Here is a 529680-nt window from a genome sequence, read left to right as displayed (position 1 = left end):
TTATTTGCATAGCTAATATCACAGACGGTCTAGGCAAATAGACAAAGTCTCTCTCCTGTGAATACTATTAGCTTGTAGTTCATGGTTTAGACAACTGCTCTAGAGTGAAATAAAATCTTCAGAGACTTCTACTGGTCAATCAACACTTAAAATGTTTTTCTAAGCTACTCCTGGTAATTGGAATCTTTTAAGCATTTGTTAAAGGTAGAATGGTAATACTTAAAACAGTAGCAGTATAGTCATCCACTCAACAAGCATTCATTGAACACCTACCATATGTAGTATAGAGCAACATAGTATTTTGCTAAGCAATAGGTGGGGATGATGGAAGAATCTGTTAGAAGCAGTAGCCACCGTAAAGAACTTAAAAGGAAGACACAAAGCTTTGCTAAATACTTACCATGAGCCAGGCACTGCGCTAAGTGCTGAGGATGCACATATAAAGTTTCTTTGAGGAGCTCATAATCTAGAGAGGAGTATACCAGCCTTATATTTCAATATGGCATTTTAAGTGTTATGAAGGATGTTAGTGGCACTGGGTATTCTGGGTCATGGAGGACTACTTCTACCTGGAGTTTGCTTGACAGGTGAGAGGAGCCTGGACTAAGGAACAAAGCTTAGCTAAATTAAAATAATAATAATAATAATAATAATAATAATAACAACAACAACAACCTAAAAAATAACACAGGGAAGGGCATTTCAACAATGGGAGCTACATATACTAAGGCAGAAAGGGAAGAGAGATCATGCACATTCCAGAAGCTACAAGGAATTTGCCTGTAGTGGGAAGACTGGAGATAGTTGTGGAGATAAAGCTGGCGAGTCAGCAAAGACTGATTCATGAAGTGTTTTGTATGAGCACTATGAAAAAGACTGGGCTTTAAATCCTTGAGTAGCCTTGGGAAGCCACTAGAGGATTTTAGGCAGAGGAATTACCTGATCAGATTTGTAATTTAGAAAAATCACTCTGACCTTTGTGTGAAGGAGAGATGGGAGAGTCAATGGAGGCAGGGAAGTGGAGGGGTTATTACAAGGATCCAGGTGGTAACTGATGCAGAAAGGACCCAAGCTAGGTGCAGTAAGGGATGGAGAAGAGAGAATCACATATGACATAGAGATGGAGAAAAAGGAGAACTGGGACTACTGTGTATACATTTCATAAGATCGGGCAAAGATTATCTATTTGACCATCTTCACATATCTTTCACATAGACAAGGACAGTTTACTCCATATACTGCATGTACAAGTCCTTTAACTTACTTAAATGTGTCCTATAAAATACTTAATGTGATAAAACCAACTTTATTTTTCAGTGAGAATACATCTTTTCAATAACAATGGAAGTTGTCGGGGAAATCAGCATTTTTATTTCTTTTCTTCAGGTTTTTTTTTTTTAAGTTTATTTATTTTGAGAGAGAGAGAGAGAGAGCATGTGCATGACTCAGGTGCCCCTCTCTTCAGGTTTCTAATGTATAAAGAGCTTCCTAGAATTCCTCCCAACAGACTCCCAAACAGACAAAAATAAACCAAAAATTAGAACCACAACCAAACCAAAGAAAAATTTTTATTTATTTATTTATTTATTTATTTATTTATTTATTTTGAGACAGAGAGAGACAAAGCATGAGCAGGGGAGGGGCAGAGAGAAGAGAGACAGAATCTGAAGCAGGATCCAGGCTCTGAGCTGTCAGCACAGGCCTGATGTGGGGCTCGAACTCATGGACTGTGAGATCATGACCTGAGCCAAAGTTGGATGCCCAACGAACTGAGCCACCCAGGGGCCCCAAAAGAAAAATTATTTTTAAAAAAAGATACACAGGGGGCACCTGGTTAGCTCAGTTGGTTAAGTGTCTGACTCTTGATTTTGCTCAAGTCATGATCTCATAGTCCTTGAGATCAAACCTTACATCAGGCTCTGTGCTGATGGGCTCCTAGCCTGCTTGGGATTCTCTCTCCTTCTCTCTCTGCCCCTCCCCTGCTGGTGCTCTATCTCTCAAAATAAACTAACATTTTTTTTAAAAGTTACATAGATACATTGATAGATTCAGGATAAGGAACATTTCAAAATTCTGGCTTAGATCATTTAGACCTTGACTGGAAAAGCTTCCAGATCCTATAGAACTTGCCTGCTGTTGAAGGTTAGGTTCTCTAAAAACAGAGTCTAAGATGAGTATGAAATACACCATGTTTACTAGGCACCAACTCTATGAAAGGAGAGGGGAAGAAGTAGGATTGTGTAGAGGAAGAAGCCAGCCCCAGTGCAGGCCTTACAAAGCCTCAGCCAATATACTGCAGATCTCTAGAGAGATCTCCTGTGGCCCTGCCAAAATGGCCTGGCTTTTATGCCCTAGTCTCACTCATCTGAGGAGAGCTGCCTTAGGGAGGACATGATCTCTGGAGAGGTGGTTCTTAGCAGCTGAGGAAACCCCTGAAGATGCTGGCACTCCCCCTTGATATCAGGTCCTTCTTTGAAAGGAGACCTCTGTGGATGCCACACCTGCACACCAACGTTTGGATAGAGCTTGAAGACAGACCAGGCCATCTTCCTGGCCTTGGTAGAACTAAGTCTGCATACCTACATCACCTCAACCATGTCTCTAGATCTCCTACCCTTATAAGTGCTATTTTCAGAATTATAGAAAAATGAGAAAATGAGAAAAGAATTGAAAGCTGAGTTTAAAATTATTTATTAATAATAAAATACCAGTGGGAATTAAAAGAAAAAAAAGAAAAAAAATGATGTGAGGATATTGCTATCTTACCTTTCTACATGTACAGTGGAAAATCACAGATTTAATAAAATATACTAAGCAATTACATCACTTCATGAAATCTAGCACATTAGAAACTGGCGTAGAGCTCTCCTGAACTATGCAAGTCAACTGTGGTTTCCTTTCTCCATCCAGTCAGTTACAGCCTACCTGAGGGACCTTTATGAAGGCATTTAAATTCTCTTTGCTTGAGTCACTAATAATTGAACAGTACTCATAACAGGAATACTATCATGTTGAAATTATGCCACAAGGTACAAGATGGAAGGGGAGATAATTTTAAAAGCCAATAGGATGACTAAAGAAAAAAATGGCTCATCAGAGTTTAGAATATCAGTCTTTTTCAACATTATGGCAGAGTGAGGGGCAGAAAATAGGATCTTTCATTGTAATTCCTATAATTTAGGACTATGCACTGAGTTCATAAATTCCTCATCCCTCAGAATTTATCTCTATGGTTAAAACTTACTGATTTAGATTCCATAAATTTGTCATGTTGCAGTAGTAATACAGTTGTAGTGTGTCATTCTGGCTGAGAAAATATTTTATAATGATTTTTTTTTCCCTGAAAAGAAGGAGCCTACTAATATTGTCCAAGCATGTCTTCAAACTTTGGGTCTGCCTATTATTTCCATAATGTCAGCTGTGGTCATGACCCATTACCATGGGCCAATAATGACTTACATTTTTAAACCTAATTGACCTATTCTTAACAAATACCACTTTTTCTTACATTATGCAAACTATTTAGAAAATAAATAATAAATAGCCTTTACTTCAAAATATATATATTTCTATTGATTTGGATGGGTTTTTCTGTTCCTCTTCTTTTTTTATTTTTCTAAATTTTTTTAATGTTTCTTTATTTTTGAGAGAGACAGAGCGTGAGTTTGGGAGGGGCAGAGAGAGAGGGAGACACAGAATCTGAAGCAAGCTTCAGGCTCCAAGCTGTCAGCAGAGAGCCTGCTGCAAGGCTCGAACCCACGAACTGAGATCATGAACTGAGCCGAAGTCGACGCTCAACTGACTGGGCCACCCAGGCACCCCTTTGTCTTCCTCTTTCATTGTAACCCCTCTATCTACCCCAACTAGTGGGGTTCTGCATTCCTTCTTATATACCAGAGAATGTCTGTCCATCCAACCCTAGATTAGAGCAATAATATAGATGTGAGAAGAAGATAAATAAAACCAGATTAGAGCAATAATATAGATGTGAGAAGAAGGTGGAAGAAGAGGGAGAAGGGAGCTCTGAAATGGGTAAATGACAATATGCAAACTAAATGAATATGCTCCCAAAACATGTGAAGAGTAACTACCCCTCACTAGTTTCTCACAAACACCTTGGTCTTGGAATTTATTCCTCACGAACTATATTACTTGCCTATGGAAAATAATGCACTTCAGAGTTGTCATTCCTAAAAGTTGTCATAGCTTTAAAAAAATCCACTAATCAAATTAACTGCTTTGATTTTCAGAATGTATGTGTCTAATCAGCAATTACATTAGATGTCTTTGAAAATTCTTGGGGCGCCTGGGTGGCTTGGTCGGTTAGGCGTCCAACTTCGGCTCAGGTCATGATCTCATGGTCCGTGAGTTCAAGCCCCGCGTTGGGCTCTGTGCTGACAGCTCAGAGCCTGGAGCCTGTTTCAGATTCTGTGTCTCCCTCTCTCTCTGCTCCTCCCCTGTTCATGCTCTGTCTCTCTCTGTCTCAAAAATAAATAAAAGTTAAAAAAAAATTTTTTTTAATTCTTTTTAATTATTGCAGAGAAGATCTTAACACTGCATCCATCACAATTGCCATAGAAGACCCTTGTGGCCCTACCTCCATCATCTCAGTGTTCACTGTTAGCTCTGGACATTGAATGCCAGAACCTCCATTGCTGTCCTCCCTCCAAAGCCAGAAGCCTCCATTGCCACTTTTGCCAGAAAGTGTATTCTGTAAGACACCTACTTCCTCTCATTGTTCTCTTTCAAAACAATTTCTCCTACACGCAAGGTGGATTGCCTGAGCCTAGGTCGTAACTTGTGCGCCGTTGCTATAAAAGAAGCTGGGAAAACGCATTTGGGCCTTATGCGGTGGGAAGGCAGGACTCATGCTATGGGGAATTCCTCAAACATAGAAAAAGTATCCGAAAGGTGATAAGCAGCCAGAAAAACCAGAACATGGAAGGCAACCAAATACAGAGCTCAAAATGTGTGCATCAAATTACTGGTAGTGATGGTTAAATTTCCCCAATCATGGAACTGAGGGAAATACTGCTCATCCCCAGGGAGCTGGAGAGGAGTCATTTGAGCACTTCTTGCTGACATCTTTCGTTGTGCTCCAGACTGTTCCAGATGGCAGGAAGTCCCTGCTCAGGCCTCTGGCTGGGACTTTCTCCAAAAGCTGACCCTCAACACTGCACGGGGGCAAGCTGCCAGAGCAGCAGGGAAAGACGACTCACCTACACAGGCACAACCCGTTCTCCAAACACCCTGGAAATATAACTGACACACAGTGGGGAAAGAACAGGTTTTCAAGCCTTGTTACTATGCATATGCTAATTATTAGGCAGAGGGGAACATGATAATTGAGTTATGAAACAACTAAATAAAAATAGACTACCTGACAGAGAGCTTCTTTACATGACGTTTTTACACAAGAATAAACAATGTGTTCTTTGTAGAGCTTAAAAAAAAAAAAAAAGAAACAGGGTTAGTTTTATTCTGTAAACTACAGTCTCTTGTTGTAACTAGACTAGTGCTTGTATTTGTTGACATTTTGATTTATAAAAAACCTGAACAAGTTCAATTTCAATAATTCTTTTTGTTCAAGCAATACCAGAGAAATGGGGGAAATAATGATGTCCCCTCCCAGCCCCCCACAAATGGCATATGCAAGAGCTTTCAAATTCTCTTTGTTCAACTCTGGGTCAGATTTCATGAAGAAATAATTGAAATTCCTTTTGCTCCCCATTCTTCCATACATAGAGGTTTGTGTTCCTGATGAGCACCAAGAATCTTCCTTCCACAGAACTTTGTCTTTGAAAGATGAAATAACCTATTTCCCTCACCTCTTCTCAATCTTATTTCTGTGTTTCAATTGCTCTCCATCCTTAACCACAACAAGGAATGTATGCTATTTAATTCACTCTTGAAAAATTCAACCTAATGCCTAGAACTAGTGGCATGTGCTAAGAAGTGGCCAAAGTAGGAAGCACCTGGGTGGCTTGATAGGTTAAGTGTCTGACTCTTAGTTTTGGCTCGGGTTGTGATCTCACGGTTCATGGGTTCGAGTCTGCATCAGGCTCTGTGCAGACAGTGGGGAGGCTGCTTGGGATTCTCTCTTTCCCTCTGTCTCTACCCCTTTCCCATTCATGCTCACACATGCATTCTCTCTCAAAATAAATAAATGAACTTAAAAAAAAAGGTGGGGGGCACCTGAGTGGCTCAGTTGGTTAAGCATCCAACTCTTTGTTTCAAGTTTTGTGATTCAAACCACACATTGGGCTCTGTGCTGACAGTGCAGAGCCTGCTTGGGATTCTCTCTTTTTTCTCTCTCCCTCTTCCCCTTCCCTGTTCATGCTGTCTCTGTCTCTCTACAGATTGACAAATAAACTTAAAAAATACAAAATTTTAGCCTGGGTGGCTCAGTTGGTTGAGCATCAGACTTTGGCTCAGGTCATGATCTCATGGCTGGTGAGTTCAAGCCCCACGTTGAGCTGTCAGCACAGAGCCCAGAGCCTGCTTCAGATTCTATGTCTCCTCTCTCTCTGCCCCTTCCCTGCTCACACTTTGTCTTTCTCTCTCAAAAATAAACATTAAAAAAAATTTTTTAAATAAGAAATAGAAATTTTTTAAAATTATTAAAGAAAAGCAGGGGGAGCATAGGTGGCTCAGTCCATCAAGTGTCTGACCTCACCTCAAGTCATAGATCTCATGATTCATGAGTTCAAGTCCAGCATTGGGCTCTGTGCTGACAACTCAGAGTCTGGAGTCGGCTTTGGATTCTGTGTCTCCTTCTCTGTCTGCTCCTTCCCCCCCACTCACATTCTGTCTCCCTTTCTCTCTCTCTCAGAAATAATAAAAACAAAAAAATTAATGTTTAAAAAATTTTTTAAAAAATAAAGAAGTGGCCAAAGTAGAACCTAAAGCAGAGAAGTAAAGGGTACTTAGGTTCTAGTTAGCATTTTTTAACACTGAGTCACTGTGGATAAAACCAAGAGTAAATTATACCTATGAAATGGCAAACAAATAGTTCCCCATTTATTCATATTAATGATGAATTTGCATAATATTCTTGGAGATCCTTTGTTTAAGAAGAAAGACAACAAGTAAAGATAGTAATATATAATAAAACAATTTAGAAGGAGTCCCAGGTAAGCCATGCTTGCTCATAAAATGTTACTTTCTTCACATCAAATGATAAAAGTGAAAAAAAATAAAAGGGAGTATTCAAAGTACAGTTTCTGATAAGAGGAAGCAACCAGATAATTTAATGAAAATGCCTCTAAATTGGATGCTAATTTGTGTTATCTACAGAGAAATTCCCTTTCCCCAAGTAACCACTAAACATAAATGCATTTGTGACTATGGTAGGAAGCACCCTTCCTTGGATGCATGTTTGCCTTTATAATTCGCCTGCCTAGAATCATCTATGAGTTCTACCATTAGGGTAATAAACAATGGAGATTACTTTAAAAGACATACTTGTCAGCATAGCACATTCACTTTTGCAACCGGTTCCATTTCAAACACATAGAGCAAGGAATTAAACTTAATTGCTAACTCAGGCTTAACATACCAGAATCTTCCAGATAAATTATATTTTAAAAGGTTACTCAGAGCTCCCCTCCTCTAAGTTTCTGAAGCAGGAAGGTTGAATATTGCTCAAGAATACCCAGAATGCAGTGTGATAATTTAATAGATCACTCTATGTCCTAAAGCTGAGAAGACCAAGAAACAGACCCATGTTGTTGTTGCCCGTGACCCAGTGACATATGTTTTGCCCCACCACTAGAGAGAGATAGTGGACAAGTGTGGTAACTAATATTTCCTGCTTTTTTGTGAATGATACGTTCATGGTATATCACAGGTGATATTTTAGGCTTTGTTAATTGAGGCATGCTGTTTTTGTCAGTGGGAATGTTAAGTGACAACTAATAACTTTGGATCCAAAGTTGCCTGAAAATCTGAGGATGGACTTTGCCCCACTTGCATTGTTTCCAAATCAGTCAGGTCTCACTTGAAGCCCAAATGTGACAATGATCTATCTTATACTGGTTATGTAGTTTATTAAATGGAGGACTTCTACTTCCCTTCCTTGATTTTATTCTTGTCTTGACCACTACACTTCCCTTCACCAGAGAGAAGATCTAGAAAGAAGAAAAAAAATGAAATTCAAATTTATGAATTACTTGTTATTACCAGGGTTGAGGAGAATAATTTGAAGTGTTTGGGGGAAAAAAAGGTTTGAAAGTTATCTATGGGTTTGTATACTTGTTCCTATTGCAAAACCAAGCTACTTAAGCACTAATAAGGTGTTTTAATATGTACTTACTAGGAAAAGTCTACTGTTTTCAGAATGCTTTTATGCTACCATCTCACTAGATCCTCCTAAAATTCCTGTGAGATGTTAAACAGGTATTATTTATCTTAACACCATCATTAATCACTCCATTTTATAGGTGAAAAAACTGAGGGCACAATGTTAAATGTTACTCAGGAATACCCAGCCCATAGTGGTAAAGTTGAAACTAGATACCGGGTCTTCTAACCTATGATCCCAGATCCCTTCTACTTGGTCATCTGCCTCTGCTTTTGGGACAGTCACAAAAGTTCATAGCTGAAAGGCTCTTACATGCTGTTGTCTACTTCATAACCTGCTGTATTCCAAAAATGCAGTTGTAGAACTTAGAATGCATTGTCCCACTAGAACAGTAATGTCTATTTTCCATAGACCCCTATGTCATTTCATAAGAACCTATGCCTAACCCACAAGAGTTAAATATGTTCCTTTAAGACAAAGTATGTTTCACAGACCAATATTCCCTTAAGAAAGTTTCAAGGAAAAAAAGTTCTAAGGCCAAATAAGTTTGGGAAACACAGCATATCATATATCCCACTCAGAGATTCATAATGTACATTTGCATATTAAAGGCTTTAAGAAGTTCTGCAGGAAAGAAAACTGCTTAAAATTGTTCCATTGAGAATTCATCAACCTTCTTTGACTTTGAAACCCTTTCACTGAGTAACAGATATTAACACCCAAAACTAGAGTTCCCCAAAACACATTTTGGACATTACTGCTGTAGGAAAATATGTTGTCACAATTTAAGATGTTAGGAGCATCTCTGCTGCTCTGAAATTGGGGGTTACCTTGAATATAAGATAGGTTCTGTAGATCATTCCCGTAATATCAGTCTGGAGCTAAAATCAGCCATGGATGTTGAGACATAAAGTAGGGTCAGACACTGAAGGATAAGGAACAGAACAATAAAGGATAGGAATGGTGCCTGGGAACATTGAGATAAAACCAAGATGATGGGGCTGGGGACACATGAATGATGAGAGTGACAAGGGAGCAGCTAACTTGGAAATTTATCCTACCTTCCTCTTTCTTCTTTCTCGAATCCTGCTGCTATAGACACTTTCCTAGACCAAACCAAGGGTAGGAAGCAGGGATGAGGCTGAGAGGAGGGGTGGACCCAAACATTAATGGTTGCCATGGAAGGAAAAAACAGAGAATAGAGACATGCCAAAGAGGTGGAGCAAAGAGGGTACCTAGTAGAAGCAACTACTTTCCAGTTACCATGTTAAGAAAAGGAAGAAAGCCAGAGACTCCGTTTATAGCCTATGTCCTCCAAGAGTCAGATGAGCATCCAATGTATCATCCATACTGGGACACTTTTGGAGTCAAAGTGGCACTGTTAATAACCATGCGAGAACAACATATGTAAACTGGGGCATCCCAGGCACACAAAATTAGTGCCTGCGATAAGTTATATGCTGTTCCTTTCTGAACTATGAACCATGGCATTTAGGAAAAAAGAGAAAAAAAGATATAAAAGATATGTATGTTTGTGGTAATAGTGTGAACTATAATGGGTTCTACTTTAAATAAGTTGTTTAGACCAAAATATTCTCATGACCCCATTCAGCAAACATGTATTGAGCATCTGTGGTGTGGAAAGCCCTGTGCTCAACACTGTGGAGGTTGTAGATAAGCAATACACATCAATGCCCTCAAGCAGCCTCCAGTCAAAACAATGAATTAAGAGATTCAAATGACCAAAGCTGCAAGTAAATTATCACAGATGGTCATCTAGAGAGCTAAGAACATATGCTGGGGAAGTTCTGAAGAGGGCTGACCTGAGAGGCTCTGGAAATTTGGCAATGTGGGAAGGACAAAAAGATTATTATCAGGGAGTGCCCGGGTGGCTCAATAGGTGGTTGAGTGTCTGACTCGGGTTTGGCTCAGGGCATGATTTTACAGTTCATGAAATCAAGCCCCACATTGGGCTCCATGTTCTTAGTGCATATTCTCTCTCTACTTAGGGTTTCTCTCTCCCTCTCTCTCTGCCCCTGCCCCCTTCTCTCTTTCAAAATAAATAAACATTAAAAAAAGAAGATTAATTATCAGGCCTGGAGTGCAGGAAGAAGAAGATAGAGCTTTCTGGGTGATAAGACAGCACCAAGCAAAAGTAGAGAGAAGCCTGTTTGTGGTAGCATGAGGAGCATGGTCCCATTTGGCAGGAATTTAGGATTTGTGAAGAGAAATTGTGGCAGATAAGTGGGAAAAGCAAGTTGCGGCAAGCCTGTATAGGGACTTGAATGCCAATGTAAATCAAGTGGAAATAATTCAGGAAATAATCAAGAGCTTTGATTGTATAGTAGCAGCCTAAGACAACCACAAGTACAACCACAACCACTTGCCACTTTGGAAATCTTTGGAAAAGTTGGGGCCAGTTTTGCACTATCATAAGGTTGAACCCAGAATGCTAAAGGACTTGGAAACATTTGGGTTAAATATAAGTATGTATTAAGATTCTTATCAAATCCAAAGTAGGCAATTATAATGAGTTTTGCATTGCTGCTATAAAACATTACTACAAATATAGTGGCCTAAAAAAAAATAGAAATTTACTATCTGACGTTTCTGTAGGTTGGAGGTCCAACATAAGTCTCAATGAGCTAAAATCAAGGTGGCAGCAGGGCTACATTCTTCTCTAGAGGGTTGAGGGGAAGGCCCATTTCCTTGTCTTCTCCAGCTTCTAGAGGCTATTCACATTCCTTGGCTCATAGCCCCGTTGCTCTGTCCACAAAAGTAACAATGGTAGTTGGAGTCCTTCTAACACTGCATCACTTTACCTCCTCTGCCTCTTTCTTACACTTTTAAAGATACTAGTAATTATATTTGGCTCATCTGAATAATCCAGGAGGATCTCCCTATCTGTTAATTAGCAACTACTTTTTTTTTTCTGAGAGAGAGAGAGAGAGAGAGAGAGAGACTATCCTAAGCAGGCTCCATGCTCATCCCAGAGCCCAATCCCACCACCCTGGGATCATGACCTGAGCCGAAATCAAGAGTCAGATGCTCAATGAACTGAGCCACCCAGATAGACTAGTTAGCAAGCAGTTTAATTCTCCTTTGCCATGTAAGTAACATACTCACAGGTTCCTGGGATTAGGACATGGACATGTTTGGGGAGTTATTATTGTGCTTAGCACAGTAATGTAACAGGACCTTCCATGATGTTTTTATTCTCCCCAGTCCCCTTTGCCCAGGCATAGGCGAATGGCGTCATCCTTTATTTCTCAAAGCAGCTCTAATACTCATTGTGTACATAACAGACTTTTACTGAAGATCTGTGGATCGCAACAGGTGATCACAGTACAGTATAGAAAAGCACTTAAATTTGAATATAAAATTTCTTTGCTTCTCATGTTTTTGACCATAGAGAGTTTCTTTTTAGCTGTTTTCTCCTTTGGTCTGCCCACTCTCCTCATCTCCAGGGACCCTCTCCCTCCTTATTCTCTCTTCTATGAGTCTCAGGCCTGCCAAAATACCTCCCTCTGAATCCTCACTGGAAATGGAAAATTCCTGTTACTTTTATTATTTAAAGCAATTTGGCTTGTTTGGCTCAGCCTTTCCCCTCCAGGATATGTCCTCGGCCTTCCCTTTCATTACCAAAAAGATCCATCAGCATCTTTTTTGAGACAGATTCTGTGTCTGCAGTCCATTTTAGTTATTTTTAATAGTAATTATTATCTTCCCCTTCATGCTATTAGAGAAAGCTTTAATACCAATTTTAGAAAGAATGTACCCTTTCCATTATTGGTGGGTTACCTTCTGCAGTACAAGGAGTCATTGGACCAGTGGTTTACAAAGAAATGAAACAAAGTGGCGAGCTGTCACCTGGGATGCCACAATCAACCTGACTCTAGGAATCAGGAGACCTGGATGCTCGTTCTAGGTTCTCAAATGACCTGGTGACTTTGAGCAAGTTACAACCTCTCTGAGTCACCATTTTGTTAGTATAAAACAGGAAGGTTGAGTTAGATGTTCTCTCCAAAATTCTGTAAATACCTCATTGAATTAGTGGAGTTTATGTTTGTGGCCTAGGAGCTTATTTGACATAATAAACAGTTAAAAGCAAACCAGTGTCACAGGAGATTTTGGGACTCCCAGAAATTTTACTCCTGTGGTATCTGGGTTAAACATCCGGGATTACATTCAGTTTAGAGACCTTAAGCTTTGGGTTTTTTTTTTGTTTTTTGGGTTTTTTTGAAAGGGCTGATGGGGTGTAGACAACCCATGCCAGCTACAATGATGGACCGAAAAGAAAAACATGACAGGAATCAGTGTGTTTTGAGAAAGATTAATATAGCAGTTAGGTATGGGATGGAATGATATAGCAGGCGATGGGCAGCAGGAAAACCAATTAAGAGATTGTTGTAAAAGTTCTGGCATAATAAAAATGTAACAGGATGCTAGATGGGACTTTTCCTGTTGTCTCAGGGTTTCCGCCAAAGCTCCACAGCTGAGGACAATAGGCAATAAGAGTTCACACATGCTAAAGAAAGTTGCTAAACACATCCATGCATGATTTGCTGATTCTTTGACTGCCCATTCTATCATGGCCCCATCGTATATAAGAGAGGTTACTGAATCATTAAAGAGAAGAGTCTGCGAAATAAGGGGATTTGCAAAAGTTGGAAGTACATTGGTTTTTCACTCTTCTCAAATACATGTTCTCTAGAGTTTGGGAAACAGAGAGGCTGATAACTGACCTTACCTGATGGTGGGTAAGGACAGAGAGAATAGCAATGGAGAGTCTGACCTTCTGGAATTTGACCAGAAAAGGGGAATGAATTTCCCCCCAAGCCAAATATATAGCATGGGAGGGAGCTGGGTTCCAGGGTTGCAATCTGGGCCAGAATATCACTTTTTTTTGGAGAGCAGAACAGTGTTTGGCATTCTTGACAGCAGGGAGGTGGAGGGGTGACTGTTGCTAAAGAACACACAAAAATACTCCATGAAAGAAAGGGCCAGTATTGGAGAGCTGCTAGGACTGAGACCATTTGAGAGAGTATACCATGAGAGAACCAGGAAGGAAGTACAAGAAGCGGTAGGTACCATCTCCTCTAGTCCCCTCCATCCCTATCCAGTAGAAGCAGGTGATGGGGAAAGTAGAGTAAGGAGGGCCAAGGAACAGACTCTGTTTTACTCCCACCAGTGATCTGGGGACTCCCTGGCCAGGCCTAAGCTGGAGTGAGGGGAGAAGCTTTAAACTGGATTGGAAATGGAAGTTTTGATTTAGATTGGACTAGGCTTTTTAAATTCTGAAAATGAGACTGTTGTCTAATATGCTAAGTAACAAAAAAGTACACAGTATCTGCTTGAGATATCATCCAGGGGCAGAAAAGGAAGATAAGACAAACATGTTTGAAGGCAATGAAATTTAAAAATAATGCTTTTTCCTGTTTGCAACTCATAGAGCCCAGCTCCTATAATAAATTAGTATGACAGCAATAATAAATAATAATGATGATAATGACAATAATAATAACAACCATTTGTTAATTATTGGCATAGTGTGCCAGACTTATGTTAGATGCTGAAGATACATTATTTCATTTAATCTTTACAACAATCTCATGAGGTAGAAACTCTGAAATTTAACCCCATTTAACAGAGGTTTACTTTCAGATGTTAAATAATTTGCCACAAAATACAGGTAATAAGTAGCTCATTTCAGACCCCACAATCCATTTAGGACTAGAATAAAGTAACAGTTATAAAAGAGGAAAGAAGCAAGGAATTAATGAATGAGATATCTGTGTTTATCATTTTAATCCAAGAGTGGATGAAGTAATTGATAAAAAGCAATGACACAATTTATTTACATTGATAGAACTTCAATTATCATGCAACCCACAAATAGCATTTGTTGCTAACTTTAAAACTAGTAAATGCATTTATTAAATAATTTGCTTTCCTTGGGTTGTTTTGGGTTTTTGTTTATTTGTTTTTTAAGAAGTGTTGTCTGGTCACTTTACAATTAGTTCCCTGGAATATAACTAATATGCTAATTTGTGATTTCTACTATATAAATGTTTTATTATGCCTAAAATATTAGATGGAAATAACTGGGTTCACAGGGTACACAGGTTCATTACTTGAGTGGTGAAGTAGATCCTTAACAGACACCTAAATTCAAGAATAACTTCTTCACTGTGAACACCTTGAAGCAGGGATCTTATCTTACTTAAAATTGGGGTCTAACCCCCAAGGTCATGAGACAAGTATTTGACATATTGTAGATGCTTACTAATTTAGAAGTTTTTATTGAGCACCATCTGGGTTCCAGACACTGAATTAAGTGTTATATGTATATGACAAGAGTGAATTTCCTTATAGTGTGTGCTCACAGCCCTTGCCACACCCCTTCTACCTTCTAAATAGAATTCTGGATTTTGTTCTATATAGCTTCTATTATCTGCCCTCTGAGGAGAATCAGACTTTGTTGCCAGATTCCTGGACATGTATGATAAAGAATTGAGAGACTGGGAGTCAGAGAAACAGAACTAATGAGATAGGGGGAAGAGAGAGAGAAAGAAAGGATAGCCCTATGAAGGAAGGACTTTGGGGAGGATAATGGGGGAGAGGTTAATTTAGGGAATACCGTGGTCGATTACAAATGAGACCGCCTTTGTTGTGCTCTGAGAAACCCAAGTAAAGGATATGATTTATTTCTTACTGCTTCTAACCTCTTTTTGGTCCCCAAGATAGGAACATGCGGTCCCAGATTACATATATATTATTTCTAATCCTTGGACCACCCTGCCAATGGAAGCATTACTGTCTTTAATTTCCAGGTAAAGTAAGAGCCATGAAGCAGATAACTAATTCTCTCAGGGCTCCACAACTAAAGCTAGGATTTGAATCCAGTTCTGGTGGGCACCCAGCCTGCTGTCTTTCCATGATGTTGGAACTGAACCATCATGTTGAACTGAACCATAACCATAACCATCTGTTGAACTGAACTCATTCAAAAGGCTTTCCTTGTGAGGGACCTCTATTTATTTTGGTATCATACATAAATGGGAAAGGCTTATTTCTGATATTTGATTCAGAAGAGAAAAGCTTAACTTCTAGCCTGGAAAGCAGGCCTGCTTGCTGTACTAAGCTTGCCTGTGGGCTTGATGGTTCATTTTGAAATCCAATCACTCTGCACCTAGGAAATGGCATTGTTTACTGCAAAAGTTCAGCTAAAACTGTTGCTAAAATTGGTCTGTGGCCATTCATGTTTCTGGAAATCAATTTTCTGACCAGGTAGCTACCTGGTACAAAAAAGTGTGGAATAAAAGGTTTCTTCAAACTGCCAACAAAGTTACCTTAGACCTTTCAATGGCCAGGTAGTAAACTAAATTGTATGCACTTGTTTGGGTGAATTATCATTTTAAATGGTTTGAGGTAAAGTTCTCATCTTCTGTCACCATAGAAACTGTTATAAAATTTCATATGAATACCTCAGAAACAGGGCTACCTACTCCCATGGACATAGATAGTGGGTATAATGGACCCCCAAGGAAATAAATGGCTGCTTGTCAGAAAATAATACAACCCATTAAAAGAAGTCTCTTTATGATCCAAGTCCTTCCAATTGGACAAACTAGGTATATGGACAGGTAGGGAGAAAAAGGGGTCTGAAGTAGTATGAGGTGCTTTTGGAGTAGTTTGCAAATGCCACTTTCCAAAGTTAAATAAACTTCCTCTCTTGTTGAGGGAACATTCCGTTGAGGTGTTAACACTGGAGTGATTTCATCTATATTCAGGGAGTACATGCTACAGAGCCATTATGGACCAGACGGGGATGTATAAAAATGATTTGACAAAAAGAAATAGCCAGTCTGCTATGCCAAAATCCAGAGTGCTCTTCTTCAAGGTGAATCGTATTCCATTCCAAAATGTCAAGTAGATTTAGTCATTTTAATCTTTTTATTAGATTAAAACTTGATACCTTTATAAAAGCTAAAGGAAATGGCTGGAATATAGGATACACCACTGATAAATTGTGTGATCTTGGGAAAGTTGCTTGGCCTCTCTCAGCCTTAGTCTCTCCATTTCTAAACTGAAGGTGGTGTTTATTTTTATGTCAAGATAAAATAACCCATGCAAAGCACTTAACTTCAGTACTGAAGTGATTGTAGAAATTATTACTTATCAAAAGGAATAATAAATGTAATAACTAATAATAAGTGTGTTCAAGTCATCAACATATATTGTTATTTTTTTACATTTTTCTCTTTCCCTTGAACCCATAACAATATCTGATCTTAAGTAATTAAAAAGAGTGTGCTGAGGATTAAAGAAAACACAGAGTCGCTGCAATTTCTGACTGTTCTGGTATTGGTGAATCTGGAAGTTTTCAAGTGCCATGGGCATCTTTTTATTTCTTCCTGGTGCTTGAAAAGAAAGTCTGTTTTCATAAGACCTTGGGTCTGATTTCCAGTGGGAAAAAGGCTGAAGAAATTTGGCTTCATTTCCAAGTATCTTTGCACTTTTCCCAATTGCATAGAACCTCCAAGCTTCCCCAGATTACCTCGTTTCAATGACATCGAATCTTTCAAAGGGAATGTAATAATTCCGCAGAGAACTTAGCATTTCTGACAGCCTACCTCCCACTGTCCTCAGTGCTTCATAAATTATGCTGCCTCTGAATGTGAGCTGGGCAGCACCATTTTCCTGGCCCCTCGTGATTCATGGTTTCTCTTAACTATGTCAGTGCCTCGTCAGCAAAGCTGTTCCTTTTGGACAGAGTGTGATGTGATCTGCTTCTTGGAGGGCAGCTTGCTAATTATGTACTGATTTTATATACTGATTTAATTTTTTATATTTCAAGGTAACTAATAACTATTAACTTTAGGAATTACTTCAAAATTCAGAAAACATTACCATTTAATTAAAAATCTGCTCTCTGCAATACACTGTGACCTGAGAAACCACTCTAATGGTAATATGCTGTTATCATTAAAATTAACTAACAAACCAGAAGAATAGTGCTGTTCAGGTCAGATATAGAGAGACCATAATTAAAAGAAAGTGAAACTAAAAACAAGTATCAGACCAAAGATCAACACAGTGTGGATGGCCACTGTGCCAGCTTCCCTGTTTTGCATTGCCAAAGCAGCTCCCTCCTGACCTGTGTCTGCATGACTCCTCAGGAATTCCAAACAGAGGCCCTCCTTGAGAACAAGCCTGAGCCAATGTGTTGGGTGGTTAAACAATAGAGGCTCAAAGGGAATAGGATAAAAAGTTTCTGAAAATGACTTGCTTCTAGAGTACCTTCTTATGTGTCTGTTATCTTTACATGTAAGAATAAAAACCCATCCTTATGAATGTCTTATCTTTTCCCAGCCTCCAGGACTTTCCAGATATCTTCCCAGTGACATGGGCTCTTCCTGACTTAGAAAACTTCTGTTCAGAGAGATGCAATAGAGGATGTAATGTGGAGTCCTTTCCAGCATTTTCCTTAACCCTGTCTATTCAGAAAGTATTCTGCCATTACCAGGATGCTTCTTTGGGCTTAGGGAATACAGACCTGAGAGAAAGAGGATTGGAGAAGAAAAAAGTCTTCTGGGATGTGGCTAGGAAAAAGTTTTACGTAACTGGGAGAAGAGAATTCTGGAAAACCTACAGGATGATGCCAATAGGAATGCAAAAGATTTAAACAAAAATAGTTCTGTAGGCTATGTATTGATAGCACGGTGTTTGAGAGAGGCAGTATTTAAATTATTTTGAGATTACCTTTGTCACTGGGTCAGGTTTCTTGGACAAGATGACACCCTGAGAGTGGACCCCCTGAGTTTCAGCCTCAGTACAATTACTTTGGGGATGATGAATACAGATAAATTTGTCTTACTACACAGTTCTCCTGCTGCCAGAGCCCAACTGACTTCTGAAGCTTATATCCAGGAGCCCCAGAGTCATTGTTGATACAGGACTCCTTGTATGACTCTGATCTCCTGCTCTTGGTAAAACGTCTTCACCCTTGTCTACCAGCTCCATCCTGCATCTCTTTCCTTATAGGGTTTTAGGAGATTCATAAAGCCCTTTTAGGGCTTTTTTAAAGCCCTTTTAGGAGGCTAAAAGCCATTATGGAGTAAGTAGGAGTTTGTTTGCTTTTTTTTTTCTTTTTGGCCTGAATTGTTAATCTGTCATTTACACATTGTTTCTATGGGAAAAATGTGTTCTCATTTCCAAACAATGAATGTATATAAAGATTTTTAAAAGACAACCCAATTTAGGTCTACGGCTGCCTTTTAATGCCTCTTGGGTTATACTGGTGTTGGCTTGACTTCATTTTTATTTCTAAAGAACAGACTTACTATTTATAGTTTTTTAAATATGCGTATGTAGATATGCATATAAATAAGACTATTGAATATGCACAAAGATGCTAATAATAATTATCTTTGGGTGGTCATATTATAACTGGTAGTTTCTTCTCTATATCTTTATTTTTTTTCCCTAATGAGAAAACAGTGAGGATTTTTTTCATTTTTTAAGCAAATAGGGTTGGAAAATAAAATTTATAACAGCATCCAAAAACATTGTAAACATTTGGAGATAATTTAATAAAAGAAGTACAAAATTTCTGTGCTGAAAAAATATACAATACTGCTGAAAAAATTGAAAAAAAAAAAAAAAAAAGACCTAACTAGAGATTAACATGTTTAGGGATTACATTCAATATTGTCAAGATGTCAGTTCTCACCAAAGTGATCCATAGACTCAGTGCAACCCCAATCAAAATTCCATGGGGCTTTTTTGTAGAAATTGGCATGCTAATTCTAAAATATATATAGAAAACCAAAGGACCTAGAATAGACAAAGCAATTTTGGGCAGGAAAAATAACAAAGTTGGAAGACTTAATCTACTGGATTTTTATTTCAAAACTTACTTTAAAGTTATAATAATCAAAATGGAGTAGTAATGACAAAAGGTAAAACAGATAAATCTTCAGAAGACAATAGAGAAGTTCAGAAATAGACTCACAATTATAGGGTCAAATGATTTTCAACAAGCGTGCCAAAGATATACAGTGGTATGGTTAAAAGGCTGGTTTTGTTCAGCGAATAATTCTGAGACAATTGGATACCTGTATATGCAAAAAAACAAAAAAACAAAAAAACCTGTACCCCTATCTCACATCATACACAAAAAACTAATTCAAGATGCATCATAGACCTAAACATATAAGGGAAAATCTTTGCAATGATGGGTGGGCAAAGATAGGCCAGGGAAAGCACTAATTGTTAAAGGGAAATATCGATAAGTTTGACTTTATCAAAGTCAAAAACAAACCCCTCTGCTCATCAGAAAACACTGTTAGGAAAACAAATAGTCTACAGAATAAAAGAAAATATTCACAACACATGTATTTGGCTGAAGGCTTACATGCATAATACATAAAGCATATCTACAACTTAATAATAAAAAGACAACACACTTAAAGAATAGGCAAAAGACTTGGACATGTCACAAAGATGACTTATAAATGGCCAATAAGTACATGAAAATATGGTCAACATCATTAATAAAATGCCAAGTAAAATCCACTGATATACTGGTATGGATCCACTAAAATATCTTAAGATTTAAAAGATTGACAACATTCAGTTTCAGCCATGATAGGGAGTAGCAGGAATTGCCATGAGTGCTGGTAAGAGTATAGAGTGGTACAACTACTCTGAAAAATTGTATGGTATCTCTTATGAAGTTAAATATATATCGTCTCTGTGATACAGCAGTTCTACTCCTGAGTGTGTTTATCCAAGAGAATTTTTTTTTAAATATGTTCACAAAAGACTTGTGCTATATTCATAGCAGCTTTATTCATTAAAGCCAAAAAAAGTGGAAACAACTCAAAGGGGAAGCTCTTCCTGATGAGATCTCTCTGTTGTCATGTCATCTTGCATGACTCGCCTTGCCCTTACCATCCTTCAATTTATACTCTCAGAACACACTAGTCTCTGTCACGTTATGCTTCTGAAAGTGCAATTCCATCTGCCCAGAATTCCCCCTCCCTCTACTCTGGTTTTCCTAGTCTATTCCCTCAGGATCAGCTGAGTTGTCTTCTGTCCCTCCTCTTTGCAGTCTTTTTTTTTTTTTTTAATTTTTTTTAACGTTTATTCATTTTTGAGAGACAGAGACAGAGCGTGAGTGGGGGAGGGGCAGAGAGAGAGAGAGAGAGAGAGAGAGAGAGAGAGAGAGAGAATCTGAAGAAGGCTCCAGGCTCTGAGCTGTCAGCACGACGGCTCGAACCCACAAACTGTGAGATCATGACTTGAGCTAAAGTCAGACACTTAACTGACTGAGCCACCCAGGTGCCCCCTCTTTGCAGTCTTAAGCTTGCTTTCTGTTAGGATCATGGAATGATCATGTTGCATTATAATCTGTTATGTGCATATTCATCTTCTCTACTAGTTCATAAACTTCTATCTTCATATATCCCTAGCACCTAGCATTACATCTAGCACACAATAGTTGTTACAAGAAAATTTGTTACATATATGTCAGAATCTAACTTATTCTGTCTCTAATGCTGAAATATATACTTCTCATCTACCTTTATTGCCAAATGCTGGTAAGTTTCATAATAATGTTGCCAATTGAATACTTTCCTTGGCATGACCTCCTATCCCCTAAGTAGTGCCTGTGGGAAAGTTGAATAAATACTACTGTGATGATATTAGTCAAAATGCTGTGCCAATTATCACAAGTTCTCACTGCATTTTACCAGTTGTTCTTAGTCCTTTCAATTCTTTAATGATTTACATGCTAGTGGAAGATTCTTCTCTGAAAAGTGTGCTTTTTGCTTTTTAGAGTGGCTTTGGCATGTGGGTTCTCAGTTGTTTATATCCTATACATGTCCAAAGGAAGTATCAGCTTTTAAGAGCAGAAACTTTTCAAAAAGTAGGTGATTTCCTTGTTGTGGGGGCTGTCCTTTGCATTGTATGATGTTCAGCAGGATCCCTAGCTTCTATCCATTAGAAGCTAGAAATACTCTCAAATTGTGACTACCAAAAATGTCTTCAGGCATTGCCAGATATACTGAGACATATACTCACCATCGGGTAAGAACTACTGCCCTGTAGGTTAAAAGAGTGTCCCTGATCTTGGTTCCCATTCATGCTCTATCACTCAGGGATCCAGGTTAGGCTATTGCCTCTCTGTGGTCAGTTACTTAATCTGTAAAATGTGAGTTGAAGGGAAAATTGTCAAAGAATTTTGGTAGGCCCAAAGATTACTGAATGTTTTCAGTTGAAAAAAAGGCATATATGTCTAGCATATTCTTCTACATTATTTGATTTATAATCTCTCACTTTTCATTGTCTTTGAGCTACTTTATAATTCTATAACTTGTAGAAAACTGATAAAAATATAATTCTTGGTGACAAAAGTTCAACTTGTATCTGGTAGAATGAAATCAATTATTTGCTTGTGAACCTTAGTACAGTTTTCTTCTTTTTGCATCTATTTTAAACTTCATTTCACCATACCTTATGTGGCCACATATAAGTGGTATTATGAATTTCCTTTGAATCCATTGTAACATCTTAGCGGTTGCCTTATTTTTAAAAAATTTTTAAATGTTTTTTTATTTTATATTTGAGAGAGAGAATGAAAGCGTGAGCAGGGGAGGGGCAGAGAGACAGAGGCAGAATCTGAGCCAGGCTCCAGGCTCTGAGCTGTCAGCACAGAGCTCATCACAGGGCTCGAACTCACGAGCAGTGAGATCATGACCTGAGCCGAAGTCAGACACTCAACCAACTAAGCCACCCAGGTGCCCTGTGGTTCCCTTATTAATTAACAAATTAAATGAAATCTTTGACATGTGTTAAAAAAAAAAAAAGTGGTTGCCTCTACAGTGATCCATTTGTTCTTTTAGGGATAAAAACATGATACTTGCCTAAAGACCTCCAGAGCAAAAGTTTTTAATATGCAAGCTACTTCAGCCAAACCACTCTTCTGATATCTTACAACTCTTACAGTTTTTGTATGCATTAATAAAATAAATTAGGGGAATAAAGTGACGGTTTTGGAAGCAATGGTACTGTTTATACTGCTGCTCGGATTCTCTGGATTCCTTGTTTCACTTTAGAAATTTACAGGTGCAAATGTCAGTCTGTGCTAATCCAGTTGGTGACAAGAACTAGAAAAGGATCCCTGACACAATTACCTCATCATTTGCAAAACCAAAATGCAGGTCATATCTTAATTGATAGGGGTCATATTTCCTATAGAGGTCATTATTTATAAAAATGAGTTTTATTGTTAACTATCCCAGAGTGTTTGATTTCAGTCTACTTATTGAAATGAAGTGTTCCAACGTGAGCCCATAGCTAAAAGGGCTTCAGAAGTGTGGGAGGTTTACTGGAACTCCAAAAGCACTGTCCTAAGCTTTAGGAGAAATTGATTTTGGTTCTTTCTAGCTCACTGCCCCTGATTTGTATGTGACCTTGAGGAAGCTCTTGAATCCTCCTGAATCTCCCTTTCCCTGTCTAGAAAGGCATTTGATCTAGAAAGCCTTAGCTTACTGTCAGGTTCAAGATTCTATGACATTGTGATTCTTTATGAGTGTTCTTGAGAATCGAGTGTAGTCAATAATTTTCAGAGGAGCACAAGTACAGAAAACCTGTGTTGGCATTCTTTCACTTTCCACTGTCCCCAGTTTATGACTCCTACTGCTTTCGACTGGGCCCTACCTTCCCTCTTTGGTTTAGTGACAGGGCTGCCACTTGGGAACTGATAACCAGGAACACCCTTAGCAAGTCACCTTACCCTTTGCTTCTCACTCCACATGGGTGAGAACATCTTAAGGAATTATTTCCTCATCATTATGGACAAAGGGATTTTGCTGTTGGGGTTCCCAATTATTTTCAAGTCCAGAGATTCTTCCTTTATAATTTCCATTTCCTCTGATCCCTTGTCCACCATCTGCTTCTCTTTCATGGCTGCTTGTTTCTTCACTTAGTGTTGAGGGCTAGGTCAGCAGCTGCAGGAGAACTTGATTAGTGCCTTGCCTCTGTGCAGACACATTTCCCTGACAGCATCGATCCTGGGCGGTTTCGCTTTGCAGGCAGCTCCACAGAGGAGGAGCTTATGCTGCAAAGGAGGTGGACTGTTGTCTGGTCAAGGTGAGTTTGGGGCAGGCTCCTAATTCACTCCTCTTTGCTCAGCTGTTAATTTTGCTTAAATAGGAACTGCTTGCAGATTTTTATTTAAAAATCCACTGCCTGACTGAGACCTTGTGATGTCAAGATTCAAAGACAATTTTTTATTGCTATTAGTCCTTTGAAAGAAGGAAAATTTGGTGTTTAATATTTAAACAGTTTCTATTTTGCTGAATTCTTTGATATTTGAATGTTAACTGTGTAACCATTTAAGGTCCATTTCTAGAGACTTTTCTAGACATTTAAAGCACTACAGGCATTTATTTGTAATACTCTCGCATGAAAAATTACCATCCATTTCTTGCCATCCTGGTTCATTGCCAGCAGATATGTCTATTAGCAATGAAATAAAGAAATGTTTTATATTTTGATGCATTTCAATATGTCTGTTACACTAGATTTTTTTTGAGAACAGGAATAAATTCCTTTCATCTTTAAAATGTTATCCCTTCTTCAAATTTTGGAAAAATTATTTGAATTTAGCATAGGGAAATTGCATTATCTCTGTGGCCAAGAGGATAACTCCAAGCATTTTCTTTCATTTTTTTTTTTTTTCCTGGATTTCTGGTTTGAGCTTCAGGAGTCATTGATAAAAACTACTGCAAGTGTGTCTGGGTGTAGATCTGACTAAGGATTCATTTATCTATGCTCTTTAAAGGCATCCCCACCTTTATGGAGCCTGCACCTCCATAAAATGTTCCAGCTCCACAAAACTGTCACATGACATTTCAAAGACATCTTCTATTTCCCGTAAAATATTGAACTACAATTACTCTACAGCCCCAAACTATCTATTCACCTTATTCTTTTCATGGTCTCCATAATTCCTGCAAGTTCATCTATGCCAATATAAGAATATGCATTTATAAGCTTTTGATAGAGTACAGTACCAATCTTAGGTACAACAAAAAATGTAGTACTACAAAGGGAAGCTCAAACCCATTGTAGTTTCAGATTAGCAGATTCATTTATGAATGTTAATTATGAATTAAACAGTAGATTTAAAACCACACCACACCTTTCTTCTGAAAATTGTGTTCATTTTCATGGACAAAGAGGCAGCTGAATTTGGTGGAAAGACACAGGCTTTGGTCTCTAGCCTGGGTACCCCCATTTACTTTGCTAAACGACCTTCAACAGATCAAAAACCATAGTTTTGGTAAGGATCAAATGAGGATAAATAATTTCAGATCAAAGGAGACTATATGAAAACACTCCAAAAACTGTAAAGTCGTAGTGACACTTTTTGTTTACAGGTAGAGATGTATTTGGAGTGCCAGCTTCACTCAGAGTCCCCTTCTCTAGGAAATGCCCATACTTGTAACCCTTACTAAAGAGCAAACATGTTTGCCTTTCCTTCCCTGGTGACACTGTTGGACACCTGACAAAGGACACCCAATGGCAATGACAAATCAGATCTTCTCTTAAAATTAAAGAGACTTAAATGTGTCCTTTAATGGCACATTAATACCAGATGGCAGTCTGGTGATCATGAGAATTTGGGATCTATGGTGGCCATTTTCAACCACAAGCATGCTGAAGTAGGCAGAGAACGCTAGAGAATGGAGTGGATGTACAGAGATAAGCAAAAAGGAAATTATGAGGTAACAGGGGAGGCAGAGGAAAGTACCTTGGATCTAGGTCTATTTCTTAGTCTATCCATGGACTGTGCATTGATTTTATTTTCTAGGATGGCCACCTCACAATAAACTCCCCTGGAGTGGCTTTCTCTTCCTGGCAATGAATAGAACTTTGGCTAAAACATTAATACCACAATTGAAAAGGTCATTACCAAGAACACTGTAGATTTTATTGTATGAAAACCAAAAGTTTCCAACTGTCCTTTGTAGCTACCAACATGAAACTCTTTCCAGATTATGCTTTTCCAATTGTAAAAGGCAAACTGGACCGCAGAAGATTCAATAACAGGCCTAACTTGCAGCATCGACTTACCCACTGGGTTTGAAAATACATTTCACATATTCTGAGAAGTTACCCTCCAAATGAAGTCTCTCCTACTGGTCTTCCTTAAATGAAGTTTCAGAATCCAAAGAAGGCAGCACAGTATAGTGGAAATAACATAAACTTTAGAGTTAGATCCAGATGGCAGTTGTGGCTCCTTTAGAGCTGCATGAGTTTGATCAAATTATTTAATGTCTCGTAGCCTCAGTTTCTTCATCTATACATTGAGAATAATAATATTTTTCTTTCAGTTTGTTGTAAGGAATAAATGAAATAAATTATGGAAAGAGCTTGACATATTTCAGATCCTCCGCAAATGTTCATCTCCTTCCCTTCATTCACAATGTGAGTCTTTTTTTTTTTTTTTTCACAACCAACCACATAATACTACTGCAAATTAATAAGCAGTGTATGGAAACTAGAAAGGAAAAAAAAAACCTATTTTTGACTTCTTTACTTAGCCAGCAAGTTTCTTACATTTGTGTAAAAAAGGAAATACGTAGGGCTTAAAATCAGATTTTAGGCAGAGTGACTGGAACTGAAGAGAGAACCACAGAGACCTCCTTGATTTCAGAAGTGCGTATTTGGTCAACAAATTACTTTCTCACTGCAATACATCTGATGCTAATACATGTCCAAGCTGGCGTGAGCTTGTGTCTACATGTACTAAGAGGGCACAGCCGACAAAGTGGTTTTTTTTCATCACATAAATTCAAGATTGACTTGTTAAGCATACCTGCTCATTTGCATGAAGAAAGCTAGAATGCTTCACATACTGGGCATACTACTTCATTGTTCAGTAATAAAATCTATTCAGCTCCATAAGTTATTATTTAGCTTAAAACAGGAATGTTCTTTGACAAGGAAGCCCTATGAGAAATGTACTACATGATATCACAGGAAATGATTTCTGGAGGATGGTGATGAGTCTAACCGAATCAGTTCAGACATCTCCAGCCCTGTCAGTCCATGAAACACTATAGAAAAACATGTGTGATCATTAAAATGTCTGATTTCCTATGCGATAGCTATAGCGAATAATCTCCTAGAAGCGAGACTTCAGAAGCTATGACCAATTTGCTGCCTAAGATTCACATTGCATGTTTTCAATGGAAGGACACAAAAAGAAAAGAGGGCAAAAAGATCATGCACTATTAGCTATATACATTAATAATTATTCCTCAAACAACCTGATAGAAAACATGCAAAAATGATGAAATACTTTTCTAAGGGTACCCTCCAGACTCTCTCCATTCATGTGTAGTCCTGATGTCAGGCTCAAATAATCTTAAAGTGGGTGTAAAATATAGAGTGGCACCTGGGTGGCTCAGTCCAGTAAGTGTCCAACTCTTGATTTCGGCTCAGGTCATGATCTCACACTTCATGAGTTCAAGCCCCACATTGGGCTCTGCGCTGACAGCATGGAACCTGCTTGGGAATTTTTTTGTCTCTTTTTCTCTTTCTGTCTCTCATAAAAATAAGTAAACTTAAAGAGTAAAATAAAATATAGACATTTATATCCTAAAAGAAGAACTTTATTAAAAATGAGTCAAAATACTCTAATATATTCTTATGTTAATGTTCTTTTGTGCTTATGGAAAACCATAACTCCATAAATAATAAGAACAATGCCCTTTTATTTATATTATTTTTCCTACACTGTGTACATTACATGCTAATCCAGCATTGTAAGGAAAGGTATCAACAATGACAAATCAAGTTTAAGCAGGTTATTTAAATTGGGAAATTTGATAGCATACCCAAATTAATAAACCATAATCCCCTGGCCCATAGTTTTATACCAGCCTCTGTCTATTTAAGGTCAATTTAGAAAAGTTTTCAAGCAACTACCCTAAACCTAACCCCCCCCCTTCCATTTTGCTATTTGATCAGTGTTTAACTAAATAAGTTCATGATATAAGCATTATGACTCTCTAAAAAAGCATTCCTTCTCCATCCCCCCCCCCCACCCAAACCCTCACTAATTTAGGTTAAAAACAAAGTAATGGCAGCAAAAGTGTCTTTAAGTTTTGCAATAATCCTTCCAGTACTTTTGCATCCCAAAAGGCTCCAGATGTGACCAGCCACTGCAAAATGGTAAGTTGTTTATCAGCATTCTACACTGGGAACTGGCACCTGTAATTTTACTCTTATTTTGCATCAGCATTATTAAAACATCTAAAAAATGACCAAGTGAAGGTTTTGTGTAATCACACATACACCTTCGGGGTGAAATGCCCTGTTGGCTGTCTGTCGTCCTGAAGGTGCCGGCTGCAGCCAGCAGCTTCCTTCTCTGTTGTCTGTGTAGCTGCTGTGAGCTTCCTTCTATACAGAGTTTATGCTGGTCGCTGGAGCTGGAAAATAATGGTAAAATGTTGTGCTGACAGCCTTTAAAGAATCGCTTGTTGATCACTTTTGATAATGCAAATAATCGCAATCCTTTTCTTCTTTTCATTCATTGTTTTCTTTCTTTCCCCCTTGTTTTTTGTTAATAGTCGTCTGTAGCTAAAAAGTTCTCTTACCCACTTCAGTCTGGGGTGAAAGTTTAAGAAATAAACATATCTGAATCATATAATGACAGTTAACCACTTTGTTAAACCATATATCGCATTTCATCTTTACCTCCTCTTTTTAACCCTGGGGCTCTGTTACATCCTGCCTAGTTTTCCTAGCTGCTTGCTTCAGCCTGCTCCCATCTTGCTGGCTGTTTAGAAACATGACAAGCTACCTTTGCTTGCTGGCACTTTAACAATGCAGATTCTTGGAACTTCACTTTTGCTTGACCACTGATTTCTAACCCTGTATGGCAACAGACTGTAATTTAGTTCTGATGTAAAATCAACCCGGCTGGAAGTTGCTTTAAAAAAAAAAAAAAAAAGAAAAAGAAAGAAAAGTTTCTTTTCTTTGTTCCTGTAAAATGATTTCCCACTCACATGCTTGAAAACAGGTCATTTTTAAAATGTCTTCTTCTGCAAGGTCTTTGCATACATGTTAAAGGTTGATGAGTGGGGAGACTGAGGAGCAGAGGGTTTAAGTGATTCACCTGAGATCATCACCAAGCTGAAGCTGGGACTCTGCTCCTGACAGTTGATGGTCAGCACAATACATTTGATTATATTTCCTTTAGAGTTAGAACTCCACAAAATTCTCCTTTCTGGTTTAACTTGGGCTTTGACTAGTTCTGTTTCAACTTCTTATTGATGGTGATTAAACCTGTATGGATACATTAAAACAATCCCAAGACCAAGGGCAGTTTAAGTAAGGTCATACAGGAACTTCTAATTGCTGCTCGTTGTGCATTAGCATTCTGAAGCTTTGAATGCTGAGTACCCAGCAAAACCTAGTGTTACCTTTATTTCCCTGAGTTAGGTGTTAAATTATCTTTCATGACAATGATGGTCAAAACATTTACAGCCACCCAAATAACTTACTTTTTTAAACAATTTTTTTTAATGTTTATTTACATTTGAAACAGAGAGTGTGTGTCAGAGGGTAAGCAGGGGAGGGGCAGAAAGAGAGGGAGACACAGAATCTGAAGCAGGTTCCAGGCTCTGAGCTGTCAGCACAGGGCCCGAGGCAGGGCTCGAGGCAGGGCTCGAACTCTTGAACTGTGAGATCATGACCTGAGATGAAGTCAGACACTTAACCCACTGAGCCACCCAGGCACCCCATGAATAACTTACTATTAAACAGATTTTATACTCAGCAGTTCAGCCATAGGTCAATGTTAGGAGAGTCTCTTTATCAAAATGCAAGGTTGTGAAATGTGTTAGGTGTATGGGAAGACAAAAAGATGTGGAGTGATTATATCTCTACTCTAAGTAATATGCATGAGAGTGACCATGGTGCCCGAGTGAGGGCCATGTCAGGATCTATTTATGTTTCATAACTTTAGGGTCCATCATGAAGCATGCCTTCCTCAACAGAGTTGGGGGATTTAAACCCAGTCTTCTGCATGTAGCTTCATTTCAAAAGGCTATTATTATTCAACATTGGAGGAAACTTCTGTAACCAGAGGTCTCAAAGATAAGTTTTTAAATGGTTAATAGAATATTTTCTAATAATATTATTTTAAAGAAATAAGGTGAGACTCTTAAAAGCTCAAGCCAAAGATCCTTCTGATTTGGGTGCAAATGCAAAGATCTTTATATTCTTCATCATAAGCACTCAGTGTAGTAGGGTCCCTTGGGAGCAAAGAGAAGTCTAGAGAGAACCAGGATCTCCCCTGAATCAATCAGAAGCCCTTTGAGGAGTCCTAGAACCACCTGTCTCTAATTAATCTTTTCTACTGTATTCCCTCAGCACTTACACACTCATAATTATATTTATGATTGTAATTGTATTATATTACAGTTCAGATCCCCTTACAATAAATATCATCATAATGAAAACCTCACTATTATAAAAAGATTTCCCAGCCTTAGCCAGTAACTTATTTCAAGCATACACAATACGATACAATTCTAGTGAAATAAATAATTTGGAGGTTCCTTCAATTCTGTAGTAATGGAATTTGACCTTATAACTATAACTGTTGTGTAAAGGTGTATGGGCTCTTCCACTGGATGTCAGATCCTTAACAAAATAGTCTACAACACAAAGCTTTATACATAGTAGATGTTTAATAAACACTAGAACAAGTGAATAATTTGCAATAGAATTAGATGTGAAATATAATCTAATTGTCCTAGTATATAGCAATGGCACCATTAGAATTGTTGAACTGCAATTAACATGGCTTTTATCCTTCATCACCATTTTTTATCATCATTTGAAGGAATCAAGTGTGAAACTGAAGCCTATCTTGTGAAATCTTCTAGCCTCTTTTGTTCATCCCTGATGCTTTCTTCAAAAAGCAACCAGCTTAGGGATGCCTAGGTGGCTTAGTCAGTAAAGTGTCCTACTCTTGATTTCGGCTCAGGTCATGATCTCATGGTGCATGAAGTTGGAGCACACATTGGACTCCACGCTGAGTGTATGGAGCCTACTTGGGATTCTCTCTCCTCTCTCTGCCCTTCCCCCACTTGAGCTCTCTCTCTCTCTCTCTCTCTCTCAAAATAAGTAAATAAATAAAACTTTTTAAAAAAGCAACCAACTTAATATCAACCAATAACGGAAAGGTTATTTGTGCCAACATGATGCTAACTGCAATGGCATAACTGGCTGATACTCTTCTGGCCTGGGATATTTATGTTTCCCTATAAAAGTATCATTGATGTAAATCCATTACAAGTGGAAAACAATTCTACATGGATACCAACGGTCCATAGTATCATTTTTATATGTAAAACATAGTATATATTTGTCTACTCTTTCAAAAATTCACATTTTAGGGGCGCCTGGGTAGCTCAGTCGGTTAAGCATATGACTTTGGCTCAGGTCATGATCTCACGGTTCATGAGTTCGAGCCCTGCCTCGGGCTCTGTGCTGACAGCTCAGAGCCTGGAGCCTGCTTCAGATTCTGTGTCTCCCTCTCTCTCTGCCCCTCCCCAACTTGTGCTCTCTCTCTCTCTCTCTCTCTCTCTCAAAAATAAACATTAAAAAAAATTTTTTTTTAAATCCACATTTTAGGGGCACTGGGCTGGCTTAGTCAGTAGAGATTAGAACTCTTGATCTTGAGGTTTTAAGTTCGAGCCCAACATTAGGTATAGAGATTACTTTAAAAAATTCTTTAAAAAAATCCACATCTTAAAAAAAGATAGTGTCATTTAATTTTGAAAAAATAAGAGAAGCAAAAAGAAATTATTTTTTTTCTTTTTTTGTTTGTTTTTTACCATATATGAGTGGGATCACTGAAATAAGGAAGCAATATGAGTCTTAATGTGTCTACCTCTACTTGATAAGAAAAGACAATATTAGCAGGTAATGGAAATGGGAGACTAGAGTGTTATCCTATGGAAGGATGTTTTTCTGGGTGTATGTTATACATACTCAGGAAGAAAAGTAATTCAATGTATGAAAAGAGAAGAAATGTGTAGACTCTATACTTCAAAATCATGTCTTTCATCGTTGGAAGTGGAGAAGACATCTAAATAAAAAGGAATATGCCCGTAATTTGTATCAATGAACTTAACTTTAATATACAAACTAAAGTGACCTGAGAGCAAATCCCTGTAGTCAGAAATCTGGATTTTTGGGGGTTTTTTGCACCAGCAACTTATGTAAAGGTACATAGATAGTAAGCAAAAATGTTGTTTTTCCATCAGATCTAGTGGTAATAGTTGCACAACCTTGAGGATATACTAATAACCACTAAATTATATTTTTTAAAATAATTAGTTTTATGGCATGTGAGTTATATGTAAAAGAAGAAGGGAATCACTGAGTCTTTTACACATAGGCCCAACACTGTGCATGGGCAGGAATAGTCACCCGTTCCAGACTGCCACTGAGGGAGCCTGGCTGGTTTTGAGAGAAGCCGTGTGTTCTCAAAATCAATCAGTGGATAAACCAGCAAACAAGGGGATAAACTTGTCATTTGTCTGAGTTCAAGTGTGTATTACACTCGGAGCTTTTGGCACTGTGCCTAAAAACCAACCCATTTCCTGAGCTATAAAGGCAAATATAACCTTTGAGTCTATGGCACAGGTTCAAGCCCACAGTGAGACCTGTGAACAGAAGAGTGAATGGACAGAGTCGAGGGTTCTAGCAAATGATATATTACTAAAAAATCACCTAGTTTTGAGCATGAAACAGAGCTAAGTGGACATTTGATTCTTATAGACACATTTTATAGATGACAGCTTGAGACAGTGAACCTAACCCCTTAATCACCACCACAAGAATCACTGCAACAAACAATAAAAGGTAACCTCTGGAGACAGACTTCATCAAAATCCCAGCTCTTCTAGTTAGTAACTGCATAACTTTAGGCAAGTTATATATCCTTTCTGAGCCAATGTTCCTTGTTAGTAAAACAGGGATGCTGGTACTACTGGTATGTAGCTCATGGGACTGTTCTGAAGATTAAGTGACAAAATACAAACATCATACTTGGCACCAAGTAATGTTCAACATTATTATTCCTTTTAAAAGCTCTTTGTTGACAAATTAAAATTTGACATCCATTTTTTCAAAATTATTTTTTTAGATGCCCAAATCTCTCTTAATAGATTCAATTTTTTATTATATTTCTCTCATTAGAGGGGAGAAGCTACTTTCTCTTTTAAAGAGATAAATTAATGATCATGCAAACTTCATTCTTCAGTGTTTTTGTAGGATTTGGGGATTTTGTAGATCATTCAGGAAATAACACCAAAATTAGATTAAGGCTCCTAACGTTGTTTCTATAGTTGATAATTTTCCTCAGAGTTGAAATTTTTATAATAATTTATTCAAGGAAGTTATCATCTGGGTTCTAAAATTCCTTCAGATTCATACCCCTGACAAGAAAGAAAGCCATCAGGAGCTTCAGATAAATAATAAATGGGACTGTGACTTTAGGAGATGCTTGAGTAATACTGTCTTCAAAGTTCTCAAGAAGAAAGGATGTGCTTTGGAATAAAACCAATACATTTTGGAGGCGGGGCATTTACACTGCTGACATCCCCCCTCACTACCAGACCACCTGCTCCAGAAGGCCTTCCTGAGCCCCCCTCCCCCTGCCCCAGCCACAGGATTTACCTAGCCCCTCACAGCTTTTTCATGGCACATTGTACACAATTCAGAGGTAGCAGCTATCACACGTATACCTTGGTTTGGTTTGGCTTGGCTTCATTTGGCTTGTATTTCATCCACTGAGATTGTTTTCTAAGGGATTGAAATCTAAATATGCTTCCTTGTCTGCTCAGAACCTCTCCCACTAACTTCAGGCAACGAAAAAAGAAAAAGAAAAGCACAAACTCTTTGATGTGGCATCCCAGGCCATTTATGATCATCCATACTTCCTTTTGCACACTTATCTTTTTGCACTCTTCCTCTGCTAGCCCTTTGAGCTGCAGCCACAGCCTGGGGCAGACTGTTCCCTCTCCTCCTGGGTTTTGGGCCTGTTGTTTGATTAATGGAATGCGGCCTTCACCCTCTTCCTTTGCTAAACACTGTTCATTTGGCTGGTTGGTGCTAATGTCACTTTTTCTGGAAAGCCTTCCTAGACTTTCTCCCTCAAAATGGGGTGGTAGGACTCTTGAAAGTGTTCTCTTTTTTTGTTTGTTTGTTTTTAATGTTTATTTATTTTGAGAGAGAGAGAGAGAGAGAGGCAGAGGGAGAGGGAGAGAATCCCAAACAGGCCCCACACCAACCAGTGTAAAGCCCAACTGAGCAACCCAGGTGCCCCTTGAAAGTGTTCTCATAACAACCAATATATCCCCCAATATCACACTTACCACTCTGAGTTGAAATATGTATTTTCTTTTCCTTCTTCCATAATAGACAATAATCTCATTGAGGGCAGGTACTGTGACTTGCTCATTGCTAAAGCCCCAGCTTCTAGCCCATTGCTTGGTAGGTAAGAGACCCTTATTAATTGTCTGTTGAAAAGATGAATCTGAATCTACATGCTTAATTTCAATAAACATGATACTACCTTTCAAATAATATAGGATGTGAAACACGGAGAAAACACTATCTTCTTGCCAGCTGGTAAGAGTTCCTTTGTACAAAGAGGTTTGCTTTGCTATACACACTCTTTCAAGCCTGATAAGGGGTAGGTGCAAGGTCCCTGCTGGAGAGTATGCAGGGCTTCCTGAGGAAGGGGTCAAAGAAAAGATTTCAGCTGATGGTCCACTCATAAAGGGACTTTGGGAGAAAATGCATAATGGGGGCTTTATTAAGTTGTTTCGTAGGTGGTGCTTTTGTGTAAAGAGTTTTGTGACTTAGGAAGTTCAAAGAGAACAAAAGGGAAATCAACATATGGTTATTATACATTTTTTTAAAGTATACATCTTCCCGAGTCTCTCTATTGACTTCCAAGCAAGTTAGGCTCCTAAGAGCCTGTAATTTGAAGGTACTAGTAACCCAAAGTTGTCTTTAGATCATGTAGATCTATCCTCCCTGAGGAGACAGGATTCAGCAAGGATCAGCTGGCTCACTTGATTACATCTTGAGAGATAAACCCACCCAGCCTATCATACAACCATACATAGCTCAGCGTTTTTTTGAAGACTTATGTTGTGCTAAGTACTGCATGTGGCTAGGCAAGATTGGAGAAAGTGGAAAAATTTGGTGAAATGGCTATTTCTAAAGCAATTATGAGATTGGGAAAGGAAGGGTGGAGTTTGGAAGCCTGAGCATTATATTACATTGGGACAGTAGGTCAGAAAAGAAAAGGAGGTCTGCTATGGTGTGGGTCTAGTGCATCATGGGTCATGCCACCCAGATGCAGGCAGAGAGGCTCTCTGGGAAAAAGGGTTTATGACAGTGTATAATGTGCAAGGTACAGTGTAAAACCTTCCTTGATCTCCCTTCCAAACTAATAAATTCTATATGACTGATTAATATATTTGTTTTGAGTGGATTTTATCTCACACCATCAATGTTTATAAATGACTTGAAAGTAACTGTAAGGACTATGCAGAAGGCTTTATGCGGGGGCAATTGTAGCAGTATTTATTCCTCAATTCCTTTTGTTCTCAGACTGCATAAAATTACTGTTCAGAATCACACACTTCCGACTTTTTTTGTTGTTGTTTTGCAGGATTTCTGATCTTCAGTACCCCAGACTTTGCACTGGGGCAGTTTTATACTCAGTATTGTTCTTCTTCCCACATCTAGTATAGCACAGTTGGGTGACAGCTAGCAGATATGTATGTTGGGATTCTTCTGCTCTCTGAGGGAAAATGAAGCTAAATACCTTTTGCCTGATGTGGGGTCTATTGGCCATGTTCCTGCCACATATTCCCTAGCTTTCTTATACTCCAAATCCTCTCAAAAGAAGGAACAAAAGAAAACACTAATATGTGTTAAGCATTTTCAAGCCATCTATCATGCTAAATACTTAATATTAGTTAACCTCAGACACATGCATTTCCATAGTTATCTAGCAAAGAGACAATGGACCAAGGAACCTTACCTGGTTATGGGCCATTCAGACTTTTGCTTAAATCTATAGCATCCCAGCCATAAAGATTTACAGGGAGATTATTTGAGGCATGAAATCAATTTTGTTTAGACTGAGTTTGAACTACCATCTTGATTTAGAGATATCCTAGAGAACCTAGTTCAAGTTTGTACCAATCCCAGAGATTCAGAGAAGGGGGGCTATTACTTATTAAGACCTTACTAATTGACGGTTGTAGACTAAATACCTTAAATATCATTATAAAATACACTCCCAGGATTTTAATCAATTTAGCATGGTACCTGGTAAACAGGATGAGTTTCGTAGAGGAGAGCTCGTACCTTTCCCTGAGTTCTTTGGAACTTCTCATTTTAAGATGGGGGAGGGATAATCTAGAACCCTTTTTTTTTTTTTTTTTTTTTTTTTTGGCCCAATGATCTTCTCGAGTCAAAAGAAATCAGTGGTGGTTCCCATCTGCAATGAATTGCCTGGATCCAAAGCCAAATGGGTTTAAATTCAAGGTATCCCAAAGCCATAAAGTTAGTAAATAGGCCACAGGAGGTCAGGACATACTCTGACCCACTGTGTAGGTAATTTTTTTTGGCACTTAGAAATGGACAAATTGATACTCCAGGTTATATAATATATGTATGGCTTCAGCAACTAACAGTATTTGGAAAGTAACAGATTTAGATTCAAGGAGTGTTGAAAAATCTTCTACTTTTCAAGAGAAAAAAAGCCTCTACACGGGTTAAAAGGCTTATAATTGGGGAAATAGCATTAAAACAAGTCAGCGTTAAAACCAGGTGAATATTTACTTATGACAAAATTAAAAGCATGAATAGGTTTGTAGTTCATTACCATTTTGGCTAATAGTATTCAAAATAATTTTAATTAAGAACAAGGAACATCGTAAGTCCAGTATAAAAATAAAATATAATTTACTATAATAGTGACTTAATGAAAGGTTATTTGTTTTTATTTTAAAATCTTAAAGAACATAGTAGCATTACCTTGAATAAACTTGCTGTTAACCTTCAGCTGTAAAATGATTTTCAATAATGAGGCATAATATCAAAGAAAATTTTCAAATACAAATAAGAGTGTTTAGAGAGACTAAATAAAAAGTAAGACTTCTTCATTGAAAGTGACCAAAGGAAGATCCAAATTAAGAATTTACCCAAAATAGAGTAGGAACCCATTTTATTAGAAGTAAAGCAGAATGAAGGCTTCAGCCACCCAAAGTCTCACACCAGTGATTTAATTGGAAAGGTCTTTCCTTATAAACAGGATTAATTCCAATTAGTGGAAAATTCAAATTATGTTTATAAACACTAACAAAATGCTATCATTCCATAGCATATTACTTGCACAGCACCTATCCTATAAGACATTTTATGAAAGACAAAGGTTCATTAATTTTGCTAATTCTCCATTTTATAGATGAAGAAACTGAAGCATAAAGTATTTAAAAGACAAGCCATAGCAAGTTTCCAGAAAAGCTGAAGAATTTCCTTCCTTCTTAGTCCTTTGTTCATGATATTCCCACAAGAAAAATAAATAAAAGCAAGTCCCAAGTAGCACAAAATGAAAAGGGGAAAGTGTTATAATGGTCTATAGTGGCAATCCAGAAGAGACATGGGATGAAAAGTAAGAAATAAATGTTAACTTGCAGAAACTTAAATTCCCCTTTTCTCTGGCCCTTCTAATAAGGCATGAATTAAAGGTGCTGATTTTTTCCAGAGGAAAAGCTTCTTTGTAACAAAGCTCTTAGGTTTGTAACTCCTGGAATTCTCTTCTTTAGCACTTGGTAGACATTTAGTATCCTTGGAGCAAGTGAAGTTCATGCCATTTTTGACACCACCAGCCACAGAGTGACCTGGCAAAGTGGAATTCCTTTACGGAGATCTGCCCTAGAGTTATAGGGCCAACTCAACCCCTGACCTGCTGCTCTGGGACCGAGATCTCAATTAGAAAAATCTCACAGCCTGGCAGGTAGGAGCAAAAGGCTGTCTGACCCAACAAGCAGAGAAATATACCTGCTGAGATTCTCCATGAGCTACCTAGAACCCATTGTTGTAGGTGATTGTCCCAGGCCTTGTGTGCATGGAGGGGTGAGGGGATGGGTGGCTAGAGAAAGAGCAAGAGAGAAGTAGAAAAAGCAAGCCCAGGGGATCTTTGTTGTTGCTACCTGTTTTCCTTCCAGAGGAGCTCCTGTAGTTAGTTTACCACGAGCCTAGGGCAGGAGACAACACCAAAAGATGTATTTGGGGAGGAGAGAGAGGTCAGGTCACAGAAGACCTGAACTGCTGGATCAGATTTCATCCAGAAGGCGTGTGGAAGCTGATGAAGATTTTTAGCAGAGAAATGCACTTGAAAATGAGCATTGTGGCTAGTGTAGCGTGGAGAAATGAGCAAGAACCGCCGTGTCCATCACTGTCGCAGTGTCTGCAGTAAAGTAAGTAGGAGCTCAGTAAATATCTGTTGACTGGATGAGTGAATGAATGAGTGAATGGATGCGTTTAGTTGGGGAGAAAGAAGAGCCTGGCAAAGAGCTCACTTTGTTGAAGGTTGCCAACACTATCTTCACTGCAAGACAAATGAGATTTCCTAATGTATGTGTGTGGGAGTGGGGCAGGAGGGGATGGGGTCTACTTCATAGAATTGGTTATGTCTTTGGACACTTTTATTATAGTGGAGGAGGAAGACACAAAGACAATTAAGTAAACTATTAACAAATTATGATTGGTATCATGAAACCAAGGGCCAGGATAGGGAAGAACAAAGGAGACCTATTTTATTTTATTTTTTTTCTTTATTTTTTTTAAATCACTTTTTTTTTAATACATGAAATTTATTGTCAGATTGGTTTCCATACAACACCCAGTGCTCATCCCAAAAGATGCCCTCTTCAATACCCATCACCCACCCTCCCTGCCCTCCCACCCCCCATCAACCCTCAGTTTGTTCTCAGTTTTTAAGAGTCTCTTATGCTTTGGCTCTCTCCCACTCTAACCTCTTTTTTTTTTTTTTTTCCTTTCCCTCCCCCCATGGGTTTCTGTTAAGTTTCTCAGGGTCCACATAAGAGTGAAAACATATGGTATCTGTCTTTCTCTGTATGGCTTATTTCACTTAGCATCACACTCTCCAGTTCCATCCACGTTGCTACAAAGGGCCATATTTTGTTCTTTCTCATTGCCACGTAGTACTCCATTGTGTATATAAACCACAATTTCTTTATCCATTCATCAGTTGATGGACATTTAGGTTCTTTCCACAATTTGGCTATTGTTGAGAGTGTTGCTATAAACATTGGGGTACAGGTGCCCCTATGCATCATTACTCCTGTATCCCTTGGATAAATTCCTAGCAGTGCTATTGCTGGGTCATAGGGTAGGTCTATTTTTAATTTTCTGAGGAACCTCCACACTGGTTTCCAGAGCGGCTGCACCAATTTGCATTCCCACCAACAGTGCAAGAGGGTTCCCGTTTCTCCACATCCTCTCCAGCATCTATAGTCTCCTGATTTGTTCATTTTAGCCACTCTGACTGGCGTGAGGTGATATCTGAGTGTGGTTTTGATTTGTATTTCCCTGATGAGAAGCGATGTTGAGCATCTTTTCATGTGCCTGTTGGCCATCTGGATGTCTTCTTTAGAGAAGTGAGGAGACCTATTTTAGAGGAGATGATAGAGGAAACTCTGAGAATGTGATATTTAAGCTGAGCCCCAAAGGAGGATAAGGAGCTATCTATGTGAAGAACCAGTGTATGGGCTTTACAAGAAGTGGAACTTACGCAAAGCCTCTGAGGCAGAAAAGGGCTCATTTTGTTCCAAACACTACTGGAAGACCAGAGTGACTAGCTCAAAGCCTGAGCAAGAAAGCAACAGGCAGGGCCAGATCACTCAGGGCTTGGCATATTAGGAGCTGACAGCTTTGTCCAGCCAGCCCCAGCCCCTATTCCAGCAGGAGGAATGAAAGGAATCTAAGAGAGGTAGCAGAACAGATGAGAACTGAAAGTATGAGGAGGATTTCAGATCAGGCTTATTCTAGATCTTCCCCAAAAGAATCACCATAGCCTAGAAATACTCTACAGGAAAAAGAATGTGTACATTGAGAATAAAGACTTCAACTTGGGCAAAGGAGATGCTTGGGAAGTCACATTCCTGGGCAACCAGGCTTTCTCCCTAAGAAGTATCATTCACCTGCCTCATGGAAAGAGAGGGTTTTTGGTTTTCATTTTTTCCTTCAACATTATAGACTACCCCAAAGTAAAATTTACAAGTTCAAAAATGTGAAAGAAATAAAGAAAGAGGGGGAAAAAGCTGCCAAGAAGGTACAGAGCTTAGAAGGGAAGATTGCCCCTTTTTTGTCAGTGCTTCCCATCATCCATCATCCTTATCCTAATGGAGACTGGACTGGCTGGGTGTGGAATTTGGTGGCTCAGAGGGAAGAGTTTACCTCCTATCCTCCTTCAACTTGGTTAATGTTATATTTTACTCCTCAACAAAGGCACAACTACATGGGAAGTTCCCTTTGCAATGGGGAAAATGTCCTTTTATTTTATTCTGTTTGATAATTCCTGATTAAAGTTCTTCATATTTTGCTTGCAGCTCTGTAGTTCCCTAATTTGTCTAGGAAGAAACATTTTGTAGCTAAAAGCAGATGGGATCCTAGTAGTGAGAGGATAAAGTGTATAACCCCTACGAACTGGGAAAGTCTGTGAGATGAGGAACTGGTTGTGTCTTGGATATCTCTGAATGCCAGGTGGGACTTCTCCCTGAGGCTCATTCACACTCAGCATAATAAACGTGGAGAATATCCCAGATCTACCATTTACACTACATGGCCTTGAGCAAATTGCTTAAGTTGGTCAAAAAATAACTTTTCTATAACTGTGTTTTTCTAAGATTGGTGATCATTAATGGGTCATGAAATCAATTTATAGGCTTGACAATCATTTTTTAAAAAAAGAATTGAATAGAAAATAACAGTTTTTTTGTTTTGTTTTGCATATGGTAAGGGTTAAGTGTTGTTGCATGAGACTTGTTTCAGATAGGTTTACTGTCACAATGTCAAATATATTGCTTATTGTGGGTAGTGTAGTAATCAAAGAAGTTTGAAAAATACTGATGACTTAGTTTCTAGCTCCCATTCCCACTCAAAAGTAGGGAAAAAGTTAAAATAGTACATTAAACCCTACTCAGCATTTTCAGTTTCAAAGTGTCTATTTGGGGGGGTTTATGTCCCCTCTTCCCTCCTCTTTTACCTGCTTCTCCCTTTCTTGTGCTCCTCCTGCCTTCCTTAGGCTGGACATCCTCAGTCTCATCTCTCATCTCTCGATGGCATTAGAGCTTCCAGAAGACAGACCAAGCAACAGTAAACCCCTAACTTACCAAGAAATAGAGACAGCAGGAAATGCTTTTTATTCTTGTATTTATTTTAAACGTTTATTTATTTATTTTGAGAGAGAGAGAGAGAACTGCGGAGGGGCAGAGAGACAGGAGAGAGAGAGAACCCCAGCAGGCTCCAGGCTGTCAGCACAGAGGCCAGCACGGGGCTCTATCTCACAAACAGTGAAACCATACCTCAACAGAAATCAGGAGTTGGATGTTCAACCAAGTGAGCCACCCACACGCCCCAGGAAATGCTTTTTAAAATAACATTCTACATTAAACATGTAATCTGTCAGAGCCTCAGTTTCCATATCTATTAAACATGCTGAATATGCTTAATATTTAAATTGTCTGCCACATTTTAGGTACTGGATAAATATGAAGTCTTTCCCATTTTGGGTTCTTAATATTGCGCAAAGAATTGCTCTAAGCTAGCCCTTTGTCTCTGGGAACGTAGGCTGGGTTATGGATGTATATGGTACATAGAGACAGCAAAATGAAAACAAATCAATACATCAATGGGGTGGAAGGTATTTATATCATACTCAGGTCAAGTGTGTTTTATGGCTCATGACCAAGAGTCTAAGATATCTCAACTGATGAATCCTCCAGGAAACTAGCTCCAGCATATTCAGATGAAAAACAAAACAAAACACAAGTATACCATACCAAATTAATCTGCATGGGCGCAGGCAGGGCTAACCAACTGTAAGCATGATTGAAAAGGGTAAAAAAAAAAATGTCTGTTCCTAAGCCCCCTGCCTCCCTGCTCTGCTCCCTTGTCAGAACCTGGTAACAGTCCTCTCTTTGAGCATGTGGTTGTCCTTATGTTCCTTTCTCAACCCAACCCCCCAACCCCCCTGACAAGATTCTGATAGCATGTAAAATAAGTGACACCGCACATAAAACCCATTCTCACAGAAGTGTTCCTGTGGGGGATATATAATATATATATATCATATTATATACATTATATATAATATATAAAATTATATATATTATGCAATATATAAAATATATTATACATAATTTAATTTAGTTTATTATATATATTTAATGTATAATATTTTTTAGTGTAATTTTTTTCTTTAAGAAATTTCCAACAGGATCAAGGGACTTCAAGGAACCTTAATTTAATCCCTTAATGTGGCATAGCAATTGGTGGGGGAGTGGTAGGGGTAAAGGACCCTTAGTCTGGCTTGCCTACAGGGCACACCTGACCCTGAAGCAACTGAGATAAAGATGCCTCTATCCTCTCAGCACCGAAGCTTGCCTGCCTAACAGGAACTGACAGGCCTCAACCCACTAGGTCATTATGCTTCAATCTGTCCCCCACTTTACTGTTGTATTGGTCAGAGTTATTAAAAAAAGAAAAATTCAACTGAGTAAATTTTAAGATCTCACTGCCTTTATTAAATGATTTATGAATCTGGCGGCACCCCATCTAGCAAGTAGAAGGGAGCTCTGAGCAGTTGTATAAAATGGAAGGTTTTTATAGAAGGAGGGTGGGCCAAGAAGGATTGTTCCAGGCCAGGTCCCATTCCCTTAGAGGAAAGAGGGGAATCTTATCATGCAGATTTCCTTTGGGGGGTTGACTACGCCCTGCTGATCAGAAAATTCTTGACTGACCAGTTAAGAGTACATTTCTAGGGGAGGTTGAAACTGCAATTAGGTTAGGTATGAAGCCCCAGTTTGGGGCCTTGGCCCAAATGAAGCCATTTGCAGCCTGAGGTTTTCTTTTTATCAGGTTCTCCAGAGAAATAGAACTGATAGGAGAGAGAGAGGAAAGAGAGAGAAGAGAAGAGAAGAGAAGAGAAGAGAAGAGAAGAGAAGAGAAGAGAAGAGAGGAGAGGAGAGGAGAAGAGAAGAGAAGAGAAGAGAAGAGAAGAGAAGAGAAGAGAGATTGAGATTGAGATTTTAAGGAATTTGTTTACATGATTATGGAGGCGGGCATGTCCAAAATCTGTAAGGTGGACCACTGGGCTGGAGACCTGGGGAACAGCCAATGTTATAGTTGAAGGCTGTGTGCTGGCAGAATTCCTTCTTGCTCTTGGGAGATCAGTCTTTCATTCTGTTCAGGCTTTCAACTGATTGTTGGGTTGTGCGATGCAGATGAGGTCTACCCATATTATGGAGGGCAATTGCTTTACTCAAAGTCCGGCAATCTAAACGTAATTTTCATCCAAAAACACCCTCACAGAATCGTCTTGAATAACGTTTGAGTAAATATCTGGGTACGCTATGGCCCAGCCATGGTTAATTCATCATATCTTCTATACAGCCAGAGGTGGCCTTCCCCAACATACCAACCTTAATCCAACTGTTTCCCAATTCTGGCATTCTTCCAGAATTCCCAGATTCAAAATGTTATATTCTAACACATTTCAAGTTATTCAAGTGTTTAAAGATTGATCATGGTTGTAATTCCCTCCCCTTATTAGACACACAGAAACATTGTAATGTTTTGGGGGGAGAGGGTAGTTTCATATGGTTGTTCTCAATTTGTTTGCATTCAGGACCTGTTTACACTCTTAAAAATTAAGAATGTAAAAAAGCTTGTTTGCAGGGCCATATCTCTTGGTGCTATACCTTACAGAAATATGTGTATCATATTAGAAGTGAAAATGAGATATTAAAAATATATTTTTGAATTTATTTCAAAATAATAATGCTAACAAATGTGTTAGCCATAGATAACATATTATGAAAAACAACCGTTTTCCAAAACAAAAATAATTGGTGAGAAGAGTGGCACTCCTTTACATTTTTGCAAGTCGCTTTAATGCTTGAGTTAATAGAAGATGGTAGGATTATCATATCTGCTTCTGCATTTGACCTGCTGTGCTATGTTTTGATTAAAGTATATAAAGAAAACCTAACCTCACACTAATATGTAGCTGGAAAAGGGAAGACTTGCACAGGACTCTTTGGATCACATTTTGAGAACTACTGGTTTTATAGAAGTACTTCTACCTGTGAGTCAGAGGCCCTAGACCCTCATCTCTGCTTTGTCAGTAACCAGCTGTGCCTCACCTAAACGGTAAAGAAATTAACATATTGTTGAACACCTCCTGTGTGTCAGGCACGGTGTATATAGCATTTAATAGAATCTTCCTAACAACTTATAACGTAAGCAGTTGCACAATGGCAAATGCTTAACAACCAGAGAGGAATTCGTCCAGGCAAGTCACATGGATGTGACTTATATTGTAGAACAGGACATCAAGCCCCAGGATAACTACACCACTTTAATCTACTGCCTGTGCGAACCAGTGTACACCCTAATTACTTCTTTTCTATGAAGAATGGTGATTTGATGATCCAAGTACCTGCTTTTCTCATAAACACCTCTATTGGATTAATAGAGGGTTTTGCTTAATTCACATTGTAAAATATATTCAATCAAGTGTGGTTGGCATTACATTACAGGTTTCTGTTTCCATTTCTCTTCTTTCCCTACCCCAGGGCATTTGGGAAGGTGAGGGAAAAAAGCAGGTATCTGAGGAGATCAGGGCAGGTGGGGGAGGGGAAGAGATGTAGTGGAAGGGGAAGAACCAAATTTGAATTTGAATAGTAATGTAGTGTTCATCAGAAGTGGAGAGGGAGGGATTAGCGTTAGCCATGCTCAAGAACGTCAGGAGGTTAAGGTTGGCATGTTGGCCTAGGGGAACCCTAATTTGTAGTATTTGCCGATATCCATGGTGTAAATGCTTCAGCCAAGGTCAACTTCAGGCTTCCAACCTGACATGTGAACAAGGAGTTGGGAATAGATGTACACAATTAGCTTTCAAGAGCCGTTGCCAATGTGAGCCTGTCCTTTTTACAGCAGACAGAAGGAAGAAACTGAGGCTTAAGAGATTAAAAGACTTGACTGAGAACATACAAGCATGAATACACTGATACACTAAACAAAGTAAATTTCAGATTATATTTAGTATAAATTCAGTCACATAAAAAGAAATACATCTGTGTATAAATTAACTGCACATAAATGATAGAAAAATGTCCAGACAGACTATATACCAAACTATGCATACTGATTTATTTGGGGGAAAGCAATGAAATAGGAATGAAGATGACAAATAATTTTTATTTTTAATTCTCTATATTTCTGTATTTTAGGTTGTTTTTTTTTTTAACAGAGCCTGTATTTATGTATTCCTTGTGTAATTTAAAGTAAAAGTTTTCAAAGAGATATAGGATATGATCAGATTCTAATTATATAGCCTTAACATATATGATTTCAAAAATTTCAAAGGGCTTCAGAGGGGTCTGGCAAGTGTCACAGAAAGGGAGAGAGAGACATGGGAAAAAAAGACCATCTATTGATGCGGTACCTCTTCTGCCAGGTCGCTCAGCAGTTCTCTTTTCAAATAATTTCTCTCTAGTGGCTAAAATTGTAGTATTGAACATAAAATGTCTTATAGTCTCTGGTTAATTGGAAATGCCAGTAGCTTTTTGAGTTAGACTAATATTAAAATGAACCTTGAATTCCATGTATAAGCCAGGGCTCAGATCTTAGTTTGTCAATACATACGGAACTACTTAACTCAATTGGCTAAATCTTGGGTCAACACAAAACAAGCTTCAAATTGTTAACCTCTTGTTCTCCAGGTGTGTGTGTGTGTGTGTGTGTGTGTGTGTGTGCACACGCGCGCACACGCGCGCGAGCTTGAGCATATGCAAATGTTGGGTGGAGGTGCTTTTGGTGACTTGCGCTGTGTAAAGTAGGACAGAAAGGCACTACACCAAGATAATTTTCTCACATGTTCCACAAATTAATGATTAACTTACCTGACAAATTCTTCTAAGGGTAAGAGTCATCAATACCTTAGCATAAATTAATTTGGATGGGCAGTTGTCTTACTTTCTTCCTTACAATAAAAACTATAAAGAATAGGAAAACTAGGGAGGAGGAAAAAGGTTTTTGTGGTTTGGGGCACCAAATTTGGTTGGAGAGGAGGGGTCTCTAAGTGTTTTGGTAGAAAAGGCAGCCTGGATATGAATCTATTCTTTGCCTTTCTTTTTTTCCCTTCCTAGTGCAAATTTCTTAGCCTCTCAGATACCAAATTTCCTGTACCATAAAATAGGGATTGAATAAATGACAGGATTGTTGTAAAGACATATATGTAAAACATCTGGCATAGAGCCTCTTACATAGTTACTATGCAATAAATAGTAGTTATCATTCGGACAGCAAGAAAAGATAGCTAAAAAGACTTGGGGGAAATTCTGAATTGCAATACATTTAAATAAGCTTCAACTCTGCAAATAACTTTTAAGCACCTACAGTTTAGATTATCAGAGGACAAAAGTTGGAGCCAGCCACCTTCTGAAAAATGGGGTATTTAGTATAGGCATTCCAGGAGCTGAGAGGTACGGAAAGGGGTGTGAAAAGAAGCCGAAGGGAAACTATCCCACAGTGACAGAGGGAACCTACACTCCTGTTTCTTAAATGTGTGCTTATGGGCAAGAGGAGATAGAGCGAGGGTGATGGCTCATCGCCATTTCTCTTTAACTGAGAAAACAACCCCAGTGGGCAGCCAGGGAATCTGGTCCTCAATACCATCTTTCTAGAGCAAAAACATGACATGTTGACGAGTACCGTGCCTCACCCATAAGTAGCAATGATACTACTGATAATGAATTAGATGAGGGAGGCCAGTCCTCCTCTGGAATTCTCAATGCAAATAGCATTTGTGCTGAGAAGAATGGGATGTGTGAAAGGCAAAGCCAACAGACAGAGAGATTAGTTTCTGCCATCAGTCATCGCTGACAGTGGGCATTTTTGAGATTGTTGTGATGGTCAAGGAAAAAGCCTTATAATGGGGAAAATGAATCTTTTGGAAAGATGTGAGGTTGCTTAATCTGGAAGACAGAGGAGGGCTTTGAAAGAGGAGATAAGACTGGAGTGAGGGGAGAGAAAGATTACTCACAGAGGATTTTGAACTGACTGAAGCAAAGAGAGGAAGGAAAATGAGTTGGCAATAGGGAAGGTGCAACTTGACACTGGTGATGATGACAGTGATTTCCAAGATTATAAAGAGTATAACGTTAAACTACCCTCATAACTTATAAATTACTTTCATTTTCGTCCTTTCACTTTTTTTCCCTGTAATACTCTGGGGGTACATAGGGATGGTAAACAAATCATTAGAACTCAACAACCCAATTCATTCAAAAAGCTGTCAGTATTAGAACCAAGGGAGAAGAGAGGATGTCAAATACCAATTTTCCAAACTCTTTCAGATTATCACAACTTTAAATGTACTTAAATATCTGAGGAACAAAGATTTTGCTATTAAAAAGTACAGTTAACTTTTTTTTTTTTTTAATTTTTTTTCAACGTTTTTTATTTATTTTTGGGACAGATGGCTCTGAGCCATCAGCCCAGAGCCTGACGCGGGGCTTGAACTCACGGACCGCGAGATCGTGACCTGGCTGAAGTCGGACGCTTAACCGACTGCACCACCCAGGCGCCCCAACCGTATTATTTTTGTAAGACTATGAATTATCCATCACAGAAAGTGTCTCTTAATATTAGTCACCTAGAAGCTCCACATTCCAGGTAGCAGTGGTGACAATGCAACCCACTCAACAATGTTCAACCAATGTAGGTAACTGGATTGTCCCTGTACACTGGCTGTTTCCCCCTCTCTACTTAACATTACTGTAAAATACTTGAAAATCTAAATTAAAATAGTTGCTGTAAAAGCACATAAAGGATTAAAATGAAAATGGCAAGGACAACTGCTAGAAAAAGCATTGTAGAGTCGGCAAATATTACATTTAACTTCACATTAATTCTCTGAAGGAATTTAACACAATTTCTCCCATTCTAACTCAAAAATTAATTTCTGTATATTGTCCTTGAGGTTTGGATTGGGAATGAAAAGGAGAAAACTGTTGAAAGTGTGAAGATTTTATATGAATTAATCAACCAAGAGTTCAGACACTGGGGACTGAAGATTAAACTTTATAGTTTAGAAACCCAAGGACAGTACTTTTTCTTATGAGTGTACCTCACATCAAAAAAATCTCTGCTGATATATACGTCTCATTTACCACATTCAAGTAAAGAGGTAATCTTTATGACATTGCAATGAGAAGGTGCAAAGAGGTTAAACAATTTATAAAAAAGTCAAGGAGGAGTCAAAATTAGAAAAAGATGGCCTCAGCCCTGGCATTATCTGTATTCTGGATGCAAAGATAATTTTGTTTCTCTATCCATTCATGTTAAAGCCTATGGTGGATGAGATATTTCAGTCTTAAAGACTCAGAGAAACTAAGTTTAAATTGTCCATGGAGTATTGGTATTAAGAAAGAAACTTTGAAGGCCGTAATCACTGCTGTGTTCCAATAGTAATCGTGATTCCAGAGACCTACGACCATCTCTGTCCACTTCAGACAGCCTGTTGAAGCTGTTAGTCACTGCTTGAAAGAATTCAGTCTTCTAGATAATATACAAGTGCAAAGTTTTCATATAGGTGCATCTGCCCTGGTCTTTCTCAGGGCTAGTCAGAAGTATTCTATGGAACTAACATCTGGATTAGCCTACACATATACCTCACTGTGTGGTAAAGAGCTAACTTTGTAAGGATTGCCTATTCCAGATTTCACAGAGTATCTGAGCCTTTTCCAGAGCAAAAACTAAAAAAGAAATGGGTGAGCAAATGAAACTATAAGATCTACCAGACTTGATCATTTTCAAGCACCAGTCAACTTATAAACAGTCCAGAATAGCACATGGTATGATAGGGGTTGGGTTCCATGTCCTGTACAGTGACCAAACTTTTCATTTCTGTCATACAAAATTAAGTTGGTGGATCTGACATAAAAGATATGCCAGGGGTAATTCATTCTGTGCTAGACTGTAAGGTCCTTGAGTACATGGTGATTTTTTTTTCCTGTACACTTCTCTAAGACTCCCATATTGCTAGTTCTGTGGTAGATACTCTTATTATGTATTCAATCAACAATTATTAGACACCTCCTATGTGGTTAACCAGGTTGAAAAAAAGAAATAGAAGATGTATTCTTTGCCAAAGACTTAACAGTGAAATCAGGCTTACAAGAAATAGCTAAAAATATGTGCAAACATAATGTTATACAAGGAAACTATGCATGAAGTATTAAGAGAGGGTCAGCATGACTATAGGACTGGAAAGCTTAAAAAGAAGTAGCTTTCTCTGCTTTTTGGAGCTTTCCAAATGTTTTATTCCTTCATTCTTTCTATACATGGAAAACCCCAAATAAAATAGAGCTTGTTCACACTCAGAGATACTGAGAATTTAGGGTGCCTTGCTGGCTCAACTGGTTAAGCGTCTGACTCTTGCTTTTGGCTCAGGTCATAATCTCATGACTGTGAGATCAAGCCCTGCGTTGGGCTCTGCACTGGGCATAGAACCTGGTTAAGACTCTCTCTCTTTGTCTGCCCCACCCTGCTAGCTCTCTCTTTGTTTCTCTCTCTCTCTCTCTCTAAAAAAAAAAAAAAAAAGATTTAAAAATAAAATCTATTTTAAAAAAAGATACTGAGAATTTTCCACTGCTGGGAAGCTGGAGTAGCTGTAGTTTTCCCTATTCCTCCAACTAAATACAGTTGAAAACACCGGATATTATATATAAAAATAAGAAGACTCTAAAAGACAGAGAGAATGTAGACTTGATAGGGACCTCAGGATCTGAGGAACAATGTGGTGAGTGCCTTGGGTTTCTTATGCACATGTATCCTAGGCTTGTAACTGAAGAAGCCAGCAACCCCCAAACACTAATGAGCACAGATGAAGAGAACTCCACAAAAAGCCTACTGTCTGTTGCCGAAGGACAAGGAAAGGGGCAGCCAGGAAAGCAAAACTTTTACACAATAACTGTTCTACTCTAGCCAAACATGGAAGAAAAACTGTAGCCTACCTATACCCACACCAACAACAGCCAAAGCAGTGTTAAAGAAGGCAAAATACGGAGTCAGGATATTCATTAGTGCTGGACTTTACTGTGAAAATAGAATAAGATGTTCCCCTATATGCTGTGTAAGAGATACACAAAATCTCTCTGTATTATTTTGTACTGCTGCATATGAAGCTACAATTATCTCAAAATAAAAAGTTTAAAAAATTAAAGGAGTTGAGGCATTTTTGACACTTGAGTTGTCTATACTGGGAGAAAGAATTTCATTCCTTGGACAATCCAAAATAGTAATTTAAACGTTGGGGGGAGGCACCTGGCTGGCTCAGTCAGCTGAGTGTCTAGCTCTTGATTTTGGCTCAGGTCATGATCCCAGAATCCTAGGATTGAGCCCCATGTCAGGCTCCATGCTCAGCATGGAGCCTGCTTAAGATTCTCTCTCTCTCTCTCTCTCTCTCTCTCTCTCTCTCTCTCTCTCACGCTCCTTCCCCCTCTTGCATGCTCTCTCTTAAAAAAGTAAATTAAATTAAATTAAAATAAAAGTTAAGAGTATGTATTGGTTTTCTGTGGTCACTCTAACAAGTTACCACAAATAGGCTAACTCAAAGCAGCATCGATACATGCTCTCACAATGCTGGAGGCCAGAAAGCCAAAATCAGTATCACTGGGTGGAAATCAGGGTGTCAACAGTTTCTGGTGGCTGCTGGCATTCCTTGGCTTGTGGCCACACCACTCCAATCTTCAGATCTCTGCTTTGCCTTCATGTTACCTTCTTCTCTGTGTGTATGTTTATTCCCCCTCTGTCTCTCTCCTGTAAAGCCACTATGTGTGATAGCATGTAGGCCCCACTGAGTAATCCTGAATAATCTCTCCTTCTCAAATTCCTTAAGGTTATCACACATTCAAGATCCTCTCCAAATGAGGTTACATTAACAGTCTAGAAATTAGGGCCAGATATCTTATTATCAGGTATCTTATTATCAGAATACAACGTTATTCTGCCTACCACAGTGTGCTAAGCAACCCATTGTGTAAACATTAGTGTTTTTCTTTAGTATAAATGTTAACAAATATTTTTCAAGCATCTGGTATGTGTGTGTCAACTTCTCTTCTAGGCACTAGGGATAAAGCACTGAACAAAACAGGCAAAAATATTTCCCTCAGGGAGATTATATTCTAGTGGGTAAGGAGGGACATGGGCAATGAATGAATGAGTAAAATGTATAGAATGTTAGTTTATAAGTGCCACGGAGAAAAATAAAGCCAGGAAGGAGGATAGAAAGTACTGAGGAGACACGTGTTGCGATTTTAAATAGGATGTCCGTGTCCAGGGCAGATCGGTGACATCTGAGTAAAGACCTGACTGGGACGGGAGGTCAAGCAAGCCCTATTTATTTATCTAGAATTGCAGTGTGGTCAGAGCAACAGCAGTGCAAAGGCCTGAAGAACAGTGAGCAGTCAGGGTGGCTAGCATGGAGTGAGAGGGAGGATGATAGGGGTTGAGATACAGTTCTTGAAACTCTTCTCTACTTAATGGTAGGTGGGGTTAAAACAAGGATTATCAATTTGTGAATGTTACCATTCTTTACCTCTTTCCTTCCATATCTCCTGGTCCTTTGCCATGGAAGAAGACACATTCTTGGTCTTCTCGGTCCAGAGGAAGAGAGGAGAGTTACTTGGGGTGGAGGCAGGAGGAGTACTTTAGGGCAGAGTATTTGAGGAGTGCAGCTTCAAAGCACAGGGATAGTGATTGGGGAAGAGGACGAAAAGGGATCTACTATATAATTCTGTGAGCCCATCCTTTCCATGGTGTTTGACGCCAATAAGTAAACAACAAGTGTGAGTTATTTTGAAATTACTTTGAACTATGAATTTACTTTGAGTTTATGAACTATATATTAAAAACTTTTTTTAATGTTTATTTTTGAGAGAGAGACAGAAAGAAAGAGAGAGGGACAGAACAAGAGCAGGGGAGGGGCAGAGAGAGAGGGAGACAGAATTCAAAGACTCCAGGCTCTGAGTTGTCAGCAAAGAGCCTGATGCAGGGCTCAAACTCACGAACCTCAAGATCATGACCTGAGCCAAAGTCAGAGGCTTAACCGACTGAGGCACCCAGGCACACCTGAACTATATATTTTAATACACCTGAGATTTAGGACCTGAGATTCATGGGTCAAAGCCCTTTTTTCAGAATAGATTCTTACAAGCAAAATTGCTGGGCCAAAAGGAACCCTTTAAATTTTGATACCTGAGCAGGGGTGGTGGTGAGGGGGTGCTGGGTGGCTCAGTCATTTGGGCTTAGGTTATGATCTCATATTTGTGAGTTCAAGCCCTCAATTGGGTCTTCTGTCTCCCTCTCTCTCTGTCCCTCCGATGTGCACTCTCTCTCTCTCTGTCAAAAATAAATAAATATTGCATAAGAGACTGTTAAAAACTGAGAACAAACTGAGGGTTGATGGGGGGTGGGAGGGAGGGTAGGGTGGGTGATGGGTATTGAGGAGGGCACCTTTTGGGATGAGCACTGGGTGTTGTATGGAAACCAATTTGACAGTAAATTTCATATATTAAATAAATATTATAAAAATAATAAAATAAATTTTGATACACAATATCAGATGTCTCCCCTCCCCACAGAACAGTTATGTCAGTATATACCCCAAACCACTTGTTACCCACAAGCTCACCATGCTGAGTATTGGCACTCTTAATCTTTGCCAATATGATATGGGAAGAATGATTTCTCAACAGTATTTGGAAAATATTCATCTTGGAAATGGGAGGGTAAATGTCTTTTCCTATGTTTTTTGGCCACTCGTATTTCCTTTCTGGTGAATTCTCTTTGCCCTGTTTTCTATTGGAATACTCATCTTTCCTTAGTGGCTTGATAGAACCATGTGTATTTTCAGGATATTTTGCTCTTGCCCTTCAAACACTACAGGTAGGTTTCCCACTGTATTGTCAGGGGTTCTGGAGAGTGTGCAACAGAAGGTAACTAGCTTATTCTGGCAGAAAATGAATGTTTTGAGAGGATATTTGGTAGATCACAGAATCACTGGAAAACCTAGGAAAGTGGATTCTGAAAATAGAGCAGCACCAAGGGAGGCAGGGTGAACTGTGGCCCAAACCACACTTACGAATTGCCTGGTAAGGACCCTGCTGACACTGACACTAGACACTGAAAGCCACTCTGAGCACTTCTGCCCTCACTGGCCCTGGAGACTTGTAGCTACTACCACCAAAATGGATTGTCCTGTGTCTCTGATTCAGAGTCCTGGGCCAGTGTCTGGTTGCCAAACTTTTGTCACAGCCAGCATCCTAGTTGCCTAGGAGTTGAAAAGTTGACTATAGGGACTTTTTGTCTCCTGCAGTGGTAAGGAGGTCCTGGTTTAATCTAGAGTCATACAGTGGACAGTTCTGCTAACATAGGAAGGGGAAGTCAGAGGCCAGGCAGAGAGAGGGGGCAGGGTAGAGAGGCCCTTATAACTAGCTTGTTGTTTAACTTTTTTTTTTCTCTGTAGTGCTCTTAGCTTTACAGAGAATTTAATTTTTTGGTGAGTATAATTTTCTAAAAATATCTTCTTTTATGATTTCCAATCTTAACAACTCTGCCATGACCTTTACCTTCTCTACCTTCCTGCAACCTCCCTGCTGAATGAACTAGGCCTGCATTTTTTCTTTTTAAGGACTTTCCGTGCCTTTACCAAGGGTTTTACAGACTATCCTTTGAGTTTTTAGGCAGCTTCTGATGTCCCAGATCTTCCTCTCATGTCAGAGATGTGCTTGACCCTGAGACATGTGTGGTTCTGCTCTGGAGGCTAATTATCTTAGGTGGTGACCCTTTCACCTTCTAGGTTGGGAATCTATTACCTCTCAAAATGTTTAACATTCTGCCTTTTAGACAGGAGAATTTTTTGACCTGTTCATCAAATATGTGCTTTCATGACTCAGGAGTCCCCTAACTCTCCTACTGCTTTCGGTATATTTTATTGCTCAGTTAGTTTCAATTGGCCTAGCAAAACGTTGTGGGATACTTGACATTTTGATATCTTAGGTATTAAATTGAAAAGCATCTAGTGGATCATTTTCATATGGTAATCCTAAATTCCCCTTTCCTACTCAGAGGAATATGGTACAGTCTTCAGGTCATCTTGAATATTTTTTTTTATTGATCTTTGAGGGGCTTAGTCATCTTTGCTCTTCTTGTCTACAAAGTTAGAAACCTGTCCACACCTGTTGGACAGACCAATAACCTTAACATGTGCTAGTACAGAGAAGCTTTTAGGGGATTCTCACCTCATTCCGTATATCTTAAGAAAGCTCAAATGCTGGCTCTTTATAAGGCCCTCTCCAGACTCAGCTGTGGAAGGAGGGAGAAGAATTAGCAGGTGTGCAAATGATGTGGCCACTTTCTTTCACAGCACTCCTTGCAAAAACTACCCTAGTGTGGCACATCAGGCACAGAGCTTGGCCCTTTAGATCTATGCCTGGAGGAGCTTCCGCCCCAGATGTGAGACATCCAATGTAGATAAGCAGAGGCTTAGAGACCAAAGTCCCAGTGGATGATGGAGAGAGCCCTGCCAGAAAGGTGGCATCTCAGATGTTTGGAGATAGACTTGAGGTAGAATCCCAAGCAGGGATCTAGGGCAGAGAGGCCTAAAATTGGGTAGAAGGAGCAAAGTTACTGGCTTAGGGCTCAGGGGCAGGGCTTTAGCCCCCAGCGGTTTGTGGTGAGGACCTAAGACACCAGGTGGCTCATCACCACAGCCCTTAGGCAGATAGAACAAACTGGAGACTTGATCTTTGTAATGGAATAAAAAGGAAGCTTGTTAAGGAGGAAGTGATTGAGTGGTGGGGCTGTACAGCCAGCCTGCCTGGGTTCAAAGTTCCATTCTGTCCCTTACTACCTGTATGACCTTGGTCAAGTTACTTATGCCTACCTCATAGGGTTTTTGTGCGAAGCAAATGAACTGATATATGTGAAGTGCTGAGAACAGGGCTAGCACAGACTAAGTTAAGTGTTAAAAAAAGTTAATTATTGTTATTATTAGAAGTGGCACAAATAAACAAATCAATCACAAATCAACAGGGTGGTCCTGATGTCAAATCATCAAAGTTATCCTTATTCTTCACTTCCCTCTGAGTAAGGACAAGATTGGTCACAGATCTGGGGTAAGGCTAAGGTTCCGGATGGGGGTCTTGGTGTGGAAAAGAGCAGTAGAGGGAAGGAACTAGGCAAATTCTTGCAAGTACAGTTGGGAGAATGACTTTTTTTGGAGGATGGGGTGCGGGGGTGGGGGTGGGGCAAATTCTGACACATGGTCATTGTGTCCTGTAACCAGTCTAGAATCTCTGGGCTCCCTGGGACCCATACTAGAAATGTGAATAGTGAGAGATGAGTCTGAAAGGCTCTCTGGTATAGGCTGATTCCTCTAAACCTCCAGGTTGTACAGTGGCTACAAGAGAGGTCATGCACCTCTGGCCTTTATGCTGGCTCTATTCTGGAACTTAGAACATTAAAATACAGACCCTGTTTCACAAGTCATGTCTTCATGGTTCTGTTCCTCACACATGCAGACAAAACAGGACTTTAAAAAGAGTTTATGGGGTGCCTGGGTGGCTCAGTTGGTTAAGCTGCTGAATTTGGCTCAGGTCGTGATCTCGCAGTTCGTGGATTTGAGCCCTGTGTCATGCTCTGTGCTGACAGCTCAAAGCCTGGAGCCTGCTTCAGATTCTGTGTCTCCCTCTCTCTCTGCCCCTCTTCCCTGCTCATTCTCTCTCTCTCTCTCTCTCTCTCTCGCTCCCTCTCTCTCTCCGTCTCTCAAAAATAAACGTTAGAAAAAATTTTAAAGAATTTATTTACAATAATAATAATGACTACCATTGTTGGAGACTTTAATCATGTGCCAAGGCTCTGTGTATATACCTGTGTGCCACATAGTGAGTGCCTCATTCAGTCCTCATAACAACTCTGTGAAGGCACATCTTATTATCGTTTGTATTTTACAGATGAGGAAATAGGCTCCAGAGCATCCAGTAACTTTCTAAGATCAAATAGCCAGCAAATGGTAGAGCCAGAATTCCAGTTCAAGTAGCTCTGTGTTAGAGCCTGAGATTTTAATGTGAAGAGACAAAGAATGCTTTGGAGTTTCTATCTGGAAGGAAATACAGCATTTTTGACAGAAGTGAAATATGTGCTGTTTGCTCCCTTCCTTGGTGAGCTGACACCAACCTGAAACATTTGCTCCCCTCCCTGGGCGGCATCTATTTTGTTTCTCCAAGGACACAGATTCACTCTGTGGAGACTGTGCCAGAGGCCAAAGTTCCTTATAGCTTCTGAGACCACAAAACCCTTTTCAACAAGATCCCTCAGGCCCAGGCCCTAAAAACCGTGTAATAAATTTACCATCAAAATAATCTCACTTGGCCCCTCTGAGACCATTATGCTACAAACAAAGGTAACGTGATATTCCAATAAATATTTCTCCTGTGAAGTCATTAGGGTTTTTATCCCCCCCTACACAAAACTGTATTTTTCAAATTTAATATAATTTCATAGTTCCCCTAAATCATTCATGGGTATATATACAACATTCAACAGTTCCACATCCTGTCATTTGAATAAGAATGATTATTAAAGTTTAGTCTGAGACTAAAATGCAAAAGCATTTTACTGTTTTTATTATTAAAAATGCAATAATGAAATATTTTAAAATGTTATAGCAATTATCTTTTCATTGCACAAACCTGCGTTGTCAACTATGTCACATTAAAATGTTAAATCACTATTTTAATATCAAATTACAAAAAGATAGAAAATGCTAAAATTTGTCTTCTGTGCAGTGTATTTCACTCAGCATTTTATTTATTTTTTTTTTAATTTTTTTTTAATGTTTATTTATTTTTGAGACAGAGAGAGACAGAGCATGAACGGGGGAGGGGCAGAGAGAGAGGGAGACACAGAATCGGAAACAGGCTCCAGGCTCCGAGCCATCAGCCCAGAGCCCGACGCGGGGCTTGAACTCACGGACCGCGAGATCGTGACCTGGCTGAAGTCGGACGCTTAACCGACTGCGCCACCCAGGCGCCCCTCACTCAGCATTTTAGTACATGTGATCTGTCATGGTTGAGAGGTGCTGCATTATACAGGAAACACCACAGATTTTGAAGGTCCCAGAGTTGAAATAATGACAAGTTCTAGGAAATATGTACATCTTCATCACTTTAAAAAGTTGGGATAATTAGCTATTTTTCTGGGTTCCTAAACCCACGCCTGCAGGACATCACTGGAAAGTGAGCAAATCCTGAACATCTGGGCTTACAAAAATGAAATGAATCACAGAAGCCATTCTGTACATTGTATGTTGTGGGCGTCAATGTTGTGGTCTCCCCTAGACCTGCTGGGCCACCTGCATTGGGTTCTCACTGGCATAGGTAACAGTAGAAAATAGGGCAGCTCTTGTTGCCCTGGAATGAGTGTTAATGAGGAAGAAGCATGGGGATGAGGGGTACTGTATTCAGACACTTGCCTTTCAATGAATCCAACTTGGTTCTCACAATATTATCTATAAAACTGAACTACATGTCTTCATCACACTGGATGTAATCATTACACGGAGGACTTCGACCTTGGACTTTGTCCCATTATATTGTTAAAAAACAAAAAATATATATATATTTTAATAGATTTCATGAGGAGTTAATTGTGCATAGCTTTGATTGCTTATGGGGAACTATCAGATGAGGTCCACACTGGGTCAGCAATTTATATTTATGCTCTTTGAATCACAAGGTCTTATAATCTATGCAGTTTTTTTTTTTTTTAATGAGCTTACTTGCTTTCAACAAACAATAGCCAAATTATGGAAAGAGTCCAAATGTCCATTAACTGATGAATAGATAAAGAAGATGTGGTTTATATATACAATGGAATACTACTTGGCAATGAGGAAGAATGAAATCCTGCCATTTGTAGCAATGTGGATGGAACTGGAGGGTATTTTGCTAAGTGAAATAAGTCAGTCAGAGAAAGACAGATATCATATGTTTTCACTCATATGTGGAACTTGAGAAACTTAGCAGAAGACCATGGGGGAAGGGAAAGGGGAAAAAATAAACAGAGTGGGAGGGAGGTAAACCATAAGAGACTCTTAAATATAGAGAACAAACTGAGGGTTGATAGGGGTGGGGGTCAGAGAGAAGGGAAAATGGGTGATGGTGGGCATTGAGGAGGGCACTTGTTGGGATGAGCACTGGATGTTGTATGTAAGCGATGAATCATGGGAATGTACCCCCAAAACCAAGAGCACACTGTATATACTGTTAGCCAACTTGATAATAAATTATATTAAAAAATAATAATAAAATAAAAAATAAAATGAGCTTATAATCAAAACTGAAAAATCATCTGAATAGTACCAATTATATTATATTGTATTATAGGCAAATTACACTGCTATATTACAGTGTTAATGGAGATTGCCAGTCAGAAACTACTTATCTTATGGGTGGTTAGTAAACACTTGACTGATTTACACTGGTGTTATTCACATTAATACATCAAATCAGTCCTAAGGGATGCTACAAATTGAAAGCTTATAACTTAAAAGAACTTTACTTTATTAAAATTGAAGGAGTAACTCCTTATACTTGCCCCCTCCTCCTATATTAACATCTTTGTTTAGTTCTTGGGTATCATAGATTTGATTCCTCTGGAGATACAAATGAAAATAAGTGTGCGAGAATTTTTATCAGTATGTGCTTTGGAAAACAACACTTATAAGTGGGTGAGGGAAGCAGGATGGAGCAGAAGGCAAAGTTGAACTGTGATTCTGTTGCGACAAGCCTGCAGCCAATCCCTGAAGTCTGAATGTGGACTGCCCCTGAGAGAGATCCCCAGATTGAGGCAAGGGAGCCTGGACTTGCTGCCTGTCATCGACCAGTCATGGGATGTGGGCTACCTCTGCAGAAAGAAACATAACATTGGGCAAGACAGTTCTTTTTGGCTGAGGGCCATTTCTAGAGAGGGACTCAGCTCTGAGTCATCAACAGGTAACATCCTAATAGCTGGGAGAATAAGTGCCTAGGTCCTGAAGGTGGAATTTAGGTGGCACACCATAGAGCCCACTACCCTGAATTATACCACAAATTCACCACGTGGGAGTTAAACTCAGTCTCTTCTTAACAAGTTAAATTTTTCTTCTGACTTTCCTCTCTTTGTAATCAGCATCACCATTTTTCCTTACCTAAGGTAGTAGAGTAGAAATCTGAAGATTTCTAAAAATTGCCTTGGGCGATTTTTAACAGTCTGTCACATTTAATTTCCAGCATATTTATCCTTTTAAACAATTTTAAATAATTCACTACAAAATGAAATCTGGCATAAATCCTATCTGTCTTTTACTCCCTGAATTAACTGAAGAAGCCAAGACAACAGATTTCTAGGCAGTTTGGAAACTGGTGATATAACTAAGGAATGAGGAGGTGCTGGGTTGTTTTTTTTTTTTCTCTTTTAGAGAAGAAAGGTTGAGTCAGTGGTCGTCAGGCAAATAAATTCTCAACTATTTTCTGGAAGTCTAACTCTGTTTATAAGAATGAAAATGAATGACCTTGAAAAATAATGTTGTTATTTTATGTTAAAAAAATTAGTTAACATGAGCTAGATGTTTTCAGAGATTGAGATTAAAAAAAAACAAACCTAGCTAGGAATTGTGGGTACAATCTCACCTTCGACTCATGTAACTATGCTGTCAGAGACCTAGCTGCCACTCCAAACACTGTCCTCAAAGTACTCACAGGGAAACACGGGGGATATTAAATTATCATGTAATTAAATTAAATTATCACTTTGCAGTCCCACCAATAAGGCTGAAATGGCACTTCGGTTATGAATCCTTGCTTGCAAATCCTTTTACTCTGGGATGAGAACTCCTTCCTGGCAGAAGCAGTTTTGGCTTAAAGGTGAAATTGTGGATTAGATGTTTGTACAAGAATTCTTGCACCCTAAGGACAAAAATTAAAACTCATTTGTTTTTTGTACTTACGATCGTTGGGTTTTTGAATAATTTTACTTGCTCAAAACATGGGTCTATATTGTACATATTGATAACGTCATGTTCTAAATATAAAACTGTTTTAAATCTTAGCAATATTTTCTAGTTAAGTAGTAAGTAGGGACATTTTAATGTTAGGAACTTTAAAATGTGCAAATAGCTATTTCCAAATGAAGAGGCCAGAAACCAGCAGAATTGGTTTGAAGCAAGAGCAGTGGGGGCCACCAGAGTTTATCTCCTTCACACTCATTGTATGCATAGCACTTACAAGATACTATAATGATGTTCACAGTGCAGAAAAAACATTCTCTCAGGTTTCTAATAATATGAAAAGGAAAATAGGGCAGGAAGACTGTTGGTGTTCAGTTTTCTTCTTTAAGCCTGTGAGGTTTCTTAAGCAAGTCCTATTAGATGCATGAGATGATGATGACGTTTCTCCAAGAAACCACCCTTAAAGTCTCGGGGCCCATAATGAGCCTGTGTAGCTGACACAAAGTAGTGCCCCCAAGTATACTTTAGATGTATGTGTTTGTATCCACACAGGAAAGTGCACATCCTCACTGCAAGTGTACCTTTCCACGAATGAGCCATATGAGAGAACCCTATAGAATGTTATTATATGCCCTCCCTGTATCCTTCAAATTCTCTTTGGGATCTATGTGGATGACCCAGGTGGCAATGAATGGATGAATAGTAGTAGCTTAGTGCCTAGTGGCACCACACAGTGGACACACAGAGATCTGCTGAAATACATGTGGTGATGGATGATAGGCCAACATTTTTGGACCCAACAGTCTTCACTCAGGAATGCTTTGGATAAACCGTCTGAACAAGGGGCTGTTGAAAGGATAGCTTAAAGCAGAAATCCTCAACCTTCAGCCTGTTTCAGGATCACTTAAGGGCTTATTAAAACACAGATTCCTGGACCCCATCCCCAGAGTTTCTGATTTGGCATGCCTGGGGTGAAGTCTGAAAATCTGCATTTCTAACAAATTCCCAGGTACTACTGCTAGTCCAGGGATCACACGCTAAGAGCCTAAAGGAAAGAGACCCTTCACTGTTCTCTTCTGAGGTCCTCAAATTCATTCAAGTTGCTGGGCCCAGTGGTGAGTTTGACTGCAAGGTGGAGATGAGTGAATGCCTTCAAGTAATGAAGATGAGCCAGCGATCTGAGATGGGGCAGGGAGTGTGGAATAGGTCTGCAAGAAGACCTTGGGAAATTAGACAAAGAGAGCAGTGTACTCTCCTCCTTCTTTGTAAATGGTACAGTAAAGTTGTATAGCTACCCCTCTTTTCTTTTCATACATCCTGTTTGTTTTGTCCGCACAAGCAACATTCCTGCTGCCTTGCAGATCCATTCTTCCTCCACTCCAGTCACTCATTTCTGGTGGGCTTAGAATCAGAGCATTAGGCTCTTGGGCCATAAATGTGGGTGCATAACCTTCTTCCCTTAGTAAATATTCCTGTGGGACATGACCAAAGCCTAGCCAATCAGAGTTCTTCCTCAGGAATTTGTACATTTTACTAGTCAGGAAAGTTCTAACTCGATTTCTGCACAGAACTCTGCAAATATGTTCAAATGTGTTAGCCATATGGCCCACCATGGAGAATATTCAAGAGAATGAAAAAGACAAAAGTCAAAAAGAAAGAAGAGAAGTGAACCATGTCAGCATTAAATCTCTGCACCTAGTCAGTCACTAAGGGCTCAGAGCTATTTGGGTTCTGCAACAATTTCTTCATCAGTGTCTCTCTAACTCTCATCTCCTTACTGTCACCCTGGTTTATTGTCTGTTTCTTTCTGAGAGTGATTTTAATTGGTTTTCTGTCACTTGCAAAGGGGAGAATCCTGACTATTATCCCTCTTAATTAAACTCTGAAGGACAGAGGTGTAAGAGGCACAGAAGGGTGTTAGTGATAGGATGCTCACACAGACTGCCAGGCTCTTGCAGCTACAAGGAGCAGAGCCTCACCAAGGTCTCCTTAAGAGAAAGTCCACTGACACATATGCAGAGACTGAAAGAGGAATGCCACCAAAAAGCTGAGACAGGTTTAGGGCCAGCTACTCTCTAGGTCTCTTTCTTCTAGCCTTTCCTGCATGTCATTGCTGCTTCTCAGAGTGTCTGTTCCATTCTCCATTTACTCCTCTTGAGCCGTACTCTGCCAGTTTTCCAGTCCAAATCCCAGGAGGTCGGCTAATGACACTGCTATTCATATTGCGCAGGGCCCCTTGTTCCTGACCACTTGTGGGTGGCCAGCCAACCTCTCTGGGTGAGGCACAGCCTCTAGTCCCATCAGAACCTTCCTCTGAACAATAATAAAAAAGCTGGGGAATTTAGGAGGAGGCAGACACTCCATTTTGTCCATTGTAGGAGATGTGTGTTCCAGAACAGGAGGAATGAAGAATCATGGCATGCAACATCAAGCAAATATTAAATAAACACATTTGCAACAGAACATTGAAAGTGCACCAGAGAGGTGGGTATGGGGAAGATACAGGTCAAGGACTTGCTAAAGTGATCTGGGTCAGAGCCAAAGGCTTCAGGTCCTAGAAAAAGCAAGACCAGGGTGGACACTTCTAAGCGCAGAAGGCTGAGACTGCTCACAGCCACAGCAAAGTCTCTGGCCTCTACTTGGCTTGACTTCTACTCTCTGACTGGTGGAAAATGGGGATAGCCTCCACATGTTCTTCCCTTTCCCCCGTCTCTCCAAAAGACTGGCGTTGTGGCGGGGAGGGCGGGGGGAGTCATACCGATCTAGAGTGGGGTTCTAGGAATTGACCGTGGGCAAGTTTCTCAGATTCTGAAACCTTAGTTTCCTCATCTAAAGATGACATTATTGGCTTTCAAAGGGTTTTTATGAAGAACAAATAAGACAATGCCTGTGAAACACTTAGCCTAGTTGCAGGCACAAAGTGTTCATTGGATGCTAGTTATCATTGCTATATCATCATCATCATCATTATCATTTTCATTACAATATTTTCAAGGTGAATGAGTGTAATATGACTCCAGGGATACATTTGTGAACAAAGCTTATCTCTCTACCTGTTTCTGATACTAGTCATTTTCTAACAAACATCTCCCACTTAGAAGTAAAATTAAAATCCTAATATATTTAAACTATACAGTTATATGTGCCAAGTGAATACTACTTTACACAATTTAGAAGATTTTTATTTTAAAAAAGAAAGAGAGGAAGGAGGAAAGGAAGGAAAGCAAAAAGGGGTATGGAGGGAGGGAGGAAGGGAAGAAGGAAGGACTTGTGAAAGTCTTTTCCTTTTAAGATTTTATACTTCGTTATAAAAGAGATTGATTCCTATTGTTAATTGATGTATCAGTGCAATAACAACAACAAAAAGCCAGAAAAAGATACCTAAAAATCTTTTCATTTTGTAATGCAGAATATCTGGGTATATTTATGTAAGATATATACTTTATGCAAGATAGTATAAAATCATACCTTGCAGAGACCTTATGTAAGATAATGTAAAATCATTCATTTGGTCCAGCATGCCTCTAGCATTATCAAAAGTTCACTTGAAAAATATATGAAAAGGTTGGGAGGATGTGGCTTAAATATAATCTTCAAGTTTAAAATTTAATTTTACATACTGCCATGCTGTTTCATTAAATATGCAGGAGAGGGAAGAGTAGTATTTTTCAGACTTGAAAAAATTAATCCATGTTTCTTGGCATGGACAACCAATGTTATATTTAAAATATACATATATAATGTGAGACCCATTATCTAATAAAAGTCATGAAATCTATCTTACTCACTTTGTAACTTACACTGACTGGAAGTTGATCAAAGAAAACTATTTCCCTTTTTACTTTTTATTACATTGTTACTATTTTTATGGACAAAATTTAAAATGTATGATAAAAATCCAATATACAGTAATTGAAACATACAGTCTGACCTCACATTGTTCTGATAAATCTGTTCATTTCTGGCCATTTTCAGTGTTGCTATAGTGAACAGTGTTGACAAGTGGATGAAAAAAGCTTATAAATGGAATTCTGATCATAGATAAGACTGAACATAAACTGTCTCCCCACATTTCTGCATGTTAGGAGGCCCGGCTTGTGCCCCAGATGGCCATCTCCCAATAATACATAAAACATTTCTTGCTAGAGCTCGGCACACGTTGAATGCACAGGTCATTTGAACAGAACAATAATTCAATTCAGTTAATAATGACCTCACTGGGAACAAACACAGACACAGGATGATGCTGTTAGAAGAACAAAATCGTATTAGAGTTTTAAAAATGAAATTCTTAAAAAGCCGCCATGCTCTCTTGTCAAAATAGCACTTAAATGTATTCAGTGTTTAGCGACCAGGCAGGCTCACTGAGTTTATTTTAGTCTCTTGAATTTTACTGCTGTGTTTCTGTGCCATGTTTCTTCAGTTTTCATGCTGGTAGCTTTCCTGGGAAGGTCAGTGTTGCCTACTGAACTCTCTATTGGCTTACTGGCTGAGCTCTTTGATGAAGAAGCCTTGAGTTTTTCACTTTTTCTTTTCTTCTGGCTGAGATGGCAGTCAATGAGGAATGACTGCAGAAAGTTTCAGAAGGATGCATGGGAATCATTTAATCAGACCAATAAAATAAGCTATTTATGTATATAACAGTTATAGTAACCTCAACCACCAAGGCCATATTTCTCTACAATAATTTTTAGGTTTAAGGATAATTTTATTTCTAGCTTATAAGGCTTAAAATTCAGGATTCCCTTCTTTGGCAGAAATGAATGAACTCAGCCAGAAGAAATCAGAATCTAGAATGACCCCTTTCTGGCATCTACATACTTGCTAACAAGATAGCTTCATGTTTTGACACCACTGATGTACATGAGATCAGGCCCCACCTACATGGAATTTTTAGCCATGATGTTCATTTCTGTATTTTAAAACTAAGCTCAAGTGCTATTGAAATTAGGCCCTTTATTGTCATAATTTTAACTGTTAAAACCATGTTATCTAACTTAATAAACAGCAGGAGCTTTTAATATGCTTTAAAAAAAACTTTTTAATGTTTATTATTTTTGACAGAGAGAGAGACAGAGCATGAGCAGCGGAGGGGCAGAGAGAGAGGGAGACCCAGAATCCGAAGCAGGCTCCAGGCTCTGAGCTGTCAGCACAGAGCCTGACACAGGGCTTGAACTCACAAACCGTGACATCATGACCCAAGCCAAAGTCGGATGCTTAAGCAGCTGAGCCCCAAATATGTTTTTTCTTAATACATTTTATTAAAAAGATCTTTAACTTTTGGGATGCAAATTATAAACTTGCAGAAAATATGGGTAAAAAGAAAAAAGATAGAGTCTGTTCAGATCATTGTAACTTTTTTGAAGTTTGCGTGGTTCTCTCTCTCTGTCTCTGTCTCGTCTCTAGTGGGGAAGAAGCAGAGAGAGAGGGGGAGAGAGAGAGAGAGAGAGAGAGAGAGAGAGAGAGAGAGAGAGAGAGAATCCCAAGCAGGCTCTGAGCTGTCAGCACAGGGCTTGATCTCATGAACCCTGAGATCATAACCTGAGCTGAAATCAAGAGTCAGCTTCTTACGTGACTGAGCCACCTGGGTGCCCCACATCATTATTATTTTAATGTTGGAAAACAGGGAGAAAACTTTGTAGAAATTTTGTCAGCAATTGTTTTATAGTTTATTTTATTTATTGTATGCCCCCTCCCCATCCCGTCTATCCTAGTAAGCTTAAAAAAGCTAAATCTACAGAGTTGTGCATTTATGCTTGGGAAACACATTTCTTTTTTGTTTTGTTTTGGTTTTTTGTTTTTTTTTTTTTTACTGAGGTTTTCTTTTTTATTCAAGTATAATTAACACATAGTGTTATATTAGTTCCAAGTGTATAACATCATGATTCAACAATTTTATACATTTCTCAGTGCTTATCAAGATAAGTGTACTCTTAATCTTTATTTCACCCATCCCCTCACCCATCTCCCCTCTGGCAGCCCCCAGTTTGTTCTCCGTATTTAAAAGTCTGGGGGGTGGCAGGAAACACATTTCTTTATAGGAACTAACTCATTAACTTATTTCTGTACCTGCATCACCAATATCAACTGGAATACCCTGTAATAGTGGCAGTTTATTAACCTCTGCTGTAAAAGCAGAAGTAACACTCATGCTCTTCTGTCATGAAAATGGTGGTTAGGGTTAGGGGTGTTTTAGGGAGAAAGTAATCTGGGGGAGAGGGGGAGGCAGTTAAAGAAGCAGAGTCATTTTCTACTACACATATATACATTTTTAAGGATTAAAGTGGTATCTATAATCCAAACAAGATATCCCTTATTCCTTCATTTTCCTCTCCTTGCTTTTACTGATACTTCTCCCAGAAGATACAGTCCTTGCCTCTAAAAGAACTTACTATCTGAAGGAGAGGAAACATAGAGGGTAAATAAATAAATATACAAGGCAGCAGGTAATTTAGGGACCATGTTCATAGTATAGGAGTTCGGAGAAATAGATAAGGAAAGGCTTCTTGAAGGAATTGCAACGCGTATGTGCAGATTCTGCTCCTTTGATATATATGAGGTTGTCTCTCATTTCTCTCTGAGGCTGAAGGGGGATTTCCCTTCCTGTCACTACCCCCAGGTGCTATTCTGTCTCACCACCTCTAAAGATGCAGAAGATCCTTCTGCAGCTATACCCATTGTGTCAGTGGCAACAGCTCAGCTTCTCAGTTTATCTGCCTTAAGGCTGGCAAGGCTTGTGGAGACTGAGAAGAGTGTTGAAGAGTACCCTTCTCAAGGGAAAAGGGAGGGAGGTGGAGCACAGGAAGCCACACTCCTATCCTGGCTTAGGCACTTGGAAAGGGGCAGCAGGAGGGAGGAAAAGTCCAGCAGTGCCGCTCATCATCACAACAGTAACATTTACGCAGCACTTACTGTGCAGAGAACTGTTCAAAGCAGTTTACATGGGCTATTAACTCAGGTGACTCTCCCAACAACCCTATAAGGAAGTACTATTAATACCCCCATTTTACAGATGAAGCACAGAAAAGCTAATTAAGTTGCCTAAGATCACACAGCTACTTAATTGACATAGTTGGGACTTGAGCCCAGGCACGGCTGGACTCCAGCACCTCTACTCTTATATGGTTCACAACTCAGGCTGCACATTAGAATCATTTGGAGAGCTGTTAAGCAATATTGATACCTGGGCCTCAATCCCAGAAATACTGATTTAATTGATCTGTAGTGGGGCCTGGGGGCAGGAGTACTTTTTAAATTTCCCCAGGTGATTCTAATGTGCAGCCAGGATTGCCAACCCAGCTCTTCTACCTCTCACTATCCTGTTAACTCATTATCTCTGCACCTCTCCCCTCCGCCCTGTTACTGAGACTATTTTGCTCTGATCTTAGACTCTGCCATGCTCATTTTTCTTCCCACACAAAATGGCTCTAGTAGTGGTGTTAAAATATGTCCACAAATCCTGTGACACTCCTCTCTTCAAAAGGTGAAGCCTAACTGCCCCCACCCTTGGGATGTGGGCCGGATGTAGTGACTTGCTCCTATTAAATAGAATTTGGTGGAAGAGATGGTCTGGGACTTCCAAGACTAGGTCCTAAAAGAGGTTGCAGCTTCCTCCCTGTCCTGTCTTGTGAATCATGGACTTGCCCGCTCTGGGGGAAACTAGCTGCTATGCCATAAGAACACTCCAACAGCCCTATGGGGAAGATCTCATGGCAAGGAAATGTGGTTTCCTGCCAACAGCCAGTGAAGAACTAAGGCCTTCCAGCAAGTAATGAAACGAGTGAGCCAAACTGGGAGTGAATCTTCCAGCCCCAGTGAATCCTCAAAATGACTACAGTCCCAGCTGATGTCTTGAATGCCACTTCATGAGAGATCCTGACCTCAAGCCATCCTCCTAAGCTGCTCCCAGATTCCTGACCCTCAGAAACCATGTGAGCTAATAAATGTTCATTGTTTTACACCGATAAATTGTGGGGTAGTTTGTCATGTAGCAACAGATAACTAATAAAGCTGCCTTCATCCCCACCCTCCCACATTGGCTTGGAGCTGGGGAAGTTGCCGGGGCTGCAACAGAAAAGTGTTCTGACATCCCAAGGTGGAATTTTGAATGTATTTACCATAGAAACATAGTTCCATGCATATTTATGTATGTACATATATGTATGTAAATGCATAGGAAAAGTCTGGAAGGAACAAGCCATACTGTTGATAGTGGTAGAACCAGAAATAGGAGAGGGAGTGGGATTAGGAGTGGGGGAGGAAGCCTAGGGGAATTTTCCTTCCTGCCCTGTAGACTACTGTGTTGTTAGGATATTTCACACTGAGAACGTATCTATGTATCACCTGGGTAATTAAACGTATTTTCCCACGTAAAAGCAAGAGGGGTAAAAAAGAAGCATAATTGTACCTGAGTGTGGGTTCTTTTGAAGCAGAGTATTAGGAATATAGTTCTACAAGTACATTATGGATACAACAGTATTTCATAGTCTGTCCTGACAGCCTTAACATCAGGCCCAGCACTGCATTGAGGGCGCTGTACTGATGAATGAACAAAAACAGGCCTTGGAGCTTGACCCGCACGTGTGTGTGATTTCCATCTCTGACAGTCACTAGCTTGGCAAGTCGTGCACCTGTTCCCAGCCTGTTTTCCTCATCTGTACAGTCAAGATAATGATAGAGAATTAAACAGGGCTTTACACAGTGCATGATCCAGAGGTGGCACTCATTAACTGTCATTGTATGGAAAAATATGTTCCTAGTTCCAAACATATATATTTTGGGATCATTACAATGTAAATAAATTGAGGGCTCCATGAATTCTATGTTTTTGTTGTTTTACCTTTTCTTTGCAAAAGGTCCACGACCCAAAACAGACTTTTAAAACACACTTAGTGCATGAATATTGCAAACATTGCAGTGATCAAATATTTGTTTTTTGTTTAAAGTGATAAAGACCTGAACATATTTCATACTTACAGGGGAGAAACTGGGGACAGTGGAGATGCGCATGTAATCCCAAAGAGTTGAAACAATGCTAAATCTGAATTGTACTGGACGTTAACATCAAAGAAAGCTGGACCATTGCATCCTGCACACAGACATTAGAGGTCACACATAGGGATCCTATAGACCCCAGAATATCAACAAAGGTATTTCCTTTAACCCATACAGTGTTTTTGAAAAACATTTGAATTTGTTGCCCATATTTAAACTTGGAAGATTTTATATAAAAATACAGGTCTCAGACTGCTCTTAGAAAACTGACATATCTGGCTATCTTGTGTCACTTGGCTTGGACAGTGTTATGGACTCCTTTTTCTGTCAGGATAAGGGTTTTCCAAGAGGCCACAATTCCTACTTGGACTTGCTTGTGTTACTCACTAGGGCTACTTCCTTGCCCCTGGGTGCATTCAGTTTGCACCTCTGAAACTCTGGATGTTTATTCCAGTGCAATAAGAGTGTTATTGGTATAGGATGATCATGTGCTTTGACAATTATAAAAAACTGCCTAAGCATGCCTACAATGTAGAGGTCCCAGAAATGAAGGCCATCTCTCTCTGTTTACCTTTTAATGAACTGAAGGAAAAAATGTAAAGCTCTCTGAAATGTTTCTATGAGGACATGAAGAGCTGCTATTTATAGTCTACTTCTGCAATGAGGTGATATTTATTAGGAGGATCTCCCATCTCTCCAGTGCTCTAAAGTTATATGTCATCATAGCCGGTCTATTTGTGTCATTTTTTCATTGGATTGAGTAGGCTGGGACTCTTCCCCTCTACACATGCTCCAATCCTACCAATGGAAGAAAAGGCTGAACCATGACACTGGCCTTTGATATATATAGAGAGATACTTATCAACTTTGGTGATACTGAGTTCATTTTTAATATCATGGAGTCACTTGTAAATTAATACCTATTCGATACTTGTGAAATCAATGTTCTTATCTGGTCATTATTAAAAACAAACAAAAAATCAGTCCTATTTCCTTAACTCTGCTTGAAAATCTCTTCACAGCACAATTATTCCCCGTAATTAACAAAAGCTAAAAGATGAATTTGTGGTAAAAAGAGTCTCTCATTTGCTAGTAATATTTCTAGCCTGGGTCATTTCCCCCCAACATTTTATTAAGTAAATTTTCTTTTCTTTTCTTATCTTTTCTTTTTTAAAGATTTTACTTTTAAGTAATCTCTACACCCAACATGGGGAGATCAAGAGTCACATGCTGTACTGACCAAGCCAGCCAGGTGCCCAAGAAAACATACAGAAAAGTTGAAAGAATGACACAATGAATACCCGTACCTTTACCATCCAGATTATATGATTTACATTTGCTATATTTACTTAACACATACACATTTATTCCTCTATCAACCTATCACTTCACATTCATTTTTTGATACATTTCAAAAGAAGCTGCAGACATCAGTGCATCTGACCCCCCAAACACTTCAGCATGCATATCATTAGAGTTCAATATTTGCTTATGGGTTTAAAAATGTTTTTAGTGTGGTACAATATGTGTAACATAAAAAAATTACATTCAAATCATTTGTAAATATGCGGTTCTGTGGCATTAAGTACATTCACATTGTTGTACAACCATCACCACTGTCCATCTCCAGAACTTGCCATTTTCCTTCACTGAAACTCTGTATCTATTAAACAAGAACCCCCCCCCACTCCCCTCTCACCTCAGCCCCTGGCAACCACCATTCTCCTTTCTGTCCCTGTGAATCTGACCACTCAAGGTACCCATATAAATGAGATCATACAATACTTATTCTTTTGTGACTGGCTAATTTCATTTAGCATAATGTCTTCAAGGTTCATCCACGTTGTAGCGTATGTCAAAATTGCCTTCCTTTTTCAGGCCAAATAGTATTCCCTTGTATGTGCAAAGTATATGTTGTTTATCCATTCATCCACTGATGGACACTTGAGTTGCTTCCACCTTTTACCTATTGTGAATAATGCTCTTATGAACATGGGTGTACACATGTCTTTTCAAGTCCCTGCTTTCACTTCTTTTGGGTATATTCCCAGAAGTGGAATTGCTAGATCATATGGTAATTCTATATATAATTTTTTGAGGACTCTATGGTTTCTTTTTTATGTAAAATTTACACACAGTGAAATACACACATCTTAATCTACAGTTTGATGGGTTGCGGCAAATGCATACTCTAGTGGATATTTTTTTGTTTCTTTTTTAGGTCCTTAATATATGTAAGAATTTTTCAGTTAGAATGCTGACATTTTCTGTGACCAGAATCCTGATGGAAAGAGTGTGGTGTTATATGACACCAGGCATTCATTTTCAGGATCTACTGACCTTACTAATTCTCATATTTTGAAATCTGTAAAAGATCTCACAGTCCTGAAATTAGGAATTTGCAAAAACAATGATCTCCATCTTCCACTACCAACTATAAACACTTAAGCTTGTGTAAGCAATGACTATAGTTGTTTCAAAGAGGGATTTTTAAGCAGAAGAATGAATGTTGAGCTAAGTTGCATTCTTACCCTACCCATTACAGGGGATGAGATGATCTCCCCCTGTATCTATCATGCAGATTTTCCAGAGTCTGTAATGAGGCTCTTCCTAAAGATTCTAAGCAGGCAGTGAACAATATTTATCTTGTGTATCAAGAATTTATGTTATTGAAAATGAAAACAACAATGTATACAGCAATCAGATTGGTAAGGTAGTAGTCTCATTGTGAAGGATGTGGGAAAATAGGCATTCTCAGATACTGTAGGTGGCATGATAGGAGGGTTTTACTTACTGCTTGTTAACATTTTTAATATACCTTTTTCCAACCTCAGGAGTTTCACTTCTAGGGATTTTTTTTACAGAGTTGCTTGTACAAGTGCACCAAGATATATATTTGTACACTGTTGTGCACTGCTACATGGCTTATAGTAGCAAAAAACTGGAAACAACCCAAATAACAGTCAGTAGGTAACTGGTAAAAATAATTCCTGATATACCCACGTTTAACTGGTGTAATTTGCTTTAACAGCTTGGACACAAATAAGGTTACATCGTTTCTCTTTTTTTCAAATTTTATTAGGCCTGAACATCTATGTGCCCGATTAGTGCCAGAGGAAGTCCACTGCCTGTCTCCTTTCTTAAGGCCTCTTCCCTCCCTTTAATTATACAGCCACCCTGAGGCTTTACTCTTTGCAAAGTGGCCAGTCCTGCTTCTAAATGCCTCATGGAGAGAGAACTAGGGAATCTGATTAGTTTATTACAAGCCTTATTTTCAGCTTCTGTTGCTTCTGTTTGCCATAATATGACTGTTGAAAGCTGCAAAAGTAATAAATAGGGTCTAGCATTGTAAAATAAAGATTAAAAAAAAAGGTTTGATTGAAACTTGTTTTAAAAAAGTAAAAGTAAAGATTATCTTATCTTTAAATGTGATTTATCTTTGAAGACATACAGATAACAACTCTAATTGCAACAATGCTCTAATTTTTAGAATAAACAAAAAAATGAATCAAGTATTGATTTGGTTAGGGGGATAATTTTTCCAGCAAAATTGTATGATAGCAAATTTTGACACTCTTCACTTCATGCTGACTTTTAGAGCAGAATCATACAAAGGTCATTTTGAAAAAAGATGTGAAGTCTTCATCAGTTTTCCTGAGAGCTTCTCTTAATCCTTTGATATTCAAATAATTCTCCTTTTGAAGAATTTATCCTCTTATCATCCTTGTTGTTTTTCTCATCTTTAATTGTTAACTGGTCTAACACTGCCAGATACTCATTTGCTTATGGAACAGTTCTCCAAAATCACTTTCAATGACTTCATAAAATTCTGCATCTTTTGCAAGATTAGCAATCTTACATGGCCACTGAAATGCATTTTATTTACATTGTATTGTTAGATGTTTATAACATCTACCATCAGTAAAATGACTGACTGGGTGGGGATAGATGCTGGTATTAAGTCAGGAGGACTATTTAAGTAGAGACTAATTTAGTAAGTGGTCAGTTTATTAATGGAAATTTTCTGTTATGACCAATTTTTGCTTTCCTACACAACTTAGCAACTAGTGATTCAGATAATGATAATGAATAGCCGGATAACAAGAAATTACTATGCAGCACTAAAAAGGAATGAGTTGTGTGTTGACATGGAAAAATGTTTCACAATGCATGGTTAAATGAAAAGAGCAAGTTCCAAGGATACGAATAGCATAACAATGTTTCCATGAAATAGTAATAGTAAAGATTAGCGTATGCATCAAAAATATAAATAAATAAGACAACTTAGAAAAGTATACTGTATTAGCAGTCATTTCCAAGAGGTGTGGGGCAGGGAGGAAAGCTCATCTTGGTGGCCTTATTTTTAATGAGTAATTTATTACACTTTTAAATCTGTTAAAAGCCAATTAAAAATATTTTTAACTAATACAGCTTAGAAATGTCCAGAGGTTAAAAAAGAAAAAACGAAAAAGAAAAGAAAGATGGGCTGCCACTACATTAATGTCCAAAGAGTATAGTCTTAGAAAGAGCTTTTACGGACCCATTTTGAAGGGGCATAATGGGATCTTCAATATAAACCTGTTTTGTTATAAACACCCCAGAACTCATTCTCACAATAGTCAAGCCACAAACATTTACTGAGAATCTGTTATTTTCATGATACTGCGTTGCACTTAACCGCTCAGAGGAATACAAAGATCTATAAGACTACCAGAGCCTGTCCTCAAAAAGCTAACAGCTTTTTGGTAAGAGGCTCCTGACTGAACAAAGTAGGCAACAGCACCTGATCACCAGGACCCAAGGTCTCAGCAAGATGGTACACCTGTGCCAAGGTGGAGACAGTGATTAGTTGAGTTTTCAGAGCCTTTGCTGCTGCCTAAAATTCTGGGCGCCCAAGCATTGGGTGAGTGTCAGAACTGAGCATAGATATTCATCTTCAGAGAAGAATGCAGTTTCTTCATTCTCCATGGGAAGAGAAATTCATAGATTTGTTAAAGACCAGTTAGAGCTCCATTCAGATCTTGTGAAGGCTTCAGGGGGCTTTTGATGGGGATACTGAAATGAGGTGGTAAACAGGGGCAGGGGATTTATTTTTTTACTCTTCTGCCCTATTTTATGAATGAGAAACCTGAGGCTGACTCAAGGTTACACTGCTGCTAAGGACAGAATCAGGATTTGAGCCTAGCACTTGTGACTCTAGAGCCTGCTGTCTTAATTTTTATAATCCATTCCTTTCTCATTGCAGGTTATAGTCTAATTGTCACCTGCTACTTGTGGAAGGAAGAGATGTTTGGCATGGCACTGATCAATGTGTATATTTACTGGGAAGTTTACCCCAGGAGAAAAGAGAAAACCAGCTGTGTGAATGGAATTTGGAGAAAGGTAAAACCTCCTTGTAAACAACAAGATCCATGAAATCTCTATAGTCTTCCTGGATCAGAAGTTGGCAAGATTTCTGTAGACTTGGTCTTCCTTTTCACTCCTGGAAATAATCCATTTAGGGCAGAGTTGAAGCACATAAACAGAGCAATACTTTCTCTTCTGCCTCTCTTCTGCTTAAGCAGTAGACAATCCGCAGTTCTTTGGATTCTCAACTTAGTTGCAACAAAATTCACTTTGAAAAATATGCTGTTGAGACACTTCAATTACAGACTCACTTTGTATGGCATATTCAATATATAGGATAAAAGTGCTTTATATGTGCTATATAACATATAGCGATAATGTAGTGTGCTGTAGTATTTACCACTTAATTGTACCAACTTGTTCTTTACAGCTCTTCAAAATACAGGGAAAGTATGACCTTATTAGAGTGAGAGTTAAAAACTTTAAAAAACCATATATTTTTAAAAAAATCCTTTGTGGAACGCCTGGGTGTCTCTGCCAGTTAAGTGTCTGACTCTTGATTTCAACTCAGGTCATGATCTCATGGTTTGTGAGATGGACCCCAGCATCAGGCACTCTGATGACAGAGTGGGAACTGCTTTGGATTGTCTCCCTCACTCTCTCTCTGCCTCTCTCTCTCTCTCTCTCAAAAATAAATAAGTAAATAAATAAATAAACTTTAAAAAAATTTTAAAAATCATTTGATCTTTTAGGAAAAGTTTATTATATGTATTACCTTGCAAAATAGTATCATAGAAGAATTGGATATAGAAAAAAAAGGTTTTAGTTCGCTACTGTGATCATTATAAAATAGAAGACAAATTATATAGGTCGCTTCCCTTGTTGCAGAGTGAAAACAAACTAGTATGTGAAATGCAAAAATACCCCCTTCTAATGGAAAATGTCTGGGAGTCACTGCCTTGAAAAATTTCTAAAAAGTACTCAACATCCTAAACAATAGGAAAATAACTTGTGTATAATGAGCTACACATTCTCTTCTTCTTTGCCCTCTTTATCTCTGAGAATGTGAGGAGTTGGCATTGAACATAGCAATGACTTATGGACAACCTCAAAGGTCTATGAAAAAAAAAAAACAATCTGCAGTTTTGCTGAGGCAAGCATCAGAATCCCAAACATTATTGTCTGAGAACAAATCACTTGATTAGTGAGTGGGCTCAGCCATCCACCTGGTATTCACATCTTAAGCAAGATCTTATGGTTCTCTATAATCGCCACATCTGCAATAAATCCTGAGAAGAGATAATAACTTTGTTTCTTTGTAAAAATGGCCCTGAAAAGAAAGTCAACTGCCAGTGCAGTGCTAAAAAATGATGGCATTTATTAATTTTCATTATCATATTTTTTATATTTAAAAATATATTTATATTTAGATTATGTTTATATTGTAATTAGATGCATGACATTGGAGGCCTCTTGATATACTTATAAATTTGAAGTCTCCCTGCGTATACAGGCATTTCTCTGCAGACTGGCACATGACTTCTGTAAATAGAGATGGGAAGACACCTTCTGGTTTCACCTGTTGGTTAGAAAAAAAAAGAAAATATTGTATTACTGTGATCTTTTGGGGGATAAGCTCCTTGAGAACCTAAATGTACTATGTAACTGCCAGGGTCTGAGATTGCTGTTTGTCAACAAAAGCTCTCTTAGGTCCATGAAGTAGTTGCTTTCCTCTAAATTTTGCTTTTAAAAAACCCTCTGTAATTGACCTTGTTCACCATTCTGCAGCTGAGAAAGGGCTCATTGTTTTTAACTGAGAGTTCCACATAGCAATCACAATAATCCTAGAATTTTATAAACCACAGAAATTAAGATGGCTCTCCAAGCAGATATCACCAGGCTGTTGATAGGTGAAGAGCTTATATTTTATGCCATCCTTGATATATATACCTAGGCCCCTCTTCCCCAGAATGTTATTAGGTATGTTAGGTTCTAACTGGAGACTGAAGTTGAATCACTTATTATTCTGCACATGCCCCTTACTGGTAGTCGGTGAAACTCAGATGAGAATACCCTGTCCAGGATTTGATTATGATGATACATGGCAAGATGTCAAGCATCTTCAGAGGTCTTAGATTTCTGGCCTAATGCCATTTGAGAGATGACCTCTGATTTTCATTTGGCCTTCATGAGGATGTTGCAAAACATTATTCTCATAACTGGTTTTAGCTGTAATTCCTTTTTTTTTTTTTTAAGTTTTTATTTAACTGTAATTCCTAATGGTTGTTGTGGAAAGGTGGTAGCATCATATAGTTGGACTTGTAGATTCTGAAGAATCTTTGTTGTCTCGGAAGAACTCAAGGAAATGTAATTTCCAAACCTGGAAAAGATTCATATCTTTGAATCACTTGTTTAGTCTTATTGCCTTGAGTTAGATAAAGTGAGTTACTCTTTATGAAGCCTGAACAATGCCAGAAACACATCATTAAAATGTTAATTTAATTTGGCATGTTGAGGTAAGAATCCAGACAGTTTGGTTCACCTAAAAGTGAGTGGGATTAATGATACTGTTTTTGATCTAGAATAATTCTGGTCACATGAATGAGAGTTCCAAGGCAAGGAGATGGAGGTTAGTTATGAAGATGCACTCACCACCTTTGCAGTAGGTTCAGGACTAAAGTATAAAGTTTGCTTTCTTCAGAGTTGTTGATTGCATACTTTTGGAAAACATTAAATTCACTTTTAAGAGGAAGGCAAACGTTAAAATTTATTTGGCTAATAAGTTTAATTTTGTGATCATGGGTTTTTCTTTTGTTCTTCACTTCCCTGCCAACTCCTTTGAACTAAAATGGAAGATCCCTTTTTCATATGCTGCCACCTTGTTTTGCAAATCACCAGCAGGCCCATAGTAGAAGTTAAAACTTTGCAGGCCCAGATATCACAAGAGTATTCTTTTTCTATTTGCCAAGATAAAATCCCAACTTATGGCTTAGGACCATACTGTAAAATGTAAATAGCATTTTAATGAGCCCTATAGAGGAAGACTGGGCTGGGCCAGTTGCCCGCCACTGAAAGGCTGGATTTAAGGGTACCTTGGGTCATAATGAAACTAGTTTGGTGGTCTTAGCCTCCCTAGTAGACATTTTCCCACATTAGAAACCCAGCACAGGAGATCATGCAATTCCTTACAAAGGACAATTGTAGTTCTGCCCAAAACCAGAACTGGAGTGTGGATGGGATAACTAGAGGAGAAGCTAGATCAGTTAAGCTTTTAATTCTAAATTAAAATACTGCCTAAATTTAGGAGGAAAATGGAAAGGGGAAAATAACTGCATTGTGTATTTTTATTTCTGTCCACATTCTGTAATCTCAGACACTATCTAAGGACATCTCTTTTTTTCCATTTCCTTCACTATCCATGTTTTTGACTCTGTGAGAATATATTTTTCAAAAACATTGACTAAAACCATTGTGTTAAACTCTCAATCCTAATAACTCCAGCTCCTGGGGCTACAGGACTGAACATCTCAACTAGATTCCATATGAACTATACTGGTATTTTTCCAACCTCTCCCTGATTCCAAATTCATCTTCTCTAACTAGCTATATCTTACCTGTCCCTTAATCCAAGCACTGTCCCAGTTCCTACAGGGAACCCTCTGTAATGACAAGTGCACACCTTCATCTCACCTTTTTAGTACTTGTCTATATGGAATAGTTAATGCCTAATCATATGCATTTGATAATCAAGTTGACTGAAAACATAAGTGAACATTTAAAAGGTAGATTTAAAAAAAAAAAAACCTCCAAAAATAAGATGCTACATTCCTGACTTTACTTCAACAAAGAGGATTCTTTACTCCTTTTACCTCTTTGGAAAAAGACTGGGGCTCTAAATCCCTTAATAATTCTACTTGATTTAAATCTGACTTTAATCCTGCATGATAAATTAAGATTCTGTATCTTTTCACCCTTGCTTTTTGGAGTAATTTGTCTAACCCAGCACCTGCATAAATAGATCAGATTCTCTAAGCAATCCAAAGGCATTCCATTTAGGCAAGGTAGAGCAAATGGTGCTATCTGCCACCCCACCAGAGGACATCCTGACCTGGATAGTGTGTGGGTCCTTGAGGAGTGGTTGTATTTAGAGACCCACTGACTGAAGGAAAGACATCTGACTTCTCTGATTGCATGTAGAGTTCCCTGGACAGCCACTACAGGTCTCCACTTACAGTACTTCCAATCCCCACCCCCCAGCCCCAACTTAAAAAAAAAAAAAAAAAAAAAAAAAAAAAAAATTGTCCCTGAGAGGCTGCCAGTAGCCATCCAGAAGGAGAAATCTGGCATTTTCCCAGCACAGTGCTGCCCTGTAGCAGGATAATGTGCCTTTCCTGGAGTTGGGCAGACTTTGCCCTAAGGTTACATTTCCACACAAAGAAGTCTTTAAGGGTGCTGTTGCAGGCCTCTACACTGGAGGTTTACGTCTGTCAATCTCAGAAAAAAAGGAGGCCGTAATAAAACTGCAGGAGCCAGCAGTGGGGAATTACAACTCCAGGATCAGCGGAGGTCTGCCTCACAGCCTTGCTCTATGCTGAGAGTTGGCCTCTCTGAGGACAGAGAACAATAAAGCAGAAGGAATTTAAGTCAATTGGCTGCTGGATTGCATTAGCAGGACTAGAGAAGGGGGCACTTGCTGAGGGTGGTGCACTGACTCTTGGCTGCTGCCATTGTGCCAACCCAGCTGGGGTATCCAGAGTCTGAGAAAATGAGAAAAGTTCACCCAAGTCAAACAAGCCACAGGAAGGATTGCAGACCCCCAAGTTGGAGGCTGTGTGTGTAGCAGCCAGTGCCACTCCATGTGTAATTCAGTTGATCTATAGTGAGTAAGAACAGATACAAATTAAGATCTCAGTGAATGACCATGATAGACAGAAAAACAGGAAATGCATCAGAAAGTGGACCTGAATACTTTGTAAAGAGAGAGAGAGGGAAAACAAAGGTGGCGGCATTTGGGACTTAGGCAAAGAGAGGGGTGAGGAAGCCACCAAGTGGATCTGATTGGTTTGGAGGATGGAGGAGCAAGTGGGTAATGGAGCTTAGAATAGAGGGGGCATCACTGCCACCTGTCCGTCAGCTCCACAGCCCTGATTTTGGCAGTGTGGCCCTGATGCCTGCATGGAAGGCTTGTTAGACTTAGCTTGAGAGCTTCCTAAAATATCCACGGGCCTGATGCAATATTACTTTGTGATGGCATTGCATTGCGATGTGGTGACAGGATAACCTGATGGTGAGGAAGGAGGGTCTTTTATGTCTTCATAGGATTGTGTCTGAGAGAGGCCAGGTGATCGGAGCATTCCCAAAGGAAGATGGGTCAGCTGGAACAGTGGTTAAGCTTTCTGATGTGGAAGAACAGAGTTCCCATCCACCCACTCCCACTGCAGAGCCTGGATACCTGGGGAGGGCTCAGTCAGGGGCTGAAGTCTCGGGAGGACAGCCCCAAGGGGCCCCTCAGCAGTCCACAGGGCATTCTAAAAAGCAGAGCAAGCAGGGAAAGGGCTGTGCTAACCAATCTTCATGAAGCAAGCAGCAGAAAGAAGGTAGCTTTCCCCAGAGTAAGTCCTCTGGGCAAAGGCACAGCATTTGGGTTGGAGAAGGGGAGAGGAGGCAGGCCAAATCTGGAGAAAGACACCAAGCTAGTAGCACCAGCCAGGTTTGGCCTAGGTCCCCAAATAAAAACAATTTGCCTAGCTCTAGGCAAGCCCTTGTTCTGCATAATGACTTGAATTCTGAAATGTGAATTAAACCCTGCAAAGGAATGCAACTCTTTCTCCCTCCCGCAGGCCATTCTACTATTCTTAGGGGGTGCGAGGTGGGTTTCAGGAAGGTTTAAAATTTTTACCCCTTTATCAAAACATGGCAAGTGTCAGCCCCATCTCCCGCCATCCCTGCCCCCACTGCTCAAAGTGTTCAAAACTACAAGCTGCAACATCTTTTCAGCAAGTAATCAGCACAAGTTGAAAGGCACATGCTGTCGCATTTCTGATCAGATTGTATGTTAAGCAGGAAAATATACCCCCTCAACAACTTTCCCCCACCCTTTTTTGGCTAAATGCATGTCTGTTTAAAGAGCCACCAGGCAGTGCCTCTCACTTTGTCTTGGCAGGGCACAACCATCAGACGAAGTGGGAGGAAGAAACATTAACTTCAACAGCTGTTTCTTGACCCCGGCTGTCAGTCTTCCCAAGAATAAATTTTGGAGAGTCCTATTTGAAACAAAGAGGGAGTTTTTGAGGAGAGAAAAGTTGGTTGGTTCCAGGGAGGCCGCCCAAAGAAGCAGGGAACAAGATGTTTGCAGTTACTACGCAGCCTGCAAGCCTCTGCCGGGTGCAGGGATGGAGCAAAGTAACTTGAAAGCTCCCCTCTCGGCGCCCTGTGCCTGCAGCTTCCCCCCCTAACGCGCGCCCAGATCCAGCGCCGGTGGTAAGAGCCGTAGCTCGACTACAGTAATTCCCCAGCTCGGGCGGCTTGAAACTGCTCGGGCTGAATAGCATTTGCTGTTCCGTCCTGCGGCCGCCTCCCGCCGCCGCTGCCGTGCTCCCTGCAAAGCAGCTCTCATTATCCCGGAAGTTGTGCTGACACAGTCTCGCTGCCACCAGAAGTTTGTCAACATCAAACTTCTCCTGTGTGGGGTACGTTCACCTTCCACGAGTATTTAATCGAGCCAACAGGCAAACAAACAAACCCAAATAAACCTGCCCGTGATGTCATGGTCTTTTTTTTTTTTTTCCCCCTTCCTGGAAGGCTGGGGCTGTTAGAAATTTGCTGGTGGGTGCTAAGAGCGCTTGCGGATTTCTGGGGGAGATAAGGGGCGGCCCCCAGGGTGGGGAGTGGGGAAGGGGCTGCGGAGGGGCTTGCGGGACGGTTGGAGCTGAGCGCTGTGTAGGTCGGTGGAGGGCTGGGGCTGGGGCTGGGGCTGGGGCTGGGGCTGGAGAACTGGTCCTGCAGTCTCTCGACTGCCGTTGTTTTTGGAGATTACACCGACTGGGGCCAAGGTTGTTGCATTGCGTCCCCAGACCCGGCAACAAAGGTTACCTGGAATCTCTGGACAAGTAAAGACGCTGGGGGAGGGGAGCTTTCTACACTCTCACTGCTCTTTCTACACTCCTGTAGGACATTTTTGTAGACACCTCTTGGGATCTTTCAGAATAAAGGGCATTAGGGTCATAAAATGTATTTTGAGGCTTCAACTGCTACATAAAAGAAATCCTTGAGATTTGAGGGCAGGGGTGTACTACCTTTTCTGTCTTTAATAGGTCTCTTCTGATATCTTGATTAAACCATTCGGTCTAAACTAACTCCTTTCCCTAAGCCAGGTCTCCAGGTTTAGTTCAAGTTGCTGCTACCCAGTTTGGGTGTTTGTGGTTTCCAGTTGCTCCCCGCTGAGGTGTTCCTGGCGCGTGTGTCCCCCACCCCTCCAGCCCAGCTTTGGGGAGGAGGGGAAGAAGGGGATGCTGATTAACCCTTTCCATTCCATACTTTTATCTGGACTGATCAATCCTTCACAGACTGCTGGAGAGGACAAGGCCTGACTTGCAGAGTTGTGACCCTACGCATTCACGAAGCAGTGCCACTTGAGGACCACAGGTTTTCGAGGAGGAGCTGGAACCTCAGGCAGTGATAGTAACTTTGTATCTGGTTTGAAAGATCACATAAGGGGCATTCAGTGCTGAGAGATCAGAAAGAGAATTGCTGTATTCCCGACCTAACCTAAAGTCTGCAATGGGTGGCTGAGAGGGTTCGGTATACCCAAAGTAGGCAACCCCAACCTTGCTCCCTTGAATTGGAAATCTGTCCATTTATGGGTGCAGGACAATTCTTTTCTACTCTTCAAAAATAAGTCAAAGTGAATGCCTCTGAAGAGATTATTACCCATTATCCCACTAGGATATTGTGGGGGAGTGGGGAGGCAAGTTAGATCCATTTAGGAAGCTAAACACTTGATTTACTCTTCTTGTTCGTTGGCTGTTATTAACCATGTTTTTAGAAAAATTATATCTACAGTCATGTATCTATGATAATAAGAAGGAAGGCAGTTTTTCTTTTTTTTCAAAATGTCCTTAACAGGGGGAAAAAAAAAAAAAAAAAAAATTGTACCCTTCCCAAGGGACCAGCTTACCTTAAACACAAAACAAAAACAGAAGGCCAAAAACAAAATCTAAAGAAAATGCAATTCACGTGTTTCTCAGGGACTGGAAGATACTTTTGACAAACACAAATCAAACTGATTCAAATACACTTATGAAGCAGGCAGTTCTTAAAAATAAAATAAAATAAAATGTAATAAAAACCCACACAAAGAAATGTGTTTTCTTGAAAGTTCATTCCCTACAGTGAATTTTCCTGTTGGCCATGCCTCAAAATTTCCCCTGCATTATTTAGACTTCTTTTCTTCCAGTGGCATTTTAATTTTAATTTATTCATTTTTTTGTAATCCACAAAGTGCTCCTCAACATTGTTATACCTCTGTGTGGACATGAATCAACAAGGACACGTGGAGGATTCCATTCCCAACTCCACATGCATGAATTATTTGCCCTGGTTGTTAATCTGTCATAGTGTAAAAAACCTGATTTACAAAGGCTAGAGGACTTTTGCAGAACAAGGTAGTATATGGTTTCTATGGTTGGACTTCTTTACAAATAAAAACTATTTTCCATTTCTGTTCATAATTTCCTGGTTGCACAAAGATAATTTTCAGAGTTTTCAGATTCTAGTTCCCCAATGGGAGCCGTAAGCATGAGGAAACAATTTCTTTTTACAGTGATGTGAGCGCTATGCTCATCTGGATTTAGTTACTTCATAAGGTAAATATCACTAAATGTGCACTGGGATCTTTGGGGATCTAAGGTGCTGGACGGGTGAAAATACTCTACTGTGAAATGCTAAAGAATGTCAAACAACTGATTTTGAATTGGTTTGCAGAGCTAATTGGGTCAACTATGGTATTCTTTAAAGAGGGAATTAATTTGAATAATTTTAAAAAGTATTTCCAGTTTACTTTTGGTTACATTTAGGTTATTTTGTTCACTATGATTTTTAGAATTTACCCCAGGAATTCATTTAAAACATATCCTTCTGAAAAGTATATTCCCTTCAATATATAATATATGCCAATGAAAACATACGTTTCAAATTTCATGCTAATTACATTTTTAAATAATGATGTTCTTGAAATTATTTTTATTTAAAGGCAAACTATCTGCATAGATAATGGCCAAAGCTAACCAAACTGCTTTAAAAATTAATGAATATTAATGAAGTTCATGAATAGCACAATACTGCCCCTGCCTGCCTTAGGAAAAACAAATGTATTGACTCCATTTTCCTAAAATAACAGCCCTTAGTTTCTGATGGTTAAAATAGTTTTGTTGCTAAAAAGCTTGTACATAATGCAATTTTTGCAATTAATAAGACTTGGCCTTGTTTACTAGACTTAGATCTCTTCCCCAAAACTAAACATATTTTATCTTTTTACATGTCTGAATGCTATTTCTTTTTATTAATTTGCCATCTCATGATATTTTGTTATCATTTTTCTAAGTTCCCCTCCTCTGTCATTTTAGTAGTTCACATGAATGACTCAGGATATTCAGGCCTTCATATATATTTGGTATATAGAAAATGGCATCATTAGTCAGCACTTCCATTCATCTAAATTTGTCCAAGCATATTGAAAGCTGCTCACAGCATTTTGCAATGAAAGTGACAAATGGGTGTCAGTCCAGTGGCCCTACCCATTTCAACCTTATTTTGTATGATGTGTAAATGTTTGCGTACATTTCTTCCATAAGATAGGCTATTTTTTGATCTGGACATGTGCCTACTAAGGCAAGTGCCCAGGCAGATTACTGATTGGCATTAGACTAAAATTACAAAATTTAACAAATGAATGACAAAAAGAAAAGAAATAGTATATAAAAATTAAATAATGATGGCATCCATTCAGTAAGATAAATAATTTTTGATGCTCTAAATTTCTAAGATTCAACAGTTTTACTTCAAATGAATTTGTAATGCAAAAGGTAGAATCATTTCAAGCAAGCCAGCAAATTTGGGTCAAAATGAAAGCAGTTCTGAGAGAGAGAGAGAGAGAGAGAGAGAGAGAGAGATGTTCCTGCTTCCCCATAGGGCTGGTTGGAATTTTCTACTAAAAAAAAAAAAAAAATATATATATATATATATATATATATATATATATGCATATATGTGTGTGTATGTATATATATATATACATACACACACATATATATGTACACACATACATATATATACACATACATATATATACACACACATATATATGAACACACATATACATGTATAAATATACATATATGCATGTTTAAATGCACACACACACACTATACTCAAGTGTCCTACTTCTCTTTTCCTTCGTTGTTTTTAATAGCCAGTCCAATCTCTAGTGTTATATGGTAAGTGAATGTGCTTATAAGAACTTAATGCCAGTTTTAATCTAAGATTACTTTGACTACACTTGAAATCTTTTGCTGTTTTATAACCTGTAACATGTTTTTACATGTTTAGGAGTGTTGTTGTTACTGTTGTAAAAATTCTGTGTTGATATTATGAAGTTATGTGTTTAGCCAAAAAGTTATGCTAAATTAGACAGTAAAGACTCTAAAATTCTAATGGTTTAGTAAACCCCTGATAATAATTGTAGTTTTATGGATAAAAATATTTTTAATATTTTAATACTGCATGGAAGTATAATTTTTTTCTAAAGTTATTATGGAATTTCTTTGTCCATAAGGAATATTAAAGAAAAATTTATCATTTGAAGTTATTTTACCTGGAAATGCTTTGGAGTGAAGCTAATCTTTACACCTAAGACTACAGATTGCAATTTCACTTGCCATTATCCATGGCAGGATGTTTAGTTTTACTCCTGTGAGCCAAAGAATTTTTAGTGACTTTTTAAAAGTGGAATGTAGAAAGTAGGTCCAGCTATTGGGAATGTGGGAATTTGATAAATAGTGCTTGAAATGACCATTTACTCTATGACTTGTTATATAATGGGTAGATATGAAAAAGAAGCGATCAACTAAACTGTGAGCTTAAAGTTTAGAATATCTTTCAATTGTGGGTATAGTCAGGGTCATCATGACAATCACATTTAGCATTCAATATGAATTTTGGTCCACCGGTGCTTTTCTTTCCAAATTTTCTGTATATAAAGGTACAAATGAGATTTTTCCAACTGCCTTTTCTGCAAACTCAACTTGCTTTCTAAAAATCAAGATAGTCATCTTTTTCTGTTTACACGTGGAAACAAAGAATCTTGAATTAGAAAAAAAAAATTGGCTCTCTTCCTTACGATTCTGGAAACCAAGGGTTATTTTTTTTATATATAGATTTATATCAAAGGGCTGCCTTTTGTAGGAGGAAAGAAGAAGCCTTGGTTTTGTTAATAAACAAGACTAACTCAGCTAAACTACTATTGGGAATTAGATATGGAAAGGTTCAAGCTGTTCTGACTTAAATTTTCAGATATGTAACATATGTGATGACCACCCACCTAGTGGTTAAATAATATGTTTACTTTCCTACAATTTCCTGAACCCATTTGACTTTGGAGATTTAAATATGGCATAAATCTCTGTGCTCAGGAACCTGGTGTGGAAACTCTGAAGGCACAAGAGCCTCCAGCCTTGACTCCAGTTCATGTCAGTCTTTGTTCCAAGTCCATGTTTTGTTCTCCATCCCACACACTTGACTCTTCTCTCCCTCTAGGCCATCCCCTCCCAGTGTGCACCCACTGGGCCTGTCTGGGGCACCCAGAAGGCAGCTGTTGAATGGCTGTATAACATCCTAGGGGTATAGCTTGACAGGTTTAACCTCACATACAAGGCTAAAATTAGCCAGGGTCCACTCCCCCTCCCTTCTTCTAAAAGGCTATGTTTAGCCCAAGGATCTGAAGGATGAAGAAGTTCTACAAGAGACCTGTAAGCTGAGGCTGCGTTCAGGTTCTGGTTCCTGAAGAATCCACAGTCCAGGGCCCAAAGGCCCTTTAAAATGTTTTGTGATCCCTGGGGTCTGTGGAGGAATCCCCAAATGCCTTTAAAAATCCAGCACCCTCCCTTCTCATTTAGCCAGTGCTTGCAACCACACTGGGCCCATTCCCTTAACAAGGGCATGAAGTAGCTTTTGGGTAGGCTTGGAAAAATGACAAGAATGGATGTTTCTCATCCCACTGTTCCAAGGAGAAGATTGGAGGACAGGCGACTGAAGGGACAGATAACCGGTGCAGACACTTGACAACTCCTGGGCAGAGGGCCAAGCACTGGGCCAAGCACTGGGCGAGGCTCCAGAGGCCGGGCCCATGCCCAGGGCACTCAGTGGTTTAAAGCTGGCACAAAAAGAACACTCCTGCCGGCAGGAAACTGAGTTGAACAGATTGGGAAAGAGCAAAAACAGGCTGCCCAGGAGGCTGTCTCCCAGGCCTACAGTTTCTAGTTGTCAGTGGCAACCCAGGATAGAGCAGATTCTGGCTTTCCTCCTGCCTGGGGGGCTGGTGGAGGTGGGACTGAGTCCAGGGAGTATGCAGTGCACAAGGACCCAGCTCAGGAAGGCACAGAGGCGAGGTCTGGCATATCCCCGCTGGAGAGAAACCCTTCATCAACTTAAATTCCCAGGCCAGCTTTGTCTTGGCTGTGAGAGTGAGTCCTAACACTTTATAATTTCTGTAAAATATTAGAACTTCCTTGCCCCGGGATTTATTTCAAGAAGTTTCTTTGAAAGGGTAAGGTGAAGAGCAAAATTTTCTTAGCCTCTTATTTCATTCCTTCTATTTAGTGCTTACCGTGTTTATAAGAAAAATAAACATTGAGGACTGTGATCAATTCCCATCCTGTTACGATAGTAGACTGATATTTTGATGTGTTAAACCACGACAGCTATTTCTTAAGGGCTGAAAGTTGGTAAATTAGTGCCACTTCCATACTCCTAGAGGAAAGCAAAATAGTTCTGAGCTTTATTAAAGAATTCTGGACGCTGGGGAGTCCAGGCATTGTGTTGGGGCCAAAAGAACAAGAAAGAGAATGAAGCCTTGGATTTGCAGAAATCCAAATGGGCTTCAGGTTAATAACAGGGGATTTCAGCTAGTGGCTTATATAATTAACAGAAAAAAAAACACAAAAATACAAAAGCATATTTTTTTTCTCTCCTTAAGTAAGACATGACAGTGAAATGCACTAGTCACTTCAGACCTCCTGAACCAGCATCTTTAGGTGGGGAGGGGAGAGTGTGTTTGGGAATCTGAAGCTTCAGCAAGTTTCACTAGTGATTTTTATACATGCTGAATTTTGAGAGCTACAGTCATATAGCTTAAGAATAATGTCATCCTTCCATTATCCTCAGTCATGAAGGTAAATGAAGACGTTAACTTTTCTAAGTGCTTAGGTAAGTATCCCCATTTTACAGATGAGGAAACTTGGCCATAGAGAGGTCAAGCAACTTTCCCAAGGTCAAGATGAGTGGCAGGGCCAGGTTTAAAACACAAACTTGTGGCATTAGAGTCCCTCCTCCTAATCATTCTGCTCTGAGCAAGCTATATAATCTTTATAAATTTTAGTTTTCTTGTGTCTATCATGGGGACAAAACCTACCTCAAGAAGGTATGTGTGTTACATATTAACATAAATAAAGCTCCTGACACATTAATAGTCACTCAATAAATTATCGCTTTTACTATTACCAAGTAATGGAGTAAATCTAATAATGGATAATCCACACAGAGATAACCAGTAATTGACTGGACTTTCTGAATCAGCTTCATGATTACATTTAATTTCACCTGCATACCTACTGCATCCTTATTTTGTACAAGAAAGTGATTTCCTAGTCTGTCCAGTGCTCTGATTTGGGACTACAGTAAATGGGAGGTGAACAAACCACAGAGAGGCTAGAAATCTATTGCTGGCTTTTCTAATGCCAATCTGGATAGAATCTAAAAATATTTTCTAAACACCCAGGATAACTGGCTGAATTTTTCTTGACTAATGTATACAACATCTAAGGAAAATTTCTTAAAGCAGCTATGATGCCACATGGCATTTCCAGAGCTTTGAAGTCCATTTTAAGAAATTGATTTGGTTACATCATTGCTTTATTAAGGCCATAAAGTCTGTCTACCTCGCCTGGTTCATCTCCCTAGACAGACTTTCCAACACATCCAGTACGCCTTCCCACATGTTCTTTGTGATGGAATATACCTTCTCTCTCTTCCTGGAATGCTCCAATGCATTTTTCAAGGCCACATCTCAAATGTTGCTGTCTGCATGAAGTCCCCCCATCCCACTTCCCCAGAGATAATCATTCTCCTGGGTGCTTACACAACACAGAGTTAAACCTCCATTATAGCACCATCGTAAGATATTATATTGAAATGATTTGTCTTGTGACCACTTCCAGGCCAAGGACCACGATTTATGCATCTTTGTGTATGTCAGAAACTGGCACATTTGGTGGCACATTTTAGGTGCTGTATAAATGCTTGTTAAATGAATGGAAAGTTGTAAGTGGAGCAGGTTGGGGTTTTTTTGGTGTGTTTTGTTTTGTGTTTTGTTTTTTGTTTTGTTAAAGGGAATTTGCTTGTACAAAGTCATCCGACTGGTTTTCAGTGTGCTAACCTAGGAGTTCTTGGTTATTCACTGTGATGGAAGAAATAAACTCAAAGAAATGAACCTTCCTTCACGAATGTACATACTGTCTCTTCTCATCTATAGTGGTGGAAGTCAGACTTTGGAGAGGTTGAAGAGAACAAACACCTGCAGAAACAATGGCCGCAATTGCATTGCTAGGAGCCTGACTTTGGAGAGGTTGAAGAGAACAAACACCAGCAGAAACAATGGCCGCAATTGCATTGCTAGGAGTAGGAACCCAGAGTAGATGGCCTTGAATTACCATCCTAGCTGAGTTTGAAGTCAAAGATGGCCTTGGAACACTTTAAGACTAATAATGTCTATCCAGTTTTCAGTTGTCCTCTATTCTAAGCTATATCATGTTACCCCCTCCTTTACTTCCAAACTTTGTATAAAAATTCTACTCTTCAGAGGAGTCTTGGGCTAGTGGTGAATGGAAAATTAAGGGAAAGAGTATAGTGAAGTAAGACATTTTCTTCATTTTTAAATGGCGTCCTATAATTCCATGTGGTCACCAGTGAGAGAATGAATGGAAATACCACTTTTCCTTTCCAGCATTATCTAACACAACATATCCTCTGTTTCTCTCTGCTCCAATCACACAGGGCTTATTCTTCATCTCCTCCTTATTACAGAAATTACGCTGTTTTCTTTGTGTAAAGGAGCTCTTCCATTCCCTTTCATCAAATTCTTTCTCATCTTCAACTCGAGTTTCATTTACATTGGGAAACTTTCCCCAACCTCCCTGACTAGGTCAATCTCCTAGGCTATCGATAGCCTCCCCTTAAGAGCACATATCATAGTTATAATTTTACATTTATATGTAAGATTATCTCAGTAATGTCTGCCTCCCCTGTGGTCAGAAACTTTATGAGAGCTGTTTTGCAGCATCATATTCCTAGTGCCAGATGCAAAGTGGGTTTCAACAAATAATTGTTCAATAAAATCAGGCAGAAAGCAAGTTTTGGTGTGGACTGAATCAGAAGCAGATATGAGAATAAACTATTTTTCTTCAAAGGCATTAGAGGTAGGTGATCCTTGAAATGGAAGGCAGCAGATAACTTGGGTTCCATATCCATTCATTGAGTCCATCCTGTGTGCCAGACACTGTGCTAAGTCTTAAGAATACATGATGAATAAGACACTGACTGTTGCTCTTATGAATTCTTTAAAGCTTCTCTTAACTATGTATAAGCTGATGACAATGATGATAATGTAAAAGGGATAGTAAATGTTCACAGTAGATTTAGCATCTATGGCAAATCAGATACAATAAAATGTAGGTATATTTATCAGTTCACTTGACTTTCACACAACTTATGAGGTAAGAATTTTATCACCTCTGGTTTATGGTTGAAAAATGGGAGTTTCAGAAAATTTAAATTTCTTTTCTTTTTCTTCTCTCTCTTTGTTTTTTTTTTTTTTTTTTTTTTTTTTGAGTCCTCTGTTTCTTTCTTGAATCTGGCTAAAGGTTTATCCATTTTGTTGATCTTTTCAAAGAACCAGCTCCTGGTTTCATTGATCTTTTCTAGTGTGAGTGTGTGTGTGTGTGTGTGTGTGTGTGTGTGTGTGTTTGGTCTCTATTTCACATTTATTTTGACTCTAATCTTTATTATTTCCTTCTTTCTACTAGCTTTGGGATTTTTTCCCCTTCTTTTTCTAGCTCCTTTAGGTGTAAGGTTAGGTTGTTATATTTGAGATTTGTTTTGTTTCTTGAGGTAGGCCTGTATTGCTATAAACTTGCCTCTTAGAACTGCTTTTGCCGCAACCTAAAGATTTTGGACCATTGTGTTTTTGTTTTCATTTGTCCTCATATATTTTTTTGGTTTCCTCCTTGATTTCTTGGTTTACTCACTCGTTTTTTAGTAGCATATTGTTTACCCTTTATGTATTTGTGTTCTTTGCAGAATTTTTCTTGTAGTTGATTTTCAGTTTCATACTATTGTCAGAAAAGATACCTGATATGATTTCAGTCTTCTTGAATGTTTTGAGACTTTTTTGTGGCCTAACATGTGAACTCTACTGGAGAATATTCCATCTGTACTTGAAAAGAATGTGGATTCCTCTGTTTAGGGATGGAATTTCTGTATATATCAGTTAGATCTTTCTGGTCTGTTGTATCATTCAAAGCCACTGTTTCCTTATTGATTTTCTGTCTGGGTATTCTATCCATTAATGTAAGTGGGGTGTTTAAGTCCCCTACTCTTATTATATTACTGTAAATTTCTCCCTTTATGTCTGTTAATAATTGCTTTATGCAGTTACATGCTCCTGTGTTATGTGCATAGATGTTTACAATTGTTATATCCTCTTGTTGGATTGTTCCTTTATCATTATGTGATGCTCTTTTTTATCTCTTGCAACACTCTTATTTAAAGTCTATTTTGTCTGATATAAGTATTGCTACCTTGGCTTTTTTTCCACTTCTATTTGCATGGTGTATGTTTTTCCATCTCTTCACTTTCAGTCTACATGTACCGTTGGGTCTGAAGTGAGTCTGTTGTTGGCAGCATACAGATGGATCTTGTTTTTTTATCCATTCATTCATCCTATACCTTAATTGGAGCATTTGGTCCTTTTACATTTAAAGTAATTATTGATAGATATGTATTTATTGCCACTTTATTTCTTGTTTTCAGTTGTTTTTGTAGTTCTTCTTTGTTCCTTTCTTCTTCTATTTCTCTCTTTTTATTTGGTGGCTTTCTTTAGTATTATGTTTGTATTCCTTTCTCTTTACTTTTTGTGTAGAAAAGTTAAATTTCTTGTTCAAGCTTACTCATTTAAAGCCAGGACTCAATCAGACATAGGTATAGATGATTTTTAAGCCTCTCCTTTTGTAGATTAGAGATATAAATGAAAGGCAGAAATGAATCTGAAATCCCCCTAAAATCTCAAACTCTAATGTTCTGCTCTCTGACCACAATTTCTTGTTCTTCCAAGTCTGTCTTTCTCTCACTCCCAATCCCAATCAGCCTCACAGAGACTGTCAACTTCTTACTCTCTTTATCCACTGGCCTCCTTCCAGCCCCACTTCTGTCCTTAGCTTTCACAAAGGATTGATTCCCTCAGAGCCTTCTACTTTCACTGCATCCATCAGTGAAATCTCAGTGTTATGATCAGCCTCCTCTACTCACATACAACCTGATTCCTACATCACTCTCAGAGAGTTGTTATAAAGATTTAATAAGTCAGTACATGCACTTTCTGAGAAATGCCTCACACATACATAGTATTATTGTTTTTGTTTATCCCTGAGAGCTAAGCACTATTGGAGAAAATCTTGTCTGTACTGACTTAATCAACTTCAGGTGGATCCTCAATGTTTCTTGCCTGTCAGTCTTATTACTTGGCAAAGTTAAGCCCACATCTATTTTTTTAGGACTATTCCAAATCTCTATTCTTTAGAAGTGTTCTGCTCAACTCCTAATACCCTTATCATTGGCAAATGACCTTGATAGTGGACATCTTTTGTTGCTTGCTCACTGTCCAAGCCCCTTTTACTCTGCTAATTACCACTCCCCATCCCCCCCATTCACCATTCTCATGTCTGGTTTATGTGGATGGCCATATCCTCTTAGCCATGGTGATTGTTTCAAGGGTAGGCATTTTACCCAATATAAGCCAATTAAAATTTTCCTAAGACCTCAGAAGCATGAATGTAAAAGAGACATTTTCTTTTCTTGATGTTATTGCTGCTAAGTAGTGCTAAGTAGACATAGCCTGCCTGGAAATGAAATATAATCAACAGAGGACAAGGGAGCCAAGAAAAAGACAGATCTTGATTCTACTACTTGAGTATCTAGTTCTAACTACACGTGATGATCGTATACTCCTTTTAAGTTATGTGAACTAATGTATGTCCTTCTTTTCTTAAATTCTTTGAGATTGGTTTGTATCATTTGCAGTTGAAAAGGTCCTGACTACGATACTTCCTAATCACTGATAAAATGAAGGACAGTGAACTTCTTTCCTTGATATTTTCTTCATCAGTACATTTCTCAATATTATGTCATTTCTTCTTGGCCCAGAAAATGAATGCCACCCCCTGGTTCAAGGCTCACTCCCTACCCTTTTGCCCCCCTCCTGTATCCCCAACTGCTCTCTTCCTTCTGTTCTTTACTCTTAGCCTAAAATGCACTAATTTCCAACTCTTCTCTAACATGTTCCATCTTTATGTTTCCTTTTTCACCAAAACTTTTCAAAGGGTTAGTTTACATCACTTTCTCTACTTCCACTTCCATTCCCTTCTCTGCATACTGTTTTCATATTCCAGTCACTTTAGGTCACTAGTGGTTTCATATTGGCAAGTCCATTAACATCTTTGGACCTCTCTTTTACATTTGACAATGTCTCTCACTTTACTTCTCAAAGCCGTCTCTCTGGCCTAGGTTCTGAGATGAGACACTGCTCTCTCCTAGTCCCCCTAAAACCTTCCTAGCCACTCCTTTTCTATTCTCTTATAAGTTATTCTTCGGTCCACTGCTTTTTTCATGCTACATACTCTCTTGGGTAATCTAACTGCTTCATGATTTTCATTTTTACCATATACTGATGACACTGAAATGAATTTCAAATATTTGCTATATATTTATATCTTGATGTTCTAAGGGCATCTCAAATTCAACTTAACAAAAACAGAACCCATTATCTTACTCCTAAGTCTGCTTTCCCTGCTATATTCTCTATCTCAGTTCATAGTGCCATGATTTTCCAGAGATGCAAGCCTAAAGTCTTGAGTACCATTTTTGTCTTCTGACCTTCACCTCCCAACACTTTGTTGGTCTTCCAAAATATTTACCGAATTGATTTGCTCCTTGTAGTAGACACTGATGGCCACCTGTCCAACAAATGTTCTCCCCGTCTTCTTCCTTAGTAACAGAATTCCAATTTTGCTCAGGTATCCACATGATTCTGTAAAGATATATGCTTGAAGGAAAGCTGGCATCCATCTTTGTTCCAGTTCCAAAGGATGAGTCTTGATTTGTCTGTTCTACGCTAACCATTATAATTCTTGTCAAAGAATAACTCAAAAATATTTGGGTACTAGATGATGCTTTCTATAGTTATTTGTACAGTTTAGGGGGAGAAATACTTGTTACATGCTAAATGTAGACCTATTTGGGTATGGTGGGATTTTTTTAAAAGGGAAGAAAAGGCCATATTCATTGCCTCTGATTAGTTGTGACTGAGGAATGTTGGTGATCTGCAATTCCAGAAGTTGGATTTTCTTATCTACATCATTTCTGAAATGCATGGTTACTAAATTTGAACTCCTATAACTGGAGAGAGACTCTCTTAAGGAAATATACACAACTAGATCTGTCATTTATTTAGCATGTTATCAAGTATTATAAAGTGCTTCATCATAGCCTTGTTAATAGATGCTTGCCCAGGGCAAGTAATAATTTACTGGACAAGGTATAAAGGTTCTAATTTTATTCATTTCCTACTATATATTTTGTATAAAGGAAAACAGCTTACAGAGCCTTCAATTCCCCCCCCCCAACTTTTTTATTTTGAAAATTTTCAAGTACAGTGAAAACTCACCATACCCTTCACCTAAGATCACCAATCATTAACATTCTGCCACATATACTCTCTATCTTTCCCCAACATGAACACACGCACACACACAGACACACACACTTTTTTATAGCTGAACAGTTTGAAAGTTAGTTGCAGACATCATCCCTTCATCCCTTCATCCTTCCACATGTATCTCCTAAGAATAGAGACATTCTCCTACACAGCCACAATATCATTGTCATATTCAAGGAATTTAGCATTGATACAATAAAAGTATCTAATATAAAGTCTATATTCAAATTTCCCTAATTGTCCTAAGTCTAATTTAGCTTTTTTTTTTTCTCACTGGGATCTTATCAAGAATCGTGCATTGTACTTAGTTATGTCTCTCTAGTCTTCTTTTCTCTAAAACAGTCCCTTTGCTTTTTAAAAACTTTCATGACATTGGTATTTCTGAAGAATCCAGACCCATCATTTTGTAAAATGTCCCACAGTATATATCTGATAGTTGCCTTATGGTTGGATTCAGGTTAAACATTTTTGGCAAGAATACTACATGAGATATTTTCCTAGTACAGAACATGAAAAACTTGTTCCATTAATGGTGATGCTAAATTTGATCAATTCTCTCCCTCTTCCTCTCTCTCTTTCTGTCTCTATCTACCTCCCTTTTAGTGCACTTCTCAAATGAATCATTTATTATGGGAATTTCAGAGAGATGAGACCAATATCTCCATTCATTGAGCATTTAGTAAAGTGAAATGGACAATAGGGTATTTATTTTTAAAAATACTTTTAAAATAAAATGGTCAGGTTTCAATTATCTGGATATTTTCATTAAAACATTTATAACATCTTGGGAAACAAAATTATCTGCATAGTTGTCTCAGATCTTCAATTCTCTTTGTTCAAAGAGATCTGGCCAGCTAATGGCATCTATTATCTTCAATTCACAAATCAGCACAAAAAAGCAACATGATATAGTGGAAAAAAAGAGATTAATCCAGAGTCTAGAGTCATCAAACCTGTCTAATGACCTTAAGCAAATCATGTGTTCTTCCTGGACCTCAGTATTCTCTTCTGTGTAATGGAGAAACAGGACTTTAGGATCTCTCAGCTTCTATCAATTTAAAGGTTTATTTATATCTCTAGTTAACTGCCATATATGCTGAATAATTTGACTCATAAATGCTTATCTTTGAGCAAGATCAGTTTAACTTATTATTTTATTTATTTATTTATTTATTTATTTATTTATTTATTTATTTATTTTGCTGGTGGAAATAATGGAATATTAGGGCTAAGAAAGAGCTATGGGAATTATCCTTTCAACCTCCCACATGATGTGAAAAACACATCCTATTGGTGGCCATCTGGACGTGCTTGAACACTTTGGGTGATGTGGTAGTAACTATAGAGGCAATGTTTCCATGTATGGACTCTGAGGTTATGCCTCAACCATTTTAGATCCTTCCTGATGATCTATGACACCCCCAGACTCACTATCTTAGTCTGTTGAGGCTGCTACATCAAAATACCATAGGCTGGGTGGCTTATAAACAATAGACATTTATTCCTCACACTTTGGGAGGCTGGGAAGTCCAAGATCAGGCACCAAGATCAGGGTGGTTGTGGCCTGATATGAGCTCTCTTTCCTGTTTATAGCTTGAGCCGGCACTGTATCCTTACATGGGGGAAGGAAGGGTCTCTTTTATGAGGGCATTAATCGCATTCAATACATAAAGCTCCACCATCATGACCTAATCACCCCAAAAGCCCACCTCTTAATACCACCACATTGGGCATTCGGATTTCAACATATGCATTTGGAGGGAGAGGAAGGATACAAATATTCAGTCTCTAGCATTCACCTTCTCTTGACCTCAGATGTCTCTTCCTTCTCTCCCTTTCAACAATGCACCTGTGAATCTATACCTGGAACTCATAGCTCAGCTCTTCTCTGCCTTTGAGAACCAGACATTTGGTTTTCTCTCCTTTGACCATTCCTTCTACCCTCCTCCTTGCTCTTGAATAACACTAGGATGTAAAATCCCTTGATACTTTCCTTCCTCTCTATCTAGCCTACCAATTCCTTATGACTATATTTATCTTCTACCCAGCCTGGGCAATCACTTCAGCATTGCCCTTACAACTTCCTCGACACCCACAGCATTTCTAATTTTACCAGGTGTACTTGAACATTTATTTATATGTGAAATACTGCACAACATAGTTGCATAATATAGAACAGCTGTGCAGAGAAACAAAAAATCAACTTGTGAAGAAAGCTATAAGGTGAGTGTAGACTTTTTGAATAAAAATATGTGATTACCTTGGTGACCAATCAAGCAAATACCACTGACCAAATTATATGCTGTTCATATAGAATAATAATGGCAACTTTTCCAAGTGAAAATGAGATACTTGCCAACTTGCTAATGTGAAATTGAAAATATTACATGTGTAATCTTAAAGGCCGTAAGACATTAAGGGCTGTAGACATGTGAGGTAACAAATATTTTCTCTGATGTGTAGTGATGTGCTATGGTTTAAGCTGGAGATGGAACATAATGATTGTAGATCAAGAAATGTGACCCTAAGGGTTTGGATGACTTTTTGTTGTATTTTTCAAGAGTAAATAAGTACACCATATTTCAGAACAACATGCTTTTAATGCTAATGTAAATCATGGGTGCCTTTCTTCCTGTATTACTTCCAATAGATTTCTTTGCAAGTTTTTAATGTGAATAGTTATATTTAGTAATCAGAAAAAAATACTGGCTCTGGAAGGACTCTTAGAGATCATTCATTCTGTGAGAGAATTGAGGCCCAAAGGAGCAAAAAAATTTTTTCAAAGTCCTATAGCTCTGGTGATTGAGCCAGATATAGGGTCTGGCTTTAAAGTCTAGCTACTTTCCCAGTGATTTTCCAACTGTCTATCTGGGAGCTTTAGGGGTCTCTGGAGGTGTGTTAAAACTACTGGGGGGAGAGAGTTGATTGTTCCTTATCTTCTTCAATTAGAACGATACTACTTTTGAACATCTTAAATATTGCAGTTCTACTTAAAAATTTAAACTAAGGAAAAGGATCCCAGTGTTAAAACATACGTACTTAAAAAATTGATAACCATGACTTATCCATCCAATGGTGGTTGAATTGTTTTTCTCTGTAGCACTACTCAATACTAGTATGAAGTTATAAATTATGTGCATTTCATATATTTTTATTTAAATTAGTTCTTTAAGGAAACACATCATACATGTTGCTCCAGATAAAGATGGAGATATAGATAAACTGAATCAAATCCTTTTTTTTTTTTCTGTCTTCACCATCAGCAGCCTTCTCATTGACTTTGCCACCATGCTACATAGCTATTTCAAAATGAAGAGAAATAAAATATGGTGGATGTCTTGAGATGAAATAAAAAACAAGCAAAAAAAAAAAAAAACAAAAAAAACAAGCAAGTTTAGGTTTCTAATAACTGACACCCTACTCACCTTGTGGGAACCTGATGTATTGGTACATAAATGGCTAGAAACCTGTGAGATTCATACTGTTATGTAGCAGGAACATTTATTTTCACAGTTTATTTCTTCTCAAGAATTTCTTCTCTAGGAATGCAAATGTTGATTGATAGCTAATTAATGACAGCACACATTTTCCTCAGTTTCCTTGCATATTGCTATTAATAGTAAGAGTCACCGTTCTAATATTATGGTGACTATAGCTACCCATGTCTTCCTGGGGTCATGGAATGGTATATATTTTAGTCCCTATAGGCTTTCTGACTTTCTAGTCAACTGATATTTTCAAAGTTAATTTAGACTATTTGGTGTGTGAAAATTTTCATTGAAAAATTCATTTCATTTAATCTGTCCTTAATTCGAAAAAGACTTTGATTGCCAAGATAAATTTGAGTAGACTATTAAAAAAACAAAATCCTGAGGCACCTGGGTGGCTCAGTCAGTTAGGCGTCCAACTTCGGCTCAGGTCATGATCTCACGGTCCGTGAGTTCCAGCCCCATGTTGGGCTCTGTGCTGACAGCTCAGAGCCTGGAGCCCATTTCAGATTCTGTGTCTCCCTCTCTCTCTGCCCCTCCCCTGTTCATGCTCTGTCTCTCTCTGTCTCAAAAATAAATAAACATTAAAAAAAATTTAAAAACAAAAAACAAAAAACAAAATCCAAGTGTGAATATTTCTTGGAGTGGTTGTTCTCCCCATTGGGACAAACTCAGTTTGCACAGTGATAATTCACATTTTGAATTCCAGTTATGAACTTCCCTTTATTAGAGCAATTAAGTTCTATGAAAACAGAAGCGCATTTCAAAAATACCATTCATTTCCCTTAAAACTTAAAAAAAGAAAATTTAAGTGTTTTTATTTATTTTTGAGAGAAAGAGACTGAGCACAGGCAGGGAAGGGGCAGAGGGAGGTGACACAGAATCCGAAGCAGGCTCCAGGTTCTGAGCTGTCAGCACAGAGTCTGATGTGGGGCTCGAATTCGTGAACCACAAGATCATGACCTGTGCCAAAGTCAGACGCTCAACAGACTGAGCAACTCAGGTGCCCCATTCCTTAAAATTTTTTTAACTTTCACAGAGAATTGAGATTTTCTGGAGCTATAAATGCGCTCCATTGACACTTTAAGAGATGTATAACTTTCCTCAATCCAGCTGTTTTACTTCACTACCTGTGGTGATGTGGTTGCAATATTAAAAACCAAAGGCGTGGACTAAACTCTGGCAATGACGTTTCTAAACTAATCCACCATGAGAAGAAAGTGATTAGAAAGAAGACAGGTCCCAATGGAAGATGGATAAGCTATTTCTAGAAACTACCATTACTACTGGAAAAAACTAATTGCTTTCCTCTTGTTTTTGGATATTTGCACCAGTTCAAGAAGGACAAAGTGTGAAGAAACTTCACCTTGCTTCTATTTATAATGGTTTCTTTCCTGAAACTGCTGAGAGCTTTGTATTTCCAAAGTAAATTTTTGAGACAATACACTAACATGCTTAAGAAAGAAAAGATGAAAGTATTTCACTGTCTATGCATAATTAGATTAGTAATTCATTGTTGATTAAATAAATATTATGGAGGGGGTGCATGTGTGGCTCAGTCAGTTACACGTCCAACTTCAGCTCAGGTCATGATCTCACGGTTTGTGGGTTCCAGCCTCGCATTGGGCTCTGCCTGACAATGTGAAGCCTGCTTTAGATCCTCTATTTCCCTGTTTCTGTGCCCCTCCCCTATGTGTATGCAATTTCTCTCTCTCAATAAACATTAAAAAAAATAAATAAACATTAAAAAATAAATATTATGGAGTTCTTATTATGTGGCAGGCACTATGCTAGACAAAAACAACCAGTCGAGAGTCTTTGCCCTGGATGGGCTTACATATTAATTGTAATTTGACCTAAGATTATAATAGCAAGAAAAATTACTATGAAAGTGTCAGGAGAAGGAATGCTTGTAAATACAGATGGTCCCTGACTTACAATGGTTCAGCTTATAATTTTTCAACTCTAGGATGGGATACTCAGTATCAGTAGAAACCATACTTTGAATTTTGAATTTTAATCTTTTCCTGGGCTGGCAATAGGTGACACAATACTTGCTCTCTCACGATGCTGGGCAGTGGCAGGGAGCCACAGCTTCCCATCAGCCATGCAATCAGGAGAGTAAACAACCAATACACTTACAACCATCTGTACCCATACAGTCATTCTGGTTTTCGCTTTCAGTACAGTATTCAATAAATTACATGAGCTATTCAACACTTTATAATAAAATGGGCTTTGTGTTATATGACTTTGCCCAACTGTAGGCTAATGTAAGTGTTCTGAGCATGTTTAAAGTACATTAGTCTAAGCTATGATGTTTAGTAGTTGGGCATATTAAATGCATTTTCACTTATGATGTTTTCAACTTAAAATGGGTTTATTGGATGTAACCCCATTGTGAACCGAAGAAGATATCACCCTGGTACCCTCTTGGGACTTTGCAAAATTTGTTTTAAGCCAACTTTGGTAAGTTCTACCAAAACTTACATTAGACTAGCAATTATATGGGTATGGCAGATATATATCTATTCTTAAGTTCTATAAAGTTCAATATAAATACTAATAACACATCATGAGATCTGGGAATATTTGGGCTGATGGCTGAGAGCCCCAGAACTGTCCAAGTGACTGTTCCCCATGGCATGGTATTGTGGAAAACATAGTCTTTGCTCTAAATCCAAGTTCTTCCAGGTATTAGTTGAGTTAGCAGGAACAGTTCTCTTAGTTTTTCTGTCTTGGTGTCCTTATGTGTAAAACTAAGCTAAAAATAATGCCTGCCTTGGGAGGTTTTTGTGAAAATCAATTGAGCTAATATGTGAAATATGAACTAGTCTGTAAACTTTGAAATCTAACCAAAAATTACTTTTTGAAATGCCTGAGTGGCTCTGTCATTTTAGTGTCCAACTCTTGATTTTGTCTCAGGTCGTGATCCCAGGCTCATGGGATTGAGCCCTGCATTGGGCTCTGTGTTGAGCATGGAGTCTGCTTGAGATTCTCTTTCTCTCCCTCTGCTCCTCTCCCCAGCTCATGTGCACTCTCTCTCAAATGAAAAATAAAGTTAAAAAATTGCTTCTTTATGGCAAATACACAACAATGTCCATTCAACATGGAAACAGTACTATTGTAGTCATAGTACTAACCTTTCAGATGAATGCTTGTCAAATTTGTCAGAATTCTCAACAGAAAATGATTGCAATTCTGTGTATTAATGGTTAATATTACCATATAGCTAGTTAATATTTTTAAGTAATAATTATTTGATTTCAGGGAAAGAACGATTCTCTTTCTTTTCTTGAGGTTACTGGTTATATGAAATTTGGATTAATAAACCAAAAAGGGAAACTAATGAAGAATCATCTCCATAACTATATGACAAAGTAATAAAACCTCATGACCTGAAAGAAGAAGAACTGTGTTGGTTGGGATGTTTTTGATTGCAAATATCAGAAGACCCAATACACATGGGTTTATCAAAGGGATATTTATTGTTTATTTAATAAGAGCCTAATTTTAGGCAATTCCAGAGTTTATTCAGTGGCTCAACAATATTAAAGTTCAAAAAACAACAACAACAGTAACAATAAAGCAGTGTTAGGGCTTGGTTCAGTATCTTTGACATTATCTTCATCTTCTGTCATGCTCTTGCCTCGTGGGCAGTCAGTAATTAGATGTATGTTTCAGTGCCAAGCATCAGGCCTTTACATCCATATCGCAGACAGGAAGAATAGCAACATTCCAAGAAAATCTCCTTAAATATCCATCCCTTTTGTCAGAAAGCAAAATATTACCCGGAAGGCCCCTGGAGATTCCCTCTTACATCTGATTGACAAGAGTTGGATCACATGGTCACCACCTACTGCTGAGAAAATAAATAGCCAGCAAAAGAGGTCCTTGCTGTACCATAAGAATCTTAGACCAATCATGGTTCATTTCATGTGGCCAAACAAAATCAGCATTTTAAAAATTAGAATAAAGGAGGATGGGAAGACTGTTGGAAAATTCCCTGATGGTATCGCTCTGAGATATTCGAATGTATATATACAAATGTTAATGAGAGGCGCTTGTGTGGCTCAGTCTGTCTGACTTTGGCTTGGGTCATGATCTCATGGTTCATAGGTTCAAGCCCCATATCAGGCTCATTGCTGTCAGCACAGAGCCGCTTTGGATCTTCTATTTCCCTCTCTGTCTGCCCCTACCCCACATGTGTTCTCTCAAAAATAATTAAAACATTAAAAAAATAGTTCACGAGCTAGACTTTATACAAAAGAAATATTATCCTTGATTTTTAAAAGAGAGATTCTAAAAACTATAGTCTGAATTGTAAGGTTATGGTAAAACAAACAAACCAAAAAACCCAGTAGGTCAGCAAATAAACTATTATATAGTATAGCAAAAAAAAATGTCACATTAAAAGCCAATTGCCTCTATCCCCTCTGAAGAATGTCCAATCTATGACTCAGTGGTTGTTTTCTCTTTTGTGAAGTACTGATCCTCTGAAATGATTATTTTAATGTTTTAGTCAACAAGTTCTTATCCACCCAAGTATAAATTCTGTGATTAATTGCAAGGTATACAGCTCTTGTCAAGTTATCAGCCTTTTCTCTTAAGCCACTTAAAAATTAGTTTCCTAACCTAAGCTGGGCTTTGATGATACAAACAGAGACAGTTAAGAACCAACTCCTACTTTCTAACTCAAATGAAGGCTATTGCAAATTGCCTTCTTTCCATGTTATATCTCATTGATAGCTGACTTTATGTCATTCTCTGTTTCATTAAAACTAGGTCTAAGTTGTGACAAATTGCTTTTTTATAAATGACATCTTTTGAGCCACCACTAGATCTAGGCAGAGACACACTATTTCATGTTCCCACTGAATATCCTCTTAGAAGGAACATTAGTTTCAAAAGGAACATTAGCCAAGGACAGTCTAGAAAGGTGATGACAATGTGTATTAGTTCAGACTTTGGATCTCCACTAAATTTTAAAAAGTGATCAAGTCCTACGGGCTATTTCCTTGGCACTTAAAATAAAAAATCTTGCCTTTCCCTCCTTCATAGTTTAAGTAAATTACAATGGTATTTTTGCCATACCAAATATCAGATTAAATGAGCCCCATTGGCAAAAGAAAGAAAGAAAGAGAAAGAAAGAAAGAAAGAAAGAAAGAAAGAAAGAAAGAAAGATCCAAAAGAATAATTCATACAATTATGACTTCTCCCCCACCCTCTCTTCCCATTCAGCTTATACCATCTTTCAGTCTGGTTTCAGATATTAGTAAGTAATGGAATAATACACAGGAAATGAATAACCCCTTCCCTGCCCTGTAAATCAGAAAAGTCATTTACAGGAGCTGAGTGAATGGAGGGAGAGGTGTGTGGCAAGGGAATTGAACCTTAATGGCCCCTCAAGAGCTATAACTGTCTGTCTCTCTGCCACTATCTCTGTCTTTTCTCTCCCTCCCACCCCATCTTTCTCAGTCTCTCTCCCCTCACCACATTCCCCTTCTCTTCTCTCTCTCTCTCTCTCTCTGTCTGTCTTTCTGATTACAAATCTCTCAGGCCTGGTGACTGTTGGGTCTGTGTATTTTGTAAATTTAGTTTTTATTTTTAATTTTTATTAAGTTTTTTATTTTAATTTCAGTATAGTTAACATACAGTGCTGTGTTTATATAATTTCAGGTGTACAATATAGTAAGTGGTCTGTGTATTTTAAACATTGAATGAAAAATTCTCCCAAGTACCTAAGTCATTCCTTGGGCTAAACTTTTCTTTTTTTATACAGTGGGGTGTTTGCTGATTGGTGCTCCCCTGTGGCTCCTGTTTTCTCTCTGTGAACTTTTCTGCAAGATGTTAATTTGGGGTTCAATTCTATATTACTAATGAAAGAAAAAAATGGAAAAAAATCAAGGTTAGTAAATAAAAGAGTTATCAAAACACTGCTTTGGAATGTATTTCCTTTTTTTATTGAACTGAATGATTTTTTTTAACATATAATTTTTTGTCAAATTTGTTTCCGTACAACACCCAGTGCTCATCCCAACAGGTGCCTTCCTCAATGTCCATCACCCACTTTCCCCTCTCCCCCATCCCGCCAACCCCCAGTTTGTTCTCAGTTTTTAAGAGTCTCTTATGGTTTGCCTCCTTCCCTCTCTGTAACTTTTTTTTCTCCCTTTCCCTCCCTCCTGGTCTTCTGTTAAGTTTCTCAAGCTCCACATATGAGTGAAAACATATGGTATCTGTCTTTCTCTGCCTGACTTATTTCACTTAGCATGATACTCTCCAGTTCCATCCACGTTGCTACAAATGGCCAGATTTCATTCTTTCTCATTGCCAAGTAGTATTACATTGTATATATAAACCACATCTTCTTTATCCATTCGTCAGTTGATGGACATTTAGGCTCTTTCCATAATTTGGCTATTGTTGAAAGTGTTGCTATAAACATGGGGGCACAAGTCCCCCTATGAATCAGCACTCCTGTATCCCTTGGGTAAATTCCTAGCAGTGCTATTGCTGGGTCATAGAGTAGATCTATTTTTAATTGGATTGTATTTCCTACTTAGTTCCCATTGTGGTAAACTGAGAGTTTTCAAAACTTCCAGCAAGATAATGGGTAGCTCTATCAAGTTTTTCAGCAAAAGATATAAGGAGGGGTGCCTGAGTGGGTCAGTTGGTTAAGTATCAGACTCTTGATTTCAGCTCAGGTCATGATCTCACAGTTTGTGCAATTGAGCCCCACATAGGACTCTGCACTGACAGCACAGATCTTGCTTGGGATTCTCCCCACCCACTCTCTCTCTTAAAATAAATAAATAAACATTTAAAAAAATAAGATGAATCCTCATTCTATATACTTTCTACTACCTTCTTTACTTTTTCCAACTTCAAAGATACCAGCTTCCAACTTCTCAAGATACCAGTAGATCATCTAAAGTATCTAAACCTTGGTTGTACATTAGAATCACCTGGATAACATCAAAAATACTGATGCTTGAGTCTTTCCCAGAAATTCTGATGTCATTGATCTAGAAGTAAGCCCTGGGTATCAAGATTTTTGAAAAATGTCCCAGGTAATTACAATATGCAGCCAACATTGAGAACTACCAATGGTTATGGAAAACTTTGTAAAACAAGGGTGGAAAAATGTGTTTCGTGGACAGGTCAGTTTGTGAAGGATTGTACTAGTTGGGCTCTAAGTTGACTGCTATGACAGAGGTCCCAAATACCAATGGCTTAAACACAGTAAAAGTTATTTCTATTTTATATTATACACTGAGCTTATGGCATCTTTGCTCTGAAAAGTTGTTAGAATCCCAAGGTCCTTTCATCCTGTTGCTTTGCTCTCATTCACATGCTTCAGAATAACTCACCATTATGTCCATATTCTAGTTAGCAAGATGGCACGCTCTCTCCCTTTTAAGGATCAACTTAGAGATTGCCCCTGTCACTTCTGTTACCATTCTCTTGACCAGCACTTAGTCACAAGGCTACATCTAATTGCATGGAAAGCAAGAAAAGGTAGCCTTTATTGTGAACAATTGTGTGCCCTGATAAAATTTGGGGCTTCTATTATTTTGAGGGTAGAGGAGGGAGTATTGGAGGAAAACTGGCATTCTTATTGTCTTTCCAAAGTGAGGTTCAAGAGGTCCTGAAGAGGATGGGTTCAGTAGGAGGGAAGGCATGATAGAAGAAAAGAGATAGAACTCTGTGGTTAGAGAGAGTGATTTTGATGTTCAAGGTATTATTGTAGGATTTGGGCAGGAATTGGCTTGGTGAGTCGAGTAATGATAGATGAGATTCCCAGAATAAAAGAGACATAGAAAACACAGGGCTATAAGTCCTATATGTAGAAACCACTGGTACAGAAGGCTGTTGTCACCTGATCCTGCACTGTAGATGCTATTGCTTTTCCCATCCCATGTATTTTATAACTAAAATAAAATGAAGCTGCTTATCAGGTCATATTCTGATCCCTGGATGGGTTTAGAAAGAGTGTTTTTTACAGTTTAGGATTGCAAAACTTAGTGCTGGGTGAGGGATTTACACTTTTCTTTCAAATACAGGCCACTGCTGGTGGACATAGAACACTGGGTGTGTTGATTGCTAACGTGATTTATGGCCGTATTCAGCTACATTCTATGACCTTTCTTCCACAGTGTCCTCTGCCTTGATAAAATCGCTCTATTCTATGTCAAGTCCTTTTAATCCTTTTTTGGAATCAAGTATAAAACAATTTCCAATGCATTCAACTCTAACTTTCTTTGCTCATTGTTTATTCCCCAAAGACTGAATAATACATTTAGAAGTTGAAAAATTGCAAGCTGCTGTTTTGTACACAGTACCTTTAACTTTTTTGTCCAGGTTTTCAGCCTGGCCTCAGATGAACCTTTTTTTTTTTTTTTAACATATATTTTAGGTCTCCAAAGTGAATTATTTGAGATTGCAATTAATCATTTATATCCCTGCAATATGTGGAATCATCTGATTGGGCACATATGAAAAGAATGGTAATGAAGTGGTTATGAAGAAAAGTAGTATTGCAAAAAACAAAAACAAAAACTATAAGGTCATAGAAAGGACCTGAAACTTTGGCCTCTGGAGGCCCATTTGTTTATCCATCAATCCATCATCAATTTATCCATCCTTCCTTCCATCCATCCTTCCATCCATCCATATTCCATTCAAAAATCTTGTAAAATGCCAGTTTCTGTAGAACTCACTAGGGTTCAAAGATTATTATACAATGTTTACAGTTCTTGAAGACTCTATATGTCATGTTAAGCAGACTCAGTTTTGAGGCATGGTTGGGAAGAAAGAAATGAAGAGAGATTAAACACCAACTGCATTTTAACTAGTCTGCAAAGCTTTACATATATAATCTTATTAATGACTGAGACTAAGAAAGACAAAAGCTAATATCACACTTTAATAGAAGAACACAGATGTATAAATAATTGTAACCTCATGTCATTGGTGCTATAATAAATGTAGGAAACCAGGTAAGAGACAAGCTGATTCTGCCTGGAATAGATGAGGGAAGCTTCCTAGAGGAGCCCCAATTTCAACTGGATCCTGATGAATGATTAAGAGTTGTCCAAATAGGAAAGTGGGAAAGGCATTGTAGATGAAAAGAACAGTGTGTACAAAAGCTTGGAGATATAAGGGTCAAGGCAGGTTTGGGGAATCTTGAGTGGTTAAGTGCTAAGAGGAAAAATTGGAGAGTTGGGTTGGAATTCTTTATGCCAAGGAAAGGCATTGGAATTGTATTCTGTAGGTAATGAGGAACTATTGAAAGTTTATAAGAATGGGAGTAACATGATTGGATTTATGTTCTGGCAAGGTGATATTAAAATAATGAAAGGGAGAAAAGACTAAATTTACTCACTGTTACTTTGCAAATATTTATTGCGTACTTATTATATGCCAGGCTTTTTCTTGGGACTGGGGATACGACACTGCAGTAGTCAAAGATTCTTGCCCTTCCAATGGTGGAGGGAGACAGACAGCCTATAAACAAAATTGTGTATAATCATTCAGGTGGTGGTAAGTGCTATATGGAGAAAGTACAACAGGGAAGGAAGAGAGGTATAATCTTTGCAACATATAACATAAGCTCCCACTGAGAAGGAATAGAACATTTGAGCACAGACGTGAAGGAGATGAGAGAACAAGACATGTGCATGTTTGCAGGAAGAGACTTTTAGGCAAAAGGAACAGCAAATACAAAGCCTCTGTCTTATATGAAAGCTCTGGAAACCCTGAGATGACAAAAGAGAGGGGTTTAAGACTTAAACTCCCATATTTATATGAAAAGGGGCACTTAGCCAAAAAATGACTGATCATCTCTTATACATCATTCAGAACCTCTAGTCGTTTATCTGTAAGTATTGAGTTTGACCAAAACATGATCTCCTTTTATAGATCATTGTGGGGCCAGAATTTTGGACAGAGGTTACTAAACTATTTTCTGCTATCACTCAGAGACTGGCAGTTTTGCATTTATGCAATGAAGCCTAGTCATCATGCTAAAGCCAAGAGAATATAATTCTTTTTCTCTTTTGTAGTTTTAATCCATTTATTTCATTTTCAGATGCTCCAAATCTGTACTTGGTGACCACATTTAAGGGAACTTGCCCCCAAATCTAAGAAATACAGTGGTGTGGATGGCACATGTGGAAACCCTTTAGCAAATAAGCAAGATGAGTGGAATTGGGACTGTGTCTGGCTGATCATGATCTAGCTGAGTGCATTGCACACAGAGAGATAAAAATGAAGCCAGAATCTGGAATGAAATCATTAGTGTATACCATCCTGGTACTGTATAAGACCACACACATATTTAATGCACTGAACCCACCTTGAAATGCCCCACAGCCCCAAGAGAACAAAGTACTAGAAAAAAATAAAGGGGAGGAGAGGATGCTGAGTGATCCATAATGCTGTCAATGTCACAATCCATCCTGAACAGCAGAATAAAGTTAATAGGGAAAGTTCTTTAGTGCTTGTTCAGCTGCCTGCCACCCAACTCTGTGGCAGAAAAGCAGGGAGGAAACAGATATGTCATTATAGAATATATCAATAATAAATTATAAAGATGACATATATATATAAGAAGCAGTTCCCTGTATTTATTTGAAGTATCAGTCTTTAGGATTGTATATTTGACCACTCAATGCCAAAAAAAAGTAGACAGTCTTAAATCATTTTTTAAGGCTATTGATATTTTGATAATTAATAATCAAACTTGTAAAAAATATTGAAGACAAGAACTTAGAAGTGTCAAGAAAATAGAAGTAATATTTTTCCTAGTGTTCAATAAATAAAAATTGCCTTAGAATAAACACAATCTATTTATAGCATAGGTAAAGGAACATCTCTGGAAGTCAAATATTCTATCTGAATTCTAAGTATTATTTTTCACCTCAGAGGATTTCATGGTTTGAGTAGACTATTTTCATTCCAAATCTATGTGCCTTTTACCTCCTAAAAATATGTCCTAAACTTTTGCAGCACCACACTCCTTGGTTATAGAGTCAAGAACTTATACAATTCAACTAACAGCTATCAAACATTTATTTAGAGGTTAAACAACTCTATGTGCAAGACTCCGATTGGGCAATGTCCTGCAGGAAATGCAAGCTTGTAAAACCTAGTGTCTTCTCCCAAGGAGCATAGCAGGTAAAGTAAAAAAAATGATCACAAGATGATGCAAAATATGCTCAGTGGCCTAAAGGTTCACAGATAACCATGAGTAGAGAAATCAAGGAAGGCTTCAAGGAAAAGTGACTTGCGACCAGGGATCTTGATGGATGGGTGGAATTTCAATAGGCAGAAATGGGTTGGTTTGAATAGGGTGGGGAAAGCAATTCAAGTAAAGACAGGGCTCATTTGAGAAGAGAGTTTCCTGTTTTGCTGGAACATGGTGTATGTACACCATGGGAGTTGAGGGACTAAAGTTGGGAAGGTGGGATGTCAGCCTGAGGAGTCTGGACTAGACTCAGTCAGCAGTGGGGCTCTATCCAAATCAATGTGACATGATGTGACATGACACTGCTCTGTTTATGCTCTAATGCCCATGCTTTTGTATTCATCTCATTCTGTTTCTGAAAGGGTGAGGCTGGTTCTCCAGCCCTTGTGGGAGAGATTGGTTCTGTACTACAGATTTATTTAGAGGGCAGAGCACAGTAAGGGTCATTTGGGTGTCTTCCTCCTTCCCCCCAGGGATAGTGTAGCTGCTGAGTGTGGCCTTTGTGTCCTGGCTATTTAGGCATCATTTGAGCTCCTGGATATTTTCAGATGTGAAAGACAGAAACACTATCTTTCATAAATATTTGTTAAGGGCCTCCTACATGACCAGCAGTAGTTTTGCCCTGCTCTAGATTGGTAATAAATTAGCAATCAAAGCCAGAAGTCAAATAAAATCTTGAACTCACATCAAAATAGGAAAGGGCTAATTTTAATGATGGTCCACCCAGTAGATAGACCATTTCCAGTACTGCCTTTGAATGTTGTACTATTATATAATATCTTCTCTGTAGAGGCTGCTTTTAGGCAAATAGGCTTGAACAATGGAACATAGAAAGGGCCACAGCAACCACCTGGCTGAATATAAACAGGCCCATCAGGTGACCCACCTCAAAATATCCATAGGCCTTAACAAACCAATGGGCTACTGACAACTAGGCATGGTTACCAAAAAAGGGAACACTGCCATACCTCCTCATGTTCCCCCTTTAAAAACAGCCCTCTCCCACTACCTCATGGCACACAGCCTCTTCTCTGCTATCCTGCCTGCCACTCCCTTGCAGTGTATTCTATAAACTTCTCTCCTCTGTTCTGCATCAGATGAATTCTTTCACCTCCCATGCCTTTGAGTTCCATGCAGTTGTTGCCCCACATTTGGAGGCTCCCATCTGATCAAGAGACACCCCCTTTAGACATTATATTCTCAGCTAATTTTTCTGAAGATCTGATTTAGGAAAAGGAGGAACAGCCTTAGGTGTTTAGGGAGATTCAAAAGAAGTGATAGCCATTCCTGAAAGACAGATGTTCAGTAGAAACTTTAACCTATAAAAAATATACAACATATAATGTGGTATTTAGATAGTATATAAAGACTCCATAGGTTTTCTGCTTGGTTATGTTCAGTAGACATAAATGTTGTTTAGACGCCACCTTACTGGGGGATCCATTCTGAGCATCAGAGGCTAGGCTGCAGTGGTCATTTGGGTCCCTGTAGTCCTAATAGATTTCTTTCTCTCTCTCTCTTTCTTTCTTTCTTTCTTTCTTTCCTTTCCTCTTCTCTTCTCTTCTCTTCTCTTCTCTTCTCTTCTCTTCTCTTCTTTCCTTTTCAACTTAAGTAATCGCTATACCTGACATGGAGCTTAAACTCACAATCCTTAGATCAAGAGTTGCATACTCTTCCGACGGAGTCAGCCAGGCACCCTGACCAAATACTGATTTTTAACAGAACCTAAAATGGTTCTTTAACTTGAGACTTTTTAAGGACATAGAAATCTTAAATAAAAATGACTGAAACCCTTGTAGAATGTAGAAACTCTTATTTGGTAAGACCAAAAGCAGTAATGAGTCAATTAATCAAAAAATTCAGTTAAAGCCTGAAATCCTAAAAAATGCAATAATAAAGCATGATTCCTCATTTGACAATATTTTGATGTAGAGTCCAGATCTTCCCCCCTCCCCCCCCCCCCCCAGTGTAGATCTGTATTTTGGAGACTTTCTTGCATAAATCATATTTATACTGCATCTATTTCTAGTTTCAATTTATTTAAGCTAAAGCAGACATTTCTGAGGCAACCTAAATCTGGAACCTGATAGGCCTTTCATGATTCCTACTGTAGTCTTTGAAACTTTTCTCTCTTTTTTTTTTAATGTTTATTTACTTTTGAGACAATGCGAGAGACAGAGTGCAAGGGGCAGACAGAGGGAGACACAGAATCTGAAGCGGGCTCCAGGCTCCGAGCTGTCAGCATTGAGTCCGATGCTGGGCTCGAACTCACAAACTGTGAGATCATGACCTGAGCCGAAGTCAGACGCTTACCCGACTGAGCCACTCAGGCGCCCAAAACTTTTCTTGCTCATACCCATGGTGCTAGTAATTTGTTTTAAAAGTGACTTGGAATCATTGAGTCCCAAGCACTCAGCTTCATTTTCAGAATAACAAGTACTCTCTTCTTTGCTCTCCTTGTTTGTCAATTTTCATAATATTTAATTAAAATATGCTTAATTTAATTAAAATATTACAATCACAAGTCTAATGAACCCAAGCAGGCTTGGGAACAAATACAACTAACTCTGGGGTAGTAAACTACAGCAGAGTGGGAACAGAAATCCTTGGTATAGGGGTGCCTGGGTGGTTCAGTCAGTGAAGTGTCAGACTCTTGGATCAGGTGATGATCTCACAGTTGTGGGATCGAGACCCATGCTGGGCTTTGCACTGACAGCTTGGAGTCTGCTTGGGATTCTTTCTCTTCCTTTCTCTTTGCCCTACTCCAATGCATGCACATGTGTGTTCTCTCTCTTTCAAAATAAATAAACTTAAAAAAGGAAAGAAGTCCTTGTATATTGAAGAGTAGTTACTGCCCTCAAGTGCTCAACATGTTGTGTGTAGCAGAAAATTCAGTTTGCAGGGAATGGAAGAGCATCTGTGGATCTGGCAAGTTAGTTAAGTGTAAGTAGTTAAGAGCTTGTACTGTATAAAGTTAGCTAAGGAGTTAGATTATGTGTTTTTAACTACCCAGAATATGCTATGTGATTCTGAATTAATATCACTGGAGAACTGGTTAAACACACACAAACACATACCTAAAAGCAAAAATATTTCCATCAGTTGTGGATAAAGGCATTGTTCTGGCTCTGTTGAGAGTTTCCATTTGTTTACCTGTTTATATCCTTGAGTTTTATCCTGAATGTCCATCTGTGCTGTAATATCTATGTATCAGGACTTTTATGTTAATTACAGAACTTTAAAATATCTCAGTAAATTATAGATAGTACTTACTTCATAGGCTTTTGTAAGAATTAGTGAAACAATATGTGTAGAGTGTTTACCATAGAGCTGATTAGTTTTAGTCCCCTCTATCCCTTGTGCTCCTGAGTATAATTGTCCAAAATTCAGACTTTGAGTACAGTCTTCATAAAAAACATATTGACCAACTTGAAGGGGTTCCCTCTGGCCAAATTTGGAATAACCCATGCATCAGAATGAACAATGACAGGAATTGAGTGAACATTGAATTTTTAAAATATCTATGAATTCATACAGGTTAGGAAATAAATTTAAGAAGAGGAGAAGGGAAAGCTCTTCTTTGGGAAAGATGCCAATTAATATATGTATAACGTATAATATACATAGGAGATTATCATTTTACAGCCACCATAGTAATTATAATTATTTAGTCAATAATTATCGACAGATACTAAAACCATTGGATGAAAGAACATTGGGGAATATGATATTCAAATAATTTAATCCCATGCATTTATATTTACCACAAAAGGTAAATACACTTTTGGGGCACCTGGGTGGCTCAGTCGGTTAAGTGGCCGACTTTGGCTCAGTTCATGATCTCACGGTTTGTGGCTTCGAGCCCCATGTCTGGATCTGTGCTGACAGTTCAGAGACTGGAGCCTGCTTCGGATTCTGTATCTCCCTCTCTCTGCCCCTCCCCTGCTTGCACTCTATCTCTCAAAAAATATTGAATACATGTTAAAAAAATTTAAAAATAAGGAAAATACACTTTTAACAATACAGAAATCTCATGAATATCACCTTAACCAAGAGACCACACTTAGCACCACCAGTGAGATACCAAACTGACATCATGAGGTTTTTATTTGATGTACACCAGGTCATGTGTGTAGTATTTCTGTCCCACCTCCCCAAATCCCAGTTTAACCTGAATCTAATTATAAGAAAGCAATCAAAGCAATCCAAATTGAAAAACATTCTGTAAAACAAAACATCATCATCAACAACAAAATATGCCTATCAATATTGCAAAAGAGAAAGAAGGGCTGGGAACTAATTTAGGTTAAAACACACTACAGAGATATTTGGGGAATTTGGCCTGTGTAACACATAATGGTATTTTATCAATATTAAATGTTTTCAGTCTTATGGTTATGTAAGAGTATATCTTTATTAGTAGGGGTATGATGTCCGCAAAATAGTAATGGTAAAAATAATATATTTATGTGTGTATATATATATAAACACATATATATTTATTTAACTCACATATATAAACAAATACACACATATCCTGACAGACAAAGCAAATGTGGTAAAATATTAATAATCAGGGAACCTAGATAAATGTTATATGTGTGTTCATTGTACTCTTCTTAGAAACTCTCTGCAGGTTTGTAATTTTTTTAGATAAAACCTGAGGGAAGTAAAGGTATATCCAGAGCTCTAGGTATTGCTCTTCCCAATTTGCTGTTACACAGATCTATGCAATATAGGACCATTCAGTGCGGACTGCACAATTGTCCTCTGTCATCTAGAAATAAGTTTGCTTTGTGATTTTCATTCTCTCACAAAGCCACTACCTATAGCAAAACACTAAGATTATTTGTGTATTACATAATGGTATCTAAGGATTTTCTCTTGCAAAATAAAGCAGAAGCAGCCACAATATCTTTAAGTAAATTAGATTGTAATGAAACTTGGTCATGGCGGGAGGACATGGAGAAGAGCAGAATTTTGACAGGGCCTGAAGGGTGCTTGCTAGAATCCCCACTAACCATTAAGGTACAGTCCAAACCACAAGCCAGAACATTCACAAAGGAGAGAAGGTATAACAGAGAGGCTAAGGCTGATTTTCTGTTTACAAGGTTGATTGAGACACATCCAGCTCTTAAGCCGAATAACTGAGAATGACTGTTTTAGAGATTGACTAGGTTTGTGTGTAGTAAGTCTCTTCTTCAAACACATAGCTTTCTTTGCTGTTAGTCAAAGAGAAAATGCAGAAACAAATTATATTCGAGACAATAATCCCCCCATGTTGGTTTATCCTGTAGTCACAGGATCAAAGTAATAAGAACTGTATATGATGGCAACAGAGCCACCTACCTGTGGTGTGAAAGAATGGTCATATTTGCTTAAACCTAGAAGGGGAAGACATTTTGAATATGCAGAAAAAGTCAGTGTTAGGAGAAGTGTAAAAACCAAAGAGCCAAAGTAGACAGGCCATGGAAATTCATGAGCATATGAGCTGTTGCTCCACCTACATTAGTATATATTGGTTTTGTGACCCTAGGATTAGGGCCTATAAGAATCACAAACATTCTAAAGGATATAAAACATCAAAAAAAAATACAGAAATGCTTTAAATATGGTAATACACGTAGGTTAATAATATCTAAACTGTTCAAGTATTGTTGTGTTCTAAGTATTCTATCTCATTTACTTCAATTCTGTGAGTTAGGTGTGCTATTATTCCCTTATCATTAATGGCAAAACAAAGGCATAGAACCGTTGAATGGTGTACCCAAGGTAGAACCAGAGTTTGAAGCCAGGCAGGTTGGCCCACGTGCTCTTGACTACTCCATGCTGGAATGTTATTAAACCATTACAATAATCTTTTTGGAGACTATTTAATGGCACAGCAAAGAGTTAAAAAAAAATTAAGAAGAGTGGCAGATCTGTATGTGCAGCATGTCCCCAATTTTAAAAGCTTGAAGAATAAAAGATTGAGAAAGAGAGACTGAGCAAGACTGAGAGAGAGAAAGCAAGCATGAGCAAGCCCGAGAGAGGAAAGACAGGAAGGCAGTTTCAAGATGTAAGTGGTAATCTCTCAATGGCAGTAATTGTTACTTTCTTCTGCCTATTTTTGTGAAGTTTTCAAACTTTCTGTAGTGAAAATGTAGCTTTTATAATAAAAAAAAAAGTACATGCTATATATCAAAGAAATATCCTGGAAGTTTAAAAAATAACCATGTTGAGGGTTCAGAGAAGCAGTCCTAATCCTTGACACAGTGTTTCTCTGGCTTCATCATGTGCCACTTCCACATTTCTTGCCACATGAGTTCTACTCATTATTTACTAATAATCCTTTAAATTAACTCATTGTTTTTACTTAGCCTCCTAGGTAGTGACTATGAAATCATGTTTTTACTATTCTATGGATTTTTAAAAATGTAAATTAAACACATAACTATTAAAATGTCTTGGGCCACCACAGTATGAATGGCCCACTTTGGGAAAGAATATGTTCCTCCTATACTGGCTTCACAATCACTTAGGTGTAGTAGAGGAAGAGGCAGCTTCCTGGATCTACTCGAGCAGAATTGCAGAGGGGCCTGGACACCTGCCTTTTAAACACACTCTCCAGGAAATTCTTGTGCAGCCTAACGTTTTAGAACAATCGCACTGTGGCTTCTTAGGATGTATAATGGTCAAGGATTCAGTTGAATCTGAGGTAATTAAAGAATCTAACCAGATAACCAGGATGAAATCTAGAACTATACCAGACCACCCCAGAAGATAGCTTAAGGAGAACATTAGAGATAACCTGGATGATGGTGGAGTGGAAAAGCTAATTGTTGCAAAATAAATGAAACAGTTTCTTTTGTTACCAAGAATGACACCCCTGGAGAATTGCTTTGCTGTCCTGTTTGAGTGATAGTTCTTAATGCTGATAACTCCTGTAGCAGAATGTGTTAAAGTAGCAGTATGTGGTAGGTTGGGTTGAGGTCACGGTAGGCCTATAAAGACAGCTGCCAAAAATCAGAAGTCTGAAAAGAAGATGGGTTGCTGCAGCAGAGGGAGCAACAGAACCTCATTTCAGGCATCCATCAAGAGTTGTGGGCAAAGCAGAAGTTGGGCAACCAGTGAGAATCAGAGGTATGAAGTTTTCAATTTTGTTTCTCCCATAGTAGCTGCCAGGAGAGGATTGCCTTGTAGAAAGAGACCAGCCTTTGTTGAGAAGATGTTTTAAGACCACAGTAGGGTAGAAAGCAGCCTCAAGGCCTGGTTGTAAGCTGGGGAAAATAGCTCCTGGTTGCAAGCTGGAGAAAATAACTAGAGGATAGAGCTAGTAAAGGCCTGGGCGTAGAGGCAGTGTATGAGGAGGGAACTCTATGCTGGCTTCCAGACTCCTGGAAGCTACTGGGGGAAGGGTTGACCATTGCATCAGTGTAATCTGTGCTAAATTATCCCATGCACAGAAAGGGACAGTTGCTATATGGATTATGCAATTAGTGGGGAATTTGTAGGTATGTAAGACTGGGATAGAGAATGGAAATTACTTTGTTCAAACATGTCACAGAGGTATGCTGGCAATGCAGGTTTAGGAGAGTCCTCAAAAGACACCAGATGAGGCCCAAGGAGTCTAGTCCAGCTCAAGGTAGGCTAGAAGGGAAATATTGTGTGAAGGAACATTTTTGGAGGGATTTCACTCAGGGACAAAGGTAAAACCTTTAGGAACATTAGGGCTAGGGAGGTTGTAGCTTGTTAGTATCAAAACGATCCAGAGGAAGAAATGGTTGCCCTTAGAAGGACAAGTACCTGAACATTTGGGGGGAGTATTCTCTGGGAACATAAGAGATGTGTATGAGTACAAATCCAATGTAGTGTTACCTTTTTGGGGACAATATAGAAATCATGCTGTAATTTGAAAAGGGTTTGATAAAGTTGACAAAGGGAAAACATAGAAAGAGGACCTGAAGCCTTGAAAGAAGGCTAACCTATAACCTTCTGTGGATATCTGTGGATGGTTTGGCCACATAGCTCTGTAACAGAGCTAACTTATAACCTAACCTATAACCTGAAAGCTGTTCTCTTTATGTCACCATGGAGGATGGGGCCCTCAGGATCCATTGACTTGGTTATCTGCCTAGTAACCCTTCCTTTTTTTGTTTAATTATTTCATAGACATTTTCCAAATGTTACTTTCTCAAAGTCTGTTATTTCTTCTCTGAAATTCTGAAATGGATAACTCCTATGTATGTGTAACCTCTTTTCTACTATACATACATCACTTTGAATTTTGATTCCATTTTTAGTATTAGTGATTCTCAAGAATTTTCTGGCCCAACACATCCTTTGATTTCCCATTTCCCTTAGTGTTCACATTAAACCTTTAAAAAACTGTATTCCCATCTTTTACCCTACCACCTCCACCCCTAAAAAAAATCTAGGATAGCTGACCAGCAAGATGATTAGGAAAGGAAGGAAAAAGAAATTAGTATTCTGTGGAATTGGTTATCCCAGGGTTTCAGGGTGGTTGAGGCCATACACTCTGTCACATAACACTATGCAAATTGACTTCACCCTTCCAAATTTAAATGATACAGTTGTCAACGAAGATAAGAGATGATATCAGGTTTGTCATGATTCAATGAATGTGCATCTATTTTCCCTAGTTCCACCACAGAAGATGTATTAGGGTGCTGATGAGGGTCAGCTCTACAGGATGTGAAGTCTGCTAGGCAGGGGGAGCATCAAAAGAAGGCTTTCATTGCATTTTGTACCCTCTACCATGTCCTCTTGAGACTCCAACCAAATTACTTTATATGGTGGCTAAACCTGCTCTGGGCTTGTGGGACCATTCAGATTTCAGAAACAGTTTCTTCTGTTACAGAGCTATGTGGCCAAACCATCCACAGATAATATATTAACATCTGGGTATGTACGTGAACTGTCATACCACAACACCATGATGATGACCAGCAAATGGACACATGCTGTCATATACTCCGTAGGCCTTGATCTTGAGGAGGCACTGAGCATGGCAGGTCTGGCCATCTCTAAGGCATTTGAGGAGGTCCCTGAGCTTGCAGATGAACTTTAAGTAGTGAGGAAGAGGGAGGTAGTGGGGCAGGGCAGAGGTGGTGGTGTAGAGCAGCTCCACTTGTCCCTGAGACATATTACTGAGTGTTCCCCATGTTGCAGGGAAACATACCAACTGATAGCTGCCACAGCCAGAAGGCCATTCTCTAGAACCCCCATGCCCTTCAGCTACTATTTGTCAAGTTCTGTACCTACCCAGACCCAAGTTATTTGTTCCTCAGCCTGCCTTGTGCCAGTTAAACTTGTCATTATTATTAATAGTCTAAATTAAATGTTACATAAACATACAACATGTGAGTGCAAAAAGGAGTTTTTTCTATGAATTTGGTTGAATATTTTGAAAAGATTCAATGAAAATAAGTTGCTGAGCAATGGTTAAAGTAGAAAAGCAATTATAAAAATCTAGAAGGACTCTGCACTCAGTTTGCCTAACAAAATGTTTTTGCTTCCTTTTAAAGAAATTATCATTGGAAATAGTAAAGGATGTATAATGGGCATGGTTCATGACAGAAAGATTAGGCCAAACTCCAATCAACTGACCAACTTTCAAAGAAAAAGCCTGGGTTTTATATCAAAAACTCGGCAAAAGAATGCAGTTACTTTAATTTAAAATAAAAATTTCAATGTATGTGTCTACAATTTTTTTTATGATTCATTTCTTTAACCAATGTCTTCCATTAGCCAACCAATTCCCTGTCCTTATTGCATTTGATAAAAGGGTCTCTGTGGAACTTCCTCTTTCATCATTATTCTGTTGAGATCCAAGAGTTTAGAATTCCCATGATTAGTCTCTTGTTTGAGGTATCAGGCAGTAGCATTTCAGGAAGGAAGAACTTCTAAAGATCTTATAATAATAATCCAATGCTCCTTTAATTCTAGCCTAATTATGACAAAAAGGGACAGGTATTCCTACTTATCAGCTCAAGGTAGCACCACTATAGTGATAGCCTAAACCCAGTTTATAAATCTCATACATACTAGCTTTGCAAATGAGATTCTTAAAAAAAAAAAAAAAAAGAAAAGAAAAGAAAAGAAAGAAAAAGAAAAATTGAGGTTCTTGATAAATGTACAAGCAGTTTCAGAATTTGTATTCTCTCCATTTGGGGCATGAAAGTTTGCTTATTTTATATCACATAATTTCAAATTGCCTTAATTCTAATTTGCAAAAAATCAAGATTGCCCTATATCAGAAGTAAGTCTCTACTGCTGGGGCAGTAGAAGCAAGCATCCAGAAGAAGACCTTTAAACATCTCTCTTCTTTTTTTTTTTTTTTTTTTTTAGTTTCAATCTATTTATTTATTTATGTATTTATTTATTTTAATATGAAATTTATTGTCAAATTGGTTTCCATACAACACCCAGTGCTCATCCCAACAGGTGCCCTCCTCAATACCCATCACCCACCCTCCTCTCCCTCCCCCCCCCCCCCATCAACCCCCAGTTTATTCTCAGTTTTTAAGAGTCTCTTATGGTTTGGCTCTCTCCCTCTCTAACTTTTTTTTTTTCTTCCCCTCCTCCCTTCTTGATGACACAAGTCTCTCTCCTTGACCTTGGTTTGGTGTAGAAGATTTTGCTTATTACAAGCTTTTCTGAGCTTTTTTATGGAATGAAAAAAGAGCTTTTCTGTTTCCTCACTTGCTATGAGTCTCTAGCAATATCACTGGGCTTCAGTTCATTCAAGTTTCTCTGTAAAGCTTGTGAATGACTGCAAGTTGTTTTATTTTTAAAGTGTAGAACCAAGATACTTATCTACAAAAGCATTTAACACCTCTAGGCAACTAGATTTCTTCAACGTGTCTTTCTGTATCACTAGGCTTCTAACAAGAGTGTCAAAGCACTCCAGACCCTTTCTAATACTTTCAGATGACCCGTTACAGTCCTTCGGATTAAATATGAGGCACTGATACGCATTATCTTGGCTTTACCAAAGAGCTTTGACTAGTGCTTCTCAAATTGAATTTAAGACTTGGAAAGGTCATTAGAGAAATCAGAGGAGCAGAGACAAGGACTCCAGCATAAGGAACTGTTCTCCTCTTCCCTTGCCCCTTCTGTCTGAATTTCCTGCTTTTATTCTGAAAGAATTTGTTTATCTGGAGCCCCCTTACGTGGTTACATCAATCAATTGGCTTATTTGTTGTACTCAGAAGTTGAGCAATAAAAAGGCTTCTAAACTCCCAAATTTATCAAAATGTTTAGGCCCTTGACTCTTCTTTATAGCAGCTTTACTGAAATATAATTCACATATCATAAAATCTGATCTTTCAAGTGTACAATGCAGTGAATTTTAGTTTATATACATTGTTGTGCACCCATCAGCACTATGTAATTCCAGAGCATTTTCATCACCCCAAAAATAAATCCCAAAGTCATTAGCTGTTACTCTCCTTACTCCCCTCCCTTCATCTCTAGGCAGCTACTAATCTACTTTCTGTCTCTATGAATTTGCCTATTGTGGATATTTCATATAAATGGAATCAAACAATATGTGACCTTTTGTGTCAGGTTTGTTTCACTTAGCATAATGTTTTCAAGGTTTCCCCATGTTGTACCTTGCATCAGTACATCATTTTTTAAAATAGATAAATAATCTTCCATTGTCTGAGTATATTGCATTTTGTTTATCTGATCATCTGTTGATGGACAGTTGGGTCATTTCCACCTATTGGCTATTGTGAATAGAGCTGCTCTGAACATTTGTGTACAAGTTTTTATTTGAACATCTGTTTTCACTTCTTGTAGGTATATGCCTAGAAGTGAAATTGCTGGATCATATGGTCTTTCTATATATAGCTAGCTTGTTGAGAAATTGCCAAACTGTTTTCGAAAGTGGTGGCATGATTTAACATTCCCATCACCATTGTATGAGGTTTCCAATTTATTCACATCGTCTACAGTACTTGCTATTTTCCTTAAACAACAACAACAACAACAAAACAAGTATGGCTGTCCTAGTGGTTGTGACTTGGTACCTCATTGTAGTTTTGATTTGCATTCCCTGATGGCTAACAATATTAAGCATCTTTTTTACATGGTAAACATTCTTTGGAGAAATGTCTATTGCCAAGTCATCTGTCATTTTTTAAATTGGGTTGTCTTTTTGTTATTGAATTGTGGATCGTGAATTATATATGCCAACATGGACAGGCTATGGTGCCCAATTGTTCACTCAAACACTTGTCTACATATTGCTGTAAAGAAACTTTGTAGACATAATTACCATTTATAGTTGACTTTTTTTAAGTTTATGTATTTATTTTGAGAGAGAGAGAGAGAGAGAGAGAGAGAGAGAGAGAATATGTGCATGAATAGGTGAGGGGCAGAGAGAGAGAATCCTAAGCAGACCTCACATTATGAACATGGAGTCTGACGTGGTGCTTAATCCCACAAACTGAACCATGATATCATGACCTGAGCTGAAATCAAGAATCAGATGCTTAGCCTACTGAGCCACCCAGGAGCCCCCCATTTACAGGTGACTTTAAGTAGGAGACTACCCTTGATAATAGTAGTGGTGGACTTCAATCCCATCAGTTGAAGGTCCTAAGAGCAAAAGCTGAGGTTTCCTGAAGAAGAAAGAATTCTGCCTCAAGGCTAGAAGTACTGCTTGAGTTTCTAGCCTGTAGGCCAGACCCATAATCATGTGAGCCAGTTCCTTAAAATAAATCTCTTTATATGTATGTGTGTGTTTGTATATATGTATATACATGTATTATATATACGTATTATATATATAACACATGTGTATATATGTAAGTACGTTTGTATATTACATACAAGCACATATGTATATACATTATACACATACACTGTGTATGTGTGTGTATATATATATGTATATGTATATATGTACACACATATATGTATATATATATATACACACATATATATTCTATTGATTTTGTTTCTCTGGAGAACCATGACTTATATAAATTGTTAAAGTTCTTTGTATATTTATATATTCTGGATACTAGATCCTTATTAAATATATGAAAATAGAACTAATTTTGTTAAGCCGCTCCAGTTGTGTTCGTTACATGCAGCCATAAAATCCTAAATGAATCTCAAGGTTTTCTGGGGATCAGATAGAAAAAGAAATGTAAAACACTTAGCATGATGCTTGACACATACCTCAATTAATGTTATTACTATTTTATCACATTTGGATTCATTTAGAGCAATGAGCCCTATACCACTCAGTAGACCCTAAAGGTATTATTCATTATTCAGTAGATGCTTATGAATCCCTATTATGTATAAGATACTATGTGGGGTATGATGCAGGACCAGCTTCGTGGTGTGCATCCTGTGCAGTCGTACAGGGCCCTGTATTTAATGTTCTGTTGCCGTCGTTTTCAAATACTTATTAAGTCTTAAACAAGAGGCTCTGCATTTGTATTTTGCACTGGGCTCTGCACATTATGTAGCCAATTCTGTTCTGATGACTAGAAAATTCTTTTTGTTCAGAATAATAACTGATATTTCTAAAAATTACTATGTGTTATTCAGAAAACATTAAATCTTGCTAAATATTCTCTAAGAAGACTGAGAAATATACAGTACCTTTAGAAACATCTTGCCAAACCTGATGTAAATAAATGAGATTTTGATATTTAAAAGGTAAGCTTTAGTTATCTGACAAATTCACTTGTTTAGAACAGTCAAGAGCCTTGTAAGTGAAATATCAATATATTTTGCAATAGCAATAAAGAGTGAAACTGCAGGCTTTGTTGTGGTAGTAGTTGTTAGGAGTTGGAGAGTTTACACTGCTAAGGTTTGGGGGGGGCTAGGAAGTAAAACTTTTGAAATAGCTGTATCTTCTCCCCAGTTATTATGGGTATAACACACAGGAACTCACTGTGGGCCATTAGACAAGTTGCTTAACCTCTCTAAATCTTAGTTTTCCTTTCTATAAAATGAGAATCCTCTATGCAAAGGATCAGATTTTTAGCACTGTATCATAGGAGGTACAGTAAATATCCTTTTCTCTGAATCTTCCCTTTCAGAGATGTATTGAGGACCTACAATGTGCTGTGCTTCATTCTAAGCACTATGGACACATTGTTGAGTAAGGGTCCTTATTCTCAAGAAGATTATACTCTTGTAAAGAAAGAGAGATGATAAACCGCTAGGGTAAATATGATCACTTCAGGCTGCAATAGATGCAAATGAAGAGGATTAAATGGGTAGAGTTGTCAGGGGGAAGCTTTCTGAGTAGCTGACTTGTAAGTTGATATCTGAATGATGAACATGAGGAAGTTAGGTGAGGATCCAGAGAAAACTATTCTTTCTTTTTTTAATGTTTATTTACTTATTTTGAGAGAGTGAGAGAGAGAGAGAGAGATCACAAGCAGGGGAGGCGGAGAGAGAGGGAGAGAGAGAATCCCAAGCAGGCTTCACTCTGCCAATGCAGAGCCTGATGTGGGGCTTGAACTCAGGAACTGAGATCATGACCTGAGCCCAAATCAAGAGCTGGATGCTTAACCAACTAAGCCCCCAGGCTCCTCCCAGAGAAACGTATTGCTTTTAAAAATGTTTATTTATTTATTTTGAGAGAGAGTGCCCAGGTTGGGGGGCAGGAAGAGGGAGAGGGAGAGGGAGAGAGGGAGAGAGAGACAAAGAGAGAATCCAAAGCAGGCTCTGCACCAGTAGTATGGAGCCTGATGTGGGGCTCAAACTCACAAACCATGAGATCATGACCTGAGCTGAAACCAAGAATTAGGCTCATAACCGACTAAGCCACACAGGGCGCCCCCCAAAAACATATTCTTAGTAAAAAGGCACTGCAGGAACAAAGGCTTCAAGAGTGGAATGGGCTTGGTTTGTATGAAGACAGGGAGAATCCCTTGTGACTATAGTACAGGAGCAAGGGAGCAGGGTGAGCTGTGAGTACAGAAAGACAGACTGGTGCCAGATCGGTAAGGCTTTGTGGACCCAGTTTGGATTTTATTCTGGTTCAGGGAGAGGTCTTTGGAGGGGTGTAAGCAGGAGAAAAGTAGTCTGATTTATGCTTCAGGAATACTCCTCTAGCTGGCTGCTCTGTGGAGGAATCAGATGGACTGAAGGTTGACAAAGTGGTGGCAGTGACCACATCAGGGGGATGCTCCATCAATCGAGGAGAAAGAAGATGGGGTTTGACTAGGGTTGTGCTCTTGTGAGCTAGTAAGCAGTAGTTAGAGTCAGGATACACTTTGGAGGTAGAGCTGACAGGACTTACTGTTGGATTGAATATCAGAATGAGGAAAGGAGAGAGTTTTTTAGTTTGCCTTAATGAAAACTTTAATACATGTTCACTATAGAAAGCTTGGGAAATTCAGGGAAATGTTCAGCAGGCTACCTGCTTTATTTTGTAATATGATTTACATTTAATATGTTAACCTAGCTTTTTCTTGCACAAGGAGAACTTTACCATTATTGAGTATTGTTGCTACCCTTTTGAAAATTTCAGTGCATCTTTACTTATTAGAAGCTTAGAAGATTATTGAAATTAGAAACAAACAAAAAACAGGAGAGGAAAAACCTGCTGCACCCTATTTAACAGTTTCCTAACCTTAGTTGTAGTTGACCTTTTCCTCTTTTTTTTTAAATGTATGTTTACTTTTGAGAGAAAGCGAGTGAGCAGGGGAGGGGCAGAGACAGAGGGGGACAGAGGATCTGAAGCAGGCTCCAGGGTCTGTCTTGACAGCAGAGACCCTGATGCAAGGCTCAAACTCATGAACGATGAGATCATGACCTGAGCCAAAGTCAGATGCTCAATTGACTGAGCCACCCAGGCACCCCTGAGCTTCTTCCTTTTTGATGGTTCTTTTGTATAATATCTATTACCATCTCTATCACTTATCCCCAGAAAACATGATCTAATACTATATTAGATCTTTCCCTCTCATTCCTATTTCCCTTACATAAAAATTAGATTTTCAGGTTCTAAGCCCAGATCATTTACTGAGTGCACCAACACAGTTCTTCATGAGGACTTCATGAGGACTTAACCTAACACTGTCTTTTATCCCTTCTGTTATCATTCTAGGAGGCAAATATTGCCTAGATTACATTGTTCTATAGTGTTTTTAATGGTTTTCCTAATCCAGAGCTGTTCTATCTACCAGTTATTCTTATAAAAAAAAGGTGGGGAACTTGTGTAAAATTATGTTTAAAATTATGTCTCCCAAATACCTTATCTTTCTCTCAACATTGAGGGTGACAACCAGTGGAATATGAATTACGTTGATAACATACAACTAGTAGAGATGAGGGAAACCGAGTTTTAAAAAAAATTTTTTTAACATTTATTTATTTTTGAGAGAGTGAGACAGAGGACGAGTGGGGGAGGGGACAAAGTGAGAGGGAGACACAGAATCCAAAGCAGGCTCCAGGCTCTGAGCTGTCAGCACAGAGACCCACGTGGGGCTCGAACTCATGGACTACGAGATCATGACCTGAGCCAAAGTCGGATGGTTAACCGACTGAGCCACCCAGGTGCCCCGAGGGAAATTGAGTTTTAAACCTGAGAATGCGTATGTAGGTGTTTGTAAGTATATACAGTCAAAACTCCTTAATTTAAGTCTCTAATTTGTATTTTGGGAGTAACAACAGTGGGCATTTAGTGATATCCCAGGGGGATAGAGCAAAAATATATTTTCTTTGTCTCTGTATGACTTGCAATTGTCTAAAATGTCAAGAAGAAAAAAAATATCTCATTTAAAAAATATTTTGGGTAGGTATTGCTAATAATAATAATAATAATAATAATAATATTGAATACTTATGCCCCAGCAGCAGTTGATGCCTTATACTTAGTTTAATTTTAAGATTTTAATAAATGAAAATATCTATAGGAAGTATGGTATATTACCACACTTAAAGCAGCCAATTAAATTAGTCTCTTGATATAGGCTACTTTATAAACTCATTTATCATGCAAGTTAGCTTAGTCTGACCTTTCCACTCCTTCTTGGATAAGGATGGTAGCAATTTCTCAGTAGCAAAATTATTGATTTTTTTTTTTTTTTGTACAGAGCTTCTTTTCTAGTTTGGTTTTCCATTGTTTTATGCACTTCTATTCTTGAGTCACCTTCTCAGAGAATGGAGTCCCATTTACATGTTGGCAAGAAAATCCTGTTTGGAAGAGTATGGGAAGCTGTATCTTAATGTCCCAAGCTAATTAGCCACACCTAAACAATTTATGAAGGCATTTTGCTCAATATGGAGTATTTATCTTCTTCAATAAGCAGAAGAACATGTTGATTATCTATTGAAGCTTGGCATGCTTGCCACGCAAATTCAATTCTTCTTTTGTTACACTATTTAACCTTGTGTGCTCTAATACCTTTTTCCTGAATTTTCGTTCTGATTCCTACATGCTAAATGATGATCCATTTGTCACATGTGATATTGGCATAGGTAATTTACTCAGCTAATTGAGAATGTTTCCCTTTACCAATAACTTCTCATGGTTTGGCAAGGTATCTGCTTCCAAGGAATAATCAAAAAGTAACCATAGCCTTTACCACATTTGGGAGATTTAAAGAAAATAACTTTCTTAATGCAAAAATTACATCTGAACTCAGTCTTTGTAAATTTGTAAAAAGGTAAAGATTTTCCCAGAAAAATAAGGAGGGCAAGTTCTTAGATAGAAGAGAACTTATATTTGCTGGTACCAATTATAAGCCAGAAACTGTGCTGGGAGTTTAATGTACATTATTTCCTTTAACACCACGAGATATTTCTCCTATCTGCATTCTGTGGTGAAACTGAGGCTGAGAGAGGTCAAATAACTCATGCAATCAACTAATGGAAGTTTGGCCTGAGATCTAATGCCAAGTCTGTTGGACTAAATTTTATCCCTTTCACTCTACTGTGTGTTGCTGCTTCAGTTGACATGATCAGTACATCTGACCCTAACTTGTTCAGATTCACAGAGTTCTCTTGACTCGTTTCTCAGTAATGTTGATGGAAGGGCAAGAGACCCTTATCCCATGTAATTCTGATCTTTTACTCATGGTCCAAAGCAGGCAGTCTCTAGTGTGAGGGGTACTGAAAACTTCTGTGTGCCCTTACGTGGAGGAATGAGACTATCATTGCTTCCTAACAATGGTGGTCTGTGTTTTCTCTTGGTAGCTTGGATTTTGTTCTAAGGAAGGACACTATTATATATTTTCCTCTGTGCTACTCACACAATTGCTGGTAAACACTGCATAAATTACTGATAGGTCCAGTAACCTTGTATTCTAGACTGTTATTCTTAGTATTCATAAAACTGTTGGGGTGTCTGTTTAACGGAAATCAACAAAGAATCATAAGAGTGGCATTTCTGGGCTTATACACACTTTTGTGAACATCATTGCTAAAAAGAAATTCCTTTTGGCTTCTGATTATATTAAAGTTCCCTAAACACAGTCCATTTTTCTTAGGCCACCCTCCAGAGGATTGTTGAATTCTAAAACAAATAAGCCAAACAATGTGTAGATCAAAACTGAGAAATAAGAACTGGTCTCAGGAATTTTTCTTAATAAAATATATTGGCATTTCTCTTACCCCAGTACCTATGATTTGCCGCAGTCAATGTGGAAGTCATCAGGTACCTTATTCTTTTTTATTTAAAAAAAATTTTTTATAGTTTATTCATTTTTTTTAAATGTTTATTTATTTTTGAGACAGAGAGAGACAGAGCATGAACAGGGGAGGGTCAGAGAGAGGGAGACACAGAATCTGAAACAGGCTCCAGGCTCTGAGCGGTCAGCACAGAGCCTGACGCGGGGCTCGAACTCACGGACTGCGAGATCACGACCTGAGCCGAAGTCGGACGCTTAACCAACTGAGCCACCCAGGCGCCCCTAGTTTATTCATTTTTGAGAGACAGAGACAGAGTGTGAGTGGGGGAGGGGTAGAGAGAGAGAGAGAGAGAGAGAGACCGAGAGAGGGAGACACAGAATCGGAAGCAGGCTCCAGGCTACGAGCTGCCAGAACAGAGCCTGACACGGGGCTCGAACTCACAAACCACGAGATCATGACCTGAGCCAAAGTCAAATGCCCAACCAACTGAGCCACCCAGGTGCCCTGGGTGCCCTGACAGAAGCAAAATGGATTCCATCTGAGTAATCAAGTTAAGTGCTTTCTACCAATTAAAGACATAAGAGATCGAAAGCAATCTCAAATTTTAAAATTTACTTATTTTCTTACTACTAAGGTAATACCATTTTACTAATATTTTTAGAAAATGTACATGAAAGAAGAAAATTAAAATGATCAGTGATCGCGTACACCTAAAGATAACCATTATTAACATTTGGTGTACATCTTTTTGTTGTTGTTGTATTTTAAATAACATTGGTATACTAATCAGAATTCTTAGCCTGCAAGCAACAGAAAGAGTGGTCACTCCTTTAAGTAGAAAGGAATTTATTGAAAAGATATTTGGTAGCTCAGAAATTCACAAGAAAGCCTGGAGGACCAGTCCTGGAAAAGAGTAGGAGGAGAAGTGACCAAGGGAGGTTGATAACCAGAAAATACCATAGAATTATTCTGGGGAGGCTCTCATGCTGCCATGATAAAGATCTTTTCCTGAAGCCAATATTTCTGTTACTGCCAGTCGAGACACTGATGGGGGTCCTGCTGTCCCTCCTGCCCCAGAAAGTGTTTTGTCTCACTGATGGAATGGAGTTTTTGCCATCCTTGCTCCTGGGGTCACTGGCCCCCAATTCCAAGTCTGGGTCAGTCTGGGTGCTTGATCAAGTTCAGGTTATATGCCTACTCCAGCTATCAGGGAATAATGACATGCAGGTTCTTAATCCTTTGCTTCTGTAAAGGTAAGAGGCCTTCACTGAAGGCATCTTCTTCTTCACAAGAAGAATCACATGGTGGGAAATTCCCCAAACTTGGGATGGGAGTTTAGATGCTGAGCAGCCAAAATCACACATGATGTCTGCCACAATGAGCTCATACAGCTTTATATAGCTCTGTATCCTGCTTTTCTCTCAAACATTAAATCATGACTATTTTCCTAAAACATGAAGTATTTTCCAAAATTAAGACTTTCCAGTGACTCTATAATAACAGTCTTGATTTGATCAGTAAATAACATATGTGATATTAGCTATCCTAAATAAGGCTTGAAAAGCATGGCAGTTACAAAGGTAGAAGCATCAATCTTAGTACAGAGCTACCTGAATTATTTTTCTACCTTTAGTTAGCACTCTGCAGGGAGAAGTCAGCCTCTTGAGCTGACTTCATATCTTGGGGCACTGCCTGAAATGACCTAGTTAACCTGAATGAGGCAGGACTGATTGGAAGGGACAGGTTCAGAGGCTGCCTCTGCCTTGCTAGGCTGGGGCAGGCAGTGGGGGCACAGGCCCAACAGCAGGAGCTGGATGGGAGTTCAGTCCAAAAGGAAGAGAACTCTATATCTGACCTGGTGGTAGTTCAGTCAGGAGACTGCCAGCTTTGGAGCATGTTGGGAAGGAAGAATCCATCTGGAAGCTGTTGATAGTCTTGGATTGAGAATTCTAGCCTTTGGCCTGAGATTCAGGAGCAGCCTGGGGCTGCAAGCAAGATGGGTTTTAGTTCTAGAAAAACTCATAATAGATAAGTGACCAAAAGGGGGACAAGAAACATAGCAGGGCCCAGTTACAAGACCGGTGAATAGGGTAGGACCAGGTCTTACAAGCCTGGGTATCAGAAGTAAAGCAGACATCCTGTGCTAGCTGGCCAGCAGCATGATATCGAATTCTGGGCTCAGTTACCTTAAGTCACAGACAGAGCCCGGGGATTCCCAGTAAGAACAGCTTCAGGGGCTCAGAACAAGGCCATGGAAGACAAGCCCTGTTAGTTGAGGTTGTGCATCTGTGTGTCAGGAAGTCAGACTGGAAAGAAAGCACACAGGTATTCCATATGGAGGCTCTGAGAAAAACTTGCCTTCTCTCTGTCATTGTTGGCTCTTCAGAGGCTGTGGAAGCTTACCTCTTTTGTTCTCCTTGTGACCACATAAAAAAGTCAGATTCTCTTCCTGTTCAATTTGTATATTTGTATACAGTGTCTTTTTTTTTTTTTTTTTTTTTTTTTTAGAGAGAGGGAGCATGAGTGGGGGAGAGACAAAGGGAGAGGGAGAGAGAATCCCAAGCAGGCTCCACGCTGTCAGCGCAGAACCTTACACAGGGCTGGAGCCCACAACCCATGAGATCATGACCTAATCTGAAATCAAGAGTCGGACACTCAACTGACTGAGCCATCCAGGCACCCCTATATAAGGTGTCTTGATCCCCATGGGTTTTTTGAAAATTCTAATACAGTTTTTACATGCCCAAGTAATAATTTACAGATACCATGTCTCAATGACTTTGCTGCAGATTCTTATCCTTTAGATGGTGTGCAACTTGTTGAATGTTTGAAGGATCCAGCACAGCAACACAGAACAAAAGTACATGTGGAGTTAGAGCCCCCAGGTACTAGAGTGGAGTTCATTGGAGTAGCATTTGTCATTCTACTTCATGTAGCTTTGTTTTCACTTCATGGAATTTTATCCACAAGAACGTTGCTCAGAGTGTGTTTGTGGCATGTTTTGCACTGACTACCAAGAGAGAACACTGCATTGACCACGACGTAATTAGACTTCCTTCTGCATGACTTCATTCACGACTGACACGTGGAATCTTCCCAGGACTGGTTGTGAACCCTGTAAAACCACAGTACGATAAATTATCGTCATCATTCCTCAGAAGACTGTGTCACATTTGCCCACAACCATTGGATGAACCTACCTTTTAAAAATAGATGTGTTTTTGCACTCTTGAAACTACTTATTTTCTTACTCTTTGTCACAGCCAGCCTAGTTTAAGCTGACGGTAAAAAGAGGTTTTGGAGGTTTTCCACCACAAGGTTATTTAAAGTTCTTTGAGCTGCCGCCAGACCTTCATTTAGCATTTTAATAAACTTCCTGGGCCAAGGAGTAATTTTCCTGTATCCTCTTTGTCCTCAGCATGAAGTAATAGTACAAAAGAGGGTCATCATTTTTAGGCCAGTCATCTGCATTAATTATAAAATTATCCTTATGAATAACCAGATATAAGGTCTGGGATAGAGAAAAGGGGGAGCAGGCTTCTTTCTGTGGTTAACATTTAAAAGGGGAGTCATAGACACATCAAGGATTTAAGAAAGTGCCAACAGAAATATTTTTTTCACACAGAGTTAGAAAGGACATTAAAAGAAACTGCACATACAGTCAAGTTATCACAAGATAACTAGAATTAAATTGCCTAAACATTTGCTTACTTGTGGTATCCTTATCTGGAGACTCTCTAAAGGCAGAAGTACCAATAGACTCCCATGTTTACATGGTGATATGGAAATAGGCCTCCAAAACAGTTAGTTGTGAGGATCCCCAGAGAATTGTTTGGAACCTACATCTCTGGGTACAGTGTGATGTCACTTTTCAGTGTTTCTAGGCTTTGGGCCAAAACTCAGTTTCAGGAAAATAATTGCAAAAATGTTTAAATAATTTGCATGAGGTTTGTGAAAGCAAAGGAAAAGCTGCCTGTTCCATTCCCAAAGGAGATTTCAAGACACAATCAATGTTAGGCCGCAAAACACTGTTTAGACAGAATAATTATCAGCCCTTTCCCTTCTCTTTCATTATTAAACTGAGGCCTATTCCCTCTGAGGGTTTCACCTGGCATATGGAAATACTGTTGTTGCTAAGTCCTCTTTATGGATGTTCAAATAGGCTAAGTAAATTCAGAGTTTACTAAATTGGCTCATTCATGGATATTATTTGATATGAAGTTGCTTCTATGTCATGATTAGCTTTTTTATTTCCATTCATGTTATAATCAAGTATGATGGAATTATATAGGAAGGTTTCAAACTATGTGGAGAATTCTTAAAAATGTATCCCAATGCTGAATTCATTTCATTCATTGTTGACTCCTTAAGACTTAGCTCAAAGAGCCTTAAGTGACAGGATCATCAAAACAACGCACAGAAGGATGCAGTGGGTGGAATCGTATTAAGACAAAAAAGTAAAGCCGTGTTTAAATCGTGTTACAGCTATCAATGCCCAAATTACAGTACAGTTATTTCTTTAGGGAACTACTTAAAGTATTGTTTGAATGGAAACAAGGTTTTGTTTGTTTGTTTGTTTGTTTTTACAGAGATTCTTAAAATGACATTATCTGATTTAAAGAGACATGGCTACTTTTCATATTGTAGTCTATTGATTCTGAAAGTTCAGGAATGAATACATTGAATGAGTGGCACTGTTAGAGTGCACACAAATACAATTTTACTTCTCCTCCCTCCTCCCACACTGCCTATTCAAATCCACTCTGTGAAAGTAGTTTTCCCCTTGCCTTTGGAGAGGGACCATAAGGGATGGGTTATATACACATATAATATATATATATATATATACACACACACACACACATAAATACATACATACATACACATTTAGCTAACAAAATGTCTTTTGGACACTTTTAACCTAAAGCAAGCCTTACGTTAATAATTAATTCTAATCCCATGTAATAGTTAAAACATTGACTTGAAGTTAAGTATCTTTTCCTACTTTGAGCCACCAGTGGGAAATGGGGACAAGTTGACTTCTCTCTTTATTCTGCCTTTTCTTTTCTGCCACACACTATGACTTCTGACCCCTCCAGGGTTGGGATGTGAGTGAGGGAGAAAATAAGAGGTAAGGAAACAGGCAAAGGTTTACTTGACTGGTACCCTCCTGAGCTAGTGTTGGCCCTCTTCAGAATTGGTGAATGTTTAAGCCCAACTTTTTCTCTCATGGGCACATCTACTGGTTGATTGATTGATTGATTGATTTCTCCCAAATCATTGGGGATCTCTTACTTGGAAGGGACTTTTTAACAATAGAAAGATGTCTTCTCCAGTTGGTCTTTTATGGTGCATCCATTAGCTCTGGAGTATCTAGAAAAAACCTTTACCCCTTTATGCTTGTCCTCACCTTTCCAGGTGGTCCTTCTGGGAAGATCCTTAGACAGCTCTGGCCTGACTCGTTCATTCGTGGCTTAATCTGGTCTACAAAATGCTGATCTGATGTCAGTTATACTACTATAGTGATTCCCCTCTACTCTGTAGCTAACAGAATCTTGGGCCAGTACATATTTTTCCAGTCTGTGTCAGACATGCAGTTCCCATACTATTAAGAATACATGGGATACTTTCTGGGTGGTCCCAGAAGGGGCCCTCTCACATTTGAAGTGAGGAGGTATCTCCCACCCCACCTAACCTTTAAGGGAGTTAGAGTCTCAGCACAACTGTCTCCAAAGATACCTTGTCTGTTGGCCTCTCTAACCTCTTTTTTGAGGGTGGAGTTAGCAGTTTTGACGAACTCTTCTGTAAGTCCTGCTTAGATGGTCTTGAAACTCACTTTGGAAAGTTGCTGTAGATAAAATCCAAGACAACTGCAAGTGATTATGCAGTTTGTATCCTACACAAAGGTATTAAGTTAAGAGGATGGGTAAATGCCGAATTTCAGCTCTTGCTCCTCTAGCAACACAGGATACCAGAAGGAGCACTTTATTATAATTCACCTACCACTGGGATTGCTTTTTTGCTGATTTGCACAGGCACCTATTGTCTTGTAGCCCTGGTTGAAACTGAGATAGAGTCCCATTTAAAATCCCCTTTTTAGTTAGATGAGTTGTAGGATTGGCAGTCTCTCTAGATGAAAACCATCTACAGATATTGATGACACCTGTGACAAGTGTTCAACTGAATGTCACAAGTCACCAAGAGGCCAAAGAACACCCATTTGTTATCCTACTACTTTTTATTAAAACAAAATATCATATTTTTTAAAGTGGAGATTTTTAACAAGAGTGCCAAGGCACTTCAATGGGAAAAGAAGTCTTTTCAGCAAAAGGTGTTTAGGCAACTAGGTATCCACATGCAAAATAAATAAATAAAATATGACTCCTAATTCACATCATGTACAAAAATTAACTTAAAATGGGTTATAGATCTAAATATAAGAGTAAGAGCAAAATGTCTTAGAAGAAAACATAGGAACAAATCTTTGTGACCTTAGATTAGGTAATGGTTTCTTAGATATGACACCAAAAGCACAAGCTACCAAAGAAAAATTGATCAGTTAGATTTAATCAAAATTTTAAAAAATTGGCTCATCAAAGGATATCAAGAAAGTGAAAAGTGACACCTGAAACTAATATAACACTGTATGTTAATTATACTTGAATTTTTAAAAAATGGTAAAAAAAAATAACTATCACATCAGATAAATAAAGTTCTTTATCAGAAGACCAAAAAAAAAAAAAAAAAGGAAGTGAAAAGACAACCCACAGAAGGGGAGAAAATGTTAGTAGATTATATAGGTGATAAAATAGAGAACTGACAATGACAAAAAAGACAACGTAAAAGTGAACAAAGTTTCTAAATAAGTGTTTCTTCAAAGAAGATATTCAAATGGCCAATAAGCAGGTGAAAAGGGGATCAACATCATGAGCCATTAGGAAATACAATTAAAACCACAGTGAGATCCATGTCACACCCACTAAGATGGGTTTAATAAAAAAGATAATAGCAAGTTTTGGTTACCTCACTGGAAACCTCACACACTGCTGCTAGAAATGTAAAATGGTGTAGCCACTTTGGAAAACAATTTGGCAGTTCTTCACAAAGTTAAGCATAAAGTTACCATATCACTCAGAAAGTCCACTTCCAGGTATAAACACAAAAGAGTTGAAAATGTGTGTCTACTCAAAAACTTGTATAGGGATTTTCATAACAGTATCACTCATAGTAGCCAAAAAGTGGAAAAAACCCAAAGTCTATCAGCTCATGAACTATTAAACAAAATGTGCTATATCCATACAATATAATATTATTCAGGAATAAAAAGAATTGAAGAACTGATTCATGCTACAAAACTGGAAAAACTTGAAAACATTATCCCAAGTCAAAGAAATCAGTCACAAAGCACCATATACAGTATAATTCCATTTATATGAAATGTCCAGAATAGGTAAATCCTTAGAGACAGTAAGTAGATTTGTGGTTGCCTAGGCCAATTTTATTTGGGGCAGTTCATTGTCAGTGTATAGACATAAAATTGATTTTTATATTGATCTTATATCCTGAAAATTTGCTGAACATTTTTTGTTTATTGGTCTTTTAGTGGATTTCTTAGGATTTTCTGTAGATCAGATGTTTCAGCTATAACAGAGCTAATTTTACTTCTTTTCAATCTGGATGACTTTGATTGATTGATTAATTTTTTTTGCCTGATTTCACTGGCTAGAACCTCCCATACTATGCTGAACAGAAGAAGTGAATGCAGTCATCTTTGTCTTATTCCTCATTATAGGGAAAAGTGTTCAGTCTTTTATCATAAAGAATGATTTTGCTGTAGATTTTTTGTAGAGGCCCTTTGTCAGGTTGCAGAAATTTTCTTCTATTCCAAGATGGTTAATAGATTTTGTATTTTCTAAAATCATGAATATGTATAGAATTTTGTCAAATGTCTAATTAGTTGAATGCATGTTTATTGTTTTTTATCCTCTTAATATTGCATGTTATACTGAATGATTTTCATATGTTAAACCAATCTTGTATTCCTAGGGTATATTCCATTTGGTCATGGTATATAATCTTTTTTATATATTGCTAGATTTGGTTTGTTAGTATTTTGAGGATTATTGCATCTACATCTTAATGCCTCTTATATTTTGGTTTCTCTCAGCCTTTTTTGTCTGTTTAACTTTGCCAATTATGTCTTTAGCAGTGCAAAGTTTTCTAGCTTTTATGCAACTGAACTGGTCAGTACTTCCTTATGGATTCATAGTATTTTTTTTCTTGTTGGGAAAGATCATTCCTACTCCAAGAACATAAAACTCTTTGCCTATAGTTTTCTTTAATATAATAATAATTTTTTTTATGCATAGAGAGTTAATCAATTGGGAATTTATCTTTATACAAGCTATAAGGTAAAGACCCAATGGTCTGTTTTTTAAAAGTCATTTAGTAATTCAACAATTTATTAAAATTCATTCAACCAAATTACTAAACATCTGCAAAATGCTAAACACCATTCCAAGCATTATAAATGTAACTTTTAAAAAACAGACAAGGTCCCTGTTCTAACTTATGTGAAAGAAAAAGTTAACAAAAAATTAAATAATACAATAAATAAGGTAATTTCAGATAGCTAGAAGTGCAATGAAGGAAATAAAGCAGGCTGATATAATGGAGAATAATAGAGCTTTGTTAGATGCTATGGTAAGGGAAGGCTCCTCTAAGATAGTACATTTGTGTTGAAGATCCAGCCATTGGAAGATCCAAGAAAAGTGTTCTAGGTAGAGGAGCAAGCAAGCACAGACAAGGGTTCTGAGGCTGGAGTAAGCTTAGTGTATTCAGGCAACAGAATGAAACTCCCCTATGGATGGAATGAAGTGAGTGAGATATAGAATTTCACCAAATGAGGCAGAGAGTTAGATTAGGGCTAGTTCATGCAGGGACTTTCAGGCCACATTAAAGAAAGCAGTGAAAGTTATTAAGTAATAGAACATCTGGTCCAATGTATATTTGAAAATATGTAAGCTGTGACTATATGACTATGATGTGGAGAACAGATTATAGTAGGGCAGTAGATAAAGGATAATAGTGGCTTGAACTCAGGAGGTACACATGAATATGGAGAGAATTGTACAGATTTAAGGTATATTTTGGAGACAATAATAATAATGGACATTTATTGAACACATACAATGCATTAGCTACTGTGCTAATCTCCTAAGAATTTATTATCCCAACCATTACCCAATGACTTAGGTAATGGTGTTATCCTTGTTTTACAGATGATAACTTGATCAAGTGTAGGTACGTTGCCCAAGGTTATAGAATTGGTCAATGATAGAGCCAGGATCTGAACCCAGATAGCTTGGTTCCAGGGCTCATGTGCTTAAGCAATATTTTTATTCTCTCTCAAGCAGAAACCATTGGATGTGGTGGTAGAATGAATGTTGGAGGTTGAAAGAAAAGCAGAAATCAGAGATGGTTCAGGCTTTTGCACTGATGACCTTGGTAGATAGTGGTTTCTTTATTAAGATAGGAAATATTAGGGGAACTATAACCTATACTATAATCTATGTTTATATGTTTGGTAATGGTGGTGGGGAAGGGGGTAGTTTAGAAATATTAAATTTTAGATATCTTAAGTGGAATGTCAAATAGGCAGTTTAGGAGTTAGGTAAGGGCTAGAGAGACTAATTTATGACTCATAGGTACAGAGTTGGTATTTAAACTCAGATTTTCAGGTAAGGTAGATCTAAAAAAGAAAATAATGAGGTCCGTGTTCAAGTTCTGGTGTACAAAGTTGGAGAAGGAGAAGCCAGGAAATGAGACAGAAAGGACCAGCCAATTATGTACAGGGAAAGCTTCGAGAGTGTGGTGTCTTGGAAGTCATGAGGCACCAATTCCAAAATACAGTTTATTGAATAACCCATCCCTTTCCCCACTGATCTGAAATTCCACTTTTATCATATTAAAAAAAGAAATGTTTAGCCAGGTTTATCTCCAGAGTCTTCTACTCTACCTGCCTATTCTGCCCTAAGCACAAACAAGGTGCTGTATTAACCATTGCCTTATATTAGGTTGTAATTTTCAAAAAGTTTCTGGATACTCTCACATATTAGTTTTTTAAGATCTACACTAACTTGTCATATTCCAAATAATCCCATTGGAATGGCATTGAATTTACACAACCTTTTGGGGGAATATTGATGTCTTCATAACAATCAGTTCTCACCAGGAAGAGAATTTGCTCCTCTTCCATTCAGATTTTTTCCTATGTCCTCAGCAAAGATTTATGGTTTTCTTCCTGGAGGTCTAACATGCTTGCTCGTAAATTTATTCCTGGATATTTTATGGTTCTGGTTGCTAACATATATCAGCTTCTTTTTATTGCAGTCCTTAATTGATTATTGCTGGGTTTATTAGAGTTCTTTGTTGTAACCCACAGACACCAACTCTGACCAACTTGAGCCAAAAGGGAACTGAATAGAAGTAAATGGGGGAATTCATTTGATTAAAGGGAGATTGATGAACCAGGCTCAGAATACAACTTTTTATAATAAGAAGAAAAGGTATTTTAATTAATAAATTTTATAAAACTAATGATTAAAGTTAAAATCTAGTAGTTAAGATGTTTAAAATGGAAACCTATTAATATCTTTATTATACAAATAACTCCTAAAATTTTAAAACACTATGAACCTAAAAGATAAATGTAAAAAGGACAAAAATAAACACTTCACAAAGTAGGAGAAAAAACCACAGATATGAAAAATTAATCAGCTTCACTATTAGTAAAGAAATGTCATATAATAAGTACTACTTTTTCATCTATCAAATTAACAGAGTGTTTTGTTTTTGTTTTTGTTTTTGTTTTGTAAATGGTTAATTCTGGCAAGGGATTAGGAAAATTGAGTATTCTTACCCAATGTTGGCAAAATGTAAAATGGTATAAGAAGTGTCAGATGCCTTAAAGATGTTTGCATTTATATGAATGTCATTGATTTAGTAGCTATACTTTTAGGGTTCTATCTTTTGTAAATGATTTTAAACATAGAATACATTTTATGTGCAAAGGTGTTCAGTGCAGCTTTATTTATAAAATAATAACATATTGGAAGCAGCTAACATGGGGGAAATGATTAAGGATTTTATAGTACATCCACTTGGTAAAATATTAAATGACCTTTAAATGTGAGCTTTATGAAAGCTAAATAATAACTAGAATTGCTAATGTTAATATGTGGAGGAGAAAAAAGCACCCAGTTGTCTGGAAATATACTCTAGTGATATCTTTGTTTCCCAGGACTTAGGTGATGTTTCCTTCTATTTTTTCTGCAATTTTCATAAATTTTCTACAGTGAGTACATTTTACTTCTATAATAATAAAATATGAAAAAAAATCCAGCAGAGCCTATGTCTACTTTTAGCTGATTGTTCTTTTAATCCTTATTTCCTTAAGGCAAGGACATCAGATTTGAAATTTCCCATCTTTCCCATTCCCTGCCTCTAAATGCTGGTCTCTCTATGCCATCTTGGATGTTCTCTCCCTTTTCAAGGCTAACTTGTCTTCTCTAGACTGCTGCTCTGTCATTCTTCTTCAGTCTCCAGCATTTTCAATCTCTTCCTCTTCATTAGTTCCTTTCCCTCAAGCAACACTGTACACAGGTCTCATCTTTCTTGAAACAATTGTTACTTGACCCTGTTGCTTTTAATGCTCGAAATCCTTTTTCTCTCCTTTTTATCACCACACATCCTTTATTTCATTATCATTGTGCTTTTTTTTCTCTCTCTCTCTCACCTCTGTTCAGAACACATCCTGGAAGGTCACTAGGAACCTTCTAGTTTGTATATATTAGATAGAAGATCCTCCTCCACCTGGCCAAGCCATCTTATTTTTCCGATTATGGCACTGCCATTTTCTGGCTGTGTCACTTTAGGCTTTATTTCAGTGCTCTCTGTGCATCAGGTTTTTTACTTGCAAAATGGGGGTAATATCAGAAACCTACGACAAGGTGTTGTGGGGAATAAATGCGTTAATATGGACACTGCTTATAGCAGTGCCTGGCACATAGAAACATTCAATTGAAGATTGTTGGGTTTTTAAAATGTTTATTTATTTATTTTGGGAGATTCTCTCCTCTCTCTGCCCTGCCCCTATTATTATTTTTATAACAAAAAAAATTTAAGTAGTTTTTTTAATGTTTACTTATTTATTTTGCGAGACAGAGAGACAGAGAGAGAGAGAGACAGAGACAGAGAGAGAGAGATAGAGAATCCCAGGCAGGCTCCGCATTGTCAGCACAGACACCAATGTGGGCCTCAAACTCACTCAATGGTGAGATCATGACCAGAGCCAAAATCAAGAGCCCCATGCTTAACCTACTGAGCCACCCAGGAGCCCCAGAATATTATTATTTTATCCATAACAACCCACCGACAAGAAAAGTTCTCACTGATGTGAGGATCCCTACCTAAGGCACGACGTGCCAAGACTGGAAGCCTGATTCCTCACTTCCAGGTCAGTCCTCTTCACCACATTGCAGTCTTCCCCACCTGCCTGCAGTTTCACCTTCCACAGGGTAGTTACTTATGGCGAACACCTGTGTGGAAGCAGATGCTCCTCCTTGTGACTAGTTGGAAGGTAAATAGCAGCCTACCGCTATGTTACAGTGCCTTTGTCATTCACCTCGTGTCATTTTATCAGGCAGGCATTTTATCATCTCACTCATCACAAGGAGGTGATTACAGTACAATATGACAAGATATTTTGTGTGTGAGAGAGAGACCACATTGACGTCACTTACCTTATAGTATCTTGTTATAATTGTTCTATTGCTAGTTATTTTTGTTTGTTTATTTACTATTTTTGAGAGAGAGAGAGAGAGCATGTGAGCAGGGAAGCATCAGACAGAGCAGGGATAGAGGATCCAAAGCAGGCTCTGTGATGACAGCAGAGGGCTCAAACTAACGAACCATGAGATCATGACCTGGGTGGAAGCCAGACACTTAACCACTGAGCCGTCCAGGCACCCCATGTTGTTCATCTCTTTGCCTAATTTGTAAGTTCAACTTTGTCATAGGTATACATGTATAGGAAAAACATTGTCTATATAGAGTTCAGTACTATTGGCCATTTCTGGCATTCACTGAGGATCTTGGACATATCCTGGCAGATGGGGACTACTGTATACTTTTTCTTAAATTCTTTTCTATGTTTTCTTTTCTGCAGCCTTCCTGTGGCGTTTGCAATTATTATTTCCTCCTTGGAATCCTCCTAACTCATGATACTACTTCATTTTTCTATATCCTTTTACATAGTTTCTCTTTTGCCTCCTACATTTTTCCCAAAATGCAATCCTTGTGTTGTGCTTTTCTCTTGGTTTGCTCTCTCCCTTTAGTGTTATTATGTCCTGGCTTCATCAATTTCGTCCATGTGGTAATTCCTTGCCATGACCAAGATCGTGGCTTTGTACAACTCTAGGGGGTGCCATGTACATCCTAGTCTTTGTGAATGCCACTCCTTGGAGTAGGCAATGTGGAGCTTGAGTGTATGCTATGACTCCAGTCCTGACTTCTCTCCTTAGTGACTACCCAGTAAGTCAGACTGCTTGTCATACATTTCCATTTGAATGTCCCATTATCACCTCTAATTTGTGTGTGAAAAATGATTGCCTCACTTTATCTCCAGGACAAGGGGCTTTTCCTTCCCTTTCTACTTCTATATAAAGAAATTCCATTCAACCAATCCTCCGCCTCAGATCCTAAATTCCAGGATTATAGCCTCCCTACTAATGTCTTATCACTCATGCCCGACCAGTTTGTCAGACAACTGAGTTCTGGTTTTGAAGTCAGCACAGACCCAGAGAGAATGCTTGTCACAGTAACCTGAGCTGAGGCTGTTCAGCAGTAGCCTCGCTGTTCTGGAGAAGATGCTCAGCTGAGTAAGGCATGGGGACCAATGTGAACTGATGGAGAGAGTCAGAGATCAGGATCAGAGCAAAATGTGAGAAAGAGGTATACAAAGACAATGAGGCAAGGAGTTGTTGCTGAAGACATCAGGAATAAGTGAGAACACAGTGTGCAAGGCTGATTGAAAACTCAGACTGTAAGAAAGTTGAGGTCTAACCCTGAAAGGTACTGCTTTTGTAGCATGGGACTCATCCCTAGGGTCTCTTTTTAAAATGTGCCTACAATTCCCACTGCCCTTATCTTAATTCACTGCCTTGGTGCTTTTATCTACTGTTGAATCTCCTTACTTCTGATTCTACCTCTCCCCCAACATTAGGTTAATTTTCTGAATCCTCTGCCTTGAGCATCCATCTTAGTCTGTGGTAGCTTAAAAATAACATTTATTTCTTATAGTTTTGGGGGCTGTGAAGTCCAAGATCAAGGTGCCGGCAGATTTGGTGTCTGGTAAGAGCAAGCTTCCTGGTTCATAGATAGCATATAAATGTCATATCCAGGAGCAAATAAACCCAGAAGAAATGAAGCCCGCTGAGTGGATGAAGGTAGTATGTTTTTCCTCTTGAAGCTATGTTTGAGAATTGGGTATCACCAGCTGAGGCAAACAGTGGGGGCCTGGGTGGGTATTCATGTAAGAAGGTCTCCTAAGTCATCCCAGATGGGGGTCTGAAAGGGGAAACCAAATAAAGAACCAGAGGGTTTATTTAAAGAGAAGCCAGTCTGAAGAACTGATATCCAAGATCAGAACAGTGGGTGATCAAAAGTGGGACAGAAAGATCTGGTACCCCAGTGACGGATTTCAGGATGCCACTGCTGCTGTCTTAGCTGGCTTGCACGATCACTGCAAAACACGCAGTGACCTTCAACATGAATGGCACATAAGTCTGTGCCTCGCTGTAAAGCAAGGCACAAAAATGCTCAGCTTTGAGCTTTTTGTGCTGTTCTTTAGGCCATTTCTCCCCCAAAGCACGACTTATCAATACCTGCATGCCACAGGATGAATGCTCGTGGAGGTCAGGATCTGAAATCTTTTAAGTAATCATGAGGCATATGAAAGAAGCAGTATCATCACTGTCCAGGTAATGCTTTGTTGGATGTTTCCCTTTCACCATGTCCCTGCAGCACAGTTTCCTGCCTTGGACGTTCCCGGCCCAACTGTGGTCTTGGGCGGAAGCCAAGCAGCTGAGGGTGAGTCTAGGTAAGATGGAAGGTGATGTTGCTCATGGGAAAACAGGTGGCTAATGTTGTTCAGTTCATCCTGGCTCTTCTACCTGGGTAATTTTCCATTTTTATCAAATTTCAGAGTCTGATATTTCAATATCTGGGATGGCTTTTTTAGATCTCAAACAGTAGCTCAAAAGGTCAGAAAGTGATGTCATGATGAGGAATTATATTAGAAGCAACACATGCATGATTTATGCTTATGAGAAAATGTTGGTGTATATATAGATACACAGACAACTGTGTATACTTCAGGTCACCAAAGCTTAAAAAAGACAGTACGGATAAAACAAAAGAATATCCTTGTAAGGATAATGAAAATGACCAAAAGGCAACGGTGGTTTTTATTACAAGAATAGACTGAAAAGATTACGGCTCTTCTTTCTGCAAGGGGCTCACTGCAGCCTGTAAATCAAGAAGCAATGGGAAGGCTAGGGCAAGTACTATTTTGTCCCTCGTGTCCCGTGGCATAGCCACTAAGAGTGCTACTTAGAGCTTGACAAAGCTCCTCTCAGCACACAGAAAAGTAGGTGAAAATGTACACATTAAGTAATAAACAATACCTGTATTGTTTCATGGGTTGTATAGACTTAGAACATAAATATGTTTGATGAGAGTTTATAAACATTGATCAATGATCCATAATGGACAAATTAGGGATACTCTTGATATTGACTTTTAGGATCATAGAGGGAGATAAATCTGACATTTTGGGTTGAACAGATCAGACATATGACCTAGTATGGCATTTCCTACATCATTTTGAGGCACCTCTTCTTATCTCTGACTTGAAGTTGTGACCTTTCTTCTGTATTTTCATTCTCACATTTTGATTCTAAAACAGAAAAGCAGTTAGGAACTGGTGTGCTGGCTCTTTTCTTTTATAGTAAAATGGTTTAAAATATATATAGTTCTTTATGTCATTATGATTTGTTGAAGGAAGATGAGGCCACTGAAATGTAAGTGAAAAGCTGTGTTTAAATGTGAGGATTGCTTGATGGGAGTTTGTTTAAAATGCTGATTCCAAGGCCCTTCTCAGTAGTCTGAAGTGAGATCCAGAAATCTTTATTTTTAAGTCAGTTCCTGAAGGATTCTAATGCAGTTAGTCCTAAGATCATGGTTTGAGAAACATTGACAAAAGAGGATTTCTTTAGCATTGTTTCTCGCCTATAGTGCCTTAGTGAGAATTGGATAAAGGCAGCCCTCCCTCAAACATTTGATTTCCATCTGCTGGAAATTAAATATACAAATCTTCAGAGGTGAACAGAGCTCCAGAGCTGTGCAGTGCACAGCCTGCACACATGTATGTGGCCTTGTTTTCTTTCAAGCTTTCAGTTTAAAGCTTAAGCATCCTTTGTGCACAGGAAGCAACAGAGAGCGAGTGCATCTGTTCCTGGCAGGAGGCCCTGGCAAGATGCTTCTTACTCCCTTTTCACCCTTGTTATCATAATTGACTTCCAACCAAAGCGTGGGCATGAGGAGAGGTACCTCGACAAGGCAAGGGATAGAGGAACAGAGAGGTAGTTTTAGGTTTTTAATGAAAAAAAATTAATCTATAAATAGTAATCATTTATATTAATAATTTAAAAACAGTAGCAAGATTGCAGGTATAGTATTTATTTTTAAAGTAATAACAATAATAAACCTCAAGTCTGAGTCTCAAAAGAAGTTGCCACCTTTGCTTGACATTTTGGAATATTTGTCATTTTATGCTTCAGTTTTCCATCTGTGAAGTGGCAACTTTCAGTAAAGTTTCAGATACCTTACATTAAAGGTTGTGTACAAACAGCTAGCAGTTTACATCTCTAGACCCAAATATCTTTTCTGCAACCCAAGTTTCATCACTATCTGGTCCACTTTCTTTTGATCAGGCTTATTTCTTTCTCCCACTTTTTTGTGTTTTCTTCGTTTCTCACTAGTGACATATTACAAATCATGTGGCAGTTTCCAAGCACTGTCACTCATTTCATCCACTTTTCTTTATCACTTCTGTTGTTACCTTAGCCATCTGCCATAATCCTATGCTTAGATTACTGGGATCAGCAGTTCTTGGGTCTCTGCCTCCAGTTTCTTCTTCTAATCTATTCTGGACATCACAGACAAAACAATTTCCTAAAATAACTTTTTCAGACTGTCTTTTCCTTGTTCAAGAAGTAAGTGACCCAATCAATTGACCTCTACCTTACCTGTCCAGCTTCCCTCTCGCTGCCTCCTGTTGATTTCAGCAACATCTGCCACGTAAGTGATTTTATCACTAGCTCAGTTCCTTTGCTCAAATGCTCTTCCTGTGAAGACACCTTAGGGCAAAGAGTTTTTCATATATGTATTTAAATACCCACTTTAATGGTGGTTGCCTAAATTGGCTATGCATCACAATCATTGAGAGAGATTTTCAATAGCACAATACTGTTCACCAGCCCTGGGGGTTCCAACTGGGTGGGTCTGAATGTGGTCTGGGCCCACAGACGGTTTAAAACTTCACAGGCGACTCTGGTTGGCAGTTTCACTCAGTGCTGGATATGTAGCAGGTGTTCAGTAATTACTGGAGAAGTGAACACGTTATTCCTTTCCTTTAAATCTACTGATGGCTCCTCATATCTCTTAGGATAAATATCAGCCCTTAGTTTAGCACACAAGACTCTTCATGATCTGTCTCTTGCCCATCACTCTCTTGCTTCATCTTTCACCATTTCTCAACATCAGCTTTTGTTGCAATCATACTGAATATGCCTTCCCCTAAATTCCCATAGTGTTTCATTTGTACTTCTTACGTGATAGTACTTATCTTCCGTGTCAGTACCTGTGCCCACGCCTGAGCTCTCCTACTAGACTGTAAGCCCGTTGAGGACAGATCTCTCTCCGATGCATCTTTGCCTCTCCCCCAGTGCTAGCACAAAGCACACATGTATTTGTGGCCTAAATGGATACATATTACTGATATTGTCACCAATATATACTTGTATGAATAAATATATTTCTTTTCCTTTCATTGTTCATTTTAGATCAAAACTTTATTGTGGAATGCAAATATTCTTTACACCTTTTTAAAAATGCCCCTTCAGATGGGAGTGTTGACATGATTTTTAGCTCATAGTTTGTGTGTGAAACAGTAAGTGAAACTAATGCACAAAATCCTTTCATTAAAATTGCCATTGTTGAGGATATAACTGAGAGTGAAACAATGAGGACCCATATGCATTTCAAAGTATAATTATACTCATGGCAAGCATGCAGAAAACATTATGTGTATTTCCATTTAAATTTAGGGTAAGTTGTTCAAATTTGCTTGACACCTAGAATGGTGTTTCTCAAAGTGTCCTCTAGGGACTACCTAAGTCAGTATCCCCTGGGGTGTATTTTAAATGTAAACGTAAATGTCTGGCCACACCCTCAAAACCTCCCTGGTGAAAATCTCCAGAGAATGGAAACCCAGAATCTGTATTTTTAACAAACTTCACACATGATTCTTAAGGCCCGAAAAGTTTGATACGCACCTGTCTAGAATTAAAATAAATGTTCCATTGCATTAATTTAGTATAGATAATGGCCTGATTTTAGAGCATATTCTTATTAATGAGAACTACTTAGGTGAAGATGTCTTAAATTAAGGGCTAGTTTGAATACAAGATAAAAGAACAAGATAAAAATCTCTTTGGTATTCATTAGCATGACATCTACAGCAAGGATTTTATGCTTCTCTTGAAATTTCTGAGGTACTTTCTCAGCAAGAAAATTTTTAGAAAGGTCCCATGGAACATAAAGATATTTCAGCCGTCTTTCTGCAGAATTTAAAATTTTCAAAATATACTCTCAGGGATGGGAAAGTTACCACTCTTGAACCTTTGACCGTGTTGCTGACTTCTTCAGTAATGATGTGTCACTGTTAAGGCATCAGGACCCAATCTACATTATGTGGCGTCACACCAGCAACAAAAGAAGGCAGTAAAAGGCCCACTAAAGTGGTTTTATAAACTTTTTCTCCAGAATTCCCATTAAGGGTTGTGTTAGTCTGCTCTGACTGCCATAATGAAATACCACAGACTGTGGTATTTCACAGTCTGGTTTAAACAACAGACATTTATTTTCTCCCTGTTCCGAAAGCTTGTCCATAATCAAGGTGTTGGCAAATTCAGTTTCTGGTGAGGACTCTCTTCCTGGCCTGTGGATTGACACTTTCTCACTGTGTCTTCACATGGCCTTTCTTCTGTACTCCCTTGAGGATCATGGTGGGAAGAGAGAGGTCTGGTCTAGTGTCCCATCTGCTTCTTTTGAGGACACCAGTCCTATCTGATTAGGGCCCATCCTTATGACCTCATTTAACCTTAATTACCCCACAAAGGCCTTATCTTCAAATACAGTCACGCCAAGGGTAAGGGTTTCAATATTTGAATGGAGCCGGACATAATTCAGTCTATACAAGGGTGCTTTCAGTGCCATTGACTTTTCAGTCCCCCAGCTTTGGGAAGCACAAATAAATTCTATTAATTTCCGCAGAAGTTTTCTTTCAAATTGGGCCAAATAATATGAGTTCTTAGTGGCCATAAGGTCTTATTGGGATCATCTCTAGTTTTATCTAATTTTTTTTATGCTAGCTCATGTAGCTGAAGCCATGATATGAAAAGGTCCTGTTTTGTAGGCTTCTTCATGGTGAGCCTTCTTTTGAATTCAGTGAGATAATGTTGATCTTATCTAAGGCACAAGTTACTGTTCATCTGTCTCAGAGAATACTGAGCAGTGACATTTGCTTATGAGAATAACCCCGTCGGAAGTGGTATTAGTGGACATTTTATCTAAACACCAAAGGGCCAGCTCTAAGTTATTATCTCCATACAGTAAATACAGCTATGTCAAAAGCAGTGTTATCCAATGGAATTATAATGCCAGCTATAATGTAATTTACAGTTTTCTAGTGATCACACTTAAAAATGAAAAAGAAACAAGTTAAATTATTAAAAATTTTTTTAACATTTATTCATTTTTTTGAGAGACAGAGAGAGACAATGTGAGAGAGGGAAGGACAGAGAGAGAGGGAGACACAGAATCCGAAGCAGGCTCCATGCTCTGAGCTGTCAAAACAGAGCCTGATGTGGGGCTTGAACTCACAAACTCTGAGATCATGATCTGAACCAAAGTTGGATCCCCTACCGACTGAGCCAACCAGGCGTCCCTAAATTACTTTAATATACTTTACTTAAATTAAAATATTTATTTCAACATGTGATAAATATTTTAAAATATTGATGACATATTTTACATTGTTTATTTTTAATAGGTCTTTGAAATATGGCATATATTTTACACTTACAGCACATCTCAAATCAGACTTGCCACCTTTCCAATGCTCAAAAGCTACATGTGGCTGGTGGCTAGTGTATTAGATAGCACAGGTCTAAAATATTCATATCTGGCTATAAGTCCCAGTTTCAGAGGGAAGAGAAATCTGGGATGTAGATTTTTTTTTTATCATATTAAATACATCCATACATTTTTCACGTAGCAGGAAACTACTTCTGTTATATTTTTTCTCCCTGTGGTAGTAAGCATCTCTCAGATGTCATCATTATGACTTAAGTTCCTCCTGACAATTAGTTAGTTAGATGTCTTTTTTGATAGGAATCATTTGTTTTTCCACAGTGATGCAGAACTGCTGCCATCTGCCATTACAGGACAAGGTGATAAGGCATATGCTAATTAGAGGAGCCATGTTTTTCAACCCTAGCCCTTCACTGTCCAAAGAATTAGTACAGCTTCCAAAAATATCTAATGACTTGGTGGGAGCTTCGATACCAGGAGATAATGGCTCTTTATAATCAGGTATGTATTTGATTTAAATTGCTTTGAAGTTTTATTCATTTTCTGAATAATAAAATTCACCATCTTTCATTACTCTTTGGGAGCAATGTAGGCTTTTCTTTATTTGACTTCAACTCCCATTGTCCTAAGTCAGATTTTTAAATGTCAAATTTCAAAATATAGCATGGTTGATATTAGGATTGGTGAGATTCTTTAAGAGGAGACATTACAACTGGACTACTTGGCCATCTGTTTTAGATGGAAACATGTCAGTCTCATGCCCAAGTAGCTGCCTCTACTTCCTCTTTGTGTCTACCACAGCTTCTAGCATAGCACCCTGAACATAATAGGTACTCCATAGATGTTTTATGAATGAATAGGAAAATGTTTTGTAGCTAGATGTCCCAGTTGAGCCTAAACTGGAGTGTGTACATCAATTTATTAAGTGATTGGAGTGGAGAGTAGAGAAGTTTTTTGTGTGTTCGGGGCCAGGGGCCAAAGCAACAATGAGATGGAGGGTATAAGATGGCATCTGATCATCCAGACCTGCCCAGAGGCCAGGACTAATCCCTGTGGAATTCTCATTCTCCCCATTTCCACATCTAAAGGGCATGTAAGGAGCTTGGCTCCAATATAGGCAGGATTGAAGGTGTTACTGTGACACCTTGAAGGCTTTGCTGAAGGAGATGGGGAGATGGCACTCTAGGCAGGTCACCTTCTTTCCCAAGGAGCAAAAGAAGCATCCCAGTGCAGGTTGTGGGACCCACAGGGGTTTGCAGACATGGTGATTGTACAGAGAAGATTGGATGTAAAAGTAGGAGAGCACAGGCTCTTGAATATATTGGAAACACCACCACCACCCCCCCACCACCCCAGGGGCTATCAGAAGGACTTCAGGCAGAGGGAGGTATTGGCAAGATGTTGAGGTCCCACAGTTATAAAAGGCACATAGATGAGGCCTGGGACATTTGGTTTACATTTCCAAAAAATTTCAGGAGCTAAGCTAATGCTTAATACTCAAAACAACCACCTCTCTCTACTTGCATTCATATCCTGAATTCCTCTTTCCTTCTCTTTTTCTAATCACATAGACATTAAATAATTCATCACATAATTCATACTATGCCAGGTATTAAAAGGGGGATCAGATTATAATTTTTTTAAGAACACTAACAGTCATGACAACTTTTATTAGAGGCTAGTAGTTGTTGAGGAAACACTAAAAAGAAGGCTATTATTTTGAATAAAAGAAGCCTTTTAGAAGGATTGGCTATATATGGCTTGGTAAGTATATAATTAAAGATCCAGGGAATTGTATAATTTTATTAAAGTCTAACTATAGACCAAACGACTTAAACATTTAGAATGTCAAACATTGATTATCACAAATGAGGGAGTTCATTGAACATCATATAATGCCTTTATAAAATGTGGAGCAAGAGATTTCAGGAATGTATACCTGAACAAATAGGCTGGCAACTATTGAATTCTAAAAGGAGTTCAATTTTAGCACTAATGATATATTGAGCTGCTTGAATAACAAAGTTCCATAATACACATCAGAAGAGCTATTAACTTACATCAATAAAACACACACACGCACACACACACACACACACACACACACACACAGTCACATTTATATTTTTTGTGGTGGAACTGAATATGGCAAAACCCAAATTGAAGGTACATTTTTTCTAGTGAGGAATTGCCTTTGCTTCTGCTAATGCCTTGGGGCATTACTGAGCCAGAAGCATTTGGAACAAACTTTCCTAGACCACACAAATTAATGTGCATACCAAACCCAGTATGGGCAGGTTTGTGCTTATGAATTCACCAGGTAAATCCCCCCACCTCACTGCATGATGAGGACTGTGCAAGACAGTTTTCCTTTAATGGTTCTTCTTCCCAACAAGAGATTTTTTTTTTCTCTCATCCTCTCACTGTAGCCTTTCCAAGATCTTGGCTAATGTTTGTAAAGGCCTCAATCCTGACTCTCCACCCCGTAGTTCGAGGTATCCTCTCCTGTCTCCTACACTACTATTCACTGTGAAGGTTTAGGTTCCTTTTCTTGACAGATCTCTCAGATTAGCCAATGGTGATTTCCTTATCATTCTGGTTTCAGCTTTCTTTGCACTTTTGGTTACTTTGGATTTCCCTATTTTGTACAGTTGCTTCCTGGCCTTTTGGCTAAGATCAAGTGTGAATTTCTCTATGTCGTACAAAGAGTCTCAAGGTGAACACCAACAGTACTTGGCAAAGGCTTTCAGCAGGTATATAGGTCCCCAGTCTCTTACTATCTGGTGAAGAGCCAAGGTTAGTCTGGGGTGTAGAAGGATACACTGTGGGGCTAGACCTCCCTTTATTTATTTATTTATTTATTTATTTATTTATTCTTTTTTTTTTTTTTTTTTTTTTGGTAAACTCTTTGCCCATTGTGGGGCTTTAACTCACAACTCTGAGATCAAGAGTCACATGCTTTACTGATTGAGCCATTGAGGCACTCCTAACCCTCCCTTTATGATAGTTGAGTGTGAGACTAGACTTTCATGGGGTGGGAATGCAGGTATTGTCTTATTTTTTAGCTGGGTACTGACTCCTTGATGGCAAGGTATTTCATCTCAGGCTTTTAAAACTATTATCATATGGACTTCTATATAATATTCTTATTTTGTCCTGTCAGTCTACATTTTATCCCATTGTAGGTAATCTGTTTTTCTCTGTGGTAACTCTGAATAGTTGCTCTTTGTCTTTTATGTTCTGAGATTTAACTATGATTCATCTGGTTATATTTCTTTTTCTTTCTTTTTTTTTAAATTTTTTTTAATGTTTTTTTTTTTTTTTTGAGACAGAGAGAGACAGAGCATGAACGAGGGAGGGTCAGAGACAGAGGGAGACACAGAATCTGAAGCAGGCTCCAGGCTCTGAGCTGTCAGCACAGAGCCGGACGCGGGGCTCGAACTCACGGACTGAGAGATCATGACCTGAGTCGAAGTTGGCCGCTCAACCGACTGAGCCACCCAGGTGCTCCCCCCCTTTTTTTTTTTTTAAATCTTTCTTGGTATCTGTGATCCCTGGATCTTAGATTCTTATTCCTCTATTCTTAAAACTCATATTCATAAATTATGGAAAACTCACATTCACCTCCTCTTTATGTACTTCCTCTTTCCCACTCTTAATGTTCTTTTTTTTTTTTTTTTTAGTTTATTTATTTATTTTAAGAGAGATGGAGGAGGAGAGAGAGGGAGAGAGAGAGAATCCCAGGCAGATTCCACACTGTCAGCAGAGAGCCTGACACAGGGTCAAACCCATGAATGGTGAGATCATGACCTGAACCGAAACCAAGAGTTGGATGCTTAACAGAACTGAGCCACCCAGGTGACCCTTAGTATCTTGGAATATCTTTCGTCTTGGAATTCCTGTGTTTGGTCCTTCTCATTTATTTCTTTATATCTGATAACTAGAGTGGCCAGGCACCCAGTTTGCTCACAACTGAGTGGTTTCTGAGGATGTGGAATTTTCAGTACTGAAACCAGGAAAGTCCCGGGGCACAACAGGATGGTTTGTCACCCTACTCATAACTTCTCATACTTTCTGTCTCTATAGTAGCTGCATTCTCTGTAATTGTTTGGTATCTTTCTTCTGGTTTACTAATTCTCTCTTTAGCCATCATTGTTAAAAATCATAGTGAGTATTTCTCACTTCTTAAAATACTATTTTTCAAATCAACCTCTTCTTTTCTATAATTTCTCATTCCTGAAAATATGATTTGGATTTTTGATATCTTTAGTATGATCATATTTTTGCAGATTCTTGGCCTTATTTTGTCTTTACTGAATCAGAAACTCTGGGGATGGAGCCCAGTAATCTCTGTTTTAATAATCTGGGTAATTCTGATGCACCCTAACTGAGAACCATTGGTATCAACTATTTAGGATTCAATTTACTGCAAACACCAATGTTTTTTACGGAGTGGGGTGTTGTTTTCCATGTGACCATAGTAAGTTTTCATGCGTCGTAAAGCATTAACCCTCAAGCTTAAATTTATTGCGTCTCCAGCTAGGACAGGAATATTAGATTCCCTTTCAACTTCAACTTCCTATTATGCTGCAGTATGTAGTATTACTTCCCTTTAAAGATCTGGGTTGTTTTTTGTTTGTTTTTTAAAGAACCCCTGTCATTTAATTTAATGGCAAAGGAAAGAGTTTGGAAGTTAACCCTTCTTTTTTATGTAAAAAAAGATGAACACCATTACTCTTAATCTCTTTTGCATTTTTATTTAGTGAGCAGTAGTTGAATCTTTGGATCTTTTACAGCAGATCAAAGATATAACCCTGGATTTATGACTTTGCTTTCATAAGTACTGACTAAAAGTAAGCTATATTCAAGTTGCATCTAAAGTTTAATAGTATCTTAACTAATTGTCAAGAGTGTTTCTTCAGGAATTATCTCTCTATGTAAAATGTTTTGATGTTGTTCTTTCCTTTGGCAAACATATATTTATCTCCCTGGGCCAGGCACTGTGCTGGAAGCCCAAAATGCAGCTATGCCCAGGACCAGCATGGTCCCTGTCACCACAGCACTTAAAGGTTGGTGGAGAGACAGACAAGAGCACAGGTGGTTACAATACAGCATGATAAGTATTATGATAGGTGAAATAAAGGGCACTATTGGAAGTGCTCTCAATAAAAATGCACCATAACTGCTGTCTGAGTGATTTATTGCTCCTGATTATAAAATACGCTCACAAGATAGAAGCTAACTCCTACTCATTCTTCAGGAGATAGCTCAAGTTGTCATGTCCTCACATCCTCCAGGGAGTCTTCCCTGCCACCCTTACCACCCTGTTCCCCACATTTGAGATTAGGGTCATTCCTACATTCTTCCATCAAATTCTGCACATATTTCTATTATAGTACTTTTCACATTACATTCCAAAGGTCTTTTCAAATGTCTGTCACTCTGCTCTACTCTAAGCTTTTGGAGGACAGGGGGTCTCTTGTTTGTTTTTGCAATTCTAACACAATACTAGTACCAGTATCCTTTGATACTCTTTTTATTGTATGATTTTGGGTTTGCCTGTCCACTATGGATCAACACCTTGAAAAAATGCACTTTTTATTTTTATATTTTTATTAAAAAAATAATGTTTATTTTTGAGAGAGAGAAACAATGCGAGTGGGAGAAGGGCAGAGAGAGAGGGGGACACAGAATCCAAAGCAGGCTCCAGGCTCTGAGCTGTCAGCCCAGAGCCTGACGTGGGGCTGGAACCCACAAACCTTGAGATCATGACCTGAGCTGAAGTCAGACACTTAACCGATTTGGCCACCCAGGAGCTCCAAAAAACGCATTAAAAAAATTTTTTTTAAACATTTATTTATTTTTGAAACAGAGAGAGACAGCATGAATGGGGGAGGGTCAGAGAGAGAGAGAGACATAGGATCTGAAACAGGCTCCAGGCTCTGAGCTGTCAGCACAGAGCCCAATGCGGGGCTCGAACTCACGGACCATGAGATCCTGACCTGAGCCGACGTCGGACACTCAACTGACTGAGCCACCAAGGTGCCCCAAAAATGCATTTTTTTAAATTGATCATTTTACTACTAGGAACATGAACTCATTATAATCCCCTCCCCCTCAATAGTGATGCTTCTATAGAAAATGTACTTTAATATTACCTCAAAATCAGGCTCAGTAGTTGTCTCTATGGAGAACAAATTAATTTCTGAGGGTCAGGGGAGGCAATAATGAGATATTGTCTGGTAGATCATCCCTACTTCCCTTGAAAAATATGGCATACTGACAATTTGTAGCAGTGATGCCCACAGCATCTTTTTGGGGAAGTACGGAGGCAAAAGTATATGTTGAATGGTCAAAGTTGTGGATTGAAGTGAGTATTTACAACTCCTTTGGGCATGGAGCATCTAGACTCTCTTCCTATTTGAGGGAAATTCCCCTCTGTGGGTCTTGATGAGCATTAGGGCCCTGACTCGCTCTCTAACAGCCCAATTAGTGAGATCTCCCTTCTTCCCAACCCCAGCAGAGAGGGCATGATCATGAAACCTGGGTTTGGCCAAGCAGATTTGGGAATTTGAATCTCAAGTGAATCATTTAAATGGATAAGGATGGTTAAAGTATGTTCCCAGTGGCCAATGGTTCTGGCATGGTATCTAGTAGTGTCTACCTATGGTGGGGTTAGCAGAAATATCCTAACCAAAGTTGCATGTGACCTTGTGGTTCTTACTATCTGATTGCCCTTGTTAGTTCCTGCTTGTTTTTTCCCCCCAGCCTGGTTCTTCAGTCCTCCTGTTGATTCTATGAGCTGTTTGATATTCTGCCCATAAGTTCCTGCTAAAATTAGCCAGTCAGTTTCTATTGCTTGTGATCAAGAGCTTCTTTTTACGCTTTGTTCAGAGTGTTTTGTGCTTACTGAATCAGTAGTTGAATGACCAGGTGACTCTCATGTTTTACACCTTGCCCAAGCATGTTTTCTGTTTGACCATATCCTGATTTTATTTAACATATGGCAGAAGAACAGTTATTTTATTAAATATCAAGGAACATTTTCTGGAATGTATGTGTTCCATGAGACAAGTGATACCAGTGAAAGATTTGTAGTGTGGCAGAAAGGTAGGGGGCCTCTGGCGCGATCACGTGGAGGTTGGGAAAGCAAACACAGGATTGAAATCCCTAAACCCATCCTAAGCCAAATCCCTCCTCCTAAGGGAAGGTCAGCTTGTGTTTCAGTCTGGTATTTGTTCACTGAGCCTTATCCACAGTGAAACCTGAGATGGCAAGCCTCCCAAAGGCTTTACTCAGCCCTAAAAGCTTATGCTCAAGCCTCAGGTTGTGAGGGTGTGCTGAGAAGGCTAAAGAGTGCTATTGGCTTCAGGATTTGAGGCTTGAACATTTTTGTACTCTAGGAATACGGGTGTATTGTGAAAAGTTTTTGTTGCTTTATGTTCGTTCTTCTTCCTTTGTATTCTCTCCCCTTTTCCACAGCACAAGTCATCTGTTTTTAAATGTTCTGATGATTTTTTTTGTTTTTAATTTTATATCTTATCCTTTTACTACATTTATTTAAAGGAAAGTTTTGTCTCTGATAGCTTGACATTGTTAGTTTACTTTTTATCTTCAAGACACTACTGGTTTTTTTTTAAGTTTATTTATTTATTTTGAGAGAGAGAGAGAAAGCACGAGCCACGCAGGGGAGGGGCAAAGACAGAGGGAGAGAGAAGACCCAACTAGGCTTCATGCTGCCAGTGAGGAGCCTGATATAGGGCCCAAGCTCACAAACTGTGAGATCATGACCTGAGCTGAAATCAAGAGTCAGACGCTTAACCGACTGATCCACCCTCATGCCCCATTATTGGTTTTATTTTAATCAAAAATTATTCATATATTGATTATATTTGTAAATTTGGTGATATAAGAAAATTTATTCAAAGTGGATCTAAAATGGTTGAGTATTTCTGAAATTTGCTGATTGTAATTGAAGTATTATTATTGGGTAAAGCTTGCCAATGTCAAAGGAATAATGATTTTACATGTAATATACATATAAGCCACATATTATCTACCTATAATTCACATGTAGTTCTTTTCACAGCTCTTATCATTTGGTACTCAGAATAGCAATCTATCAGCATGCTTTTAGATGTTTCTAAAAGCATCTAAGAAATGTTCCATCTTGCATGCATAAAACATTTAAATTTAGCTTTCATGTGATTCTTAGGTATTATGTTTTCGAATAAGATTATACAGTTCTGTGGTTGTTTTGCTATTAAAACATTCTTGACTGATTTCCATATCAATTGATTCTATGCCTTGCTGTAATGTAAATAACCCCTAAAGATACAGCAAACTAGTGTTTGCTCTTTAGTAAACAGCTCTATCAGTAACTTTTTCAAAGATGTGGGCAGGCTTATCAATATTATCGATGTCAGTGCCTGACAGATTGTGAGCATATCTTTTTTCTCAGGAATCCTTTGGTTGATTTAGCTTTTAACATTCCTCCACCAGATCTACAGAGCCTCATAACATGGTCAGGCTGAGAAGTTTTTCTGCTTATTTGACTGAGATCTTACGAATTAAAAACTCTAAACTCCTTTAAGGCAGGGGCACTGCTTGTCTTGTTCTTGTATTTCTATAGCACCTAGCACAGTGCCTGGCATACACTAGATTCTCTATAAGTTTGTGAAAAGAATGGATGAATGTTAATAGGCTTAACAGTTTCTATTTTCCACAGAGAGAGAGCCAGTATGAATGTAGACCTACAGGGATGATTAATTTTATATGTCATCTTGACTGATCTAAGAGATGCCCAGATAACTGATAAAAATTATTTCTGGGTGGTTCTGTAAGGGTATTTCCAGAAAAGATTAGCATTTGAATCCATAGACTGCGTAAAAAAGGTCACCCTCATCTATGTGGGTGGGCTTCATACAATCGAGGGCCTGAATAGAACAAAACAGTCAAAGAAGGGTGATGTGCCCTCTCTGCTTGAGCTGGGGCATTCATCTTTATCTTGGTCATCAGCCCTCAGTTCTTGGGCCTTTGGACTCAGACAGGTACTAACATCATTGGTTCTCCTGGTTCTCAGGCTTTGGGTTTGAACTTCAACTACTTCCTGAGCCTCTCGCTGACAGGCGGTAGATCATTGAACATCTCAGCCTTCATAATCCTGTAAGTCAATCCTTCATAATGATTCTCCTTCTGCATATCTATATGTATCCTATGGGTTCTGCTTCTCTAGAGAACCCTGACTAATACATTCACCCATTTGAAACACGTATCTCTTTGAGCCCTCGACTTTTCTTTTTTTTTTTTTTTTTTAATTTTTTTTTCAACGTTTTTTATTTATTTTTGGGACAGAGAGAGACAGAGCATGAATGGGGGAGGGGCAGAGAGAGAGGGAGACACAGAATCGGCAACAGGCTCCAGGCTCCGAGCCATCAGCCCAGAGCCTGACGCGGGGCTCGAACGCACGGACCGCGAGATCATGACCTGGCTGAAGTCGGACGCTTAACCGACTGCGCCACCCAGGCGCCCCAAGCCCTCGACTTTTCTTTAGCCTGGCTCCTTTACCCATAGCCTGCAAGTAATGTAGTATTATCCTAGCTCCAAAGTGCCAAATCCAGATCATTTTACTTTCCTATAAAGCAAAATTTTTCTTGAGTTGGTTCTATACCCACCCATCTGTACCATTTCTTATGCTCCTCATCACCATCTTTTTCTTAATGGTCCACATTTATTTAGATTTTTGGTACCAGGCTCACTATCTTTCTCTCCAACACAACTCCTGCAGAAATTTCCAGGCCTTCATGAATGACCCATTGACTACTATGGTCTATTCAATGCTTAAGGCTTCACTTCCATTCTACTTCAGCAGCCTACCTTTGATTGACCTCAGGGGACTTGTCCTTACCTGGGACTCACTGATACATACACCTGAAACCTTGCACATCCATCTCTTCTTCTCCACACATGCCCTCCTATTCTGCTGGTCATCTTCTGTCTCCACAAGCCTACTCTCTTAATGACACCATGATAATCTTTAGTCCCTTGATTTCTTTCCTTATTCCAACTCTGTTGATGTCCCCTTATCATCATTTATTTCCTTATCATCCTGATCAGACCTCATGGTTCTCACTTCTGCTACTCTTGTACCAGCAGCCTTAATTGATTCTACCCTAATAGATCTCTTCAGCACCCTGCAAGCCTGCAATTCACTCACTCTTCACTCGGCTACTTTTTATACTTCTTCACACAAGCAGGATGAATGGTACTGAAGGAACACAAAAAACAAAAAACAATCACACAAAGTGTAGAAAGTAGTACCTCCACAAATGTAGAATCCAGTCTCAGCTAGACCCTCAAATCATATATATTCTTTCTCACCTTCTCATATTTATTTTAAAGACAATTACAAAATTTTACTTGTGTTTTTAAGCCCCTCTCCTCACTTTCAGAAATGGCTCTGCTAATTTCCCATTTCACAGAGAATGCAGAAGCTATCAGAAATGAACTTTCCTCAAGTCCTACTCCACTGCACTTCTTCTCTCCTAAATAAAAAAGATGTATGTTTTTACTCCTACCATTACATTGTCTCCTTTGTCCTCCTTCCAGATAATACAGATTAGTACTTGGGATTCAACTTCTTTTTTCCTTAGGCACTGTGGTACCTCAATTGTCTCCTCTTTCCTTTTGGTTCTTGTTGCTTGGCCTACAGACTGGATCAAGTCACACACACTTAAAAGTGAAATACTAAGGTACCCTCCCTCGCCTCTGAGTCTCTGCTACCGGCCACTCTATATTTTTTCTTTTCTTCATAGAAAAGCTGGAGTCCTTACTTCCTTGATTCCCTTATTTATTTTTTTAAAGACCCATCCACTTTGTAATCCATCAGAAAGAGACCACTACCATAACATGAAAGCTGCTTTTGCTAAGTTATCAGTGTCTTCTTCCACTGAGCTTAATTTCCAAATCCAATAGTCACTTTTCAGTATTTATATTCCTTAATTTCTTTGCTTTTTATTTGATACTGTTAAGCACTCCTTGGAAACTCTCTTCTTGGTGTTTTATTATCTATTCTTTCTTGTCTTCCTCCTAATTCTCTTAGAATCCTCATGGACTCTCCTACCTGTTTCTAAAATATTCATGTTCTCTAGGATTCCACCCTCAGAACTTTCTTTTCACGGTATCTAGTCTCCCTTGAATAGTGTGTCTTCTGTGACCATAGCTGTAACTATCAGTGACACCCAAATACCGCTTTGGAGGTGATTTTTTCTAAAGGGGTTAGGATCTAAAATCAGTGTGAAAGGCAGAAATAGAGTTAAAATTACATTAAAAAAAAACTCTAGAACACTGTATACATGATTTTGAGTGTGTATACTATCAGTCAAGAAATCGTACACAGCCAGTTTTCCTCTGTTATTGGAACAGAAGGTTGTTTCTTGAGTTGAACACCAGTTGAAGTTGTTGGCTTGCATTTAGGGTCCATGTTATAAGAAAAGTGTGGGGTTTTTTTTTTGTTTTTTGTTTTTTGTTTTTTGTTTTTTTTTTTTTGCCGAACACGTATAGCAGAGTTAATATAAGTTAAGTAGATGTAGGCGATAACTCCATTATATATATTTTCAGCCCGACCTCTCTATCAAATATCCCCTTTTGGATATACCACCAATCCAGATTGTTTTAGTTAGATTTCCGAGAGCTGAAGATATATGACATACTCATATGCTGCTTAGTAAAGGCACCTATTAGAAGGATATAGTGATGTGGCAGGGCTATAGCTCACAGGCAGAGTGTTTTCATCCTCTGGGTTGATGTTCTTATTCCAGGCAGATGTCTTCTAGCATTATACAGCCTCGCTAGAGCCCTAGGCAGCTGCCAATTGGTGGAATCTCCAAGCCAAGTATCACACAAGCCAGTAACCTCCAGCTAAACAGCTTTATTGAAACTAGTAGAATTCATAAGCATCTAGGAAGGCATTGCAATTCTTTACTGGCCTTTTAAAGTGCTGTAATTTACCCGGTGGCGGTTACATCACCCTACAGACCATCCTCATGAGGCTATCATGACCAATCAGCCAAGTGAAATTTCCTCATTGACCATAATGAACATTTGACTATTATAAGTAGGGTGTGTGCTGTGTGTATTAAGAACCAATATCAGAGACAAATCTGTATGGCAGTAAGCTTTACCTCCTCTTTATCACACATACCAAACAGCATAAATAATTAAAAGCATCATAATACAAAGCAGTCAAACATTACATCAAAGATGTGGCAACACTACTCAACTGTGGCCTATTTCATTTGACATTTAACATTTTTCCTCTTTCTTTTTGTCATTATTCATGTTTTGTAATATGCCTCTTGACATGTCTTGAGTACATATAGAATAAGGATGCCTTTTTATATCCTTCTACTATCTCTGCCTATGTATTTATTCCATCAGCTCCTTGATTTGAGGAAGACTGAACGATGAAGGGACATTCTCTGTGGCCAACTCTGGGTTGCAGAAGGTAAGAAATTATACATTTGGAATGTCCCGTTATCGTCTTTTGCTGGTCACCACCTTTTGGCTTTTTGTCCCTTTAAATTTGACCTTTTTGCCTCTAGTGTTATTTCTTTTACAGAACAACAGGATATAATTTATATCAATAACATTCTTTTTTTGTGTGTCATATATATATTCAGTAAAGTTAATATCATTTGCTCTCATCTAAAAATCACAGACATCAATTTTAATTTTTTCATTGGAGGTAGCATTCTTTATTTTTATTATAAAAAGTAACACATTGATGATACATTATTTTTTCTAAATCTGAAATACCAAAAATGTATGACGAAGAAAAATCATTCATAATTCCCTTACCTAGGGATGGCCATTGTTAATTTTTGGTTGTAACCTTTTATCATTTTTCTATAGGACTATAAATGAAGTTATACTTTAACATATTGTTTTGTACCTGGCCTTCTTTGTATGTTAGAAAACATGATTATATTAATTATTGTATTATTCTATTACTCTTATGTATCAATCTCATAAGTTTGAAAATGTATATCTTTTTGTTCTTCACACCCCTGCAAAGGTGGGATTATTGCTAATTCCATTTTGTAGATACATAGATCCTAAGGTTCAGAGAGGATAAGTGACTGCTCGATATCTACATACCAAGTGAGTGCAGAAATAAAGCTTGCTCTATGACTTCTTGATGCCACATTGGTACCCTTTTCACAGTGTGCCTGTCATCTCTCTAATAAGATAATGCAGATGAAGGGGCCGAGGAAACACACATTACTGTTATTTATTTTAAGAGGCAGTCTAAAGAGAATTATTGCCTTGGGAGCAACTTCTGATTTGGTCTGAATCTAGGGCAGCTTCGTGAATTAAAACTGCACAAAGGCTTCCAGGGCTGCAGGCTGAACTTGTCTTAATGCAAAACATCATTATAACACGCCAATATATCAATATGCAATTGAATACTACAATCAGAATATATTCCTGATCTGTAAACATAGCCATAGAACATTAAAAGAAACAGGTCATTATTGAACCAGGACATTCAAGTCCTTGTAAGCAAAAAGGCAGACCCTATGTATGTACATTGATCTTGTCTCATTACCCTCCTGGTATGTTCTTTGCTGGGTGATGTGTGGAAAGTCTAGCAAGGGAGAATATCTTGCTGTGTAGTTCAAAGGAATCTAACCTATGTCCTAGAAGGTAGAAGGAATTTGAACCAAAAATTCTGAAGAATTTGAGATTTTGTAGTTGCTTCTTTATTCTCTACCCATTGCTTTACAAATCAATGCATTCTGGATACAGAGTGCTGCAAATACTGTGTTTGAATCTTTTTTCCCCACGTAGTCTAAAGGTGTGGCACATTCATGGTTTGCTACTTATCTACTTCCTCATTTCTTTCTTCTTCTTCTTTGTAAGTTTATTTATTTATTTTGAAAGAGAGAGAGAGAGAGAGAGTACCAGAGAGTCCGAAGGAGAGGGAAAGAGAGAATCCCAAGCAGGTTCTGCACTGTCAGCATGGAGCTCCAAGGCAGGACTCAATCCTATCTCAAACCTTGAGATCATGATCTGAGCCAAAATCAAGAGCAGGATGCTTAACTGACTGAGCCACCCAGGCGCCCCTCATTTATTTATTCTTGGGCCTCATATTATCTTGGTCAAGGTTTTGGTTTGCTTGGGCAGCTGCCCTGTTATGGACTCTGGACTACTTTTCCCTTCAAAGTTACTGAGCATTTCAGTAAGACTTGGGACTGAAAGTGTACAGTAAGAATTTATTCCTATGGGGTTTGTAGGTACAAATTGCTAGGCCTCTATTAAAATATAACATTTAGAGAAAGATAAAATCATGCCTTTCATGCAGATATAAAAACGAATATATGTTAAAGAATTCATTTTACTCATATGATATCAGGGAACCAGGCAAAATGGGATAGAACTGATTTTTCCATGAGTAACATGGGGAAGCAATTAAAATCACTACCAGGCAGGACAGAAGTTATATATCTATCTATATCTATATAACCTACAATTTACAAAGAACAGCAAAATTGCTTACAGACAATGAACAAGGCTAGAATCTGATAACCCAGAAGGATATGCTAGAGATATGCAGAGTTTTTTCTGACCCCCTCCCCAAATAAAAGAACAAAAGGCGTTGTCAACCAATTTCAGTGGGAAAAAACCAGCAACCTGAGTAATATCAGATCACTGCCAGAGTGATGCTTTTAGAACTCTGAATTCCTCTGACAAATTTGAAACAAATGTATAGTTCTGAAATGTCCTCAAGTGTTTTGAAAGATAGAAATGTCCAAATAAGAATATTATAAAACAAAGACAGACAAATAACAAAATGCACTACAGTATTCCAACCTTTGTTCAGACAGTTCAAATTGGCTTATTTCCTGAAATGTGTTATATATACCTTTCATAATACAAACTAGACCCTCAAAGATAAGATCCTCAAAATATGAGCACAGCTATCCAATCCTACTGCTATCCATTGTTAGCTGTAGTACCTTGTTGCTGTGATTCTGTGTTAACTTTATGCTTTGCTATCGTCAAGACTTTTACAATTAATTTTCAGTAACCTTCAGAAATTTTCTAACAAAGTTTTCTCAGGAAACACAGATATAATTACAGATTGTCATTAAAAAAATGACAATTTTCCATTGCTATTTCCATACAAATGATTGAATCCATGAGTGTCATGCCACAGTCCCCAACTTTAGGTACTCTGAGTACATATGCCTACTACTAAAAATCAAATGAAACATACAGTAACTTAAGTTCAGCAACAAAACTTTCTCTAAATCAGAATATGAAATAAGGCAAGCCCTAAGCTAAGGAATGTCATCAATACAGAATTGTAGTCAAAGAACACAATTTGTATTTCTATACTGAGCCCAAAATATATGTCTACCAGGTATTTACCCAAGAGAAATGAAAATATATGTCCACAAAAATACTTGTACATGATTATTTATAGCAGCTTTATTTATAATAGCCAGAAGCTGAAAACAACCTAAATGTCCTTCCCAGATGACTAGATATACAAACTGTGGTATAGTCATGCAGTGGAATACTGATTAGTAATAAAAAAGAACTGATTACTGATAAATGCATCAATGAATCTCAGATAGATGCCAAGTAAGAGAAGCCAGACACATAGGTACTGTATGTACTGTATGATGCCATTTGCTAGAATTGGCGAAACTAGAGTGACTAATCTAGAGGAAATGAGTGGTTACTAAGGCTTCGAGAGTCAAGGAAGTGATTAACTGCAAAGGAGTAGTAGTTCACTCTTTGGGATGATGAAAGTGTTCTATATTTTGATTGTAGTAATGGTTACATAGATGTATCTGTTTGTCAAAATGTACTAACCTGTAGAGTTAAAATGGGAGTATTTTATTTTATATAAATTACATTCAAAAAGGTTGATAATAAAAATAAAACACAGACCCCCCCCCCCCAAATATGTATGTGCTGTGGGTATACAAAAGGTAACAAATAAGAAGTGGCATGATGGACAGTTGGAATCACCCTGCTGTAATTATTATCAATTCTCTGAAACCCCATTCTTTAATATTGACTATTGTGTTTTTTTTTCAGTATCATTAAAAAAAATTAATAGACTTTATTTCTTAGAAAATATTGTTTACAGAAAACTGAGCAGATAATAGAGAATTCTTATGTATGCCACTCACAGTTTCCCCTTTTATTAACATCTTGCATTAGTGTGGTACATATGTTATAACTGATGAACCAATATTGATAGATTGTTGTTAACTAAAGTCCATAGTTTATATTAGAATTCTTTGTGTTGTATAGATTTATAGGTTTTGACAAGAGCATAATGTCATATAGCCACCATTAGTGTCAAAATGATAATTTTGTTGTCCTAAAAATGCTGTATGCTCCACATATTCATCCCTTCTCTTTTTGCCCTCTTCCCCCAAACTCTGGCAAACACTGATCTTTTTACTGTCTCTATAGTTTTGCCAACTACAGTTTTTTTTCTCTCACTCTTTTGGGTAAGTGCTATGTACACACAGGTTTATGTTTCTTATCTCTGCCATCCAATCAGATTACCTCTCCTAACTCTTTCTTTTATATAATTTATCTTTTCCTGAGGACCTCCTGGAGGGTGGTGGAAGAGATCTGCCTACTACAAGCAGTGGCAGAGAGAGCTATTCTCCCCAGTATCCATTCTGCCCTTCTTTTTTCTAATAATAAAACAATCTCACTCTGTCGAGCTTTGACTGAGCCCTTGGCTACCTAGTGAGAGACTGCATTTTCTACCTTCCTTGTATCTTGGTGTGGCCTGTGGGATATGAACCGAAAGACTATGTACAAGTGATATGATTGTACTTTCTTATAAGATTGAGAAAATAAGACATTTCCCATGCAATTTTATACTTGTGTCTCATTCTTGGGCCATACTACCTTAAGGATATTGTGAATTAATATTACAAGATAATTCCCGTAATGTGAAAGGCACAATTATACTGCATTGTAATTTTTGGTAATAAAAATATTCATTGGTTAAAGGAAAACGCTAAATGCAAAGCTTCGATAAACTTATTTTGAATTTTTTTTTTTTACTTTACAGTGTCTCAATAAAACAAAACAAATAAAAAGCCAGAAGGCTTAACTTCTATGAGGCCCTGTGGGAAACATGGGTTTAAAATGTAGTGGACAACCAGAAGCCTGTGAAGGTAAGTAAGGGAAGGTCAAGGGAGCCGGAGGAGATTCAGGGGATTGTAGTTTTATGGAAGCTAAGGGAAACAAGACTTTCTAGATGTGATCAACATGTCCAAATGAAGTGGAGAAATCCAATGAAATAAGGAATGAAAGGGATTTGATCATTAGTCTCAGTTTTCATGTCTATAAAATGGGTATCTTCGTGTAGTTATCATACAGTTAACTATGTTTCTGGTTTATGGAGGGTTCTCAATGAATTTTAGTTTCCTTCTCTTTGTGATTAATTCATTGTTTTATTCAGCAAATACTTATTACTAGTGAGGAACTCTGTTAGAGGCTGGCTATGCAATGACACACTCCACCCTAAAGCACTCTGTAGTGTTGTAGGGTAAACACAAACAGTTTACCAAGAGTGACAAGAGTCACTTTGCCAAGAGTGACAAGATGAAAGGAAGTATATCAAAGTTAGCTGATTTACTTTGCTTTGTGTTTTTGTTTTTGGCAGATGAACTATGAAACTTAAAAACATGTCAAATGCAGGGGCATATGGGTGGCTCAGTTGGTTATGTGTCCATCTTGTGATTTTGGCTCAGGTTGTGATCTCACGGGCAGGGGATAGAGCACCAAGTGGGGCTCCCATCTGAGCATGGAACTTGATTAAGATTCTCTCTTTCTTTCTCCCTCTGCCTTTCCCCGCTCTTGTGCACCCACTCTCTCTCTCAAAATAAATAAATAAACACTTAAAAGTAGTCTAAAAAATCTCAAATGCATAATTTTTTAACATGGTATTGTTGATGCATGAAAGTGTTTCTAGATTATTGAATACAGTGCCAAGCAATGCATTCTTATTTTTGTATGTGAAAGTTTTATGTTTTTCAAATAACTGCTTAAAGCTGAAGGAGACACCCATCCACTAAAGTTCTCACTCAGAACTCATTGCCCTATACTTAAAAAAAAAAAAAAAAAAGCCAGTGAATACTTTTAATTGGCAGCTATCTTATTCATTTATATCCACAGTTGCTCAAGTATGTTAGGAAATTCATTTACGAGCAGTATCTTTTTTTTTTTTTTTGGCAGTATCTTTTTTTACATTGAGTTTTATTTTACATATAGTAAAATCTATCCCATTTATGCGTCTTGGCAAACAAAACGACAGGTGTAATCACTAACACAATTAAGGTATAGAACAGTTCCATTACCCCCCAAAATTTCCTCAAGCTCCTTTTTAGTCAACTCCTTTTCCTGATCGCTATTGATGGGTGTTCTGTCCCTTTTTAAGAACTGTTTATTTTGAAATGATTATAGAGTAACAAGAAACTGCAAAAATAGTACAGAATCTCATGTACCTATCACCTAGCTTTCTCCAATGGTGATATCTTACATAACTGTAGTACAAGATCATAACCATTCCCTGTACGTTTGAAGGCAGGTTTTCCTTTCACTTCTTTGCCTGTATTTACTCTCTTCTTTTCACACAAATTTAATTCTGTTGTGTTAAAAGGAGCAGATGCTAGTTTTCCCTCAGATGTCTTCTGTTGCATTTTCAGTATTTCAGTTCGATCACCCCTGTTACTCCTACATCTTTCTGTGGTCTTTTCTTTATCCCACCGTCCCCAACCCCCAATTTAATTCTGCTGCTAGATTTTTTTTTTTTTTTCCCCTGAGATATGTATCACAGATGGTACTATTGTCAATTTTCGAATTGCTAACTTCTACTCTGGTCTTCCGTTTTAAAGGAGGTAGTCCTGCCTGTGCTTAATTGTGGCGCTTACAGTAGTTTTACAGTGTGTGTATGTATGTTAGGGTGTTAGCCGGTTTGATTCCCCAACCTCCGTGAAGGTTCTTGCTCGACCCTTTCTCCGTTACCCTTTTATTTTCCAGATATTTGACTATTTGTTGGGAGAAGGGGTGGAACGACCCTTAAAACATGTGGCACCCGTCTCTCAGGTTTGGGTTTGCCTGCCGCACCTCCCCAGTGGGCAGCCTCTGTGGACGCGGAGCGCAAAGCAGCCGTTCGGTTCCCCCGGCCGGTGAGATGAGGGGCGGGGCCTCGGTTCCAGTGGCAGTGGGCTACCGGGAGGTCACGCCCCCTGGCCCGGGCCCTGCGCGCGCGGCTGGCGACGTCAGGCACGGGCGCGAGCTTGGCCCCATGGTGCGCGGGAGGTGCTGGTGCGCATGCTCTGACTCGGTCGCCTCGGTAGCGGTGGCCGAGGGAGGGTTGGGCTTTTTTTTTGGTGTTCCTCTGTGCGCGTGGGCTCTGCTCGTCTGCTACGGTCTCCGTAGCCCTCGGGAGCCCATTATTCTCTTCCTTGAGGCCGCCGGTTGGGCGGCAGCGGGCAGAGCGATGGGCACCTCACCCCGGCTCCCCTCCCCCATGCCCGTTGCCCCGCCCGCCCTGGGCTGGGCGACGGGGTCAGGGGCCGAGCGGAGCTGGGTGAGTATTCCCACAGCATTTGGCTGGCCGCCTCTTCCCGGCTCTGCTTACCGTAGGGTCCTCATCGTACTCTGGGATGGGGTGGAAGGGCGGGTGCGGGTGGGCGGCTAACAGCCCAGCCCTGAACAAAAGACTGGGAAGCGGGGCGCTTGCTAGTGAAATGCAGGCCGCGTCCCATCGGTGGTGGGACGAGCTTCTGTTTGGGCGTGGGGAGTCGCAGTGGGAAGGAGGGGGCGCACCCAGTGTGACCTGCTCTCTTTGGCCACTACAGAGCCTTCACGGACAACGTGGGTGGTTACTACCATGTGTTTAAGCCTGCGCGGGGATAGCAAGTCTTTGTCCGTGTGACCTTGAAACAAAGGGTCTTAAATTACCAGTGATTTCAATGTCCAAGTTCCACTTAACTTGAAGGGGTTTCATATTCATTGAGGATCAGGAGGAATAAGTTAATATTTATAGCCAACAATTTTTCTTTTCCCAAATTATCTGCTTATAATATCAAATCATGAACGGGGTAGTTAACTGGTTTATAGATACACGTTTATGATGGCAAAAATAATAAACATCTAGCAAAAGCAAAAGGATAGCTCAGAATGAAACCTTGTCTAAGAAGCCCACCTGAGGATGAATTAATTATCTAGCGGACTATACCGTTGTTTGACCGTTATTGATTAGGGCCCAGGCTCAGCAGTTATTTTTTTTTATTTTTTATTTTATTTTTTTGTCTAGTGGAGATGCAAATTATTTTTGACTGGTAGAAAAAGTACTCCTGAAGGTTGTGATTTTATTGCCCTATTTCCAAGATTTTTATAATTTTTCCCATTCAGCTTGCTCCTTCATCAGGAGTTCAATAAATCTTTGCCACAGGCTCACTTTGTGTGAATCATGTTTATAACTTTAAAAAGTTACAATTTAATAGTGGCCTCACGAGTTTTTAAATTTAAATTTTATTTTTTAATGTTTTTATTTTTGTGAGAGACAGTGTGAGTGAGGGAGAGGCAGAGAGGGAGAGCAAGAGCTAAGGAGACACAGAATCAGAAGCAGGCTCCAGACTCTGAGCGGTCAGCACCCAGCCTGTGATGGGGTCCTAATGTGAACCTTGAGATGACCTGAGCCAAAGGTGGAGGCTTAACCAACTGAGCCACCCAAGCGCCTCAACAGTGGCCTCACTCTTTAGTGACAAAAGCTTAAGTTTATACTTTCAGAATTGAAAAACATAGTCCCTCAACAACATTATTGGACCCCAAGTAGAATCCTTACTTCTTGCTTCTGAAGAGTTGAATATGGATGAGAGGAAACATTTACAAAATGAAAATTTGATCTAAAAAGAAATGTTGAATATTGAGAAATGCAAATTAAGGGATTGCAATTACAAAAATTAAACATTGTTATTGATATTTTAATTGAGGAAGTTAATGGAAACAGTTTCTGGTTCTACCCTGGTTTCATTTGGATATAGGTAGGCTTACAAGATTGTTTCTCCTTACATTCTTCTCCCTTTGCCAGTTCCTTTCCCCGTTTATTTAGGATTAAATGAGACACTGCTACATGATGAGGCAATCAAGATGGCCATAACGTTTTATGACAAATTCTAAATTGATAGCAGGTCTTTATGCTTATACATTTCTGAGAAAGATAAGCAACTCTTTAAGGAAAAATATGTCTGCTTTATATAAGTAGATTGTTCGAGTATGAGTTTGATTTGATTCTTAATATCTTTGAAGCCTAGAGATGTTTGGGACCCTAGAGGCAGTGTTTGAGTCATAAACACAGTCAGGAACTATAACAACAACAAAGTGCCATAGAGATTATTTAGTGATTATGTGTTGAAAACAAATGTCTTCAGGGGCCAAGCAGACTGGGTATAAAAGGATTGGAAAGTAGGGGAATGAGAATAAATCCTACCTAAAAGCATCCAGAATAGGGAAAGGTTGCTGAAAACTGTAAAACCAGAGGTACCTCTAAAGAGCTTGGTACTAAAGTCCTTGAAGTGCTGATCTTATAGGCTTGCAGAACCCAGGAACATACTTACTAATACAAGTTTATCTTTAAGATTAGGGTTGTCTCATATCACTGTCATGTAATAGCCTTCAGAGAAAACTTTTAAAATAATCTCTATGCTAGCTCAAGAACTTACAGTGGTTTCTTATTGCTCACTGTTTTAAATGGAATTTCTTCATAGAATTTTGGAGTTATCTGTAAACTGCTTTCCTTCCCTTCCTCCCTCCCCCCCACTCCCCTACTGCCTGACCTTCCTATAGACTAAGTTCTCAGCTTCATGGTGGTCAAAGGAAAGAAAGAAGCATACCACTTCTCAGGAAAAACACAGCTTTTTTAGAGGTAAATATTTATTGACAGAAATGCAGGTTGTGATCTCAGATTTCAAAAATATGCTAAGAAACACTATGGTTAGTTTTCTAGATTTCGTTAATTTTTTTTCAAGTTTATTTATGTATTTTGAGAGGTAGGGGAGGGGAAAGAGGTGAAAGGAGAGAGAGAGAGAGAGAGAGAAAGAGAGAATCCCAAGCAGACTCTGCACTGTCAGTGAAGAGCCCACTGCAGGGCTCAAACTCACCAGCTATGAGATCATGACCTGAGCTGAAGTTTGACGCTTAACTGACTGAACCACCCAGGCACCTCAAGGCTTTGTTTACTTTTAACCCACTTCCTAGTGTTTCTTAATGGGGCCTCATCTGGCATTTTTATGGAGCTGCCTCATACCTTGTAGATGCTCTTTGTATCTGTTCCCTGAGCATTAAATTGCAATAGCAAACTACACACCCTCCTATTTGTGACAACTATGTTCTCACTCATTTCCAAACAACTTCTTTGAGAATGGTCCCTCCCAATGTTGGGAACCATTGGACCATATCAGCCTATGCTTTACCCAATCTATGCACATGTATTGGCACTTTATTTTTAAAACTTAGCAAACTTTTCAGGCCCTTTGTTGAAGAGCTCTTCCATTTCTTTGACATGACTTTGTCTCTACTTGGTAAGCCCTCATTCATGTGTCAAAATTCAATTCTTCAAGAACTGGATTCAAGTCTTCTAGACTCCTTCTTTTAGAGTCTTTGATTTTCCCAGGAAACATTTGACATTCCTTTCTATGAGGACACACACAGCAAAGTGCTGGGATATTGCAGGTGCCAGGTGAATGAGTGAAAGCTTGTGGAAGTAAGAAGGTATGCTAATCTAGTTTTTTGTTTTAAGTTTATTTTGGGAGAGAGAGAGCCCATGCAAGTGGGGGAGAGGCAGAGAGAGGGAGTAAGAATCTCAAGCAGGCTCTGCAGTGTTAACACAGAGCCTTACATGGGGTCAAACTCATGAACCTTCCGTGAGATCATGACCCAAGACAAAATTGATAGATGCTTAACCAACTGAGCCACATAGTGCCCCTCTAGTTTTTTTTTTTTTAATATTTATTTTGAGAGAAAGAGCGTTTGAATGAGCATGCATGAGCGGGGGCGGGGCAGACACAGAGAGGTAGAGAGAGAATCCCAAGCAAGCTCCACACTGTCTAGTAGCCCATGCAGGGCTCCATCTCACTAAGTGTGAGATCATGATCTGAGCCGAAATCAAGAGTTGGACATTTAATTGACTGAGCCACCCAGCTACCCCATCTAGTTTTTAATGAAGACTTTGTGAAGAAAAAGGGAATGTTTCTTTCATTAAAAAATGTTGAACACTAATTCTTTTCTTTTTAAGAGAGAGAGAATCCCAAATAGACTCAATGCTCACTGTGGAGCCCCACATGGAGCTCCATCCCGTGACACTGGGATCATGACCTGAATGGAAAGAAATCAAGAGTCAGATGCTCAACCAATTGAGCCACACAGGTGCCCCACCAATTATTTTTTTAATGGCACTTGGTAGTATATTTTAAAAATATATGGCTTTATCATCTATTTTCAGAATAGCAGAGTCTGTAGTTTCTGATACCGACTTTTTCTGTATCTTCTTATTTGTGGAATAACTTTGGTCAAACTCATATACCATTAGTTCCTGGTTCTGGCCTAATTAGCATACATGCAGACAAGTTAGTCTCTACAAGTCCCACTCAGTATTCAAAAGCACAAAGAGCTCAAATCATCACCAATGGTGGATCAATTTCTCTTGTGTGCTTACAGAAAAGTCTTGTTTTATATAAAAATATGATAATCTTCTTATAAAAATAATGACACTGGTATCAGAAAGATTAGATGTCATATAAATCTGTTGTTTGAATGGGAAAAGACCAATTGGTGAATAAACTTGAAAGTAGAAGAAGGGTACAATAGGTAGAGATATATAAAATAAATTCATTAAATTTTTAATTTTCTTATCTTCATTGCAACTTTTATTTGTTTACAGTGTGCCTCACTGTAGGTGAGCACTGTAGGTGCTAAGATGCAACTTGTAAGTCAGAAATTTTCAGATGTTTAGACATTGCTCTATCGACTTTTGGTGTTCCCTGCTGTGGAGGAGATGGCTGAGGCTACTTTAATTTTTGTTCCCGTGTAGATAAACTCTTTTTTCCGCATCTTTGTTTTTTCCTTTATTTATTTATTTATTTATTTATTTATTTATTTATTTATTTATTTATTTATTTATTTTAATGTTTATTTATTTTTGAGAGACAGAGACAGAATGCGAGTGGGTTAGGGGCAGAGAGAGAGGGAGACACAGAATCCAAAGCAGGCTCCAGGCTCTGAGCTGTCAGCACAGAACCCGATGCGGGGCTCGAACCCACGAGTTGTGAGATCATGACCTGAGCCAAAGTCGGACGCTCAACCGACTGAGGCCCCCAGGTGCCCCTCCTTTTTATTTTTTTAAAATAAGATATTCCACTCTGCTACCTCTAGGCATAGATATTTTCCCCCAACAGTTTTCTCAGAAACACAGTGAATCCTCTCACTATTTATAAAAGTAAATATGTTTGATTTTTTTTTTTTTCTAGCTCAGGAGTAATTTTTCAGTGGTATGTTTGCCTATGATTTCAGTTCAGAAATGCCAGTTATTTGTAGGTTGGATTTGTGGTCTTTGTCCTCTAATCTATCAATATGCTTTGTTTACATCTTGGTCCTTTTCCTTCTGTGTTAGGAGATCAACTCACATGTATATGTTAAAATACTAATTAGATTTTTTCCAACTTCTGTACTTCTCTGTATTGCCTCTCATATAGATTTTAAATCTCTACTATTATTATATATTTGAACTCCCAGTTTTTTTCTTATCCACTTTCTTTTACACTCTCAGCTATGGTTCCCCTCCCTCATCTGTTGCTTTTGGAGGCTGTATTTTTCTTTTCCCTTTTTCTTTTTCAATTGGGAATGTAACGTAGATAATTTCCAAGTTTTCTTCTGATTCCCAGTGTAAGCCCAACACAGAAGCAAGCTTTCTCTCTTCCTCTTTTTTTTTTTAACAATCATCTTGATTATTTAAAATGTTTTTATTTTATTTTTGAGACACAGAGAGACAGAGTATGAGTGGGGCAGGGGCGGAGACAGAGAGACACAGACTGAAGCAGGCTCCAGGCTCTGAGCTGTCAGCACAGAGCTTGATGTGGGGCTCGAACCCACAAATTGTGAGATCATGACCTGAGCTGAAGTCAGATGCTTAACTGACTGAACCACTCAGGTGCCCTTCTCTCTTTCTCTTTATGGCAGTGTTCTTTTTTCTTACGGTGCAAGAGCGTCACCTTGGTCCCATACTGTTATTGATTTTTTTGATTTTCTTACCTTGACAGAAGAGGGACTTGTGTAGGGACTGTCTGACTGTGGTCAGAGTGAGCAAGCTCTCTGCACCACTCTCCCTACATCTAGGTAAGGCAGCACTCTTCCTCTACGTGTGAGGTAGGAGAGTGTTCAAAGATACAGTCAAATTAATGAATGACAGATCTTTGTGTACTCAGAAGAGGCCTTCCTTTCCTACTCTTTCATTTTTCTGTCCTCTGTGTATAACAAGGGGAGTGATTTTGTGTGATTTGAAATGGTTTACTGTTTTTTGAGTTTTTGCAGAGGAAGTGGTAGTGGTAAGGTCGCACTCTTCTGAGTGCTCCTCCTGTCCCCACAGCTACCTAGGGCTGACTTTACACCGTAGCATGCAGTGCTCCACTTGGCTTTACCTTCCAGCTCTGGTCATGAGCATTATATTGTTGAGAGAAAACTGCCTTGAGAGAGAATCACCAATGGGCTTGGAAGCCAGTAGTGGAGGAAGCACCTCACGCTCTCTTTTTTTTTTTTTAGGAAATACAGAATGAGGTAGAGTGAGATGCTTTTTTATATTCTTCCTAACTGGACTTCCTGCTGCTAGAGGCCACAGCCAGCATCAGATACCGATTAACATCCTTCAGTTACATTCCAGGTATAATGTTGTATCCCGTTTGAACTTCATTTGGGATACATATTTTAGTGGGATGGCAGGAAGGGAGTGCTGAGCTCACTGGTCAGTGGCTGTCAAGACTGAACCAAACTTTCTCCCTTTTGCTGCTTCCCCATGCTATTTATTGGATTACCAGGGCTATCCCTGCTGTGCTCCAGCCAGGCTGTCAAATGCCTTGAAATCCAGGTCATTCGCTAGCCATATCAAAACAATCTGTCTTTTGTCTCAATTTCCTAATATACTTCTTCCTGGAAACTATCTCTGGTGCTAACTACAAATGTGTGTTTGGAGGCCTTCAGAATCAGGTAATCTCCCTGATCTGGGCCTTAGATTCCACATTTAAATTTGTACCCTGACTGCTTCTTTGCTCTCTGAAATTTGAGGACCACTGCCCAAGAGCCTTGCTAGGTAAGTGATTAGCTAAATGAATTCAAACCAAATTCTTATAATGGTATTGGGTTCAGTTTAACACCCCTATCTAGTAATTACATGTATTTTTTGTTTGGTTTGTTTGTTTTGTTTTTGGAAAGAGTCTAAATATAAATTTATTATAATGTGGTATTGCTGCAGGGAGGGACAAATACAGAGGAAGTTTCCTAGTATTAGTTAAAAATTACCTTTAATGTTTAAAGGTATTCATGGTATATTCTGTTATAATCACGTTTTTTGTAAATGATCTTGAGTTCTGGGGAAACTTAGTTATATTTCTTTAAGTGTTTTAGTCTCACTTTGATTCTAATGTACACTGATTTATAGGTTCATCAAAAGAAATGTCTTTGACATAAACTAAAACTAAAATAAAATAAATTAAAACCAATCAGTTCCCCGCACATTAGATTAAAAAGCACATGAAAAAAGTGGAAAATGGTAGTGAAAAAAATTGTTTCTAACTAAAAAGGATCATTTGAGCAATGATTATACACAGTATTAGAATTCACAGGGGCTGTTTTTCTGAAAAGATATTTAATAGCAGCAGAATAAGCTTCTTCACACTGTCTAGTCTTAGGGCTAACCTCTAGTTTAGAAAGACTGCTTTCACTTGATGGGGAGAAAAATTATTCTACCTTCCCAATCTTTAGCCTCTGCTGAAGCAGTTAAAAAAAAAGGTTTTGATTATTTGAGCTTAAAAAAAAAAAAATCAAATAGCTTTCCAGCAGGAGTAAGACTCCAGCAAAATAGATGTATTAACAACCTACATTTTATGGCACGAAAGAGCTCTGACTCCCTTCTAACTTTTATTTATAGTAAGAAATGAGAGGTTCATTGTTTAGGATGAGATGAGAATTGGAATTAGTCTTTTTACTGAGAGAGAGTTCACTTGTGTTCTGTTGTCACCTCTAGTCTGAATTTATTTATTTATTTATCTTTTTAATTTTTTTTAAACATTTATTCTTGAGAGACAGAGAGAGACAGAGTGTGAGTGGGGGAGGGACAGAGAGAGAGGGAGACACAGAATCTGAAGCAGGATCCAGGCTCTGAGCTGTCAGCACAGAGCCTGATGCATGGCCTGAACCCACAAACTGTGAGATCATGACCTGAGCCGAACTCGGATGCTTAACCGTCTGAGCCACCCAAGCGCCCCAAGTCTGAATTTATTTTTAAGCTTACGTCTGGAAACCGAGGAAGTTCACATGTCTAAGGTTTTATATTTGCAAAATAAATTCTTGCCATTTTTGCTTATTAAGCTGCAGTTGTGGTTATTTCCATTTTTGGCCATAATTTGAGGCATCTCATAGTAGGAAGTTCTAATATTCCCATTTCTGCCTCTACTAGTCTATAAACTTGGTAGAGACCAGTGTATTACAGCTTGAAAAGTGTATATAAAAATGTTGATTGTAAGGGTGCCTGGGTGGCTCAGTCGGTTGAGCGGCCGACTTCGGCTCAGGTCATGATCTCATGGTCCGTGAGTTCCAGCCCCGCGTCGGGCTCTGTGCTGACAGCTCAGAGCCTGGACCCTGTTTTAGAGTCTGTGTCTCCCTCTCTCTCTGCCCCTCCCCCGTTCATGCTCTGTCTCTCTCTGTCTCAAAAATAAATAAATGTTAAAAAAAAATTAAAAAAAAAAGTTGATTGTATTATGTTTTCATTTTTAGAAAGTTGAAATATTCTTACTTGAGCAAAGAGACAATAATTATTCAGTGATATTTCATTATGATATAATGATTCAAATTGAGATGGATATCATTTTAATATAATATAGTTCTTAATTTTGTAATCAAGCCATAAGTGTATGTATTATTATATGTAACATCCTTCAGCAAAGCCCAGTCCTTAGATAATTTTAAAAGTATTCAACCAAATATTAATTGGTGCTTTGATGTGCTGTCATCTTGCTACTGGCACAGAGCTGTTAATTAGATAAACTATGGCTATTGAGTGAAATTTTATGTTTCAACTAACATTTTGAATAGTTAGGTAAACCTCAAGTAACTGGGGAGGGCTTAGGGAATGGAGTGTTTTTACTTTAGTTCAATTTTGTTGTTAAATAAGGGCTTGTTTGGAATTTATAAAATATGCCAAAATATATTAGTATTTTTTTAAATGAATTACATTCAATTTTTGTTTGATTTAGTATCTCAATATATGTCAGGGTCATTATATAGTTAAAAAAACCCCTAATTTTCTGACTGCTCCTTTTTGGTCTCCCTATTCTAGTTCTGTATCCTCTCTCTGAGTCATCATATGTGTTCTCTTGTTTACGTAATGTTGATTTACAATCAATATTTCTGGCCCAGCTCTCTCTTTCCTTCTGAATTCCAGATTCATCTCCAAATGCCTGCTAGATTCCCTTCACGTGGTTATTCCACAGGCTTTTTAAACTCAAGCTCAGTGTGGTTAAATTAAGCCCATCTCAGTCCCCAAACCTGCTCTTGCTCAGTGCACCACTACCTAAGGTGAAGAGCTGGGAATCTCTCTTAAATCTTTTCTCTCATCTATCCCTCACATATCAAGATCACCAGTTGTAATGAGTATACCAGCAAAATGTCTTTTGAATCCCTCCCTCTTCTACTGTACCTCCAGTGTTTGGCTCTGTTTAGCATCGTTTTGTCTTTCCTGGATTATTGCTAGAGACTATCAACTGGTCTTCATTTAGTCAGGCAAAGCCTGTAGTCCCTCCTGGAAGCCAGAATGCAAATATGATCAGATTCCCCCCACTTTCAACACCCTTTTGAGCCCTCAGGGTACCAGGCTCTTCTGTCTTCATCAGCAGTAGTTCTCTCAGTACCTCTCTTCTACCTCTGTATTTCAGTTAAGCAAGAGTTCTTCGATTACCAGACTTTCCCTTACGTTCAGATTTTTGTGCATCCTGTTCCTTTGCCTCCCTCCTTTGCTAAGTTGGCTTCCGTTCTTCCTTTTAGTGTCTTCTTTCTTAGGTATCACTTTCTCAACTTGTGTATGCACTGAAGCTGCTTAACCGGGATTTGGTATGTAACCCGGAGATCTCTCATCCATACCTGAAACATTTGATGACTGCCTCAGTAGAAGTACTGAGTACTGGTACTTTATTGTCTCTTATGTACTTCCATTCCTGTACTTGCTGCTTTCTTTTCCCAAACCTATTCTCCCACTGTTTTCTTACCCTCTCAGATTTTCCATTATGATTTCAGGAGCACACATCTGCAATAAACAAACATATAAATCCTAAACCCATTATTGTCTTTACTACATTCTGTGAAGTAAATTAAGTATTCCCAGAAAAAGAATTTTATGGTTAAAAGCGTCAGGAAACCCCAAGTTAGTAGTTTCCCCACCACAGTGTGTATTGTGAATTTCTAGGGTGGGGGTGCCGAGTGGATGTAGTGTGGATCAGTTTTCACACTTACATATCACATGACGTTAACATCTTCACAGGTCATTGCTTCCACTAACTAGTTTTAAAGGAAACTTGGCTTTGAAACAAAGAACAACAAACAAAAACTGAAGTTCTTTGAGTGGAAGCTGCTGCTTCCTCCACCCTATAAATTTCAGGGTATGGAGACTGCTGGTAACCTCCACTACCTACCCCAGAGCCAATTTTAGGTCACCGCTTCTCTAGCCTCTTGTCAATATCGTTGCTCCTTTGAGGCTCCTTGGAAGCTCTTTTTGAGGACTTTCGTATCCTATGAAATTCAGCTCCACCAGACATAGCAAGCTAGGTTTTTTGTTTGTTTGTTTTTGTTTTTTTCCTTACATACTGTCCCTACTGGCTACTTTTACCACCATCTTGAGGAGGAATCCAAGGCTGTGTTCTTTTTTTTTTTATTTTTTTTATTTTTTAATATATGAAATTTACTGTCAAATTGGTTTCCATACAACACCCAGTGCTCATCCCAAAAGGTACCCTCCTCAATACCCATCACCCACCCTGCCCTCCCTCCCACCCTGCCCTCCCTCCCACCCCCCATCAACCCTCAGTTTGTTCTCAGTTTTTAACAGTCTCTTATGCTTTGGCTCTCTCCCACTCTTCCAAGGCTGTGTTCTAACTCATCAGGATCACATGTATGTTTATTAGTGCTTATTCTTGATGAACTCAGGATTATACACCATGTATCACTTATCATCTCTGTGCTCTTCCATTTCCTACCATTTGTCCCTTGTCATTTATAAATTTTTCATTTGATCTTCCACCTTATTTAAAGAGCTCTCCACCCCCACCAGCTCTCCAAATAATTCTAAGTAACTTCAGTATCCATGTGGAAAACAGCAAACATAAGCCTCATAGTTTTCTTTTTTTAAATGTTTATTAATTTATTTTGAGAGAGTGAGAGAAAGAGAGAGTGAGCATGCAGGGGAGGGACAGAGAGAGAGAAGGAGAGAGAGAATCCCAAGCAGGCTCCATGCTGTCAGCATAGAGCCCGACCTCACAGAGTCATGACCTGAGCCAAAATCAAGAGTCGGATGCATAACCAACTGAGCCACCCAGGCACTTCAAGTCTCATAATTATCTAAACTTACTGAGTTCCAGTGACCTTCTTCTCTAAGTTACTTTATAAACTTGGTAAGCTCTCCTGAAGTTCTAAAGTCTCATAGTCTTCCTAGGCTTCCTTTTCCTTCCTTTCACTATGGTTGTTGTTAGCCCTTTTTGTATTTAATACTCTTTGATACTACCATATTTTCATAGCCCCTTCAGTCTTCTTTTGGTATGTTTCCTACCTAAACTCTGAACTATTCTCACTAGCGTATTCTATTCCTTCTTCTATATGTATCCATACACTGAATCCACCCAGCAAAACCTTAGCTTTGCATGTGTGCCCAATGCAGCTCCCTGCTGGTTCCCATATGTGGTGAACTGATTATTGCTGAAGGTAATCACAACCACCTTGTAGTCCAAACTCTTGCATGGCACACAAACCTCCCTTCAAGAAGTTTAGAACTCTTCCATCTTGTATCTTTGAGGCCTTCACTCTGTCTTTCAGCTCCAGTAGAGGGCAGCCAAGTTTAATTTGCATATGACTAGACTATCTCTATCTCCCTATACCTTCTATACTTCCTGCATCATGTTTCTGAGATCAGTCTTAGTGTTCTCTACACCCTAACTTGCCTTTGTTCATACCATTTTTCCTGCTTAGACTACTGTTCTAACCCTTGTGCTTCACCCACTGACAATCTGCTCTACAAAAACTCTTATATACCTTAAAGATTCATCTTCATGCCCACCCACACACCCTCCCACACTATCCCCTCTTTATAAGGGACTCCATCATTTGTGTGTACTTTAAATAGAAGTCCTGTTTTCCAGTGCTGTGAGAATTAAGAGTTGAGCAATTAATTGAAGACGTTGATTAAAGCTAGAGTTAAAATACTTAAGAAAAGTACTTAGAACAGAAATACATTCATTTGCCAGTTGTCTCATGTATGACTAAGGGATTTTCTTTGAGTATGGGTAATTGGTTGGAATTCATTCTTCCTTCATTAATTTGGAACCCAGAATGCATCCTCTATATTTCCATTTTATTTTTTTCTTTTCAGCACAAGCAGGGGAGAGGGAGAGAGAGAGAGAGGGAGAATTTTAAGCAGGCTCCAAGCTCAGTGCAGAGCCCAGTGCAGGGCTCAATCCTGCAACCCTGGGATCATGACCTGAGCTGAAATCAAGAGTTGGATGCTCAACCGACTGAGCCACCCAGGAGCCCCTCCAATTTTGGTTTAAAAGAAAGAATTCAAGCCATTCATGTAGCAATCTGAGCATGGAATCCTAGATTTGTATGGTTTTCCCCCCACCATTTTTTTTTGGTTTTTCCCCCACCGATTTTTTCGGTTACATTGTCCATACCTACTTCAATGATAGTTTCTTTTTCTTATGGAGACTTACTGTTATAAAGTCTTTCTGAGGCATTAAATCATAGAAATAAGAGTTATTATTTTTTTTACTTATATTTTATTGGTTTGGTTTGTGGAGTATTTAATTAAAGTAGTATTTATAATATACACATGTGGTTTGTTAACATAAACTCAACTGATGGGAAGGAGGTGCTTCATGATCAGAATGTTGTAGATACCAGTCAGTGTTTTACTGAAGGGATGGATACTATTTTGATTAACCTGGAAAGTTAGTTGAATGGAAGTTGGTTAAGGGAGTTTCTACTATAACGATTTTTATTGCTTATCTCCCTTTATTACAGTGTGAGCTCATACAAGGCAGGGGCTGTATATATACATATTTTTCATTTTGTATATCTAACCTTCACCACACACAGTACCTACCATAGATATTAAGTATATATTTGTTGTATGAGTGAACAAATGCTTGTATAGGTCATACTAAATTTGAATAATCAGAAAGAATACTGCACTGAGAATCAGCTAGTATAGACAGATCATTGGCCCTGGAGCCCTCCTGGGGTTTGAATCCTTTCTCATTTGCATTTCTTGAGCAGGTTACTTTCTCCTTTTCATTTGGGGAATGAGGATAACAATAGTCTTTGGGTTGTGTGAGGGTTAAATGGGAATCTAAAGTATTTAGCATTGTGCTTGACAAAGTAAGCAGTCAACAAGTGCTAATTTTCTTGATGGTGCTTTTCACCAAAGAGGAGACCATGGGAATTCACTTGGTCTAATTTTTCTCATTAAGGGACTTGAATTACATAATGTATCAGTTTCTTTCTAGCTTTAAAATTCTCTTTTTATAAATACTTTATGTTTCGGACATACTTATGTAACAAATATATGGCTATTCCTTGATTTGTCACATTTGTAGATTCTATAAAGTAGGTAATTACTAAGGTGATCCTGACTTTACACCTTGAAGAACTAATACTTTCAGGCTTTAGAACATCATTTGTTAGGGAGGTGAACTCTAATAAGTGTGAAGACCAGCTAGCTCTACTAAGCACTGCCGTGCTATCTACGTAAGGGCTAAGTAAGGTAGGAAGTAGAGAAGGAAGCTCTGAAGAGATTGTTTGGAAACATTAGCTTAGAAGAAGTGAGATAAAATTAAGCTCTGGAAACTAAATTTATGGACAGATTAACTTTTTGAACCCTAGATACACATTTGTTATAAATTTAGGTTAAAAAAAATTTTTTTTTTAAATGTTTATTTTTGAAATAGAGCACAAGTGGGGGAGTGGCAGAGAGAGGGAGACACAGAATCCAAAGCAGGCTCCAGGCTCTGAGGTGTCAACACAAAGCCTGATACCGGGCTGGAACTCATGAACCTGAGAGATCATGACCTGAGCTGAAGTTGGACGCTTTTGGATGCATAACCAACTGAGCCACCCAGGTGCCCCATAAATCTAGGTTTTCAGTTTTCATGTTGATCACATTTTCTTCCTGATTAAAAAATGGGGATAGACTGAGAAAGATGGAAATGTGACACTTTTTTGGAATGGCTCTGAGAATATTTTCCGTTCAGTGTCCCAAATTTTGGTTTGAAGAAATAAGTGATTTAGCAGAATTACTTTTAGCATTCATTCCACAGCTGATGCTTATACTTAGTTTTTATATTGCAGTTATCATTTAGTATGGAAGAAGATGAGTTCTTTGGAGAAAAAACATTCCAGCATTGTTGTGCAGAGTTCATTAGACATTCACAGCAGATAGGTGATGGCTGGGAATGGAGAACTTTGAAGGTAAGAACAGAAATTTTTATATTCTATATAAATGAAGGTTTGTTTTTTTTTGACCATGTAAACCTCAGTAATTGAAACTAATATGTGAAAGCTAGTTTGATTTAGTAAAAGGCTTGAATTGAAGATGTTTTAAAACAGATGTCCATTTTATTGCTTCAACTATATATACTCATTATAATTAAGCTAATGAAGTATTATCTAGAAAAGTCCTTAGGTGACCTGCTTTAATTTAATAGATAAGAATGCTTAGCATATTAACTATCTGAATGTAAACAGATGCTTCTGTGGTGCTTCAAACCATTTATTTACACTATTAATTTTCTTAGGAAAGTACTTTTGTCCAGAGAGTGGAAAGATAATCCTGAAACCAAATCATAGTCAAACAATCACAAATTCTGAAATACTGAGAACTGAATTAATTGGGAATTTCTTAATATCGTAAACACATTCCAAAACATTCTTTCTTTTGCTTCTATTTGGTAATAACAGTGTGAAAGGTCTATGTACTTATCTATTTCCACACAGACATTTAGTTAAGATTCTCTGCCACAAGCTTTTAAAGAGTTCATTGAGATAATTTTCAGAGAGGATGTTTCCTTTGCTTGATGTCTTAATCTCGTTCCTAAAAAAGTGGTGATTCCTGTTTTTTTGCTTATTGGCTGTTTTCTGTATGAATTCTGAGAAATGTGAATAGTTTTGAACTGATTCCTATGATTCAGAACTAGGCCAGGGAAATCCAGGTCTTGATTCAGTCTAGAGTGCCACTGGAGAGAGAAACCATGATTTCCTTTGGGTCATATGCCAGCTAAGCTTTCATGGGGGTTGGGGTGGGGAGTGTCAGGGGAGACTCCAGCCCTATTGGACAGTTCTTAAGCCTCTGTGGCATCTCCTGCTCCAGGATAACATGACCTTATTATTAGCACCTATTATTAATCTTTTTCCTGAGTATTTTATAATTTTGTTTGCTATTCTTTTTGAGTTTATTCATCTTATTTCTTCTGTGAGTATTGACATATAAAAGAGTTGCTGTTTTGTATGTCAACTTTGTGACCATACCATCACCTGAGTTCTCCTTTTAGTCTCAGTGATTTCTCTTGTGACTTCTAAGGTAGAGTGAGGTCATCTGCAAATGAGGAATTTTTGTTGCCTTCTTTGTAATATTTCTCTTATTTTATGAATTGAGTAGAAAAATAAGTAATAGTAATAACATATCTCCTTCATTAACTTTAATATCATTGTTTCTGATATATAATGATTTTAGAAAGTGCTGGTTGTTTATTCATTGAATGAGTATAGCTTTCTGACCTCTTTTGACCTGTAATAATTTGATGGTTATTTCTTTGAAAGTTTTTCTTTTTACCAGATTTTTAAAAAAAGTTTATTTATTTATTTTGAGAGAGAGAGAATGAGCGGGAGAGGGGCAGAAAGAGAGAGGGAGAGAGAGCATCCCAAGCAGGCTCCACACTGTCAGTTCAGAGCCTAATGTGGGGACTGAAGTCACCAACAGCAAGATCATGATCAGAGCCCAAATCAAGAGGTCAATGCTTAACCCACTGAGGCACCCAGGTGTCCCTCACCAGATTTTTTAAAAAAGAAATTTTCTTTTGTCTTAAGCTGGAGGTAGAATAATAGATACTCCAGTTATCATTTCAAGGACCTGAATGGGTTAGGGAGGGAGCTGGGACTGTGTTTATGTGTGTGTGTGTGTGTGTTTGCTTGCATGCATGCACATGTCGGGGGGTGCTGGGGTAGGTCTCTAGGAGGGAGATTCGTAAAATAATCCTTAAATACCTGTTCGAAATTTCCTCATTGAATTTGTTGAAACTAGTGCATCAAAAACTAGCTTCCAGGATTTGTTTTTATTCTTGTCTCACCTCTGCTTCAGGGATAGATAGGGATGGCTGTGTTTGGCTCCTTGTTTGTTGCCACTGCCTGCTGAGTTAGGAAAGTTCCCTACCCTTGGAATGAGAATTGCACCTCTAATTAAGGGCAGTTTTCTTTAATGTGGGGGTGAGTCCATAGGTAGTACCAAAAGAAAACAAAACACTGTTTAGAGAAGATCTTTATAGCCTTAGGGCAAGAACTGCAAACTCAAAAGCCTTGGAATCTGGGCATGGTAACATAAAAGGGTCAAGCTGCTAGGTACAAGACAATATGGACACTGAATCCTATGGCCTGTAGCTGACCAGAGTGCTTGTCTTATTGCCAGGTTGGGAACATGGACCCAGGGGTTACCAGATTTTCCAAGAAAAGTGAAAAAGATCTAGGGGGGAGAAATCTCTAAATTTCAAATATTGGTAACTAATTAAAAAAGATTTTTCAAAGTCAAGACCAAATCCAACATGCCGGTGATGTATAGTATGTAGGATATGTGTGGCCAGTTGATGACTTCTGGGATTGGGTGTGTGTGTGGTAGGACTGTGGTTTCTTACCTCGCCCTGCCTCAGTGCATGGTGTTGATCTTAGTAAAGGGGGCTCTAGGCAAAGCACATACCTTTCTTCTGAATTTTGGGATGTTAGTATTTTTGCCACTTAATTTCTGCAGTTTTGTGTTAGTTTTATGAAGTAGATTATGAATCAGTCACTTGGTTATTTCTTTCAAACCTTACATATGTATTATATCTCATTTTTTTTGTGGGACTGTTGAGGAGAATACTTATACTGTTGTTTTACTTTATAGGCTCCAGAAGTTTATTTTTATTTTGTTAAAACATAGTTGTCTTTAAGTATAGGTGGGAAACAGCAAGCTGAACATATTTAAAGTACACAGTTTGATGTTTTGATGTGTATATAAACCTATGAGCCCTCAATACACTGAAGAGAGTGAACATATACATCACCTTGTATATCCTTGTATACCTTCGTAATGCTTCCCTCCACCCCTAAAAACCATTATTTTTTTTCCTGCAAGTTATATTTAAGAAGAATCTTGGTGGGGTGCCTGAGTGGCTCAGTTGGTTAAGTGTCCTACTTCGTTCAGTTCAGGTCATGATCTTGAGGTTCGTGAGTTCGAGCCCTGTGTCGGGCCCTGTGCTGAAAGCTGAGAGTATGGAGCCTGCTTCATTCTGTCTCTCCTTCTCTCTGCCCCTCCCCTGCTCATGCTCTCTCTCTCTCCTTCTCAAAAAAAAAAATATTAAAAAAAAATTTTTTTTAAGAAGAATCCTGTTTATCCCTATATAGAGTGCCTCCTTTAAGGAGTACCCATATTGTTACTCATACCTTCAGGACTGTTTATAAATACATTTGGCACCATCCATTTTATTTCTTAAATTTAAAAGAATCATGACAATATTTAGAGAATTGGTTAAATTCAACTTTACAGATAAGGCAAAACATTACTTCCCCTGAAAAGTTAATGAGAAGGGCAGTGTGAATTAATGAAACATATAAATAATTTAAAAATTTAAAAATAAAACAGTTTCTTAAAGTCATCAAAATAGTTTCAATTTTTATATTTTAAAGGTATGTGGAATATGGAGAATAGTTCTAAGTCATTATTTTTCAGTGGACTGCATGCTCTTGGCATCTGGACAGGACTGTTCTTGTTTCCGTACCCCCAACATTTACAAACCTGTCAGGGAGGTGGTACACTCTTGTTGAGAGCCATTGTTTAACAGAATGGTTTGTCAGATATTAAAGATACAATTTAAGAGCATTAGCTTTAGACTTAAACATGGCTATAAATCCTTCCTTTACCCTTTACTAGCTGGATTTTGGCCAAGTTAGTTAACGTCTCCAAACTTCTTTTCTTTAAAAAAAATTTTTTTTTTAATGTTTATTCATTTTTCAGAGACAAAGAGTGTGAGTGGGGCAGGAACAGAGAGAGAGGGAGACACAGAATCTGAGGTAGGCTCCAGGCTCTGAGCTGTCAGCACAGAGCCCGATGCAGGGCTCAAACACACAAACTGTGAGATCATGACCTGAGCCGAAGTCAGACGCTTAACCAACTGAGCCACATACGCACACTTTATTTTCTTTTTTTGTAAGATAGGAATAAAAATAATACCCACCATACAACCTCGTAGTTGTGTAGATTAAATGAGATTTACATTCAAAGAGTTTAGCACTGTTTCTGGCACATGGAAAACCAAATTATGGTTATAATTTTTAGCTAGTTGTTTGAAATTTTCAGTGTCTTTTATTACAGAAATAATGCTATAAATGAAATTGCAGTTAACTTTTCACAAAGTTCTGTTTAAGTGTATTTAGCACCAACTGTACTGGTCTTGGTATATTATTCTGAGTCTTGTAGGATAAGGAAGAGCAAAAGATGGCAAATAACAATGAATGCAACCGCTTTAAAGACAAGTATTTTCAAAATCCAAGAGTTCATAAAAGAGAAAGAGAGACAGAGAGAGAAAATGATAGAATGAACAGACACAGGAGAGAATAGAGTAGAAGAGTCTCCATTGAACATTATAGGGAGAATCTAGGACATCAAGATTTTTGTTAGAAAATTATTAGTCAAAAGGAAAGAGATAAACATTTATCTTACTTTTTCTGTATGATCTATATTTCATGGTAACTAAATAGACTAATGTGATAAGGGAACTTTTATTTTTTCAAAATTCCATCTAATAAACATAGAAATGATGGTAGAATTAGAAAATCATTACTTTTCAATGTCTAATGAAATGAATTAAGTGATAGTTATCACTGGATGAAACTATTAGGTGAAAAGTTGATGGGGAATTTAGAAAGGAGGGATTGAGCTATCATTACGTGAACCTAGTGATCAATTATGACATTACTAAAAGCAGATATGATATACTTGCTGAAGTTATTTTTTTTTAATGTTTATTTATTTTTGAGAGAGAGAGAGAGCATGCAGGGGAGGGACAAAGAGAGGGGGAGACTAGAATTGGAAGCACACTTCAGGCTCTCAGCTGTCAGCACAGAGCGTGACACAGGGCTCGAACTCACGAGGCTTCGAGCTGTGAGATCATGACCTGAGCTGAAGTTGGCTGCCCAACCAACTGAGCCACCCAGGCGCCCCATACTTGCTGAAGTTTTATAACTTGAATCACAGAGTAAAGTCCATGAAATATTCTTGCTCAAAATGTTGAGCCTGAATAGAAATCAATTAAAGAAGTCAGTTGATCGAGAACCAAGTTAATTGATATCACAGGAAACAAATAGGGAAACACAGAAATCTAAAGGACAGCTGATCCAATTTCCTTAAAAATTTAATGGTTGGATAAAGAAGTGAAGAGAGGATTGCATCTCTATCTAGCAAGTTTGTTATTAAAATATCCTTTCTGGGCAGTGACCAGTAAGTGGTCCCCATGTGTAAGACTAGTATGTAGCTTAGGTCATATGTGAGTTACTATGGGACAGTGAAGACCACCAGCCTGGTTCAGGGTCACAGGTCCAATGACCATGCACTTGGATGTTTTGACAGTGTCAACTTGCTATGAAAGTTTCTAAGTCTTTACTTTTCTTTTCTGAATTTATCGTTTTGACCTATGGGAAAGAGTGTGAGGATTTTGATAATAGTTTTTGGACTAACAACAATCAATACGTGAACAGACACCAGTTCAGATCACACTTGGAGAAGCACTACTCTAGAATTCAAAAATTCAAGACACATAACCTAATGTAATTTGTGATCCTGACTCAAATCAACTGTAAAAGGGCCTTTTTAAAGATAGGGATATTTGATTATGGAATAAAGTATAAAATGATACCAGTTTAGCTTAGCAAAATAAAAAACAAACCAGGGATAGATGAAACAAATGAGGCAAAATCTTAATATGTATTGAGTATGGGTAATGTATATATAGCTTTGAATTTGGTACTATTTTGTCTACTTTTATGTACGTTCCATATATGCTTCCTTTTCTTCTATCTTGTCATAATTTACTCTTTACCCTAAACTTTGTTAGTAATTACTGATGTTCTTAGCCTTATCTTAGATTTAGACCCCCTTTGGGGATTTGTGCAGAGTTTAAAACTTCAAAGCAACTTACCTTCTAAATTTTTTGTTTTTCTGTTTTTACCTGCTAGAGAGGAATACATTAGTTTAGGACCTCAGTTCTGTGATTTGACCTTTCACAGGTTATTGATAAAATAATTTCCTGTGGGTTTCCAACTTTCTTCTCTCACTTTTGTATAACAAAAATAGCAAGAGAGATATTCAGATACTGCAGACAAAATACCATTCTACCTAATCTTGAGATTGGATTTTATACAGTTAATACTATTTTATATGTTATTGTTCAAGAAGAACTAAAGGGCGTCCCCACCAACATTAATTCCCATCTCTCGTTAAACCTGCTTGATTATATTTTGAAATTTACATAGCAACACACTAGAAATATTTTAATTACTTTCTTTACAGCTCAGGAATAGTTGATTGAAAGGGCTTATTTCCTAATTTAGATAGAGTAAAAGTTTGCAATTTCATTTTCTTCTTAGAAATTTAAACTGATTTTTGGGACACCTGGTTGGCTCAGTTGGTGAAGTGTCGAACTTCAGCTCAGGTCATGATCTTGCAGTTCTGTGGGTTTGAGCCCCTCATGAGGCTCTGTGCTAACAGCTCAGAGCCTGGAGCCTGCTTTGGATTCTGTGTCTCCCTGTCTCTCTGCCCCTCCCCCACTCATGCTCTATCTCTCAAAAATAAATAAATAAACATTAAAAAATTTTTTAAAATTTTAAACTGATTTTTAAAATAAAGTTTATTTACTTATTTTGAGAGAGAGAGAGAGAGAAAGAGAGAGAGAGAGTGGGGGGGGGCAGAGAGAGGGGGAGAAAGAGAATCCCAAGCAGGCTCTGTGCTGTCAGCCCAGAGCTGATGAGGTGCTCGATCCTTTGAGCCAAGGGATCACGAACTGAGCTGAAATAAAAAGTCGGACATTTAACAGACTGAACCACCTAGGCTCCCCTAAACTGATTTTTTAATTCTTTCTCTTTACTCGTCTTTCTGGTTAATTCACATTGCTTTTCTTAAAAATCCTTTACCATTATGCTAATTATACAAAATTCATATTTTAAAAAATTGATTGTAAAGTATTTCTACATTTTACTTGATTCCATACTTTAACACTATCTTGGTAGAAAATCTACCTTGCTCTTCCCATCAATCCTGTTGCCCTCCTGAATTTTACACGTTTCTTATTTGCACAGCTGTTTTTATTTTTAATGTCTTATCATAACAAAATTTCAAGGTGTAAAAGTAAAGAAATAGTGTAATGAATTGGCATGTACCTATCACCTAGCTCCCACAATTAACAAGTCACAGCCAGGTACAGACTGTTTTAAAGCACCTCTAGCATATATAAAATAATGTAACATATCTCAATTTAATTAACTTGGCTTTCCATTTATGAAAAGCTAATACCATCCTCAATGGGGAAAAACTGAGAGCTTTCCCCCTGAGATCAGGAACACGACAGGGATGTCCACTCTCACCGCTGTTGTTTAACATAGTGTTGGAAGTGCTAGCATCAGCAATCAGACAACAAAAGGAAATCAAAGGCATCCAAATTGGCAAAGATGAAGTCAAGCTTTCACTTTTTACAGATGACATGATACTATACATGTATAACCCGATAGACTCCACCAAAAGTCTGCTAGAACTGATACATGAATTCAGCAAAGTCGTAGGATACAAAATCAATGTACAGAAATCAGTTGCATTCTTATGCACTAATAATGAAGCAACCAAAAGACAAATAAAGAAACTGATCCCATTCACAGTTGCACCAAGAATCATAAAATACTTAGGAATAAAACTAGCCAAAGATGTAAAAGATCTGTATGCTTAAAACTATAGAAAGCTTATGAAGGAAATTGAAGAAGATACAAAGAAATGGAAAAACATTCTGTGCTCACGGACTAGAAGAATAAATATTGTTAAAATGTCAATACTACCCAAAGCAATCTACACATTCGATGCAATCCCAATCAAAATTGCACTAGCATTCTTCTCGAAGCTAGAACAAGCAGTCCTAAAATTTGTATGGAACCCCAAAAGACCCCAAATAGCTAAAGTAATATTGAAGGAGAAAACCAAAGCGGGAGGCATCACAATCCCAGACTTTAGCCTCTACCAAGCTGTAACCATCAAGACAGCATGGTATTGGCACAAAAACAGACACAGACCAATGGAATAGAGTAGAGACTCTAGAATTGGACCCACAAAAGTATGGCAAGCTAATCTTTGACAAAGGAGGAAAGAATATCCAATGGGAAACAGACAGTCTCTTTAACAAATGGTGCTGGGAGAACTGGACAGCAACATGCAGAAGGATGAAACTAGACCACTTTCTTACATAATTCACAAAAATAAACTCAAAATGGATAAAGGACAGGAAACCATGAAAACCCTAGAGGAGAAAGCAGGAAAACACCTCTCTGACCTTAGCCACAGCAATTTCTTACTTGACACATCCCCAAAGGCAAGGGAATTAAAAGCAAAAATGAACTATTGGGACCTCATGAAGATAAAAAGCTTCTGCACTGCAAAGGAAACAATCAACAAAACTAAAAGGCAACCGATGGAATGGGAGAAGATACTTGCAAATGACATATTGGATAAAGGGCTAGTATCCAAAATCTATAAACAACTCACCAAACTCCACCCCTGAAAAACAAATAATCCAGTGAAGAAATGGGCAGAAGACATGAATAGACACTTTTCTAAAGAAGACATCTGGATGGCCAACAGGCACATGAAAAGATGCTCAATGTCACTCCTCATCAGGGAAATACAAATCAAAACCACACTGAGATACCACGCTGGTCAGAGTGGCTAAAATGAACAAATCAGGAGACTATAAATGCTGGCGAGGATGTAGAGAAACGGGAACCCTGTTGCACTGTTGGTGGGAATGCAAACTGGTGCAGCCGCTCTGGAAAACAGGGTGGAGCTTCCTCAAAAAATTAAAAATAGATGTACCCTATGACCCAGCAATAGCACTGCTAGGAATTTACCCAAGGGATACAGGAGTGCTGATTCATAGGGGCACTTGTACCCCAATGTTTATAGCAGCACTTTCAACAATAGCCAAATTATGGAAAGAGCCTAAATGTCCATCGACTGATGAATGGATAAAGAAGATGTGGTTTATATATACAATGGAATACTATTTGGCAATGAAAAAGAATGAAATCTGGCCATTTGTAGCAACGTGGATGGAACTGGAGGGTGTTATGGTAAGTAATATAAGTCAGGCAGAGAAAGACAGATACCATATGTTTTCACTCGTATGTGGATCCTGAGAAACTCAACAGAAGACCGGGGGGGAGGGGAAGGGGGGAAAAAAGTTACAGAGAGGGAAGGAGGCAAACCATAAGAGACTCTTAAATACTGAGAACAAACTGAGGGTTGATGAGGGGTGGGGGGGAGGGGAAAGTGGGTGATGGGCATTGAGGAGGGCACCTGTTGGGATGAGCACTGGGTGTTGTATGGAAACCAATTTGACAATAAATTTCATAAAAAGAAAAGAAACATAACCTATGCTCACTAAATGAGAATCAAATATAACAGTAGGTTTAAAAAAAAAAAAAAGTAAAAAAAAAAATGATTAACTTGGCTTTCTTTTTTCCCCATCTGTCTTCAAATTATCAGTACTTCAAGTCCACTCTAAATTTATTTATCATTATATATTAAAAATTAATGAATGAACTCAGGAAAAGATTCTAGAGACATAAAATATTATTTCTATAATATTTTAAAAGTTAATTTTATTTATTTTGAGAGAGAGAGAGACAGCAAGCAAGCAGGGGAGGGGCAGAGAGAGAGGGGGAGAAAGCGAATCCCAAGCAGGCTCCACACTGTCAGCACAGAAGAGCCTGGTGTGAGGGGGTTTGGGTTCTGATCCCGACCTGAGAAAAATTAAGAGTTGGACGCTTAAACAACTCATCCACCCAGGCGCTCCTATTTCTACAATTTTTAAATTTATTTTTAAAATTATGAAGTATATAATATATATAATATATACCATCTTAACCATTTTGAAGGCTACAACTCAGTAAAGTACATTCATATTGTTTTGCAACTAAGTACCAGAACTCTTCATATTGCAAAATTGAAACTTTGTACCCATTAAATACTAATTTCCTATTGCCCCCTTCCCTCAGCCTCTGGAATACTTTCTCTTCTACTTTATATCTCTGTGAATTTGGCTACTGTGAATTTGGAATCACACAGTATTTGTCTTTTAGTGTCTGGCTTTTCTCACTTAGCATAATGTCTTCCAAGTTTATCCATTATTTCTACAAATTTTGATTTATAGTTTTATGAAGTGGAGAACTAAACAGACAATTGGGAGTGAATTTCTATTAGATGATGACATCTTGAATTGCAGAGCCTCGTTCTGTTAAAGAGATTTCACTTCTATTATTTCTGAGGTGCATCATTATTAAAGAGGATTAAGGGCACCTGGGTGGCTTAGTCGGTTAAGAATCTGGCTTCAGCTCAGGTCATGCTCTCATGGTTTGTAAATTCAAGCCCTGGATTGGGCTCTGTGTTGACAGTGCAGAACCTGCTTGGGATTCTCCCTTCTCTCTCTCTCTGTCCCTACCCAACTTGTGCTCTCTCTCTCTCAAAATAAATAAATAAACTTAAAAAAAAAAAGAGGTTAAAAATGCTTTCCATGTATATTTGACAAGACTAGTTCTTCACTATGTCTCAAATTTGCTGATAATATATAAGCTTAACTAGATATTTCTATCAGAAACATAATCAAATTAGAGAGTAAATAATGGAATTAGTATCTTAATTACTGTTACTTTGCTTACCCATTCACTTTTGTGATATTTATACATTGAGTTGTTGGAAGTAATTATTTTTATTTCAAAAGGGAAATATTAAATACCTACTTTTTTGATCTCTGTGTACAGAATATGCTTCGATCGATTCTTTGCTAAAGTTAAATGACAATTTTAATGTTTACTAAAAGACATTTTCCACTGGTTTCTTAGATATGTTGCTTTATGTCAGTAAAAAATACATTTGTTGGTTTGAAATACTTAATTTTTGCTTAACTTTTCTTCTTTTTCTCCAGCTTATTTAAAAATATATACATATATCCCTGTATTAATACTTGTTTTTTAGGGAAGTTATGAGCATATTACTTCTATTAAATTGGTGTAATGCTATATTTACTTAAGCCATCCAGTGTACATTAATGAAATATTATTTATGGGCCTGAATGTCACTAGATAAAGATTAAATACATTGTATTGGTGTAGTCTCTTGATTAGACTAAAGTAGATTTTTATTTTTTTTTTAAGTTTATCTTTGACAATTAGGAGAAAAATGCACTTGGAGCAGCATGCTGTGTTTTTGTAATAAACGTTGAATCATAGTCAGTTGCACTAGATTTTTCATTCATAATTTATTGTGTGTTATGATATGATTTCTCACTTAAGCATATGCAAATCTTAAGCAATCATTTCAAGAAGAACAGGTTGTATCACTTATGAATTAAATATTTTCGAACATCATTTTTAAAGATTATCAAGAGTGTCAGAGAAAGGAAAACTATAATACTTTACAAATTTATAAATTAAAATTTAAGTTGTGATAGTAATTATGCACACTTAACAATTTAAAGTACATTCTCAGCTAACAGTGATGTTTGGGTTCACTGGGCAGGGTGTCAGGCTGTATTTCAAAAATCCTTGTGGAGAGTTATCTTTACAGTATTCAGTTTATAAAGCCCGAATCTTACCCTAAGGTTCAAAAACATATATAGATTAGAGTCTAATTTATTAATTTATAATAAATAGAATTATCAAGTGAACTAGACTGCTCCTGTCATCATGACGATTCATTTTTGTTTTGTGGGTGGGCCAATCACAATTGTATGAGCACAGAATGAGTACAAATTCTCATGTGTAGTTGTATAAGTGAGATATTTAATGGCATAATCTAAGAGTGGCACACATGTTCCTCTGCAAGAGCATTGAGGACAAGTTGTAATTTCAGGTTTGTAGAGTAAGAATCTTTCTCTTGAACAGTGTAATGACACTGCTGACGTTTCCTTCACTGATTTCATTTTTTTTTTTTTTTTTAAGTTGTAATGATTGACCACTCTCTTTTGGTTGTCATAGGATTATAGTCAAATCTTGCTGGCTGAGGAGACATTCTGTCTTTTTAGATATCTGTACTCTGACCTATTATGAGTTAATTTCATGTTTGAATTTGAAAAATGCTTATTTCCAAAGCCTTGGAAAAGGCCTTCAACTACAGACAATATTATTATGATCAATGGATGTTTGTAAAAATATAGTGAAAGAAATAATAAAAAATCATACTACTCTAGTACAGTTGTGATTGTTTTGGTGAATTTCCCTCATATGTATATTTCCCATTTGAGACTTTAATGAGTGTTCTTTTAAGTTTATAAATTTGGAGTGAACTTACATATCTGTAACATTGTCTTACCTTTTAGGAAAACAGTAAGTTTTCACTTTAAAGATTGATATTGCTAGGTATCTTCTGGAATTGGTTACCTAAATGAACTGTCTTCTACTTCTAGTACTTTTATTTTTTAAAAAATGTTTGTTTATTTTTGAGAGAGAGAGAGAGTGCGTGAGCACATGGGAGGGGCAGGGAGAGAGGGGGATATAGAAGAGGAAGTGGGCTCTACACTGATAGCAGTGAGCCTGATGCAGGGCTCGAACTCATGACTGTGAGATTATGACCTGAGCCGAATTCAGACACTCAACCGACTGAGCCATCCAGGTGCCCCCTACTTCTAGTACTTTTAAAAATAATTACATGGTGCTTTCAGGTCATCTGACATAGTGAAAATATCGTTTCTTTTCCAATATTTATTATGGCTTTATTTTGGTCATATTATTAGTTACAATTTCCAGAACAAATTGTGTGTTATAGCAGCAATCAAATGTATTCTTGTTTTGCAGCATTCTTTTTATGCTCTTGGCACTCTTGTAAGTATATGGGGCAGTCTTATTTTCTTCATTTTGTATCAAACTTGAATAAATCATAGACTTCAGAACCAAGAAAGCAATTGATATGCCCAAGTTTGAGCTAGAACTGGAGCAAGACCCTGAGGTGTTAGACCACTACAGTTCCATACTTCTATATAGTAGCTATCTTTTCCTAAGCAATAGATTTTACACAAAGTTTAATTACATAAGCAGTCTCACATATGAGAGTTCTGTGAACCTTGAGCTCTGTGTAATCAAAACTGAGCTCATCATCTTTCAGCCCCTCATCATTCGAATGCTTTGTTTCAGTAGATAGTTCACCATCCTTCCTCTGTCTCCTCAATACCTAGACCTAATGTATCATTATACCAGTTTAGTCCTCCTTTAAAAATCATTCATACTGGCTTACCTGTGCGTCGTTTGCTCTCCTTTCCTTTGCCATTGTCTTGATTCAAGTTGTTATTTTTGCTCTCTGTGTCTAATCTTGCCCTCTGCCAAACTGCCTTCTACCCTGCCAAAGTGATCTTATAAAATGCAATTCCAGTTCATCACTCCCTGGTTAAATCATTTAGTGATTCTTCATTATTTCAGGGTACAGTTCAGGCTCCTTAGCTAAGCATACATGGCTCATGCCTAAAAAAGATGTACTCTTTTGAGTCTTGCTTCTTTCTCTCAACATTACATTATGCATAGTTTCATGGTCTATAATTGATCAGAGTTATGCTCAAACACCTAGACCACAAAGGGTGGAGTAAGATTTCCACCTGTCTGAAGGATCTATATGTGAGTTAAGGAACTCTTTCATAGTTCAGGCAGGTTCCTAATCTGACCTGCCTTCTTGTTTCTCCTGTGTCCTCTGTGCATGTGTGCAGCCTCACCATCAGCTCAGGACACGAAGACAGCTTGGTTTCCTTAAGGCATGTGGGTGGAAGGCAGAAGGTTGTTTGCAGAGTTCAGGTCTCTCTGTGGGTCTCTTATTACCAGGATCATTCTGTTACCTTTCTCATTATGTTGCTGGTTGGTTGCTTGTCCTAAATGGGATGGCTACCTCAGTCTTACTGGTGGGAGGGCTTTTTCAGTGGAGACACCGCTGAATGGCATATTTTCTTTCACCTTCGGCTCTGGATCAGTTGAGCCTCTCTGTCCTTAAAGCTATCCTAGCTGTGGTCCAGGGAGAACACTCACCCTGACCAGTACTAGGAAGGGATGGCAGTAGCCACAAGCAGGAGTGCCACAGATTTCTACCATTCGTGAACGAATTTCAACAGTGTTTCATGAATAAGTGCCTCTTAATATGTTATTTAAGTTTGGTTAATTGCCAGATTCCTGAAATGGTTGTTTTTAGCAATTTTGAACAGTTTCAAAGTCATTTTTTGGGGGAAGAGTATTTGAATTCCTTCCTCTGGAGGCCACGTGGTAACTTTAATTTGCATTTTCCTAAAAGCTAGTTTATTTGAACATATTTTCATATGTTTATTAGTTGATACCTTTTTTGTGACTTTTGTACATAGTTGCTACATATTTTTTTGCGATTAAATTTAAGCATCACCTTCTTCAGATAGGCACCTGTCACCCCTAAGTTTGACTTAGATTCCCACTTCTCTGTATTTCCGTATAATTGATGCACAATTCTGTGTGGTGATTATCTGTGTACTTACTTGCCTGATTCCCCAAAAGTAGTCTGAAAGCTTGACTGCCAGGAGTTTGTTTTTATATCCTCACTTCTCTATCCTTGGTGATTAGCATAGTAAACACTCCATATGCATTTGTTTAATTGAGTTAAAATGTTATAAATTGCAAGGAGTTTGGCCAGATATATATATATATGTCATTGTGTTTCATTTCATTGTAAAATGAATTATTTGAAATAAGTGGGTCATTGAGTAGTGTTTAAAAACCTATTTGTTTGAGAAGAATTTTCATTAAATAGCAAAACTCCTTTTTAGTGGAGTGAACCATTGGATACAATGTTATTATGTAATGACATCAGTGAACTCTGAGTTCATTACTTCCAAGCTCATTGGTAAATTATTTAATTTTTTAGTAGCTTTTAACAGGATTTATCATTGTGTTCTTGATATACTTTCTTCATTTGGTGTTCTCACTTTCTTGCTTTACCTCCTATATTACTCTTCACTCTTTTTCAGTCTCCTTTTTTACAGCCTCATAATATTAGTGACTGTGCTGTCTATGAACCTGGATGTCATCATTTTAGATTGCATCAAATGCTAGTTACTCCCCGATGTATATTCCCTGCCCACACTTCCCTCTTGAATTCTTGATTCATAAGGCCAACTTCTTTTTTTTAACTTTTAAAATGTTTATTTATTTTTGAGAGAGAGAGATGGGGGGCAGGGGCAGAAAGACAGGGAGACCCAGAATCTGAAGCAGGCTCCAGGCTCTGAGCTGTCAGCACAGACCCCAACCCGGGGCTTGAACTCATGGACTGCGAAATCATGACCTGAGCCAAAGTCAGATGCTCAACCTCCTGAGCCACCCAGACGCCCCATAAGGGCAACTTCTTATTTGACATTTCTGCTTGAATGTCTCCTCTCAGATCCTGAAGTCAACATGTCCAGAATTAAACTCTGAGTCTTCTTCCTCCCAAACTTACCTAGTACCACCCAAACTGACCTTCTCTCAATTGATGGCAACCCCATTTTTTCCAGTTGTTCAAGCTACTGGAGTTTACATTAATTTCTCTATTTCTCTCATACCCTGTGTCCAATCCATTAGGTCATTCTGTTGCCTCCACCTTCATAATATCTAGGATCAGACCATTTCTCATCATCTCCTCTGCTACCACTCTGCTATAAACAATCATTTACTCTTGCTAGGGTTACCTTCCTAACTATCTGCCTGCTTCCACCATTGCCTTTCTGTGGTGTAACCCTTTTAAAATGCGAGTCATATTGTGTCACTTCTCAACTCTAAGTAAAAGCCAAAACATTTATAATAGACTGTAAACTGTGTGATATGCTCCTTCCTCACTTCTTACTCTTCTAGCTTCCCCTCCTAATTCCCTTCCTTTCATTCACAACTATCCAGGCACACTGACTTCCTTGCTGTTCCTCAGACACACTAGAGAAACACTAGACAGGCACTCCTGCCTGGGGCCTCTAAATTGGCTGGCCCCTCTGTCTAGACCATTCCTCTTCCAGATATGGCTGACCACCCTCCTCTTGCCATCCCTCCCATCCTTCATGTGTTCGCTCACTTTTCATCTTCTTAATAAAGCCTTTCTGACCACATTTTCAACATGTTGAGATACTTGGGCCCCTACCTGCCACCCTCACTCTTGACTTCCCTTATTCTGCTGTTTTCTTTTTCTCACACTATTTACCTTCTAACATGCTCTGTAATTTACTTTTTTATTATGTTTATTGTTTAAAGTCTCTCTTTCCCAGCTTAGTCTATGAGGACAGAGATCTTTGTTTTGTTTGCTAATATGCCCAATGCCACTAGGATATCACCAAATATAAAGTAGGTACACAAACAAATAATGTTAAATTAATGATTGAATATCTGGTTTTCTTTAAAAAATAAAAATTCACAATTTCTCTGAAGAACTTAATTAGATGAAAAGTTATTTGAAAAATTATGAGAAATTTTTAAAAATGCCGATGTTCTTTTATCCCTTAATTGGTGAATTAGGATCCATGAAAACACCATAAAATTTACATAAAAAGTTAATAAGTATCATTCAAATAACCTCTTCAGGGCAGTCTTTTTAATAAAACTGGCATTTCTGTAAAAATGGAATTTTTCTATAATGATATGCAGTATAGTGGAATTTAATGCATACTTTAGATTTAAAAATAACCGTGTAACAGTGTGTTGAGTGGGACCTTTTTATCTTGTTCCAGAATTGCAGCTAAGGCCCTAAGCTGAAGACAAAATACCCTGAGTAACTAATTTTCTGTATTTGGATTGTTATGAATAATCTACTAGCCACTGGGACCAGAATGCTGCCTGTAGAGACTGTTCTCAGAGACCATTCCTGAAGAACCCCATCCCAGTATGAGAATAAGATTTAGCAGAGGAGAAATGCAGAGTCTGTAATGAGAAACAATCCCCTCCCCTCGTTTCCTTGTCCAAGGAACTGCTTATAAAGAGTACGGGATGCCTTCAAGTCAAGAGGAAGGTCATTTCATTGTCTCATTGAGCATTTGCTTAGCTATGGACTGGCTAGTCTTCCGTTTTCTGTTAGAACAGTGCTAAATAGAGTTGAGGATGATACTACAAAGGTGGAGGACACTATTTAATCTATTTAATATAGTCACTTCAGAGAGTAGCTAGGTTTGGCCTGTTTTCCTATTGTCCTCCTCAAGCCAGGAAGTAAAAGGACCTTTGCAGTGGTAGAGGGTACAAGGTCATTGCCCGTATTAGGTAAGTGTCCAGGAGGTGGTTTCTCTGCAGGGTCTTCTGAAGAGCCCATACAGTCACCCTCTGAGGGAGCTAGCAGCTGCTTGCCTGTCATATACAAGGTCAGTATCAGCTAGAGAAGCAAGAGCAAATAACAAAGAGGGTACTGTGACTCCATCTACTTAAGCCAGGGGATGACAGTCCTTCCTACTTCTAGTTCTTAAGCCATGGGCTCCTGGAAGAAGTAGTGAGGGACAACAGGTTCCTCTAAGCAAGACTCTGCTTCACTTTTACATTGCAAGCTGCAGAGAGTGTGAATCGAACTAGAGAGAAAAGAGCTTCAAATAGATTTTGAGTCTGAAGTCTTCAAAATCATAAAAATAATAATGTTTGAGTTCTGATTATCTGAAAGATACAGTTCTAATAACTGAAAGCACCTAAGAAGTTATGGTGTGGCACCAAGTTGTTGTTTAAGGATCCTTGATATGTCCGTTAGGTATTTGATGCATAATAAATCATTACAAAACTTAGTGGTTTAAAACAACCATTTATTATCCCTGAGAAGCTTATAATTACCTAGACCATTCTGCGATTCTGTGACAGGCTTAGTTGATGTCTGCAGGGCTTGTGTATGTATCTACACTCAGCTGAGGGTTGGCTGGGAGCTGGCTTGTCTAAGATGGCCTCAGTTGGGATGATTCAACTTGGTTCTATGTTCTAGCAGGCTAGTAGCCTGTTCTTGTTCTCATGGTGGTGGTAAGGGTCCAAACACAGAAAAAAGAAACACTCAAGCTCTCTTTAAGACCTCTAATTAAACTTCCCTTGGGGAGCCAAGCTCAGAGTCATTGTGGGAAGGCACTACCAAAGGGTTAGAATATAGGGAGCCTTGAAAAATTGGGGTCATTAATGCAGTCAGTCTGCTACACTTACCAGATGCGAGAGGAGATTCCACACAAGAGAGTTATGAGCAGTTATGGGGGAAAATTTTTCATCTGTACTCTGAGGAGTAGAGACCTTTTAATCACAGGATACAATTGATTTGGACTACATAGGCTCCTAAGATACAGACTGTTTCTTCTATATGTTCTTTCCAATGTATAAATTAACAGAAATCTTTTTTTAATGATTATGGTTTTTTAGTCTGAGGGTTACCCTGGATTTGAATATATATAGTCTACATAATAAGTCAACAGATAATATCTAAATTTGATTTATCAGCAGAAAGCTGTATACATAAAATGTATGGAATTTGGATGCCAGAAGATATAACAAGGAAAGTTGCGGTTGCCTCTGGGTCGACTGACCACAGTGTGTGTGTGTGTGTGTGTGGGGGGGGGGGGGGCGGCTAAGAAAGACACTGCTGATTTTTGTGTTATGGATGCATTTTAGTGCTGTTTGACTTTTAAAACAGTGTGTTATATTACTTTGATTAAAATGAGTAATAATTTTTTTAAAAAGAAAAGTCCTTTTTCATAGCATCGTCACCGTCCTGTTATTTACATATACTTGATTTCATTTAATCCCCACAATATCCCTATGAGTTAGCTATTATTGTTTCTACTTCAGATGAGATGTGTAGGCTTAGAGAATTTAAGTGACTTGTCCAGCCAGTGTTAACATAGTCTTTTATGTAAGAGGCAGGGTCACGATTGGAACCAAGGTGTGTCTGCTTCCAAAGATTATGATCTTAACTCCTAACCTGTAGTTTAATATTTAATTCATTCACTTAGTTTGAAGCTGAAGTTTAATCTTCTCCATACCAGAGGCTCACACTATATATAACCCCCACAATGGAACTAGGATATATGTATTTTTTTCCTACTAACAAACTTTAGTTGCTTCTTAACATTTAGTCTTGAGAAGGAAAAATAGCGATTGAGTAAATTCTTCCAGTGGGAATATGATGAATATCCACCATGTTTACTCTGAGGAATAAATTACCACCAAATTTACTCTGAGGAAAAAACATTTACTTTTACTTAATGCATTGATACATTAGATGCTTAGATTCCAGATACTGGATTATAATAGCACATAAATTTAGATGTTTCTTAAAAAGTATACTTGTAGCATCTTGTCGTATAAGGAAAGTATTTATAATTAGGAGTTTGATTAAGAAGAACTGATCTGTTTTCATTACTTTTCCAAGTTATCAATATCCAGCTGTATTATCTTACTTTTAGGTGTTAAATTTGAAACAAACTTCATATACTAATTGCTTTTAACAGCTGCTGTAGATATTTATTGCAAATGTCATTGAAAAGACAGATTTAATATATTAGTTTAGTACACATGGTGATTTACAGATTAGAGTATGTTAAATAAACTGTGTCAGAAATTATAAATAAACTAAAATGAGTAAAATTATCCTAAAATTGCTAGACAAGTCTTCACATTTAATGTTACATTAATGAGTTTTGTACAGAGACTGTTTAGAATAAAATCCTTTTTCATCAGATGTTGCACATATGCCTTCACTGTTTGTTTTTCTTCAAAGTAAAACTTAATGAAACAGCTAATAAAACCCAGTTTTACTCCTGATCCTTGAAAGAAACAAGCCCTTGAAGTGCACCCACTGTTTATTCTTTTGCACTGGTTTTTGCTACTTTTCAGCATGTAAATTTTCCAGTAATGGAAAACAGTCAAAGCTATAAACCTTTTCTTCCAAGTCTTATAAACCCAGTATTTATTTCTTATTTGTAAAGTGATTGCACAATGGAAACATGCTTTGCACACATACAGAGAAGTTTGGTCTCAGATCTTCATGTCCACCTCCTGCTGGCTTCAGGAGGGTGTAGTGCGTGTGCATTTAAATAGATCTTTATTATGTAAATACTCAAGAACCAGAATAGGGGTTTAATTACCCTAAAAAAATGAGAGGTTTCCAAGTGAAAGGCATGTATGAGACTCCTGTACACTGTTATTCTCATAAACCTGAACATGCATTAGATTGGTGCATAGCTTATGAAAAAGGATCAGCTTCCATGAATTGGAAATATATAGATGGCAGATGGGTATGTACCCCAGTGGCTTTTTCACTAACCATAGCATATGCCATTCTGTGTCTTCCCGGTTCTTTTATGGAGAGGGTTGTTTTTGACTCTGGTGATAGGGTAGAGGTAGATATTTGGGTTGGGATGTGAGAGGCCATGCTACTCCAAAGTGTGGTCCTAGATTGGTACCAGTGCAGGCAGGTAAGTGCAGAAATTGAAAATGAGTGCTTAGAAACTTGTAAATAATGTGAATGAGTAATATTATATCTGTGAAATATAATTTTTGAAATTTGAAACTGGTAGTGGGGGGGCGCTATGCATGTGTGGGGGCAGGGAGCATATGGGAGAAACTCTGTACCTTTCTTTCAGATTTGCTGTGGACTTAAAACTGCTCTAAAAGAATAAAATAATTCCCCTTCTTCTCCTTCCCCCACCCTCCTCCTCCTCTTCCTCCTCCTCCTCCTTCTTCTAAATTGGGACTTCTATTTTATATGTTTTGGATTTTTTTATTTCATTTTTTTCCCTAGTAATTCGTTTTAGTGTTTTTCTCAAAAGCATGTCTATGACAGATTGGAAATAAAATTCCTGATCTTTTACCACAGATGGTTTGAAAAGCATTTGGTCTAGGATGAGATTTTCAAATGTTGATTTATGTTCCTTTGCCCCGTTACATACCATTACATATTAAAATTTGAGTAAAAATCAAAGGCTATCATTTATAATTTCAGTACCCTAACCAAACCGCCTGATGACATTGAATGGTCAATGAGCTAAGGGTTGGACGTAGAACCTGAAGTGGAGATATTCTGTGTTCCCCATTAAGGACAGGTTCATATGCTCTAGTGACCACTGAGTGGGAATTGGTGTTGACATTCTCTTAAGAAAATCAGAAAGCCTGACCAGGATTTGTGTCCAAATGGAGGTGGGCTAATGCCAAATTGAGATTTTAAAAAATTAGGGCAAAGTTTTAGGTGGAGGATAGGGAAGAACAGAGAAAGCTGAGTTATGTACTTTGTGGTACTTTTGAAGGGTTAGGAACTTTGAACCACCATGGGATAATATGTGGGCCTTGACAACAGAATGGTGGTAGAAACGGGAAAGCATCCATAGCAAGTTTCATTTACTTTTCAGTTTTACCCGGTTGATTTTAATGCTACTGAAAATCATGATAAGGGATGCTTCTTTGGTGTGCATTTTATCCATTGCTGATACCTGGACAAGCAATCAAAATATAAAGCTGAGATTTATGTATTATATAACCTTGAGTCATAAAAATGTTCATAAGTCATAGAAATAGAAGTTTAGAGTAGAAGGTCGTATAATTCACCTTGTTCCAGATACTGCTTCTCGTAAGGCAGCTTTTTTGTAGCCACTCGAGGTATGAGTTCATGCCCATGATGCTGGGAGGGAGATATCCTGAGATAGCATTCAGGAATTAGAGATCCCAAGCCCTATTTGAGCTAAAATGAGGCTTACCCATTGGATTATCCAATAATATGTTGAGCTTGGGAGAGAGACTAAAGGCTGATCAGGGAGAAAGTTGGAAGTTGAATACTTGAACAGCTACAAGCGGGCTTAAGATACTGATGGTCATAATTCATTAACAATGTCTTTTATAACCATTCAGAAATTTATAGTAGTTGAAATTATATTTGAGTGCTATTTAAATGACTCCATATGTAAACTCCCTAAATTAAGCAGTTATTTTGGACCAAAAAACTTCAGGTGTGGCACCTGTGGCCAGCAAGTTCTCTGTAGTAGCCTTGTCATATAGCATATACCCATGACATTGGACCTTGAATCATCCCAGTATGTCTGATTACATATTTATGATATACTTGTCATCAGTATTTTTTTTAGTTTTTAAAATTATGCTAAATATGTATGTATATATAACATAAAATGTACCATTTTAACCACTTAAATTAATTTTTTAAAAATTATGGTAAAAAACGCATGACAAAATTTACCATCTTAATTCCTCTTTAAGTGGTTCAATTCAGTAAAACATTTTAATAGTACTAAGTACCTTCACATTGTTATACAGCCATTACCACCATCATTCTCTAGGACTTTTTATCTTAGTAAACTGAAACTCTGTACCCATGAAACAACTCTTCATTCCCCCTTCCACCCATCTTTAGACAACCACCCCTTTCCTTTGTTCTGTGACTTTGATATCTCTAGGTACCTTACATAAATGGAATTACATAGTATTTGTCCTTTTGTAACTGGTTTATTTTACTTAGCATAACATCTTCAGGGTCCATCCATATTATAGTACATTTCAAATTCTTTTTTTCTTTTTAAGGCTGAATAATAATTCATTGTATGTGTGTGTATATATGTATATATGATGATATGATGTTTTATTTATCCATTCATCTGTTGATGGATATTTGGATTGCTTTTATCGTTAAAAATTTTGTCTTTTACTCTATGTAAAATATTTGTATTTTAATTTCAGTTTAGTTTATCACCATTGGCATTATTTTATAGTTTTGCTGACTTTGAATTTATATATGATTATTTTTATTACTTTTATTACCATTTTCTCATAGTGAGTGTTGCTAAATAAAACATTGATTTTATTACTTCTTGATTTATTAATTTACTTACTTAGTTTTTGCTTTTGGTGTTAATAGTTAGCCAAAGTCACACTCTTGATAGAATTTAGTAATTATTATTTGTTTTTAGAAATTAAAAAATATTTTTTTAAAAAAATCAAGTAATGATTGAATGTAATTTAATTAAGTTTATTCATTAAAAAGCTTTCTAGCTTTCAAAAATAAAATACCTTGTGAAAATATTTTTAATCCCACATCAGTTTACATATTATATATGTTATGTGAATATGTCAAAGTTTTAATTTTTGGAATAAACAAAAATCAATGATGAATTGTTTGAACTTTTATTAAATTTGTTTTAAAAAAAATTTAATGAACACAGAAAATTCCCGATTCCTGTAAATAGATTTCATGTAGTCGTAAAAGTCTACATAGGCCACGTTAGTTTTTCATATTTGAAAAATATTTAAATTTCACAGATACTGTCAATATCTATATCTATAAATATATATTTATTGATATAAACATATCAGTTTAATGGATAACTTTTCATTAAAGCAAAAAAGCCTTCAGTTTCACATAAAAAATAAATTGAAGTTACTAGTTAGGTAATGAAATGAAAATTATCTCAAACTTGGATATGTGTGCTTAGTAACTTTCCCCCCTCAGCCTAAATGCCTTACTGGCAGGAAAATGATTGCAAAGACAAGGTACACAGCAAACTGCACTGGCACCTCACCCCAGAAAATCCCGGGCAGGAAGAGACTGGACCATCTTTAAGTGTTGCACAAGTAATACAAAAAACCAAAACTTTTTGAGATTGGTTTGAACAGTAAGCTTTTACAGTTTATTAGGATAAAGCTAAATAAACCAGTTACAAGATCACACCATTCGAAGCTAAAGCCAACTGCCTCAACGTAGGATGGATAGAAGCCCTCATTTTACCCATCAGTCTAGAAATTGAGGCCAGGAAAGCAAAAGAGATGGAAACAGTGGTACTCTCAAGTAACACTTGTAAATATGTTGATGATATGTCAGATGGTACAAAGAAATTATTAATGCAGATTATTATTAAAATAAACACCTGTTAAGAAACTGCCAAATTCTGGAAGAGTTAGAATTCCTGAAGAGAAATGCTGGGAAGAATATCAGTTCTCTATAAAGAAATACCAAAAAAAATTACTGGGGGTGAAATATTGAAGGTTGTGAATTCATACTTTGAAACAAATAAGGTATTATGGAAACATGCTTGGGTTTGTATACTGATGGAGTGAGTGCAGGGACAGGAAGATGTAATGGCTACATACCAAAAGTTGGGAAAATACTGAGCTTCAAATAATACGATATTTTCTTTTCATAGAAGCTCTGTTGTAAAAGTCTGCCTCCATATGAATTTCACATAGTCTGGTGTATTCTAAATGGAGAATACAATATACCTGAAACTGCTTTATTCACATCTGTTTTTAGCTGCATGAGGAGAAATGGGATTGGAATAAGCTTTCCACTGTTTCATACTCTGGGTGGTATATGTCCAAAGAAGAGTTCTATCAAAAGTTTATGAGCTAGAAGGAGAATTCAGACTTGCTCTATAAACAGTTCTCGTTTGAAGATTTGTTAAAAAGTAGTTATTGGCTTGAAAAAATAGCTTCATTAGCTGAGTGAATAAACCTAATAGAATATTGCCAGAATCTCATGATAATGTCTCCACGTATGCTGATAAAATTTATGGAGTTAGTGCAAAAATTTGGCCTCAGAAATGTGGGGTTAAAAACGATTCATTTGTGGCGTTTAGTTTGTTGCATGGTTTCAATAGTAAAGAACGATCATTAAGACGAGTAGAGCAACATCTTGCATACTTAAGGAAAAGCTGCATCATGGATTTAAGTGTATGATTTCAGTTGTATTCACAATTTATTTATGCTATCCTAAGAAATTTTCACATTACACTTGTTGATGAAAGTAAAGGAAGAGTTGTTTGATTTACTGAATGATGACAATTTTGAAGTACAATTTAGCTTTGAATTATCCAAATTCTAGTTAGTGATGAGAAAGGAGTTTCTATCATTTGTCTGTGTAGAGGTGGAAAGTAGCTTGGGCTGCTGGTAGGGGTGGAGATTGACTAATAATTTTGTAATATAAAGAAAATGTATTTAAGATTTTTTTCACTGAGTTCCTTATAGATACCACCAAATCCCATCAAGTTTACTCCATTATACTGTTCAAATATGAATTTTTATGTGTGTCATGATTTGAAAGGGTTAGGAAGCACTGGACTGAAACCTGTAACAGTCTGGAAAGCTGAGGCAAGAATGTTAACTGTGACAGGTCTCAAATTCAGTCATTAAATGATTTCAGAGAATAGAGTACAAAGCAAAGACTGGGAGAGGGTAAGATTTCAGGAAATACATTTACTAACTGGGCAAGTGTGATGGGGGAGAGCCTGCTGTCTCCTATGTCTTACTGAGGTGGGGAATAAGGACCAGCAGTAGTGGGATGAGTAGGTGGCAAGAAGATGATGAACCAGACTCATCTGGACTAAAGCCAAATAGCTGTTCTGGTGGTCTCTGAATTATTTGGAAGAATAAAGGCTTGGGTAGAGAAATAGGTTTCTTAGCCTTCTATAACTCACTCATGGGGATTGATCAAAACAAGTCAACTTTTGAAGGAGAAACCTACTTTTTGGAAAAAAATACTAGTAATTACTTTGTGTCAGGTTCTATTTTTAGTGTTTTCTATGTATTAATTCAGTTTAATTTTACACTGGCTGGTAATAGTACCATTATGATTCTCATTTTAGAGGTGAGGAAACTAAGGTCACTCCTGTTCATGGTAGAGCTGGTACATGAACTCAGGCAGTCTGGCTGTAGAATCTCTGTACCTGTCTCTATGCTACACTGCCTCTCAAATCTGTAGTATATCTAACTACCTTTCTCCTCCTAAATTTCCCCCTTTGATCTCAACACAGACTGTTCTCATGTCCTGGACCTTCTCCTGTGGAGGAAGTGGCCTACAACAGATGCTTTACTAGGACTTCCTCTTAACGTTATGACTCAGTTGCTTGTTTGGGGGAAAGTTGATGAATATAGTCCAAAATTAAGATGTCATCAGAACATTTACTTTGCAGTACCCCATCATTTTATTAAGTAGCTATGCTTTAGAATATGGTGGCCACTAGCTACGTGTGGCAATTCAAATTGAAATTTTAATTAATAAGTAAATCAACTCAGATCAAAAACTTCGTTCCCTTAAAGTTGCACAAGCCACACTTTAAGTGGCTACTGCCTACCATTTTGCACAGCACAAGAAAGTTTTCTGTCATCACAGCTGGTTTCATTGGACAGTAGCATTCCTCTTTTCCAGGTCAGCTACATAGAGCTCATTTCCTATTGGCTTCTTACTCCTCAGTCTGCCTTACTTCAGTGATTGGCTCCACTGTCTTTCCTCATATTGTAAAAGACAGCGATACCAGAAAATAAAAGATTTTTATGGTCATTAGTTGCTGGTTCATACAAGATATGCTTTCTTAAAACAGTGCTACAATACTGTTGACCTTGCTGTCCTTACCTTACTTTGCAAGTATAACAATTACAAACTGTGTTCCAAGAAATCTGTACATGACAGCCTGTCACACTTTGGCTTCTGTTGAACTTGAAGGCATTTTAGCTCTTGTGGCTTAAAAGTGTGCATTACTGTTAATAAGCAAGAGCTCTTATGGGTGTGTAGTTGGATTTTTGAACCCAATTTTAGGATTTGATTATTATTCATACTGAGTATAATCTCATTTTTGCCTGTTGTAATGGAGGTTTTGCTTTGTTTTTAAATTAAATGTGGATTTGATCAGCTGAGAAACCATCATTATTATTATTATACCCAGCTTTGATAAGCATACCTTTGTAGGTTGGCTGAAAAAAGTCATGTCAAACTAATCTCTTGTTTTCTTTTGAGACGGTTACCAGATGGGCAGGATGCTATGGAAGTAGTGAGTTTGATCTCAACCAAATCATTTAGAATGTTTTCAGAGGCTGGCAGTTTGGTGAATAAAGACTGCAAAAATCATATCAAATTTGAAAAACCTATTTAATCTGAGAAAAATAGACTGTTCAAGAAATTCAAAGGACTGTGTTGAGTGAGCAGTGTTGATTAGAATGATAATTTATTGTTATCAGAGGAGGCTATCAAGGTTACTTACGATAAATATAAAGTGTTGTTAGTATGTTCAGGGGAACACATGAAGTTCCCCAGACCTTGGGGCAGCTCTACATAAGCAGGGGTAACTACAGGATATTTTCATTCTTGCAACCACAAAAGTGAAGTGAGCCAAAAAACACAGTGGGAATTAAATGAAGTAGGGTTAAGTTTTCATTAAAGGCTGTGCAGTGCATTCACCACTCCTGGTTGCCCTGGCAACCAGGCTCCCTCGCATGCTAATGACATTATAATGAGAAAAAAAACACATGCAAATGCAGTAAATAGTAATTAGAGGCAGAGCCATACATGGAGTGGTGAGCTCCACCTTGGGAAGGTCTGGGGAAGAACTGGTAAAGGGTTTGTATTGAAGACAAAGAAAGAGGTAATGAAATAAAGACTTTGAGCTATGTATAAAAGGGTTGAGTCTGCACAGAGCATACTCTAACATTTGCCTCCTGCAAATACCTGTCTTTTCTCCAAGCAGAACTTAGTCAAAATCAGAAGTCATGCAGTTGTACGTCCACATTGTCTTAACAGTTCTATCTGTTGGTATCAATGAATGGAAAGAATCTTTGTTGTATTTGCCTTAGATTTGGAGCAACTGTAGCAACCTGCTGTTTGGAATGCCCTCTCTGCTCACATTGGACAGGACTGGTCCCATCCAAAGTAGTGGAGCCAGAATATGTAGCCAAAAGTCGGTCTTGGTGAAGAGAGAGTCTTAATTCTGTGTTGTTTCAGGTGGGATAAGTAGGACCAACAGAAGACTACATTTGGTTAATATAGAGTATAACTGACTAATAATACATGCCACTGGAAATGTGTCAGAGATGCTGCGTGACTGCCTCTCTCAAATGTGATAGATAGGGTTTTTGATTTGCCTGAATGGTTAGACTCAGAGTCTATGAATTTGTGCTCAATTTCATTCTCTTCCCTTTATTTCATTTTATTCAGGCTCTTTTTCTCTGTCTTTTCTATTTTTATTGCCACTGTTGTTTATCTTTTATTTGTGTATATTTCTTGGAAATGACTAGAAAATGTTAAGGTGCCTGCTTCACATTATCCTAATTCTTTGATTTATCTTATTAGTGTCAGCTGAACCATAAATTATTGAATGAAAATCACCAAAAATAGCCATTAAGATTCATAAATTCCTACTATTTTTTTCCTCTTTAAGTAAAAAAAAGTTAAAAATTTTCACAAGGAGTGCATATCTACTTTTGTAAAAATTTGCATTAGTCTATTATTAACAGTTCAAGTAATATAACATATATATGATAAAGTGTTTTTGGCCACTTCTCACCTTCTCTGCCAACTCCCAGTCCCAAACTTCAGAGAAAACCAGTGTGGAGAGTAAACTTTAAAATCTCTTTCTGGGGCACCTGGGTGGCTCAGTCGGTTGAGCGTCCGACTTCGGCTCAGGTCACGATCTCGCGGTTCGTGAGTTCGAGCCCCGCGTTGGGCTCTGGGCTGATGGCTCAGAGCCTGGAGCCTGCTTCTGATTCTGTGTCTCCCTCTCTCTCTGCCCCTCCCCCGTTCATGCTCTGTCTCTCTCTGTCCCAAAAATAAATAAACATTAAAAAAAAATAAAAAAAAAATAAAATCTCTTTCTATGAATTTATATGTGTGGTTATTATATGTAATAATGTACATTATTAAGATATTATTAATATCTAACACTTATTGACTGAATGCCATGTATCAGACACTGATCCTTTTTGTATATTAATTCATTTAATCTTTAGATAACCTCCCCTTGAGGGATTTTATAGAAAGAGGAAGGAAGGCCAAGAAAAGTTAAGAAACTTGTCCAAGGTGACAAGCCAAATTTATATCCCAGGAAGTGTGATTTGGAACTCATGTTTTCTCTCATCACATTATTCTTCCTATTCTGCAGGTAACACACACATGTATGTTTTCTTTTCCCTGTGTCTAGAATCAATTACTCCATATGATTATTCTTCAGGTAGTTTTTTAACTTAATATTCAGAGGTCATTCCATCTCAGTAACTTACTTCTTCCATTTTTTCAAATTATTGCATTTCATTCTCCTGTTCAATGCAAGATAATTTAAGCAGTCCCCTATTGCACCATTAGGTCCACTACACCATAATTTAAACAGTCCCCTATTGATGAGCATTTAATTTGCTATAACAAATGATACTTTAATAAATACCCATGCAGAACAACTTTTATATATACTTATATATCTGTAGAATTAATAGTTCAAAATGGAATTGCTGAATGAGAGAGTGTGCTCACTTTGCATTTTGACGATACTGCAAGGTTAGCACAATTATCACTTTCTTCTTGAAATACTCTTTGCTTAGCATCTGGGACATAAACCTGTCAGTTAACTTCTACCTTGAGACTGTTTCTTCTTGGCTTCTTCTGCTGGTTCCTTCTCATCTATCAACAACTGAACAATGGAGTGCCCCAAGGCTCATTCTTTGGACTTCTTTTCTTCTCCATTTAGACTCCCTCTCTAGGATATCTTACCCAGCTCGTTGGCTGTAAATACTATACATTCACTGATATCTCTTAAAAATTGTATTTTTAGTGCCTATCATGTCCCTGAATTTCTGGCTTTTATTTACAGCAACCTAATTGACATTCCATTTGAATGTGTACAAGGTATTTAATTCATTTTTATTAAAGCTTCTCCCTCTCCACCCCAACCTTCTTCTTCTACATACTTCCCTATCTCAATAAATATTAGCTTCCAAATGTTCAGAAGAAGAGCCTGAAGTTACCTTTGACTCCTCTCTTTCTCTTACATCCATGTTTAGTCCTTTAGTAAATCCTAACTCCATCTTCAAAATATATCCATAATCTACCACTTCTCACCACCTTGACTGCACCACGTTAGCCCAGGCTGCATCATTTCTCACCTGGCTTGTTGCAGTGGCTTCCTAATTAATGCCCATTTAGAATCTAGTCTTTAAACACCAGCTAGAGTGGTCTTGTAAGAATGTGAGTCTGGTCGTATAAGTCTGTGGCTCACAACCCTCCAATGACTTTCAGTTTTAGAATAAAATCCAAAGCTTTGTTCATGACTTCCAAGGTCTAATCAGTTCTTACACCCTTTACTCTCTAGTCTCAAGTTCTGTCATTCCCCCACTCTTTCATTCTGCTCCAGCCATACTAATATCCCTGCCATTTACACCATGGGGCCTTGGCACTTCCCATTCCTACTGTCTGTTGTGTTCTTCTCTTAGATAGCTTTATGACTTATTCCCTTATTTTGTTAGATCAGTGCTCACCATATCAGTGAGGAGCTACTACTTGCCTACCTAATGTAAAATAGCATCTTCCTAATCCTAGTACTCAATCCCCCTTACCCCTTTTTAAAATTTATTTATTTACTTAATTATTTTTATTTTTTAACAGAAAAAAATTTTTTAGTGTATTTATTTATTTATTTAGAGAGAGCACTGGAGCAGGGGAGAGGCAGAGAGAGAGGGAGAGAGAGAATCCCAAGCAGATTCCATGAATCAGAGCAGAGTCCAACGTGGGGTTCAAACTCACAAATTGTGACATCATGACCTGAGCCGAAATCAAGAGTCAGACACTTAACTGCCTGAGCCACCCAGGCACCCCCTTACTACTTATTTTTAGAGAGAGAAAGCAAGGAAGGGAGAAGGGCAGAGAGAGAGAGAGAGAGAGAGAGAGAGAGAGAGAGAGAGAGAGAATCTCAAGCAGGGGCCTGATCCCACATAGGACTCCTCGGGGGGCTCCATCCCAACCGTCAGATCATGACCTGAGCCGAAATCAAGAGATGGTCAGTGGTCCAACTGAGACACCCAGGCATCCCTACTCTAATTTACTTTTATTGCACTTAATCCCACCTACTTTACATATTTAGTTATTTGTTATCTCCTCTATCCTGCTCCCTGTTTTCCAGAATGCAAGCTTCATGAGGAAAAGAACCTGTTCACTTTCTGTTCACTACTGTAACCCTGAGGCTTAGTACAATATATTGCATGAAGTAGGTGCTAATAGTATTTGTTGAATGAACGAAAACATGGACAAAATTTCTCTCCAAATATACTGTAACAATTAATTTTCCTATCAAAAAGTATATCAGTATCCCCATTATCTCATACTCTATAAAATTAGATATTACTGATCTTTTTAAGTTTTTCATTCTAAAAAGTAAAAAATGATATATTGTTTTAATTTGCATTTTCCTTATTACACTGATGTTGAGCATATTTTTATATGCTTATTGGTCACTGGTATTTCTTCCAGGAATTTTTTGTTTATGTCCTTTGTCTGTTTTACTGTAGGGTTGTTTATCTTTGTAATATCGGTTTGTAGGAGTAACTTATATATTATGACTATCAATACTTCATTTCTTATATGTATTGCAAATATTTTTTCCTAGACTGCCACTTCTCTTTTAACTTTGTTAATAGTGTCATTTGTCATATAGGAGTTTTAAATTTTTAACAAATCTGCCTTCTTTTGCTTTATGGCTTCTGGGTTGGTGTTTTGCTCAGGAAATCCTTCCTAACTTCAAATTATGAAAATATTCTCTTATATTTTCCTCTAGACCTTTATTATTATTTTTTTTTTATATTTAGAGCTTTAATCCATCTGGAATTTATTTTGGAGATTGTGTGAGATAGTAATGTGGTTTACTTTACTTAATGGTGAACCAGATGATTTCATGTTTATTATTGACTCATCCATTCTTCCATCTATGATCCAATTTTTTTCTTATATATTAAATTCCAACATATGAGTCTACTTCTGCACTCCATATTCTAATCCTTGATCTATTTTACTTGTCTGTCACAATAACATAGATTTTAATTATTACTAGTGCCCTTTAGTTGATTTTGATAACTGATAAATATACCATTCATTGTTCTTTTAAAAAAAAATCAACTACCCTGTGCATTTTTTAAACATAAATTTTATTTTTTTAAAAAATTTTTTTTAACGTTTTTATTTATTTTTGAGACAGAGAGAGACAGAGCATGAAGGGGGGAGGGGCAGAGAGAGAAGGAGACACAGAATCGGAAGCAGGCTCCAGGCTCTGAGCCATCAGCCCAGAGCCCAACGCGGGGCTCGAACTCACGGACCGCGATATCGTGACCTGAGCTGAAGTCGGACGCTTAACCGACTGCGCCACCCAGGCGCCCCCTAAACATAAATTTTAATTTTTTTTTTTTAACGTTTTGTTTATTTTTGAGACAGAGACAGAGCATGAACGGGGGAGGGGCAGAGAGAGAGGGAGACACAGAATCAGAAGCAGGCTCCAGGCTCTGAGCCATCAGCCCAGAGCCTGACGTGGGGCTCGAACTCACAGACCGCGAGATCGTGACCTGAGCTGACCTGAGCTGAAGTCGGCCGCTTAACTGACTGAGCCACCCAGGCGCCCCCCTAAACATAAATTTTAGAATCATTTTACAAGTTTCATAAAAAACTTGTCGGGATTTTTTTCATGGTCTACAGTAAAGTTGTAGAGTTTTCCTGACATGATACATATATTCCTGGATATTTGACATATTTTTGTTCATATTGGGAATGGTGTATTTTATCTTCATGATTTTAATTGATTACTACTATATTTGTAAAATTATTGGTTTTTAAAATTTTCTTTTAAGTTTAGTTATTTTGAGAGGGAGGGAGGGGGAGAGAGACAGAGAGTGAGAGAGGGAGAGAATAAGTGAGGAGGGGCAGAGAGAGAAAGAGAAAGAGAGAATCCCAAGCAGGCTCCTTGTTGTCAGTGCAAGATCATGACCTAAGCAGGACGCTTAACCAACTGAGCCACCCAGGTGCCCCTAAAATTATTGTTTTTATATGTTGATCTTCTTCCTGGACACTCTCTGAAACTCTCTTATTTATTTTTATTACTTTTTCTGTTGATTCTTTAGATTATTTAAGCACACCATGGAACCATCTGCCATTTTATCTTTTCTTTTATAAGAACTTTCTCCAGACAATGAGATGGGACACTTGTAGACCTCACCTTGTATATTTCCAATCTCTTAGAGATTACTGTCCTGCACTGCCTGTGTCCCCATATCTGAAAATTCTGGTTTCATGTTTTTTTGTTTAGCTTTCTAGTTGCTTAAGATGGGAGGGTAAATCTAGTCTCCATTCTATAGAACTACTAAAGAAACACTTAGAAGAATGCAAAACTTCTTGAAGGATACTAGTGTGTATTGCCATTATATGAAACATTTAAATTTAATAAATATAGATTTTAACCTAAGATATTATCAGATATATATGATCATCAGTTCCACTGTTCTGTTTCCAAACCAAGATTGGCAGCAGAGCAGTGGGAGAACATGATTAACTCATGGAAATGAAGAAGAGGTATTAAAGGATGTCTCCCTAAGATTTGTAGCATTGTGGGCTATTGTGTTGGCCCAGCTTTCACATAGCTCTTGCCTTGATACAGAGGCAACAGACTTCCTTCTTCTTCTGAGATTTGCTCATGTCATGCTCTGGGAAGCAGGAGTTCTGATAGAAGATACAGAAGGAGAGGGCATTCAGTAGAAAAGCTTTAAACATGCACAGGCTTGGAATGGAGATGACTATGAGGGCAGAGATTGTGACTCATTCTGGGAAATATGTCAGGAAACTTTTGTTACATTAATAAAAAAGACTGAGAGGATAACATCTTCCCTCTTTTTCATCCTCTTCCCTCTTTTCTGTCAGTGTGAGTTTGCCACATTCCTGATATTGATCCAATTAGTGGATATTGAATGCTCTTTTTGGCAAGTAGAATGATTTTAGTAAAGTCTTCAATCTCACAGTATTCAGGCCTCATGGATAAAAAGCAGTGATTGTACTAGTACTGTGCAGCCTTCTCTAAAAGCTGTCAGTATCTTCTTCCCTATGACTGGTCAAAACCCTTTTGGTTTTCAGCAGTAGCCGTGAGAATCTGGCTTCTTGTGCTCAGGCTGGAACAGCTTCTGAAGTACTAACCATTGACTCTGTCCTACCTTGGCTGTTCTTCTGGGCAAGCTGCCTCTGTGTTCTGTGCAGCAGCTGTGTGACTGCCTTTCACTCACCTCTTTCTGCTTTGCTATCTATACTGAGTTGAATAGTGTCCCCCCAAATTCATGTCCACCCAGAACCTGTGCATGTGACTTTATTTGGAAATAGGGTCTTTGCAGTTGTAATCAAGTTAAGATGAGGCTATACTGGATTAGAGTGCTAAGTACATTATGACTGGTGTCCTTATAAGAACAGGGAAATTTGGACATACAGATACAGACACACCAGGGAGAAGACCTCATGAAAACAGAAGCAGAGGTTGGGGTGATGCATCTGCAGGTTGGCAACAATCAAAACCTAGGAAAAGGCAAGGGAGGATTCTCCCCCTAGAGCCTAAAGAGAGAGCATGGCTGTGCCAACACCTTGATTTTGGACGTCAAGCCCCCAGTTTCAGAATGGTGAGAGAATAATACATATCTCTAGTTTTAAGCTACCCATTTTGCGGTACTTTGTATGGCACCTATACAAAAGGAAGACCTTTCTCACTTTCCCTTTCTCTTCCTCCCACCCTCACAGCAGGAGCCTTCTCTGAGTTAAACTGCTTAAGGTCAGGCACATTTTATTTTGTGAGAAACTAGTAAAGTTAACAAATTGTTTGTACTGCTTTGCAAGAATAATGCTTTGAAATCAAAGTGACAACTTGCTACCCTGATAATTTTCTACTGTCAGACTATCACATTTCTTTCAGTTTACTTTTCAGTATAAAATAACTTCAGTACTCTTAATTCTCTTGAATAGTTTGCTTAGAAGAGATAATGTTATAAAACAGAAATTATTTATGAAAGAAATCAGATTTGGAGTAAATTTTAAATCTAGAAATCAAGACAGGGAAAGTCAGAACCTGTGTCATTTATATGTTTGTTTTTTATTCTATGATATTAGAAAAGCAATGACAAAACTTTAAGAAGATTTCAACTAGAGCGAACAAAATATGGTAAATCTCTATAAGTTAAATTGGAAGTAGAAGCAAAGGGAAAAAAAATACTTTTCTGCACCAGGTTTCCCACATCCCCTCTAATCACTTATAGTAGCTGTTGGCCATTCCTTGGGCACAGATAAGCTGGAATGCTCTAGGAGGCAAAACCAAATTGTTTAATATAAAAAAAGTATGAGGCACAGATGGAGGTCCCATATCTATGAACTGAAAATTGAAAACTCCAAATGGCTAAGTTGGAAAACCTGCAAACATTATTAAGAAAACAAAAGAAGAAAAAGAGACTGAAATCCCACAAAATGCTTTATAGTGAAACAACATTGTACAGATACCTGTTGAAAGTGTTAATAAGGAAAATGGAACTGATGTGATTTAAAGTTACTTTTTGGTGCTTTGGCTCCAAGAAAGAGAAGGGATTTAGCATCCCTTAAACTGTAATCATTGTCTAAAAACGTGTGTGAAATAAGCAGGCTGGGTAGGTCTGTGTAAACACAGAAATGCATGCTTCCGTCAGATAAGGTCACTAAATTGGTTCAGTAACCTTTTCTGGTCTGACAAGTAGCTGGTTTTCTTTTGCCTTTTTTTTTCTTGGGGCCAGTGTGCTTTTCTGTGTTTGACCTGCATTTGGGGAAGGGGAGGGTAGTGTGTTCTCCTGCTCATCTACAAAGTCAGGAATGGGCTGGAGGTGAAAAGAGGGGGGACTTGGCAGGTCTGAGAGTCCTGCCAGGAAAAGGGAGCAGAGCTGTTGTTAGAAAACCAACTTCTTAGGCAAATGAGCACAGTGACAGGCCTCTCGGTATGTCTTCAATGAATGAAACAAAGAATTGAAGACCCTTAAAATTGGAATTTTAAGTAGCCAAAAAGATGTTTGCCAAAGATATGCTAGAATTCTGGGAAAGAAGTGTTGACCTTGTTTTGGTTTACCAACTAGAGGGTTAGTTTAAAAAGGAGAGAAAAACAAAAATTAGTATATGTAAAAACATTTGTGGTTTTTAGAATAATTTTGATTTCAGAGTGGAAGGAAAGCTTAAAACTTTCCTTATTTAGTCTTCCTAGAATAGTGTTTTCTTACATGGGTTGGATCTTTATTTTACTTTGTTTTAATTTTTACAAGGAAAAACAGTACATGGTCATTGTAAAAACTTTTATAATACATAGATATATAAAATACAGAAGAAAATATTTTCTTTCCTCTGTTTCAGATATGTAATTTGTTTTCTATGTAAATATAAATATATGAATGCACACTTATAATATATTTATGTAAGTGGGATCATTGTTCTGTAACTTACTTTTTCCACCTAATATTATATCATGGCATCTTTTGTTGTGAGTTATTGAACATCTGTGTTATTTTCATAGTTATCCCTTTAACCTTAAATAATGTACGTCTGCTTCCTGATTTCTCATCTTTGGACAATAAAAATTGATTCCTGTTGTGATAGATGAGGAATTAAATGTGCTTATACTATCTCCCACATTCCTTCCTGTTCTACTTCTGTTTTTTAAATTATATTATTATTTTTACATCATCAAGATTTATAATATTTAGATTTTATTATATTTAATAATAATGTAATTATTTCTCTTTGTCTTGTTTATAGATGGATTAGAATTTAAGTCTAATAAAAGTATATAGTGAGTGTGCTAATGTAGGCAAGATTCACGCTGAACTAGGTATTGTGATAGAAGGCAGTATAACCCACTGATATGCTGCTGCCTTGGAGAGAATATTTCAGTCAAACTCCTACAGATTATCTTTTCTTTTCATACCTTGGCCTTGCTTAAGAAAGCTCTTTTAATTGGGAAGAATCAGAGAGTCTCCAGTCAAGGGCCTGTGGTCACATGTGTTTTGTTGTTTGATTTCCAGCGAATGAACAAATATGTTCAGTAGGCATTCACACGTTAGGTCAAACAGAAAAAAGCAATAATTATGGGTTGTGTTGTGAAAATGGTGAAGCAAGGGGGTATCAGCCTATATTGGATGGGACCCAGCCAGAATTTTTTTTCCCCCACAAGGACAGCCCCAGCTTCCTTAGCTGGAGCTGAGGTACATCTCCAATCCTCTGCCCTAGAAAGTTTTGAGGTAAGGGTAGATTATTTAATAAATTACTGTGTTATGTTGAATAAACTCCAAAATACTAAAAGACCAGGGAAAATTAGAGATGTACAAAGCTTTTTTTCAAAGCTGAAATATGTTATATCCTCATTTTTACTTTTGGGTTTTGGTTTCTTGAGTTTTTGGTCTTTTGAAATTTTTGGAAATGCATTCCAAATGCATTTGGAAGGTATGATGATATCAGAAATTGGAACCAAAGTTAGTCAGATTGGGTGGGTGTGAGGGGTGGGCACGAGGTGGGGACACATTAACATTTTTAGAATTGTGTTCTGGAGGATCTCTAAATCCTTAACTACTTTCCTACACCAACTTTGGCTTTTTAAAAAATGGACAGGTACTAGTTTAACATCTGATCTACCCAGTATAATCTTTGCTTTCCAGAGGCAGTTTTTACTTTCTTTTTTCACCCCTTAGATTAATCAGCTATGGGCAGCTACTGGTAGTATTGATTTGATCTCTTACAGAAGGAAAGAATAACCACCTGAGATTTGTGGCCTAGGTTTGGCCTGTTACTCAGGGTTCCACTGACCCTGAAGGGACTGTTTGATCAGTGTTGGCAGTGACCTAGAAACTTCTGCATCCCTTAATTCCTCCCCAGCAACCTTGCCATTCTGGGCTGTTAACTTGAGTTTGAGTCCTATGTGCAAGACTACTACAAAGCAGAGCTGAAGTCCTTAGGTAACCACCTTTTTTTTTTCTTTTTCTTTCTTTTTTTTTTTTTAGATAGCAGTGTTTTTCTAGAGACCATTAAAACCTTATTAAAATTCAACAACAGAAGCCCTATAATTATTTGGATAGCTGGATTCCAAAAGGCATAACAGCTCTCTGGGTGGCATAGCCCATGGCAACTTGTGAGAAAGCAGACACAAACATGTTCTGTTAAGAAATCTTTAGATCCCCTTCCAATACACAATCAGAACCACACTAGAAAACTTGTCTCTATAGCTTTCTATACAGCTTCCAAGACATTTTCTCCCTAGAAGTTCAAGATTGGAATTTATTACAGCAGTGTGATAGCCTGGAGACATATGTTCAAAGGACAGTCAATGAAGGATTTGTTTAACAATCAATGAAGTATTTGTTACTTATAGGCACAGAAGGCTTTGTACACTAAAAAAGTAAGTTTCCTTCCTAACCCTACTACCCTCTTCACCCACACTTTCAGAGGTCACCACTGATACCAGTGTCTTGGGTATCCTTCCAGATATATTCAGTACACACAAAAGCGTATGCATTTGTATTTAAACAAATGATGACATAATATACACACATGCATACTGTTCTGCACATTTTTCCCCTTAATGATCTATTTTAGTTATTACTCCATATCACTACTTGTAGAACTTACTCAATTTTTATGGCTACATAACATTCCATTATTTAGATATACCATAATGTTATTTAACTTCACTGATAGGCATTTAGGTTATATCCAATTTTATGCTGTTGAAGCAATACTTTATACATATCATTCCATGAATTCTGTTTCCTAAATGTGCAACTGTATTTGTAAGATGCATTTCTGGGTGGAAGACCCGTGCATTATTAATGTGTATAGGTATTGCCAACTTGTTCCTGAGGAGATTATACTAATTTATCCTGCTCTGGCAACATAGGACAGTGTCTACCATTTTATTTATATCTTTATCTACCCGCTATTTTTTCATGCTTTTTTTTATCTTTGCCAATCTGATAGGTAAAAAAATGGTATCACACAGTTTTAATTTGCATTTATCTTATGGGAAACATTAAACCTATTTTTATATGGTTAATATCCCTATGTACTTCCTCTGCAGTGAACTGTTTATATCCTTTACTCATTTTCCTATTGAGTTGCTGGTCTTTTTCTTATTGGTTTATTGGAACTGTCAATACATTGTAGAAATTAAAGCTATTTATATATTGACATAATTAGTCCTTTTCTATGATATGGCTGCAAATCTATTTTTCATATTTTGATGTTTGTCTTTTGACTTTATGGTGTTAAGGTTTTTTTTTTTCTGTGGAGTGGAAATTATCAATATTTTATTATGACTGTGAAGTTTTTATCTATTTTTAAAATATCTTTATATATACATATATACATATATATATATAAACATACAAATATAAAATCATTTACATACATTTTCTAGTGTTTTCATCTAGCACATTTATGGCATTGTTTTTTCTCATTTAAGTCTTTATTCCTTATTTTGGTATAAAGTGAAGGGCATTCTGTGGAGATAACTTGAGTTTTGACTGTGCGGAGGAAGTGTTCTCTTTTTAATTGGTGTTTGGCTTACAGCACCTGGACACATTCTATTAGTTTCTCTTCTGCAGTGATGGAATGAAGCAACCTGCTTTGTGGCAGATGGGCAGCACGGAGTTCTGATGGCTGAAGTGTAGTTAGATACAGGACAGTGACAGTTTTAAGTTATGAGATTAATGGCAGTTACAGAGGCCTAGGTTAAGGCTGGGCAAATTACCAAAAAGTAAGGTTTGAGGTAGTAGTAAAGACCACTTAAAAAGCAGTCTCAGCACTGTCACAGCTCAAGATGAGTGTTCACAAAGGCCAGTTTAGTATATGGAGAGCTCCAAGTGAGCATACTATTCCTAAAGGTTGGGAGTTGTTTGTGGCCATTTCCCCTGAGACAGCTACAGATTACTTGGTTGACTCTGTTCTTAGAGTTCCAAATGGGAACTTGAATGAATTAAGTGAAGTAATTCTCAATCCTGGATGCTGCATTACAGACTACAGGAAAGTTGTGACTGGGAACCCCAGCTAAGGTTGAGAACCATTGTTTAATGTAATCAGTCTGCAATCCCTTTGAATCAGGGATTGCAGTACATGTTGCCTCAGTGCCTCCAAAAGTGCACACAAATTATCTGGGATCCTGTTACATACAGATTCTGAATCAGAGGTTCCCGAGCAAAGCTTGAGATTCTGTGTGTCTAACAAGCTCCCAGATGACAAGGAGGCTCCTGGTTTCCAGATCACCCTTGAATGCTTCAGCTTGTTACTCAGTGTGCAAAGTTTGGGCTTTCACCACTCCACAACAGTCAGTAAGCATGTTTCTACCATGATGCTGATCTCTGGCAGAATTGCTTAGTGTGGTATGGAGAGCACTGGAGTCATATGGCCTGTTTTCCAGTTCCAGTGGCTCCCCCAATTAGTTGTAAGACAGATCTCTTAAAAGTACTTAAGTCCTTCACCCTCTAATCTCTAACACGATAGGGTTGAGTTGGATAAACTGCAAGGTTTCCTTTGTTCCTGCCTTCTCCTGTTCTGGTCCAGAGTGTTTTCAGACTCCGTGGAGACAAGGAACCAGTGTTTTATGTGCAAGCAGACTCTGTAGTTAGGACCCTTTCTTCCCCAGGGGCTGGGGCCTAGTCTTAACTTTGGATTGCTTGGGGAAAATAAAACTAACACATGTTAAAAAATTAAAGAAAACTTGACATTGAATTGTAAGCTATCATAACTACAGAACGAATGCAGGGAAGCTAGAGTTGAGTGTCTACCAGGAAAGTCAGTTGAGATTTGAGTTAATTTTCATTTATTGGGCCAGACAGACTGTAGTACTAGCTCAGGGGGCAGTTCCTCATGCTTTTATGTTTGCTTGTCTCTACAAAAGCAACCTTCAACAGTGAAGAGGAGAACATATTTTTCTGCCTTAAAACAGCATAGGAGAAGGCCTACTTCTGTGAAAGTAAATGTTTGAAAGGAAGCTAATATTCTATAAACTCTTTTTTTTCTATATTTAATTTTTCAAGGCTAATGTTGACTGTTAAGAGATTGATACTGAAAAGAAATTTACCATATATATAGGCTGTGTCAAAAATCCCATGTATCTCCTTACAGACACCAATAAGTAGTATCAGAAAGTACCCACAATAGAAACAACATCCCTTAAATTACAAGTAATATTAAAAATGACACATCTCTCTATCTTAATTCATTGGATAAGAGATCAGATAATACATTTAGATTTTATAACACAGGTGTATAGGAATTTTTGACTTAACCTCTTGGTGTCAAAGGAGATGTATTTTGCCTTGTATTAGAATTTGCCGTAAGAAGAGGTTGTATGATCAGCCCTCATGAAACAGAATAGTTACCTTCATTTGATGAATCAGATTCAGTACACACAGTTCAGTTCTAACTCTTCTCTGAATGTCTAAACGGGTTTTTTTTTGTTCCCTCTATAGCTAGATTATTTTCAAATTGCAGACTGCCAGTACTTTCTGTCTCACAAACACGTATCATTATGGTTTTACTGTATTTGGTAAATCTTTTATATAATCAACTATTGATTATCTAGTATAATGAGGGTGATCATACAATGTAGTAGAAAACCATCTAGTTTAGTCATTCAAGTCAAACTATTTCATGATTTAGGAGCCTCTTTCTGTGGTTATAGGAGGCCCATTCTCAACAGCAGGAAAACTCATCTAGTTTTAACATAATAAACACAATATAGGTCATTTTATAGAAAGATTATTTTAGTTGCAAGTGACAGAAAGCCCAATCCAAGTTGGGTGAAGCCAAGAAGGGGCTTTTTGAAGCCGGGTAATCGCAAAATTTGAGGGTAGAACTAACTTTAAGTATGGGTGGTGTAAATAGTGTAATCAGGATCTGGTCTTTCTGCATCTCATGGCTTTGCTTTCCTCTGCATTGGCTTCGTTCTCAGGCTCCATTTAATTACTTGATGGCTGCCAACACTGCCAAGGCTGCCCGTCTTCCTGGTTGAAATCCAGTCGAAAAGAGAATACCGTTCCCCGTCCCCTAACTGAAGTCCTGAACTGTTTTCATTGGCCCTGAGTAGACTGCCCGTCTGAGTTTCTGAGGTCAGCAGGACTGATGTCCTTATTGGCCAGATCAGAGTTCTTTGATCATTCTCATAGTGGGGAGGCCATGTCCACACTGACAGGGAAGTAGGGAATGCTTCCATAGAAGATAATTGACTACTCTTCCAGAAGATGGGGCAATAAATAACCTGATGTAAAAAGCAGCAACAAGAACTACACTCACTACATATATCTTTCTCCACTTAAACCAATATTAAATGTCATTTATGTTGTCTAAATATAGAGATTTCAGTGGTAAAAGGACATCGGGGATGTACTTTGTGTTTAGATGATGCAGAACTAGAATTAAAAAAAATGATTAATTCTACAAAATGTATAACTTGAATGAAATAATAAAAGGTGATTATATTGGATACCTAATAGCTTACTTTACAGGGAAGAATGATATTCAAAATGTTTAACAACCTGTGGCAGTGGTATCAACCAATCATAATAAGTTGGATCCAGCCAATTAGAACTGGTGCTGATCAGGACCAAACAGCAGCATTCTTTTGTGAGTGCTGGTAAAGTGTCAGCCCAGGCAACCAGGAGGCATTGTAAAGGTGCTGCCAGATTTCTCAGAAAATATAGTTCCTGTATTAGTTTCCTAGGGCTACCATAAGAAAGTACTATGAACAGAATGGTTTAAAACAAGTACATTCTCTTATAGTTCTGGAGGTTGGGAGTTGAAAAGCAATATGTCGGCAGGGCAGCACTCCCTCTAAAAGTTCTAGAGAAAAATCTTTCCTTGCCTCTTCTTGCTTCTGATGATTGGTGGCAACTGTTGGCATTCTTTGGTTTGTATATGTACCACTTCAGTTTGTGCCTCTGTTTTTCTGTGGCCTTCTCCACTGTGTATCTGTGTCTCTGTAACCAAATTTCCCTCTTCTTGTAAGGATGCCATTTGCATTGGATTCAGGGTCTACCCTATTCCAGTATGACCTCCTCTTAACTTTATTACATTTGCATAGACCCTGTTTCCCAAATAAAGTCACATTTACAGGTTCCAGGTGGACATGAATTTAGAAGGGACATTATTCAAACTAGCTCAGGTACCTAAAATCCAATGCTCTTACATTGTTGGCATGACACAAAATTAAAAAAAAAAGAAGCAATGTTAAAATGTACTATAAAATTTTTCTTTTCTTATTTTATAGATAAAAACTGGATTTTTGAATCTTATTAATAGTATTTAAGTGAATTATGAATTGTTTTAGTTGGAATGCTATTCTGTATTTTAACTGCTGCGTCAGAGTCAGTAATCTCATCTTCATTAATTATAACTATTTCTGTTAAAATGTGAATGTTAGTATGATAGTTTGGTGGAGAATTAATAATATTCATTGATACGTAGGTATGTTTGTACATGAGGTATTACATTTTTATACAGGACCTTTTTTTTTTAAAAATTTTTTAAATGTTTATTTATTTTTGAGACAGAGAGAGACAGAGCATTAGCAGGGGAGGGGCAGAGAGAGAGGGAGACACAGAATCCGAAGCAGGCTCCAGGCTCTGAGCTGTCAGCACAGAGCCTGAGGCGGGGCTTGAACTCACAGACCACGAGATCATGACCTGAGCCGAAGTCGGATGCTCAACCGACTGAGCCACCCAGGCGCCCCATATACAGGACCTTATTGAATTCAACCAAATTTTGCTTAAAAAAATGGAACTGACCACAATTAGATAAACATTATCCATTACTGTATTTAAGAGCAAATATAAGAAAGAGGCTAGCAGTACAAATTGGTAAAGGGCTTGGAAATCCCATGTTCCCCATGGAACATTTGAAAATGGTGGTATTGTCATCAAGGTTTTAAAGAATGAATGGCTTTGTAGAAAAGAGTTTAGACTCTGGAGAGCAGAATTGAAACCATTGAGTTAAGGTTAAAGATAAACATTTCAATGCAGTATAATACTTTCTCAATGAACAATGTACTATGTATGAAAATGGAGGCGGTAGTCATGTAAGGGAGTAAAGCGTGGGTTCCTGGAAGTGCTCAGGCAAGTGCTGCATAATTATTTCCCTGTGACATTTAATGGAGATCTTGCCTTAAACAAGAAGTCAAAATGGAAGGTCCCTTCTAACTTCAAGATCTGTTGCAAGTTCTCCTTAAATTTCTCTTTTTATATAGGCCATGAAATCAATATTAATATGTGATGAAATATTTCTTTAAGTTTAAATGCTTTTTAACAGCTGCCAACGAGAAGTTTTGCTCTATGACTTATGTGCTATGGACTGCTTAGGAAGGAGCAGGGAGATCTAAGAGAAGGGGGAAACATCATTAATAAGTGAGAATGGTAGAGGATTAAAACTTCTATTCAATGAGTAGCTACTATGTCCAGGGTTTATTGGATGAATTTCTTTATCCATATTATCTCATTTCTTTGAATGTATTTAGTTTTTTATTGCTCAGTTTGAAACTTATGGAAAACTATAGTACTTAAAATGATGAATTCTTAAAATAATTGGCATTTTCTTATGTATTCTTTGGTGATGCAACACAGGACTGTTCTGAAGGCTACATGTGCAAAACACACTTTCAAATTAAACCCGAGACTCTGATGTCACATTCGGGAACATCTGCCTGTGTACAGACATGTCTTCCCATTGAGGTAAGTGGTTTAATATGTCCTATTCTCCTTTTCAGTCTTTTTGAAGTATAAAGGAAACAATTTAAATCTTAAACATATATTTGAAAACATTAACTGGCATTGGATCCTGGGCCTGCTGTAAGGCAAAAATTGAATATCATTGGTCAGGAAGTATTTTCTTCTATAATATCGAAAGCAGGAATTGTGGTAGTGTAAAGATCTACTGAGTCCTTACAGACTCTGAGCCTTCACCCTTTTGGTTTCTCTTGGATCTGAAGACCACAGATGACTTCCATTGCCTATTGATTTTTCTCCAGTGAAATCCTCCCAGGACAACACAGACATGTCCCTCAGCTGATTAATACATAGCTGGAGACTTCTTTGCCTAGTCTGCCTTTAACTCTTTTCCCTTTAAAACTCTATGCCTTTTAAACTATGCTGGATCTGGGTCTCATTCCTTAGGGGACTTTAACCTTGACTTAAAAATCTTCCTAAATTAAATTTTAATAAGGTGCTGATGGCTTAGTGGTTTTCTGGGATACTTTCAATTTTATTTTTATCAAAATGCAAATAGCCTTCTTATATTGTTATTGTTAATAAAGAAATTTTTATATATCTATGGCAAAAGTAAACAAGAAATATGTAAAGAGTACAAAAACTGCCATATGTCCTTTAACTGGATGTAGCCACTATTATAATAAATATCTTTCCACAAATTTTCTGTTGTACAGACATGTACATACTTTTTTTTTTAATGCACAAGTAATATATCATAGACTTCTTTACATGTCAGTAATTGTAGAATTCCATAGTTCTTTAATTGGCTTCATTGCATTTCATCCTTTGGATACACCATAATTTTGTAGAGCCCATTCTGAAGTAAAGTACTTGAATTCTAAAATAGAATTGATGGGGATCTAATTGCCTCAACACAAAGGAAGAAAATACTAATGCTTGGAATTCTGAGCATTCTGGTAAAATGCGAGATTACGAATTTCTTGTGAAGGAAGAAAGAACCATTTCCTAGGACCTGTTAAGTCAGACCCATTTGGCAATCTGGCATTAGACTCCCACCTCTCTTTCCCCACTGCCTGTGTATGACACTGGCCTAGAAGTAACTCTTGCCAATATAATTCAGTTTGCAAGTTATTCTTGAGGGTATTGTGCTTGGTAATAAGCTAAGTGCCCCCGGGTAGGCGCTCAAATCCTGATTACTGCTTCGTAGTTCAAATAACCAACATCACATTAGGAAGCTTTTCAATTCATTATATATTAACTTAAAAAATGCACACAGAAATGGTGATTTAAAAGATGAATTACCAGTTTATGCCTAACAAGTTGGCAGAGATTTGAAAAGAACTAAAAAGCAGTGTTGACAGTGTGAGGGAACTGACACTTTCTGGTTGATGTTTTAACTTCACAGAGTTTAAAGACGGGCACATACTACGAAAAATCTATTCCAATTCTAGGAATTAACCTCATAAAATAGAAATCTTTTCAACATTTTCTAACAAATTTCAAACATGAAAAGGTTGCAAGAATTTAGCAGTCAACATCCATATACTCCTCACCTAGAGTCTTTCATTGACATTTGCTGTGCTTGCTTTATTACATATCTGTCCCTCTATTCATCTATCAGTACATTTTATTTTTTAATTTAATACTTTTACCTCAAAGTAAATTGAAGACAAATATTCATAGAATTATTGGAAATGTACACAGAGATTTAACTGCAAGTACATTCATTTCACCATTATTTATACTAGCAAAAAATGGAAACTGCGGAAATACAGAACAATAATGGATTGGTTAATTATGGCACATCTCTGTGATGGCAGTTGTGATTCAGTAGGCCTGGAATGGGCCTGAGAGTTTGCAGTTCTAAAAAGTTCCTGAATGCTGCTACTGCTGCTGGGCCAGCAATCACATTTTGAGAACCACTGCACTGCTCTATAATAGAATGCCTAGCATATTTGAGATGCTGCGCAGCTGAGATGGTTAGTTGAACTGATGTATGACAGCATCGATATTGCAGTAATCTTGGTGAGATGAGAGATATCTTGGGTTCACCAGAAGCAGAGCTTGAGATGGAGGTGCTTATTCACTAATTTGTTAGGGATAACTTTTAGAAGGGAGTGAGTGACAGAAGCAGGATAGGACAAGGGATAAAAGCTAAGGAAGAATGTGCTCTCAGGTAGAAACTAGCTTGGGTCTGACCCCATGGGAAGCTCTGGAGCACAAACTACGCCTAGATTTACTTCTGCTTTGTGTCATTGGGATGGGTCTTTTTGTACTCTGTGACAATTATTGGCTTGTCGGTCATTCATTGGATGAAATAGAGGTAGACATAGCTTCCCAAGCAGGGTGTCTCCGGTGTTACTAGGTATTCTGCTTTGTGTTATCAGCCAACAATCAAAACAGCTAAGTGGGGATGGGTACACTGGCCTTAAGGGGAGGTGGGTGGGACCTCAGCAGTGTCCACTGCCAAAGAGTAACCTGAAACCAACAAAATGGGATCTACAGCGAAATATTTATATAAGTTCTGTATTTAGATGAAAGCAGGGAGATGATATTATTTTGGAAAATGTGTTTATTTTTCATAGAAATATGCCATTATGTTAACATGTATTTGAAATGAACTAATACATATAATATTTTTTGATAATGTTAGTGTTAGTTGCTGATACAGTGAATGCCAATAGATACAACTTACTTTAAAGCTCATTGGGAACTCCAATTAATTTTAAACATGAAAAGGGATCCTGAGACCAAAAAGCTTGAGAACCACTCATCTAGATCAAGGAACTATTACGTTATTACATGTGAAGAACACTGATAACTAAAATGTATAATAAATGAATACACAAGTAAGAGTTAAAACAAATGAATCATAAATAGAATTCATCCATGCAGAGAAGCATCTCAGGGGCCACAGGTGAGCTTGCAAAGATTACTATGAGGAGTATCTGGGGCTTTGGAGACATTAAACTGCAAATGAAGGCCTAGGCAAGTTAGTTGTCTTCAGATACCTAGAAGCCTCTTCTGTGGAACAAAGAGTAAATTTACTCTGCTCCTGAGGATAGAACTAGTTTGTGTTTGTAAAATATTCTAGATAATTCTCTCTAATGTTTAGTGTTGCCTACAGTGAAATCAGTCAACTTGCAGAGTTGTATACTCCCTCTCCTTTTGTGGAGATATTCAGCAACAGAGTGGATAACCCTCTGTCTGGAATAGTGAGTGGTCATTGACTGAAATATTGAGATGCTTAAAGCACCAGGCAGATGATGAATGAGTGAAGTGGGTGTATCAAAAGTGGCAGGACTGTGGAGAAGTGGACATGGCATGACTCATCCAATAGGGGCAGCAGACATACAGCTCCAGGTGGATTTTCAAGACAAGGCAAAGATCTGGATTTTTGTGTGTTGGCTTAATTAAAACAAAAGAAAACAAAACAAAACAAAATTGTGCAGGTCACACAGACTATACCTATGGGCTGCACGTGGTCCTCAGGCCACCAGCATGTAACCTAGCCTCTATTATAGAAATAAGTCCTTTATTGTATAGAAGACTAAGCTAGGGGACTGCTAAGTTCTCTTTAGATTTTAAAGCCCAAAAGTTCCAAATCTGTACATTTCTGATTTAAAAGTTTTTAAAGGAATGACTTTGCTAATAGTTGCTTCAGTTTTGTTTTGTTTTGTTTTGTTTTTATTTTGGCCATGTATGATGTGGGAAATCTACTCACTTCCTTGTCCTAACCAGAACCAGCATTCTTGATTGTAGAAAGATAGCTGGATTCATGATTTTTATGACTACAAAATTATCTCCAATGGTATGTATATAGTCATAGGATTTTAAAAATCAAAGTGAAATATAATGGAATGTATAAGTGAAGTAATTTGAGAAAATCACAATCTATATCCTTTTTGAAATTTTTAAAATGTAATTCAAAATGGTAGTTAAGAGAATGAGAGGGTATACACAATTCTCTGAAATATAATGGCGTGCTGTTTAGTGTTGGCTTTGAGGAATAGGAATTCTTATAGGTTAGTCATATTAGATAAGACAGTTATTGTTGTGGGTGCCTGGGTGGCTCATTTGGTTGAGCGTCCAACTCTTGATTTCAGCTCAGGTCATGATCTCAGGGTTGTGGGATCGAGCCCTGCTTTGGCTCCACTCTGAGTGTGGAGACTGCTTAAGATTTCTCTCCTTCCTCTGCACATCCCTTGTGCTCTCTCTCTCTTTTTTTAAAAAAAAGGACATTTGTTGTTGAGAGTAGTTAATATGATTTGCTTGTGACATTTCTGAGTTTGTGAAATAACAACAAAGACTTTGGAAATTTTTAAGCAAAGTATTTTCCTTAGCAGTCACCAAAAGAAATCTATTGCCTCAACTTAAAATCGTTGATATAAATGAATTTTTCCTCTTGAAATGGTGTCAGAGATAGGTGTGGAGCATATTTTATTTATTCATTTACTATCTTCATTACTTTAGAGCCTCAGGTTGTACCTTCAGATTACATTTTTTAAAACTATGAAAATGATAGAGTCATAAAGATAGCAATAGCATGCTACTGGAGAAAGGATTTTTGTCCTAGGGCCTTGTAGTTCACTAACTGGGACTTTCCTTAGTCCAGGGCAGGTAGAATATTATAGAAAGCCCTCAACAAAAACAACCTATCATAAATTCCCTGAAGCATAAAGCCAAGAATCAGTAACTGGAGATGATCTCAATTGCCAAAAGAACATATTCAAGAGAATGATGATCTTCTGAGGTAACCAGGTCTTCAAATATACTCATTTGCCCTAAGGGTTTTATTAAGTGGCTTCTAGGATGAGTTCCATTTTGTATGTCCAAAAGAGACTCCTATGTCATAATGTTGTGTGTATGTGTGTTTAATAATGGAACAAGTGACAAGCAACGGCTCTCAGTGTTAACAATTTCTTTGTAAAGCAACTGCTATTTTTAGACTGAAGTATAGACCTGTTGGTAAATGTAACTAATGAGTAATAAGCATGATTACCCCTAGTATTTGAAGATGTAATTATTAAAGCAATGTTATAATACCAGAAAGCCTTTTATATTTAATGTGCATTGATACAAATGGACACATGTGTAGTAGTCAGTCAGTTTTTATTTATTGATATGATGAATTTAACACTGATAGATAAATGGGTTGTTAAAGAAAATAACTATTAATACAGCAGATCCAATTGCACTCTTGTGTTTTTCTTGAGGTATTTTGATAAAATTAAAAGACAAAGCAAATTTTTATTTTATTTAGAGTGCAAATATGCCATAGAGTGATGTGGTATTTGAAAGTGGGGAGTATAGGATATGCTCAAAACCAACCAGGTCCGATTAGGATTTGCAGCTGTAATTAAACTGTGGATTATTACACTAAATATAGTATTTATTATAAAATTATATTTCTGTACTCTATGACAGAAGTGTTTGTTAAGTTATTCTTAATACTCGCCAGAAAGTGCATATAAAGATGTGTCACTAGAACTGCCTGATCTAGTGAAATCTTAGGGGTGTTAAAGCAACTTAGCGTTCTCTTGTGAAGCCAGGGAGTCGTACAGGGAAATGTTTCACTTTCCTGAATCTTCCTTCTTCTCTAGGCCCTACGTACCTGAATGAATATTACTTTGCAAAATTCAGAGTGTGTTAGGTTAATTGAGAACCTATAGCCTTAATGTCTTTTTAAAAAAATGATTTATTTTTGAGAGAGAGAGAGAAAGAGAGAGAAACTGAGGGAGGGGGAGAGAGACAGGGAGACAGAGGATCTGAAGCAGGCTCTGCACTGACAGCAGTGAGCCCCATGTGGGGCTTGAACTCATGAACCATGAGATGATGACCTGTGCTGAAGTTAGATGGTCATCCAACTGATCCACCCAGCTGCTCCCCTAAATGGCTTCCTAAGGTTAGTTCTACGCTGGAAATTCTCTGTACTCTTTTTTCCTTGGCAAAGAGAGAATCTATTTTTTGAGAGAAATCAAGATGAGTCAATTCAGGTAGATAACTAATTTTTTTTCTATTTATCAAGTCAGTAGAAAAGCTTTTGTAAAGGTACCTGGCATGGCCATTGTATTTTATCTCAGCAGCAAGTTATATTGGAAAGTTTCCTTTATGTATAGCTCTAATATTGAGGCTTTTTAAAAATCAAAAGTAAGGTTATTTCTAGCCATAGATGTGTACTTGAGAGAATACTGGACTGATATATATTTTTTTAATTTTTTTAATGTTTGTTTTTAAGAGAGAGAGATAGAGTGCGAGCAGGGGTGGGGGTTGTGGGTTGGGCAGAGAGAGAGAGAGAGAGAGAGAGAGAGAGAATCCGAAGCAGGCCCCAAGCTCTCAGCTGACAGCAGCAAGCCCCACGTGGGGCTCAGTCTCACAAACCATGAGATCATGACCTAAGCCAAAGTCAGACACTTAACTGACTGAGCCACCCAGGCACCCCTGAACTGGTATTTCTGTATCAAAATCTGACAAGCTTTCAATGTGGAATGTTTATGTCCAGTTATAAAGGTCTAACAGGAACCAATTGTTTCTGAGAAGGACACTTAATGTATTACTTTAGTTGTTCTAATTGTATGTTCCTACTGTTTCTTATAATGAGTTTGAGATGCTTTCCACGAAATACTTTAAGAAATATACTTAATGGATTGATTGAGGGTTTCAAACTTTATTTGGGTACTTTCTCATGGAGAATTTCTGAGTAGGATATCTTGATTTTACAATCAAATCTAAAATAAATGAAAGTGAAACCATTATTTTGCACTTCTTTCTCTCCCTTTGATTTTTAAAAATTTTTACTTAATTTCATTTTTTATTTTTTTTTAATTTTTTTTTAATTTTTTTTTTTTCACTTTTTTTTTTTAATTTTTTTTTATTTTTTTTATTTTTTAATATATGAAATTTACTGTCAAATTGGTTTCCATACAACACCCAGTGCTCATCCCAAAAGGTGCCCTCTTCAATACCCATCACCCACCCTGCCCTCCCTCCCACCCTGCCCTCCCTCCCACCCCCCATCAACCCTCAGTTTGTTCTCAGTTTTTTTGTTTTTTTTTTTTTTTTTTTAATTTTTTTTTTTTTCAACGTTTTTTTATTTATTTGTGGGACAGAGAGAGACAGAGCATGAACGGGGGAGGGACAGAGAGAGAGGGAGACACAGAATCGGAAACAGGCTCCAGGCTCTGAGCCATCAGCCCAGAGCCTGACGCGGGGCTCGAACTCACGGACCGTGAGATCGTGACCTGGCTGAAGTCGGACGCTTAACCGACTGCGCCACCCAGGCGCCCCTGTTCTCAGTTTTTAACAGTCTCTAATGCTTTGGCTCTCTCCCACTCTAACCTCTTTTTTTTTTTTTTCCTTCCCCTCCCCCATGGGTTTCTGTTATGTTTCTCAGGATCCACCTAAGAGTGAAACCATATGGTATCTGTCTTTCTCTGTATGGCTTATTTCACTTAGCATCACACTCTCCAGTTCCATCCATGTTGCTACAAAAGGCCATATTTCATTTTTTCTCATTGCCACGTAGTATTCCATTGTGTATATAAACCACAATTTCTTTATCCATTCATCAGTTGATGGACATTTAGGCTCTTTCCATAATTTGGCTATTGTTGAGAGTGCCGCTATAAACATTGGGGTACAGGTGCCCCTATGCATCAGTACTCCTGTATCCCTTGGATAAATTCCTAGCAGTGCTATTGCTGGGTCATAGGGTAGGTCTATTTTTAATTTTCTGAGGAACCTCCACACTGCTTTCCAGAGCGGCTGCACCAATTTGCATTCCCACCAACAGTGCAAGAGGGTTCCTGTTTCTCCACATCCTCTCCAGCATCTATAGTCTCCTGATTTGTTCATTTTGGCCACTCTGACTGGCGTGAGGTGGTATCTGAGTGTGGTTTTGATTTGTATTTCCCTGATAAGGAGCGACGTTGAACATCTTTTCATTAATTTCATTTTTTAAACAAGAGAAAGAGTGCACATGAGTGCAAGCAGGGGAGGGGGAGAGGGAGAGGGAGAGAGAATCTTCAGCAGGCTCCATGCCTAGCCTGGAGCCTCTTTAGGGGCTTGATCCCATGACCTTGAGATCATGACCTGAGCTGAAATCAAGAGTCAGACACTCAGGACACCTGGACTTTGGCTCAGGTCATGATCTCACAATTTGTGAGTTTGAGCCCTGCTGCATCAGTCTCTGCTGATGGCTCGGAGCCTGGAGCCTGCTTTGAATTCTGTGTCTCCCTCTCTCTCTGCCCCTTCCACATTCAGACTCTATCTCTCTCTCTCTTTCTCAAAAATAAATAAACATTAAAAATTTAAAAAAAAAATGTTGGATGCTCAATTGACTGAGCCACTCAGGGACCCCAGAATTTTTTTTTTTTAAGCCAGTGGAAACTCAGTGTATGGTTGGGGATAGGATACATTCCTTGGAATATATTACAATGAGATTTGATCTTACAAAAGATTAAATAGAATCTAAAATATTTGAGTTTTCAGAATTATTAATTATATTTAAAATCCTTTTTTTCCCTTAGTTAAATTGAAAAAGTTAATTAAAAGATTATTTTCTGGAGGAAAAGAAATATCCATTAGCATAATTTTCTATGCAGGGCTCAAAAACAATGTTGTCATATACTCTAAAGAAATTGAATGTTACAATGGAAATGTGTGATCTCATGGTGAACTGTAATCTTCTAGATGTTTAGAGGGTTGTTTTCTTGGTAGCTTGAGTGAAATTAGTTACTTGTTGGGATTTTTTTTTAACTGTCAGATAAAGATTAACTGTTGTACAGAATATTATTTTACTGTGGAACCATTGCTCAGAACTAGGGACAGTTATGCATATAGATGGCTACTTACATAGTAGGACTCTATAGCTCCCCATATTTCTCCCACTAGTACCTGAAGTGCCCACTATTAAAGAGCTTTATTAAAAACACAGATAGATTTTTTTTTTTTTTTTGCAGGGAGAGAGCAAAACATTTTCAAATTGGGTTAGTGGTTCCAAATCCTACTGCTGAAGTCTGAGCACTGATCTGGTTAGATTACTCTGATCACCACTGTGTCCTTACAATCTAGCCCAGTGTCTGGCATATAAATGCTGGAAACTAATATAGCCTGTATTTTAATTTTTGTAGATTGAACTATCTAGAATTTCCCATCTAATATACTGCTAACTTAACTAAAAGTCCGCACTGTTAGAATAAATATTTTAGCATTATTAACTTACAAAGTTTTGGGGAATATTTATTAAAGTTTATTTCTGGATTTATGTGCCTAAGGTAGTAGACTGTGGAAAAAATGAAGTATTGGACTTTGTTACAGTTTTTCAAAGTGAAAAGCTAAGAGGAAAAACTAAGAATAAGGCATCAAAGTGTTTTTAACAGTATTGCTTCTGATTGCATAAATGGGACATGGGAACTTCAATAATGTTTTTCCATATGGTGCTTGCAAATTTGCTATTTTAGAGGTATTCTTTGCTCTTAGCACATTGTTAGTCTTTTGTATTTGTGATAAGCATTGAGAAGTTATATCTAGTTCTAGCTGACCTCAAAGGAGTCTTAGTTGCAGAGTACAGGTTTGTCTCAGCTGTAGTTTAGAATGGATTGGAAAGAGTAGGAAGGCTATCAAGCTGGCAGTACTACATAAAGAATGTCTAGATGGATGCCTAAAAGAATGCCTTCTTTGGCTGGTGGGTCAGAGGGTACAGCAGCCTGGTAATTAAATGTGGTCTCTCTTCTCTTGTTGCTCATCCCCAGCATATTTTGAAGGAAGAGAAGTTGTAATCTGAAAGTTGTAAGACTCTTGGATGAGAGAGTTAAAATGACCATTGACTAATCTTGAAGTTCTATTATTAATGCTTTCTTTCCAGTAACTATTTTTGAAATAAGTAGTTCACCCTCAGCATCACTTTGGGTTTGTTAGATGTGAAACAAAAGAGAAAAAATATAATGATGATCTCAAACTATGTAATTCTCCTGTTTATAGACTTATTTTTAACTATATTTGTACTTTTCTCCCTCTGAATGTGCTCTGTACAGTGTTTTTGTCTCAAGACTCTCCATGATATCAGTCCCTTTTTTATTTCTCTTGCTTTCTTACTTAGTCTTGACCTTGCCATCTCAGTAATGCCCACAACACCTAAGTTCCATGGTCCCACATTTTTATGCCACACTTATGTTTCCACTTCTCTGTTCTATAATCCTGTCTCACCTCTTTCCTTCACTACCTGACTTCTTGAATAAGCAATCTGTAATACCTTCACTCTTGTCACTCATTTCAACTTCAAGTCTTTTTCTATTGACTTCTATCAAAATCAAGCTATGGAGATTGATTTCTTCTAAGTTACTAGTTACCTTGTAATCATCACATCTAGTGTTCTTTTCCTCCTTGACCACACTGCAAAGTTTGACGCTATCGACTAAGACCTTTCTTCATAAATTCTCTCTCCTTTTTGACTTTGTGACACTGGTGACAAAGTATTCTTTTTATTCTCTCTTTCTAACAGTTTATTATCACTATTATTCTGTGGCTAATATCTTCCCGAAGTCAGAATCCTTGGGGAGTGCTGAAGGTCAACTCATACAAACAAAGATGAATCCAGAGGGCAGGGTGGAGGTGAAAATGAGAATCCAAGTCAAGAGTCATGACTACAGAACTAATCAGAGGATCTTGGGCAACTACCTCGAATAAAGCTGAAGTGCCCATAGCTTTTCAGTTTGACAGCTGGCATTTTGACAAATCAGACTGACTTAAAAACACATGGGTGGAATCTGGCAACAAGAAACTTGAGGGCTGGGATTCCATCTGTTCCTCTGTCCCTTTGGCTGCCTTATGAACCCATTGACCAATCTTTGTTTCTACACTGACTTTCAATATTTAGGGAAGAGGCTGTAGCACATGCTGGACATTCTTGAAGTGTGATTCTAACTTCCAAAATGTTTTTCCAAATCATACTTATTTGGTGACACAAGGTGTTGGAATTGACCTGGCAGGAAGTCTAGTATCTTGGGGATTTTTTTGTTTTTGTTTTTGATTGTTTTGTCTTTCTTTCTTTCTTTCTTTCTTTCTTTCTTTCTTTCTTAACCACTTATTACATCTCAGGCTCTGGGGAATGGCTGTCAGAGATCTACATGGTGGTGAGGGTAGAAGGGAATGTTGGTAAGCAAGAGTGGCTCTGCATTAAAAGTAATTTGGGGCTGCACATGTGAGTGTTGAGACTTTAGACTGATTTGAGAAGTAGTTAGAGTTTTTAATATGGTTTGACTAAATCTCCCCTTCTGAGGAGCAATAGGCTGTCTGTGTTAGGGCCTTGACCAGATTGTTGGTACGTTGTTAGGTTCCTGAATCTGGGATCTCCATGCAAGTTAATGAGGAGGACTGAGAAACAGAGAGACAGACCAAGTCAGAATCTATTAATGAAAGCTGAGATTCAAACACCAAGAAGAGTAGTACAAACATTTCCCCCCAAATTAGAGGGAATGATGGTGTCACAGGTTTGAAGTTAGGCAGAGATGAAACTGCAGTAAGGTTAGGTGGGGAATAAGGAGGACATGAGTGATTGCCCCAGCCATTCTGGAGTGTGCTGGATCTTCTTTGCATTTCACGAATGAATAGTATTGGAGTGTGTCAGACAAGTTTAAAGAGTTAGGAGGAGTCAACAGGCAGTGTGAATATGTGGGTAGGAGAATCAGATGAGTTCTATAATTGGAATGTGCTTTCTCCTAGCTCTGGTCCTTGTCTGTGTTCCCTGTTTTAGTCTATTGTTTGTTTGAGGGTATCTGGTGAGTCTTTCTGGATGTTCTACAGCTGTTGCCGATATTGGTTGGTAGCTGGGGGTTATTTATATCTTTGCTTAGAGGTGATAGGAAGCAACTTAGTGGAAGCTGTAGTCTCTAGTGTTATCCCCCTACTCAACTGCTCAAATCCTTGAGCATAGGATTCATAGCTTAAACTTACCTTGTAGCATTTTCTCAGAGAATCATTTTGAATGAGGGGTCTACCAGAAAAAATATTATAAAGAACTACCAATAGAAAGTTTTATTCTATAGAAAGGCTTTTCTTGTGAAAATATCCAATGTCGCATTATTGCTCTATGATAGGTATTTTGTGAAATAAAAAGGTAAAAAAAAGTGAGAATATACTTGTCTGAAATCTGTTGTTTATAGAAGCTCCAAAGTATATTAACATGAAATTTCGATTTTTCCAAAAAGACCAAAAATATCATATTCGACAGAAGACCTTTTTTGAAAAAAGTTTATATAGCTTCCATACTTGTACGTATGATTGGTAGTTTAGTGCTCTTTTTAAAAATAATAAACGAATGTTTCAGGAAACCTGTGCTAGACTGAATCAGGTGGAACTGATTTAATGTTATGGATAATTGCATAATTAGTGCTATAAAAAATAAACCATACTATCTACTTGATGGACTGGAGCTGCTGTGAAGGAGGTGTGTAATTATACAATCAGCATCCTCCTCCTATGCTGATTCTAGGTAATCCTTTTTCTGCCTTGTCTGAGAAGGGGCTTCCTGTCTTGTGTTTCCTGATGTTATTTAAGTGAACAGAACTGAGCATTGAATAGTTTCCAGTCCCTTGGTAAGTCTTTCCCTGTCCTGTGTCTATGTGAGTGCATCCTTTGAGACCAGTGGCTTTCATACTTTTTGATATAAATCCACAATAAGAAATGCATTTTATAGTAGGACCCAGTATATTGCATATGCACATACCTGAAACCAAGGCTTATGAAACAATTTTTTTAAAAATATAGCCTGTTTTACTAGTTATTGTGCTGTATTTAATTTTTTAAAAAATGCTCGTTGAGGCCCACCACTTGATTTCAGAACCTGCTAATGGCTTATGACTCTTATTTGGAAAATACTGCCTAGACTTTTGGTGATTGCTAATGTTAGTTGAAAGGATTCTGAGAGTAGTGTAATGGGGCCGCCGTGGGCTTTGGGTAGCAGGTGGCATGGCATGGTTGAAAGAGCAAGGGCTTTGGAGTTGGGCAAATTTGGTTTTAAATCCCGACCTTCCCTCATTTTAGCTGTGTACTTTGAACATGTTACTGAACCTTTTTGAGCCTCAAATCCCTCATCTGTAAACCTGGGCCCCAAATACTTAAGGGAGTCAGGAGGTGGGGAATTGGGGGCTGAGCATAAGTGGGGTTGATGTGTGCATTAAATGATATGGAAGAAACAACTGGCCAGCGCTGTGAAAATAAAACACAGTGCTTCATAAAGTTTATATTCCTTTCTCCGCTCTTTCTCAACATCAAACATATCAACAGTCGAAGGGTACTGTAACAGTCCCTTCCTCAAGGGGTGGTTTATGAGGATCAAATAGGATAATGGGTGCAAGGATTAACAAATGTTAATTTTTATTAATGCAACTTAAGGCAGTTTTACTGTTTCAGAGTAAATGTGTGCAAGTGGATAGACTTCTACAAGGTTAATTGACAACACTGGGAAACAAAACTGGTGCTGAATTTCTGTGTTGTGTTGTGACTGTTAGCAGCAAGGATTATTTTGAAATACAGTGGTATCGTGTGTTGATACTGGAGAGCTGCTACCAAAGCTGCCAAAGGATGATTTATAACAGAGCCCATTATAAATTGCTGTATACAAGTTGTTCCATATTACATCATATGTGGAATTTAAAGAAACTTTAAAATTAGTCAACAAAAGATTTTACTTCATCAAGACCTGGAAAATGAATATCAGAAGACAACTAATTACCTCTTGTATAATATTTGTGAAATTTTCTTTACCTTAACCGGAATACAGTATATTACTGTAATTGTGAGGGTAAAAAAAAAATTTAACCTTCATCTCACTGCATGAAATCTTGGAGAGGGGAGAATTTTCATTGTACAATTGTACATGGTTCTAAAACCACCTCCTTTTGTTTAAATGTGTTATAGTTTTTACTACTTCTGAAATAGTTCATGACTTCGAAGTGCTGTTTCCTCGCTAGTTCCAATTTTTAACTTTCTCACCTGAAATGAAATTTCTTGGTCTCTATACTGTCTGTACTCCTCTCTTCCATGCATTTTTTTCTCTGAAGTTGTACTGATATTGTGATTATTTAGTGGTAACCTGGGCTTTGTTGGTCATGGAAAGGGATATAAATCAGCCAAGGCAAGTATGAAGCAATGGCAGCTACAAAGCATCTTTATGTCTTATTTTCCATGGTGTCCAGTCTCTACTTGCTCTGAAATGTCTCAGTCTCACGTTAGGCATATGTTGGTTGATTGTACTTAATTTCTCTGACATTTCTGTTTTCAGACGCTTCCATCACATTAAGAAATACCCTAATGCTTGTGTTAAGTTCAAATCACCCTTACAGGCATTCAGAAGAAAAGGCCCGGCTCCTTTAAGACAGAAACACCTTTTTCTCAGCCAGAAAGCTCATTTTAAAACTGAAGGGCTTACCCAAAAAGGGCTTTAATGTAAATTGAATATTGATAGAGAAAGGAGGTTAATTAGCCTTAGTAACTTGGTTGCTAAGGAAGCATTTTCCTGATTGGGAGGGAACTCTCCTGGGTGTTCTGCATCTTGTTGTGGACCTAAGAAGCTTTGTTTTATCTCTTGCTTTCTGTTTCTGAGTTGGAAGAGGAAAGAGCAGAAAGCTATCATAGGGATGAAAAGCTGTGGGAAGCAGATGGTTGTTCTCTCTTAGCTACAGAAAGAGAGAGCTAAATACTGACTAGCAACAAGCCAACGCCAGCAAGGACTCTTTGTTTAAGGCAGACAGTTGGAAATACCATGAGGGCAAGATATAAAGAACTTGCATGGGAGAACATAGAGAGGTTGGACTAGGGTTTTTTCAGTCCCTGAAAACATTGCAGGTGAGAGAAATTAAAGGACGTTGTGAATGGATATCCAACAACCATGTCAAATAATAGGATTACATGTTTTCAACATGGTTGAGGTTATTAAGAGAAGTTATTTAGCTTGTATTTACTTTACATTTGGAAGGTTTTATTCTCTATTATATATGAAATTTGGTAGATTTAGAATTTGTTAATCTATATTTTAATAAAGAATGTTTAGTTACAGATATTGCTTTATGTTAGATGGTTTATTGTTTAGTGTAATAGAAGTGACTTTGAAGTTAATAAATTAAAATTTTTCCAGTGAAATGCTTTTTTTTCAAAACAAAAATGCCTTTGAATATCGACTAATCCATGTATGCTAAGTTCTCTGGTTATCTTTAAGTAATTTGTGAAAGATTATTTCCACGTACTAAATGGTACTTGACTAACCTCAGGGAGTTAGTGCCTATAGTTTACTTAATTTCATTTTTTTTTCATTCACTGCTTTGTTCAACAGATATTTTTTTGAATATCTGTTGAGCACCAGGCATTGTGTTAAAGGGTACCAAAAGAAATAAAGCACTCCTAGGAGGTAGTGATGCACTTCTTAGGAGAATTTGGAAAGTGAAAATAGTTTTGCTGGCATTTTATGGTCTGTGTTAGATTTTCTAGGTTTTCTTCATTGTTAGCATTGAATATTATTATTTGTTGTACTGATTACTGTATTATTTGTTGTCTTTAGTTTTTATGGCACTTTTAAATTATAAAATTCTTTTCAGCACTGTTATTTGGATTGTTTTTAATAGACATAGACTTAAAAATACAGCTAGAATTTTGTGGCTCCTCTTATGACCCTGGATAGGGTCCTCATTGATAACCTGTCTGGAATTTACCTGGTTTTCCTGGCCATTCAGTTCTTATATGCTGAGTGTGATAGGAGGATCTCAGCGGAGAAGCAAAATTTGGTGATCCTTTTGAAGGCCTCTGATTATAATAATATTCTCAGAGAAGCTAGTTTACCATGGAATTACTTAAGTATAACCAGAGGACTTAGTAAATATATGGGTGGTAATCAGTGATGACTCTAACACTACAAGGCCAGATGGCATTATCAAGTAAAACACATTAATAGAATAATAGAATAAATTGGACACCTTCAATAAGATAGGGATAGAATAATATATTAAATGTATGGAGAGTACTCACTGGTCTCCTTCCTTTTTTTTTTTTTTAGGTTTATTTTTTTGAGACAGAGTACACATTTGCACATGTGTGAGTGGTAGAGGAACAGAGAGAGAGAGAGAGGGAGAGAGAGAATCCCAGGCAGGCTCTACACTGTCAGTGTAGAGTGGGACTCAGGGCTTGAGTGCCACAACTGTGAGGTCAAGAATAAGTTAAGCTGAAATCAAGAATTGGTTGCTTAATGGACTAAGTCACCCAGTCGCTCCTCCTTCCTTTTTAATGTGGAGGTACGAGTACATTCTGATAGTTAAAAAAATTTGCATGCTAGGTCCACACACTTTCAGATTTATCTGCTCCCTAATTCTAATCTTACTTCACAATCTATTGGTTTAGACATTTTATATCCTTTGCAACTTGGATTATCTTTTAAAGATTTGAAGTTTAGTCAATGAACAGTGTCTTCAGGAGAAAGGAGAGCAACAATTATGAAGTTTGATGTTAAAAGGTAAATATTTTGTAGATTTTGAGCACAGTGATGAATAATGAGAGAGCACAATGAGAGAAACGGAGGTTAGTAATGACAATATTTAGTGACCCTTTGGATGTCACATTTATTTTACTCTGCATTATTTTATAATAAGAGCATTGTTTATTTTTTTTGTAGCTGTTAGATTGCACTGAGCTGAGATTAAAAAAAATTTTTTTTAGAACTCAACTGCTTCTATTAAGATGAAGCCCAGCTAGTAAACTCATTAAGTAAGGACCCTAGGCACTCCTCTGGTGCGGAGACTGAAAGCACAGTATTGCAGACATCTTTGCATCACGGTCATGAATGACCTTGAAGGAAACCAGCACTTCATAAAGCAAAATCCTCTCTGTGGCACTTCGTTCTGATTTGATTGATGCTTTAGAAAAAGCTGTAAGATTTTCTTTTCTTTATAGTGTGGGGGCTATACTCCTTACACTTCATAGATTTTTGCACTTGTCTGGAGTATTTTGTTGGCAGGTTCTTATAGGTTCTGATCTTTCACTGACTACAGTGCAAGTAAGCAGTGAAATCACTCTCCTTTGATCAATTATTATTAGGGAGTGAGGTCTTGGTGCATTGGGATCATAGTTATTACGAATGGAAGAATACTGACTTTCTAACTTGAGTGTAATACAATAATTTTTCTTCCATCATAATCTTTCCATGCATCTCAGTTGGCTGAAGGGTCTTTAATACTGAGGTTTTATGATTTATATTATTCAAAGGATATATATTTCTGTCTAGCCACTATCCACTGTACTTTCTTAGGTTGATAGCTTCCCTCCTTTTAGTTTTTACCTTAATGTCCAGTGTAGGTTTTTAGTATACGTTTTTATATCCAAAGAAGAGAACACTAGAAATCTTAGATGATAAAATGATTATTTTACCTCTTCAGAGTTACTTGGTCATCTCCTACATAAGCAGTTATAAGTAAGGATCATGCAAAGGTGTAATCATTCATTTGTCTGCTGTGACCACTGCTGTAGGAACGCCAGGAGAAAATCCTTTAACATTTGGCTGTGGAAAGTGTGTAAAGGCTATATTGGGACCCTTGGGGCTAGGTGTTTAGGAATTAACATATGCATTATGGATAGGTAGAGGTATAACTCATATCAAGTACAATCTGGTGTATTGAAGAGATCATTTGGAACCTTCTCTCTACCAGGGAGCCTGGTTTAGCCCAGGGCTCCAAACCTCAGTGCCTCACTTTCCCACTTTGGGGTCTGAATTTGCTATTCCTGACCTACTTCTCCTAACCTGACACTGAATTTTGCATCTTGATTGGCCCACCATTCTGCTTTTCCTTACACTTGGTCCTGTATGAATTCCATTTATTTTTGACCTTGCCCTTGTAGTTTGATTCAAATTCCTGGTGTTTCTTCCTTTGTTTTGCAGTTTGATATGATGCTGTATGGTTCTATCCGAACTAAGCCAATCAGTCAGGTTTTTTGATGGACTTCCAGTCCTAATCATTAAACTTCTGTCTTATGAAGATAAGAAAGGGTGAAACAGACTTTCCCGCCCCCCAGGCCCCTTGGCCGTAGCAATCCATATCTCCAGGAATTCTGTAAAGCGACTGTGTGAGAAATTTTAAAGACGGTAGTAAAAATATGAGAGGTGTAATTTAGGAATACCTAAATACTTATCTCTTAGATCTTCCCAATTTGTTGAACCCAGAAATAGCTCAGTAAATAGGTACTTAGCCAGCCTGTTTTTTTTTTTTTTTAATTTTCCTTCAATTACTTGATTAACATCATGTCTCATGGGCAGCTTCATTTTGAAGACCCTCTTGAGAATCTTTGCACATGTTTAATTTATTCTCAGTCCCTTATATAATATATTTTCCGGCTGATGGACATCTAGATTTTTCTCTTTTAAAAGTACACTGTGAATGCATTGAGATAAATAAGTTCTCAGCCTTTTATACAACTGTTAGTGATTTTTCTTTCTTTTCTTAACTAAACTACTGAAATGGTTAGAAATCTATTTACTTTCATGAACTAGAAAGCAAATCAGTAAGTATGGAAGACTGAGGTTTTAGTAAATAGAGATATATTTGTAATTTTTCCAGATAGTCACAATCAAGGTTTTCTTAGAGACTGATTTTGTAAAGTAGGTATATAAACAGTTATAGCAGAAAATTCAAACTTATTAATGGTACATATAGAAAAGAGAATTGCAATAGGTACTCACTTAATTTCTAAGAAACTATTGCTCTATTAAGTTTATAAAATAACAATGGACATTTGCAAAACTTTGGTAAAAAGTTTAAGAAAGGCTTTTAGAAAAGTTTTTCTAGCTTTGTTCAAAAGCTATGTTAAAAGACTATTGTGTTTATTTCTAATTATTTCATATTAGGCCCTCAAGTGCATTTAAAATGTCAAAATATTTTATTTTTACTTGTGAATTGATTGTTGGTTAATTACAATATGCATTTTGGAGTAATAATGAATTAGAATGGGTACTATTGAATTAGAATAAAAACTTAAGAATTTTAAACAGATGTGATTATGAATGTCACATAAAAAGTCTTTAAAAAAAATTAACAGGGTCAGTGGTGGATTCATTACAAGGCATTTGAAGGAATTTTTCACCAAAGGATCCATTCCCATTACTCATCAATTCAGTTCTCAACTTTTATTGGATAACTACTTTGTACTACTTAGTATAAAGAAAAATCAAGACGTTATTCCTACTTTCAAAAATTATTTAAAAGCTACATATTTTAATAAACATTTGAGTGGATTCTACAAAGAGAAAATATTTTCTGTTACTATGTTACTGTTATTAATAAGCCAATTATAATTCATAATATTAAATAATGGAATAAAACTAAAAGTGGCAATAGAATTAACAAATAAAACCATGAAAAACAACAATAGACAAAATAGTAATAGCTTTAGGGATATAACTGAAATACAAAATATATGTATATTATAATACTGTTTTGCATGTGCCTGAGTGATTATGTTTTAAGTATGTATTTTGATTATATGTTCTGCCTAAAAATACCTACAAAATATAGTGACTTTATTTACTTATTTTATTTATTTATTTAAAGTTTCTTTATTTTGAAAGAGAGTGCACACACATGAGTGTGAGCAGGGGAGGGGCAGAGAGAGAGGGAGTGAGAGAATCCCAAGCAGGCCCCATGCTGTCAGTGAGAAGCCCTATGTGGAACTCAGTATCGTGAACTGTGAGATCATGACCTGAGCCGAAACCAAGAGGGGGACACTTACTTGAACCACCCATGTGCCCTGCAAAATGTAATGATTTTAAGTAACAATCTGAGACTAGTGTCACTTGAAGTCTCAAGTGGACTACACACCCAAGATGCCTTTTTCAATCACATGTATGACAACTTAATTCAAATGGCTGGAATAGTTGAGGCTGACAAGACATCTCTTTCTCTCTACATGGCTAGCTTGGGCTTCCTCTAGCATGGATGTTTTAGAGTAGGTAGACTTTTTAGCTGGTGGCCTTCTCTCCTAGGACACAGAGTCCAAGAAACCCACATGGCACCTCAAGGACTTCTTACAACCTTAACCTTATATATCATGCAACATCACTTTTTTCACATTGTCTTAGTCAGAAATGAGTCTCAGATCTCCCAGTTTCAAAGGCAGGAAACCACTCAGGAGCCTGTATGTACTCAGAAGACATGGCTTATTGTGAGGTGGAGGAGGAGAAAGAGGAAGGAGGAGCTACTACAATGTGTAGTATTCATTCATAAGTGCTTTATAATCATCATATGTTTGATAAAATTTATATCAGCATACTTCCAAAATTAAAATTCATGCTAATTTTATAAAGAACAATATTTTATGGCTGAATTATATATTCATCTGTAGGTTAGTAAGGGTTTTAATTGCATTGAGAAAAATAAATCTTATACCAAAATATTTGCCAAATGTTTTCATTTTAATATATATTGAATATATTCTGGGGGCAGAGTATTACCCAATTCATTAGGGGAAAAATACAGGGAATTATAAGATCCTACTTTACAAGACCCAGAACTCAAAAAAATGTTAGCTTTTGAGGCAAGGGCAACACATCAAGAGTAAAATAGTAACCCACAGCAGTGACATAAGTTTTCAAGGAAGAGAGAGATAAATATGGTCTGAAATTATTTACAAAGGCTTCATAACAGAATTGAAACTAAGCTAAAGACTGAAGACTGGGTGAAATTTTGGGTAAATGAACAGTCCAAGGATGATGTAAACTCAAGTATGTAGAATCACTCAATATCTTGAAAAGTGCTATGTAATAATAGTAATTGTTATTAATGGGACTTAGGAGATCCATTCCCAAATGAATGGAAGACATCCACGTAAGGTATGGCTAGATTGCAGAGAGCTTTTATATTGATATCTGTTGTTTTCCCCTGTTCACCACTCATTTTTCACTTCTCTGATTAGGTACTTTTATTTTCTCCCAACTGATTCATTTGGCGAATATTTACTGAGCTCATACTGTATTTCAGACACTGTTCTATATGCTAGAGATATAGTGGTGAATCTCACTGTCAAAACCTAGCCCTTAGGTATCTTCCCCTACGTTCCCCAACTGGGAATTGTTTTGTTAAGACAGTTAATCAAAGTGTCCTGTCCTCCCCCGGCCTAGGGTGAGCATATGACTAACCTAATAGAGGCCCAAGGATGGAAAATGGATGGAGTAGACTCATTCTGAATGTGATGCCCTGAGGAGTCTATTAGATCTTTTTATCTACATCCCCAGAGCTAACATGGTTCCTGTCTTTCCCCAGGCAGAGATAAATTTTTCCTTAAATTCTAGGAACTAGCACCTATCCTTTCAATAAATTGCTTTTTGTTTAGTTTAGCTCCAGAATCAGTTTCTATTGCTTGCAGCCAGTGAACTTTAAGACAGTATTGTATACCTATGTCGGTTCCTAAAGGATTTGAACTATATTGTGTAATCAGTAAGGCACTCTTGGCAATTTTTGAACAGAGAGCTTTATTTTTAAGAAGATTTGGAGATGTCTTATTAGATTAGAACAAGGAGAGATTGAATTAGATTCACCATTAGAAGGCTGTTAAAATGTCCAAACACAGGGGTGAATAAAGGCGCAAATTAGACTGATTGCAGGAGTAGAAAGAAGTGATGGAGAAGAGCAGGGTTGGTACTAGGGTGAGGCAAGAGAGGCACACTCACCTAGGATGAGTACCTCCTTAAATTTTGTGCTCTAGGCGCCTGTCTTATCTCATCCTAGATTTCACTCTAAGGGAAAATTGAAGGGCTTAGTGACTGATTAGATACAGGAAATAATCATAATCATAATTACACCTGTCACTGTGCAGATATTGTTCTAAGCTCTTTACCTTTAACTGAAAAATACTGTGTAGGGTAAATTTTACTGTCTTCATTTTACTGTTGAGTAATGTGTCTAGGTTACCTAGGTCATAAGGGAAAGAGCTGAAGTGTAAGAAAAAGGGATTTAAATATGAGAATTCTACCAAACATATGAAGAAGAATTAGTGCCAGTTGTTTACAAGCTCTTTTAGAAAATGTAAGAAGAGGGACACTTCTCAGTTCATTTTATGAAGTTAACATTATTATACTGATACTAAAATCAAAGATAGTACAAAAAATAAAACTATAGATCTATATCCCTTCTGAATACAGATGGAAAAATCTTTAACCAATATTAACAAATAGAATTCAGCAATATAAAAATTATACAGCATGACCACATGTGGTTCATCTTAGAGATGCAAGACTAGTTTATATATTTGAAAAATAAATTAATACAACCCACTATGTTAACTGGTTAAAGAAGAAAAATGATATCAAATTAATCAACACTGAAAAAGCATTTGACAAATTTCAGCACCTGTTCTTGATACAAACTGAAAAATAGAAACAGAAGGAAACTTCCTTTATTTGATAAAATGTATAGTTAGTATTCTATTTAATGGCGAAAGGCTGAATGCTATTGTCTTCAGTCTGGGAACAAGTCAAGATTATCTCTTCTCACCATTCTTATTCAAATAGTGATAGAAGTCCAGCCTGTGCAATAAGGCAAGAAGAGGAAATAAGAGATACAGATTGGAAAGGAAGAAATAAAACTGTGTCAATTTGCAGATGACATGACATGATTTTTTATGTAGCAAATTCTAAGAAATCTATTAAAAATGTTTTAATGTTTATATTTGAGATGGGGTGGTGAGGAGGGACAAAGAGAGAGAGAGGGAAACCCAGAATCCAAAGCAGGCTCTAGGCTCTGAGATTTCAGTGCAGAGCCTGACATGGGGCTCAAACTCACGAGCCATGAGATCATGACCTGAGCTGCAGCTGGATGCTCAATTGACTGAGCCATCCAGGTGCCCCCTAAGAAGTTTATTTTTAAAAATGCAGCAAACCTAGAATTAATAAGTTAGTTTATCAAGCTCACTGGATACAAGAAAACATACAGAAGTCAATTGTATTTCTGTATACTAGCAATGAACGTGTGGAAATGACTTTAAAAATATCCCTTATAATTGCTCTAAAGAATTGGAAAATACTTAGGTATAAATCTAATAAAATGTTAATAGGACTTATATGCTGAGAACCATAAAATGCTGATAAAAGAAATAACAGAAAATTACATAAAATGGAGAGGTAGAAAGTATTCATAAATTGGAAGATTGGAGACAGAGATGATAACAATTCTCCATAACTAGACATATAGATTGACACAATTCCTATCAAAATTCCAGTAAGATTTATTGTAGATATAGACAATATTGTCCTATAGTTTTTTTTGAAAAATCAAATGAACTAGAATGGGAAGAATCAGCCTACCCGATTTTAAGACTTAATGTAGCCACAATAGTAAAGATTTTGTGGTATTAGTGGAGGGATAGACACATTGTTCTCAGTGAAATAGAATAGAGACTCCAGAAATAGACCCTTATAAATATGTTCACCTGATTTTTGGCAAAAATACAAAAACAATTCAGTTGAAGAAAGATAGCTATTGCAACAAATGTAGCTGGAGCAGTTGGACTCCCAGAGGTAAGAAACCAACCCTGACCTACATCTTACACCTCATACAGAAATTAACCCAAAATAAATCATGGACTTAAAACTACAATATAAAACTGTAAAGCTTTTAGGAAGAAAATAGAGATTTTTGGGGGGATCTAGGACCAGGCAAAAAATTCTTTGACTTGAGACCAAAAGCATTCTCCATAAAAAGAAAAATTGGTAACTTGGGCTTTCTCGAACTTAAAAGCTCTTGCTGTGCAGATGACCCAGTTAAGAGAATAAAAAGAGGGGCGCCTGGGTGGCTCAGTCGGTTAAGCATCTGAGTTCGGCTCAGGCCATAATCTCATGGTTCATGGATTCGAGCCCCGCATTGGGCTCTGTGCTGACAGCTCAGAGCCTGGACTTGCTTCGGATTCTGCCTCTCTCTCTTGCTCTCTCTCTCTGTGCCCCTCCTGTGCTTGCACTCTGTCTCTGTCTCTCAAAAATGAATAATGTTAAAAAAATTTTTTTTAAAAGAGGATGAAAAGAAAAGTCACAGAGTCTGGGAAATTATTTACAAACCACATATCCAGCAAAGGACCTTTATTGAGAATATATAAAGAGTTCTCAAAACTTAAACAGTCCAATAGAAAACAGGCAAAAGACATGAAGGGACATTGGAGAGGATATAATGATGCAAATTAAAACCATGATGAGATATCAGTACACACCTATCAAAATGGCTAAAACAAAATTTTAAATAGACAGAAAAACAGTTTCAATGTCAAAGCTGACAAGAATACAGAGAAAGAGAATCACTGATACAACTGCTGGTTGAAATGTAAAATGATATATGGTTTCTTAAAAAACTAAGCATTCAACTGTCATTTAATGCAGCAGTTACCTCCTAGGCATTTATCCTAGAGAAATGAAAACATATGTTCATCCAAAAACCTGCACACACATTCTTATAGCAGTTTTATTGGTAATAATGGAAAACTGGAAACAACCCTTTGATGGGTATATAGTTAGAAAACAACAACAACAACAACCGTGGCACAGCCACACTATGGAACACTATACAGCCATAAAAAGGAACAAAGTACTGATATGCACAACATAGATGAATCACCAGAGAAATATGCCAAGTAGATAAAAACAGTCCCCCAAGGTTATGTAATGTATGATTCCATTTATATACCATTCTTAAAATGATAAAATTATAGATTGGAATACGGATTGCCAGTTAAGGCAAGAGAGAAGGCAAGGAGAGAAGTGTGGCTATGGAAGTACAACACAAGGGATCTTTGTGATGATGGAAATGCTCTGTATCCTCCCTGTATCAGTGTTCATATCCTTGTTTTAATTTTGCATTATTTTTGCAAGATGTAACAGTTGATGGCAATTGAGTAAAGGATAGACTTTTTGTATTATTTTTTTATAATCCATGTATATCTGATGTGTTTTTATAATCATTTTAAGATTAAAAGTTTAGTTAAAAAATGATTTTAGTTTCAAAGTTAATAAAAAGGAGAATGAAGGTGCTTTTTAATATAACTGGGAAAATCCATTCCTTTAATGTGGGTGGTTTCCAGAACTTATTTGAAAAATCCAATGAAAATAAATTAACACAAATATGATGATGTTTAATAGGCACTTTAACATCTTAGAATTTTTTTATATTGTAGTAAGAGAAAACTTGTTGACTGAAACGGATCTCTAATTGATGTGATTTCAGGCAACATGACCAGGTCAAGTGGAGCAATCTTAGTAATGTAGGACATTTTTTGGGGAGGGAGTAATATATAGGCAGGTGTTCTTTCTAGGGACCTCATTTAGAAATCAGCTTTTCTGCTATGACTGCCTTTTTTTTTTAAATTAACTTGTTTTATTTTTTATTTTTTTAAATTTACATCCAAATTAGTTAACATATCGTGCAAGAATGATTTCAGGAGTAGACTCCTTAGTGCCCCTTACCCATTTAGCCCATCCCGCCTCCCACAACCCCTCCTGTAACCCTCAGTTTGTTCTCCATATTTATGAGTCTCTTCTGTTTTGTCCCCCTCCCTGTTTTTATATTATTTTTGTTTCCCTTCCCTTATGTTCATCTGTTTTGTCTCTTAAAGTCCTCAAATGAGTAGAGTCATGATTTTTGTCTTTCTCTGACTAATTTCACTTAGCATAATACCCTCCAGTTCCATCCACGTAGTTGCAAATGCCAAGATTTCATTCTTTTTGATTGCCGAGTAATACTCCATTGTATATAGATACCACATCTTCTTTATCCATTCATCCATTGATGGACATTTGGGCTCTTTCCATACTTTGGCTATTGCTGATAGCGCTGCTATAAACATGGGGGTGCATGTGTCCCTTTGAAACAGCACACCCGTATCCCTTGGATAAATGCCTAGTAGTGCAATTGCTGGGTCATAGGGTAGTTCTAGTTTTTAGTTTTTTGAGGAACCTCCATACTGTTTTCGCAGACTGCCTTTTTAAGGCTTAAAGAAAAAAAGCTTATTTATCCATTTTGAGAGAGAGAGAGAGAGAGAGAGAGAGACAGAGAGAGAGAGAGAGAGAGAGAGAACAAGCAGTGGAGAGGCAGAGAGAGAGGGAGAGAGAATTCCAAGCAGGCTCCTTGCTCTCAGTGCTGAGCCCAGCATGGGGCTCGATTCTTTGAACCATGAGATTATGACCTGAGCTGAAACCAAGGGTCAGACACTGAACCGACTGAGCCACCCAGGGGCTCCATGCCTTTTTAAGCTTTTTTTTTTCCTTCCTTCAATTCTCTGCCTTCCATGACATTCAAGGAAGAATTTGACAGTGGAGTAGTACTAGAAGGATGCAACTCAGGAGTGATCATTTGAATGTATACTTTTTCACTTGAAGTTAGGAATTGGATTTCTCCTTTAATATTATTAGCATGCTTTATTGGCAGGGAGATAGGATTTAATCTTGCTATTACAATAATTTCCATAAAATGTCTTCTTACAGATTTCACACCTTAGTGTGAACTAAGAAATTCCCAGGATACCTGCATGTTGACAAACTTTTACCTAAAATTTAACAAGATCTATTTTTCCCATATTTTTGTAATGTGGACAAAATTGACTTGAATTATATCTCTTATTTATAGATTGCAGTGAAGGCTTTTCAAGAAGTGTTTTCAGTTGTATTAATACTGACTTAAGGTCATTTGGTTAATACATAGTCAGGGAGCTGTAGAAACCACATTATAAGGCCAGGGTTAATTAGTACCAGTGAAATCATATTATAGAGAATGTAATACTAAAAAGCTTTCTGAATAATAAGACTATTTCCATAACAAAATGTTTGAAACACATGTGTCTGATTTTCTTCTTGGAATGTGAAAATAATTGTATTTATAATAGATGCATCTACATACTTAAAATGGAAATATGGAATTTTTATAGAAATGCTACAAATTTGGTTAAATAGCTTTTATATTTGAATATCAGTTTGAACATTTTTATTTTGGGTTGTCCCATTAAGTTATCTTCTAAATTTAGTATATGGTAAAAGTAATTATCAAACCAATGGAGGGAAAGAATGGTTACGTATTAAATGTTATTAGAATAGCCAGATAACTACTTGGAAAAACAAGATTGTGTTCCATCTTCATATCATATGCCAAAACATCATATGCTAAATGTACAAATTCAAATATAAAAGTGCTAAAGGGAAACTATAGGTTTATATTTTTATAATATGAAGTGGCAGGGGCTTTCTAAACATGACACTGATAACAAAAAAAAAAATATGTTACTGATCTCTATTGGTATGTAACAAACCATGCTGAAACTTAGTGACTGAAAACAATGGTGTGATTGTATCTCTCTTAAGATCTGTAGATTGGTTAGGTTGTTCCTCCAGGGTCTCACCTGGACTCATTTATGAGGCTGCTTTTATCTGGTGGATTGGCTGGAGCTGAAGGGTCTAAGAGGCTGCAATATCTCCCTCTTTGTTGTGTCTTATTCAGTTGTCTGGCCCAAGCTTCTTTACATGGTGGCTGGGTCCTGAGGAAGTAAATCAGAAGGTACGGGGCAGAACCCATCCTAGGTGGCCTAGGATGCCTAAGCTCCAGAAGTCACACTTCTGCCACATTGTATTGGTCACAAGTTGCAAGGTCAACCAGATATAAGGGGGTAAGTAAATAGATTCCATTTCCTGAGTAGCAGTATCTCATTACAAAATAACATGGCCATAATGAGGCATAATTTTTTGGCATCCATTACTATAATGATCTCCCCCAGTGTATCTCTTGCTATCTAGACACTGCCTGAAAACAGGAACCAAGTAGATTTGGGTAAAATTTTAGATATATCCCTTACCCTCTGAACATTTACTGCTTACTTTCTACAATTTAAGGTCTAAATAGGTTTGGATTATTTGGTAGCCTTATTCTTTGAACTTGCCAATCATATCTGTACTACCCTTATTCATAATTGAAATAACTTTTTCAGTGACTTTAAGCAGTTTGATTATGATGTGCCTTGGTATAGTTTTCTTCATGTTTCTTGTGATTGGGATTCATTGGGCTTCTTATACATGTGGGTTTATAGCTTTATAAGTATTTACTTATCTCCCCCGACCCCATTCTTTTCCTTTGGGGACTTCATTTACACACATATTGGATTACTTGAAGTTGCCCCAGCTCATTGGTGCACTGTTCATTTCTTTATTTGGTCTTTTTTTTTTCTGTTTTATTTTGGGTAGTTTCATTGCTTTGTCTTCATGTTTACCGATCTTTTCTTCTGCACTGATCTTTCTCAGATGTGTTTTTCATCTCGAGAAATTTGGTTTGGGTCTTCCTGCTCCCTTCCCTCATCCCCAGTTTTATTGAGATATAATTGACATATAGCAGTGTATAAGTTTAAAGTGTATAGCATGATGGTTTGGTTTACATATATTGTGAAATGATTACCATGATAGGTTCAGCTAGCGTCCATCTTCTCATATAGATAAAATAAAAAGAAAAGAAAGAAAAAACAAAAAAGAAATTGTTCTTCTGATGTGAACTCTTAGAATTTACTTTCTTAACAGCTTTCTTCTATATCATATAGCAGTGTTAGTTCTGGTAAGCATGTTGTACATTACACCCACAGTACTTATTTACCTTATAACTAGAGTTTTACCTCATGGCCACCTTCCTCTAATTCCTCCTTCTCCCACCCTCCACCTCTGGTAATCACAAGTCTGATCTTTTTCTATGAGTTTTAAAAAATGACACATTTAAATGAGATCATATAGTATTTGTCTTGGGCTTATTTCACGTAACATAATGCCATCAAAGTCTGTTTGTGTTGTTGCAAGTGGTAGGATTTCCTCATTTTGTTTTAACATTTATTTATTTTTAAGAGAGAGAGACAGAGTGTGAGCAGGGCAGGGGCAGAGAGAGAGGGAGACACAGAATCCGAAGCAGGCTCCAGGCTCTGAGTTGTCAGCACAGAGCCCGACGCAGGGCTCGAACCCACACTTTGTGAGATCATAAGCTGAGCCGAAGTCGGACGCTTAACTGACTGAGCCACCCAGGCACCCCAGGATTTAATTTTTAATGGCTAAATAATATTCCATTATATATACTACAACTTTTATTCATTGATCCACTGATGGACACTTAAGTTGTTTCCATGTCTTGGCTATTGTAAATAATGCTGCTGTGAACATGCGGGTGCAGAAAGTTTTTGTTTCAATGTTTTTGTTTCCTGTAGACATATTCCCAGAATTGGAATTGCTGGGTCATATGATAGTTATATTTTTAATTTTTTGAGTATCCTCTATGTTTTTTTCCACAGTACCAATTTACAGTTCCACCAACAGTGCACAAGAGTTCTCTTTCCTTACATCAATACCAGCATTTGTTATCATTTGTATTTTTGATGATGGCTATTCTAACAGGTGTGAGGTGATATGTCATTATGGTTTTAATTTGCATTGCCCTAATGAATATATTCTGAGCATCTTTTCTTGTATCATCTCATGTTTTGTGTATCTTCTTTGGAAAAATGTCTCTTTAGGTCTTTTGCCGATTTTTAAATTGGGTTGTTATTATTATTAATATTTTGCTGTTGAATTGTATCACTTCTTTATATATTTTGGATATTAACCCCTTACTGGATATATGGTTTGCAAATACTGTTTTCCTATTCTGTAGGTTGTCTTTCCACTTTGTTGTTGGTTTCTTGTGTTGTGCAGAAGCTTTTTAGTTTGATGGAGTCCTATCTGTTGTTTCTTTTTTTTTTTTTTTAATTTTGTTGCCTGTGCTTAGATGTCATATCCAAAAAATAATTACCAAAACCCATGTCAAGGAGCTTTATTCCTATGCTTTCTTCTATGAGTTTCATGTTCCAAAGGTCTTTTTTTGAAAATCTACTAAACATGTTTAATGTTTCCTCTGGTTTAGGGGATGACAATTGATATCCATACACTAAATCTGGCCCACAAGATTTGTTTTGTAAATAAAGTTTTATTGAAGCACAGCCATGTCCATTCATTAACATATTGTTTGTGGCTGCTTTTTGCATTACAGTGGCTGAGTTGAGTAGTTGTTACAGAGACTGTATGGCCTGCAAAACCTAAATTATGTACTATACTGCCCTTTACAAAGAAAAAAAAAATCTGACCCCTGGGCTTCTTGAACATAATGGTGGAATACATATAATAACTGTTTTGCTATGTTTACTAATTCTATCAGTGATATCATTTCTGGGTTACTTTCAATTGATTTTTTTTTTTTTTTTTTTTTTTTTTGCTTCATTTGACTTGTAGTTTTCTGCTTTTTTACATGCTTTTTTTTTTTTTTAATTAGATGGCAGACTTGGTGGATTTTACTTAGTATGTGCTGGGTATTTTTGTTTTCTTTCTTTTTTTTTACATTTATTTATTTGATAGAGACAAAGACAACACAAGCTGAGAAGGGGCAGAGAGAGAGGGTGAGAGAATCCCAAACAGGCTCCGCACTGCCAGCACAGAGCCTGACATGGGGCTCGAACTCACAAAACTGTGAGATTATGACTTGAACCGAAACCAAGAGTTGGAAACTTAACTGACTGAGCCACCCAGGCACCCCTATTTTTGTTTTATTCTAAATATTTTTTAACCTTGTTCTGGGATACAGTTAGGTTATCTGGAAACAGTTTGATCCTTTTCAAATCTGAAAGTTAAGCTTTGTTAGATGGGACCAGAGCAGCCTTTTGTGTGGGGTTGATTTTGCTCATTAATGAGATAAATCTCTTCAGAGGACTTTATCCAGTGCCCCATGAATTATGGCTAGGAGGACCCCAAATTACTCTCAGCCCTATGCAGGTATCAGTTTTCTCTAATTCTTTTGGATGGCTCTTTTCTTGACCTGAGTTTTTTCCTCAAACATATGAGCTTAATCCATACTCAGCTGAAGATGTGAGGGATTTCTTTTTTCTGTACTGCTCTCTCCTCTCTGATTGTTTGCCCTGAAAGCTCTTAACAGTCATGGCCTCCCTGGCTTCTCAGTTCCATCTCCTACAGTCAGGAAGCCTGGTTGGCTCGGCCTGAGTTATGCCTCCCTGCACTGTGGCCTGAAAACTCTCTCTAGGCAATAAGCTGGAACAATCTTAGGACTTACTTTCTTGTTTTCCCACATCTCAGGGATCCCATGTCTTTGCTGCCTGATGTCCAATGTCTTGAAAAATCATTCTTTCATATATTTTGTTAAGTGTTTTAGTTGTTTCAGGTGGCAAGATAAATCTCTTCTCTGTTACTTCCTCTTGCCTAGTGATATTTGTGTTTCACTACATTAAAAGTAAATAACAATGCTATAGAACATGCTGTAAACAAAGTTGAAAGACAAATGACAAACTGGGAAAAGCATTTGCAATTATCGTACCCTGCTAAGGATTAATAGCTCTAATATATAAGCAGGCCTTGTCAATCAATAAGAAAAAGATGAACAATCCCAATAGAAAAATGAAAAAGATATTTTTATTTGTTTATTTGCTTTTATTAGTGGGCAGTTGGCAAAAGAACAAATTAAAATGACCAGTAAATATGTGAAAAGATTTTCTGTTCTAATAATATCAAAATGATACTAACAGAAATGACACAGAAATGCCACTTTCATCTATCATATTGCCAAGGAAGAAAACAAATGGTGATATGCATTGGTGACAAAACAGGTACAGCCTTTCTGGAATGCAATCTGGTAATATGTATAAAAATTAAAATAGTTACTTTTCTTAGCAATTCTAATTCTTGAAATTTGTCCTAATGAATAATCCCATAAATTTATAAGCAAAAAATTTTATTGTAGAATTACTGATAAAAACTGGAAATAACTTGAGTATTAGTTATTAGTCAAGTGATTAATCTTTATATATGCAATTATTTATTTTAAATCCTACAGTAATTATTTTTATAATTTTTTACAGTTATTTTCCTCAGTTGTTAAATATAGGTATGTATATACATTCAGATTATGACTAGTCTATTGAAAACAATGAGGTAGATAGATATTTATTAACACAAAAAAATGTCTTCAACATATTAAGTGAGGAAGACAAGCTATAAACTATTATGTATAGATGATACCATGGGAAATATACATACATACAAATACACACATATACATACACATACAGTAGTTCTCTGGAAGATAGAATTACAGGTGATTTTTCTTTTTAAAACATTTTTTTAATGTTTATTCATTTTTGAGAGACAGAGAGAGACAGAGTGTGACTGGGGGAGGAGCAGAGAGCAAGGGGGGCAGAAATTGAAGTAGGCTGCAGGCTCCAGACTTTAAGCTGTCAGCACAGAGTCCTATGCGGGTCTTGAACCCACAAACTGTGAGGTCATGACCTGTGCCAAAGTCAGATGTGAATGAGCCACCCAGGTGCCCCTGATTTTTATTTTCTAGTTTCTCTTCTCATATTTAAAAAATTTTAAAAATAATGAGCATGTATAACTTCTACAGTCAGAGACAGACAAATAAACCAGAAAGGAAACCCTCACAGAGAAGCCTTATAAAGTTCTGAGACACTAGGTTTTATAAAATGAAAATGAGGGCTCCTGAGAGGCTCAGTTGGTTAAGCATCCAACTCTTGATTTCAGCTCAGGTCATGATCTCATGGTTTATGAAATCAAGCTCTGCATCAGGCTCCATGATGACAGTGTAGAGCTTGCTTGGGATTCTTTCTCTCCCTCTCTCTGTCTTTGCCCCTTCCTTGCTTGCGTGCTCTCTCTCTGTCTCTCTCTCTCAAAATAAATAAGTGAACTTAAAAAAAAATAAAATGTTTATTTATTTATTTTGAGAGGTGGAGAGGAGCAGAGAGAGGGAGAGAGAATCTCAAGCACGCTTCAGGCTGTCACTGCAGAGCTTGATGTTGTTGGTGGACTGGCAGGGTGGGGATGGGGGGCTCAATCTCACAGATGGTGAGATCATGACCTGCGCTGGAATCCAGAATTGGCTCCTTAACTGACTGAGCCACCCAGGTGCCCAAACATCTTTGACTTTAATAATTTTTAAAGTCATTATTTTTAACATATCACCTAACAATATTTATGTCACAGGTAATAAACATCAACAAAGAGTAGTTTGATTTTTAAAATTATTTTTTAAAAGTAAAATAAGAGACTAAGAATAGTTTTTACCAGACATCAAATTTACTTGGACAATGGGATGAGTTTATTATTATTATTATGATAAAATTAGGAGATACTAATTATCTCTGTATGAGAGCCGTCTTTGATTTCATTTTAACTCCATTTTTGTCTATAATGTGATCTTTGATTAAAAGAATTGCAGGGGTGCCTGGGTTGGCTCAGTTGGTTGAGCGTCCGACTTCAGCTCAGGTGATGATCTTGCGGTTCGTGAGTTTGAGCCCCGCATCAGGCTGTGTGCTGACAGCTCAGAGCCTGGAGCCTGTTTCAGATTCTGTGTCTCCCTCTCTCTCTGACCTTCCCCCATTCATGCTCTGTCTCTCTCTGTCTCAAAAATAAATAAAAACGTTAAGAAAAAATAAAAAAGAAAAAATAAAGAATTGCAGATTATTTTGTTTTATTTTAACCAGGAGTGGTATATATACTTGCAGCCAGTATTTTCTTTTTCCCCCAGCACGTCACAGCCCACCGTGGCTCCTGCTTGGCTCCTCTTGGCTGGGGAGGGATGGCATTAGACAGGAAGTGCCAAGGTTTATATCACTGCTGAAGAAGTTGGGCCAGTGTTTTGGTGCCTTTCCCCATGAGAGTCTCTCAGCTTTCTCTCAGTTTCTAAACCACTTCTTTACTCCTAGATATAACCTGTCTTCTAAAGAAAAAATCTTGTGTTTCTTACAATAAGGTGTATTACTTTAGCTGGAAAATTAACAGACATTAATGAACTTGAACTCTTACATTTCTTTATCTCTGTGCACCCTTATGACAGACCAACACTTGAAACTTTGCAGAGACAAGCATTCTGTCAGCTTCTTTCCTTTGCCTTACATGTAGTTGGCTTGCCACTAATATTGTACAATAGGAACTGGGGTTTATTATCAAAGATATTACTGACCTTTCAAATGAAAACACTGGCACATTAGTGTTCACATGGATATCATTTCTATAGTCCAACAAAGACTCCTAAAGCTTCACTTCTACAGTCTGTCTGGGTTTGGAATATTTTTATGCTCTGCTGTGAGAAAAGCAGGTGCACTTGCACATTTATTTCTAAGATTTGTCTATTTTGTCATATGATTTGGGTTTAAATTTCTCCAGATGTCAATCTCAGCCATTTTTGCTATTAGTAGAGGAGCTTAAAAGGTAGCTCTTATAAGTCTAACTTCATATTTATTTTAGAACAGCTTAAACCTTGTAGCCTATTTTCTCTCTGGTATGTTTTTTGTGGAATAACTTAAATCCAAAATTAGCTCAAAATGGAACCCTTCCCCTGTTGGAATATTGCTGTTTTAATACCTCACAGTCTTTTCCAGTTCGTGGTATCGACACTGCTTTGCAATTTGTTTTGCTGCCCTCTAGCCCTTTGGCTCTCCTTTCCATTATTGTATTTCCTTGGTGGGTGCCTGTGCCAGGTTCTGAGGCATCGAAGGGAGGGGTCTATAGGTTGTGGGCTCACTAGGCCAACTTTATTACTGAAGTCTTGAGAGCTCATAATGAGACTCATCTATCTAAAATATGACAAAGTTTGTTAGCTGATGTTAGCATCCTAGTGAGAATTGTGAGCTGGCCTGGTAATTTAGCATTTCATTCTAAAGTGAAGGTTTCTTTTTTTTTTTTTTTTTTTTTTTTTTTATGTGAGAGCTTTTTATTGGTGTTGTACATTCCTTGGGCTTTGACAAACGTAAAATCACATGTATTCACCACTATAGTATCATCCAGAATAATTTTGCTTCCCTAGAAATCCTCTGTGTTCCATTTGCGCATCCCTCCCTTTCCCCCAACCCCTGGCAACCACTGATCTTTTTACTGTCTCTATAGTTTTGCCTTTTTCAGGGTACCATATAGTTGGAATCATACACTATGTAGCTTTCCAGATTGGTTTCTTTCATAAAGTGAAGGTTTCTATGAACACATTACATAGACTAATGGACTTCCTTAGCAAAAGAAATAACCAATTAGTAATTCCATATCCTTTTATAACTGTGCTCTGCCACACCCCACTGCCCCAATTTTTGTTGTAAAATAATCAGATCAAATAATATCTTCTGTCTTCTAACTACTGTCTTTAATATTCATACTATTATATATATATATATATATATATATATATATATATATGCCTTCAACTATACTTAGAAAATACATACAAAGAGACCTATGAATTACATACAAAGAAATCTTATGCATTACCTCAAGATTAAGGTAAATTCTCTCCATTTGCTTGGTAGTTGTGTACAGTTTTTGAAGCAATAATATATTTTATTTTTGCATATAGCAAAATTAGATCCCCTGCAAAATTACAGCCAGTTATATTTAAAATATCTTAAAGTTGTTATAAATTTGTAAAACAGAATTTCCAGTCAACATTGTGTTTTTTTTTTTAATTTTTTTTTTCAACGTTTTTTATTTATTTTTGGGACAGAGAGAGACAGAGCATGATCGGGGGAGGGGCAGAGAGAGAGGGAGACACAGAATCGGAAACAGGCTCCAGGCTCCGAGCCATCAGCCCAGAGCCTGACGCGGGGCTTGAACTCACGGATCGCGAGATCGTGACCTGGCTGAAGTCGGATGCTTAACCGACTGCGCCACCCAGGCGCCCCAACATTGTTTTTTTTTTTTGAAGAAGGAATTTTCTTTTCTTTCTTGAGGAAAAAATATCATGTAAATAGAAAACATTTTTATTGTTGTTATGGGTGCTAATGACCTTTATCCCTCCAAATATTAGTATTAAAATTTAAAAACACCTTTTGCCAAACCCATACATTCCTCAAAAAAGATCAAAGGTCACAGAGCTGTGATGATTCAGTAGTAAAATATCAAAGTATTTAGAAAGTCTTTTTTACAGTTGCTTAAATTAGGTGAAAAGATTTATCGAAAGATCTAGGACCATCTCCAATTACAACAAAATATTTGCCCAAAGAAGTCTCAAGAGAACTTACAACAGATTCATTCTGCAAGAATTTTAACCTCAGCAACAAGGTAGCCATCTTTAACACCTAAACCCAAACTAGAAACTTGAATCATTTTCTTCATTTAATTTAAAAATACATTTCAAATAATTTCCCATGATAGTGGCTCCATTTTAATAGTTGAAGATGCCAGACTTATATGGTGTAAAATAATAGGCATATTTCTACTCTAGTAGATTTATTTTTCCTTAACTATCATTCATGTTGCTCACAAAACCAAACAAACCAATCTTGTAAAATTGGGATGGTGTTTATTATACCCTGTTCACAGTAGTGTGGGCCTAGGAGAAAATTGGTGTATGGATCTGGAGAACTAGAAGGAAGAGAATTGACATTTTAACACTGGTTTAACAAAACAAAACAAAAACCCATAAGGTTACCATATGGAAATGAATCAATTGTTCCTCTAAAGAAATCTTGTTTCCCACTGTGACATTCAGTGTAGATTCTGCAGTAGTTTTATTGTCTCATTCAAGATGTTCAGGAAAGTTGTCTTTCAGCCCAGGCTCTCAGAAGCTAAGTCCAGGTATGATGAAGGAGCGTGAGGCAGGCTGAGGGGCAAAATACAGGCTGGCACAGCCACTGCCACCAGCACCCCCTCAGGTGGAATATGTGTGATATTCCTCAAACACTCCTGGCTACCCAAGAATAAAGGAAAGGGGTTTAAGTGCTTGCCATGGTAATGTAGAAACAAAGACAAATGAAAAATTAAATTCCCTTACTGCCTACAGCCCACTGATAAGTCCTTGAAACCCAGCAGAGTGACCTCCCTCTAGGAGATCAGCTGCCTCAATGATGACAGTTTGCTAGGGGCAAAAGAGAACCTTAGCTTAACATTATCCCAACCTTGAGGATCCTGTAAGTCTACTTCCTTTATCTCAGCTGCCCCAGGATATATGCTAGCAATCATACTCTAAGCTTATGCCCCCCCCCCCCCCCCATACATCTAAAGGGTTTCACGACTGAGGTTTTATCAAATGGTAAAAAATGGTGTTTCCCTAGCAACAGTTAGCCCCTCAAGGTCCTGGAAACCTTGCTTCCAAAATTCCTTAGAGACTTATCTCTATCCCTGACCCCCTCCCAACCTGAGGTTTGTAATGAGTTACCCATCATGACCCCACTGCAGCTCTTCCTGCCCACAGGTCCTGTCCCCCTGCTTTAATAAAATCACTTTTTTGCACCAAAGACATCTTCAAGAATTCTTTCTTGGCCATCAGCTCTTTACCCCATGAACCCCATCACTCCAGAACTTCATCAGGTAAAGGCATTAAATACTTTTAGTTTAGGTTAATTAATTAGTTTTGAGACAGAAGAATGAAACATTTAGTCTCTCCTTAGGTTTAGTATTTTAATATCTAAAGAAATAGAATATATGGTAATAGTGAACTTAATTTATTTTTATTGAGCTCAGCCTTTTCTTTTTAATTATTTGTTAATGTTAGTTTTAACATTGTGCAGATCAAGAGATCATTGTTTCTAGACTTCCATACTTGATTACCTAAAGACAAAGCTGTTAGCTAATGGGATCAATGAAAAGTTTTCAGGTCCTTTAAGAATTGAATAAGATTTATTGAAACAGTCCTAGTCAGCTGCAAGAACAATATAAGTTAACAAGAACTGAATAGATAGTTCTCTTTTAAATGGTCCCCAATAAGCCACCCTGACCAAATTGCATGGAACTTTGTTCAGCCTACCCACAACACATAGACTTGTTGACAGCATTGAAATAAAACAGAAAAATGAATCTATAAGAGCAATAAAGCAGCATTACATTTTGAATTTAATTTAATTTAGATTTAAGTAGGGACTTAAAACTGACCTGAACCATGACCAAAAACTAGACAAAACAATACTAATTTGTAGATCTTCTTTCCCTCACCAAAAGGAAAATAAAAAGCTATCTGAATAGTGGTTCAAACTGCAACCTACCTAGATTTATATTTTCTTAGATTACTCATTGGAAAAACACCATAAAAACAAGAAAAATCTAAATGATTTGTCAGCCAACCTCAATATGTTATTTAATTGGAAAAAAAAAGTATAACTTCCCAGAGAAAAGAGTGGATGCAGTTTGTCCTCTATTTCATGGTAGTGTAATAAATTTAAAAAGTATTTTAATTGCTACCAATATTTAATAATTACTTTAAAAACAGTAAGTGCTTACATATATTGAGTAATTTCAGTTAAGATGAAATGTATTTAAGGGATAGTGGTGTAATTATTAATTGATAAAGTATTATAATTCACTATGTATGTTTCTCTTTTAATCAGAAATAATAAGTGTATATTTAAATATCATTTATGTATATTCTTTTTCTATAAGTGGAATGACATTTATAGATATAGGAACCTTTAATTTACAATGACTGAGACTACATCAAATTAATGATTAGTGACAGTAGAGTAAATATGTAATGTTTTACATTGTGTGTGTTGGACTATACCTCTTATTCAGAAAATAGTGGTGTATCTCTTTTAAAGTCAATAACGGTAATCATAAACAAGATAATTCCATCAGCACAAGTCAGTCTTACTCTGCATATATTAATTTAGCACAGTATTGCACTTAATAAATTATCATTAATCATAAATACATTTTCACATGTGCATATTTAAGTTTTTTAATGTTTGCTTCTTGGTTTTTCTGTAGGGCTAAGGTATAAGACACTCATTTCAAATCTAAGAAGCCGCATAATCAGTCTTTTGAAGCCCATTGCAATCAATATCTATGCAAATGGGGTAGTTATGGAATTTACACTGCTTTGTCAATCAATCACTAGTCAAGTCCCCCCCTACACTCAATATACTCATAGATTTTTTTCTTTTTTAAGGAGAAAACTTTTTTTCTTTTTAAAGAAAGAGACTTCCTTTTATTTGTTATATAAACAAGTGCTACAGCTTTTCCTGCCTCTACCTCTTCATACTTACCTGCCAGCACAGTGAGTCAGCCCATGCTGCCAGTCTCTTTCTATGTGGTGGTGGTCAGGCTCCAGGCTTCCTGAGCACCACCTGTGGCCTCCTATGGCCCTGTCTTTGAGTCTGAGTTCTTGAAAGAAGGAATGGGCCTTTGGGACTCAGCTGGTTGGACCAGCCTCCCTAGAGTATTGATCATTTGCTGCTTGTCCACTGGCAGAGAAGTCTTCAGTGGATCACTGCAGGGCTCTTTCTTTCACCTTGATTATGTCAAGTTCTTCCCAAGGACTTGGTGGGGACATAGAAACCTTGCTAACTAAGCAGAAGATGGAAACTGAGAAGGATAGTTAATTGGGTGGAATTTCAAAATTGGGGTTCAAGGTTTATTTGCATTGCATGGAGTAATGGACTGTAAGAAGAAATGTAATAAGGAGAAATCTGAAGTTTTACACTTAGATTAAAGAGAAAAAACAAATTACTAAACATATACAAAGTAGGGAAAGTCTGGTTAATAGTACTTGCAGTGAAAAACAAAACAAAGTAAAAACTAGATCTTTTTTTGGCTACCTATAACCACAGTATGAATCTTTAGTCTTGAGGACTGCTGAAGAAGCTAATGCATCTTATGTCTTATAAAGACAACAAAGGAAGTTAATAATCCATCTGTTTTCTGTTGGTCAGCTCACATCTGGTGGATGCATTGAGTTCTGTTCTGAAACTTTTAAGAATAAGTCTGAAAAACTTGAACCTTTATAGAAGAGGGTAACTTAGATGATGAGGAAGCTGAAAGTGTTAAAAGTTTAAAGTAGGGAGAATGTAGGTAGAATGTGATGTTGTTCTTCAAATACTGAAAACATATCTGCAGACTCAGTATGTGAGTAGGAATTAAGTTCCTAACTAAGTTCTGGGTTATGAGTATACACACACAGGGTTATTCCCTTGTGTAAGTGAAGTCTGGGGATGGATAGTCCAGGGCTAGAGCAACCCTTCCACAAAGTCATTGAGGACTATGACTCTGATATCTTCACTGAATGATTATTTCCATCTTCAGGATCACCTCATGGTAAACCACGGGAACTCCTGCAGTCACATCCCTATTCCAGACAGCAAGAAGATGATGAGTATGGTGTGGGGGAAAGCCACACCTTCTTTCTTTTAAGAAACCCTCTCAGAATTTGCACTGACATTTTTTTGGCAACTTAGTCTTATGGCCACACCTGGCTGCCGTGGAGGCAGAATAAAAGCAGTAGGTAGCAGTAGGAGGCTTAAAAAGGACAAATTTTACTAAATACAGAGAAGAATTTCCTAATAGTTTTGTGTGCCCCAAATTGAATGGGCTTTTTTAGAGATACCAATGTAACTGTTGTTGAACATTCAAAAACAAACTAGAAAATTGCCTATCAGGGATGTTTTAGGGAGACACATGATAGGTACAGTTCCTTCTGATACGATGTGCCAGGATTATTTCAATATATGTGTGCACAGGCCATACTGACTTTTAGTTTAACTTTTCTTATGAGAGATTTTGATAAAATTAGATTTTTACTTACTCCATCTCAATAATGACAAATATTCCTTAAAGTAAATACTACACAAGTCTTGTTTTCATGTTTTTCAGAAGCCAGCATTTTCTTTTAATGGAAAGCACTAGTGAAATAGTATTCTGTGGACACATAATGACCCCACACACTTAGCAATCTTTCTGATGCTTGAAGTTTTATGCCTTATGAATTTTCTTACTGATTTGTTTGCTATAGGAAGTATTGATCAATTGATTAAAGCAGATTTCATTCAATATAGCTATAGGACAGATACATTTGTATCACAAGATACAAGATATAAGATTTGTAACACATGAAATGTGTAGTATCTTTCATTTTGTGGTGGATTTTTATTTTCCTTTGGTATTTGAATTGTGTGAATTTCTTTAGAAAATATTAAGATATTAATGTGGTAGGTGTTTTGGATTTGTATTCACAATTGTATAATTAAGAGATCTAACATATTAAAGTTATGAGTTTTGTAATTTTAAACGATACTACCCTGTCTGCACCATAAGTCTGTGGGAGGTAGACTGAAAACACTCTACTAGTATGTCTAGGCCCATGCTCATTCTCGCTGACACAGATAATATTGAGAAGTTAGACACAATAGTTACTGGATGCCTACTCCATTAGAAACAGAAGGAGAAAATCTATTGCTTGCCAGATTAGAAAAATGTCATATAAAAAAGAAACTCTGGCTCTAGTATCCTCTTGTGTCCCCATATGTGTGTATCTAATCTCAGCTGGTCCACCTGAGAATCCCCCCTGCACCCCGAGTGCAAACATCCCCTGCACGCGGTCCCATTTCTGTTCCAACAAGATGAAAGAAGCTGTCATGAAGTAGAAGAAACTCACTGAACTGCAAGCACAAGTGCGCATTGGTGGGAAGGGAACTGCTCACGCAAAGAAGAAGGTGGCTCCTAGAACAGCTACAGCAGATGATAAAAAAAAAAAATTCAGTTCTCCTTAAAGAAGTTGGGGGTAAACGATATCTCTGGTATTGAAGAAGTGAATATGTTCACAAACCAAGGAACAGGGGTCCGCTTTAAGAACCCTAAAGTTCAGGCATCCCTGGCAGCGAAAACTTTCACCATTACAGGTCACGCTGAGACAAAGCAGCTGACAGAAATGCTACCCAGTTTCTTGAACCAACTTGGTGCAGACGGTCTGACTAGTTTAAGACTGGCTAAAGCTCTGCCCACACAGTGTGTGGATGGAAAGGTACCGCTTGCTACCGGAGAGGAGGGCGATGATGATGTTCCAGATCTTGTGGAAAACTTGGATGAAGCTTCCAAGAATGAAGCAAATGAATAGAGGCACTTTCTGAAGTGACTTGAAGAAGTTACGGGAAGCTGCTGTTTTATAGTTTGACTGCTTTTTAAAACTTTTGTTCATGGATCTGATAAAATCTATATGTCTAATATTTTTAAGCCCAAGTCTCTTGGACACTGCAGCTCTTTTCAGTTTTTGCTTACACACAAATCATTCTTTGCAGTAAACTGAAGAAGCCTGAGAATAAAGTTTGAAACAAGGTTAGTAAAGTTCTCTGCCTAGCAAAAAAAAAAAAAAAAAAAAGAAAGAAAGAAAGAAAAGAAAAGAAAAGAAAAAAAGAAAGAAACTTTGTTTCCAAGATTCCAAACAGGTTAATCAAATGTTATTAACAGTACTCTGGTAGACATTGTTAGATTGTGGTCTTTTAGAGACTTAAATGGATTTTCCAGAATATAAACACACTGCCCACACTTGGCCTATCTACACATATTTTCAAGGCATAGTTTTGATTATTTATATCTGTGTCTGTATCTGTACCTATTCATTTTAGTTATAGTGAATAATTTTGGAAAGCATTTTGCTTCAACCTAGCGTTCATATGGTTCAAGGCATAGGACAGGGTTGCGGGGAGCTCTTAGGGAGAAGGTCCTCCACAGTGCCTAACTGATGCCCTTTCATGATATGTGTTAGATGGTGTACAGCTCAGCTCTGCTTCAGGAAAGCAACTATTGGATCCCAGCTGTTTGGTCCTCCTATTTCTTGGCTTCTAGGCCTTATCTCACGCTCAATTTGAAAACTTTTCATTTGAGGGATCCTAATTTGATCCTCAGATGAAATCCTTAACTCATATGATAGGCACTGTGTTGAACTGACTTGCGCCATGCCTTCTAAAGATCATGACTTGTGTTGCAGGGAGAAAGATTAAATTAAAATGGAGGGATTGATTACTTTTGCCACTTTCCTTGTTTCTTCCCAACTCCTCCCAAAGAAAAAAGGACGGAGCTTTTCCACCACTTGTTTTTTCTAAAAGCTTGCACAAATAACTAACTCATCAGGCCTCAAGTTCTTTATCTGCAGACAAGGATAATAATATCTGTTATGTAAGGATTATGGCAATTAAATTTAGTAAACATCTTCTGAGCTCTTTCTGTATCCTTGGTCTAGTAAATGTTAACATAATTTCTTTGTAAACCTTTTAGCACAGTATCTGGTACATGGAGATCAACAAGTATGATTCCCTTTGCATTCTAAAATGAGGTCCTAATATAACAGGGACCCCATTGAGTCCATAGTCCCAGCCCTTATCCCATGAACCTCTCAGTTTATCTATCGCATGCTGTGTTTAGGGGATTGGGATTGAGTCTTACATAAATGTGCCTGCCCCTTTCTTTTTCTTTTTCTACCACATATCTGTGGCTTGTTAATAGGTCCATTCCTCAGCTTGTCTCTCTTGTCCTGCTTCCCTCCTAAAAGATTCATCTTTCTTTTAGAAATCCATACTAAACTACAGTGCATGTATGTATGCCTGGGGTGGGCTTCAATGACTCCCCAGTTGCTTCTGCCTACAGGTTTTGGTTTGTTTTGTTTAAAGCTCAATGAGTGTTTATCACAAAGTGATCATACCTATGTATCCAATACCCAGATCAAGAAACAGAACACAGGACCCCCCCTCTTGACACTTTCAGTCACTACTTGCTGTCTAATCGTTACACTAATCTGACTTCTACACTAGACTCATTTTGCCTCTTTTGTTTGTTTGTTTGTTCTTCTAAGGATTTTATTTTTACATAGTCTCTACACCCAACATGGGACCTAAACTTACAACTCTGAGGTCATGAGTCTCATGCTCCACTGACTGAGACAGCCAGGTGCCCTTGTCTCTTTTTTCTTACCATTATATAAATATATCACATAGTGCATATTGTATCTGTCTTATTTTGTTCAACAACATGTTTTTAGATAATACTAAAATATTTTCTATTGGTTTTGGATCTAACTTTGTACATTTACAAAATATCAATATAAAAAATTAAATAAAAGTAACCTGTTTTGCTGTATAATATTCAGGAAACTGATTTAACATTTGATTTTGCAGTCAAACTAAATAGTGATGTAAATTGACCAGTTACTATACTAGTTTTGGCTGCCATATTGAGATTAGCTAAAGGCAATAGAATAGAGTTACAATTTAAAACTAATAGTTTTTGGGATGCCTGGGTGGCTCAGTTGGTAGAGCATCCAACTCTTTGATCCCAGGGTTGTGAGTTCAAGCCCCACATTGGGCTTGGAGCCTACTTAAAAAAAAACAACAACTTATGTTTTTTTTCTTAAACACCATTATTTTCTTAAATTCACTTTTAAGCAAGAGTCTAAGGAAGTATACTTTCAGAGGCCTGCTGGTCTTAAACGGGAGATAGAACTTAAGTTTTATCACTGAAGTTCTATGTGAAATTATAGTGAATCATCATTAATAAAATCTTTTGTTATTATTTTCCATAGGAAAAACATTTAGGATATAAAGTTATATTTGTTTATGTGTATTTTTATTTCAAAATATGTAGTATTTATTGATGTAGGTGTTATGAAATAAATGTGACATAACATGAGTTGATTGTTATCAGTTTATACTGCGTCCATGGAGTCTAGAAGGGACTGAATTATTATGATGAACACCTTATAATATCAGTGTTTGATGTCACACACTTGCACATAATGACATCAACACAGCTGGAGCCTGATAAATGGCCTTCCTTGACATTTTCTCTGCAGAAAATGTCAGTAATTTCATTCAGGAATGAAATTTTCTCTACAGAAATGTTCACAAGTTGTTCAGTAGTTTACTGCACTGCTATTGGCTAATAGGGTAAATGGATTACCATAAGGAATGAAAGAAGCGTAACGTTTATTGGATATTACTGTTTCCAGTTTACAACAAACCACATCATGTTTCCTCTGTTCATTCAACATTGAATATATATTATGTTAAATGAAAATGAATCACATATTCTGAATATTTTTCTTCTACACTTCAGAATGCTTTTTAAGATATTGTCTAACTGCCAGCTAATTTACAGCTCTGAAACCTTGTTGTATCATTTCTGAATAGAGCATTCAATAATTTAAAGTGAAATAAATCACCGTATGATGAATTGCTGATAAATCTTTTGGGTTGTAAGGGTTTCTTTGCTATAGCCTTATATGTAATTGTACATTTTAGCAGGGATGCCCTCTGAACATTAGAGGACATATTCATGAGCTGAATTTCCAAAAACAAATCTAATGATTTGACAGCCCTGCTCAAAAGACAGCAGCTCAGCATTTTAGAACTTGCCATGCATTGGATGACAGAGTCACAGTGAGCCTGGGAATATCCTCTGTGCTCTGACCTTCTGCTTCTTCCTCTAGGCCTGGCTGCTGTTGTCCTGAGGCACTAACAGGATGGTACCCACTCACCAACCAGTCTCTTATCTCTGCAATCCCAGTGAGGGTGGGGGTAAATGTTGTGTATCCCAGTACAAGAATGCTGTCAGTAGTACACTGTCATGGCTAAAACCCTTGTTCTTGTTCACATGGAGATTTCTTAAGGAAAAATAATTTCCAAGCTCTGTAAAATAGCTTAAAAATACTATTTTGACATTCTCATAGCTGATTTCAACAAAATTCTTACTGCCTAAATGTTATGAATGGAATAAATATTTTCATAAATTCATTGAAAGTAAGTATAAGCAGATCGAAATATATTGACTATTTTTTTCTATTGGGCTTCTTCTGACTAGACTTTTAATATTGCTGCTTTTAATATTAACTTCATTTCACTTTTATGGATAATCAAGAATGTGCATGAAACCTTAATTTCCAACACAGAAGGATAATTGCTCAGTGATCATTTACTTTCTTTAAAACATAACTGAATATAAACTAGGATAGAAACTAAGAAAAAGAGCTATTTTTAAACATGGATGGCATTGAAATGGTGTGTGAGATCAAATGGCATATGAAAAATGCACTCACCTTTTTTTTTTTTTTTTTTTCTGCCTTATACCTGTAACTTAAAGTGGACCTAGGATCTAGTTCATTTGTTTAGTCACAGAATCACAAGTAGTATCTTTCTGGTCACTAGTAGTCTAACCCTTACTTGAAAGGTTGGGAAATGGAGCCTACCATGTTAAGTGGCTTGCTTTGTAACAGAGGTAGCTCCAGCATTGATGCGACTCAATTACATAAATCCACTGCTGTGTCCCTCACCTATGGTTTACTATTATCCTTTGTTCAACAACAAGGGTGAGGTCTCATTTAACATGTTTTAGATTAAAGAGATTTTATAGTAACCTTAAGCACAGGAAACACGAATTTATTAGAAAAGACACTAGCCTTTAGCAGAGATGTCTCTGCTAGTTTCAGGTTAATCTTTCTGGGACACCAGTTCTAAATCATTTTTTAAAACAGTTGACCGCCATAAGCCGTATCACAGCTCTTATGCCACGTATATGCCAAAACAACTGAACTGTGGTATGTGAATAAACATGCCTTGACCCCAACCTGATTTTCTTACCACTCTTTCTATGAGCAAGCAGAAGACCATTTAAAGTAAGAAAAGTGGAGGAAAATAGAGAAGTAACAAAGGGCAATTTGAGCAGTATGTGCACTACAGTATCCGTGGGACCCTTCTCCAACTTCATGTGATAGCGTGCAGTATAGAAAAGGTTCTTTCAGCAAGTGTTTAGAAAAGTATGTTCCAAAAGATCTGCATAACATTAGTGTAACCAAGTGTTCCTCTATGTGGCTTCCTGTTTTGGAATTAAATGCCTTCAGGGTACTCAGAATAACTCTGTTTAGAAACACAGGGAGAATTTAACCTTTTATGCTCCTCATCCGTTCTTAAAAACTATATATTAATTACTTTGTTTCCCAATAGTTTCAGCTAAATTTGGAAATTGTTTATACATAAAGTAGGTTGTTTAGTTAAAAAACAAAGGTATGAACAGGAATTCTGGCAGTAATTATTACCACTCAAATCGTAAAATCGGTTTGGTCTCTTTTTAAACAATTTTCTGAGACCAACTTTTTGGCAGATAGGGTTATTTCCAAATGAACTCAATTAAAAATTTCAACTGTGGTTATTTGTAGGAGGTATATACTGGGAGCAGATGAGCTGAATCTGTGTTTACTTCTTTGTAGTGTTATTGTTCAACATTCTTAGCTTGCTGCAAAGCCAGCAGAGGGAGCACCAAACAATCTTTTTGTTTAGCTTGAAGCTTTAATGATGTATTTTTAAATTTTTTTCGCCATTTTCATTAAAAAAGATATGTACACCTAATCATTTACTGATTACACATTTTCACTATATAATATAGTTTTAACTTTCTACATGCTTCTAATTCTTTGAATTTAAAAGACTTAAAGGAGCCTTATTTGTGCATTTCCATTCTACACACGTTCATTAAATGCATAATAAACTGTATTAGACTCGACAAGCAACGGAGTCAAAGGCGAATATGCCATAGTCTCGGTCCTTCAGGAATTTATAACCTAGTTGAAGAGAGAATTATAAAGATCTTTCTATTTACAAGGTTAAAAATATGGGCCACTTATCTTGATGAAGATCAGTGGAGATATTATTGAGAAGGTGATATCTGAATTGGACCTTGAAGGAGAGGTTTCCTAAAATGGAAATTCTAGACTGGAGGGAACAGTATAAACGCAGGGTGTATTTGGGGAAAGGAAGTTATAGTGTTGTGTCTTGATAGAACATGGGTGAAGAGGGGGTGTACTGGGAGATAAGGTCAGAAAGCTAAGGTGGGGTCAGATAAAGGAGCACTATGAAATCTATATAGAGTTTTGGGTTTATTCTTTTGGCAAAGGAGAACAAATTGCAGACCATTAAAAGGAAGCAAATGATGTTTTAATAAAATAATCCTTCATTCAGGGTAAAAGGTTGCCTGGAGAACTGAGAGATTAAAATTGAACATTTTTGTGCAAGATCAGATGAGATATTATACCAGCTTAGATAATAATAATGCTTTTCATGTGTTTGTATAGATATCATACATGTTTGTGTGTGTGCACATGTGTTTCTATAGCCATCTATGTATATATGTGTGTGTGTATTCACACACATATAGTATATACAATAGCACTGTTCCTAAGGTTGGAGATAACTTGATATTTCAGAGTTATCCTGTGATTTAAAGATTTGTACTAAAAATATGTTAGTCAGTGTATGCAAGGTCTCAAAGCAAATTCAGGGCAAAGCTTGTACTCAAACGCTTTGTCTTTTGAGTCCAGACCTGGTAGTGTTTTCATCATAGGGTGCTGCTTTTGTTAGATGATGTCAGTGTGGGCAGGAAGGATGGAATGTGTGTGAGAGACATTATGGAGGTATAAAAGGAGTGGACACAGGACAAGGATGGGTTGAAGACAGCCACCAGGTTCTCATTCTCTGTGACCAGGAAGCTGAATGTGTTGCCACTGCCCCCATTTGAGACTTAAGGGGAGACGCTGGTTGGCAATGGGATGAGAGATAGACAGGGGGAGGGGCGGGTAGGTGAAAGGTAATTCAACCTCAGCGTGTCAAATTCAGGATGCTGGACAGCATCTTTGTCGAGATGTCTAGCACAAACTTCCCATTTTAGTTTTGGAGCTCAGAAGAGGAGCCAGACCTAGAGTTTGAGAGTGGATGCGATAATTCAGGGAAACTAGACTGAGAAGAGGAGTGAAGTGAGAGCCACCCTTGGGGGACGCCTCTGTGTAGGCGGGCAAGGAGAGAAAGAAGTGTGGGCAGAAGCCTGCAGAGACACTGACAGAGATCAGAGCAGTCAGGAGAATGCCCCATTCGTCACTTAACAATGTTTGTGTGGCTGCTGTGTGCAAGGCACTGTCCAGAATGTAAAGGAGGGTGTCTTTGCAGAGTCCACTGTTGCAGAGGATGGTTGAAGATGGGACTGAGCAGAGGTCACTGGGTTTGTTTACTCAAGCGATCAAACTTCCTAAATATGCACAGAGCTTTAGCAGTGTCCTAAAATACAAAGGATTAAAAAAACTTTTTTTTTTTTTAATTTGAGGCTAGGGAGGGGCCTAGAGAGAGAGAGAGAGAGAGAGAAAATCCCAAGCAGGCTCCATGTTCAATGCTGAGCCCCATGCAGGGCTTGATCCCATGACCCTGGGATCATGACCTGAGCCCAAATCAAGAGTCCGAGACTTAACTGACTGAGCCACCTAGGCACCCCATAAAGTGGACTTCTACCTCACAACTCTGTATATAAGAAGTTAAAAAATCTGAGAGGTTCTTGACTCAAATGTATGAACTATAATCTTGATATCCAGGTTTGTTGTTTGTGTATCAAACACAATTTTGTAGCTTCCAGAAGATTGTAATACCCTTGTAACCTTGATTATTTATCTTTATTTTATGTCTACTTTTAATTTGATTTTTTATAACAGAGAAAAAAATCACTGTTATCCTTGTATAATGATGTAAGTTCATTATAAAAAATTAAAATACAAAGAAGAAATTCAAAAATCACTCCTCAGATACCCACCATAATACATTAGATAGCGAGAAATACAGTTTCCTCCCTCTCTGCTTCCTCGTCCTTCCCTCTTTCTTTCCTTTCCGTTGATCTGTTGAATTCAAGTTTCATGTTGGGTATAGGCATTATTTAAAACTAAAATCTTAAAAAAAAAAGGGTAACCCATTGATCTGTTGATCATACTATGTCTGTTACTGTAAATAAAAAGGATTCAATGTATTTTCACTTTAATTTATAAAAACAAAAGGATACTAAAAGTACTTAAACAATTGTTGAACTTCCAAATATGTACTTCACTGTAAGAGGTAGTATATATTTTGGAATATCTGTAAAGAGATTATGGATACATGAGGTTAGAGCCATGATTTTAAGATGCAAATTTCTGTTTAGACTTTATATGTGATCTGTTTTGAAAGATGTGCATATATATTCTACCTTCCTGTCTTCTCCCTATTTTTGGTTGTTATACATTATTTTTACTTATTTGAGCTTTATAACATTTACATTCTGTTTTGTAATTAAGGTTTATAGTTGTTTAATTCTAGTTCTGTATTTAACTGGAATATAATTAACTAGAATTCAGTACTCACTATGATTTTTTTCCTTGACGTTTTAACCCTTGAATTTTACATTTGATTTATATTTTAGTTTCTGTTAATAGAATTATTTAAAAAAATTTTAATAAAAAACATTTTTTAGTCCAGACTTTAGCCTCTACTACCAAGCTGTAATCATCAAGACAGTATGGTATTGGCATAAAACCAGACACATAGACCAATGGAATAGAATAGAGAACCCAGAATCAGACCCACAAATGTATGATCTACTAATCTTTGAGAAAGCAGGAAAGAGTATCCAATGGAATAAAGACAGTCTCTAGCAAATGATGCTGGGAGAACTGGACAGCAACATGTAGAAGAATGAAACTAGACCACTTTCTTACACCATACACAAAACTAAACTCAAAAATGGATGAAAGACCTAAATGTGAGACAGGAAACCATTAAAACCCTAGAGGAGAAAACAGGCCACAACCTCTTTAACCTTAGCCACAGCAACTTCTTACTTGACACGTCTCTGAAGGCAAGGGAAATAAAAGCAAAAAATGAACTATTGGGACCTCATCAAGATAAAAAGCTTCTGCACTGCAAAGGAAACAATCAACAAAACTAAAAGGCAACTGATGGAACAGGAGAAGATATTTGCAAATGACATATCAGATAAAGGGTTAGTATCCAAAATCTATAAAGAATTTACCAAACTCAACACCCAAAAAGAAAATAATCTAGTGAAGAAATGGGCAGAAGACATGAATCGACACTTTTCCAAAGAAGACATCCAGGTGGCCAACAGATACATGAAAAGATACTCATGACTCATCATCAGGGGAATATAAATCAAAACCACAGTGAGATACCACACCACACAGGTCAGAATGGCTAAAATTTACAACTCAGGCAACAACAGATGTGGTAAGGATGTGGAGAAATGGACACCCACTTGCACTGTTGGTGGGAATGCAAACTGGTGCAGCCACTCTGGAAAACAGTGTGGAGGTTCCTCAGAAAATTAAAAATAAAAGTACCCTATGACCCAGCAATAGCATTACTAGAAATTTACCCAAGGTTATATAGGAGTGAGTGCTGATTCATAGGAACACATGTACCGTGATGTTTATAGCAGTGCTATGAACAATAGGCAAATTATGGAAAGAGCCCAAATGTCCACCAACTCATGAATGGATAAAGAGGATGTGGTTTATATATACAATGGAATACTACTTGGCAATGAGAAAGAATAAAATCTTGCCATTTGCAACAACTTGGATGGAAATGGAGGGTATTATGCTAAGAGAAATAAGTCAGAGAAAGATATCATGTTTTCACTCATATGTGGAAGTTGAGAAACTTAACAGAAGACGATGTGGGAAAGGAAGGGGGAAAAGTAGTTTCAAACAGAGAGGGAGGCAAACCATTTAGAGACTCTTAAATACAGAGAACAAACTGAGTGTTGATGGGGAGGCTGGGAGAGGGGAAAATGGGTGATAGGTATTGAGGAGGGCACTTTTTGGGATGAGCACTGGGTGTTGTATGTAAGTGAGGAATCATGGGAATCTACTCCTGAAGCCAAGAGCACACTGTATACATTGTATGTTAGCTAACTTGACAATAAATTATATTAAAATTGTTTAAATATTTTATTTATTTTTGAAAGAGAGAGAGTGGGGCAGGGGCAGAGAGAGAGGGAGACAGAGAATCTCAAGCAGGCTCCATGCTGTCAGGGCATATCCTGACATGGGGCTCAAACCCATGAACTGTGAGATCATGACCTGAGCCAAAATCAAGACTTGGACGTTCAACCAACTGAGCCACCCCTTTAAGCAGAATTCTTTATGAAGGTCTCAGTGGTGGCTGTTTCATGTTGAGAATGTCTTTTGTTGTATTTATCCTGTGTAGTCATCTTGATTAGGCAGACTGCTCTTGGGACATAATTTCTTTTCTTCAGAACTCTGCGAACACTGGTCACTTGTCCTCTGTTGTTGAAAGTTGCTGTGGAGAAATCTGATGCTAGCTTAATTGTTCTTGTTTTTGGACATGATTCTCATTGTTTCTTTTCTTCTCTTTTCTCTTTCCCTTAAAAAACATTTTTGTTATCTTCTATTCAGTGTTAATGTTATAAGCATGTGGAAAATAATTAAATTGAACCCTTTATATCACAGTATGCCTGAGAATAAAGCCCCAGATGGACTGAATAGTTACACAGTTTTTAAATGAACCCATATAACTAATAGATGAAAACACTGGTGACACTGTAATTTTTCTAAGAATGGCCTCAAGATAGAAACCATGAAGAAATGATCTGTAGATTTTCCTGCATCAAAAAGAGAAAACAAAACAAAACAAAAAACAATAGCAAAATATGGATAATGTTAAAGGAAAAATTGTAGCAGGTAAAATATTCACAACAAGTAATGGATAATAAATATTTGCCGTATATATATGTGTGTTTTGTTCAAGATAAAATCAACATAATAAAAGGTAAGCATGTAAAGGGTATGTAGAATATTTTATAAGTGGAATAATTGATTCAAGAGAAGAGAAGGCTTCTGATTATTTTACGTAGGCATAAAGTGAACTTTTAACAAATCAGAAAGAAATTTTCCTGTTTGGAACACAAGATTTTTCATGAGTAGTTACATATATTGGGTTAAATAAACTTGAACATCTCTCTTAAGCTGTGAATTCCATGGGTCTAGGATATTTATGTTGTATCCTTACTGTTAGATTGTTTTCTCCTTGGCAAGTCTCAGAAAGATGTCTTACACATCTCTCTGCTCTTCATGGTCCATAGCTCAGAACTTTGCATGTATAGGTCCTGAAGTGAATATTTACTGAATGATAATTGTAATGAGTTTTCTAAAATTGATGATAACCATTATTTTATGAAATATATTTGAGAGGTTTTAGAATCTTTTGTATAGACACTTTAATGATCATAGATTATTATATATATTTTTAAAGTAATTTTTGATAGTCTTATTTGCAGAATTTTGATTAATGCATTTTATTACTTTAATTGAAAGATTCATTCTTTTGCAGTATAAGTATATACCTAAGTCTCATTTTGCAAAATTCAGTCTTTGTTCATTTTACCAGATGATCATTTACAGAATTGTATTTTTAGACCCTGCCTGATTCCTTATGAATTGCAAAGAATTTTGTTTACCATGTACATGGTTTATTGGACACTAATGCTTTAATTATTGAAAAACCTTTAAAATGATTTTCATGTGAAATGAAACTGGCATGACAAAACTGGCATGAAAATGCACATTTGCATATATGGTTAAAGGTTAGTGATGTTCATTTTTGTTATGTTCTTTTATTGATGTAAATTGGGAAACTGAAGGTTTTCTTAAATGAAAGGGCATATTCACAGTGATAGAATGATTTTATAGACTATTTAACAGCAAACTTTCTTTGGAGAACCATATGTATAAGTGGTTAGTGATATTAAAATTGGTACCAGCCTTGGGATATCAAATGTATTTATTTTTAACTTTTATGCAGATCTAGTTATTGAAATGTACATTTCAAGTACATTTCAAGTGTCTTTCAAAGTAATTTTGAGTGATTTCCATTTGAGAAGTAAGGAGTTAGGTTTGTTAGTTATTAACCCAAATATAGTAATATAGTTTATTTTATCGATCTATGATTTTTAAAATTAGGAGTGAGAAAAGTCACAGACGGGGTTTGTTGACATATTGCAATCCATATGTGTGCTTTTCTGATAAGGAAGGTATAGCATATACCATCCCTCCAGAACATTTAGCACCAGATTTATGATTTTTCTAATTTGGTTTGTAGCTTGCCAAAGAGCATGTGAGTGCATATTTGATCAGAAGCATATTTTGCCTTGAATCAGATGAAGAATACTTAATGAGTCAGTGCCAAGAAGCATTGCAGAGAAGATGCCGACTAGCAGACTAAAAGGGCTTTCAAGTGCCTTAATGTGAAATATAATAGAGATAAAGTAATATTACATAAAAAGTAAAGTTTTTAAGTTTTTCATGCCCCTTCCCTTAATAAAATTCTCCACCGTAACTATTGAGAATGATGCTTTACATTTATGTGATGGATTTTGCATTTTTACTGGGGTGAAGACTTACTTCCAAGTGTATTATACTCTCTTAGGGGCTGAGAAAGACACTAGTTGTACCTTAGAGGTGCCAGTAGTTCTGCTCTCTCTAGCAGCTCTCTCTCTTCTAGTGAGTGCTAGAGATTACCAACTAAAATCAAGTTTTTCTTTTTGTGTGTTCAATAGGAAAAAGAAGTATCTCTTTGTTTTTCATTGTATTTCTTGGTTTATCAGTGAAGTTAGAAAATTTTTCTGTTTTTTTAGCCATTTGTATTTTTTGCTTTATAAATTGCTTATTCTTGTTCTTCATCCATTTTGCTATGAAGGTACTCACTTGTGGCTGGTTTGAGATTCTTTATTTGCTAAGGATGTTAGTTAGCACTTTGTTGTGTATGTTACAAATATTTTGCCTGGGTTTTGTATTTTAACTTGGTTTGCAATGTTTTTTTGGCATAGATAATTTAAAATTTATTTTGATGTTTACTTTATTTTTGAGAGAGACAGAGAGACAGAGCGTGAGTGGGGAGGGGCAGAGAAAGAGAGGAAGACACAGAATCCGAAGCAGGCTCCAGGCTCTGAGCTGTCAGCACAGAGCCCGACATGGGGCTCGAACTCATGAACCATGAGATCTTGACCTGGGCTGAAGTCAGACGCTTAACGGACTCAGCCATCCAGGCACCCCTGGCATAGATAATTGAAAAAGTATAGTCAAATCTAGTAATCTTTTTAGTCTAAGATTTCTATCTTTTTTAAGATTTGAAAGACCTATACTAACCCTACATAATAAGAAATTTTCTTTTGAGACTGTGATGTAGGAGGGAATAATCAGGCAAAGCCTTTATATTCCTTAGTTTAAATAAATTATAAGGGATTACCTTTGTTAGAAATTGTGATTTTTATTTATAATGCCTAATTTACATATACCCCATGTATATGACAAGCCATTTTACCTCAGCCTGGGGAGGGCTTTTCCCAAATAAAACGTCTTCCAACATTCTGCTTTCCTTGTTTCTACTTTTTCACTGTGGAAGAAGGGGAGAAAGGAAAGGGATACATGTTTCCAATGACACTGTCTTTTCTCCCCCTTGCAGGGCACTTTTACAAACTGAAATTACATTATACACAATTATTAGGTTTCCAGGCTAGTCCACAATAGCAATCAATAGTAGTTTTTTTCCTCCTGTTCATTGTATAAAATTTAAGCCATTAAAAATAAAAATTTAACATTTATTTTTGAGAGACAGAGAGTGACAGAGCATGAGTCGGGGAAGGACAGAGAGAGAGAGAGAGGGACACACAGAATCCGAAGCAGGCTCCAGGCTCTGAGCTATCAGCACAGAGCCTGACGTGAGGCTTGAACCCACGGACTGTGAGATCATGACCTCAGCTGAAGGCGGATGCCCAACCCACTGAGCCACCTAGGTGCCCCTCAACCATTTTTTAAAGTTAATTTTTTTTATTTTAAGACAAAGAGAGTGCAGAAGCAAGCAGGGGAGGAGGAGGAGGAGGAGGAGGAGGAGGAGAAGAGAGAGAGAGAGAGAGAGAGAATTCCAAGCAGGCTTTGTGCTGTCAGTGCATAGCCCCACATGGGGCTCAATCCCACGAACTGCAACATCACGACCTGACTAGTAATCAAGAATCAGACACTTAACTGACTGCACCACCCAGGTGTCCCAACCATGTTTTGAGTTAATTGAGATTTTAACAGTAGCTTGGAACCTGAACAAAATAATTTAAAGTTCAAAAGAAGTTACAAGTAAACTTTGGAGGCATAGCCCAATTGTAGGTTATTTTGTGGTGGTCAGTCTTTTTGAGAAGTCACATCTAAGGACCCTGGACCAGAAATGGTCTAGTTGGTCTTAAATGACTCTAATGAGCCCTCAATAATTCTGCACATTAGGTTTATATTGAGACTTGTTTTCTAAGTTCTGTGAAGTGAAAGTATGATTGGTGCATAGGTATGTCTTCTCTTTAGATACTAGTGCAGCATAACCCAATCGAATTTCCTGCAGTGATGTAAAATGGATATCATATGACTATTCACTTACTAATGGGGGAAATATTCTGTAGCTTGGTCATTCAGTATGGTAGCTACTAGCTACATGTGGCTATTGAGCATTTGAAATGTGGCTAGTATGACTGAGAAACTGAATTTTTGATATTACATGATTTTAGTTGATTTAAGTAACCACGGGTAGCTAGTGCTATTATTTTGAACAGCATAGACCTAGAGATTTTTGATGAGTGAAGTCCTCAATTTCATGACAAATCACAGATTTAACAAGTCAAGTTAATGCCTATTAGAGGCTTTCTCCCTTACTGTCTAATAGAAAATGTTATAGAATGTGTAGCTCTTAGTTGGATCCTATTTAGGAAAAACAAACTATAAAAAATTTAAAAGAAAAGTTTCAGACAATCCATGATTTCATTTTTAAATTGACTATGGTTGATACACAATATTGCATTAGTTTTAGGTGTACAACATAGCAATTTGACAAGTTCATACATTGTGCTGTGCCTACCTCAGTAGTAGCTACCATCTATCACCATATAAGCCTATTACAGTGTCATTGATGTATACCCTATGCTGTACCTTTTATTCCTGTTACTTATTCATTTGGAAAGTGGAAATCTGTATCTCCGTCTCCCCTGCATCCATTTTGCCCACTAACCCCCTCCTCTCTGGTAACCATCAATCTAATTCTGCTTTTTGTTTGTTTGTTCATTTGTTTTATTAGATTTCACATATGGATGAAATTATACAGTATTTGTCTTCTTCAGGCTGACTTATTTCACTTAGCAAAATACCCTTTAGGTTCTTCCTTGTTATTGTACCTAGCACGATCTCATCCTTTTGTATGGCTGTCTAATATGCCAGTGTGTGTGTGTGTGTGTGTGTGTGTGTGTGTGTGTGTGCGCGCGTGCACGTGCGTGCACGCACGTGTGCCTAACATCTTTCTTATCCATTTGTCTATTGATGGACACTTGGGTTATTTCCTTGTCTTGGCTATCATAAATAATGCTGCAATAAACATGGGAGTGCATTTATCTTTTCAAATGTGTGTTTTCATTTTTGGGGGGATAAATACCCAGCAGTGTAATTATTATATCATGTGGTATTTCTATTTTTTAATTTTTTGAGGAACCTCCATACTATTTTCACAGAGGCAGTACCAGTTTACATTCCCACCGATAGTGTACAAGGGCTCCTTTTTCTCCACATCTCACCAACACTTGTTATTTCTTGTCTTTTTTATTTTAGCCATTCTGACAGGTGTAAAGTGGTATCTCATTGTGGTTTTGATTTGCATTTCCCTGATGATTAATGATGTTGAATACCTTTTCATGTGTCTGTTGGCCATCTTTGGAAAAATGTCTGTTCAGGCCCTCTGACCATTTTTTAATTGAATTGTTTGAATTTTTGGTGTTCAATCTAGGAATTTTTTAAAAAATTTTTATTTAAGTTCTAGTTAGTTAACAAACAGTGCAATATTGGTTTCAGGAGTAGAATTCAGTGATTCATCACTTACAAACAACACCCATTGCTCATCATAACAAGTGCTTTCCTAATACCCATCACTTATCTAGCCCATCTCCTACCCGCCTCCTTCCATCAATGCTGTTTGTCTTCTGTCTTTAAGAGTCTCTAGGGATTCCTGGGTGGCTCAGTTGGTTTGGCGTCCGACTTTGGCTCAGGTCATGATCTCATGGCTCATGGGTTCGAGCCCTGCGTCAGGCTCTGTGCTGACAGTTCAAGCCTGAAGTCTGCTCCGGATTCTGTCTCCATTTCTCTCTGCCCCTCCCACGTTTGTGCTTTGTCTCTCTCTCTCTCTCTCTCTCTCTCTCTCTCTCTCTCCCAAAAATAAATAAACATTAAAAAATATTTAAAAAGTCTTTTATGGTTTGTTTCCCTCTCTCTTTTTTTCTTCCCCCCTCCCAAATGTTTATCTGTTTTGTTTCTTAAATTCTACATATTAGTGAAATCATATGGTATTTATCTTTCTCTGACTGACTTATTTCACTTAGCATAACACACTCTAGCTCCATCCACATCATTGCAATGGCAAGATTTCATTCTTTTGGATCGCTGAGTAATACTCCATTATATATATATAACACATCTTCTTTATTCATTTATCAGTCAGTGGACACTTCGGCTGTTTCCATAGTTTGGCTATTGTTGATAATGCCGCTATAAACATTGGGGTGCATGTATCCCTTTGAATGTATAGTTTTTATCCTTTGGGTAAATACCGAGTAGTGCAATTGCTGGGTTGTAGGGTAGTTTTATTTTTAGTTTCTTGAGGAAGCTCCACACTGTTTTCCAGAGTGGCTGCACCAGTTTGCATTCTCACCAACAGTACAAGAGGATTCCCCTTTCTCCACATCCTTGCCAACACCTCTTTTTTCTTGTGTTGTTAATTTTTAGCCATTCTGACAGGTGTGAGCTGGTATCTCATCGTAGTTTTGATTTGCATTTCTCTGATGATAAGTGATGTTGAACATCTTTTCATGTGTCTATTAGCCATCTGAATGTCTTCTTTGCAAAAATGTCTATTCATGTCTTCTGCTTATTTCTTCACTAGATTATTTGTTTTTTGGAGGGTGTTGAGTTTGGTAAGTTCTTTATAGATTTTGGATACTAACCCTTTATCTGATATGTCATTTACAAATATCTTCTCCCATTCCATAGGCTGCCTTTTAGTTTTGTTGTCAATTTAGGAAATTTAAACGTAGCTTGGCATTAGGTGATTTTATGGAATTAGTGTTAACTTTGTTAGATGTGATAATAACAATTGATTTGTGTTATTAATATACAAAAATGAAATTTTCAGATAAACAATGAGACGTAGAGTTTGCTTTAGGGGAAAAAAGTATTGTTGGGGGAGTAGATGAGACAAGATTGGCCAGTGTTCATAGTTCTACAGATGGCTCAAGGACATTTTGCTGGTTTTATACTTTTGTATATGATAAAAAGTTTTCATAGTAAGTTGTATTGAATAGGGAGAACTCTTTGTATGTCATATAGTTCAACATTTTGTCCAGGTTCATGTCCTCAGCCATTAAAGGCAGAGTAAGGATTCAAATCTGTCCTTCAGCTCTGAGTTCTATTGATTTTTCTATTACATCACACTGCATCATATTTTAGATACATGGTTCTCCATCCCACCTACTCTGTGACCCTTGACAAGTTATATTGCACATTTCCCTCTTGGGTAGGTAAGGCCAAATTTAGTCATAGAGCTGGTCACATAGATCAGGAGAGGGTAGAGTCTTTCATGGCAAATTGGATCAGGTTGGGATGTTACTGGATCCAGATCTGAAGGCCAAGTACAGACACTAGTTTGGGAGGGAAATCAGAGGAGCAGTAGCAGTTGCAGATCCAGGAGAGGAATAAGCAAGGTCAGACTCCCTAAGAGACTTGGAATGGGTACAAGATGGGACCAGGCAAAAGACTGAGAGCATAACATGTACAAAAAGTAAGGGTGCTGACTGATAATTCTTGCTGGTACACGGCTGTGTAGTTTAAAGGCAGGTTTGCTAACTTGGCATACAGCCAGATTGATATTCTTCATTGTAAAATGCCTGTTCCACTCTACCTGATAGTCTCTATTTATTTAATATAAAATAATTGTAATAGTATGGAATCCATCAGCGGTGCCTGGGTGGCTCAGTCGGTTAAGTGTCTGACTTTGGCTTAACCGACTTTGGCTCAGGTCATGATCTCACGGTTCGTGGTTTTGAGCCCCACGTCGGGCTCTGTGCTGACAGCTCAGAGCCTGCAGCCTGCTTCAGATTCTGTCTCTGGCTCTCTCTTCCCTCCCCGGCTTGTGCTCTCTCTGTCTCTAAAATAAATAAACATTAAAAAAATTAAAAAAAAAATAATATGGAATCTATCTAGAAGGTACTGTTGAGGTCATCTAATCCAACCCATTTATTTCAAATTCATATTGCATTTCTAAAGGGTAGTTGGCATTGAATTATGTGCCATAAGGATTATAAAATTTCAGTTGTGTATGTTTGCAAGAAGATTTTGAGATAAGTAAATAGTAGTTATGATTATTCAAGTGATGCGGATATTTGGTTAAAATTGGTTATTGGTTAAAGTAGAGAAGAATAATTTTATTTATTTATAAAATAAAATTTGTTTTATGAAATGTAATTTATGAATTGTATTTACACTTATGCTTCTAGTCTCAGGGCTAATGGTAAGCAAGGATTTCTCTTATCGGTAAATGAATAGCCACATAGTATACATTTTATATGTATATTGCAAGTGTTTGTGTTTTATATTTCATGCCAGGAATGTTGAGGGGGAGGGTGGCTTCAGCAACTAAGCCATTAATGCTTAGGAATAAACCAGTGAGTGGAATGTGTGTTATATCATTGCCTCACTAGGATATAACTATTTAAAAGCAAAGCAAAACAAGGCATTATTGAACAGCAGCGTATTGACATTGTGATAATTTTCTAACTGTATTTACTTGCACCTTTCTTGCGCTTCATATTGACATTGTGATAATTTTCTAACTGTATTTACTTGCACCTTTCTTGAGTTATGTGAACATTTCTTTTTGAGTCTCACTTCTGAATTCTTTAGTTAAAGCCAAGAAAAAGTATTTTTTCTCTCCTCTATCCACACTATTCTATAATCAAGAGCAACAAGCTTCTAAAGTCAATTTCTAAGTTTAATAGATATTTGTACTTATTAGGTACCATTAAATTAGGACTACTGTACTCATTTATTTGTTCACTAATAACTTCATTATATTTATTCATTAATTTAACAAACTTACTGTGTCTTCCCATTGAGGATGAAACGATGAATAAAACATAGCCCCTTCCCTCATGTTGCTAATATTTTACCTGAGTTAACAGACCTGTAAGCAAGTAATTGTGATTGAGTGTGCTGATTGTCATAATGGCAGCAAATACAAAGGAATCTGGGAGCCTTGTGGAGAAAAGGATTAGCTAGGGAACAGAATGTGGTTGGGTGGCAGATGGTTTTCATGGAGAGGAATCTTGAAGAACAAATTGCCAATAGTGTGGTGCCTGGGGGGTCCAGTCGGTTAAGTGTCCCACTCTTGATTTCGGCTCAGGTCATGATCTTGTGTTTGGTGAGGTCGAGCCCCACAGTCTCGCAGTTGGTGACTGCAGAGCCTATTCTCTCTGTCCCTGTCTCTCTGCCTACCCCCACCCCCCGCCCTGCTCACATGTGTGTATGCTCTCTTCTCAAAATAAATAAACATTAAAAAAATAAATTGCCAATCCTAATATTGGCAACTGTGTGAATTACATTTTACAAAATCCATTGATGTCATCTACCTTTGGCTTTGAACTTACTACTTTTGGTTTCATTTTCCCATTGTCTGCCTTAGATACTTTTTCTTCTACAATGTTTGATGTCTGTCCAGTCTGGTTTTATTGTTCATATCCTGGTTGACATCATATTCATTTTAGATAACTGACCTGACTTTGAGCTTTGAGTCTTTTTTTTTAAGGCTATTTATTTATTTATTTTGAGAGAGACTGAGTCAGCATGAGTGGGGGAGGGGTAAAGAGTGAGGGAGAGAGAGAATCCCAAGCAGGCTCCACCCTGTCAGCGCAGAGCCCGGTGCAGGGCTCAAAATCATGAAACCATGAGATCATGACCTGAGCTGATGTCAAGAGTCAGGTGCTCAACTGACTGAGCCACCCGGGTGCCCCATTGAGCTGTCTACTCTTAATCTGGCCTGGTACTCTCAAAGTACATGACTTTTGGTAACTATTTCCCTCCTTGACCTCTTGCATCAAGAAAAGGGAATTTTACTCACATGATTTTGCCAGGATTCTAAAGGCAGGAATCCAGTGTCTTCCAGCTGATTTCATTTTTCACAGATCGAGTATTTGAAAAAGAAGTTCTGAGAGAATGCAGGTGCGATATGGCTAGAGACCAGGGTATGAGGGATTGAGAAAGATGTAATAAGTTTGGAAAGGCAGGTGAAGGCTGGACATTGAGAATCACGAAAACCACGGATCTGGGGCTTTAATCTTCATGCTAAATAGGACCCATAAATGGTTTTCAGGAGGACTGTGACACCATCATAGTTATAATGTGTAAGGATAACAGTGTCATTACTAGAACAGAAAGGGGAGAGGTTGCAGTCAGGGAGACCAGTTAAAGGAAAGAGATGATGAAGCCTTGAATTGAGCAAGATAGTAATGATGGAGAGGAAGGTATAAATCAGATGGATTTCAGGGAGGGAACTAATAAGATCTGGGTACTAGTTAGAAATTGAGTTTGAAGGAAAGAAAACTATTGAAGAAATTTTTGAGTTTTCTGCTTTGGGTGATTGGGCAGGTTATTTTTTTCCTTGTAATTACAAGTATAATTAATGGAAAAAATTAATTATACTTATAATTATTTAATGGCTGTTTTCTCCATTAGACTAATCTCCATGAGGGCAGGGACTTTGTCTTTCATGCTTATATCTATATTCCCCAGCACCTGGCATAGTGTCTGGTTATAGTAATAGACTCAATTAATAGTTGTTGACCAGCTGACCAGTTTCATGAATTCAGTAAATTTTTATTTTCAAATTTAAATTCTTCTGAATGCCAGACATGCTTGTAGATGAATTTTAACACCTTTAACTAAGACATGAAAGATATGAGGATGAGCAGTTTCAGTGAAAAGATAATGGGTTATATTTTGGACACACTGAAATGAGATGCCATGGGACATCCAGTTGGAGATGCGCATTTATCTAAACTTCAAAAGAGTGATCTTGGTAGGAGATTCATATCTGGATATAAAAAAACCTGAAGTCATGGAATGTTTGAGATTAATAGAAAGAGTAAGTAAAGTGAAGCATACTAATGTCTGGAGACAGAAATCTGGGGGAAAGAAATATTTAAAATATAAGTAGAGAAAAAAAGAGTTAACTAAAGCAAGTGAGAAGGATGTCCATAGTTTTAAGAGAAAAGCCAGGGGGTAGGGTTGTCATTAAAGGGAAGAGAGGGGAGAGTTTCAAGGAGGCATATGTCTTGGGATGCAGTATTAGTGAAATTTGAATCCCTGGAAGAGTTCTAGGAAGGCCATGGATTCCTAAAGTATTCTTTTGTTTCGCCTTAGAATTCAGGTCTGAACTCTTTAATTGATAATCATATTACTGACTCTAAACTGTGGAGACTTTGAGCTACCTTATGCATATGAAATTCAAATAAAATTCCTTCAATACTGGTATTGTTCAGTTAATAAAGCCTTAAGATTGTCACCTGACTATAAACTGCAAGAAGAGAAGACCAAAATTTGGAAGGAGCTTTCTATTTTAGATGAAATATATGTCCTAAACTAATTTTCTCTTCAGATTTTCATGGACCAGTGCTCCTTTCACTTGAATAAATTTTACTTTTAAATTGTGTAATACTTTTAAAACAATTAAAAGAAAAATGAATTTTTAGCCATTATAAATTATTGTTAATGCATAAGAATATTATTATAATGTTTGTGCATATACTACAGTGTGTGGTAGAATGGGGTTGCTGTGATTCTTTGATTTGTAAGGCTTTCTGAGTTACTGTGACTTTTTTTAAACAATAAAGATCACTATTTTATTTCCATGATTTTCTTTGGAAAAACAATTATTTTACAATAGAATAGTTCCTTAACATTCAAGTAGTCAGAGAGAACTAACAGACCAAAAAAGAAAAAGAAAAAAAAATTCCTTGGAAACAGAAACACTTGAATTATTTGGCTTCAGGAATTTACTGCTTATTGTGTGTGTGTGTGTGTGTGTGTGTGTGTGTGTGTGTCCTCATGAAGAGCTGTTTGATAGCTCTGAATTCATAGATTGGAGGGGCTGCTACTCCTGTAGTATGACAGATTTCCTTGTAAATAGACTCCACCAGGATTGTAGTGTGCACCCACTAGATGATCAGTAAGTTTAGGTGGAAAGATTGATTGTTGACAAGACTTAGAAATTACCTAATGTTTCAGAAATGTTTGACTCATTGCAATTTACACAAAATCTAGAGCCTAGTGATTCTCCATTCGTTGTTTTATATAGTAGAAGCTAACCTGGATAATTGGTAGTCAGGTTGGATCCAATGATGTTTTTTGGCCAGGTTGTGGGAACGTGTTCAATGCCGCAGTCTTCCCAGGGAGCATTAGCCCAGCAGGAACTTTTGGAGCCTGTGGAAAAAGCTGAGGCATGAGGAAAAAGTCACAAAATAGTCACAAAATCACTAAATACATATCTAGGACTTAGGTTTGGGAAAAGTGTAGAAAGAGTATTTGTGTTTTCAATTTAGGCAAATCTTGAATATGATGGAAATGACTCAATTAAGGGGAATTCATCTAATCACCTTTACCAGGGTCTCTTGATGGAGGTTGATTTTGGTGGTGGATAAAAGAGATGAAAGGGACTCTTTGCTTTCACATTTTCTCTTTGTTTTGTTTTTATTAGTCCCACCTCTTTCTTCTAACAAATTTCACTCTTTGTTGATAGTATACTCTTTTCTAGGCAACATTTTTATCTCCCATGGCTGAACAGAAAACTAAGTACTTGGCTGAGAGAAATGACTGAAACTCAGTCAAGATTTAGGACAAGAGTCAGTAAGATTGTGTGGAGGTCAAGTGGCCTGAACCAGGCTTGAGAGTGTAAGTGTTATCTGCCCATTTAGGTTTAAAAGGTTATGATATTTCTGGTAGGAAGATCCATATTTATTACCCTGAATTTGTTTGAAAATCTTATGAACTATGCTCACAAGTCTTCAAAATATTTGTTAAATGAGTGAAATGATAAAATTGCATTCAGCAAAATAGAGTTCAATAACCCTAACGTGGACCTAAGAGTAAGGGTTATACCTTTTCCTGAGGACTTTTCCTGAAGAGGTCATGCCCCCAGTTCTTTAATAGATAATTCTTCAGCTTGGTAAAAGGAATTGTAACTTGGCAGGGGAGAGATCTTGGAAATTCCTAACGTGGTTGTAGATTACTTCAGTACTGTGTTCCTGCCAACAGGAGCCACTGAGAGAGTGACATAGAACACAAATGCCCTCTTCACACATTTTCTAATTTGTCTGCACACAGTTAAACCTGAAGCATAGAGTGGGCCTTTTGCAAAGCTGTGAATTACACCAAGTTTCCTTTGGATATCTTTGCTTGATTCATGGAGACTGCTTTTTATACTTAGGAGTTGGAGGTGGAGCTTGTAGAACCTAATCCAACCCAAATCACTTGTTAAAATGAAAGGAAATGGTTGGGTTAAAAATAAACTATCTAATTCTTGTTTTATTCCCTTTATACCCATGGATGCTTTTTAGTATATCCAGCAGATAAATTTTTTGGCATGTTTGTAGAAAGTATTATCAATAAGAATGTTACTATTTGAATTTTGGGATTTATTTTGGTGAGAACAAAAGTTGAAGCCATCTAATGAGGATTGAAATTAGAGTAGGGTATAGGAATTAATAACCTGTAATTAAAATTTTTTTGTTATTGAAGCCTATTATGCTGTACAGGGTTTCTTGAACTGATACACTTGATTTCAGCACAATCATTACTAATTAAGCTAATTAAGAAAATTGCTTTTGAGGGTTCAACTTTGATGTGTCCTTTACATAAAATATATGTGGACTGTGCAGAAAATGGTTCTTTCTTAATGCCCTCTTTTAATCTCAGTCATAAGTCTAGTTTGTAAGGGGGCATAAAAATGAAGAAGTAATGCTAAATTTTCATTTAAAAGTATTAGTCACAATATACGCAGAAAAATATTGAACAGATGAGAAAAAAAAAAGCTAAAATGGGCAAAATGCCCAGAGATTCCAGCAAATGTAGCTTACTTGAGGCTAAAGAAAAAAAAAAAAGGAAAATAATAATGACTATATAAAATTTATGCCTAAGAGTCAGGAATTTCCTTCCTTATCTCAGGCTAGTCTCTTCTCTCTTAAGGATCATTCTCATATATATTTTTATAATCCAAAATTCTTATTATGGGGTAATTACACAGTCAATATACATATTTAAGAAAATATAAAGAGTTCTTTTGTGAGATTTTATTTTATTTTTAATTATTTTAACATTTATTTATTATTGAGGGACAGAGAGACAGAGCGTGAGCAGGGGAGGGGCAGAGAGAGGAGACACAGAATCCGAAGAAGGCTCCAGGCTCCAAGCTGTCAGCACAGAGCCTGAGGCAGGGCTCAAACTCAAACGAGATCATGACCTGAGCTGAAGTCAGATGCTTAACCGACTGACCCACCCAGGCACCTCTCCTTTGTGAGATTTTACATGATGGCCAGTTTGTATAAAGATGTAGAGCTCTTTAGATAAAGTATTATTTTTTAAGTGAACTTTGGTAACAGCTCTTTCATGGATATTATCCATTTTATCTGATTATAAAATTTTTAATATACAGTTGTTCATAACATTTTCTTATTATCCTTTTAATGTCTTTAGGATCTTTAGTGGTAACTGCTTTTTAATTTGTGGTTTTGATTGTTTTTATTGTGTTTCTCTGGATCAGTCTCTCTAGAAGTATATCAATTTTATCAGTCTTTTCAAAGAATTAATTTTTGGCTTATTTTTTCTCCGGTTTCTCTGTTTGCTATTTTGCTGATTTTGCTCTGATCTTTGTTATTTCCTTCCTTTTATTTGCTTGGGATTTACTTTGCTCTTCTAAATGTTGAAACTTAGGTCACTGATTTTAGACCTTTCTTCTTTTTTAAGCTACAAAAGCTACGGTTTTTCCTCTAAGCACTGATTTAGCTGCATTCCACAGATATTATTTTGTCGTATTTTTATCTTTAAGTATGAAATATTTTATAATAACCTTTCTGATGTTTTAATTTGACCCATGGATTATTTAGAAATGTGTTGTTTAATTTGAAAATATTTGGGGTTTTCCTAAATCTCTCATCGTCAATGATTTCTAATTTAATCTCATTGTGGTCAGAGTTACTCTATTTCAGTCCTTTTAGATTTATTGAGATTTCTTCCATGGCCAAGCATATGGCCTATTATGGTTAATGTACTGTGTGTACTTAAAAATAATTGATGTTTTGCTCTTATGGGGGTATATGATTCTATAAATGTAAGTTAAATAAACTTTTATATCTTGACTAAATTTTTGTTTAGTTTTTCTATCAGTTGCTGAGAAAGAAGAGCTAAGGTTTCTAACTATGATTGTTTCTCTATTTCTCCTTTTAATCCTGTCAAAGGATTGTTATTAGGTACATATACATTTATGACTGATGTCTGTCTGAAAAATAGATTCATCAATATAAAGTATCCCTCTTTGTCATCAGTGATACTCTTTAACTTAGCGTATCTTTTATCTGAATTAATATATGTACTATATATCTACAGCAGACTTCATGTTTATTGTTCATATGATCTTTTTCAACCTGCTTAGTTTTCTCTTGTTGGCAAAGGCTACCTTTTTTAAAAAAATCCATTCAGATAATCTCTGCTTTTAAATTGAAGTGTTTAGTGCATTAATATTTAACATGATAATATGATTGATTAAATCTAACTTTTTTCTGTTACCCCCTCCTTTTTTGTTGTCGTTGTTGATCATCTGTTTCTTCTTCCTTGCCTTCTTTTAGATGAATGTTTAGAATCCCATTTTATCTATTGACTTTTTTGATATCTCTTTGCATTATTTTATGAAAGATTAGGTTACAGTATACATCCTTAACTTTTTGCAAACTATTTAAAGTTAATGTTATACCACTTCACATAAAATGTAGAAACTTTGCGGATATAGACATCTATTTACCACATCCCTCACCAACTTTTTATTTTTATTTAATTTATTTTTTAATTTACATCCAAGTTAGTTAGCATATAGTACAACAATGATTTCAGGAGTAGATTCCTTAATGCCCCTTACCCATTTAGCCCTCCCCCCTTCCACAACCCCTCCAGTAACCCTCTGTTCTCCATATTTAAGTCTCTTATGTTTTTGTTCCCCTACCTGTTTTTATTTTATTTTTGCTTCCCTTCCCTTATGTTCCTCTGTTTTGTCTCTTAAAGTCCTCATATGAGTGAAGTCATATGATATTTGTCTTTGTCTGATTGACTAATTTCGCTTAGCATAATACCCTCTAGTTCTATACACATAGTTGCAAATGGCAAGAATTCATTTTTTTTTTTTTTTTTGATTGCCGGTATTACCCCATTGTATATATATACCACATCTTCTTTATCCATTCATCTGTCAGTGGACATTTGGACGTTTCCATAGTTTGGCTATTGCTGATGGTGTTGCTATAAACATTGGGGTGCATGTGCCCCTTCGAAACAGCATACCTGTATCCCTTGGATAAATACCTAGTACTGCAATTGCTGGGTTGTAGGGGAGTTCTATTTTTAATTTTTTGAAGAACCTCCATACTGTTTGCAGAGTGGCTGCACCAGTTTGCATTCCCACCAACAGTGCAAAAGAGATCCTCTTTCTCTGCATCCTTGCCAACATCTGTTGTTGCCTGAGTTGTTAATGTTCTGATGGGCGTGAGGTGGTATCTCATTGTGGTTTTGATTTGTATTTCCCTGATGATGAGTGATGTTGAGCATATTTTCATGTGTCGGTTGGCCATCTGGATGTCTTCTTTGGAGAAGTGTCTATTTATGTCTTTTGCCCATTTCTTCAGTGGATTATTTGTTTTTTGGGTGTTGAGTTTGATAAGTTCTTTATAGATTTTGGATACTAACCCTTTATCTGATATGTCATTTGCAAATATCTTCTCCCATTCCCTCAGTTGCCTTTTAGTTTTGCTGATTATTTCCGTTGCTGTGCAGAAGCTTTTTATTTTGATGAGGTCCCAGTAGTTCATGTTTGCTTTTGTTTCCCTTGCCTTCAGAGATGTGTTGAATAAGAAGTTGCTGTGACCAAGGTCAAAGAGGTTTTTGTCTGCTTTCTCCTCAAGGATTTTGATGACTTCCTATCTTACATTTAGGTCTTTCATACATTTTGAGTTTCTTTTTGTGTATGGTGTAAGAAAGAGGTCCAGGTTCATTTTTTCTGCATGTCGCTGTCCAGTTTTCCCAGCACCACTTGCTGAAGTGACTGTCTTTATTCCGCTGGATATTCTTTCCTGCTTTGTCAAAGATCAGTTGGCCAGACATTTGTGAGTCCATTTCTGGGTTCTCTATTCTGTTCCATTGAGCCAAGTGTCTGTTCTTGTGCCAGTACCATATTATCTTGATGATTACCGCTTTGTAATACAGCTTGAAGTCTGGGATTGTGATGCCTCCTGCTTTGGTTTTCTTTTTCAGGATTGCTTTGGCTATTTGGGGTCTTTTCTGGTTCCATACAAATTTTAGGATTGTGTGTTTTAGCTCTGTGAAGATTGCTGGTGCTATTTTGGTAGGTATTGCATTGAATATGTAGATTGCTTTGGGTAGTATTGACATTTCAACACTATTTGTTCTTCCCATCCAGGAGCATGGAATATTTTTTCCATTTTTTTGTGTCTTCTTCAATTTCATTCATAAGCTTTCTGTAGTTTTCAGTGTATAGATTTTTCACCTCTTTGGTTAGATTCATTCCTAGGTATTTTATGGTTTTTGGTGCAATTGTCAATGGGATTGATTCCTTGACTTCTCTTTCTGTTGCTTCATTGTTGGTATATAGGAATGCAACCGATTTCTGTGCGTTGATTGTATATCCTGCCACTTTGCTAAATACAGGGATCAGTTCTTGCTGGGTTTTTTTGGTGGAATCTTTTGGGTTTTCCATATAGAGTATCATGTCATCTGTGAAGAGTGAAAGTTTGACTTCTTCCTGGACGATTTGGTTGCCTTTTATTTCTGTGTGTTGTCTGATTGCTGAGGCTAAGACTTCCAATACTATGTTGAATACTAGTGGCGAGAGTGGACATCCCTGTCTTGTTCCTGACCTTAGGGGGAAAGCTCCCAGTTTTTCCTCATTGAGGATGATATTAGCATTGGGTCTTTCCTATATGGCTTTTATGATCTTGAGGTATGATCCTTCTATCCCTACTTTCTTAAGGGTTTTTATCAAGAAAGGATGCTGTATTTTGTCAAATGCTTTCTCTTCATCTATTGAGAGGATCATGTGGTTCTTGTCCTTTCTTTTATTGATGTGATGAATCACATTGATTGTTTTGTGGATATTGAACTAGTCCTACATCCCAGGTATAAATCCCACTTGGTCGTGGTGAATAATTTTTTTTAATGTATTGTTGGATCCAGTTGGCTAATATCTTGTTGAGGATTTTTGTGTCCATGTTCATCAGGGAAATTGGTCTATGGTTCTCCTTTTTAGTGGGGTCTCTCTCTGCTTTTGTAATCAAGAAACTCTTTCATAGAAAGAGTTTGGAATTTTTCCTTCCATTTCAATTTTTTGGAACAGCTTCAAGAGAATAGGTGTTAACTCTTCCTTAAATGTTTGGTAGACTTCCCCTGGAAAGCCATCTGGCCCTGGTCTCTTGTTTTTTGGGAGATTTTTGATTACTAATTCGATTTCCTTACCGGTTATGGGTCTGTTCAAATTTTCTATTTCTTCCTGTTTCAGTTTTGGTAGTATATATGTTTCTAGGAAATTGTCCATTTCTCCAGATTGCCCATTTTATTGGCATATGATTGCTCATAATATTCTCTTATTATTGTTTTTATTTCTGCTGTGTTGGTTATGATCGCTCCTCTTTCATTCCTGATTTTATTTATTTGGTTCCTTTCCCTTTTCTTTTTGATCAAACTGGCTAGTAGTTTATCAATTTTCTTAATTCTTTCAAAGAACCAGCTTCTGGTTTCATTGATCTGTTCTACTCTTTTTTTGGTTTTGATAGCATTGATTTCTGCTCTAATCTTCATTATTTCCTGTCTTCTGCTGGTTTTCGGTTTTATTTGCTGTTCTTTTTCCAGCTCTTTAAGGTGTAAGGTTAGGTTATGTATCTGAGATCTTTCTTCCTTCTTTAGGAAGGCCTGGATTGCTATATACTTCCCTCTTAGGACCGCCTTTGCTGCATCCATAGGTTTGGGGCTGTGGTGTTATCATTTTCATTGGCTTCCATGAACTTTTTAATTTTCTCTTTAACTTCTTGGTTAGCCCATTCATTCTCTAGTAGGATGTTCTTTAGTCTCCAAGTATTTGTTATCTTTGCAAATTTTTTCTTGTGGTTGATTTTGAGTTTCATAGTGTTGTGGTCTGAAAATATGCACAGTATGATCTCGATCTTTTTGTACTTGTTGAGAGCTGGTTTGTGCCCTAGTTTGTGATCTATTCTGGAGAACGTTCCATGTGTACTAGAGAAGAATATATATTCCACTGCTTTGGGATGAAATGTTTTGAATATATCTGTTAAGTCCATCTGGTCCAGTGTGTCATTCGAAGACATTGTTTCCTTGTTGATTTTCTGTTTGGATGATGTGTCCACTGTTGTAAGTGGGATGTGGAAGTCCCTTACTATTATGGTATTTTATCAATGAGTTTCTTTATGATTGTGATTTATTGATTTATATATTTGGGTGCTGTCACATTTGGAGCATAAATGTTTACAATTGTTAGGTCTTCTTGGTGGAGAGACCCCTGAATTATGATCTAATGTTCTTCTTCATCTCTTGTTACAGTCTTTATTTTGAAGTCTAGATTATCTGACATAATTATGACTACTCGGGCCTTTTTTTTGTCACCCATTAGCTTGGTTTTCTATCCCCTTACTTTCTTTTTTTCTTTTTCTTTTTTTCCTTTCTTTTCTTTCTTTTTTTCCACCCTTCTTTCAATCTGAAGGTGTCTTTAGGTCTAGTTGGTCTCTTGTAAACAGCATATAGATGGATCTTATTTTCTTATCCATTCTGTTACCCTATGTCTTTTGATTGCAGCATTTAGTCCATGGACATTTACAGTGACTACTGAAAGATATGAGTTTATTGCCATTATGTTTCTTGGAGAGTTGGAGTTTCTGGTCCTTTCTAGTTTTTGTTGCTTTTGGTCTTTTTTTTTTTTTTTTTTTTTTGCCTTTTCTCCCCTCAGAGAGTCCCTCTTAGAATTTCTTGAGGGCTGGTTTAGTGGTCACAAACTTCTTTAATTTTTTTCTATGTCTGGGAAACTTTATTCTTCCTTTCAATTTTGAATGACAGCCTTTCTGGATAAAGAATTCTTGGTTGCATATGTTTCTGATTTAGTACATTGAATATATCCTGCCACTCCTTCCTGGCCTGCCAAGTTTCTGTGGATAGGTCTGCTGCAAACCTGATCTGTCTTCCCTTGTAGGATAAGGACTGTTTTTCCCTTGCTGCTTTCATGATTCTTTCCTTGCCTGAGTATTTTGTGAATTTGACTATGGTATGCCTTGTTGATGGTTGGGTTTTGTGGAATCTTATGGGAGTCCTCTGTGCTTCCTGGATTTTGATGTCTGTGTTTTTCCCCAGGTTAGGAAAATTTTCCTCTATGATTTGCTCACATAAGCCTTCTACCTCCTTTTCTCTCTCTTCATCTTCTGGGACGCCTGTGATTCTGATGTTGTTCCTTTTTAATGAGTCACTGATTTCTCTAATCCTGAAATCATGCTTTTTTGCCTTAGTCTCCCTCTTTTTTTTCTGCCTTGTTATTCTCCATAAGTTTGTCATCTATATTGCTGATTCGCTGCTCTGCCTCATACATCCTTGCCATCGTGGCATCTATTTGAGATTGCAGCTCAGCTATAGCATTTTTTATTTCATCCTGACTAGCTTTTACTTCTTTTATCTCTGCAGAGAGGGATTCTAATCTATTTTCGATCCCAGCTAGTATTCTTATTATCGTGATTCTAAATTCTGATTCACACATCTTGCTTGTATCTGTGTTGAATAAGCCTCTGGCTGTCATTTCTTCCTGCTCTTTCCTGTGGGGTGAATTGCTTCGTTTCATCATTTTGAAAGAAGAAAAGGAATTAGGGTAAAAATATTAAAATTAAAAAATTAAAAACAATGCACACACACAGAAATAAAATAAATGATGCTAGATCCTAGGTGTGTTTTGGTCTGGTTATTGAAAGGAGTTTGACAGATTATAGAAAAAAAGGGGTAGGGGGAAGAAAAACAAGAAAAAAAGGAAAATGTTTGAAAATTTGAGAAAATGAATACAATGAAATAGAATAAAATGAAATGATGGAAGTAAAATAGAATTTGAAAATTTTACCAAAAAATAAATATATAATAGAAAAAAATAAAAATATTTTTAATAAAAACTGAAAATGAAAATGTTTTCTCTTTCTGTATTGAAGAAAAAGAAAAGAAACAAAAAAGATTAAAAAAAAAGAAAATTGAATAGATGGACCTGTGAACAGACTGAAATACAATTGAAATTACATCATTTTCCCCTAGAAGTGATACTATGAAGCACTTTATAGTCCGCACACTAGGCAGTCGGAAAGATTTGTGGTGTTCCTGAAGAATGAGGTTGGCCCAGTTGGGTGGGACTTAGTGTAACAGCTCTGTTCTCCACTAGATGGTGCTGCCTTGCTTACTGGGGTGGATTGTTGTGGCACTTGTAGGTGTGTATGCATATGCGCAGGAGGAGTATAAATGGAGTCTCCCATCTACCCATTCTCTAGTATAAGAACTGTGCTCTTTCCAACCAGCAATTGCACACCCATTCTTTGTCTGTGCTTTCTGTCCACTCCCTGCTTTTACAGTGTCTGTGACCAAGCCATCATGTTGCCAGGTAGCACCTCCCTCCTGAGTTTTATCTCAGATGCGGCTGTGTTTCCAGACCCCTCACTTCTGAGGTACTTCGGCTTTGACCTGCTTAGATCCTCTGGGGGAGAGTCTCACTGAGCAAAGGCTGGGTGACAAGTGCACCCAACAACGTTCATGGGACTGTGCTGCTGCCAATGCCCAGAGACTGTGTCTGGTGCCAGCCCACCCCAGAAAAAGTTCACGCGATCCTGTAGCAGCAGCATTTCATGGATTATGGAAAATCACAACACACATCTGGCACTAGGCTTTACCCTTAACTTCCTTGTTCCAGCACCAGTGAATGTGGTTATTCTCTGGTGTCTGATGGGACCAGGTGGCCGCACAGCCTCTACCAAATATCCTTCCAGCAGTGGAACTGCTTCCTCCCGTGGGGCCTGAGGACCTCTTGGTCCGCTCCTGGGGATTTGTCCTTCCCACCTTAGCACCTCCAGGTACTGAGGTGCAGAACTTCAGGCTCTGCGCTCCCCCTATTTATAGAGTCTTAGTGGGAATTTAAACCCTTTCCTTTCTCTTTTCTTCCTTTTTAGTTCAGTCTCTGCAGCTGTTTGCACTTTCCACTTTCTCTCCAGCTGCTTTTGGGGGCGGTGCTTTTCCCATAGTCCCCCCCCCCCCCCCCCCCCCCCCCCGTCTCTGTCCTCTATCTGTAAGCAAAAACAGCTCTCTGCCCTACTTGGCTTCTCTCTCCTCCATTTCACCTCTCCATGCCTCGTACCTGCTGAGCTCTGTGGTTCAGGTTGTGCAGATTGTTGTGTTAATCCTTAAATCAGTTTTCTAGGTGTGCGGGATGGTTTAATGTTGATTTGGCTGTATTTCATGAATGTGAGATGCAAAAAAAACTTCCATGCTGTTCCACCATCTTGGCTGCTCCCTCTCACCAATGTTTATTTTATGGTTGTCATATATATTATATCTACTTTATAAACCTCACGTGACACTGTTATAGTTTTTGCTTTAAACTGTCACATGTATTATTATTTTTTTTTAAGATTTTTTTAAAAGTAATCTCTACACCTAATGTGGTGAGCTCATAACCTCGAGATCAAGAGTTGCAGGTTCCACCAACTGAGCCTGCTAGGCACTCCAATATGTGTATTATTTTAAAATTTAAGGGGCGCCTGGGTGGCGCAGTCGGTTAAGCGTCCGACTTCAGCCAGGTCACGATCTCGCGGTCAGTGAGTTCGAGCCCCGCGTCAGGCTCTGGGCTGATGGCTCGGAGCCTGGAGCCTGTTTCCGATTCTGTGTCTCCCTCTCTCTCTGCCCCCCCCCCCATTCATGCTCTGTCTCTCTCTGTCCCAAAAATAAATTAAAAACGTTGAAAAAAAAATTAAAAAAAAAAAATTTAAGATAAAATTATGGTGTTTAATATGTACCCAAATATTTACCTTTTCCAGTGCTTTCAATCATTCCTCAAAATCTGAATTTCCCTATGGTATCATTTCTCTTCATCTTGAAGAACTTCTTTGTCATTTCTGTAGTGTGGTTCTGGTGATAATAAATTGCCTTAGTGTTTCTTTATCAGAAAATATCTTTATTTCATCCATATTCTTGAAGGGTATTTTCACCAGACTAGGTTTCTTTAAAAATATTGTCTTATTGCCTTTTGGCTTACATTGTTTCTGATGAGAAATATGTAGTATTGTATTGTCATCATGATTTCACTGTATGTAATGTGTTGTTTTTCTTTAGCTCCTTTTAATATTTTCTCTTTATTTTTGATTTTCATCAGTTTAGTTATAATGTGCCTATGTGTGTGGGTTTATTTGCATGTGTTAGATTGTGGTTTTCTAAACTTGAGTCAGTAAGTTTATTTCTCTCACCAAATTTGAGACATTTTCTGCCACTATTTCTTTATATATTATTTTTCTTCTCCATTCTCTCTCTCAACTGACTTCTGGTACTCTTCCAAAGAGTGTTGATGTTTTCCTTTCATCATTTAGTTAACTTGGTCAGATCTGAAATGCCAACTGTCGTGTGTAGTGGGCAGTGGCTTATATCTCAGTTCAGTTCTTTAAGTTTTAACTGTAAGCTGCTTTCAGTCTGTTTCACACATGCCTGATTCTGGAGTCAGCCAGAGACTTAACCTAAGTTTAAACATAGAATTTGGGGTTTCTCCTTCTCTAGCTCCCTTTTTTCTGGGGCATCTCTTTATTCTCTACCAGCAGTGGATCTCTTCAGTCAGAAAGGTGGCAGAACTTTAGCTAACTGCCCTCCTTCATCTCTTCTGCCACCACCACTGCCAATGAAGTTGCCTCCAGGAAAAACACTGCAAAAACCAAGTTGCTTGCTCCAGATATTGACTCCTGTCCGAAATCTACTTTTGTTAACTCTCCAGAGTCTCCTATAGGTTTTTCCACCTAGAATGTATGCATGTTATTTGTAGGATGATCACTCTGTTAGGCACTTACTCCTTACTTATTGCTGAGGCATCTTCTGGTTCTGTCACTAAGTTTTCAGCTCTCTTAGCATCCTAACTTTCTTCTTCTCCAATGACTTATTCCATTTAGCCTACAGATAAGCCCAGATAGGCATATATATATATATATATTTTTTTTTTTTTATTTTTTTTTAAATTTTTTTTTTCAACGTTTTTTATTTATTTTTGGGACAGAGAGAGACAGAGCATGAACGGGGGAGGGGCAGAGAGAGAGGGAGACACAGAATCGGAATCAGGCTCCAGGCTCTGAGCCATCAGCCCAGAGCCTGATGCGGGGCTCGAACTCACGGACCGCGAGATCGTGACCTGGCTGAAGTCGGACGCTTAACCGACTGCGCCACCCAGGCGCCCCGGCATATATATTTTTTAAAGCTCTTACTTTGACATTGATATCCCCTCAAGCTACCTATATGTTATCTTTCTATTTTTTATGTATTTTCTTATAAGGGTTATGTATTATCAATACTTATAGTTCCTCATCACAGGTTCGTGCCATTCTTTCCAGTTTTGCATTTTTTCCCAGTATGTTTTTGAAATTACTCTCTTAAAAGACTGCGGTGACAACTGTAACATCAGTTCAAATTGCCTATTCAGACTATCCTTTATTTTTCTGTAACATCCAAGATTATTGGCCATGATCTGCTGGAAGCTTTTCCTTCTATAATCTCCATGTAATTTTTATCTTTTTCTTTTTTGTAAAGTTATTCACATTGCTAGCTTCCCTGCTCTTCCTCTTTCTGACAGATGGCATTCCTCAAGATCTTTCCTTGGCCTTATTTTTTTTGTTGTTGTTGTTTTCATTAGAAATTTCATCTACTACAATTGTTCCAGCTATTGTTTTTACACTGATGACTCAAATTCAAAATATAACCAAGCTTTAAATTGTATACATAGGCAGAATTCTAGTTTTACCTCTTAATAATTGATCATATTATATAGCTAAGATTTTTAAATTGGATTTGTTAATTTGTATAAAATAAAAATGCCTTATTTCATAATGTTGCTTAGCACATTAGCATGCATATAGTATACATATAATTATACATATAACTATGCTTATAGTATGCATATAGTATGCATATAACATATACATATAACGTAGTTAATGATCAAGTAGTGATAACTATTATGAAAGCCATTTCTGCAGTCCCCATCTCTCTTTCGACTTTTGCCTACAAACTCAGTGGCCCATAGGACCTAGATATCTTAAATAGGCATTTCCAAAATAGTATTTTCTGCTAATGTCTCTTTTACTGTTAATGACACCATCATCTTCCCAGTTATCCAGGCTCAAAACCTTGGTATTAAATGAATGGGCTTGTTTTGTGCCCTTTACATTCAACTGTAAGTTGCTTACACAAATAAATACTACTCTCTTGGAACATCTTTCTCATTTGTTCTCTCTTTCCCAATATGGTTCCCAACTATTTTTTTAAATTTTAATTTATTTTTGAGAGAGAGAACACATGCAAGAGGGGGATGGACAGAGAGAGAGAGGAGGACAGAGGATCTGAAGAGGCTCTGTGCTGACAGTAGAGAGCCCCATGCGGGGCTTGAACTTACGAATTGTGAGATCATGACCTGAGCTGAAGTTGGACACTTAACGGACTCAGCCATCTAGGTGCCCCCCCCAACTTTTTTTTTTAAGTTTCATATGACCTCTATTGAGGATCATTCTATTTGAATAGAATTTGAATAGAATTTAAATTTAGTTCTAACATATCTTACCATGTTTTCTCTAAGTTTCTATCCATGTTTTAGTTCATTTCCAGATTATTCTTTTTAAAGCCAAGCTTCATATTACTGCACCACCCAACTAATAATGATAACAATAATCTAACATTATTTTCTTACTTGCTAAGGAATGTCCTAAATGTTTTACATGGAGTTTTTCATTTAGATCACCTTTTTAAAAATACTGAGATCTTTATTGATATTCATATTTTGAAATCTTTACCTTTGTGTTGGGTTTTTATTTTCCTGGGATAGGTTTTGAAGGTGTAAAGCTTTAATATTTGAAATGAGAAGTTTAAGACTATTCAACACAGTGGACCGTGGTAAAGAGAAAGTTACAAGAATCCTGCTGAATAAAAATACTCATATAGCTGAAAAGCTTTGCTGGGAACCATAACTGCCATTCCATAATAAGTCCAGGTCACAGAGACTTGCACATACAAATATAATAATTGCAAAATTTCACTGTTAAGGAGATTTTGTCAGCGTTAGACTGATAGAGTTAATCAATGAAGATGTTCTAGGACAGAGGAACTTTAAGACAAAATTTCATAAGGAGGAAGCTTGTGTTCTCATGGTGAAGAGAGACCATTCTTGCAGACCTGGGTTAGGCAAAGTTTCAGCTGATGAATGCAGTGGTGGTTATGGAACAGAGAGTTGAGTTATTTCTACTGGATGTGTGGGTTGTGATTTTCTTTTGAATATTGATAGCTGTCTATAATCAAATTCCTCAAGCAGTTCTTCTGTATTTCATCCATGTATATATTCTCTGTTGTCTATTTCTCCTTTATCTTTTTATATCACAGTTTTGGAGACTATATTTTGGCAATAACATAAGTGGAGAATAACAGCATGAAACTTGCTTGTGTTGTTGTTATGTTCAGTCTTAGTATAGCTCTCACTTTTTATTGCTGCCTTTAGCTTTTTATCATAGTATGCTTCTCTATTTCTTTTCCTCTATCCTCCTTCCTCTTCCTATGCTTTTCCCCTTCATTTCCTTTTCTCTTTTTTTTTATTTTTCAGATTTCTTTTTTTAAAGTTTACTTATTTATTTTGAGAGAGACAGAGGTAGCATGAGTTGGGGAGGGGTGGAGAGGGAGAAAGAGAGGATCCTAAGAAGGCTCCGTGCTATCACCGCAGAGTCTGACGTGGAGCTCAAACTTAATGAAACTGCGAGATCACGACCCAAGCTGAAACCAAGAGTTGGACGCTCAACCATCTGAGCCACCCAGGTGCCCCTGTTTTTCAGATTTCTTAATGTGGTAATTGACTAGGAATTTATTCAATGACTTTTAAGGAGGTCAACATGCTTCTGTCTGTACTGTTTTGTTAATCTTCTAGACAAATCTAACAGTAAGGTGGAAGGCAACCAAAAAGCTATATTCCCACAATCCTTAAGCTCCAAAGTGTTTTGGAATTCAGATTTTGGGAATTTTAGAAAAGTAATATAATTTGATAAAAGTAAGTTCTGTATTATGTTACATTCCCATTGGTGTCTGAGCAGCACACCATGTGCAGTGGTATTAGTATTCCTTTAGTGAAACAATATTCATACAAAGTGCAATGAATAAACAATATAAGAATATCACTCAGGTAAGAATTTGCCACCGAATGAGTTTGGGTGCCAAATTTATGAAAAAAATGTATTTTAAAATCTTTTGGAACTTTTTCAATTTCAGAATTGTGGATAAGAGATTGGGCACTTGTTGTTGGGCTTTTGCCCAGATCTACAGTGGTGGCCACCAGCCCTGTCCATATCCCCATGCCACTTACTGTTGCTGTGTGCTCACTGTCTATTGAATGCACCTGTAACTCTGCCTGAGGGCATTCTGTGGCAGCAGGAGCATGTTCAGCTCCAATGTGAGGTAGCCCTGCATCTCCAGCAGTTAGCACCCTAAAGCAGTCCTCAATAAGTAACAGGTAGGCATTGGTGAATACACGTCCCAACTTCTGAACCCTCTTAGGTGGGACAAGTGTGCAGTGTGTTCCATACAGCCCCCCAGATGTTTCCATTTCGAATGAGCCCCAGTGCCCACATTTGTATTGCTTTCTTTCCCATCCTGCCTCATTTCCTTACTCTCTTACTGGTGCTCCTCAAATCATTCATCAAATAGATTACTTGCACTCAAATTTTCCTCTCAAGGTCTACTCTGGGAATAATCCACTCTAAGACATGGACTCCAAATAGAGCCTGGAGCTTGGATTGAAGAAGAATATTCTTACAGACTTTGATGTAGTTGTTAACCACTGTTTCTCATGTTTTTAAATTTCATAACTTAGAGGATCTTATCGGAGTAGAGGAACAGGTTACCAATTTATAACTGCCATGGCTGAAGTTTATACACAGCCCTGGCCTTCCTGATACTGTAGTTTTCTGCTTCTACAGGCCATGCTGTGAGCCAACTGCCAGTTTGAAATTGGCTAAGATTAAAAAATTAGCTCATAATGATTTTAAGTGTTACATATTCTTCTGGCTTGAAGAAACATATTCTCCTGACTTGAAGACATTTAAAACACAAAGAAGTTGATACCCAGTGGCTAATTATCTGGCTGATCCCCAGGGAGGTCGTAGGGTGATTTGGTCTAGAGAAGCCTTTCTTATAACCTCAGATTTCATCACATTGGGTATCAGGCCGAGTCTGACCATTCGTTATTTATTGTTGTAAATGATTTTGTGTTCACTTTCTTGCAAGTGAATTGCTTGAGTAAAAAGTTGAGGTTCTTGACACAACTTTAAATCCATTTTTTTTTAAAAAGTGAAATGCATTTATAGAGGAACCGAAATCATTAATTACGTTGTAGCTCCTTATCTTTTTTATGATACACGTATTGCTGTGAGTAGAGTGCTCTAAAACATCTGCTCAATAGTCCGTTATAGCCGCACAAGAATGCTTTTACATGAATGCAGTAAAGTAGCAGATGCTTTTTAACGACAACTTCCCAATTCATTTAGGAAACAAGTCAGTTCTGGATTTGGTTTTTCTTCCAAGTGTGGCAACTGTGCAGGCAAATGATTCCAAAGAGGTTAGAATTGACAAATCAAGTCACCCTGTATAATTTTTTAGGGTTCTGCAAGTTAGTCTGAAAGCCTTATCAAATAGCACTTTAATAAAATTAGCATTTTTCTTACTATGCAAATAATGCTTTACCATTGTAAGTAACCAGGAAAATACATTAATTCAGTATTACCAGCTTAAGCTTCTTTTATTTTCTTCTTTGGAAACTTCTGTTGAATGTTGATTTATTATTACCATTGCAAATGGAAAAAGTGGTTGAATGCCCAGGCTTGATAACAGGGAGAAATGGGGATCCAGCAATTAGAAGTCAAATGTATATAGTTCCTTCCCAGAGCAGTTTCTGTTGCCTGAGAGACAGATCACTCACTAGTGATGCCCACATGCCCCTTTGCACGGTCCTTGGCAGGGCTGGTGTTCTCAGTGAGTAGGCAGTCATTCGCAGGCTGTGTTCTGAAAGGTGCCAGGGAAGCCATCATTGCCCCCCACCCCGTGTCATGTTCTCTGTTACCGAAACTGCATGGTGAATGGTGATTCATTAAGATTCCCCTGTTCAGGCAAACTTCTCTTCAAAGGCAAAGCCTCTTGGTTGGATTAACAAGTCTTGCTTGAAACATTTACTGGTAAATTTAGTAGGTTCTTTTGCTCTGAAAATCCAATCAGAAGGGCTGAATTTGGGAGCTTTGTGCTGAAAGAGGAAAACAAAGCCATAGATGTAGAGGATGCCAAGGATAAAATTTGTCTTCTTTATATTTTCTTTAACTTTGGGTTAGGTCACCAGCATAGAGTTTTTTAAGTGGAGGCATGCACCCCAGAGAGTGTGCAAAAACAGTTCATTGAGATGTAGGAAATAACGTTTGAACTGCTATTTATATTTACTTTTACTTACTTATATTTTTAATGAAGCTTTATAATACTTGAGCATGGCCTCATGCTGAGTCTTCATACAATTTATGTGTCAGAAGACTCGATGTTGTATGTTTCTCAAGACACTAAAAGGCATAGTGGGAGCCAGACGATAGGAAAGAGCTGATAGTGGTTGCCTTCACTCCTTCAGGTGTCTGTTATACATTTCAGTTTTCTGTGCCCTGGATTTACCAGGATGATGCTGTCCAGTTTCAGTTAACACATCTCCTACTTGTTAGACTAGGGGCTCTACAGATTCCTGCAAAGAAACTGTAATGAACAAACAAACAAACATACAAAAAAAACCCGGCAGTATGTAAAAAAACATATGATCAGATCTTATATCAGATCCAAATTAGCTGTCCAAATTTGAAATTAAGATTACTTGAGATAGGGTTTATATTTACTGTTGTTAAAGATGACCCTCAACCCATCTGTATGCTGTGCTTGCCAATAGTATGAAGCTATTTGTGTTGATTAGCAACTCACGGAAAAACATCTACAACATGAAGACAAACCTTTTAAAGCTAGAGGAGATTGAAATGTCAGTGTCATGGATGAAGTACATCCAGTCATTAAGGATAAGCTGCACTTATCTGGTGTTTGCTTTGTCTGGTTTCCTTCAACCACAGTCCAGAAGCAGATGATCCTCTTGACAGATCCTCAGAAGGTCAATAGTAGCCTAATGTTATGTCACAGTTCCTATGTCATTCACCTCGCTTCATCTCCTGTCATCACAAGAAGGGTGATAACAGTACAACATGATGTTTTAAGAGAGAGAGACCACATTAACATAACTTTTATTACAGTAGACTGTTATAATTATTCTACTTATTATTAGTTATTATTGTTAATCTCTGTGCCTAATTTATAAAACAAACTTTACCATAGTTATGTATTTATAGGAGAAAACTCTGTAGTATGCATATGGTTTAAGTACTATCTAGGTTTCAGGCATCCACTGGGGGTCTTGGAACATATCCCCTGTGGATGAGGGGGGACTACGGAACTTCTTACACATGGATTTGTACATCTTCCTCAGCTATTGCAGTTATTAAAATCACCTATCAAAAAAAAAATGGAAAAAGAACTGAAGCCAGAACTTTAGAATGCCATATCACAATTAAGATTTAAAACAAAACAAAATAAAACAACTGCAACAAATTCAATCAAATTGGTTTTATCAAAATATTACTGGCAAAAAAGGTGTTTGCACCATTAATAAATAAAATAACTACGTTTTTCTAGAACAGTTTATTTATTGTATTGATTATACTTTTGGAACCCAGGGCTCTTTGTTTATATGCAGACTAGAATGGGATTCTTTATGAAGAGAAAGGTCCTTCAGAGTCAGTTTTGAGTTGAGGCAGTGCCCCCAGTGCTGGAGAGAGAGGCAGGATTGCTGGGCAGGTGAGATCTGGCCATTTGGTGTCCAGCTGTCTGATTGTCCAGGACTGTCAGGATTGGTTCCTGGCTTTTTGACAGCACTGGTTCTGGAGCCGGCAGCCCAATGAAAGGCAAGGAACAGTGTGCTCATTTGCCTGCTGTTTATGTGTGTGACCATTATGAGGTGCTAACTTTTGCAACTGGTACCTTAAAATCAACATTTCTGCAATTTCATTCAGCCTCAGCCACTGGCCCAGAAAGCTGAGTGCCAAATGGTCAAGCAGTCCAAAGAGGAGGTGAGAGCAGGGTGCCAGTGAAAGTTCTCTGATGCTCAGAGTGAAGTACAGAGTGGGAAGGCTGCTTCTGCCAGTGCCCAGATCACCCCCTAAGTAAAATAATTATTAGAAAAATAGTTCTCCTTCATATTTGTCTTCTGAGGTTTTCAATTTTAACGTGTTTTATAATATATGTAATATACAGAAACAAATGTTCATAATTGATCACAAGGTAAATATGCACATCTTAAAGATGAGTGCTTACATTTTTTGAGTGCTGGAGTCACATTCAAAAAAAGTGTAGAGCCCTCTGATTTATAGGATGGAAATGACAACAGAACATTTTTACTCATTTCATTCATTTGTTTCACTTAACAGATATTTATTGGAAGTCTCTTATTTGCCAGGTGTTGTTCAGGATGCCTGGGATACCTGAGTGAACAAGATAGGCATAAGCCCTGCCTTCGATGAAGCACTCACATTCCAAAGGATGTGTGTGTGCCATGGCAGGAGAAACCTTTCCCTGCCCTAGACCAGATAAGGCCCCAAGATGGTTTCTTACATTCTTACAATATTTGCAAGACTTTAATGAAATAATTATAATTCCTTTAGTTATAAACTCTTTTGAGAGCAAAGACCTTGTCTGTTTTGTTCACCAACATCTTTCCAGTGGCAGCACCATGCCTAACACATAGTAGTTCCTTAGTAATCACTAGTGAGTGAATGTGTATGTGCTCTGTTTGCACACATTGTGCACGTGTGCACATATTTGTGAGTATATGTAAAGCTGAGAAAAAAAATGTGCAGGACATTGTCAAAACTATTGCTGAGGGCAGGAGAAAGTGCAGAATGAAGTGTGAAAGGAGATTTTTTTTTTTGAGAAAGAGAGAGAGCATTTGTGTGTGTGTGAGCAGGGCAGAGATAGAGGGGGAGAGAGAGAATCCCAAGCAGGCTCCACATTATCAGTGCAGAGCCTGATTCGGGGCTCACTCCCATGACCCTGAGTACATGACTTGTGTCCACATCAAGAGCTGGATGCTCAACCGACTGAGCAAAGGAGATTTTTTAGTAGGCTCTAAGAAGAATTTGTCAGGAAGAAGATTGGATGGTTAGAGGTGACGCATTCTAGGTGATAAGGCAATCTGGTGAATGTGGGGACAAAAATCTACTCTCTAGGGGTGCCTGGATGGCTCAGTCAGTTGAGCATCCAACTTTGGCTCGGGTCATGATCTCGCAGTTTGTGGGTTTGAGCCCCACATCGGGCTGTGCTAATAGCTCAGAGCCTGGAGCCTGCTTCAGATTCTGTGTCTCTATCTCTCTCTCTGTCCCTCCCCTGATCTCACTCTGTCTCTCTCTCAAAGATAAATAATAAACATTTAAAAAAGGTTAAAAAATCTATCTAGGTGGATGGTATGGTCATTGAACTAAAAGTAAACCTTGGGAAATAGTGATTAGGAATTTTAAAAAGTCTGTGCTACATAAATTGGTTTATACTTTAAAGAGCTGAAACAAAAAAAGGTTAAAATCTTACACACTGAATTTATAGATGTGGTAAAATTATATGCACTCTGGGGACTATGAGCATTTTCTCTAGTAGCATTTATTATGACGATAATTTTATTATTATTTGTGTGACTGTTTAACATGTTTCTTCCCTTCAGGGCACAGTATCTGTTGTTCTTCTCTCTCTTCCTGGATCCTAGGACAGTATGGGAACAAGGGTTGGCAAACTATGGCCTGCTGCCTATTTTTGTACAGCTCACAAGCTAAGAATGGTTTCTACATTTTTATATGGTTGAAAAAGAAAAAAGAATAGTGTTTCATGACACATTAAAATTATATGAAATTTAAATTTTAGTGGCCATAAATAACGTTTTATTGGAACAAAGCCACGCTTAATTTACATATTGTCTAGGCTGCTTTCGTGCTACAATGCGAAATTGAGTGATTTTGACAGAGACATGTGGCGCACGAAGCTTAAAATATTTACCAACTGGCCCTTTAAGAAAATATTTCCTGACTTTTGATCTAGAACACAGAAGATACTCTCTAACATTTGGTGATGAATGAATGAATAAGTTAATCCCTACACCTACTATGTGTCAGATTTTTACATTCTGTCTTGTTTAATGTACTTCAAACAAGGGACAAGTGGGAGGAAAGTGCCTTCATTTATCAAGTAAGGAACCTGGGGCTCAGAGGGATTAAGGGACCTGTCTATCCCTTGAGTGGCAGGGCCAGGAGCTGAATCCAGATCTAATTTTAAATTCCGTACCCTTTTCCACATTTGACCATACTATGTTTCCATAATATCTAGTGTTTTTATCTTTGATTTTGAATGTATTCTTACACCCCAGTAGAAAGATGAGAACTTTCATTGTGCTCTCATTGCTACTGAAATAATATTATTTACAAGGGACCCCACGACTTGTCCTGGCACAATCACAGGACTTGGCACATGGTGCAGATACCTGTAGAACTTTTTAAGGATTGTCCTGGTTAAACAAAAACAAAAACAAAAACAAAAAATAACAAGCAAACAAATAGAGCCGTATTCACATCCACATAACCCAGACACGGTCTTGAAGAAGTGGAATGAGCTGTTGGCTTACTGGGAGGTCCTGCAGACTAGATCTTTGCTTGTTCCTACATGTGCTGTTGCTTGTGCACATGGTGAGAGAGCCTGCACAGCCCTCTGAAATTACTACAATGCTTGGCTTTGGGACTCTTTATCAAGACCTTATCATTTTCACCCTTTGGCAGTGAAATTTACCCATTTCTGGATTTGAGTATAGAAGTTCATTCTTATGCTGAAGGAATTTGCAGTTTATTCATCAAGACATTTAAAAATCTCACTTCTTTAAATTAGAGTAGTGCTATCTCTGCTTTAGAAAATGGCTTCAGCCAAACTTCAGCCTATTGGATTCAATTATCATCATTCTTTTAAGGCTCAGAATTTATCCCCACAGGACATCTAATGTAACATCCTAAGATAGGAAAAGAAGGTAGAAAAGGGGGGAGGAAGTTCACCAAATGGAGATATACCTCCTTTAATAAGGTTCTGCTTACTACTTATAAAAGTATAATAAAATGAAGTTAAAGAAGGCCTTAAGATGGGACTCATAGGGGTAGGCAAACTAAGGTCTATGGGCCATACCTTGTTTTTGTAAATAAAGTTTTCACTGCAGTCCTTTTGTTTACATGCTGCTAATGGCTGCTTTTACGCTACAATGGCAGAGACCTATGGCCCACAAAACCTAAAATATTTGCTCTGTGACTCTTTAAGAAAGCTTTTGCAGACCTCTGGAATCAGGGATATAAAAAAAAAAGGAAAAGAACTAGGATTGTTTAATATGGGAAAGAGAATTCTGAAGACAATACATTGGTTCATAATTTTGAGAGTATATTATATAAAAGATGATTCTTATTTCTTAATTCTCTGCAAGGGTAAATCTAGTTGAAACTGATTTACCCTGTAGCACAGGGAAGAATTTTCTGACTCTGGATTTAAAACATAGAGTGGCTTTTAAGGCACATCTTACACATTGGTGGTTACATGCATGGTGCAAAACTTACTTCCTTTTGGCACCCCAAATTCCACTAGTAAAGATTCCTTGTGATTAAGGCTATCAGCCACAGATCTGCAACTGAATGTAATAATTAATAAAGGAGTACCATACTAAGCCATTAATGGCCATTGATATTTTTAGCAAGAATTAATTCAAAGAAAAAGGAAAAACTGAAGGATTTTTTTTTGGATAGGAGGAGATAAAGGAAAAGGCCAGAGACTCTGTACCTTGAGTGGGGGTGATGAACTGATGTCTTAGTTTAACAGAGGTGCATAGGATCCCACTGAAAGGAGACCAATGAGCTAGTGATATTCCCTAAGACATAGATGAGCAGCCAGTGAAGCCAAGCTGGTTTATTGCAGTTTTGAGTCTTGGTGATTCGGCTTTCTTGGCACTGTAATCCCATAGACTCTAAAAGTAAAGAATCCCAAAGTAGGCATTTCATGTATATGTGAGGCAACCACTGGGGTGGTTTGCTGACCACTTGCTTTAGCATCACCTGGAATGTTGTAAACAAGGTAGATTATTAAGTACCATCCCAGAAGTGCTGAGTTCAAAGGCACAGTGTGGGGATGGCGCCTGAGAACACAAATGTTTAATAACATTCCCTACGCCCCAGATCTGATGGTCCTTGAAGAGTGAAGCAGAAAAACTGATGCTGGTCATGTTTATTTACTTTTGAGAGAGAGAAAAAGAGAGAGAGAACGGGCGAGGGACAGAGAGAAAGGGAGACACAGAATCCGAAGCAGGCTCCAGGCTCTGAGCGGTCAGCACAGAGACCGATGCAGGGCTCCAACTCAAAAACCGTGAGATATGACCTGAGCTGAAGTCGGACGCTTAACCAACTGTCTGAGCCACCCAGGTGCCTCTTATGCTGGTCTTTCTTATGTAACATGCAAAGGGGAAACTCTGAACATGTTAGACTGATCCAAAGCTTAGAATACTGGTGAAAGTCTTTCCCTTTCTCCGTTTAGTCATGATTGCCATTAGGGATTTCTGATTTTAAAATCCCTTATCCTGCTAACTCTTCTTGCTTGTAGCTGCTCAGCAATCCTAAAACGTAGATGAGGAGAACCATCCTTTTCTTTAAAGAAGTCCTTGTAAGCCCTTCTGATTTTTTTTCTTCAGAAAACAATGTTATTCATATATTGTTCTGATGTAAGGGCTAATTGTCATAGGCATATGATAGGTGCTATTAAACATTATTACTCTTCCCTCCCCCCAGGGGAGCTCTGTTCTCTGGCATGGAGTCTAAGAGACAGCCTTGAACTCATCCGATTTGCTAGCTGTCCAGCTTCAGGCTCAAGCTGCCTTGCTATCTCCTGCACAGTCCTAAAGGAAGTAGGGCCTAAGAAGCACTATGGAGACAACTGTAAGCATGCAGAAAGCTGCCAGATGTGCTTTGGTGGGTTTCTGGGTCCCCTCCCTCCTGCCTTGCCCTTTAGCTTGCCAGGCTGCAGAGGAGGATTTCATCCCACACAGGAGACAGATTCTTTATCTCAGTAGGAACCCACATTGGCCATGCTGATGCTAATTCTCTCCCCTATGTGGAAGCTGGAAGAGCAAAGAGTCATGTATTTTTTTTTCCTTTAAAAAAAAATCAGGAGTAGTAGTGATAATATACCTAGAAACAGGGGGAGCATCACTGAGATGCTCTTCTTGGGATCATCTTGGTGACCACCCTTTGTTGTTCACCCTGGGTACTATAAGATAGATGTCTGCCTTGTGTTTAACCCTCTCTTGCACACCACTTACTACATTTACAATTGTTGAAAAAATGCCATCACTTGGAAGGGTTGTTGTGAGTCACTCAAAAGCCACAGAGATCATGAAAAAAGTCATTCTAGGAGTGAAGATAGTGAAAAGATCACCCCAATCTAAAACAAGTGAAATGGAAAAAAGGCCTGCTTTTACTTAGAGTTCCACCTAGATTATTTTTATAATTCACTTTAAATGTTTTAATAGTTGAAATTCTTTCTTTTTTAAGGAATTGACTTTTCAGTGGTTTGTTAAAAAGCTTTCATCAGCTTTTATCACTTCTGACGACATTAAAAGCTGTTGGCTCAAGAAAATCAAATGAGGGGTGCCTGGGTTGTTCAGTCAGTTATGAGTCCGACTATTGATTTTGGCTCAGGTCATGATCTTGTGGTTGTGAGATGGAGCCCTGCCTCACGGCTCCATGTGGAACCTGCTTAAGATGCTCTCTCTCCCTCTCCCTCTGCCCCTCTCCTCTGCTAGCTTGCATGTGTGCTTTCTCCGAAAGGAAGGAAGGTAGGAAGGAAGGAAGGAAAGAAGGAGGGAGCGAGGGAGGGAAGGAGGGAAGGAAGGAAGAAGGAAGGAAACTAAATGAAGTTTGTTACATAGCCATTGTAGATGGCTTATGTGTCCACTGATGGATACAGCTACAGACTGCCTCTGAACCAGCACTGCCCCCTTGTCACTCTTTGGCTTCTTGGCTATGATTCTGGCTTGTTAATGTTAGGTTTGAATAAAAAACTTGACTGGTAGAAGATAAACAAATAGACTCTCTTTTCCTCAAGGGGACATTATGAATAAAGCTCGTTACTTAGGTTTGCTCAGTAATAGTAATAGATATTTTTAGTGATAGAAGAAAGTTTTTCTTCGTTCAATTACTTTTTCCTGTAGGCTAAATAGAGATATGGATCTCATTTCTTAAGCGCAACACACTATTTGGGTTTGCTTTCAATAAAATATCTATGAAGTGTCTTCACCATGATCCCTCTTTAATGGGATTTAGTTGTAAAGCTTAATTCATATCAGATTTTCTAAATGAGAGATCACTGTAAACTTACTGTTAATTGAATTCAGTAAAATCAAGGTTTCTATAATTAACGTGAACCACTTAATCTTTTTGCTCCTTGAATGAATGTAATTTTCTAAACACAGGTATCTTCTAATATAATGACATAGCAACATTTTGAAGAAAATAAAAGTGCATGTGACTTCTTTTTCTAGTAACTCTTAAATCAAATTAAATATACCCAAATCGGGGCGCCTGGGTGGCTCAGTCGGTTGGGCGTCCGACTTCAGCTCAGGTCACGATCTCACGGTCCGGTCCGTGGGTTCGAGCCCCGCATCGGGCTCTGGGCTGATGGCTCAGAGCCTGGAGCCTGCTTCCGATTCTGTGTCTCCCTCTCTCTCTGCCCCTCCCCCGTTCATGCTCTGTCTTTGTCTCAAAAATAAATAAACGTTAAAAAATTTAAAAAAATAAAAATAAATATACCCAAATCCCTTTTTAAAAACATAATAAAAGAAAATAATAAAATTTTAACAAATTACTCAAATGTTAATATTAATCTGATGTTCCCCAGAACATCAGTCCAATTTAAGTATGCTAATAGTTAAGAAATGGCGTACTACAGTACAAAGAACAGTGGTTTCAGTGTTTCCACATAGGTTATAACTAACTGTGCCTCTAACTGGGGGTGACATTGGGTAAACTACCAACCTTTCTGGGATTTGTTGTTTCCATCTGCAAGATGAGTGTTAGGCTATATGAAATGATTCTTGTTTCTTTACTGTTAAAGTTCTGTGATTCATTATATTGCGACATGGTATCAAAAACCTTTGTTACTTTGTTTTTTATTTTGGAGAATTTAAAATATTAACAAAAGTAGACAGAATGATATACTAATAAATACCAATGAACTCAATAAGCAACCTCAGTGGTTACCACCTTATGGCCAGTGATACCCTTTTCATACCTTTGTCCACTGACCCCTTTCCTGTGTTATTGTAAAGCAAATCCCAGACATTAGCCTGTTTTTATTAACCTGATCCCTCTGCCATCTGTACTGTTAGCACCTGAGGTCTTAGAAATTTGGAGTTATTTTTAGCAAGACTCAAATTGCCTCACTATCTTTTCATTTCTTAATAGAAACATTTTAGTTAATTATAGATACACATGCAGAAATAATCAGAATGATCCCGTGTATATTATACCCACTTTCCTGTGGGTAATCTTGTGATATCTTGTGAATCTATTATATAATATCTCAACCAGGATATTGGCATTGATACAATCCATTAATCTTATTTGAAATTCCCAGTTTTAGTTGTTTTTTTTGTGTTTGTGTGTGTATATTTTTGGTCCTATACATTTTATCATATGTAGGTTCATGTATCCACTACCAGAGTCAAGAACGCTTCCATCACCATAAGGATTCCTCATGTTGCCCTTTTGTAACAATAGCTCACCTCCCTCTGCCCACCCCCCAACACTAATCTGTTCTCTGTTCATTTCTAAAATTTTACCATTTCAAAAATGTTCTATAAATGGAATTAAATAGTCTGTAACCTTTCTGGATTGGCTTTATCACTTGCATGATTCCAGGGAGAGTCACCCAGGTAGTTGTGTGTATCAATAGTTTGCTCTTTTGAAGAAGTAACCACCAATACCACAGAAATACAAACAATTGTAAAAGAATATTATGAAAAATTTTATGCCAACAAATTGGACAACCTAGAAGAAATAGATAAATTCTAACAAACACATAGCCTACCAAAGCAGAAGCAGGAAGAAATAGAAAATTTGAACAGACCAATTACCAGCAATGAAATTGAGTCAGTAATCAAAAAACTCCCAACAAACAAAAGTCCAGAGCCAGATGGCTTCACAAGTGAATCCTACCAAACATTTAAAGAAGATTTAATACCTATTATTCCAAACTGTTATAAAAAACAGAAGAGGAATTTTATGAGGCCAGCATTACCTTGATACCAAAGTTGGATAAAGACACCACAAAAAAAAAAAAAAAAAAAAAAAGAACTACAGGCCAATATCTCTGATGAACACAGATGGAAAAATCCTCAACAAAATACTAACAAAGCAGATCCAACAGTATATAGAAAAATCATTCACCATGATCAAGTGGGTGGGATTTATCCCCAGGATGCAAGAATGGTTCAGTATTTGCACATCAATCAACATGATACATCACATCAATAAGAGAAAGGATATGGGGCACCTGGGTGGCTCAGTCAGTTGGGTGTCCGACTTCGGCTCAGGTCACGATCTCGCGGTCCGTGAGTTTGAGCCCCGTGTCGGGCTCTGGGCTGATGGCTCAGAGCCTGGAGCCTGCTTCCGATTCTGTGTCTCCCTCTCTCTCTGCCCCTTCCCCGTTCATGCTCTGTCTCTCTCTGTCTCAAAAATTAATTTAAAAACGTTAAAAAAAATTTAAAAAAAATAAGAGAAAGGATAAAAACTATATGATTATTTCAATAGATGCAGAAAAAGCACTTGACAAAGTACAACATCCATTCGTGATAGAAACCCTTAAGAAAATACGTCTAGAGGGAACATACCTCAATATAATAAAGGCCTTATATGGAAAACCCATAGCTAACATCATGCTCAGTGGGGAACACCTGAGAGCTTTTCCCCTAAGGTCAGGAACAAGGCAAGGATGTCTACTCTCTCCACTTTTATTCAACATAGTATTGGAAATATTAGCCACAGCAATTACATAACAAAGAGAAATAAAAGGGATCCAAATTGGTAAGGAAGAAGTAAAACTTTCACTATTTCTATACGATGTGATATATATGTAGAAAACCCTAAAGATTCCACCAAAAAACTATTAGAACTGATAAATGAATTCAATAAAGTCATAGGATATAAGATCAATGTACAGAAATCTGTTGCATTTCTATACATTAATAGCAAAGTTGAAGAAAGAAATTAAGAAAATGATTCCATTTACAAATGCACCAAAAATAAAGTTTCTAGGAATAAATTTTACCAAAAAGGTGAAAGACCTGTACTCTGAAAATTATAAAACATTGTTGAAAGAAATTGAAGAGGACACAAAGAAATGGAAAAACATTCCAGCTCATGGGTTGGAAGAGTAAATATTGTTAAAATGTTTGCACTACCCATTGTGTACTACACACACATTGCATCTTCCTTTATCCATTCATCAGTCAATGGACACTTGGTCTGCTTCCATAATTTGACTATTGTAAATAAGGCTGCTATAAACATCCGGGTGCATGGATCCCTTTGAATTCATGTTTTTGTATTCTTTGGGTAAATACCCAGTAATGTGATTACTGGCTTGTAGGGTAGTTCTATTTTTAACTATTTGAGGAACCTCCATACTGTTTTCCAGAATGGCTACACCAGTCTGCATTCCCACCAATAGTACAAGAGGATGCTCCTTTCTCCACCTCCTCCCTAACACCTGCTGTTTCTTGTGTTGTTGATTTTAGCCATTCTGACAAGTATGAGGTGATATCTCATTGTAATTTTGATTTGTGTTTCCATGACGGTGAGTAATGTTGAGCATCTTTTCATGTGTCTGCCATCTGTATGTCTTCTTTGAAAAAAACATCTACTCATGTCTTTTGCCCATTTATTAATTAGATTGTTTTTGGGTGTTGAATTTTATAAGTATTTTATGTATTTTGGATACTAACCCTTTACGAGATACAACATTTGAAAATATCTTCTCCCATTCAGTAGGTTGCCTTTTGGTTTTGCTGATTGTTTCCATCACTTTGCAGAAGCTTTTTATTTTGATGCAGTTCCATTAGTTTATTTTTACTTTTGTTACCCTTACCTCAGGAGACATACCTAGAAAGAAGTTGCTATGGCTGATGTCAAAAAGGTTACTACCTCTATTTTCTTCTAGGATTTTTATGGTTTCATGTCTCACATTTAGGTCTTTAATCCATTTTGAGTTTATTTTTGTGTGTGATGTCAGAAAGTGGTCCAATTTCATTATTTTGCATGTGACTGTCCTGGTTTCCCAGCACCATTTGTTGAAGAGACTGTCTTTTTTTCATTAGATATTATTTCCTGTTTTGTTGAAGATTAACTGGTCATGTAGTTGTGTATTCATTTCTGGGTTTTTGTTCTATTGATCTGTGTTACTATTTTTGTCTGGTGCCATACTGTTTTGAACCTACAGCTTTGTAATATAACTTGAAGTCCAGAATTGTGATGCCTCCATCTTTACTTTTCTTTTTCAATGTTGCCTTGGCTTTCTGGGATCTTTTGTAATAGCATAAAATTTTTAGGATTGTTTGTTCTAGCTCTGTGAAGAATGCTGTTGGTAGTTTGATAGGGATTGCATAAGAATGAAATCTTGCCATTTGCAACAACATGGATAGAGCTAGAGAGTTCTATGCTAAGTGAAATAAGGCTGTTTGAGAAAGACAAATACCATATGGTTTCATTCATATATGGAATTTAAGAAACAAAACAAATGAGCAAAGTGGGGGGAAAAAAAGAGAAAGAGAGGCAAACCAAGAAATAGACTTTTAACTGTAGAGAACAAACTGATGGTTACCAGGAGGGAGGTAGGGGAAATAGGTGATGGGATTAAAGAATACACTTATTATGTAGAGCAGTGAGTAATGCATAGAATTGTTGAATCACTATTTTGTACACACGAAACTGATATAATACTGTATGTTAACTATACTGGAATTAAAATTTAAAAACTTAAAAAAAGTGAAAGCAAAAACAAAATAGTTTGCTCTTTTAATTGCTGAGTAGTGTGATGTATCACAGTTTGTTTAACCATGACCTATTGAAAGACCTTTGAAATATTTCAATTTTTGGGCGGTTGTGAGTAAAACTGCTATGAACATTCGTGTACAGGTTTTTTATTGCTCTGAGATAAATGCTCATGAGTAAGTTGGTGGGTCGTATGGTAGTTATATGTTTAGTTTTATAAGAAATTGCCATATGATTTTATGCTCTAAGCAGCAGTGTATGAAAGATCTAGTTTCTCTGCATCTCCACCATCATTAGACGGTATCACTATTTGTTATTTTAGGCATTCTGATAGATACACAGTGATATCTCATTGTAGTTTTAATTTGCATTTCCCTGATGGCTAATGATGTTAAACATCTTTATTTGCCATTTGTTTATTATTTTTTTGGTGATCTTTTGCATTTTTACTCCTCCATTTACTTCTTTTCAGACTTTGTTGTGGGGATAGTGTTGCTGGTGAATTATCTATGAAGTGTGTTGTAGAATACTTAGATGGGAAGAAACAGATCTGCTACTGAATTAGAAAGTACTGTTTACTGTGGTTCTCAACTCAGTGTTAGAGTCTCTGGGAATACAAAGATGAATAAGGCAAGAACTGTAGTCTACAACCATTTGGTACTTTTGGAAGGGAAAGCAGAAAAGATGTAGAAGTCTGAGATTTCCACATTGCATGACACTTGCATGGGCTTCATAACAGTGACTGTGAACGATGTAAGGATCCTAGCAGACACAGGTCAAGGATTGAAATTCATTTAATATGAGTTAAGGATGCAAAAATGTCTTTGCCCATAGCTAGCTGCCCAGAGCAGCTAGAGCAGCACTGGGAGACATAGCAGCACTCCCAATGAGGAGAGTGCTCAAGCTTTCAATCCCCACAGAGGTATCCTGCTGATGAGAACAGTGGTTACAGTGAGAATTCTCATGGCTCTTCAGAAAGTGTGTTCTGTCCCCTGTCTCTTATTCCTTGGGTCTCCTAACTGTTCCAGAGAAACTGGATTTATGCCCAATTGATTACTACTGGCATGTATCTGGTACCAGCCCCAACGCATACCTGAGTGTTGAATTTGAATTTAGGTGAAGGAAACTTCTTTCTAGGAATTTCATCCTCCCTAGCAGGACTGAGTCTCAGACAGTCTGTATCTGAAGTTTTATGTAGAAATTAGTAACCCAATTCAGTATTTGTTTAAGAATTGGACAATGATGGTCTAAGATGAGAAATAGTTCAATACAGAAGAATAGGGAATAAACACACACACACACACACACACACACACACACACACACACACACACTTTAATTTATAGTAAAGGTAGCATTAAAAAACAATGGGGGAAAGAATGCACTATTAGAAATCATCTGGAAAAAATCCTTACACCATACACGAAAATACAATTCAGATGGATTAATGATCTAAATGAAATTTAAAAACATGTATTTGTATGCAGAATAAAATTTAACATTTTTATAATTTTTGGGAGTGAGGTGGGGGTGAAGTAGGAGGCCTTTCTTTTTTAATTGTCAAGTTAGTTAACAGTGTAGCCTTGGTTTTAGGAGTAGAACCCAGTGATTCATCTCTTACATATGATACCTAGTGCTCATCCTAAAGAGTGCCCTCCTTAATGCCCATCACCTGTTTAACCCACCTCCCTCCCCACCCTTATCAACCCTCAATTTGTTCTCTGTATTTAAGAGGCTCTTATGGTTTGCCTAAGTAGGAGGCCTTTTAATGAAGACAGATAACTCAGAAGCTGCAAAGAGAAAATGTACAGATCCTACTACATAAAAGTAAAAAAAAAAATCTTCAGGATAAAATATATAAGAAACAAGGTTAAAAAGAAAGCTGAATGAAAATGTTGCATGTACATATTTATATACGTACATATACATATCACACGCATCCTTGCACACCTTTGTTTTTTCTATGATGCAGAGAGATCTATCTATATCCAGTAATGTTATTTCTAATATACAAAGAGTATATATAATTTTATAAGACAGATGCAAACCAGATATTAGAAAAATAGGCAAAAGGATAAGAGCAGGGCAATCAAAGAAGAATGCAAATTGCCAATAACCATATGAATAGATGTTCACTTTCACTAGTAATCAAGAAACTAGAATTTACAACCAAAAAATGATGTTTCAAAATTTATCAGGGGCCCCTGGGTGGCTAAGTCACTGGAGTGTCTGACTCTTGATTTCGGCTCAGGTCATGATCTCATGGTTTGTGAGATCGAGCCCCACGTCAGGCTCTGCACTGAGTGTGGAGAGCCTGCTTAAGATTCTCTCTGCTTGCTTTCACACGTTCTCTCTCTCTCACAAAATAAAAAAAATAAAAATTCATTATTTTTATTAAAATAATGAAAAAAAATTAAAATAATGAAAAAATAAAAAAAATTCATTAATTTTGCACATAGGCAAAATTAATAACAAATAATGTTCAAGTACTTACGGGATATGGAAAAGACATTCTCCTACATTCTTGCTGGGAATATAAATTGATACAGCCTTTTTTTCTGGGGATAGATTGGCAGTATGTATTGAAACTTAAAATGCACATACCCTTTCTTAAAATAATGCCCCCTTTCGGAATCTGTACCACAGAAAAAAGAGGTCTAAAAGGATATATGTGCTAAGATATGTATTGAATTATTAGTTGTAGTAGCAGAAAGTTATAATCAGCCTAAAATATCTAGCAATATGGACATACTAAAACAAATGACTGAACAAACTATGGCACAGTCATGTATTGGAATACAGTGAAGCCATCAAAAGAAAGAGCAAAATCTATAGTACTGACATGGCAGACATGCTAGGATGCCCATGATTTAATCAACGAATATGTGTATGTGTTGTGATTAAATCAGGGGTGGGTGAGTGGGTGTATGTGTGTGAATGTGTTTGTAGGCGAAAAAATTCTAAAAGTATACACTAATCTGTTAAAAATTATTACATACCTGGGGTATAGAAGTGCTAGGGTGACGGAGATTTCCCATTTTTTTTTTATGTACTTGTGCAGTGTTTGCAATTATTTTTTTTGTCACAAAGACATGATGCTTTATAATGTTAAAAAAGAAAAGAAATTATAAATAAATGCTAACCAACCTAATCTTTGACCAAAAAGAAAGAATTTGGTTTGAAGAACTGCTTTAAAAGGAGGTACAGGTAACATTGCCTAATGACAGTTCAAATAAACAAACAGAAAAACCTCTTTCTTGCTACTGGATTAACTCTGTATCTGGAATATATATTCCAGTGATTTGTCTCTGGTTATTTAATTCATTGTGTTTAATTGATAGTGTTTACTGGAGTATAGTGAAAACTATTTTGTACGTATCTTAGGTTGTGATTTATCCAGTGTAATATCTCCCCCAATGCATTGACTGTGAGTGGGGAATTAGTAAAGCAGATACGGATCTGGAGAGCAGTCTGTGGCTTTACTTATCTCCACAGGAAACCTTATTTCTTATTGATAAAGTTTGAAATCTTTCCTGTAACTCTTTCCAATTGTTCATTGTTGTTACTGTTTTAATGAGAGGTAGAAATGAGCCAAACCAACCTGCTTCTTTCCTTTTACTAATTTAATTTGAAAGGAAATTCTTCAGTCCAAATAAATAAGTGAGTGTGGATGGAACCAGATTCTGACTCAACATGTCCAATTAATTGCTTCCAAACATTAAGATAAATTCCTCAGAAACACTCACAAATAATAAAAAATCCACCAGTAAGGAATGATTAGTGAGAAGTGAGCTGGCTAGAGCCATCTATGCTTACAAAAACTGTATTTAAGTTGACATTAATATTTGCCATCTATTCTGTTATAAATATCAAGATTTGTTGTAGAAATATACCACCGATAGCACAATAATAAAGAAAACAGACTCATCTCAGGTTTTGAAATGTACCTAACAAACTCAACCTCTTGCAGAATAACTTTCTTATTCAAAATGGAACTGGGAATTGTTCAGCACACAATGAATCATTTTTTGGCAAGTACAATAGAATCTTTAGGGACATTTCACAGCCTCTTGTTCAATTGTTAGGATGTTTTTAGCTTTCACAGGTAGGGAAGAAGGTAGCTTGTATAGCCATCATCTTGTTGCTAAAATTGTACAGTAAAGATTTTTCAGAGTTGCTGTTGCAATAGATCTTTTTGCCTTTTCTCCCCCCTTCCTGTTTCTTTACCCAGAGCTGCTTTGTCTCTCAAAAACAATCTGGAATTACTTAATGCTAATGTTTTCTGGTTTTACTATTTACCCACGACTCAAATGTTAAACATTAATGTTGGAAACTCCCTTTTCCTTACCTCATAGTCCTATATTTTTTTAACTGTTATTTTGCCAGAAGAAAACCTCCTCTTTTCCCTTTCTATGTCAATGTACTTTTTTTTTCTTTAAATGACAAACACATTTTGTTTCTCTTTCTCTCTCTCTCTCTCTCTCTCTCTCTCTCTTTTTCAGGAGGCTTTAGAACTACCCCTGGATGATTCTGAAGTGACTGAGACCACAACGGGAAGCCAAGTGATTAAATATGAATATCATGTTTTATACTCCTGTAGCTACCAAGTGCCTGTGCTTTACTTTAGGGCAAGCTTTTTAGGTAAGACCATGTCGGAAGCTAAATGTAAATTCATAACATTTACATGTAAGGCAGAAAGCAGATTTAGAAAATTATTCCTGAGAGGAAAAAAAAATAGAGTTAAAAATAAGAAAAGTGTGGGTGAGGTAAGGTTTTACCAGTAAATTTTCTCATGCTTTAGAAGGAGTATCAAGACTTCAGAGTGAATGATATCATCCCAGCCTTAAGTCTGATCTTCAGATTCTTGGCCTCTTGCCCAACGTTGACTAAGCCCCCCTGGCCCTTTTTCTTTTCTTTAAACAAGTAGGAACAACTTAAAGCTACAATGTTTATATACTTCTAACTTTACAGTAAAAATTTCTTTCAATGTAAGAGATTCCATTAACTCAAAAGCCCCCACGCCTCCTTTCCCAATTGCTAATAATTATTTCAGGAACTGTTTATCAGTTAGTTCAAGCTATGTTTAAAAATAGCACTAACATTTCCTTCGACCATCTATACATCTCCAGTGCCTAAGCTTTCTGAGATGCTGTTACTCAACTTGTTCTCCTTGCCAAAGAAGGTGAAACACCCTGTCTCCTCTGAGGACTTGGCTGATAAAGCCATAGTGCCATGAGGACTCCCCCCTTCTTGTCCTCTGCCTAAACCGGATCTGCATTGCAAGGCTCTGCCTCCCCAGCCTACCCTTTCCCCTATTTCTCCTTTTCTATATGGCCTATCTGCAGCATTTTGCATTTTGAACAGCCTTCTAACTTTTTCTGGATAGCTAAGACATCTGAATTTAGCCAGTGATATTTTATTTTTAATTAAAAAGTAGCTTAAGCTGCTTTGAATGTGTATTTGGTAGATTTAATCACTTGCTGCCTTATATTGTTTAATGGTCTCTAATTTTGCAGTGTTGGCGGTTTAACAAGCACTTAGGATTTAAAACACAAGAACAAATTCTCATAGACTCCCTGGTGAGAAGATTTTAATCTGAGGTGCACTTCCTAAGAAGTGACAATTTGGGGTAAATTTTCAACATGGGACATGGGGAATTGAGGACACTGATAGTTACTAATTTGTGAACTCTTGCTGCAGGTTTATCCATATGATTATTAAAGGCCTTGAAAACACCCACTTTATTATGTTGTAATTCTATTTGGTTTGGAGTCCAAACATTAAAGTAGGGTTCTTGCCAGTGAACTCTGTTATACTAAAAAGTAGAAGGGGATACATTTATTTACCACGGGGGAGGGAAATATTTTTCTTGTTTTTGGTTTGCAATGTGTCTACCCAGTACCTTTCTAGATTCAAAGACATATCAAGGCTGCAGGTAGAGGAAATAGGACACCACTTCTTCAATACTGTACTTTCATATAATTAGTATTCACCATAAGCAGTTAATCACCAGAGAAGAGCTCCCAGAGACAAAACAAGTTGTTTAGCTTGTCAGCATTAGGGAATCGGAGGTGTTGAAACATGACTGCTTCTAGCTGGAAGTGGGTCTTGCCGAGGCCGGTGGATGAGCTCATATGTGCACTTTGCTCTTATGTGCCAACAGCTCCCCTTACAGTACAGCACAGTAATTGTTCCTGCAAGTCCGATTATATTTTAATGAAATTTGTGTACTTCCCAAGATCTTTTCTTTATGATGGTTTGCTTTTTCTTCAAAAACAAACAAACAGACAAACAAAAACCCCACTAACTCTCTTGGATCCTACCTATCTACTTTTAAGACACCCTTTATTTATGCTTAATGAAAGAAAGCCAAAACAAGTCATTTGTTTTATACAGCAGGATTCCTTGTTCCTTCCTCCCCATTCTGTGTTGTGTGGAATGAGCCCTAGGAATTTTTAAATTCCAGAATTTATTTAGTGTTTATTCAGGTACATTAAAATATCAAATTTAATTTTTCAAAGCATACTGGATTTTTTCCTGTAGAGAAACATGAAAAATGGTTCTTTCCTTTATCATATTCTAGGAATTTCTTTTCTCTTTTCTGCTAAGGTAACCTAATGGACATTCTAAAAATGTTTCGCCCTTTATTCTAGAGTCATAATTTTTCATGTATTCCCCTTATTCCATTCCCATTTCCTGTTATATCTGATTACTCTGGCCCTCCATCTGTTTGTTAAACAAATGTCTGTTAGTGTGGTGAATGGATTCCTAATGTATTCCTCATATTCCAGGTCCAGATTTTTCTTTGTCTCATTCTGAGAGAGTTCCGACCTAGAAAGAGGATGATTATAAAATTTCTTGCTCAGGGGTCTTTTTGTTGCTTCAGAAATAGTTCACTTAGCCTTGTTTTTCACAGATATTTAGAATTTCTTTTCCATTTGATTGTTAGTAAGAATTGGTTTCTCTGCTCTGATCTGAATTTTCTTCTGATATTTCTTTTTGTTTTTTGTTTTGTTTTGTTTTGTTTTTTAGGTAAAGCAGTTTGTAGTAATAGTTCCCATTTAAATTGATAGGACCTTTTCTTTTATGGTTTAGATTCCAGAAGAAATATTTATTGTGTTTCTTGAAATGCAGACACATTGAATTGTGAATGGGAATACTTCTTATTCCTCTGTACTGGCCAATGACCACCATGCCAACTATTGCCTAGGACTCAGCTAACATGGCACTTGCTCTTGTCACTTATTGTCATATCATTTCACATCATATCATATATAATATCACAGGTTTCACTGTAACAGAACTATTTATTTGCTTGTCCCCTATAAAATAATAAGTTAGAAGGTGGAGCTGTAAGGTAAAAAGAGGGAGGAAGGAAATTGATAGTGAGTATCTACAACCTACAAAGTGATAAGCTTTATTCATAGCAGTGTGGTGTGTGTGCGTGTGTGTGTGTGCATGTGTGTAATACATATATGACATTTGTTATTTCTCTTACTCATTTTGATACCCACAGTATCAACTGTGATACAGTATCAGTAAGTTTTATTGAATGAACCAATGATGAAGAATTTCTAACCATTTCTGCATACAACCCAAAGATGGAAACCTTGTGATGGGGTCTTATTTGAACTGCTCTGGAGGGTTATAAGGAAGAGAGTGATGCTGTTGTCTCCAGGAACTTCAGGACCCAAAACAACTACGTATCATTACTCTTTAGTCTGATGCTTCTCAGAGACTGCATGAGTGGTTGACTAAGGAAAAAAGAGTCCTGAGAACTCAAGGGGTGGGCATCCAAGCTCGCTGGGCAGCTGCCCTGCTTCTTTAAACACATATTTTTTATTTGCTCCTTGAAGGCAGACAGCCAAATTATGACACATTCTGCTGCTGAGTGAGCACCTCTCATTCCTACTACTTGGGCATTTAGGATCCCAGTTCCCTAGGGGGTAACATGGGTTTAAGAGAAGAACTAAGTCCTTCCCAGTATTCTTCTTTTTCTAACTCCTTTTCCAATTTTAAGTTTGGAGGGGGTAGTGGAACACACTTAATACATTTGTTACCCAGCAGTGGGTGAGAGGTAACTGCCCTTCTGTGTAATAATAATAAATACTCTACATTCAAATAGTGTTTGGCAGTTTATGAAATCCATTCTTAGAAAAACACTGACATTTTCAAGTGCTCACTAACGACCCTCCCAACCACTATTTTTTTTAATGTTTATTTATTTTTTGAGAGACATAGAGAGACAGAGCACAAGTTGGGGAGGGGCAGAGAGAGAAGGAGACACAGAATCTGAAGCAGGCTCCAGGCTCCGAGCTGTCAGCACAGAGCCCGACGTGGGGCTCAAACTCACAAACCATGAGATCATGACCTGAGCCATGATGTCAGATGCTTAACCAACTGAGCCACCCAGGCGCTCCCCTCCCCCCTCCACCACTATTTTTGAAGCACGTTGTGGTAGAGAAGTATTTGTATCATGCAGAAGGCTTTGTCTATTGCCCATCATTTCAGGACCTTTTTGTGTCCCATTTTTCCTTTTGGAGGGCTTGGTTTTGGTCAAAAGCTTATGGCAAGTGTTAGAAATGTAGTGTAAACCTTAGGCATGTACTTAATGTCTTAGGGCTTCACCAGAGTCCTAAGCTTACATAGTTTTCCTTTTCATTACAACTAGAGATTTCTATATTTATTTCAGCTTGAATTCTGATTTATTCCTGCTCTGTCTTTCTTCTTTTCCTTTGTTCTCAATCTCTATTGAAAAATAGACCAAGTGGTTCTTCTCATTTTCAAAATATTTAATTCTTTGGCTGACATATGGGTTCTTCTTGGGAACTGTTTTGACATATTTCTTTAATTAGTCAGTAGGGCTGCTTTTGAATAGGGAAGGAAACATTTCTTCCATTCAGCAACTGAATGTCTGTTCTTTCTGGAGATCCATTCTATTATTGGCCCAGGGAGTAAGTGTATAGAATTAAAAATGTAACCCAGATATTTCATGTGGAAGATTTGTCTACTTGTTATACGCCTAAAGGATGCTTATTGAGAAACAGGGAGAAAGGAATAGCCAAAGAATGATTCACTCTCAAAGGCAGTATGAACCAAACCATGATAAAGGCCAGAATAAAGGGAGAATAATGGAAAGTTTGGACTTAGAGCAGTGTGTAAATCATCAAAGAAGAAGAGTAAGAGGCTTGTTCATGGTCTGGAACAAGAAGTCATCTTTGGAATGCATTCCACAGAAGAGAATAGCCTTCTATGCATCCCATAGAAGAGAATAGCAGGAAAACAGAAAGATGGAGTTGGAGGACGTTGGGGAATAAAAGTAAAATATCCACAGCTCCATCCAACAGCTTGGAAGGGAAGGTAACAGGTTGGTTTTTCTGAAGAGGCTGGGAAAAACATTGGAGAAGATGAGGAGGGTGAGTGCCAAGCTATAGAGCTGGAGAGAGGATGGCATATTTGGGGAACAGTGAGAGGCCACTTTGAAGTACAGGTTTCCTTAGGATGAGCTGTGGAAGAAATGTTTTTAAAGATATGTTGAGGTCAAATTATGACAGAGATAATGGGTTGGAAGGGGTTGCCAGCACAGTGAGAGTTAAGGCAGCTTGTTGAACAGTAAAGAAAAGTTGGATTAGAGAGATATTTAAAGATCGAGGCAAAAATGATTCTAGTTAATTATTTACAATAAGCAGAAACTAGAAAATGATTTGACAGATAATTTAGAGTCTTATTTGATTGCAGAGAATCTTTAAGGAAGTTCATGTATTTATATAAGTTAGTAAATCTAGCCACAGCCATGATAATGGAATGGAACATGAATTTTAGTAAGTTGAAAAGAGATTCTAGGGATTGAAATGAAATTTAAAGAGCAAACAGTGAAAGTTATTAAGAAATAATGAAAAACTATTTAACTCATACAAAGATATTCAAATTGAAAAATCCAAACAATAGAGGATGTTTAACAAGAATTATTTGTTGAACCATGTAAATGCTTGAAACAATATGGGGAGTTAAGATGCTGGCTTAGGACATATGATGGGAATAGAATCCCATTGAAAAATCAAGCCCTGGTTTAAGAATGTATTAAAGAAAAAAATGTGAGAGAAATGTGAAACAAAACTACAGGGAGAGCTAATTAGCCAAAAGGTTCATTCTAACTTGTGTTAGTACAAAACACCACATTTGCAAAAAGCAACAGATTTTAAGTGGATCCAGAGACGAAGAAGAAGACATGAAAAGGTAAGTTTATTTTCTTACCTGTGAGAGACTATGTTTTAGCTTTCCTAGACAGGTGGATGCTTGTGTTGTGCTCCATAAAGAAGAAACATTTCTTTGCTTACTCTTGGCAAATGGGTCCTATGTGAAACAGCCTTTAAAAACATACATGAGTGCATACTGTATGCACAGCACAAAAACTCATTTGCCTATTTTCTAAATCTGGTGAAAAAATACCACTGTTCAATTTGAAGCTAGGTTATTGCTTTCCTCCTTCTCTAAAGTCATCAAAGCAGAGTTCTTTAAATCCATATATTAGGTGCTATGCTAAGAAGGTGGAGACTGCCTTTTCTGTAGGGAGAGGATCAAGTTAGATGGATACTCAAGGTACTTCTATATGGCATAGTAGGTCCAAGTGCTGGAGGTACCGAGGTTTGAAGAGAGCCAGGAGTCCAAAATGCTGAGTACTGGGATGCTGGACCATGAGGTTGGAATCAAAGCCTCAGAACACTTTGGGTAGAGTGCCTTCTGTTTCAGAACTAGTAGACCTAACCTCGTAGATATTCATCTGGTGATTTGGTCCTTGGAGTGCTGATGAATAGGTAGGTATCAATTCAAAATCGGTATCTTGGGTATGTTGTGGACCCAACGTTGCTTCCCTTGGGACATTTTCTGATTAAGAGATTCCTCAAGAAGGTTTTGTATGTACTTCCACTAGGTAAGTATTTAACTTAATTTAAATGAGAGATTATAGCATCACTTGCATTATTACTAGTTTTTAACACAATATGTGGACTGTTTATGGTGACTCAAAATCAGTACTTTTGGGGGCTTCTGAGTGGCTCAATAGTGTCCTACCTCAATAAGTGTCCTACTTCAGGTCAGGGCACCATTTAACAGTTAATGAGTTCGAGCCCTGTGTCAAGCTCTGTGATGACAGCTTAGAGCCTGGAGCCTGTTTCGGATTCTATGTCTCCCTCTCTCTCTCTCCCTCTCCCTCTTTCTCTCTGTCTCTCAAAAATAAATAAACATTAGGGGTGCCTCAGTGGCTCCTTTGGTTGAGCATCCAACTTCAGCTCAGGTCATGATCTTGTGGTTCGTGGGTTCGAGCACAGTGTCAGGCTCTGAGCTGACAGCTCGAAGCCTGGAGTCTGCTTCAGATTCTGTGTCTCCCTCTCTCTCTGCCCCTCCCTTGCTCGCCCTGTGTGTGTGTGTCTCTCTCTCTCTCAAAAGTAAACATTAAAAAAACTACATAAAAATAAATAAATAAATAAATAAATAAATAAACAAACATTAAAAAATTACTCCTTTTTGTCCTGTTGGCCATATTTCTCATAAAAATAGATTGAAACATACATACACTTTCTCATGTAATTGAAAGATATCTTATATTTGTTTTCTACTCAAATTACTAGACAAATATATAACATTTGAAAAATTTGCACTGGTAATTTTAAAAATACATAATGATTAAGCAGGTCTTTTAAACCATTTGTCTGGGCTATATTTGTTAGGTATACTTGGTTGAAAATAATTGGAGCTGACCATGATAAACAAAAAAGGATTTATTGGAAAGGTAGAACTTAGAGTCATCTGAATGCATTAGAATGACAGGAATGTCTGCCTTCCTTTGGCTTTAGTGGTGAGAAGTGGGGCTCTGCCTTCTACTTATTTTGGCATTTCTCTCCCAAGTTGGAAGTATGTTTGGATACTGAAAAATAAAATATCCACTCTATCTGCATCTACTTAATACTATAGATTTATAGAATCATGTTTTTTAAATTTATTTATTTGTTTATTTATTTATTTATTTATTTATTTATTTGAGAGAGAAAGAGAGAGGCACATGGGGGAGGGGCAGAGAGAGAAAGAGAGAATCCCAAACAGGCCCCATACTCAGTGCAGAGCCCCATGCAAGGCTCAATTTCATGACCGTGAGATCATGACCTGAGTGGAAATCATGAGTTGGACGCTGAACTGACTGAGCCGGCCAGGTGCCCCCAAGCATGTTTTTTTTTAATATAAATTGTGATTTTTAATCATGATTGTTCAGTCTTTATTCTTAGTAGTAATTGTGCTACTTGCTGTAGAAATAATGTTGAATGTTCATCTATCCAACCATTCAAAAATATTTGTGCACAAGGCATGAAGGTGTCTGTGGAATACAGAGATGAATAAAGGAAATCAGAGATGGATGATGCCCTCAAGGAGCATATGGTCTAGTGAGGGAAACAAGACAGGTCTGAAATTTACTAACAAGGACAATATGTTAATAGCCATAATAGAGGTAAAAGTTGCCACCACGAAGAGTAGATCGGTGGTTGCCAGGGTCCGGGCAGTAGGGGAAATGAGGAAATGTTGGCTCAAGGGTACAGATTTTCATTTATAAGATAAGTAGTTCTGGGGATCTAATATACAGCATGGTGTCTATCATTAACAATATTTTATTGTACACCTGAAAGTTAACCAAGAGAGTACATTCTAAATGTTCTAACCACACACATACAAATGGTTAACTTTGCGAGGTGATGGATGTGATAACTAACCTTTTGTGGTAAACATTTCCTAATATATACATATATTATGTCATGTTGTATACCTTAAAGTTACACAATTTTATATGTCCATTATATCTCAGTAAAGCTGGGGGGAAAACTGCTACCAGGGCTCAGAGAGCAGAGATTATCTTGAGCTGGAGTGATTAAGAGAGATCTTGGCTGGACTTGGGATTTGTCCATGCAGTGATGAGTGAAAGAGCAGGACAGCCTAGTAAGAAACCCAGGAAAGGCAAAATTCTAGATACTCCTAGGTTAGGCAGTGTTAGTGGAGACCACTAGTGACAACTACAACAGCATAACCAATATGTGTGCATTGCTTTATGGTTTGCACAGAGCTCCTGGGTAGCGACAGAGCGTAGTGGTAAAAGTGCAGGGTCTGGAGCCAGAAAGCATTGGTTCTGATTCCTAGCTCTGCTACTAATGAACTGCAGTTATCTAACTTTTTTTTTTTTTCTGTCATCCAAAAAAAATTTTTTTGAGATAATAATAATCATAGTAGTAATACCTACTTCATAGAGTTTTGAGGTTTGTAAGCTGATATATGAAATGGGGCTTGGCATGTAGTACCTTTCAATAACGCTAGCTGTGTTGGGGCACCTGGGTGGCTTAGTTGGTTAAGCTTCTGACTCTTGATTTCCGCTCAGGTCATGATCTCGTGGTGGTTAGTGAGATTGAGCCCTGCATTGGGCTATAAATAAATAAATAAATAAATAAATAAATAAATAAAAATAAACATTAAAAAAAATGCTAGGTGTGTTGTGTATCTTGATCCTCACAATAACATTGTAAAATAGGAGCTGGTATTATCCTTGTGCACATTCATAAAAACTGAGTGCTCGGAGGGGTTAAATGATTTATTCAAAGGTACGTAGAAAATTATGGGGTTGAGACTCAAACTCTTTAGCTCATTTTTTACTGTATGATGCAGTAACCAAAATTTAGGAAACATGTAGGTTAACTGATGTCGTATGTAAGTAAAGAGAAGTTTCCATAATCTGTATTTTTGGAATATTTTTTCAGATTTCCTGAGATTAGTAAAGACACAAAATGATAGAAATGTACATAGGAATAAATAAAAATTACAGAATTAGGCAGCATAGTTTCTGGTATGAATGTACATGAACAATTAACACTCATTTCATATCACAATATAATTTTCTCACTGAAGCAAAAATGAATTTTCCCCTTTGGTGGAGCATCATCTCTGCCTTACTGTGGAGTATGACATGAATTTTATATCCTTCAAACCTCTCTTGAAGACAGTATATTGAATAATGACAGATTTCATTGTGAATAATACACCCTTTCCTTTTTATTTCTAGTGACCACGTTCAGAACATTATTATTCAACTTACTGTAAATAATGTATACTCTCTGTAATCTTCATTTTAGGAGTTATGAAATTTTAGTGAAACCATGCACAATAGGATAAAGGTGACTTCTGCGTGCTTGTGCTAGAGTTAGGTGGTGCCGGTGAAATATCTCATGCTGTTATTTGATTCATGAAAACTAATAGTCCTGAGAAATTTAATTTAGAGAGCCGCACATTTTGAGTAATATATAGATTACTTGACATGTAGGTTATTATTCAATTGAGAGATTTTATATGAAAATTGTTAAATTAAATGCTACTGGCAGTTGCTAAAGATTGTACTTTTTAATTATTCTATTTTTCATCCAGTGTCTCTTCTTCTTTTGTCATTGACATTCTAGGTTGCTGACAGAATATTCCTTTAGCTCAGATGTGTATTGTCATTCCAGGAGATAGAGGCACACAGTAGGCACTCTATAAACACTTGTTAAATAAATGACCTTAATTTACCATGCTTACTTTGTAGGTTGCTGCTGAAATTATTTCAGCTTCTACTTCAATTTTTCAAGTATGCAAGGGATTTTACTGAGCTTCTCAGCCTCAGTGTGATTAATGAGATTTCTAAGCATGTTAAAATTGGTGCTATCGAATATCTTAGGTCTAAAACTAGGGAGTTGTTGATTGAGTATGCTTATGTCATATCTGACTGAGGCCAGACAAAAAAAATAGACCCTCTTAGCATGATTTAAAGTTTCTGATTGAAGATACCTTCAACTGAACATGAAGGCACATTATAATGTGTTTCATGAGCTTAACTAAATATTACTTATGCCCACGATTTTATGTTAAGTTAAAGTTTCAGGTCTTTGGTTTTCTTTTTTTTTTTTTTTTTTTAATTTTTTTTTTTAACGTTTATTTATTTTTGAGACAGAGAGAGACAGAGCATGAACGGGGGAGGGGCAGAGAGAGAGGGAGACACAGAACCGGAAGCAGGCTCTAGGCTCTGAGCCATCAGCCCAGAGCCTGACGTGGGGCTCGAACTCATGGACCTCGAGATCATGACCTGAGCTGAAGTCCGACGCTTAACCGACTGAGCCACCCAGGCGCCCCAGGTCTTTGGTTTTCATAAATAGATTCAAAATCACAAAGTCCAGGGGTACCTGGGTGGCTCAGTCATTTGAATGTCCTACCCTTGATTTCAGCTCAGGTCATGATCTCAAGGTCATGGGATCGAGCCCCACGTTGGGCTCTGCACTAAGCATGGAGCTTGCTTGGGATTCTCTCTCTCTCTCTCTCTCTCTCTCTCTCTCTCTCTCTCTCTCCCTCCCTCCCCCTCTCCCCAGCTTGTGCATGCTCTGTCTAAAATTAAAAAAAAAAAATCACAAAGTTCTTTAACTGTAACATTTAAGCTCTACTTCTATGACATGATTTTTGAAATCTATTCGATGATCTCAGTTTAATGGTTTCACTGGAATTTCTGAAGTTTCCATTTGGTTTTGAAATAATTAGAGTCACAATAATATTTTGAATATATTTTATGATTATGTCAAAAATTTTTGTTTTTGCATAAAAGATCATAAAACTAACTTTTGTATGTCTTTGATCATGAGGGTAAGAGCTGTGACTGGGCACATTGATGATAAAGGGTTAGGGAAAAGAACCCACATCATAATTCATTAAGTTATTATTGTCTTATGTGTATGTGGGAGGCAAAGCTATATTTCCCAAATCATCTGCAGTGGAAATGGTCAGCAGAAGCTGGAGAGATTGGCACTCTTGTCAGAGTAGCTAGTATAAGCACTCATTTAAGCATCATTAATCCTTTTTTTTTTTTAATATTTATTCATTTTGAGAGAGAGAGAGTCAGAGCGTGATCAAGGGAGTGGCAGAGAGAGAGGGAGACACAAAATCTGAAGCAGGCTCCAGGCTCTGAGCTGTCAGCACAGAGCCCGACATGGGCCTTGAACTCACGAGCCATGAGATCATGACCTGAGCCAAAGTCCTATGCTCAACCGACTGAGCCACCCAGGCACCCAATCCATGTTTTTTTTTAAAGCATATTATTAATATATTTTTTATTTTAGAGAGAGATGCCATGAGTCATGGAGAGAGAGAGGGAGAAAGAGAGATACACACAGAGAGAATCTCAAGCAGGCTGCATGCTCAGCGTGCAGCCCGACACAGAGCTTGATCCCACAAGCCTCCCACATACACATAAGACAATAATGAGTTAATGAAATATGATGTGGGTTCTTTTCTCTAAGCCTTTACCATGTGCCCAGTCACAGCTCATACCCTCACGATCACGAGCTGAGCTGAAATCAAGAGTCGGATGCTCAAATGACTGAGCCAGCCAGGCGTCTTAATACGTGTGTTTTTAAACAGTCTGTAAATGCGTTAGAGAATTTAATCACATCTATTCACTTAAAAAACACTGTTTTCTTTCTAGCCGGTAGGTAGCACTGTTATAAACATGCATGTAGGACTATCATGCATCCTTTTATGCTTTGAACTTATTATTTTTAACTCTGTAATTATCTGTTATTCTAAGTTGAGCAGATCATTTTTTTAATTCCTCTGTTGTAATATGTTAGCTTTTTTCCCTGTAAATTTGGTGTTGTCTGAAAATTTATGTCACATACCCTCAATTCTAGCATCAAATCTGATGAAAATATTTTATACCATTTGTTCTGGGTCTTTCCACATTGCTGCTAGCTGCTGATTATTGCATTTTGTATGAATGGTTACAGCAGAATATGTGGGTTTTTGTCTGGTAATATCTGAACCACTTACCCCATCCTTAGGTTGTTGGGTGGAATATTTTAAGGAGTAAAATTAAAATCATTATTGATATTAAACCCAGCATTCTTCTCTAGGTCTGCAAAGCCTTTCTCTGTCTTAGAGGAAATAAGATTAAGTAGGGTGTCCTTTCATTTATCATTTATTCAGTAAATATTTATAAAGCATTTGCAATGTGTGAGTGATGGGGCTTGGAACTGCACTGTGGGACTGTAGTGGGGAAAGGATAAACATGGTCTCCGCCCTCAGAGGCTGAGGGAGCAGCAGGAAGGGCACTGAGACACCCCTCACAGGCCGAGGGAACAGCAGGAAGGGCACTTCCAGCAGGAAGGGCAATTCCACCTCCAGTGCAGTCATGAACTGGCTGCATAATTTTGGCTGATGTATGGTTCCCAAGACCTTGGTTGCCTTATTGATAAATTGAGTAATTATACCAGCTCTAACATTTTATTCTCCTACGACTTGATTTCTTCTAACTTTGACATCTGAAAATTATTTTAAAAGCATGTCATCTGTTTATAATTTTATTATTTGGTTTACTTTTTAACATTGAAGTACTTAAGATCCTATTCCCCTCTTTGAACATCAGTGCGCGCGCACACACACACACACACACACACACACGTGTGCACATACATATTTTGAAGATGTGTAGTGCTTATCTTAAGGGCAAAGTTTGGCCCTGCTCTGTAAATGTGTTCAGAAAACAATATAACACAGATACTGAAGGCAGCTTGTTTTTAACTTGTAGCTAAACATGACATTCAAATGTTAATTGGATGAATAAATCTTGTTCATTTTACAGACATGGAAATGTCAATGGAATAAAACTATTTATCACAAGATAATGGTCTCCTGCCACCAGATAAATGCCAAGATGAAGATACTTATTGAAAATGTATCAAAATATTCTATTGCTATTTATTGAAAATAAAGGTTGAGGAAAAGTTCAACTTTTCAGGTCAAACATGAGAAATGCCCTGCCTATGGTATTAATGTATTATATCATCAAACACAATGTGCATGGTGTAGGAACATGAGAAAATTCTAAGAAATAATGGCCCTTAAGTGAATCCCTTAGCTTTGTAGTGTGAAAGTTACCGGAGCCGTTCAGTGGGAGCTAGGAGGAGATACCTACTATGTATTAAGCTCTGACTGTGTGCCTGACCCAGTCCCAGGTGTGTTCACTGATGCACACCTGTTCACATGAACAGAATTTGAAAAGGATAATTATCCTCATTTACAGGTAAGGTTGAAAGCCAGATAGCTTGCAGTCCATAGAGAGTGCTGAATTCAAACAGCAGAATTCAAACTCAGAATTCAACAACAGAATTCAACAGCAGAATTCAAACTCAGCCTGGACTCCCAAGTCCAGAGATCTTCTCTTACACTTTGCCATCTCTACTTAAACTCCATAAGTCTGAATGAAATACCTTTTGCTTTTGGGGGTGTGGTTTGAGTAGATTATTTCTCTGAGTTTTATTGTAACCTGATGAGCAAATACTTCTTCGGGTCTAATGATTTGACGTACTGATGAGCTTTCTTTAAGTGTTATTTTCCGCTTGCCTAAAGAAGGGAGCACACTCATAAGTTCTGAGGACTTGATAGCTCTGAGTGGGACAGTAGCATTAAATTCTAGTAGTAAGACCACCTTCTGCTGGCAGTTTGTGCTTTCAAGGTCTTTAGGTAATTTTCTCTTACTACTTTATTTTGCCAATTTAGACACCTATTTCTCTACTAACCTTATGCCATGGTGGCCTTCATAAAATAAATTATTTGGATTGTTACGAATATAGGTGAATTGTCAAAGCTGTTTAAAGAAAGGAAGAGAGAACTCTTGTTCACTAGACATTGTCTTAATCTCTTCATACTGATTCCTTCTCATGTCCCTCCAGCCTTAACTATTCCTTCTCCACCTGTCACAAACACTGGGTGTTAATGGCTCCCTCCTCTGAACTGTCTGAGAATTGCAGTTTTCATCTTGGCAGTGACCGCTTTCTACCTAGTGTTTTAGTATCAATATACTCTCGATATACTTGTCATAGTTTCACTAGCAAATGGTACGCTTCTTACTGGGAGAAACTGTGTGCTTTCCTTTTCTCTATTCCCCATGGTACTCAGCAGTGTGATTTGAACATTACAGATATTTAGTCAATGAGAGAGTGAATGAAGCATGTGTACGGTCTTTGATTTAAGAATTAGAGGAAGTATTAAGATTTCAGAGGTATTTGTAGTGCACCCTTGTGAATATGGAAGTCTGTCTACCTGGTCTTTTTCCTATGCTTGTATCTATTAGTCATCTCTAAAATACATTTGGATTTTATTTATTTTTCAGAATTCCTATAGGCAATGAATGAGCAGATAATTTAACTGCTAGATGCTTACAAAGGAGAGAAGCTTGACTGTTTAAATTTCCCTCAGGAAGAAAATAGTAATTCCTATAGCACTCTTTTGATACATAAGTAATATGTGTACTAGCAAAGATTTTTTTTTTAAATATAATATTCTTCTAGTAGTTTTAGGTAGACCCCAAGCACCATTGTGTCAAATGGATTACTGACAGTCTTTACCATGCACTTTTGCAGATGGAAGACCTTTAGCTCTGAAGGACATATGGGAAGGAATCCACGAGTGCTATAAGACAAGGCTGCTGCAGGAGCCATGGGACACTATTACCCAACAGGTTAGAGAATATTTTTATTTTATTATATGTCATTCTTTCACTCTGCTCGTATTTTCTTCTTGTATTCTCTCCCCTACTCTTTTTGCCCATTTCATTTCCCTATATCCTTACAAATTTCAGTTCAGAAACAGTTTCCTTTAAAACACCTTCTCAGATCCAGAGTTGGTTTAGCCTTCCTGTTATAAACTCTCAAAGCACCCTGTAATTTTCCGTTATAGTGCTTATCACAATTTTAAATTATATATTTGGATAGTTTTTAAAAAACATATTAACGTCTTTCTTTGTCATTATACTGTGTGCTCCCATGTGGGCAGACCCTGTTTTCTTTCTCTTTATGGTACACCTAGCACTGATTCGGTACTTATCATATAGTGAGCGGTCAATAAAAATGTATGAAGGAAATGAGAATAGAAACTAAGTTGGTATATTCACTAAGAAGTACATGATTTAGCCTGTGTCATCTACAGTGCTTCAGAGTTTTACTCATAGGTACGTTTGCCAAAAAATTAACTTTTGAATAATAATAGGTTTGCAATAAGTGATCTGAAAAAAGTAGAGAAAATGCATCTGCAAAAGTAGATATAAAAAGTAGATTTGTAAAAGTAGAGAAAAATAGATCTGTCAATCATATAAGTCATTATTACTGCCTTGCTAAAATCAGCAGTTAATTATTTTAGAAATTTAAAAATACTCATCACCTTGCAACCAATCATGGTCTCCTTAAAAATAATTTTTACTTATATCAAAAATCTTATTTTTTCCCAGCCTCTGTTAAGCTTAATCAAAGCCTCCTTTAAAAATGACCGTATCAGCCATTAAAATTTTTATGCTCTCTTATGTGTTTGATCATAATAATGACAGTTTACCTCCCAATCAGCATAAGAATCCTTAGTATCTTATAAGTAGTTCTTTGACAGTGACTCCAAAGGACCATTTTGTAGATTTTAATTAGGGACAAAACTAGGTTTAAGTACACAGTCCCTGAAATTAATCCTTTCCTTTCCCTTCCCATCATTGCACTCACACATAGATCTAGTCCTGTGGCCTCACCTGGAACAATTAGTAAGCCCTTGCACCTCAGGTCTGCTCCTTCACTCCCTGCTCGTACCGTTAGTCACATCCTCCTAACCATGGTGCACTTATCTTGCCTATGTGTAAACCTGTAGTAGCTTCCAAAAGCCTATGCCATGTGGTCTAAACGCCTGACTGGGGCTCTATGGCTGCCATCCCCTGGCTCCAACCTGCCCTTTTGAGCTGATCTTATACTCCTACTCCACTCTATATAGTCTCAGCTCCTTCTGAACAAGGCTTTCCATTTTCCAGAAGCTATTCTGTGCACTTTGTTCTTAGAATTCTTTCCAGACTTAAAGACTTCCCTATTGCCTTTGTTCTATCTTTATATTTCCTTTTTGTTCTCTCATGTTTCTTTCTTGAAACCACTTCAGCTCACAAAAGTGACCCCCTCTGAAATTCCAGTAGTGTAGAGCAGGCATGGGTGGTTGCTATGAAGAAGGATAAAGAGTTATATAAGCAAATCCAATCATAAAGATTTTTGGCAAGAGTGTTTTATTTTATGCAAAGCATTTTATTTATTTAATTTTTTTTCTTTTACCATTTATTTATTGTTGAGAGATAGAGACAGACAGAGCATGAGCAAGGGAGGGGCAGAGAAAGAGGGGGACACAGAATCCAAAGCAGGCTCCAGGCTCTGAGCTGTCAACACAGAGCCTGATGCCAGGCTCGAACCCACGAACTGTGAGATCATGTCCTGAGCTGAAGTCAGAATGCTTAATCGACTGAACCACCCAGGCGCCCTGATTTTTTTTTTATTTTTTAAAAGTTATTTTGAGGGAGAGAGAGTGTGTGGACAAGTGGGGGAGGGGCAGAGAGAGAGAGGGAGAGAGAGAGAGAGAGAGAGAGAATCCCCTAAGCAGGCTCCACACTGCCAGCCTGGAGCCAGACATGGGGCTTGATCTCACGAACCATGAGATCATGACCTGAGCCAAAACCAAGAGTCAGACACTTAACTGACTGAGCCACAAAATGCCCCTATGCAAAGCGTTTTAGATTAGCCTTTAAGTATTGAGTGCTACGAGTTTCAACTTCCATTGTTCTGCTAGTGACCACAGACTGTCTCCAAATGTATACTGTAGTGTCAGAATCCACAGGACCCAGAAAATGTTTGGTTACAAGAGTCCAGGAAGATGGCAAAAAGTAGAGGCAAAAGATAGGTAACAAAGATCCCAAAACACACATGTATTTCACTTTAGTGCCTTTTTTGTCTGTTCCTCTTAATTTCCATTTTGCATTTTGTTCCTGAGCCCAATTCTTATCCTTTTCCTTTTTCTGCCACTAGCAGCCCTGTTACTAATCTCAGTGCAAGACCATAGCACAATTCCTGGTGACCTGTGTCATTTTGGGTTTTAATTCTATGTGTCTCTGTTCTGACTTGTGACCTATGAACAAGACTTTGGACTCAACTGTATTTTCTTAGTTTCCTAATACCATGTTACCAACAGATTTCTTTCTATTGATAGAATCCTAAGTTGCTAAACCAGCCAAATGAACCAATCTGTACATGGATTGTTTTTAAAGAAATTGACTAATATCTTTTCATTTGTGGATACTTAAGTGGCAGATAGACAGCTTAGTAACAGACCATCTTTTTCCTACCTGTCATAGTATAGTAGTAATGATGAAATCACAATAAGCGCTGATTGTTAGCACCCAAGCGTGGGGCTCACTTAATGGGAGAGATGGTTGGTATCACCAAAGTACGGCACAACTGTAATATTTAGTTGTTCCTTTGGAACTTGTCTTATGGGGATTGATCTGTGGACAGGTATCCCACTTTTGACAACAAACTTTGTTTAAGCTTTAGAATTGCTTGTCACGGTGCATGTCCAATGTTTAAAGACCTTGCCAGGGAAACTCTTGTTGTTGCCTTTGCATTCCTGACATGTGAAAGTCATCATGAATATCTCCTTTGGAGGTCTTGACTTTTAATCCTAGATTCATTAATGAGTTGGTATTTGCATGCTCTTTTTTGCTTGAGATCTTTGAGAGAGTGGGTCTTCATTTTTGTAAAGCCCATCTGGAGAAAAAGTAGGGTGTCTTCAGTGGGGTAATGGGGATGGTGTGATGCAGCACTAGGGGAGAATGAGCTGATAGAATATTGGCGACACTGAACAGTAGATAGCGTTTTGCAGAATTATACTAAAGAGCCATTAGCTTGCAGACTGAACGTGATAATAATATCCTGTCCTCCAGAGTGGCTTAAAGACAAAAGCAGCCCTCACATAATATAAAATACATTTCACTTCATTTTAAGGCTTGATTGTGCTCATATAGTTTGTTGCTCTTCATCTTTAGTAATCACATTTCTGTTCTCTCAGCATTTGTCTTGATGATAAGGACCTGTTCATGTCAGACATGAATGCTCTCTTTTGACGACAAGCCACTAATGAATCTCATACATTTGATTATGGTGATTACTTACCTGCTTTTGTCCAATATTACGAATTACCTATTATCTCAATCCTGTAGCCTAATAAAGAACTTCTGAAAGTAAGTTAACAGATGCCTAGGTTGGATCTGCCCAAATTAGTACAATGAATGTTACAATAATGATCACTCATAGGTGTGGGCTATTTTAGGTAAAGAACTCCTGTGATCTTGGCACAGACTAAAAGTCATAATATAAGAAAGTATACCTTCAATTTTACTTGAAGATGTGTGTGTTTATGTATGTGTGTGTGTGTATGTGGTCAGATAAGTAATTGGTTTGTACTATTTTCTTGTTTGTCAACTTTATATTATGGAAAATTATAAACATATACAAAAGTAGAGGTAATAGTATAATACATTTAAAAACTAATGGTCAATCTTATTTATTTTAGTGTCTTACCCAATCTGGAATTTTTTAAAGCAAATCCTAGATATGATATCTCATCCAAAAAAATTTAAGTATGTATCTGTAAAATATAAGGGCTTTTCACCAGTGTTTATAGAAGCTATATCCATAGTAGCCCAAATGGAAACAACTCTGATGTCCTTCAGAGCATGGAGATTAAACAACGTGGTACATCCTTACTAGGGAATACTACTAGGTAATACAAAGGAACCAACTACTGATATGCTGACCAACCTGGATGAGTGTCCAGAGAATTATTCTGAGTACAAAAAGCCAACCTCAAAAGGTTGCATAGTATATGATTCCATTTAATCTAACATTTTTTAAGTGACAAAATTATAGATTAGAGAATGAATCTGTGGTTGTTGGGTGTTAGAGAAGAAGGTGTTCCTGGGAAGGAAGAGGGTATGGCTATAAAAGGCAACACGAGGGAGCCTTGTATCAATGGAAATATCCTGTCACTGAGTGCATCAATGTTAGTGTCTTGGTTGTGATATTGTACTATAGTTTTGCAAGATGTTACCACTGGGGAACTGGGTGAAGGGTATGAATGATCTTTTTTTTTTTTTAATGTTTATTTATTTATTTATTTATTTTTTTTTCAACGTTTTTTATTTATTTTTGGGACAGAGAGAGACAGAGCATGAACGGGGGAGGGGCAGAGAGAGAGGGAGACACAGAATCTGAAACAGGCTCCAGGCTCCGAGCCATCAGCCCAGAGCCTGACGCGGGGCTTGAACTCACAGACCGCGAGATCATGACCTGGCTGAAGTCGGACGCTTAACCGACCGCGCCACCCAGGCGCCCCAATGTTTATTTATTTTTGAGAGAGAGAGGGAGAACAAGTTAGGGAGGTGCAGAGAGAGAAGAAGACAGAATCTGAAGCAGGCTCCAGACTCTGAACTGTCAGTGCAGAGCCTAACGTGGGGCTTGAACCCATGAACTGTGAGATCATGACCTCAGCTGAAGTCAGACACTTAACCAACTGAGCCGCCAGGTGCCCCATGAATGATCTTTTTGTATCATTTCTTATGACTGCATGTGATTCTACAGTTATCTCAAAATAAAAAGTTTAAAAAAAGATAAGAACTCTTAAAAATAATATAACCACATTTCTATTATCACAAATAAATTAATAATTTCTTAATAGTAAGTAAGCAATTGATGCTTAAATTTTCATATTTGTTTTTTTATAGTTTCTTTGAATCAGGATTCAAATAAGGCTTATACATTAAAATGGTTAACAACCCTTAAGACTTTTGAAACTAAGATTCTCATTCCCCTCTCTCTCTTTTTTTCCTCACAAATTTTTGTTGGAGAAACAAGGTTTTTGGTCCTATAGTATTTGTAGTCTGTTGTTTTGTTGTTATTGTTTTGTTTTGTTTTGTTTTGTTTCTGATTGTATCTCTGTGATGTTGTTTGGTGTGTTCCTTCCTGCGTTTTCCTTAAACTTGTATTTAGACCTGGAGGCTTGATCAGATTCAGGTTTGTTTTTGGGGGCATGAATACTTAATAGATGATTCTGGATACTTCTATCAAGAGGCACATAATGTTTGGTTATCTTTCTTTTTTGCGTTGTTAGAAGCCGTTCATGATTATTGCCTAGATCCATTAACTCATTAGGGGTTGCAAAATAGTGATGTTCTAATTCTATCATCCATTATTTATGAGCTGGACTGCTTTATAACAGCAGTTTCCTTCACCAGCTTAGTTACTTGAGGTATGTTTCATATAGAAAATGCAGGGTAAATGTTCTAGCATTTAAGATAATGAGCTGGTTCTCTAGCATCCTAAGGTGACCAAGAAACTTTTCTTATGTATCTTTGTGGACTTGTGGATGTAAATGTTTTATGCATTTCAATTCATTATAGTAATCATCTTTATGGTTGCTTGATTTGCCTCATGTTTGGCCACTGAAAGTCTCTTTAAGTTGGCCCCTGAGTTATTTTGATATAACCCAAGTAGCTTTTTGGTTTGAAAAGTTGTTGCTGGTTGCCCATTCATGTCGTGCAGTTCATGCCCAGACTTACCCCTCCATCTGCAAAGGAGGCTTGCTTTCTTTTAGAGCCTTTATCAAGGTGCTGGAGCCAGACAGGGTGAACACCACCGCTTACTAGCTGTACGAATTTGGGCAAATTACAGAAACTCTCTGTGTCTTATTTTTCCATTAAAGATAATGACAGCATCTACCAAGAGTTGTTGGGAAGACTAAGAAAGAGGGTTGCATACAAAACTCATCCTGTGCCATATCTCCTTGCACATATTTTCTAACATCTGAACTGTGTACTTTAAGTTTGGAAACCAAAACTTTTGAGGTATTTTGTTTTTTGATCCCACATGTCTGGGGAAGGCTGAGTACAAATAAATGAATGGGATTGGGTAGATAAAGTTGGAAAGAAACTCGTTATGTTTCCTTGTGTGATCCCTTATAAGTATATGAGAACTGGATTAAATATTGGCAGGAAATAGAGTTAAGAGGAACCTGTGCAATGCACATTTTACATATCCCAAATACCATTAATTTCATTTTGAAGACTTCATCGTGTCTAAAACATGCAAAAATATGGTAATTAATTTCAGTGAGTTTTCATCGTATTTCCATGATAATCTCTCAGGGTAAAAAAAAAAAAAAAAAAGAAAACACAACAAAAAACAAAACTCCTTAGACACCTTTTGGTGAAGAGATTGCTTTTGACTCTCGGTGATGCAGGAAGTCACTGGTTAAGGAGTCTTAAATAATGAAGCTTGATGTGTTGCCTCGTGATTTATAATGATGGCTGATAAACTGATGATTTAATTGTGCTTCCTCTAGTAATAATCTTAAGTGCTCAAGTGAAGTTCCAGTGATTGGCTTTCTTCTGAACTCAGTCTCCCTGGAGTCTTTAGGCATCTCTTTTACACAACATCCGATAACTGACTTTTAACTGTTCCTATTTTAAATAATACAAATCAATTAAAACACACAGCTGTTTAACAAAACTTCTCGATGTTGGTACAGGTCTCTGTGGGTATTTCCTGATGGCTCATAATGACATCAATTTAGTGCACCTGGTAGGATCTGTGTGCACTGGAAGTGGCTTAATTCTTAAATGACAAGAAAATTAAGAAGTCTTTTATGGATTGTTGCTGCTGCTTCAAAATCGCTGCCAGCACCATTGCAGACTCTTTCATGGTGCAGTTTTATGTAAATGGCACTGCAGATACCATGTGATTGTTTTCTCTGTAATTTGCTGCTAATTTGTTGATTCTGGGTTTCTAGGTATTCATTCTGGACATTCATAAGTAACTTTAGCGGGTAGGTTTTATAGTGCCGTAGTAAATGCATCTAGCTTGCAGACTTTTTGTAGAAACTTTCCAGTGTTTTCACAGTACTCAATGATTCTACCACACTGTACTATCTTACGAGAGTAGAATATGCTTTCATCACTGTATCTCATTTTCTTTGGTATCTTAAGATAATGATGACAGTGCTATTTTTCTCTGTCTCTATTAGTAATTATTTCTAGATTGTCAGTCTGCACATGCATTGTGACTTTTAATATTTATTGAATGCTGATGCTGTACTTCACTTTCCATATTCATTTTTTTAATCAATTCAGAAATATCCATTGTCACTTACACTCCACTGTGCTTTTCTTCTTGTGGGGTAAAAACACATTTTCATAAGTTTTGCTTGTTCCTTAGATTAAGAAGTATATGAAACCTTGTTCTCTTTATCTTTTACTAAATAATTAATTTCTCTCACAATTTTCTTTGATTTTACACCCTGAAATGTTTTTAGAAAGCCTTAACTTTATCCTAGATGCTATTTAGGCACTGGTATAATATTATTTTCTCATCCAACTTTTACTTTTTAAAGTTTTCTGGCCATTAACCACTAATTAAGTGTTCAGAATAGTCTAAGTAGAATTGGGGGGAGGTGTGATTTATTATGTAAGACCCTTGTCTTACTAAATTAATTTCTAAGATGTTTTGTTTTATTCCATTTAAATGAGAGTTCACATAAATAAGCAAGGAAAGCTTTTTTTTTTTATATAAATAACCAGCTTATATTGGTATATTTGGGTTTTATTTCTTTAAATTGAAATTTATTTTGCTAGGCAATGAAAACAAGAGACTGGTTAACGTACTTTGTCATATGTATATCTGATTAAGCAGAATATTGCTTGGCTTTTTACCATCACAGTTGCACTTTTGACTCAGCACATGCCTTGACTTTATATAAGACTTTGTTTAAGGAATTTGCCAGCATTTCACTGATCCTTGAAATTTCTCTTTCTAAAAAAGGAGCCGCTCATAAATGTAAAAACAAAATGCCATTTAAAATATTTATAATTAATTTTAATACTAATCTTAGCAGATTTCATTTTGATAATTACCATCAATTTTTAATTTTTAATAAACATCTTAGTTCTAAAACTTTATGTTTGAGGAACATTTGTATTCTCATTTCCAGTTTTTGAGAAAGAGGTTAATGGTGGGTAGGCAGGAAGAAGCAGCTAGAGGTAGGTAGAGAAGCCTGGGGGAGCAGAAAGGCAGGCACAAGACCTGGAGGGGGGATGGAAGGTAGACTGTGCAGACACACATATTCACAGGTAGGTTTTGAGTCCCCTGTAAGGGTATAAGCTTCCTAAGAAACATGCTATTTGTTTCATCTTTAAAAAAAAATTTTTTTTTTACATTTATTTATTTTTGAGAGACAGAGCACAAGTGGGGAGGGGCAGAGAGAGGAGACAGAATCCAAAGCAGGCTCCAGGCTCTGAGCTGTCAGCAGAGAGCCCGACACTTGAACTCACAAACCGTTAGATCATGACTTGAGCCGAAGTTGGACACTCAACCAACTGAGCCACTCAGGCGCCCCATGTTTTATCTTATTTTTGACACCATGGTGCCTGCACACACATATTCTACCATGTAATAATTGCACATTTTTTATTCCACTTCCTACCCTTGACAGATTCTTTTTTCACCTGTTGTTTTCCTGATTCTTTTCCATGTGAGCTGTTATATTCTCCATATTTTATTTGCAGTGTATATTTTATAGTTTAAAATTTGGCCAATAAATAGGGATAATACCAAAGTATATAAAGCAGGTGTACAAATCATTACAATTATTATATTGTATGCCAATATTATCTTTTCAGTATATTAATTCATTTCTACTTCCTTCTATCCAATCTGAATTTCAGAAGTATTTCAAGTGGTATATACACATATAGTCTAATATAATAATGCATATACTATAGCCATCAAAGCAAGTGAATAAGAACTCAGTGATGGAGGGGGAAAGACGCTTGGAACAGAAACATCTAAGCCAAGGGTTATTTCTGAGTTTTCTAGAACAACAAGTAACAAAAAGGGAAAGCCAATTAAATCCATTGCTTTTATTCTGTTATGGAAGGATGCAGACAAGTTTATCAGGAGAAACAAAATTCTCTTGTGTTAAATTTTAGTAAGATAATTTTACAAATATGAAAAACTAGTCTCCTTTATAGATACCACATAAACCAACTTCAGGAGATGGGGAGAGAATGAAGTCCAGTTGAGGTATTCTGAGAGTTACAGTAATATATATTGCACATTTGGATATATATGGCAAGGCCCTTATTAGCAGCTTACTGTTCAGAGTCAGCCTGCAGATGTTTTTTTGAGTGCTTTGAAATTTCTTTGAATTTGAATGCCTTTGGACTGGATATGTGCTCTGTAGTTAACCATGGTCACTTCCCCTCCCTATTGCTTCATACCTTGTCTATGCTTATTTACTTTGCCTACCTGTTTTCTAAAGGCATTTGTGTTTGCCTATTCCTACATTGATACAAGATGCAAAGAAAGATCTTAGAGATTCTGTATGATTCTGAATTTGTGAATCATGGTAGGTATTTTGGATTGTCCTCAGATAAAAGTGCTATCACCTGGGCTTGCATTTTTAATAATTGCTGTTTTTGTCTGATTAACAAAAGTGATACATACTGATAATGTTTAACAAAATACAAAATAGCAAGAAGAAATGAAAAATTACTTATAATCTCAAACATTCAGTGGTACCATTGTTAACCTTTCAGTTCATAGCTTTCTAATATATATATATATGGGGGCACCTGGGTGCTCAGTTGGTTAAGTGACTGACTTCACCTCAGGTCATGATCTCGCAGTTCTTGACTTCGAGCCCTGCGTCAGGCTCTGTGCTGACAGCTCAGAGCCTGGAGCCTACTTCGGATTCTGTGTCTCCATCTCTCTCTGCCCCTCTGCAGCTTGCGCTCTGTTTCTCTCTCTCTCAAAAATAAATAATCATTAAAAAAATTTTAAATATATACATATGTAATACATATATTCACATATATGTATATATTATATGTAAATATACACAAATACAAATGAGATTATACTATGCACCTGGTGTTTGAAATTTACATCACAGACATCTTTTTATGTCAATACTTAAATACATCTAAGTTTTCCCTTTTTTTAAGTTGATTTTGTTTATTTTGAGGTAGAGCATGCATGTGTGAGCAGGGGAGGGGAAGATAGAGAGAACCCCAAGCAGGCTCTGCCCTGTCAGCACAGAGCCCGAAATGGGGCTCAATCTCACAAACTGTGAGATCATGACCGGAGCCAATATCAAGAGTCAGACTCATGGGGCGCCTGGGTGGCTCAGTCGGTTGAGCGGCTGACTTCAGCTCAGGTCATGATCTCGCGGTCAGTGAGTTCGAGCCCCGCGTCGGGCTCTGTGCTGACAGCTCAGAGCCTGGAGCCTGTTTCAGATTCTGTGTCTCCCTCTCTCTGACCCTCCCCCATTCATGCTCTGTCTCTCTCTGTCTCAAAAATAAATAAACGTTAAAAAAAAAAATTAAAAAAAAAAGAGTCAGACTCATAACCAACTGAGCAACCCAGGTACCCCTAAATTTTCCTTTTAATAACTATGTAGAATTCCATTCTAAGGCCATGCCATAATCATTTTAACCTATTTTATATTGTGAACTGAGTTATTTTCCAATTGTCTTATAAACAATTCCTAAGTGAACATCCTTGTATTTATAATCTATGTGGTTGTCAGATTATTTCTTTGGAATAAATCCTTAGAAGTCAAATTGGTGAGTCAGTAAGTATTCACATTTAAAGATTTTGTTAAATATTCCCATGTGTACTCATTCTTACTACCCGTAGTATATTAGAGAACTAATTGTCCTAAGTACTCACTGACACTGGCCACAATTGTTCTTCTTAAAGTGGTACAATCTGATGTCAACCAGGCTTCTGACAGGAGTCTTGTACTTGAATCCTGAGTTACTGATGAATAGCTGAAATGTGAATTTTTCTTGCAATTCACTGGCACATACATTTTAGACACTAGGTAAGTTGACATAAGGTCATAACTAAAGGGTCTGACTTCCATTCTTGCCAACACTGATCACTGTTTCTGCTGTCCAGAGGCAGCTCACAGGAGTACCTGCCAGCAAGGCTGAGGCTTCTATTTTTATGTAAGCCTTATTAGATTTGCACAAATGATTGAACAGAATTCATGGAAACTTGTAAGTCTTGCTCCTTTAAGTATGGAAGGTAGGATCTTAGAGAGCAAGATTTTTGCCAGCAAGAATTATCAGTTACCCACTGTACCCATTTAACAAGATTGTATGTAATTGAGTAAAACTATATCTGAAGGGGCCTGCCAAGTGATGTAACTATCAATACACTGCCCTGCAAACAATTAAAAGTTAGCATTTTGAATACTTTGAAAGTAGTATCCATTTAGGTTCCAAAGAACATCTTCCAAACTGAAAATTTTGATTTTGGCACAGTTGTGCTTAAACTGTTCCTCCTGGCAATAATTAGCTGCTAGATTAATGTATTCTTTAAATAGAACAAGGTCATCACCACATAGACGGGTGCTTGTCTCTCTGTTTCCTGCCACAGGAAATCAAGTATTCAATTCTTCTAAAAGCCATATGAAAGTGGAAATAAATTTATGTGTGGGGCATGAATGGAACTCTATTATACAACCTTTTAAGATTAGAATTTATCTTGCCTAAATATTATTCTAGTAATAATAGCTAACATTTAGGGAGAGTTTCTCAAGTTCCAGGCATTCTTCTGAATACACATATTATTTTACTTAATCTTCTGAACTCTCCTAACAGGCTGAATCTATTCTCCAAATTTTAGAGAAGGAAAAACTGAGGCACAAAGTCATAAGATAACCTGCTAAAGGTCAAACATCTACTGAATGACAGAATCAGAATTTGAGCTAATGACCTAGAGAGGTCATGTGTTAATCACTATTTTGTTTCTCCCACAATGCTAATCTTGTTCTCAAGATGTTATCATATTGAAGATATGTTAAAGTAGATCTGAACCCTTTCTGGGTCATGGGCCTCTGTGAGAATCTGATGAAAACTCTGGAGGCTTTTCCTAGGCATATAGTATTTTGCAACCCTAATCAGCAAACCCCTCAACAAGACATCCAAATCCTTGGAACTTGTAGTGGCCATTGTGGATTAGAATTCAACATTCACCCTATCCTGCTTCTCTTCTCCCCTTCCTGTGCTGCAGACATTGGAAAGCTGAAACATGATTCTCCATCTCCATTTTGGAGAGGTGTCTGAATTTGATTTAGGTTCATCATATTAGATGCATTTGTGCAGGATTTGGAAGGTAGAGGTGTTGGAGGCTGCACTTTGTTGGAAACACTGCAGGTTGCAGAGGTTTTCTGTATGGCTCCAGCGTTGGTCACTAACTTTGGGTGTGTCAAGAGGGAGAGGATGGGCAATCATTTTGCTGGTGTGAATTGCAACAGGTGTGGTGTGGCCCTGGCAATGGCCACAGTAGAGGCAAGTTTCTGATCATGGGAGTGGAGGTGTGATTCTAGAATGATGGATTCCTGATCTGAAAAGAAGCAGTAGGTCCCGTGGTGTCCAATTCTCCAGTATGGATTTGGAAATTATTCTTGGAAAGTCATTTAGAATTTGTTTTTTCAACCCTCCCAATGAGGGTTTCAGCTAGTTAGATGTTTGTTGCAACTGAACCTTGATTGCTACAGTAATGTATAGCTGGACCCGAGGATAGTTTTTTTCAACAGGTTGGAAGTTTGGCTCTGAAGTCAGAAATACTTGGGTTCTTATTTAAGTTCTACTTATTAACATTGTGACCAAGAACAAATTATTAGACTTTTCCCCTTCCTCATTTTCAGAATGGGAGATTATTTGTATATGGGGACCATTATAAGGACTACCTTGTTGGATTGTTGTGAGAATTATGTGAATTCATGCATGTGATCTGTTTAGCATAATGTTTGGCATATAGTTGATACTAAGGGTGTGAGTTCTTATTACCATTAATCCATTAATACTGTGAAAAAGAAAAGTAGTGGACATAATTTCTGATTTGTGTAAAATATAGCACTGCAATAGTCAGTAGGATAATTGTTGTCAAGTTTCCCACAGCAGTATATTCACAGGCACAAACTGATAGTTTATTGAGGAAGGAGCTGCATAGAGTACTTAGGAGTTGTATTTACTTAGTCAACTAAATAAAGAGTTTTGTAGTTCTCATTCAAAACAGCATTCAAAGAGTTCTCCTTCCTCAGGAGAGAACTTCAGCTATTTCAGTGTGCTGTATTTTATGTGATGGGATTGATACATCATGGGAGCAGTGTCCCAAGGCTGTGAGAGCAGAAGTAGCCCATCTGGGCCTGTGAGAACTCATCTCCACAGCGCTTCTCCCTGAGTCATGACGTGAGCAGCTTCATTCTAAAATCTGTAGTTGTTATTGGACCTGTGGCTAAGCCTACAGCTTCCTATTGAGACATAGATATATCTTAGCATACCCTGCAATACATCTAAAATTGAATACTATAGATATTGTCGTCAATTTTTTAAACCACTTGCTGGTAAAAGGAGGTGAATTGAATACATGTCTAAGTAGCTTCCTCTAATCAATATGACCCTTTCTGTCAGGCTTTCTCCCTACCCACTTGCTCATCCCCAGCCTTATTCAATTAGTCGTTAATAACCAAGAATGTAGTGGCCTGTCCCTCAAATCCTCAAACGGCAGTAAGGCAGGTTTTTCAAATTTAGATTTGTTAATACGCAGCCTGTGGGGAAGTCCATGAAAGGGCAGTCAGAACAGTATACACCTTAGATCACAGAAGTGTGCTTATATAACCCATTTAAAAGGTTCCTAAAGCCTTCCTCCCCCCAACTTGATTTGCAGGTTGTCCCACAATCAAATTAATTTCAAACAGCTGATAAAGGAGAAAATCTATTTAAGAGTCCTGTAAAATGATCACTTTTGATCCTTCAAAGTCCATCTCCTACATAGAAAAGATCAACAAAATGCACTTCTTTTCCACATTTTATTAAAATTCTTCACAGGCATGTTTGACATCTGTGTTGCCACCAGGAAAGGCTAAATGATCATTAGTGCTGGTTTCTTGAATATGTGGGTGATGTTTCCTCATGGACTTCGATTTAGAAGAATTAAGCTATAACTTGACGCAAATTTGACCATTGATCAAAGCAGCTGTCCCTACAGGTGTGAACCTTATAGAACAATCTCAAAACAAATCTTTCTCCTACTGATGAAGCTTTAATCAAATCATGATCATTTTGTGTACTCTGATCTCCAGAAATTATTGTGTCAGCTAATTTGTGTTTCATACTGGCTTCTGGAAATTCCCTTGTGTGAGTGGGGTTATCTCAGGGCTATTCTCTGTGTATATTACAGTATTTGTGAGAATGCATGGGGGAAGAGAGGCCATATGTGGAAGAGGCCAAGTAAACAAGATAGATCTTTGGAACCTGCCACCTGACTTCAGTCAAAGTATGCCACCTTCTGGGTTTTTTTGGGTCATTGTAAGGTTTTATTTCCAAAAAGTGTTCTGGTGCTTTAAAATTTTCAAAAACGTCTGAGCTAGAGGATATTTTGCATAGATATAATTCAAACAATTGTCAAGTTAAAGCTAGGCAACTAACCTTGCCCTGTTCCTTGACAAGGGGAATTTTAGTTTTGAGACATGCCAGGTCTATCTTTTGAGAGAGTCAAGTCAGGAATATGTAAGCCTATATTGTTTCTAGCAGGTTGCTCAGAAAATAAAAGCCTTTTCGTCTTAACTGAAATCAGTGTGGCCAGGCCTACCTTTGCATCTGCTAAAGTTATTTTGTGGAGTGATTGAATAAAAATCATTCTTAGATTCCATAGCCTTGGATGTTACAGAGTTCATTCTATCAAACAAATGACTTCTAGCATCTAATGATATGACTCAGAAGGAAGATGATCAGGGTGTTTGAATTAATTGTCCATCCTGCCACTTCACAATGCACAGACTTTTGGCCCCTTGGGTATGTGTGGAGCTCCCTTAGAATAATGGGGAAAAAATGTATCCAGTTAACTTTGGAAATGGAGGATCTTCAGTTTCTATAGCTGCCAGTAGTGTCTCCTTTATTCTTTCAGCTAACTCAGCTCACGTGTACTTTAGATACGATGGCCAATCTGCAGACCAACATAGCTCAGGAAAATCACCCAGGATGCCCTTTCTTCTTGTCTTGTGCAAAGTCTGCTTTTACTTTTGTCTCATTCCTGCCTGTTTTCAAGTATTTTGTTGTGTAACTGTAATGATGACACCCTCTGGTCCCACGACTTTGGTATTTGAGAGTGATCTTCCTGGTGTACAAACCTTAGCTCTCTCTTGCCATCATTGGCTTTGGTCTTGGCTCCCTATGCTACTTAAGAAAATTTCTCTCTTCTTCTGGCCCACAAACAACAAATGTGTCAGGATCTTCCCAACCATCCCAAACTCTTTTCAACCAGGATTGGATGAAGACTAAAGAAATCTGAAGTGTAGCATAACCAACCAGTCATTCTGAGATGGGAGGTTTGTCTAAAATCACTGATAACTTTCCAGGTGATGGTTTGATAGTTTGGAAATTTTAAGGGCCCTTTATTTTATTTATTTATGGATTTATTTTTATCTTTTTAAAAAGAAAAAGAGAACGAGGGGGTAGAGGGGCAGAGGGGGGGAGGGGAGAGGGAGACAGAGAGGGAGGGAGGGAGGGAGGGAGAGAGAGAGAGAGAGAGAGAGAGAGAGAGAGAGAGAGAGAGAGAATGTTAAGCAGGCTCCACACCCAGATGTGGGGTTGGATCCCACGACCCTGGGATCATGACTTGAGCTGAAATCAACAGTTGGACACTCAACCAGCTGAGCCACCCAGGCACCCCAAAGTCCCCTTATTTTATGTCTATCTGTCTGTCTCTATAAATAAAATTATTTTTGCACCCATACCAAGTTCACATTCAGGGGCTCAGGTGATTGACCTCAGCTGAGTCTGAGTGCCCTGTGAACTCTTGCAAAGGGGTGGTGTTTAGCAGGAAATAAGGTCTGTTTCCTGATCTATGAGTGTTTTGTCCAGGTCCTGATAACTGTGTGATGTTACATGCCCTGCCCATGGAAAAGAGAAGACTTCACTTTTTAGAATGAAAACATGAGGGAAATTGGGAGACAGGGAAAGAATGGGCCTAGGAAAGGTTGATTAAGGGGATTCAGCTGATAATACAGTGTATTTCCCTTGGGGTTTTCATTTAATTCACCTGCCCAATTCTAGATTTTATTCAGAGACATTCTAAGTATAATTAGACCACTTATAGGTGATCAAAATAAACCAGGTTTGCATTTAATAACCAAAATAGAAGGCTAGGATTAGGATGCACATTTTCTACATGTTTTCCATAGTTTTGACCTCAACTTTAAATTCGCTTTCAAAAGCAGAGATTCCACAACCTGATTCTGTGGTCTGAGAGGTTATTGGTCTCACTTTGCAATATTCTAAGGATGGGCAGCTATTGTATTTTAATTGAAAAAAAAAAATCCCAGAAGAGAACAGTACTAGAATAGGTTCCTGGGATTTGGGGACTTGCTTGAAACTTTATTTAATTGCTGTTTTGCATGACTTTTCATATTGAATGTTCCAAACACTGAGCATCCTAATTTTGTTAGTGGAAGTGTTTACTTAATATGGCAATTTACCTTAGTTTCTGGTAAGGAGCATGATGTGCCCCAAACATTATCAGGTACATATGCCCATTCAGCTCTCACATGGATATATTACATAGCTAATTTCCCCTAGTTTTTCTTGCATATGTTTCTATTAAAAGCAGGCAGGTTCGTTTGATCATTTATCTCAGCCACAGGGATTTTTCAATTCTAAATGCTAATATTGATTTATTTTTTAGAAGTCAATTTCAGAGGGCTGCCTGGGTGGCTCAGTCAGCTATGCGTCTGACTCTTGATTTCAGCTCAGATCATGATTTCACGGTTTGGGTGTTTAAGCCTACATTGGGCTCTCTACTAATGGTACAGAGACTGCTTGCCATTCTCTCTCAATCTCTCTCTCTCTCTCTCTCTCTCTCAAAATAAATATAATATAAATAAACTTTTAAAAAAGTCAACTTCAGAAAAAAAAATTTTAAGAAAGAACTTGGTAAAATTTTTGAAATTTTGGGTGGGAGAGATAGATAGTTTCTATTATCATTAAAAGAAAACAAAGTGAAAATTTTCCACGTCAAACAAAAACAGTATCACCAATATTAGTTAAATAAATATTTTTCTGGAAAAATATTTACTGATTCTTCTCAAAATATGAAAACTGCATTTATTTGATGGTGAAATTTTTGTGCTTGTGAAGGATTATCTCCAACTTTCTTTTTAATGAATAAACTTCCTAAGTCTTAATAACTGAGTCTTAATTACTCAAGAATTTGAGACATTAAGATAAACTCAAAAGAGCATAGGCTTTATAGCAAGAAAGAGTTGGACTGAAGACTGGAACTGCCCCTTACAAGCTGTATGTCTTCAGGCAAAAGTCACCCAAAAATTATTTTGCCTGGCATTAATATCCCTACACCAACTTTCTTTTGGGCAGTATTTGTCTGATAAATCTTTTGCTACCTTTTTAAAAAAAAATTTTTTTTTACATTTTTATTTATTTTTGAGAGACAGTGAGACAGAGCACAAGTGGGGGAGGGGCAGAGAGAGAATGAGACACAGAATCGGAAGCAGGCTCCAGGCTCTGAGCTGTCAGCACAGAGCCAGACGCGGGGCTCGAACTCACAGACCGTGAGATCGTGACCGGAGCCGAAATCGGACGCTTACCGATTGAGTCACCCAGGCGCCCCTCTTTTTCTACCTTTTTAATTATTCATCTTTCTCTGGTTTATTTTTTTCTAATGGAAAATTATTTTAAAATTTTATGTATAGTAAAATGGACTTTTTTTGGTGTACAGTTTTGTGAGTTTTGACAAATGCGTGGAGTTGTGTATCTCTTGCTGCAATCAGAATACTCGACAGTTCCTTCTCCTGCCCCAGACTTCCAGGCACCTCTCTGTGTAGTCAACCCTTTTACCCTCCCAACCCTTGTTCTCTGTGCCTATGTTTTGCCTTTCCCAGAATGTCATTTATAGATTTATACAATATACAGTAGTCCCTCTTTGTCCATAGTCTTGCTTTCTGAGGTTTCAGTTATCTCTGGTCAACTTTGTCTGGAAGCAGATGATCTTCCTTCTGACAGGTCCTCAGAAGGTCATAGTAACCTGACAGTACATCACAGTGCCCATGTCTTTCACCTCAGTTCATCTCATCACATAAGCATTGTATCATCAGAAGTGTGATATTTCTATTGTTAATTTTCTGAGGAACCTCCCTAATGTTTTCATAATGGCTGTACTAATTTGCATTCCTACCACCAGTGTGCGAGGATTCCTTTTTCTCCACATCTTTGCCAACACTTATTTCTTGTCTTTTTGATTTTAGCCATTCTGACAGGTGTGAGGTGATATCTCATTGTAGTTTCAATTTGCATTTCCCTGATGATTAGTGTGTTGAGCATCTTTTCATGTGTCTGTTGACCATCTGTATGTCTTCTTTGGAAAAAAAATCTATTCAGATCCTCTTCTAACTTTTAATCATATTATTATTTTCTTAAATTTTTTAAATTTTTTATTTTGTTGGTATTGAGTTGTACAAGTTATTTGTATATTTTAGATATTAACCCCTTATAGGATACATCATTTGCAAACATCTTTGATTCAATAGGTCACCTTTTTGTTTTGCTAATAGTTTACTTTGCTGTGCAAAAGCTTTTTATTTTGATGTAGTCCCAATAGTTAGTTTTTGCTTTTGTTTCCCTTGCCTGAGGAGACCTATCTAGAAAGAAGTTGCTATGGCTGTGTTCCCTTCTAGAATTTTTAGTTTCAGGTCTAACATTTAGGTCTTTAATCCATTTTGAATTTGTTTTTGTGTATGGTAGTTAGAAAGTGGTCCACTTTCATTCTTTTACATGTAGCTGTCCAGTTTTCCCAGCACCATATGATATCACTCATATGTGGAATCTAAAAAAAAAAAAAAATTGAATAAACAAACAAAAAGCAGACAGATATGTAAATAGAAAGAACAAATTGCTGGTTTCCAGAAGGAAGAAGGAGAGAGCTGATGGGCAAAATGAGTGAAGATAAGAGGGAGATACAGGTTTCCACTTACAGAACGAAAAGATCACGAGAATAAAAGGCACAGCATAGGATATATAGTCAATGACACTGTAATAGGCTTGTATGTTGATAGATGGTAGCATAGCATACTTGTGGTTAGCATGGCATACAGCATAAACCTGGCAAATGACTATGTTGTGCACCTGAAACTAATGTAATGTTGTGTGTCAACTATACTAAAAAAAAAAAAAAAAAAAAAGGTAAGTACAGTACAAAATTCTGCTTTGAGAGAGATCACAATCATACTTTTTAATATTATTATAATTATTCCATTTTATTACTAATTATTGTTGCTAATCTCTTACCGTGCCTAATTTATAAATTAAACTTTATAATTGATATATATGTACAGGAAAAAATATGACATATACAGTTTGACACTATCTGTAGTTTCAGGCATCCCCTGGGGGTCTTGGAGTGTATCCCCCACAGATAAGGGAGGGAGAATACTGTACAGGGTTTTGAGTCTGGTTTCTTTCACTTAGCACAACTTTGACATTCGTTCATGTTGATGTATATATTGATTGTTTTAACTTTTTATTGCTGAATAGTATTCCATTGTATGAAAGTACAACATTTTATTTATTAATTTACCAGCTGAAGGATCGTGGGTTGTTTTACTTTTTATCATTTAAGAATAACACTACTGTATGTCAACTATACTCCAATAATAAATTTTCTAAAAAGAATAACCCTGCTGTAAACATTCATTAACATGGTATGTTTGTTGACATAAGTTTTCATTTCTTTTGAATAAAACTTAGGAGTAGGATTACTAGTGTATATGGTGAGTGTTTACAAAAAGAAACAAAACACTAGGCTGTTTTCTGAAGTATCAGATCGATTTTGCATTTCACTAGCAATCTGAATGTTCCACTTGTTCCACATCTTCACTTGCATTTGGCATTGTCGGTTTTAAAATTGATTTTAGCTATATCAGTTAGTGTAGAATAATATCGCAGTGTGGTTTTATTTTGCATGTACTTAATGACTAATGGTATTGAGTATCTTTTTGTTTTGTTTTTAATTAAAAAAAAATTTAAAGCTTATTTTGAGGGAGAAAGAGAACATGAGTGGGGAAAGAGCAGAGAGAAAAGGAGAGAGAGAATCCCAAGCAGGCTCCATGCTGTCAGTGCAGAGCCTGGAGCTTGATGTGGGGCTCGATAACCATAAGATCATGACCTGAGCCAAAATTCAGAGTCAGATGCTTAACCAGCTGAGCCACCCAGGTGCCCCTTGAATATCTTTTTGATGTGCTTGTTTGCCATTCCTGTATTTTCTTTGGTGAAATATCTTTTCAAACCTTTGCCCGTTTTTTAAGTGGATGCTTTGTATTCTCATTATTGGTTTTTGAAAGTTCTTTATATATTCTAGATACAAGTCCTTTACCAGATATGTGATGTACAGACACTTTTCCTCAGTATGGGACTTCTCTTTTTATTCTTTTAATAGTGTTTCGCAAAGAGCAAAAGTTTTTAAATAATAAGAAATCCAGTTTATCAAAAAATATTTTTGTACTGTACTTTTAGTATTGTATCAAAGAACTCTGCCTAGCCCAAGATCACAAAGATTCTTCCCAGATATTTTAAAGCTTTAATTTTTACACATTTATCTGTGATACATTTTCAGTTAATTTTTGTGTAAGGTATGAGTATGGGTTCAGGTTTATTTTATTTTATTTTATTTTTTGCATGTGGATGTCCAGTTCATCCAGCAAAATTTGTTAAGAGGTTATTCTTTTTTGATGGAGTTACCTTGTACCTTTGTAAAAAATCAATTGGCCATATATGAGTGGATCTATTTTTGGGCTTTCTTTTCTTTTCCATTGATCTATTTTTCTGTCCTTTCACCAATACCACACTGTCGTGCTTATTGTAGCTTTATATTAAGTCTTAAAATCAGAGTGTAAGTCTCTCAACATTGTTCTTTTTCAAAACTGTGTCAGCCATTTCTCTGCCTTTCCATATAAATTTTAGAACCAGCTTGTCAATACCCACAAAAGTTGGAATTTTAATTGGCATTCTTTTGGATCTATATAGTTCAGTTTGGGGAGAAGTAGCATCTTAATGAATCTTCCAATATGTGAAAAGGTGTAACTCTCTACTTTTGTATGTTTTGTTTGCTTTCTTTCATCAGTGTTTTTTATACTTTTAAGCATACAGATCTTCTATATAGTTATTAAATTTTTACCTAAATGTTTCAGGTTTTGGTGCTATTATAATTAGTATTTTTAAAAATTTCATGGCTATTATAGAGAAATAGAAATACAGTTGATTTTTATACATTGGCCATATATCCTGAGACCTTGCTAAATTCACTTATTAGTTCTAAGAACTTTGTTGTAATTTTGAGGCTTTTCTGTGTTGACAATTGTGTCATCTGTGAAAAAAGACGGTTTTATTTTTTCCTTTCTAACCTGTATGCTTTTTTCTTCTTTCTCTTGCCATATTACACTGGCTAAGACTTCCAGAATAACGTTGAATAGGCATGATGAGAGTTGTGGTGGCTAATTTTGTATGTGAAATTGACTAGGTCATGGTACCAGGGTATTTGTCAAACATTATTCTAGATATTTCTGTGATGATACTTTTTAGATGAGTTTCACATACAGATCAGTAGACTTTGAGTAAAGCAGGTTACTGGCCATAATGTGCATGTGCCACAGTCAATCAGTTGAAGGAATTAATAGGATAAGACTGACTTTCCCAAGCAAGATGAAGTTCTGCCAACAGACTGCTTGTGAATTCTAAATGCAACTCTTCCATGGGTCTCTAAGCTGATAGTGTGCTCTGCATATTTGGACTTGCCAAACCTGCTACAATCATGTAAGCCAATTCCTTAAAATAAATTTTTCTCTATCTATCTATCTATCTATCTATCGATCTATCTATCGATCTATCTGTCTTTCTATCTCAATGCGCACACACACACACACACACACACACACACACACATCCTGTTGGTTTTGTTTCTCTGGAGAAACTTAATTAGTACAGCAGACAACACCCTTGCCTTTTCCCTGATCTTAGAAGAAAATCATTCAATATTTTTCTATTAAATGTAACTAATTGTATTTTCTATTCAATAAAAGGTTAGCTGTGCATGCCCTTTACTAGATGCTTCTTAAGGAAATTCCCTCCTTTGTTAGCTTGATGAGAATTTTTTAAAAATCATGAATGGATGTTTAATTTTGTCAAATGCTTTCTATGCATCTATGGAAATGGTCATAGGATTGTTCTTCTTTACTCCATTAATATGGTGAATTACATTGATTAATTTTCATTTTTATTTATTTATTTTTTTCAATATATGAAATTTATTGTCAAATTGGTTTCCATACAACACCCAGTGCTCATCCCAAAAGGTGCCCTCCTCAATACCCATCACCCACCCTCCCCTCCCTCCCACCCCCCATCAACCCTCAGTTTGTTCTCAGTTTTTAAGAGTCTCTTATGCTTTGGCTCTCTCCCACTCTAACCTCTTTTTTTTTTTTTCCTTCTCCTCCCCCATGGGTTTCTGTTAAGTTTCTCAGGATCCACATAAGAGTGAAAACATATGGTATCTGTCTTTCTCTGTATGGCTTATTTCACTTAGCATCACACTCTCCAGTTCCATCCACGTTGCTACAAAGGGCCGTATTTCGTTCTTTCTCATTGCCACGTAGTACTCCATTGTGTATATAAACCACAATTTCTTTATCCATTCATCAGTTGATGGACATTTAGGCTCTTTCCATAATTTGGCTATTGTTGAGAGTGCTGCTATAAACATTGGGGTACAAGTGCCCCTATGCATCAGTACTCCTGTATCCCTTGGGTAAATTCCTAGCAGTGCTATTGCTGGGTCATAGGGTAGGTCTATTTTTAATTTTCTGAGGAACCTCCACACTGTTTTCCAGAGTGGCTGCACCAGTTTGCATTTCCACCAACAGTGCAAGAGGGTTCCCGTTTCTCCACATCCTCTCCAGCATCTATAGTCTCCTGATTTGTTCATTTTGGCCACTCTGACTGGCGTGAGGTGATATCTGAGTGTGGTTTTGATTTGTATTTCCCTGATGAGGAGCGACGTTGAGCATCTTTTCATGTGCCTGTTGGCCATCCAGATGTCTTCTTTAGAGAAGTGTCTGTTCATGTTTTCTGCCCATTTCTTCACTGGGTTATTTGTTTTTCGGGTGTGGAGTTTGGTGAGCTCTTTATAGATTTTGGATACTAGCCCTTTGTCTGATATGTCATTTGCAAATATCTTTTCCCATTCCGTTGGTTGCCTTTTAGTTTTGTTGGTTGTTTCCTTTGCTGTGCAGAAGCTTTTTACCTTCATAAGGTCCCAGTAATTCATTTTTGCTTTTAATTCCCTTGCCTTTGGGGATGTGTCGAGTAAGAGATTACTACGGCTGAGGTCAGAGAGGTCTTTTCCTGCTTTCTCCTCTAGGGTTTTGATGGTTTCCTGTCTCACATTCAGGTCCTTTATCCATTTTGAGTTTATTTTTGTGAATGGTGTGAGAAAGTGGTCTAGTTTCAACCTTCCGCATGTTGCTGTCCAGTTCTCCTAGCACCATTTGCTAAAGAGACTGTCTTTTTCCCATTGGATGTTCTTTCCTGCTTTGTCAAAGATGAGTTGGCCATACGTTTGTGGGTCTAGTTCTGGGGTTTCTATTCTAGTCCATTGGTCTATGTGTCTGTTTTTGTGCCAATACCATGCTGTCTTGATGATGACAGCTTTGTAGTAGAGGCTAAAGTCTGGGATTGTGATGCCTCCTGCTTTGGTCTTCTTCAAAATTACTTTGGCTATTCGGGGCCTTCTGTGGTTCCATATGAATTTTAGAATTGCTTGTTCTAGCTTCGAGAAGAATGCTGGTGCAATTTTGATTGGGATTGCATTGAATGTGTAGATAGCTTTGGGTAGTATTGACATTTTGACAATATTTATTCTTCCAATCCATGAGCAGGGAATGTCTTTCCATTTCTTTATATCCTCTTCAATTACCTTCATAAGCTTTCTATAGTTTTCAGCATACAGATCTTTTACATCTTTGGTTAGATTTATTCCTAGGTATTTTATTCTTCTTGATGCAATTGTGAATGGGATCAGTTTCTTTATTTGTCTTTCTGTTGCTTCATTGTTAGTGTATAAGAATGCAACTGATTTCTGTACATTGATTTTGTATCCTGCAACTTTGCTGAATTCATGTATCAGTTCTAGCAGACTTTTGGTGGAGTCTGTCGGATTTTCCATGTATAATATCATGTCATCTGCAAAAAGCGAAAGCTTGACTTCATCTTTGCCAATTTGGATGCCTTTGATTTCCTTTTGTTGTCTGATTGCTGATGCTAGAACTTCCAACACTATGTTAAACAACAGCGGTGAGAGTGGGCATCCCTGTCGTATTCCTGATCTCAGGGAAAAAGCTCTCAGTTTTTCCCCATTGAGGATGATGTTAGCTGTGGGCTTTTCATAAATGGCTTTTATGATCTTTAAGTATGTTCCTTCTATCCCGACTTTCTCAAGGGGTTTTATTAAGAAAGGGTGCTGGATTTTGTCAAAGGCCTTTTCTGCATCGATTGACAGGATCATATGGTCCTTATCTTTTCTTTTATTAATGTGATGTATCACGTTGATTGATTTGCAAATGTTGAACCAGCCCTGCATCCCAGGAATGAATCCCACTTGATCATGGTGAATAATTCTTTTTATATGCTGTTGAATTCGATTTGCTAGTATCTTATTGAGAATTTTTGCATCCATATTCATCAGGGATATTGGCCTGTAGTTCTCTTTTTTTACTGGGTCTCTGTCTGGTTTAGGAATTAAAGTAATACTGGCTTCATAGAATGAGTCTGGAAATTTTCCTTGCCTTTCTATTTCTTGGAATAGCTTGAGAAGGATAGGTATTATCTCTGCTTTAAGCGTCTGGTAGAGCTCCCCTGGGAAGCCATCTGGTCCTGGACTCTTATTTGTTGGGAGATTTTTGATAACCGATTCAATTTCTTCACTGGTTATGGGTCTGTTCAAGCTTTCTATTTCCTCCTGATTGAGTTTTGGAAGAGTGTGGGTGTTTAGGAATTTGTCCATTTCTTCCAGGTTGTCCAATTTGTTGGCATATAATTTTTCATAGTATTCCCTGATAATTGTTTGTATCTCTGAGGGATTGGTTGTAATCATTCCATTTTCATTCATGATTTTATCTATTTGGGTCATCTCCCTTTTCTTTTTGAGAAGCCTGGCTAGAGGTTTGTCAATTTTGTTTACTTTTTCAAAAAACCAACTCTTGGTTTCGTTGATCTGCTCTACCGTTTTTTTAGATTCTATATTGTTCATTTCTGCTCTGATCTTTATTATTTCTCTTCTTCTGCTGGGTTTGGGGTCTTTGCTGCTCTGCTTCTATTTCCTTTAGGTGTGCTGTTAGATTTTGTATTTGATATTTTTCTTGTTTCTTGAGATAGGCCTGGATTGCAATGTATTTTCCTCTCAGGACTGCCTTCGCTGCGTCCCAAAGCGTTTGGATTGTTGAATTTTCATTTTCGTTTGTTTCCATATATTTTTTAATTTCTTCTCTAATTGCCTGATTGACCCACTCATTCTTTAGTAGGGTGTTCTTTAACCTCCATGCTTTTGGAGGTTTTCCAGACTTTTTCCTGTGGTTGATTTCAAGCTTCATGGCATTGTGGTCTGAAAGTATGCATGGTATAATTTCAATTCTTGTAAACTTATGAAGGGCTGTTTTGTGACCCAGTATATGATCTATCTTGGAGAATGTTCCATGTGCACTCGAGAAGAAAGTATATTCTGTTGCTTTGGGATGCAGAGTTCTAAATATATCTGTGAAGTCCATCTGATCCAATGTATCATTCAGGGCCCTTGTTTCTTTATTGACCATGTGTCTAGATGATCTATCCATTTCTGTAAGTGGAGTGTTAAAGTCCCCTGCAATGACCATATTCTTATCAATAAGGTTGCTTATGTTTGTGAGTACTTGTTTTATATATTTGGGGGCTCTGGTATTCGGCGCATAGACATTTATAACTGTTAGCTCTTCCTGATGGATAGACCCTGTAATTATTATATAATGCCCTTCTTCATCTCTTGTTACAGCCTTTAATTGAAAGTCTAGTTTGTCTGATATAAGTATGGCTACTCCAGCTTTCTTCTGACTTCCAGTAGCATGATAAATAGTTCTCTGTCCCCTCACTCTCAATCTGAAGGTGTCCTCAGGTCTAAAATGAGTCTCTTGTAGACAGCAAATAGATGGGTCTTGTTTTTTTATCCATTCTGATACTCTATGTCTTTTGGTTGACGTATTTAGTCCATTTACACTCAGTGTTATTATAGAAAGATATGGGTTTAGAATCATTGTGATGTCTGTATGTTTTATGCTTGTAGTGATGTCTCTGGTACTTTGTCTCACAGGATCCCCCTTAGGATCTCTTATAGGGCTGGTTTAGTGGTGACAAATTCCTTCAGTTTTTGTTTGTTTGGGAAGATCTTTATCTCTCCTCCTATTCTGAATGACAAGGACTTACTGGATAAAGGATTCTCGGCTGCATATTTTTTCTGTTCATCACATTGAAGATCTCCTGCCATTCCTTTCTGGCCTGCCAAGTTTCAGAAGAGAGATCAGTCACGAGTCTTATAGGTCTCCCTTTATACGTTAGGGCACGTTTATCCCTCGCTGCTCTCAGAATTTTTTCTTTATCCTTGTATTTTGCCAGTTTCACTATGATATGTCGTACAGAAGATCGATTCAAGTTATGCCTGAAGGGAGTTCTCTGTGCCTCTTGGATTTCAATGCCTTTTTCCTTCCCCAGTTGAGGGAAGTTCTCAGCTATTATTTCTTCAAGTACACCTTCAGCACCTTTCCCTCTCTCTTCTTCCTTTGGGATACCAATTATGCGTATATTATTTCTTTTTAGTGTGTCACTTAGTTCTCTAATTTTCCCCTCATACTCCTGGATTTTTTTATCTCTCTTTTTCTCAGCTTCCTCTTTTTCCATAACTTTATATTCTAGTTCACCTATTCTCTCCTCTGCCTCTTCAATCCAAGCCGTCGTCGTTTCCATTTTGTTTTGCATTTCGTTTAAAGCGTTTTTCAGCTCCTCCTGACAGTTCCTTAGTCCCTTGATCTCTGTAGCAAGAGATTCTCTGCTGTCCTCTATACTGTTTTCAAGCCCAGTGATTAATTTTATGACTATTATCCTAAATTCACTTTCTGTTATATTATTTAAATCCTTTTTGATCAGTTCATTAACTGTTGTTATTTCCTAGAGATTCTTCTGAGGGGAATTCTTCCGTTTGGTCATTTTGGATAGTCCCTGGAGTGGTGCGGACCTGCAGGGCACTTCCCCTGTGCTATGGTGTATAACTGGAGCTGGTGGGCGGAGTCGCAGTCAGACCTGTTGTCTGCCCCCGGCCCACCACTGGGGCCACAGTCAGACTGGTGTGTGCCTTCTCTTCCCCTCTCCTAGGGGCGGGATTCACTGTGGGGTGGCGTGGCCTGTCTGGGCTACTTGCACACTGCCAGGCTTGTGGAGCTGGGGATCTGGCGTATTAGCTGGGGTGGGTAGGCAAGGTGCCCTGGGGCAGGAGGGGCAGGCTTAGCTCGCTTCTCTTAGGTGATCCACTTCAGGAGGGGCCTTGTGGCAGCGGGAGGGAGTCAGACCCGCTGCCGGAGGGGTGGCTCCGCAGAAGCACAGCATTGGGTATTTGCGCGGAGCAAGCAAGTTCCCTGGAAGGAACTGGTTCCCTTTGGGATTTTGGCTGGGGGATGGGCGAGGGAGGTGGCGCTGGCGAGTGCCTTTGTTCCCCACCAAACTGATCTCTGTGGTCCCGGGGCTCAGCAACTCTCCCTCCCTTTGTCCTCCAGGCTTCCCGCTTTCCGAGCAGAGCTGTTAACTTATGACCTCCCAGATGCTAAGCAAGTCCCGCTTGCTGTCGGAACACACTCCATCCGGCCCCTCCGCTTTTGCGAGCCAGACTCAGGGTCTCTGCTTGGCTGGCGGGCCGCCCCTCCACCCCGGCTCCCTCCTGCCAGTCCGTGGAGCACACACTGCCTCTGCGCCCTTCCTACCCTCTTCCGTGGGCCTCTCATCTGCGCTTGGCTCCAGAGACTCTGTTCTGCTAGTTTCTGGTGGTTTTCTGGGTTAGTTAGGCAGGTGTAGGTGGAATCTAAGTGATCAGCAGGATGCGCGGTGAGCCCACCGTCCTCCTAAGCCGCCATCTTCTCTTCCCCAATGATTAATTTTCAAGTATTGGACCAAGTCTGCAATCCAGGGATAAATTGCACTTGGTCATGATATATTATCGTTTTAATATATTTTTGCTTTAATTTTATATTCATTTTCATGAAGGGTATTAATCTACAGTTTTTTTCCTTGATATTTTTCTGGGAACATGAATAGTCTTGGACCTTTTTATATAGATCTTCAATTTTTTTATATCTTTTTTCCCTCCCTTCTTCAGATTGGGTAATTTTTTATTGGTCTATATTCAGGTTTTCTTTATTGAAATTTATTTAGTTTTTTGTTTACTTCTTGAGAGAGAGAGAGCAGGGGAGAAGCAGAGAGAAAGGGAGAGAGAGAATCCCAAGCAGGCTCCACACTGTCAGGTAAAGCCTTATTCAGGGCTGATTTGACCTGATTTGAAATCAAGAGTCAGATGCTTAACTGACCGAGCCATCCAGGGGCCCCTATATTCAGGTTTTCTAATGTGTTCCTTTGTCTTATTCATTCTTTCAGAGAGCCCATCCAATGAATTTCTCATTTCAAATAATTGTATTTTTTAGAGTTTCTACTTGGTTCTTTTTTTTTTTTTTTATGTGTATCTGTAGAGAACTTCTATTTTTTCATTAATTTCAAGAGTACTTAACTTTACCTCCTATAGCATGTTTATAATAACTGCTTTAATATCTTTGTCTAATAATCCAATATTTGGGACATTCTGAGATTGGCATCTGTCTTTTCCCTTGAGAATTGGTCAAATTTTCCTGGCTCTTGGTTTGCCAAATGATTTTAAATTATATCCTGGTCATTTGACTATTAAGTCATGAAATTCTGGGTCCTGTTAAAATTCTGAAGACAACGTTGATTTTGTTGTTTGTGTATCTTAGCAGGCTGTCAACTCACGAGGTTCAGACTGCACATTCTGTCTCATCTTCTGTATGTGGTGTTTCCAAAGTCAGTTTAATTTTCTAAGCATTTGCTTTGTTGCTTTGCATCTCTCCTTTGCTTGTACTTCTCAGGGGTTACTCTGAGATTTGGGCAATATTTTAAATTGCAGTTCTCAGAGTTTTTGCTAGGCTGGTTTGGATCTGTCTGGACATTCACAGCTTACGGGTTAGCCTGGACTTGTATCTGTTTGTATACAGAAGGAAGGGATCCATTTCTCCAACTCTCTATGATCCAGGAGTTCTCGCATGCTCTCTGGATCTCAGAGGCTCCTTTTCCTGGTCTTCTTCCTAGAAAGACAGGGCTTCTCTTGGAGTTTTAACCTCTTGCTGTGCACATAGTTCCATGTGACTGGGACTACCCTTGAGACAAAGCAGTGGAAAAAAAGCGAGAAGAAAAACAGACAGACAAACAAATGAACGTATATTCCTCCACAGGCTTCAAATCATAGTGTGTCCTTTTTCCAGTTGCACTGACCAGAAACGTGTGTTTTGGATTTTATTGTTTGTTTTCCTCAAAGTTTTAGGCTGCCACTGCAGTGCAGGTCCATGACTGGGACCATCCTTGGGGCAGGACTATGAAGAAAAAAAAGAAGGAAAGAGAAAAAAAAAAGCAGAGGATCTTTCCCCATCTTCTTTAACTCACAGAGACCCCTTTTCCTGGTTGTCTGACTAAACAGGGTCTGATCCCAGTGTTTTTTGTTGTCTGTGCTTCTTACTCAATTCCACAGTGGGACAACCCTTGGGACAAAGCTAGGAGATAGAAGAAGAGGAACTAGGAAACTTACTCCCACAGAAGTTTTTCTTCAAGTTTGCTACTCTTTCTAATATGCTACTATTTGTTAAGTTTTCAGAATCCTAGGATAGTTGCTTTTTAAATTTTGTTTTTTTAGTTTTAATTGATGAGAGACATAGCCTTAGTGGGCTTACTTCATGTTGGCTGGCACCAAAACTAGAGCGTTCGTGTGTTTAAGTACCTTATGTGTGTTTTCCAATATTACTGTACTTTAAAAGTCTAGTCCATAATTTTTGTCTTTCAACCAGAGAGTTTAATCTGTTTACTTTTATTTTGATGACTGATACATTTCCATTTTTTCCTACATTGTTTTTGTGCCTGTTTATCTTACCTTTTTGTTTCTTCCTGTAGTATTCTTGTACATCTTAAGGAATGATATAACATCTATGAGACTCTTCTTTAAGTCTCTAAAATGGAGATAAAGGAATCTAACTAGAGTGTTACTATAAAGATTAATAAGATAAGATATTTAACATAATTAGCACATTCCCAGATACAGTTAATTTAATACTATTCATTGAGTACCTAGTATGTGTTCCATAACAGAACAGATGTAAATTACTGCTCTAATGGAGTTTACATTGTACTGGGCAAGATACTAATAAGCTAAATAAATAAGTAAACTACATAGTCTGCTATGGGAAAAATAAAGCAGGGAATGGGCTAGGTAGAACAGTCGTAGGGTAGAGGTAGCAGTTGTAAACTGGAGAGTTTTTTTCTGCATGAGAACTACTACGGCTTTATCCTTTGTATGTTTCATTTGTTTAGCACTTTATATATCATTTTGAAAAGCAAGTTAATTTCTCATATTTTTTTTCTTATTCATTGATTCAACAAATGTGGGCCAGACTTGCCTTAGACTCTGGGGTATAGTGGAGAATAAAAACAGGTGTGGCATCCCTATGAAGTCTTTAGGGCTATTTCTACCTTATTTCCATATTATTGAAGTCCATGATACCAATTTGTTTATCTCTTTCACAAATATTTCTTGACTTTTACACTGCACCACACACTACAGTAATTGATAGGTTAGCAAGATAGACATGGTCTCTCTTCTTATGAATCTTGCAATTTAATGAGAAGACAAATGTTTAAACAAGCAGTTACCTACTCTGGCTCTTATAAGGAGGTGATTGTAAGGAACAGGACTGGAGGAACGAGGCCAATTAGGAGCAAGAAGAAGTAACCTGAGCAAAATGTGACGATGGCCTAGATTGGGGTAGAGGCATGTGGAAATAAAGGATGATATGAGAGAGAGAGAGAAACTATATTTTAGGAGGTAGATTTACAGTGCTGGGGAACATGGGTGATGGATGACACCACTCACAAAGGAGGGATGGGTTGAGTTCAGTTTTCAAGATCCTAAGTTTAGAGAGCAGAGAATGCAAGATATCCAAGTGTCATGTCTCTGAACCTCATGAGACATGCCAGAAATAGAAACATGGATTTGGAAGTTATCAGCAGTAAATAGTAACTGAAGCCATGGGAGTAGATGAGGTCATCCAATCATATATAAAAAGAAAAGAGAAAATGGCCTAAAAGAGGATTTTGAAGCATTCCATCATTTAAGAGGGGAGAAGAACACTGTCTATTGAAAGCACTAAGAAAGGGGATCCAGAAGTATAGGAGGAAACTCAGGGAACTCTGAGGCCCTGGAGCCTAGGGAGGGGTGGGTTTCAGCACTGTGAACATACAAATTGATCGGAGAAGCCATGTAAGAAACACTGAAGTGTGCCCATTTGGTCAGCAACAGCCAGGCCATTTGTGTAGCTATGGTGAGTAAACAGAGTGTTGTGTGATGCCTGAAAGGGGGTTGAGGGAGTACACACAAAATTAATAATCTTGTCATTAATTGGGAAAGGAAGATAGGATGATTCTTAGAGAGAGAAATGGAAGGGAAGGAGGATTTTATTTTTCACTGTAATTGATTTCTTTTTAAGATGGAAAGGACTTGGATATTTTAGAAACTTATAGGGAAGAGCCAAAGGAAAGAGAAGATACAGGAAGAAGAGAATCGAAGGAACAAAGTCCCAGAAAAGCTGGGGGCGATGGAGGGATAAGAGACGGCTCTTCCTTTTTAACAGAAGTTATAAAGAACAAGATATGGTTATGGATTCAGATGTATTTTTAGTTTGGCAAGAAAAGGATATTTTATGGTTTCTATATTTTCTGTGAAGTTGGAAGCAAACTCCTCTGCTGACAGAGAGGGATTTCATAGCTTTAGAAAGAATGGAGAAGATTTGACTTCCTTCCATGGGGGATGGAAGAGTAGACTAGAGAAACATGTCAGGACAAGGAGAAGGCATGGAGGGTCCACTTGAGGCAAGCCAAGTTACATGATCTTCTCTAGCAGTGCTCGGCAACCTGGGTGCAAGTGCAAAAGAATCAGGCCAAAGTGGGATTTTGCCAGGTGTTAAAATGGAGAGACAGTAGGCAAAGAAATTGAGACTATTGGTAAGAAAGTGATTGAAATGACTAAGAATAGAATCTAAGTTTAAGTAGGAAGAGAGGAGGCGAGTTCATGGAAAATGTGGACCAGAGGTTCCCATTAAGTTAAAGAACTGAAGTCTTGGGGATCTTCTAAGAGATCTGAAAAGATAGGATTTTGTTGGTCTGGCAATGGTTTTAGAGGAGGAGTGACTCTTGGTGTGGATACATTCCTCGGTGAGGCTGTTGGAGTACTTAGCTGAAGTGGAATTCAAGAAAGAGGCCAGAGTGTTACTTGGGGCATCCATATGGATGTAGAGTCACCTAAGATGAGAGTGGGACTTGAGGCAGAAGGAAAGACTGAATAAAATCCTAAAATTTTAGAGCCCAGATTAATACATAAGAACAATGAAGAGGAGGTGGAAGGTATTGGAATCTGATGGCATATACATCAAAGGAGCTGATTTTTTTTTAACATTTTCTTATTGAAGTACCACATACATTAACAAAAGTATACAAATCTGATATATACAGATATTAATTGTCACATAGTGATTCTACTTATGTAGCCACGATTCAGTCAAGAAATATATTTCTGAAATCTTAGAAACCCCCTTCTCATACCTGTTCCCAATCGTTTTCTTTCCCTTTTCTATAAATAAAACCATTATCTGATTTCTAAAATCTTATATTAGTTTTGCCTGTTTTTTGAAATACAAATGGAATTATATACCGTGTATTGTATTCTTTTAATTCTGGTTACCTAGGCACAATATTATGTTCATGAGATTCATCCATGTTGTTGCATATAGCAGGAATTTATTGACTTTTATTGCCAGGTAGTACAGTGTTTCATTATATGACTGCACCGCAATTTATTTGTCTTTGTGCTGTCAATAGACATATGACTCCCCCACCACCAAGTTTTATCTATGATCATTCTATGATCATGTCTTTTGATGCATATATACTTCTCTGAGTTATATACCAAGAATAGAATTGCTGGGTCATAGAGTATGAATATGTTCAACTTTAGGAGGTAATACCAGTTTTCGAAACTATTGTATCAATAAACACTCCTGTAAGCGGCAAAGGAGTTTTGGTTGCACCATCTTCTGGTCTCTGTTTGATATTATCATTCTTTTAAAATTTAACCATTCTGGTGGATGTTGTTTCAGTATTTCATTGTGGTTTAAATTTTATTTCCCTGATAATGAGGACGATACGTTCTTTTATGAAGTGTCTGTTCAGATCTTTTGCCATTTTATTTTTCTTTTGGGCACCTGTCTTTCTCTTCCTGACTTGTAGGAATTTTTCGTGTATTTTGGGTATGAGTTCATTGGTGGATGTATGTGTAGCACATAGCTTATCCTATGTGGTAGTCTGATTTCTGATTTCCTTGCTGGTGTCTTTTGATAATCAGAGGTTTTTGTTTTAATGTAGTCTAACCTATGACTCTTCATGGTTTGTGATTTTTTTAGACTGTTTGAGATAATTGTGTACCCTAAGGTCATGAAGGTAGTCTGTGTCCAGTGCTGTTCAATAGAAATGTAATCCAAAATGCAGATGCTTATATCTGTACTGTCCAATGCAATCGTCATTAGGCATATGTGGCTCTTGAGCCCTAGAAATGTGGTTAGTATGACTGAAGAACTGGATTTTAAATTTTATTTAACTTTAATAAATTTAAATAGTCACATGTGCCTGTTCATTGTGCTGTTGGGCAGCTGTATTACCTAGATGCTTTATTAATTTACCTTTCAGATTATTTTCTGTGAGCCACTGGGAACTGGTGTTTGTTTATGGTATGAGGTATAGGTCAAATTTCATTTTTTTTCCATATGAATAGCCAATTGGCAGCACAGCATCATTTATCAAGAAGATTGCCCTTTATACGCTGTTCTGTCACCTTTGTTGCATGTTAAATTTCCACATGTGAGTAGGTCTGTTTCAGGATTCTCTGTTTATTCAATTTGTCTGTCCTTGTGTCATCACCATACTGTCTTTATTACTATAGGTTTATAGTAAGTCTTGATATCCATTAGAAAAAACTGAACAATTTCATTCTTCTTTTTCTTAGCTAGTCTTGTCTCATAATTTTCATTTAAATTTTATAAGCAGCTTATCAATTTCCACTAAATCATTCTGGGATTTGGGTATTAAATTGGATCTAGAGATCAACTTGGAGTTCGTGGAAATGTTTACAATATTGACTCTTCCAATCTGAATATGGTATATGCCTCCATTAATTTAGTTAAGTTTTTCCTTTATTATCATTTTAGAGTATTCTACTTATAGATCACACATATCTTTTGTTGAATTTTCTTAGCTTCGTGCTTTGTCTACGGCTTCTAGTACGCTATTGAATAGAAGTGGTGATGTGGGCATCTCATTCCCAGTTTAAGGGAAATCTTTCAATACTTTAGGTATGAGGTTTATGTTAGGTTTTATTGTAGATATCCTTTATCTCATTAAGGAAATTTCCTCCTATTCCTAGTTTACTTGGTATTTTTGAGATGTTGATTTTTTAAATTAAATGCTTTATCTGCATCTTTGAAGATAATCAATGATTTTTCTCTTTTGCTCTCTTAATATGATAAATTACATTGATTTTCAAATGTTAAATTAACCTTACATTCTTGGGGAAAAAATCCAACTTGATTTAAATATACTACTCCTTCACTATATTTCTGGATTTTGTTTGCTGATACTTTTCGTAGGACATTTTCATTCATATTTATAAGAGAAATTGGCCTGTAATTTTTCTTTCTTTTCTTTCTTGTAAGTTTTAGGTATCAAGGCTACATTACCTTTACAAAATGGGTTGAGAATGGATCTTTTTTTTCCATTCTCTGAAGGAGCTTATGTTATGTTTGTGTTATTTCTTCTTTATTAAAAAAAATATTTTTTTTAGTCTTTATTTACCTTTCAGAGAGAGACAGAGAGAGAGAGTGAAAATGGGGGAGGAACAGAGAGAGAAAGGGAGGCACTGAATCCAAAGCAGGCTCCAGGCTCTGAGGTGTCATCACAGAGCCCAACTTGGGGCTCGAACCCATGAACCGTGAGATCAATACCTGAGCCAAAGTCAGACACCCAACTGACTGAGCCACCCAGGTGCCCCATATTATTTCTTCTTTAAATATCTGGGAGAATTAATGAAGCCAAGTGGATCTGGAATTTTCTTCATGGGAAGGTTTTTAACAAAAGATAGGATTTCTTCTCTAGATATAGTACTATCTAGCTATCAGTCTAATTATGGCTTCTTTGAATATAATCCTTCATTTTTCTTTGGCTGTCTTCAGGATTAACTTCCTGCTTTTTAGCCATTTTATGTATGTTTTCTAGTCTTTATGTTGCAGGATTTCTTTTCTTTTTTTTTTTTTTAACCTCAGTACCCAGGATTTGTTGTTTTGCCGCTTCAAAGAATGAAGAGGTGGACACAAAATAAAATAAGCAGCAGGCAAAAGTTTATTTAGAGTATAAGATTAGAAAGTAAGAATTGTGTGAAAGCTCTCTTTCCATAGAGGGGGCATTTGAAAGTAAATGTCTATGACAAAAGCAAGGGACTTTGTTTTATAAGGTTTTGGTTGGCGCTCCCGTCCCCTTCCCCCTGTTTCTTCTCAGGTTCTATCGTTATTGGCTTGATAACTCTAGGTGCTGGGTTGTCCATTCCTGATTGCCTCGATTCCATTGTGTGAGGAATCAGACTATGGTCATACTGTCCCTTATATAACATAAGTTTTATGGGTTACTTATTTTGGTTAGGGATTTTGATTGTCAAATTCCTGAGGGGAACCTGAGGGGTAGTGGGTGTGTCTGTTACATTTTAAGAGGAACCTTAAGCCTGAGGGAATTTGCTGTGGTCAGACACTCCTAGCATTGTTCCAAAATATGTGTTTTTCCCCACCCAGGGACCTCAGGTCTTAACCTTTCCCTCTCTGCCTATTTTATCCTCTTTTTCTCTATCATATTTATATCTATCCTTCTTGAAATTCTGGTTCCTTTTGAATATTTGGCTTGTTGTTTTCCACTGGTTTTTGAAAATTGTTGCCATTTTCTCTTTAAATATTTTGTTTCTGCTCCAGGCTCTCTATGCTCTCTTTGGTGACTCCAATTACAGGTATTTAGACCTCTTTACCATACATCATTTATCTTTCATGCTCTTTTCCTTTCCATTTTTGTTTCTCTATGCTTCATTCTAGTTTGTTTTTTTTTTTTTTTTTTTTTTTCCTGACCTATCTTCCAGTTTCATCTGTGTAAATATGCTATGAAAGCCTTTCATTGAGATCTAAATTTGAGTTATAGTATTTTCGGGTCTAGCGTTTTAATTTAGCTCATTAAAAAAAAAGTCCAGTTTCCTACCAAAATGCTCAAGCTTGTCCTGAATATATTAATAGAAGTTTGAAGTCCATGTCTGCAAAATTCTTATCTAGATCATAGTGTTGTTTCTATTGTCTGTTTTTTCTCTTGGGTTTTGGTCAAGTCTTTTCATATATCTATATATTTAATTGTTTCTTTTTATTAGGATCCAGATGTTGTATGTATAAAACTTACAGAGATAATGTAAGGCTCTTTAAAATATTATTTATCTCCAGAGAGGACTTATTTCTGCTTCAAGCAGGCAGCTAGTTTAGGGGCACTAGCAATTTCTGATCACATTGATACAGTTAAAGATTGAGATGTATCGAAGCTGGGTTTCAGTTGCTGTAAAGACTGATCTGTTTCCAGAACCCTTACTTTTGAAGTGTAGTCCTTCTAAATCCCGTCCAAAATCTGTATGTTTTTACCAGGAGCCCTCTTCATTGGTAGACTCTGAACTTTCAGAATCAAGAGTCACAAAGGCAAAAGGCAGTTCCAAATTCCAACTTCACTTTGCTGGGCTTCCTTCTTCTCCTGATTCTTTGTCCTATAATCCCATGTTTTTGTAATTTTTAAATGCCTTCAAACAGGTGTTAAATTTTTTCCAATTTGTCTAGTTCCTAGTGGGAACCATGCTGGACAGGGAACTTGTTTGAACTGTTTTTGAAGAAGGTTAGGTGGGGGCTGTTTGGAACTGGCATCAGGAAAGAGCCCCCCACTCCCGCCCCGGCCCTGGCACTGAGTTTCTATTTGAGAGGCGCTGCAAGGCAAACAGAGTCTTAAGGGGCTGTCAGATTTTAGTGAGGACAAAAGTTAAAGGATATAGGCTGAGAAGAGGCTGAGAAAGTTGGAAAGTTTGGAGGAGGGGAGGGTCAATATAAATGTTTTTTCTTTAGGATGAGTTGGTTGAACTTGATGACATCTAAGTTTCCATATAATTTGAAATTCTAGGACTCTATTAAATGAGCTGGGCTTCCATTTAGGTTAATTTATAAGTTTAATTAGAATTTAAAATTTCTCCTGTAGAGATAAGGATATCATCATAAAGAAAACTTCCAGGTTTTAATTTCAGCACAATAGCTTCCAGTTGTAAAACATTGAACTGGCTTCTTTCCATAGTGCACAATGGGATTCTAAAATCTTAAGTCCAAAGGGAACCAGTTGAAATATTATCTGTTGTGGATCATTACATAGAGTACATTTATGGAACCTGGCTCATTTCTTCATATCTTATCAATGTGTTATGATTTTATTATTTCTTATATGTAACTTACAGATTCTGGATTATTCTCACCCATGATGTAAGTGCCTCCACTCATCTAACTTCTCCTGGATCCTCAGACTCATTTGCTTCTGTCCCTTCTGTGCCCCGACTCTGTTTCCCACTTCTGTCTCCATGCCATACTTTCCACCATGCTGTCAGAATTCCTCTTCCAGGGGGGAGAAAGTTTCATTTATTCCAAGCCTTTACACTATTGTCTTTAACTGAATCTGGCTGTCTCTTTCCCTGTAGGCTTCTCTTTCCCTAACATCTCAAATGGCCACGTGAGGCTCATGACCCCTTAAGCCTTTTGTAAAATCTACAGCACCTTGTGGCCACGACTGGCTCACCACCCACTATCCTGATTGCTTTCATGTACTGCCTCTCACGTACTCCTGTATTCGCACTCCAGCAGACCCTGGCTGCACTGAGTGCTTCCGTCCTTTTACCCCTTTACTTTTTATACTCACCACCCTTACCTCAATGTTCTTACACCTCTCCGTACCTGGTGTACAGTCTATGACCCAAGTCATTAATCATCTGTTCCAAATCCTTTAATATCCTGTATCTCTCTCATGTTGTGCCCATCTCCAAGTAATCTGAACATCTCTGGAGAAAAAGTCACACAGCCATGTTGTTGAAGCCCACTTCAAACTGATGACCACAGCATGCAAGGTGACCACATCATATGATGCCCTTCCTCTACTAAATTCACCTTCCTACTCCCCTATTTCACAACTTCTTCTCTCATGGCTCAAGCTCCTCTTCCCTACACCACCCCCTTACCTTGTAGTGAAAATAAACTTAAGAGGAGAGAGCCACCTCATTTTCTCAGCACCTGTGCTCCAGCCTACTGACATCTGTACCCACACACTCCGCTTTTACTACTGTTACTGTGGGGAAAGTAGACCTGCCCCTTTCTAACCACCAGCCCCTTCTTGTGCCCTGGATCCTCTTCCTTCTCAGGGATGTGGCTCCCACAGTAATGCCCTTCCTTTCTTACATCATCCTGTCTTCCTGCCACAGGGATTATGAACAGAAAGTTCATAGACAGGTATAAACAAGCATCTTAAATATTTGAAAAGATATTCAAGCCTACTTATGTAAAGAATAATGAAAATTAAAACTATACTGAAATGCCATTTTTAACCTACTATATTAGCAAAGATAGACAAGTTTGAAAACACATGGTTTTGAGAAGAATACAGGGAAAAAAGGGTATTTTCTTTTTTTTAGGTTGATAGTGGTAGCTTTTTTTTTATTATTATATGAAATTTATTGTCAAATTAGTTTCCACACAACACCGGTGCTCATCCCAAAAGATGCCCTCTTCAATGCCCATCACCTACCTTCCCCTCCCTCCCATCCCCCATCAACCCTCAGTTTGTTCTCAGTTTTTAAGAGTCTCTTATGCTTTGGCTCTCTCCCACTCTAACCTCTCTCTCTTTTTTTTTTTTCCTTCCCCTCCCCCATGGGTTCCTGTTAAGTTTCTCAGGATCCACATAAGAGTGAAAACATATGGTATCTGTCTTTTTCTGTATGGCTTATTTCACTTAGCATCACACTCTCCAGTTCCATCCACGTTGCTACAAAGGGCCATATTTCATTCTTTCTCATTGCCACGTAGTACTCCATTGTGTATATAAACCACAATTTCTTTATCCATTCATCAGTTGATGGACATTTAGGCTCTTTCCACAATTTGGCTATTGTTGAGAGTGCTGCTATAAACATTGGGGTACAAGTGCCCCTGTGCATCAGTACTCCTGTATCCCTTGGGTAAATTCCTAGCAGTGCTACTGCTGGGTCATAGGGTAGGTCTATTTTTAATTTTTTGAGGAACCTCCACACTGTTTTCCAGAGTGGCTGCACCAGTTTGCATTCCCACCAACAGTGCAAGAGAGTTCCTGTTTCTCCACATCCTCTCCAGCATCTATAGTCTCCCGATTTGTTCATTTTGGCCACTCTGACTGGCGTGAGGTGATATCTGAGTGTGGTTTTGATTTGTATTTCCCTGATGAGGAGCGACGTTGAGCATCTTTTCATGTGCCTGTTGGCCATCCGGATGTCTTCTTTAGAGAAGTGTCTATTCATGTTTTCTGCCCATTTCTTCACTGGATTATTTGTTTTTTGGGCATGGAGTTTGGTGAGCTCTTTATAGATTTTGGATACTAGTCCTTTGTCCAATATGTTATTTGCAAATATGAAAAAAGGGTATTTTCATACTGTGCTATTGAGAGCAAATAAGTACAACTGCACTAGAGGTCAATTTGATGACATCTAGAAAAATTACTAAATTTATATACCCTTTGACCCATCATTCCCTCTTGTGGGGTTAATCCTGTATTAGACCTACAAGTGCTAGAGTGCCCCCCAGGGCTTAGGAGACATTCTGTGTCTGCATTCTCTTCCTAAGTGAGTTTTATCCAGTTCTGTGTCTTTAAGTATCTTTTATGTGACAGAGGTTCAAGTTAAGTCTAGCCCAGAGATTCCTGTTCATTCCAGACTAACTTATTTAAACAGTCTATGTGATAGTTTGATGACATCTCAAACTTGAAGCGGCCCAAATAGGATTGATGTTCCTTCCTCCTCCCCAGTCCACTCCTCACCTCACCAAACATTTTTCATTTCAGTAAATGATTCCACTATTCTCTCAGTTTCTCAGGCAAACAAACAAACAAAGAAATAACTAGTAACATATTTTGTTACATTTAGATCTGAACTTTTTGCCTTTATTTATTCTTTGGCTTTTTTTTTCTATTTGTAGCTTATCTTAACTCAAAGACATTGAATTTGCTTCTCACTCTCCAATTTCTATTTCAACCTTTTCCTTTGGACTTGAAACAAGTTATCATCTTACAGGCTAGGAGTTTGGTTCTTCCTGACCATGGTCTTGGCTTGTCATCTCTCCCCACCTTGGCTGCTTCTAAGTGGTTCTCCCAGTCCTACTTGGTGACCTTTTGACCTCTGGCCACCACCTTCCTTAAGTTCTTTGGGAAAAACTCAGAGAATGCTAATCATTTAAGTGTCTGATAGGGAAAGCTTAGGATGTCAATGTAATAAGTTAGAACTGTGGTAGATGAATGAGAAAGCTCATCTTAGCTGATCAGCATTGAGGAAGATTCTTGGAAGCCATCTTTTAATGAGTGTATTACCTAGTGAGCCTAGAAGCACAGCAAGCAGAGTTTGATGATTTTAAAGGCCACATCTACCTGGTGTGGCCAACTCCACCATGCACATTCCCGCTGGTTATGTTATGGAACCAGGCTGGAACGCTGGCGGAAAAACCAAGCAGCACTTGGAGATCTTGGTGGATCAGAGATTTATTTAACACCAGCAGGCTCAGAGGAGACCTTTTCTCCAAAGATCTGAGCCCCAGATGCAAGTGGGAAGGGTAATTTATAGTTGTCAGCTTCCATATCCATGGCGGGTTTTTACGCGAGGCAAACAGGGCAAGAAGAACTCGGAAGAGGGGTCTCTAAGCCAGAGACCAGAGTTTGTTTTAGTCCCATTGGCCAACTTTGGCACAGTCCTTTATTCATTTCTCCAACATTCCCCCCCTTTGATGCCCTTAAAAAAAACTTTTAGTAGGCATCACTTTTTAGTTTTACAAGTTGGTACCCTCAGAAGGCTAAGATACGTGCTGTAGTTTGGCAAGCAACAGTGTTTTCAATAAAACATACTACGGCATTCAGTATACAGGGTCCAATGGATACCAGTAAAATTATGGAGAGGAGGGGCCCCACCAGGGCAGGAATCTAGGATGCCCAATCTGTGAGATCCCATCCTTTCCATTGATTGATACTTTCCTGTTGTCTACCTGCAATTCTTTCCTTGAGTTCCTTAACCTTAGTTGTAACTATTCCTGACTGTTTACAAAATAGCAACATTCCTCCCCCAGAAAGATACAAGTCCCTCCTTTTTCTGAAGTGAGGAGGTTGAGGGCTCGCCTATTTTGAAGGGTCACTGCTGCCAGAGAGTTTATTTGGCTTTGTAAGGTTATCAGAGAATCTGCCACCTGTTCCATGTCTTCATTTAGCTCTTGAGATAGTTCATGGTATAGTCCTACAGATGAACCTATGCCCCCTATTCCAGTTCCTATTCCTGTTGCAATTCCTACTCCTATTGGAACAGGTAGCAGGATTGCCGTTTAGCCAGGGACTTGGGGCTAAAGGCTGTTAGGAACTGATCTTCAGTGTATATGGATATCTCTGGGGTTAGGAAGACAGAATAACACATTTGAATCCAGCTGGCCTCTAAGCATTGGTAGGCCAAACTAGAACACAGGTGGAACACCCCAGGGGTTGAACATAGGGTTGTACTCCTCTTTAAGGTTATATTTCTTTCTGGTGTAGGTCTCCTGGGAGTTTTCCTAAACATGGGGGGTGGGGAGGGGGAGGGTTGCCCATATAATACCTCAAAAGGGGAGAATCCTAGTGCCCCAGGCATGCATCGGGCATGCACGAGGGCCAGTGGTAGTAAATCTGGCCATGGGAGATTAGTCTCTTGGTGAAACTGAGCCAGGGTTTCCTTGAGGGTACGATTCATCTGCTCTACTTTCCCTGAGCTCTGGGGTCAATAAGCAGTGTGCAGTTTCCAGGTAATGTTGAGGGACTTTGTTAGGGTTTACATAATGTCTGCCACAAATACAGGTCCATTGTCACTATGTATGGTTAAGGGTTGACCAAACTGAGGCACAATTTCCTGTAGAAGAGCTTTGGCCACCTCGCGATTTCGTTCCGTTCTGGTCGGGAATGCTTTGACCCATCCTGAATATGTGCAGATAATTACAAGAAGGTACCCGAATCCTTTATTTGGTTGTATGTCGGTAAAGTCCACCTCTGTCTTCAAAAGGGGCGGCCCCCATCCTTTGTGTGCCAGGCGGGGGCCACGGGGCAGACCAAGCATTGTTTTTGTCACACGTTACACGTTGTTCACTGACAGCTCAGTGTAATGCCAGCATCTGGCTGATATAGTAGTTCTTTTTGAGGAGGGCCCCTAGTGCAGTTTTCCCTAGGTGTGTGAGTTGGTGAGTGATATTCCTTCACTGGGTGCTTTCCCATAGACGACGGGACAAAGATGTGCCCATTTGGCATGACCCACCATCCCTCTTTGCTTAGTGTGCCTCCTTCTGTTGAGGCCCAGCTTCTTCCCTTGTTTGTGTACAGGGGTGGGGAGGGTTCCCTCTGGGGCACAAGAGTCATAGTGTAGGTAGGAGCTTCACCTGGGTCACCACAGGTGGCCACTCTGGCAGTTTTGTTGGCCAGGCGATTTCCTTCGGTTATGGGGTTGTCTCCTTTCTGATGTCCCTTACAGTGTAGGATAGCTATCTTTTCTGGCAGCCATATGGCCTCAGGAAGCTTTAGTATTTCTTCCTTGTTTTTGGTAGTTTTCCCTGCAGCAGCAAGGAGGCCTCTTTCTTTATAGATGGCCCCATGTACATGCACAGTAGCAAAGGCATACCAAGATTCAGTAGAGATGTTAACTTGTTTACCTTTGCTAAGGATGAGGGCTCAGGTTAAGGTGTACAGTTCAGCTCGTTGTGCCGACCATCCTTCTGGCAATGCCTTGGCTTCCAGAACTTTGGTGGTTGTGGTTACCGCATATCCTGCTCTTCAGCTACCCTCTTGTAAATACCTGCTCCCATCGCTGCACAGGGTGATCTCCGGGCTTGTTATAGCCTGATCTTGGAGGTCCGGGCAGCTGGCATAGATTTCATCCACCACTTCGGAACAGTCATGGTCGGGTTCTCCCTCCTCCATGGGAAGGAAGGTGGCCAGGTTTAGTGTCCTTACTGTTTCAAGAGTGACCCTTGGGTTTTCGTAGAGAAGGCATTGGTATTGTGTCAACCAAGAAATGGAGAGAAAACGATATCCTTGGGTGCTCATGAAGGACATGACCACGTGTGGGACCTTAACATTAAGTGTTTGTCCCAGTGTGAGTTTGTCTGCCTCCTTGATGAGCAGCACTGTGGCTGCCAGTGCTCTGAGGCAAGGTGGCCATCCTGCAGCCACAGGATCAAGTTTTTTTGACAGGTAGGCTACTGGCTGTTGCCAAGGCTCCATGCTCTGAGTGAGCACTCCAAGGGCTAGTTTGTCCTTTTCATGTACAAAGAGGCTAAAGGGCCTATCTATGTTAGGCAAACCCAGGGCTGGGGCTTGTCCCAGAGCCAACTTTATTTCTGTGAAAGCAGCCCTTGCCTCCTTAGTCCATGTGAGGCGCTCCCGGTCTGGCCCTCCCAACAGGTCATAGAGCAGCCTCACTATGGCTGAGAATCTGAGAATCCAAATACAACAGAACCCTATGGCCCCTAAAAATTCATGCAAGCCTCGTTTTGTTTGGGGCTGTGGCAGTGCAGTGATAACCTTCTTCCTTTCCGGTCCTAGTTCTCTTTTTCCTTTTGTAAGGAAAACCTAAGTATTGGACCTGCTGCTGACAAATCTGTGCCTTTTTCCAAGAGGCCTGGTACTCTGAGTAGGACAGGAGCTGCAGGAGGGCCTTGGTACCTTTCATGCAGTCTTCTTCGGTGTCGCTGGCAAGGAGGAGGTCATCTATGTATTGGAGGAGGACACACCCTGTGGTTTCCCTCGGAAAGTTGGCAAGGTCTGCAACTAGTGCTTCCCCAAAAAGAGTGTGCAAGTTCTTGAAGCCTTGGGGAAGTCGTGTCCAGGTCAGATGCATCTGGCGCCCTGTAATGGGCTCAGTCCATTCAAAGGCAAACAGTGGTTGACTTTGAGGAACCAGGCAAAGGCAGAAGAAAGCATCCTTTAGGTCAATGCATGTGAACCATCTGGCTGACCCTAGAATTTGGCTGAGGAGGGCATTCAGAATCACAGGGTATAAAGAAACAGTCACTTTGTTAATGCCCTTCAAATCCTGTATGGTCGGTATCCTCCTCCTGGCTTCTTGATTGGCAAGAGCGAGGTATTCCAAGCCGATTGGCACTCAATTAGAATACCTGCTTCTCTGAGCTTGGTCAGGTGCTCTTGTATACCCATTCTAGCCTCGAGTGGAAAGGGGAGTACCCCTTTGTCTCTGAGGCTGGGCTGCAGGGACCAAGTCAACAATGATGGGGGCCTGACTCCAAGATAGTCCAGGTGGGTTATCTTCAGCCTAAAAGGAGGGGAATGTAAGCCTGAATTCTGAGGGGCTACAGGGTAAGGCCTGGGTGCAGAATAGTTCCCATTCTTCTTCCCTTGGCAGGGTAGTCACCAAGACCAGGGTTTCGTTCTGCCTTGGGTTTAATTGGAGGCTAGTGTGTCCAGTGGGTTCAAAAGTTATCTGGGCCCCAAGTTTGGAGAGCAGATCTCGTCCCAGGAGAGGAATTGGGCAGTCAGGTAAGTAGAGGAACTCATACCAGACCTTGTGACCCCCAAGTTAACATTGTCAAGCTTGACAGAAGGGCTGTTGCATCACCTGTGTCGCAATAGCCCCAAGTAGGGTTGCCATCTTTTGGCTGAAAGGGGCCACTGGAGCAGTAACAACCGAGTGTTCAGCCCCAGTGTCAACCATGAAAGCTATTGTTTGGCCCCCTACTTTCATTGCGACCGTGGGCTCATGGGGGCCAAGAGAGAAAGAGCCTGGTCCCCCTCAGTCCGATTCTATCTCAGCTAGACCAACAAGTTTCTTGCCTCGAGGTTCCTCCCAATATCGGCTGGGTTTTGAGGGCTCCTTCCGATTGGGACATTCATTCTTCCAGTGTCCCTTCTCTTTGCAGTATGCACATTGGTCCTTTGCTAAGGGAGCTCTGGGCTTCCCCCCTTTTGGTAGTTGGGGTCTTCCCATCTTTGCAGTGTCTGTTTCTTTTAGTGCTGCTGCGAGAAGGGTGGCTTTCTTTTTTAGTCTTCTCTCCACTTCTCTTTTGGCTGCGACTTCTCTGTTCATGAAAACTTTATTGACGACCTCTATCAGCTGAGTGATATTCATCCTGGCAAAGCCCTCCAATTTCTGGAGTTTTCCTCTGATACCTGGGGCAGCCTGTGCCACAAAGGAGGTATTTACCATTTGTTGACTTTCTGGTGCCTCGGGGTCAAACGGGGTGTATACACGGTATTCTTCACATAGTCTTTCATAGTCTCCGGGAGACTCCCCAGGCTGCTGTGTGACTGACGATAGTTTAGTCATGTTCATGGGCCTTTTAGCTCCAGCTCGGATTCCCTGAGAGAGGGCTTCCTGGTATCGTCGGATGTGGGCTTGTCCTTCTTCTGTGGTGAAATCCTATGTTGGGCATTCTTCAGGCACGGCATCTTGAGCCCTGACAGCAGCGTCATTGATCCCTGGAGGTGCGTGATCTTCTAGATACTGTCGTGTTTCTCTCATTCTTCTTCTTTCTTCTGTATTAAACAGAGTACGGAGTAACTGTTGACAATCTTCCCAAGTCGGTTGGTGGGTCTGGAAGATGGACTCCATCAAGTCGACCATTGCTTTTGGCTTTTCAGAGTATGATGGAATGTTGTGTGTCCAATTGAGGAGGTTGATTGTAGAGAAAGGTTGATAATACATCATGGAACATCTGGGCTGGACTGTTCCATACTCATTCTGTCTTTCAGGTTCTCTCATCTCCCTTACAGGCATTTGGAAAGCGTTAGGTCTGAGTCTGGGGTGCAGTCTGGCTGCTGGCCCTTGTCGGGGAGGGTTCTCCGGGTCCGGGAGGGGAGGACATCCGGGGCTGGAGGAGAGACAGATGGGGAGGAGTTTCAAGCTCAGGGGCAGGGGGTAAGGAGCCCGGTGAGTCATAAGGTGACGGAAAGATAGGATCTTCCTCCGGGTCTCCTGTAAACACTAGGGGAGCAGTGGGTTGCTTCTTTGGTTCCCTGTGTGAGGCTCTGAATAAGGCGGCTAAAAACCTTTGCCTGACTCTGCTTGCTATGGATGAATCGCACCCAAGGTGAAGGATTTTGGGCAATTTCAAGCCAGGAGTTGATGTATGGAAATTGATCAGGGTGACCTGGGTTCCCAGTGACTATCAGCCAAACCTGCTGTGCCACTTGAGCATCTAATGTCCCTTCTGGAGGCCATCCTACATTGAATATGGGCCATCTGGTTTGCAAAAGGTCCTTAACTTCCTGGGTATCATTTCACCCCATAATCACCTGAAAATCCCTTTTTAAAATTTTTGAGCATGACCTCTAAAATCATAGACTTACTGTGTTTTGATCCCATTATTAGTTCCTTTCTCATGTTCAGTGTGGCGGAGACAGACAAAGGGAGGGTATCCCCTTGGATGAGAGGATCAATCAGATACTCCTCTGGTTGTGTTCTGGAGGGGAACTTTAGGTGAGGTTTGGCAGTAGGGGCCTCAGCTTTGTGACTTGCAATCGGAGTCTAATCTGATGCTGCTCTGGACCATATGCCTGTCACCATGACGCAGGTGAGCCCACTCAGACTCCATAGACTTTTGGGGACCTTAAGGGTGCCTGTCTATGGAGCCACAAACTCAAACTCGACTAGCAAGCCTGGCCAAGCTGCACATTCACACACACACACACACACACACACACACACACACACACATACACACAAACACACACATACCAGAGTCTATTACATTCCCTCCCGCAAAATTTTCTACCTGTGAGACCATTAAAGTCTCTGGGGAGTGATCAGGTCCCCCTTCCACCCTCTTGGGTGGGCCTGACAACTTTGGGTCCCCGGCCTTACCAGTTCCAACATCAAGTCCAGGTCCTCACCTACCAGGTCTCTTGGAGTCCGGCGGGAATGACGGAGCGGGGCCGGCCCGAGGCAACCGAGCGGGAGACTGCCAAAATTCAGGCAGGGCGTGCCTTTTCCTTTACAATCCCTCGTTCCATCACTGCCTTGCCGTTTTCCCAAACTGGTGGCAACAATGGGCCAGTGCAGTTGGATTTCCTGGTCAGGGAACCAAATATGTTACGGAACCACACTGGAACACTGGCAGAAAAACCAAGTGGCACTCGGAGATCTTGGTGGATTGGAGATTTATTTAACACCGGCAGGCTCAGAGGAGACTGTTTCTCCAAAGATCTGAGCCCCAAATGCAAGTGGGAAGAGTAATTTATAGTTGTCGGCTTCCATGTTTGTGGGTGTATTCGTGGGCATGGCAAACAGGGCAAGAAGAACCCAGAAGAGAGGTCTCTAAGCCAGAGACCAGAGCTTGCTTTAGTCCCGTTGGCCATCTTTGGCACAGTACTTTATTCATTTCTCCAACAGTTAGAATAGTCACTTAGTCATCTGCCCTTCTAAAATGTAGAGTTTGTGATAGCAGGGTCCAGATCTTTTGTGCTCCCCATTAGGGCTAGTGCCTAGCTCATGGATTAATCCTCCCAGAATTTTCTGTCCTGGACAGTACTATATGAACACTGCCAAAGTCTGCTCTCTGACTCCCCTCTTCTCTGATCTCTGCTAATTCTCTCTTTTATGTTGACATGTTCTTATGAATTATTCGCACTGGAGTGCGTTCTCTCCACTTTGGGCCTTAGATATTGTCTTTTAAGGTAACTTTTGAAAACGTTTGATCCCAAACATTTGGGGCTGATTTCACAGTTTGATTATGAGGCTCTGCCTCACTGTCACTTCCACGTACTTCCTAACCTACTCATTGTCCTAATTGTACTTCCCAAAGCTAGAAGAGTAAGATGTCTGCTCATACCTATGGACTTCCACATGGTAATCTTTGAACACTACTTCATAATCCACACATACTTAAATATGAATGACTTCAGATGTTTCTAAAAATGTAATTGATCTTCAGGAATACAGATTTACCACCAAAAAACTGCCACAAAATCTGAAAGCAATGTGAATATAGTTGGCTTTTTTGATAGGTAAAACTAGAACAACAACAAAATAGACATGATAATGAGCTAAGTGTATGAAATTCCATAAGCCTGATAGGAATAATTTAATAGAAGCAGATGAAGACTATTCATTTACAAAAGATTTGAAGTCGCATTGTTGTTGCAACAATTATAATTGGGTTCTCTTTATAATTACTATTATGATTAGACTAATGGGTTAAGTTTTTTTTGTTTGTTTTTTGTTTTTTTTTTTTAGTGTGAGAAAAATTTATTCAAGGCTTGTTCTTACCTTTCATGTGTAAAAGAATCTGAGTAAGAAAGTGTCACTACGTGCCTATTAAGGGCTCTTGTTGTACCTGAGAAGAGGACTGCCAGCCCCTCGGTGCAGGGGGTGGTTGTTCAGACCAGGCAGCCTTTTGCGGGAGAGTGCATCTCTGAGGCAGGGGGCCTCTCTCATCACATGCGGTGAACACTCATCAGAGTACCTATGGAGAGCCAAATGCAAACTGACAGTCAGGAAAGGCTAATGGGGCAGTCTTCTCCCAGGCACAGAGGACAAGGACCACATGTATTTCATTCTCCACAGCATTCCTAGAACCTAGCCAAGTGCCTGGCACATGAGGGGCTCTTATAAATGTGTAAGTATAAATGTATAAATAGTATGAGTGATGTCATTATGCATTTTAGAGATTTTATTTGTTATTTATTGCTGTATACCAAATTACCCCCAAAATTAGTGTCTTAAAATATTTATTGCTTCCATTTTCTGTGGGTAAGGAAAACAGGCATGGCTTAGCTGGGTCCTCTAGCCCTGGGTCTCTCACTGCGCCGCAGTCATGTCAAAGCTTAACTGGGAAGGATCCACTTTCTGGCTCACTCACGTGGTTGTTGGCTATTGGACTAAGGCCTCCCTTGGTTCCTTGCCACGTGAGTCTCCACAGAGCACCTCACAACATGGCAGTTTGCTCCATCAGAGTAAGGAAGTGAGAGGACAAGAGTTAGTGTTATCAAGAGAGAGAGTGCTAGTGCTGCAGAAGCCACAGCCTTTTGCAGCCTAATCGTGGAAGTGACATCCCATCACTTTGGCCATATTCTGCTCATTAGAAGCAAGTAATGGGGTCCAGCCCACATGTGGGGAGAGGGGATTGCACAAGAGAATAAATACCAGGAGATAAGGATTATAGAGCCATTTTAGAAAGCTGCCTACCAGACCTTGAGATTTTTTTTAAATGATATTCCCAGTAAAAGAATTTTAATTTTTATATATCCTTTTTTAAAAACATTTGAGTTAAATGTGCCATATTTGTTAAGAAACAGCAGTTCATTTTTTCCTAAAACAACAACAAAAAACAAAGGTTATCACTGATAAATACAGCACCTGCAGTAAGCATACTTTAAAAATAATTCCAGATTGTTACATTGTAATAAATAATGACTTTCAGAGTATTTGAAGACCCAAATACAAGGGAGTGTATTGCAGCAAGCTTAATCAATGTTTAGTGATGATGGAATGTAAAATCGAAAAGCCAAGGATAGAAATCAAATTGCCTTTCTGCAGAAAGATCCTCAACAATTGAAAAACTGCTCCATAAAACTAAAGAACAGCTTGATGATTTAGAAAATAGAAACTACAGAAATATTCTGTAGTTCCTAGATATGTCCTCAATGCTTATTAGCTTGTCTGTTTGAGAGCAGAGAGGAAGGGCAACAAAAAGAGATTCAAATTAGTGAATTTTGCTCTGGCCCTGAGCCACACTGGTTTAGGACTATTAACTCTTCAGTATATCCTGGGCTAAAAATAAACCTTCTGCCCTTTTATTTTCAAATACTTTTCACTCTCTATATTCAAACTAGAACATAGACAGATATTATTAACTTATATCCAGACTTATTTGATGGACTCCTGAGTGAATGGATTTTGATAAAATTATTCGTTATATCCACAGTACTATTATTGTTTTGAAATAATGCAATCAAATTAGTCACCTCAGCAGCTCATATGACTTCAAGAATGCTAATTGGATATGTATAGAATGGGGGGCTCAATGACAGCCTGGCAATACTTCAGCCCAAGCCACTTCTAGATACTTAACCTATGACCAGGAAATGTCTTAGCCTAGCAATAGATTATTCTAATATGCCTAGCCAATAAAACTCATGCTTTTAAGAGTTTTTACTAGATTTATTTGAGTTTACAACTATAAGAATAAAGATCATAGCAGCAACTTATGGTCTGTTTTTATTTGCAACCCATTTCATAGAAGCAAAATATTTAGACCTGTGGTGAAGATGGAAAGATCACGGGCTTTGCAATTAGGCAGACATCAGTCTCTTCCTAGTTCCTTGATAATTGTGTGACCTTGAGTAAGTTACTTAACTTCCTTGGAAACTCAGTGTCCTCCTATATAAAATGGGACAAATGATGGTGTTGGTGGTGGTAATGATGATGATGATGATCACAGCTAACATTTGTTAAACACTTGTTATATACTGCACTATGTTATTTTTCTGTGCATTACTTTGTTTACTCCACATAATAATCCCAGGAGGTGTAAATGCAATTCATATCCTATATATGTCATATCATACACACTCACATACACATACTCACAGTGAAATTCTTTCAATATGCCCATTACATGGTGATTTTACCATTTTCAGCTTTACCTACCTCTACCTCAGAACCATAATCACAGAATTTGGTTAGACTCTTTCTTCTAGTGAAAGATACAAATTCCTTGTGAAAGCTTGTAGTCTCACAGATTATTAGGGGACATTTTTGTTTTCTGTACCATGTGGTTCTTTTCTGCTACTGGTTCTAAATGCTTTTTTTCTCCATTCCTAATACTTTTCATTATAGTGACTTCTTTGGGGTGAATAACCTTGAATTTATGTGTCTTATTTTTATCTGTGTGTGTGTGTGTGTGTGTGTGTATGTGTGTGCAGAATGATCATTGCTATTATAGCTTGCTTTTATTAAACAAATTCAGTTGTTTTTGGTACAACAGCCAGGAGGGAATGGTGAAGATAGACCCATCAGTCATTGGAATGTGTCAGTTTCCTTCATCTCCTATTTACTACCCAGATCTGGGGCTATTTTTACATGAATCTAGACTGTGTGCTTTTTCTAATATGTAGTTAACAATCTGAATGACACATTCTTTATAGTACCACAATAATTCCGTCCATTACATCACTTAATTTATGGGAGTGCTAACACCAAAATCGATAAACATTATTTCTGAAATGTCAAGGGTGTTAATGGTGTGATTAAAAAAGAAAAAGATTCTAAAATCTCTCTGCACAGAACCCTTTGATATACTGTTGTTGAGGCACACCTATCCAAAGCTGTGATATGGAAGACTTAAATCATTAAAACTCCGTCAACTTTAAAAATGTGTGTCGGCAGTTATTTTTAGCCACACGAATCTTTTGTGCCATATTGTAGAATTCTGTTAGCAGAGAGAGGGAGAGACTATATGTCTCAGAGAAGATTGTCTCAGGTTGTTTTGAGACATATCAACAGTTGCTAAGAAACCGTCGCTAATGCTTCTGGGAAATCCTGTAATATTTCACTTAGAAATTGGGAGAAATTTTTATAGAGCAAAGCTTCTTAGACAAGGAAAGCATATAAAGGGTGATATTAGAGAACAGTTTCAAACTGGAAAAAGTATTTTAAAGTTTCCTAGAAGATTGAGTTTAAATGGAGTTTCTTAGCACCATATAATCGCCTCTTACAGAATCCTGGAAGCTTTAATTTACATCTGATTTTAGAACAAGTAGCATTTTAAAATCTGGTCACATTTCAGTTTATTTTCCATGATTGATGTTTTAAAATGGAGATTAGCATTTCTTTTCACACAGAGAATTAATTAGCATGGTAGAACCGTGATTCCACTGATTCTCTTACTTTTTAGTGAAAGGACTGTACTAGTAGTCAACATTTAATAGGCACTGACTGTTTACTAGATTCTACAGTTGTTGATGTGTAATGGTTTTATAATCCAAATAGTTCTCTCTGATCAACTGTGTCATTGTAGATAGTGAAGAGATTTTCACCAGTCACCTTCACTGAGCCTTATGTTCCTCGGGGGTCAGGCTACCAGTCTAATATCAAGTCAGTGCACTATCCCATGTGGACTGTTGAGCTAATCACTTAAAACAGTCCAACATCCTATTAGCTGGAGTCTACCTGGCCACATAGAGAAGGCTTAATTCACATGGGAACATTACTTCTAGACAGCTGATTTAAATTACATGATTTGATCTACATGCTTTATTACTTCTGGGCTTAATATTAGAATCTGAGGAGAGAGTAGCAGTAATTCATTTTTTCTCTTTCTTTCATTCACTCACAGATACTAAATGAGCACCTATTATGAGCAAGGAGCTATGGTTAGTGCTGAGGTTAGGACACAGTTAACACATAGTCTTTGCCCTCGAAGAACTTCTATTCTGGTGGAGAGATGACTCTGCAAACAGCAGTTGCAAAACAGTAGGTTAAGAGTTGTCATGATAGTGTGTAAAGAGACGGGGAAGGAACAAGTGCAGTTTTCCTGTCTGTGAGGATGAGCGAAGGCCTCCTAGATGGAGCTGAATAGGAGTTCATTAGTCACACACATGGGGAAGGGGGGCAGGGTAAAAGGAAGTAAGCAGTGTGTGCAGAATCCCAAAGCCATGACCAGGAACAGGCTCTAATCATTCCTTAATGTGTGCAGGACAGGGGAGAAAGTCAGAGATGGGGCAGGACAAGTGAACAGACGCTCTATCATGGAAGGCTTGTTCTTTCAACATGTATGCAGTGATTCTCCAGCTTCATTTTGAAATGCTAGCATTCCTGTGTTTTTGATTAGAAGGTTACTCAAGGGGACTAATATTCATAGGGATGGAGAAGTAATAATATTAGGAGGGAAATAATGTTAGAGGGAAATATTAGGAGGGAAAGTTTGTAAGAATCGGTGAAGGGGCTGAGGCTGAGAGTGCTGGTTGAGGAGATACATGATCCAGCTTTTCCCCACACACGTGACTTCTTTCTCTCATGTTCTCCATCTTTCTGTGGCCTGCTCTACACCAGGCTGTTTTTGCAACTCCGGGCCTTTGTTCCCCTCTAGTTGGAGCACTTTCCCACCTGGCCTAGTGATCCTTTCTGAGTTTTCATGCCTAGCCCTCTGATGCTGCTGCATTTCTGTTTACAATACCAACTGGAGACTGTTCAAAGATATACGCTCCCTACTTAAGTGCAACCGCTTCCACAGCAGTGGCTATATTTTACTTTATTTTGTAGCATGCATAAGCAGCGTGTAACTTTTGTATAACTGAGGGCTAATAAATGTTCATTAACATGAAATGATGTGATAGAGGTTTTTTTTTTTTAATTATGTACGTACATTTTTTTACCTTCAGATTGTAGATCAGATGCCAAGTGCACTAATAATTTAGAAACCACCCAGATGTCTGATTATCACAGGGATGGGGCAACACCGGCAACTTGTCTTAGTGTCTGTTCACTTTGAGGCTCTTCCAACAAAGAAGCCAGAGCCAAGGCAACATTGATTGGGCCATTTGACTGGACTGAATCCACATTGTGGAGAAGGTTCATGGACCTGATGCTGACAATATAAGATGCAGGCACGCAAAAATATAGATGCAAGTGAGTAAAATTAATAATAGCAGCAAGTAAATACAAAGTGTCAAATAAATGATTCAGACTAATATATGCTAGAGGAATATAGAGGCAGTACAGAAGGCCAATAGTCCTTGAGTATGTAGTCAGCAAATTCAGCATTATTTCCTATCCCGAAACCCTGATTTTGCACTCCAATCAGAATATTCACCAGATAAATGTTTAGCTACTCTTCCAGTAAATGTGTTAACAAAGAAGCTTGTATCAGAGTTGCATGAAAAGTCATGCTTGAAGTAGACCAGAATGTGGTATTGATTAGTGTATCTCTTCCTGTGCTAGAGAAGCAGAGGCTATCAGGGAAAACGTCTGTGATGGTTTGACTAGTACCCTCTCCCCAGTGTTACAGAAGGAACAGAAACATTCATGGTGATTTTGTGCTTCTTTTAGCTGGAACCATCTAGTCAGACAAAGTATTGGTCATCATAAAGTCAATAATAAAAACACTTGCATGGAACATGTTTTGTTGTCAAGGTAAAGGTTTCTTGGAGGAAAAATCAGAATTATTAGTACTAGACACCCATCTATAGACCAGCCCATTGAACACAATATGTTTGGAATCATGATAAATATCTAGCACCATTTTTCCTTTGACATGGCAAAAACAGGTAGAGTTAGTGTTACCTCTGCTTCCCAATTTGGAACCAATTGTGTAACCAAGGAAATGAGAGGCCAGATGTCAAGTGCACTAACATAGTATAACAAACATAGTGGCTAAGAACATTGATTTAGTGCCAAACTGCTTGTATTCAAATGCTGGCTTTTCCAAACTAGTCGTGAAGCAAGGGACAGATCCTCTGTAGGCCTCAGTTTCCTCATCTGGAAAATAGTGACAATACTTCATGGAGTTGTTGCATGGATTAAATAAAATAATAAATATAAAATATTTAGAATAGGTCCCAGTGGGTGCCTGGGTGACTCAGTCAGTTAAGTGTCCGACCCTTGATTTAGGCTCAGGACATGATCTCATGGTTGTGAGATTGAGCCTCACATCGGGCTCTGCACTAAACGTGGAGCCTGTTTGGTATTCTCTTTCTCCCTCTCCCTTTTGCCCTCTACCCCACTCACTTGTGTGCTTTCTCTCTCTCAAAACACATAAATAAACATTAAAAAAAAAAAAAAAGAATAGGTCCTTGCACACAGTATGCAACCACACAATAAATATTAGTTGTCAGTGTTGTTAATTATCCTATCTCAAGTTGATGATAAACATAGTCTCCATTAACAATTTTAGCAAATTCAAAATTAATACTACCATGTGGTTAGTATAGGACATAAGATCAAATCACAAATAACATTATACTTATAGAGAGATACACTCATATTTTTTTGCCATCATTTGGTGGAGCATTTGGTGATTGTAGCTTTGTGGATATCTGCCACTGGGGTAAATAGCACCCCACATGGAGATAGCCCTGGGCTCTGGAAGGTAGAAGATACTCTTTAGGATTTCAGAGGCACATCAGCCATGCAGTTGCATGGGCATGAGTAGAACTGTACATCCCAGGATAACAATCAAGACATATTGTTCTCTCAGGTTTCAAAGAAAACAAGTATCATGCTTAAGAAATTTAGTCACACCATCTCTGATACAGTCCTAAGAATAGCATTGTAATTTGTATGCCATATACTTGGTTTTAACAAGGCATTTGATTCTGTTAAGCACATTGGTAGGCTAAAAATCCTACAAAGACAGGCTGTACGGTGAAGTTTATAAGCAACATTTGTTTACTCTGCGAGGAAATGATGGTGAGAGTTATAGATGCAGACAGAGATAGCAAATGCATTTACAGTGACTAATAGCACCAAACAAGGCTGCATTCAGTACACCATTATCATCTGCTATCTGTTTTTTTGTTTGTTTGTTTGTTTGAAGATGCCCTTTTGTTGCCTTCAAAGATTGTGATTAAGGTATTAACATGAAGGTTAGGTCAGATAAGAATGCATCCAATCTCTGCCATATGTAGATGGCAAAAGCAAATTATTATTTAGAATATAAACAACCTTATTACATATTGTCTGCAAGCTGATGACTGCACATAGGTGGCTCACAGTCAGAATGATGAATAACAGTGGTTGGGTTGGTTTGCTAAGTTGTGCATCACTCTGGTTATATTATCCATCCCCAAGCAGATAAAGGTTCTCTGAGATTTCTCTGGATCACCCCTGAAAGTTAGAAGTTTTATCATCTCAGAGGTGTCTTCTCTTGCCATCAATCAGCAATAACCAACAAATAGAGAGTTCGTGGTGGTGTGTGTGAGAAGCACTGTGATAGACAGCAGTGGCCAGGAAATAGAAATCTATAGCATGGTCTCCCTTTCCAAAGATGGGGTGATAATTCACAGATTACACAGCAGAATTAATCAATAATAAGTTCTATAATAAGACAGCTCTAAAGAGGTGCTATAGGCAGTGTATGAAAAAGTACAAGATTACTGATAGAGATTATTAGAAGACAGATTTATTGTGAGCTGAAATGGTTCTAGAAAAACTTCCTAAAAAGAGAGAGAGAGAGAGAGAAGGGCCTGAAATTGTCAGTGATTATTTGGTAGATGGGGAGGAAGATGAAGGATTATTCTAGGGGCATCAGACAGAGATGAGGAAACACAAGGTATACTGAGAGTTGAGAACAAACCTGATTGAAAGGAGTATAAGATACACGAAGAGCCAGGTTTTAAAACTAGAAATTCTGTACCTTTGAGGATATGCAGTAGTAGCAAGGTGTGACAAGACACATCAGGATAACTGGGTTTGTGGAGTATGAGCAACAGAAGAACTTTTGTTGTTTCATTTGCTGTATGTCTTTGGGGCTTAAGAGGAGTTCCTGGCATGTGGTGGGGGCTCAGTGCAGACCTCACTCTACTTGTCTGTGATTAGGGGTTCTCTGATAAAATAGAAGGCTTTAAAGATAGTTTGATGCCAGCTTGCAGGGAAACCGAATAGAAGGCCACATAGTTCAAGCTTCATAGTTTTGGATTTCTTATCTAAGGATCACAACCCCCCCAGGCTTCCAGTGTATGAGAACCCCTTCAATTGTAGACAAAAAGCTGTGTGCATTATGCATTATTCTAAGGTCCACAGCCCTTTTAGGATATTGAAAGGGATTCATGCCCCCAAAAGGATTAACTTTGCTTAAATAGGCAGTGAGTAATGAGGAATAATTTTGAGCAAGAGAGTGACGTAAAATTGGTAATTGGAGTGATGAATCAAGTGTCTGTGCAAGGTGAGAGAGTGGAGAGACTGGAGCAAAGGAAACCAGGTAGGAGGCTGCGGCAGGCTAGAGGGAGACAGGTGGTATGTGGGACTGGATTGTCTTCAAGGAGTTAGAGGAAATGGCAGGGAGAGGGGTTGGTTTAAGGAAAGCTATGCTCTGGGGTATACTAACAAAACGTTTGTGGAGAAGATTGGGAAATGGGAGGTGGTGAAGTTAGAATCAGTTTCCAAAGAAATCAATCAATCAGTATTTATTTATTCAAGCCTCTTGAGTCTTCACCACATTGATGTAAGGCTTTTGTGTAAGGATCTATTCTTTTCTCAGTGAGAGTTTAGCTCTTCCTTGCAAGGCCTGATTGGAAAGATTGGGATGCCCCCCCATGTGTTAAAAATAAGGACATCAGTGAATTGAAAGCTGCAAACTCGCATGAATGCCAACATTCAAAGTTTGTGGGGTTTTGTTTGTTTGTTTGTTTTTGTTTTTGGGTTTTTTTTTTTTTTTGGTTCAAAGTTATCTGATTTCAAATTTCTGGTTAGATTCATGGAAGTTGAAATACCTTCAAATATTTAGGTTACTTCTGTTTTTGCAAGTGTTTAGTTGACCAGTTGGATAATTAAGCCCTTTTATGTCTGTGTCACACACTCCTGCCTCAAGAGATTTTAATTTTTTTTGAAAAAAAAATGTTTAGAAACAGTGTCTCATTGTTTCAGTGCAAATTAGTTTGGGTTGATCATATTTAATCAGAAAGTATTAGAATCCTAAAAAATAACATATCCCAGCTGACCATACAGTAAAAAATAAAATCATGTACCTTCCTCTCAGGTGATACAAAGATAATGGGAAGCATCACACTATGGGAATGTTCACATTTTGCTTCATCACCTGAGTCAGTAGGGAAAATTAACTTTCTGGGCCCTTGAGTCAACCTCACCCAACTGTTTGCAGTTTATCACATCTGTAAGGCAGAGGTCAAGGGGGAACTATGGAAAGGAGACACTGTTCAAAAGTTTAAGTACTTTGCTGTCCAAGCAGACTCCAGGTCAATCTGTCTGCCAAAATTGATCTCAAAACCAAAATGGCTTTGGCCCCATTATCTGAATATGACTGTCAGAGCCACCTTCAGTCCTCTGCTGCTGTAGCCTATACTGAGGCCCTTTTCAGATGGCCTGGTGTCTTCCTTGCTGGTATCCACACAGCAGGTATATAAAGGAGCATCTCCCTGCCTACTGAGTGATTGGATGGCTCTCTGGTGGTCTCTGGTGGTGAATATTATATATGCTTCTAGAGGGAACCGCCGAATACTTGACTCCATTACAGCAAACACAAAAACAAACATTTGTACAAAAAAACTAAAATTCTCTGGTATGAACCTAAGTCTGATGGTAACTTCTAGTTGTAACTCTGAAGGATCATAGTATCATTTATGTATGATATAGAGCAGCATTTTAGAGTGAATTATCCATATAATATTTAATCTCTCTCTCTTCTTCCCTCCCTCCCTCCCTCTCCCCTTCCACCTTCCGTCTCCCACCAACAAAAACTCAAATTCTCCAATAGTTCTTTTAACAGGCAGTTCTCAAGATATGCCTGTTTGGGTGTCTGTGGGTGTATATAATTTATTATTAACTTTTTGATAAGCAGCTCTCTGTAGATCTGAACATTAAACCTCTTAGGTATCACAGTTACAAATGTCCATTTTAGCAATTTGCTTTTGTACCAGGAGGTGAATTAGACATACTGAGTTGTTATATCAAAGAGAGCTGGTATGTATACCTCAACACATACATTTCTGTGCTGCATGTTACTAAAGTACATGAGGGTTCTTTTTAATTCTTGGTATAGTGTGTGTAATCAGTGACGTAAACATCATCCATTAGTCAGTTCAGCCTTCCCTGAAGTATTAGTATGCTAAACAATCCTATTACCACAGCATTATTTTGATACTTTATTAAAAGTCCTATAGCTCTAGCATTGGTATACTCAAACACAGCTTTATGCAATTAGGATTATAATGGAAGCTTTATTACAGTGATATACAACTTGTATCATTCTAATAAAAGTTCCTGTACCTAGCAATGCTTTAATAATGTTGTTTCTGTAACAGTGATTCCTCAGTAATGGAGCTTCTCTCATGGCAACTTCATTATTAGGAAATGATTTCAGTAATAGAAATGCAAATAAAGATTTTGAGAGGAGGGTTTTATGCATGGCTCTATTACTGACCTGCTATCTTTTCATGCATTACATCTAATCATTATAAAACTACCATGTAGATTATAGTTATGCTTATTACTATCCTGTTACATTTTAACATTTGTGTCCTTCCAAATTATTAAAATTAACTGCCATTTTAAAATAAAATTCAAGGGTTAAAATAATTTAAATTTTAATTAAATTTTGTTTCTAAAGCATTAAAAATGTTTCACAAAACACCACCTCTAATTTATTTTTATTGTATCAGAGACTGAGTAGACCAGTTGCATTCACACTGGAGCGTATGTACCCCTGGGTGTATACGAAGACTTCCCAAAGGGTGTGTGTGTGTGTGTGTGTGTGTGTGTGTGTGTGTGTGTGTAGTGGGGGAGGGTTATGGAGAGTTTTAAAGGAATTAATTTCCAGATCTTCTACTTCCATATGCACCCTCTCATAAAATCCATCTGTCTGAAAAGGCACTTGTGGCCAAGATTTTCCTTTCCCACTTTCCCTTTTTGCCTTTCTGCCACTGTACAAAACAAAGGCATGCCTCATACCCATCACATCCCTTACCATGGCATATGGCTCAGCCGGGGCACTAAAAGGAGCAACTGGACCATGCCTTTATTTTAGCCCCCCTCTTCTGCCCTCAATCTCTATTTTTATGAGCCAAGAAGTATAGGACAGTGTATAAGTAAGTGACTGGACTATGGAGCCAGAAAGTCTGTGTGTGGATCCAGGCTCTGCGACCTGGAAGAGTCATCTAAGCTATCTCAACCTTAGTTTTGGCATCTATAAAATGGAGATAACAATAGTAGAGTGTTGTGAGGATTAAGTGGGTTCATACATGTATGAAAAAGTGTGACCTGTAGTTCATACTAAGTGGTGCTATTATGATTTCCAAAAATATTTCACTTTTTATTTTTTGCCAAATTTTAAATGTTTAGTTTTGATTAACTAAATAATATTAATAATTACAGTTAAAACTCAGACATCTTAGTTAATTTAGCACTTAGAGGAGAATGGTCATGGGAACTTTTGGAAAATGAACTCTTTTCTGTCTATATGCTTTTGTTTACAAGAATAGGATCAATAAAAACCTTTTAAGCATAAAATATACATTAGGGTAAAGTTCTTTGACAGAAGCAGAATGGAGATAAATTCAAGGAGAAAAATGTAAAACATCCAATTGTTCATATATTTTTTTAAATGAATGATAGTGAGTATTATAATGCTGTGGCATTTATGTTTGATTACATTTAAGAGAGTGACATGATAATCCTTACAATTGTGTATATGTATAATAGCATATATTTAAAATGGTGAATATTACAATATACTGGAAATTATACCATTTGCAACTTTTTAATGAAAAATTTTGGAAGTCAATTTATTTTACATTGAGAGAGAGTGAGAGAGATTGAGAGCACGAGCAAGGAAGGGGCAGAGAGAGAGGGAAAGAGAGAATCCTAAGCAGGCTCTGTGCTATCAGCGTGGAGCCTGATGCCTGGCTCAGTCTCACAAACTGCAAGATCATGACCTGAGCCCAAATCAAGAGTTGGACACTTAACCAACTGAGCCACCCGGGCACCCCTATAAGATATATATTTTTTAAGAGTAGGTGTGTATAAGCAAAAGTGTTCACAGACATTGGGATAAGACACTGACTTGTAGGAGTAAAGATGTAAGTGAAAGTAGTGTTATAAAATTACCTTTTTAATTTCTGTTTTATGAACACTAGGTATTAAGAACGTAGGTATTAAGAATAATATCTTTGAGCCCCATGACAGGCTCTGTGCTGATAGGTCAGAGCCTGAAGCCTGCTCTGGATTCTGTGTCTCCTTCTGTCTCTGCCCCTCCCTTGTTCATGCTCTCTCTCAAAAATAAATACTAAAACATCAAAAAAAAAAAAAAAAGAATACCATCTCCTTTATCAAGTTAGAAAACTAAATAAAATTCTAGAATTCTGAGGCTTTCCTGGCAGAAAGTCAAATTGACTCTATGTGGACTAATGCTGCTGAGTATCTCCAGTGCTTCACAGAGTAGGTCAGTGTATGGACAACACATGCACTCCCAAGTTGATTAGTATGTGACGCATGGGAGAGGGCTCTTCCTTTGAAGGGGGAGCTGGATTTGTCCTTTGATCTATTTGTAGTTGTAGAATGGGCCCTTTCAGAGTGGATCTTGTCCTGAGGCCAAAATGGGGAGACTCTTCTGCTGGATGAATGCTTTGAGACTTTTACATCATGCTGGAAAAGCAGCTGTTACTACTACTGGAAGACCACCAGCTAAGACCAAAAAAAAAAAAAAAAAAAAAGAATGGGCCTCATGAGGAACATGCTAAAAATAGAGTGTTTTCAATGTAAAAAAAAAAAAAAAGGTGTTGAAGAAAATTCACATTCCCTCAGGTGTGTTTATTGACGATTATATTTACATCAGTTTGACATTCTTATTTCGTGCCATGCCTCAAGATGGAAGTTTGGATGCCAATTTCTTAGTGTGCAAGTTTTGTGTCTGCATATCCATGGTTGTAATCATAATGAATATACAATGCTGTGTGCTGGGTTTTTACACTTAACATTATTTTCCAGACCCTTGCCAAGGAAAGCCCAGAGCTTTTAGAGGAGTGATCTGATAATACTGTAGTCATATTTATACCAACTGCCACCAAATCCGAGGAGAGCACGAACTTTACTTAATGTAATTTGTTATGGCCTATTTTAATGGCCATTTGAGACCCAGGTATCAATTGTTGGAGACTCAGGTCAGATAATGCAAGCCTCCTCTGAGACATCGAAGCTTTGGCATGCCGCTTGTGAAAAGTTGCTGACCCTGCCCCAGCCAATCTGGAAAAGCAGCATCCAGGAACATGATGTGTTTACAGGCATTTGAGAGAGTCACCAAACCCCACCCTGAGCCCTAACCCTTCTCCATATATTTACTGTCCTTCACCAAGTCAGTAATTCCCAAGGGCTGCATCCTATGGCCAAGTCCAAAATGGCATAAATCCTAAGCTAGTTGCCTAGAGTTTTTGTAAAGTCTGTGTGATGTTTTTGTGAAATATTCCCAAGGAGGATTTAATTCTAACATTAAGACACTGCTGTTTAAAACATTGAGGGATTAGTCAAGTAGTTTGTATTGGTGGCAGTTATATTAGTTTTATAATTTTGGAGGGAAATGTGATAATATAGATCAACAGCTATATTGATATCCCCACTGTTTTTACTCATTCCTAAAATTTTATTATAAGGAAATAATCTGTAGTCCATAATACACATGCATGCATGCACAATGTATAATAGTATAAAACTGGAAAACGGTGTAAATATTTAACAGTGGAATAATTGTAAAGTCTATTATATCAACCAGATGGAATATTATATACCTAAAAAGAAAGTTAAAAGGAGTATGCAAAATATGGGAAAGTATATATGAAATAATGTTACAAGGTAAGAAGAAAAAATGAATCACAAAATTATATATACACGGTGTACATAACTATGAAAGATAGGTAGAAGGATAGATATCAATAAATTTGGGAAGCAATCAGCCTTTAAGAAAAAGGAAGAACAAAAACTTAAGGATGACTGAGTCTGAGGCAATCATGAGATTCATTGACTGCTGGTGTGAGAGGACATGTGGGAAAATAACAGTGACTTCTGAGCTCTGCCTTAAGTCCTTGTGGAAAGCCTGTGAATTTCCCAGTACCAGTTTTCTTTTTCAGTTTTAGACTCTCTTTTTTGTGTCCTGTACTTTCTTGTCTAGAAAATACTGAACTATATCCAAGCTATAAAAATCAGTTCTTAAAATTCCAACAGAAGTTACTATGGAGAAATGTAAAAAAAATGGATTTGGTTGGGAAATTGGATTAAAATATACATTTTTTTTATCCTGACATTGCTTACATTTTTAATAAAATATCTTTAAAAATAAGAAACTGCCATTCTTGCCCATATGTACCAGTTTATTTCTCTCTCTAATATATGTTTGCAAATACCAGGATGCAATTATTGTCTGAAGAAAATCTGTGATTACAGTTTTATATAGAGGAGTATAATTTCTTAATACTATAGCCTGTTAGTAGCATTGTTTTTGTTACCTAGTTTCAAATTATTAGTAGTCTAAAAAGTGGGAAAAATATCTCATAGTAGCTGATTTTTTTTTATAATTTTTAAAAAGATTTATTTATTATTTTTGAGAATGTGCATGCAAGCAGGGAAGGGGTGGAGAGAGGGAGGGATGGAAGATCCGGATCAGGCTTTGTGCTGACGGCAGCAAGCCCCACATGGGTCTCCAACTCACAGACTGCAAGATCATGACCTAAGCTGAAGTCAGACACTCAACTGACTGAGCCATTCAGGTGCCCCAGTAGTAGCTAAATTTTTGTAGGTCGTATCTTCCCCTAACATGTTTCATTATTAGATAAGTAATAAGAGATTTATAATGGGTTTATCACCTCCTTAGGAATTTTCTTCAGGTAGTCTCTTTTGAGAGATCTTCTAAAAAGAAAAACTAATTTTAACTTAAATCACTGGGAAATCTGCTTCTGGGAGTAAAGGGAATCTTTTTATTACCAAAGTTGTATAAGAAGCAGGAAGGAAATACATAAATGTTAGCTGTAAACTAGGGTGCTTTCATTAGGAATTTATATTGATTATATTTATCTGAAGAGAGCATTGTGATATTAAGAAATCATCTTAAAGATTCATCTGTATGCCTTTTCATTGCTTTAAAATTCTATTTGGCACCATTCTAAAAAGTGATTGTACTAACAGACTGCTAGTTTCTTTTGTATTGCTCATAAAACATCTTCCTGGATGGTAGTTGCCATACATTAATATCTGATTATCAATGAATTAGGTTGTTTTTAAGTTTGTTCTTGAAAATCCTTGAATTTTGTGATTGCTGATTCACCTCTCTATTATGCCCCAACATACCTAGCTCTAAAATATGGTCACTGTTTTAGTGAGTATCTCAGAAATAGACTCGGTAAGCCAAAAATGGTCACCATTATGTAATGTAGTGGAAGTGGGAAAAAAAGAATTAATGCTTGGAAAGAACAAGCTCCCAATTGTTTTCCTTTAAGACAAAAATAGAATAAATGTAATGCCTGCAAGTTGTTTCATGCTGAAGTGCTACATTTAGTCCTTAGCAGGCTTGGCAATGGCAGGGAGAGACTACGTTCTATTCTGGAATCTGGACATGAGTCTCAACTCCATCATTTCTGAGTGTCATGACCTTGGATAAGCCACCCCTCTGAGTAATTTTCTACAAAAATGGGTGGAGGCCAAATAAACATTCTTCCAACACTTAGGGGTTTGACTAGAGAGAGACACACTGACAGTGTCCTCTACTGACACCATCACCGATCAGGTATTTTTAAAAAATGGATGTTTCTACCGGAACAGGACATTTTAATAAAAACGTTGATAGGGAACACAACAAGGCTTTTAAACAGAGACTTAGAGTCCTTTTTGTCTTCATTCAAATCTGCTTTATTTTTCTTTCTGTGACGCTGTATAAAAATCTCATCAATATACAAAATCATTCTGAGCCTCAGATTTTCTCATTTTCTCTGGATGAGAGCTTTGATTAGCTTTTTACAAGTTCTTCATTAGTAATTGGCTTGCTTTTTTGTTTTTGTTTTTGGCTGTTGTCTCTAATAAGTTTCTGTTCTATCAAAGAATTCTTTGAGGATGGTCTGAAATACTCTACTCTGTGTTATGATACAGAATATTACAATTTAATATTCTTTATAAAATGCAACCAACAAGTGCTTTCCAGATTAAATGTTCATTTCTTCTTTTTGATGCTGGTGGCTGGGATGGGTTGTTCAGTCTTATCATCATGCCTGACCTAGTTGTGCAGCCGTTCCTATTTAATTAATAGACATTTACATAAGCTCTTTTTCCCCCAGCAAGCTTCATAATGGTCTTGTTGGTTATCTCCTTTCACCCTGTGAAGTACCAGCAGTGCTATTTCTATTTTGCATATCAAAATACTGAGAGATTAAATAATGTACAACAAATTGATAACTGAATAAGTTTGGGAGCTCAGAATTCTGGCATATTAACAGTGTTGCTTAAAGCAACAACCCGTATAGAGTCTATAAATATATTCAAACTCTGCTTTCTAATCCAGGAGTTGGAGTTGGGACTGTCAGCAGCTTAGGGAGGGAGCCCTTTGTAGATGTAGGCAGGAGTGGGAGAATTAGTTTCTGGACTCCCTCTGGAGCCATGAAAGGAAAGTTTTTTGTTAGCGGAGGAGGTGGTGTCTAAGAACTATTGCTGTGATGTTTGTAATTTTTAATAAAAATTCTGGGAAGCCTGGTGGCTTCTGTGCAGCATATGAATTTGAAGAACCCTCCTATTTTTTTTTTAAATCTGACTTTCCAAACATCATTAGAATTTTATTCCTAATTAACTGGCCAACAAATATCAACAGGTGCAACTTGAACAAAGCATAGCTTCTCTGGGCTCCCTCTGCCTCTCCAAGAACTGAGGAGACTTTTAGGGTACTTGGGCAAGACTTTCATTTCTTTCCCACATATATCTATTTTTAAATATTCTCTCACTGTCTTTGTATCTTTATCCTCACACACTCAGGGGGGAGAAGTCTGTCCTGGGATATTTTCCACCTCTTCCCCCCTGCCCTGCCACCTTTTTTTATGTCTTTTCAAAACTATAAGAGGGGATTGTTTGTACTTCAAACCTTGCTTCTTTGCCTTGTCTAGGTGTTGATTACTTCCAGAGCATTCTTTGGATCTTATAGGGATCACTTCACTTATTTAACAATGTCACCAACACAACAAACAAAAATAAATATTTTTTTCTTCTCTAACTAACCACACTTCTCGGTCTTTCTTAAAAGATGGAAGTCTGTGTGTCCCTTACTTAACTTCCTTTCCGCTAAACCTGGGGTGATCTCTTTCTGTCTTAGAGCCTACCGCCACAGGCTTCTCCAAGTCCTGCTCACTGTTTAAGGCCTGGAACAGATAAGTGCCATATCTCCAGGAAATCTTCGCTGCCCCTCCTCCACCAGTCTGAACTGAACTCTCCTTTGTCTGAGTTCCCGTATTCCTGGGTTTGTACCTTTTGAGTGGTACATAATCTGTTGTGTATGAGAGTGATTTCTGTAACCCTTGAATTGCGGATACCCTAATGAGCATGGGGAGAGATGAGGAGTGAAGAGAAGATGTCCTATTCAGTTTTACTCAAGGCCCCTCTTAGCTCATGAAAATACATACCCCATGTACAGTCTGGTGTTTCCAACTGCATGGCACCCAACACAGTGTCATGGAAACCCCTCACAATACAGCAAGCATTAGATCTGCAGAATGACAAGAGGAGTTGAGGAGGCATCGGGATCTCACCATGAGTATCACTCCAGGCAACAAACAGTCTTTCCATCCATGGGTTCTCGCACCTGGGCTGCCTCTGCAGCGTGGTTTCATTCTCATTTATTGGCGACCTCCTCTCTGGCCTCCAGCACTTGCAGGCCTTCCTCAGGATACCCTCAATCTCACAGTGGGGAACATCTCATTTTCTGCTAGTGTCATTGAGAACCCCACACAATCTTCTCTGGGGTGGGAAGCCTCCTGATGCCTCTTCTCCAAATGATGAAAATAAATAAATAAAATAAAATGAAATGAAACAAAACCCATCCCACAGAGCACATCTCTCTCTGCCAGCTTTTCTGGTTTCTGCTCACAAGTCCTACGATTCACCCCCCACCGTCAGGCCAAATGACATTTCTGTTCTCCCTAGGGATCTGCTTTTCCATTCTCTTTAGAAATCCTAAGTAGAGGGGAGTGAGTGGTGAAAAACTTACCTTTGGAATTCTCTCCCCTAGAGATGCAACTCAGGACTTTAGTGCTAGGGGTGCAGCTGGACTGTAAACCCCAGGAGTTGAGATAATGCAATGCTGTTTGATATCTTTGTAGTACCTAAAGCTAGACTGTTAACCCCATGAGAGTAGATTGTGCTTCTGTCTTGAGTCTGCTGATATCTCTAGTGCCTAGAACAGTGCTTGGCGTATGGAATGATGCTCCTCAAATATTGGTTGAATAAATGAATGGTGAATAGATGGATAGATGGATGAATACTTAGCAAAAGTTTTACCCACAGGAGGTATTCAGTGATGTTTATTGAATGCATTAGTAAAGCAAAAAAGAAAAGAAAAGAAAAACACATGAACTAATATGGGATTGAGTTAAGTAGAAAGTGATGAGTTTATTATACATTTTAGTAGTGTTTCTTAGTTTCTTAAGGTGTCTGGATAACACACCTTAGGGGGATACTGTGGTGTGGCAGGGCATAGGCTAATTCGGAGAATTAAAATATGCATCTTGGTGCATCAGTTCTTTTCAGTAGTAATATAGGATATTATCTTTTGTGTGGAAGCCAATAGATAGATTTTAGAATATAGTGCATAGTTTACATAAGTTTCTATGGAGAGTTATTCCTGACTATGCCTTCAGACCCTCTCCTTTGTTCTTAGATGTACTTTGGAAGAAATATTTGGGAACACAGATAGTGAAGATTTTATCTTATCTGGAGACTCCTATAAATGTACAGAAGATTCTGCTCCTGGTTTTGTGACAAAGAGAAAGAATGTTTCTTTTCCTTTAACATCCCTACAGTGGCATTGGAGGCCACTGGTGCATTCCACACAAACATTCCCCTTTACAGAATAGGTTGCATATGCCAATAATTTATCTTGGTACAGTAGCATGTATTTGTCTATGCAGTCATTCCATTAATATTTATTGAGTGTCTACTAGGTGAAAGGCACTGCTATGGATGCTGAGATTGAAATAGTAATGAGAATACTTTCTCTGTCCTCAAGAAATTACAGTATAGTAACAGAAGGCTCCTGTAAATGGTCGATTACCTGTGCAGAATGGTGTGGAATTGAGCAGTAGGCTTAAGCATGGGGTGCAGTGGGGACACAGAGGGAGGGCAACTGATGCACGATTGGGGTAAAAGAAAGCTGAGATCTACAGTTCATCAGTTTGAGCCCCCAATCAGGCTCTGCACTGATAGCATGGAGTCTACTTGGGATTCTCTCTTACTTCTCTCTCTGCCACTCCCTTGCTCACGCTCTCTCTCTCTCTCGCTCAAAATAAAGAAATAAAAAAAAATTTTTTAAAAGAAAGCTGAGATCTGTAGGAGAAAAATGGACATTAGTAGGTAGGAAAGGGTGGGAGGGTATTCCTAACAGAGAGAACCTCATGTACAAAGGTTTGGAGGTAAGAAAAATAGTGTTTGGGGAACAGCAAGTAATTTAATGGTAAACTGTACATAAATATAAGTAAATATCTAGTTTTCTAATTCTGAATAGGATTTTTAAACACAAAAATGATAAAAGAAATGAAAGAAAAATTATATGTTAAATTATCTAATGTTATATTCCCCATATAAATCATCATGAATAAAATTTAAAGATAATGAGAAATCTGGAAATTTAAATTATTTTTAGTAATTCGGCATCTTTTATGGGAGCAGGTATTACCTGTTTATGGACCACTATATTTCTAACATTTGAACCATTGCATGACTCACGGTGATGGTTGAGTGAATGAAAAGGATCAGTGTCCTCAAAAGGTACAAAAGAGCTAAAACATATTAATAATAAACCCCTGCAAAACCTCACTAGACAAATAGTCAAGAAAACATGAATAGACACTTCAAGTTGGGAGTCATCCTTGTTCTTTCCTATTTCTTACACAGCGTATTGAATCCTTTAGCAAATCTTGTTGGCTCTCTATTCAAAGTAAATCCCAAACCTGACCATTCTCCCCCATCCACACTACCATCACCTAGTATAGGCCACCACCATATCTGAGTTACTACAACCCCTCCTAGCTGGTCTTCTGCTTCTCCTTCTTCTACAATATCCAGACTGATATTTTAAACTGTAAATCAGAATATGTCACTTCTTTTTCCAAAATCCCCCAATGTCTCCCCATCACACTCAGAATAAAAGTCCAAATCTTTTATATGCTTTGCAAGGCCCTACGTGATCTTACCTTTTGGTTACCTTTCCAGTCTTACTTCTGCCAATATTACCCTACATTTCATCTGGCCACACTGGTCTTCATGCTGTTTCTGGAACACTCCGAGCACTCTCCCTCACTAGAATCTTAGTGTCTTTGCATTTGTTCTTCCCAAGCCAAAAATACTCATTTCCCAAAGAATTACATGGCTTGCTCTTTACTTGGTCAGCTCTCTGCTGAAACGTTACCTGTGCAAAGAAGCCTTCCCTCACCAACTTACATAAAATAACATGCCTCCCCATTTGACCTCTTAACCATTTGACCCTTTCTGCTTTACTCTGTATAGAACATATAAAAAGAGTGAAAGATGTAGACCCAGAAAATTCCTAAACATGTGAGTGTGGAATTAGGATCCCTTTTATTCCCTTTCCATCCCTAGGCACCAGAGAGAAGCATATGTAAACTTCTCTGGAAGGATGCGTTTTTAATCCTAGGCATCAAAGAAATACTAGATTTATAGTTCTACTACCAGGTCACAATTTATTTTTTTTATTTAAAAAAATGTTTTATTGGAGAGAGAGAGGGAGTGTACATGCCTGAGCAGGGGAGAGGGGGCAGATGGAGAGGGAGAAAGAGAGAGAGAGAGAGAGAGAGAGAGAGAGAGAGAGAGAGAGAGAGAGAATCTCAAGCAGGCTGTATGCTCAGCATGGAGCCCAATGTGGGGCTCGATCCCATGACCCTGGGATCATGACTTAAGCCGATATCAAGAGTCAGATGCTTAACCAACTGAGCCACCCAGGCACCCCAGTCACAGTTTAAAAAGTACAGAATTCATAAGAAGCCATTAAAAGTGAGAGGTAGCAAAAACCACAAACTATAGTATCAGATGCTCAAATTCATATGTTAAAATTTTTGGTGCAAAATATAAAATAAATATGTTGAATATGATTCTTTAAAAGGAAGGAAATACTGACAGTATAATGTAGGAAGAAGAGACTATCAAAAATAATCAGGTAAATGTAATAAACAATCAAATAGAAACTTCAGAAAGGAAAGCATCTAATTAGAAGGCCTAACTAGAAAGCAGATAAATATAGTTAAAGAAAGCATTAATGTGTTAGAAGACTCTGAAGAAATTATACACATTGTTGCAAAAACTAAAAGGAAGATGGTAAATATAACAGGTTAAGAGATACTAGGGAGAGAGGAGGAGAAACACATGTCTGATAGTAGTTCCAGAAAGAGGGCCTAGAGAGAATGAAGAGTGAATATTCACAAAGCTGTTGGTGAGAATTTTCCAGGACTGTTGCAAGGACTCTGATATTCAGATTCAGAAGGTTCAGTGAATCTGAGCAGGATCAATGAAAAGGAATCGACACATAGACACATTATGGTAAAACACTAAAGGGAAAGAGAATATCTTAAAAGAAGTGACAATTAGAATTGATAGTTCACTTCCAAACAGAAAAGAAAAAAGAAAATGGAAGCCACAAGGAAATGGGATTATATATTCAAAGTGTTGAGAGCATATAATTGTAACCTAAAATTTTATACCCACAAACACTCATTTTTTCAAAAATGGAGACAAGATAAAGCATTCACAATGTGGCACATTTACTACCTACAGATCTTCACTAAGAGGTGCTCTGAAGGATGTAGTTCAATGATAGTGAAAATGATCCCAGAATGAATATCTGAAGATCTAGGAAAAAAATAGGAAGCAAAAAGAATAGTCAAATGTGAGTAAATTTCAACAAACACTGAGTTCAAAAATTAATAATATAAAATTTATGGGATTAAAAAAGCCAAAGATACAACTGAAATACAACAGTAGTACAGGAATCAGAAAGGAGTGATCAGAGTTAAACATTCCAAGTTACTTGAATTATCTGGGGAAAAGGCAAATAGATTGAGTAATTGTATTTTATTAAGTAAAACATTTACTTAAAGATTGTGGGATAACTATTAGAAGTTTAGAAATACAGCCTGTACTTTCAAGTTAATAAAAAGAGAAAAAAAAAAAAACAATGAGAAAAAACATTTGAACCTATACTGAATCTAAAGGAAAGCAACAGAGGAATAAAAATGAAAAGGAAAAGAAACATTAAAAATAGAATAAGTAAAAAAAGTCTAAAATAGAAAAAATTAAATTATATCAGTAATCACAAAGCCTGCAAGTGAACTAAACACTCCATGTAAGAGATAGATTATTGAGGTGGATTTCTTAAAGAATCTATGTTATTTTTATAGGAAATACATCCAACATAAGGACACAGATTGAAAAGCAAATAATTTTTAAAATGCATTAGGTAAGTAGAAAGTTGGTGTGGCTATATTTATAGCAGATAAAAGTTCTTTTGGGGGAAGAAAGCATAATCAGAGATAAGTATGATCACTGTATTAAAGCCTCATTCTCTGGATATATGCCTTCAAATAACATAGCTTCAGGACATAGAAAATGAAAATTGACAGACTTCAAGCAGAAATGGACAAATCAACTATTTTAATGAGAGATTTAAACTTCTTTTAGAAATTCGTAGATCAAACAGATAAGAATCTAGAAAACATGGACAGCACAATTACCTGGCTAGATCTAGTGGCACATGGGGAGCGGTCTAGCCAACAACTCAAGATTACATATTCTTTATGCATATTTTTAAGTACCCATGCAAAATTAAAAAATTAAGAACAACAAAATAAATCCGAACAAAATATATACAGGGAAAAAATAAAAATAAGTATAGAAATCTGCAAAACAAAAGACAAAGAAACTTCAAGAACACCAACAAAAAACACATATGGCAGGACTGGCATATAGTGGGTACTTGGTACATATCTTTCTGTTCATTGAATAAAAAGCAATAGAAGACTATAAACGTGTGTACATGAAAAGGTTTGAAATTCACCAAATAGTGATTAAATCTGAGTTGGTCAGTCTTAGGTTATCCTGCTTTTTTTTCTTTGTTCTTTTCTGTATTTTCTGAGCTCTCTGTATGTATTTCCCTTACAATTTTATGAAAACACATTATTTTGAAATAAAAGTAAGTAGATTTTTGCAGAGATGGACTAGAGAGAGGATTAAATGTCCCTGACAACACCTCTGGTCAGTGGGGTGGAAAGGTGCAATGTAAGACCACACTTCAGAGGTGCTTCACTCCCTACTACATGGATGACTTTAAGTGTAATCCCTTTGAACCCGTTCTCCAAGTGGCAACAATAAAGCCTTCCTCAAAGAATTACTCAGATAGGTGACCCCGTGCAAAGCACTTAGTACAGTGTCTCATACTGCAGACGTTCAATAGCCGTTTTCCTTTCCCTGCTTGAGGAAGCAGGCTTAGGGAAATATCCCTCTCCATTTCTAAGGAATGTACCCTGAGTGGAAGGCAAATTCGATCAGTCTGGAATATGCAACTGGATGAAAGCTTCATATGTGAAATTATATTTGTGCCCTCCTGGAGAGCCAAGAAAATTAAGAAATGAACCAAGAAATTCATCTCCTTTATTAGATGTAAGAATGAAGGTGCAGTATTATCATTTCCTTGTGATAGTCATATCTAATAGTTCTGAAACCAATTCACGGTATTCATGTCAGACTTATTTTATGAGACATTTAACCATTGCTAAATTAAATTTCATAGGAGAATGTGCCTATATAACTCCTCTGGAGTTACAGAGATAGAAATCTGACCCATCATTTCTATTTTCACGGAAAACCATTTAGCAGAACTTTGTTCCAGTAGAAGTGTTTATTGAGTTGTAAGCCTAACACAGTTCACTGGCTGCATGTATTTCCACACTGACATTTTTCTCAGTGCAGATTTGCATCAGTTCATTAGTACTGACAGCAGATGGTAGTACTTTCACACAAATTTACCTTCTGAATTGATCTAAGAAATGTCACTAAAAAGATCCTGACAGTTTTGATGTTCTTCCATTTCTGAAAATGGTATGTTAAACAAATAAGGTGTAGGGTTTTAGATTTTTTTGACTCTAGCTCATAATTCCTAAACTAAAAATGAAAGACGGCTTTCATCTCTGATTCTGGCTGTCTGAAGGAGAAAGTAGAAAATGCAGATAATGTTTCCTGATGGCATGAACCTTAAAAAATCTCCAGTGCAGAAAAATGGCTTTTGGAGAATATTATCCAGATTGATTGTCTACACTGATAAGACACCTCAAATTATTTGTAAATTCTCTACCGTAACTTTGAATATAAATTGTTTGGCTTGCAGGATTAGCTGATTGAATGTTACTGAAAAAATAGTATCAGCTCAGGTCATAAGGCTCACTTTGAATTCTGTCACTTCTGCAGCATTAACATATCCCTAAGATTAGCCACATTTTAAAACTATAGATTTGCCGTTAGTTAGGGTTAAATCATTATAAAATTGTCAGACAAGAAGACTTAATATTTGCTAAGTGAACAATGAGGGAAGATATGAATTCTAATCACATCGGGGAAACTTTTTATTTTTCTATATTGTATAATCATTATTATACTCATAATGACTTAAGGCCTATATTCAGTAGTCTTATATATTTAGAAACCAGGATTTTTGAGTATTTTAAAAATTAATTTTCCATCTGTATCTGAAAAGTAATTAATGGTTTGGTTAGTTTGCCACAACTAAGAGAAGCTGACACACTTGAGAAAGCATTGGGTGTTGGCCATATACAGTTTAACCATGGAAGTGATTATGGATGCTTTTGACACACTGCTAGAAGAGTGGCCATGATTAGCAACATATTTAAGGGATTTATTTAACAACAAAAAGGAGCTTTTCGGTTCTAAATGCTCTCAAAATCAAGGGACCCTGTTTTATTTTATTCATAACGCTTATTATTTTCTGGATTATTTTGTCTATTTATTTGTTCTATAAATTTATTGGCTGTCTCCTGCACTGGCATGAAAGTTCCCTGGGATCAGGGACTTTGTTTATCTTTGCAATACAGTGATCTCTATTAGTATATCCAGAACTGTTCCTGGCAGACACATAAGACATGATCAGTAGATATGTGTTGAATTAATAAATACTAGTTTAAGGCATATAAGGAGAGCCAGAATCAAGCTGGACGGGAAGACTTGCTATAGGCATAACACATTGGGGCTCTGACCCTAGGCTCTGCTTAGATTCGAATGGGAAGGAGGGGTGGGAAGAGAGCAGGAAAGAGGGAGCCCAGGCTCTGCTGTAAGAGTCAGGCCACTAGGCAGACTCTGGAGGTGGCGCTCAGGAGACATACACTGCCCCATACCCAGCGGATACCCCAGCCCTCAGCACACACATACATCCCCAAATATCCATACCCAGCATCTCCAATACACAGTGGAATGGTGCCTCTGTTTCCTGTGAGCAGGTGTGTGCACATGCACACCAACATGAGTGTTTTGGGGTTGGAGGGTAGAGTTAGCAGCAACAACCACACGTAATTCTTTCCATGGATGCTCTGAGTTCAGCTTCTCCTTGGACTGGCTGACAAGAGGAGAAGAAGCCAGGAGAAGAAGCTAGGCCCCTAGTCCAAATCCAGCCAACAGGCTTGTTTTATTTGGCCCACTCTATGTTTAAAAAAAAAAAAAAAAAAAGTGCCAAAATTTAAATTTAGGAGATTTTACATAAAAATCTGGATTGCTAGGTTATTTTGACAAATGGGAAGACCTGGCACACTGAACCTACATTCCCACATGGCACAATTGGCTGGAGCAGAGTAGCAAGCCTAGCCTTGGCTGGGCACACTCTCCATTTCCCCACAGTCCCTGTCACCTGCTTGTGTATTTAACTGACCTCGCTCCTTCATGCTACCTGTGTGATCTTTGTAGGTATCTGTCCCAGTTTGCTTGGCCAGCTATAACAAAATACCACAGATTGGGTAGTTTACACACACGGAAATTTATTTTTTACAATTCTGAAGTCTGAGATCAGTATACCAGCCTGTTCTCATAAGGACGCTCTTTCGGGTCACACACTTCTTGTGTCCTCACATGGCAGAAGGGGGTGAACTAGCAATCAGGGGGCAGGATCTCTTTTATAAGGTCCGAATTCGCATTCCTGAGGGCTCTACCCTCATGACCTAATCACTTCCTAAAGGCCCAACCTCCTGTAATACCTTCACACCGGGCTTTAGGATTTCAACATATGAATATGGGGAGATGCAAACATTCAGACCATAGCAATATTTGAGTTTGCAGTCTTTGGCGTAGTTGTGAATCTACAATGTAAACGATCAATAAATTTATTGTTAATAATTGTTTTTGCATTGGCACAATTTGTGCGTGGATCACTCACTACACAGAAATCTCCTAGGGCTCCCCATTGTTGGCCAAATTATGTCCACATCGCTATACTGGCAGCGGTCTTACCCGTATCTTGGATCCAGTCATTCTCCTATGAAGGCAGTGGCGTTGCATCAAGTGAGTTTTGATTTACAGAAACGGCCCAATAAGCTTGGGAGAGACAGAAGGATAGAAACAGATAAACAGAGGAAACTCAGAAAGAGACAGACAGAAGTACAACAATTTAAATAATGCAAGCCATTCTCCTGCTTCCTCTCCCCTCCCCTACCATTCTACCCACTGAACATGTGCCTGTTGGCACCGCAGTGATGCTTGAAACAATCAACACATTGGCAAAGTTTATGTAAAAAAAAAAAAAAAAAAAGTGTGAAAGATTTTGGTTCCCTTACAATGAGGCAAATGAAATACATTGTTCACGTGGTCAGGCTACTGGGCTTCACAGACAGCCTTGAGGAAAAACCAGAGAATAATTACAGGCCATAGAGTAACATTAGTTGACAAAGAGAGGAAACTGATAAAATTTGTCTACAGTTGGTATTGTGTAAACAAAACTGTGTACCCTTCTATACTTTATCAATTCATAACTTCTTCTCATGTGTGGATTATGAATTATATTTCAAAAACTGAAATTGATCTGTATCTTAATTTAGTAACTTGGAATTTAAAGGAAACTTTTATTTTAACAAACCAGATTGTGCGTTTTAACTTTTTCAAAGTAACTCACACTGGCAATCCTGGACCAACTCTGATTCCTACAGGAGCATCCAATACTTGGGCAGCCTTTTTTTGTACTTCATCCCTGCAAGACAGATGAATTCATGACTCCTGTGTTAAAGAATTCTCAAAAAATCAATAGGTAAGAAACACCATCAAGATACATTGGCTTTTACTCTTATTTTAAAAGTGTAAATCTTTTTATGTAACTCTAAAAGCCAAGCTAAAAAAGAAATATTTTTTGTAATAATAATAATGGCTAATGTTTATTGATTTTTACTGTGTGCTAGGCACTGTTCTAAGTATTTTAGATATATTAAGACATTGGATTTTTATAACACCCCATGAGCTAATTTCCATTATTTTACCCAGTTTACAGAAGAGGAAGCTAAAGCACAGAGGAATTAAATGACTTGGCCAAGTTCACACTGCTAGTTAGATGGTAGAATTGGGATTTGAACCCATGCATTTGTGCCTCAGAGCCATGCTCTTAACCACTGCACTATGCAACCTTAGCAAATGCTGTAAATTTTAAGTGTAAAATTGGAATCATCAAGGGGAGTCAGGAGTCCCAGTGCCTTGACTCCCCTTTTAACTACCTTACTGGGGATCCTCAGTCCCTTTGGACCTCAAGTTCCTGTCAAGTAATGGAGCTGATATTTGGAAATGCTAGAATTCCACATGGTGGGCACATATCTTTGAAGACAGCTCATCTCTTCTGTTGGTAACTGATTTTCTACCTCTCACCCAACTACAATGGAAACATGAGAGTTTCTTGTTTTTTCACTTGTTTCCTAGGAGTGTCAACTACATCACATCTTGGCTGAGCATTGTAGGGCCAGTTGTTGGGCTAAATCTACCTCTGAGTTATGCCAGAGCAGCTTCTGAGGATGAATGAAATGTCCATCAACAAGGTAAAAAGGAAAGCCCGCATTGAGTGGTTTGCTATGACAAAGACGCTGTTATCTCTGTTACACTTAGGGTCTTCACTGGCCCCATCAAATGTTAAGTCTTCTTTCATCTTTAATAGGCTGAACATGGACTGTTTGTTTAGGTTTTTAGGCAGGGCCCCATCGTTTAGGAAGCATTGGACTTTGCTACAATAACACTCACCCAAACACAGGAGTGGATGGCTTTATTTCAGAATTGTAATAATTCTTTGTTGCTCAGTTAACTTTCTTTTATTCTCTTGAATTTTGTTTTGTTTTTGTTCTTAACTTTCTTCTGTTGGGCCAAAGAACTTAGGAAATTGTAGCGTGAGGGACACCAAAAGTATACTTGGCCAGCCCCGGTTTTAATAGGACAAATACCATGCAACATTTCGACTCACCAAGACTTTGACATGGATTATTTTTTCTATTGGAAGCAAATGTCTGTAGTAACTGATATACTGTATACCTAATCTGGAAGAATTTTTGGTTTGGATTTGCTTGTTTTGTTTTTCATTTTAACTTGCCCAGGGGTTGAAACTAAGACAAAATGTAATTGTCTCTTTAGACAGCCTAGATCGGTGTCTATCAATGAGGAATGTACTTTAGAATCACCTGTGGATCTTTTATGACTATGAATGCTTGGGGCTATCTTCTGAAACAGCCTCACTGGGGTGGTTCTGACCCACCTGCTTCTGGAGAACCTCTGATCTGGACGTACCTTTAGTGTGGCATTTATTTGTATTGTTTTGGTCTCCCAATAGGCCTTTTCCAGTTCTGTATGAGCTCCAGCAAGCCTGACTTACTTCCTACCATTTGTCTGGACTTTGCTCCAGGCCTCCTGGTTGTTAAGAACGTCTAGGAGACATTTGTTCACGAGACAGCCCACTTGGAGGAAGCCATGGGGTGAGGGGGTTATCTACTGGCCGATCACAGTAGACTGTGCCTGCACTTTTAGTCTGTAGGTTCGAGGCTGAGCTCTCACACCGGGAGTGGAAGTAGAGAATGGGTTAATTCAAACTGCTAGAAAAGCTAAAAGTAAATTTTAAAATGCTGAGCTGCACATATTCATGCTGGGATGAGAGCCTGCTTACATGCTTGCTGGGCATTTTGGTATTTACCACTTAACATCTTTTCAACTTCTGCAGGGATTTTCATCACCCACCACCACCCCCCCCCCCCCATCCACTCTCCCTAATGTAAACACAGATTTCTCAGCAAGTCATTTCTCAGACCATGTCATTTCTGGGGTAAAAAAACTAAATAAATTATAATAATGTGTCATCTGGATGATGTACTCGTTTGGAAATATTAGTTACCCTTTGCTATCAGATTCTGAGGGATAGTATCAATCACATAGGGACAATGTTTTTGTTGGTGTCAGTGTTGTTTTCAAGTTAATTTTTTTTGGTCTGCTTGATGAAGACCTTAAAATTCATCAGTGGCAGAAAATAATTCTGAAAAGCTCTTGTAGGTTGTAGAGACCACTCCCCCCAGATAGATATCTCTGCTCAGGCAGCTCCATTTCTTTTCAGAATAGTTTTTGCTTTAAAAAAACTTAATTTTTGATTGATAAAAATTTCCATTTTTAAGAATGCAGCTACATAACAGACTGTTATCCCAACAGTTATAAAACATTAGAAAATATTTTGTTTTGTCAAAGTAACAGCTCTTTCTCTGCAATATGAGGATTTTTCCTCCGGGTTTCTTCTCCAGTTAATATAATGCAAAACCCCTTCAATCAGAAATAGTGCTGGTTAAAGCTACCAAACAGTATCCTAAACTGCTTTTGTGTAGCCTTGGAACAGTTACTTCACCTCCTTGGTCCTCAGCTATGTGATTTGTGAGACCGACTGTAATTCTTGGTCTGTGAAATAGAAGTGTTGAATTCTAGACTGTGAGGTTGGTGAGCTGCCAGCTGTGTGACTTGGGCTAAATTTCCTAATCTCCTTTAGGGTTTTGCCATTTCTATTTTTAAAAAACCCATTAACATCCATCCTACTCACCTACCAAGAGCAGGAAGGAGATCAAAATGCTAAGTCAACCTGAATGTGCTTCATAACCAACACAAGAGTAAGGGTGCCACAAGAGTAAGGGTGATCTGGGATAATTAGCCCCAGCTCCTATCCAGTGTCAGCATACATTCTCCCTCCCTCCCTCCCACCTTGTTTCCCAACACAAATGGGCCCCACCCCCCCATCAAGCAAGTCGTCTCCACCCACATCCTTATCTGAGTGTTGTTCTTGCTGGTTCCCACCTGGAAATGCTTCCTTCTCCATCTCTCTACTCAATTCTCAACCTAGTCTATATAATTCACTCTTACAAAGCCATCTCTGACCACCGTAGCTCCCACTGGTCAACCTCTCACTTCATTACTCACTGCACTTAGTCATAGTAGCATTTAATTTGCTCCCTTTCACTCTGATCGCCTCCTTAATGATGGATAATAAAATAACTTACCCACTTTCTTTGGTATGTTATAAGGTAGCATGCACATGAGAGTTGTTGTCTGCCCTTTGTAAGTGATCCAGGGAAGGCTCTCAGTCTGGGGATTGGGCCAGCAGCTGTGTTGATCATTTGATACTATGGCCTACAGACTGGGGGATAAAAAACCCAAACTAACCATCTTCCTAACACAGATGTATTAAAATAAAGATGTATTAAAGTAAAGGAAGTTAAAACTGGGTTTTTGCATCCATTTTTCCTGAGATACGTATAGTTTTTATTCATACTCTTAAGATATTAGAAAATGGAGATCTGCATTGTCAGAACCAGCTCTTACATAATTCAAACAGCTGATATTCCAGTGAGTTGGGTTTTTTAAGGATTAAAATGTGAGAATAAGAATATGCAACTGTTCAGTCCAGCAGATACCAACTGAGTTTCTCTTGTGTACTTAGCCCGGTGTTAGTGGCCAGGGATGACAAACAGAAAGACATAACCCTGGCTCATAACAATGCCACAGTCCAGTGAAAAACACAGACAAGAAAAAGACTTAGGGACAGTAGGACGTGTGCTGTGGCAAAGGTGTGGAAAGCCAGCGCCCGGGAAGGTTTGCAGAAGAGGAATGTGAGTGGAGCTGCGAAAAATCTAAGATTTAGCCAGGTCAAGAATGGAGGAAAGACCTTGAAGATGCATGGGGAACTGGCAAAGAGTGAGGCTGGCTCAAAGGACTGGGGCCAGGTCTGGAGGAGATTTATTGCCACACTGAGAATTTGTATCTGGCCTAAAAAACAGAAAGAACCACTGAGGGAATGCAAGTAGAAGAGTTGAAATGATCACTCTTGCATTTTGCAAAGATCCTGTATTTTTTAAATGATGATTGTGTATAACTAGTCACACATCTACTTTGTCAGTTTTTATCACAAGCAGGTACTGGCCCACAGGCTCTAGAAGGTAGGAGTGCATAAAGGGCTGGGGGTATGCCAAGGATATTTTTCAGTTTTTACCCAGGACCTTCCAAAACCAAACCTGCCAGTGCCTGGAATGCCTGTTTCCTGGCTGTGTTACCTGGGGCAAGTCACTGCACCTCTCTGAGCCTCTCTTTCCTAATGTATTAAATGGAAGGACGTGTATTAGATCACTAGTTATTAGTTTATGACTAGTATATATGTATATTTTTTATGAAATAGAATATGTCTGGGAAACATTCCCTGTGTTATCTTCTTTACTCTCATGCTACTACACTCACCACACTTCTGATTCTAGATGTGTAAGTTTTTCACACATCAAATGATCCTGCAGTAGCAACTGGTGTCCTGCAATTCAGTTCAGTTCTGATACCATCTGCCTGGAATTAGCACCACAAGACCTCCCCATGTAAGACCCCAGGTTGTCACAAGTCCCAGGTTGTCACCTGTATTTCTGACTGACCAACTATAAACCAAGGTTGCCATGACCTCCTCCTTGGGTTCAGTAATTTGTTAGAATGGCTCATAACATTTAGGGAAACACTTACGTGTACCGGTTGATTATGTAACAAAGGATATGATACAGAATACAGATGAACAGCCAGATGAAGAGCTACGTAGGGCAAGGACTGGAGAGTCCCAGGTGCAGGAGCTTCTGTCCACCTGGAAGCTCTCTCAAACTCGTACTTTTGGGATTTGATGGAAATGTCATCATGAAGGCATGAATGATCACTAACTCTACTTCTAGCCCTTCCCCTCTTCCCAGAGGATGGAGAACAGGTCTGAAAGCCCCAAGCTTCGAATCAGACCTTGGTCTTTCTGGTGACCAGCCCCCACCCTGAAGCTGTTCAAGAGCCCACCAAGAGTCAGCTCCTTATATCAAAAGATACTCCTATCACCCAGGAAATTCCAAGGGATTTAGGAAGTCAGTGTCGGGAGCCAGAATCAAAGACCAAGTATTAGAAGAAATGCTCCTCATGTTCTCATCGCTTAAGAAATCACAAGGGTTTAGGAGCTCTGTGCCAGAACTGGGGGCAGATATATAAGTAAATATATATATTTAAATATTTATATATTCTATTATTTTACAAATATATGGAAAAAATAGGTTGCACATGGTAAGGATATTACTGTTTGGTGAAACTTTGGCTTCAGCTGTATATACATATAATCTGTTTATATGGGTGTGTATTTCTGCGCCTGCATGGAAATATATTTCTAACTCCAGGAAACAGAGATTTGAAAACTAATGGACAAATAAGCTCCCTTCCAATTCTAAGACCCTCTGATTCCCCCCTTATACTGCTGACCAGTAAGTTGCTGAAGGTTGTTCCAGAAGGATATAGGCAGTACTTAACTACTATTGTGCCCATGGAACTGAGCTATTTAAATATGCACATACGTCCTTTTATAGGGCTTGTCTGTAAAAGTGCTTTCACATTTTTATTCTTAAATTTTGTAGTGTTCTTTCAAGCAGTACTGCAGTGTATAAAGCCTTTGCTTTTAACTTTTGTGTTGTCAATAGCGGCACCTAGTGGTAAAAGAGCCCTATTGCAAGTATCCTGTATTCTAAGCTGTTAAAACTGAAAGTGATTTTACAGATCACCAAGTCCCATTTTATACATTATAAAAAACAAACTGGAAACTCACATTTTTTTCCTACCCTGAAATATACTTTACATAAGAATAAATAAATCCTATGTCTGACTTATGATTTCTTGCGTTACTTTGATGCTTTAAAAAAAATTTTTTTTTTATGTTTATTTATTTTTGAGAGAGATAGAGACAGAATGCAAGTGGGTTGGGGCAGAGAGAGAGGGAGACACAGAATCTGAAGCAGGCTCCAGGCTCTGAGCTGTCAGCACAGAGGCTGACGCGGGGCTGGAACTCATGAACTGTGAGATCATGACCTGAGCCAAAGCTGGATGCTCAACCGACTGAGCCACCCAGGTGCCCCAATGCTGTTTTTTTTTTTTTTTAAGTTTATTTATTTATTTTGAGAGAGTCAGAGACAGCACAAGTGGGGGAGGGGCAGAGAGAGAGAGACTCCTAAGCAGGCTCTACACTGCCAGTACAGACCCTGATGCAGGGCTCGGACTCAGGAAACCACAAGATCATGACCTCAGCTGAAACCAAGAGTCATACGGTTAACCAACTGAGCCACCCAGGTGCCCCTGAAGCTTTTCAGTACCCAGAAGTCAGTTACAACTAAGGCAGAAATCTAAGCATACTCTGATAGGTTAATGGGAATTCATAGTTCAGTATATCCACAGCCTTTGGTGCATTATTATTTACACATGCATGCCAGATTGGGGTTTAGCATGGTGCCTGACACATGATAATTACTCAATAAATCTTTGTGGAATATTTGTATATGTGGCCGAATACTGAGGGGGGAAGGCTCCCATGGTCTTTCTGCAGGCACGAGGACCTGGACCTGCTTTCCTCTTTTGGGAACTGCATCCCACTCTTTGCCTTGAGAAGACTTCTTCCCCTGACACCAGCAGCAGAGTAGGATGTGGTCTCCTCCATCCCTTTCTTCAGCAGATTCAAAGAGAGAGAATATCCAGGCCCTTACCTACTTACTAATAGGGAAATGGCTAAATCGAATGTGATGCTGGATAGCAGTTAAGGGGAATGAATTGAATCTCCATCCAATCTCAAAATAGGCAGTTCTCATAAATAGATTGTTGAGTTAAAACAGAAAGCAAAAACTAGATGATAAATATGCAAGCAACTTAACACAACTTATAAAAAATATATACCAATACCACATATTCTTTATAGTACATATACAGTATATGTATGTAAAACCATTAAAAATGATCTAGGACACACACCAAACTTGTAAGAATGGTTACCTCAAACTGGAGAGTGGGAACTTGGATTGGAAGAAATCAAAGACTGGCTCTTTTTGTAATGCTATACTTATCTAGCCTTAGCCTATAAAACTAAAATCCATTTTTATTTATTTATTTTTAATTTTTTTAATGTTTATTTATTTTTGAGAGAGAGAGAGACAGAGATAGAGACAGAATGCAAGTGGGGGAGGAGCAGAAAGAAAGGGAGACACAGAATCTGAAGCAGGCTCCAGGCTCTGAGCTGTCAGCACAGAGCCCAACATGGGGCTTGAACTCACAGACCACAGGATCATGACCTGAGCCAAAGTCAGGCACTTAACCGACTGAACCACCCAGGCACCCCTAAAATTCATTTTTGGAAAAGATTTTTGTCCTAATAAATAACTTGGAAGCCACAGAAACATTTGAAGGCGAACATTTCAAATGTGCTTAAGTGGGAATCACCCATGGATAACTGCAATTAAAATTTTGCTGCATTTCCTCATACTAGTTTGGACATATTTAATTAGGATCATTCCATATATAATTTTACATTCTTATTTTTCCCATATAACATTATATTGACAGCATTATCCCATGTCATTTGATATTCTTTGAAAAATCAACTTACAATGACTAGTATATCTTCTGTATCAAAATGTACCAAATAATTCTATTGGACGTTTAAGTTGTTTCTAATTCTTCTCTGTTTATTTAACATACATCCATTAAGCACATACTTCCTGCGTGGACCTGTGCTAGGGATATAGTGGTCAGTAAGGTAGACAAAGCCCCTCCCTCGGAGATCTAATGCAGTAAGAAATGTGTGCAGAAGCAGTTGCTTTAGGTTATACTGTTACTAAGGGAATGACCAGATCAAAGGATATGAAATGTCTTAAGACTTTTGATTCACGTCCCTAAATTGTTCACTACTAAGGCTATATGATTTACATTCCCAGCAGTAGTCTGTGCTTTACTGTCCCTAAAATCTTTGAAAATAATTTTATTTTACTTTGCTTTTATTACTGAGCTGACCCTTTTTTTCTTTATGTCTTGCTAAATTTTGCATAGATTCTCAGCTTACTTCTTCCTAGTAGGCTATGCATTTCTCAGTGTTGCTAGAGTTAGTTTTCCAGCTTTTTTATTGTCCATTTAATTGCCCCAAATCTCTGTTTTGCTTCCATCAGAGCTGACTGTCCATATACTGGTTCTAATAAAACCAGAAAGCTGGAGTTAAACAATTAGGATATATATATATATATATATATATATATATATATACACACACACACACATATATATATATATATATATATATGTATATATATATATTATATATGAAATTTATTGTCAAATTGGTTTCCATATAACACCCAGTGCTCATCCCAAAAGATGCCCTCTTCAATACCCATCACCCAGCCTCCCCTCCCTCCCACCCCCCATCAACCCTCAGTTTGTTCTCAGTTTTTAAGAGTCTCTTATGCTTTGACTCTCTCCCACTCTAACCTCTTTTTTTTTTTTTCCTTCTCCGCCCCCATGGGTTTCTGTTAAGTTTCTCAGGATCCACATAAGAGTGAAAACATATGGCATCTGTCTTTCTCTGTATGGCTTATTTCACTTAGCATCACACTCTCCAGTTCCATCCATGTTGCTACAAAGGGCCATATTTCGTTCTTTCTCATTGCCATGTAGTACTCCATTGTGTATATAAACCACAATTTCTTTATCCATTCATCAGTTGATGGACATTTAGGCTTTTTCCATAATTTGGCTATTGTTGAGAGTGCTGCTATAAACATTGGGGTACAAGTGCCCCTATGCATCAGCATTCCTGTATCCCTTGGGTAAATTCCAAGCAGTGCTACTGCTGGGTCATAGGGCAGGTCTATGTTTAATTTTTTGAGGAACCTCCACACTGTTTTCCAGAGTGGCTGCACCAGTTTGCATTCCCACCAACAGTGCAAGAGGGTTCCCGTTTCTCCACATCCTCACCAGCATTTATAGTCTCCTGATTTGTTCATTTTAGCCACTCTGACTGGCGTGAGGTGATATCTGAGTGTGTTTTTGATTTGTATTTCCCTGATGAGGAGCGACATTGAGCATCTTTTCATGTGCCTGTTGGCCATCTGGATGTCTTCTTTAGAGAAGTGTCTATTCATGTTTTCTGCCCATTTCTTCACTGGGTTTTTTGTTTTTCGGGTGTGGAGTTTGGTGAGCTCTTTATAGATTTTGGATACTAGCCCTTCGTCTGATATGTCATTTGCAAATATCTTTTCCCATTCCGTTGGTTGCCTTTTAGTTTTGTTGATTGTTTCCTTTGCTGTGCAGAAGCTGCAAAAAATATATATATAATAAACCCTCACATACTTATAGAGCAGAATCAGTAATTACCAAGATTTTTGCCATATTTGCTTCATTTAACCTTTTTTAAACTTTATATTTGCTCAAATAGTTTAAATAAAATTATAGATATTATGTCATTTGTTTTTACAGGTGCATACTGAACATTTTTTATTTGATCTATTCTATCAAGTTTTACTGCAGTCTTACATGTTATAACACCTTTGGGTTCTTATCCTCTGCTTTTACTCCTGAGGTGAGGCTTTGCACCCTTTTTCTGATTATGCCTTTGCCAGTGATATTGGAGAACTTTTCTCTAAAATGGCCCATTGTTCCATGAGGTCAGCTGGTACCATCAAGGCAGAAGGTGAAATGTACATTTTGTAATTTCTGCAGACTGGACAATCCATCCACAGATCCTCACCACATTGGAGACATTTCATCAATGATACCAAACCATAGACAACTTCTTGTGACTGTTCTCAACTGTGATTAAAATGGACAATTTTGTAATATGTGACAAAATCTATTCATTATTATACAGATTTAATAGCTGGTTTCTTGTGAAGGAACCCCTTTAAAAGCCTGAAGAATGTGCAGAACCCATTTTCAGAAAAATGTGTGTGTGTGTGTGTGTGTTTGCATATACACACCCACATAAATCACACCCACCCCTAATATATATCAGAAAATTCTGCACACAGTTGCAGGAGATTCCTAGACTCTCTAAAATCTATGAGACAAATCCTAGATCAAGACACTTGATCAATAAATTGCATTCACAATGGCTTCCGTATTATGTCCTGATCAAGAAAAAGAGGAGTATAGTGACAGAAAAAAAAAAAAACAAAACTACTTAATTATAAATAAGAAAATGTATAAAATACAGAAGGAACAAGATCAACTATTGTATATGGAATTAAGAGTTTTGGGTAAAAAAATGGAACTTACGGAGAACCTAAAGAAGGGGAAAGGGTCTTACTACCTGCAAATACACACAAAACAGAGCATCAAACTATATAGAAAAAATATAAAGACATAATTAAGATTGGATAAATTCACAAAACTGATGGGGAAAAAAGTGATATGACAAAACCACCTATTTCCTATCACTGTTTCCAAAGCAAGTGTTAATAGACAAAACATGTTTCAGCAAGTAGTGTTTCTCTCAACTGTTCTCAGCTGTGATTAAAATGCAATATTACTTAACATGTGGCTTACTTTGCCCACTATTGTACAGATTTAAACATTAGCTGACTGATTAAAAGTGGTAAGGAAGCATAATATATTCATAGCATCTAAACTTACTTGAAAATTTGGGTATGTTCAATATGTCCTACACTTTTAATCCAGACACGTAACTTGACCCCTTGTTTTGTTTCTAATTAACCACAGCAAAAGAGATTTTAGAAAACCAGACTTTAAAAAACAAAACAAAACAACAACAACAAAAAACCTCGTCACCATCAGTAGAGAACAGAATTCATGTCAATATTATCACAAAGAACCAAGCAGATCCTTGGTAGACATGTGGAAAGTACTTTTCTGACTGGAAGATCTGAAAGAGTGATATGGGGCCATCATTTCCTCCTCCCTTCTGAGGGAGCAGCACTCCTTAGCACTAGAATTACTGTTCAAAGCTTCAGGTTGTCTGGGAAGCCGAATGTGTTAAAAGGAAGGGATTCTGATGGTGCTCATCATGTGTGGCTAAAGTTTCAAGGTTCTGTGTGCGAGGGGTCCCCTCATTTTTGAAGTTACACACCACACATGAAAGGCTTGAATGACAACCTGAATGAGGTGGCCACTGGGTGTGTGCATATTTGGAAATGTTGGTTATCTGTGGTCATGTGTCCCTTCAAATGTGTCACTCTAAAAATGACTTTCTCCTAATGAGACATAAAATCATGCGGCTTTAATGTTTTAATGCTTTGGTCTAGAACTCCTGTGGTCATATTATCATGACAATAAGCTTTAGAAATCCACTCATCTTTCTTACATACTAACAAACATAACATCACTTAACCAAATAATATGGACAGTGCTAGAAAGTAAGAATGCTTAGTACAACCTGCTAAGACAATCCCTCAACTGTAATATCATAAGAAATGTGAGTTGAAACTTGAATGATCCATTGAAACAGAGTTTATCGGTTAAAATAAAGATTATACAAGCTGCCGTTAGTGAAAATTTTATCATAATATGTAATTTATGATGTCAGTCTCTTTTCTTGACTGTGCAAAGCTAATAAAGAAACGTTAGCTACTGGGACAACCTTGAAACAGACTGCAGGAGCGTTATCTACAGCATGACTGTTATGACCAAATCCTGCCACCAGACATGTTCCTAGAATGAAACAAAGGGAATTCATACATTTTGTAATAGGACTGCTTGTTTCATCACTTTTGAGATTAGAAAGTTCTTTATATACTTTAGATACAAGTCTTTTGTTGGGTATATGATTTGCAAATATTTTTGGCTTGTCTCTGATATGTATTTTCATCCTTTTTTTTTCTTCTCTTTTTTTGGAGAGGGAGGGAGAGGGGGAGTGGGGGAGGGACAGACAATGGAGAAGGAGAGAGAGAATCTAAGGTAGGCTCCATGCCCAATGCAGAGTCCAACACAGGGCTCGATCTCATGACCGCAAGATCATGACCTAAGCCAAAATCAAGAGTTGGACATTTAACTAAGCCACCAAGGCGCCCCTGTGTTTCCATATTTCCACCCTCTTAACAAGATCTTTCGCAGAATAAAATTTTTAATTTTGAAAAAGGCCAGTGTATTATTTTTTTTTGGTGGAATGTACTTTTGATGTATTGTCTAAGAGCTCTTCACCTAACTGTAAGTCATTAAGGCTTTTCTTCTACAAGTTTTAGTTTTATATTTTACATTCATATTTTGCACTCATATATATGACCCATTTTGAATTAATTTCTGTATAAGGTGTGCAATTTAAGTTGAGGTCTGTTCTTTTTTGCAAATTAAAGTCTATATTGTATACTGTAAAAACTAGCCTTCCTCCATTGAATTGCTTTTGTATCTGTGTCAAAAATCAGTTTGTCTTACTTGTGTCTTTCAATGGATTCTATTTTAGTGATCTGTGTCTACCTCTTCTGTAATACCACACCCTCTTCATTACTGCAGCTATAAACTAAATCTTAAAACTAAGTTTTGTGATTCCTCCACCCTTTATTTCAGTATTTCAGTATTGTTTTAGCTATTCTAGTTCCTTTACCTTTTCATATAAATTTTAGAATTAGCTTTTCTATTTCTACAGGAAAAAAATCTGCTGGGATTTTGCTTAAGTTTTGCACCCAAGGTGAGTGCTTTGTTTCTCTCACCCTACAGCTTACACATGCGGCACAGACCAGGCACACACTTCATGCTGGATTGAAGAAGGGGCAGTGTGGGTCACAAGGTGGTGAGGGATGGGTGAGAGAAATACACAGGAGGCAGAAGGAGCCGTTAAGAAGGAAGCAGATCAAACACTTGGGGTTTGAGGTATATGAGGTGGATTTGTGTCTGTCAGTCATTTAGCTATTGAACAGGCATCCCTGGTGCACCCAGCAGACAAGAGTGAGCCACTGTCACAGAATGTCTTAACTCCCAGGTGTCTTCTCTATAGACTTGGCCGAGGTCTCAACATGGCAGAAAAAAGGACACACTGCAGAGGGGTGGGTAGGTGTCAGTGCCACCCGCCTTCTCACCTTCCCCAAGCCTCCTCCCTCCTGCACTGCCAGGCAGCACCTCCCAGCTCCCTACACTGCACCTGACCACAGGGATGAGATCTTGTGGCCCTTGGTGGCTTCTTGTGGTTCAGGCCGGGTAGACAAGACCCAGAGATCTCCCTGGTTGGGCCAGTATGTCAACTGGAAAGCATCTGGTCAGCCTTGGAGAATGACTTAGTGGATACCTATGCAACTACACACATTAGTAAACCCTGAAATAGAAATCAAGGATAGCCCATCTTGTCTTATTACCACATATAAATGTATCAAATTAATATGTGTACTTATTAAATTTACACAATTTAAATGTCAGACTTTGTGTTTCAGTAAAAAAAAAAAAAAAAAAGCCACTCCCCATTCTTGTGGAAAGACAAATCACACAATCATTTGTGACAAGCATAAACACAAGTGTGATGTGTGATGTATTTGGGAATCAATGAGGTCTGAGGTGGGAGAAGCAGCAGGTGGAATGTGAGGGGTCTCCTGAAACTGCCTGGGAAATTCAAGTTTGAGCAAGGCAGAGTTCATTGCTGCTGGAGGAGGAAAGGACCAGACAAAACACCGATCTGCTATACTGTGGAAAGGACCATGGTTTTGGTCTTATGGGAAATTGAAAGCCAAAGAATTTTCATTTTCCAAGATCCTAAACATAACCTAACACTAGGCTATATTCAAAGAGCAAATTAATTCACATTTACTAATGCTGCCAACAGCAGTTCCTCCGATAAAATTTGAGAAAGCTAATAAGCTTCATTTTAGACAGGAGATTTTATTATTTTTCTCCTATGGAAATTTTGAAACAAGAGTTAAGGACACTACCAAGAAACAAACTTTTGAGAGAAAAGAGCGAGCGCACGAGAAGGGACAGAGAGGGAGATACAGAATCCGAATCAGGCTCCAGGCTGAGCTGTCAGCAGAGTCTGACCTGGGGCTCAAACCATAAACTGTGAGATCCATGAGCTGAGCTGAAGTTGGCTGCTTAACAGACTGCGCCATGCTGCAAGAAAAAAACTCAAAAAACTCTTAACTACTGAAAACAAACTAATGGTTACCACAGGCAGTAGGGGGTAGAATAGGTGAAGTGATAGGGATTAAGGAGTCCATTTGTGAGAAGCACCAGGTAATGTATGGAAGTGTTGAATCATTAGACTGTACACCTGAAATTAAGAGAACACTGTATGTTAACTATACCGGAATAAAAATCCGAAAGAATGGACAAAAAAATCCCATGTACCCAATACCCAATCTCAATTATCAAGCTACATTCCTTCTAGATCATTTCTAACTGATCACTTCTACTTTGTACCATGAAATAAACCTCAAGGTCAAACTATCAGTTACTGACAGTCAGTACAAAGAACATTTAGGTTAATCATTCTATAGTTCAACATTCTTGCTTTTAAGTATTTTTCTTTTGATTTTTACAATCATTTTTAGAGAGAGAAAATCTTAAGCAGGCTCCATGCTCAGTGTGGAGGTTGATGCAATGTGGGGCTCGATCCCATGACCTGAGCTGAAATCAACTGAGCCACCCAGGAGCCCCAAACAAGTTTTTCTTCTATGTCTCAATTTGCCAGGCATACACTTCCACTCAATAATCTAGTGACTTTCTTGCTGTCATAAACAGAATTACAACATGGATTGCGAACCTTTAGATACTCAAACACCAGAGCAAGGAGTAACTTGAGGGTGTTTATCATACTGGGTCCCCAGGGAGATGGATCTCAGAAAGTACACTGCTAGGGTTTCCCGACATGATTCCTGCTTTAAGTGCAGTTAGTTTTTGAAGCCCTCTCTCTATACAGGAACTGAACATTTATTCCACAGAGAGTAGAAAAAACTATGAATCCCATTTACTGTAGAGAATCCTGAATTAATGGTATTCCCATTCTCCTTAAATGGAAAGGTATATACTGCATCTCTATACTAAGGAAAATAAGACACAAAACATTTTTGGTATATGAAAATTTATTGTCACGTTTTCCTCATCAAAACTTAAGATCTTGGTCTTTCCTTCTTGCCTTTGTATAAGGCCAAAAGAGAGACATTGGCTACTTTGACGACCTTAAAGCGAACTCCAGGAATGTCACCAACAGCATGACCTTTGCGACCAAATCCAGCAACCAGAACCTCATCGTTTTCCTAGAATAAAATCAACAGTTTACTTCCAGTGTGAGTGGCAATCACTAAAAATACCCATTCTTCATATAAAAAACCGGGCAAAACCATCTCAAAAACAGAAGCAACAGCAGACTAACACACTTACCTCAATAAAATTCAAACAACCATCATTGGGTACAAAGGCGGTGATTTTCTTGCCATTCTTGATCAGCTGGACCCTGACACACTTCCTGATGGCAGAATTTGGCTGTTTGGCTTCAACCCCTCTAAGACATAAAGAGCAAAACAGTGAGGTGCCTTTCTGAGAAGGCATACATTTTAGTTTGTTAGGCAGAGAATTCATTAGACATTATGCTCTTTCCACCTAGTCGGTCTAATCCTAAATTGGTTAACTCCTGTGATTTCAACCAAGCTTTTCCTCAGGGAAAATCTCTGGGCCCTTACCAGTTGTAAAAAATATGAATCAAAAATAAGAGGTACAAAGACTACTGACTGGCAGTGCATTGATTAGTGCCTTAAAAATTATCATTTTGTAAAGTCAACCTTCATGCAACTCAACCTCAGATTTGCAACCTCAGGCAAGAAACTTCTCTTTACCCTAATTGTCCCAACTAGAAAGATGTGATTGCTAAGAATAAAATGGTTGAGTGGCAATTACTTAAGACAGCTCATCCCTTCATTGTTACTACCCACCCCCCTCCAATGCTATCCCTAAGCGATTCAAAACCCTTAGTTACCTAACCCCTAAGCCCTCACGTTACCAACTTCCAGACAAATATTCTACCCAAACACTTTAGAATTTGTATCTAAAATTAACAACTTCAGATGTATTTGTTTCGCGTTACCATAGTAAAAGAAACCTTGAAGAAAAAGTGTGGACTTTCACTTACACTTTTTCCAGCACAATTCCTTTCGCATGGGAAGCGCCTCCAAAAGGGTTGGCCTTCAGGGCTGTGCCCAAATGGGCTTTCTTGTACTGTTTATCATGCCACTTCTGATCTCGTCGGTGGCTACGGAGCTTCCTGGCAGTACGAAGACCACGACACTTGCCTAAAATTCAAAATCCTATGAGTTCTTCCGCAAGCACTCCAGTCATTTTACATCTTCTAAAACCCTAGCCTCACCTGGACTACAAGCCAACAGGCTCTTTCATTACAATGTAGCACATGGTCTAAACCTCAACCTCAAAGGATCCCTCGGACCAACAAAGGGGCGAACACAAGTACTCCGATTGGTGCGTTTTCCCAAAGGAATGAGCCCCTTGTCAAGTTCCAGAGCGGCACCGGCTACCCAACGCCGGTCGGTAAGGCGAGCTCCGCGGCCTCCACGCCGCATGGGCTCCTTCCGCACCCGGCCATGTGCCTGCCACAGCAGCGCTTCCCCGGCCTTCCCCAGCGGGCCTTCCGGTAGCGTCCTCACCGTTCTGTCTCTATTCTCCCGCCCGTCCCCGAGCCCCCGAGTTCAGCTTGCAGGCCCCTCAGCCCAAACCCGGACAGCTCACCCATCCTGCCAGCACCACGGGCCCGAGCAAAAGAGGGAAGGCGCACAGGAAGGAGCCACAAGCCACTGCGAACAAGCTCCGCCCAGCCAAGGACCCAAGCAACTGTCTGCGCAGTGCCTGATCCGAAGCTGGCACCCTTTGAAAATGACAAGTTTGCACCACTTTCCAGAATCTGAGTTTTATTCAGTTTGTGTGAAATTCTGAACCACCTAACTTGCATTGCTGTTTATTTCGTTTTATGTCAAGGCTGGAGACAGAAGGAAAGTGGACTACCAATCCCAGAACTCTTTGCATTGAGACTCCCTGGAGGCGCCGGTGCTCTTGGCAAACCCAGGAAGGGGCGGGATTTAGTGGAGTTGAGTCGGACTAAAGGGAGGTACCTGGTTTGTGGCTGTTTGTGGTAGAGTGGAGGCCTTAACGCTTGTAGTTTGGAAAGTTAGACCTCTGAGCCTTAAACCCTACTCTAGCAGCATCGTAAATTGGAAAAAAAAAAAAAAAAATCAGTGAAGCCATGTATTGTAAAACCGACATTTGGAAGTAGACCAAGCCTTAAAACAAAACCTGTCACTTAACTGATGCCATTTTAGGTGATTCATTTAACTTTTTTTTTTTTTTTTTTTTTTTTTTTTTTTTTTTAAATTTTTTTTAACGTTTATTTATTTTTGAGACAGAGAGAGACAGAACAGAGCATGAATGGGGGAGGGTCAGAGAGAGGGAGACACAGAATCCGAAACAGGCTCCAGGCTCTGAGCTGTCAGCACAGAGTCCGACGCGGGGCTTGAACTCACGGACCGTGAGATCATGACCTGAGCTGAAGTCGGCTGCTTAACCGACTGAGCCACCCAGGGGCCCCTCATTTAACTTTTTAAACTTAAGGTTCTCCTGTAGAATGAAATAGATTTGAGAGATCTCTGGGATGTTGGTTCATTACACAATTATTCTTAAAGTTGTTTTCTTCGTGCTAGGCATTAGTACAGGAGAGTTATCTGTTCTTAAAAAAAATTATTTTCCAGGTGCAAGAAAGCAGAAATAATATATAAGTGTATTTAAAGATAAATGGGAAAGTTTTTTTTTGCAGTTTATTATTTTTTTGAGAGAGTTTTTGAGAGAGAGAGGGAGAGATGCGGGAGAGGAGCAGAGGGAGAGAGAGTGAATCCCAACCAGGCTCCGTGCTGTGAGCCGGAAGCCCCCACCACCATCATGATATTAGGAATCCTTAGATCATTGCCTGAGCCCAAATAGGTGCTTAAACGACTGAGCCACCCAGGCACTCCTAAGTGGGAAAGTTTTAAATACTGATAAGTGTTCTAGAGGATATAAAGTTCGTCAGGTGGTGGTGACTTGGGGATGGGGGTGGCTACTCTGGAATGGGTTTAAGAAGCCATCTCTGTGGATATTACATGTGAACTGAGATCCTAAGGAAAAGGAACCAGTTAGACAAAGTATATGGGGTGGAGCATTCAGGAAAAGGGGCTCTCAATGAGGAGAATGAGAGGGGGCACTTTTTCAGAACTGAAGAATCAAGGAGGGGGAACTCAGTGAGTGAGGACTAGTGTGGCACTGGACGAAGTCTAAGGTGCACAGGAAATTGTGAAGCCTGTAGATCCTGGTAAAGGCTTTGTTTACTCTTTGTGTGACTGAATGCCATTGAAAAGTTTTGAGCAGGGGAGTAATGATAGGATATTACAGGTTTGATCCTATAAAAATATAGGATCACTTATATAAAAAACTGTAAGAGATGAATCTGTGAGACCATTTGGGAGGGTGTTATAATAGTCCAGTTGAGACATGTAATGATAGCTTGGACTGTCAGTGAAGGTGGTAAAAAGTGTTGGATTAGATACACTGATGGTTGAGCCGGCGAGATTTGCTGAAGACTGTAGGATGTCAGAGAGGAATTATGATTTTCAACCTGAGCAACTGGGTGATTTGTGGTGTTCTTTATTAAGTGGGATATTTTGGGAGAGGAACAGATTTAGAAGGGGAAGTTAAGAGTTCAGTTATCAATGTGTCAGTTTGAGATGCCTTTTGGACCTCTAGGTAGGTATGGGAGGTAGGTAGTTGGATACATGTGGGGGAGTTCAAGGGAATTATCAGTGAGTGAATAGACAGTATTGAAAGCCATAGCCGTAAGTAATATCACTTAGGGAATGACTGTAGTTAGAACAGAGAAAGGTTGGAGACCTGAGCCTTGGGCACACTAAAACTTAGGATACAAAAGGGAGGTGAAGCAAAATAGCCTGAAGAGTGGCCGATTCTGTACTCTCATCAAAGCCAAGTTAAGTAGAAGTGAGCAAGTGTGAAAGGAAAGTAAGATGAGGACTGAGAATTATGCACTTGGCAATGTGGAGGATTTTAGTGATTTTGTTAAGTGGGGTTCCCATGGAGTTGCAAAGATGTAAGCCTGATCTGGATTGGAGCCAAGACAATACGGGAAATAAAATAGTGTAGACAGAAGTTATTGACATATTTTTGGAGAGCATATTTCTATAATGTGCAGAGAAAAGGGGTTCTGTCTGGAGGAGGATGTGGAGTGAGGATGAGTTTGTTTAAGATGGCAGACTGTATGACATTTTTGTAGGGGATTGTTCCAATAGAGAAGAAAAATGGATAGTTCATTAGAGGAAGGGGATAATTGCGTGAACAAGTCCTTGGGGAAACTAGAAGGGTCCCCAAGTGGAGGAATTGACCTTAGGAATAATAACAATTTATCTATAGAAATAGAGAAGGCAGACTATAGGGGTACCACTACAAGTAAATTGGAAGATTTGTTGGTGGGAAAATGTGGAACTTCTCTTTTGATCGCTGTTTCCTTACTGAAACCAGTAAGGTCATCAGTACAGAGGAAGAGCAGGGAAAAGACATTAGAGGAGAGAGGATAGAGTATGAAATCATCATCTAGAATAACACTACTAGTGTTAAATAATACTATGTGCCACATACTGTTTTAGGTGACTTATATTTATCAACTTACTTAATTCTAATAACACTAAAATGTAAACACTTTTATTATACCTGTTATACTGAGGGATAGTGCCTTAGTCGTTTCAGGCTACTATAATGAAATACTATAGGCTGAGTGACTTATAAAATAACAGAAATTTATTTCTTACAGTTCTGGAGATTGGGAAGTCCAAGATAAAGGTGCTGGCAGATTTGGTATCTAAAGAAATACTATAGACTGGGTGGCTTATAAATGACAAATTTATTTCTTACAGTTTTGGAGATTGGGAAATCCAAGATCAAGGTGCTGGCAGATTTGGTATCTAGTGAGAGCTCATTTCTTGATCCATCCCTTTTTAATATAACCTCAAATAGCAGAAGGGCGAATGTAGCTCTCAGGGCGGGGAGGTCTGTTTTATTTATTTGCATATTTTTTCCAGTTTTATTGAGATATAATTGACATATTGGGGTCCTTTTATAAGGGCCTTAATCTCATTCATGAAGACTCCACCCTTATGACCTAATCAGCTCCCAAACAACCCATCTACTAATAACATCACACTGGGGATTAGTTTTGTGTTTTCTTCACACTCAATATGGTGACTTAGTAGGTTGAGAGCTGGGTAATAGGACTGGGAGTGTGGTCTAGTCAGGTGAATGTGACAGAGGAAGGGCAAAGGAGTTCAGAGTGGTTGCAAGGCAAGGATCATAGTGAACCATGAGATTGAAGCTGGAAGAGTTAAGAGCTAGGAATAGTGAGAACACTTCTGAAGACCTGGCCCTACCAGATACGAGAAATTTCTATGAAGTTACATAAGATAGTGCAGTTTTAGTACAGAAGTAGATAAATTGACCAATGAACAGAATAGAGAGGCCAGCAAGAGACTCCTATATATAGAATATTATTAAATAACAGAACTAGATGTCAGATCAATGTATAAAGGAAGGACTGGTGGAGTTGCACAAAAACTGGTTACTTACATTAAATTAGATCACCATGTCAGGCTGAAAACAAAAATCACCCCCAGACAGATTGAGGGCCTACATGTCAACAACAAATTTTTTAATTTCTTAATAGGTAGCAAAGGTGAATATCTTCATGAACTACACAGGATAAGAAGAAATGAATGGCTAATTTGACCATATTAAGAAACTGTGCTCCACAAAAACACCTGAAAGAAAGCAAAAAGAAGTTACAAATTGAATTGATATTTACAGGAAATGTTCATCTAAAGTTGGGATGCTCTGTACCTGAAGGTTTAGTAAAACATGCTGCAAAGTCATCTGGATGTGATGTTTCCTTTGTGGGAAAATATTAAATACAGACTAAATTGCTTTAATAATTAATGAAACATTCATAGAACTGCAATTTCTTCTTGATTCATATCTGGTAAGTCAGTTTTCTAAGAGTTTGTCTATTTCATCTCAGTTTTAATAATTACTACGTAAAGCTGTTCAGACTTTCTATTACACATTAACATAAGAACGTTATAAAAATATATGTTGTTGGGAGGTTTTCATTAGGAAATATAATTCTATACGGGTTATTTATTTCTTTTTGAGTGAGTTTTGGTTGTGTACCTTTCAAGGAAAGTGTTCATTTTGTCTTAGTTGTCTAATGTATGGCCATAAAGTTGTTAGTAATATTCCTTTATAATTCTTTTAATATCTGTAGATGAGTAGTGATGTCTCATCTTCCATTCCTGACACTGGTAGCTGTGTCTTCCCGCTCCATTTTTGGTCAGCTAAAAGTTTTTTAATCTTGTTAATCTGTTCAAAGAACCAGCTTTTGCTTTAACTGATTTTCTGTTTCTCTGTTTTTAATTTCATTGATTTCTGGTCTTGTCTGTATTGTTTACTTTCTTCTGCTTGCTTTGGATTTAAATTTGTTCTTCTTTTTCCAGTTTTTTCAAAGTGAAAGCTTAGGTCATTGATTTGAGACTTTTGTTCTTTTCTATATATTTAATGGTATAAATATCTAAGCACTGCTTGATGCATGCCTTGAGTTTTGATAGGTTACATTCTAGTTTTAATTCAATTCAAAACATTTACTAATTTTGAACAATGGATTATTTAGAATTATGTTTCTTAATTTCCAGATATGTGGAGATTTTCCAAATATCTGTGTTGCTCATTTCCAGTTTAATTCCATTATGGTCTAAGAACTTTAACAAAATTTTTGTTGTAGTTTGCTTTATAGCCCAGAATATAATCACTCTTGGTGAATTTTTCATAAACCCTTGAAAAAAAAGCATTTTCTGCTGATGTTGGGAAAAATGTTTTATGAATGTTCATTGGCCCAAAGTGGTTGATAGTGCTGTTCAGGTCTTCTGTGTTCTGTATTCAGGGTGATAATAGTGATGAGAGGTGAGGGCGGATGTGGGAAGGTCATAGTTGGATGTTGGGTTATGATTTATTTTAGGTATTGTGTTTAATTATTATATTATTATGAAAAGCAAATAACAAGGCATGAACCAATGGTCAGAGTGTGTTATGAATGAAAGCTTTTGATTACTATAGCTAAGAGAAGAAAAAAATGATTTAATTTTTGTTTTTGGAGCTTTGAGTTTTTCATTTTCTGATAAAGAAAGAGCTTATTACTTAATTTGAAGCCTGGAAATGGAAAGAATTTTCCTCAACCTTGGGCCTAAATTTCTTAAAAAGGCCCCCTGAATAAGAATCAGCTTGAGGAATTAGAGGGAAAGAAAGAAGGCTACCATGGCTGAAGCATAGACAGTCAGCAGGATAATAGAGGAAGATGAGGTTAGAGAGTTGGACAGGGCCAGCTCAAGTCCAACTTGTAGGCCCTGATAAGGAGTTTGGACTTTATTCTGGGTACAATGAGAAGCCATTGGAGGGCTTCAAGTAAGAGAGTTACAAGATCTGATCTACATTTTTAAAAAATCACTGTGCTTGCTATGGAAGAGCACTATGAAGGGGCAAGAGAGGAGTCGGTTTATCCATGGAGGGGGCTGATGAAATAGCACAGATAAGAGATTGTAGGAAATAGCATTGGAGATGAGAAGATTTCACAAAATTCTGAATATAATTTGGACTTAAACTGTGATGGAAGAGTGAAATCATGACATCACCACCACCACCATCTCTAATAGGTATTGAGCACTATTTAGGTGCCAGGCATAGGACTTCACATGCCTAATTTGTTTTAATCTTCAAAACAACACCTGTGTGGTAAGTGTTATTATTAACACCATTTTACAAAGAGGAAATTAAGACTTAAGTTAACTATAGCATGTTTGTTGGTTTTCAGATTAGTTATAAAGTAAAATTTTGACTTTTAAGTAGTTCAGAAAAAATTTTAATGCATGTTAAGTAAATAAGGCACACAATGGTGAAAAACAATTTTCTAGCCAGCAAAATATCAGGAAAAATAAGAGGTGCAATTCTTAAGATTACAGTATTCTTATAAATTGCAACCTGCTATCTGTAGGTTACCAGAGGTATGTGCAAACTGATAGGCACTTTGTTGTGAAAGAATGGTGTTTAGTAGTTCTTGAAATGTTGGGGGAGTAGGGCAAGAAAAAGAGTAAGTATTTCCCTTTTCTAGTATTCCCTTCCAAGTAGAAGGAGTTAAGTTAATGTAACTCCTTATTTCTCTGCCAGTTTACTCATTCCATGCCAGCTAAGGATGACATCTGTGGTTAATTAGGAAAAATAGTCTGGGTATGTTCAGCCCATCTTTCCTTTTTGAGACCCAGCCTCCCCTTGGAATAGACCTTTCCCATTTCTTCTGCACCAGCCCTCTCTTCCCTGTTGAGAACCCACTGCTGACGTGACAGGCAGTCATATCTGGCTTCTGTGGGGAGGGGTTCAGTTTCAGATAATTTTGCTCCTGCACTAAATTTTGGCATCTTGGCCTTTCACTGTAATGAAGGTGGCATTTTGGACTCCATTTGTCTTACCCCTTGTTTTATTTCTCAGCTGGTGTAGCAGTCAGGTGGGGCAGAAAGATATCATTATTTGACTTATCTCAGAGTCCCTTCACCCTCCCATCTAAGAAAAAAGATTGGTCTTCAAAAATTAGATCAGTTGATGAGGTTTATTTAGGTCAAGGGTGATGCTGATTCTCTGTACCATATGAGAGAGAAGTTGGCTTTTTAGGAAGAGCAGCCAAGGGTTTTAACAATATATTGGAGCATTTAGAATAGTTAGAAATGATTCCAAGTGTTTTAACTATAAAAATTGAGGTATTAGTTGCTATGGAAATGTGACAAGTTGAAATAACAGCTTTAAGTGAGAAAGAAGCAGCAGTAAGAATAAGACCAATGATTACTTGCTCTGTGTAACTACTAGTGATGAATGTTGAGTGCTTCATTTTTCCTGATTAAATTATTAAATGCAATTTTTCTCTTATCCAAAATGAATAAGATTTCTTATCCTCTCATTCTAACTACTTTTGAATATTTCTGTGAATAGTGAATAGTGAATATTTCTTCTCCTATCTATTTTTAAGGTGGAACTAAAGAAAGATGTGTGTGTTATCATATAATCTTAACAGTAATCAGGCCTGGTCTTTAAAATCTTGTTACTATAATTAAACCTCTGGGTAAGATCTAGGGGGAATTGACAACACTGCTCTTTGATGTCCTTTGTGAAGTTCCTGGAAGGGAGTTATTTTACTATGCATATTGGAAGTTATTCCCCAGGTATTCTCTAACTTGGCTGAGAACAAAACAAAATAAAATAGACTTTTATTTCAGCAGAGACCTTTGAGTTGTAAGAAACGTTAAAGGATCATTTCTCTCACTAGGAAAAGAAAGATAATTTCTTTTACTCATTAGAATATTAAGTTTTAGAATCTCATTCCCTGGAGAGGTTTAAAGAGGCTGGCAGGTGGGCCAGATCTGTGTTCTCTGTGAGTTCAGTGAAGACCAGTTGATCTTTGGTGATGGGGAGTCATCAGAGATTACTCTTCAGCTTTGCATTCCCTGGTAAAATGAAATTTCATTAGGACTATTTCTAGATTACTTAAGTGTAATATATAAGTTATTATAATATAAATATAAAAACTCCTATAAAAGTAAATGTGCATTTTATATCACTAAGACTTTATTGCTTAAAGGACTTTAAATAAGATAAAACAGGATTCCCCCCCACCACCCCTTAAACTGAAAGAACAAATAACAAGAGAGAAAAAGGAGTGAGGAGCTAGAGGAAGGGAGGAAGAAAAGAAATGAGGGAAGAAAAGAAAAGGACAAGAGTAATTTTTCCACTGATACTACTTTTTGTTGGTTCTAGCAGTCCGTACTGATTGTTAAGAGCTTCTTTGTTCATTTGTATGTATGTATGGATGTATGTATGTATTATTTGTGGGGGATAAGCTTAGGGATCCCCAGGGCTTACACCAATGGGTTAACAAGGCATAAAGAAATACAAAGCCGTAAAATGCTCACACCAAAATCAGGTTGGCACCCCAAGAATAGGGGGGTGTAAAGACACCCCAAGAATAGGGAGGCATAAAGATTCTAGGAATAGGGAGGTGCAAAGGCACCCCAAAATAGAGAGGGGGTGCAGAGCCCCCAAAATAAAGAGGAAGAGGCAAAGGCCTGAAATAGAAACCATGCAAAGGTGCCCAATACATAGGTATATGAAATAAACAAGATTAGATATTCAGGGTGGAAGCACTCCCAATTTAGTACTATAGCAGAAAAGCTGCTTTCAGAGGACAGTAGGGCCAGGTTAGGTAAATTGGTGAATTGGACTATGGACCACTATGCTGCAGGCAAAGCAGCCCAGAGTGGAGATGGTTAACAAAAGAAAAGGTGCCTTGTCAACCCTGAGGTTACTCCCCTATCTGTCTCATCCTCTAGGCTAGCTAAGATAAACAGAGCTGCTGCCTCATGTCTGCTGTAAACAACCTTCCTCCTGACTGCCCAGCTCCCGGAGTTTGTTTGGTATTAACCCAAACCCCTAACCACAAATATCTCAAGACTCCCTTTCCCCCATGTCCACAAATTAATGATCACAGATTCATTGTCCCTTTGTGCACGTCCATCGCCATGTTTGTAAGCCTTCTGATCCTAATAAAAACGGGCAAAGGACCCTTATTCGGTGCTCTTGTCTTTTCCTGGACATTAGCCATCTCTCATTTTCAATCCTGCGTCCCACTCTTTTGCTAGACAAAAAAGAACTTTAGACTTAGAGTCTACGACAATTATTTATTTATTTATTTTGAGAGAGAGAGAGAGAGAGAGAGAGAGAGCGCGCACAAGCAGGGGAGAGGCAGAGAGATAGGGAGAGAGAATCTCAAGCTGACAGTAAGGAGCCCACCTCGAAGCTCCATCTCACAAACCATGAGATCATGACCTGAGCCGAAATCAAGAGTCAGATGCTTAACTGACTGAGCCACCCGGGTGCCACAGCCATTACTGATTATTAAGATAACCCAAATGAATGAATCTGAAACCAGTTCATAGATATGGTCTTTTTCATTTTTAAAGGATTTTTTATTAAATTTATTGAAACTAAAAAACCCAAACAACACAGTTTACCCATTTTCCCCATCCTCCACTACCCATTGCCCCTTGCAATCACTAATCTGTTCTCTGTATCTATGAACTTGGTTGTTTTGTGTTTTAGATTCCATATACATTTGTCTTTCTATGACTTATTTCACTTAGCTTAATGCCCTTGAGGTCTATCCCTGTTTCTGCAAATGTAAAGATTTCACTATTTTTTATGGCTATATAATATTCCATATAAATATACCATATTTTCTTTATCCATTTATCCATCATAGTTAAAAACCTTCCATCAACAAATATATATAAACATAGAGAGATGTGTGTATTAAAGCAGATGCCTGCCCCTCATGTCAAGGTTTTAATATAAGCAGGTGAGCCTCCTTCATTTTAAGTTCGGAGATGATCAGCTGCCTCTGAGCTGGGGGCCCTGAAGTGAGTCAGTCCAAGTGAGAGGGCCATTTAAGAGACATTTCTTAGATCGCTGCTGTCTTGTGGGTCTCAAACAGGAACCCCATTGGTTTTCAAAATTAGATGTTTTGGGGGCTCATCTCTCAGGTACATATCTTAAAAGTTGAGGTGTCTGATGTGGACTTTGAACTCTTTACCACTCAGGAGGAAGCTCTGGGTTTGAGTTCCCTCCTGATTGTGGGTTGCCACACCTGTGGTAGGGTTTATGGTGAAATTGTGTCCCAGCTTTTCCTACCCACTTTGATTTGGTTTTCTTTTCATTTGCCTGATGTGTAACCATGACTCAGCCAGGCTTTAGGTTTTTTAATAGGAAATTGTTTCATATGTAGTGGTACACTCAGCATGTCTGTGGGAGGAAAGAAGTTCAAGATCTTAGAATATCACCATCTTAAACGAGAACCCCACCATGGGTATCATTTTTCATAGTATGGAATAATGCGCTTATGTGCCAGTGAATATCTAAAATTTACTCAGGTTTTCAGTTAAAATTTCCAAATTTATATTAACTAATTTAGCAGACAACATTTTGGATTTGTACCAGGTGGTTGTATACTATACTCTCTTAGAAACTAAGTGTGCTGGTTAATTTTTGTCCAAAGAATCTATTTTGTGCCTATTATAAATGATGGCCTGAAGTATATGGCAACATCAAAATGGCACATATTTTCAATATGAGTTTTACTTAGTGAATTAAAACCCTATCTCTGTCAAGGTGGATCCTGCATCTTCCTGGTGAGAGCATTTTTCAAGTGGTGGAAGCCTTCTCCTCCTTAGAACCCAGGTCTGTTAGGTCCTTCTTAACACTTAGACCTCCCTTCCTAGTCCATGCCTCTAATTATCACAGTAAATTTGGTACTTAGCAAACCCTTCCAATAAAGTTTCCTTTGCACTATAAGTAACGGAAAACCATTTCAAGCTGTGTTAAGACCAAAAGCCAAGTTATTGGGAGGACACTGGGGTAACTCACACACTTCAGCACCAAGAGATACACACTGAACTCATAAGAAAGTAGAGTCAAGAACTGGAAAGCTGCTTCAGCTTTTCAAAAGAGTTATGTCTCATCTCTTGTCTCTAGTCTATTAAATAACTGCCTTCCTCCAGTCCTTATCAGCCATTGCCTGGAGTGGAGTTGTGGCCAGTATCAGTGGAGGTCATTGGTTTGCTACGTGAAGCATCCCTAAGGTGTTTACTCCAGCAATTATTTGTTTACATTTCTGCACATCACTGAGCTACTAGTCTCATGGGGATCAGGACAGTGTCTTGTTCATCTTGTATTCCTGGCAGGTAGCATATGGCAATCAATATTTGTCTAATGGACAAATTTATGAAAGAGCAGGACTTTTGTTTCAGTGAAGCTTGAGATCCAAGAACAGAAATATATGCCACTAATTTGGTATATCACTTATGTTCCAAAAAGTCAATGGGGAATCAAACGTAAGACAAATTAACATTTTAAATCAAAAGCACTTATAAGTATTTCATTTACTAATCTGATTCTAATCAACTCAGAAGTTGATTTGATGAAAATTAGTAGAAATCATGGCAACAGTTGGACTCTGAATTTAATAAAGAGTATGCATTAGTCTGGATTTTCCAGAAAAATTATATATATATACACACACACACACACACACACACACATACACAAACACACACATATATATATGAATTTCATATATATATACATATATATGTATATGAATAGAATGTATATATATGTATGTATATATATGAAATTCATATATATGTGTATGTTTGTGTATATATATGTGTGTGTGTGTATATATATATGTGTGTGTGTGTGTGTGTGTATATATATATATATATATATATATATATATATATATGAAATTAATCCTATACGTGATTTGTTATAGGAATTGGTTTGTGCAGTTATGGAGGCTGAGACATCCCAATATCTGTGGTCAGCAAGCTGGAGACCCAGGAGAGCCAATGGTATAGCTCCAGTCCTAGGAAATGTGAAGGCAGGAGAACACTGAATTCTCTGCTCCAAGACAAGTAGAGAAAGTAAAAACTCCCTTACTCCACGTTTTTATTTTACTCAGACCTTCAGTGGATTGGATGAGGCCCACTCACATTAGGGAAGGCAGTTCACTCAGTCTACTGATACAAATATTAATCTCATTTAGAAACACTGTCAGAGACAAGGCCAGATAATGTTTAGCAAAATATTTGGGCACGTTGTATCCCAGTCAAGTTGACATGTATTAATCATTAGAGTCACACTCCCCTATACAGAGCAAGAAGTACTACTCTGGTAGTTTGCTAATGAACTGATGTAACTTGGGTTTTGTATATTTGCATTTCAAGCTACTGAATTTGATGAAATACTTGAATTAGTTGATTTTCTAGTTATGGTTGCCTAGATAGTCAGGCTCTGGGAGTCACAACCATGTGCACAAAGTGAGAATTAATTATGTGACATTTTTGCTGGGCTTATTCATTACTCTATACATCTTATTGAGTATCATCTTGGACCAGCAGCACCTTAGACTCTAGGTGTATCAGTTAATTAGATGCAGTCCCTGCTGCCATGGAGCAGACCTTCTGGTGAAGAAACACACCATAAATAGGTAACAAGAAAGTAAATATCTCAGTTCAAATGTGATATATGTTATGATGAGGGTGAACAGAATGCAGGGAGGGTTAGGAGGGGATGAGGTAATCTCCACAGAAGGAACAATATGTACAGTCACTGAGGTGTAAAAATGTTGGCATGTGGAGGGTGTTGAGAAAAGCTGAATCTAAGCCAGTGTCCTGGAGCATGGTCGGGAGAAAGGTTAGCATAAAATGAAGCAAGAGAGACCAGCAAGGGCCAGGCCATGCAAGACTGTAGGAGGTGGATGGATTTAGATTTTGTATCAGTTTGCAAACTTAGCAAAGACTACTATAATTGATTTGAACATTTGACTAAAGTGATTTTTGGTTTAAGAGCATTTGGATGAATAGAAACTGTGGTCTGGCAAATGCTCGATGTTCCTTCAGGCAAATATTAGAATGCGTTTTGTTTTGGATTATCTTTAGGATCCAAAACTGCGTTTTGTTTTGGATTATCTTTAGGATGTATGTATAGTGAACAGCCTTGAAAGGTAGAAATACTGTCTTCCTCTTACAAAGGGCAGGTTTACTTACAGCCTTGGAAACTCAGGATTTGTCTCATGAAATGAAACCCATTGTGTGTACAAACGTCCATGTGGGCCTAGATGTATTGCTCTATGGGCAAGGGGTATTGTCACAATATACTGATGCTTATGCTCCTTGCTATGTGGTGAGTAATAAACTTCTTTGTCTCTGGCCCTGGAGTCTTGTGTCTTCTGCCAGAATCCATGAAACTAACAAGCTGACTTGTTAGCTTATCAGTTGGGTAAAATGTCAGACCCTTCACAGTTCTGGACAAGGACCCTTCAGCCATATCAGCGGGGAGGTACAATGCCAAGCAGGTGATATCTTAGTGCCTTGCAGCCTGCAAATTATCACATTAACATTTTTATCATTGCTTTTCTAAAGTTACAGATGAGCTATTCTCTGACAATCACATCTTAAGTGTGACTTCTATTTTAAAATACATGTGTGAAACCTACTAGCTACTAATTATTCTACCTTAAATAGTCTTCACCAAGTGGAGGAAAATTTCAACAACAGAAGGAATGCTGTTTTAAAAATTTAGGAATCAAGACATAAAATATATTGAAATGAAACTTGATTTAAAAATAAAAATTGTGTATACATTTGTGCACCTGAAAATATAACTGGAAATATAACTTACATGGTAAGCACCAAGGAGGTAACACTATGGTCTCTGAGTGTTAACTGAACCATTATTATCACAGTACAGGGGTCTTCATGGGCTTGGCCTCTTACCTTCCCGTGACCAGGGATTTGAGGAGCACTGAGATCAGACCCTACTGCTGCTGCCATGGGAGACTATGAGCTATTGCTCTGGCAGCTGGAGGCGATGTACTACATTTGCACTGGCCAGTACGATCACCGTTAGCCTCATGTGGTTACTAACCACTGGAAATTTTGGTTAGTTCGAATTGAGATGTGTATAAATGTAAATTGTATACCAGGTTTCAGACTTAGAGCAGAAAAGGAAGGTAAAATATCTTATTAATTTTTATGTTTGAAATAGTATTATAGATATATTAGGCTAAAGAAAATATATTATTAAAATGAACCTAACCTGTTTGTGCTTCTTTCAGTGTGGCTACTAGAAAATTTTAAATTATATACATAGCTCTCATTATATTTCTGTTGAACAGTGCTATTCTAGGTCCTTGCTCCTCACAGACAAGCAGCATCAGCATCATGTGGAAACTTGTTAGAAACAAAGAAGCTCATGCCCCACCCCAGACTGGATCAGAATTTGCATTTTAACAAAATCTCATGTGATTTGTATGCATGTTCAGAGTTGAGTAGCAGAGCCCTAAGACTAGGATTGCCTGATTTAGCAAATAAAAATACAAGATGTCCAGTTAAATTTAATTTCAGATAAACAACAAATGATTTTTAATACAGCATATCCAAATATTGCATGGAACATACTTATTAAAATTATTTATCGTTTATTTGAAATTCACCTGTTACCGGGTGTCCTATGTATTATTTGGCCAGCCTGCCTATGACTAAACTCCTCCTGTCCAGGCCCATCTTACTACCAGAAATTCCACAAAATCAGGAAAAAGACAGGAAGGTGAAAGGAGAGGTAGGGAGTGGAAGTTGGGCAGAGTGAAAGAACAGAGAAGAAAAGGAAATATGGGAAGTAGAAATAAGATGAGCATGGAAAGGACACATTGATGGTGATGACCTCTTCTGTTTTATAATATTTCTTAGCATCTTCCTTATTTCTCCATCCCCCTCCCCCATCCCTAGTTGTGTGTTCATCTCCTCTTCACTTCTCTATAGGGCTTCCTAGAGCCATGTTAGAGGATGGTGTGTGTACAAAGTACATGTCCTCAGGGTCAAGTCCCCAGCCTTCCTATAATCCATCATCCCTGAAGTGTCACTTAAAATATGATGCCTTTCAGCTACCAGTACTTTGCCATTAAAGTGCTCATGGTTCTTAAGTGCCGAAAATGCTGACATATTCATTTTGGAAGATTTTCTTTATTGTGGCATTTTAATTGTATTTTTTTAAATGTAAAATGACTCTTAGGGATTTTGTTCTTTGGTTTGTGTTTTTGCATGTTTTTTAGGTGGCAAGGGAGTGGAAGTGGAGGCTGGCAAGGAAAGAATAACCATAGATATTCTTTTTTTTTTTTTTAATTTTAGAGAAAGAGAGAGAGGGAGAGAGCAGGCAAGTTGGGAAGAGGGACAGAGAGAGAGAGAGAGAGAGAGAGAGAGAGAGAGAGAATCTCAAGCTCCTAGGCGGGGCTCAATCCCATGACTCTGGGATCATGACCTGAGTTGAAATCAAGAGTTAGATGCTCAACTGACTGAGCCACGCAGGCACCTCTAGATATTCTCTATTTAGCCAGGCATTGAAGTAAGGAAAGGCTTTCATCTATTGTATTATTTATTTAAAATTTTATTTTATTGTGGTAAGAACATTTAACGTGAGATCCACCCTCTTAACAAATTTTTAAAGTGTATAATACAGTATTGTTAACTATAGGTATAATCTTATACAGCAGATCTCTAGAATTTATTAATCTTGCTTAACTGAAACTTTATGCCTGTTGATTAGCAACTACCTATTTCCTCCTCCTCAACCTCCAGCCCCTGGTAACCACCATTCAGTCTTTGCTTTCTATGAATTTGCCTGTTCTAGAACCCTCATGAAAATGGAATCATGTAGTATTTGTGACTGGCTTCTTTCACTTATAATTCCTCAAAGTTCATCCATGTTGTCACATATTACAGAATTTCCTTTTTTTAAAGGCTGCATAATATTCTGTTGTTTGTATATACTCCATATTCCTTATCCATTCAGCCATCAACAGATACTTTGGTTGTTTCCACATCCTGACAGGCATTAAGTCATATCTCTTTGTGGTTTTGATTTGCATTTCCCTGATGATTAGTGACATTGAGCACCTTTTTATATGATGTTGGCCATCTGTATGTCATCTTTGGAGAACTGTCTATTCAAGCCCATTTTTAGGTTGGGTTATTTGTGTTGTTTCTGCTATTGAGTTGTAAGAGTACCTCAAATATTTTGGAAAGTAATGATTTATCAGATATATGTTTTGCAAATATCTTCTCCCATTCTGTGGGTTGCCTTCCACTCTGTTGATGGTTTCCTTTGCTGTACAGAAGATTTTTATTCTGATGTAGTTCTGCTTGTCTATTTTTGCTTTTATTGTCTGTGCTTTGGTATCATATCCATGAAATCATTGCCAAGACCAGTGTCATGAAGATTTGCCCTGTGGTTTCATCTAGGTTTTAAGTCTTTAATCTGTTTTGAGTTGATTTTTCTGTCTGGTGTGAAATCAGGCTCTGATTTCATCTTTTGCATGTGGATATCCAGTTTTCCCAGCACCATTTGTCCTTTTCCCATTGTGTGTTCTTGGCACCCTTGCTGAAGAGCAGTTAACTGTATGTGTGAATCTGTTTCTAGGTGCTGTATTCTGTTCTGTTGGTCTTTATGTCAGTTTCTAATGGCAATACTGTACCATTTTAATTACTGTAGCTTTGCAATGTATTTTTAAATAGGAAGTGTGATACATCCAGCTTTGTTCTTTCCCAAGATAGATTTGGCTATTTAGGACCTCAGTATATCTTCACAACAATTCTTTGAGTTAAGTACTTTTGTCCCCACTCAGCAGATGAGGAAACTGGAGCTGGGAAAGCACTTGAGGGCTGTCTGACTCCAAAGTCAGTGCTCTTTACCATTACCTTCCATATCTCTCAGCACATGGAGAATCATGAATTTAACAGTACACTGTGAACTAGGACACGTGTAAAATTAGATAAGTTTTAGAGATTTTTACTCACTTATACACCTGAAAAATACATGTAATAATGTATATCTTATAGATTTTTGAGGGCAATTTAATAGCTACCTGAAAAGCAGTATGAGATTCTTATTAAGAGTTAGAGTATCAAAGCAATGCCAGTTTCTGAAAAGAGGTTAATTGAAAATCTGCTCCCCAATAATTTTTCATGAAAAAGCAAACATCTTAAATAGACCCACTGATTTCACTCTATACTCTAAATTAAGCAGTATCAGGACCCTCCCTCCATCCTCTCCCCCACATAATACATCCTGGGAACGTGGTTTTTTTATTGGTTGAATATGTTGTCAGTCACAAGGCATGGAAAGTACTGCCTCTGCCCTGTTTGCATTTATGAATTAGGAGATGTGCTTGGTTAGAAGAAACTGATTAATTTCTTGATGGGAAGAAAAATCTTGTTTAGTTTTTCACTCATTTTTTTATGTATGGGATTTTCTCTAACTTTTGACCAGATACTTGCCAGGAAGAATGTAAGGTGAGTAATTGCACATTTTTAAATTCAGTGCATCTGTTAACTTCAATGCAAGTGTGGAACTAGATGGTTCTGTAATTTCTTTTTATTGTTGCATAGCTATATTTGTTTATAATTCAAATTGGATATATTAGATTAGATCATTCAGTAGCTAATAAAATCATTGAACCAGAGTTTATAAATAAGAGATGAAAATATAATCTTTATTATAAGAGGCAAGAGTTATTTAAAATGCACAAGAAATATTTGTATTGTATATCAAAGTATGTATCTATGAGAAAATGACTCAAATCAGTGTTCAGGTTTCTTTTACACTTACAAGTAAATGTTGATTTCGTGGTTTTCTCCTGCCATTATTATGAGAGAATAGAACAAGGAAGAATTTAAAAACCTCAGAAATATATAACCTGTCCTTCAAAGAAAAGGTGTTGAATCATTTTAGCTGGTAGGAGATGGTAATTGTTTAGATTACATACTGTTTAAAATTAACAAGCAAAATTTCTATTTCTGTTTCCTTTGTCCCTTTGGCTCTTTCCATACCATATAAGGGAAACTATAGAGATTTATATATAAGGGAGAATATTCAGAATCTGAATAGCATTTAACTTATGTCATATCTCCTAATTACTTATTATGTGCCATCCCAACAAATACATCAGGGAATTTAGTGTGAACTGCCACACAGGGTGGTCTGCCAGAACTTGTGTTAAAGAATCTTTGTCACTAGCTAATAAAAACTAGAAGTACAGGCATTTTCTGTTTGTTTTCCCCATTGTTTGTAAATCAGTGCTTTAAGTTCATTTTCAAATAATAGGTGACCTGTACTCCTTAGATTGTTAAAGCTTAGTAATGTTTCCTTACCTTGTTTATACAGAAATTACTGATTTCTATATTACACTGGTAAAATGTACAGCAAGTACTATAAAGTCCCAATTCTGTTTCTGAAGCAAATTTATTAGGTTTAAATAATCTTAGCTTCAGAAGGGATCCTAGAAATCACATTAATCAATGATCATTTGAATCTAAAAATATAGCATATTAATTCATTATGAAAGAAACAACACTTGCTGTTTTATGAATGTCTTTCAAATCATGGATCTGAAATTTAAAATACCTTTCAGTCCTATGGGTCAATTCAAGGTTCTTACATCTCTAGGAAGGTTGATTGTATTTTAAGCTTAGTACTTGTTTCCTGGGCTTAAGAGAGACTAGGAGTCACCACTCTTCCCTTACATATCGCTTCCTCAAATTGGGTTTAAGCAATTCCTTGAACAAAAAGGAAATATTTTTCTTTTCACACAGCTTCCTGTGTGATCTCCTATTTTCCCCTTCCCTGTCAGACTTTGTTCATTCATCAATCTGTTAGTTTATTCATATATGTAACACATATATTTTTAACACTTGGTGCTTTTAAATAGCTAGGCACTGTGCCAGGTTCTGGGTCTACAGTGGTGGTTAAAACAGATAGAGCCCCTGCCTTCATGGAGCTTTAAGTCTAGTGGGGGAGGTTCTCTCACTAATCAAATGTGAGTCATGTTGTGAAAGAAAAGTATGGGAGGCTATGAGCACATATAAATAGGGGGATCTGAACTGCTCTGAGATGGTAAGAATAGTGTTCTTAAGGAAGTGACATTTAAGCTGTGATCTGCAGTATTTGGAGGATACTACCAGGAGGTAGGGGGAAGGGGAGGATAGAGAACATTTCAGGTAGAGGGAATAACAAGGCTAAAACTTTTATGAGAGAAGAAAGGAAGATGAAGCATTCAAGGAACTCAACAAAAGAAAGCTAGTCTGGCTAGAACAGTCAGGGGAATAGGTCAAATGAGGGGAGCACAGTTAGCAGGTCTTTCAGGGCCTTAGAGGTCATGGTGGGAATGTGGTCTTCATCCTGAATAGAACCATGATGGGGCTGCTTCACCTTCACTTTCGTGAAGGCATTCTTGGCAGCCTCATGATGGACTACCTGCTGTATCAAAAATATGCCACAAGCCACTCACCACAAACTTAGGGCTCTTGATTACTTTTCAAAGGTATTGCAGAGATCTCTTTTACTGGACAAGGATCTGAATATTTTAGAGACAGTATAGGTTTTTTATTTTTTTTATTTTTTAAATTTCTTTTTAACCAGCATTTCTCAATTTATTCACATAGGTAACTTTAACCAGTAGTTCTTTAGCTCTTATTTTAGTTAAGAGATTATGTAGTGATGTGAAAATGCATATAGATTTTATCTTTAGTTGAGATTATGGTATCCCATAAATCCTGATTAATTTAGTCTTATGGGTATGGGAAAGGCATATCTAAATTACAGTCATTTTAAAAAAGAAGCATAGCAGTGTTATTGTATATTCACGACCATAGATTCATTGAAATGAAAATAAGCCTGTGTTGTCTTCTAAAAGTTTTTCATTTGCGAACACATGGAAATTCTTAATGAGTAGAGCAAAGTGTCAAGCCAAGCATATTATCAGTATGGTAGCTTATCCATTCATCTATCCATCCATCCATGCATTCCTTCCTTCCTTCATTCATATACTTTTATTCAGGAATATTAAACTGTTTTGCAAACCAGATACTATATTTACAAATTGTTAGGCAGTTAGTTAGGCATGAGCTAGGAGAGGTAAAGCAGATGCTGGCCACACCTTCCGAGCCACCCCTGAGGGTTAACACCAAATTCAGAGCCAAGTCTAAGGGCTAAACACAACAGCAAAGGCCTAGCCACAGTGCTGGCTCAAAAGCCATAAGGGGACTTTGAAGTGCTGAGAATGAGCACAAAAGGTGTAACTTGACCCTTAGAACCTTTAAGGTCAGAACAAAAACTCGTTACACACTCGTAAATATACAATACATAAATAAGTACAATTATCACAGAATGCATCATGGGTAGGTGCATGCGCAGAAGCCAAAATACGATATAACCACCAGCTGTCAATCAAAAATGTCAATCAGGGGTACCTGAGTGGCTCAGTTTGTTGAGCCTTGGACTTCGGCTCAGGTCCTGATCTAATGGTTTGTGAGTTCGAAGCCCATGTCAGCTCACTGATGTCAGCATGGGGTCTGCTTGGGATCTTCTGTCCCCCTGCTCTCTGCCCATCCCCTGCTCTCTCCCATTCTTTATCTCAAAAATAAACATTTTTTTAAAGTGTCAATCAAAGCCAAACTTACATGTGCAGAAAGCAGGCTTAAAAGGATGCAGCTAGAGCTTCTTGGTGCCATTGCCAGCCTTGCTCCGGCTCTGGTCCACTTTCACTCTTGAAAGTGTACTATACGGATCTACTCAGTAAACTCTATCTCCCCAGTCTGGTCTTGGGTCTCCAGTTCTTTGATGCATCTGAGACGAGAACCAAGTGACCTGGTAACAATGACTTAATACATTTTTATCTCATTTAGGTAAACTATATCTCAGAATTTTCAGTTTTTGTTCGTTAAGACATTTTAAGATTGAGTACTTAACCCTGTATCATGATATATGATTTTTTGATCAACGAGATTCAAGTTAAATTTTAAAGTCTGTTTGTGTATGATGATGTTATTGGAAAGCTTGAAGCTCTTTAAGCAGTATTGCCTGGGTATTAGTGTTTCTTTCACATATTCAGTTACTTTGTAACTTTCACTACAGAGTTTAGAGTTTAGGTAAGATAGAGATCTTTTAGCTAAAGCACATCTCTATTGTGGTTACATGATTACTGATTGGAAAATTAAAGTAAATTTACAGGAAATTAAATTTCTTAATGGTCCTAGGTGTAATTGGGCTCAGAGGACTGATTCATGCTAACCCTACTCAAATGACAGTTACTATAAATCAGAATACAAGTTTATAAATTTTTAAAGGAAGGCATCTTTTTAAAAAGACTAAATTAGACAAATTTAGTCAGTTTATCTTTAGTAACAAACAACTCCAGCTTTTCAGAATCTCATGATCTCAAACATTTATTTCTCACTCATATTACATGTTGATAGCTACAGGTGGGCTGTCATAGCCCTGCTCTAGCTGTTTCCCATATCTTGTCATTCCAAGACCTAGATTGAAAGAGCACCCCTATTTGGGCATGCCATTGTCTTGGCAGAGGGAAAAGGGCAAGAGGTGGCAGACACATGCAATACCTCTGAAAATTTCTAGAGAACTGGCACACTATTGCTTCCATTCATATGCCACTGTCTCAACCAAGATGCATAGCCAAGACTTAACTCTGGGGCAGGGAATCTTCTCCACCTACAGGGAGGTGCTGCAAGGTATATGGCCAAGGGCAGGGATATATCCATCTCTGGGATTGTTTCCAGGGAGTTGGGAACAATCATACACTCCACCATACTACCACAGTATTAAAATATGCATAGCGGATTTCTCAAATAATACATTTTAGACATTATCTAACAACTTGCAATTACTATTGACAAAGTTTTAGTCTCCAACACTTCCCTCACCTTTCTTTCTTTATCCCCTCCAGCCCTCCAATATATTATTATTTACATTATTACTTTCATTTAAATCTGTCCATTGGTGGATGTTCAGACAAACAAAATGTGGTATATCCATACAATGAAATATTTCTCAGTAATAAAAGGGAATGAAATATTGACATATGTAACATCAATGAATCCCTATCATTGTGTTAAGATTGAAAAAAGCCAAACACTAAAGAATATGTAGTATTCTATTTATAATTCTAGAAAATGCAAACTAATCTAAAGTGACACCAAGTCTTTAGTTTTCCTGTGGCTGAGAATGGAGGGAACATCTCTCTCCTGCAAAAGTGCATAGGGAAACTTTTGTGTGATGTAAATATTCTGTACCTTTATTATGGTGGTATGCATATGCTCAAACTTATCGGATTGTACACACTGAGTGAATGTAGTTTATTGTACTTAAATTATACCTCAGTAAACTCGATAAAGTGAGAAAAAGTTGTATATATGCATGAATTTATTAATAGCAATGAGTACATATCATGGTCAGTTATTTGTCCTCTTTAGAAATTCTCATTAGTTAATAGAGACTGTATTACCAAGAGAATGGTACATTCAGTTTGTAATTGGTTCCGTGTAATTCATTTTAAAGCACTTAACTGTGATACAGGTTTAGTAACTCTTTAGCTAAAATTATGTTTTACATATGGATAATGATATGTAATATATCCCTAATTGTAAATATATTAAGTTTTTGTAATATCATATATACATATAGGTCTTAGCAGTCGCTTAAGTATAGAGTTTAATCTGCACTCTCCTATACTATAGGTTCAAGTTATGAAAAATTTAAAATAAACAATAAACTAAAATTTTTTATAACATTTATGACACAATTAGAGATCTAAGCAATTGACATATTTAATGTTAAAGAATTATTGATATTTTCTAGATATAACTGGCCTATTATTTTTAAAAGTCCTTATCTTTTAGACATCCATACTTAAGTCAAATAATTTCTGGTATTTTCTTCAAAATAATACCTCAGAGGAGAAGTAGGTGAACTCATAAGTGAAAAAAGGTTGCTTATGACTTGATAATTACTAAAGCTGGATGTTGGGTACAAGTACATGCAGGTGGGAAGAGGACTTCTGTTTTTCTGTTTGTATGTGTGTGCTCTCAATATTCCATGATTATATTTATGTGTGTTTATAATATTCCATGTTAGAAAGATGTGTAGATTTTCTAAGTTAGCAATTTCACTTCTAGGAATTTATCTTAAGGAACTTCTTGGGGATATGAACAAACAATCTACAATAATGCTTAGTGTAGTACTGTTTATTAATTGGAAACAATCTAAATACTTAAAGGAATTTGGTCAAATAAATGGATACATTTGTATGATATAAATACTAACATGGAATTCAAAATTATATCAGAAAATCATGATGAGCACTGGGTGATATAGAATTATTCAATCACTATATAGTACATCTGAAACTAATATGACCCTATATGTTAGCTAATGGGAAGTAAAATAAAAACTTAAAAATTACATAAGAAAAATATATAATTACATGAGAAAATATTTGTGATATACGTTTAAGTGGAAAAAAATTTGCACTATTTTTAAGTATTATAAAAAGTAACTTATATGTGTTGTGTGTGTGCATCTCTGTGTTTGTGTGTGTGTACAGTGAAACAACAGAAGGATATATATTATAATTTATATCCTAGGGGTGCCTGGGTGGCTCGGTCAGTTAAGCATTCTACTCTTGATTTCGACTCAAGTCATGATCTCATGGTTGGTGGGATCCAGCCCGCATCTGGATCTTCTGTGCTGATAGCATGGAGCCTGCTTGGGATTCCTTCTCTCCCTCTCTCTCTGCCCCTCTCTTGCATGCGCACGCTCTCTCTCTGTCTCTCAAAATAAATAAAATAAACTTAAAAAAATTTACATCCTCATAATTTTCAGAAATAGCTTTTTGGCAATTGGGTCTTTTTTAAATTTTTATTTATTTAAAGTGCTTATTTCATTTGAGAGAGCTAGTGAGTGCACAAGTGGGGAAGAGGGAGAGAGGGAGAGGGAGAGAGAACCTCAAATGGGCTCCACACTCAGTGTGGATCCTGACATGGAGGTCAATTTCACGAATGGTGAGATCATAATGTGAGCCAAAATCAGGAGTCTGACGCCCAAACCCCACTCAGGCATTCCCAGTGCATCTTTTTTTTTTTTTTTTAATAAAAATGATTGAATATTTTTGCTTTCATATACTGAGTACAGGGAGTATAAAATTTCATGGTAAAATATTTTATTATGTTTTATTGTTTGACTATTTGGTTTATTATTTGGTTATTTTTGGTTAAACCTCAGTGTTTAGCACACTGCTTGGCACATAGTAGGCCTTCAATAATAATATTCACTGGATAAGGATTAGGGTTGATATTTACAAATTTAAAAAAATCTGAATTTTTCATGTTTTCTTTGAAGAACATGTATTACTTTTTAAAATCAGAAATTTGCTATGGAAAAGTAAACAGTTTTGACAGGTACTTTGCCTTCTACTTTGATGTATCATAAACTGAGATATCCTCCTTCAAACTTCTTATAAAACCCAAAATTTAGCTATTCAGCATCTTTTTGTTTTTTTCTAGTTTCATCTCTCAGACATCTTCAAATAAAGAAGTGGTTGTAAACGGTAAGATCTGTATTTGTCCTTATGATTCCTTGAAGGGTTGAGGAGAAGGTTATTGTCTGTCATGGGCTTCCCTGAACACTGGTGATTGGAACAGCAGTCTCTTATGTAAAATCTCTTGAACTAGTATATTCTAAATTATCAGTCAGAAGAGGCTCAAGCCTGGTATATTTCACATTGCTTAGCATTTTATTGTCATTCGGTTATATTAATAAATAAGTTACATTTAGCCTTTGTATTCGTATCATTTATTTGACAGATCTGCAGAGTAATGGAGATATGAAACAAACCCAGAATTGTACAACAGTACCAATCACACAGGTATGGATATGTTAGGAAACTAGATTGTATCTTAAAAAAAAAAATTAAACATGTTTCAATCAGGTCGGAGCCACTGTGAAAACATAAATAATAATTCTGTTAATAACTAACATTCTTGTTTAAGCTTTGGGTGGGGGAATACATTACAATAGTCTTATGGTAAAGAAAAAAACTAAAGTTTTACTTGCTCTTGTATATTTTCATTACAATATTCAGCTTTACTTTTGTTACTTTCTAGGCAGGATCACTATAGTAACAGTTTATCTTTGGTTACTAGTAAGCTTGGATTGCTGCTGCTTCTTTAATTTCTCTTTTATCTGTACTTATCCTGGAGTAATTGGTATGAAATGGTTGATGTAGATAAGTAGATCTTCTTTCAGATATAGACCTGCCTTTGTGACTTCCAGGGTCAAGTACCAAAGTGCATTGTCTTGAGCTTCCTAGAAATCAGCAAGGGTTTCATAAAATGAAGAATGATATTAGAATACCCTGTTAGTTTATGTATATTAAATGATCTGGAGCTGCACTGTCCTAAGCAGTAGCCAGTAGCCATATGTGGCTATTTAAATTTAAACTCAAATGAAATAATGTTAAGTAAAATTAAGAATTAATGTCCTCAGTTGCACTGGCCACATTTGGTGCCATAAGAGCTACATATAGCTAGAGCCTGCTGCGCTGGACACTGCAGATATTAAACATATCCAGTATTGCAGAATGTTCTATTGGGCACTAATGGTCTGGAGAATTATGCTTGGTATCTAGAAGCCTCTTGTTTGTTGGTTTGTTTTTTTGTTTAACATCTTAATTTCTTTATTTTATAAAGTCCTGTTTTATTTAGGTTCTGATTTTCATGGCATGTTGAATTTTTGTTTTTAATTACTAGACTTTTTTTTTGAGCAGCTTTAGGTTTACAGAAAAAAACTGAACAAAATATAAGTTTCCTATATGCTTTCTCAATCACTCCCCACTCCAGTTTCCCCTTTATTTAACATTTTGTGTTAGTTTGGTATGTTTGTTAAAGTTGATGAACCAATATTGATAGATTATTATTAACTAAAGTCCATAGTTTACACTAGGATTCACTCTCTGTGTTGTACATTTTATGAGTTTTGACAAATGTATAATGTTATCTATTACTGTTAATAGTGTTTTACAGAATAATTATTTCATGGCTCTAAAAATCTATGCTCTACCTATTCATCCCCACTTTCTCTCCCAGGCTGGTGACTTTTTAAAGTCTATATTGCTAATATTATCATTTGCAAAATTGGATCTTTTTTTTTTTTTTTAACAATTTGGTCCTTTCCAATTTGGGTGCTTTGTGGAACTAGTTTCATATACTTTTCAGACATACCTGTCATTTTAGCTTGTTATGATTAAGATGGGTCTACTTGTCTCCTTTGTCCCACAGTAGTATGGACTCTGGAGCTGGAGAGATCAGAGACTCAATAGGTTGTGAATTAATCCTTTTACTTCTGAGAAGCCTTTTGTACCATGGAAACAAATCCATCTCTTAAATTTTGTTTATTTGGTTAACTAGACTCTCAACTACACTCTGAGCAGACAAGGACATTTGGAAAAAGAAGCTTGGAATGCATTCAGCCATCATAGCCCAGTTAATGTCTCTATGGATGGAATTCCTTGCATTCTTTTCTGGGCCAAAAGAATAACAATAAAATTTAAGAATCAGACCTGGCTGGATTTTACAGATGAAGCTTTTGGACAGAAGGCAACAGTGGATACTAGCAACTCAAATTGCAGTGAAGAAAGTGCCACGTAAGTTGCCATTAGGGTATTGTGATCTGTTAACTGGGCGTTCGAGTTTTCTGACATTTCAGAAGATGGAAGTAGGTTCGTTTGTAGTTAACTTGAAACACATCTCTGAGGAAATGTTTAACATCTACAATGAAAGAAAAATCAGAAATTAATTTAAAAACTATTTTTCCTAGCTATTTTCTTGTTATAATACCTCAAGGAAAATCAGAGTTGTGAAAGAGGAGGTTTTCCAAACTCATTCTGAAAACTGAAGAGGACCCCAGGCTTGGTATCAACTCCAAATGTGAGGTGTCCACCTACTTTTGTGCCAGCAGGGAGGAAATCGTGTATCAGCAAGCCGAGTCCTACGTCTTCTACTGGGGGAAACCATGAAGGCTGACTCTAGCCAAGGAAGAGTCCCAATTCTAGAGAGTGTTCTGAAGTTGTGGAATGTTGCCAGTTTGCAGGGGTATCTTTGAATGGCCAAATTTCAGAGAATTCTTTAGAACAGTTCTTCAAAATGATTATAATAATTGCTTTTGATTTGAGATAAGCAGATTAAACAAATATCCCTTTTAAGGAGGAAATCAATGTCCAGTACCTTTCTCTGCTTTTAGTCATCTGAGCAAAAATTTTTTCTTGTATTTGTTTTGGTCAAGAAGGAGTAAGTCTGGCATGTCCCACTTGCTTTCGGTAAATCTCCTTGCTTTCAACATTTGCTGGTATAATGAAGGCTTTTGGAAGATTGTCTGCATTTGTTCTGGCCTGGTTGAGATGGGCAGAATGCTAATGTATACTGTGTATTTGTGTGTGTGTGTGTGTGTGTGTGTGTGTGTGTGTGTGTGTGTGTGTGTGGCATTTTTACTCCAGAACTTGACATTTCATTTAAAAATTATTGATGATGGGCGAAAATGGATTGTATTAGTATTACAAGTTATATTACAAGTTTTAGTAAGCATCTTGCTATTCAGAATGATTGTCTCTTATTAGAGAATTAGAGGATTCTAAGTATAAGCATCCAGAGTCCTCCCAGATTTGTTTATTCTGTTACAGCACAGACTACCAAAGAGACTCCAGCACTGCTGAGAGCTCAGGACTTGTTCCTTGGGCTCTAATTAATTCCCTACAGGGCTCTTTATTTGTGGTCAGCTGCCTGGAGAGAGGCTGATTGCCTAGGGATCATCTTGCCTGTCTGTGGCTGACTGGCCCTTCTTGATTCCATTTATTCTGACCACAGGATATTTGTGGGGGAGATCAGAGCACCACAGTTTTTTTGCTGGGCTTTAGAAATCTTAATGATCACTGGGAACCCAGAAACAGAAAAAATGACAACCTGGCTTCTAGGCCCAGTTCTGCCAGTGAGCTTTGTGACTTTACAAATAGGAGCTGCCATAGGATCATATCTGTGAATGGAGGTGATGGCATCTATTAATTGTAACAGGCCTGGAGCATTTGCCATGGATCAGGCACAGAGCAAGGACTTCACGGGCACAATATTTATTATTCCTTACAATACTATTGTGAAAAAGTCCCTGAGTCACAGACCATTACCATCTGAAATCAAACTTCGTAGAGGTTAGGAAATTTGATAAGACCATACAGCTTGTTTGCTAGTAGAGCTGAGGTCTACCATGTTTTTAATAGTGGCATTTTACCTCCTCTCTCTTGGCGCTATCTCATAGCATCATGATAATCAAATGGGGAGGGGCACCTGGGTGACTCAGTTACCGGCTCATTCAGCTAAATGTCCAACTTCAGCTCAGGTCACGATCTCAGTTTGTGAGTTCGAGCCCCGCTTTTAGCTCTGAGCTGTCAGTGCAGAGCCTGCTTCAGATCCTCTCTCTCTCTCTCTGTCCCTCTCCCTCTCCTCCTCCTCCTACCCTGATTGCATGTGAGTTCTCTTTCTTTCTCTCTCTCTCTCAAAAAAAAAATAACCATTAAAATCAAATGGGGAATTGTATGCATGAGAACTTGTCAGGGGCTACTCAAAGTGGTAGTATTACCTTCCTAACATGCTAATGATAAACTAGAGTAAAATAGTGCCTAGTTTGCTGGTGGAAGGACCTAGGGAAGCTTTGGTTTTCATAATGCACAAAGGAATAATTGGGTGGAACCTGACTTTTCTTCTTGGCCACCAATGTAATAATTCTACTGGGACAAGTTCTGAGTGAATAGCCCCCACCTCCTGGAGTACTGCTCAGGCAAGTGTGCCCACATCCAGGACAGCCGACCCAAGGGCATGAGTGGGAGGCTTCCCAGTACATTAAGCATGCAGGGACCAGATATTGAGTCCGTCCCTCATTCCTGTGAATTGTGGACATTAGTGGGCATTTGCTGTGCTGGCAAGGAAATCTTCTATTCTCAAGAACCAGAAAGGGAGTGATGGAAAGAACAAACCCAAATAAAGACATAACCATGTAGGGTCAAAAGCACAGATTAAAAAAATATGACCTTGTTTTAGTGCCTGGAAACAAAATGTTCAGGGAAAGGCGAATTGTTGGCAGACAGATTTGCTACGGAAGTCTTTTTAAATAGTGAAAGCCCTACAAATAGAGCATAATCTGAGCATCTGTGTGTATTTTGAGTTTAGGCAATTATAGTCTGAAGAATTCAGAGTCTGTTTGAAACGTGGGAGGTTAGGGCGCTTGGAAGAGTAAAAGCAGCTCTTTTTTGAGTGACTTACTAGATTGTATTTCTCCTTCGTGTTCTCAGGTAATGGTGCCGTGGCTGGCAGTTAAGAGCCTCACTGAATGATTGTCAAATTTGCTTTCTTGAAATCAAGTATGTTCTTTACTCTGCAGCAGAGCATGTTAACAGCTTTCACCAAAACCAGGACTGCTGGAGAGAACTCTTGCAGGGTCAGAAGCATAGAGGCCATTGAGCTGCTCCATCAGAAGGGGGGAGCCCTTAGGGTGGGCTCAGTGTGGCCTTGCTTTGAATTTTAGTTCATCAGCTACAGAGCCAGTTTATAGATAACTAAGCTATTCTGATTCCTTGGAAGAAGTAGAGAAATGTCTGTTAGAGTGAGTGACCAATCAAATTCATAAAATACTATTCAAGGAGTACAATTTATTTCTTAGAAGTTTTAAGTAATTTGTTAACTATTAGAATATTATTAGAGAAAGGCCTTTTGGAGACTTGCTTAACTGAGTAAATTACCTTATAAAGTATTTATAAATGAGTGCTTTTAAGGTGCCTGAGCTTATTATGTTAGGAAATAAAGATAATTCTCTTAGTGACTTTATTTACCAGGTTTATTTTATAAATATCCCTTACCCCATAGATAGTATGAAGATAAACTTTAGCTCAATCACTGACATTTCTATTTCTTGATAAGTAGGACCAAATTAATGAGATTATATTTGTGGGGTTTTTTTCAAGTTTGTAATTTTACATTTTATGGCTACCCACTTTTGCTTTTTTGGTTTTATGGCATATGTTGAGGTGTTATAACTTCTAGACATTATAATGTCTATTATATAGATAATATATAATACATAATATATTATCATATTTATATATATTTATATAACATATATTTATAATATATAATATATAAAAGGATGCAGCACCATCCTTTCTGTATTTACATTTTTCACATTTTCTCATTTCAGTTATTTAGCTTTTTCTCATTTTTATTTTTCAACCTTATTGAAATATAATAAAATACACTAAACTACACATGTTTAAAGTACACACTTTGATCAATTTTGATGTGTTTGTAATGCATGAAACCATTACTATAATCAAAACAGCAAACATTTTCATCACCCTGAAAAGTTTCTTCGTGCCCTTTTGTGATCTTTCTCTCCTGCCACTCCCACCCCTCCAGGTAACCACTGATCTGCTCTCTATCATTATAGATGAGTTTGAATTTTCTAGAATTTTATATAAATATACTCATACAGTGTATATTCTTTTTTAGTCTGGCTTCTTTCACTTAGCATAATTATTTTGATATTCTTCTGCTTTGTTGCATGTGTCAAAGTTATGTTCCTTTTTACTGCTGAGTAGTAAGTACTCCATAGTATGGATATACCACTACTTATTTGTCCATCCACCTCTTGATGGAAATTTGGTTTTTGCCCCAGTTTTTAGATAGCTTTCCAAATAAAGTCGTGTTAAACGTTCATGTGTAAGTCTGTATACGAACATATATTTTCATTTCTCTTAAATAAGTATCTAGGAGGGGAATGGTCAGATCATATGGTATACGTATGTTTGGCTTTTTAAGAAACCACCAAATTGTTTTTTGTACCATTTACCTTCCCACCAGCTTTGTGTGAGGAGGTTCTGGTTGCTTTACATCCTCACCAACACTTGGAATGGTCAATGTAAGACTGTAAAGAAAATATTTTTATTGTTTCTGCATGGTTAGCAATTTCTGGACAAATTTTACTGGGACTTGGGTTAAAAAATAAGCCTTGGAGTTAGTTAGTAATTTAGTTAGATTCATCTCCTTAGAAGAAAGTGTTTACCTGTCAGGAGTACTGAACCTCAGGACCATGGACATATTGCAGGGTTTGGAAACGCAGAGAGACTTCTTGTCTTCCTCTTAGAAATAATTATTTACATTCATGGGTATTAGACATGCAGCCGTTTGTCTCCTTTAAGATGAGCTATTTCTCCCATTCAAAGGCTAATAAAACTCATCTGCTTACATTGTGAGGTAGGTAACTAGTACCCTTCTCTTTTCATGTTTCCAGGACAGTTTTTGACACTATGGAAGCAAATGTTTTCTTCCTCTCTCAGGAGGTGAAGGGGTACCACAGTCTCCCTCTTATATAAACTCCCAGATTCATAATTTTGGTGTTCCTCATCTGTATTAAAAATCTCAGTATGTACAGGATGATATCTGGCTCTCATCATGTTTCTAAGGCAGAAGAATTCAGTTAAAAGGGGAATCAGGGCACCTGGGTGGCTCAGTGTCTGACTTTGGCTCAGGTCATGATCTCACAGCTCTAGAGTTCAAGCCCCGCATCAGGCTCTGTGCTGATAGCTCAGAGCCTGGAGACTGTTTCTGATTCTGTGTCTCCCTCTCTCTGCTCCTCCCCTCTCAAAAATAAGTAAATATTTTTTAAAAACTCTTTAAGAAAAAAGGGGAACCAATATGGTTATTGCTATGAGTTAGTAATAATCTGTCTCTGCTCCCAGAAATCTCCTGTTAACTTTTACAAAAGTGTGAATAAATATGGATTTTAAAAGCTTAAGAGTAGGTTCTTAAAAAAAAATTCAGCCATTTCAATTACTGTATCATGGTGCTTTTATCTTATTGTGGTCTTATTTTATATTTTGCTGATAGCTAATGATGTGCTGAGCATCTTTTCATGTGCTTATTAGCTATTTGTGTATTTTCCTTTGTGAAGTGCCTGTCTTTTCCCCATTTTTAAGTTAGGTTGGTTGCCTTCTTATTATTGAATTGTTAGTGTTATTTATTATATTCTGGATACTAGTTCTTTGTGTATATGTATTGTGAATATTTCCTCTTGTTCTGTGGCTTGCCTTTTTTTGTTTCTTAACACTGTTAAGAGTATTTCTGAAGAGTAAAATTTTGAATTTAATAAAGTACATTTATCAATTTTTCTTTATATTTCATACTTCTATTTTTTTTTCAAGAAACCATTGGCTACCCCAAGATTCCAAAACTGCTATATGTTTATTCTATAAGTTTTATAGCTTTAGTTGTTCCATTTTGAGGTAAGTTTGTAGTAGAGTGTTATGTAAAGGTTATTTGTATTTTGATGGATTATGTTCTTTCTGTTTTCTTAGTTTATCTATGAAGTTTGGTGATGCTGAAAGTCCCAAAGGTCTTGATATAAGGTAAGTATGGATACTACTTTAAAAGGTCATAAATTCAGCACTCCAGTTTAGTTCCATATAATTTACTCATTCAACATGTAGTAAGTATCAAGGACTTCCTATGTGCCAAGCACTGTGACACGTGAAATGCCACACTTAACTAACTGTACAAAGTCAGTGATTTTATGGTAGGATCCTATCATAATGCTTTCTTCAGTTTCTACCAAAGCATCTGTGTAGTTTTTCCCTCCTCAGTTAAGACCTAGAAATCACATGAACCTGAGAATGTAATAGTCTTTTTCTTCTGAGCAAAGACTAAAATATATGTAAAGCTCCGAAGCTGTGACTCTGGTTTGAAGTTATTTTCTATATAATACCTTACAGTGAATCACACGTCATCTAATAATAGCAAAAAGGTCTCTGTTAGCTGAATTTCCCAGCAGACAACACAGGCCTACATTTTGCTCTGCTTATGTATGGAAGAATATATCTGCCAAGCAGTTAGGAACTGCTCCAGGAGTGGGGCACAATTTGAAGGCATTATATACTTTTTCTTATAATAATGAAATGTTTCCATTTCTATAGGACCAACCTTTTCATGGAGACAAATAGCCGTGTCTTTAACATTACTTGAAACACCAGCAGGATGTGGTAGGGTAGTCTTTCCTAAGCTGTGTTCCATGGAACACTTCTGCTCTGTAAAAATATTTACAAGATTCCTAGGAAAGGGGTTCTGTGGCCAGATGTGTTTGAGAAAGACTGCACTCCATGTCCTCCTCTTGGAGATTGACACTATAAATTTGTATTAAACTTAAATTTATTAAATTTAATGTATAAAATTAAAGTTACTATGAAGACATGCTCTTAAGGAAGATTCCTGCACTTGGTAACTTTGATTAACCTCATGTTTCCTGTGTTTATCTCGGAAAGCTCTTTCCTCAGAATATTTGTCTACATGTCATGGAACACTAGTGTTTCACTGATCATAATTTAAAAAATACATATCATCATATTTCAGAGAAACTTTATGAGGAAAATAGAATCCCACAAGGTGAGTAAACATATATACAAACCCAAATACACATATCTGTTTCATATAGGAATGAGGAATAGTTTTTATTCGAATAGCACCTTTTTTCCCCAAGAGGAAATTAGCTTTACGATTCTTATTTTTTCTGATGATAAGGGTATGTGGCAGACACTGTCAGTACCCTAGCTGTGTCACTTTGGGCATTTCCATTTGAGAGTACTGTAGTCCACCAGCTCAACTTTGAATTGTCAGCCCTTCCTTACCTAAAAGCTTTCTTTAGTCAGAGAGGTCCACTGCCTCTTATCCCTACCTCAGCAGCTCTCAGTCAGTGACCGAAAGAAGTGTATAAACACCCCAGCTCCCTCACCCTCAGATCAGATAACAGGCATGTGAACTACCCTGTCTCCCAGGGTACCCCATGGGCATCAAACCCCACCTGCCCATTGTGGAAACTTGCTTAACAATGTGTCCTTTTGGGGTGCCTTCTACTCTGTCATTTCTCTTTTTCCCGTTTGACATATTTTGAGTGACTAAATTGCCAAATAAGTTTGGGACCACCTCCCCAAATACTTCTATTCACATCATTGTCTCAGGGTCTGCTTCTGTAGGGGCCCAATGCATGTCCAGAAAACAGAAAAATCAGAAAATGTTAATCTATGAAAAGAACGTGAAAATTATTCATAATTTAACCTCCATTTGTAATCATTAATATTTTGATCTCTGTCCTTCCAGAATTTTTTCTATGTAGTCATACATTTTTTTAATGAAGAAATGATCATGACATATTATAACTTTTTTATTGCTAGAGAGTATTTCATTCCAAAATGGTTAAGAGTAAGGGCTCTGGTCTCAAATTGGATTCAAAGCTCTGCTCCCATACCTAATCTCTGAGTAAATTTGCACAGGTTCTTTCCTTAACTCCACTGTGCCTTGATTCATCACCTATGACATGAGGGTAATAATATTGTGTATCTCATGTTAAATAATAGAAGGGTGCTTGACACAGTAAAAGCTTTTATTATTAGTTTTGACCCTTATTTATTTAACTAATTCTGTGTTATTGTCCATTTAGTTTTCCTCAACCTTTTGCAAAGTAAAATCAAGTTTTGATTACAAAAGAAAATAAAACAAGTTTCTTTGTGTTTTTCTTTTTGAAGGAGTTTGTACCATTCACTTTTATTCCTACCCATCAGGAAACTCTTCTCTAGAACTAGAAGTAAACTCTCACTGAGCCAGTTCTGCTACCTGACAAAAGAGGGTGCAATTGCTCTGTTAATAGATGATTTCCTGTGTAGCAAAAATCAAGTGCTTTAGGAGTGATACTGTTGTAATCTTTTTCAGATTCACCCTTACCAATTACAAAAAGTCGTACATCCAGAGCTGGTTTAGTTTGCACAGAGTTGAGATTATTTTCAATAATTCGATCCAAGCAACTTTTAATGCCACTGGCATATATGCTCTATCGAGTTATTCCTACCACTGCCAGCATGTCAGCAGCCTGCAGCGTTATGATGCCCTCTTGTTGCCCAGCTACGTGGATGATACTTCAAGCCTGTGGGAGGTCACTTTTGTTGATTTCCAGGTAATAAACTAAAACAGGTGCTCAGTGCACCTGTATATTTGGTGCCAAAAAACCTCAGTGTTTGAAAACACCTGTAATATACATGTTTAGGGAAAAGAGAGGAATGGATACCTTTAAAATAATGTTGGTATTTTTTTTCTTTATCTTCTAAGTTTTGAAATGGAATCGGATAGAATGTTTCCTCTCCCTGTGCACTACCCACCGCGTATGCCTCCTCCCCACTTGCCTTTACATTCACATTTATGCAGTCACTAATAACTACCAATGAGGAACGCCAGCAGTTGAAAGTGGAGTGAAGCTGTGGTGTGAAGTCCCGTGACTGACACTTCCTGGAGGGAGAGGCCCTTCTGGGGAGAGGAGCTGCTGGACAATGATTTTATTTCCTTCTGGGGGTGGAACAGTGATCCTATCCAGACAGATAAGAAGTACATTTGTAGCCTGAGTGACAGCTTTGGCAGTTAGCATAGGAATGGAACTGTCAGCCAGGGAGTCACAACTATCCCAGAAGATCCTCTTGAAAGTACTTGGGGAAAGGCATGGGGAAAGGCTTAGAGACATCTGTCAACTTCCTCTGTCCTGTTTACCTGTTTAAAAAAACTTCCCTTGTTCTTCCAACTCACTGAAATAGGCAGGGTTTTGCTTGCCCTCTTGTGTACACTTTCCAATCTTTTCCAAAAGTAAATAGATTTACTTCCTCTCCTCCCAGCTTGGAGACGGGTGGTGTTGAGAGGCAGTTTGGGATAGGGAAGGACCTTGCATTTTAACGTTTGAAAGAAAGTCTTGGTTTCAAATTGCTTGTCACCTACCTGGGTCAGCTACTTCACCCTCTTAATTTCTGACCTCTCTTTTACGGATGTAAAGAAATCATGGCCTAAGATATGTGACAACACCCAGGACTGTGTCAGGCCTGGATTAACAGTAACTACTACTCTTGAGTCCTCTGTGTCTGCCAGCACTGTTGTGGTTATTTTACATACTTTGTTTTCACACCTCATCATAATGTCACAAGATTGTTGTCATTATCCCTGTTTTACAAACGAGATGCCTGAAGCTCTGATGGTTGCATAATTTCTCAAAGTGGTATAACTGGTAAGCGTTAGAGGCAGAGTTTGAATTCTGGACTATTTGACTTCAAGGGCACATTATAGCATACATAATGCAGATGTATTTATCAATGTTTATAAAGTATATATTATATAGATTTCTCTCACTTGCCCTTTAGAAAGAGAAGCAGGCACAAAGGGCAGGAAGTAATAATGAACACATGGAATAATTCACACATTATGCTGCCTGATTGGAACAGAGGAATTGCCTGATTTATACCTCTACCTTGTTTCAGAAGTGACTTTTAAGGTGACTTGGAGAAACACTGTACGGAAATTAACTTTGAAAAATGTACAAACCACTTCATACCTATTAGGATGCTTATTATTTAAAAACAAACAAACAAACAAGCAAACAAAAACAAGCAAACCCCAAACAGAAAATAACACATGTTGGCAAGGATATGGAGAAATTAGAAACTTGTACATTGCTAGTAAGAATTGAAAATGGTGTAGCCTCTCTGGAAAATGGTATGGTATTCCCTCAGAAAATAAACAGAATTACCGTGTAACTCAGCAATTCTACTTCTGGGTATTTACTAAAAGAATTGGAAGCGGGAGCTTGAACAGGTATTTGTGTATTCACAGTAGCATCATTGACAAAAGCCAAAAGATGGGTGGAAACAACCCAAATGTCCATCAATGGATGAATGAAAAACAAAGCCTAGTGTATATGTGCGATGGAATATTAACCTTACAAAGGGAGGAAATTCAGATACGGGCAACAGCATGAATGAACCTTGACATTACGCTATGTGAAATAAAGCAGACACAAAAGGACAAATATTTGTATGCTTTCACTTCAATGAAGTATCTACAGTAGTCATATTTGGAAACAAAAAAATAAAATGGTGTTTGCAGGGGCCTGAGGGAAGAGGGGAATGGGGAATTAGTGTTTAATGGCTGAGTTTTGCAAGATGAAAAAGTGTTCTGGAGATGGGTGGTGGTGATAGTTGCACAATAATCTGAATGGACTTAATACCACTGAACTGTACACCTAAAAATGGTTAAGATGGTAGATTTTATGTTTTTTATATTTTACAAACAAAAAAGGGGTTAAAGACATGGGGCTTAAGAAAAAGGAAGAAAAGATTAGTTACAGCCACCAGTGAGGCCATTACGCAAATCCGCGAGGCCGTCTGTCTGACCTGGCTAGAAGCAGCACAGTGACTTGGCTCTAAAGCTTTGGAGCATCTAGTATATGAAAGAATCGCTCAGTTACATGTTCTTGAGGTCTGTAAGACTACTGAAAATGTGCTTGCGAGGAGCACTTTCATCCCTGGTCTGGGGCCGCATGTGCCAGTGTCTTCAGCAGCCTGTGGTGAACACAGCAGTGGATGTCAGAGGTGGGCCTTTCTAGGCCATCCTGAATGTAAGCAGATGGCGGAATGCGAGCTCAGTGTAGGCGAGAGGTGGCGGTGTCCATAGTGGTTAAAGTACATACACAAAAGGCTGCATTCCACAGACATGGCTTTGCCCGTCTGACTTATTCTAAGAAGTACAGAGTGATGTCACGTGCATGGCAAACTGAAGGACTGCTAAAGTGTAGCTGACATCACAAGGAGTGTATTTATTCAACACGGGCTAATTTTTGCTTCTTTGGAATGCAGGCTCAGTGTTGCCATCTTTTGTCATTTTGTCAAGAGCTTGACTCTTCAGGCACTAGCCCTTTGAGGACCCTTTGCCTCTTTCTTTTCTTTCCTTTTTTTTTAAGTTAATTAATTAATTTATTTATTTTTGAGAGAGAGAGAAGAGAGAGGGAACACACACCTGGGGTGAGAGAGAGACAGAGGATCCAGAGTGGGCTCCATGCTGACAGCAGACAGCCAGATATGGGGCTTAAACCCATAAACTGTGAGGCCATGACCTGAGCCAAAGTCAGACCCTAAACCTACTGAGCCACCCAGGTGCCCCTCACTTTGCCTCGTCATAGAAAGGCGGGCCAGGGATCCCAGAAACCAGGCCAAAAATCTCCTTCAGGAGCTGTTTTAGATTCAGTCCAGTGCACAGATAACTGGGCAAGCAAGGCCTCTAAAGTCTACGGCTACAGTCATTTCAGCATGAAAATATGCAAGAGCACCTACTTAAGTCATAAAAATGAGTTGTCACTTAAAGCCTTCATGGATAATTCAGTTTTTTGATGTATCCCTTTAAAACCAACTAGGTGACCGAGGTGATGCTATGTAGGATTCTTTTTCAAAAGCCAGCTAAGTGTGGGAGCTGCCTTCCACGAAAGATCAGTCTTATTTAGAGTAGTCTGTGGCCCAGTTTGTTTCACTGCGACAGTATTTAGATACAGAGCCAGTTGTCGATTTGAACCTCTTGTAGTTCCAACTATTTGAGCCACTTCATCTGCACATATGAGAAAGCTCTTCTTTCCATGCTCTGGGCAGGATGTAAAACAAGGGCTGGTATACAGCGCTTCCAAAAACAATACCAAGTCTGTATGGTACAACTGATAAAGAGGGGGAGGTAGCGTCTGGAGGAAGAAGAGACAGAACATACCAGGAGCTGTGGAATTGTAAACTGAGAAGTGACTCTGAAGTCAAACTTCCTGGGTTCGAATTATAACTTCATTGCACTTAAAAGAATCAATACATAAATAAAATAAATAAAAAATAACTTCACTCCACTTAATGCCGAGTGACTCTGGGCAAGTTACTTAACTTTTCTGTGCCTTAGTTTCTTCATCCATGAAACAGTAACTTATTCATAGGCTTTTGTGGTTTTTAAATGAGTTAGGGCAATATCTAATACATAAAAAATCTTCAGTAACTGTTAGCCTTTACTATTAGCTATATTTTGCCTCATTGGGAATCACAATATCTACTCTTAAGAGATTCTTCCTGTCCACATCCTGTCAACAGAATCAAAGGCAGAGGAACTGAGACGTATTATTCTTTGTGAAATTATAACTAATGTTTATAAAATTTTGAGTGCACTTTAAATTTTAGTGACACCACTAAGTTATGTTTTTAGATGAACTAGAGTATTTATGAGGATCAGATGACAAGAGGTTTTATTTCAGAGCCTTGAACTTCTTGAGCCTCTTAATTATGGTAAACATACATCGCAGAGTATCTGGATCAGTTTTGATTAAAAATTGTTTCACTGTGCCCATAAGCACACTCACATTTGTTGGATCATGTGCTCAAAGCATTCAGTGAAGTATGGCTCCAGTGCCTTAAATTTGATTAATTAGGAGCCCAGAAGCCTCAGCCCAACTGACAAGTAGATCTTAGGAGAGAAAGAGTATGTCACTTCAGCTTTTTCTCCTTGACAGATCCAAGGCTTTACCATCAAGGGGAAGCAGTTTGCCAAGGCCCGAGATTGTGCCTCTTCCTTCTCACCAGCAATTCTGATTGGCCTGGCCATGTCCCTGATCCTGCTGCTGGTGCTAGCCTACGCTCTGCACATGCTCATCTACCTGCGATATCTGGAGCGGCACTATGATTTTATCACCTCTCCGGCCCACTTCCCCCACTTGAAACCTCGAGATGCCGCAGAAGAGAAGGAGCTGCTGAGGAGCCAGGGAGTCGAGTGCTATGAACTGAGAAGCCAGCAGATCTGCAAAATTTATGTGTAACAGCACAGACCCCTCTTCCTCACGAAGTCCACAATGGGCAATGAAAGGAGTGATTTCTGTTGTGTCCTCTTTGACTTATGATATAAAATTTTTACCTTATGGCTTGATTTTAAAAAAAAGGAAATACATGCAAAAAATACATTTTGGAGCGTCCACTGGCCTACTACTTGAGGCAATGAAAAAGTTATCCCAGGAACCCCACAGAAATAAATATGATTGTTGCCCCAAACGTACTTTGAAAGCAAAGGGGTATTTCAAATTAAGACAAAAAAAATTGCCAAAACCCAAACAACAACAACAACAACAACAACAACAACAGCAACAGCAACAAAACCCAAAACCAATGATGCCATTTAGAGCAGGGAAAACAAATTTGGTCCTCCTTGTCTGTGCCAGTTTGGATGTGCTAAGTACAGAAATAATAAAAACAAAGGTTATCTGGAAGTTCTGAATTTTAAGTATTTTGTAACAGTTTGTATTTTTAATTTTTTTACTGTTTATTTATTTTTGAGACAGAATGCGAGTGGGTTAGGGACAGAGAGAGAGGGAGACACAGAATCCGAAGCAGGCGCCAGGCTCCCAGCTGTCAGCACAGAGTCCCACCGGAGCTCAAACCCACGAGCTGTGAGATCATGACCTGAGCCGAAGTCGGATGTCTGAAGTCACCCAGGTGCCCCATCACAGTTTGTATTTTTAGAAATTATATCGCAATTTTGTTTTAAAAATTAGTCTCTTTTACAGAGACGTTTAGGGAAGAGTATTGTCAATATGGTAGAACGCTTTATTCAAAGGCTGTCTTGTCATTTTACTTTGCTGTTCAGAGGCAGTCCGGTTCAATTTGTGAAGGAGGGGTAATAGTCTTGGAGTTTCTTACGTTTTCCTTCTGGCTGTGGTGGCCAGGCTTGTCTCGTTTGTCTGGTGCAGACCTGCATTAACCCTCCTAGGTACCACCTGAAATAAACAACTGAGCTAAGAACAGGGTGCTTGCTATGCAAACAGCTTCAAGGCAAACCCCATAAACTCCCTTCCAATGAAATAGTGTTCCTCCAACTCTTCTTTAATAGAAATTCTGCAGTTACCACTACTCTTCTTACAACCACCTTTTTCCGTATGGATTTCTCTATAGTCTTTTCCAGTTCTTGATAGATACTAAAGATCGACTTGCTCTGGATTTTCACCAAAGCTTCTCTAACATGCCTTGTATATTAAAGAGATATCATGTGTAAAGAGTAAATTGCATTTCCCTAAATAGGGTTCCATACGTGATCTGCGCAAAACTTAGAAAGCTGATGGGAAATATGTGGGATAGAGGTCATGCACAGAGAAATTGAATCTTTTGGGCAGCTGTGGTAATGAGTTTACAGTCAATTCTGTGGTCTATAACTAAGAATCTTGATTTATGTACTTATTTATACCAAAGTTGATCATAGGGAACACACCCTCAAGAACATAGGAATCTAGGATTGATTATTTTATCTGTTTAGTCTAAAACCATTGGGGACTCTGTTAGCATTAGAGAGTGGGAAAAGGAAAGATCATGTCATTCTGTAATGAAATTTTCATTGTGGTCGCTTTGAGTGTCCATTGGTAGTAGAAATGATTGCTGTGGTAGGCCAAAAGTACTTGAAGGGTAAACATAACTTATGGTTCAACTGAGACACTTTTAAAAGTGAAAATGTCATTGGCAATTCCAGTGTAACAGATATAAGCAGGATGGTGCTAGAGAAACTGGGATAAATAGTCACCCTAGATATAATAATACCATACAGGGCGATACCCTGTAAGGTAAGGTGGCTCTTTCTTTTATTTTTTTTTCTTTTTAAAATTTTTTTAATGTTTATTTAATTTTTAGAGAGAGAGAGAGAGAGAGAGAGCGTGAGCAGGGGAAGGGCAGAGAAAGGAGACACAGAATCGGAAGCAGGCTCCAGGCTCTGAACCGTCAGCACAGAGTCCCATGTGGGGCTTGAACTCACAAACTGCAAGATCATGACCTGAGTTGAAGTCAGATGCTTAACCTACTGAGTCACCCAGGCACCCAAGCTGTCTCTTTCTAACTGTACTGGAGGGCTTACAGAAAGAAAATAATAGCTTAAGATTTAAAATTCACGGCTCAGGGCACTTGGGTGGCTCAGTTGATTCAGTGTCTGTCTTTTGATCTCTCCTCAGGTCTTGATCTTAGGGTTGTGAGTGCAAGCCCTGTGTTGGGCTCCATGCTGTGTGTGGAGCCTACTAATAAACAAACAAACAAAACATTCACAGCTCAAGGCATAGTTAAAAAAAAAAAAGCCAGAGAGTTTCTGTGACTGATCTACAAGGATCTCTTACCTCTTACCAAAGAACTGACATATTGCAGATCAGACACACAGGTCTGATTCTGCACATTGGTAAACTGCCTTGTGGGTGGAATTCACAGCCACCTTGCTGGGTCTCTTAATGAATATGAGCACATCGATTACAAAATAGAAGAAAATTGGAATAAGAATGCTAACTTTGGGAGAACTTAAACATCTTTAAGGATATTGAATTCCAAATTCCACTAAGTTTTTCTTGCTAGCAGAAACAATCATGTGAAATGAAGCTATTCTGACCTCACCAAAGGTAGTTACCTTGCCAGGGGATGTCAGTTTTCCTCAGTGTCTGTAGGCAATAGGAGTCACACTCTAGCATATCCCAGGGAACCAATCGCAAAGTCAAATATGGGAGAATAAAAATCACAAGGTTTTTCTAATTTATTCAACGAAAGAGTTGGAGGAATACATGAGGGGAATGGATTCTGCAGGTGCTAGCTCAGAGAGGGAAGTGTATAATTTTAGTTTGGGCTGAACTTTTTAAATAGGTTCTCTTACCGAATTTTGGGTTAAATATTCTGGTTTGAGCAGCTGGGAGTATTTCTGACATTTCACTCATCTGGTTGATTAAAATCTGGACTCAACAGTGACATGCACTACGTGAAATAGACCAGAAATTCATCAGTATAATATAGAGGAAGAAAATAAATTTAGCAATTTAGAGAATTGGGATGTGGGAATGGATTTATCATGCATGTCCTTCTCTCCATCCCCAAAACTATTTTCTGTGAAGGCCCAGAGGACACTTCTGTTGTCATAGCAGTGAACTGAAAAATACATTGGGAACATAGCACTAGCATTTTTGAAAAGTGCTCTAGTGGCTGTCCTCTGCAGGCTGTGGATGAAGGTAAGAGATACTTACTATTTGTGATTCCTTAGTCTCAGTGGGGATGCTAAGATCCTGGAGTGGCAGAGGTCAGATAGCAACACAGCAACCTTAAGGGACTGTAGGGCAGGAATGTTACTCAGGTTAGATCATGTTTGTTAATAGTAAAGTGATCTATGATACCTGTAGCAGGGCAGCCCATACAGTACTCATTCAACTGTATAATCATAATAAAATCAATCCTCATATAAAAATGCCTTATTTCACCCATCATGGTGGATTCCCAAAGTTGAGTCTGGTAATGACTCAATTAGACAGCTCTTAACTGAAAAGACCTCCTTAAAAAGGGTTTTTGGTTTCATATCTAATGTTGAGCATTATCATGAATAATTTTATGCTTGTCCATTAGGTGCCTTTTTTTTTGTATCACTTCAGGTAAAGAACTTATGCTATTTCCATAGATATTTTTATTATTAACCCATCAGGTATGTGATTATTGCCATGTAATTGTTAGTGCTGCAGGAGTAAGCCTAAGAGATGTTGGTTTTTCTGGGAAGTCTGGAACAATATGGCAATGTTTGACCTGAGTAGGAGTTGACTGGGAAGGTAATGTGGGAAGGACAGATGTGGCAGAAGGAAACATATATGCAAAGACTGGACTTTATCATGTGTGGAGAACTATGACTAAATTTCTGTGGGCAGGCACATAGAATGTATTTAAAGGAGTGAAAGAGAGATGGAGCTGGAAATGAAGAGGGGGAACAGGTCATTGTGCTCAACTAAAGCCTTATAATCTTGAGGCGATGGAGAGGCCCTTGAGGGGATTTCGGAAGATATGAAGCAAGAGGGTTGTGTGGCATATAAATGTGGGTAGAATAGAGACACATACACCATTTAGGAGATAATTGGAATCATTCAGATGAAAAATAATAGAACCTAAACTAAGACAATGGGGTGAGAGGAAAGAACAAGAAGAGGTATTTAGGAAGTTAGTTCAATAAATCTTGGGAACCAATTGGAAAGTCATAAATGATGTTAGGTATGTTATTTGGGTGCTGAGTGTATGGTAATACCAATTTCTGCAATCAGGGAGAAAGAGCAGAGGGTAGGAGCTTGAGATGGGAGATGCTTGTAGGCAAGGTCCTACAATAGAGGTCCAAGCAGGCAGTTTGGTATATGAATCTGGGGCAAAATAAAGAGGTCTGGACTAGAAATTTGGAAATGTAGCAGTTGCTTTCAGTGTCCTACCCATATTCCTGTATTGCATCCTGACCCATCTCCATTGTTAGTTACCACCCTCTGAGGCTACTCTCCCTGTGTTCATGGCAGGCTGGAAGTGCTGAAGAATTAATTTCTCCCTGGGGCAGCCCTTATGGACTGACTCTCAGGAATTGTGAATAAACACCCCAGCTCATTTGTCCCTTGACTAGAATAATTCTAGGGTGTGTTTTACACCATTTCCTAGAGCGCCACAGCGGGACTTAGCTCTTTTGCCCATTGTGATATCGTGCTTGATAATGTTCACTTGATAAACTCCCTTCTCTTCCTTGCCTTACTTCCTTGCTCCCATAGTGATATTTCCTAATGATGTTGGCATTACCTCCAGAATAAGCTACTTGTGTTTAAATCTTTGTCTCAGGATCCGCTTCTCAGAAAATCCAAACTAAGACAAGCAGTAACAGGCAAACAGGGAAAGTTGACTGCATTTGAAAAATAGCTTATTTTTACAGCTTTTAAAAAAAAGCATAGTTATTAGAATGTAATGCCAAGAACCCTTCCAGGGCCATGGAAGAGACCTATATAAATGAGTGTGTGTGTGTGTGTGTGTGTGTGTGTGTGTATTTTTACAGAGATTTGACCTCATACACAATGGTGGACCCTGGCTAACCAGTCTGTGTGAGCTTGTTGTCACCAACTTGGGTGCTAAAACTTGCAGAGCAGACACTTGGAAAGGGAAAATGGATATAAAGTGGTGGAGAGCAGGGACAAGCTAGAATCCATGAAGAGGAGCTAGAACTGTAGGAATGAACTGGAACCTGTGTCCATTTTCACTGCCTCCAACATTGATAAAGTAGTGTCCTTTGTCAAAACAAATGGCCCAGAGCTGAATGAATGGCCCAGGGATTGAAGATGTTGAAGAAAGATCTACGAGAAGCTGGAGCACCTGCCAGCCTGGGTGTTGCCGTGTGCCATCAAGGTGGGCCAGCAGGTAAATGATAATTTGCTTGAGCTACAAACGTACCTTGACTCCACCATTTGAAGGTTAAAAACAATATGGCTGCTGCTTCACTTCAGCCTTCTAAATCATGCAAATAGGTCTTCCTAATGTGGCCCACCTTAACCAGAAACATACAGGGAAATTAATTCTGGGAAACATAGTTTAGCTTAGCTATATTTTCCTTCCAGGCAAAATGAGCAGCCAGGTACCTTGCTAAAAGTCTTGTCCAGAGGGAGCATTTCCTTTTACCCTGTCCATCAAGGCTAACCTGGCATGGGTTATTAGTGTTATAGCCTCCCACTTTCAGGTTTTGCCTGCATATATTAAGTATAACCATCTGTAACCCAAGCTTGAGTTTTTTTCTTCCTTAGCAGCTTCTCAGAGAGGAATGCCCATTAGACCATAGGTATGAGTTGACAGAGAGAGACAACAGTTAGTAAGAGTGGGGGCATGGGCATCTAGGCTACTTCCTCATGCAGCTGACTTGTGCCTCAAAGACTTGGTTGAGCCTGCCTTCCATATACAACTTTCATTTGATGATGGATTGCTGCTGTTGTGAATGTCTAGCTGTGTGGGCTTGGTGAGTCAGATGACATTTATTTCATGATAGGCACCTCAGGCCACTTAGTAACTTGGCCCATGGTCAGATGTTCAATCTGTACTAAGGTCAAGTAGAAAGTAAAAAAGCCAAAAGCTGTTTCTGAAAAGGAGAGTAGTTATCTTCATAGGATGGCATGGCTCTGCTGCAAAATTCTAAGGGTCCTCATTGTGATTCACTAATAGGGGCCTGTCACAGGCTCCATACAACATGCCTCTCCACCACTGACACTTTGAGCAGATTCTTTATGCACAACATCACAAAACTGCCACTTTTGCTCCTTGTTACTGTTAATTATATTTAGTTCTAGGGGAAGAGTACATAATCCCTAAACACTCGGTGTGTGTATGTTTGATGTAGACCCTGTGGTAAGAAGAATAATGCCTCTCCCTCATGGCTGTCCAAATTCTAACTCCTAGAACCTGTGAGTATGTTAGCTTTCATGGCAAAAGGGGCTTTGCAGATGTAATTAAGGGATTTAAGATGGGGGATTATCCCAGGTGGACCCAATGTAACCATAAAAGTTCTTTTAAGAGGAAAAGGGAGACAGGAAAGAGAGGGGAAGAGATGGATGTGACAACAGAAGTAGAAGTTAGAGTGATACAAGAAAGGCACTATAAACCAAGAATGTAGATGGACTCTAGAAGTAGGAAAATGCAAAGGAACAAATTCTCCCCTAGAGCCTCCAGAAGAAATGCCTTTGATTCTAGCACTTCTGACCTCCAGAACCATCAGATAATAACTTTGTATTGCTTATAGCCACTGAGTTTGTGGCACTATGTCACAGTGTCAGTAGGAAACTCTGATGTGAAACTGGACCCAAAAGAAAATGAAGTGCCTAAGCAGAGTCCTCTCTCTCTCTCTCTCTCTCTCTTTCTCAATCTCTCTCAATCTCTCTCCGTGAATGCTTCCTTCCCTCCCCAGTCTCCATCATTCTCCGTAAGATTGGCTCTAGGAAAACTAATGAAGGATGGCGAGTGGGTCCTCATTGCAAGTCTTTTCCTTCTACCCCTTCTTCTGTGCCCTGTGTCCTTACATAAGCCCCTGGCTACTTGAGGTCCCTACTAAGTGGTCCCTTTGTCCCATCAACTTCTTTCATCAAGCTTCCTTTTTAATTTTTTTTTATTTCTTAGGATTTGAACTCTAATGGAAAAATGATTGTTAATTAGTGAAGCAGTGACTTACATTTTAAAATATATTTAAAACATATTTATGTTTTTGTAGTGTTTGTCTTTTGCATATTGTCTTAGCCTTATAAAGAATTACTCTAATGGGAGAAATGTCAGTGTTGTGGCAGGCCAATCTTAGGAATTTTGAAGCTATCAAATTACATCAGGTAGATGCTAATCTTTGTGCAGGACATTATCTGACCTTTATTGCTTATCCCTGATGCCCACCAATGTTTCCTGTTGTTGGGTCTGGCAGATTACAAAATCTTCAAAGGTTTGTGTCATTCAAGTACAAACTTGTGTTAGGGATATGATTTAGGATCCACCACCCATTGAAATGTCTAAGTTTTCTTGTGTAGTTTGTTTGACTCTGAAGATATGGAGACATGACAGTGAGACATTTTCAGCTGCTCTATGTCTATATCTCTCAAAGCAGTGTTGCTGGTCTCAAGACTGGATATCCTGGATAAGTAGAGTTTGTGATCATGTCTCTAGAAGGACTGTGAGTTTATGCAGGAATGGGAGAGGTACTTAAAGAAGATGAACTTCCATCTTTATAGCCAAGGGATTTTAAGAGAAATAGCACACAAAAGAGATACTTTTTTTTGTACTTACTCTCTTTTTTATTTCAGTTTTATTGAAATATAATTGACATATAGCATTTTGTGAGTTTAAAGTATACAGTGTGTTGATTTGGTACTCTTTCATACTATGGAATGATTATCACCATAGTGTTAGCTAACACCTCCATCACGTCACATAATTACCATTTGTTTTTTGTGGTGAGAACAAATAGAATAAAAACACTTAGCAACTTTCAAGTATGTAATATAGTATTATTAGCTATAATAAACATGTACATTAGGTCCCCACGCTCTTTGAGTGAAGTCTTCTCTTAGACTATTAAAACCAGCTGTGTCTATTTTTCCAGCTTTTAGCCGCCAGTCTCACAACCTCCCAGTACGCAGGTCAGCCTTGTGAGTCTATGCCCTGATTTTGGTCCTCTGTGTCCTGTGACTCATTATGTGACAGCAGGAAGCCAGTAGGGAAATGGAAAATAGATCTTATCCTTAGGTCTTAGAGCAGAGATGTACTAAGCTGCTGTTCCCCATCTCTTTTGTTAATAGACTCTACCCTGGGCTGGGGAGGCTATCTGTAGTAGATTGTTTGCAAAATTGCCTCTATTATTCCCCTCTTTTCATCTCTATCCCTTGTGATATCTCTTCCCTTAAAAAGTGGAATATGTTTATTTCCCCATCATTTGAATCTGGCCTGGCCTGATGATTTACCTAGGCCAATAGAAAGCAGCAGAAGTGATGCAGGCTGATTCTGAGCCTAAGCACCCACTTGTTCTGCTGGAATCCTGTTCAGTGTCCATGTAAGCAATTATGTGGCAGAGCCTGCTAGAGAATGAGAGACCACCTGGAAGAGAGGTGAGCCATCTGAGCTGAGGCCATGCTAGACTAACCAGCCTCCAGCTGACCCAGCAGCTGACCATAGATGTCTAAGTGAGACTAACTGAGACTTGAAGAAGTGCCAAGCTGAATGAAGTCTGCCTAATTGCCCACCTGGGGAATTGTGAGCTGGAAAATGGTTGTTTTAGTCACTATGTCTTGGAGTGGTTTGTTATGCAGCCAAAACTTCCTAATTTGTCATCAAGGCTAGAAGTGCTCTCAAATTAGGAGTTAAATCCATGTCTGAATGATCATACCTACCACATAAAAGGAAAGAAAGAACAGAGGATGAAGCATATATGGAGGAGAAGAGAGATAAAAGAAAGAACATATAGTCATGCTGCTATTACTCTCAGCCCGTTCTGGTTATAATTCAGTTTCTTCTTCCACTAAATCCTTACAATGCAGGAGAAATCTTTTGTTTACAAGACTCAGAAACTCCCACCCTGCCTTAAGTACCTTAGTTTCAGGGGTATCTCATGGATCTCAAGGGTCTGGATCCCAAGACCTAGCCAGGCTGTCTTGAATGACTAAACCTGGGACTGGCATATAGTCTGGAATCAAGGAAGCTGCTTCCTCTGCTTTGCAGTGTTTCCATCTCTTTCTCTTTGGTAGAAGATATTGCATCACTTCTGCCCATTTGTTTCACTTTTTCTCTTTTCAGTTCTCTGCTTGCACGTAGCTTTGACATGCCTATTCTGAAATAGCAGCCTCAGCCTCAAGTCTTCATGACCTTTTAGCTCACTTTCCATAAATTCAAATTCCCAATCAGAGAGAATCCAGTTGGTTCTCTGTGGTCCAGTTAGATATGCTTAAACAGTAATTGGCAGGGCCAATAAAAATACCCTTCTTTGGACACTGGGCAGGCAAGCATCTTTTGTTAGAACCAGAGGATTGGAATGTCTACAGCTGGCAGGAGTCACCACCCTGAGTTTCTGGAACTCCTTTTCTGCAAGTCACCAATAGATTTTTACCTTTGTCTTTGAGTAGAAGATCAACTTCTGTATCCTTCCTTTGTGGAATATGAATGCTAATGATCCACAATTTCCTTTCTTAATCAGGCTGGGGCAGGGATTAGAACACTTTTCTTAGCCCAGCACCCTGCCTCTTATGCATTTATTGGTGCTCCCAAGATTCAGCATTTATAGCCTCTCCTTCGTATAAAACTAGCTTCTAGTGCCTATAATGTTCTATTCAGCACCTGCGTCTTTTTTTTTTATTCTATTCTATTCTATTTGTGTTTTGTTTTGTTTTATAACAGTCAAAATCTAAAAGGCTGCTGATTGACACACTCTCTAGTGGCAGTTTATAGTTACATAGATTTTATGGACTAGAAATTTTTCAAAAATAAATCTGGGTGTTGACATATGGTTACCAGGTCTATATTTTGCCACAAAAGGTCATTACAAGCTCCCATATTCACTCATCATCATTTAACGTTGGATTGAAACATAGGAAATTGCTATTTTTGTAGGTCAAAAATGGTTGAATATTGGCAGTTTCCTGTGGTTCAGTGTGATATAGGAAATCATATTTTAACTTGAAAACTATTCAAAGGATATAATCTTAGAAAAAAGGATTAGCCTTTACAATGAATTTATTTAGCTTTATGAAGAATGTACTATACTTTCCTTAATTTTCTTGTTTCATGATGGACCATGAAAAATTCTTCATATATGGTGCTAGTTTTTGATGTGTCTTTAAACAATTTTTATTTCATTTCATTTCATTTCATTTCATTTCATTTCATTATAAGTTTTTATTTAAAGTCCAGTTAGTTAACACCATGTCTGTTTTTAAAACCCTGGTCTAGTCAAATATGTCTGTGTGATCCCCTAGCATCACTTTCATTCCTCAGAATGCTTTTTTCCTAGACTCTGAGGTAGGGTTCTGACCTACCCGTGCTTCAGAGTCATGCTCAAAGAAGCAGTCATGTTCTCTGAGATCTTCTTAAGCTGTTGGGTGAATCCTTCACTTGGGATCCCAACCTTGGGAATTTGGGAGACATGTTTGCAACACTGAGTTCATTGCCACATTCCCCCTCTTAGAGTAAATGGTCACATTTACAAAAGGAGTTTCCGTAACCTCCCATGGCTCCTCAATGAAATATGCAAACCAATTTTTCTATCAACTCTGTGGTAAAGATTCTTCCCTTTGGATTATTGTTTTTTTTTTTTTTTGCACAACTTTTCTGTCATCTCTGACAACTCCCTCATCACCCTCTATTTCCTACCCAAGGGATCTTCATGTCTCTTATAAGCAAGGTCCAGACAGATTGTATAACAAACTAGCTTTGGCTATTAAAAACATCTTTTTAGCTCTTGGCACAACAAGCAAAACCACTCCTGATGAAAAGAAAGTCTCTCTCCCATATGGTTCTGTAAAGAAGTATGAGTTTCTGAATTTACTGTACATGTGAAAACAATAAACAATTTGCATTTCTTTCTTTTTCTAGTAATTCAAACTCTAACCTGAGGGTTTTTAAAGAATAGATTTAGTAATTTCTACATTGCACCATTTTCTGAAATATTAGTGATTCTCTCTGAAGTAACTAAGCCTCAGCCAAATGTTTCAGTTTATCTTTCTTTTTTTGTGAATCTGCAAATGCGTCAGAAAAACGTTTACTGTAATGTTAGAATGTGCATGTGTTGGCATTAAAAGTGTGGTTTTGTCCCTACGGGGACTCACATAGAAGCAAAATTATAGTTAATTCCTGGTATCTGTGGTAATGGGGAACAGACTGAGTTTGTACCAAATAATATTTGAAAAAGTTATTTTAGAAGTTAAGTTGAACCTTGTTCTTCACTAAACCTGCCAGAGATCCACAAGTAGTCCAGTTGTTCTTCTCTCCCCTGCTTGCTCAGCCAGAGTCTGGGGTGGAGAAACGGCCAGCAGAAAAGAAGGGTAGAATCAAAAGACTTATTCACAAATCTAAAGGTCATTCGATTTTCTCAACATGTTGACTACAGCTCATATGTGGGAGCTTTCTACTCCTTTGGTAAGGCGTCTTGTCCTACCTTATGATTTAATAGATGAATATCCACCGAAATTCATGTTAACTCCTTTCCAAATTCAGTTTTCAGTTAATAACTGAAAAAAGAAGTAGACAGTTTTCAGATAATTCTGAAGCCTTTTAAAGCTATTCTCTAAAGAATGGAAGATTTGAAATATAGCTGAATGGGAAGAATGCCACCACAGAACCATCTACTTCTAGCTAGTAGCCTGCAAGAAGAAGGTTTTTATTTTACCTGGTTCAGTCCCTGACCCTTTGGGAGAGGAGATGATAAACATGCTCTTTATGGAGTGACTCTTGGCTTCCGCACAGGTTTTCAGTAGACGGGGGGAGAGGGGGGCAGGGCCTCACTTAATCTGGATCTGCAGTATTTCCTGAATGTAAAGAACTCACATGCTTGCCAGGATAAGAGTGCATTGCACTCGTGGTGTCCAGATGTGATGCTCCAATGATGTAACCCATTCATTTGTTCTGGAACTATTATTGTTATCTGTTAAACAAGACTTAGAAAATGACTTACAGTTTTAAAAAATCACGGAGAATTTTGCAACTCTCTGCTACTCATAGCGGGAATCTTGACACAGGTCTACAAATGCTTTGGAGATATAGATAGATAGAGATAATATGTATGTGATTATGAAATATATATGATTATGAAATATATGTATATGATTATGGTAGGGATAGGGGAAACCTTAACCTACTACATTAGAGGAATTCAAAATCAAAATGAAATGATGGTTTTAAATAAGGTTGGATGTCATAATTAGTCCCAGATGATTCCTTTGTAGTCAGGAAAGTTCTCCCAGACAGCCCCATTTCTTTGTTTGAATGTCAAAACTGAAACTGAATTAGGTTTCTGCCCTGTGTTCTCATACTCACAGTTTCTTTGGGACCTTACAGTGTAGGCCTTGTGAGATGGCCATTGAGACAAAAAGATCGTGTCCTCCATTATATGCTCTTTACAAGGCAGATATTATTGCAACAAACCTCTACAACCACAGAACTAAGGGTTTCTCCTTTCTTCTGGTTTTCTGTATTTGCTTTCGGGAATAGAAGACCTTGTTTCTATGGTTCCTATACTCAAGTGCCCATTGCCCTGGAGGAACAGGCCTAGTAGGTCTCAGGATGTCATTCAAATTTGCTGTGGGAAACCAGACCCATCACCAAATAAGGAGCTCTGATTCCCATGGAGATTACGAGGCAGATTAGGGAGAGGTGTCTTTAAGCAAATTTTGTTTGCCATGGAAAAACCAGGGAAAATCAAACAAAAGGTGACACAATTGATTGCCAAAGAGGGCGTGTGTCTTTAGTCTTTTCCAAGAGACATCAGTTATTTCCTGATATTTCTAATAGAAAACTTGTCAGAATAAGTAAATTTGTTTCCAGTTTTGTCCTACTAACAAGTTTTGCCAATTAAATCATTTAAGTGGTTGTCATCAGTACAGAAAATGTAGACACACCCAGTCTTTTCCTATAAATGATTCCCCCAAATTTGCATTTATTTGTTTTTGGGATCCAAGCCTTGTTTTAAAAAATTTCAGAATATTTCCCTTTTAAATAGATGGATTAACACACACAATCTGTTTCTTCCTTACTCAGAGAAAACTAAGTTAATGATGCATTGCTTTTCCATCAGCTAGTACTTGATTCAGAGCAGGATGAAGCAGACCTTATCTCCATCGTGTGGATGGTGGATTTCTTAAAGTCCACATGACAATTAACAAAGACTAGAATAAGGCAGATTCATTTGTATTTAGAGTCAAGGAAATGATACTTACGTAATATTTGGGTAAATAAGCAGTGCTATTTCCTTCCTGTCTCTAGATCAACATATTCATTATATGTGCTTCTTAATTTCTAATTAGTAATATAATAAAATACAACCCATTTGTAATAAATGCAACGCATAGGAGACCAGTGAATCACGCTAAAACTAAGTTTTCCCGTGGCATAAAGATTGCCCATGACACCTAACTACTGGCTTTTTGGGAGAAAACTGGGCTATTTCTGAGATCATGTGAAACGAAACCGGCCCTCAGTTAAAATGAGATATTTAGTAGACTAAGCAAAACACAGTTCCTCCTTTGAAATACCTGGATAATTGGTGAAATTCTCTACTTTTTTCTTTAGTGGATATAGAACCTAACCCTGCAATTTTGAAATAGATATAACTGTTTCACTTTCTGATATAAAAATATCTTATTTCTGTTTTTTTAGTCTCCCCATAATTTGTATTTTTCCCATAGGACATCTTGCTTTTATAGCTAATTTGAAAGAAATTATCAATATTGAACAACTAGCAAAATTTTCATCAGCAAACATTGATCAACCATCAAAATTGTCATCAGCTTGGCATTCTCTTATTAATGTCAAGGTGATATTGATTATGCAGTCAGGGATTATCAAATGCCTGAGTAGGAAAATAGCATCTAAATTATAGTTCATATCATAAATTATACTCATATTTTATTAATATTCATATATTTTATTAACATCACACACATTTTTGATTTCAGTATCTGTGCTTATAAGCTCATATAGATTCACATGGCCCTTTTATTATATTTAATAATTTGTTGCTGGACCTGATTTCCCAGATACAACATTTTTTTGAGCTTAAGAGCACTAAAAAGTTGGTGTTAGAAGTATGAGAAACTGAGAAAGTCATTTAAATTAGTTTTATATTATTTAAGACTGCAAATGCTATAAGACAAAGTAAATATGAAATGTCTCTTATTAATGCGACATAGCATTTGTCATCCTTAAACTACTTATTTGTAATAAGTGATCTCTCATTTACTCATTCATTCATTTACTCATTTATTTGTTCATTTATTCAACAAATAGATATTAAGCACTTATTATACATCAAATACTCTGGTAGATGCTGAGACACATTAATGAGAAAATGTAGGTACAGGCCTTGCCTAGAGTCTGGTGGAATAGTAAGTAACATTTATTAAGCATCTAATCTCCAGTTACCTTGAGAATTTTGCTAATCCATGAATCTAACAGCTATTCAGTTATAATGTGGAATCTGTAATACTGGTGGTAGTCAGAGTGATGAAAGTCTTCCTATTTCTTGCCCACACCCTTTCACCTGGAGAGCAGAGGGCTGTGAAAGGGAACATGATGACAATGTTAGTGGAAGAGTAGGTAGCTGCTGGTGGTAGGAATGGGTTTATTTTTGTTGAAGGGTGAAGGTAGCTATATATGTGTGACGGGTACTATGAAGGTGCTGGTCATATTTAGATTAATGAAAAGCAAAGCTCAAATATCCTTGTCTTTCAGTGACTGAAGGAAAGTCAGCACCAGCTTGGAAAATAACAACTCCAGAAAAACACTTCTGAGGTCTTTTTGTTTTGAGGTCTTTGCATTTCTTTCCTTGCCTAAAAAATGTGTTTCCTCTGAGATCTCTTTATTGCATGGAATGAGGAGTAAAGGAGATTCCTTGAGGGCAATGAAATAAAGGAAGTCAGTTTTCTGAAGGGAATTCATGTGGTAACCCCTCTCTCATCTCTGGAATTCCTTGGGCTTGCCACTAAAGGAATGAGTAACAGTCTTGCACATAGTTGTGTTTCTAAGTGAGCAACTTATTTGGACATGCTGAGAACCGTCCTTGGTACAGAAGATAGGTTACAGGACTAAAGAGAGTAATGATAGATTATTTGATTAGATTTTAGTGCAGCATTCTTTTTGGGATTTGATGAACTATCACCTATGAAGTGAGTTACAGATATGTTAAGTTGTATGGACTTTCTGATCCATGGGTGGAAACAGACCATGAGAATTGAGTTCTGAGACTACATAGATGTCCACTCCATTGTAGAGAGATGTCTCAGTCATTAAAGAGGTTCTGACGTGCAGGCTTATTGAACATCTTTGGAAATATTTGGTGAAAGAAGTCAATAACACATAACTGATACTGGGTAAAGAGTCACATTAGGAAAGCCTTTTAGTGTCAGTGAGCACAGGGAGACAACAAAGTCTGAAGCTTGGGAAATAATTTTTGGAAAATGTAGTTCATCTGAAGAAGAGGGAAGGCAGGATAAGATTTGATGAATTAATTGGACAACAAAGCTGTTCCTTATGTGGACACTGATGAATTGCAAACTATATGTACTGGGAAAATGACTCTTTTAACCTGAACCTTGATTCTCAAGAAGAGCAAATGGACAGAGAGAAGTTTCAGAAGGAAGCAATTCAAATGGGGAAAGTGAGAAGTATTTCAAAGAAACAAGTAAATGGAAGAATTAAAGGTGAAAATAGGAGCATAAAGAACTCATTATCTGCCTCAATCTAGTACATTTAAATATATATATATTATTATATAATATATATAATATATATATTTATATATAAATAAATATGTATAATATATATTAATTTATTATATTATAAATATATTAATATATATTAATTATATATTATAATAATATATTATATATATTTATTTATATATAAATATATATATATATATATATATATATATATATATATATACACACACACACACACACACACACATATTCAGGGAGATACCTTGGATGTGTTTTGAGAAGGGGTCTACTGACTCTCCTTGCATCTAGTTTCTGTCTTTATCAATGGAAGATATGAATGTAACCAATTACCATGATGGTTAAGGTGATAATACTGACTAGAAGTACCCCTCACCTTTCATGAGAAAATTCAGAGCCATGGGTGAATTATGTTGAGGAATTGGGCTGCAAGAACTTCTGTTTACCCACAAGATGGTTTAAAATATTCTAATTGAAATTACAATCCCCATGCTCCATTCCTTACCAGAATAGACATTCTTCTAGTGGAGACGCCAACCTGATCCCATCCAAATTCAGTGTCATTCCTAGAATAGCTAACAACCACTGCTAAATATTTCCCAAGTAAGCCCTGCTAAGAATAGTGTCTTACTTGTAGAGCTCTGACATGAGGAACTTAGCACCCTATTGGAGTCAGATAAGCTGACATTTTTTTTGAGAGCTTTGTCCAAGTGACACTGAGAAGGTTGGAGTCTGAGAAAGACTCAGGTTGACTGGGAGTCTGTGACATGGCATTGAGCGATGCTATATGAGACCAGAAGTGACTGTGGGCATGCCTAAATGCTGAATTCACTACCTGTCAGTGCCTTGGGCATGAAAGCAACTTTAATGAACTGTCCAAAAATCAAATTAAAGTTTCATTTTTACTATCTTGCATTTCTTTTTTGTCTTTTTTCTTTCTTTTTCTTTTTTTTTACTTATTTTTTTTTTATTTGAGAGAGAGAAAGGGAGATAAAGAGAGCGCACATGAGTGGGGGAGAGGGGCAGAGGAAGGGGGAGAGAGAGAGAGAGAGAGAGAGAGAGAGAGAGAATGAGAATATGAATCTTAAGCAGGCTCCATGCTTAGTGTGGAGGGACTTGATCCCACAACCCTGGAATCATGACCTGAGCCAAAATCAAGAGTTAGATGCTCAACTGATGGAGCCATCACATGCCCTTATCTTGCATTTCTTAAACATTAGTTGGTCCTCTATGATACCTCTCCTACTTGTTCTGCTACAGTTTGTTGAAAAGTTAAAGCTCCATCTTGCTTCTTTAAGCCAGAAAAACATGTTTTCTTCTTAGGAATTTCAGTTTACAAGGCCTTATGATTAGTCCCCAAATTTATTATAACCTTGCACCTGATATAGCGTTTGATCTTCCCAAGGACTTTGAAAGAGAAAGAATTATCATCCCATTTCTATTAATGAGAAATGGAGGCTCAGATAAGATACCTATTCATGCTTCGTATTTAGTAAATAGCAGATTTTGAACTAGACCCCAGGTCTTTGGAATTCCTTGTGTGATATTCCCATTATTTAATCCAATTTTTTCCCACATACCTAAGTGTCCAAGGGCTGGTCCCCCTCCTCCTCCTGCTCATGTGTCTATCCATTTTAGTTTGGCAAGAGAAAAGGGCCTTGGGGCTAGGAATGGGTCTCTAACCACAGCACAATATTTGAGGCAAATGTTCTAATTTTTCCTAGTACCAAAAAGGATCATTTCTATAATATTTCTTATATGATTCAATGTAACCCATGAGAGTATCACTATATATATATATTTTTTTCTTTTGTCTGAAGTACAAACTATTGTTTCAGGATGGCTGCATTTGTTTAACATAGATGGTTTGTGTTTAGACTGCCTGTGCTTTCTTCTCTGGCCTAAATTATTCCTTCCAAGTTGGAATGTTTTTTCTTCTTTGGCATCCATTAAAAATCATCAGCAACATGGCCACCCTCCAGAAACACTTCTGTAATGCCAACCGCAGGACTTGACGTCTAAAAATAAGAATTGAAAATGAGATTTAAGTTAATGCCCAGAAAGAAATCTTTCCATGTGTCTTTACTAAAATTTGGTAAAACCTATTCTAGGGAAAAGTGTGAAATACATGAAACCTTTCTTGCTACTTTCTATAAAAACTTTGGCTGAGTAATTACTGAGAGCTCATCCTTTTCGATCTGTCTCCTATTAGCCACTTCTCATCTTCTGACTTAAGGTTATGTAAGTTCAGAAGAGATTCTCATTCTATCCAAGCCCACAGCTGATCAGGCTTACTGGGAAGAAGCAGGGCTCCTCAATGATGATTCCCAAGCTCTTGAAGTTTATATTTTCATTTCACCATCATTTCTGCTTCCTTTATGGAACTGATTAAATTCACCAAATGATGAAACATGAATAAAATAGTTTGGGAATAGTGTGGGCAGTTTAAAATTTCTTTGACATTTAGTGGTGAAACTGTAAAAATTTTTTTAAAATATCAAAATCAATTAGCTGGGATTTCTTCACCCTTTCTTCCATCTAACCCCGCCTTCCTTCCAGTTCATTCCATAAGAATGATTATATCCTAAAATAAACCATTCTTAGTTGCCTTTTATGTCTTTACTCAGCTTTCCTCTACGTTTTTCATCTTCTGATTTTCAAGTACACAGTCTAATGATAAAGCCCTGTATAGCCAGTCCAATCATTTGTAATTCTTCAAATGCTCCAAATCTGGTGTGATACTCGCTCTCCCTCCCTCCCATCTTCCCTCCCTCCCTCCTTCCCTGTCTTTCATCCTTCATTTTTGTGCACAAACTAACATAGAAATTCTTAGGGCAGGCTGTTTGGGATTAGTGATAGTTACTGTTACCTTTTCTAGAAGATGTAGAAATAGAAGTCAGGCTGAATCCAAAGATGATACACTAAACCCATTTAATATATAATGATTGCTGACTTTTTTTCTTAATTCATTTTCTTGTTTTCACAGCTTTTATATGTGGTTTGAAGAGTGTTATGGACCTCAATCTGGAGAACAGGCAGGCAGTTCTGCAGCTGTTCTCGCTCTTCAATAGTCTGTAGACCTCATGATACCACATTTCCTGCCCTGACTCAGATTTAGATTTAGATTAATGGATTTAGTCACTCAGCCAGGTTCGGAATGTGTCAGCCTTATTGCTACTTTAAAAGAGACCTTGGTTTCTTTATTTTAAAGTTGACTCTCTTAGTCTACTGTGAATTATTGTGGATTTTTACAAACTTAAAATTTAATGGGGCACCTGGGTGGCTCACTTGGTTAAGTGTCCCACTTCGGCTGAGGTCATGGTCCCATGGCCTATGAGTTCCAGCCCCATGTTGGGCTCTGTGCTGACAGCTCAGAGCCTGGAGCTGCTTTGGATTCTGTGTCTCTCTCTGTCTCTGCCCCTCCATTGCTTGCTCTCTCTCTCTTTCTCAAAAATAAATAAAACATTTTTTAAAAGCCCCAAAATTTAATTATTTTTTACCCAGAATAATTTTGTTCTCTCTTGGTCTTTGAGACTCTTATTTCTGGCATACTTTCTCTTATGTGCACAAATTATGTCACAAAATTATGGATTTTTAATATGGCAGCCCTTGGGCTGTTTCTGTATTTTTTTCAATAAGGCAGTCTTAGCTTCCATTCCAGGCTGAACCTAGACTGATCAGTTTTCAAAATGTTGAGTGTTCCCTTGCCAAGGAGACCATGGTAGGACCCACTGAACCAGGGAAGATTCACAAGTTTGTGGTTCATAGCTAATATTTTTGGGGAGTTTTTTTGGTGGGGTTTTTGGTCTATTTCCTTTTCTTTCCTTTCCTTACTTTTTATTTCATGTTTTGCCCTATTGGACCCCTATTGTTTTCAACTTTATTCAGGTATCATTGACAAATAAAAAGTATATATTTAAAGTAGAATGTGTTAATTTTATATACTGTGAAATGATTACCACAAAGTGTGTGTGGCAAGATACTTAAGATTTATTCTTTTAGCAAATTTCAAGTATACATTATATTACCATTAACTACAGCCATCATGCTGTACAGTAGGTCTCCACATGTACTCATAACTGAGCCTTTGTACCCTTTAACCAACATTTCCCCGTTTCTCCACACCCCAGCCTAGAATAATTACCATTCTCTCTGCTTCTGTAAAAAGTTCTGTTCAACTTATAAGTGGTACTAGGCAGTATTTGTCCTTCTCTCTCTGGTTTATTTCACTTAGCATAATGTCCTCAGTTCAACCATGTTGTTGCAAATGACAGCATTTCTTTCTTTTTTAAGGTTTAATAATATTCCACTGTGTGTGTGTGTGTGTGTGTGTGTGTGTGTGTGTGTGTGTGTGTTACATTTTATTTATTCATTCATCTGTTGACAGACACTTAGGTTGTTTTCATATCTTATCTATTGTAAACAATTCCTGTGTCCTGGGAGTGCAGATAGCCCTTTGAAGTAGTGATTTTATTTCCTTTGGATTTATACCCAGAAATGGAATTGCTAGATTATATGGTAGTTCTATTTTTAATTTTTTGAGGAACCTCCTTACTGCTTTCCATGAAGGCTATGCCAAAATACATTCCTACTAAAGTGTGAAAGTGTTCCCTTTTCACCACCACATCTTTGCCAAAACTTGTTATATTTTGACTTTTTGATAATAATCATCCTACTAAGTGTGAGGAGATATTTCATTATGGTTTTGATTTGCATTTACCTGATGATTAGTGATGTTGAGCACTTTATCATATACCTCTTGGCCATTTGTATATCTTATTTGGAAAAATATCTATTTAGGTTTTTTGCCCACTTTTTACTCTGGCTATTTGTTGTTGCTATTGTTTTTTGTTTATGTTTGCTGTTGAGTTATATGAGTTCTTTATATATTTTGTATACTAATCTCTTGATGGGTATATGGTTTGTAAATACTTTCTTCCATTGCATAGGTTGCCTTTTCATTTTATTGATTGTTTCTTTTGCTATGCAGAAGCTTTTTAGTTTGATGTAATTCCAATTGTTTATTTTTGCTTTTGTTGCTTGTGCTTTTCATCTGAAATCCAGAAAATCATCACCAAAACTGATGTTGATCAGCTTTTTCCCTATGCTTTTTTCTAAGAGTTTTATGGTTTTACGTCTTATGTTTAAATTTTTAACCCATTTTTAAAATTTTAATTCCATTGTCATTAACATACAGCATTATATTTGTTTCGGGTGTACTATATAGTCATTCAAAAGTTCCTTATATTGCTCAGTTTTCTTCAAGATAAGTGTATTTGTAATCCCCTCCACCTGTTTCCCCTATCCACTACTCCCACCTCCCCTTTGGCAACCATCAGTCTGTTCTCTATAGTTAAGAATCTATTTTTTTGGTTTATCTCTTTTTTCCTTTGTTCATTTGTTCATTTGTTTCCATTGTTCATTTGTTCATAAATTCCACATATGAGTGAAATCATATGATATTTGTTTTTCTCTGACTGGCTTATTTCTTTCAGCATTATACTCTTGGATCCATACATGTTGTTGCAAATGTCAAGATTCCATTCTTTTTTATGGCTGAATAATATCCCAGTGTGTGTGAATATGTGTGTGTGTGTGTGTGTGTGTGTGTGTGTGTGTGTGTATCACATCTTCTTTATCTATTTATCTATCAATGGACACTAGGTTGCTTCCATAATTTAGCTATTGTAAACAATGTTGTGATAAGCATAAGGGTGCATATATCCTTTTGAAGTAGTGTTTTTGTATTCTTTGGGTAAATACCAAGTAATGTGATTACTGGTTCATAGGGTAGTTCTATTTTTAATTTTTTGAGGAACCTCCATACTGTCTTCCACAGTGGCTGTACCAGTTTGCATTCCCACCAGCAGTGCACAAGAATTCCTATTTCTCCATGTCCCCACAAACACTTGTTGTTTCTTGTGTTTTTTTATTTCAGTCATCCTGATAGGTATGAGACGGTATCTCATTGTGGTTTTGGTTTGCATTTCCCCGATGATGAGTGATGTTGAGCATCTTTTCATGTGTCTGTTGGCCATGTGTATGTCTTTTTTGGAGAAATGTCAGTTCATGTATTTTGCTCATTTTTTAAATTGGGTTATTTGTTTTTTGGTCTTGAGTCATATCACTTTTTTTAAATATATTTTGGATTCTAAACCTTTATTGGATATATCATTTGCAAATCTATTCTCCCATTCAGTAGGTTGTCTTTTGGTTTTGTTGCTTGTTTCCTTTGCTGTGCAGAGATTTTTATTTTGATGCAGTCCCAGTAGTTTATTTTTGCTTTTGGTTCCCTTTCCTCAGGAGACATATCTAGAAAGATGTTATGGCTGATGTCAGAGAAATTACTGCCTGTGATCTCTTACAAAACTTTTATGGTTTCAGGTCTCATATTTAGATCCTTAATTCATTTTGAGTTTGTTTTTGTGTTTGGTGTAAGATAGTGATCCAGTTTCATTTTTTGCATGTAGCTGTCCAATTTTCTCAGCACCGTTTATTGAAGAGACCTGCCTCTTTCCCATTGCATCTTCTTGTCTCCTTTGTTGAAGATTAATTGACCATATAATTGTGGGTTTATTTCTGGGCCTTCTATTCTGTTCCATTGATCTATATGGCTATTTTTGTGCAAGTTTCCATGCTGTCTTGATTACTATAGCCTTGTAATATAACTTGAATTAATCTGGAATTGTGATGCCTCCAGTTTTGTTTTTTTCTTTTTCAAGATTGCTTTGGCTATTCAGAGTCTTTTGTGGTTCCATACAAATTTTAGAATTTTTATTCTAGTTTTGTGAAAAATGCTATTGGTATTTTGTTGCATTGAATATGTAGATTGCTTTGGCTAGTGTAGACATTTTAATAATATTTGTTCTTCCAATCCATGAACATGGAATATCTTTCCATTTCTTTGTGACATCCTTAATTTCTTTCATCAGTGTTTTATAGTGTTTAGAGTACAAAGTCTTTCACCTCCGGTTAAGTTTATTAGTAGGTATTTTATTATTTTTGGTGCAGTTGTAAATGGGATTGTTTTCTTAATTTCTCTTTCCATTGCTTCATTAGTAGTATATAGAATTGCAACAGATTTCTGAATATTGATTTTGTATACTGCTGCCTTACTGAATTCATTTATCAATCCTAGTAGTTTTTTGGTGGAGTCTTTAGGGCTTTCTCTATATAGCATTTAGTATTTAGTTTTAGGTCTTATGTTTGAATTTCTAATCCATTTGACTCAATTTTTGTGTATTTGTGTATGGTGTGAGGTAAAGGTCCAGGTTTCATTCTTTTCCATATAGATATCCATTTTTCCCACCACCATTTATTGGGTAAGGGCCTGAGATGCATCCACCTATGGGCAGCTCATATCCTGTAGGATGGTACACCATTGGTCTTCACAGATGATCTATCACATAGTTTGGACTCATTTGGAACATTTGGCTTGTCAGAAACATTTTTCCTCAGTGTTTTAGCATGTGCCTTGTATGGGAAATTTAATCCAGATGTGTTTAAGATTCATTTACACTTAAATCATTAAAGCATTGTTCACAGTTTTTGATGTCTCACAAGTCTTTTGATTTTTTCCAAATCATCCTAAATGCTTTGCCAAGGGCAAATCTAATGCCCAGCACCAGAAAATTCAGGTTTTTTTCTTGAGTCTAAAACGCTTGCTTACATCTCAGGGAATTTTTTTTTTTTTAGCAGTCAGCATCTACCTGCTCCTGTTTCTAAGTGTCTCAGGGGAGTGGAGCTCTGGAAGGGTAAAATATGATTTGGCATGATTTATACATCTGGCCCCAATCTGGGCCTGTTTTCTAAGTTGGCAGGAGATACAGGATGTGTTTTACTTTCATCTACCTCTGCTTCATTGGAGACATTGTGTGATGCAAACCCCGGACGACTGTGAGTTCATCTGGTCAAGGAAATGGAAAGGAAGAAGTCTCTCTTCATTGTAAGGATTTGGGATAAACATATTAAAGAGCATGAATGTTCAGAGAAGTTTTATGCTTCTGTTGTTTCCAAGACAAGGGCTAACCTGCCACTCATTGGGGGTTTCCTCATTGGGGGTTAGTGCTGGCCCTAGGGTAATGTAGTGATGCAGGGAAGGCTGCCACCAAAAGGAACATCTTTTAGTATCTTTCTCCTTCTTGTTGCCCTTTGGCATTTACCTTTAACTCTTTCCCTCTGCTCAGAAACTGGCCCATGTCTAGGCCAGGTCTAGGAAAACTTGAGATAAATTAAATCCTATGAAGTTCCTACTGAGAACATGCCACTTCCCTAGGCCAGATGAGGTGACAGATGACAAATGTCTCTTTTATTGTTTTTGAGTGGAAGTCTTTCAACTACCCTCCAGTCACCCAGGGAGTATGGGAAATGTAGGAAATGTCCTACACTTGGGACAGAATGAGGCTGACCTTTCTTTGCTGATTGGCTTGCCTTTGTGCTGAAGCAGTGTGTATGGCCCCACTTGTTTCCTGTGTGATTCTGGTCTTTTATCCGTAGGTTGAAGTTCTCACCTCTGTAATGGGAAATTTAGACTAGTTCAGTCATTATATCTACACCTTTCATTTTATGTCACTTTTTCTGAGGATAGTCAGGCCTCAGAAATTATTCAGCTTCAGGTTATTTGGGAGAGGGATACAGTCTTTTTCTGGCTATCCCTACTTGTGTGTCTACTATATTTTTGGGAATTCATGTAAGTCAGGTTAGCCAATGACAATGTCAGACTTTTTTGGTGATTACTGGTCACTTCCAACAGTTATAGGTAATTGGGAACTGGATAGCTCTTTCCCTCACCCTAGTTACCAGGTGTTAGGAATAGTGAAAGCAAGTCTCAGGCAGAATTCTACCATAATTTAACATTTATTAGCAAGCAGTTATGTAATTGGCTTGAGGCGGTCTTTGTCTTTCTAGGCACTCATGCCAAACACTTTGGATAAATATTCATTTCAAGGCAGATGAAACAGTATTCTTGAAAGGGAAAAAAAGCCGCCTAGTTTGAACAGACAAAAATGTCCTTCCTCAAGTGGTGGAACACTGGACCAGATCTAGGGTCTCACATTGAGGGGGAATGTGACAAATTTTCATACTTTGTTCATGCAAAGTTTAAGGTGCCTGCATACAATTTCCATCTGACCATTATCTAGAACACCTGTTATTTCACCAATGAAAATATTATTTAACATGTTTACATGGGTTATATCTTCTAGTGCAGATTTGGAAAGCCACATTGAAAGCTGCTTACAGTAGGCTTCTCAGAGAATGCCTGATTAAATGAACACCCTTTGAGGAGTTCACGTTAAAGTTCTCCTACAAATCTATTGCCCTGTTTTTGTGCAAGGGGTTTAGAATAATTAGACATTATAACATAGCATTGCAAACTGATAATTTTTAAGATCCTATCAATAAAGATGTGATTAGGCTCCTTCTATACATATGTAAAACACTAAAATGATAAATTACAACAGTTTTGAACCCTGGCTAGAAGATTTTTCATAGTTCCTTAACTTAACATCCAATAATATCTGGGGCACCTTGGTGGCTCAGTCAGTTAAGTGTCCAACTTTGGCTCAGATCATGATCTCACAGTCGTGGGTTCGAGCCCCACATCGGGCTCTGTGCTGACAGCTCAGAGCCTGGAACCTGCTTTGGATTCCATATTTCCCTCTCTCTCTGCTCCTCTCCTGCTCACACTCTGTCTCTCTCTCTCTCTCAAAAATAAAATAAGCATTAAAAAAAATCCAACAATATCACACTGATCTCAGGCATGTGCTGTTTGTTATGTGTTTATTTTATTTTATTTTGATTTAATTTTTGAAGTTTATTCATTTATTTTGTAAGAGAGGGAAAGTACGCGCAAGCAGGAGAGGGGCAGAGAGAGAGGGAGAGAGAGAATCCCAAGCAGGCTCCACATTCCACATGCAGGGTTTGATCCCACAAACCATGAAATCATGACCTGAGCAGAAATCAAGAGTTGGATGCTTAACCAACCGAGCCACGTAGGCACCCTAGATACTTTCAAAGTCTTAAAATGAAATATTTTTGAAAAGTTATTTTGATGGTTTTTAAAATGATATAAAATGCCATCTTTGTGAAACCATGTATTTGTATAAGGCAATGTGTTTTAGTCACAGCAGGGAAATTTCATCTAACTCATTCAAGCATGACTGTTACATTTGTTAAGAGTATGGTAATTCTATTTTCATAGTAGAAGATTCTTTTATTCTGTCATTATGTGATTTTTAGATACAAAACTAATTTCTGTCATATCTTGCCAAAAAAAAAATTGGCCACATTTCTAAGCAATTGCATTATTATTCATACTCTGAGCATTTTTTTTCTATTATAAAAAGGTCTCCCCTTTGTCAGCCATGCACAAATCCTGACCTCAGATTAGATAGATGTATAATGTGATGGTTAAATGTGGAGGCAGGATGACCTGCCTCATTCCTCTGTAATTCCTCCTGAGTGCCGACTATGTACCCGTTTTCTATGCCGAGCACAGGATTGGATGTATGAATGTAGCAATAAGCCAACAGATGTGCCCTTAGTCTCCTGGGGCTACAGCCAAGTACCAAAGGAGAGATGTACATTGGTTTAATGGGCCAGATGACACTGGCCCACTCTGAGTTCCATTGTGAGGTCAGAGGTTATCTTGCTAATTTTGTTTTCAACAAGTGTTATGTGTGGGAGCGGGGGGAAATATGACAGCAATTAATTCTGTGTGTAAAATACTGTGTACATATAATCACATATACAAAGACAGAATGAAACAATCTTCTATGTGCCAGGCACACGTAGAAGTCTCCCTGGGGGATTGCACACACACTTTTAAAGCTTTAAATGCTACCCCTTATGCTGATGGTTCCAAAATATTAGTCTATAGTTCTCTTTTTTCAGACTTGTGCATGAAAATGCCTTCTGGGCCCTCCATGTAGGTATGGCTCAAGAACCTCAAATTTAAGGTGAACCAAGGTGTTGCCCATCTAGATGTGTGTGCCTCAGTTAATGGTAGACCCAGTCCTGAGGCAGAAACTTGGGAGCCATTCCAGTCTTTTTCCAGTCTTTTCAGGTCCATGTCCAATCCAGTATTAAATTCTACTGATTCTGGTTCCTAACTTGTGATCATTACCTCTTCTTTATCCCTATTATTTCTGTTTTAGTGCCATGCCTTTATTGTAGACCACCTTGAGAAATAAAAGAACCACCTGTCTGATCTGCATCCTTCCATTTATCATTCTCAAAGTCAAACTCCACATAGCCCAGAGGAGATTTATAACAAACACAAATACAACCAGGCTAATTTTTTGTGATGTCTCTTCATTGGCTCTACCCCAATTATGGCAGCAATGTTCATACCATGGGTGGGAACCCATCAGTGGGTTATGAAATCTATTTAGTCATTTGTGATCAGAGCTTTAAAGAAAGTTAAATAGGATACATTAGGATAGAATAGACTAGAAAACAATGATTCTCCCATAGAGAGGGTAAGTGATGCTTGCAAATCTTTTGTTGGAAATGTGTGTGTGTATTACTGTATGACTTTGAAAAATGCACTTCATTTTTTTCTTTTTAACTGGAAATCCTGATGTAATAAAAATGAAAGTTGTGGAGGCTCCTTTGTGGACAAGCAGAAAGGGAAAAGAGAGACTCTCACAAGGGGATATGGGGAGGGGGCTGGTAAATATGGGCAGGCCCTGGACCAGCAGAAACACCTCAGAGGAGGCTGCATGGTGTGTTGTTTATCACAAGGTCTCCAACCATGGCAAAGTCTGATGATCCCCAAGAGAGGCCAGGAGGTGGCAGAGCTTCTGGCCTGATGGAATCATTTGGGCTGAGAAATGAAACATCTGAGCAGAATCCAGAGTGCCAGAACAGGGCAAGTGTGGATGAAGAAGGTCTCCCAGTGTCCTGAAGCTATGTAAGGCTCAGCCCTGAGTGGTAGGGAGTCCAAAAGCAACTGTGTTACATTTACTGGGAGCTTGAGCTGTACTTAAATTGATTGATAGAAAATGGGAGAGGGGTGCCTGGGTGGCTCAGTCGGTTAAGCATCTGACTTCAGCTCAGGTCGTGATCTCACAGTCCATGAGTTCAAGCCCCGGGTCAGGCTCTGTGCTGACAGCTCAGAGCCTGGACCCTGCTTTGGATTCTGTGTCTTCCTCTCTCTCTGCCCCTCCCCTGCTCATGCTCTGTCTCTCTCTGTCTCAAAAATAAATAAAAACATTTTAAAAAATTTAAAAAATAATAGAATAAAAGAAAATGGGAGAAGTGTCCCCTCTTACCCACCTACGTTTGTAGACTGTTCCATGGCTGTCATATTATCTTTTTGTTGTTGTTTTATATTTGATATTTTTTTCTTATCTCATGAATAGCTGACATTTATATAAGTTAGTGCCCTTGTGTACATAAGGTTGACCCCCCAATGCCATTTTTATTTTACAAATGAGAAAATGGCAACCTAAAAAACCTGCCCTAAATTCTGGCTGAAGTGCTGGAATCTGGATTTAAACCCAAGCCAACTAGATTTGGAGCCCATGCACTCACCCCTACACCATCTTGCCTTACCTGTGCTGGGTCGCTTGTGGATGCCATCCCTTAGAGGACCATGCCTTGTGGTCCTGTCTTCTTTCCAGGGCTGACCTCAGTGAGGGCCATCAGAGGTGATCAACAAATATGAGTTGGCACTAATGGATGGCACTTACCTTCCCATGGAAGGAGACCAGCTTCTCAGTCTTAGCCTCCACCTGACATTGTTTGGCCAGAGGAAAAAGGTGGTTCAAGATGAACTCTTTTCTATCTCAAGCCTCCCACTCTCCTGCCCTTTCTGCTGCCTGCACAGCCATGGGGAGAATGATAGCCAGGTTATCTGCAAGCTTGCTGTGTGTCCTTGTTACGGTTTTGGTCTTTGAGGTTCTGTGAGAGGGTGCCTCATGAAGAGCCAAGGGCATTCCAAAACTGAATCCTGCTCTTACTCTCCTTTCCCTGACACACTCTAGCATTATTCCCAGGAGTGTCCTTAGTGCTTGGGGACAGGAACTCAGCAGATCCCCAGATGAAGAGCAAGGAGGTTTGGGGGTATGATGGTCAAAGAAGGAATCCCTGAGAAAGGTTTTGCTTATGATCTCTCATACTTAGAAGTCTCTCCCAGTACAGAGAGATAAGGCCCCCCTAGAAAGCCAGATAACCTCTCAAACTCACACTCTTGTTTCCTGGGGAAGAGGATGCATTCAGCTTTTATGACTTGATTTGAAACCATTGAAACTGAGTGTGCCATCAGGGTGGGAGCACTCTAGGCGGAAGCTGTCTGCATAGGAAGGGCCTTACTGCACACCATACCAGGGCCTAGCCAGGGGTGACAGAGGGGTGATTCAGGCCCATCCAGGGCCACTACTCTTCGCCAATCCAGGAGGAAGATGTGTGACTGAGGGCATTTGTAGCTCCAGGGCCAGAAGATGAAATACGAACCACTTCTGTTTTCTTGCCTTGTTCTTGCCAAAGCCAAGAAGTGGATTGAGCTGAAGTCTGGGAGATAGTAGAGCAAGCTGTTTCTGGAAGGTCCCCACAGGGCCATGGGACTTTTTCTGCTGACCACTGTCAGGCTCACTCCAATCTGTTCATTGTCAGAAATGTCAACCTCTTTTCCAAATTAGAGCAACTCATCAAACATGACCACAGGCTGAATCAGCCTCTTCCTGAGGATTCAACCTTAGTTGTTTGGGATATTGAATTGGGTGGTTTCTGAAAAGTGCTCATACAGCTGCAGATGATGCCAGGGGTATCTATCATAGCTATGTGCTGAGCACTCGATTCTACAGCCGGTGTGCTGGCCATACCCTCAAGCAGGTTAAGGAGTATTATTAATATTAGGTTGTTTCTCTCCAAGGGTTGCTGGAGAGAGCTAGTCATGAGCCAGTCTTTTGGCCTTTGTTTTAAATTCCATATTTGTTTAGTTATGCAAATCTACCCCCTACCTATATCTGGTAAGAGGGCCCAAGAGAGTCTTTGTTTCTTTATGATAGCACTGCTTTTTTTTTTTAAACTTGAGAATAGAGTTGCAAGCCCTCATTCATGTAGCCCCACTCTGTATTTGGAAGCCAGCCTTAAGATAAATTCCTACCTCTCAGGTGGCCTGTAGCAGGAAGATCCCAGGTTTGATGATGTGTCCATTGGTCATTCCACTGCCCCCTACCTAAATGGATACAGGCTGACAGCCCCCTCCTTGGCTTGGTGCTGGGAAAGCCTTTGGGACCTGTGGATGGAGTGCTGGAGGAGACACACACTTACCTCTGCCCTCTTCTCCAGCATCAGACTCGACTGTGGCTGCTGTAGAGCATGCATTTCTGCAGATGTGTCTTTGGCTCTCAAGATGCAGAGTGTTGGCTGGTCCAGTGCTGGGGGCTGCCAACAGGGGTGTCATGTGTTCTGTGTATTGTGTGTGTGTGTGTGTGTGTGTGTGTGTGTGTGTGTGTGTGTGTGTGATTTTAATGTTCCCAGCTGGAGTTTTCATGCTGATTGCAATAAGGACTCTCTTCAGTATATGTTTAGCTTTTTTCTGTCTTGATGAAGGAAATAATTGGTTATAAGAGAACTGAATAAGGAAAGAAAGAAGAGCAGATGCTCTCTCACCTCCTTCCCCCACCAACCAACATGCCTTCTGCTGTGTTTTTCCTGGCAGGAACCAGCTCTGTTCTGAGCAGTCCAAGCCTGGGAAATGGCTGGCCACATCCGGGCTCTGTTTTGGAGCTCAGCTCTGGATACATGGGCAGAGAATCCCCCATAGGAGCATTGTGGTCTCCCATTGAGAACAGAGTAGGGGATAGTCTCTCTGAAGGGCAGAGACTGCCTTCACCAAAAATGATTTTGAACCCTGCCTCCTTCAGGGCATCTGCAGCTGAATTCCTAAATGATGCAATGGGAGAATGATGGGGGAAAAAAGGAGACATATATGAGCTTGATTCTTCTGTAGTATGTCTTCTTCATTCCCCAGACGATGCGCTTGAGACGAGAGGTGGAGCTGAGCATCTAGCCCTCACTGCATACCACACCATTTTTATCCTCCTTTGGCGTGTATACATATCCACTTTGCAATCATGCCCTGGGCCACACTTGTAATCTCAAAGTTTTGTGAATTCTAACCACTGATCTGTGCCCTACTTCTGAATGTGATCTTCTTACCGAGGTTGATAGTAGCCACTCTCTTGTATGGATATTTCTTCTTATAGGTAAATCCTAGTTAATCATTTCCTCTTAACTTTTTGCTTAAAGGAGACCTGTAGGTATGATCTTTTGTCAGAGGTGATCTCTCCAGGCCTAAGTCTAAACCATTGACCGTCTCTCAGAGAATGAGGACTGGTTCTTCAGTTTCAGACACTTCGGAGGAGAATAGAAGAATGGAAGGAGTAAACATCAAAGTGCTGTACTGAATGCGTTGGTGGTCTGACTTGCTGAAGCCTGAGATGATTTCCTTCTCCTAGTACTAGGATGATTGGTCCAACTTGCCAAAAACCAATTTGCCAATTGTTGAACACCCAATTTGCTCAGTTTACCAAATTTACTAATTTATCAAATTGTGTTTATGTATTCTAAAGACTTGAACAATTGGCACAGTCTGGGTCTGCTGGGCCTGAAAAAGCTCTGGGGAGTCCAGGGCAATGGTCCCCGGAAACAGGCCTGCAGGTAGCACACAGGAGCGTCTAGGGGGCGCCCCTGGCAAGACTATGATGTGCATTAGATAAATGGGTGGGGAATTACTCAAGCATTCACTGCTGAAATGCAGAGCAGTTCTGACTATTCAGCTCTTGTTTTTAAGCCACTTCTTACGTTTTCCCATTCTTGTGTTTAAAGGCTCACCAAGGTGTATTCTACACTGGCTACCTTGACCTAACACAGTTCCTGTCCTCCTACCATGTCATTTGTTTGGTTCTTCATCTCTTTTCCCCTCTCATTTTGGAGAAACACCAGATCTCTCTCATTTTCTCCTGCGGAGCACTAGCAGAATAGTCTCTTTAGCTGTCTCTTTTATTGCTTTTGTTTCTGATGATCCTTGTACTTTCAGTCTACCTTCTACCACAAAAGACTATCCAAAGGAAAAATTGTTTCTTCCCTAACAGCAATTATGGTACCAGTTCTTCAGGTAATAATAATTATAAATTTTCTACACATAAGCACACTCTTACAATTTGGGGAAAAAATTTTTCTTTCAAATTTTTGCAAATCCAATGTGATAGCCTTCATATATGAAGCACTCAAATATTTTAGTAATTAACAAGGGGTTGTGTTTTGTAATGAAATAATGTGATAGTTCTCTACCCTCTTCCTTCTAAAGTCATAGCAGACTGCTTAACCTTGGCTTTACCCTAGCTCTTAGGGGAGGAGGAGAAAACTGAGCTCAGCAGATTGGGAGATAAGATTAGGGGACTGACACAGAAGCTCTTGTTAGGAAATAAGGATTTTTGTCTGGGCTTCCCTGACTTCTCAAAATCCTCAAGTGTGGCAATTGGGACTGGGGGGGCACCAGGCTATAAGTTCTTTGGACAGAAGATGAGAATATTAGATATCAGGGCTTATCTTGCAGATTTAAAATTATCTTGTGATATGTATAATTTATATATATTATTTATATATAAATATAAATAATAGGATTTGAAGGATTCACTTAGGTTTTGAGAGCAAAGACAAAATACCTAATAGTGAGAAAATGCCTACATGGAGAGGGATCTAGATCAGTGTCTCTGGTCAGTGTCAATCAGGTCTTGGTGGGATTAACTTCTAGACTGGTGGTATGTGCATTGTGTATGCAATTGGCTATCTAGTCTGCTTGGACTACCATGACAAAATGCCATAGAATGGCTGTCTTAAAAAACAGAAATTAACTTTATCACAGTTCTGGAAGTCTGAGATAGGGTGCCAATACGGCCAGTTTTTGGTGAAAACCATCTTTCTGATGATCACCTCCTTGCTGTGCCCTTACATGGAGGGGAGAGAGTGCAAACTGTCTGGTGTCTTTTCTTATATGGGCACTAATCCCTTTATGAGGATTCCATGCTCATGACCTCATCTAAGCTTCGTTATCTCCTAAGGGCTCCATCTTTAAATACCATCATCTTGGAGGGCAGAACTTCAATGCATGAAGTGGAGGAATAAAATACAGTCCATAACAATGGCTGAAAAACTAGCTTGCTTTTACACTAAGATTATCGTCTTGGATTTGAACTACACAATAAAGATATTACTAAGTATTATTCAGTTCTCTCTGCTATTTCCAAGTTGGACTGATCTGAGGAAGCAAACCAAAGCAAAAGGCAATATGCTTTTTTACCCCCTCTCCTTGAGCCTTTGATTAAAAAGCTCTCTGATACCATACATATCTAGGACACAACTATCCATTAACTAGCCATTTGTAACTATGTATGTATTTATTTTATGGACCAGCCATTAATTTGATAGGTCTTCTGAGACGTCATATACTTCTATGATTAAGAGCAGATTGCCCAAATGGTGGTCCAAATTAAATAGTTCCTTCTGGACCTGCTGCTTCTATCACTGGCCTCTCAGTTTCACATCTAGGTCACTCAGAATTAAATGGAAAGGGCTTCATCTGAAGTGGAGATTTTTAAAGATGAATTAAAGAAACCTGTTTGTGATCCTGGACTAGAACTTCAAGGTGAAGTGGGAGCTTAGATAAGATTTATACATGATGTGCTTGCAGCCCTCACCTATTCCTATTGATGTGATTCACCTCTTTCTGTGACTGAAGTGTGATTAGTTCAAAGCCGGGAGGAATTATAATATAATGCCAAAGAAATGTCCTAGTACAGTTTGGTGAGCATATATACTTAATATGTGATATATATCTAAGTAATTTTAGTAGTTGCATAAGAAAATTTGCAAGAGGAAAACAATTGCCAACTAAAATGTATAAATAATAAAGGTACATGTTAAAACAGGTACTGTACTTATATTGCTTTTACTATAAATATGCGGAAATGATTTTTTAATTATTATTTTTGGGACATTGAGAGACAGAGTATGAGCAGGGGATGGGCAGAGAGAGAGAGAGGGAGACACAGAATCTGAAGCAGGCCCCAGGCTCCAAGCTGTCAGCACAGAACCCGATGTGGGGCTCAAACTCACGAACTGTGAGATCATGACCCAAGCTGAAGTCAGATGCTTAACCAACTCAGCCACCCAGGCACCCCTGTGGAAATGATTTTTTATTTGTTGGGAAGGGTCATCTCTAAATTTCCTGTGAATTTTGGCATTGTTTATTCTACTCTTTTAGAATCTTCCATATATATATGACTGTATTTCCTGAGCTCCACAATGAACAAACAAACTAGAGTAATTTGAATCCAGCCCTTAAAACTTAATCTCCTGGGATAGTCCATTTCAGAATAAGGGTGGAAATCTCAAGCAGCAGTAGCATATTCTTGTACTTACCTGAAAGTGTATGCTGGTATGAGAATCAGCTAACAAAAAACCAGGTGACTATCAGAATGAAACAAGATGTAGGAGACCTTGTAATGCATGGCAGAAATTCAGGTTTGATTGGATCCCTTGAAGGGCAAGGTGATTTTTGTTGTGTGGACCACCCAGGTAAAGTGAGGAAAATGGACGAGGGCCCAACAAGGACTAGTGCCCTCTAAAGCATTTAGGCCAAATGGGATTATAGCATAGAAAAAGAAGAAAAAGGAGAAAAAAACAAAAGTATGAAAGTAAATGACTCAAATTTACCAATATTGAAAGTTTCAAATGTTTCTCTAATAAAGATAATCAAGTTATAGGTCTTAATTTTGTCCTGCCATCTTTCCGTTCATTACAAAGATGAGTACCTGTTCTGACCACTTGGGGTCTCTAGAGAATCACTGATCAGTGTCTGAAGCCTGATAACCTTTTGGTTATCAGTTCCTGGAAGAGGTAGAGGTGTTTTGTTTTTCCAACAGGATTAGCCACAGGAGATCCAATGCATGAATTGTATATTCCTGAAGTTAAAAAACTGTATGTAGCTATTTCAGTGGGTAGCTACTTACTGAATTCCAAGCTGGCACTGTCATCCCTCAAATATATTGATGATCAAGTATATTTGCTGTATTGAGGGTAGAAATTGTACGATTTCACTATTATTTCTTGGAGTAACAATACTGCTTCCTATCACAAAGGCAAATACCATGGAGCACTAATTTATACTATCATTATAAGTTATTTATAACTTAGTACGACTTATTCTTTCATTGGAATTTCCCAGGGTGCTTATTAAGGACAGATCAGAGTCAGCTGGGGACAGTTAAGAGGTGAAGACAAATTTCATTCACTTCACACCATTGCAGAAGCCTGGCCCACTCAGGGTCCTCTTCCAACTTCCTGCCCATAGGAAAATACTAACCCTGGGGTCAAGAGAGCAAATTGCCCTCAGTTTCCTTAAGCCCTCCTGTTTGAGAGGATGATTTCCAGACTTTCCAGGGACATTGACAACATCACCTCCAGAGCCCTTAGTATGACTCTTCCTGGTCACACAGACTGTAGCTATTTTGGACATGACCGGCATTTTTGATAGTGTTGGTGATGACAGGTATGCATTTTAACATTCTTTTAAATACTCCTATAATTATTTGGAATGAATCAGTGCCGAAATCTAGGGAATAATGAAGTCCTTTCTCATCATCTTTGGATTATATGCTGTGGAAAATTTTATTTTGATGCCGTCTCATTTTTATCTCAAAATTTTGGATGTTTCCTGATGTATGTCCTCTGGTGCACACTAATTTCTCATACATTTTTCCAACTATTAAACATTTATTGAGAGTCTTTTACTTTCTACCTACCCTGAAAGCTCTATGGATATAAAGATGAATAAGCATGGGACAGGGCTCTTATGAAGTCTATCAACCAGTAGGAGAGACAGATGCGGAAAGGCAGTTAGAAAATGCATGATGAATAGAGAAGTACAAAGTGCTTTGGGACCAAGAAAAAAGAACTTTTAAAAAAGTAAAGTTCTTTTTCTCAGCTTGTTTGAAAGCAACCATCTGTTATTGTTGTTGTTACTATTATTTTTTTTTTTATCAGAGAACACTAGTCTAATGATAAACTTGATGCCTTTGATACATTTTTAAATTGCTCCAAGCTGCTTTAAAAGGCAGTGATCACAGCATGATAGGGGAGAGCGTATGAGAAGCAATCTAGCCAAGTCCTGCTGGTGTAACTCATTGAGCAGCAGTGACCTCTCATCTATTTTGAGGGGGACCAGTGACCAGTGGGGCTGCCCAGGCTTTCACAATAGATATCCTGCAAATCCTGGGTCAGTATTGCTGGAACACAGACAATTCCTTACTGAAGGGAATGTTATAAAGTGCCTATGTTCTGCAATTTTTCAAGGAATGTGGCCATCTCTCAGTAGCCTATCCTTTTGGAGACTTGCTTACAAAACAGACAATTAGGTGAGTGTCTGAGATTTGGAAGTGTGAATCTACAGAAGGGGAGAGAATAAACCCTGTCCTTTGAGCAGAGAGATGGGGTGGATGCTTATCACCACTCTGGGACCAGTCTTCTCAGTAGGCCGTCTCTGCTGCTAAAATCGTTTACTGAGATGTGGTGTGGACTTGTTTTATTTCTGAACTAAATAGCATTGTGTTCAGCTCTCTTCATGTGAGAGCAAATTTCATGTCTTCTTTTTGATTTTTGTAAAAACACGTAGATTACAATGAAGTAGTCCTTTTGACTTTTTACTTTTAGGTGAGCATGGACTTTTATTAATCCCAGACTGCCCTTTTTCCTTGGAGAATCACTTTTGTTCCTTTTAAAATTAAATAGATCCATCATTCTCTAGTTTCTTTCCTGCGATTCTTTTCCTGGAAAAAATATATTTCCAAACCTCCAAACCACAAAGTGAAACAACAGGAAACAGCGTTCTTACAACTGGGAAGATTGTGTGTGTGTGTGTGTGTGTGTGTGTGTGTGTGTGTGTGCGCGCATGCGCGTACCAGCGTGCGCCATGGGTGAGGGGAGAGGTGAGCAGTGGATAAATATAACCCTCATGTTCTGATGACATGTAGACCAGCCTATTAAACAACTGAATGCATATGGAGACCTGAGTGGGTAACTCACCAACCAAGAATTAAAAAGGATTTCTGAATCTAAGCTTGAACTCATTTTCAACTGTAGGTCAGCTAACATTTACCACATGTACTATGCACCAGGCATTTTGAGACCATATTATGGAGAATGTGGGAATCTGAGATTAATAGTTGCCGAGTTATTGTTTTTATGTGCTGAACAGAGGAAGGGATGAGTTTGTCATGAGACCATTCACAGAAGGCCCGTGCATCATCTTCCCTATCTCGCTTTCATTATTAGCACAAGTTAGAAATTCCAGAGGCCTTTTCTTTGTCTTTCTGCTTCTGTGCTTCAGGGTACCTTGTGTCAGGTAATCATCACATTGATGTCCAGTAAAGCTCTGAGTATGTAATTATATCTGCATCCTGTGGACATACATTTACATAAGCTGCTGTGATCATTTTAGTTTTTCCTACCCCAGTGCAACTTGAGAGACACTGGTTCTAAGACCACTCGTCATCATCTTGGAGGAACTAATTCCCCTCTTTGATGTTTTTAGATGCTGGGGCCTTAGAACAAATCTGTTGTGTATGGAAATTAGAAAATCTAGAGGGAGGTGGGAGAAGAGAATGAGGCCACTGGGAGCTTGGTAACCAAAGAGCAGAGAAAGTTCTTTCAGGATAGGTTTTTCTTATATTGAATGTCATGTCAGTCCAAGTTTTAGAAAGACGGGCTCAGGGGCCAAATAAGGTCTGCACAGCCCTTGATTCAAGGTCTCTTATCCTGCCTGTCAGTTTCCCATACCTATGATGTATCCAGGACCCAGAGTAATGGAGTTGAGTGCAGATCAATGTTTAAAGGACAGCCCTCACCCTATTCTTTGCTCAGATTTGCTCAGCTTTGTCACAGGGTTGGGAAGAGGGGATCATTGGGCTTTAGCCTCACATTAATGATGGGCCTCAAAATGTGACTTCTGAAGCTCTAAAAGAAGGTGTACATATGGTTATTAAAATTAATCTTGGGTCAAAAACATTTACTTGCTAAATGTAAGTATATGAAACATATCCTAATTTTTGTTAACAGTGTTTTGGCATTTATTCATTTTTAAAAATATGTTAAGTTTCCAATTTTGGAATTGGCTGAGATTCTGAATTTACCAGAGGTTCTGAGTTTACCACCAAACAGCAACCAACATTTGAGGTTCCCTGGACTTTTGTTCTGGGCCAAATGACCCAGCTTGTCCCTCTGTTAATAGATCCAAAGAGCAGATTAAATTCACTACACATCTTGATCTTTCTTTCTTTTTTAAAAATTGTTTATTTATTTATTTTTGAGAGAAAGAGAACCCAAGTAGGGGAAGGGCAGAGAGAGAGGGGGACAGAGAATCCTAAGCACTGACAGTGCAGAACCTAATGTGGGGCTTGAACTCATGAACCAACCATGAGATCATGACCTGAGCTGAAATCAAGAGCTGGGTGCTTAATCCACAGAGCCATCCAGGCTCCCCTTGATCTTTCTTGTATGAGCATTTCAAAATGTTTTATTTTACATCAGCTTTTAAACTTTGCTCTGCATGCTTATAGGACACTAGCACCTTTTTCACTTATGAGAATTAATATTTTACCCATTGAAACAGTGACTCAGTTGGGGACATTTCTAACTATTGAAAGTGGCAGGAGGAAGGGGGGGATAAAATTCCCAGAGTGCACAAAAGTGAAATAGGGTCTGCCAATATCCATCTAGTACTCCATATGAACAAAGCAATGAAAATGAAACAGTGTTTGGTCTGTGTGTGAGAAGGAGTATGTGTGTGTATGTGCATCTGTCTGTGTGCTGGTCTGTGTATCTTTGTACAACAGTTGTGTGGCTGAGGCTTTATTGATCCTCAGATGGAACTAGCTCAAGTGGTAGCCTCCAATTACAACAAATTTTTTGTTTTGTCTTTCTCTGGGCTGAAAGTACTGCCGGTATTATCTGAGCAATGTCTGAGGCCCATTTCCATTTCGATTTGGAGATTGAGGTTTCTAAAAATTTCCAGAAGAAATTGGGCCAGTAGGGGAAGTCTGATGCAATCATCCTATTCTTATTTATTCTTTAATTGCTGTTTCCTGTAGATACCTGTGTTTATATACTGTAAGACATATTTTGCTTCATTTCACTATATATGCATTTTTGTTTTAATTTTTCTGGTTATAAAATAATAATACATGCTTTTTGTAGAAAACTTGGAAAGTATAGAAATGTATAAAGAAGCTAAAAAATCATGCACAGTCTCAGCACTGTTATTTTAAGCTGACTTAATTCTGAAATAAGTTTTATTAATTTTCACAGTGCAATCATTTCAGTGAAAATGCTAACACACATTTTTATGAGTTTTATGGTTGACCATCTAAACCTATTTTTTGTGACCCTAAAATACTAAAGGGACCTGTTGAGATACCATCTAAAGTCCATGGGGCACTTGGATGGCTCAGTTGATTAAGCGTCAGACTCTTGAATTCGGCTCAGGTCATGACCGAGCTCCACCATGGGCTCTGCCTGACAGTATGCAGCCTGCTAAGAATTGAATTCTCTTTCTCCCTCTCTCTCTGCCCCTCCCCCTGCTTGCACTCTCTCATTTTCTCTCTCCTCTCTCTCTCAAAATAAGTAAAGAAACAAACTTGAAAAAATAAAGTCCAAAGGTTATGTGATATGTCCTGAATCTTCCCCTTTTCTTTAAAATTGAAAAGTGATACTTAATACTTATTCCTTACTCTGTACCAGCCACTGTACTAAATTCTTTACGTGGATTAAGTACCTTAATACTTACGACAACCTTATAATGAAAGTACTATTGGTAGATTTCTATTTTACAGGTGGAAAAGTAGACTTGAGAGATACAGCAGTCCCCTCATCGGCAGTTTCGCTTTCCGCAGTTTCGGTGCCGGCCTTGCGTCAACCGTAGTCTGGAAGCGGGTGATTCTTGTGACGAATCTTTGGAAGGTCAATAGTATCCTAACTCTACCTTATGTTGCCTAAGTCATTTACCCCGCCTCGTCTCACCGCGTAGGTTTTATCATCTCACATCCTCACAAGGAGAAAGACAGTATAAGATACTTTGAGAAAGAGAGATACCTCGTTCACGTCACTCTTATTACATGAATTGTTACAGTTGTTCTATTTTATTTTGTTTTAAGTTTATTTGAGAGAGAACGAGCTAGCACACGTGGGGGAGGGGAGAGACCGGGAGAGAGAATCTCAAGCAGGCTGCGTGCTGTCAGTGAAGCCCGACACAGGGCTCGAACTGAGGAACCCAGAGATCATGACCTGAGCCGAAATGAAGAACTGGATGCTTAACCTACTGAGCCACCCAGGTGCCCCAATTTTTCTATTTTATTATTTATTTTTGTTAATCTCTTACTGTGCCTAGTTTATAAAATAAACTTTGTCATAGATATGTATAGGAAAAAAAACACAGTATATACAGGGTTCAGTACTATCTGCCGTTTCAGGCATCCCCCGGAGGTCTCGGACCATCCCCTGAAGGTAAAGGGGGGCGGTCGCTATTGTATTAAGTAATTTGACCAAGGTTACACACTAGTAAGTGGTAGGTGGGATTCTGAGCAGCACCTGTGTTCTGAAACCCTCAGCAACCTTCTCCTAAACTTGACAGTGCTTAGTTTCTTAAAGAGATAAGGTCCTAGCCATATCAGTAGGGCATTTTGAACACATGAAAGAGCAGCAAATCACATCCCTTCCCTTTGATTTCCACAGAAACATGTCCCCTGTATCAAGTGGTGACAAGCCACATGTGAGCTTTGCCCGGGCGACAGGCTGGAAATGCATGTGTGTGGCAGGCAGGCTTGTGAGATCACATCCGAAGGCTGGCTGGACTCCTTTCAGTCCTTTGGTGTGTTGATTTAGATGAGAGGGAGAGGACACAAAGCCCTCTTCTTTGGCTTAGAAGATTATGGAGCTGCAACTTCAAAAGCTGTTTGCAATTTTATATTTGCATCTCACTGCCAAGGTGCTTGTCTTATCTTAAGTCAGTTGGCTGAGGCTGCTCTGAGTAAGCTGGGCGGTTTCCTTTCTGCATTTGGAAGGGAGTTTCGGGGGCAGGAGGGGCAGGCTGTGGAGAGGTATTTGTGGCTGAGAGCATGTCAGAGTGGAAGAGAGGGAAATAGACTGAGAGGATGGCAGGAGGAACAGGAATGAGGGAGTTTGGGGGAGGAGAGGGGAGAGAAGAGGAGAGGCCTTCTCTAGTATGTGCTGGTGTGAGATCCCTACACTATAAGCAGAAAAAGCACAGAATTTAGAGTAAGACCTGGTTAGAGTTCTGCCTCTCCAGCTTTGTGACCTTGGCCAATTGATTAAATCTCTTGGGCCTTATGTATCTTTTTCTTCACCATTCACCCTATTGTCTGTTTCTTGCTAGGCTCAGGTAGTAATATTGCCCTTAACACCCCATGCCCAGCTTGATCTAGAAGGAAGAATGCTGGCTTGGGAGGCAAGAGATCAGGATTTATTTATTTATTTATTTATTTATTTTTGGTCTTTATTCTTCATCAGCTCTGATCCTGGGTAAGAGAAAGCTTTGTGACATCCAGTTTCATCACCTCTCAAATCTGTAATAGTACATGCCCATCTCACCTCATATGGTTTTTGGGAGGTTCAAAGGAAATCAGGTATTTGCAAAAGATTTTGTAAACCTAAAAGAATTTTCCGATGAGCTGTTCTAGATGCTGGGCTAAAAGGTACAACTGAGCACAAAATGTGGGTGGGCTGCTTGACTCTCACTGGGGGATGGCAGACAGATTTCAGTTTGTGAGCCAACTTTCACTGACTGGTGGTGGCTACCTGGAGCTCCACACGGAGAATGATTCTGTGTCTTTGGCTAGGCCCAGTGGGAAGGAGCACTGGTATTGATTATTAATGTCTGCCTTGGATAGAGGAGTAAGAGAATTGACTTCTGTGCCATATATTTGCCTAGTGATTCGTAAGTCTGGTTGTTCTTCAGATTCATAGGGATAACTTGGTAAAATTTTCTCATGCTACAGATTTCTGACTTAGTAGGCCAAGGGTGAGACCTGGGAATCTTCATTTTTTAAAAAAGTTTTTCTTTCTGTGTTATTCTGATAGTTGCGTCAGTTTGGGCACCATCACTTATATCTCAAGTAGACAAGGGGCAGAGATTGACCTCTGAGACTTAAAAGAACACAGCACAGCATGCCTTTTCTAGGCATGGTCATAAGTTTTAAAAATGTAGATTAGGTCTATGGTTTTTAGTAGGTTGCCTAACTTCTCCCCCATTATACAAATTGGTTGTATTGTCTTTTATGACAATTCTACCACTGGCTTCAGGCCAGATCCTTTTTCTTTTCTTTTTTTTTTTTTTTTTTTTAATTTTTTAAATGTTTATTTATTTTTGAGACAGAGAGAGACAGAGCATGAATGGGGGAGGGGCAGAGAGAGAGGGAGATACAGAATCGGAAGCAGGCTCCAGGCTCTGAGCCATCAGCCCAGAGCCTGACGCGGGGCTCGAACTCCCGAACTGTGAGATCGTGACCTGAGCTGAAGTCGGACGCTCAACCGACTGAGCCACGCAGGCGCCCCCAGATCCTTTTTCTTTGTGGTTCAGGCACCAGCTCCCAAAGGGCCAAATCCTGAGACCCATTACCCCCACACCTACCCCCTGCTTTGAATCTACATCAGTTTGAGACAAGTTGTTTTCATAAATAAGGGGGGAAAAAGATGAAATTAGCTTCTATGTTAACTAGATGTGCTTTGAAATTTCTGCTTTATCTTTAAATATTTTGATTTTAACTTTTATTGTGAAACAGACGTTGCGCTTATACCCCCAAATGTGCTGAGGAAGCAGCTGATATTTCACCATATCAAAACAGTTTGTGGGTGCCTGGATGGCTCAGTTGGTTGAGTGTCCGACCTTGGCTCAGGTCATGATCTCCTGGTTCATGTGTTCAAGCCCCATGTCGGGCTCTGTGCTGACAGCTCAGAGCCTGGAGCCTGCTTCGGATCTGTGTCTCCCTCTCTCTCTGCCCCTCCCCACTTGTACTCTCTCTCTCTCTCTCTCAAAAATAAATAAACATTAAAAAAATTAAAAAAAAAAAGGCGGTTTGTGTCTACAAGTGGCAGAGGTGCAGGAGGGGAGCAGTAAGTAAAAGGGTATCTGTGTTCCATCCCTGTTAACCTGTCAACTGAGCCACTAGACAACCAGCATGTGAACTGAGAAAACCTTGGAGAAAGAAGAAAGTGTTAAACTTTAATTACAAACAAACAAAAAAACAACCAAATTGCTTCTCATTCAAGAATCAAAAGAGAGAAGTTGTAACTTTGGAAGTTCTAGTGCTAGTATTAGCCATTTTGTCAGTAGACACAAATCAGACCTCCGAAGAGCCCGCCGTGGGGAGGCCCTTGTCTTAATCTGAGCCCTGCAGAGGAGCTCTGGGAAATGGTCATTGCCTTTGCTAAGAAGGAGTGACTATACCCCTGGCTGCTTAAGGATTAAGTAGGGAGAGCTGTGGTTCTGGCCGCTGGCATTGCTTCACTGCTCATAGAGTAGAGATGGGGGCAGAGTTTAAAGTTTTTGCTGCTGTAGGAATCCTGATTAATATTAAGGAATGTAGGTGTAGGAGCTTGGGGTTTTTTGTTGTTGTTGTTGTTTGTTTTGTTTTTGTTTTTAGCAGAAACTGAGGTTTCTGAATCATGCCTGCATGAGCAAAATATAAACTGAGAGTCTATTATTTTTTCTGTTCTTTCTCCTTTACTCTAACTTTGTCTGAAAAAAATATCTACACGTGTCCATAGGGGAGAAAAGAGGAGTTTTAGTACTAGATGTGTGTGATGTGTGTGCGTATGTGTGTGTGTGTGTGTGTGTGTGTGTGTGTGTGTATACCAAGCCAGGGGTTGCAAACTGACGGTCAGTGATTTGGTCCCTCAGGGGCACTTTGTTCGGTTAATGCATTGTAACTTTGGTCAGTACAGTGTTTCAGAATTTTTTGGAGAAAAACTGAGTGGGGACGCACACTCTGGTTTCCCATAGATCCTTATTTTTCTATAATCTATAATTCTGATCATTGAAGATGTTCAGTTTGGGGATCTGTGAATTAAACCTTTGCTTCTCTTGTACTTTCTGAGATCTTGTATGAGAATGAAAAACACCCCAAGCACTCTGATGTGGACCTTAGAGTGTTCATCTCCGAGTCAGTATAACATTTTAAACTTTGGATTTTCCTAGTAAGGGGTACATTTACTTGTAGCAAATGAATCTTCAAATTCCAGATATTCTGGGATGTGTACTGACTCAAACTTTGAGGGATTTTAGTTTTTTGGCTTTATTTTGTTTTGTTTTAAGGGTAGGACTGAGAGGAAATTCAGGGGCGCACAAGAAGGCAAAAGGGCAGGAATGATTGATGGTCATAGAAAGTCCTGACAAATTTGTAGTCAATATTGTTTGTCTAGAGCAGCTTGTATGACAAAAGAAGTGTCAGCAGCCGCCTGAAGTCTCATTCTTCAGGACCAGGCCTCTGAGTTAGAATAGGGGGCTTGAGTGAAATGCCTGTCATGGTTAATTGGAAAAATCACTTCAGATGAGTGAGGAAGGCTGACAGTTATGCATTACAGGGAAAATTTAGTGTGTCTTACAAGGTTGATACAGGCACCAAAAGTGACTGGATTTAGTTTTTTCCTAATTAGGAAGGCTACTGGAAGGATAAAACCAAAGAAAAGGAGCAATGTGTTATTTCAGATTTGTACATACATGTAAAAGACTTCCAGCCCTATTAGTTTCATTGCCACCCCTAATCTTTACCCCAGTTCCTTTCTTAGGCTTCTTTTCCTGTTCTTGCTTTCTCATGACTCCATGAAATAGGGACCAGGAACAATTCCAGTGAGCATATGATGAAGGAGGGGACATGATAGACTGTTGTTCTCCCCATTCCCTAGCTGGCTCTGAGTGTGTTTGCCTGGCGGTGTGGGGCTGGTCGGAGGCATCTCCAGACGTTGCTGTGGAGCACAACAGGCTTGATGCACTTGGTCATTTAGTACTTGGCTTATCTGTTGGCAGTTCTTGCCCTCAGACAGTGTGTCTTCTGAAAGAGCCATGGTTTCTCATCCATGTGAAGTATGAGAGCTTATGATTTTATGGACGTTGGATATTTTGGTGGATCACTGGTCCTCTGAGTTCCCGGAGACCTGTCATCTCAGGGCCGTCACCACTGACATTTGGACACGTAGGTGCAAATCAGTAATGAGGCTCTTCAGCTTAATTTTCCTTGTACATTATGGGTTCCAGCATTCTTCTCTGTAGCCCCATAGATTTTTGAGAAGTGGAGGGCAGCTTTGTGGCTTGAGGCTTCTGAGTCTGTTTCGCCTCCAAGACTGCAACCATCAAGCTGTAAAGTAGTGCTTCATTTGTGTTGCCCCTTGGTAATGGGTAGAGGCCCGTGGCCTTTAATGAAAAGGATATGGCCCTGAAAACTTCACCTAATTCAAAACCTGCGATATTTAGGCAATAGCCTCAATTCAGTTTTATAATTCATTTGGCCTGCTGGCTTTGAAATGATGTTATCGTGAAAAGAACTTACATTTGGGGGATTTACCTTACTTCAGATTTTGACCATGAAGAGATTTTATTAATTTTTTTTTTTAGTATTACACCATTTCAAATTTGTGTAAAATGTAACCACACTGAGGTATTCTATTGGGGTTTATGTCTGGCACCCCTTTTAATTTTTTAATGTGTAATCTAATTTGTGAGGCCAAATATCCTAACTCCTGCTTACAGAAATACAAGTCTAAATATTTTGTAAGCAAGAGGGCAAGCTAATAGGACTTGGGAAGTATTTTGAGATTGATGTTGGGCTGTTATTGCTACCTTTACGTATGGCAGCTTGAAAATGTCTCAAAAAGAAATCAGTTGAATTCAGTAAAGGTTTATTTAGTACGTACCAAGGACCAGGCAGTGTAGCAGACATTGGGATCACGAGTTGAAATAAAGTCAATGAATTGAAACTAAATGATACAAGAATTTAAAACTAAAACTAGCCATGAGTTGCTTAATTTTTTTATTCTCTACCTTTTAATCCTATTATTTTATGAAGATGAGTATAACCTTGCCACTTGATTTAAAGAGAAATATAAAAGTGATTAGGACATTTTTGGCAATGCTCAGAGAGGTAATGAAATGTCTGTGATTTTTTTGTTTGTTTGAGTTTGGCAGCCTATGGGTGCTCCTGGCCACTTCCTAGCTGTGTGTCATTGGTGAAGTCACTTAACCTCTCTGTGCCTTTGTTTTCCCTTCTGTTGAAATGAAGAAAATAAAAGTAACCATCATAAAGGGTTGTTGGTGTTATGGGGATTAAATGAGTTAACATTTGTCAAGCTCTCAGAACATGCCTAATATATTCCAAGTGCTATATTATTTTAATAAGTAATATACTTTTTAAACCATCTTCATCCAGTTTTTTGGTTTAAGGTATGTATGGCATGCTTACACAATGGAATCTTTGTCTATGATACAGAAATTTTTCAGTGCCAGGTCAACTTTCACTGTGTCCAGAATGACAGTTCTAAAAGTACTAAATGTACTTTTAGTACTAAGTGTGCTAAATGCAGATTTCAACCCAAGTAGCGAATTGCTTTGGTGAGATTTCTCTCTCTGGTGGAGGTATGATGCAGAAAATGCTCTAACCCTGTTAAGGCAGTTGTAGTCAAAGTGTGAGTGTGGTTTGGAAATGTAGTATTTAAGTGGTGTTTTCACTCTCACCAGTGCCAAGTTCCATGATGATATTGATGGTCCTGAAAATACATTTTTATCAAGTGCTTTTTTTAAAAATGAAATGAAAAATGTAGTTAAAATACTGTTTCTTTATAATCTGTTTAAAATTCAGTTTCTTGGAGGAAGTTCATATTTCTGAAATAAATATCCCACTTGAGCCTATTGGTACATATAAATATGGATTCACTAAATGTGGATTTGCTTAAAAACAAGATATGCCCAACTAACCTCATTTCCTTTTTTGATAGAGAGGAGAGACTGGTGGGGAGGGGAAATGCCACAGACAAAATGTGTCTGGATTTCAGGAAGACATTTGACAGAGTCTCTGTGACGTCCTTGTGGGAAAGATGAAGATATGTGAGCTGAGTGATAGTTAAGCTAGTAGGATTCATGGCTAGTTGATGGTGATATGGAAAGGGCACTCAGGAAGGAGTCTTCAGGCTCCATTTTTTTACCCTGCCTTTTCCACATCTTGATGTGAGGTTTGGATGATCTCAATAGAGAGGAAAATTTGGAAATGAGAACAAATAAGAATATGAAGTTTAAAATCCTCATTTCAGTGAAACATGCAGCATGCATTTATAGTCTGGGGGAGATCTCACTTTGTGTGAAGATTCTTGTTGACTCTGAGCTCTGTCTGATTGTCAATGTGACATAGCTGCTGTGTGAATTAAAGTGATCTTCGGCCGCCTTTAATTAGAAGTGTGGTTTGAAAGCAAGTAAATAATAGTCTCACTCTGCTCTACTATAGTAAGACCACTGAGAGTGTGGTTCAGCACTAGACAGTGTGTTTTCATTTTGTCGGGAGAGATGATGACAAGCTAGAGCAAACCCCGATAGTGAAAAGTCTGGGAAACTAGAAACAGTTGGAGGATCTGGGGCTGTTTGGAGAAAAGAGGGCTGGGAGATGGGGCTAGTGACCTGACACCTGGTTTCAAGTATTTAAAGGAATATCAAGCAGAACAGGAATTGGCCTTCTGCATAGTTCCAGTAGAAAAGTGGAATAGAACCAAACGGTGCAAGACATGGGACAAGAGGACTTCTTTAAGCAATGAGAGCTGTTAGAGAATAGAACGATTTGCTCATTATTGGAGAAATTCAAGAAGAAGGGACAGGATGGCTGCCTAGGAAGGTTGTACAGGCCGTATGTCAGGATGGCTAAAAATATGGGCTTGGGGGTTGACAAACTGGTTGATATGTGGTTCTGGTTTTGCTAGTGGCTGTGTGAAACTTGGGCAATTTCTTTAATATCTCCATGTCTCAGATTTCTCATCTGTATAATAGTAGTTCCTTTCTCCTATGTTTACTTGTTAAATAATCCATGTAAAGTTCTGTACACTCTAGGTTACCGAGTACCTAGCAAATACTCAACAAGTGACAGTTACTGCTCTTACTAGTCCTGGTGTGAGGGACTGTTGAAAGAGATGCTCTGCTTTCCAAACCCAGCATTTTATAGTTCTGATCTGTATGCGGCTTAAAAGGGACAAACGTATCTGGACCCTAGTCCTAGAAAACCTTTAATTGCATTTGAGTCTCTCTTCTTCCCATTTCTCCTACTCAGTGCTCCTTTCAGTTTCTTTAAGGGGTATATCCTGGAGCCCAAGTGTTGGTTTTCTTTTTCTCAAATATGTGTCACCAAAAAGTGGCAGTGGCCTTGAGAAGATGGGCTTCCTTTCTGAGGACCTATGGGTGGGCTTTTGCCCATTTGCTTGGGAAATGGTGATCATATTATACAGTAAACCAGGAAAGGATATGCCTAAATTAAAATTGTGTTAGAGATTTTTATGCCTACCAATTTGTTTCTATGCCTTGTATTAATATAATAGGAGTTGAGTAAGTATTGAAATGATTGTGCAATTAAAGAGAATTATAGTCACTGTTACAGAACAAAAGACAAATGCAACAGAGGCGTAGCCCTATATTTCGTTTTCACCCGACTTCCACCACAGTTTGCTGACAGAACACCCACACCACATTTGTTGCAAGAGAAAACCATTTCCAGGAGTCCAGCTTCTCTTCCTCCTCTCCCACAACCACCTCCTGTCTCTAAATTGCCTGAACAGGCAGCAGACAGTCACTAGAGGGCATACTCTGACCATTTATTATCAAGGGACTACAGCTGGGAAGAACCAGACACTTCTCATTTAGGTCTCCTTTTGGATGAAGAGGCAGTTTCTAACTCACTTGGAAACACTTGGAGTCTGAAGACTGCCTTGCTAAATAAACCACTACCCAACCTTGGGGAATCAGCAGAGACATTTTACTGAGTGGCCATGTCTTCAGATCTTTCTGTTCCTGTACTGATACCAATGTTGTTCTCAAAAGCTGGGCAGGCAGAAAGACCCCTGGCCTGGAAACCCAGAGACAAGTGGAATTTGGCTCCAGCTTTAACTGATTTCTGGAGTTTCAGCAAACTAAACTTCATGTCCTCAATCTTAGTTTTTGTCATCTGTAAAACAGAAGACTAGACAGATTAAGTTTTACCAGTAAGTGATTGAATTCCTTCCTTTGACCTATCTCCATCTCTCCTTTCCTTTTTTGATTAAACTAAAGGAGAAATGAGGATTTTACCAATACTGTGTTTGGGGTAGGTCTGTTAAGAGCTTGTAGTGCTGAAGAGACAGTGTGCAAAGCACACTACACATTGTAGAGTGGGAAGCTGAGTGCCTGTGGTTTGAGCGTAGACCTCCCCTACTTCTTTGTATAGGATTTCCAGACTGGGCCATGCCTACTCCCAGAGATGGAACAGCCATGGGACCAGTATAGCCCACTGTTTTGGAGCATTGATTCTACTTAAGAATTTAGGGGGAAACAAAGACATTTTTATGTTAAACACAGATATTATGGTACATAATTTAAATTTTCGCATGCATTTTTTTATTGTGAAATAATATTTCAAAAATGTGGGGTTTATAGTTGGATGCTCTAAGTTATACTTCTAGATTTTCTGGGATTCACAGTATTTCTTCATTGCACTAGACGCCTAATGGAAGACTCCTTTGGAAGGAAAGTTTGGGGAAATTTAACCCTTGAGGTATGTTTTGAATGTGTATTAGGTTAAATTCCCTAGAAGCAGAACTGGAGACAAGCATTCAGCTGCATGCAATTTACTGAGGGCATGCTCTTTAAGGAAAACAAAAATGTCGCTAATAAGTGAGGGGAACTGGGTAGGAAAGGGAATGATGTGGTCTCAAGAAATAAGATGAATAAATGACATTATGTAGTTGACCCTCCTCCTTGGGGTAAGGTGGCTGGGAGTTTGTACCTCTATATCAGTTAGTCATCGTCTGTAGGCTCTTCCTGCACAAAGTCTGGGTGGTGACTCTTTAGTGGGAGTGGGAAGGAAAGAGGGGGACAGTTCTCCAGAGGAAAAAACAGTTGTGAATTGTGTGCATCAAGTGATATGCTGGAGTCACAGCTCCTACAGTTCACAAGAGCGGACTGTGTGCATTGTGTCCCAACTCCCCACTAAGTGACTTCACCCTGATAGCTTTGATGAGAGCATTTGCACCTGGAAAATCAACAAAAGCCACAAATTGGGGGCTCTTATACCCCCACCAAGAGCCAGTTGTTAAACACTGACCAGCATCCCTCTGGGATAACACTTGTGGCAACTAAGGGGTGATGCCCTGGCTGGTGAAGGAGATCTGGGCAGGGCACCAATGGCATCTACTACTTTGGGGCTATAGAAGACCTACCCACAGATGATCTCCCAAACTAACTTGTCACTTGGCAAGTAGGGTTTGCTTTTCCTAGCCTCTTTTATTTATTTTATTTTTTTCAACGTTTTTTTTTTTTTTTGGGACAGAGAGAGACAGAGCATGAACGGGGGAGGGGCAGAGAGAGAGGGAGACACAGAATCGGAAACAGGCTCCAGGCTCCGAGCCATCAGCCCAGAGCCTGACGTGGGGCTCGAACTCACAGACCGCGAGATCGTGACCTGGCTGAAGTCGGACGCTTAACCGACTGCGCCACCCAGGCGCCCCTCCTAGCCTCTTTTAAAATGCACAATAGTGGGTGCCTGGGTGGCTCAGTCGGTTAAGCAGCCGACTTCGGCTCAGGTCACGATCTCGCACTCTGTGAGTTCGAGCCCCACGTCGGGCTCTGTGCTGACAGCTCAGAGCCTGGAGCCTGTTTCAGATTCTGTGTCTCCCTCTCTCTCTGACCCTCCCCCGTTCATGCTCTGTCTCTCCCTGTCTCAAAAATAAATAAACGTTAAAAAAAAAAAAAAAATTTAAAATGCACAATATTGGGAGGCAGAGAACTAATAATTCACAACCCAACAGTCAAAACAGCTGGTTATGTTTTTTAAGTGCAAAAGAAGGTTAGAGCAGAGGTGAGGAAAGAGCATGTAAACGGAACTACCTGCAGTAAGGGACAAGGAAGGACTCTGCTGTATTGTTTAGAAAAACTATGATTCTATAATGTTTTCTGGGAGATACTTTTTAGAACTTATTTAAAATATAGCACTTCACTAAGATGATGGAGGGTTAAACTTTTATTATGGAAAACTTATTAGGTAAAATTTCAAATATATATGTATATGTATATATACATATATATAAGTTGAGAGAGTAGTATAATAAACTCTTGTACTCATCACTCAGAGTCAACAATTATTAAATTATGGCCAACCTTGTTTCATTTGCATCCCCATTCCCTTCCCCCTAGAGGTAGGGGAAGTTTTAAAGACTTAGCTAATTGGGTAAATGTTGAATGTGGCCTAGGAAACAAACAAACAAACAAATTCACCAGGGACTGGGGAAAAGGTTTCTGACATACGAAAGGCACAGCAGCTGTGACCACTTTCCCTAACATGTTAGGAAATAGTAGGAGTCATTTGAAGACACATGAAATGCATTACATGGGATCTATATTCTAATTAATCCCAAGATCTTTTTATCTCCAACTACTAAAATGAAGAGCTGGTGATGGAACAAGAAGATGAGAAGTGTTACAGGTTTCCTATCAAAGGAGCTTAATATTCTTTGCTGCCTAAATACTTCTTATCCCCTGGGCTTTTTCTTTCTGTTCAGAGGTACAGGAATGATTGTGGGTACAGATTCTAAATTATCTTCCAGACTAAGAGAAAGGCTTGTCACTACTCCATTAAAATCAGTCTTGACTCTTATTTGATGGGCAAAGAAACTTCCTTAAATAAGCTTAGGCCTTCTTATGATAGTTTTACTGTGTTTACAGTGATGGATTAATGGCCTATGTACTTTTTTTCTTTCTCCTTTTTTTTTCCCTTTTACTGTCTTTAGGTATTTGGGATAAGTGATGGCCTCTGACCTTTTTCTGAGAATAGCAGGTTTCCTTCTCTCTACTTTCTAGCCATTGTGTGTTCCTTCTTACTGTTGTAATTCCAAAGATAATACAGATGTGAGGTCTTGACCACCTGGAGCTGAAAGAATAAGTAATGCAGCCCCAGGAAGACCATGTTTGGAAAATTAATAATTCAGGATGAATGAATAAGCCAGGAAAGACTCAGTTCAGTCATTATATATTTATCACTAGAAACTTCTACCAGGGTTAGTTGGAAGTAGACAAATAACTTGAAAAATTAGACCATTGGGAGCTTCAGAAAGTCAGTGCTGAGGGAGGAGTAGATATAATAACAGAAGAGAAACAACTCTGTCTGGGTTATTGTCTAGCTGTTTTATAATAAATTGGTTGCAGCTACTTTATTGGAACTGCCCATGATAAAGCCTGGTCCTTTATGCCTGTGGAGAGCCTGAGAAAGGAGCTGCTCTGAGGCTGTAGACAAGGGTTGTGAGCTGTTTATCAACAGAGGGTTTTCACTTGCTGGTTGCATGGAAGAGGTTGTTGACAGGTAGTAAGCCTGGGTCCATGTGGATCAAAGGCAGAAAATAAAAGAAAGTGTTCTTTGCTAAAGGATGGTTATAGCCGAAGATCGAAAAAGGCTGTGCAAGTATCAATTCCTACAACTCATCTCTTCAAGCCAGTAAATCTTGAAGATGTATTTGTTAAATTTAAAATTGACCATATGCTGGCTGAATTTGTTTAGGTTTCCCCACTGTTACTGGGAATCAGACTTAATTCTTTCAGTGGATTTCTTGGCTTTTTTTTTTTTTTTTTTTTTTGTATTGGAGCAGAATTTTCATTGTTTTTTCATTGAAATGTTATGATGTCAATGTAAAAACAGTCTGAAATCAATGTGCGTGAGTATTTCTGACATGTTATTAAAAAACACAAGTTTTCTAGAACATGTTCCTATGTGTATATATATTAAGAGAAGTTTGATTTAATTTTTAAATGGAGTTTACTTTTTAGAGCAGTTTTAGATGCACAGAAATATTGATTGGAAGGTACAAAGATTTCTCATATAGCCCTTACCCCCCTATATGAACAGACTCCCCTACTGTCAACATCCTGCATCAGAGTGGTACATTTGTTACAATCAGTGAACCTACACTGATACATCATTATCACCCGAAGTCTATAATTTACATTAGGGTTCATTTTTGGCATTGTATATTCCGTGGGTTTTGACAAATGTGTAATGACATGTATTTACAATTATAGTATCATACAGGATAGTTGCAGGATTTCATTTTTAAAAACCTAAATTCTTGCATCAGTTTTATTCTCTTAGGCTACCCCGATTTGTCTTCAAACCAAGCAGTGTTCGTGGTGATTGCATGTTACAATATGTACAGAAGTGCGTTTTATAAAAAGTGCAGTTAGACTAAAAATTTTTGTTAGAGCATATGCTTAGTGAATAAGGAGGAAAAGAAGTTTGAAATGTAAAGATGTTTTCCCAAACAATAAAATCCACTGACAGAATGAGGATATTGGTGTGTGTTCAGTCAAAGTAGAGGGCTCCTTAAATTCAAGACCATTATTGGTTATTGATCTGAATAGAGGCCACCAGGCAACAGCTTCAGAAATGCTTTTACAAGAATTTCTTAAGAGCTCCTTTTGAACTTTTGTCGCCCAGGCTCTTTCAAAACATACTCACGTTGGAATGAGTTCTAGTCAATCTGATTCATCTTAGTTTATGGTGGAATAAGCACCAGTACCTTTAATTTCTCCAAGTGGTGCTAAGATAATCTTAGGCAGCCTAATTGACCAAATGCTAAAAGTCTACTTGACAGTGGATACATGTTAGTCATCTTAGTTACCCTAAGATTCCAGCTGTGTAATGAATTGATGACCTAAAGGCCAGATTTGGGAAATCTAGACCCCTTATGTATTTAATTTGTTGTGACAGAGATAAAGGGGAAATAGAGGATTCAGATTAAATGAAGGATAGAAAAATAATGATTAGGAAAGTGGTAGGACAATAAATGCCACAAGTGAAGGGGAGGAAAAATAATTTTATCTCTACTCTTCATTGTTCTTGCTTGAGACTATTCTGCCCCTTGTAAAAATAGATTAGCAGGAGGAAAAAAAGTTAATTACATACATAAAGGAACCCCAAAAGATATGATATTTGAAAGACGGCCAGAAGATTGAGGCTCATATACCATCTTGAGCCAAGGAAAAGGATAGGAGTCTGAGCTTCAGAGTGGGGAAGGCAATTCCTGGCAAGGCAAGGAAAATCGTGGTGAGAAGAAGAAATGTTTGGTAAACAAAGGTTTCCCTGAATAGATTTTAAAAGTTCTTATCAGAAGAAAAAAAAATTGTAACTATGTAAGGTGATGGGTGTTAACTACATAAATCGCTGTGACCATTTCACAATATAGACAAATATTGAATTATTATGTGGTACATGTGCAACTAGTGTCATATTATAAATCAATTATATCTCAGTATAAATAAACAAAAAACAAAAACAAATGTTGCCTTGCCGTGCAGATAAATCTCTCAGGTGAAAAAGTGATTTCTGGTAATAGCTCTCTTTCTGGTACATGTCCTCTTTCTAAGGTAAACTTCCCTTATAAAGTGGTAAATTTTATTCTGTTTTAGAGCTTCTGTCTGTAACTCACAATAATCCTTATGCCAAAGACGCATATTTCGGGGTGGCATATTCTGCTACCCTTCAAAAACATATGCTTAAAGAGAAAATGTAAGCTGCTACTGAATGTATATATCAGTTCTTCATCCTTGACATGAGTATTAGTACTGACCACCAAAGGGCAGATGAAGGAAGAGCACTGGTTCTCAGGTACACAAAACTAGGTAGGTGCAGACTCACCCATCTCCTGGGGTTGCTGAGAGGATTAAAGGGATATTATCAGGTGAGAAAA

At 38.0% G+C, this 529680-nt stretch overlaps 3 protein-coding genes, 1 long non-coding RNA gene and 1 pseudogene across 18 annotated transcripts; 3 read left to right on the top strand and 2 right to left on the bottom strand.

Moving 5' to 3' along the window:
* The first annotated feature begins 160761 nt into the window (after positions 1-160761).
* ATG10 (autophagy related 10) lies at positions 160762-431065 on the top strand. Of its 13 annotated transcripts, none has more exons than XR_013556212.2 (9): positions 167708-167941; positions 182227-182346; positions 226765-226872; positions 325864-326002; positions 340828-340925; positions 418275-418372; positions 419029-419144; positions 427903-428005; positions 428146-430931. XR_013556212.2 is itself a non-coding variant. In XM_060637771.3 (9 exons), the coding sequence occupies exons 4-9, from the start codon at positions 182239-182241 to the stop codon at positions 419126-419128; spliced, it is 651 nt and encodes a 216-aa protein (XP_060493754.2). In that variant the 5' UTR covers positions 167708-167941; positions 170203-170281; positions 174169-174286; positions 182227-182238; the 3' UTR covers positions 419129-421843. The 13 variants fall into 13 exon arrangements, 12 of the variants coding, with proteins under 12 accessions (XP_060493753.2, XP_060493748.1, XP_060493749.1 ...); XM_060637771.3 differs by lacking the exons at positions 427903-428005; positions 428146-430931 and adding exons at positions 170203-170281; positions 174169-174286 and having other exon boundaries at positions 419029-421843; XM_060637770.3 differs by lacking the exons at positions 167708-167941; positions 427903-428005; positions 428146-430931 and adding exons at positions 160762-160807; positions 165416-165521 and having other exon boundaries at positions 419029-421843.
* On the top strand, positions 265366-269052 carry LOC132682390 (transcription factor BTF3 homolog 4 pseudogene; annotated as a pseudogene).
* LOC132682394 (uncharacterized) lies at positions 307433-309274 on the bottom strand. Of its 2 annotated transcripts, none has more exons than XR_009611647.3 (3): positions 309138-309274; positions 308632-308907; positions 307433-308430 (listed from the first exon to the last, which is right to left on the bottom strand). It is a non-coding gene; the product is annotated as an uncharacterized LOC132682394 (long non-coding RNA). The 2 variants fall into 2 exon arrangements; XR_009611648.3 differs by having other exon boundaries at positions 309167-309274.
* A 2347-nt stretch (positions 431066-433412) lies between the features above and the next one.
* On the bottom strand, positions 433413-435318 carry RPS23 (ribosomal protein S23). Its single transcript, XM_060637773.3, has 4 exons — positions 435097-435318; positions 434486-434645; positions 433741-433861; positions 433413-433616 (listed from the first exon to the last, which is right to left on the bottom strand). The coding sequence occupies exons 1-4, from the start codon at positions 435314-435316 to the stop codon at positions 433470-433472; spliced, it is 648 nt and encodes a 215-aa protein (XP_060493756.3). The 5' UTR covers positions 435317-435318; the 3' UTR covers positions 433413-433469.
* On the top strand, positions 435218-475167 carry LOC132680399 (V-type proton ATPase subunit S1-like protein). 2 transcript variants are annotated; one of them, XM_078448380.2, is made up of 8 exons: positions 435218-435683; positions 439118-439429; positions 459507-459550; positions 459807-459868; positions 461409-461644; positions 467393-467443; positions 469794-470034; positions 474421-475167. In XM_078448380.2, the coding sequence occupies exons 4-8, from the start codon at positions 459827-459829 to the stop codon at positions 474721-474723; spliced, it is 873 nt and encodes a 290-aa protein (XP_078304506.2). In that variant the 5' UTR covers positions 435218-435683; positions 439118-439429; positions 459507-459550; positions 459807-459826; the 3' UTR covers positions 474724-475167. The 2 variants fall into 2 exon arrangements, with proteins under 2 accessions (XP_078304506.2, XP_078304505.2); XM_078448379.2 differs by lacking the exons at positions 435218-435683; positions 439118-439429 and adding an exon at positions 452300-452444.
* The last annotated feature ends 54513 nt before the right edge of the window (positions 475168-529680 follow it).

Source organism: Panthera onca, chromosome A1 (genome assembly GCF_046562875.1).
Source record: "Panthera onca isolate mPanOnc1 chromosome A1, mPanOnc1 haplotype 2, whole genome shotgun sequence".
NCBI classification, from domain to species: domain Eukaryota; kingdom Metazoa; phylum Chordata; class Mammalia; order Carnivora; family Felidae; genus Panthera; species Panthera onca.
This window is presented reverse-complemented; position numbering and strand designations above follow the sequence as displayed.

What these genes read in the sequence shown, in the direction of transcription:
- ATG10 (XM_060637763.2), top strand. Translation starts at nt 167,852, where the DNA reads ATGGGCACCTCACCCCGGCTCCCCTCCCCCATGCCCGTTGCCCCGCCC. An exon ending in CTTTAGGGCAAGCTTTTTAG is followed by an intron (nt 326,003 to 340,827) that starts GTAAGACCATGT and finishes GCACTTTTGCAG; the next exon opens with ATGGAAGACCTTTAGCTCTG. An exon ending in GGGACACTATTACCCAACAG is followed by an intron (nt 340,926 to 418,274) that starts GTTAGAGAATAT and finishes TGATTCCTACAG; the next exon opens with GAGCATCCAATACTTGGGCA.
- LOC132680399 (XM_078448379.2), top strand. Translation starts at nt 452,350, where the DNA reads ATGGGAAGAAAAATCTTGTTTAGTTTTTCACTCATTTTTTTATGTATG. An exon ending in TAAAGAAGTGGTTGTAAACG is followed by an intron (nt 459,551 to 459,806) that starts GTAAGATCTGTA and finishes TTTATTTGACAG; the next exon opens with ATCTGCAGAGTAATGGAGAT. An exon ending in TGCAGTGAAGAAAGTGCCAC is followed by an intron (nt 461,645 to 467,392) that starts GTAAGTTGCCAT and finishes CTGTTTTCTTAG; the next exon opens with TTTATCTATGAAGTTTGGTG.
- RPS23 (XM_060637773.3), bottom strand. Translation starts at nt 435,316, where the DNA reads ATGCAAGTTAGGTGGTTCAGAATTTCACACAAACTGAATAAAACTCAG. An exon ending in CCGTGGTGCTGGCAGGATGG is followed by an intron (nt 434,646 to 435,096) that starts GTGAGCTGTCCG and finishes TTTGAATTTTAG; the next exon opens with GCAAGTGTCGTGGTCTTCGT. An exon ending in GGAATTGTGCTGGAAAAAGT is followed by an intron (nt 433,862 to 434,485) that starts GTAAGTGAAAGT and finishes TTTATGTCTTAG; the next exon opens with AGGGGTTGAAGCCAAACAGC.